Genomic DNA, 475667 nt, shown 5'->3' with positions numbered 1-475667 from the left:
ACAACCCGGCCAACAGAGGTGTACGTTGCGTACGTCATACAGGTGCGCGACAGTCGCGTATCAAGTGACAGATACTCCGTCCGATTGGGTCATTCCACACGCATTTTCGGTTCTAGCCGAATTATTGGCTAAAATGTGTGACGTCAAAGCCTAACCATTGAATGCGAGCGAGGACCCCCTTTCGTGCGTAACTATCGTACACCTCTGTTGGCCGGGTTGCCGCACTGTAGGCGGATTTTTAATTCATAATAACTAAAAAGTGAAACCGAAATCGCAATTTTTTTATTCTTCATTTTCGTCTTATATTGTCTTGGAGAACCACCCCTCAAATTTTCTCCCACCTGTAGTTGAACACCCTGTATACACAACTGAAACGAATCGATTTTTTACAATATATGTAGTGCTCAAATTTGTCAATGTTGGTTGCACGAGCGCTATTTATAATAAAAAAGAAATATGATATGATAAACTCTCATATGATTCATAATATATTCACCGTTGTAAATGTAGCTACAATTATTTTTAGATGAAGGAATAATTAATTTTTTATCTAATCCTACAAGTTATGGGAAATAGAAGAGCATAGAGTCGCATTGACATTAGATCCGCAATGTTACTGATCAAAAATTCACTTGCACTTTAAAAATACTTACTTTTGCACCTAAAACTAATTTATAAGTGTTTTATATTTAGTGAACTGTAAATTGTTGTATTTCAGTTTGCTATTCATTGCAATTTTACAACTTTATACATTGTGCTGTTTTTGTTTATTTTTATTCGGGACTGTACCTATGAAAGAAGCTTCAAAAACCTTTACAATCTCTGTGATTGCAATTCAATCGCGTACAGATGTATTTCCGGTTTTAGCAAGATGATCATACGCAGTAAAATGACAATTCGTGGCTATAGACGCAGCCATAAACGACGCGTCAATCAGCTTAATTACAGACGCTTATCAGTCGTGTCAGTCCGTATATATCCATGAAACAGAAATACGATCCTGGACCAAATCTCGAGGTAGAATTACTACGTGTGAGGATCGATAAACACACTATTCGAATCGATTAATGTTCTATCCTGTTCGATCAGCCACGAGTACCTCCTCGGAACAATTATCTTTCTCTAAGCGAGAATAATTTAACGATCAATAATTTATTCAGTATACACTGAAGTATTCATAACTTTTCTTTCTCTATCGTAAAGAGCGATCTTCCAGTTTGCATTTGAGTTTTTAAAACATCAAAATTTCTGACAAAAATATACGGTTACGGGCAAAAGTTTTTAAGCGCCCTTCAAAACAATATTAGTTTTTTAACCCTTAACGGTCCAGAAGTATTTCAAGTTTACTTCCCACCAGGTCTACGCTATTTTTCATACGAAGACAAACTGTGAACTCAACATTTTTATATCAAGTATAGAAAGGAACATATTTATAGTTCATTATGTAAATATGACAACAATAAGAGTGATAAAAATAATAAAATGATTTTTGCCGCCATGTACGCGACATTGGACCCAATAAGTAAGTGCAAAAAAGATTTTGAAAAATTAGTAAGAATTAAGATATGAAAATTAAGAAAGGAAATTTAAAGTATGCATTTTGTAGATCAATGTTACATAAACACATTAAACACATGCTGAAAATTTCATCGAAATCGTTTAATATGCAAACGAGCTACAAATAATTAAAAGTGGTGAAAGTCATAGATTTTCACGATTTTTGGTCAGCGGTAAAAATAATTTTTGCTTGCTTAAACACTAACAAACTATACTGAGTTGTACAAAGTTAGCTTTTCGAGGGCATCGACAAGTAATCGCCGCCTAGAGGTAAATACTGCAAACTTAAACACAGATAACAAATAAGATATAGGAGCAGAGAGGATACCTCTCATATCTAGAGCCAACACGATCTCGCTCTTACTTACAGCCGCTGCGCTCCCCTGCTTTCCACAGTCGCTACGCTTACCTACAGCCAACGCACTCTTATCTACCGTCGCCGCGCTCTTACCTACAGCCGCAGTGCTCTCTCCCTTACCAACAGTCACCGCACTCCCCTGCTTACCCACAGACGCTACGCTTACCTACAGCCGACACGATCTCTCCCTTACTTACAGTCGCCGCGCTGCCCTACTTACCCACAGTCCCTGCGCTTACCTGCAGCCGACGCGCTCTTACCTACCATTCCCGCGCTCTTACCTACCATTCCCGCGCTCTTATCCACAGCCGCAGTGCTCTCCCCCTTACCGACAGTCGCCGCACTCCCCTGCTTACCCACAGTCGCTACGCTTACCTACAGCCGATGCGCCCTTACGTACCGTCTCCGCGATCTTACCTATAGCCGCAGCGGTCCCTCCATTACATACAGCCGACGCGCTCTCTCCCTTACCTACAGCCGACAGGCTCTTACCTACAGCAGACGCACTTTTATCTACCATCTCCGAGCTCTTACCTATAGCCGCAGCGTTCTCTCCCTTACCTACAATCGCCGCGCTCCACTGCTTACCCACTGCCGCTAGGCTTACCTACAGACGACGCACTCTTACCTACCGTCGCCGCGCTCTTACCTATAGCCGCAGTGCTCTCTCCCTTACCAACAGTCGCCGCACTCCCCTGCTTACCCACAGTCGCTACGCATGCCTACAGCCGACGCGCTCTTATCTACCGTCTCCGCGATCTTACCTATAGTTGCAGCGGTCCCTCCTTTACATACAGCCAACGCGCTCTCTCCCTTACCTACAGCCGACTGTCTCTTACCTACAGCAGACGCACTTTTATCTACCATCTCCGCGCTCATACCTATAGCCGCAGCGTTCTCTCCCTTACCTACAATCGCCGCGCTCCACTGCTTACCCACTGCCGCTAGGCTTACCTACAGACGACGCAATCTTACCTACCGTCGCCGCGCTCTTACCTATAGTCGCTGCGCTCTCACCCTTACCAACAGTCGCCGCGCTCCCCTGCTGACCCACTGCCGCTAGGCTTACCTACAGACGACGCAATCTTACCTACCGTCGCCGCGCTCTTACCTATAGCCGCTGCGCTCTCACCCTTACCAACAGTCGCCGCACTCCCCTCCTTACCCGCAGTCGCTACGCTTACCTACAGCCGACGCGCTCTTACATACTGTCTCCGCGCTATTACCTACAGCCGCAGCGGTGTCTCCATTACATATAGCCGACGCGCTCTTTCCCTTAGCTACAGCCGACGCGCTCTTATCTATCGTCTCCGCGCTTTCACCTATAGCCGCTGCCAACTCTCCCTTACCTATAGTCGCCGCGGTGCCCTGTTGACCCGCTGTCGCTAGGCTTACCTACAGCCGACGCGCTCTTACCTGCCGTCGCCCATGTTTTGCACATGCTTTGGGCATGTTTCGGGCATGTTTTGCAGGTATTCTGAACATATTTTGTGCGTGTTTTGAGCATGTTTTGGACATCTTTTGGAAATGTTTTGGGCATGTTTTGCGGGTATGCTGCCCCCGATTTGCACATGTTATGAGCATGTTTTAGGCATGTTTTGCGGATATTCTTAACATATTTTGCGCGTGTTTTTGGCATGTTTTGGGCATGTTCTGCAGGTGTTTTGCGCATGTTTTACGGGTGTTTTGCGCATGGTTTGCGGGTATTCTGAACATATTTTGTGCGTGTTTTACGCATGTTTTGGACATCTTTTGGAAATGTTTTGCGGGTATTCTGCGCCCGTTTTGCACATGTTATGAGCATGTTTTGGGCATGTTTTGCGGATGTTCTGAACAATTTTCCGCGTGTTTTGCGCATGTTTTATGCATGTTTCGGGCATTTTCTGCAGGTGTTTTGCGCATGCTTTGCGGGTGTTTTGCGCCCGATTTGTACATGTTATGACCATGTTTTAAGCATGTTTTGCGGATAATCTTAACATATTTTGCGCGTGTTTCTGGCATGTTTTGGGCATGTTCTGCAGGTGTTTTGCGCATGTTTTACGGGTGTTTTGCGCATGGTTTGCGGGTATTCTGAACATATTTTGTGCGTGTTTTGCGCATGTTTTGGACATCTTTTGGAAATGTTTTGGGCATGTTTTGCGGGTTTTCCGCGAACGTTTTGCACTTGTTATGAGCATGTTTTGGGCATCTTCTGCAGGTGTTTTGCGCATGTTTTGCGGGTGTTTTGCGCATGTTTTGCAGGTATTCTGAACATATTTTGTGCGTGTTTTGAGCATGTTTTGGACATCTTTTGGAAATGTTTTGGGCATGTTTTGCGGGTATTCCGCGAACGTTTTGCACTTGTTATGAGCATGTTTTGGGCATGTTTTGCGGATGTCCTGAACAATTTTCCGCGCGTTTGCGCATGTTTTATGCATGTTTCGGGCATTTTCTGCAGGTGTTTTGCGCATGTTTTGCGGGTATTCTGTGGACGTTTTGCACATGTTATGAGCATGTTTTGGGCATGTTTTGCGGATATTCTTAACATATTTTGCGCGTGTTTTTGGCATGTTTTGGGCATGTTCTGCACGTGTTTTGCGCATGTTTTGCGGGTGTTTTGCGCATGTTTTGCAGGTATTCTGAACATATTTTGTGCGTGTTTTGAGCATGTTTTGGAAATGTTTTGGGCATGTTTTGCGGGTATGCTGCCCCCGATTTGCACATGTTATGAGCATGTTTTAGGCATGTTTTGCGGATGTTCTGAACAATTTTCCGCGCGTTTTGCGCATGTTTTATGCATGTTTCGGGCATCTTCTGCAGGTGTTTTGTGCATGTTTTGCGGGTGTTTTGCGCATGTTTTGCAGGTATTCTGAACATATTTTGTGCGTGTTTTGAGCATGTTTTGGACATCTTTTGGAAATGTTTTGCGGGTATTCTGTGGACGTTTTGCACATGTTATGAGCATGTTTTGGGCATGTTTTGCGGATATTCTTAACATATTTTGCGCGTGTTTTTGGCATGTTTTGGGCATGTTCTGCACGTGTTTTGCGCATGTTTTGCGGGTGTTTTGCGCATGTTTTGCAGGTATTCTGAACATATTTTGTGCGTGTTTTGAGCATGTTTTGGACATCTTTTGGAAATGTTTTGGGCATGTTTTGCGGGTATGCTGCCCCCGATTTGCACATGTTATGAGCATGTTTTAGGCATGTTTTGCGGATGTTCTGAACAATTTTCCGCGCGTTTTGCGCATGTTTTATGCATGTTTCGGGCATTTTCTGCAGGTGTTTTGCGCATGTTTTGCGGGTGTTTTGCGCATGTTTTGCAGGTATTCTGAACATATTTTGTGCGTGTTTTGAGCATGTTTTGGACATCTTTTGGAAATGTTTTGCGGGTATTCTGCGCCCGTTTTGCACATGTTATGAGCATGTTTTGGGCATGTCTTGCGGATGTTCTGAACAATTTTCCGCGTGTTTTGCGCATGTTTTATGCATGTTTCGGGCATTTTCTGCAGGTGTTTTGCGGGTGTTTTGCGCCCGATTTGTACATGTTATGACCATGTTTTAGGCATGTTTTGCGGATATTCTTAACATATTTTGCGCGTGTTTCTGGCATGTTTTGGGCATGTTCTGCAGGTGTTTTGCGCATGTTTTACGGGTGTTTTGCGCATGGTTTGCGGGTATTCTGAACATATTTTGTGCGTGTTTTGCGCATGTTTTGGACATCTTTTGGAAATGTTTTGGGCATGTTTTGCGGGTATTCCGCGCCCGTTTTGCACTTGTTATGAGCATGTTTTGGGCCTGTTTTGCGGATGTCCTGAACAATTTTCCGCGCGTTTTGCGCATGTTTTATGCATGTTTCGGGCATTTTCTGCAGGTGTTTAGCGCATGTTTTGCGGGTATTCTGTGGACGTTTTGCACATGTTATGAGCATGTTTTGCGGATATTCTTAACATATTTTGCGCGTGTTTTTGGCATGTTTTGGGCATGTTCTGCAGGTGTTTTGCGCATGTTTTACGGGTATTTTGGGCATGTTTTGCGGATGTTCTGAACAATTTTCCGCGTGTTTTAAGCATGTTATGGGCATATTCTGCATATGTTTTGCTCATGTTTTGCGGGGGTTTTGCGCATGTCGTGGGCAGGTATTGGGAAGGATTTGCGCATATATTCCGCACGGTAAGCCAGTAGTCAGACATAAGATCAGTAGAATAGGTCAGCCTGTAGTCAGACATAAAATCAGTAGAATAGGTCAGCCTGTAGTCAGACATAAAATCAGTAGAATAGGTCAGCCTGTAGTCAGACATAAAATCAGTAGAATAGGTCAGCCTGTAGTCAGACATAAAATCAGTAGAATAGGTCAGCCTGTAGTCAGACATAAAATCAGTAGTATAGGTCAGCCTGTAGTCAGACATAAAAATCAGTAGTATAGGTCAGCCTGTAGTCAGACATAAAAATCAGTAGAATAGGTCAGCCTGTAGTCAGACATAAAATCAGTAGTATAGGTCAGCCTGTAGTCAGACATAAAATCAGTAGTATAGGTCAGCCTGTAGTCGGATATAAAATCAGTAGTATAGGTCAGCCTGTAGTCAGACATAAAAATCAGTGGTATAGGTCAGCCACATGTCAGTCAGGGATTCAAGTAGCATAAGTCAACGACAAGTCAGACGAATTTCAGTAGTATGCATTTGACATAAACGATAGTTGACTTGCCAAAAACATGCCCACAACATTCGCAAAACACGCGCAAAATATGTTCAGAACAGCCGCAAACCATGCGCAAAACATGCCAATAGCATTTACAACACTTGCGCAAAACAACCGCAAAACATGCGGAAACCTTTTTGCAAAACATGCTCATAACATGCCCAGAACGAGCGCAAATGACGCGCAAAATATGATTAGAACACCCGCAAACCATGCGCAAAACACCCTCAAAACATGCGCAAAACACTTGCAGAACATGCCCAAAACATGCCCAAAACATGCGCAAAATATGTTCAGAACATCTGCAAAACATGCCCAAAACATGCCTATAACACGTGCAAAACTAGCGAGAAATGCCCTCAAAACATGCCCAAAAGATGCCCAAAACATGCGCAAAACACGCGCAAAATATGTTCAGAACACCCGCAAAACATGTGCAAAACTCCTGCAGAACATGCCCAAAACATGCCAAAAACGTCCGCAAAACACGCGCAAAATATGTTCAGAACACCCGCAAACCATGCGCAAAACACCTGCAAAACATGCGCAAAACACTTGCAGAACATGCCCAAAACATGCCCAAAACATTTCCAAAAGATGCCCAAAACATGCGCAAAATATGTTCAGAACATCTGCAAGACATGCCCAAAACATGCTTATAACACGTGCAAAACTAGCGAGAAATGCCCTCAAAACATGCCCAAAAGATGCCCAAAACATGCGCAAAACACGCGCAAAATATGTTCAGAACACCAGCAAAACATGCCCATAACATGTGCTAATCAGGCGCAGAATACCCGCAAGACATGCCCAAAACATTTCCAAAAGATGCCCAAAACTTGCGCAAAACACGCGCCAAATATGTTCAGAACACCCGCAAACCATGCGCAAAACACTTGCAGAACATGCCCAAAACATGCCCAAAACATTTCCAAAAGATGCCCAAAACATGCGCAAAATATGTTCAGAACATCTGCAAAACATGCCCAAAACATGCTTATAACACGTGCAAAACTAGCGAGAAATGCCCTCAAAACATGCCCAAAAGATGCCCAAAACATGCGCAAAACACGCGCAAAATATGTTCAGAACACCCGCAAAACATGCGCAAAACACCTTCAGAACATGCCCAAAAGATGCCCAAAACATGCGCAAAACACGCGCAAAATATGTTCGGAACACCCGCAAAACTTGCCCAAAACATGCCCTTAGCATGTACAAAACATGGGCGACTGCAGGTAAGAGCGCGTCGGCTGTAGGTAAGCGCAGGGACTGTAGGTAAGCAGGGCAGCGCGGCGACTTTAGGTAAGGGAGAGACCACAGCGTCTATAGGTAAGAGCGCGGAGACGGTAGATAAGAGCGCGTCAACTGTAGGTAAGAGCCTGTCGGCTGTAGGTGAGCGTAGCGACTGTGGGTAAGCAGGGGAGTGCGGCGACTGTTGGTAAGGGAGAGAGCACTGCGGCTGTGGGTAAGAGCGCGGGAATGGTAGGTAAGAGTGCGTCGGCTGTAGGTAAGCGCAGGGACTGTGGGTAAAAGTAGGGCAGCGCGGCGACTGTAAGTAAGGGAGAGATCGCGTCGGCTGTAGGTAAGCGTAGCGACTGTGGGTAAGCAGGGGAGTGCAGCGACTGTTGGTAAGGGAGAGAGCACTGCGGCTGTAGGTAAGAGCGCGGCGACGGTAGATAAGAGTGCGTCGGCTGTAGGTAAGCGTAGCGACTGTGGGTAAGCAGGGGAGCACAGCGGCTGTAAGTAAGAGCGAGATCGTGTTGGCTCTCGATATGAGAGGCCAGCGGTTTTCCTGGATATCGTCACGTTGCATGCATGAGTGGGAACAGAACCGAGCAGCTTCTAGCGGGGAACAGAACTGAGCAGCTTTTAGCACAGACGAGGTACAGGAGTAGACCAATCACCATATAGGGTTTCGTGTCTCACGATCTGAAATATCGACATCGTTAACAACAACTAGACTTCTTACGCCCTCTACTCTGATGAACGATAAAACTTGTAACAAGATTCACATGATCTTCAGACCATATACCTATGATAAATGATGATGATACGACTCTGTACCTCATACACGAGTACGGCCTACCATTCTCGCACACGGGTGTAAACAGGTTTAAATCTAACCCGCTGAGGAGAACAAACCTAACACTAACCTAACCCTAAACTAACACTCTAACAAACTAACGAAAATGTATTCCGAAACAAAAACTGCATGCTTGGATTAATAATTGAAAGGAGCTGCCTTGAAGGTGAAGGTGGGCCAAGAGTAAACAAGGAAAGCATTGACGGACCTTCGGGTCATCCCGAGGTAGCCTAAAATAAATTCAGACACAATTCAATTAAGTATATAAGGTTTTTTATAACTAGCAAGTCTTAAATTCTATTTTACAATGTTATAGGAAATTATAAATAAGCAGCTATTAGCTCGATATTGATCTCTCTTTGTAAGATACTAGAAAATCTTACAAATAGAGAATAATACCGATTGCCCAGGTTTCACCACGAGGAGGTTGTTGCACAAGAGACTCAAAAGGAAGCCAGAAGAAATTCAATATGCTTCCTTCTGACTCCCTTTCTTAGAACGACGATTTACAATCTTACAAACTAAACTTCGCAGATCGCTAAATGGGAAAGATTACTTTTCCAGAGACGGAAAAGGTCACTTTACCATTTAGCGTATGTCGAGTAATTATTGCGGGTCAAAAGTGTGAATCAGGCAGAAGGCTCTGATTCTTTCAATGAGAGACACAAAACCGAACCAGAGCAAAAGGCTCTGGTTCAAGGGATACGCGACGCGTACAATGCTTACAAACTATCTGCCGGATAGTACGGTACCCGACGCTTCCTCACAGAGAAGGACGGCCAGGAACGCCTCCACCGTACGGTAGAACTATCTTCCCCAACTCCCGCCACGAGCAACGCTGACGCGACAAGGCGTCGAAGAGACTTATGGGGAATGAAACCCCTGCTCCCGGCGCGAGCCACGCCAGCGTTGACATGACTTAGGCAGACATTTTACGAAGAAAGGGTTCTACCTGGCGAGTACTGCTCCCTGACCATCATTTCTCAGTGCATCCATGCCGAATATCACAACGTGGACCGGTTCGAAACTTGCAAGCAAGGTCCGACACAGCCTTGCGCTGTGTCGGAGTTAACAATCGAGTCGAGCAAAGTGAAGTTAGGGCAATAACTACACGACATATTTACAACGACGATCTTAAGAATTAAACTAATTCTAACTTACAATTGATCACAGTCTTCGTTCGTTGTCGATGTTGTTGCCGTCTTCGGTCGATGACAAAGATGAGCTGTCGTACTCCAGCTGAAGCAGACAAATCATAATTAGTCACAACTGACTTGAAATCAATGAGCACAGTATATAAATTTTAATAAAAATTAAGATAAATAATCTCGACTTCTATCGAATGATAAAACACAGAGAAATGGTACTCACCACGTAAAGGTCCTTGGTAGTGCGTCGTATAATTTTTCGGCGTCTCGAAACAACGCAGTTGCCAAGGACAGAGGGTAGTTCTCGGAGATATTTCAAAATAGGTCTTATCACTTTGACTTTCGTTATGAAAATGAAGTTGCGTTGTGTCCGAGTGGTGGTGGGGGCACGAGTCCCGAATAGTGGCCGCTTATGGTATACAACATAATAAAACATCTGGTGACGACTGTTCCCGATGGTCGGCGATTGCCTTCGAATTGGGATCGGCGCAAAGGGGTGGCTCGACGATTGTTACGTCACCGCGACCTCTAAATACGACGCACGATCGAGAACGCAGGTTGGTACCTGGATCGCCTTCCCGCCTATATGACTCTGTGTAACTACGCATAAGTAGAAAAAACCCGTATACGCAGGCTCACGAAAATATTCGAAGACTCTTCAAAACAATATAACTTTTTTTAAATTGGACCCAACGACCAGACTTTCCTTGAGCAATTCGAAGAATTGGTTTACCGGATGACCTGCAAAAAAGATTTTGGAAAGGTTTCCACAGATCGATTCTTGGAACAATTATCTACAATAAAAGTGTAAGGAAATAATGCTTGTTTATGAAATATTTGTAAATTACAAATTAAGGTATCTCATATGAAATTTGAAGTAGAAATTGATTTTTCTAAAATTATGCTTTAACACTTTCTTACGAAAAATATTTCTACGAATTTTTTGTCCTTGATGTTAGTTTTACAATCAATATTTTAAACCTTAAAGAGCAACACTAAAAAAAATATCTGTTTAATTCGAATACGTTCGTCGGAGAATGTAACATTTCATAATCGATATGGTTCCATGATGATTCACCTTCTCACCGACGAGAATTTCCTTAGTGGTCTTCTGCACCGACGAGATACCGTCGTTGGCCTTCTGTTTCTTACTCCAGCCAAAATCTATCCTAGAGGGCGGTAGAAAACACCGTATTTTTCGAGCGACACATTCTCCCGTAAGGCTGGCAGTCTTTATATATATCTCGTCGGTGCTATTAGCCATTTAGCCAACCTCTGATTTTTTGAACAGTCGATATTTCAGATCTTAAGACATGAAGTCCCATAAGATGATAGGTCTATCCTTATAACTCGTTTGTGGTTTGGCTCCCGTACAGTGATGATATATTGGACGGCTTTTTTCGCGCATGCGCGACGATTTTGGCATCAGTAAAGTAATAAGATTGACTAAAATGGGGTACCTTTGTCACCCACATAATTTTGCAAAATTTGTTATGATTTGATTTTGAATAATGAATGTATAACATGTGTATATGTATGTATATGTATTAAATTTAATATATATAAACATAATATACAATATATCGTCCTGGACTCTTCCGGTACTTTCCCGCCGACAATACTTCCCCAATACTTTCTTTACAACATAGAAACGATACTGGCTTTGGTCGCGCATGCGCGTGAAAAACCGTCCAATATATCATCACTGCTCCCGCGGATAGTGCTGTCCTATATGTATGCCGGGTCTATAAGTATATATGGTTTAAGGCGTAGACCATGGTCTAAGAATCGTCGTAACCTATGTTTGTGTTTTGTTGTCTTTTATTGAAAGAGTGAAACGGAATATAGAAATTCACATTATTTAAACATGTATACGCACAAAACGAATATGCACTGGAAGTGAACAATTTAAAATAAAACAACAAAGAACATCAAACGTTTGAGATACTGTATTACTTTTTGGTATTAGTTTTACGAATGGCGGTTAAAAAAGCGCAACGACGCACACGTGCACCGCTAAAAAAGTCTGCGAAATCCATATTAGATAATAAAAAACGACAAGAAAGAACAAGTATAGAGAACACTAAAAATGGGAAAGCACTCGTAATTGCTCAAGAAATAAAATTTGCTCGATTGTTATCAAGTAACGATAAAAGAGTTCGAGATAAAGTACTTAAAAATTTAAGGAAATGGTTGACAGTTCGGTCAAAAAGTTCATTTGGTAATGTGAATTGCATTAATTACAATTTTATATTTCTGTATTTCTTATATAACAACGGAACAAAATTTTTGTATACTTAATAATCTTCAAATATTCACATAAATGTGTACTTATATTAAGTTTAATTGTGATTTTAAGAATATTGTTAGGTTTTTGAAATGACAAAAACAGCATTTTAATAACAAAATTGCGTAACAAGTCGAAGTTTAATATCAAACAGTTCGGATATAGGGATCCATCAAATTTAGTATAGTCAACCTTTGTATATACATTTTGTTATCCGTTGTTGATCCAATTATCAGTTACATAATGTTGAACTATTCCTTTATTTCAAGTCACACTATGTATACAGCAATGTGTTGATGAGTGTGAACTCAACGGTTTGCTATCATTGCTAAACATTAAGACGGCACACCAAATATGAAATTTATTATCTAATTTTTTTTTTAATTTACTTAATTTTTATATGATATATTATATTCACATAAATTTGTATTTATATCTGAAGAATACTTTTATAAGTTAATTTATCAGAATCGAAATTAAGTAAAACATTATGTTTTACATACTTTTGCCTATTTTTTACTAGTATACAATATAAATATATAAAATTGATAGTGTAATAATAATGAAAGATGATAACAATTATATGCAAAGATAAAAAATAAAGTATATCTTGCCATTAGTATTTACAGAGGCAGATTTCACACGTTTATGGAAAGGATTATTTTATTGTATGTGGATGTCCGATAAGCCTTTAGTCCAGGAAGAATTAGCAGAATCTCTTAGTAAAATTGTACATTGTTTTGATATTAAAGATCTAGTATTGCTTTATACTATATGTGCTCTAAGAACAATAGGTACAGAGTGGTTCGGTATAGATCAATACAGACTCGACAAATTTTGTACGGTAAGCTGAATAATATATTTTTGTTCTTTAAGTTATCTGACTATGTAATAAGATTGTTTATTTGCGTGTATTTCTTTATAGCTAGTAAGACGAATGATTCGTCAAACTTTCATAAAATGTAAAGAAAGATCATGGGACATAGAATGGGTTAAAGGCCTCTCTGAAATACTTGAAAAGCTGTTTGTAGATCCTAAAATATGTCTTGGGTTTAATATGCATATAACAGAAGTATTTTTAGAAGAATTATCAAAGGTAATCATCATTTTTAAAAATTTATATTTATAAAGAGCATTATACGCTAAATAATTTATCATTATAGATTAGTGGTGGAGACATTCCTGAAGATGTAGTTACAGAACTTATTCAACCATTTGTTTCATACTTTATAATAATGGATGATGAACGACAAATTAGGCATGTCATGAGACATATTTTTAGATGTTTAATCTTCCAGTCAGATGTTGGAATGGATTATATGGAAAAATTTCAAGCCTGGAAAGATGTGAGTATTAGAGGTTTTTCAATCACTATTCAAATGCAAAACTAAAATGTGTTATGATCATCTATTCGGCTGAGCGGCTTCTTGCGGCTGAGTAGCCGCAGCTTGAAACTAAGATTTAAATAAACTGAATAATATCAATTCATCACTTTCAATCTACTAAAATTTAAATAAACTGAATAATATCAATTCATCACTTTCAATCTACTAAAATTATTAAAGAAAGGAAAACGTTCTTAAGTGGCTCCTATTTTATATTTGTCTAAATGCTTAAAACTAGACTGTGGATCTTTATGCAAAATAAAAATTGTTTCCATTAATTGCAAGTCGTAAGAGCCAAATAGGAATTGGAGGAGAAATAAATTTCTCTCTTTAGAGATTTTATCAAGTCGTAAGAAATGTATTAATGTTCTTAAATGTTTTTCATTTTTCCACTGTTTGAAATTACATTCGCCTGTTTTTGCTATAAATGCATAAAATTCGGAGTCTACTTATAACACATTTTATACGTCCATATACGAAAAAAATAAACATCTTAATAAATGTTATACATTTTCGATCTATTAAATAACAATCGTCAATTAAAATTTTGTATACTATTAATGTATAATAATAGAAATTTCTGGAATTTTTTAGAAATTGATTTTGCAGTAAAAAATTCACAATCGTGTGTGCGATTGGACAGAAGGTTCATGAATTTTTTCGTAATTCGTTTGAGCAAAATAGAAGAAATAGAGCATAATTCGTTAAAACCATGTTCACCCAATAACTACCCTTGTGGTAGGGCTGGCGACTGAAACTTGCCACACAGGGTTTTCTTTGAGGTCCTATCAAATGGTGTGACCAAAGTTTGGGTACACTTTTCACCATCTTATCCGACTATACCCTTTGTGAGAATGCACTTTCGATCACTTAAAAATAACATTAACATAGTAAAAGTTGCAAAGATTCGAAATTCTATCTTGAATAACAAATTAGTAACACGACTATGGAAATAAAACACGATAATTTTTCAAAAAGTCTTGTTTCTTATATAATGTATAACATTGCATAAGTGTAAACTGATACTTGTACAAAATGAAGTCTTCCTGTTATTATTACTAAACATTAATAGTATAGAAATTTTAATTAAGGATTTTGAATTAGTAGATCGAAGATGTATAATATTTATTAAGATAGTAATATGCATTGCATATGCGCAGGCTGGTTTTCCTTGCAATTCCATAGATGCTATAGAGAAAATTGAAATATCTGATGAAGAATCAGAATACAGCGATATAGCTAAAACAAAAGAAATACCTCAAAGTAATATAGAAAAGGTATTAGATCCAAGAGCTGGGAGAGTAGATGTTGAATTACCACAAATACCTTTTAATCCTAAAAAGATTGTAACACTGTTAACACAATATAAGTATCATCCTTCATCAACAACAAAATCACGTAGACAACTACACCGACTCATTAAGGAGTAAGTAATAGTCAATTAAAAACGGTATAACTTCTAGGCACATAAAAATACTGACACTTTTCAATAAATTGCATTTGTAGATTTATGCAACTGTCAGAAGGTAGAATGCCCCTTGGTGTTAAGAAGATAAATATTCCAAATGGACGAAAGAAGGATACAGACACAAAATTAGCTGCAAAACGTTTTCTGAATTTCGAAAAGGAATTATATTCTGATGTAACCTCTAAAAGACGTAAGAGGAGCAAAAATAAGCAATTGATAGAGGATGAAAAGAATACATGTAGTGGAGAAGAATCAGAAGGTAATAATGATGAAAATACCATAACAAAAACAGATACTACTGGAAACAAAAAGAAAAAAAAGAAATTTGAAACAACAACAACCACCTATAGTGAAGCACAAATTGATTCGCAAATATCAGATACATATACTCTTACATCACAGGAAAAGAAATCTGTTAAAAAGGAAAAACTTCTAAACAATTGTAAAGTAGATATAAAAGATAATAATTGTAAAGTAAAAAACGGTTCATTTCAAGTAGTTAAGGGTATTAATGGATGTGAAAAGACGAAAGTCAAGAAGAACAAAACTGCAGCTGCCAATATTACACTGGTTGAAAGGAAAACGAAAGTCAAAGTTTGTAACCAATGGGACGTTTCAGATAATACAATTGTATCTATGCCGGCAACTTTAATCGGTAACAGTTTAGAATCATGTTCAAAAATGATAAAAAAATCAAGTGGAAGTGATAATCTTCAAAGGAAGAATACATCTAAACAACTATCAGCATGGATGTTACCGGTATTTAAAAAAATGGGAAATGAAAAGAATGTATGTCTGTAATATTTATATTTATTTTTTCATTTTTAAGAGAAAAAGAGTACACAAATATTAAGTATTTAAGTATAACTCTCTTACTAGTATATACATACATATTTATTGCAGGAAATAGAACATAAAGTACCAGAACAAAGTAAAATAAATGGTGTTTCGAATACGAAAAAACGAGTGAAAATCGTTCTTCAACGAAATACTGCTCAGCATACATCTGAATATATTCTTCAAGTTCAAAGAAGTCCATCAATTCCATATGATGCAAACAAAAAACCATTAGTAGGAGTATTAAAAGCAAGTCCTATACCAAGTCCAATAAATCCATTTTACAGAAAAAGATGTTAGTCGAGATAATTCCTAATTTAATAACAAGAAATTGTAATTATTTGTTCATAAAGTAAATAAAAGACACAATTTTTCTCAAATAAATGAGAATTTCTTTATAAAGTGTGACGTATCTATAAGTTATTTTTAATATTTTATTATACAATGACAGCTAATATTGGAGAAGGAGCTACAAAGAGGCGTAGAGTTCTCTATTTTCAAAATCAAATAATAACAATTTTTTTAAATTTTACAGGGTGTTCAAGGTACTTTTTTATCCAGAATTGACTTCACTGACGCTAAAATTGTCGCGCATGCGCGAGAAAACGCGACCCATATCTCATCACTGCTTATAGTATTTCCTTCTCATTAAAAAAATATTCCATTATTGTCAGTTTAATATATTTACAATTTTTATATATTGTATAGTATTAACTATACAACTATAGTTAATACTAAAACTATATTAATACTAATACTATACTTTATATAGTATTTATTGTAATGATGTATGACTACTCTTTACTCTACTATCTTTTCTTTTTAACTTAAAATATCTAAAATACTATTAATAAGAGTGTAAAAGCACCAATACCTGGAAATATAATTTTAATAAAGACGTAATATAAAGGAGTAATACATTACATGTATAAAACTATCTATAACATTAAAACTTTGCATTGATAGGTTGCAGATATTGATTTATGGCATATTAGTTAACATAACTGTATACTAATTACTAACACGATCACGTTGTATTGTAAAGTGTTGCCTTATTAATATATAAAATTTATAAATTCATTAGTTTCTTATAAAATAATTGTTTGTGAATTATTTTGAGATTCATTTCATATTTTTATAGCATATCATGGTACTATCTTATACGTACATAACGTCATATTTCATTTCCCATCAAAGTAGTACACACGGTTACCAATCATTCGGAAAGTATAGCATTTGATGTTTTAAATATGTAGTATCGTATAAAATATTAAGCTTGAAAATATTTCGTTTCGAATCTATGTTGTAAAATGAAATTGATTGTAATGGATCGATTCATTTTAATAAGGACTAAAAATATTGAATGCTTCGCACAAATATTGATTATTATATTACATGATCTAATGTTCTAATGAATAGAAAAGATTGATGATAAATATGTGAGATAATATTAAAAAGTGAATATTTTACCTACTTTTCTTTTTACATTTGTTTAAGAGAAAATAAGAATAAACTAACAATTGATTAAAATATCTGAGCTTTTAGACAATAAATTGACAACCGTTCCTCGTTTAAACTTCAATATAGCTCAATTATATGCGTATGTTCATATAGTATCAAAATATAGGAGATATACATGTTTCTTTATAAAGTTACATAAGTATTGTAAGTAAATTTATGTCGAAAAATCGTTTAACTTCTCCATTGAAAATGATTTAGTTTGTACTTTTTACGTGTCCATCTAGGACTTGTATAGGCGAACGGTCTAAAAATGTGCATTCTACAATTACATATAGAGTAAACTATTATTCGTTTTAAGAAAAAGTATCCAACGTCATTAATTGTTGTTAATGTTCTTTCGTGCCTTCTAGTACAGTATTACAAAGATCCGTTCTTTTTGTCACGTTGTAACTTCTGCCTTTCAATGAATAAGTCCTTTATGTCAGCTAGTGCTTTTTCTATTTGTTTTGCAAATCGAGCAGCATTCTGAAAATAAGCGTGATTATATTAAAGTTTTACACAGTAATAAAAATAATGCAAAATAGTCAACTATGTGTGCTTACGGTTTGTGGGGAACTAAGTTTACAGGAGATATGGAAAAATATAAGGTTCTCTCCAGCAATGATGTAGGACACACCATAGCCATCATCAGCCACGGGCCCAAAACCACCTCCCGCAGAAATACAATTTGGATGCTTCTTCAAATCTATTAGTGATGTTTGGCCGTGCGGTGTCTGCGAAGTGGATAACTTCCATGGCTCACTTAAAACTTTCTAGAAGCAAAAATTGTTGGAAATGTTTTTCATTCAATTAATATACCATACAAATCTACTGTTAAAGAATACTACCTTCAGGAAAGGCGAGTCTACTTCTAAATATTTGGATACGACGTATAAACAAAATAGATGTCTATCTATTCCTCTACCGCTCATAGCATCTTGATAACCTTTTTGATGTTGATTTGCCGCAGCCATCAATAATTTGTACTTATGCTCTACCTGCAATAAAAAATGATGTACAAATTAATTTTAATGGATATGTTATTGAGAATACACTATATATGTAATTCTTTTATACGAAAATACTGCGTATTTCCGTTACTTACAGTTGCATCTTTGTCGTGCATCGCTTTCACCCACTCAGTAGATTCAATTGTACATGGTCTCACTGTTTCAGTTCTTCCTTCGCGGAACAATCTAGTCATGGAAGCCTCGTACGTTAAATTAAATTTATTAGAATCACGGAAGTACGCCAATTGAAGTGCCATTTGTATGTATGCGTCAGGTGACATTGAATTGATTTTCATAAAACCTTTGCCATATGCATCATGCACATAAATGCGTAGCTCAACATCATTTAATAACTTCTCAGCAACCTAGCACATGAAAATTTGTTTTAGAATCGAAAATAATGGTTATATTGAATTATCGTTGCATTCTAACGAAAGTTCATTACATTTTTATCCAAACTTTAATATGTTTTGAATCTGAAGTAATAATTGCAACTGGTTTGTAACTGTAATTTATGATCTTTTTTAACGTATTCAAAATATATTTTTAATATATTAATCATTACTTGAAGTGACTCTTCAATAGTATCTATGCACTTTGAAGCTAAGTCCCACTGTAGTCGTGACGGAGACGGAGGTGTAAATTCTGGTTTACCTATATTACGCCCATCTTCTCCATATCTGCAATGTATTTTAGCAAATTCTTTATAACAAGTATGATAATTCGATGAAATATATACAGGTACACATATATAAGTATTTTTATGTTTAATAGAATATTAGAGAATCACGCTTAATTCTGATTCATGTATTATGAAGAGCAATTATCTTATTATGCAATTTTCTTTGAGAGATTGGCACTCTAAAAATTATGAAAAGTATTATTAAATAATTCATTGCTGAAAATCTGATATACATGTAAATGTGTACATATATATTCATTATTTGTTGTTAACACATGATATGTTATGTAGATATTACATTACGGAGCAAAATGAATTATGTTATAATGCAGGGGTTAGTTTAAAATGAACGATTATATTTAAGGAACAGGTTAATAGTAAAACAAGAAATATAAGAAAAAAAATTACCCTATGTTCACCTCATTACCGATTACATATTCCCATAGAGATCCCATTATAGGAGCATCAGCCCTAACAAGCACATTATAAACAAAATTATTTAACCTTCCACATAGAAGAGATACCGTGTACAATAAATGAATAAAGTAACAAACAATAAGATGTAGAAATAAAACAAAGAGATGGCAGATATCAATTTAAATCTTCAAAGAAATATGTTGTTTCTAAAAATACATTATAAAGTATACTATATCATTAATAACTAAATACAAGTTATAAAAAGTAATCTTCTGCCTACCATAAGTGCATCATATATGTATAGTACACGTACACAAAAATTCTATAATGTAGGGAACTCTTATCTTTGGTCATATATACAAATCAAAATGAAATATACTCTTTGAAGATCGTAATTTTCGTTGAACTTGTAGTTAATATGTTGCAGTGGGCCTTCCTAGAGAGAGAGAGAGAGAGAGAGAGAGAGAGAGAGAGAACGAGAGAAGGCAAAAGAAGCAGTAGAAACCGTGAGCAATTCAATACGTTCAGAAGCTGTGAACTTAGAATCTTACTGTTTAGTGTTGATATCCTGAGACATGATGTACTCCCACAAATGTGACATCACTGCAGCATCTGCCCTACTCATTATTTCCCATTACATATATAGATATCGATTTCAATGCAATTTATTGTGATTTTATAGTATTTCATTCCCTTTATCAACGTACATATTACTATTATAAATGTTCATTATACTATAATTGTATAGTAAAGGTGTTTGAAAACTTCATAAAGAAAATATATATTCCTACGAAATTACTGTTTTTCAACCATCTTCTTGCCTTATGCATCATTTTTTTATATTGTCAGACTATAGTTTATATTGTATATAAGTTAAGTTAAATTATAGTTTATGTAAATTTATATTTAGAATGAAAGAGAACTCACCATGAATGTTCGGCATTGAAACCAGTCTGTAAGAAACAATTCGGTATTTAATAATTCTATGTTGCATTGCACTTAATTACGTCAAAATAATATTACTTACTCTGCCATTGGTGCCAATACACAAAGTAAAAGATTTGTCGAACCATCTATCGTATCCCTTACCGTGCAATAGAATGCGACCATATTGATCTAATTTATCTGGATCTGCCTAATAATAAAAAATACATTCCCAATATACAGTAATTATATGGAAAGTAAATATCTTATAGTTTTTACAATGCTACTTACTGGATCATATATGTATGGTACATCATCTAATACAACTACAAATGCTGCTTTTTCGATGAGATCCAAGGACGTTTTATTTACTCCTTTCGCGAAATATTCTTCTCTAGCTACTGCCCACGCAGTTCTTTCTCCCGCTGTTAATGCAGCCAATTTTTCTTCTCCTACCAATGGCTCAGACTTATCATCTAAAATTTGCTGCATTTGACTGTAACATATATGGTTTGTTGTATTTACGACAAAGAAATTAAACGCATTTACGCATAATGTATAATCCCATGTATACAAGTGGAAGCGCTAACAAAAAATAATAGAGTGAATAAGTGTACGGTTAAAGTTTTTACAACTCGGTGCTCTCAATATTTGTAACATACTTCCAAGCTGAAGGAAAATAAAAATGAATACAAAGCAAATCACTCAGACAAACTGGAATGTGTTTTGACGTCTGCTACTACATATAATACAAACAAATATCTATTCAAGATATGTATAAAAAATATTTCAATTGTGCTTAAACACGTTTTACCGTTCGCGGCATTAAAATCAGGGGAGATATTTAATTCTCCTTCACGGGATATCATATGCGTGTGCACCAAGAGCGAATGGAACCGACTAAAATTTAGGTAGTATGTTAGAATTGTTCCATACATAGAAAGATATGCGATCATGTTTGACTTACATTTCAATTTCACAAGGTAACAGAATTCGGTTTTTATGATAAATAGGAACTTTGAAGTATCTGCCCTTATGATATACCACAATGTGCTTAGAATCTTGGTAATGAACGAGTTTGTCGGTTTCACGTCCCGGTATTCGTGTGGTATTAAATAATCTTTCATACTGCCATGAACACAAGGGCACCAAGCCTTGAATAAGTATCTAAAATCGAAATAAAATATCATATTTGCATATATGTAACAGTGTAACTGACTTATTTCCATTATATTATAAAAAATAAAATGTAGTAAAACGTAGTAAAAAATATTTATCTACAAACCGGTTCTAGTTCTTGCCGTTCAATGAGACGTCTGTATTGCAGACATGAATAAATAACGTTCGCAGCACGCGCAGTTTGCACAGTAGTGGGATGCATGAGAATAGCATCGATGCCGTAGAAATTTGAGTTCACCATAATAGGAGATCGTCCACGCAGATAAACATATTCTTCCCACCAGTCAGAAACATAGTTAGTGGCCCACCAAGATTTTAGTATCAGATAACGCTGTAGCTTCATGCCAATGCCTTTTTGGAATTCGTTAGCCAGTGTTTCCATTCGGGCGTAATTTTTGTCGTCCAATAGCGGTCGCACGCTTCGAAGGTACTATGTAATTAATTAAATAATTGTTTTTTTGACTAATTCATACTGAACAACAAGTATTTACAAATTGTTATCACTTCATCAGTGTCAGTACAAAGTTATAAACAAACTTGTGATCTTACTCGTCTCATAGTGTCTGCTACTGATGGTAATGGAAGTCGCGGTAGAGATCCTTGAAAACTGTACAACATAGGCTTATGCCACATAATGAACAACTTGACTAATGAAGTCCATGTTCTGGTAGCTCTTGAAAGTTTAGTTCCTTTTCCTCTTGATTCGTACATCCATCCTTTGTACATAAGTAATAATTTCAAGGTGTACCGCATTGCGTATATTGCCACCAACCATAAAAGGAGCCCAACAGCACACGATCCTGCTAAGTGCGTTAGTATTGACGACCTATCGAAAAAAAAGGATAAATAAATACACAGTATTTACCAGAACAATTACGCTTATATTTACACAAAAAATAAAAAATTGTTTTTAATGATAGGAAAAAGTGTAATAGGAAAACATTATTTGATTCGTAGAGACAAATATTACGGTGAGCAAAAAATGTTCTTTAAAATTGGTCACACATGGTCACGCGAATATCATGGTACGATGATTGATCTTGATCTCGGCTGCTAACGTCGTGATGATAGAAATAAGCACTCCCATTGAAAAAAAACATCGATGACCTTGAAATCTTGAAAAATATGACCTTGAGATGGATTTGTTGCTAACCATAATATTTTCCTTCATCATGTTTTTCTATCATAAAAAATTAATGAGATGTTCAGAGTGATCAAGTTACGTTGTCACCCTCTACGAAGAACATTTCATCGGACTTACCCTGACAGATACGGCACAGTTTTTCCAACAAGATCATAAGGTATCCTGTAACCCAGGAAATGTATTATAGTTACCAAAATGATGGTAATCCATAAGCTGCGCAAAGAAGCAGGATACACGCCGCTTTTCAAATTGTTCTAGAATCAGTACAATATTATTTCCTTTAATAATAATAATACGGAACTAATCAGGCATTCTCTGTACTTACAAGAGACTTAAAGAATCTTTTCTTCCAAGAACGGACACCCGACTGCCATACCAAATTTAGGACTTCTCTATCAAAATTAACATCCCATCCCTCGTGAGTGATGGAAAAGCTAAATGCTACAGCTGCGTGGGCTTCCGCCATTTCGTAGACTATTAGTTACAACTCTGAAATCAACGAAACCCAATTAATTATTAACACGTGGAGTATTTTGCAATTATAAACCATTAAGATTGCATACATTCGCATGTCACACGATTTATATTATAATATATGCTTGAATAAAGAAATTAATTTTAATAATCACCAACGAAAGCATCTTTATAATTGGAGTAACTGTAAAACAAAAGACTGAAGCCAGCCGCTTTGATCCGCGCAATAGTTACAAAATAAATTTCACAATATGTACTTCGTGTCACTTTGATTTACACTGGCGCTTAGCAAACAAAATTAGAAACTGCACAAGCACGTAGAGTACGTAAACAAAGTAAAGTGTCGTAAACGGCGAGCATTAGGATAGTGTAAGGGACCCAATCACTGCACCCATGTTAATTATACTTATTTTTAAAGTACAATGAATATTAAAAGACAGATATTACATTTTTTCATTAAGTCAGTTAATATATGTGTTATATGCTTTAAAAATAACTTTGATTAATATAGGCACAGTAATTGGGTCCCTTACCCTAGGTGTCGCGTGAACACTGAACCTACGGGTTTTCGATGGTACCAATCATAAGTAGCTCTCTTCACGCGAATTTTACTCATGCTGCATCATGCGTGTACGAGCAAGGGCACGTAATATAAGCACAGTGAAAATATAATAGGACGCGTAAAGGGGGACAAAACCGCGTAAGGGGCCTTCTCACTCGCGGACAAGACTGAATTACCGCTTGTACGCTTCTCTTATATAACCTTGGACTTTGGACGGTGTTCGTCTGGCTGGATGAGCGGTAATAATTTCGCAAACAATTACTCGATCTTTCTGCACATTCGAACCGTGCGCGCGCGCGCGTATTGTGCCTGCCTCTGTACTGTAACACAATGTCCATTGCGGATCTAACGCCTGTGCAATCATTACACTGCAACTTTATGAAATTATCACTTTCAGAAACTATGTTGTAGGAACCAGAATAGAATCTGAATTTGCATGAGGATTTCTACGAGGAAAACACATTTGCATTTTAAAAGCGTGCAAACCAGTTTCTTTGTTTAGTAGCTGCAGTCCCCTTTTATAAATATCTACAATATTTTGATTATATTGTACATGAAAGCTCTTTAGTCTCGTTCCTATAATCCTTGGCATGAAAATTCGATGTTCTACATTTTTCAACGATCCTATATTTTTACCCTTCCTCCGTGTCCAGTTAATATACAATATTTACTTCCCTCGTTATCCTATGAATTTACGTATTGCCTAAAAACGTAAAGATATAAAGGAAAATTTAAAGAAAATAATTGGAACATTTTTCTCGAATTTTTGAAGCAACCAGGGTAAGGGATCCATTTACTGTTGGGGTACCAATTACTCTGCCTGTACTAATTATACTTATTTTTAAAGCATAATATTAAAAAAGAGATATTTAACACTAACGGATTTTAATGAAAAAATTTCTCTTTACTAATATTCATTATGTTTTAAAACTAAGTATAATTAATATAGGCACAGTAATTGGGTCCCTTACCCTATGGGGGTTGCGTGTAACATTCTGTAGCTTTCATGATGATATTGACACTATAATGGATGTACAAACCGATGTATTATTGGCTAATCAATTTAGAATATAAGACGATGGAAAATATAGTAAAGATACATTTATGCGTATACGTAAACGGCGATAGAGAAGCAACATATTTTCATATTGTATTGTACGCGAATGAATATATAATTTCGCACACAACGCTCATCGATAAGATTCTGTCCAATGTTCCCTCTTAGCCTGTCCGATAATATAATTGACATGTTTATACAATATGTGCATGTAACGATTACACACGTCATTTATGAACCATCGAAGCATGAGAGGAAATGTCAAAGATACAGATAACAGTATTAATTACACTTCATATAAACCATTTACATTTTTTCGATACCTACGACTTTAATAGCAAATGATACCATTAATTGTTGAATAGCTTTGTACTGTTTATGTAATTGTTAAATACGAAAGAGCCTCCTTCTTGATCGTATCGATCAAAAATAGTCATTCAAACAGAAACAAATGGTCCAATCACTTTAATAATGCCATCGACGAAGAACTCGTTTATACTGCAGCTTGAACAATGCGCATTCTTATTTCTCGCGTTTAAGCTACTCGACTTTCAGGTACAAGCAAGTTCAAGAATTCGATTTCGAAAATCTACAACTTGATTCGATGCGAATTGGAACCTCAAATCCGACAAAATTCTCATTCCGATCCTATGTACGTGTTGTATTATTCCAGATTATGGTTGTACACAGTCCTCTTATGGAATGATATATAAACCTTGCCTAAACTGGACGCTCTGTTAGCTTCGCTTGAATCTCGTTCACAGACCTAAAACGTGTTCTGGTCCGCAACCGTTTTACTTTAGGGCAGCGGTTCCCAACTCACTATAATCAAGGCATTCCTTTCACTCCGACAAAAGTTTGATAAACTGTTAGATAAAGCATCCACGCTATGCTATGCTAAATTGTTTTCGAGATAAGCTGCAAAGTATAGTTTGTATGCGTAACTTGGAGGATTATTTTTATCCTGTGAGTAGGTATCGCTACAAAACAAGTGCAAGTGGCCCTTGAAACCTTGTAAAAAATAACGCTGAATAACTTCTCCACCATTATCGAGTGTACCCACGAAGCAGCATAGTTTTGTCGTGAGCATTTTTCCATAAAACAATAAATAAGCGAAATACTTAGGTGTTCCCATTCGGATGTTGCACTCCGCACAACGTGTACAGTGAACAGTAAGCAGAAAAGGTTTGTTTAAGCGGTCGACGTGTTAGAAAGGAGGCCACAGCATTAGGGTTAACAGAAATTGATATTTTCGACGTATCGTAACTGTTTAAATATCATTCGCGTATCTATGTATGTACGTTGCAATTGTGGCTTCTTAAGTAAGGTCAACTAGCCTACTTCCCCCCTGCTCCGCTAAGGCATTTCGTTTTCGCCGTTTGCAGTAACGCAGTATGCACTGGTTACGAAATACAGCCGATACTCTTTTCTTTTCTTCCTTTGGAGCGTGGAAGCGTGTTGCGTGTAACGGAAGGAACATCAAATTAATTCCAATCGAAAAATTCCTAGAAGTCAAAGAGTACTGAAAAGTATAATTTTCCTGTTTGAATGCAAACGCGTATTTCCCAATCGATTCCATTTCATATATGCGCTTCGACCGTTTCTCAATGAAAAGTTACGAAATTCGTTTCGATCCGGAAAATCGACGCAGTTTTGTAAGCTTCCGTCAATATTTGCTGATCCAAACAAGGAAAATAACTTGTTTGTTACGCACATTTACTGTATTTACTTCGGTTTGTTAACACGATTTTTTAAACTTTACATTATTTCACTAGTCCTTTCGGATCTCCGAAATTAAATTGCATGTCCTTCTTTGCTAAAATATTCTTGTCAGTATACAGGCTGTCCCAAAAATGTTGTACTTCCTTGAAAGGGGTGATTCATGGGGTGATTCGAAGTAACTTTCTCTTATTCATGAAAAGCACGGACCCATCAGTGTCCCGTTGAGCGTGGTGTTGACATTGGCCAAGCCGGAATCCGTTCGTTGTACCCGCGCTCCGATTGCTCCGTGTTTATCGTTAATAACTTGTCAACAAAGCCGCGAAGGACATTTTCGCAAAAGGAAAAGTTACTTCAAATAATATTAGGAATCACCCCTTTCAAGGAAACACAACATTTTTGGGACACCCTGTATAATATTTGGATATCGTTAGGATTTAGAAGTGTGGTGTAATTATGCTATAGTCTTATGCGCTAATTACAATACAAATATTACTAGGTTAAATGCCACGGATGTGACTAATTAGTTGTAAAGTAAAGTTAGATAACGAATTATAACAAATGGAAATTGTTACGGGAAGTATTATAAACACTGCAAGTAAGATTTCAGTAATGGAAACAATAGTTCGTGATATTAACATGGGTAACACGTTATTGTTGTTATGATTTGCCTTTTTATACATTTCTACGTTTGCTCTTTCGTACCGTTTAATTAACACATAAAAACTTGTTTGCCTCTCTAACATGCTGGCTGCCGCCATTCAGAGTGAAAGTAATGCTCGTGGCAGTTAATATGTTTAGGTTCGAAATAATTGTCTTTTACAAAGTTAACTGTGACACAGCAGAATTGCACTGTTATTGAAGCTTATGAAATGCATAGCATAAACCACATCGTCATGTATCGTTATTTAGAGCAAGGCAGTTTAGTAACAGGTTGACATTCACCAACTTTGGCATACTAATTTGTATCTTTACCAGTACAATATAGAATAGCGTTTCTTTGTTTGTCTACCTTATACGACTCGAACATTTCAAACTGCGTAGCTACAAGGAAATGTTATCACATAGTGTAAGAGACCCAATTACTGTGCCTATATTAATTATATTTATTTTTAAAGCATAGTGAATATTAAAAAAGATATTAAATTATTTTTATTAAAATCAGTTAATGTTATATATCTCTTTTGTAATATTAATTATGCTTTTAAAAATAAGTATAATTAATATGGGCATTTTTGTCTCAATTGAGACAAGACCGTCCCCACCATAGCGCCCACTGTCACCTTCCAGTAAGCGACAAAGATGCGCGCTGCATGAAAGAGAGGTTGGTGGGAGAAGCAGGCGTTTAGGGAGTCTCTACCGTGCCTATCGTTGCTATAATGTCTTATTATCAGACATTTTCGAAGCTTCTTCTGATAATGTAAACGGTATACAGATATCTTGAAAACATACCAAGTAATATGGTGTTTACATTTTACAAAAAATTAATTGTGTAAGAAAATTTATGTAAAATATATTGCTATAATACAATCCTCCGTTCCCACGTCTCGGAGTACAAGTCTATTTGACTCTAGCAATAAACTATCTCTAGCTCGCCGATACGTAATCAAGATAATGATATTGCAGTGAGGAAATGATGTAATCATTTAGTAGAAACTGTTCGGTTTAACATGAGGTGTGGCTATTATTAAGCGCGAAATGCTATTTACTGAATATTCTAATAACAGTTACACGTTTGCAAACAACTGCAATACTACGTCGAAAATCTAAGTGTAAAGTATGGAACAAAATCTTCGTTCCAACTAAAACACAAATTTAATTGAATTAAAAAGAAATTAAATATTACAATTTCATTGAATTTCTAACCAACACTCAAATGATAAACAATAATGACAGGTCGCAAATGAGAAATGAAAACTTATGTCGGAATTGTACTTCATTCAGATGAACAATGTCGGTTCACGAATGGTAATTTAGAACTATTAATAATTCATGAAGAAGGAAACAGGAACTAGTTTGTAAACTAAAGATAATCGTGAAAATTGTCTTTGTCAAAGTTCATTTAACGGGAATTACACAACAAAAAACTATTCATTTTTCTATTAAAAGACGTTTACGATTGGACATAAAACAAAGTTTTATGAAGTCTTGTTCTAATCTTTATTGCCGCGATTTCTGCATCTCCATATCTTTTTTAACGACTGCTGAATATTATGTATATAAGATTATTAGATATTATATAAATACAATGTCTATTTCATTACTGTAAATTTATTATGTTCATCATAAGTAACGCAGACGGAATTTTATCGTTCTCCATGTAATAAACGTTGTAGTACTCCAAAACACGACTTATACATGAATATTGTACATCCATAAGTAAATTTATTCGTCCCACCATATGATTCAATTTTTAATAACATTATAAGATTAACAGTTCGATCGCCTCATAAAGCAATGGCAAATCAATTACAAAATTCTAACAGAACATCTAGTTTTAATTTATTGACATAGTTAGCAAGCTGGCAGAGAGTATGGTCATTGAACTCAACCTATTGTGCACCTCAATTATGCAGATTGAAATAATATATGTCTCTATTTAAAATTGACTCATTCTTAGCGAAATTGCATGTTTCTTAGCAGCACCTTCACGCGTACGAATGTATTAATTGAATAATTATGAGAACTCAAATCCAGTTTTTATACTATTGTTTTTATTAAATACAAAATAAAATTTTCATATTTCTAATAAATTATCTTACTAATTTGGTAAATTAAAAACAGTTCTAACCTTGGGACACTCTACAAACATTTACTGACTTATATAAGTTCATAATGTAAACACTGATAATGTCACTGTCGTAAAAATATGAAACCACAAGCGAGTTACGTTCAGTTGACATTTAGTTTCAAGTACCTGTCCTGTGCGAAAGATATTATTCTAACTCAAGTGATTAAAAAGTAATTTATTGTTCAAAAATAGAAAAGCAATTTTTTTTCAACAAGGACAGTATCGTTTAAACAATATTTGACCGGCTTTATTAGCTAGCAAAATTGAAACAATGCTTTACTTTCAGTATATTACTGCATTAGCCAACCTTATTTAAATTTATTAAAATGTAAATGACAATTTTAGCGTACACAAACAATGGACTTGACACTTTTACATACAATAAGAATAGTAAGTAAAACCAGTAGTGCGCATAAACATGTATTGCATCGTAGATGTTTTTATTTTACACATTTTAAAATTTGCTCTACAATTCATCTATTCGAATCTTAATTTCTGGTACAATCAAGTCAGAATTCTTAGATTGCAATTATGATGTACAACAATTTTAACAAAACCAAGAAAATGGTTTTGTTATTATATAAATGAATTAAAATGTAATTATATGAGTACATTTTTTTGAAAAATGTCATTTAGTCTTTTCGAATTTTTGTAACCTTTAGATTCCGGTAAGAACGCAAAGAAAACATGTTTGTTACTATGTCATGACTATCTAGATTTTCCCACGTGATACAACTCTGCCTTGCTTTCAATGTTTCTATGTAATTTGCCTAATCGAATGTACTGAATACATGATCATTCTAATGCCATCTAGTTTAGTCACAAAAAGATAAAAAATAAATACGTCTGGACTAGTGAGGGGAAAAGGTTACCCTCGCTCTGCCAGTGCCGGAGTATGTACGGCAGAAACGAAACGCGTCACGTGACCGGGCCGTGACGGAAGCATGGGAGAATAGCGCGGTAGAAAGGGAAATTAGAGTGGGGGAACAAGTTTTCGTCTGACGACCCTGATCTGGACAAATTCACAGCGATACAAATACTGTTTAATTTTGTTTACAGCGTGCAAGTGTAAGAAACCTAATTTTGATTTTGCCACTAACGCTAAGTACTGATTACTTACACTGACAACAAACAAGATTCATTCTTAATGGAATTCGAACGTTATCTACTACGTATATGCACGACACGCGATAAGATATGAAGTTTCGGAATTCAAGATAAATTAATATGCATCAGCCACACCTCCAATCCATTTTTCATTTTGTTATCTGTTCAATGACCCATTTACAAAAACAGAAACATAATAACAATGACAGAAATAATCTTCGATTATCTTATTATTGGATGTATAAGTGCTTTTTACGAAAGCACAAAGAAATTCAATTTATGCAGTTAGCAACTGATAAACAGCATATCGTAATGTTGACTTTGATACCATCTAACCCGGCCGTAACCCCAGAAAGGCCGCAGTCAACGACGCACATACATCGTTGGAAGACAAAACAAATACATACTTTCTAACAACTTTTTATTAGCCGATTATTATTATAATTTGGGATTGTTACGGAAACACCGGCGATCGACTCGAGATGTTCTCTTACCGAAAGTCAGTCTATACGAACCATAAATCAGATAATATAGGTGAGGTCACTATTGAAAAATTTCACTCGAAGTTCACTGAGAATCTTGTCTCGGCCATTCGAGAATGATGACGCTCCAGGAATGCGTTGCAATTTTTTTGCATGCGTGCTCCAAGTGAATTGAATGAACATGGGAATATAAGAATCTCAACTCTAAACGGAAAATTATATGCGTTCCCGAACGACAGACAAATGCATGCTCGTGCAATTTGATTACTTTTTTAATCCTCGGACTCCCGCGAGTTCTAGGCTTATGCCGGAGTCATTTCCCCCACAGTAATTGGGTCTCTTACCCTTACTGTTTTGTGTCAACGCTATGTAGACGATTATTACCGGTGCATTCAACCAGAAAACTGAATGGTATGGAGAGAAAGAGATAGAGAGACAACAGACGACAGGTTTACCTGTGCCAGCGATTGGTAAACAAATTTAACAAGTAAATTTACTTAGAGAATATCAACAGTTAGTGAGCATTCGAACTTTTATTTCATAGCGTTTTTATAATACAGTTGTCCCGGGAAATGCTTGTGATAATAGCGAATTAAAAAGTAACATTATTCAGATAATATTCAGTAGTAAAAATAATGTATTTATAGATAAAAAAAATAGGAAGTAAAGACTACTGGAAAAAAAGAAAATTTTCTGAAGACATGTTGGGTAAGGGACCCAATTACTGTGCCCACATTATACTTATTTTTAAAGAATAATGAATATTAAAGAAGAAATATTACATTTTTTTCATTCAAATCAGTTCGTATATATGTTATATATCTCTTCTTTAATACTCATTATGCTTTAAAAATACGTATAATTAACATAGGCACAGTAATTGGTGCCCCACAATAATTGGGTCCGTTACCCTAACATACATGTAAAATTTAAAAGAACGTTTCATCAATTTCTTTCGAAGTTTCCAATCGTTAATTTTTTGAAAAATTTCATAAGAAATCAGCGAGGTATTACAAAAGAATAGTGGCTTTCGCTTCCGATGAGGAAATCTGTGAAATAATATAGTGAGCGTTGCAAAACAAAATGCAAGCATTAAATAAGTCCGAGAGTGAGCAAATAAAGTAAATATAACAGTATGAAATAAGTCTGTACTAAAAATACGGTAAAAATGATCATAATGGAACATATGAAAATAAAACATTTACTGAAGAGCACAATGAAACAAAGAAAGGTACGAATTACAGGTTAGAGACTCTTTGTTTTCGAATGAAATGAGAACCGCTGTATACAACTTGACCGCATTTAAAGGTTATTTTTATTTATTTTCATCATAAATATTCACTAAATAATTGTGTGTTTGCGTTAGAAATAAAAGTTGTAGATTTAATTATTAACAAATTTACTTCGAGAATTAAAAATCATAAACTTCGTAAACTATAAAATATTTCAAATTTACGAGCAGCCCCAAAGTTCTAAATATTATTTTTAAGCAGATACTGCAATTTTATACGTACATAACAAATTAATGAACAATCAGGTCTTACATAGGTCTTAAATTCAACAAGTAAACACAACTATAATAGAAGGAGCAATTTAAAACAGGGAGTAATACTAATTTTTTAAACATTGCATTTCATGGTCATTATTTAATTGTAATCGGCTCTCAGATTGTTCTCTCAAAATCAACCAATTGATTATCCACCGAAATATTGTAATAATAATACTTCGTTTACACAAAGCGTAAATAAGGTAAATAAAAATAAACAATTGGAAGTACTATTATGATTATGAACATATTAACACCATAGTTTATAATGTCCCATATGGCAGCTAGAAAACATGTACCAACGTTCATAGAAATGCGTTTCTAATTTTTTTACTAGCAAACGTAAAATTTTAATTTTAAATGGTTCAATATCATTGTCTTTTGAAATAATGTTATTAATTTTTAGCAAGAAACCTATGTATAACAATGGCATACTAACATTTTGAATTTAATGCGCCCACCAGTGAAACGTAAAATACACAATACGTTTCAGACCTCTTAAAATTGCAGAATGTAATGTGATAATTTTATTTGTTTAGAAAACCAATTTCATTTCACTGTCTTCGTATAAATAAAATGGAAGTCAAAGGTTGTTAGCCTTAAGAGTTGGAACGTGAACGCTGATTGGTTGAGTCGAAGGGTGTGTGTGGTCGAGCCTCCCATCTTGGATTTTTATGCGTAAGTAGGCCAAAATAATTTACTCGGTGACTATTAATAGTGTGCTATGTTTTACACGTTAGTTCGAAGGCTCGTAAACAAACAATGAAATATATTACCTCGACAGAAAAGATATCCCTGCGATGTATACGTAAGGGAATTTTATCGTTGTAGAAATTTCACGGACCGATGCACGCTTCTAAATCTTCGAATATTCAATTGTAACATACCTCCCGTTACACTACTGTTGCTGCTGCGACTTCGTGTGTAACACTAAACTTACTTTGCTTTGAACTCCCTCTCTTATGTTCAGAATTGCACTGTACAACCACGTTGCCAACTACGAAGCGTTTAGACGCCTGCACCGAATTCTTATGGTGCATGCATTCGTTCAACACGCCACATATACGAATAGCATTCCTCTACGGCATCACGTTTCACGGCTTCTCTGTAGTCACGTTTTCCACCACCAACACTCTGTTGCGCATTTCGTAGTGCGCTGGCCTATGAATACAAGACGCGATGCGCGAGAGAGACAGAATGAATGCAACGGAACGCTCGCATGGATAGGCGCTTATGTTTTCTCATTGACTGCGTAGGCAGCACTATTCCCATGGCGAGTAGCTAGCCAATCAGAGCGAAGAGAAATCTTTCCCGCCCTCTCCAGCGACGCGTTGCTTTATATGAATTGCGCGACGCTGCGGAGGGAATATTGTATAACATACACATATACGTTGTACGTGTGTACGACACTGCGCTACACAAAATTTGTCTGCTCTTGCACATGCGCACTTACTATGTAAACAATAACAAGTTCATTTGTAGTTTAAACTTTTATATAACGCGTTATATTAACATTATATTGTCGATATTAACTACTTGTATTTTGTTATGTACGCAATGTTCATTACTAATGTATTTTAATGTTTTAAGTACATATTCTGATATTGTTACAATACTCTGTATTGTTCACTGTCAAAGGATTAATATTTTTTGTACACTATGTTCTTAAAACGTTTTTGTATTTTGTATTAAATTGTAATTTATAATGAAATGAGGAAATACGTAAAATAGAATACAATCGAAATATGAATTAACATGGCGATACTTGTAGAGTTGGTAACAATGAAAAATACGATCTTATGACCACTCTTCAAAAAGAGATACGTACTTACAGTTCGTATCAGTTCATATCAATAAGATTTATACATATGGTAATATTTTATTATTACATGTATTAATTTCAATTTTATATTGATGGTAAGTTTACTATTTTATATTGTCCGGAATTGTAATTCAATATAATTTTAATTATTTGAGAAATTTTGTGCTGTATATTTTAGAATTTGTTTGATAATTGTTTCCGTGTGCCTGTAAAAATAATTATATGAAGTTATGGAAACTCTAAAGTTTGGAGTATTGACAAGTAAGTGTTTCTTATTTGTAATATTTTTGTATCAATTAAGTGTACCTTGTTATTATCAAATTTATTTTTCTGTGATATACTACATAATGCATAGTTAATTTTTTGCTGATTAACTGCAATTATGTCATTCATTTATTACGAATTTTTCATTCGAATGTTACATTACATATTTTTATAGTTAGTGATAGCTGTTATACGCAGAATAATGAAGACAAAAGTGGGCCTGAAATTATAAACATTCTTAAAGGAAATGTTTATTGTCAAAAAATTGTTCCAGACAATGAACACATGATAAAGGTAAATTCTTGAATTGCAAATGTTTTTTTTATATTTTGGTGAATGATTATTAATAAGAACTCTAAAGGTATTCATGTTTATATATATATAGAGCAATCTAATACAGTGGAGTGATGACAAAAAAGTGGATGTTATTTTAACAACTGGCGGCACTGGATTTTCTGAAAGAGATGTTACTCCTGAAGCTACAAAACAAATTATTAAAAAAGAAGCTCCTGGTATTGCTCTAGCAATGTTAACAAATAGTTTAAAAATTACTCCAATGGCTATGTTATCCAGGTATTTTACACGAAAGATTATATATATATATAAAATTATATTCTATTATTAATAATCTTCTATTGCATATCATTAAGAGCTGTATGTGGAATACGAGGGAAAACATTAATTGTAAATTTACCTGGATCACCAAAAGCAGTTAAGGAATGCTTGGACGTAATTCTTCCTGTTATACCGCACGCTGTAGATTTGCTGAGAGATAATGGAAAAAAGATAAAAGATACACATAACAATATACAAAATAGTTCCTCTGTTTGTGCACATAAATGTCAAGATGAAACATCTGTAAGGTTCATTTTAGATAACAAAACATTGGAATAACTCTTTGCACTAGAAATATGCATAAACAAATTTTGATAGTTGTGTTTAGGAAATATAGCTGGACGTCATAGAGAATCACCATATCCAATGATTTCTGTAGAAGAAGCTGTAAAAATAATACGTAAAAGTATTGATCCATTAAAATCTGCATCAGCAGTAAATGTGGAAGAAGCATATGGTAGAATATTGGATAGTGATTTATATTCCAAGTATGATTTACCACCGTTTCGAGCATCTATTAAAGACGGATATGCAGTGTTAGCAAATGATGGGAAAGGGAAAAGAAAAGTATTAAGTGGGATAAAAGCTGGAGATCTTGTAAGTAATAATACTATTCTTTACTAGATCCACTCTATAGCCATTATTAATGCCATTGAAATACCAGTGTAAAATTTAAAATATATGAATTTATAGGCTACTGCAATCAAACTCCAACCTGGGACATGTGTTCGAATAAATACGGGTGCTCCAGTTCCAGATGGTAAATTAAAACTAATATTGTATAGAGATAATTTTTGAAATTTTAACAATCTTTATCCACCTTTAATTGTGTCATTATAGATGCAACAGCAGTTGTACAAGTGGAAGACACTAAACTTATAGAAGGAACTTCTGATAATACAGAGGAAAAAGAAATTGAAATTATGACTGAAGTTAAGAGCGGACAAGATATTAGGTATCTTGCACACTTCCAGTTATGATATTTAAAGAATTAATAATTTCATGTTTTAATCATTTTTTAGACCTATTGGATGTGATATTAAAAGAGGAGAATTGATTTTAAAGGCAGGAACAAAACTTGGAGCGGTCGAATTAGGCCTTCTCTCTGCTTGTGGTTATAAAGAAGTATCAGTTACTGATCTTCCTAAGGTTGGTGTATTATCTACTGGAGACGAATTGCAATCTCCTGGAATAGTTTTGATGCCAGGACGCGTATATGACAGTAATAAAATTACATTATTAACGATACTGAGAGAAAATGGTTTTTGTCCTGTAGACATGGGTATTGCACAAGACGAGTAAGTTTATTAGTATAGAACACACAAGAAACTCTAATTGTAACTTATTCAAATTGCATCCACTAACTATATAGGGAGGCTGTTATGATATCGAAAATTAAACACGCTTTAAGCCAAGTTGATGTACTTATTACTACTGGTTCTGTATCAATGGGTGATAGAGACATGTTGAAACCTATACTTCAACACCACTTCAATGCAACTATACATTTTGGTACCTATGCTAATAACGTTATAACTATACATACTTATAATATTGTAGGAGAGGCGTGAGACATGAGGTATGCTTGTGTGCGTGAGGTTCGCGTGCGGTAAGAATACTGTGTGTGTATGTGTGTATGGTACGAGAGTGTCCGTTGACCACCGCGAATCGTACGATCAACGGTCAACGTGGCGGTGAACAAAACAAAACACGCATTCTTTTGATGAACCGTGTCCGAGAAGTATCTATGTAGCTCTAAGCTCATCTAAGCTCTATTAAATACATAACTGTTAGGCCTAGTTCAAACACGGCAGAAACCGCGCAGAGCTTATTTACATTAGCGTCTTCATATTCATTCACACCTGTCCGCGCGTTTCTATTTACTATGGCTCTTATGAGAGCGTTTAATGGTTTGACGGATTACGCGCACTTAGGATGTGTGCTAGCATGAATCGCTTCGACCTCTCTCCTGCATATCCGCATGGTTGTCGCCTCTTTCTGAACAACTATCAGTTTTCACGCAGTTCATACCGCGCGGTCGGAAACGCGCGGATTCCGCCGTAACTGAACGAGGCCTTAATCCTCTCAAGACATTCCTCTATTTTATAATGCATTCTGATTAAATTTTTAATAATTCTTTGTCTAGGACGCGTGAACATGAAACCTGGGAAACCAACAACGTTTGCAACATGCCTCATTGAAGATAAAAAAAGATATTTATTGTGTTTACCGGGTAATCCAGTGTCTGCAACTGTTACTATGCATTTATTTGCGTTACCTGCATTAAAGATGTTGTGCAAAGACATTTCCGTACCTACCATTCTGGAAACCAAAGTATGTAATATTTTTATTTGTCAGGGACTGTTAAATGATACAGTATTTAATGTATACATTCGTTGCAGTTGATGTCATCTTATACTTTGGACCCACGTCCTGAATATGCTAGAGCAATTATAAAATGGGATGATCCACGTGAATTACCATATGCCTATAGTACTGGAAATCAAATAAGCAGTAAATTACTTAATTGCAAACAAGCAAATGCATTGTTAATGTTACCAGCACGTACTACCGAAAAGCCTGGATTACATCAAGGAGATGTAGTGCAAGCAATGTTGTTTGGATTGCCACAATATACTTGATTTAGTATAAGAGGCGTCGAATAAAGTGTTGTTTTTGCTTTTTACTATAAAAGCATATGTTATCAGATTCTATAAAAAGTTTTAAATATATTTTTTTTTAAATGTAAAATGTTTTTTAAATGTAAAATACCAGTGTTATCGAGTCAAAGAATATATTTATACTGATTGAACAATTTACATTGTAGAATGTAGTTCAAAATTACAGAGTAAGAACTTCATCATTATTTATTTGTTTGCAAAAACTAATATTTTACTAAATCAGTAAGACTACTCTCCTATGATAATTTGTGTGTTCCCTTCGTTCAAACTTTCCTGTGCTTATTAGTCATTATTTTTCATTTGTGCTTTCTATTTTTGAGTAAATTGTAAAAAAAAATCTTTATTCTCCTGGCGGTAGTGGAATGAGTCCATCTAGCGGATGTCTTTGAGAAAACGATAGAGTACATGTATACTGTATGTACATGTATTTACTATGTATTTGGAAACGCGAAAGAAGAGAAGTGGGGGGGCGGCGCGAGGAAGAAAATGGCCGACAAGGCAACGGTAAAAGGGCAGGGACGTCGAGTGAGATACGTGTTTTGGGCGAAGAAAATGCAAAATCCGTGTTAAGCTTTGCAAACTCGGTCGGAAAGTATTTGGAATACAATCCCGTTGCCGTTCTCTTTGGTGGTGTGTTTAAGTGGGAAGTCATCAGACTAGTCAACTGCATCAGTGTATTAATTTATCGTTTAAAAAAGCGTTCGCGGGCCGTGCGTAGGAACAAAAGGGTTCGCTAGAGGTAAACATAAATTATATACCATTCTTGATTTTCGTTTTATTTTTCGGTTATAGTTGCGTTTCGAATATAGAAATCACCTTTTCGAGAATATATTGCTCGTGGCTTTCGTAATAGAGTACGAGTCTGGCAGAAATTCGTACGTGACAAATTCATCGATCAGTAGACTGAGTTTATGTTAGCCACTTGTGGCCATCTACGGATACATTTAAAAGGTATCCTGGTGTCCTTGTCCTTTTAATTTTTCTACGTACACTGCAAATACTGTATTTTTCGGTGCTAATTGTACCAGTCTTCCTCCGGGAAGTATAAAAGAAACATAATCGGACACGTTGAAAGCCGAATTTCTCTGATGCATGTTAAATGATGTGAACAGTGAGATTTAAAGGGATCGATTTGTCAACAAGTCGATGAAAGTGCGCGCATCCAACTATCTCGATCAAAATTTATTTCATCTATTCATTCTCATTCAATTCGCGCGTTCTTTTTTAAATAAAAAATATACTTATTTTACGTTTTAGTCGTAGTTCGAGCGATAATACCATTTCACTCTCAAACGCATTAATGTCAATTAATCCTTTTTCGATATTCTCGGAAAGAAAAAGTAGAATAGAACAAATTATCTTGATTTCGCGAGAACATTAAATATTTTAAATACAGACTTCTCGCTATTAATATGATAAAAATGTTACTTTGAGAAGTAGGTTACTAAAGTAGTCCATTTTATATTTACATGTATGTCATTTTTGATGATACATGTCTAACGATTTTATGTTTCCTTGTATTATTTACAGATACAGCCAGCTTCAGTGGAAGTTACAGTATCCGATTAAACCTTTACAATGGCAGTTAGGTAGTCTTAATTGTTTGCTCAGGACTTTCGTCAACTATGAGCATATTTCTGTCAAGCTGAAAATGTAAAGAGAACAACTACAATGAAGACACAGAAAAAGGCGCTGGCTGCCAGGAAGGCAACCAAAATGCCAACAATTGCTAAAAAACGTCGCTCATTTTCAGAGAAAGCAGTATCCGATGTAAGAAAAGAAAAGAAGCCTAAGAAGCTTGATCCGATGGATGATGCAAAAAGGAAGATAGATAGCGACAAGAAAAAATCAGAGAAGGCCGAAGAAAAGAAGAAAATCGAAGATAAGAAGAAAATAGAAGAGAAACGGAAAGAAAAATCTGAGAAGGTCGACGATAAAAAGAAATGTGTTAGAGATCCAGAAAGGAAGTATGATAAAGTAGAGGAAAAGAAATTGGAGAAGGTGGATGAAAAAGTCACCGATGAGTGTACTTACGATGTAACAGAGAAAAAGAAAGTACAAAAGATAGAGGAAAAAACGAAGCTGGAGAAGCAGTTAATAGAATGTAAGAAAAAAGTTGAAAAAGTGGAAGAGAAAAAGAAAGGTGGAAAACTCGAGGAAGAGAGTACAGAAGATCAAACAAAACTTTCCAATTTTCCAGAGGAGAGTAATTTACATGAAGAAAAGTCAGATACTGTTTGTTCCATTACTAAGAAGAAATGCAAAGATGACAAGAAGAAGGATGGGAAACCAGTTAAGTCAGACTTCAAGGAAAATATAAAGATTTCTGTGATAAAAGATAAAAAGTCGGAACGTAAAAAGCTTCTTGAAAAAGGTACAATAAGTAGCAAAGGTTCTTTAACACGAACAAAAAAGAGTTCTAAAACGAAATTATTACAAAAAAAAGGTATTTCTAGAAAGACTGTCTTAACAAAAAAGTCACATATATCGGTAGTTCAGAAACTGGATAAGAAGATTAAATTAAACAAATTAATAAAAGACGAAGAAACATCTATAAGTGAAGAAGATGAAGCAATGAAGAAAACGAAGAAAAAAAGTGTTAGTATCTCTAAAGGTAAGGTCATGCAAGAGAAAAAACCAAAGTTAAGGAAGCATATGAAAGCTAAGTTGCCTTTGAAAAATAGTAAAATAAGCACTGCATTAAAAAAAGATGATAAGCTTAAAACACTGGTGGAGAAAGTTGTACCTAAAAAGAAAATGGATATAAAGGAAACTGAGAAACCATTAAATGAACAGAAAAAGGTTATAGGTAAAGATGAGTCAAACGAGGAAATTGAACTAAATAATATAAAAAGCGAAGTAGAAGAAAGTAAAGATGTTGATAAAAATACTAAGGAAGAGCAGCCGCCATCGAAATTGCCGGATATTAAAAAATCTGTGAAAAGTAATACAAAAATTGGTAAAAAAATGAAAAAGAAGTCTATAAAAGCACACACAGAGAGCACCAATCAAATACTTTCTTCTTCTGAAGATACATCTTCCGAAGAATCGATTAATAAGCAGATCAAAGTTTGCGAAGATAGTCCAAGTAATAGTGTTACTTCTAAACAAGAACAAACCGATAGTGAAAATATAACAGAAACTAATTTAAAACAAGAAACAGTTAATAGTGAAAATTTAAGTGGCAATGCTTCGTCATCAGATTCTGAACATGAAAGTGATGATGAAACGAAGAAAGGCAAACAGAAGGATATGAAGAAAAAGGAGAGAGATAATTCACCATCTGATGAACGTTTTCGACGAATGAGATTATTCGGCTTCTGGAATGGACCAAAAAGACATAGAGTGGCCTCTTTAAATGCATTGGCTAAAGTACATTGTTTATATGAAAATGAAACCGGTGGTGTGTATCTAGGAGGTTTTTGTAAACCAAAACCTGAAAAAGAAAAGCAAAAGAAAGCTAAAGAAGAAAAAGAAGAACCTGTTCGTAAGGAGAAAGAAAAGAAAATAGAAAATAAAGGAGAAGAAAGTGTTCCAAAAAGAAAGCTCCGAAATGTTCCAGGATTACGTGGAAAGCACTGGGATATGATAGAGAGTTCTTCATCGTCATCTTCTTCTGATGAGGATTGTGAGCAAGAAAAAAGTGTAGAATATACTAAGAAAAAAATAATTAAACGAAGAAAGAGAAACGAAGAAGCAATGGATTTGAAAGATATGGTTGTTTGTAAAAGAATGGCAAGTCTTAATGCTAGTGCAATTCTGGCAGCTTCTTATTCAGACGAGAAAAACCGTTGCAGTAGCAGTTCTGATTCCACTAGTAGCGAATCGGAGGTAGAAATTATTAAAAAAAGGAAACAAATTGATTCAGATATTGATAAGCGGAAATCAAGGAAAAACTCAGAACAGGATGAAGTAATAAAACCACCCAATAAACTTGTTATTGTAAATCAAGATACAGATGTTACTATTACTGGTACTATACTAAATTGTATTACTTACATATTTGTCTTTGCATGTGTTTATAATTTATTAAAATAAACAATTTTGCTTAAAGGTGTTTATGTTAATCAAACTCGATCGACGCATCATGAAGGGTTCTGTAGCATTGCTGGCATGCAGTATAGAATAAGTTCAACCAGTCACACTCAAACTGCAGCTACTGCAGTCGCTACTGAACTTCATGATCAGGTCAGTTTTTTTTTTTCATTGGAATAGTGGACATTCTGATGTATTCTTAAGTAACTGCAATATATCTTTATGATTATTAAATTATTAAATATTGATTTTTCTGTAATAGCAAAAGTTGGAACAACCTTGCAAATCGTATACACCATTAGGTGCATTATCATCAATGCAACCACCTGGTAGTCAAGGCAATCATCCAAACATGTCACCCAGGAGACATTCAGCATTTTCAGCTCCACACCAACATGGTAAGTCAATTGCAATTGTTTAGAGCAGGCCTGCCAAACAAGTTACTCGTGAGTAACTTCAGCTCCTTCCCCGACTCGCGTGCTAGGCTGAACAGCTCCCATCTCTCTACTCGACGGCTATAGTTTGCAGGAGGATAGGGCTAGCGAAGCGGAGTTGGGCATTATTAGAATAACGAATAGCGAATAACGAATTATATTTTAATCGTTATTCGACCACAGTTCCTCAAACGTTATTTTTTATTCGTTACACTGTAGTTTGTCGATTAGTGACACCGTTCGGGACCAAGCTACCGTATCGTAGCGCGGCTCGCCTTTGATCTAGCTGATGATCGAGAATTGAGATACCGTTTTGTTCTACTGATATTGCCAAACTCGTTGGATATGCGACGCGAAGCAACCGAATTCAATCGTTATTTGCGAATGACGAATAATTTCGTATATAGACAAATGGGTTTATTCATCATTCGAAAGTAACTTTTGCTCGACTCTGTAGTGAAGTAGCTCTTTCTTCACTCTTTCTAATGTATCAGTGGATGAGCCGAATGACTATGTAGGTGTAGGTTGGTAAATCAGTGGCGGGGAAACAGTTTGGCAGCCCTGGTTTAGAAGATACAAGGAACAAGTAACAGTTGAACTCTGAATTTTTTTAATTCTTAGGGTATTATCAGCCGGCTGGACCACTGATACAGCACCCACCTACTTTACCACCAATAAAAGGACCACCTCCAGAACCAACTCCTACACCTCCCCAAAATTCTGAAGGCTCAGATGATTTGGTAGCAACTTCAACAACTTCTGGTGGAACTAGTAGCACAGGTAAACGACAAGTTACATCTTAATCAATTTTATTTTTATTATCTTTCGAATTTGTTTATACATATTAGCACAAATTTCTTAAAACAATTTCGACTCTATTAATGTCTATTATTAATATATTCACACATAAATATTATAATAATATTTCAGGAGGTGGATTCTATAGGGCATATTGTCCTCCATACTATGGTACACCACCACAATATGCAGATTTGTGTTATCCGTCAGCTTACTCTCATCCACATGCTCATCCACCGCCTTACTATAAATATGCACCAACTTATAGAAGGTAAAACACATTCATTATTATTATTGTCTTCACTTTTTGGAGGAACAATAGTAACAAATGTATGTTTTTTTTTTAACTCGCCTTATAAAAGGTATATTTTCAGGCAATATTATGGATATCAGGAGTCTAGTGGAGGCGGAGGTCCTGGAAGCGGTGCTACTGGAGGTGGCCCAACAGTCGTCGACTATCAACCACCTCCGCCACCACCTGGTGAATATCCTTTACCCCCATACTATGGAGGATATCCACCACCTCCTCCGCCGCCTCCACCTCCACCTAATCCAGCATATTTGCATTCTCCAGGAAGACCCTTTTTAGATCGTAAGTATGACAATTACTCTACCGGCAATTAATAGAGGTGTGTGAGAACCCGAAAATGTCAGGTCGGGACGGGTCCAGAATTTTATTCGGGATCGGGACGGGTTCTCGACAATTTTCGGGATTATTCCCGAGAATATTTGAGATTTTCAAACATATTAGGGTTCTTGAATACTCTCGGGAATTCCGATATATTCGAAATTTTCGAGAACCCGACTCGTCTCGACCCAATGCCTTCCTAATCCATCCCAACTATCGAGTTCTCGCACATCGGTACTTCTAGTAATTAATCTTATCGGTAGTGTTAAGTGTTTTTATAGCTATGCATAAATACTGTCTGTTAGTACTTTCTGTCAGCACTTTTACCAATTCTGATCGATCTACTGTTCTTCTGTACTGACTTCTATTTTACTGTACTGTTCAATAATATCGGTAACTTAACTGTGTGTATAATAAGAATCAAGTATAAGAAACATTTAATAATTGATTTTAGATGCAACCTTCCAGGGTTGTCCATGCCCGATGCAATCTTGTCCAAAAAACGTGGATACTGGGCCCCTTATTGGTAATGGTAAGGGAGCGCCAGTGGTATCGGGGACCGGTCTGTCATTGCCGCCCAGTGCTTTGGTAGGTCCGCCCTCGCCGGCGAGGGGGCTAGCCGGGCTAGCGCCGCCTCACGGTGCCAATGCCTGGGATACGGATCGCGTCCAACTTAACACTCATCGCAACCTGAATCAGAACCAACCTTCGGCCCCTACTTCTCATAATCTAGTCGGTGGACATAATCGCACTCAGAACTCGGACTGCGAAGACAAGGTTTGACATTACTGTTCTCAATTTTTTAAAGGATTGTCAGGATACAGTAGATACGTTCTTATCCCCCTTAATCAACCGCTGTTTTATCTGCTCAAGGTTCCTGTAGGGACAGAGTGTGATTTTAAGTGTACGTAGAAATGATAAAACACCTCATGTCAAACAGTAAGATGATTTACCTTCCATAAGCGTATTATTTATGCAAAAAGTAGCACGATATTTTCAGTCATACAAGCAAACAAAAATACAGCTGTACGTTTACTATTATTTGTTAGAGGTCAGGTCCCATATGGACCGGTTAAAGGAGCGTCTACTGTACTTCCTTAGAAAAGAGTATTCTGATTCTATAGCTTTAACTTTGTATTTTATGCAAAGAGGGAGAATGGTCGAATGAGTTATAAATGTTTAATGGCTCTTTTAGAATGAGAAGAATTCCATGGAGGAAAAGTTGCAAAAGTGTGGGTGTCAGAAACGTGCCTGTACATCAACGTGCGAAGTTAAAATGGAAAATCTCTCCCCTACCGAGAAATTAACAGTAACAACGTGTCCAAGTAACAAGCTTCGTACATTCAAGTTGGAAAATAACAATGTCAAGTGCGAATCTTGTAGTGTAGAAATGGGTGATAACATAACTTGCGTCGCAAATTGTAATGTTAAGTGCGAGTCAGATTACAAGTGCGATATAATGAAATGTGAACAATGCATGAAAGAGGGGCAGATGGCTATTCTAGAGATCGACAAAGATTCTGGTATATTATTAGATGATAAATTGGATGCAGATCCCGATGTTAAGGAGGAGTTGAACGATGTTATTGTGATTGAGAATGAAAATTGGAAGAAACCAGATTATGAATCGACAGTACAAGAAACCATTGAAGAACTTGCAGAAAAAGAAGGTATAGAGAAAACGGAAGTGGAAGGAGAACAACCTAAGTGTCAGAAAGTATCAAAGAGGAAATTATCTTTAGATAGCTTGTCCGATAGTAGAAAGAAAAGGAAAGTGAGTAAAAGGACTCTTTCTGTTGGCTCTTCTCAAGATTTGACTAATAGTGATTTCTCATCGAAAATTTCTATACCGATCTTATCTCTGATGAAACAGGTTGATACTAACAATGATTCGTGTATTTCAAAGAAGAAGCAACCTAAGAAAGATAATCAGAACCAAAAGCGAAAAGTAGATAATTCAACTTCTTGTGAGAATGCAATGAAAAAGTCAAAGACTTCTAAACAAAGTACAAGTAACAATATCCCAAATTGCTTTAAACATGTTGTCAGTGATAATTCTATCATGGAGACTATTAATAACGTTATACAAAAAAGTTTGCAAATGACTCAGAAAAAAGATCGTAAGAGCAAGAATATAGAGAAGTCCGAAAAAACAAAGAAAGAAGTGAACCTGTTAACTGCCGTAAGAAAGGTGGTTAAAAAAGTTGATGTAGTAAAAAATATAGCGTCGCACAAGTTGTCAAAAGTAATTTCAAAAAGCGGTCATTCTAAAAGTAAAACCGACGCAAGGATAAAGTTAAAGACTCATGATAAGATTAAGTGTAAAGGAAAAAGTAAATCCAAAGTCCACGAAGCAAAAACGAAGGATAATGGTAAAAAGCATGAGAGTACAACAAAATCTAAAGTAAAAACTGTTAACGAGACTATTAAAAAGCCAGCTCTGATTAAGAAGAAACGGAAAAGTACGAAGAAAACGAGTGTAAAAAAGTCAACTACCAAAGTCGAAGAATGCATAGTAGGAGATGAAAATTTATTGCTAACTAGGAAAACATTTTTAAAACCCAAGTGGAGTAACGGATGGAGTTGGGAAGGGGATCCGTTTGAAGCCAAAGTTTATTTAACGGTATATGAGTGTTAATGACATATTTTTCGTATTCCTATAAATAATACCAAGTAGATTGTGTTAATTATTTCTTTACCATTTTTCAGAATGAAGAATCGGCTATACGTCGATGTTACGCAAGTATGAAACACGAAAGTGGCGACGTTTTAAGACCTCGTGACTGTGTTTTATTAAAGAGTGGTCCACGGAAAGCTGATTTGCCGTTTGTAGCAAAAATTGCCGCGTTGTGGGAAAATCCTGACGATGGTATATTTTTACTGTGTGTCGTTTTGTAACAGTGTTGTCCATGAAAGCAGAAAATGAACAAAATTTTTAAGAGAGTGAATGTCTTTCAACGACAAATGAAACATAGAGAATTGGGTACTGTTGCTCGTTTAAGAGATAGCAAATATTTTATGTGGTATTTAAATGGAACGTATACTTTTACTATAATATGTGTTAGAACAATAGTAATAAAAAGTAAACTTGTTTTTTTTTGCAAAATATGTTAACATTTTGAAAAATATAAATAATATATTAGCCCAGAGTATCAATTAACTAAGAACATACAAATCTTTGTTATAGTAGTTTTCAATATTCTATCTTTTGGCCAAGTTTATTAATAATCTGTAATTTACATCTCGGGAGTATGCTCCTCGTTAGGGAAACATAGATTAAGTGTGAATCAGAAAAATTTGGTCGGCACTGTGTCGTGTTTTTGAAAGAATGCCGATTGGGTAAAGATAAGTATTTTTTTGTAGGCGAAATGATGTTTTCCTTGTTGTGGTACTATAGACCAGAACATACCGAGCAAGGTAGAACTCAATACGACACCGAGGACGAGGTGTTCGCTTCTCGGCATCGGGATGCAAACAGTGTTGCTTGTATAGAAGATAAATGTTATATTTTGACATTCAATGAATATTGTCGGTGAGTTAGCATTTCTTCAAAATAATCTTATTTAACAGCTTACCTACCGGTGATGACACGACATTCTTTCAATCGTCAAAGATGAATAAATTCCGGTAGCTAAAGTGTTAAAGACTGATTATGCAAAAAGTTTGTAAGAAAAGAGAAAACATCGTGCTGTTGTTAATATTTATACCAATGCAAAAAAAAAATCAGTCAATCATAATGAAACAATTCTCAAAAATTATACGGTCTGTTCTAATGAGCGTTCCGTGTTTTAATGTAATTTACAGGTACCGTAAGAATTTACGAAGAATCGAGGAGGGATTAGAGAGCCCTGGTTTAATAGTTCCACCGGGGGATCAACTATATCCGCGAGAGAATCGGCAGCCTCCGATACCAGTGCCCTCGGACATGGTTCTGTTTTGTCGACGCGTCTACGATTACCGTGGTAAAAAACTTGTTAAGAATCCTGGATGACTCGATTTTTTATAAAACGCTTTGAACAGGAACCAATGGAATGCACAAAGTTTGCAGTATAAATTGAAACTGGACGTAGGTCTCCCTTCAAGCGTAACTGCACGTTGTCAACTTACTTTTATTTGGAGAAGTCTATCTTCATTTTTTGAGTGAAGTTTAAAGCTTTATATACGTATATATATAATACATATATACATAAGTACAGTAACATTTTATAGACTTAGATCTAATTTTGTTATGATAACGGATTACGGCAGAATTATACATTTTCTTACTTGCATGTTACATGTGTACTCTACACAACTGTTTGTACATTTAAATCCACCTAAAGTCTTATCTTTGAAAACTTACAAAAATTTCGTAGAATGTATAGTCACAGGAAAATTGAATTTTCAAATTCGTTAAAATACAACAAAAAAAGAAGAGAGTGAGTGAGTGAGTGAGTGAGAGAGAGAGAGAGAGAGAGAGAGAGAGAGAGAGAGAGAGAGAGAGAGAAAGAGTATTGTTTTAAACTCGTAATCTTATAAAACAGACATGGCTTCTTTATTCGTTTTCTACGTTTCTAACTTGCGGTTTAAGAAAAGATTTAATAAATTGTTTAATTCATTCAGATGGGAAACATCTCGAAACTCATATCTCCGTATCAATGCAATGAAAAATAGCATACAAATATGTAGAACACGCTTCGTAGCTCCGGAACGTGATCGCGAATTTGTCTCTGTCGACGGCGTTCTTGTTGAAAAATAGGACCCTTAACGAGGATCCGATAAGTCGTTTAGCGAGGAGCAAACGGCACGATCACTGTTTCGTCAATACGGGTTGGTTTATCGCGAGCGCAACACGTTTTTAGGGAGATAATAGAATTTGACAATTTTATAGAGAGAATCATATTTTTTGTGAGATAGTATTTATAACACTTAAATGGATATTTTTCACATTGGAGATACAAATACGTATATGCTATGTATCATGGCGCCCTTCTTGGAGGGGACCTTCGAACAGTTTCAAGGTAGAAATCAAATGCCTGGGGTACTCGACCATTTAGCGAAAATAGTAACGTATGCGATGTGTTCTTCGAACAAGGCAAGCTGGTGAAAGCGAGACGAATTCGATTGCGATGATGAGAGAACACTTCCATTGTATTGCGCTGATTCATGAGACCCATGCACACGCATTATTCTAATAACGCATAAGTAATGTAAGTTTCATTTCTAATAGCAACCGTTAACAACGGAGTGTTGCGAAATGGAATTGATTCAGTGGAAATTTTACTGGAACGATATATATGTTTGCGTAGTTGAAAATCTTTTTTGAAGACCAGACAAATTCTATGACATATTAGAATCAATGAAAGAATCGATGAATTTATTAGCAAACATTCGTTTTAGCTATATTAATTTTTATTTAAAAACGAGTTACGTTATTAAATGTAATATTGGAGAAAATATTTATTGTTGTTTGCATAGCATTTTTTACTATGTGAAATTTTTCCGAGTATACTAATTACCACAGATCTGCATAGAGTGTATAGAGTATTGATACTATTGCTGCCCAATTCATGTTTGACCTATGAGCATTCAGCCTAATGCTGTTCATGTATGGAACTCTTTACATAGTTTCATGTATTTTTCAATATGTTATTAAAAAAAGATAGCATGATAAAATGAAGACCAGCTGAAAAATGTTTTCATGCTGCAGTTTCCTTTCTACATTTTCAGAATAAATAATCTACTAATTTTTTTTAAATCTATATTTCTCAGTATATGCTATATATGATATATTTTCTCATGTTATATATTAACAGGAACAATTCAAATATAACATTGATTTTAGGTTGAACAAATGTAAATGTAATAATTCCATTATTGCACGTAGGTAAAATTACGAGTTTTCACAAATTCACGATAATTGTTTTGTCGAATAGTTTAGCTGATAAGTGATGTGAGATCTACAAATTCTATGCTTTCATTGATTCTACTATAATAGAATTTATCGCGGGATATATTTCATTATACTCTTTTCGTTGCGAATCTATTATTGTTAATCTATTCACCCGGCGCTTCTGAGGAAAGTTATTTACATTGAATCTTTGAAACACAATTCGATCATTTTACAAGGATAACTCATATTGGTTGCATGGGACAAAATTGTATCTTCCCTATTTTTTTTTTTCTTTCGTTTTTGTACGAATTTAATTGGGAATGAATTTTTTTTACTGCGACGTTGGAGTGGCGGCGCGATTCGATATTTTTTTTTTTTTAGATAGCGTTTACTTTCTAACCCGTCACGTTTTGTATATCTCTTCTAACGAACACACGTAATTGCTTTATTTATCTTCTCGAGAATCACGATCTCTATTCTATTAGGGAGAAATGTGGTTGTATGATATAATCCCTTGTATCTTCATCATTTCGAGTCACATATTATTCATTAGCGCATAGTTAATGTATCGCATCGTAGTATGCCAAAAAAGTGGAGAAAAGGAAGAAACGTATTCGCGAAGTACGTAAACCTTACGTTAGCCAATAATATAATTATATTACACGAGAATTTACGATAATGAGTAGAAACCTTAGGACGTAATTATTTTTACTGAAATTCCAAATAAGATAAAACGTCGACGTATATTTTTGATTATTTGTTGAGTGGCGGGTGTTTTGTTAGAAATTATATTATTTAAAATTAATATATTGATGATACGATTATTATTTAATATCTAATATATTGGACATAGATGTTAAGTTATTTCCGATAGAACGAAATATTATATGTAGTGTAGGTAGGGGAAAGGGGAGTACGCCCGTGATTGTTCCTGTCTGTGTATGCGTGTGTGCGATACGAAAAAAGGAAGGAATCGTGAGTCATTAGAAAAAGAGGAAAAAAAGAAACGACGAGACAAGGAAAAGACAATTGAAAAATTACGAAATGACGCGGGTTGTGTTCAAAGAGAGAAAGAGTGAGAGTGCGTGAGAGAGAGAGAGAGAGAGAGAGAGAGAGAGAGAGAGAGAGAGAGAGAGAGAGAGAGAGAGAGAGAAGGAGGAAAGGAAGGAAGAAAAAGAAAAGCAAGAATACCGAAACGTCTTCTCATTTTTCACAATGTTTTCTTGGCGATTTAATATATTTTATATATTTATTAATTTATAACGATCGATTAAATACGAGCGATACGTCTCCTCTAAGAAATCTTGCTAGTATTACCTACGTGCACACGTGGATGGAAAGAAAAGTCGTGTGCGAGCATCGTCGTGCGCCGTGTATTTAAAAATTTAAGGGAAAGACAGAGGACGCCGGCACGCGTGTTCGTGTTTCTCGGTGTGTAGTTGCACGATCGACGCAGCCGATCATACCTAAATAGAAACGATCAAAGGGGCGGGTTTACTATGGTACACTTGGCGGCGCATGTACATCCGTCACACCATTGTCGCGACCTATTACAAATAGTTTTGTATTCATTTTTATCGCATAAGTGGGATCGCATCGCGTGTATGCGACTACGATGCGCCGATGCATTTTATCGAGGGCGAACCGATTCCCTCGGGATTCGTTCGCGAATGAAGGCGTGCGAGCCGCCGCCGGCGTATAGATATCGTGTAATTCGCATTTTATGTGTAATTTCTAAGCGCGGTGTAATTTTCTCACCGCGACCAAACGCGTTTCCTCGACGGCAGGGGAGGGGCGAGAAACGGCGGCTTCTCTTCGTGGCGCGGATCGAAGCGAAAGTTCGAGAGATCTATACAAAAACACATAAACACACACACACACACACACACACACACACACACACACACACACACAACACACACACACACATACACTCCAACGATGGTTAATATGGGAACATTGCACAAAAAGAACTTTGCATATCCTCTGTTCATTCAACACAACCGACGAACTTCTCCATCGAGCGTAATTCAGAAAATTTCATAGTTCAAGGCTGCGGACGCGGCCGGGTGTGAAAAGGATGCGCGGGCGTTACAGTTCTTCAGGATGGGTGTGCGTATCGAAATGAGTTTGAACATCGACGGATCGTCAAACAATGGTTTTTTTTTCTCGATATTTTACTTGACAAGAGGGAGAAAGTTCGATATAAATTGCATCCCGCGGGTGAGTCGTTTTTACCGTCGATCCGATGAAGTTGGCGGAACGAACGGTACGTTGTTCAACGAATTAGTTGTTCCGATCGATTTTGATTAGTCGAGTTGTTCAACTTTCTCTCGTACGAACTGTGCGAACCACCATATTGGAAAGAACACGGAGGTGCTCCTTTTGCGGAGTCGAGCATAAGTCGTTCTTTCAGAAGAAACTAAAAAACGTTTTACGCTTTAATGTTGTGCATACATTTACGTATGTTAAAGGTTCGCAAATTTTTATATTAAAAGTAATACAACCCTCGGCCGGCGGTGCCTGGGTCCGTGTGGACCATGGATCTTATTATTTTCACCGGCTAACTCGAGTTACCAGTTATTTATATTAGGTGCGGTCCTCTCGTTAGAGGATCGAATCATGTTCGTACAGTACACTACCATTCAAAGATCATTCGTTTAACAAACAAATGAGCTGTACGCTTTCGGCGAAGTAAAAGAGCGTTCGAACTTTTATAATACTTGAGACTAACTCGTGCGATCGAAGAGGAACGACGAAATTGCTTTGACCGCGGACGCCGGAGCCGAACAAGCTTCGTTGGGTGGTAGTGCACGTTCGAAAATTTGTCTAGAAACGAAACGATCAATCCGAATGGGCATTTTCGCCTACGGAGTCATCGAGAACGCGTCCGCCGTCCGAGGATTGAGAAAAGTTCGAAGCTGAAACACGTGCTCGGAGTGTTCTAATTTACAGTAACGACAAACGAAAAAAAAAACTCTCATTCCCACGAATTAGTGAAATGGACGTGCACCGCTCTCGACGAGTAGAATGTCTAGAAATAAGAACGAGTGTTGTAATAAACCTTTATCAATTTGGATACGCAGATTCATGTCTAAAATCCCTGAGAATTATTTTCTTTCTACACTGTGTACGTTACGCGCGCGCGCGTGAATCTCAATCGGAGTTCTCACACACGGTTCAATAAAAGAGAGAAACAAAATAGAAAAAGATACAATAGAACTCCCATCTCGTGAACAATTTATCCAGTGGACTTTCATCGCGCGGGCTAGTCGATTTCTGCCGGTGGCCCGAAAGCGCGCGAGTTTTTCGCGCGTTCGTAAACAGAGATGCTCGACCGTCTGGTGATGATGACATTGCCTTCGTTATCTTAAGCTTTTTGTGAACCTGTACGAGGGCTGATAATAGAACTACTAAGAATTCTTGTCTGGCATAAAAGATTTTATATAATACATAGCGACCGGTCGCCGACAGTCTCCTCCAAAGTAGACGCTCGCCGATAATTAAAGATCTTTATGCGAACACGCATTTTTGGAGACAATTTTATATAAAATAGGGTCCATTAGTGGTCCACCTAAAGGTAGCCGTTTAGATATCTCTTTCAGTGGTGTTCAATTATTTAATGAATTTTATATGTATAAGGAAGCAAACTGGAAGTAATAAGCAACAATAACAATATGTACTCACAGTGGGCGATTCAATTATTAGAGCCACAATATGAAAAGTATTTATTATCCATGTGGTGGATGAATTCAATTCTAGCGAGGAATAATGCAAAAATTAAATCTCCTTAGAATCGGAACATTTTTGTTTTACCTGCGTCCCAGGTAGTCGGTGACTATCTATCATAAAATAATGAACAAACATTTGGGTTTTTCTGTATCCGCATGTCGGTTCGTTCCGTTGACGGTACGTCCCGGTCCGTGCCGTATAGTATAAATTGACCTTAAAGGTCGATGCATACCTCACAGGTCAGGCCGGTTTTGTATCTAGCGGACAAGCCGTCCGCTCCTAAATGCTAGATACAAAACCAGGTTTGTAATATTTTGTCGAAAACGTATACAGTCTTTTTTCGATATAAGTATGCCCAAAATATTTGGCCGATAGAAGTCCCAGAAGTATCCCCACTGCCGCGGGGTATACCCGGTGAGGGGCCACGAACCTCGAGAGACCTCATTCAGAATTCAGTATAGCTAGACTTTTATTTATATATTGATTGTTTTAATGTAAACACTTGCGCGAGCGGCTGTGACCCACCCATTATCACGTATGCAAAGAAACATGGGCGATCTTGAAAACCTTACATAGTAACGACCCATATTGGGTAAGAGTAGGAGAGATGAAGAACAAAACCACTAACGAAATCACTGTCCTTTTAATCAGATTTTTTTTTCTCATGATCCTTTTGTAGCCAAATGAAGCGAGGATAAGGAACCAATAAATTTTGTTTAGCAAAAAGGTATAAGAAACGTTCTACATTATCAACAAGAGACTTTGAAGGAGACTGTCAGATGATTGGTATACACTACCACTTAAGGATGCTTGGTCACTTGCACTAATTGCAAATTACGGGTGAAATACGCGCACCATACTGTTATTAAAGTTATTCTTTTATCTTTATTTCTCGGTTACATGTCCTCCTTGTCTGTATATAAATTCACGTATCCGTTCGATCCCATTTCACCGAAATAAAAATTATTGTTTACCTACGAAGTGATCGAACACGTTTAAATGATAGTGTACATAGCCGGTTCAGAAAGTTTTCGGAATTCTTTCATTATAGAAAACTGTATTGCACTATTGCTATTCGCATTTTATTTCTTTCAATTTAGTTTCCCTGCAGATGTACACATCCGTAAACGATTTACAAAGCTTTAGGAAACCAATTATTGTTTCATCGCTTTTTTCTTTGGCTGGGAGAAACTGTTTTGAAGGACATAATACATTGTTAATTGTAATAATTCATTTTCACATAATAAAGAAATTCTGCGACCTTTTTGAACCTACTACGAATCAGGCGTTCTATTGGAAACAAACATTCGTAGCAGTTTCTGATCACCCTTTGTAAACTATCAACGTGTATGCCTCTTATGTTTCCGCGCCGCTGCTGTTTATTTATTTACAGCAGAGCTGCTTAACTTCTTTCCCGCCGCGAGCCACACGACGCTCCCACCATTCCTCTTCTCCATTCTCTCCACCCCCTTGAAATGCCACGAAGCTTGCTCGCCGAGTAGTGCAAAATTGTAACGTGAGCGAAGCGGAGCGGGGCAAAATGAGATACTGCGACCATTTCGGAAGACACCGGCATGTCGTACACAGTGGGGTTTTTTTGTCGAAAGATGAAGGTAGGGGAAAGTGTCACAAGTGGCTCACGAGTCACCAGTTAAGCAGTCCTGATTTACAGCATCCCCCAACGTATTACACATCACTGTTAGCGTAGTGAAGCTTCTACGGTAGCGACTAAAACTATGCCCAATTTTATTTTTGATAAAGCACCGCTAAATAGTGGGAACGTGCGTAAACATCGTCAGTGTGTTTATTGCTATGTGTGTTATTTTTTTTAAACCTAACAAGATCTTAGATTAAGTAGCATCCAGAGATTCTTACCGTTTCGCTTGTATCATCCTTGAACGTTTCACTTGTTTTTGTCGATATTCTTGCGTTAAATCTCATTTAGCGTATCAACCCTCTGTATGCTATGCCGGTGTCATTCGCGACCCGTAGCGGTGGCGATAAGCTCGAGCGACCGTTGATATGTAAAATCGCTAATCCCCTCTTTTTCTTTTTCTTCGTCCGAAATACGACGAAAGCCGGTTCCGAGTCATCGCCTTCTATCGAGAGAAAATTATAGTGAAATACATCGGCCCGGGTCAGAAATGACTCCGGCATAGACCTAGAATTCGCAGGAGTCCGAGGGTTAATTACCGGTACACGTGCCGTGAAAAAAGTGCGCACCCTACAAGACAGAAGAACTTTTGCAACTAAACGACTCGAGTTTCTTCGAGATGGTTGCCAAGATCATTTACCATTTTTTTCTTTATCCGAGTCTCTATTCAAGCCGATGAGAACGTGAATCGCAATGTTTCGGACGAATTGCAATGTTTAAAATTTTGTGTTAAGCATCATCTGGCGAAATAATTCCCCCAACTTCTGAAAAACAATCAGGTCTTTTAGTCGCAAACCGGAGTAACCTTTTTTGAAGAGGCGCTCCGAACTTATACAGTGATTTGTGTATATATGTTGCCAAGGCCTGGAGGATAAACATCGCGAAATTATTCCGATTACCACGGGGTACATTATATACTCCGTGAGGGGCCACGAAACTCGAGAGGCCTCGGACGCCGAGGAGTGTAAACTAGGCATGTGCGGACCGCCCGATATTCGGGTTCGGGTCGGGTCGGGTCGCAGAAAGTCGGGCGGGCTCGATTCGGGTGCGATACTTCGTGAGACATCGGACGGCCCGAGAGTGACTCGATTATCGTCATAATTTACCTTATTTTCATACCTTCTAGGTATACGTAACTTCGTAAGAATATTTTAATGATATTATCGATGCATATGCAAGTTCGTTCGGAACAAATTCGCCAGAATGCCAGAAATATTGTTTCTTAAATTTCTCTCGTGTAACGTGTATTATTTCAAAATTGAATACAACTAAAGATTATGCACATGTTTCTCAAATATACCTACTGTGATTATAAAAAAAAAGTACCAAGTATATTAAAAATTACGTTATAAGTTATGAAAGAAATTCCAATATTGCCATTATCTTTTTCATAAGAACGCAGAGTTGAATCTCGGGTATTGCGATAACTTGCTCGTCCGAACTTGTCCGAATCTTTCCGAACCCGCCCGACGAAGTCGAGCAGGCAGCCCGAAACTCTCGGGTAGCCTGAAACGCTCGGGCCGCCAGGTGTATCGTGAAGTATCGCGCACCGAAATCGAGCCCACCCGACTGTCGGCGACCCGACCCGACGATTCGGGCCACCGAAAATCGGGTGACCCTCACATCCCTAGCGTAAACACAACGCGACTCGGGTATGTGTCCTGGACGATACACGACGCTGGCAAGACCCGTGTTGTTGACGTATATCGAGAATTCATTGTATTCCTGACGCGCGCGCGCACACACACACGCACACGGAAGATCCATTGCTAATCGATTAGCCGATGAGACAATGAACACTAATTATGTTAACGAATTCGTATGTGTAATACGAATACACTGAACGATCCAAGACGAAATCGAATATCTCTTGACAACACGTAGAATCTAATCCCGGCAATCGGTCTGATGAGATTTTTAATACACGACAGAGGGATACATATATTTCGAACATATTGTTGCCCGGATCACTTTCTACGAGATTTGAGATTGGATTCAGCTTAGGCCAACGGGTTTGCGATCCATTGGTTCGAACGCGTTTTCACATTTTTACATGTGTAAAGGGCGTTTCGTGAGTTATAAATTGTTCGTATTTTACGGGAAATTAGAATAGGTTTCGCGACATGATTTCCGTTCACTATCGTTCGATGGTGAACGTATCATAGACCTACCGTAATATTCGGTTTCACCGTCGAATATTTGCCACGAATAGTCACCTCGAACGAATTAACAGGAACCGAAATAAACAGTTTTATTTCTTCTTTTTTTTTCAGTTTTCCCAATAACTCTAACTGATGTTTATACAGCTGTACATAGTTTATTTAATTTCGAAATACATATTGGGTAACATTTTTGAATTACATAATGGGTACATTATTTTAAAAGTGTATCTACTTTGTTGTATTTTAAGGTGGCATTCTCGTAGCGAAAACATTTATAACTTCCGTCCTAGAAAATATCTACATATTGGGTTGTTCCGAAAGTAATTTCGTTTTTCTTTTAACAGAGAATGTAATTGTATTTTTTCGCAGCTAACTTCACACGCATTGTCATTATATATTTTGACAGCTGAAGGCTTGTTTGTGAAAAAGTTCGTTTGATTCTGCGGAATAGGAAAGTCGAAAACAGCATTTTCGACATGCTTTACTTTTTTACTATCGAAAAGGTAAAAATGCCAGTGCCAAAACTGGTTTATAAAATTTCGTTCCGGCAATTGCGATGTTGAAGATGCACCACGTTCTGGAAGGCCAGTTGAAGCTGATAGAGACAAAATCGGGTGATTGGGGCTTTGGTACTGCACCAAAATGGAGAATATATAATTAAATAAAATATTTATACACTACATTTTCACCAAAAAGAAAAAGAAACGAAATTACTTTCCGAACAACTCAATAGTATAGACAGAAGGGTTAAATTGAGCACAGGCCAAATATTTTAAGACCTTTTTTGCTTGAAGTTACAGGAGTTCGAGGATCGGTGACTTTTCTGTTATAATTCAGTGTTAATTTAGTTTCGCGAAGCAGTGCGGATGCGTGCATAATATCGTTTTAGATTCGCGAACGGTGCTACGCCATTTTGGAAAACTTTATGCAGGTTGTAACACGGCGCGAAAGAAAAAAAAAATACAGCATATACCGTATGCCATGTACAGCGCCGGAAGTTCGCTGAAAGAAGTCCAGGAAGGAGAAAAATGCTAAACAAAAAACGACACCGAAGACTTGGATTGGTGGTCATTTGCCGGTCGTTCTAAAGTTTTAATCCGGAGCGAGAGAGGTCTAAGCCGAAAAGCCTGAAGTCGAGGACGTCATCACGCTCGCTCGTGCTCGCCTAGCTGCTCCTTCAGATTACATTAATTCGATTAACGAATGCCGCTTATCGTTCACGCTGTGATCCTACGAGAAACATTTTTTTTTTGCCCGACGATTGTTATCTCGACATTTACCCTGAACTGCCTACGAGACGGCCCGAGAAGTTGCCGGCCGAGGAACAAGTAACGATAACATCCAAAATCTTCAAGGTATTCCGGATTTTTACATATTTTTATAAATACAGTTGAACCTTGCTACCAACGCGAACTTTTGTAAGACAATCATTTCGATTATCGCTTTAACTCGAATTATTTACCATACAACCAGACGCGTTATTTTCTCCCGTAATTCGAATTTTTATACGCGAAAGGTTTTCACAGCTCAGTTTACATTAACCAAGACTTTTGATTTTTTATGAATTTTTTTAATGGTATTTTGTATGGAATTTGGAGATTTTTTTATTCAGTTCTGATGAAGATTTTTCCTTCTTTAAGCCGTTATAGTTCAAGAGGTATGTTAAGTTTGTTAAACTGCTTCTATTAACAAATGTTTAAGAGATTTGAGCTCTTCCCTTAAAATTCTAATTACCACTGTATTGCATTTTTTGTTATATGATTTCACTTACTTCTTTTTTCTCAATTTATTTTGTATTCCAAAGATGAAGATCATAATTTCCACGCACTCGTGTTTTCGCGCATTTGTTTGATCTCGGGTTCATTGAACGTCTCTATCCAATTAACAAGGATTCATACCTTCAGGACAAAATTATGAATAATCCCTCCTTCATTGTGGGTATCGATAGATATATACTTTGTTTTTCGGGTCGGGTAATTTCTACATTAATATATTGCGAATTAAATTGACTGTGAATTAAATTCGATGAAATTGATTTATAGATTTATGCGACAGATGATATGGTTAATGAATTTCAGTAATATATTTTCCGTGATTTATTTTCTGTTCAGAGATTAACGATATTGGAGTGTGACAATCTGATGTTCTGTTTTTTTTTAAATTTTTGCACATAGTTAAGAGCTACCGTCGAAATGACGGGTTCCTAATTCACTATAAATTGACTTCTTTGGTCATATATTATCGTAAAAATCGTCAAGTATCTGAGTAAATACAGTTTTATCGGTGTGAAAAATAATGTCATTGTTACTTGTTAGTGCTCCGTAGATTTAGTCGCAAAGAAACCAATCTTAATGATTTCATTGGTGTATTTGAAAAACGAAGAATTCGTACCGTTATTATTTTAGATTGTCCCGATATTTTCCGACGAGAGATTTTTCCCGAAGGTGGCTGTCCTTTTTAACCCTCCGTTGGGAAAATTTTACGGGACTGGCGAACTTGGTCGAACACGTTTTCTGAAAGCAGCCACAGGTTGTCGTCCGGTATAGAATCTGGGAAAGAGGTAGAATATTGCTACTGAATGGCATCCTTGGGGGACGGACCTGAATACCATAATTATGTTTCCAACACATTTCGGCAGGAATTCTACTCGATGAGGAACAGGGTTCTTTGGCTTATTCGGCGAAGCTCTATGGGGAAGTGTTAAATGGCCCGGTGGGATATCTTTTGAACGATATTCGAGACGACCTCGAGAACGATTCGTTCCGTCTCTCACAGTTTTCCGGAATCTGTTGAAGCTGTTCGAAACCAGCAAACCTCCGACCAATTTCACGTTCAACGTAAATACTGTGCTTTGTGCCACAACTTTCACCCTCCCACGTGCCCCGAGGGTATGTACTTTATAGTATTACAAAAACTGTGCACCAAATATCCGTAGAATTCTTCAAAAATGATTTCACACGAATCAAGAGTGTCTACATACATTAATCTAAGTTTTAACGATTGTTCTTAGACTGTGGATTTCATGTATTTGTGGTCAAAATAATGAGATAAAATCGCAAATCAGTGAAAACCATTTAAAGAATTAAAAAACAAAAACTATTGCATTATTTTCAACCGAATAAAGTTATTTAGGAAAAAAATCGATAGTAGCTCCTGTATCTTGCAGGACAGTGCAGACAATTTTTATTTTGCATACAAACCGGCAGTCTAGTTATTACGTTTAAATATTTATTCATAATTTGAATTTTGAAGTATCTAATGCAAAGACAACAGTAGAAAATTCATTCATTTAGAAAAGTGAGGAGACGAATCAGTCGAGTGGTTCTGTTAAGAAAATGATGTAATTAATTTTTGTATCTCCTATGTGTAGATTCTGTATACACAATGCGTTCAACATTTAGCATTTTTTGTAATTTAATTTCGTTTTTTATTTATTCTCGATTGAATCTTTTAGATTATCTCGATTAGAATTTTTATGAATCACTATTCAAAAATCTACGTCCAAATAGGTCTAGATATTCAACGACACATTCATAATTTCACTGTGTTTTGTAAATATTCACGGTTCAATTCAACAATAGTTAGACGGCGGGTTTTACATATGCATTAATGTCAAAAACCAATGTATCTAGAAATTGCTGCGGAGAATTTTCGATTGTGCATAAAAGAATCCAGCAGTGACATTTACATAAATAAAAGTGGTATAGCGCTTTTCTCGAAAGAGTTAAAATTCATCGACGTTACGCGAAAGTATTATTGCGAGGGCAGAATTTTTTAGGGAACGAAGGTTTTGGTCGAATTTGCTGGTCACGCGACTCAAAACAGACACACGGACTTCTATTAAAAAATTAAAGGTTGTTTAATGCAGGATGATTGGGGGAACTAACAAGAGGCTTTCTTCGAGGATCGCCAAGGTTCGCGTGACGGCCCACAGAAGCATCGTGTAGATCCTTCTCTCTCTTTCTCTGTTTCGCTCTTCCTCGCTGTCTCTCTTTCTCCTTTTCTCTCTTTCTCGCCCCGTCTATTCTTGTCGCTCTCGCTTTTCGACGTCGTATCTCCTGCATTCCCGTTCTGCTTTTTTTTCCGCTCGCCAATTCGACCAATAGACCCTCCGGAGAACTCGCTCCATAATCCATGCACGCATCACAGGACCCGTCGAACCGCCGGAAAAGAGGCCCTCGCCCCCTTCTTGGTGGGGCATAGAGCCGATCCTAAATTCCACGGATTCTTCCCCTAATTTCGGGTTATCGATACTGCAATTTGATTTTTCGGCCTTAGAACAAGCCAACCGACCTGGCACGTCTCTTTCGAAAGATGACAAATTGGCTAGTCGGCAGACCCGCGTTTCCCATGCTTCACACTTCTATCGTCCTCGATAATTACTATTATCCCCGATAAATGCTGTCCTCTACTCTATCCTAATGGGAAATGTTTGTTATAACTAAACTGAAGATTTGAAGACTGAAAAACAGAAACAAAATTAAGATATACTGTTTTTAACGTTTCAAAATCATTCAGGAGATAATTATTGTGAATGTGTATCCGGCTCCCATCCTTTGCAATCGATAAATAAAATTTTATTTTTCATAAAGATCCGCAAGCTCGTTATACATGCAGTCTACATGATACAACAATTATTACAAGTTTTATTTAATCATTCATTTACTAATTATTCCGTTAAAAAAAAAGGTATATTAATTTTTTCGGAAGAGAATGTTGCTAACCTTTTCCCTGTGATTCAGTTTATAAAAATGGTTATGGTTCACTAGTTGATTGTTATTTATTGTTTCCGTGCCCCCCAGAAGAAATATTGCTCTTATTCTGTCTCTTCTTTGAAATTATAGTATTCGTGTCCCCCTTTGTTTTTAATTCTTGTAATATTGTAATCGCCAATCGCAACGCACTTTACGATCTCTAATAAGTGCTTATGCAGTCTTATAATCAGCAAGTAACTCCGTGAGCAGTTAACAATGTTCCAGGTTTCCAGAAATCATAGTATTTTACACTTATTATTCATTCTGCAAATTGTTTTCGTGCGTTTATCGGCTTATCTGTATATTTAAGAAATTAGCGTAAGATGTTATTATTTATCGACTATTTCTGATGAATATAAAGTTTGAAATTATACCGCGTCACATGGGTATTACTCAATTTTTCAAGTAATCGTATTTTCTATAAATATGCAAGGGTATAATTTGTGTTGTAAAAGAGCAGAGATCTTCGAACTACTGAGGGAAAGTGTTTCCAATTCTTTTCAGTTTTGTTAATTAATTATCTGCGGGCGAGAGGGCAAATGGCGGATACGTTCGTATATGAACATTATAATTCAACCATTCTGTAGGACTGATAACGTATCGCACAAGAAACTGACGCTATAGAAAAAAAATTATTGCGGCAAAAGTTGTTTAGTACTGGAGACCAAATTATTATTGTAGGAACAGCTGATCGGACGATGCGACACCGAATACGGAAATGTTGTATACGTGCGCTCGGTGCTCGTTTTCTTGGCTAGGTTCGTGGACTTGCGAGGCGGGGGTCGGAGAAGGGCAATGAAGGAGCAACTCGAGTTGTTTTGGAAGAGTGAGTTTACAGCGAGGAGTCGAACGGAAAAAAAATCGAGCGAAAGTTGCGTGTAAAGCCCGAATTTATACTATACGGCACCGACCAACATTATCCCGAAGAAGAATTCGAATTAACACATTCGCGACCGGCAAATTTTTTCCGTTTCTAATACTGAGTACCGGGACAAAAATAATGAAATTCTGAAGTTGGTTGCCGCAAACTTGTATCGCTAAAGCAAGGATTAATTAATTGATTAAATTAATTAATAATTTAAATTTAAATCCAATCCCATTAATGCGTCTAATGTTGCCGCATTCTGAAACAAAAATTGCAGGACGTGAATTCCGGTCAGCGGCAATCAGGAATAGCATTTAAAATGACGTGAATTCACGTCAGCGGACACGAATGTGTTAATAATTAGAGTTGACCTGATTCGAAGCATATAAAAGTTATAACATTAAATTTGTTTTAAAATCTGCATAGTTTGCACAACGTAAACAACAGAGAGGTTGTTAAGCCACAGATGAAAAATTAATAACTTCTTTTATTATTATCTAAAAGTTGTTTTGTTTATCATTTGGTATATTAACTTTGGTATATTATACCGATCATTCGACCACAAATACTTCCCTGACACCGGCTCTGTTTCGGTTGCCGTAATTAAGAGTCAGATTATACTAGGCAGGTCAGACGCTGAAGGTGTATAAACGCTAGACACAAAAACAGGGTAACCACATTCTGTCAGCAGATTTAATAGACTAACAAACTAATAAACTAATAAATTAATATTTACCGGTATTAATATTTACGGCTACCGGTCGGTAAGCGTTGGGGACAAAAAGTCGATTAATAGGCTACCGGTCGGTAAAGTATTAAATTCACTATTATATGTACAGAGTTTGGCAATAAATAACTTTTACTACAGAGCCGGTCATTTCACCGATTATCGTATGAATAGATATTAGGTATGTGCGGGCCGCCCGATATTCGGGTTCGGGTCGGGTCGGGTCGGGTCGCAGAATGTCGGGCGGCCCGAGAGTGACTCGATTATTGTCATAATTTACCTTATTTTCATACCTTCTAGGCGTATGTATTATCGATGCATATGCAAGTTCATTCGGAACAAATTCGTCAGAATGCCAGAAATATTGTTTCCTAAATTTTTCTCGTGTAACGTGTATTATTTCAAAATTTAATACAACTAAAGATTATGCACATGTTTCTCAAATATACCTACTGTAATTATAAAAAAAAACCAAGTATATTAAAAATTACGTTATAAGTTATGAAAGAAATACCATTATTACCATTATCTATGTCATAAGAACGCAGTGTTGAATCTTTCCGAACCCACCCGATGAAGTTGAGCAGGCAGCCCGAAACTCTTTGGCCCGCACATCCCTAATTGATATACAAAAATCTCGGTACAGTTATTCTTAAATATGGATAAAGAAGTTCTTTCGCGCTGCCACGATTGTGCATACTATCTGCACCGACACGTACCGGATAGAATATTCTTTGCGAGAATGTTGGGCGGTCGGGAATTTTCGTTAACTTTATCTACAATAGCTATTTTGTTTCTTTCGTTCCTAACAGTTCTGGTTCTTACACTTTTTCTCACAACACTACCAGTTTCACGGAAATTACTGATCACCTTTGCATAAGTACGACGTGATGGACAATTACGGTTTGGAAATTTATCTTTGTACATTCGAACCGCTTCCCTTAAATGATGATCAGCTTTACCGTAAATGAGTACCATAGTAATTCATTTCAAACAGTACGTCGATACACTGACAGATAAATTGAAACTGATCGGGATTTCAAACCGTTAGGTATCATCGGTACTGCGACGGTAAACATGTTTATTTACATTCACTCTCTTGATTGTAGAGTCTTGGTCAAAGCCTACGATCTCGATAGACATCAGTTGTAGCTAAAACTTTAATTTTTGAAGATCAGTCATTTCAAGGTCATATTATTGTACACATCTGAATGTACTTTTCGATCAGTTACACGATGCAATAAAAAAATGTAGTTATGTATCAAAAAACACTGATGACCTTGATAACTCCGAAAAAAATGACTTTCGCAAAAAAATATTCTTGCCAGATTTTTGGTCCACTGACACCGTGCACATTACGTAACAAACAATTTTTGCATCACAATAATCTGAAGAGATATTTAGATGGTCTTACTTAAAAGGACCACCCTGCAGAACACTTTTTGCTTCGCATAACGTTCTAAGTATACAGGCAAAGTTTCATCTCGTCATCATTTCATCCCTTCATGGAACATACCGTACAGAAGTAGAGTGCTAACGTTTAATAAAATCGCAGGTTCGTCGTGTTTTGCAAGTTCAAAGATGTTACGGGTGCGCAAACTTCTGTCTAGTATGCCTCATAACGTACGCGGATCGATATCGTTCGCAAGGACTTTCGGTAAGAACTTTTTAGTTGCTCTTCCTAGTATACAGCATCCTACGCTTAGAATTTGTGTGTCACTTCGCTACAGCTATGCAGTGATGACATAAATAAATTGACTCACCTTTTCAGTAATATCGTTGCAAATATATATATATACACAGGACACGATTCAGCAGCGTATGTAGATTGAAAAGGTTGCGAAAAAACCGTAGTCAAGGCAAAATTTTCGAATAGTATGTGGCTCGATAGTCAGATTTCATCAGATTTTCATCCTCATCCTTACCTCCGCCGGCGCGCATTGTCGGACCGTTCGCAACTGTGTCATTTCTCCGACAGGAGGGCGGAAAATTTTTGCGAAAGCTCAATGCCAAAAAAAAAGACAATCGGCTCTTTCACCCCTCCGGGAGAGAATATCCCTGGGGGGGGGGGGGAGAGGCGATCTTCCTCGGCGAAAGGATGGGATCGTCTGGTGGACGGTGATCTTCCGGCGGCGCGGCTCGACGTGCGCGACGAGGCTTTGGTGCGCAGACCGGCTGCTGGATGCTGGATCCTCGATCCAGTGTGGCGGAAAGGGGTATAGTGGGGGGACCGGAGTAGTGGCGTTGTCGGATTGGCCGAAGAGGAATTGGTCTTGGATAAGAGGGTGCGAGCCGACGGTCAAAGCGAGGAAGAGAGGGAGAGAGGAGCGAGCGAGAGAACAGCCGGGTGGGGAGTACAGTGTTGTAGAGAGGGACTCGGGGAACAGTTCGGATGCACACCGTGCAAGGACGGTGATTCAGTTAGCGGCGAGCCGCCCTCGGTAGAGCGTCGTCGTTGTCGGTTTTCTCGTTTCCGTTTCACCTGACGTGTCGGTCGCACACCGTGCACAATCGTGTTTCCGCGTTTCGCTTAGACGACTCTCGCGTGTGGGAATAAGCGCGCGCGCGCGGGCGAGCGACACCTTGCGATCTTCGAATCCTCACTGGAATAAGACTGTCACGGTCGTACTGGCCGAAAAACGAGAGGGTTCCAACGTATCCAGACACGCCGGAGCCCCGGTGTATCTGTAGTAGAATCGTGTGTTTCGATCGGAGCACGTTCGGAACTCGTTTGAAAAAAAAAAGAAGAGAGAGAGAGAGAGAAAAAAAGGAAAACAGCGTTTCATCGGTGGGGGTATATCGTGGCGATTCGAATCGCGCGGTCTCACGCGAGGAACACGAGGGAGAGCGAGAACTCGGTTACTCTTCGGATGGTTGGCCGACGATGTGAATCGTTGACAATTGGAAACGAAGCGTCGCGGTGGACATCGATGTTCTCGGGGGTTAACGTATCGGTTAGGATGACGGGCCGACGAGGAGAGTAGGATTCGAGCCACGACAGCGAACGGAACAGGATTCTGCACGCGATCGCTACCCTCTGGTTGAGCCGGGGTCTCTTTTGCTCGAGAGAAGAGCCAAGAGATAGATAAGGAGGGGATCGTTGTCGGAGGAAGAACGAACTGTTTGCGTGTAGGTGTCACGGCAAGGGTTACAGGGGGAGGGGCAGGGGAGAAGGAGAGACAGAGATAGAGATAGAGAGAGATAGCAAGGAAAGAGGGAAGAGCAGGAAGTCGAAAGTCGCGTCCGATAGGGGATCGTCAGGATGAAGAGCACACCGGCGTGGACGCTGGGCCTCCTCTTCGGGGTGATGCTGCTTCGATTCCGGACCCGCGCCTCGTCGGACCCGTGCTACGACGAGAAGAGGCCCAGACGGTGCATACCTGATTTTGTGAACGCAGCGTTCGGGTCGGCCGTGGAGGCCTCGTCGACCTGCGGTAGCGGCGGCCCGACGAGATATTGCGACGTGACCGAACAGCCGGGCGGCAGCACCAGCATAGGTCAGTGCCATGTCTGCGACGACAGCACGCCGCGTCGACGGTTCCCGGCCAGTTACCTGACGGACTTGAACAACCCCAGCAACGTGACCTGCTGGCGGAGCGAGCCCCTGGTCACGTCGCAGAGCTTCTCCGCGCCGCCAGACAACGTGACCTTGACCCTCTCCCTAGGAAAGAAGTACGAACTGACCTACGTCAGTCTACAGTTCTGCCCGAAGGCGGCGAAGCCGGACTCGATCGCTATCTACAAGTCGATGGACTACGGGAAAACCTGGCAGCCGTTCCAGTTTTACTCGTCCCAGTGTCGGCGGGTCTACGGGAGGCCGAACAGGGCAACCATCACCAAGGAAAACGAGCAGGAGGCGAGGTGTACCGACAGCCACCGGTACACCGGCGGCGACGGTCTGGGACCCGTCGGGAGGATCGCGTTCAGCACCCTCGAGGGTCGACCGTCCGCCTCGGACTTCGACAACTCGCCTATACTTCAGGATTGGGTGACCGCAACCGACGTCCGTGTGGTCTTCAACCGGCTGCACATGCCGCAGCAGGAGCAGGTCCCGCAGCTGGGCAACGGGAACGCCGATGACCGAGACCACGATCTTGATCACGGCCTTGGTCTCGGCCTCGAGGAGCTGGCTAAACGGGAGAGGGAGAGGGAGGAGAGGATGAAGAACCAGAAAGCTCTGCTACGGGGATCCGTGGATCCTCTGGCCACCGCTTTGCCGTCAGTTCATCAAGTGATCGCCCCTCAAGAGATGCAGTCGAACGACGCGGTCGACGTCGGTGACATCAGCTTTCCCTCGGCGGTGACCATCTCCTCGCCGAACACCAGCACCTTGACCACCAGCCTCGGCACCACCACCCTCGCTCATCACTACGCCGTCTCCGACTTCGCCGTCGGTGGCAGGTGCAAGTGCAACGGCCACGCGGCAAGGTGCGTCCCGGGCAAGAACGGCGAGCTCGCTTGCGAGTGCAGCCACAACACCGCCGGCAGGGACTGCGAGAAGTGTCGGCCGTTCCACTTCGATCGACCCTGGGCACGAGCCACTGCCAGAGATGCTAACGAATGCAAAGGTATGTCTCTTCGGATCCCACCTATGCGCGAACAACCTCTCTTTCGCAGATTTCCGCCTGCGCCGCACCAAAACGGCCCACCGCGCCGCGCCGCGCCATGCCATTCGGATCTCTATTCGGCCCCGAATCGGATTTCAAACGAGCGCCGCGCCGTCTCGTGTCTCGTGTGACATTTTCGAGATAAGGGTCCTCCCAATTACCTAAAATGTGTACGCATTTCCGCGACTACGAGTACGATGCTTTCGTGGTTTTGATTGGACGCGGACATCTTTCTTGAAACATTTCTGATTGATATATTTAGTCTACTTTTACCATTTTTTTTTTATTGTAGAAAAGAAGAAAACTCAGCTCTTACATCGCTTCACAATTGCCTTCGCGACTAGAAGGCCTTCTAGGCCTTCTTTCAATCCCTAATACTTTTACAAAAGAGAAGAGAAAATTTATGTTTATTGTATGTCTACATTTGCTTGCTTACAATGTTTACATATTGGTCATAAAAAAATACAGTTTTCTTTCGTCCTAAAAGGAAGGTAGAACATTCACACTTATTGTTAGCAGATGTTGCTTCAAATCTTCGTCATGACTCGTCATCTGGATTGTTGTTCTAGTGCAAGGAATAAAGGTTTCACTGAATTTTAAAGAAATGTATCAACAATACTACTGTACCATAGGGTAAGGAACCCAATAATTGCGGGGATATCAATTAGTGTTCGTATATTAATTATACTTCTTTTTAAAGCATAGTGGATATTGAAAAAGAGATATGTAACATCTATATTAACTAATTTTTATGAAAAAATTTAATATCTCTTTTTCATTATGCTTTAAAAAGAAGTGTAATTAATATAGGCACAGTAATTGGTACCCCCACAGTAATGAGGTCCCTTACCCTATGCTATTCCAAGTTTTAATGTTGTATAAACATATATCTTTTAAAGCTTGATGAAACAGTTATGACTAGACTGCGCATTCTTACGTAAAATAAAAATTGTTCGCACCGATTGAAACGAACAGGAGTCAAATCTTTCTTTCTTCACTTAACGATTTCATTAAATTGATCCCAATACATTAATCTTCAATTCTTTTAATCGGCCTACTGGTTTAAATCGCGCCTACTCATTTTTATCAAAAATCCATAAAATCCTCACTGTACTAATGACATGTTTAAATTCTTTTAACGTCTTCCCCGTTTTGTATTTCACGCATTCATTTTTAATAAAATTCGCAGTCTACTGATAGGAGTTGAACAAGAATATCTTGGTGTAGAATGTTCGTTAGCATTCAAACTAAAAGTATTTCAGTGTCGCAGACCTCGCTGAACTTTTTGAACAAAAGATGTCTCGGTTACATTTATTGCATAGAAGATTTTTTCTGCAAATACGGCGATGTTATTCTAGGATTAACGATCCTCGATTCGGTTACACTGCTCCGATAATACGCCGCGTCCCCTATTCCGTTCTTGCATCTCTGCCATTGCTCGTAATTTGTCGGTAGAAACTTAACAAGCACGCGCAAGAGTACAAGCGACGTATGTAACTTCGTTGAAACGATCCAGGTATCGTGTACACAAATCGGTTCTGAAGTCGCGAGTCGACTCACGTTACCTACAATCGAAAGGACACGGGAGACGTTTTCGAGTACGCGATCTAGGGGTTTATCGAAACGAGTATTTTTTATCTCCGCATAGTATAGTGTTATGTATGTTTTTGTCCCCGGTTATATGGTTTATTAAACATTTCATTTTGAAGCTGGAATTTTAATTGCTCCCATAGAAACGAGGTAATGCAATCTCTTTATTCGTACGTGATGCATTTCGTTGTTCGATTACAGGACGATTCAGTTATATAATTAATTAAAAAGTTTATTCGTTCTATTAAAAAATGTCGGTATTTCAGTAACAAAAGAATAGTATACATTATTATTTTTTCCCATAACTGAAGACTTTGATACGGGATTCAGCTTTCTGAGGAAAATGTTTTCAATGTATCAAAAAATCCTCGTCCACACTGAGCTAAGCTTATACAAATGATAGACAACATTTCAGTTAGTAACCGCATCAACATTGGTACCGTATTATAAATTAATTTATAATTATCCAAGTAAGTAGAGCATACATAGCAATTGTGCTAATGGTTTAACGAGAACAGGCAGCAAATTTTAAACACAAATTGTAAGCAGTTACCCGAGTATACCCAAGCATTGACATAAGGGTGACTTAGCTGTTGTTTTTCGCGAAATCGAAATTATATTTCAAAATGTCAGTAGTAAATTATTACTTTGTAAGGTATCAACTTTGAAATGATTTATCCTTCATTTAACTGCTCCACTGACAAGCAGTATCCTTGAAAATTCAGTGAAACAATCTTCCGTCATTAAACGCGGTCCCAAAAGAGAAAACATGGAGTCACCTCGACAATGTAACAAGGATAATAATTCCGGCTATGGTTAATTATGGAAATAGTGGATTATCTCGAAAATTATGCGGTTCAGTTCGTGGACACGCAGAGTTGGCTGTGTCTCTCCAGCTCGCCTCGAACAGTAACCTATGGAAAATACGAAGGTCGGTCAAGCATAACGCAAACTTTTCCTCCAATTTTGCTAAATCTGAGAGGAATTGTTAACCCTTTGCACTCGAAGCCATTTTAACTCTAAAAGCATGCTATACATACGAAAATGGTGCAATTTACTCGTACAGTACTGAAATGTTTAATAATTTATTAAATACAAACAAATTTAATAATGTAAAAAATTTTTTGAATAACGATACAGGAATTTTTAGTGGCGCCTTACAGTCGCCATTCGAGTGCAAAGGGTTAAAATATACACAAATAAGTCATCGTCATATGCATGCTCCGCTAGGTTGTGCGACAACAATTAGGACAGAATTAGTAATTAATTAGGGCACAGCGTAAGACATGTCTACTTGAACTTCCACTCGGTCTTGTCTAGTCGAGGAAGACTGTGCTGTGTCGTTGTACAGTACGAAATCCGGTTAATATGTATTTGACGGAGCCTCGCGAACAGCGCGTTGGTCGCCTCGCTCCTTGTTTTGTTTCGGTACCTGATACCACCAGACCTTCGTCTGGTTTCGCATCATCCTTCCCAATTCCCGATCCTCCGCGCTTCCCGTTTTATTCTTGACGATTCCATCTCTTGCTACCACCGCGTTCCCTGTTTCGCCGGGGCGAAACGACCCGAGGGTTAGGGCCGCTCCTTCTCGTAGTTCACCCCTTAATTCGAAGCGGCGAAGCGTTGCCTCGAGACTCGTATATCGAGGATGTATGCTCAAATCAAAAACGTCGGGGGCAAACCACCCTCTAAAATCGTTTCGAATCGATAAAGAACGCCCTTTTCGCGCGGCAACCGCGGATCCGTCGGAGCAACCGGCTAGTATCGCGATAAAAAGAGCGTAATCGTAATTAATCGCGGCTAGCCGTCCTCCGGTATCTCTGCCGGAGCAGGGACGCTCTCGCAGGACACCGTGATTCGCTCTAACAGAATTAGGTCCGTGCATGCGAAATGATGTTTTCTCAAACGAAACTGGAACCGCGCCGTTGGTTCGGTCGAACGTCACAGGCTGAGGAGGGTGTCATTTTCGAGAGAGAAAAATCGTGTGGACGAAACGAAACATTCATTAGATAACGTCTTCGCACATTCATGTCTAGCGTCACACTCGTTAACATTTAAAAAAATAGTCGTTTTCTCAAAGGAACCGCGCGTAGTGTCAGGCAAACGTCATAGGGGTGAGTGCGGAAGCTTGATGCATTTTAAAGGGAGCTAATGGTATAGGCGAAACTAAATAATAATTGAATAACATCTTACATTCTTTGAATTTGAAAAATGTTGTTTGCCAAAAGGAAACTGGAACCGCGCCGCAGTTTTAGCCAAACATCACAAGGGGTGGCTAGAGGGGGTCATTTTGGAGAGAAAAAATCGCGCGGACGAAACTAAACATTTATGTAATATCGTCTTTGCACATTTAGTTTCAGTTAAACGTCGTAGGAGCTAGTGCGGAGGGTTGATGAAATTGGATAGCGAAAATTCAAACCGTTTAAAAGTTGTTCTCTTTTATAGAGCGCGTGAACACTTGTGTGTCTGGCAGTACTGAAATGTACAAGCTACATTTATTTTGAAAAATGGATGTCTAGTTTGATTTTCTCCGTAGCAGTGGACACTGTGAAATGCGCACCGAGCCAACACTTTTGAAAGGCACTTTAGTCGTCCGCGCCCTTTGCAACGAATGCGCCCTCCCCCCCTCCCCGATTTAAAGTATTTCCAGTGCCTTTCAACGTTTCTCGACTAGATTGATTTTTGTTCCCGCGATGCAAACCGGCGTTGTCTAAGCGTTTAAGTAACATATGTTGGGAGTTTGCAGTTTCAGTGACGCAGACGGCGCACGCGATTTATGGCGTACAATGTGGAAATAAGGGATTTCCAAGCCGGGACTTCCGGGTCAGGCCTGCGTCTTTGTTCGTTTCTTCAGGCCAGAAATAGGGTAACGCAATACATAGTACGGTCTGTGCATAATGCACGGAAGACTCGGATTGAGAATTTCGATCACTGCTATTATTTTCCTCGATTCCGTCGAGTAGTCGAACCGGGTCAGAATAATGATCGAATATCGATTAGCTCCTCGCGAGTTCTTCGCGTTCGACATTAAAATGGTATTTACGTTGATTAATTATTCAGTCGTAAATAATTCAGTTTGTGTAACGACTCTCGTTGCTCTCTCTCTCTTTTTTTTTTAAATATTATACTACTCCATCTTGGTTGTCTTGAGCTTCGAATTAATTCCACGTAGTGGCACACTTTTTTATGCTTCAGAAGCATGTTACTGCCATAAGATTTGTTCAACAGGTATGCGATATTACTTACCCCACCAATGGCAAACTTATGGTTTGTACACTGAACATTCATCCTGGATTGTCGTTTCGTCCTTGAATTGTCTTCAGGCATGACGCTCCGAAATGTTCAGTTGCTGTACAAACTAATAATCTGCCAATACATTTTTGGCTACAGGATATGCATATTGGGCACAGCATTGTTCAACGGTACATTATCCATGTTTCTAAACCAGCACATTTTTGAATTGTTCATAACAATTAAATAAGATGATTTGTTATGTTATAATTGTTTATCACAAGAAAGAGTATGCATGTTACCAAAACAATTTCTGAATTCATTAATTCGAAATTTTCAATAATGTTGCATATATATAACATACATATACATACAAACATGGTATACATATTTTCATTAATTCAAGATCGTTTTAAAACAAAATATACATCAAGTTACACGAAAAAGATGTCTACGATTTGAAACAAAATTGGTTTATCCTGGTGACAAATAGATTGCGGATTTTATGCACTTATGAGAAAAATGGGTTGATCAAATGCAAAACAGCCGAAAGATTCAAAGAATCACAAAACATTGTTATATTATTTCGGACCTGTTAAAATTGTTAAGAGAAGGAACGTCCACGCAGCCCCTGTATCTTGCGGGTTAATGTAGACAATTTTTATTTTGCATAATAATTCACAGTCCAGTGATAAATCAAGTGATGATGACAAATATGTTGAACAAACTTTCGAAGTTCCTTTCTGACTGCCACGTGAACGACAGAATTCAATCACGTGGTTTCAGCGGAAAAATTTCGCGAGTGAAATCTTTCATTTACGCAACCCGTCGGGTCTTCATGGGTTAAACAGGAATTCGCATAGGCTATCCGCCGTCAAGTTCTGACAATATTGTCCGTTTAGAATTATCTGCGTGGAGTAAGGTGTAGAAACAGGACTCGCAGGGTTTTAGACGTCGATGGATATTCTTCGTAACGCTGAAGGGGGCGGTTCTTGTTGTTGCGGCTCGCCGTTAATTTGACACGGCACGCGTACCGGCTGTTTACGGCAATGAATTATGCTCTCGAGGGTCCGTTTATACGACGCGTAGTTATACCCGTGATTCTTGCCCCGTACTTTTCTTCTTTTCGTCCTTTCCCGCTTGCCTTTACGCCCTTTGAATCCTCTCCGTGGCCCTTCGTCCTCTTCGATTTTTCCCCACGCCGTGGAATTTCCAGCTTAACCACGTGTGGAACGCTGGCATTCAGACGTTTTTCCATTCTGTTCGTTGGCTCTTCTTCGAAAATATACCCCTAAACGGAACCATTCGAATAATACGAGGAAGACGAGCGGTCTAACCTCCTTTCAAAGCGAAAACAAAATTATTTCGTTTTCCGTTTGATAAAATACCATCAATTCTTCCATACGACGTGTTTCCGATATTTATCTGCTGACAGATACCGTAGGCTAAGGGACCCAATTACTATGCCTATATTAATTATACTTAGTTTGAAAGCAGAATGAATATGAAAAAATATCTCTTTTTTAATATTATGTTTTCAAAATAAATATAATTAATATAGGCACAGTAATTGGTACCCCCACAGTAACTGTGTCCCTTATCCTAGATCTCTAATAAATTTAGACTTTTCTATACTCAGGATAAATAAATAATTAAATTTATGAAGTCGTTTGGTCCATTTATAAAACAAGTTATTCTGGTTTTAATTGTGCGCCATCAATTATATACGACTACAGCAACGATCTTCTGAATGTCCACCGAATGATCTGTCGCATACGATTGCCATCAACAAAGTCTTAGATCACATGTTACAGTTTTTCAAATGTTCGAGAATGGTTAAAATATGAACTGTATGAATATGATCTATTCCAAGCGTGAGCGGCTATACAATTTTTCGTGTTTTTATACTGACCTGTCGACTGAAAGGCATTTAGAGAGACTTTACTCGGCACTCCAAGAAAAAAAAAAGCGTGAAGCCGCGTCCTCTTCGGCTTGACCTTGCCGTGCAGCTTTGCCGCAAGGCTTTCGAAGCCGCTGGAAAAACCGCATGGTCTGAAAATCTGCTGGGCCGTCTGCGTGGTACGTTACTAGCGGCAATACACGCAACAACTAAATCAGTGTGCACTTGGATTTATCCTTTACCTTACGGAAACTATCGCGATATCGTTCAGGACATCAGAAGGCACATTACCGTGCGTCTAAACTTTTCAATTTTCATTCCACTAATTTTACGACATTCGATAAATTTGTCCTCGTCGGACTTCGTAGTTTCAGCTTGTATTTTTAGCCCTCGAACGTAAATTTAAATTATAATTATCCATGAAAGTAGAATTCATGTGTTTGCCAAGGAGAACGCGCAACAAATTTTAACCCTTAGCACTCGAATGGCGACTGTAAGGCGCCACTAAAAATTCCTGTATCATCATTCAAAATATTTTGTACATTATTAAATTTGTTTGTATTTAATAAATCACGAAGCACTTCAGTATTGTACGAGAAAATTGCACTATTTTCGTATGTATAGCATGAAAAAGTATATATAGAAGGGAAATATTCTAGGTCGGAAGAAATGTTTCGTTTTAGAGTTAAAATGGCTTCGAGTGCAAAGGGTTAAAGGGAAATTGAAGCTAGTTGTTGTCTTGTGGAAATTTGTAGGTTGCTGTGTTGACAATCGAAGTGTTATTACATCTGTGATGCAACGGTGGACTGAAATATTCGCACACTTTAACAACGCTAGATTCATTTCTTTAAAAGTGGACCCGTAAGCTTGATGTTTTTTGACACTCAAATGTATGCTAATAATGATTAATACTATTCATGATATTAATAATATAACTATTTGTGGATTTAGATGAAATTTTACTGACTCGCTACGTTTCTACAGACCATTTACCATTATTTTACCATTTCGATAGAGATGAATATTAAATTATAATTGAATTGAATGGTTGCATTTTTCAAGTACATTTCGAAGGTTCGGTGTTAAAGGGTGTTGCTTGTCCACCACTGTGCGATGAATGTGCAAAGTTTGTATGCTGTATATTGTAAATGGTACGCGATTTCAATGCCGCGTCTCCCCGGATTTGACAAGTGTCTTCCGGTCGAGTACAAATTGAATTAGGAGGGTCCGATGGAGATTATAAGCAGGATCAGCGCGGAATTCGTCGACCTCCCAACCTAAAATTATTACAGTCAAAGACGAAGAAGACGGTGAAGGGGCTTAGCTCGAAATTCGTCGCGCCCTTCTGTGAACAATTACGTGAAACGAGACGGGTTGGTTTTGCTCCGCATTGTAGGAGAGAAACACTCGACGATTTTATTACGGGGATCCTTTTCCAATTAAACGGTTGCTATGGTGATACCGTCACGAGTGCTTATGGTGTCCGCAGAAGTGCAGATTTGCTTACATCGCCTCTTCGCCAATTATAATTTCGTTAAGCAGCTTAAACAGAATTTGATCGTTTCATTATCGAAAGTTACCCGGCACAGAGCGTGTTCCTACGGCTGTTGGTACTAATAGTTATAATTGAACATGGTGGAAACGTATTCGAACCTTCGAACGTATTCGTGGGACCTACATTTTTGGTTGGACGAAGAAGTTCAACTCAATTAGTGGACTGTGGATGTTCATGCAATTGCCAATTTTGATAGACTAAGAAAATGGAATGAACTAAAATCCTATTTTTCGTGGAACAGCATCCGTAGATCCGAAACAGATAAAAATCGTACGTAATTCTATCGAATTTTATATTATAGCATTTTTTGAACATTTTCAATCTATCAATTAGGTATTGAAATATGCTGTTGTTACTTTGATAAGTTTCACGACATGTTTAATACTTTTATATATTGTTTGTTTGCAAGGGTCGCATCAACATCTAGCGACCACATTTCTATACCTGTCATAATGTTAATATTAAGACAATGAAGATAGTGAAGACACCGGCTTGTCGTACACACTCGGGTTTTTTTGTTGAAAGATGGAGGTAGGGGAAAGAGTCACAAGTGGCTCACGAGCCACCAGTTAAGCAGTCCTGGTTTAACTGGTCCCCAGTATAACCTTAGCCCTATATTATAAACATTTGTGCTGTGGCATTATTAAAAACAAATATGTTGAGTCCTACGGCGAAAAAATTGAAAAGTCTCGCTAAAAGTTCCTTAGGGCTGTCTGAGAAAAATTGATGAAATAAACGAGAGTGCACTTCAGAATTGTCCTACCGTTTCATGAACCATAGTAACTAATTAGAAAGGTAAATAGAACTGGATATTCTTCTCTGTACATACAATTATGAAATGGTGGGCTCGCTGACGACCACGCGGAATCGTTTTTGAAAGAAGAAAAAGCACAGCCGAAGTTAGAGGAAGTTTTATGGACGTTAGTCGGGCTGTCAACGCCGTGCCGTTACGACGGAATAACGTAAATTTTGTCTGTAAATAAAAGAGAGCATTCCTTTGGGAAGGGGACGGGAACGTTAACGGCGGAATAGGCGGAAACGATGAGCCTCCCCCGGCGAAAGCTGGTTTTCTCAGCTACTCGCGTGACGGATGGAGGAATCATAGTGTTTCGCGTCCGACTGGATATAATGTAGTTTTACTTCGTGGGAAGGATAATTCACGTTCCGCGAGATCCGTTCGCGAAGAAAAGTCGAATCGCCGCGCCATTTCGAAGCCCGATGAATCGATAGAGGATATCGTACACCGGGTTGAACGCCTTCCGTCCTGCTTCGGAATGGCATACGTGCACCACTATACGTAACTATTTGGGTGCAAACTCTGTTTCTCCCTCTCTCTCTGTCTCGGTCTCGGTCTCGGTCTCTCCTGAAAAACCATGAAATACTACGGTTGGCAAGCAGCACGCTCGATCATAGATATAGCGAAACGAACGCATTCGTCGCGACGCGAGTGTTAATGCGCACGGAAAAAAATTTCTGTAATGATTGCAACTTTTTTGATCCCTTGCCAACCGTAGTATTTCATGGTTTTTCAAGAAAGAGCTCGCGTCCAAATTGCTACGGACGGAGGAGTGCGGAATTCGCGTTGCTGCAGATTTGGTGCAGCGCGCTCGCGAGACGCTTCGATCGAATGGGAACAACGTGAAAACGTTACCGAATAACATCGTATTTGTTTGGCATCTTCTGCGTACGTATTTTTCTGTTTTGTATCTGTTTCTACAGTTTTTAAAATTATACACCTACCCTCTGCCAGTAATAGCATACGCGATCAGGACGAATTTAGAAAGCAGACTTCGTTTTGTACGTTGACTTCATTTTTCACTTGACACGATCGGTACCAGAGTTGTGCACTTGTGCCAATTACAATTTTCAGTGTAAGTCATATGAGGAGACACTTGAAAATTCGACGTGTATTTACTGAAAGTATTTCAAGTATGACGCACCTACTTGGGGAAGTGTTAAATATCAAAACGAGTTTCTAAATATTATGGTTTTGTTAGGATTTTAAAATCAATAACGTACGTAAAATTAGAAGAACTTCAAGCAATATATATAGCAAATATTCAAGCAAAATAAAAATATCTTTGTCACGTTTTCTTGACATTTTTGGACGAAATACATTGTATGTAAAAAAAAAAAAACTACAAAGGCAGTTCGTGAAACGTGATAGACGAGCATGTTTATTATAACTTTTTTGTACTGACGATATAGCATTCATTTACTCTTCTGTCGGCTAAGAAAGAATTTACTATTTATGAAACGAATGTTGGAACATTCTTGGAAAGCAGTGTCCTAGCTGATGGCTTGAAAAAGTGTTTCGAAAACAAATTCGAAACAAACGGGGAAACACGTTGATGACAACTTTCCTATAAAAATGACGCAGCATCCATTTCCGTTTCTGTTGGTCAAGAAAGAATTTATTTAACGAGCGTTGGATCATTTTAGGGAAACAGCGCGAGGTTAGCTGATAGTGTGAAAGAGAGGGAGAGCAAGAAACGAAGAGAAGAAAAAAAGAGAACGAAAGGCAGGGAAGAAGAGCGGCGGAGAGGAGCAGAGAGGGAGCTCGAATTAAATTACATTTTAATTTCACGGCCATTCCGCAGCGCGCACCGCGATATGCCAAATATCCGGCGCAATTTACATTTTAAATTGGACACTTCTTGTCGTGATTCGAGGGCTTCCTCGGCGGCTAGCATCGTCTGGCGAGGTTGTTGTTGTCGTTCCCGGCAAAAAGCGCACGAGCCCTCTTCCCCGTCGGGAACTTTCAAAAACTTTAACCCGTACGTGGCCGCTTGTTGATTTCTCCTAAAAAGCTACCGACCTCACTACCACCGCGCAATTATTCTGCACGAGTGTTTCGCTTCCTCCTTTCCCCCCCTTCTTCTCTCCGTCCCTCTCCCTCTCTTTCCGGTTTCTTCACCCGCGGCGTTTTCTTTTAAATGTTCTTTTCAATTTCCACCGGGAAAAATTTCACTGATTTCCCTTCTGCTACGTTTAACTCCGCGCCGAAGGCACTTAATTGCGAAGCCTCCCTCGAGCAACGATACATCTGCTACCCGCGCAGCTGTTTTTGCGTTCTGCAAAGTGCTCGTCGAAAGAAAGTTCAGAATTTACGGCGAGGCTACCGAAATTTCGATCTCTCGCCGTTAATCAACGTGTCGCGTCGCCTCGGTGGACAAAAGAAAGGAACCTGGCAGCACCAGGAACGACAAAACTTTGTCGTTCGAAACGTTGAATATTAACGCAAGCTGTTAATTTCTTCCGAAAATTAGAATCTTCTAGTTATTCAGGTAATTTCGGTAGTTTATTAACGGTTTCTTATCTGTTTGCGCAACGGGTTGAGTTCCACGCACTTTTCGAAGACATTTTTCCGTCTTGCTAGAGCTTGGTCGACGGCTTGCAACGGGAATGATAAAAGATGGCCACCGGAATGATTTTCGTGCAGCATTGGCGATCCATCGCAATGCGCGCCGAGTCGAACGAACGATTCGCGAGCGCGAAACGACCACTCGATCACAGTGGTAAACTCGGTTAACGGGTGCGCTGCAACGTTTATCCTTCGAGTTACACGGGAAACTGCGCCCCAACGACTTCGCGGACAACAATTAACGCGCGTTTACACTTCGCTCGCGCTGAAAATTGTTCGGCGCTCTAATTCACCGGTCGCGCGCGTCACGCGTGTAAATAAACGCTATTTCTTTCTTTTTTTTTCACGCGAGAATTCCTGTACCACGCACTATGTTTCCGCCTAGGTCCACCGCACGTGCTGCCGAGAGCCGTGGAATTGCAAAACCGATTTTCTTTCTAACGGATTCGAAAAATGTTTTGACGGCTTTTGGCAGCTGCTGATACAAGTACTTTCGATTGGCAGCGTTCAACAGCGATTTGGAAAGGTGGAAATTCGCCCGTTTAGATCAATTTCTTTCTGTTTGTGTGGCGAGAGACGAGACAGTGACGAGCAAAATTGTAAACACACTTCGCTAGTTTTACACAAAACGTGGTAATACAACCTATTTTTCAATTGAATAATAAAGATTAGGTATTACATTACATTACAAAGTGAATAGCATGAACAAAACACAACAGTTTATTTTAATAATAATATTTATAATAATAGCATTAATAATAATAAACTCTTATTTTTGTAAAATATTATACATACTGTTAATATTATCTAACATAAACTGTTATGTTTTGTTTATCACATTCACCATATAATTATTATTACCTAAGCTTCATCATTCAATTGAAAAATAGGTTGTATTATCACGTTTTATGTAAAACTAGCGAAGTGTGTTTACACTTTCGCTCGTCGCTGTATTTCATTGAAATGTGCGAGACTATGGAAGAAACATAATTTGTTGATTTTAGGGGGAAAGCAAAAATGGGTGAGGTAGTCTAGAGGATTTTTTCTGCAACTATTTCTGAGGAGTGTATGAGGGTTGATAAGCTTCCGGTAGATAAAGTATTAAGTCCTAGAATTGATCGGGGAGTTTTGTAATTTCGTTGGCTGGATTAGATCGGCTATCCATGATGGCGGATGGAGTCTAATATGTCCCGGCGACTGTGACTGGTAAGTATGCGGGAGCGGGAACAGCTTCCTTTGGCCAAAATCAAAACGGTATCCGCGTGACGGATCGCTTTCATTCCTCGATGCCCTCCTCGCCTTTTTTCTTTCTTCCCGGCACGTTTCGGAGCTATGCCGGTGTTATTCTCTCTGGCTCTGCGAGTCTTCTTCCGCCGACGCTTGTGCAACGATCAGTCTTCCTCCTGATGCGAGGCCGACGCGCTTTGCATGAATGGGAGTCGTCGCGACCTCCGAGATGAATGGTTCTCTCCATCTCTCTCTCTCTCTCTCTCCCCTCTCCCGCACACACCCACTCGCATCTCTGCCACGGTCGCTTTTTCACCTTTGTGTTACTTGTAGGTAGCCCGTTTGGAAAATCCGCGTCTTCTTTTCTTCGGAACTTGAGTGTTCTCGCAACGAACGGAGACAATTGTGCAATTTTACGGGGACGGTGGCTATTGTGGAGAAATTATGCCAACGGAAATCGCTGTTGCGACTAAATTCAACCATTGAAGCATTTAGTAGCTCGTAACAGTTTTTGCGAAACAATAGAATATATTTTAATTAATAAACAGAATATTTCTTTCGTAAAGTTCATTGCCTTCGAAGATAAAATATTACGATTGTGGCAGGTAGACTTAAAAATTCAGAACTTCAATTTATTACTTTACAATTCGTAAATGTATGGAGTGAATCTTCGCTAAAATATTACAATATCACGTATAATTGTTAAACCGTACGTAGCCCACGGGGATTACTCGTCATTGTACGAGTCTCTGTAATCATATTGTCAGTTTTTTAGCCATGCAAGTACAAGGGTAAAAAATGATTTATATACTTAAAACCTAGGATCATCAATCACTCGAATCTCTTCGTCCTGAATCGTATAATTTATCCGCCGAGTGTAACAATTTTTTTCTTCAATTCTTCGATCGCACTTCATCCATTTTATGAAGAGACTCGTCTAATATGTTACGTGACAAAGAATCGATTTTTAAATAATACAGTAAAACTTCTGGTATGTACTAGGGAGACATTGTAATAGTTTCAGTGCTCAATGTATAATACGATTATGATTTTCAAATAAATATATTAACGATGCAGCGCAATTTAGTACATTTGTTCTGTAAAAAAGTAATATACAGCATAAATCAAAGTAGTAGAAGGTTTTACAAAATAAGTGGTTTACTTTAACCCTTTGCGGTCGTATTAAGTTTATGCATAGGTGTCGTGTTGGTCGGAATTAATTTTCGTTGAATGGACACGTAAAACACGTAAACACTTTTTCGTAATACATATTATGCAAGATCATGAAGGAAAATCAACATTTACTAATTCTTTTTTAAAGTTTAGATATATGTATCACAATAATACGTTTTAATTGTATGTTATGTAAAAACTATATTTTATATTTTTCTTGTCAACTTAATATAATATAAGATCAATATGGTTCTTTGCTGTGGTGGCTGAGAGTAGACATACGACCGCAAGGGGTTAATTGTACACTATTTTCCAAGCAAGTGAATGAATTTTTTGTTAGGATAGTAGAACGTTAAGTTGTTACAATGATAAGGGTGGTTCTGTCGTATTTAATTCTTACATTAATAATTTCTACAGTATTCGATTGCACAGTTAATTGTAAAAGCACTTGGTTCGTGTACAGAGAATATTAATCGAGAAATATAAAATAATAGAATGACAAAATAACCCGAAAATTGGAAACTTAAAATTGATTATGCTCGACTTTTCAATGGGAACATCGTCCGAACTTTTAACCGCAAGTTTCCGTGCAAGTATCTCGTTGACACGACAATTGATTGCAGTAATGCTAGGATCCGTCGTTGCGATGGGCGTTGCTCGGTTTTCCGACTTAACATCAGAAACGCCGGCACTTATGGGATACAAAATAGTTTTAGTGGTTCGCGTACGGTTTAGTCCTCGGGTCTCTCGGAATAAACGGTGCGGCCCCGTGTATGTGGCTGTTTGCAGCCGTGGCCAAGAGAAAAGGAAATATATCAGTCGTGCGAGAGGCCTTTCCACCGGCTCGATTTTCGCGTTTGTGTTCGTGAACGGTTGCAACCGAGCCGTGCATACCTACGCATGCATGTGCACCGCATAAGATTTACTCGGCGCGAGGCGAGAGAAGCCGCTCCGCTCGGAATACATACGTGGATCTTTCTGAATTTCGTTTACAGTGCTCCGGCCATGGTGTCGATGCCATCGAATTCGACTTTACTCCCCCCTCCTTTGCTTTATCGCCGGAAACGACGCTGCTTCGAACGCCTCTACGACTTCCATACCAAACACACCGTTAACGAGCCAATGACTTCCGCATATGTCCCATTAACACTAGCTTTACGGGACCCGTCAGAATGACGGGTTATAATATTTTTAATTTACATTTATTAAGATTCGAAAGATACATCTATGAGGAATTATTCGACAAATTTCTTTCTTTCGGTATATGTTATTAAAAAAATGGCTAAACATTTGGGAAGCACATTCTTGTTATTTATATAAAACAATAAAGTCACTTCTAGTGTTCCGTGAACCTAGTGTTAAGGGTTCATGCCTGTCGGGAGACCAAACAAAATGGTATTTTTCTTTCATAAATTAACCACTTCCATTCTTCAAGAAAATTTTCAAGATCATGTAATATACTAAATGTATTATCTAGCCCTTGAACGAAGGATTTAAGTAGTATTTGTGATTACTAGACTGCAGGTTTTACGCGTTTATAAGAAAAATGCCGTACTACTTCCAGCTTGCTACAATTATTAAGAGAAGAAACGAAGGTCTACGCAGCTCCTGTAGTTCGAAATTGCTGCAGGCAATTTTAATTTTGCAGAAAAGTGAACGTTTAGTTGCTGCACAATGTGCAGAGAGAGACATTTTGTTTCTCACATTTGTTTGCCAGATAATGGAAAAGCTGTACCAAGATTTTTGTACGGGATTGTAGAAAATCTCATTGTATTAAGAAAAAGAAGCATATATTTCGTCCAGAAGTTGTTTCGCGTTAGAAGCGAATTCAAGAGATGCATGCCATGCAAGTCTGTCGCACAGCAGACAGTCACGAAATTACGGCAACATGAACCCTCTCTTTGGCGTACCGAATTCTTACGGACTTACATGCACGTTGTTGCACAACGGTTACATAAGAGGCTGCGATTATGCTAGAGGTTTCGCGGATTCGGAGAACCGATTGGGGTAAAAATGACGGAGCGAGATCGATCTAAGAGATTATTGTCTCGATATCGTTACTTCCTGTTGCAAAACGAAACGGTTCGCGAACGATTTAGCGACAACTTAGAAAGTTCATTTCTTTCCGCCGAGGCGTACCGTGTCAGGTGAAAAATTTCGACCACATTTCATAATGAAATTAGATTTATTATGCTTTCGTTTTTTCGTACACGGTCGCTCATCTGCACAAACGTTTACGAATCTTTAGTTTGTATTACTAGGGAACCGTGAACTTTTGCGTGTATGGCTTCTAGAACAAGGATTTACGAAATCCTAATGACGCTTTTATTTCGTTTTGTTTTTGTGAAAAGAAATTGTTTAAAGATTGCTAGTATATGTTAACGATGCTATGTCGTTTCATTGGGGAACCCTATCTAGGCCTACCCAGAATCAATAAACTCGGTTCGATTTGACTTAGAACTAGAGGATCCTCGTCTCACCATTCCAAGTAACGTCAATCTAGATGCAATAAATTCGAATCAATGTGAAGCACGCTTGACTTTAATCGGAATATCGCAGATTACGGCACACTAAAATCGGATGAACTCAATACCAAGGAAGTCGGATCGAGTTATCCTAGGCATTTGTTTGAACGCTCCGCGTATCTACGCGGATCATCCCAGATCTGGGACGCTCAAATTAGATCAACTCAGTACCGAAGAGTCCAAACCGTACCAGGCCTGAGGAACTTGAACAAAACCAATCTGCAACGTAGAGGCCAACGAAGGTGCAGAAAACTCGAAGCGGGCCGATCAAGGATGAAGGAATTCAAGTCCACCAATTCATTCAAACCTTAGTGCAAGACTCGAGCTTAATAGAAGCTCGAAACTCTAAATATTGATAGACTATAGTTTGTTTCGCGCCTGAGTTTCTTCGGACCATGGAATACTAGGTCGAAACCACGCAAACTGAAAGATTCGAAACCTGAATCATCCCGGATCCCAAGACTCAAGCCTGAGAACCACTGGAACTAGACGCACAAGCCGGAGACTGTTCGAATCCGAGGATCTAAGCTCCACATTTCATATGTTCGAGATGCCGAGACCCTGACCGACCTCAGGCTCTTGCGTTTAGGAGATCACGATCTTGGGCCCATGGCTTCTGGAGACCTCGGGTTTAGCTCTTCGGATCTGAAGGGTCTTGCGTCCAAGGAGTCTCGCGCATGAGTCCTTGGCTACGGGCGATCTCGGGCATGGATCTTTGACTTTGTGGAGTTTCGATCATCGGTCCTTACAAGCGTTCTTGTAATAGTAACCGACACGCTAAAGAATCGAGACTTTCTTTAATCACGTGGCATTTTCAACATTGGTAACGTCGCTGACGGAACACATTTTATTAGACTGTTATCATCATCAAACGTAATAATGAACATATTCTGAATATTTCATCCAATACGATTAACGTTGCAATGATGTACAAACGTTTAACGATGAAAGCTTCAGGGTGAAAGTCGCAGAATTTTGACCTTGTCGGGGAATGTCGCCCTTATGTGATCATTCTGAAACATCTGTAGCTCATTGCAACGTTGACCGATTTTGATGAAATTCTCCCCGTACTGTCTAAATTTTCAATATAAGTCCACATAAAAAAGTTGCGAAATACAACTTTTAGTATTTTCTCTGCAATTTCGACCAATTGCAATTTTTGTAAAAATTTTTTTTCACCTTATGTAGCAAACCAATTGTGCTAACTTCTTTAAAAGAATCCAAATCGTATGGTCCAATATTAACAAAGTTATACGACTTTTAACTCTTTGCACTCGAAGCTATTTTATCTCCAAAACGAAATATTTCTTCCGACCCAGAATATTTCCCTTCTATATATGTTTTGGCATGTTGTACATACAAAAATGGCACAATTTACTCGTACAATAATGCAATGTTTAGTAATGTATTAAATACAAACTTTAATAATGTAAAAAATATTTTGGATAATGATACAGCAATTTTTAGTCGTGTACAGGCACCATTCCAGTGGCAAGGGTTAAAAGTGTACGAATATTAGTGGGAGTCACTGCAGATAAATGTCAATATAGTCGCTCATGAGCCTAGATGCGTCTGAAAACTCCAAAAAGCGTATAAAAAAACATTTCGAATTTTGGCCAGCTTTTCCAGGCAAATGGCCGCACCGTGCGGTGTAAGGACACGGCGAGGCTGCGAGGCACGGCGCACAGTGGGCAATTTGGACGAAATCGGATTCAAAAAATCAAAGAACTTTCGCTAGAAATGAGGTAGAGCGATGAAATTTTTTTCAAATTAAAGCTGAAACTTTGTACAATATAGGAAAAATAGGGAGATTATTACCATCCAATCATTTCAACGAAAAAATGACTTCATCAGTTTCTGTCACAAAAATCTATTTTTTGCAAAATCCTGAGGTCGTAAACAAATTTTGAGACCAGATTTGAAATCAGCGTGAAAAAATCTATGGGAAATGATGTATAGCATGTTAAAAAAGAATTTTTTCCCGCGCGTGGTATTGGAAAAACAAAAATTTTCTTGAATTTGTTCGCGTTTAACGAATTTTCTCGAGGTTAAAGAACGTTCGTACCACAATCTCTCTATCTTTCCCATATTCTACAGAGTTGCAGCTTTCGTTTGAAAAACATTTCATCGCTCTACCTCATTCCTATCGAGAGTTCCTTGATTTTGAATCCGATTTTGTCGAAATTGCCCACTGTGCGGCGGTGATCGTGGGGTGAGCATAAATTTCAATTCGCGCGTTACTTGTCCGAATCGAAAGGTTGCTCGGACGTCCATAAATACAAGCGATAGTTGGCGCGGGAGCGTGCGGGGTGTTTATCCGAACGCGAACCGGCGGTACCACTGGCTCGTTCGTATGTAGCTAGGTACGCGCGAGACGTATAAATAAATCCAGGAGCTGCCACGCGGTCTGCCGTGAAACACGGTGTCTCGAGAGTGCACCACGCACTCTCCCTGCCATGCCGTCTACGCGCGAGTGTACTCTACGCACACGTGCTGCCATACGTACTCTTGTACGCGCACGCACCCGTTCTCTCTCTCTCTCCCCCCTCTCTCTCCTCCTCTCTTTCTCTACCTCGCACGCACCGAGAGAGTTCCACGCACACGCGTAACCACGAGTTCACGATCTCGTTCCGCGACTCCGTGGACACGTTTTCTTTGGCGCACAGGTGCTTCCGCGATTCGCGGGTATTCTCGGTGGAGGATTCGCCGTAGCTTCAAGCGGATATTCTGGTCTACAACTTTGCCAAAGTCCACCATTTTTTACTTCTTGTACTGTACTCTCTAGTTTGGTACTCGGGGGGCTGTAGGGGAGTATTTTCAACCGGCAATTTTTTAATAATTTTCGAAAGTCTACACGGGTCCGTAAGGATTTTTTAACGGACCTTTCAACAGCAATTTTAATCGTGAAGCGACGAGTGATCCTCGGTAGCGTAATCGAACAGTTTCGCTTGGGATTACTAGACGCGAGAAAATAATTCTTACGCTTCCTTTTTGGTATGGAACGACTGTTGAAAATCCTGTTAAAAGGTTTCCGGTAGATAAAGCGTTAACACATTGCTCGTTAACATTAACAATCTCATAAATGAAGAACTTCAGCCACCATAAAATTTCCTTCCGGCCGTAATAGCCGAGTCGACGGGGTGTCGATGACGACTATAGTGTTCGCTTTGAAAGAAAAAATGTTAGCCGAAGGTCACTGTGAAAAATCGGCCATTTCGTATATGTGACTAATGAAAATGAATGAAACGGACGGAAATAAATTTGCGAATATCGACATAAAGAGGTCCGGGTGGAAAAATACCGACCGACGGCCATAAAAACGGATCTTTTGAGCAAAAGTATAATAAACTTAGGTGAGTTGCCCTCCCTCTCGGTCGTTCACGTAACAAGCTCGTGGCTCGAGTTTACTAGGGTTAAACCGCGTCGCGGTTTCTCTCCATCTTGAAACGTCCTCCGCGAATTATGCTCGATTCCCGTATATTTATTACTCGCGCCCTCGGCTCGTTAGGCTAGTCTCTCCCCGACGCTTTCAAAAAGGCTACCCACCTTCGCCGAATCTCCTTCCCGCCGGCTTTCGCGCGATGTTTTCTTTTGATGGCGCGTGGTAACGCTCCTCGAATGAAAAACGATGTGCCTCCGCGACGCCGCTTATCCCGAGTCCGAGTATATTCGACTTAAACTACTGGATAACAGCGCGAGACGCTATGCAATTAACGGGCTCTTCTAGTATAGAAGCCCATTTTTAGAAGGTCGCGCGCGCGCGAGCGCAGAACTCTTTCCTCGAGGACTCGACGAACGTACATATTTGACCTTCCTGTGCGTACATTCGCGTGCTTCTGGTTTTATGAAAGTGTTAGTGGAGGTAAGGTAGACCGGGGTCGAAAGTAACTGTTCGACTGTGAGGTACGATCACACGAAAGCTATTGCAATAAAAACTTTTATGCCGAAATGTTACCTAGGGTAAGGGACCCCATTACTGTGGGGGGGGGGGGGGGTACAAACTACTGTGCCTATATTAATTACACTTATTTTGAAAGCATAATGAACATTGAAATAGAGATATATACTATCTATATTAAATAATTTTAATGAAAAAATGTAATATCTTCTTTTTAATATTCATTATGCTTTAAAAAGAAGTATAATTAATATACGCACAATAATTGGTAACCCCGCAGTATCTGGGTCCCTTACCCTAGTTACCTGGCATTACTTAACCAGGGTATTTTCGATTTCCCACGACTAATGTTCGAATTATCAACAGAGACCGGGGAAAGTGTTGCAACCGTCCCTGAATTCTCGATATATGTCAACAACACGGGTCTTGCCAGCGTCGCGTATCGTCCAGGAGACATACCTGAGTCGTGTTATGTTTACACTCCTCGGCGTCCGGGGCATCTCGTGCTTCGCGGCCCCTCACGGGGTATAGCGCGCGGTAGTGGGGATAATTCCGCGACGTTTATCATCCAGGCCTTGGCAACATATATAGAAAAATCACTGCGTTTTGTTCAAGTTGAAGTATTTATTAAGACGAAGTGAAATAAGAAATGGAATAATTGTGATCATTTTCTTTAATGTTATACTCTGTTAGAATGAATAATAACGGTTTTATTAAATTATATTTTATTTAACGAAACTAAACGATCAGATTGAAAGGGGATAAAAATTGGTCGAGTAATTGTGCATAACTTCTGTCATTGGAAATGTCATAAATATCTGCGCTTTACGGTCATACATCATTTTTACTCTTGACGCAACAGCATTCGTGACGTGTGTTCTCGATACGTAGATACATACATCTGAAACGACTGCAACGCGCGAACAAGAAACTGCCAATTCGAAGGACTGAAACAACAAGCGATATCACCTTGATCGAGAGAAATGTGTTACATAATCGCCCACCATAACCAGTTCTTTTTCCAATCATATTGGGTCGTATTAAGTCATCGAATAACCACCGTCACACCGTTTGGTGCGCGAAGAAAAAGTGACAACTTAATGAATGGCGAGATGAATAATTCCAAATTCCGACCGAAGATTTATATCGATGAAATTCTATTAAACCCCCTCATTATCTCGCATCGATCGCTATGTTTATAAAATATCTTTGAAAGATATCGAATATGTTTATCGTTACTTTAAAAATGGCTGGCATATTTACGTTATACTAATTATGCGAATTCTGGAGAAAGTTCTGAAGAGGGAATATGAAAAATTACGTTAACCTATTCTTTTAGGCTTTTACTTTGTGAAGTAGAAGCGGGCCTCAAATAGGACAAGCATGACACGTAATAAATCATGCAGCTGCTTTCCAGGTCCAGACGTTATCATGCAGATGACTTCTACTGTCAAATGTGTCGATCATCTCCAACAGCATTTTGAAATGGAAGTATAGGTTCTACTGACTTCTAGCACACATTTCTTAAGAATCGAATTACCGTCTGTAATTTATGACCAAACGCAATAGTGTGTTAATAAAAGTTTCTGCTTCGAAGAAGTGGAAGCTTTAAGAGCAATTTACGCAGAGCGCAATTTTGCAACAATGTGGCTACATTATCATTCGTGTTCATTATTCCGAAGATTACGATCTCCAAGGGGAGAGCAATGAAATTACGAGAATTCTAAATTGGTAAACTTCGGGAAGGGTGAGCATGGGAGAGTCGTGAACCAACGTATCGTCCGCAACGAAACAATTAGCGAGGGATTCAGAAGAAAAGTTGCACATGCTACACTGATATGTATTATAGCAAACTTTCAAAGAAACGTATCATTATTCAAAATATTTTTTACATTATTAAATTTCTCTGTATTTAATAGATTACTAAGCACTTCAGTATTGTACGAGCAAATTGCACCATTTTCGTATGTGTAACAGGAAAAAAAAATCTATGGAAGGGAAATATTCTAGGAGCGCAAAGGGTTAAGATCCATCGGATCAAGACCAAGGCGGATCTTAAGTCAGCGGCTGAAGGCTGTGAACGGAAATTATACAGCAGTTACCGACCTGCTGACTCTGCAAAAGTCACGTGACTACTCTTGGCTCTTAAGCGCCTAAGTATTGAAAAGGTGTAGTTTCGACAAAAACCCGTTCAAAGTTTCGTACTGAAACTTTCGTGCTGCTACGCCGAAGGATTTTGTGCAATCGTCATAACTTTGTCATTTCAAGGAATTCCAGTATAAAATTTGGAGGAAGCATCTCTAAGGTTCTGTACTTTGAACAAATACGATGAAACAGTAAATCGACAGTTTGGACCCAGTCACGCGAGAATCCCACCCCGTCAACGGTCCGTGTGCTGATACTTTTCGGAGAAACCGTGGATCGTCGATCGGTGACAGCGTGAGACGTCCGTGCGATTCGAAACGACAGGAAAGCCGTGTCGCGGCGACGACGCACGAGACAAGTTCCATCGAGAGCGGGGTTTCTAAAAGGCGATGCCAACCGGAGGCCATTTAAGGGAATCCTGGCCAAAGGTGCCGGTGACCTCGTTGATCCTCGAACTGGTTCCGAACGTGTATCCGCGTAGAATCTTTTGTCGCTTTTTCGCTTTGCAAATCGCGCGCTGCCACAAAGGGTAACGAAGAAAGGAACGGGAACGGGAACGCTGCTCTCTCGAGCCGCGGCGAGCCCGCTCGTCTTCGTCGATAAGAGAGGGACGGGAGAAGAAGACAGTTTAAGGTGCGCAAAAATAAAGAACAGAAGCGGAGCAAGAAGCCGGGGATCGGCGGGACAAGGAGAAAAGAGAAAGGGTAAATCGGTGGATGGCGAATCTCTGCGCATGCTCTTCGACGCGGGTATGCGGTCGCCGTTTATTTCGGGATGGAGCCCGAACGATCTTTCCTCCCCAAACGACACCGCAACACGGTGTCTCCGTTTATTGTTGTTATTGTCGTTGACTCGGCACCACACTGTCCCGACTCGACTCCGCCAGCCCGTTCCAGCCAACTTCGCCGGCTAACGACATCCAAACTGCCGACGCCTCTCCGACCTCTTATCACTTTTCCACCCCCTTTTTCGGCACACCGGCAGAAACCGCGTCGACAGAAATCCGAGTCCCCGGTGAAACCCAGACCCGTATCGCGATTGTATGAATTTATGGGAAAACAAGTTTTCGCATACCCCGGGAAGAAGGAATGTCGAGGACGACCTGACCGAAACGCTTCGACGTCGCACCGATGCAGACGGTTATCAAAATTGAGCGCCCGTATTTGACCGATAAACCACCGAATGTTTCAGATATTTCAGGCTTGATTGGATGCGGCCGCGGACGCACAAAAATCAGTAAATTCTTCCACAATCTAATCGATTTGCTAGAATTTTAAGATCGGACGAACATGCGATTATTAGACTGGCGGATCTCTATGCAAAATTAACATTTTGCACCTGAATTGCAATTGTAGTGCAATAAAGAGTTATGTTCCTTTTTGATACAGGAGGGTGTCCCAAAAAATGTTTACACTTTCCAATTAATTATACCCGAAAAAGAAAGAAAAATCGGAAAATTATGACCCGTTAAATACTTGTGTCTGAAAATAATACAGGATTATTTTTAAATACTTCTAATGCCTTTTTAAATTGTATGTACTCGTTTTTGTCGTAAATCCATAAAACCCGCAGTTCAGTGATTATTCGCATTTTTGACATAATTGGAGCTGTATCAACTTACGAACGTAGTAAAAACGTGTTGAATGCGTTGAACGTCTCGAACGTTGTCCTGTTAGATTGGCAATCCGTCACACTCCGTGTGCCGCCTTCTCTTTTCTGCACCTCTCGCCTCCTCGCTCGTCACGCAATTTTTCTTTCGTCCCGCTGGCCTTTCTCCGTCTCTTTATCGACGCCTCTTTCTCCCCACCCCGGCCCCGATTTAACGACCTTTGTTTCCCTTGGGAATTCCATTATTCACGCAGAACTCCTCCCGAGGCGTGAGAACTCTCGCAATTTTCAAATTGCATGGAGGGTTCAGCTTTCCTCTTTGACGTCTTACGTTACCGCGCCATTCGCTGTCCGCGGAGCTGATAGGTACGAATGTCCCATTGATACTGATGCGCGCGTCGATCGTTACGGTGCGGGATCTCCCTTTATGCAACGTTCCGACGAGGGAACACGAGAATTCAATTTGCTAGGAATGCGCGCCGACGCGACGAGACATTCTGATTTTGATCGGACCGTGTTGTGCGTGTTGGACATGTGCTCGATAGCTCGGCCAGCATCTTCAAAAATCAATCTCTGTGGTACGTCATGAACGCAGTTACCGTAATCACTGTGATCGTATCTGTCGTTCTCGTTCGCTGAAATATTCGATTTCCTGAGAACCAGAGACATTTGTTGGGACATTCTTATGGCGAAACTTGCCGGGCGTCTGAACGTTAATATTCAACCCTCGGACTTTTGCGAGTTCTAGGCCTACGCCGGACTTATTTCTGACCCGCGCCGATATATTTCACTACAGTTTTCTTTCGATATAAGACGATGGCTGGGGACCGGCTCTCGTCGTATTTCGGATGAAGAAGAAGAGGGGACAGCGATTTCATTATTTCGAAATAAAAAGCGTCGTCTTGTAAAATTGTACATATCGCTACGGGTCACGAATGACTCCGGCATAGCATACGGAGGGTTCAAGGAGGGATACCAGGCGATAGCGAGTAGGTGAAATGTTGACATCGCAGTTGGCGAAGAAGGTTATTGGCGACGGTGGTTTTCTCAGAGGCGCGGATGCGAGCGCAGAATCGTCGTCGAGATTCGAATATCTGTACGGGCAGAAATTGGAACTATCGATAGTGACTATCGGGCCAGGTGGTCCGTAATGGTTCGGCGAAATTACAGAGAAAACCGAATGTTGGCACATTATTATCGAGGATGTTCAACGGCCGGCCGGCGGCCGGCGACGGAGATAGCATGATAGCAAGGAAACGCTAACCCGTGCTCCGTTCTGGGGAATTGCTCTAGAACTCGCGGCACGGTTATTACGTATATACGTAGACCAACTTTCCGTCTCCTCCGTACTGCCCCCTTACAATTATTTTCTCGCACTCGCCGTCGTAATAACACCGTGCGAATACGTACCCCGACGTGCACGGTGCAATTAGAGAAAATTTGTAAGATCCGAAGAATGCACGCGACCGTAATTTCGCGTTAACTCTAATGCACGGACAGATCTTGAACAAATAAAGGTAAATGTTCCGTGTTCCATTTATCTGCTGGTATCCTCGTACACCTGTTCCCCTTGTGACAATAATTTCTTAACTAACACCTGCGAACAGACTTTTTACCGGTCGTTTCAAAGAAACTTCCGTGACACTACGTGGATTTTTCCACTGTTTACAATTAACGATGATTAGGCTACGAATTTTATTCGTTTACGATCAAAATAAATAGAGTGTATTCGTTATGACTAGATTGCGGATTTTATGCTTTTATGGCAAAAAATGGGTAGGTGAAATTTCAATAATCGAAACACACTATTTATAATCTAGTAGAACTGTTTGAAAGAGAAACAAATTCCCATTTCTTGTGTCTTGCAATCGATGCAAACGATGTTTATTTTGCATAAAGAGTCGCAGTCTAGTTATGACAAAATTGAGGGAACATTGCATGAACTTAAGAATATTATAATGTTAGATTTTATTTATTTAAATTATTAAGGGGAGAAATATTTAATTTCTATTTCATACAATTAATTTTCTATTTTGCACAAAGATCTGCGGTCAAATTTAAAAAATCGAAATATATGCGCCATGTTTTCATTTAACGATATCACATATTTCTTCAATGCGAATACCATTGTCTGATTAATTTATTTCCACTTGTTCAATGACGCGATTCTTTTGTAACGAAATATTCATTTGTGAAGATAGTTTCAGAATTTATAGAAAAAAGTGGGGCAACACCACCTGTTCTTCTTGGGATCAGTGTTTTACTTACGGCTCCTCTTACCGGAAACTGCAACGGTGTCTGATATTATACCCAGCGAGATTACTTCATCGTCGCGTTTGATCCTCGAATGAAACAGAATCCAATGATCGTTTTACGGCCATCGATTCTCATTAAATAGATTGATTTAGTGAATGGCGGTGCGAACATTGCCACGGAATATGTCCGGAATTTTTGATATCTGGTTCTATCGGAGCAATTGATTGAAGTTCGCGTGCCCGCGTACCATTTAGGCGCTGCTCTGTCTTAGCTGCAATTAATTCTGTTTAACCTTATCGATGTTTCTTGTTCTTCGAATCGAGAAACAATTCTCTTCCCGTGTGTGCGAGCATCGAATCGGTAGATTACGAACTGTTCTTGTTCTAACAACCTGCTATTTTCTGTCAGGCAGTTGTAAAAATTAGTTGAGAACATTAGCCATTTCTTTCTGTTTTTAAGTCAAATTAATTGTAGAGCTGTTTAGTATATCACTAGTCTTTTCGATAGAAATCAAATGTAAAATAAAATTAGAAGTTAAATGAACCTGTACATCGATTGCACAATCATTAACAAATCTTCAAGAAAATTTATACGGAAAAATTGTAATTGTTTACGAACAAAGCTCATTTCATAACTATTTCATTGAAACACCGGTCAGACTGTATTTCAGCATTATACTGACGATCTCAAAAAAAAAAAGAAGAAAGTAGGAGTATATACAATTAAATAAAAATTACTTGAGAAATCTATTAAGATACGATCTATTGGATCGAAAGAACCCCATGGATTGTAGTAGAAAAAAGTATAAAGGTTGCCTGTTAGAGTTATCTAATACAATCAACTCTCGTGCGAGCAACCGGGTACCAATTTACTATAATTCCTCCAACAATTTCTTACGCTCTTACAAAAACGCAACAAACGAGAGTCCACGTCTGAAAGACTAACATACCAATGTACAGCTTCAACATAAAAATTTACAAAAGTTACCGTAACCGTTGCGGCTTCGAAATTATTTATAAATTCAGCAAACCTCGTGAATTGAGAAATAATCGCTCGCTGTGAGCGTTCGGCGTCTTCGACAACGATTAGCGCTGCGAAACTGTTGTAGATCGGGTAAAAAGAGAAAATCAGTTTTTTCAATCTTTCTACACGGTCCTCGAACGGTACCGTTCGTATCTCGTGGAAATCAGAAAACCTCGCCGTGCATTTTATTATTCAATAAAAAAGCTTACCTTATCATATTCTTATCGGCCGTGTAGGGATTGTTATAGCGCGGCCGGGGCTCGGCAACACGCCGTCGAAGATAGTACATCTGGCACCGGTAGAAAGTATCGAAATCGCCTGAGCGCGTTCGAGGTGAATCGATCGGAAGACAACGGACCACCCGATATCGTCCTGTCGATTTAGATAAAGTTCCGCAGCTTAGAAAGCGGCACAAACCTCCCGCGCGCCGTAGGTGTGTGTGTGTGTGTGTGTGTGTGTGCGTGCGTGAGCGCGAGCGTTCGCCGCGGTGTCATCGAATTTGTTTGCTCCTCTCTCGCATGAATAAATCGGTGTTTACGATCTATGATTCCCAACCCGCAATACCGTTCCTCGCTGTCGACAACCACCCACGTTCGCAACTTTTTTTATTAGACGTCGAAACTTTCGCAGAGTGGATTTTACGCGCCTAATGGCAACCTCGGCGGAACGAGGAAATTGGAAAGCTGGCGTACAAGTATACGCGGGGCATTCGCAAATCTTTACGAGGGAAGTTTTTTTTCTGTTAGCATTTGTAAGCTGTCGGCCGCGTTAGGCTGAATCGTAAATAACTTCCGTTTCCCGTTCCGCGAGAGGTTTATGCCGCTACAAGACGCTTTACAAGGGACATTCGTTTGTTACGCGCTCGAAATGATTATACCGATCTTTTCGTCATTACCGTACCGTTTTCAGATTTTTGCCGGATTTCGTGGCGAAAGTTGTTTATGCCTTCGCGTCGTAGGGTGGGTTCGAACGCAAGCTTGCGCGCAGACTTTTTCCTAAATAGTTTATGGTCGCATCAACATCGTAGGTTGTTATGAGCAACTATTCTATCAACGAGTTCTACAGGGTGTCCCGAACTGGTGCTTCCTTGAAGGAGGCGATTCCCGGGGTCATTTCGAGTAACTTTCCCCTTTGTGGAAATGCTCTCCGCGGCTTTGTTGAGGAGTTATTAACGAAAAACACGGACCAATCAGAGCGCGGATACGGTGGACGGACTTGCGGCTCGGCCAACGCCTGCGCTACACTCTTTTGTAGCCGCGCACTGATTGGTCCGGGTTTTTTTAATGGTAGGTCCTTAACGGAGCTGCGGAGAATATTTTCAAAAAGGAAAAAGTTACTTCGAATTACCTGAGGAATCTCCCCTTTCAAGGAAGTACAACATTTTTCGGTCACCCTGTATACTGAATTTGTAAGACTTAGTCATTTTGTATAAGGAAATATATATCATTTATAAATGAAATAATTGCAATTTGGTGTTTTTCGCCTTTGAATGAATTTTTTAATTCGATTGGAAGTTTATACTTATTTCTAATAGGATTAATAGCTATATCTTTCTTCGAAACATACTTACGTACGTTGAAGCAAATGCTAAGCAATTTGTTATAAGGGAGTACTATGACAATGTAAAATAATCATTACAGTTAAATTGTAATATTTGTTGCAATATATAAATTGTGATACACTCACTGTTCAAACGTTGCCAACGTTTCTCTTACGGAGCCCTTTCCAATAAATGTTATAAAATAATTTGTTCGCATGCAACATGAAGAAAGGAAACAAACAAAAATATTTATATCTCAGAAACGGTTGACCTTTCGACCTATGTTTACCAAGGCTCTCTTACTCAGCACAGTGTGTTATATATACCATATAAATATTGAATGGTTTCTTTTTAACACCCTGTATATGGTCTAAGCGTCACTATCATAAGGGTTAACCCTTAGCACTCGAGTGGTGACTCTGAAGCACCACCAGAAATAGTTGTGGCATTATCTCAAAGAAATTACAAAAAATATTAGACTATATTTGTTACATTACAAAATTTGTATTCAATAGATTGCTAAACATTTAAATATTATTTGTAGAAATCGGATCAGTTTCGAATAAATAAAATGAAAATATCGTAAGACGGGAGAAATATTTAGTTTTAGAACGAAAAGAGCGCCGAGAGTGCAAAGGGCTAACCCTTTTCATTCTGAAATTAAAGTTTTCTTCCGTCTTAGAATATTTTCATTTTATTCATACGAAACTGATCCGATTTCCACATATAATATTTAAATGTTTAGTAATCTCTTAAATACAAATTTTGTAATGTAACAAATATTTTGTAAAATTTCTCGTAATTTCTTTGAAGTAATACCACAATAATTTCTAGTGGTGCTTCAGGGTCACCACTCGAGTGCAAAGGGTTAATTTAAAGCAATCCATATACAACATGATTATACAAGTCATGTAAAGATTTAAGCTGGCAACGCAGCTGAATCAATGTTCTATTATCCAAAGACAAAAAATGTTCACATTTATCGAGATACTATTGCTCGTGTGCGCCATGTACATACAGTTTTCTTTCGATATAAGACGATGACTCGGGACGGCTTGACGACGTATTGCAGGCGAGGGCACCTGTTCGGCTTGACATTGTTGTTAAGCGGGCTAGAAGAGAGGGGATAGAGATTCTCTCGTTGCAAGAAAAACATTGTCGTCTTATACCGAAAGAAAACTGTATAACTTCGAAGAGGTTAATCGTCAGTCATTGAAAAATTTCGGATCAAAAGCAACCGTTGATCGTTCTGTTCCTCCATCAGGCTTTCACGCGCTATCAGCATCAACGAGCATTGTTGATGAAACGAAGGGTTAAAAGGGTGCAAAGGGATAATCCCCAAGGATACAAAACATTCGTCTCGTGTTCGTCCGCGTAGCAACGAAAGACGTCCACGCGACTGTTCCGACTAGAGTCTGTGCAAACAAAAATGACCGGGGCATGTTCAAACACTTCTCCTTCGTAGACACCGGACAATCTAGAAGTGGTTCCGAACGCCTTTTCAGTTCGTACACCGGGCCACTCGATTAAAAGTTGCCGCTCGCGATTCGCCTCGCGAGAGTGGTTGCTCGGCTAAGAGTTACTCAAACGGCAGCTCGGTCTATTCAAACCACTAATAGGCCAAACCGAATCCAACGTAGGAACGTGGCGTGTTTTCAACCCACCGCACCGCACCGATGGAACGAAAGCCGAACCGCGTCACGTATATACACGATCGCGAATCGGACTCACGTACGGATTTCTCGCCGAAGAAACGCGAGGACCGAATTTCTATTGGCGTTCCCAGCGAGTTGAGTTCGGTGTCCAGCCGCCGGTGATCGAGGACAATACTTGTTCGACCATGAATCAAACGAACGGACGCCTCGCGTCGAATAACGATTATAGAGCACCGGATTCGATAGAGGAACCGAAAAATTCGGCTTCCTCTTTCGCCACTTCCACCTTCTCGTTTTTCCCGTCTCTCTTTCTCTCTTTTCTCATTCCGCCAGGCCAATTGAACGGTACTACGGTTCGAGTTCAATTACTCGGACTAGCCAAAACTGCTCAATTCTTGATCACTTCCTTTATGGAAAAGAACCTGGCAAACTCGAAACTTCTTCAAGAACGGCTGCACCCAGCGATTTAGGCGAGATTGTGCCTGCTATCCTCTGACAGAAGATGTTCGATCGCAACCGAGAATGTGATCGTTGAAAGTAGAGATCGAAATAAATAGTTACGTTTCATTTTTAGAAAGATTTTGCTTCGTTCAAGACGCCTTTCGTTGTATCTACTATGTACCCCTCAACAGAAAATATTCTATTAATGGTTAAACAATGCTAACATGTTACTTGTTGTATCAAAAAATATCTAAAGCAAAAGTTGTTAGATACAGTGTGTCCTACGAGCTCTGTCCACTCGAATATACCACATTAGCCGTCACCAGAAATTACATGACATTGATTATGTAAATCGTGTTAGATTTTGAGGATAGGCTCAAGAGCAGCTATAAATCAATCCACTTTTTTCTCTTTAATACTACTTACCGATGAGGCTACTTTTATCAGCACTGGGCGAGTTTATTTACATAACACGCATTACTGGTCAGTACAAAATCCTCACTGGCTACGAGAAATTGATCATCAAAGACGTTGGTCCATTAATGTCTAGTGTGGAATCATAGGGCAACAAATAATTGGGCCTCATTTCATTGACGGCACTTTTACTGGTCAAAAATATGATACGTTCTTAAGAAATACATAGCCACCCTGTATATGTACGTTTTAATTAAAGAAGAGATATGTAAAATATTTATTATTTATGTGTATATGTATGCATAAAACCTAGATAAAATATAGTGAAATATCAGTTTTGTATCCATGTCCACTACCGCTGCAGAAAAATGACAATCGACAACGACGGATAACACGGGGTCTACCTTATTTCCAAAATGTTGTGTACTTTTGATATATACAAGAAAAAAAAAAATGAATTTTTCGGACCTGTTACTATGGAATACACTCTTAAGGTTTCGCAGACGTGGGACCTTTATCTTGCGGAAGGTATAAACCGGATGAAAACAGGCCGGGACTGGAAAGCTATTTTACTTTGTAAAGTAGGATGGAGAGCGGCTAGAATCGAAGGAATCGGGGTAGTTGGCGGGATGGGAACGCCGGTGCATAAAATAAAACACGAAAAGACAAAAAGGGTGGAAGTCGGTAACTGGAAAACTTCTCGAAACTGGTACGGTCCGGGGGATTTTTACCTACGGTCGGAGACCAGGATGTTTCCTAACCGCTGAAAAATAACTCTTAACACGTAGTAGCGTTCCGAGAAAAGATGCGCGCCGCCCGAACGAAATAAAACTGCCCCGAGTAGATTCTTCGTGGTTTCGCCACCCCCGTCTCGTTTTTAGGACTCCAGCCGCAGGACTTTTCTGCTCGGAAACTCCGCTCCGACTTCGCCGCCAAGTTGGATGTTGACTTTCGACCAACGGTCTGGATTCTTCTAAAATTTTAGTCGAATTAGGATCGGCACTCCGTCGCGAGACCTCCGAAGGAGTTACGAAGGATTTCATTTGTTCACTAATTTTGTTTGCGGTTCGAAATCTCAGGTTTTGATTCTTGCTTCTATTTAAAACAGTAAAAGCATTCGAAGAATTTGAAAATATTGTTATATTATATCTGACCTATAGAACATGTTAAGAAAGAAAATTCTATTTCACTCCAGTTTGTTGCAATCTCAGGTAGACAATTTTTATTCTGCACAAAGGTCCGCAGTCTAATGATAACGAGTAGCTGCGATAAATAATACTTTTAATACGCAAATATATTAGAACCTGCACGCAGATCTGTCGGGGTCACTAATTGGGACATTTACCGCAACGCTAACGCTACTAGCAAGTAGCAAATCGAAATTCTGCGGACGGATGAAAGATTTGCGGGTACTCGACCGTTTACAAGGGAGCAACAATAGGGTCGGCTGGAGAGGGCTCTAACGAGGCGTAGCGGGTTCACCGGTATGATTAAGGTTAACCAAATTTGGGCGATCCTCGAAGGTTGGTTGCCCGAGAAGGTCTTCGCGGGTAGGCAAGAGGTTCCTCTTCGGCGACCTGGCCGACCTTCGGTTATTTCTTATCTTTACACGAGTCACGTCCACGTGGAAGTATCCTCGTGGGTGTCCGATAAATTGGCCGGGTGGGACGTCGCATTGTCTCGCGTAGATTGAGCGCTTAATCACATAGCCACGATTGGAGGAGAGAAATCGACAATGGTAGCTGCCGCGTAAACCCACACCCTGATACCCCATTTGAAGACAAACTGCGGAGCGTACGAGAATTGGTCGAGGCGTCCCGCGCCTTTCAGACTTTTAATTGATGGGAAAAACGCTGATATGATCTGTATCGCTCTACAGGGTGATTTAAATGTACGCACCGGGTGCGTGGATTGGTTCAAGCAACGATGACCTGTCCAGTCAACGAACACCTCCAACCGAATGGACGTAGATCAACGAAAACATTCATGATGCCGCATGCTGAAGTTTATTGTCGGATACAGTATGGCAAGTTCAAGGAGGCCAAAACTTTTCTTTAGTAAATTGTTGGAATGCTTCGCGAGGAAGATACGTCGCATTTACTAACAGATCACTTTATACGTGAAGAGAGGCGATGAAACGAAATGTGATCATTTTGCCACGATCCTTAACAAATCAACCGCTAAATGTAACAAATTCCTCCGTCTGGAATTCTGCTCCTCTAAGTCGGTGTTTCCCAAAGTGTGGCACGCGTACCCCTCGGGGTACGGAAAGAGAGTTTGGAGGGGGTACGCGCTACGTTTGTGGCAGTGTCGCCAGATCGAGACTTGTGTCCCCACTCTAACTTCCCCTTCTACCGCGCTATTCCCCGCGGCCTGATCACCGACTCCGGCAATGGCCTTTTTCCCCTGAATTCGTGCTCCCTCCCCTCATCTGGCGACACTGGTCTGTGGTGCAAAGCAGCCAACCAGCGGGAGTCCACTGTTACAACTAGTATGTACAAAGATCATAGACGCCCGCTGCTCGAAGTGTTACCGATTTTTCTTCACGGGGAGCACTCAATGTTACGAAAATGATAGAAGTGGTACACAGATGTTGAAACGTTGGAAAACACTGCTCGAAATTGATCATTCACACTGTGGGACGTTCGAAGGGGCAAATCACCAATCAAGGGGAAAAGCGTTCTGCATTCCCTTAACGAACAGGAACGAAAGGATCTCGGAAAAATTCTTCGATTATCCGATCAAACGATTCGAACGTAACCTTCTCGCCTGTCTCGCAGCTAAGCAGCTGGAGAAATGAAAGTTACCGAAGGAATTCCTTTAGAATCACAGGATTATGCTCACGGATTTTATCGCCGCATATTAGCGAAGAAGATATGAGATTTACTCCGACGTTCAATTACCGAAGGTGTTTTACAACACGCGAGCACCGCGACGACGATAAAAGATATTTTATTGGGCAATAATCTTTAGCAAAAGTTTACATATGTCTCGGACAGTTACGTCATTAAATAAATGAAATAATACAACGTCTCGCCTGTCGTTTAACCCGTGAAAAATAAACGGGCGTTCGGATATTTTTGAACGGCGTTGCCCCGGTAAACAAAAAGGAGGGGGGAAAAAAGAACGAGAGACCGAATGCTAAAGTCAAGAATTAATTGCCTCGCGCCGTTGAATAGTCCCGGGACTTCCTTCCAACGGCGATCAAAGGCACGCGCGTCTTTCACCGTCGGAGAAGATCCATCCTTGAAAAGGATTTATTCTCTTAAAGGCGAGCCATTGGGGTACTGGGAGAAAATAATGGCCGGTGGAATAACCAATGTTCCATAATGTATATTCTTGTTGATCGTTGATCTCCCGCGTCTACGAATGATCGGTGAAACATAATTCCCGCGGGGCTGGCTAAGTAACCCATATATAAAGCATCATTTTAACCTATTAACCGGACAGGACGAGTTAACTCGTCTTTTCTTACTGGCACTTGACCTGGCTAATGCTCTCTCGGCGGTTCCAATAAATTTCTGTTCTGTCAAAAACTGATCAGCCGGCTTAATTCGCGCGGCTCGTTCGTGCAATGATTTGTCACCGGGGTGATTCAATGGACGCGACACGACCATGTGACCGAGCGTTTCTTGATAGATTCTATGTACACTCTTATGATGATTTACCGCAAAACGTGACTAGCTGCGTATGTAGTCTGCACGGAACCATTCATCTTTTTCCTTTCACGTTTTTCTCTAACTTTAATTGAAAGCAAGATACAGTCAAAGTTACGTGAATCACCCTGTGAAATTTCAACGTGCTCTTCGGATTCTGTATTATATAGGAAATAAAAACACACATTGATTTGCATGCAAGGAATCAGTCAATAAATAAGAAATAAGTTTGTTCGAAAAGGTAAAACTAAACGGTATTATTCATCCACTATGAATATTGGAAGTTACTTAATTACTTAACAATTGTTATGTAGTAAATTACTTCGATTAACAAATTGTCTATGACCCTGGTAATTTATTAGAAGAAAAAGGACAGAATTTTCCGTGTTACTCCTGAAACGCAATGGGAACCGTGTTCCGACGCGTCAGAATTTTCTCAAGAATGTTGCCCCATTTCTTTTGCCGATTCCGAAGCTGCGGTAAACGTCGAAAATTCGACAAGGTATTTCGCATTTGCGAATAAACTGCGCACAGCTGCCGAGCGGCCAAACAATTCTCTTCTTTCGTTACTTTTCACGACGGTGAAGGGGTCCCGGCGAAGCGCGCGGAACAGAAAAAAAAAATAAACAGCCCCGCCATGGTGCGACGGTGCAGGCATGGGGCTCCGGAGGATTCAAATTCCTAAATCTGAAGCTCGGCGAAACTCACAGCACTTTTGTATACGTAACACCATCGCGAAATATACTGTTCACAAGCGAGCGATATCGAATTCCCAAAGAGACGCTCTTTACAGAAGATGCGAAAATTTAATGAAGCGATGTCTTCACGTAAAACGATAGGAAAATATTATTTTGAAAAATTCGTTAGAGACTTCAGCAACAAGCATCGATTCCCTATTTTTGTGTTTCTTCTATAAGAAAACACAGTTTGCGTGTTAAACACACACAAGTCAATTTTAACGTACTACATTTTTGAAATGAAACAAAGTCTCATTTTATTATGAATTATAATTTCTAGAACACATTCCGTTAGGGTTGAATGGAAGTAGTGACGGAGAACATATTTTTACTGGAACAGTGAAATTTCATTGGGCACAAAAATATTAAATCTTCGTTATAAAAATTCTTTTATATCTAATATAATTTTTAAACTATATACATAGGAAAATGGAGATACATGTGATAAGATTTGACGGGTGTTTTCATGTAAAAGTTCGGAAATAAAAAAGACAGCAACGTCTCCGTCGAGCTTTTAGACTTCAGAACAAAGCTGTCCAGCGTCTGCCCGTACGGGCAGCAATTTTCTTGCCCTGGGCATACACGGAACGCCCCGGCGGGCATGAAGAACGACTCCGCGGGCAAGGTTGCATGTATTTGTCACACGCATTGTCACAGCTACTTGGCCAGCTATGGCTGTGTTAGGGCCTACCCCCACTCCGCTAAGTCACTTGCCCGTAGCTGTGCCCACGGGCATCGGCGGGCGATTTGGAAGCTTTAGAAGCTTTTAGAAGTTAAGGAAGTTGCTCGTTATACTGATCATTCTTCAATCCACATAATTATATTATTAACGCAATTTATGGTCCAAGGTACTTATTAAGGGTTACGTGTTAATGAGCGAGGATGCTCCGGCTGAAGTTCCTCATCTTGAACTGTTTTGATGCTGCGGACGTCTACTGTAGTGAGAGATGTTTTGGAAATAGACAGATTCTGAGTGAGATAGATGGGTTTTGGTGTCGGTCGGCTACCGCACAGTACCCTTTGAAACCGGCTGTGTTCACTGTTTATTTTCTTACTTTCCAACGCTTAAATGCTGTTGAACCCGCGCCGCACTATCTTGTTTCTCGGAGAGCATTTTTTTACGTACACTTCCAGCAAGTGTGCTCTCATCTTGAATCAGAAAACGAATCTAATTCCCACGAACTTCCTTCTGAAGTTATAAAATGATCATTTTTTACCACTACGAAAATGTACACGGAGCTTCCCAACCTCAAGGGAGACTGCATGTAATTGTTTAAGCTTGTACAGACCTGTGTTCACCCTGATGAACAAAAATTCTACGTTCAAGTGACATCGGTGAGATTGATAAGGATAGTGAGATATTTCGCGAGATAAAATCAAGATTGAATGTAGTTCACGTATCGCTGATTCGGCGTACCGAGCAACTGTCGATCCCGGGTATCTGATCGCAAGGGCGCAGGTACAAAAGTGTTTGTTCGTACCTGCAGGAAGACGGTGACACAGCACGATAAGAGAAACTCGCGCGGCGTAGGTGGCAGGTTACGGAGCACGATAGTATCGGACCTGGCATTCCGCCGGCTATTGATCATTAATAATCGGATCGCCTCTCGATCATTTAACGCGTTAATCATCCGACTGAAAATTTAAATACGTGCCACCAGATTTTTCTTGGCCCCTTTACATCTTTCACCCCTTCCACTCTCCTCTTTATCGTAGAGTTGGAACGAAAGTTCGTAGCGTGTTTCTAAATCAAAGTTCAAAGATGAAAATAAGATATTTATTCATAGGTTTATTCAGTGACGTGATTTAACGAAAAAATAGCAAAAAGTAATAGAACAGGACGGAAAATATCTCCATTTTATCGTCCAATTTTACGTTGAAGCTACCAGAAAAATTTGCTCGATCGACACGAGAGTTTAACGTTACTTCGAATAATTTTACACAGATAGATTATGATAGGACAGTTTGTACAGTGTTGCTAGACTTGCAACTTGCAGGTATCAGAACATTTTAAGGAATAACAAAAGAATTCATTATAGCCAGAAATCGATTGTTTTAACCAGTTAACTGTGTTTGACGAGTATACTCGTCATGAAGAAATGGCAACATTTTGTGTCATGACGAGTATACTCGTCAAAACAGCTATATAATTCAAACAGCGGTTAATTTTTGCGACGCAACTTAGGTACACATTTTTCAAAGAGGTCGCGACAGCTCACCGGTTAATATTACCACGCCAATTTACGCAGGTGTGGTTCTAACAATTTAACCACCCACTGGATTTACCAAGAATTCCATGCTCGAGTTGCTTTTTATCCCTGCAAGAGGTTTACGTCCCCGTTCAGAATATTTAAATTTCATGGAAAGTTTCACTCGTGACAGGTTCGAGTTTCCTCCCCACTGTCAACGAATCGGCTTGTTTGCAGTAATGTAAATAATCACGAGAAATCTGAAATAGTTGCGGGCGGGCAGTGTGTTGATCTAAGCTTTTTGTATACATTGAGATTCCTGAGGGTACCGATATGTCCGGAGCGTGGCTCGGGGAGAAAAAGAGACCGTGGCTGCGACGCAATAATAACGATAACGACCACCCCTGTGAACGTGAACGCGAGTTGTATCACAGCGACCGCTCCTCGTCATCTATCAAGTTTCCTCGACGTTCTATCTCGCCAAATTGGCTCCGGCTACCGTTCTTACAGGACATTTGCCTGCCACGCTCGGGTTACCGTACCCTTTCAGTTCTTCAAAATGATAGTGTTACGGGTCGCGCGACAAAGAATCCTACGGCCAAGTAAATTGAATTCACCCCCCTCCCCCCTCGTGTACCCTCGCGCAAAAATATTTCGATCGAAAAGAACAGTTTCGAACGTTTTCATACTCCACTGAGCAGAATCGAATTCGCGCGACGGAACCTCTGTACAAAATTATTCCTACGAAACAAGTACTACCGAGTTTTGAAGACTTTTTCAGTAAAAGTCTATTGTGGGGTTCCGAAGAAATTTCTAGGTGAACTGTCCAGTTCCGCGTGAACTTTCGAATTTCGACAGGAAAGATTAAAAAGCGGAGAGGAAAGACTTAATTTTCTTTATTTTATATTTTACGCGTTAAATGTTCGGAATATAATTATAAATTATTGTTTTCGCTTACAGTGGCGGCCATATACTTACGTACACTTTATATTTTAACCTTAAAACCTGACTCATTTCTATGGAACTCTATGGCTGTGGATTGATGTCGACAAACGTATAAAAAAACAAAAACCTAAAAATATTGATGAATTGTACACTGTTGTACAGGAAGCATGGAATTGCGAAGGCCCGCGAAGGTGTGCTGCAGTTATCAAAAAGAATGGTCTACATATGAAATATTAATGTATTATAATTATGAGTTAAAGAAACATGTGAAAATATAGGTGTTTCGATGTGTACTTAACTATGTGTCCGCAGAAAATTTGACACTTCAGTATAAAAATATAAAAAACTTTTTAATTATAGTACGTTAAGGAAAGCTATTTCGATATATTATTACATACATACGTTGTAAACTTATAAAAAATATAATTGATTTTCGTATACTTGTTCAACGTATAAGTGTACAGGGAATAATATTGAATTTTATTAACTGTACGTAAGTATATGGCCGCCACTCTGTATTTCTATTATTGTCTTAACAATATATATATCCACTAAATTTTAAGACGTGTTCCTGTTATTTCAGTTTTATCTAAATGGCAAAGTTTGTTGAAGAACGAGGCAAATGTTGCAATATAAAAGCATTGCAAGGTATCTTACACAATAGATACATAGCTTACCCACTTCACGAAAAGGTAAATGTATTAGGTAAGTACTATAATTTGATTTTCCAAATGAAGACGTCTGAAATATGCTCGAGGTCATGATAGCTGACCACTTCACTCCTACGTTGCAAGTATGAAGTAATACGACTCGAGTGGACAACTATTGCGACTGCAAGTGTATGTTCAAATACCTTCTTTCGAAAAATAGGTCATAGTAAAACACATAAGCCTGTCTTAACGTATAAAGAGTTGAAAGTAAAGGATTTCCAGGAGTAGAGAATTCGACGAATTGAAATGCAATATATTGTTAATTCGCAGTGCCATTCGAGAGCGTGAGAGTGAATTATTTTACCCACAGACGGACACCTCATCCTGCGACGTTAAAATACGCCGGATCGGCGAGTATACTATTTTTATCATTTGTGGGCAACGACAGTTTTGGCTCGCAGCATTCCAATCCTGCGAGATTTGCGAGCCATTCCGATTTGGCAGGAAGGCGTATTCGTGTTGTGATTGAGTTTCCAGAGAAAAGAAAAAGGAATGGATCCGAAGTACCCTCTAGCCACTCTAAACCAAATATACTGAATTCCCCTTCGCAGTCGCGGACAAAACTTTATGGCTCTTCTTCTGAAAACTGCGAGCAGTTAGAAAATCCAGTCTGACGTGGAAATGCACTTTTTTTTTTTAAAGTCTGCGAATAACATCTTGCAAGATTACCTACTTTTAAGCACACTTTCACATGAGTTTATCGTAACACAGTTTTGTTAACGTTAGTTAACAAAATAACAAATTTTGTTTCATTTTATTCGTATGTTCTCAAGTAATATGTATATTAGACCTTATACCAACCGAAATGTATAGCTTTATAACACCCAATGGGGAGTTCCGCTTAAGCTATCAAACAAAAAATAAAAAATAAAAACTGCGTTACAATTACATCACTATTTTCAATCTATTAAAATTATTAATGGAAGACGGAACTTTCCATATGGTCTCTATGTGTTGCATTTGATCAAGAATATTTTTATTTTGCATGAAGATCCGCAGTCTAATAATAATTTATCGATGAAAAATTACATTTTACTGCAGCAGAACTTGCAGAAGTTTACACAAAATGCAACAGAATTAAAGGTGTAACGAAGACCTGTAATTGTTGTAGAAGTTCAGAAAGATCTGAAAATTGATTGAATTGCTCGCACAAGTACGAGAAGGGAAATATTGCTAGTTTAGAATGTTACTTGAAGTGCGTGTCGGGGGTGTGCGGTTTTGTAACCTGTACAACAGTAATCGTTAAAGTGGACCGTCGTTCGCATACAAATGAAGTGGTATTCAGGGTGTTAAGTGTTTCGGGCGTTGCTCTTAACAACTTATGATTTGCGTCCGGCGGGCCTTGTCCACAGAATCAACGAGGAGTAAATAAACACAGCGAAATTAGGAAGGATTCAGGTTGAACGTGTAAAGGCGTAAAGGCATATGTAAAAGTGTGCGACCATCGGGATCGCGCTCGCGTAGGCGGCCTCTTCTCTCAGACCACCCGCGTTCGCATCCACATTGAACAGCCGAGAATCAATCTGTTGAGACTCTCCCTCAGTCCTGCGATAATAAGGAGTCGGGCTACCACCTTTCAAATAATTGCTAGTTTCAAGTTCGCTTCCCCTCCGAGAAATATTTCTTCAATTCTGCGATGCAATATTTCACTCGACATCTTCTAATACCATACCCCATTTTCCTTTAATTCTGTCGTACAAAATTTCTAGAAAAGCTTCAGCATAAAGTGTTCACAAAACTATACGTTATGAATAAAATTTCACATTTTTCCACAAAACAGAGAAAATATTAGACAAATTTTTAAAATATTCTACTAAACTGTGAGAACATTAAAGGACCTTGAGAGTGTTATAATACACTGTACCGCGGATTATTATTCAGAATAAAAATTGTGTGTATTAGGAGTGCAAGATATCGATTATTAAACAAGCAATTACTGAAACGTACTTGAAAAATTAGTAAATGTAAAAGCGAATAAGACGAGTTCGAAATCCGTGGGAGAATTATTTGTGTGAAACGGTGCCGTATAAAAGGAGACCAGGCCCGCCCATTCGAAGTACACGTAATGTTATGAGTAAAAGGCAGAGGATTAAAGCGCGGACTGAACGGCAGAGAATCGCGGCAGGAACTTTGGCCTAACCGTTTTCGCGAGGGTTAACGAGACGATGGACTGGATGCAAGTACCGCAAAGCGTGGCGAACTATATATGCACTTACTGTTATTCTACGAAATCCAGAGTGCCGGCACGGTATCGTATCGCGTAACGGCTTTCAAACATGATTTATTGACAAAGACACGCGGGAACGTGATGCGCGTTTCAAGAATAATCTAGCAATCTCCATCAGAGTTCGATGGTCTCTCTCTCTCTCTCTCTCTCTCTCTCTCTCTCTCTCTCTCTCTCTCTCGAAACTGGCTTACGCCTGCTATCAATTGAGAGGGCTCCTTTCCCCGCGTGTCCCCTAATTCTCTTTCTTCCTTTTTTCTTCGCATCGACACTAGAAAGCACGATCCCCGTGACAAATGCTTGTCCTGCAACTGTTCCACCGTGCAATCACGGTGGTCTTCGCGATCGAACTTTCGACAACGATCACTTCTTTTTCTTCGTCGCTTCCCGCGGGACGCTCGAACACTTTGTACATGGTCTCTGCGAGAAGATATACTTTACACGAGGCGTCTCACTTTCACGTTCCGCACTCAATTATCTCCCGAACTGTTTCCTGTTCAAATACTGGATATACTTCTGGTCCTCGCAGCTAATTGTAACACTGGAGAGTTCAAATCTTCGATCTGCCTCATTAGGCAGTGTCAACCCTCAAAATGAAACATGTAACTGAACTTTCGTATAGTAGATATAAGCATACAAAAAGCTATCAGATATTTCGGTCAATAAACAATATCGAACGCTGTGTGTTCTTTTTGGGTCTCTATTCGAGGCTAAAGAAATCGTTTACTCTAGCTAGAGTAGAGGGTGCTATCACAGTACGCAAGAAAAATGAAATGCATACGAATTGAAATTAAATGCTTGTGAATTATAATTATAGAGCCGAATGCTTGCGTTCGCACATTTTGCGTTCATAAAAAGATTTCATACATAGCTCGTCGCGTCGGTCCGCAGTTCTTTGAAGGTCCGTGAATTTTTCAGGACTTTTTGTTCCAGTGATAAAGAGCGAAAAATCGCTCCGCCAAAAGCGCGACTTTCCGACACTAAAAATGGCGATTTACCGTCACATGAAAGCGTGCCTTTGTCAGAGCTCGTCGCTGCGCCCACTTTTTCTGAAAATGAACGGCAGCGAACGACCTTTACGTGTCTAATAGTTCAGTTCCAGGTCAATGTTGGCGTTCCTTTTTTTTCAGCCAATCGTGCACGCGATAGACTGCGCGAGAAGTACTATACGTACAGGCGCATAGACTGAGCAAACAGATCGTATTTCCGAAGTTACAAAAACATATTTGATCACTTGTGCGATTCAGGATTTGCCGAAGAAAATAAAGTAGAGCGTTCTGTAGCACGTTTTCTTAAAAACTTAAATTTTGCCATGCCTGTGTTTGGTCGCTTTTACTAATTTTAACTGTACAATTATTTCCTCCGCTTAAAGGTTCACCTTCAGCGATGACGAAAAAAGTGACAAATGCACGGACATTCCATTTGCAAGCTACGAAACGAGTAACAATAATACGAATATCATTTTTATATCAATATTTTCATTCAAACAATTGTGACCACTAGTATTATTCGTATTATATTTTCAAATTATAATACCTTTTTATCTCTGTTATATCATATTTTTAGCTTTTATAAACAAATAAAATGGACAATAATTTTAGTGAAATTTGATTTTGATTTGATATTCTCTTGTGATTTTTTCTTCTTTTCAGAAGTTTATAAAAACGATATCAGTTCGTTAGTAGCACTTGAAAATATTTAAAATATACTTACAATTACTATATAAAATAATAACATATTAGAAGAAAGTGATGTTCATATGTATTTGTGTACTTTAATAACACACCAGAATCGCATGTGCATATCCGTATTCTGAAAGCAATAAATCAATCTTCAATCGAGCGATGCGGAACTTGCCTTTGTAGTTCTTCAAAAAAAAAAAAAAAACACGATAAGATTTTCTGGCCAATCCAATATATATGTATATATTAATATTCAGAAAGCAAGAGAGCGGATTCGCGATTCACTTGGAATAATCTCATGCTCCATTTAAGAAGTTCAAAAGGATTCCGGAATAAAGACGAGCTTTTTTGTTTTGTCCATAGCACGGCGAGGTTTATCGCACGAATGTGCATAAATTCATATGCATGAAAGATGCTGGGAATAACGCCTCGCGTCTGAATACATAAAGCAAGCTAAAATGATAAAAATGGATGCACCGTAAAGTGATATGGGAGAAATTTTATTAAAACGTAGGCGTCCTTTCGAACTTGCGTTTGTCGTACATGTTTATATTGCACAAGATACGCTGTTCTCGAGTTTTACACGATGATCGGTTACGCTGTTAAAACGAATCTGTTTCGATTTTTCTCGGCGTTTTTTCTTTTTTGGGGAGGGGGGCTTCCTTTTATAACGAAATAAAATTTCTGACTCGTTTTATTCAGACCTTTTTACAGAGTTTACAGATAGTCTACAAGAATAGTGTACAAGGCTGCTAAATGCGCATTTCTAATTTTTCAACGCCAATAGTTTATAGAAACATTGTAACAATTCAGTGTCGGCTTCTATTTAAAGATTGATTATGATAGTGTACAATTTTATGCAAGTGGTGCTAATAATTTGATCACTGTACATATTAAATTATCAGGATTTTTTCAATCTCTAGTGTATTGGAAACAAAAGAAAAAGAAAAATTTATCCTATGGAAAATAAAAACTGTTACTATGAAAAAGTTCAATGTGCATTATTGAATTGCTCATTCGCGCTATTGATTTGTGTTTCCATGACCTACAATAACAAAAGATGGAAAATATTCGACAGAAATTTGAAAACGCACTGTGAGCTCACTTTTTTTCAAGAAAAATACACGCCCTGTATTTTTCGCGGTGATATTGCATTCTACGGTTAACGCAATAAAGCTTTTGCCTGGAATATTTTCCGTCCATATTTTGAGAAACCATGCAAACATTGTGACGATCGAATTATACTTTGTTTCGCCATAAAGTTTGCAGAATTATAAAAATGGTTTTTGAAAGATGCAACGGAATATGTTCCTTACTTCACTGTCTCTGACTGTCTTCTTATCTCATCCTTTTTTGGCTGTGTATGCCGCGTTCGTAAACAATTCGTACAAAAGAAACAAATATTTTGTTAAGTGAAATATATAAGTTCGAAAAGAATTTCTTTAACACTAAGCCTACCACGCGCCGAATGACCAGGTTTACATTTTACAATTATTAAAATTATAAAAATGCATTCATGACAAATCATGCGATAAATTTCCTTTAACACTAGGTTTACGAGGTACTAAGAGTGACCGTTTTACATTACTTTATAAATATAGCAAGAATGTATCTATCCAAATTATTAGTCGTTTTTTAAATAATATATACCCAAAGAAATAAATTTGTTAAATCATTCCTCATGGATGCATCATTACAATCTCAATAATCCCGTAAACCTAGTGTTAGCAATAAAAATGGACAATCCGAAGAAATTGAATTTTGTTATTTTTACAAGGCGACAATTCTAACGCTTGGAAACTCCAGCGTTGAACATGTGTTTGTCTCGGTCAGTGCGAAAACACTTATAACCTCACGGCACTTGAGACGCCATTTATCAAAATTTGCTACGAGTCCAGATCCTTAGAGACTACAATGTTCCTCCATGCTAATCCCATCGTAAGTTGTCGGACCATACAACTTCTGAACAGCCCGTGTGCACGGAGCCCGGCCGTTGTCACAGTTGAAAAATTGATAGTCGAAATAAATCAGTGGAATGGTCGGGCGCGCGGCTATAGAATAATAATGGAGAAATTTTCCAGAAGTGTGTCGAAGCGCAGGTGTGTTTCCGTTCGGTGTCTACGGGATCCGGGCGTATTCTTGCATCTGCACGCGTCGAGAATCCGAGGCGGAAAATCCGTCGGCCGTATACTTCTGTGTGTCTCTCCGTTACCGGGTGCATTTCAGATTCATAGGGTTCGCAGTCGGAAAATAGTCGTCGTAGGGTGGGTGTCCTTGAGCGGCGTAAGAGGGGACGAAGAGTGAGTGTTACGGAAATTCCAGACAGAGAGAGAGAGAGAGAGGATGAACCATGGAATCGTCTGAAAGTTGGTCCCGAGGAGCGAAGGCACCGTACCAATCCATTGTCCTCTTGTCCACCCTCGGAAAAAGCATCGGCCGACACCCGAAACTCGCAAGCCGCGCGAATGTGCACGCGTGGGAGAGCCAAGGAAGACCTCGAATGGACACCTTCCTGCTTCGACCAAGACGAAAATCCGTGTCACTGTTTATACAAATCGATCCCTCCGCTGCACTGGATCGCTTCGAGGAAATAAACAGGTGCAGGCCCCGGGCTACTCTTCGTTTGTTGTATGAAATCGGTATGGTGGACACTGGGCCAGGCGATCCTCTGTCCTAGGAAAATAAACGTCTTGGGTTAGGGGGATATAGCTCCTCTTCGTTTCATCAACAACGCTCGTTGATGCTGATAGCGCGTGAAAGCCTCACGGAGGAACAGAACGATCAACGGTTGCTTTTGATCCGAAATTTTTCAGTGACTGACGATTAACCTCTTCGAAGTTATACAGTTTTCTTTCGGTATAAGACGACAATGTTTTTCTTGCAACGAGAGAATCTCTATCCCCTCTCTTCTAGCCCGCTTAACAACAATGTCAAGCCGAAAAGGTGCCCTCGCCTGCAATACGTCGTCAAGCCGTCCCGAGTCATCGTCTTATATCGAAAGAAAACTGTATGTACATGGCGCACACGAGCAATAGTATCTCGATAAATGTGAACATTTTTTGTCGTTGGATAATAGAACATTGATTCAGCTGCGTTGCCAGCTTAAATCTTTACATGACTTGTATAATCATGTTGTATATGGATTGCTTTAAATTAACCCTTTGCACTCGAGTGGTGACTCTGAAGCACCACTAGAAATTATTGTGGCACTATTTCAAAGAATGACGAGAAATTTTACAAAATATTTGTTACATTACAAAATTTGTATTTAATAGATTACTAAACATTCAAATATTATATGTGGAAATCGGATCAGTTTCGTATGAATAAAATGAAAATATTCTAAGACGGAAGAAAAATTTAGTTTTAGAATGAATATAGCGCCGAGTGCAAAGGGTTAAGCTGTTCACCTTCGGATAATAGAGAAATCAGATGTTAACGGTTCGGATAATCGAGGTACCACTGTACCGTGGATTAAACAAACAAATATGATCCGAGTAGCGCCGTGTTCGGTCTCGTTTGAATCAGAAAATTTTCACAAATGTGTTCATAGAATTTTCATAGAAAGATCGTTGAAAAGCAGGAAAGAACGTAACATGCTAAATTCTAAGGAATTGATTTGTAGAACATATTAACCGTTTCGAGGAATCGGCATTATTTCTCAACGCGTTCCTAGTTCGAGTTTCGATGGGCTATCAGCTTGTGCACTCTTTAGAGGTTCTATTTTTCATTGAACCAGCATCGGTTTGTTACGATGGACAATAAGCTACTTATAAATACGTAACAAACTCGTCGAATGAGTTTCCGAAGGGAACGGATAAACTATTCGGTGACGTTCAATAAATCGCACTATGTGTGCACCAAGTACCTCATGAATATTTAATTGCAAGTATTCTTACGAACGGCACACAATGTATTAACATCAGAATCGTTGAGCTCATAATATACATACATAGGATCGCCATTACGGTTAAATTCACAGCTTGCTGCGGGAGATAAGGGAGGAAAGTGGTTAAATGGATACCCTTCTTGAAAGTGGAACGATATCACAAGTTACCGACTTGTCATTCGTTTCCTCCTTTTGTTTGTGCGCGACGGACGGACTGAATTGTAACGTTATACAGATCAATTTTATGCTGGCAACATCGAACAAAGAGGAACTCAACAATCATGCTGTTCAAAGTTCGTTTTAAATGTTCGACGATGTTCTTCTGTATCTGCGAACACCAACAAACACCATTAAATTAACAATACGGAACGAAAGGGGGAAAGAGTTACGTCGAAATCCTCGATACACCTGATCGACGATGGACCTACGATCGGAAAGCAACAACGAGTTTTTGAAACTGATCCAACATCTTGAAGAACGTGTTTTACAACGTTAGTGTCTCGCTACAATGAGAAGAATTGGTAATGATTACGGATTTGATGCATTTGTTGCAGAAATGGGTGGGTACGATTTAAAGCAGTGAACATGTTAACACTAAAAATGACTATTTTACTTTACTTTATAAAAATAACATGAATGTATCTATCAGAATTTGTAGGCATTTTTTAAATAATATACACCGAAGGAAATCAATTTGTTAAATAATTCCTCGTGGACGCATCTTTGCAATCTCAATCCGTCATTTCGAAGGGTGCCGTAAATCTAGTGTTAGAATCATTTAAGAGCATCCACGTAATCAGTTTCAGCTGGATAGAATAATTAAAAGAGGAAAAGAAACATTTATTTATTTATTTTGCGTAAAGATACGCAAGCCCAGTAACGAGGAAACAGACTGAAGCTGCTGTGGATTTTATTGAAATCTGGATGCCGATGCACTGTGTATATACAAGGGACTTTCGTGGCAGCTCAAGGACGTTCTCGTGTCCAGGCTCTAACCCACATATACACAGGACCCATTCCACGGTGAATCGCGGGTAAACCGTAAGTTCGATCGGCAAAGTTCGGTCCACGAGGTTCGACGGGAATGATCGCGATTATATAACTGGCTGGCAAGGTCCCGACCGATAAAATCGCTTTGTAATTTATGCTAATTCGTTCGAACGCGCGACGTCTCTCGGTCGCGGGCGCTGGCAGTTAATCGCGGAGTAAGATCGAGCGTCTTTCGTCCATTTAAATTAAGCCGGGCAGAGGTCTGCCAGCCGTAAACGACGGAAACGAATCTTTAATACCCGCGCGCCTCCTTACAGTACTATCGTTCCATTAGTATTCACGATCGCGTTTATTTCACGCGGACGGGTATCGAGCGGCTCGTTTATTTTCGCTAATTAATTCCAATTTATCGGCGCCGATATAGCAGCGGCGCCGGCACAGCGTCCCGGCTCGTACACCCGGAATCCCCGGGGATTCTCTACCGATTACCACCTCTCGCCCGTCCTAGATTTCTTTCCCACGGATACCCAAAGCTTTTCCCCTCTATTTATTCCCCTTGGACCCCCATCCCCTCCCCGCCCCTCCCTGGAAACTCCCCGTGGCCCACGAAACGATCCCGGCCCACCTCGTTTTCCACCGAGGACCGCGCCACGCACCCGAAATCTCTCGCTCTGTTTATCCGCCTCGTTTGTGTTCGGGAATACAATCGAGCCTCGTCGATTCGAGTATTTAAATTGTAAACTATATTTTCCGTCGACAGCGACGGGATTTCGAAACATCGACGAAGGAACAACGGACCAACCTGGAGTATCTGCCCTCAGAAACTCGTCGCTTTCTGCTACGACTCGTGTTCTTAAGTATTTCAGGTTGTTGCCAGTGATCGAAAGGGTTCTAGGACCTTTCGAGCGACGGTACAACGGGATTTCGAAATATTAGCGACGGAACGGTCGAGGCAGTTTTATGTCTCATTTTTTAGTATTCATTTTATCGAGAAATTTGGAAAATTATAAGCGGGACCTAATTTCTTGGCCGGGGACTGTACTGCTCTAATAACCTGGCAATGTTGCTTTCAATTTGAAATCACCTTTTCATTTTTTTCTTAACAAATATTTGGTCTTGTGGTAGATGCAGAGTTGATTACGACAGCGTGAAAACTGTGAGTGACATGTAAAGACTAGCTTTTACGAATAGTGTAAACATAACAGATTGATATTTTATCAGTGTGATCTCGCTAGAGGCGTAAACACGCAAATGAGCTTCGAGACGAAATGATAACGCACGAGAACTGTGTTTACATTTTCTTCAATAATTTACAAGCTTTCTGGTAGTTAACGTATTTGCATAGCATTCGCGTAGCATTCCTTCAGAACTACCCTTGGGAAAATGTATTCCTCCGAGCAAACCAAGCGCGTATCATAATTACTCATGCAGATTGTGTTTCTCGTTATTTGCTACACGGACCGTAACTGAATTCGTACGATTCGATTTTTTTATATAAAACGAGATACAATTTTCACGTTTAATAATATTGATACCAAATTTGATCGTTTTAACGATTAATATTAGTTAACGTGTCACTCGCAGACGACGTCGCCTGTTAAAATGAAATTTACTGTTACATTCTGTAATTTCTTTTTTGTAATTTTGATACATTTGTACACCGTACAGTTATTTTTCCTGTTTTTTGAACTGTTGTACCCTCATTCTGTGGCCAGATAATCTCGTAACAAAATTTCCCTCGCGAAAACACGTAATTTCAGCATTTCCACTGTTCGTGATCCTCGACGCGTTAAATGCCAAATGAAATGCGCTGCTGCCTTTTTATCATTGCCGTGTGCAAATATTATGCACTTATTGATTCCTTAAACGACACGATAAAACAGTTTAGATTCAGTTTCAGTTCTAAACGTCCAAATATTGCTTTCAATCAAGGATTCAATCTGGAACGTCGGACTTTGGGACTTTGGGACTTTGAGACTTGGAGTTTGGGACTTTAAGACCTTGGGACTTTAGGGCCTTGAGAGTTTGGGATTTTGGGACTTTGGGACCTTGTAATTTTGGGATTTTGGGACTTTATAACTTTGGGATTTTGGGGCCTTGCGATTTTAGGCTTTTGGAACTTTGGGGCCTTGAGACATTGGGGTCTTGGAATTTTTGGACGTTGTAACTTTGGGACTTTGGGACCTTGGAACTTTGAGATTTTGGGGATTTGAGACTTTGGGACTTTCTGATCTCGTAAGAAAGTTGGAGAATTTTCCAAAAAGTTAGTATTATATTTCGATTTCGAAGTGAATGGCAACTGGAAGATTTCTATGTTCATTTACGTTACTTGACACACGAAGTTTGATAGAAAAATCATCTGTTATATGAAACGCGCTGGTAATTAATTTATCCCTGCTGTAACAACATTGACGCAAGCTGCGTACCGAAATTTCAGGTAGCAACGTTTAGGACATTGTTGTCCGAAAGCATTTAAAAATGGCATTGTGCGTTGGCCGCGGGCCTCCCAATAATAGGTACGTTCCACAGCAAGAATTGACGTTTCGCCCGGTATTATTCGAGCACCGAACGTCAATATTTGATGTAGTATTTACGCGACACTCTGTCAACGTTTGTTTAATAACGGTGTGCTCACTATCCGAATATTTTTTCGAGCGATCTCAAGGATGCGTTCAATTCTGTGTATCTTCTCCATTTTTCTCTATTTTCGCGGACGCACGCGCGCGTGCGTTTGTTTCCCTGTGTTTTTTTCGGGTTGGTTTCGCCGGCGATAAACGCGGAAAAGGAAATTCGCGGGATCGATGAGAATATCAGAGCGCAAATATCATCAACGAATACCCGCGTAGACCCGCGGAGGTTTTAATTTGACACGTGCAAACAGCTTGAATTTACTCAAGCTCTCCGTGGATGCAGCAGCACCGGGAGAAGGAGGAAGGTGGGCCGCGGGATTTTAAATAACGAGTATCGATGCGCGAGAGGTAATTGAACCTGAAATTATTATCCGATCCTCTCTCGGTAATTCAAAACGCCACGGGCGTAAAAATGTCGGACAAGAATTGAGGAGGATGAAAGCCAACGGCCTCGTCGAACGGATCTCGAATCACGCCGACAAACGTGCTGCTCCTATCCCTTCTAGAAAAAAGGAAATCAAAGGGGAGAGAAGGTACAGGTAGACGAGCGAAACAGAAAATATTCGAGCCGCGGCGAATCTAACGGGCTACACTTGCTATACTGTCAAGGGAAAAGTGCGTTCGCCAATCCGCAGGATTTACACAGCGCCCGAAAGAGAATTTCCAAGATTATGGGAACTTTTTATCCGTGTAGATGTATTTTAAAATTGTATCTTTGATGTATCGACCCTTTGGAATCCATATTTTTTTCAATTTTCTTCCCAAACGTGTTTCAACTTGTGTTATTTCCAAGTTTGGCCATATCCTTTTAAGTGTTTCATTTACAATGTATTTACAAACAATTTCTTTTATCAATTATACCGAAAACAGCTAACCACGTGTATATTGCTCATCTAAGTAAAAAGAAACGTAATATGACAAATTTTTAATGTATATTTAAACTGGCAATGTAAAAATGTCGAGTCACACTCAACATAAGAGAACAAAGGATTGAAAAGGTATTTCAGGAGTTCGGAAAAATTCATTTTTTACATTTGCTCCGAAAATGCGCCTTCGAAAAAGTATTTATTATATGGTATCCTTGAGTTCTGAAAAATGACGGAGTTATAATGATTTGAAAAGGGCATCGAACATGCATCGTAATCTGCAGATTATGACGAAACCACGTTTTTCAAATAAGTTCTGGCTTCTACCGGTATCATAATTATCCTAATTCTATGGCCTATGAAATTTTAAAAAAGGGTGATGAAGACTATGTTCGTTCTTCAAAATGCCGTTATTCTTTTAGCGTTGTCTTGACTCGAATGTACTTGATCTTTTACAACAAAGCCACGAAGCAACCAAGAAGCAACAATAAAAAAAGGCGTTATAGCTTCATTGTACAATAAGAAATTTTTTGTAGTCAGTATAAAAAAGTTAAAATGTGTTTTGTAAAGAGGCTCGACGCATTTTTAAAATTTTCAAAATATATCGAGACCACGCGACACCGCGAGCAAGTGATATAAAATATTACACGCTAATACTCCATTGCACTCCAATGGCTCCATTGCCAAATTGAATTGCAGTATTTAATTATGGGAATGTAGTATCTGCGCAAATTAAATTGCAATTTTATCCCACCTGTTTCCGTGCTTTGTTTAAACGCTAAGAAATGTCCATGTACCAATATGCACCGCGAATACGCGATAATCCTCGGGGGAGCTGCAATTCGTTAAAAGTGCCAACGCACAGTGCAAATATTGAAACGAGTCAAAAAAGTGAAACGAGCAAACATGAAAATTGCAGAAAAAGTGTGCTTCAAAAAATGCGTACAAATGCGTAAATTTTAAAGTTAGATTAAATCCAGAATAATCCAGCGTGTTCAGTTGGGAAATTTAATGAAAATAATTGAACGAGCTTTGTAGGATTATAACAGATTTCCGTGCGAAGGATTTGCAAGTAGAAAGGGCGGGCAAATATTGTAGATATAGGCCATTGTTCCACGGGCGGAGTTTTTCCAGTTAAGAATTGATTGCGTAGCGGACTTCGCTGTAACAAAGTACACGGGCATGAATTTTCGTGAACAGCTTCGCAGTTGTATTGTTTCGAGAAGAGAATTGTGGGAAGAGGAGCGCGAGCATAAACCATCAAAGAAATATATATCAGCCGCTGTGATTGGATTCTGTACGTAAAACGTGTGCCGGCAATTTTGAAAAATGACTCTTACTGCAGGAAAATGTTGCTGCGAGGCCGTTGTATTTCATGTCTGATTGAATCCTATGAAATTGGGTTAGAAATGAATGTACTCCTCTTCTCTACGGTTTTTCATCAAACGAATGTTTCGTACTATTCTCAAATATTGGTATCGTATATTCTAACTTTGACGGTGAATTGTGTATTTTCCTGGCTACGTGCCTTCTCCATTAGTTAAACATTTACACGGTGAAAAAATTTTCTAAAAATTCATGTTTAATTACATCGTGACGCGTTTGATATGTTTCACATCATTTAAACAGAGTATTGATTTCGCATTGAGATTACCCTTCTATGGAATACTATTTCATTTTTATCGCTAATGTCATTAATTTATATATTTTTGATATTTCACTTTCTCTTAATAACGTTTAGAATTTCCTCGTGATTATAAATATTTTCTTTGTTACAGGTAAGGTGCTAATGTGTACATTCTTCTAAGGTTACCTGGAATTTTTTGTGAGTATTGCAAAATTTTATTATTTCTCTGTAAAGAGCGAATTAGATAAATATTTTTATTAAATTGAATTTTTATATGTAAAAGTAGAGAAATCCATGTACAACCTTAAAGGTTAAAGAATTTAGCTGAAACAATGGCTAAAACAACCTAGCCATAACTTTATACCTGTAAATATTAAACGCACAAATTAGTAATTCATTAATCAATGTTCTTACTGGGATACTAACATTTAATGTTGGGAAAGATTTCATGTTTTTAATGTTATTATTCAGCGGTAAATTGTCTTACAGTCGACTTATTGTCGGCTGGAATGGAATAAGACATTTGAAGCGAACTATAAATATAGATGTGGTAGCCTAAGCCTCCATCTTCCTCGGAAATGAACACTGAGTTTATCAAACACATATCGGCACGCTTAGTAAAATAATTTGAATCCCCAGAACCGAGTTTCTTTCGAGGAAAACGTACGTGAACTTGCAGATCGGCGATCTAAAAGGAGCCCGGGGTGTTATTACGGGATTTCTGAAATTAAGCAGACACCGCGGTTCCCTCAAATCCGCGAAATAATCTTGTTTGCTTTCCTGGCCCGGGAGATTTCTACGAAATGACGGTGATGACTTGTCTTCGGCAAGACGGCAGAAATCGTCTTCGATTTAAAGAGGCGCGGAAATTGACGTCGCCGATCGTGAAAACGATAGACCCGCCAGTTCCGTATCTCTGCTCTTTTACCCTCCGGCTGTAGAGGATGACTGATGATTCTCTTATATCGGGTTTATCGGAGATCAATCGGCCCTCCGATTCATTCGATGATGCATGCCTCTTTCGCTTCGCATGAATATATCGCGCCAAGTAAAATTCGACGGGCTCTCTTACTTTCTTTAGCGGTTCGTTTTCTCACGAAATGAAATCTGTATGATAATGCGCTGTGTATTATCATCGACAGCTCTTCGATTTTGTTTCCTTTCTCTTCGTTCGATGGCTGATCTCGGTAGACGGCAGCGTATCGCTGCGTAAAATAATAATTATTTTACTATACTGTATTATAATACACTCTATCTACCATAATATCTCATCTATAACACAATCACCTTCATTAATCCTTCATCTCTCGCTCACTCAACCATTCTACACTCTGATTCGGTAGCAATTAAACCTACAACTATATTTAGGATCAATAGAACTATCTTCTATATCATACAAATTTTCTCGAAAATAATGAACTCATTGAACAGTACTCTAGTCATAATTCTCATTCCCAACGGGTTAATTATTTTGTCATGAAACTTTTGCCAACGTATTTGCGACATTTTTCTGATTACAACGAGACCAAACACGACACAATTTCGGTCATACATGCTTGTTTAATTCACGATACAGTAGATCCTCGATTATCCGAACCGATGATTTCTGACTAAAACGCTCCATATACGACACGGTTCAACATACGAATTAACAAAGATTTAATCCAGCACTGTGACTAGGCAACTGTTCGATTATTTCAATACTCATGTTCTACTGATGAGTCGGATAATCGAGGTTCTGCCAATCCGTGGATTAAGCAAGTAAATATGGCGCAAATTTTGTCACAAACAAGCTGATGGAATGTTTCATTCAGAGTCTGAATTTCAGACATAATTGAAAATATAATTTTCCACTAATGTCGGTGCTCGCGACAATGAATACAGTCTTTAGACGATATAATTGACATTTCGGTCGCATTACTGTATATTTGTAGACGGGGTTGGTAATTTACTTATTGTCGGACCCTCGCGGATCGAAGACCGCGCGGTTGTACGATATAAAGTCCGGTTAGTATTTGACCGACCCTTGGGCACGACTTTCTCCATATTAAATTACCGGTGTTTCACGGGCGGGGTCGAAGAAAAAATGTTATTTCCTGTCGTGCACAAGACTGCGATTCCCTTTGGCGCGAGCACAGAGAAAAGTGGTTCGTCGGCGGAGGAGCATCGGCGCTGTAGCAATATAACAGTTAAGAGAGAGAAAGAGAGAGAGAAAGGGAGAGATTAGCTTGGATTGACGTTGGCCATCGTTCGCTCGTTGCACACGGGGGTGGATCTCGGCTCAGCTCGTATCCTCAGAGCTGAAATGGCCACTGTGAGCCAACGTGTGCACGTACAGCGGCACCCTCGGCGAACATAGGGATCGGATACGCTCGTCTAGCTGCGATGACCCGATGTGTACGTCAGTGGCACATTTTTCCCCGGGGGCCAAAACTAGATTACCGTTGCTGGCATGGCAGGGGTGATTCTTTACCCGTCTTCTAAATGCTCTTGGTTTTCGACACGTGCGAGGTCTTTGCTCTGCACGGCGCTCCCTCGGCGTTAGCTTCTCTCCCGAAACCTCTCATCTTTCGCCAATCTTGTTTCCGTGCTCGGTAATTCGTGGCTGCGTACAGGAACAAGATGGCGACTCGTGGAACGATGGGAATAACTTTGCGTCCTTCTTTCCTTTTTATTAGGCTGTAACATATAAAAACATCCGATTTTGGTTGATCAAAATCTTGAAATTTTCTGGCATAAGATTGTGCATCTAGTTTTAAGGGCGGACGATGAAGCTTGATTACCATATTACAAACATATCAGGTGATATAAATACATACAGATACAAAATACAAACATGGAGACGATATGGATGTAATATTGTCCGAGTTAGAACTTTTTAAACAAAAGTTGCCACTGAATTTTTCATTCTCGTGAATGGAATAGTTGACACGATATCGGGGAACTGAAGATCGATTTTGACTTTGTGGGGTTCCATGAAATCAGGCTAATAAGATTACAGAATCTCGCGAACATCTGGGTGTAGGTAGGCACAAAGTGCGATTGATCGCGTGCTTGATTTTCAGAATACAAAGGAAATTCATTCAGGCAGAATGAACTTACAAGCAAGCTTATCAGTTAGGCATCTCTTGTTTAATATCACACCTTGCTGCCACTACATTTCGATTATTTTGATCGCGAGCTAACGGTTCAACGATACTCCCAGTGCAATCACGTACCGAATCGTGATTTTTTTCTATGCAAATACGTATTGTGTACAAATTCGAAAGTTCCACTCATGCAAATCAAAAGTTTCTCGAATGGAACTGCTGACGATGCTGTACCGGCGCAAAAGGATCGTGTTATCTCAACCATAAATTGAACAGTTGCAATCAAACTGCTATGATCAGCTGCGCGTCGACTACACGACAGCGAATATAATTGTGCTCTAATGTGTTCATTAGATTTCATTCGATTCGTTTCGTGATAGAACTATCGCTTTGATTAGCTTATGCATACAAGCGGCGATGGAAAATCGACGCGAATTCATTTCGAAAGTCACACAAACGCATTCTCTGTTGCTACATAATTTATGCGTCATTTCGAACGGTTTTTAAAAATGGGTGCGTGGTATAATAAGAAACTTTGATTTAACTTTCAAACTCTAAAAAAATCTAATCGATTTTTATTGTTGCAACACCGGGAGTTAAAAGATTTACTGATGATTTTTCATGCTTGAAAAGTTCAGCGATAAGAGATAGCATATAAAATGAACAATTCAGTAGAATCGAATTCTGTATAGCCCGATTTTTCATTAATTCGCATAAAAGTCCGCAATGCAATCCAATGCATTCCATTCTTTTCAGGCCAATCGTGTACCGTTTGTGTCAGTGAACTAGAATTGCTTAGGTTACGTTTTTACATGATAGTAAATCGCGACTTTTACAGAGATCGCTCGATAAGTCGTGACTTTTATTGGCGTGAAAAGTAGAAATCGCATTCTCATTGCATTCGAGTCATGACTTTTGTCGTCGTGAAAACTAGAAGACGCGACGTCATGACAGCAAAAGTCATGACTTTTAATGTCACGTAGACAGATACCCTCAGGCATTATTGTCTATGAAGACATCAAAAAACATTAATCGCTTTATGCATTCGCGCATAGCTTGAAAGAAAACGTGACTTTTAAGAATTTTCTCTGAAAAAATTAATTATTCACTTTTCTCTAGAACATGTATTTTATTTCAAAGTAAGTACATGTATTGTACAACTTGGAGTAATTTTTCCGGCTGCAAAATCTTGGAAAATGTCCAAGTAATAGTTAACCAAGTTTGTTATTAAACTGTGGATTTAATGCATTTATGATAAAAATGAAACATAAAATTGCAAAGAGGAAATGAAACGAGGATTATTTAACTTGTGTTTCTTACAATCGATCACGAACATGTTTACTTACGAATTACGAAAAATTTACTTACTAATTATATTTATAAATTGTTAGACGACAAATTCCGTTTCACTCTCGATATTAAAGAGCTTTTAAAAATGATTTAGACTCTCGTGTTTCGAAGAGTGCGAAGAATTTTTACAGCACAGATGTAAAAATCGGCTGCACCTCGTGAAACAGCCTGTGCAATCCGAGGTTGTATGAAAGTGCATGCACAGTGCGACTGCAGCGTGGGCGTCACGAAGAACAGAGGCGTCGAATTGTCCTCGTAGGAATTACGATCCTTCTCTTCCTCCGACCTCCTCGAGATGGGCCACACATACAGCGATTCGCATTAATATTTGAAGAATTTTTCAATTTTCAATATAGACCCCGAATAAAAAGTTGGAAGAAACAGTCTTTCGATCGATTGTAATTTTTCTAAAATTTCTTTCTTCGGGTCACCCAGTAAACTAATCCTTTCAACTTCGCAAAAAAATTCAAGTAGCCTACTCTTAAAACCTAGCAGCGTCGGTCAAATTGTCCGGTCCCGGATGATTAATTTTAGAATTGTTGAAACATCTACTGTTATAGAAATAGCAAAAAGTCTAGATAAACTCAATCTTATGAAGCAACGCATGCTCACGTTTTACGCTCGGTAGGTTCAGTGTTGAAAAAGTTATTCTTTCTTAAAGAACGCAGGAATATTAATGCGAGTCACTGTAGGTATTCGGGCGCGCGCGTTTCACGCACATCCGGTCGCGTTCCCGTGCGTAAAACCGAAGCAGATAATAATAACTGGATAAAAAGGGGGCGAAGTCGACCGATTCACAAATTTCATTTATATTCTGCCTCGAGTAACCCTCCACACGATCGCATGTATTATAGTTTTCGATGAGATTGCGAAAGCTCTTGCACGTTCTCAAAATTCCAACGCGGACGCAGGTAAATTTTATCCAAGACTCGAAACGGTTCTGCAAATAACTGCTTAACAATAAATCTACAGGGCAATAGTGCCTTACTGTGTTACAAAAACGGCAATTCTGAATTTCGTTCAATGTTACATGATTTTTATTACAACATAGAGTTGCTCAAAAATAAGTAAAATACGATAAATCGTCGAAACTGTTATAATTTTGTAAAAAAAGAGGCTAGTACAACCACAAACTCGCACTCGTTTTAAACTGTTGATTCTCGACTCTCGTAATCCGTCGTTTATTTTCTTCGAACAAGATGTTAGAAGATTTGTAAAACATTTTTGCACGCTATACGTGGCGAGTGGGAAACGGAAGACACGTTTTCTCTTAGAAATGCTATTTGAATTGTAAATTGAAACGTCTCTAAAAATATTGGAAAATTTATTTCTTGGCAGAATCTACCGTAGATTCGAAGATTCAAGCTTTCTCTTTACAAAGACCCCAAGAAACTCGATGTACAATTTTTGTTAACTGCTGTGGAAAAAAGAAAAGGTGAAGTCCTCGGGCAGTTTATATCTTTGCAAAGTTAGCAGTACACCTTTTTTTGAAAGCCTAATCAAACGACCAAAAACTGCATCAAGTTTTAGGGGGTTGTTGCAAAGGGAAAGTTTCAATCTTCAAATCCCATGATGGAGTCTAACGCGAAAACGTTTCCAACGTCTTGCGAAAATTCACATTTATTCTATTCTAAATAAATTCGAATCGTAAATGTTCTAGTCAATTTTGGGCCATTCTTGTTTTTTTACGGATGAACCGTTGAACAAGCGACGTACAATTTAATTGTTCAGACAATCGAAATCTCCAGAAACAAGTCAGAACTTTCTTATCCGCTGGATTATCGTAGTTCATTGGCTAACAGATAAATGCAGGAATTCGAACGAAAGCGTATAAATTGAATCACAACGTCGCAGAAGGGGAGCCGCGTCGAAATCCCAGGGATTTCGCGTCCCCTCGGCCAAGGATAAACATTATTTTTCTTCAATTATCTCCGGCGGAGTGCCGGGGTGTCGGCGAAGGAAAAAAAGGGCCGTAGCATTATTCCAGATGATCATGCGTGGCATGTGGATTTTTCTGTCTACCAACCGTGAAGAGGAAACGCTAGACAAGCGGGGGCCAAAGGGAAGGCAAATTAGTATCGTCTTGGACGATGCCACACCTCCACCTTTTCGTTCGTGACAGCCGTCGTGCATGCTGCCGCATCTAAATACCGGAACGCACGTTTCATTAACTTCGACAGCCGATAGTAGACAGAACTTGCCGAGGATATTTTATAATTTCCATAATAATTCACCGTGAATCGGTCCGTGGTACGCAAAATCTACGGGACTCGTTTATTGCAATCGTTTACAGTGGTCTTTTAACATTCTACCTACCGGCAATTGCTCGAACGGCTTATGTAGATGGCCAAAATTTTCTTCTACATTCAATGACATTGTTAGACTTCACAATTTTTTTATGCTACACACATGCATATCTAATTTATAAGAATTCAAGGAAGCATCGAGGCAACAATATACCAAAATTCATGAAGACACATTGAAAATGGGTAACCTCAGCAATTGCCATAAGGGTTGTTAGACTTTTCAAAGTCAAAGGTTGACAATTCAGAATTTCTTAACACATTGTTCCATAGCTACGAGTCCAATTTTACACTAAATATTTTTACAAATCCCCTTCTTCTCTCGGCCTCTAGTTTCTTGCAGTCGACTTGGAGAATTTTTATTTGCCACAAAGATCGGCAATTAGAAGACGCAGGAGTTAAATGAAAGTGTGTTTCTTCCTTTAATAATGTTCGTAGATCGAAGAGAACAGAGTGTTCTGAAAAATATTCTTAAAATCCGTAGTCTACTCGGTGGAACATATCGTGTTAATTGAAATTGATGGGTAACGGTGTCGATGGAGTTAAAAAGGCCGGGTGTCAGTCGGATGGAAACGAAAGGTATTCTTCGAGCCGCGTTTTGTCGAGAGAGACACGCACGCCGAGAGAGAGAGAGAGAGAGAGAGAGAGAGAGAGAGAGAGAGAGAGAGAGAGGGAGAGAGAAGGAGAGAGTTTAGTGATTCGTCAGGGCTGCAGCGACGGCGTGTCGAAACGTACCAATGAAAGAACACACTCCTCGGGCCTCGATGATCGGCCGAAAATAAGCTGCAATTTTCTAGACGAATGCACTCGCGTCTGCTCTCGTAATTTCAGACACCCGCGTGTATGTCGGCCGAAAACGAGAGAACGAACATGGGGATCCATTGAGAAAGAGAGAGAGAGAGAAAAGGGATCGTGCGGAGCATAGTGGTGGGGGTTTGGGGACGGTGGAAGGGACGAAGGGACGATCCGGCAAATTGTGGGGAGATTAAGCCTGTTATTCTCGGACAACAATGGCTCGATACGCGGCCCAAGAAGGGCAAAACAGAGCCTGCAGATGGATGTCAGGTAACACAGAGATTCCCCGTTGCCAAACCTATCGGACACGTTTCCTCTCTTTTCTGCAATTTTTCAGGCCTTCCACGTACTTTTTTTTTTATAATGACAAATTCAAGATTGAAATGGTCCCAATTTAACTCCAGGGACACTTTTACCTAAATGCAGGAGAAAAATGTTCTACGTAGACCAGGGAGTCCCAACCAGTGTCGCCAGATGAGGGGAGGCAGCACGAGAATCGAGGGAAGAAAGTTACCCTCTCTCTGCCAGTACCAGAGTATGCACGACAGAGACGGAACGCGTCGGAAACTTGGAGAATAGCGCTGTAGCAGGAGAAATTAGAGTGAGGAAAACAAGTCTTGACCTGGCAACACTGGTTCCAACGTGTGGCTCGCGAGCCACACGCGGCTCCATCCCCGCTTAGGTACTTCACCCACTTTTAGACGTCATCGTTACGTGGTAACGCGTAGATCTTCGATCATGTTCCCGTGCCACCGCAGCCGTCTAGATCAAGACGCGTTCTTCCCCCCTCCCCTCTCTATTTTCCCTTTCTACCGCGCTATTCCCCATGCTTTCGCCGCGGCCGGGTCACGTGACGCGTTTCGTCTCTGACGTGCACACTCTTGTGCTGGCAGAGAGAGGGTAACTTTTTCCCCTCGATTCGTGCTCCCTCCCCTCATCTGGCAACACTGGATGTACATAATAGTGGGAAGAGATTTGACTAATGGCGGGGAAATTGCGGTCTCGGAGGGGAACAAGTTGGAGCTCCCTGATGTAGACACTGCGAGGAGAGTTCTGTCCTATTAAAACGCGTCCGATTTGTAATTATTGCAGAAAATGGCTAAAATATTCCAATGAACATTACAATGCAGACTCTTTCCTATCTACTGTGGTAGGATATACGAACATTTCTGTAGATCGAAACAGCATCGAATCATTCGGAAAATTTGTTTGTCCATATGTCTCGTCGCTTGGCCAGATCGTCGAAACAATTGGACGCAACATCTGACGGTACCGTGCGATCCATCTCGAAATGGAAAAAAAACGCATTGGTACACGGAAGAAAATAAATATTTTGTTTGACGGGCGACTGAATAGTGTATCGGTCCCGTCCGTCTGTCAACGCGAACACTTTCTCTCGGCCCTTGAATCAGTAAGTTGAAGTGGAAGCTGTGCGACTAAAAAAGAGGGGGTGGGGGTGAATCGATTACAGGCCGAACGATTTTCCCAGATTCCTCCCATAAAAAAGCAATGACTCGGAAAGGAGAGTCGTTTATCATGATCCTGAGTATCGTGTCTTATAATAATCCTGGGATCCGCGCGTTCCAAACCGAACGTCGTGGGAAAAAGAGGACATTGCTGATTGATAAGAGAGGGCTCTTTTACAGCGAAATTTCTCAATCGCGGCGATAGGGAATAGAAAAGACTACGAAAAAAAGGAAGCCACGGATGTACATATTTACGATCGCGATTAGGCCAGTCAAAGTCAGTCACTGGGTTCCCCATTACTTCATAAACACGACACCATCAGTCTGTTTCCCCGATATCTTCCCCGAGCGGCGTTCTTATTTTTTCCTCCCTATCGGCGCCAGATACGAGGCTACACTCGTTTCATTGTTTTTGTTCTAGCTTCGACCGAGTAAATTCTGATCTAGCCGTAGAATGCGACGATAGCTTATCGTGATTCACACCTCGATTCTATAAAGTTTCATAAAATTTCTGTAATTTATAGGTCCTCCTGTTTGAACCACCCACGGTCTCGTAAATTCCGGTTTATCTGTGGGTCTCGTTCTCCCCATCGAACTCGGAATATTATTTCCTTCTTATCTGGAACTGTGTGTTCAGTGAAATTTGGCCTATCCGTCACGGAGTTAACAAGAACATTCGATGCTGTGTAACAGAGTACAGGATCGAGCCTCGACGATAGAAGTTATCTAACAACATATACAACGTTTTAAACAATATCTTAACCATTTTTTTGAACTTCTATAGCTTCGCAGTTAAATTGATATGCGACTGGCATTTTTACAGATTGAAGAAGAGTAAAATGGTAATTTTTACCCTCTAAACTGGAAAGTCCCCTTAGGGAATGCACGTCGAGGATTTTCCAGCATTTTAATTCCGTGCAGGAATCCGGTGTAGGATCGATAACGTTATCGTTGTCCCATCAGGCTCGTGGAAAAAAAATCAGTGCTTCATGAACGAGGGTAGGGGGTTTGTTAGGAGCAGTTAGCTGGCGGCTCCCCGGTGCGAGCATGAGAGGGGACACGTGCTACCTTTGACCTGCTATAACTTTAATCATGCTTAATGACATTTCCGCGATATTAAATACATTAACCCTCTTATTAGCGGTGACACTAATTGACATTACTATTTTTCCCCTAAACGTTTTACGGACACTTAGATCAAATTGAATACGCCCCGTATCTCGTTCACGTGTCGCGTCACGCGTTCAAAAACGAAATGCACAAAATGAACTGGACTGCGGAGTTTAATACATGGAAAAATTAATACATGAGATACAAAACTGTGGACATTATAAAAATTTAAGAATGTTTTCTACCTATGAAAATTATTGGAAGGAAACATCCATCTTAAAAATTTTTATTTTGAATAAAGATCCACAATCCTGCAACTGTTGTCACACAAAATTCGGAATTCTAAAAGCGAAACCCTTTGTCACTGTAATCATAATTATTTCTCATTATTTCAGTAATTTAAGTGACAATAATCCCGTAATCTTTAATTCAAAACTCAATATCACGTTAACGACATATTATTCGTACTTTGAAAATTTATTTACAGGCAATATATTTGAGGCATTCAATTTTCCGTTCAATGAACACCTGAAATTAAATTTTTGGTAAAATAGAGTTTAAGCATAACACAGGGAAAATTAAAATAATTCTGTGCTGATTAAATTTTCACTGTTCGTTTGAGCAGCTGCGCGAACGTCAATGATTCCGTTCATGTTGTGGAAAATTGTGATGAGGGAATATTTTGAAACCTTACGGCCTGCGGGTACTTAGAATATCTATCACATTCGCGTATGAATAAATATTCGAATTTTGTTTTATGAAACGTTTGGCAATTTAATTTGTGTCCGTTTGAACCGTTCTGAATAATAGACACGTATAGCTGCACGATAGAGATGTCTACAATAATACTGTCCGGAGCAACATCTTTATTGGATCGTGCATATGGAAATAACAACTGTGAATATCACGAAAACTACATTGTGGTCTTTATGACGGCGATACGTTTACCAAAAGCAATTTCACGGGATATTCTTGCTGATTTTAATATCTCGCGCCGCGATAATTGTAGTTTATGTATCCCCTGATACGTGTGCACGTCCAGACGCATCGATTATGGTGTGTGCGTGTGTTTTTGGGTTCCGCCATTTGCCGGAACACGTAGCAAATTATCCGCAGTCCGACGAAATTGCGTGAATGTTTACACTCGGATATTTCTCGATCCTAATTTGCTCGAGGTATCTGTGGAATCGTTACAAAATATTATTAACGACTAGCGGAGTTGTATATGCATAATAAAAATTTAGTAACTGCCCGTTACAGGAACTACATAAACATTTTTTTTCTGTAATAATTTTATTGGGTTGAAAACAATACCTCAACAGTATTCTTAAACTTTTTAAAACAATTTTACTGTTTTTCATTTGTGGATGAATGTTCAATTTGATTTTATCGAAAGTATCAGCAATTGAACGTGGCCTTTAAAATCCTGTATAATATTTAACAAGAGTTTAACGCTTTACTAAGATAATCGAATCAATGTAAAAGTGTAGGCAGAGTTCACTATTGTTTATTCAATGTTGCAATTCATATTTGCTTGTAAAGCCAAGAAATATATTGTACTTTGAAATTTTCTACTAATTTTGTCAGCTGCAAGGGCATACATTATCATACAACAATATTTGATCATGTCTTTAATGCACCATTAGCTCAACTTTATTAGCGAACAAATTATGAATGGATAATTTTAGATTGCATATAGTTGAAGATACTCTGCAATTAAATGAAGCGGAAGAACTAAATATCGGACATAAATGATCTTTTATTTAAGCAATCTTTTCATTCAATAAGAATCCTCCAAGTTTATTTCCATCGTGATTTGAATAAAATCAATGTTGAAAATTTAAAATGTGAGAATGTTAAGGAGCTTGCAAAATATTATTTTGAATTTAAAAGAATGTTTATCCCTACTTTTAATTTTTTAAAGTAAAATATAGTTAGAATTATGCTTGGGAAACATGAAAGATATCATGCTAAAAATAATGATCTAAGAAAGAGGCGAATTTTTATACAATCCTCCCTTTTGTAAATAAAACATTGAGTAACCAAGTTTTGTGTAAAAGAAGTCTACTACTAACATTATTACTGGACTGTGGATATTTACGCATTTATGGCTTATGAAAATTTTCAAAAAATGCTAGAATAAAATTCGATAAGATGTAGTATGATTTTTATTTATTTTTACACTTAAAATTTGTCTATCGAAGATTCCATGAACATTCGCAGTCTAGGTATTGCGAATATTCTGTTTGATCAATTGCATTTTGAGGGCAGCGAACGTCGTACATATTTGTTACGCTTTCCTAAAGAAAATGGCGGGTTGTACAGTGGGACATTCAGTAAATAATTTGTCCCGTCCATCTCGCAGCATTACCGCCTTAATAATTCCGGTGTAGATGAGGGAATAGCAAAAGCCAAGTCGAGGGACGGTCTTTTGAAACGTTTTTGTCCCCGATTCGCGATAGATTTCACGAGTTCTGGTCCAAGCTGTAGCGTCGCCAGTCGCCGGTAAAATAATTCAGAACACGGCTCAGCTAATGGGCCAAAGATGGTAATTTTCAAATGATTTTTCGCCTTGCCTGTGCCGCGCGTTCCTTTCCTTTTTTCTTTTTCTCGTCCGCCTCTTTTTCATCCTCGCGGTGCCGTGCTAAAAGCTAATGGTCGACAGCACCGGTTTTGCGCTCGCTTGTTTTCCCTTTTTCACCCATTTTCGCTTCATCCGCGCCGGAGCTCATCCGCAAACAGAATTCTCATCTGAACAAACTTTGCGATATAAAATAGCGGGTTCCGCGCGGCGGCGGCCCTCGCGCGGAAATAATTTCGCATAATTTCGGATTCTGTGTATCAAACAACGGGGCTCGTTTTCGGAATAAAATTTCCAATATTACGGAAGAATTCTGTTGGCCCTGTGGTTCTGTACTCGGACCCCCAATCTCTCGGGGTTATTAACGTGCATTCGCGAGTTTACGAACAACCGAAATACCATTCGTATCGTTACGATATTATCGCTATGTTTGCGTTGCTCTCGTTACTTCCCCCCCCGCTAATTACGGGCAAAAATTACCGCGATGCTCGTGAGCCTCCTTTCGCGAACAATTTCGCGTTATTCCGATTGCGATCTTTGGAAAATGAATTTGTAATTGAGAAATTTGTCCGATGCTTTCCGACGGAATGGGAAGTGATGATTTTATTTCTGCGGTTTTGGTCATGAGATTGTTCACTCACTTTTCAATTGTCGCATGTGGTGAACATGATTGTCGCGATGCAGCTCAGTGGAAAGTTCGATCTCGAAGCACGAGAAAATTGTTATAATTTTAAGCTGGCCGTGCTTAAAATTAATTTATCGACTAAAATGAACGAAATTCTTCACTGTGATTTACTTTTAAAATACAGTCATTTCTTGATGGTTTGGAATATAAAGTAAAACGTGTTACTAATCGTTTTTACATAAACAATTTTTACAAGGGTGTCTTATATATCTCATTAGTTCTCACACGATTTTTCAAGTATGTTTTATCGACTGTTCTGCAGTTCTTTTAAGCACGTTTTACTTATAACAATAAGGGGTTACGCGGTTATTCATCGCATTTTCCATCGTGTAAAAGGAGACTGATCTATATCAACTTTTTACATTAAATATAATACTAATACATTAAATATTTAATTTACATTAAGCATAACACTAATTCTTCTAATGATCTGGAAGGATCTGGCAATCTGTTCATGTACGAAAGATAATTGAAATAAATGCAATTTTGTCCGTGAAAGGAACATAAACGGCGTCAGCACAATTAACGCGCAGCTTCGCTCATTCCCCACGAAACGTCATTTCACGCTACCGTGGACGTTCACGCTAATTACTACATAATTTCCTGAATGTTAATCTAAATGTTCGTGCCGCGATAGTATCTACAATACGTTGAATCCGTTCGTTTGCATCGCAGCGATCCGGGCAAACGGAAGAACAGCAAAAATGTGCGGTATGTATCTTCCGGGCCGCGAATTGATACGCGAAAGAGCACAGAACAAATATGTTCGGCGGCGCATTATTCCGAGGACACTCGCCTGGGGGAATACGGAATTTCCCATCCGGAGTAATGGATATTTTTTCTTGGAATATTCTTGCTGGTAGAACGTCAATTGTGCTGGTGTCGTTTATGCGATTATCTTTCACCTCGTCAAGTTACGTAATTGCAGTGCTCCCGGCACGGTGTACCGGGCGAAAAGGTTTTTTAAGGGTTCCTAGCAGGTGAACCGAAGCTCCGCGGCGCGTTTCGTGGGGAGGGGGTGCGCGGGGGAAAGAAAAGTGGAGATGAAGAGAAAAAAAAAAAATAATGTGTTCCGTTGCGGAGGTTTATTCGCGGCCCTCCATTTTCTCGACACTCTCCGGGGGCTTTAATGCACCTTCCGACAGCGGCGAAAGCACGAGCCGCGCATTCCCCGACGAAGATCTGTTTGTGAGGCCATTAGGGATCAGCCAGGATCATAAATTCATTGATATATTTACTGTGTAAACGCGACCAACACATCGGCACGCGGCAGAGAACCGCGCCGGTACGCGAAACCCGGCTTGTTACGAGAGAAAGAGGGAGAGAAAGAGAGTTGTGTTTGTCTCGCTTCTTCACCACCGAACGGGGCCCGATCCGAATAATTCTTCGTTCTTTCTGATTGTTTTTAACCGGTCCCGAAACGGCGATGACATAACACTTGCCAACTGCTCCTGATCGTAATTAACCCTTACGCCAGTAACCGGGCACCCGGACGCCCTGCATAAATTATTACGTTAGAATTACGATCCGGATAGCTATTCTTAACGGTAGAACACCCGGGCCGTCCGGACGACGGGTTACAAATTTTTTAATTTACGATTCTCGAAGAAGACAATTTAGGAAACTTCGTCGAGCTCTCAAGGGAACAAAACTGCTGACGAGAATAGACTGCGCAGTCGCTGAAAACCAAGAAAAGTTGCCGCGACCTTGAAAAACCTGAGATAGGAAGATGAGCATGATCTCTTTATTTATTTCGTACTGTATAATCTTGGTCGTAATTGTAATATAGTTACCTGTATCGTATATATGTTTACTTTTCTTATTTTAGCCTTCCTAGCAAAGAGACGGGCTCGGTTTGCATCTTTTGTAAATATTACTTCATTGAGAACATAATTTGAACGTTGGAAAAAGAAATAAGTACAGTAAAGCGGAAGAGTATAGCAAAGTGTAAAAATAATGGTGTACAACAGGAAGTTCCAACATGTGGCTCTTTCCCCGCTTAGGTACCTTACCAGCTTCGCCGCCCTTCACGAGGTATAACCCGCGGTAGTGGGGATAATTCCGCGACGTTCATCATCCAGGCCTTGGCGACATATACAGGGTGCTCGACTAGAGGTGGGATAAAACTTAAGGGGCGGTTCTCGAAGACAGTGCAAGACGAAAATGAAGAATAAAAGAATTGCGATTTCGGCTTCACTTTTTGGTTACTATCAACGAAAAATCCGCCTAAAATGCGGCAACCCGACCAACAGAGGTGTATATTGCTTCACCTATCAAAGGGGGTCCTCGCTCGCACCCAATGGTTAGGCTTTGACGTCGTACACTTTAGCCAATAATTCGGCTACGCAACGTACACCTCTGTTGGCCGGGTTGCCGCATTTTAGGCGGATTTTTACTTGTTAATAACTAAAAAATGCAGCCAAAATCACAATTTCTGTACTGTTCATTTTCGTCTTATATTGTCATGGAGAACCACACCTTCAATTTGCTCGCACCTGTAGTCGAACACCCTGTACATATTAGAGAAATCATTGTAGTGCGTAGAACTTCGTCCCTGTTTCCGTGCCGCTACTGCCGCTCCACTGACTATACGGCTGTACGCAGTGTTGCCAGATCAAGACCTGTTCCCCCACTCTAATTTCCCCCTCTACCGCGCTATTCCCCACTCTTCCGTCGCGGCCGGGTCACGTGACGCGTTCCGTCTCTGTCGTGCATACTCCGGTACTGGAAGGGGTAACTCTTTCCCCTCAATTTGTGCTCCCTCCCCTCTTCTGGCGACACTGGCTGATTAATGGTGGGGACCTTGCAGCTCGGAGGGGAATAAGCTGGAACCCCCTGGTGTACAAGCATGAACAATGTGAAAGAAAGGCAAAAAAGATACGAGTCTCTATTATTCCAACGTAGATAGAAAATATATTGAAAACTTCGTCAACACGTTTTATATGAAAATATTTTATCAATCCTAGCTTCTTGTGCATTTGTCAAATATGCTAATTTATTCCAAACTTCATACGATTCGCGTCAGCAAACGCCACAAAGTTTCGGTGCTTCCGTAAAAGTAATTGAAAGTTTAATTTAACAAAACCTTGAAAAAGTTCGGCGAAACTCCAACAACGATGTTCTTTCGCCGGTAAATTATTAAGCTGCAAAACCGCCGGGGTTAATTCACACGCGCACGGAGGTACGAATAATTAATTTCTGATTAGTGGTAAGAAACAGCTGGCCAGGTAAGAACAGGAGGCTGCGCGTGATTTTAATGAACCCGAAATTTTCCGGTGAGTTTACCCCGTGGTAGAGCGAGCGTCCGCTTAGAGAACGCGAACGAGAATCTTCGTTTAATTTGATCTCGTTCGAGTGCCCGCGTCGTTCGAATATCCGCGAATCGCCGATAGCTCGACGGGAACAAATTTCGCCGCATTTTTTAATTAACATTTTCAGCGCTCGAAATGGCTGGAATTAATCCGCCGGAGGGTCGAACCTCCCGCCGACGCACAATTTCCGCGAACACCGGCCGGATGAATTATTTTCGCAGTCGATCTGTCTTTCGTTTTTCCATCTCGAAAACAACGAGTTTTACGTTTGCTCGCGTTCGAAACGACGGTTGAAAGATTTTAATTAAAAAGCATCTCGACCAGACATTGTAGAAAAGACGCGCGGACTCTCTCGCCGGAAATGCTCGCTCGCTACCGACTACCAGCAAAAAAACATGCTTCAAGAATCAACGCGTTCCTCGAGGATTATACTATTCCACGTGATGCAAATTTTTGTTGTTCAAATCTTCTCGCCCCAAGAATTGACACATTTATCGCGGGCGAATTATTTTGACTCGAAAAAATCTAACCAGTAGCAGAGGAGAACAAATTAAAGCAACATTTCTCCACGGGTCTGTTTGGACCCAACATCCACCCATCGCATTGTTAAAATCATCCGTCATTTAATAAGCGTAAAAAGTGTTGGTATGCTCGTCAAACCATATTAATTTTTCTCCAAACGAAGCCGCTCCTATGGCGTTACAAAAATATTCTCAAGTATTATCGAACAAATTTTTAATTTATTTTTCACTTAAATAAGTAATGCACACGTATCCGGCTGTTTTCAATATGATTGCTAGGCTGCGGATCTTCGTGCAAAATCTCCGCATTAATTGCAAAATTTCAGAATGACTACGTATTTGTTTCATTCTTTAATCGATTGTATAAATTGAATTTAATCAATTGTTTTACATTTACATTTCTCTTATTTTTATCATAAAAGCATAAAATCCGTAGTCTAATAATTTCTAAAAAAAAAATTGTTTAAGAAACCAAACACTTGAAATGGAAGGAAATTGCTGGGCGCAAGAAATGTTGAAAAATTCGAGGAGTGCAAGAGGGGTTAATGCGTCGAAGGTCGGAGGAGCCCATAGATTTCGGCCATCCAATATTGCGCCGGTACCCTCTTAAACAAAAAGCTTCATTCCTCGGCGTTCCCCATAAAAAATTCGAATCGTCTGGGCCGAGAGAGATAATAGCGACGGCTCGAAGACGGCGGATTTGTTTTCCTCGCGGAGATTCGGGAGACGGTGGCTACGGGGGTGGCGCACGGTTTACCGTGTAAATTTACATCGCAAACGTGCCGATGAATTTACGAGATTCTTTCGCTCCTCTTCCCTCCCCTGTTTACAAATAGACGATACCACCCTATCGACCGATCAAATGTGGACCATGTGTCGGCCCGCGGAATGCGTGTCATGTAAGTACTGTAAAGAATATTTTCGGAGATACGCTGGGGTGACTCCTTTGAAATTTATGGTCCGACGTGCGGTTAATAATGGTGGGATGCCGATTCGATTTACGACGATCGTTTGTTACTGTTCAAAGGAGACTCGGTTTCTCTGCGACAACAATATTCTATGCATTCAATTTCCCCCTTTTGATAATACAATTCGCTGCCCCTCTTTGCGAGACTTCGCGAAAGAGGAGAAGAAGAAAGATATACAGAAGTTTATTTTTTTACGTTTTCTTTCTTTCACCACACGCACATAGAAGAAACCCATATACGTATACGAACTTGCAAGGGAGTCACGGGGACTCAAACTGACGCTCGAATATCGCAATGAGCAATTCAGAAGTGATCAATTTGGTTTCCTAAAATTCCAATGTAGGTAATTTGTAATATAATATAAAAATAACTTCCATATATATAGAAGACGTATATACACAGACGTCGTGAAACGTCGTTGTTCTCTTTCTCAGAAATGAAAACTATTTTGCCAAAGATGAAGATAATTGCGTTCTCTAAGACACGAAGGGAACAAATGCATGCAAACGTTTCCCGTACAATTGTTAACCGAAAAAAGGGCGACGCGTCGACATTTTCACCTAATCTCTCGACAGCCGATTTCCTCCTCGTTCCTCGACTTAAACGGATGCTGAAAGCCCGACGTTTCGCCGTGCGAAAGACGATAATCGAGAAATCGCAGGAGAGGAGCTAAACTTAATTCGGGCGTCAGCTTACGACGATGCCGCTATCGAAGATTGGAAAAGGAGATTCCAAGATTTATGGGATAGAACGGTGTCATTTCGAAAGTAATTGGATATCTGGCTCCTTACAAAAAATGCAAACATGAAAATCTTCCTGAAAAATCAAATAACCATGAATCGATAGTCTCGATCGTCGTTATGTTTTCTCTTGTTTCTACAAGCTATCAATACCTAAAAATCAATCAACAAATATTTTTGGACAATGATGTACATCTTGGTAATGTAAATGAACTCGCCCCTTTCAATATTCATCTTATTATCTTATAGATTGATCCTCTCCGTTCTGAAGGTGCGTTAAAATTCCACTGAATTTAAAGGAATTCTTATAGAGATTTAATTTCAACTTTAATTTTTTAGACTCTTCATTTTCATACAATTTAACCATTGATAACAGTAAAAATATATTAAAGTAGTATATTATTGGAGAGGTATCACAACACAGTTTACGCCCAGTCTACACGAATCTGATATATTTTAATAGATTTCAGTTTTTGAATATTTCGATGAAAAAATCGAAGGTATTGGTAACAACGCGCGACACTTGTATTAATTGAAGTTGCTTGATTACCGAGCAGCAGATTTGAATGGCTCGTAGAACAGAGTCAGCGGTTGAAGATATAAATGACAAAAAAGCGTCCTGAAAGGGTTACAAAATCGCCAGAATTGCGTAATACTCTTCGAAAGAATTCGCGACAGGTAACAAGAATAAGCTCGGTTCGGCTATAAATAATGCAATCAGGAAATGAGGAATCGCGTCGTATCTCACAGTCGGAGTGTTTTTATTATTCCCACGGTAATTGCTAGAATTTACTATGCCATTATTCGTGGTATATTAATGGTGTTGGTAACGGGAGCAAAAGAAAGACGATGCTACGCAGAGGCCCGAAGCTGGTCCTCGGTTTGCTCAATAGCGGGGCTGTCTTCCTTGTCGCGTTTGTACACCGGGTTTCGAACGGAAACGATGGCGTGGTGCACACGCGCCGCCCCATAAATCCCCGGCTCGGTAGTTTGTCTTCGAGTCGAAGAAAGTGTTCGGTTCTTTTGGGAGGGATTAAGGGTGGAAACGGAATCGCAGCCCGGAATCTCCGGCGACCTGTGAAATTGGAAAAACCAGGTAAACGTTCGCCCGACACCGAATTTTACGGGGAAAACGGGGTTCGACCGAGGGATTCGCTGATTTATTTCCGGCTATAATGAGATACCAGAGCGGCCCGGCGAAAATCAGATAATCATCTCCGTCGTCGCTCACAGAAATACCCGCCAAACAGATGACAGATTTGTCGCAATTAGGGCTGCCGGCCACCGAAACGATCGACGAACCAGATAACGCGTTTCACTTCGTTCGCGCGACTCATTCCTTAATCGCCCTAACAGGACAACAAATTTAACGATACCTAACCGCCGCGCCACAGACATTTCCATTTCCTTGATTCTATCGCGCGAGCTTCTGCCCTCGGCTCATTTATAACGCACGCGCGTTTCGACTCCTTCGAGCTTCGAACTTTCTTCTTCTCGAAATCTTTTTCCGAAATTCTCCACAAGCGATTCATTTCTTATTTTAGTATACTTTTAGTATACCACTTTGGTATACTATTTTAGTATACTTCACTGTTACAGAGCGATCGGAACTTCCTAGTCGTTCTGAATTTTCTATACCTAAGAAAAGTAAGATTGATATCTACCGTACAACTAGATTTTTCTTTCAATGTCTAAACATTAACTCCTTGCACTGTTCATTTTATAGTGACAGTGACGACATTCTTCGTCGTTCTGAATTTTCTGTGAGAGAAATGACAAATAAAAGATGGATTTTTAACTTGTAGGTACTTTATTTTTACTTGTAGGTACAATCAGATAAAGCTTTCTTCAAAATTTTGTTTTTGGTCTTTCCCAAAAGTTGGACCACTTGATAGATTTGGAAACGTCCTCTGGCCTTATCCCTTAATCCTGGAGTTCGGTAAAAAAGTTATCGCATGGAATCGATGTCAGACCCGTGGGGTCCCTAATGTGCAAAGTTTCAGGTAAATTGTCCGTGAATGATTTTATTCTACGTATGGTGCTCCGCATAAAAGGTAATCGCTTAATCTCATTCACTATAAAATTTCAAGTCGCTCGCAACTTTGCAGTACCGTTTGCTGTTACGATTGTTATTATTACACCAGCTTTTCTTGTCAAAATAAACACAATTATAACTAAACGCTGTTTCATTGCTACTTTAGAAAAATATAAATTATTTTAGTTATTAAATCAATATTAAACCAATATATTTGTACGGCTAGCGTCTCGATGTGCAAACAGGAAGCTTAAATAAATATTTAATAGTGACGCGCGAGATCTCTCTCTCTGAAAGACTCCGGGCAAGTTCCAACTTCAAACAGGTCAGAAACCGTCCGTTACTCGTTAATTAAGAATGCAACCTTCAACCTTGTAGACGTCCAAAAACGTTCAGGTGAATTGGGTCTTGTCGGTTGGGATACCTACAGAAAAAGTTGTGCACGAAGAATAAAGGAAGTGCAGGTAACATTATGATAGCATCAAGGTTTCGGTCCATAAAATGCTGGGAGAAACTTAGTTTGCGGGCGTACCGTACAAAAGAATACCCACGCTTGTAACGTAATTTTGGTGCTTTTAACGGTAAATTTTTTCGCAAGACAACAGGATCAGAAACACTTGTAATCTAACGGGACATAAAAGGCATCTGATTTAAGAGATACATTCGTTACAACAGAAATCTCTAAATCACTATGCCCTCGACGAAAAATATTTCTTTCGAGAAAAAGGATTTCGTCTTTTCCTTTGCACACCATATCTGCATTGCCATAGTAGTTTCTACAAACTTGCATGCAACAATTGGCTACAGTCGTGCTACAAACGGGTTAATAATTAAGTTTGAAATTGAATTTCATTCAGATACGTTTATCTCAAATATAATTATATCTTCCCTCGGTGAAAACGAGTTCTTCGAAGGATACTTCACAATAAATAATCCGTTTGGATCCTTCTAGGCTACCAATATTTTTATGTTCTCGCGGTTTATCAGTCGATACAAAATTTATGCTTATCAGTGCCACTTCGCCCATAAACAAGAAGCGTTCTAGAAAAATGCCGGGAACAGGAGTCGCGTCGCGTTCTTCCTAATCGGTAGTTGGCCTTAATCGTCGTGATCTTTCTATCGCGAAAAAAAGCGGGCCGCATTAAATTAACAGTGCGATTAAAATATCGCTAATGCGCCCGTAAGCCAGGTTACCGATCCGTTTTGCTTCATTTTTCGTCGTTAAATACTGTCGCGATCGAAATCTCGACGCGCAACTGGTTTCAACTGCCATCGCTGGTGCCGCAAAAATGGCGAAACAAAATATTCACGCAACTTAATATGTACCGCTCGAAGCATCGCGACATCGGACGAACAGTGTGAACGGTCCTTATCGTTGATGAGCATGTTTTTGATGTACTTCCACGTTTATTTTGCGATAGTAGCGTTCCAAATCAATTCGATTGGAGACCAACAGGGACAAAACTCTTGGCCCGTAATCTACTTGCATCGATAATGTATTTAAAATTTTGCCTACCATCATTTATTCGACAGACTCGTTTCCGAAATACAGTGTGTCAGACGAATTATCGCAGCGTGTGCTACAATAGACGCTCCAACAATAAGACGCGTAAGAGACGCAACAGTTCAAAGACTACAACGTTGCATCGCTGCAGATGGCCGACATTTCGAACACTCTTCGTGAAAACAGTCAAATATCTCAGCAACGGTAAGTTTTAGGACAAACACACTTTAGTACTTTCGAAATCGATCATAAAAAATTGGACATTCCATTAAAAAAAAAACAAAGGTGACCTCCATATCTTCTCTACGCCTCCACTTGCAAGAATATCATTTACATTATGTAGTTTCTTAAACCCTACAACTTCTGTAAGTAACATTTCCTCGTATCGTTTGAAATAACCAAGATATTCAAGTGAAAAGAGCTCGAGGGACATACTGTATACTCGCTTCCTTTTAAAATATAATTTCAATATCTGCGTCCGTTATTATTAGACTGCGGATGCGACGCGTTTATTTGGAAAAATAAATAGATGAAAGACAAAATTGTAACGACTCTTTCACAGTCTACGAAGAAAAAGTTTCGCTCGCATAATCGCGGTGCTCTCGGGTCGCGAGGTAGTTTCTGGATCGCAATCCGGCCGGTTCGTCGAGTTCCCATGATTTCGGGCTCTCGCACACCCCTATTTAGCACCGAACATGGTAGGCTCGAAATTTCATGGACGTTCCTCACGGGCGGACGCCGCGTAAGTAGACCCTGGGGGAAATCTGCACTCTCGGCTGGGAGATTTCCGTTCCCCTCGCAACCGGTGAGCACCGTTTTCGCTAATTTCCCGAGCATCCTAACCGTAGGCGGCAGCCGGTATCACCTACTTAACCCCGCGGCGAAATTTCGTTAGACAGTCGTGAAGAAAGAAGAAGAGTCCGATGTCCCCGAGGTGATATCGTTCCTCGGTGAACTTTTTCCCTCGTTACTCGGAAAAACTTCGGGCACCCGTTGTCCTGGGAAATCTTTTCATCGGTACATCTACCGACGCTGACATTGGATAACTTGGACGAAATTCTATAACAAGCTGCCGTCACGGAGGCTGATTGTCGTCGGAAGTCCGAGTCTGCCAGACTATGCCTATTTGTTAAAAGTCTTCGGCTTTTACAATTTCCCAGCCGAGTTCAATAACATTTAATTCGGAATTGTTTTACAACTTTCATTTGTTTTTCGACTTGAATTTTTAACTTCAATATACCAATGTACTTATTAAAATTGAACACGTTGTACAAGCTCGGATTGAATTCTCGAAACATATTATAGATTTATAGTTCACGTAAAAATGTGAAACTCTTTCATTTGGTATCTTTATTGTCTTGACAGGCCAGTACCGACAAGTTTCAAACTGAGTTCAATGAATACGAGTCTAAATATAAATTCAATAAATGAGAAGAAATATAGAATCCACAAATACAGGACAAGATGCGAACGATATAATTGATTTTGCTCTAGTGAAATAGTCTACGATAGAAATTATTTGTCGGTGATCGAGTTTGGATCTAGTCTTAGCAGAAATTCGCAGGTGACGAAGCAGATCGTCGACGCATTTAACTCGAAAGTAACGCGAAAAGTTTTCGCCAAAAGTTTTCCGGGGAGGACCGAGACATTTCAGATACCCGACAAATTTTACGAGCCACCCCAACGGGCTTTACGACCGGCTATGAAAGATCAAGCGAGCCGATGCGCTGACTCGGACGAAGGATATTTATTATCCTGAATATGTGCTCCATCGCATATGTGGTCACGTGTGTGCCCGAAAGTCTATCCAGACACATATAGGAACTAGGGTGGCCGTTCTGTGTAGGTAGAACGTATTAGATCCTGCGGTTTAGACTCGTTCCTTCCCAAAATCTTACCTCCTCGTCGAGACTACGGGCCCGCGTCTCGTTCGCACTATAGCATATGTATGTACTATGCTGTTTTCGATCGAGCGTCTACGCTCAGAATCTACATTTCACTATACCCACGGGGGCTCTTATCTTTCGATTGCTTTTACAATTTCAGGAAAACCATTTGGCTCGATCATTTTATCGTTTCTGTCGGGTGTATAAGAATGTTAGCTTCCTAGGTTTCGTTTGTCGTCATTATTGTATCTTTGCAGCATTTTGGGAATTTCGTTGTTTCTTTAATTTTGGTAGGATCAAAATGTTGTATACTCTTTTACTAAACATTCTTTCAATGTTCCCACGAGTTTCGACGAAGTTTAAAATATTAGAAAGATGGAAAGGATTTGAAAATATCGACGCATTATTTTCACTTCCACAATTCAATTTTGGAAACATTGCGTTCTAGCATCGGTGTTATGGTTTTCAATTGAGCGCGCTCGCCGAAAATCTGCATTTTACTGCACCCGGAGGAGCCGTTACTCTGCATAGCTGTGAATTGAATTTGGTGAAAGTTGGATTCAATTTAAAAAGACACTTCCAGCTTGCCTTTTTCAGTATGTATACAATATGTTACTGCACGATCAGACCGTAAAAAACACTGCAACATTTAATTTAACTGTTTCCCTGCATCTTGTATAGTTTCGCAAATACTTACGATAATATGAAAAGCCACAATTTTTTAACCTTTTGCATTCTAGAAGTTGTAATGAAATTCGATATATTCGAATGCACCACAATAAAAATATTTCTATATCTGCCCAAACATATTCTGTTCATTGACATTAAAATAGCTTTTAATGGTTGTAACAAATATTGAGAACTGTTCGTGATTATTAATGTATGTCGATAGTGTCCAATGAACGGTGCTATAACAATATTAGACAATTTATTTTCTACTGCAGTTGACCTTGAGTGACCTTGAACGACCTACACATTAGGTCATTGCATCGTCTTGAAACACACTATCCGAATGTAAATACAAAAACCATATCGTTCCATTAAAAAAACGAAGACGGAGAGTTAGCCGAATCTAAAAAAGTTGGTAAAATGACCTAACAGTCCGTAGATCTTAGGTTGATACGTTCAATTTAGGATTTCTCAGAAACTAATTGTCAGCTCAACTAGAAAATCTGTACCGATTCGAGTCTTGACATAAGTTATCATTCGGCAGAAAAAGTTCTAAAATCGAGGAACCCGAAAGAGTTAGAGTCGGAAAACGTACTACATATTTATCCAGAATCGGAGGAGAATGTGTTCAATTGGCAGAAGGAGGAGGAACGAGGAATTAAAGTTGAACAAGAAAAAGAGTAGATTTTCGTGGAACCAACTCCTACTTTTTGAAACGTTGTGCGACGGTCCTTTTCGCGCGCGGGCGCACACGCTCTCGTGGTTACATGGTCGCGCGTCCGCCTACTACACGCGTTCGTCCTCGCAATAAAATGTCGAACAACGGCCTACGAATATAAACGAACCGGTGCCCACCCGTGATACGACCTACGAATACGCTGAAACGGTCGTTTCACGCGCGTACGTGCGCCGATCAGTTTTATCGGCGTCCTAATTAATATGCATCCCCCGGCACCGCCATTCATAATGTTCCCGCGCGGCGCCGTGTCGCCCGCGAGAGAAAAAATATATATGCCTCGATGAAATTCTCCTCGGACGTTGTAAAACTCTACGCGAAACACGCTGGCGGTCGACACGATTTACGAGAAAAACATAACCGTTCTGTGCTGATACAGGACTCCCCCAATTTTCCATCCCACTCCGCGCATAGTCCTCTCTTGCTTTCTCGTGTTAAGCCCTTTTCGCACTGGCGATACAATCTTTGTTTAACCCTCGCCTTTCTCTCGTTTCTACAGATCAATTTGACCCTTGATGCCAAATGGATGCGATGGTAAACATCGGTATGATGGAAACGGATAACCAGATTTTACGCATTTACGACAAAAATGAGTAGCTGCAATCGGACACAGTGTAAAGATTGAAAGAATTGAATAGCATCGATTCATTACTTTCGATCTACTAAAATTATTAAAGAGAGGGAAACGTTCTCAAGTGACTCCTACAGTCGGTGTAAAAGTTTTCAAAAATTGGATCAAACGGCCTCAGTTTTTTTTTTTTGAGATGTTAGAGGGATTAACGTTTACTAGGTAACAAAAATCTTTTTCAAATTGATCGCAACGAAAAACAATAAAAATTATGCCTTTTGTAAATTTAAGTAAGCTACACGCATGTACAAAGTTCCATAGGAATTTCCATAGAAATCATAGAAATCATACAAATCATTCACATTAATTTTTCACCATTTTTGCAATTTTCAATGAATTATATTTCATGGCAACCAATGAATTATATTTCAGTATTCAAAATATTTTTTTCCGTTTGTGACCTTGTATGACCTTGAAGGTCGTCGTTTCGTGTACCAATGAATTTTTCTTAACACACGTTCTTACATATGATATAAAAAAATATAGTATTCTATTTAAAAATTCAAGGTCACTTTCATTTCTAAACAAAAATAGTGCAGACACAACAAAATCATATACGCGTTGCTTGCAAAAAGCAGTATCACTTTCTTCCTCTTCCAGTTTTTTCTAATATTTATTATCTGCAATAAAAGCGCTGGCCAGTAACAACGTGAACACCCCGTATACTATATTATTATTCATAATTAACACTTTATCTACCGGAAGCCTATTAATACGCTTTTCCAGTAATTCTGCTGTACCGAAAGCTTAAAAATCTTCTTTTACACGATAATCCCAAACGAAACGATTAGATTACGTTATTGAGAGTGAGTTGTCGGTTTTGATTGCTGTTCTATTAAAAAGTCCTCAGCCATGGGCCATAGACTTCCAAGAATCCCATAATTTTCAATAAAAATTAATAATCGCCGATAGATGCGTTAATACACGCCTCAACAATTCGTTCAACGATCGTACCGACGATTTCGATCGAACCATTGCCCGCTGGGGTTGGTCCTTCGAAAATCGAATTTCATCCGGAATTTTGTTGCATCTGGTTGCATCCCGTCGCGGTTGCAACGGGTACGCGCACGAAATGCACGGAACGCACGTAGGCGTTTGCACGGTAACGCGCGGCATCGGGACCCCGCGCCTGTCTGCGATCCGCGCGGATAAAGAGAGGTGTCCAACGATGCACTTCCCCTCTGTCGTGCACTTAGCGCCCCGGCAAAATGATTTATTCGACGTTTACTCAAGGTCTTTAACTCTCATTAAAATAACCGCCAGCCGGTTCGCTTCTCTCTCTCTCTTACTCTCTTCCTCGTCCGCGTTCTCTCTGTGGCCGCCTCCTCCTCTCCTCTCTCTCTCTCTCTCTCTCTCTCTCTCTCTCTCTCTCTCTCTCCCTCCTCCGTCTTCTGCTCTCGTCTTTCTCGTCTTTTTTCAATCCTTCGTTTTACCCTTCGTCGTTCCCGAGGACTCCCCCAGGGGATAGGAAGAAGAGCTACCATCAGGAGCTCAGAGAGAGATTTTCGCTTTTTGCCCTGCTTACTGCTACGGCTGAAAGCGATCCTCGCCCTCTTCCTCGTGGCAGCCGATCCTCCATCGCCGATGCTTATGCTTGCGCAGCGTCTGTAGTATACAGGGTGAGCCACGCGATCGGGACACAGGCTATGTATTATGCTCCACGAGCCTGATCGCAGATAGGAAAAGGTGGTAGAGGAGAAAATTGAATGGTATAGCCACGTCTGTTTTTCGAACGGTCCGCCTTTCTTCCACCGGAAACGCAAAGATCCGCTCGAAAGATACGAACACGATATTTCCCTAAAATAGGTGTACACAGCTGGGTACCCGTTTACGTACCGCGCCTCGACAAAGTACTCGAACGTTTCGAGAAGTGTTGTCTAATATGGGGACAATAGTTCAATTAAAATAACTCTTAATCATTTTTTTTTTTTTTTCGACATACATAGGTTAATACTTTTTAATAGAGAATAAATAGCTGCATCGATTGGCGCATAAGAGAATGTATACGGTTCCATTTAAAAAATCAAAGTTGACCTTCGTAAGACCTTGACGCGTCCATCTGCAGAGAAACTAACACCAGTACCATGTGCACCTCTTGAAACATTTCTCGCTACGTATAATAAAATGAGGTAAATCAAGGTGATAATGTCTGGTGCTCTACCCTGTACGTACACCCTGAAAAAGGACTTTTTATCGGTACTTTTATGTGAAATTGCATTTGAAAAGTTGTAATGCGAAATGGAACGAATAATTAACGAGTAAGTGTAAAGATAGAACGTTTCAAAATTAAAACAAAAAACTACGCAACCAAATATCATAAATTTAGAACGTTTCAAGAATCATCATTTTTTTTTTTTTTGTTGCGTTACATTTTAATTTCTCTGTCCGAAGTATCGCCCTAGTTAACAAGACATGCAGTTCAATTTAGAAAAGAAAAGATTCACGTTCTTCGGGAGCACCGTTGCATTCGTGAAAAAAAGCAAAGTCATCATAAGATGATGTTCTCGTACCATTCAACATTTTTCAAGGCTCTAATCATGCTCGTGATTTAATTCGTCCCAATTGCGTGACGGAGCATGCCAGATGAAATCTCTGCCGGATGAAAGTTGTTCTCGACGCGCTATCCTCGCTCGCTGCTCGTTGTTCCCAGTTTTCGTTCGGTTGGAATAATATTTTTCTACGTACCGAGTGTTTCTCGGTGAATGAGTAGCTGCATTTTTACTTCTTTGACGAGCGTACCTTCCGCGCAAACGCCGCCGCCGTCGCGTCGGTTTCATACTAGTGATTATTCTGTCACGGGAGAGACGCGAGGAACGCGCGACAGTAAGCAGAGCAGAGATTGAAATGGATCTCGATTGTCACACGAGAGAGAAAAATCGAGTAAAACCGCTCGAAGTCTTTCAATCACTGCTGACACCTGTCGCAAATATTTGCGCAGTACAATTATTATGATACGTCTTCCGTCGAGAATGGATATTTCAGTTCGGTATCGCAGCCTTCAAATAATATTAGGTACCGCACACGACGACTTATGCATAATAAAATGATCGTTTGATAAATAGCCTGGAAAGTTAATGGAAACGTCAGATATTCTGTTTTGAAGAAAAATTCTTAATACTGTTGTTTAAAAATATTTAGTCCTGATATTATTTGATATGAAGCTAATCAATGAAGCTCGAATGACGAATCTTTCTGTCGAAGAAAAGGGACGACCAACGGAAAAAATTGTGTAAATAAATACATAAATAATACAGAAACGATGTACTGTTTAGAGAGTATAATTTGTTAGCCGTTGTTTAACAGAAGTTACAAGCCGTGTTTGGGGGGAAAAAAAAATAGTGGGGCTACGGATGTACAAAGTCGAAAGAAACGTTCCTGTAAATAATTTTATGGGTATCTTGCATACGATCTTTAACGAGTCGCTGTGTTCAAGAATCGTCCCAGAGCAGTCAGCTTCTAAATACGTACCCATTCGCCGCAGGTCGGAGTGCTTATGTTCATGTTACGCGAAGTATAAAGAGACATTACCTACGGAATAACCTAATAACTGCATCATAAAAGAGAAATGCGAGTTTACGAGAGTTTAGAGAGTCGTCTGATAAGCATGCACGCGACGGCGTATATGGCGAGGTGTATGTGGTAAGAACTGGCAGAATTTATAAGGTCCAACCAATAAAACAGACTACGTGACCATAATTTTCCAATTAACGCGCTAAAGATACGAACATGTGAAAAAAGTTTGATATCGTATGCCAATCAAAACAGATTTTCATAATTTTATTCGTCTAGTTCTTCAACTTGAAGTTTGTACAATATGGGCTTTGTGCTTTTGGCAAGAATAATTAAGTAATCTTTCATTCGTTCGCGAAAAAATAATTTTATATAATTAATGGACTGCTGATTCTATGCATTTATGACGAGGAGTAGGCGAAGCAAACGGAACAGTAACATTAAAGAGAATTTAAAAGTTACATGATTTCCTTCTCATCAAAATGATTGAGGGGTGGAACAATCTTGTATTGAGCTGTTCCTGTTTCTTGGAATGAACATTTTTATTTTCCATAAAGGTCTACAGTTTGATAATTAATAATAGAAAGTATTAGGATTTGCTGAGGTGCTGCTAGTTTAATTAAAGCGAGAAAAACTTCCAGAACGTGAGTAAACAGTAACAGTTCGAGGTAAAAGTCAGCTACCATGAAAACTACGCGACATCGCTATATTAATGTTCCGCGCGACTGTAGGGACACTATCCGGATTTATTTTTCATCGGACAGCCGGCACCAATACCGAAGCAATATTTCCACCATATAAAAAACATATATTCCTCGTATGAAATACGGATATCCGAGTAATTGACGCGCCACGTATTTCCGTCCATTTCCATATTTTGTATTGTGTTTTCGGGGTTGAACGAGTTGGTCCAATTACATTAATATGTATAACGCGACAGGATTAGAATGCTGGTGCAAAAAGGCTCGTTGTTAAATATTAAAGTTACATTCTCTATAAAAAAATGTCGTGCATTGTTCCGTTAAGTGTTCGTTTAAAAAATCTCACAAATAAACTGCATTAATCACGAATAGAACAGTTACGAATATTAAAAATGCTCAGGATAATGTACAAAGATCGATATGCATAGTTTAATTCAGTTAATGGTTATTTTTCATCTGTAAGAACCATTCTTGCAACTTTCCTGCATGTTTCCTGCATTTATATAAACATTCTCATTTCATTCATGATACTGCTCAAATGTATTGTCCAACTTGCAAAAATAAACCAAGATTTAAATCGCGAAGAACAAACAACAATGACAAGGATCAGATTAAAAAATCTCAAATGCATATCTACCTAAGTATGCGCGTATGGGAAAACAGGCTGTTACTCAAGCAATATTTAAGATTTCATTGCCAAAAAATTCGTACAATTAGTACAATGTACGGTACTTTTAACTAAGGTACTCGAAAGTTTTCGAAAAGAGGTAATTTCCTCCGAAAAAACGGTCAAGTATGACGTTTCTCTGAGATTGTTAACAAGACGCAGCCCTTCAATCGGAGACGCCATAGAAACACGAATCGAACGGCAAGGAAATTTCGCGGGAATTATGTTTACCATTATTCGACCCTTCGTGCTTCACGAAGGGCGGTAGCTACGAGTTGACTGCTCGATTTAACCCCTCGTACCCCAATAAATTTCGAACAGGTTCGCGTCAGGCTCGTATGTCTGCCGGCAGACAGGCAACGGGAGCAAAGTGTGCCCCGAAATTAGTTGCTTAATTAAAGCTCCCCGGAGTCTACTTTCCGTTAAAGAAGCTTGTAAGCATAGCCCGGAACAGCGTAACCCGTTCCACTCGTCGCATCACCGCTATCGATTCGTTTTGCCAACCCTCCCCCCTCCCCCTGTGTGATTTTTTGTCCATTGCTTGATTCAATCCCAGCGGATAAATGGACGCACGCCAAGAATTCTCGATTGATCGTTTCGATTTCCAGCTTATCCGCATCGTCGAACCAGCCACCATCCTATACCCTATACATACAATTTTGCGAGCTTTTACCTACGTGCCCAACGATATCCTTGACGCCGCCATATATATCGCTTGTGGCTCTCCGGATGATGGCATCTATGATTTCTATTACCCTCTATGACTATTTCCTGGCATATCGTGATTGGAACGTCCATTAATTTTCACTGAAATTGATATCCGCCGCAGCCGAAAAGTTTTCTTAACGTTGCGCGATTTCACAAATTTATTATTTCATTTAATTAACACTTTGATCGCCAAACTAGAAACCCCAAAAATTCCATAAGGTAAGTTATTTCATGAAATTAAAAATTGAAAAAAATTGAATGTATGATACTGAGTAGTCCTCCAACTTTCTTGCATGTTACAGATCCTAAACAAATTTGGTACAATGAATATATACATTAGGATAGATTTTTTGCGAATACAACAAATTTAGAAATAGGAAAGAACGAATTTTCGATCGAGAAATGTGCGAGGGTTTGCAATATCTTGTATATTAAACATTAACTTGTACAACACGTCAATAATATGTCGGTTTCGAAGATTGTTAGTACACTGCAGATTTGATGCACTTGTGTCAGAAATGATAGAATATAAATCGTAGAATGATTCAAAGAAATTCCGAATGTCAATATACGTTCTTCATTCTCTCAAAATTAATAGACATTTTTATTTGGCTCCTGCGTTTACGTACACGTGAAAAAGGATGTTTGGCTTGAGGAGCGTATTTCCCGTTTGCCACCGCGTAATTAATTGCATTAAACTAAAGTAAACAAGCTTGAGTTACGGTTGATCACAGTGCACGCTGCATTGTTACATTCTGACGGAAAACTGTCAATGATTGATTATGTCGACCAATAATTCAGCGTTTCAATCGATTCAATCAGTACAATAAGGTTGATCAGAATGTATTGTAAACAGAGTGGTTTTCATTGAACCGTTTCGCGTTATCATTTCATATCGACATGTGAACAAATAATATTGTGATTATGCGTGGATGTGGTTATTAACGATGAACGATCGGTTCTGTACTAATTTATCGAACGCGTATGTGTTTTGGTTTTACCGGGTAAGGGAACGATTGGTATTACTCTCATGGATGGAATTGTTTGAAATCAATTTTTGATCTGTCGTTTTCGCTTACGTTTGCGTAATTGTGGCAATTTTCACTGATATTTAGTTGTGTAGTTACAGTGGGTGATCAAATTGTTATGAACACTTCGAAATCACTACTTTATTTGAAATTTAGTGACAAATAGAATTAATATTGTACTTATAATAATATCTCCTTTATTACAGAACAAATTGTTTTGTTTTCAATAGCCTTATAATATTATTTAGCAATGAAAAAAACTGCTGCAATAAGGAGGCAGAATAATTTGAGTAACTCAATAAGAGGCAATTAAAAATAAAGTACTGCATCAGACATGCTATGAATTCATGATCAATTAATATTCGTGGATATAAAATTGATTACGCCTTTTTTACTGTTACAATTCATGTAATTTAAATACTGATTGTGCTCGGACCTAATTTTGTGCTACTGTAGAGGTGATCAATCATTAAAAAGATTTAAAAGAGAGTATACTTTATTTAAATCCTTGATTAATCACTACTATAGAGAGTAATACATTTAGAAATATATTATAATATTTTACACTACATAATACAATAATCATAAAGAAAGGAGCTATCTTTGCGCAATTTTTCCATCTGTTCATAATAATTTGATCATTCATAGAGGCACACATTTATGTTGTCGAAATGGAAGTGAGCAAAATATGTTGTAAACAAAATGTGTAATATCGGACAAATTGTTTTAGGTGCTGTCACGGTAAAAACTTATATACAACTTTGGAAATGCAGGAAAAGCATTTGTCCCGCCTTAGATTTCTGGACAAGCACGTTACCCTCGAATTATAACACGTGGATTGTGTTACAGTGCTGTAGCTCTGCGAGAGCCACAATCTCGTACAGGGCGTAGAAACGGCGCGCGTTGTAAAACGTCACTTCGCTGTGTGTGCTTAGGTTTCGTGAAGTAGAGAAGCGTGTTTGAATATTCCTAGAGAGCTGACAGAGGCAACAAAAGGTTTTAAAGAAACACACGTGGGCAAGCTGACCAGCCCAAGACCTTCCATTCCCACACAAAACCTTGAATCATGTGGATCGTCGACACTGAAACTGTGAACCGTAATAGCACCGGTAGCCGAGAACCTCTCAAAAATAACGTTGCTAGTTTCATAGTTTGCGATCATCCGACTATTAGTCACCGGAAAAAGTTCGTGCGGATTCTTCTCCTCTACAACTTCTCTTTCTATGTGTTTAGAGAAAAATATAATGGTGAAATTATATTAATTGTGCAAAAAAAAAGGAATTAAAAACCGGGGAGGAAGTTGTGCCTTGAAACAATTGCGGCCCACCTGTGCACGAGTAGCACAAGTATAGAAATAAAGAGAGAAATGGAAGATTGGTGGGGATAAACTGATTTGAAAATTTTATTTGTCAGATATCGTACGATATTTTTTAATTTATATTGCATGTAAAGTTTCAAAGTGATGCTTGAGGTACAAATAGTTCAGCTTCAAGTGACAAGAATCACTTAAGCAGGGTACATTGTGAAACACGCCCACCTTATGTATTAGCAAAAACTGAGTATGTATACAGCGAATATAACGAGCATTCTTGTCCCGACGCTGCTTTATAAGCCCGGTAAAATAACATTTTACATAACATTATAATGTTAACCATTTAGATGGTAATATTCCCGCGTGCTTTCACCTTAGACGGCCAGACAGGTAATTCAGGCCGGTACTTAAGCCTCTTAAAAGTCTCGAAATGTTCTCTCAAAATTACCGTAAAACATATTTCCGCGTTACACGTGGCGTACAGAAAACACCGTGCCAAGCATAGTAATACTAGCACAAAGTATTCAAATTATAATCAGCAATTCTACTACAAGTTATTTCGTTAAATACACGTTACATTAATAAAATTCATAATTGCTGGAGATATTGCTCTTAAAATCACTGAAATGATCGCTACGAGCATTCCATTTTGACTTTATGCTGTGTTAAAGTGCTGTGAAATTAGGTTCCACTAATCGTCATCTCTTTCCGACAAGTGTGCCAACAACCGATTAGAATTCAATTTAGTAAAATATATTTTCTACGGATTTTCTTATGTTGGCAGCCCGTATAGCCGACAACAGACGTTTCAAGGTAACTCTTTCATCATTCTTCTAGAAACCATTTTTTGACACAGATTATTTAAACATTTAGTACGCTTGAGATCTGCTTGTAACAAAGCTTCTAACTATCTAACCAATTGAAAGACACGATTATTTTGCGTGTTATTCGGTGAATTTTCAAATAATTTTTCTAACATTCTAACCAAATCAATTAGTAAGTATTTATGAGAATAACTGTGACTATACTATTTAATACACATTTTACCCTTACATGTCCATAGGTAGTTTTATTTCCAATGTCTTTTTAAAATTGTTCTTTTTGAAAATTGTAAAAAATTTCTGCTTCCTTGGACAATTATAAATTGATTTACATTTCAGACATACATACATATGTCTATTGAAACTGCGAACATAGTACAAAAGTTTAGGTACCTGTTGAGGTGAAGGTAAATGGACAAGAATGGCCACGCGGACTAAGAACACTCAAGCGGTCGAGACTGTGAATTCGAATGTTATTCGAACAGTTCCCCGGGAAACGGAATATACGTTTCCATTAAGCAGAAATTCGAGCACTTCGCGGAATCGCAGTAATTCGTTATTAAACTTCGCAGTTGCAGCTGCCGGGTTTCGGCCATGTGATCAGTCGATGCTTGGTTTATCAACTCGAGAAAGTATCCGAGGATTCTTGAATCGTGTCGAGACGACGCGACGGGCTACGTTTATGCCCGGGCCAATTTCAGATTCCGGACCATTTGATAAACTGATTTTTCGGTATCATACGTTGAGAACTGGCCCACAGAATGGTGTAGGATAAAGTGTACGGCGCCGGTTCACCCTCGCTATGTGCTCCGCCGAATGACCTTGTTATTTTTTACTACGTACCTCAGAGTTTACTACTGGCCCGCCAGTTTTGCACCATCTTCAGAGATAAGGGAAGGAATAAAGTAACAGATTTACGATCTCGGGACAGATAAGCCAGTGACGTTTTGATCGCGCCACGTTTTTCCGAACGTCGAACGAAAAGAAAGCGAACAAGTGCGGCCGCATGGCACAGTTCGATCCTCGACGTTGCGTTAATCATTGGAAACGGTGCATCCCAGTTCTGTTCCGCTGGTTTTATTTTGAAGCCACAGCAAAATCTGATAGATTGTTTCTATTTTGGAATATTTTCAAATTTTAAACATCGATCTAACGCGCCGTCGACCAATGATAAAAGAAGCTCAAACATAGACAATCTTCTAAATGAAAAAAGTGAACGACCAACAAATTTTTACCGTATAATTGACAAACTCGTCGTATGTTGATTACAATGCTTTAATCAACGTATTTCGAGAAAAGTTATGTTCGTTCAGAGTTACTGTTATGAATCGGACGTTTCGTATGCAACAACCTAATGTACTTGCAACATACAACATCTTGCAATATACAGTAGCGAAAATCACTATACGGAATATTTTGCCGAGGTCACGGAGGAACCTGTGGGCACCATTACAGGATTAAATTTTAACGTCACGCGAGAACGAGCCTTTCAAGAACCCCGGGGATAAGAGCACCAAAGGAAGCGCCTATAAAGAATCGAACCTGAAGAACGTTTACGCGTTTTCATTGATAGTGTACAGATAGCGGAGCGGGCGATATTTCGCGGCCGTACCGAGCGTTTGTCCCTTGTCGAATAAACAACTTCCTGACGTAATATAAGTCCGCGGAGAGGAGCCATAATGGCGGCGGGATAGTAAAGTCGTTCCACTTCGCATGCCTCTCGCGTGGAATACATTTACAGTAAGTGCTTGGAGCTAGGTAGCACCGACGCGACGGTGCACGACTGACGACGGCATAAACAAACACGTGTCCCGAGATGAGACCATTTGTAATGAAAATGGTGAACAAGTGACACTGCGTTGCCCCGGCGTGTCGTTTATGGCATTACACCTAGCACCCATTATCGAATAAACGGCGAAAGAACCCGTCCGTCGCAACTCGCCCCTTTACTTTCATCGGCTCCTGTGCCTCAATTTTTCCCGCCAACCTAACTGTTTTAGTTTCTTTCCCCCTTCCGAGTGATAATTCGTCACAAAACTCTTCATGTGGGGGTCAGTGTAGCCAGATCGAGACTTGTTCCCCCACTCTAATTTCCCTTTCAACCGCGCTATTCCCCCACGCTTACACGCTTCCGAGTGTAATGCATGCGAAGCCGTGACAATGCACGTGACAAATACATGCAGCGTTGCCCGCAGGGGAGTAGCTTCTTGCCCAGGGCAAGAAAAATCGCTGCCCCTACGGGCAGGCGCTGAACAGCTCCGATGTACGGTAAACGCAGGAGAGACATTTGTTATATCTTCTGAATAGAGAGGGGGAATCGTTTCAATTGTGTTTCATTTTCATGTTACTTGCGTGCCTATGAAATCAAAATACCAATTTCAAACAAAATTGAATATTCATTGATTTTTATGATTTTATGTTGCAGAAGGAACGCTTTAGGTTGGGTTATTTGCATGTGAACCGTGTTTGAAATAATAAGGACTTTAAACAGGAGGTTCGGATAATCAAGGTTCTGTAGAATCGTCGATTAAACAAGTAGATACAATCCAAATGACATCGTGTTTGGTATCATTTTAATCAGAAAAATGTTACAAATATATTGGCAAGGGCTTCATCGGAAAGCAATGAAAAGCAAAGATCTTATTACGGTTCAAACGATCGTTCGAATGACATTTGTTAATATTGACACGAATAATTCACAGCTCGAAGCATGTTCATGTTTTTCTCAATAAACGTTCTAAATCGTATCCATGTTTCGAAGGTATCGCATTTAATAAATTGAACACAATGCCGGGACAGTACCTTGTTCTTAATGAAAGACTTCGAACTCGGAATTTTGGTGCGTGTCAATCCGTCGCAGAATATAAACTTTGTGTTTGTAATCACCATAATCCATATAGGAGCCCGTGAACGTATTAACATTCAGCGGGGAATTTCCCGCGACCGCATAAATTCGAGAAAGATAAACCGGACTATTAATGCTAATCCGATCTGAAAAACGTCCGCTAATCCGGGGCGCCGGTGTACATACTTATCTGATATCCATTCAAGCATCGCGGCGCGGTCGGAAGGCTTATGAAGTATGAAAATTTTAATCCCGTTTCTGTTCCTTTTTCGGTTGTTCTCCTCTGTTCGTGTTTTAATATTATTTTTTGTTTTTGCTTTTTTTTTTTGGTTCGTTCACGCCACGTCAAAATTTCAGTGGACCCTTTTTCACGCATGCCGTTTCTCATTAACGTCGGTAGTCGCGCGACGCCGTTAACGGCTTGTTAGCGTTTTGCAAGCGGTGTCACGATAGGCGTGCCGCGATAATTTATTGGCTCGTAAATTTACGCTTTCCCGAATATACAGGATACGGTCACGTGTTTACTCGACGTTCCGCGTACTATATCTGTCCGTGGCTAATCTTCCCGATGACGGACAACGGCGCGGCTTCCGCCGCCAATTTGTCGGATGAGTGTTTCATGGAGGCATTATGAACATTCCCGAACCGAAGAAGTTGAGAATTGATACCGTCGCTTTGACCCCTGGCAAAGCGACACGCAAGATCCTACGGAATCGAATGTTCGTCGAGCTTTGTTGTAAACCATTAACACTAGAACTACCGAGCCCTAAACGTGACTTATCCCTTTATAATGACAGCAAGATTGAATTTTCTCAGATTTCATACGATTTTTATGGTAACTTGTACTCCAAACTTTTTAATAGTTTCAGTAATCGTGAAAAAAGAAATCATCCACCAGTCATTCTGACTGGTTCGGTAGTTCTAGTGTTTAGACAATGCACGACCGGAAGTAATGCGGTTGGTGGGAAATTTTCTATTGTTTCTTAAGGGATCACTGTCAAATTTCTATGGTTTGTGCTTGTATGTACAGGGTGTGTAAAAAGTAATGGTCATCCGTCCTAGGGGTGAATCTACGCCGCTGGATCGGTCGACATTTTTCAAAGAAACTTGCCGCAAAATTGTTTATAACAAAGAACATTGTTGTTAAAGTTTTTCCACATCAACACCTTCTGTACATCGAGAAAAGAAAAAGTTTGGAAGGAACCATATGTAGCAAACAAATAGTTATCGAGATATAAGCCGTTACAGTTTTTGCAAAATTTGATTGTGTAGAGTTATACGTATAGACAAAAGCCTACCTACTACAGTCCACCTGACCGTGTCGATGAGACGGAACGTAATCGTGTGTGTGTCTCGAGACAAACGAAGATCATAAGGATCATAACAATATAAAATACTACCGTAAAGTACACTTATGCACTTACTAACATTAATTAATGGAACACCGTACAATATAAACATTTAAAGAATTTATAAATATTGTATTACAGCAATCTCAGTTTATTAAAATTATTAGTAGACAAAATACATTCATATTTTACCCTTTATTTGCAGGACAATGTAGACAGTTTTTATTTTGCATGAAAATCTAGTCTAGTAAATCAATGGATGGAATTAATTCTTCTACTGTTCTGAATTTTGTCTAATATTCAATTGCATAATCCATTCACGAATTAATTATTTTGAAACGATGCGATGTATGGGTTCATACGTCCCTACTAAACTTTGTTTTTCATGTATTTATGATCAGAAGGAGTGAGGATCATAATAAATTATGAAAACGATGTTTCACTTCGACGATAAAAAGAGGACAGAAAAAACGAAATTAATTTGTCCGTCACGCACCGGGAAATCGAAGAACTTAATGGCGGTCGTTTTTGTAATATTAATTTCCCTTGGCCTCTGTTATATGGGCACACACACATATACATATGTACATGATTTTCGAGGTGTGTTCGTAAAAAAAGAAGTGTATCCGTGTTGGTGCGATTCGAGCAGAGAGCTATTGCGTAGCCGTTGTATTAACATCGAAAACAATTCCGGTCAACTTGGCGTTATTATTTTCTTATTACCATAACCGATTCGAGAGATTGAAGGGAATTTCAATTATGAAAAGGAATACTCGCGTAGGGAGCGTGTTGAAACTGACAGATACACAGTGACCGTGTCAAATGTAATCATAATTGGATTACGTGGCGGAATCTACGTGGCACCGTGTAACTGGTGATTCTGTCGTAGAGATGATGATTCTGCTTAAATAAATTGATGTAGAACGGAAAACTTGAATCTTTCTGCTCAACTCTTCCAACTCCATCAATTTTGCGGTATTGCATTTATATAAAAACATCAATTTATTACTCGGATACATGTCCTTTTTCTATTGAAAGTTTCAAGAAGTTATAAAACAGAAAAGAATCTTCTTAAACCAAGCTATTTATTATAGTCTGCTCCCTTGCAAACTGTACAAATGCGTAAAATGGACCGTCCGTTTGTAAGAAAATTGTCACATTGTTATTATAAAATTAATTAATTTTTATATAGATTCATAGCTACATAAATTTCGATTTTGACACGTAAAAACAGTTAAAATAAGTACTGTCTCCATTCTATCGAACTGTTAACTGAATTTTTCATTTGATTTACTTGTAAATCATTCGGTTAGTTTCGTAAGCTTACTCCGAATGAAACAACTGCAATAACGTTTATCCCTTCAACCCGTCATACCAGCACCTGTCCGAGCTTATGTCAACGAGTAATCAGAAGTCTTTACACTCATGAGACAGATCACTGAATAGCGATAAACTAGTAGCATTATAAATAAATTAATAAATGGAACGCTTTCACCTTACACGTTTATGTGGCGTTCTCGATAAAAAAAAAATAAGCAGCTACCGGACAAATAATACCAGTGCGTACGTGTATGCATTCAATTAAGAGTAATGATAAATTAGATACTCGACAAATAACTAATACATAACACTAACATTTCGATATTTGTTCATACAAATGCATAAGACGTCAAGTAGATAGAGTATGTAATTTTATTAGCAGAGGCGCTCAAGCTGAACGGTTTGTTTCACGTACAATTGAGACGATCAACAAGGAAAATAAACTTCCGTTTAACCGGGGCCATGGCAAATTGCTCCAGGAAAGTTCCATTTTGTCCGCAGGTCTACCGTTCATTCGTTAGCAACGTTCGCGAAGAAGCTTCTCCATTGTTCGGCCCTTAAACGTAACTGTAATTCGAAACAGCCATTCGTTTCTTACCGGAGCATCGTCGGGGAAGTCATTAACTAGATATAGGTGGACGCTAGCTTCCGAGTTGATTGCTGGAACGCGTACTCCTCGACGAGACTCACGTGAAATCCGAAAGCATGAAATCACGTTACAGAGCTTATAGGATTACGGGAATTAAAATCGAGCCGCTACAGCTGTCCCCCATCACCGTGGACCCACTCGTTTTGCTCGCGCGGAACAAACGGACCAGCCTCGATTCCGCTTAAACGGAATAATGCTCCTCTCATCGCGCCTATACAATCCCCGAGGAATGCTTTATCTTCCTGCTTTATCCGCGTCTTGCCTTAAGAAAACTTTGTAATCATCCTCCTTATGCAAAGATACGTTGCGAACGAGCACCCGAGACGTTCGTTTAATCCTCGGACGTTGGCGGTTTGATTCAGTTTCGGTTTCGAAGAACATCGAGGTAGCCGTTGAAGAGGAGAATTTTCACAGAGTTCCAGCATTCGCTAAAAGACAAATGTGCAGCGTTTTCTACGATTTTTAGAGTTACTTTTACTAATAGACAAATCAAGTTTTCGGCATTTTCAACGACTTTCAGCATTGTTTTACTAAAAGATAAATTAATTTTCACTTTATTTTAGGATTGTTTTACTAAAATACATATAACATTACATGCACGCGAAGCTGTAGATCGAAAACCGTCTAGAAGCTTTCAGAAATGGTTACCTGCACCAAACTGGAGATACGGAAACAGTTGCCTCAGAGAACAGAAGCGTCATTTGTTTCTGGTCGGAAATCAATGATCATTATACCACAGCTCTCTAATTAAATCTCTCACAGTATTTCATCTAGCTGTAACGCCCAGCGATGTTTATTTCTACGGCATCGGGCCCGAGAATAAGACAGAAAAGAATGTCTCGCAGCTTCCGAAGTAGGATTAACAAAGGATTTCTTAGGTAGCCCGACGGAAAGCTAATTCGATGTTCGGGACGTTCGATCGAAAAGGCGGCGGCTTCGTTCGGAATTCCCCCTTTTTTCTTTTTTATTTTCTGTGGAGAGTCGGTGCGCATCGTCCTAGACGATTCCCATTAAATTTAAGCTCGTTAGCGGAGCCGGACAACATGACGTATCACGTGTTCGAGGGAACGACTACTAAACAGTGAAACGTTGGGAAGAGGAGTCCACCTCTTCTCTATCCTTTCTAGCTTTCAAAGGAGATCCCGCCGACCCAGGGCCAGGTATCATCGGCTCCGGTGAAGTTCAACGGTGATTGCCAGCTGTATCGATAAGATCTGATACAGACACTCGAGTTTTCAAAGGCTGCGAAAGGTCACGAACCCTCCTCGCCGCTCGCGCCGTGATACTTTACAAGATCCAATCCCGGTAGTCAAGGTTCCGCGGATCCGCTCCGTGCCAACTTTCGTAGCCGAACCGTTATACTGTTTTATTTTAACCATTTAACCCCCTTTCCGAGAGAGGAAACGCCGGATTACCGTATGGAACGGAGGACTATCCTATCCGAATGGATCCGCGACGCGAGAATCTCCATTGTGCGAACTAGTCGGCCGAGAAATCGCGCGGGACGCCTGCAGAAGTTTTCGCACGTCTCCGAAACAAAGAAAATCTTCTTCACACAAATCGAGCTTCGAGGTCATAGGAGTTACGAAAATTTCATCCCTTGCACACGGGTTTCCAATGATTGGAACTTCTTTGTCTCTATTTTCTCGGAAGAACGAGAGAATTTATTTCTATCTTTATCTTTGCATTTATTTGTTTATTTGAACCCCTAAAAACCAAAATTTTGTACGATACTCAATCAGTCCCATTTTTATGGATTTCTGTCCTGATTTGGTGTTAACTGGAACTAAATCAAAAATAGCTTTTCTTTATTATTTCTTGTATTTTTATAAACTATTCTTGATATTTAAAGGACATATACACGATACCTCCTATTTTTTAAAGTAAATATTTGCGCCACAGACAAGTTTAAAAAAAGATTTACAAGGTAAAAAGGAGGAGCAAATGTATTATTTACAATTTTCGTGGAATTTTCTGAAATATAAAATTATCCTCATCGAAATACGGACTTGATTAGTTTGATAAATGTTAGGCTAGTAACTACATTAGGCGTAAACGTCTATTTTCAATGCATCACAGTTTTTCTTTGTTGAATATCAACTGTATAGATGTGCCTATTGTATTTTTTAACGGAAAATGGGAAAGTTGTTCGGGAAAAGTGTAGAATGTGTGGCACTGATTCGTGTGACGCTTCTTATCAGGACAAGCCACCTTTTCTCCTCTTCATTAGAGAGACGTTATTGCTCCGAACCAGATGATGTAATTCGATTAATTAACTCCCTCTGGCCATTTACTCGTTCACAAGTCTCGGGGGAAAAGAACGACGGTGGAAGGAACCGGATAATTTTTAAGCATGTCCTGAGATATCTGATTAACGGATAAGGAATGCTGGGAAACATTCAAATCTTGCGGAGAACTCGACCAATTTGTTTCAAGCGATTTCGAAAATGTTGCTTTCACGTAAAGCGTACAATGCCGGCCAATGTTGACAAATTGTAGCAGAGAAAAACATTAGCGACGTCAAAAAATATAAAATAATGAATGGAAACAGCAAAAACGATGACTCTTGATATACTTTTAAACATTTCGATTCTGAAATGTTTTTTAAGATAATCAAATTTAACTACATTTCGTACAGTGAAATTAAACGAATTCGAGAATTTTTTTGTGTCATTGCGAGGGGAAGACAGCGTCCCCTTTGTAACAAATTGCACCATTTTGTTTTGTCATTAACAATACCAAAAATATATCAGGCCAATATTTCTACGAATAGCATTTTAACGTTATCTTTTTTTTTTTGCAAAGAAAGTGTCTAATTGACGGGAGGCATGGATGAGAATTAAAGAACAATGTTTCCCAAAATATCTAAAAAGCAGTAATATTGGAACTTTTCCTGCATAATTCAACCTCGGCAGAATATTCATCGTACGCACTATACTATACTATTCCATAGCAGTCTCGTGGCACAAGCTGCGAAGCGAGCAGTGAAAATCATAGATGCCGTGTGTACGCGGCGGCGTACTTAAAAGACTTAATTGCGTCCGGGCAATTTGCGCGCAGTCTCTTCTTCATTTTGACAAAAGCGAAGTGTGCGGAGGTTGTAATTCGGTTAAGTTCGCTAAGTGCAGCCAACTATATGGCCGGAATTGAAATTTCGCCCGAGCCGTGGTCCTCGACGTCTTCTGTGACAATAGAACGCCCTTGGGCACCGATATGACGAGAATGGCTCTAATTATCGTTCCATCGCCTAAAAGCAATCATTAAACCGTATTCGCTTGATCTAAGTGCGAAACAGTGCGCCGTTTGACCTAATTTGTCGCTCGAGTGTGTTCATTCCTCGGGTACACACCACATTTGGTATCCTGAACACTTGACACGGTTATGATTCCATATTTCACTACGACTATGACATGTCCTTCGTCCAATCTTGATTTTATCGATTACAGTTTCGTCTTCGCATCATTTTCTTTGCTTTACTGGACTCTGCTGAAAATATTAACCCAACAATAATTATGAACATCTTGTTATCTGCAGATATACAGTCTTTACTCGATATATGTCCCAAATATCCAGCCGATAAAAGTGACCGAGGCCACTCGAGCTTCGCTGTCCTTTTCTACGTTCGGTAGTGTATCAAAGAATAGTATCTTCTAGCCGATATATGTCCCTGAGCAGACCCGTGTCTTGGACATCTATCGAGTAGATACTGTAATAAAAGTATTTCTATATTCTAATTTAGAAAATACATTAAATAATCTAGAAACAGTTGTATTAAATGGATTAAATTATTTTGTAGATTTTGATTTTTCATGCTATTTGTGAAAACATTAAAATCATAATGACCTTATGATTAGATTTTTGACTTTAGAGCAAAATAAAAACTGTATAATTGCTGGATACAGGAGCTGCAAATATATATATATACAATTTCTCTTCTTAATAATTTCAGTGAGTTGAAAGTAGTATACATTTTGCATTTGACCTATTCATAGATGTATCTAGATTATTCGTAGATATATCGTAGAAAATAATAGAAATAAAATGAACGGATGGAGCAAAAATATTTTCGAGAAGCTTGGAAAGATGTTTTTAGCGAACTTCGAGTTGGGACGATTTCGCAATTGTATTAAAGGCGTCTAGTGCGGAACGTGGTTAAGCGTTGAACAATTTTCAGAGATTTTATAACCTCTCACCCCGGAAGTTCGTCGAGGTACGTTTACCGGAGACGCGTACTTGCATCCGCCGGCGTGACGTAAATTAGCTTGCAACTTCACTGCAGGTGTTTCTTCCACGTCGAAAATGTGAAACGTCGAAAGTATTACTCCTTTGTTATTAAATTTATGCAGGATATTTTAAAATATACTCGACGTTTGATGAACGTTCCATGAATTTTATGGGAAAACAAACGAAATTTTTTCAGTGTTGAGTTACTTTACTTAAGCATGCAATAATTAAATGTTGATATTGTGAAAACTTCCAGAACAGAACCTGGAGATTATATTTTTCCTTTTGGCAAGTTAAGCGACATTTTCGTGAGTTTATAATGTTCCTGTGTCCGTGGAGAATGATATAAGACAGAGATATTTTACGCGGGCCACCATGGCAGACGCTCCCGTCCCCATAGAAAAGGTCATGCCTCTGGGGTTAGACCTTTACGACGTTTCAGGGTAATCTTCCAGATCGTGAAGAAAACGGGGAAAATTAAGCATGCCTCCAGATAAACCAATTTGTCTACGATTTCTCAGCGTCGCGACAAACCCACCGTCGCGTCGTCGCCCGTAATTAACTCAACGCGTTACCCACAAATTAAAGCCGCAATATTACGCGATAAATTGTTCCCAGTATTTGCACTTACATTCACGTCTTGTCATTACTTTTCGGTCTTCAATTGAAATATAATTGTGACCTTTTTTTTTTATAGAAATAGCACTCGCAATTTTTTATCGAAAGAAAGAATGGTTAAGAAATAGTAATAAAATACAAAAGGCTTGGCTAGGAAACAATAAAATCTGTTTGAAGAACATAGGTTTGACAAAACGCACTCGATGAAGGATTTCAAAATGCAGGATGTCCCAAAAATGTTGTACTTCGTTGAAAGGGGAGGTTCCTGGGGTTATTTGAAGTAACTTTTTTCTGTGCGAAAATGTTCTCCGTCGTCGAATCCCTCCGCTGTAGCAGCGCCCTGATTGGTCCGTGTTTTTCTATAATAACTCCTAAACAAAAATGCGGAGAACATTTTCGCAAAGGAAAAAGTTACTTGAAATGACCCCAGTAACCTCCCCTTTCGATGAAGTACAACATTTTCGGGACACCCTGTATGTTGTTTTCAACCTATGAAACCTGTAAGGGTTTTCTATTTCACTCCAGTTTGTTGCGGCGGAAAATGACCGTTTTGCGCGAAGATCCTCCGTCTGCTTATAAACAAGATATTGCAAGATTTATCGTACGCCTTATATCATCAATTTCGCAACAGCAGTAGGTGCTTATCTGATTTTTAAACGATCTGGAATAGCGCTATATATGTATGTATAAAAGAACTCGCAGCCCGCGTTCTTGTTACAAATTCTACAAGCGGCGTCGATAAACGCACGAAAAGACTAAAACGGGTGTAAACGAGTAGGTTATTTAAGGGGGCCCCCGAACGTGTTAATCAACGGTAAATTAAAATTCCGCCGTAATTGAAGTAGCTCGTGTATATCTACTCGGTTCTACGGTCTACAGACTGGAAACCGAAGCAGTTTCGCACGGCTCCTCCGCGAGCGTTATATATTACACAGCGGTAATTTCGTAATGAAATTGTCGTCCCGATACGATAATTATCGCGCATCTGGCGGAGCCGATCCGCCTGATTATCGAGATCCAACGAAGATTGTAACCGAGGAGGGGAACGTGTGCGAACGCCCGGGTAGTTTATCCGATCTACCGGACCCGGGTAGTCAAGTATTTACGAAGTTCTGATCAGTTTCTGCCACACATAAATCACATCGGTGTGATCGTTCCACTTGGCTCGTAGTTATTACGCAGGAGGTATGATTAAGCACATGTTGCATGCGCTATCCGACCTTATTGGTGCGTGTTCAGGTAATATATGATCCTACATTCTGCGAAATAAATGAAATACACACAAACGGAAACGCGCTCGAATTTTCTATGAATTTTGTACTAGCACTCGATAAAGTAATTATCGCGAATATTTATACCCATTCGTGACAAATTCGTGGGAGACTAATGGCATCTGCAGTCTATTTTAATCAGAAAATAATTTTCAATCGACACACAAAATATTCTTTCGTTTATTCCGGTTTCCATAAATGGTCAACGAGGTCTATTTTCGTTTCTATAAAATGAATGAAAATTTTTATGAAAATCATTAAATTAAAGTATAATTGAATCAAAATTTTTGGATCGTTCATATTGGTATACTATAAATCTATTTGACGTGAATACTTTCTTCTCCGAACACGATCTATATTTCCAATCTCTGTACTGGTAAATCAAACATACGATTCGTAAATTTATTTCGTCCGTTTTTTAAAACCGTCCACACATTTATCTGCCGTATGATCAAACGTGATTTTTCTATTCGATTGCAGAAGCTTTTCGACGTTAAAAAATTGTATGCAAATAGGAAAAAATTTTTGCTGTTCCAAGTATTGAGCTCGAATAGTTTATTTTAAATATTTTCCTAAATACAATGAGATAAACGAAAACTCATACAACAAATGTTGCAAAACTTGTTGTTTATAAACTTTCTAGTTTATTTACCCATTCATTTTTCATTGTAAACTTGGCCAAACTTTCACGTTGGTTTCCAAGTTATTGCAGTATATGTATTAAAGGGTTCTTCTCATTACTGAAATTGAATTTAATTAAAAAAGATTTTCACTGTAACATGTACGTTATCTCGATTATAAATCTTTTCCGTCGGCGATGTATAATATATCGGAACGAAACTGAAAGCGTAAAATCCACGCGTCGAGTACCGATGGGAAATCCAGAAGACGTAGAACATCGATTATACGACGGTTAATCGCTAATTACAGCGATTCCCTCTACGAAAACAACCCGAGGTCTGAGCCGTGGCCAGCCACAGCTTAATAACAGGAATCGATCGAGAAATTTCAGACGGTGGCTGAACAAGGTTATTAACTATCGAGAGGTTATTCGATCGATCTGACACGCTATATTCCGCTCGGATTTAACGACTGTTGCGCCGTATCCAGTCCATCAAATCTCGTATCTCGTAAGTAATCGAATGTTCTTTTAAATCGCTTCGATTTCAATCGTTTTTTCGTGTACCCGCGACGATAATGCTACCCTCGCGTTTCCATTTACGTACAATATCGTTGCGGGGCTGCAATTTTTATTGCGTCGACACCTGCGAATTACGTTGCACCTCCCGTTTTTTATTCGCAGCATCCCCAGTCAGAGAGAAAAACTCAAAGTGGAACTCAATTCAGGAAGATCGAATACAGTGGTTACTCGATAAATGTCCACAACACGGGTCTGGCCAGGAACATATATCGGATAGGAGACCCTACACAAGTAAATATCATTAGAAAAATGCTACGAATATGTTGATGAAAGTCCCATAAAAAAATAATGAAAAATAAAGGAGTTTTGTTCTTTATTTGGAGCGGTCACAGAGTATACCCTACAGTAGTGCGGATGGTTTTGGGACTATTACCTATTAGACTTTTGGGATATATACATATATTGCACTCCTTATTTCACGTTTATGGTTGTGCTCGGAAATATCTGACACATTGATTCAAACAATTTCATATTTGAAGATCAGTTCGATTTTTGAAACCCCTGCTTCGAATGCATCGAACTACTCCTCAGGAAATAATTGTACTTTTTATCACTTTCATTTGAATTTCGCTTTCCCGTTACAAATTCATTGAAGAAATATTGTATAACAAGAGAGCCACTATACTCTAGTACTTTCTCCTGCTAGCGTTTTATCTACAGCATAAAAAGTAATTGGGAGACAATGACAGAAAATAGTAAGTAAAATAGTTTTACGCCTAAAACTTATTTTCCATTAAATTTCCTGCTTAATTTATTCAGTTAGGTAAACAATTCAGTAAGGTTCAATGTCTCGTATAAAATGAGTAGAGATCAAAACACAAAATAGGAAGAGAAATAAATGAGGAATCTACTGTTTACAAAAGCGTAGAGATATCGTGTAAAACGTTCTTTTAAAGTGTGAATTAATATACCTTGGACTTGTTTTTCCACGGAGAATCACCTGTTTCTCCACTCTCTGTCACCAATAAATGGGCCATCCCGTGTGTGTCTGTGTACAGCACGAACGTCCATGTCCGAGTACTCGTTAGTACACGAATAAAGCAACATCAAAGTGTTGGTATTTAATTAGTACCTTCAACGTTAATGACCGAGTATCAGAATAAATTATTCCGGTGACATTTATCGACTATGACATGATGTACGGTCGTTTCAAGGGAAACACTTTATCGAAATTGAATGATATTATAAAAGACTGGACCACTTTATCAATTCGATCGACTTTCAAATAGAATCGAAACCTTATGAAAATTTATCATTTCATATTAGAGACGATCGGGGTCGACACAAATATATGTATAATGTTTTATTTTGTGTTGTTTATGGACAGCATGCACCTACTGTTATCACTGCACCATCTTTAATTTATGTAATCTCCAACAGTCTTTTTGATTCTACAATTTAGGCATTTTCCCCTAGGGTAAGGGACCCAATTACTGTGGGAATATCAATTACTGTGCCTATATTCATTATACTTATTTTCAAAGCATAATGAATATTAAAAAAGAGATATTTAATTTTGTCACTAAAATCAGTTAATGTTATATATCACTTTTTTAATATTCATTATGCTTTGAAACTAAGTAATTGGTACCCCCACAGTAATTGGGTCCCTTACCCTAGCTGGAAACAACGCAACAGTATTTCTGAATTCTATAAATGTTTCTACTGTTTTGAATTCGTTCTATCCACTTCTGTGACAAATGCATAGAATCCGCAGTCCAGTCACGAGCATTGTAGATTGTTTAAAGCGTTAAATAGCCAATTAGAGCAGCGTTCTATCGCCTGGAATGTTTCGGTGCGCAACGAAAGAAGCGCGATCGCGCCGGTTGGCAATTTTCGATCGGATTTTCGCAACGACCCGTGGCACTGAAACGGTTAAAATAATATTCGATGTTCGACGTTATTAATTTTCCGGTACTCCGAAGAGCAAAATCGACCTTTGGCTCCGCAGATTATTCAGCAACGGCGACGGCTGTCGTCGTGACACTTGAATATTGATTGGTAACGTCGAAAACTTTCACGAGGGAAGAAGAGGAAAGAGGGAACGGAGATTTCGCGTGTCTATCGCGATAACAGGTAACGGGCGCATTCACTCGGCGAGGAGACAACGGGAGACACGTGTCACCATTCAGTAAACGATGACAGTTTTCCCTCGTTTCCGCTTCGCCCGGTTTCTTCTTCTCTTAGATTGGCCGTCGCGGCGCAGCGTCGTCGTCGTCGCCCGTATCGAACACGGCCGTCCATTGAATTTCTCGAGAACCGAAGATGTATCTCGAGAAGAATCGTGCCGTAACTTCCTCTACTCGAGCACGATGCACCCGCGTCGTTCTTCTTCGTGACTTCTTGAAAATGACGGAATAATTGAAAGGCCGCGCGCAGCTCGGATCGAAAGGCCAGGAGGGGTAAAGAGAGGCAGAGAGAAAAACCTCGCCGGGGGTTGGAGGGCGGCAATCGGCAAGGAAGTTGCAATTTTAACGACCCTTCTCCCTTACTCTCCCGCCCCTGCTCGTATACAATCACTCGACCCAATAATCCGTGTGTCGAACCGGAGTCGAGTGTGCTTTGTTTTCCGCTTTCGCCGATACTACTCGACATGGTCTCTGTATTCTTCGCGGTTCCCGTTCAGCCTTCTCGGGCAAGCTGAAATGCAGTCGGAAGTTATTAAAATTAATGCGGATTTTGGAAATTTCTTATAAAGTTCTTAGAATATTCGCTTCCGAAACTTCAGGGCTATTTTATTGGCTAACTAAACAGTATGAAAGTACTTTTTTCTTTTTTCTCTTTTTGTACAAAAGAAACAGTACAAAATTATTAAAATTAATGCGGATTTTGGAAATTTCTTATAAAGTTCTTATAATATTCGCTTCCGAAACTTCAGGGCTATTTTATTGGCTAACTAAACAGTATGAAAGTACTTTTCTTTTTTCTCTTTTTGTACAAAAGAAACAGTACAAAATTATTAAAATTAATGCGGATTTTGGAAATTTCTTATAAAGTTCTTATAATATTCGCTTCCGAAACTTCAGGGGTATTTTATTGTCTAACTAAACAGTATGAAAGTACTTTTCTTTTTTCTCTTTTTGTACAAAAGAAACAGTACAAAATTATTAAAATTAATGCGGATTTTGGAAATTTCTTATAAAGTTCTTACAATATTCGCTTCCGAAACTTCAGGGCTATTTTATTGGCTAACTAAACAGTATGAAAGTACTTTTTTCTTTTTTCTCTTTTTGTACAAAAGAAACAGTACAAAATTATTAAAATTAATGCGGATTTTGGAAATTTCTTATAAAGTTCTTATAATATTCGCTTCCGAAACTTCAGGGGTATTTTATTGTCTAACTAAACAGTAGGAAAATACTTTTCTTTTTTCTCTTTTTGTACCAAAGGAACAGTATAATAATGTTCTACGAGTGGCACCGAAAGCGTTTGTCCGGCGCTCCAGCTTCTTTTGTATTGGTCTGAAACGAAAAACTAAATAACATTCTTATTCTCTTTAAACACAGTTTGTCGACGAACCTCAAAAAATGGAAAAAAGTTATAAATAGTGGCACTTTGAGAAAAATGCGATTTTCTCTCACTCTCAAAAGAAGAAATAATTAAACTTTATCTGTACAAAAAAAAAGCTTTTCTGGTAATTAATGTAGTTACTTTGTTGGTTCAGCTACCTGAGAATACAATGAACTATATGTGTATAAAATTTCAAATCGATTGGTCCAATAGTTTGTGAGTTGTCTTGCCCTAATTGCAGCTGTGACTGCAAAAATTGCAACGGCTACTTCAAATGCCAGTAATTTCTGAAAAAATCAATGTATTTTCAAAAACGCCTTTTGTAAAAAAAAAGTTAATGGAAACTAACTCGATTTGGAAAAAATTAGAAGCACCGTAAAAATAAAATTATTCGTCGTATTCAGTCTAAATAATTGTAGACATTTAATTTATTTCGTAGGTATAGAAGCTGCTTTTTTTTTATTTTAAATAACTGTATGCTGTAGAACAGTGGAATTTCATTGGCGAAGACGTGGAGTAATTTTTTTAATTGCAGACAAATGCTTGTGAATAGCATGGGCATGAATCCAAGTTTTATTAACCATAAAATCTACAATGTATTTTTTTAAGTTATCTAGTACCTTGACCGTTTTTATTGTCAACTGTAAAGCTTGAAAGAAAGAAGAAGCGCCCGTGTTTCTCACAAAGCAAAACGCGTCCGTCGTATTGATTTCATTTAAGGGGTGACTATAGCTCGTACCTAGCCTAGATAATATGCGAAGAATTGTTAACGCAAAATGCTTATGAAACAAGAATGGGAGGAAAAATTCATGTACTAATTTCTACAGAACGTATAACATTACTTTTTATTGATTTTTACTAGAAATCTGTTATGTTGTATCTAGGAGTACATAATATACTAACTTATGTGTAAATAATCTATTTAAAAAATTACATTTAAAATATTTTTTGGCACCTTAGCTTAAAATATACTCTAAACTTTACAAATGCTAGAAGAACAGTAAAATTTTCTTAACAAAACAGTCTGTGCATTCTTGTTGCGATTCTAAATATCGGTCGACTGTCGGATAGTGTTTATACTACTATCTGTGTCGGAACGGTGCCGTGTCGGATATGTTACGTGTCGTTGACGGTAGTATCGGGCTTCATATGGGGTTCAAACAGCGCGCGATCCGCTGCGAATCGTAGACTGTCGGGCAGTGTCGGAACCCGTCGTGTCAGTTACCTTCTCCTTCGTTGTGATGCGAGTGCGAGTTGTGAGCGTATTTGTCGTACAAGATATATTTTGTTTTAAGTAAGAAATACTCGCCGTATGACATTATTTTCATCAATAGAAACCGTTCTACCAGTGCTTTATTGTCTTTCTTCTTCAATTTGACCTAAGAAGTATACAGAAACATCATCTCAAACATAACCCAACATCAAAAACTAACTTCTTCATAAACCTGCAAAAGTTCAGAAAAATAAGATCTATCATCTTCATTCATCATATCATTGCTATTATCTTATCTTTGAAGACGACTACCGGAATATTGGGTATATCAAGTGCGCGTATTTAATTCTTAAAGCAGCAAACACATAATTTAATCGTTGCAGTAACAAACGATCAGTACATATTTTTTCCCAAAACTGAAGACTTCAATATAGGGTTTAGCTTGCCGAGGAAATTCTAAATATTTTAATAAATCCTCGTCCGCAAAGGGTTAAGAAGAAGGTAGTGTGTCAGACTATGGACCGGTAGCGTGCACTCTTAATTGTTTCTGTTTCTGCGCGCGGTTAATTAGCCGGGATTTTGATGTAGGTGGAAAAGCAAGAACAAGTCGGATGGTCGACTAAAACCAACGTGTATATCTGTTCCAGAGTGCAACTGCAATGGACACGCGAGAAGGTGCATATTCAACATGGAACTGTACAAGCTGTCGGGTCGTGTCAGCGGAGGCGTTTGTCTGCAGTGCTGGCATTTTACAGCAGGAAGACACTGTCATTATTGTCGGGAAGGTTACTACAGAGATCCGACGAGACCGATCACGAATCGTAAGGCCTGCAAACGTAAGTAGTACGAGCTCTCTCTCGCTCTCTCTTTCTCTCTCTTTCTCACTCTCTCTCCCTCTCCCTCTGTCAGACATTAATCACTACTAATTTTGAGGAGGCTATCCCAGCTGATCTATTAATCAGACATCACTTGTTGAAGTTTACCCGCATGCCAGCGTACGATTCATTGAAATTATGCAGAAAATCCTACAATTCAATTGAGCGAAAATAATCGCCAGGTAGATTCGACGCGGAACACTATTAATCAGATCTAGTCACAAATCATCTGGTTCGACACGTTCATGTTGTTAACACTATAACTATGTCACGGTGACGGGCTTTATGTTTTTAACACATTGGCGACATTTCTGATACAGTTGCTGGGCGAATTTGCGCAACACTTCGCAAAGTTATGCTGTTTTAACCCTTAACCTCTTGTCCTACATCAACGAGTGAGACTTGTAGTAAGAAATTTGGGTAAAAACAAATAAGCACGAGCCTCACCCGTGGTTCAGTTGTTCTCGATATTTTCTTACTTTCGTTGCGCCGTTATATACATGTCATAAGACGCATACATTTTGCGCAAGTTCGGAAGCTAGCATGTAGGACAAAGGGTTAAGGGGGTGCACCACCATGTAATCATTAAATAAAATAATAATATCTTTTTTAGGGGGATATGTAGCAACGCTTTGACTTCACTTTCAAATTTTTATATTATTTGAAATTACAAAATGGCGACGCTAAATTATTGTTTGTTATCATGATTGGTAACGTAGGAAGCAAAATATATTTATGGGAACTTATTCAAGAATAAATACTTTTCAATGTAGCGTACCATTTTTTAATAATTCAAGAATGTAAAAGCGGTTGTTTAAACAATGCAATCTTTTTTCACTAAGAATAATTTAGTGTAAATATTTACGAAAATTCGATAAATCAACATATCAAAAAAAAAAAATCGTACGCTACACTGAAAAGTATTTATTCTTGATTAAGTTCACATAAAAATTTAACGAATAATTTTAACCTTACATTGTGGTATGGCCCCATAAGTTGATCTTTAAAATATATACTTTGAAAGTGCACTAATTCAATTAGATTATGCTTAATATTCATCTGTATTGAAATGGTAAATTATGTTATTAATAGTTACATATTAGACAATTATTGGCATAAGTTTACTCAAGGGTAGAATACTTCAACATTTTAACCAATTAACTCTTAAAACACCTATTATAATATTTCCAACGATAAATCGATTTATTTATAACATTCTAGCTTTTGTATAACCAAATATAGTTCTTCTATTATATTTTTCAAGACACTATGGTTACACAGTTACATTTAATTAAAAATCGTATTAAAAAAATAGTTCAGAAATACCTTTAGCTAATAAATAATTAGAGAATGCTTGTGGCACATCGCTGGTGTTCGCTGAATTAACAAATCACAACGTGAACGGTACCCCAACGTGATTGAGATAGCTCATAGCCGGTGAACAAATATTTAGGTATGAGATTTTTAGAAATACATATGTACAAAAATTGAACAAAGAAATAGCTAATAAGCGCTCTCAGTTAACAAATAGTTAAAAAATGGGACAGCTTAGAACCAGTTAACAAATACTTAATAATCAGATTCTGAGAAGCGTCTCTGTTTGATATTAGGCAATCGTTTCACGTTAGACCGCTTTATCATTCCCGAAATGGTTCGTCATCGATCCTCGTCTCGTCAAAAGGAGGATTGCCGATCATGACAGCTTAATATGCCGAATTATGGTGAATCGGATAGTTATCAAGCGCGGCCGCTGTTTGCTCTCACGTTCGCTCCACGAGTGGAATCCAGTTATTACCCCCCGTTATTACTATTAATTTCATCTGTTTCCCGGTACTGTTACAAAGTGGCTACCAGCAAGGACTATCCCCACTAAGTTCGATTTACGTAGGTTCGTCTAGGACCAGAAGAACTATCGCACGGGGATAACGATCTCCTGCCGCGAGAGAGCATGCTGGAACGTATTCATGCTCGCGCCACGGTGCATCCGTGCATCCACCGCACATGGCTACGCGTGTTCACGTACGTACATTCCACTCGTGTGATCGCAACACAGTGGATTTGTTGTCCAGTCCGTTCGGGGCCGCGAAGATCCTCCGCACCTGCTAAACTACCGGTAGCCCGTGAGTAACTGTACGACACCGATACGATTCGCAAATTTCAATGAAAACATCAAATGATGGGAATGAAAGGAAAGTCCAAGCGAAAGCGGTTCGGCACGTGTTGGACTACAGAAACGACGGACGGAGGTGAAACGATTAAAATCACGACAATTAATAGAAGCGACGTATTCCCAAGATGAGATAACGAAGATCCACAGCAGCGAAGCGTGGAAGGTCTAGAAAGCGTTGTCCGAGAAGCCGAGTCCAGGCGTGAAGGAACGCTTTGGAATGATCCGGTGGTATTTTGAGAAAAGTCGGAGAGGAACGAAAAGGCGCGCCGAGTGGTTCGCCGAGGGTAATTAAACGCGTTCCTCGCTAACAACTCATAGTCTCAGATATGGTGCAATCGTGGCTTCCTTGTGGCCACGGTTGCCAGTGTCTCTGGCTCGCATATAAAACACAAGTGTCGTGCCGAGGGCTTGCGCGTGCTCTCGCCGCGAAGATAACGAACAGTCTGTATTCTCGTTAGCAGCCATGGCAGCCGTTAAGATAACAACGAGACACGACACTCACCGAGAGCCCTCGGCACGAAAAGAAGATTTAACGTCGTCTTAGGATAGTAGAACTTTCATAAATTAGTACCTAGAGCGAAGAAGCCACCCATCGACGCGAAATTGCGTGGGACGCGGCGACGTTCGCCGTTCGTTCGTTTCGTTTCATTTTCTCACCGCCTATGAAATCTAACCCCGAGGCTTTCGCCGCGGAATTAAATCCCTCGAACTGCCACGGGAGCCGACGCCTTTGAGCAGGTAATTGACATCGCACGAACTGGTTTAAACTCCGTTAAATTTTATCATGTTCCGGGGAACGCGTTACTCGAACGCAACGCATCTACTCGCGTCGATTGCTCGACTCCGCCTGACGTAATTCGTCATCGTAACGGGGGAAGTAAACACAGGTGTGTGCAGATTTGGGAATTTTCTTTTTGGACGACTTCGCGCAGTCTGTGAATCGAAATATTCAGCACGATTTTCACGAAAATTCTTCGAGTCGATATACGACCGTCGTGTGTTTGTTCAAGCTAAATTTTATGGCTTATTTTACCCCTTGTCCTACCCGCTAACTCCCGATCGCTCAGGCCACAATAAACAGGAAGGTCGGGGACGCGTCGAGCGATTTAGCTGTTTAGAATACTCGCGATATACGCGGTGTGTATATCGCGAGCCACGATCCTTGCTTCGTGAACGAGGTACCACGGATCAGGCTGGTGCTTATTATTTTTGGCCGAAATTTCTTAGCCCGAGTCTCACTCGTTTTTGTAGGACGAGGGGTTAATAGAAACCTCTCGGAAAAAGGCGTTAACTACTTTTCAAAAAAGTAAAGTAGCAGTAAATTCCATGGTATCTTATAATTTTGTCCACCAGTGTGCCCGCAACTTCTCTCTCTACGCGAAGACGCATCCAAAAACTTACTAGATCTACAGCTACTCTTTCAAACTTCCGCTCCAGCCGCCGAAACACGGTTAGCGGAGCGGTTTCGCGCGAAGTGTAATTCTGCGGCGAGGTTCGGCGGCTGTTGCAGGTCGAGGTTGCATCCCTTTAGAAGCACAGAGAGATTAGTAAATGTCGCGTCGCGTCGGTGGGGGCCGAGGCGGGAAGAAGTGGCGGGCAAACATCTCGGCGAGTAAAGAGATCCGTGCCGGGCACTTAAAGACGCAAACGAAGGGACGCTCTTCTCGGCTCGAGCGTAGAGAATGCATTTCGAAAAGAGGGAAAAAAATGAAGTGCAATCGAGACGTTGGAAGAGCGCACGGCGCTCGGTCGCATCTCCGAAAGGCATTCGCCCGTTTTCCTCGGCGATGCAGGGACACGGCATCGTCCTCTATCCGGCATCCGGGCGTCGCGACGCCTCGCAACGTTGCATCGAGTGCCGGTGCCATTTCCACGGTTAGTGAACTCCGAATGGCTCCCAGAGGTGAGCCCTCTCAATTTTGTGCTCGTAGTTTCCAGCACACGGAAAATACGGCCCTGTCGGCTGCCGCGCGCTGTCAGGTCAGGCAACTGCTGCTCGTTTCGAGATTTCCACGACGAACGACGAGCCTCTGCTTTCTCTGTCTCTCTGCCACTCTCTCTCACTATCCTTCTCTCTGGTTCTCTGGTTCTCTGGTTCTCTGTGCCCCGGTGTCCCTGTCCCTCTCGTTTCCATAATCGTCGTTCACCTCTTTCTGCCATCCCTCTCTCCCGCCGCGGTGAATTACCCGGGAAATTTGTTGCCTCGTCAACGAACCAACAGCCGTGTCTAATGTCGTTGTGAGGTGACCCGTGGATATGCCTGGCTCTGCCTGCGCCCATGTCGTCCGAACGAAAGTCGAGGACTTCTTTTCCGAATGGTAAGGTGGCCGAACCGTGTCGCTGGATCAGCATCTGTTCTCCTTCTTCTTTCTCCTCTTCCTCCTCCTCTCGAGGAGGAGAAGCCTTCTTCTTGCTCTTTTTCATTTCGTTTTATCGTCTTTTTAACGCGTTCGAACGGCGGGCAACGCGCAGACGGGCCCGCCCGATTCATATTTTCATACATATTTATGGTCACCGTTCCCTCCCGGTTTTATCTTCTCTTATGTGGAGCATGCCTGCCCGGAGGATCGTACGCGCACGCATTTTATATCTGCGACACTTTCGGATTTCTATTTTCCGTTGCGAACTGTTTGTGTCTGTGTTTTTATCTTGCGTCTGAATCGCGAGGATAAATTGCCCGCGGGGTTTGATGCACTCGGAATTATCGGCTTGATTTAAGTCAATGTTGCCGGTGCACGGTGGAGGAAACGACGACGCTGGCTTTATCGGCGATGCTTAGGACAACTGTTCAGCAGCAGGTTTCAGAGGTGACGGTATCGAACGGGCGCTATGGCGAGATCAACGTTTACCCTATGATCGCTGTATCTAGGCTCTTGAGGATGTTTCGCACCTGAGTTGCAACGTCGTCGTTTGGCTGCTTCATTTCTGGAGATAGAGTTGATATACTCGCTAGCAACCAGATCTGGGAATTTCTGAAATTGGCGAATAACATTTTGTTGTTGTTTGAAATAATTATAGAGATAATTATGAAATCGCACTGCGAAATTATATTTAGTGACCTGCATTATCAGGTTTGAGTCTAATTTATACAGACATCCTTTGTTGAATATTATTTTAAAGATTACTAAGTTTGACGAATTTAAAATAAAAAAGATAATATCCACAAGACGTGGTGTACAGTTGTGGAAAAGATCCTCTTTTCCTTGAGAGTAAGTAGAGAAAGAAGAGAGAAAATTTTTACTAAAACGTACCAAACCATTGAATGCATAGAAGTTTGGAAAAGTGTGAGCTATAAACGCATCAAATCTAAAATCCACTTATGGATTATGGCAGTAACTAAGGGTTACCAGATAGGGGTTGGCGAGTAAGGGTGAAATGGTTGGAGTTCGATGCTGTAGATGAGTAATCTGGCTGGTTATAAAATGAACTGAGCTAGGAGATGAATTTTGGAATTATTTGATTACTATAACCGTCAATTAATCGAAACGTCATCGAATCGTCATTTATCTGAAACGTTATGTGGTATCTCTAAAAAATGTCTAAAAATATATCTAGTGTTTATTAATTATTATTAATATTATTATTTTTGGAAGGAGATAAAACGAACTAGAATGTACCGAAGTAAACTAAATATTTTTAATGAAAATATCCGCCTTTTGAATTGATACGCGTATTGCACATATCTTTTTAACGCGACTACTATACGTCGTTAGGAACGCAGAGAACAAGATGATGCGGAAGAATTATCATTCTCTTCATTAAACGGATAAAAACGAAGGGTACGAATATATCATGCCGTACTGTACTAGCCGTGTAACGTATTGTGCCGTCATTGATGGCTAGTTAAGAAACGCACCGGAGAAAGTAAGACAAATTGAGAAAGATTTTCCGTATATTGTGTCAGAAGAGTGTGCTCATCGAAATAAGAAGTACAAAAATTCACTGCTACTCACACCATGAAAGTACCATACACCTTTCAGATGCCCGTTATTTTGTGTGAGAGAAAGTTAATTGGTCACAAAAATAACCATTACGTCTTTATTAGAGAGTATGCTTATTTAATAATTTCCATATGTTAATATGTTGATTTAAATGTCATGAATGTGTCCGAAATATAAAATTAATAGGTACGTTAAATGTTCTAAAAAAGTGAAACAAGTGAGGTTAGAATTCTGTGACAAATGTTCAAAATCAACTGTAAAAATGACAGAAGGCAAATATATATTTGCAGACAGATATATTTTTTAGTATATCTCTTCGTTCAACAATTTTACTAACACGAAAATGGTGTAACATTCCTAACTGCTTCTACCGTTCTTACAATTTTGTATTTCATCGACTAATTGTTATCATAAACGGATAAAATTCACAGTCTAGTAACATTAATTGGTAATTATATAGAAGATGGTCCTCCTCACCGATTTTGATGACCTTGAAATATGTTGTGGGACACTGTTTACTCTCACATTTCCACAGCGTGTTTACAAAACAAAAATAAACAGACGCTACGGAGCGTGCAGGAATACGGAAAATTGTCAATACAGTATTAGTAATATTTTTTTTACGAATATCTCGAAAACTAAAATCGAGCGGCGGTAACGTGCATAGGGAAAAGTTGTTCAGAATGATGACCTTGACAACATATCTCATGGTCATCAAAATCGGTGAGGAGGACCAATTTCTATACAATTACCCATTAATTTGTCAGATAAACTACTTCAGTTGAAAGCATAAAAGTGCATAACTGTAATTAAGAAGAAGCCGCTTACAGAAATGATACGATTGATCGAACATAATACCGTAGTTTAGTAACGAATAAAAATTGATGCTGAAGATAATCGAATTGATTTATGACACGATCCAGTTGGCATATAAGGGCGGAAATAAAAGAGCAAATAAAGAGTTAACAATATAAGGTGTGAACGCTTGGAAAAAATCACAAGTGCCGAGAATCTCATTTATCTCGCGTCCCTTTACTCACTGGTTATTTTTTTCGATTCTGATATCGTTCACCGACGGATTGTTATGCTCCCCGTTGGGGCAGCATGTATGCGCACACAGTAGCTGGTAATATTAGAAACTTCCCCTGTTTGTACAGCACGCGCGGTCATACCGGAACGATACGTTTCAACTGTATCCAACCCCGAAAGCTTCACCCCGTGTTTATTTTAACCCCGATGACACCCTCCGGCAAGGGTTGTCTCTCAAACAGAATCGGTCACTGAGACATCCGCGTAGTCCCTCTCCGGGCAATCTTACCGGTCTTTCCACTTCGTCAACGGTTTCGCAACCGTTCAGACAGAAATTTTTCAGAACAATCGATTTTTCCGATCGAAATATACACTGGGCGCGAAAAATTGAAGGATCGGTAAATTTTTATTCGAAAAATGTCCACGTCCAAAGTGTGGTAACTTCATGGAAAATCGTCGTAGAATATTCGTTGAAGCTTAAACACTCAACTTTCGATAGCCACTGTTCGTTTCTCTCCACAAAATCGTTTATGCTTTGTGACGGGTGAGAAAGTGAACACATACCTTTCCGTTTCGAAAATTTTGCGAATTCAAATGTTCGTGCAGACGTTAAAAAATTGCTTTAACGAATAAAACTAATTAGTAGAATAATACAAAATAAAGACCCAGTCCAACAACAGAAATAAACTCTCGCAGAACTCGAGGAGCGGGGCCAATGATAAGCCAAAAGTTAAACTGTAGATTCGCCGAGAAAATAAAAGGTGAACTTGGGGCGAGGAACGAGGAGGTGGGGTGGAGCCGGTGAGATCAAATAGAAAGAGGAAAGAAAACGAAGCGGTCGCAGAAAGGTGAAGAAAAGACGGTGGGACGAAGAAAGCGCGAACAAGGGGAGAAAATAAACGCCGAAGGAACGGCCGAAGTGAATAAGAAAACAGATGAAAGAAGACCGAAGGTGAGGAAACACAGACAAAGCTCGAACGAAGTGAACAAAGTATCGTTTGAGAAGAGGGCAACGGAGGGGAGAGAGCGAGAGAGAGAGAGAGGAGGGTGAATTACTGGGAAAAGGGAAAAGGAAATGATGCGGTAGTACTCACTCAAATTTGCTAAATCTGCTACACTTAAATTTCCACGACTCATCCCCACTCGTCCCCCACTATTCAATACATAACATATAATTCAGGAGCAATAAATTTCCGTGATATCCATGATCAATTAAATCAATTAAAAGAGAAGCTAACCGTGTTAGGCAACTTTCTGTATCATTTGAAAAGAAGACGACGGAGAAGAGGAAGAGAGCCAGGGTCGGAAGCAATCGCGAATAGTCGACGAGGGAGAAAGCGGGGGAAAGGTGAGAGGGGGGAAAGGAAATGATAGCAAAAGGCGGTGAAGGACAGAGGGAAAAGGAAAGATACAAAGAGAAAGAGTGAATGGAGGGGAGAGGGATAGAGGAGGAAGGGGCGTGAGAGACTAATAGTGCTGATCCCACCGCAAGCACCGCTGGTTTAAGACCCGACTAAGTGGCGGATAATGAATATGCTAACGTGTGCCGAGTACGCGAGGAAAGCTTTGCACTTGGTATCGGGTTCAAGCACCTTCCGACTACTGTACGTGTGCGGTTCTATGCCTTTCCCTCTGTGTTCAACGCCGGTTTTCACAAGCCTCGAACTAAGACCATGGACGCGAGTTCGCGCGCGACGAGCACAAGAACGATATTGGCACCGTTGCGGTGCGGTGCGGTGGTTGTGCGGCAGGATTCAATTCCAGGCCTGACATTCGATTAAAATCGAATAATAGGATCTCACAGGCCTTCGTCATAATAATACCTGGGTTTTTTCCTTCATTGACCCAAAAACGACGAGAGTCTCGAGGATCACGTTCTCCGGATCCCGCGTGCTCGCGAGATCAACCGCGGGCTCTGAATCGCGCGGAACGTGATGGATCACGGACGCACTGAAAATGTTTAATTAATAGACGCCCATTGTTCTCGCTGACGGCGTAAAATATTATTCATCCTTCGCTCCCGACGATTGCGAATCCGAAGAATTATTGGATCCTTGCGGGGCTCTCGAGGTTCTATGGAGTCGAGGGTTACGGGAGAAGCTTCTATTCGAGCGCTATTATCGCTTGCTTTCAATTGACCGTGCCGGTTTTTAGTACTTCGGTTTCATGAAAAATTGATTGTGTCGGTTCGCGTGATACTAAGCGAGAGATCCGGTGGCTTTCGGATCGTTAGATCGCGGATTTTTGGGCGTTTATACGTCGAAAATTCGGCGGGTTGGAATTTGAGACGCGAGAAATCTTGAAAGAATTTGAAGAATGTCGAACGTATCTTCAATTTATTACTATTATTGGAGAAATTTCTACTTGTCTCTGCAGTCTAACGATTACAGTCCGTCGGGTTTGAGGATGTGCTTCAAGTGTTAAGCTTGACGTCTTGGACAACTGCACATTACGTGTAAATCAATCTTGTCTCGCAGACGCACTTTATCATTAAAGTGTCAATGTCCAGGTATCCTATTCTAAGTATTCCTCTTTTATTACAATTTTATGAAGTATGTTCATGCGGGTCGGTACGTTTGCATTTATAAAAATATGCAGTGCCGCACAAAAGTTTTGGCACACTACACCGTATAAATATCTATAATTGCGAACAAAAGTTGGACCGAACGTCCATTTCTCGAGATGCATGTATTTTATACTTTCTAGTACGTTGTACACCAAAAAAATATTAACATGAGATCTTAACTGATATATTGCAATAAAACTAATGTTTAAATCTCGACGAAGAATTATGTGATTCGTATACGACTAGTGACGATGCATAATTATAATATTAATAGTGAATGTGAAGCACGTGTTGCGGTGTTCGTTTATTTGGAAGAGTTTCGCAGCAACGTACACCTTCGCTCGTAAAGTGTAAGGCAACCCTTTCAATATACACGGTGTCCTACAAAATATTACAGTTTTAAATATTTGTTAGAATAGAATTAAAAAATTTGTATCATTATTACAAGTTGAATATGTGACAGAAAACCTGTGCAATATATTATAGTAAATATTTTCTCGGAGAAAACAAATAACTTTGATAGTTTTCCTGAGAATTCACTTCTTTTAATGAATCAGGTTAGTGTTTTAACAATTCATGCCAAAATTGCGTTTGGTATAAACGCTTTCAATGTTTCGATTTTGTCACCGATCCACATACTGTTCACTAATAAAAATACTCGTCCGGTGGGGCAATAGATCCCAACCATTAAAACCACAACTGTTTCTACGTGAAACACGTTTCCAAATATTGCATATAAAAATATGGAGCATTGAACGGTGACTTTCTTACGTATTATCCGGCAATTAGAGTTCCTTCGTCCGGGTAGCTAACTTGTTTCTTCCTGCTGAGGCGACTGGAACGTGCAGTAGGTATGATCGATCGTCTAGACAGCACGAAACGAGACAAAGAAATCAAGTGCTCTCGAATTCGCCAGCCCTCGTTACCCTTTGTTCAGATAAATACACGGTACGCATGTAATTACGCGCAAGCATCCAATTTCGTTTGCGCTTCGCTTAAAAACAACACTCCGGTTTCGTTTGCGCCGGGGATATTTCAACGATTCCACCCTTGTCCGGGAACGAGGCTGAAAATAAATTCTGTTTATGCAACAGATTAATCGGAGGTGAATTTTATTCTACATTGAACAATTAAATGCACCGCCGTCTGTGTAAGAGGTTTAATCGCGCGGCTCCGAGCCCCGGGGGAATTAATATACATTAAAGGATTTATGTTGCGGACGATGTTCGCGATTTCACGGACGCGAATTTCCTACTTTTTTAGGACAAATGACCTGGAATAAAAAGTACGCTGTCACTGGAACAAATAAACTCTGCCTGTGGAATGTGTAAAATAGTTTCAAAAATGTGCTTCTCGCTTATTTCCGTCGGAACCAAGACTCGCGTTGTTAAACACTTCTACAGAAGATATTCTTCTCAAGAAAAATGCAAATAAAATTATTCGAAAATTTACACAAACTCAACGCAGATTTGTTTATAAAAATATTATTTTACTGATTTTCTGTTAGAACTTTTAATTTAATTAACCGACTTTCTATTATAATACTTCTATCTAATACTAAGGGTTCGTTAAGTTCGTTCACTGGCCTTTTTTAAGATAAATTATTTATTCGATCTTCTCATGTTTTTGAATTCTTCACAATTTTTAAACGAAGTCAATTAGTACACGCAAATAGCTTTTAAAGGATTACGGTAAATTGAGCGCAGATTCCGCGAGAAAGCCATTAAACAAAGCGGATTCTGGTAAATATTTGTGCACATTAGGTATGCGAGAAATAACATTTTCCGAACACCGCAGGGCTATCCTAGCTTCGAGAGATTTCATTAATGAGATTGAACCAATTATCTACCCTTTGACAGCGAGACTGAAACAGACTATGATCGCAGATTATAAGATCACTTATGATCACGACCCTAAGATTAAACTGTGCAACCAATTAGAATTTGTGTAAGGAGCTTAAAATCAGCTCTCTGCACACATACGCCTCTCGACTAATTTAATAGAAATCTTTTAATTGAAAACCTTACGATAAAATCATGATGTTTGCCAGCTTCTATGCAGATTGATTACTCTCTACAACCTCATATCTAAATTATTCATATAAAATTTTACATAGGAGTGACGACATACTTTCTCTATGTAACTTCTGAGTTTATATCCTTCCGCCGCCGGCAGGATTTATTTAATTAAGAAATTTTTCATACAAGTATTAACGGTGGAAAGTAATGTAGGTAATTGCAGCGAAATAGCAGCCATAAGCGTTCTTGGCGACAATACTAGTCGAACATGCAGTGTTTATTTAGCACGAAGAATTAAAGAACTACAAAAATTGTGAATTTAAAATGTTTTCTATTTTATATTCTGTAAGCAAGCAGAGGCATTTATTTTTCACACGAACATTTACACTCAGAGCTTCTTCAAACCTTTCCTCGCTATGAAAACTTTCTCATTTTCTTTTTTCTTTTTAGTATTAGGCACTCTTGTCCAACATGCCAATTTTCCCAGGTGTAATCCAGGATATTTTTCGCAATAAGCTCGCAGAATTTTCTTCCCCCAGAAATGTGCACAACCGGGAAAGTCCACAATCCTATGAGCAGAACACAGGATTACAGGAATGCAATTTTGCAGGCGCTGTCTCCTGTCTCTATGCTAACCAGATTGCTAAGAAAATTTCATTTGTCGCGCCGTTCGGCCCAGTTTCCGGTTCGGATGCTCTATCTGCGTCAGTCTTCCAAGTGAATTTCATCGGGGAAAAGCAACAATCTCTGCTCGACATCCGCACCAATCATAAATTTCGATCGACAAAAACCGGTGTCCAGGTTCGGTGCTTCTCCACCGAGTTTCTTCGCGTGAAACAAATTTCAAGATGGAGAATCAAGTACCACCCCAATGAGCATTGTTTCAAACCGCCGGCGCGGTTTATTTTTGCCCATAATTTTCGCCAAGCTTTTTGTAATGTCGCACGTCACACGGTTTCGCTTCATTGCTTTTCTCTCTGCTCTCGCTCTCGAATCTGAATTCGGATTGGCTAGCGAACGAACAGAACAGTCACATTGAAACAGAACCATGTTCTGTTGTGACTAGTGTTCCTGATTTCACAACATTTTTCATTTCTCGAGAAATGAGAAACAAGAAATGAGAATTCTCGAGAATTTTTAATGAAATAAAAAAATATTGGGAAACTTTTACCAAACTTTTATAAAGTGAAACATTACGCTTTTGTTTTGAAATGACTTCTTAAGAAGCATAATGCGTCTAATGTAGAATCAGACAATCTACTTTCCTTTTTTGTAACAAAATCTGTAGCCGTAGAAAAATTTCTTTCATTTTGTGTGGATGTTGGCTTTATCGTATACAGAGAACATCCAGAAGTTGCTGAAGATTGGGTGTCCTTTTTTCAATGGACTCAAAAATTTGTAATACCTTTGTTAGAGTCCGGAATTCATTTCCTTCTGCCGCTAAACTCTTGACACTAAATTCTTGAAGGTTATCTGCAATTTCTAATTCTAACTGTTTTTCCAGTGGTAGTTGCTCATTCTGAGAATCTGAAAGTGTTTCACTATTTTCATAAGAATCATTGTTATATTTTCCAAAAAGTCTGCTTAGAATTGGTTTGCCATTTTATACAGATCTGTCTTGGATGTTAAGAGATTCTGGATTATGCAGATATTTCATAAGGGATACAACAATCTTGTCTCTTCTTTTAGACATTTCTTCTTTAGTAACAACAAGAAGAAACTCATTACTCAATTCAGTATTCAGTTTTTCTACAGTTTTAAATAAGAATTTAAGAGAATTTAAGAATTTATATGTTACAAAATAAATGAGATTCGTAAGAATTTTCCTAAATTTAAATTTCTCGAGAAATACTGGAATTTTTCTCGACAAATTCGAAAGAATTCTCGAGAAGGAAGACTAGTTGTGACCATAAAACTTTTTGATTTGTGTTAAATACGATTCGCGTTTTTGGCCGAAAAGTAATCGGGAGAACATGCCGGGTAATCGAGTATTCCACAGCACGGTAGGGGCCCCTCGAACGCCTGCTTCTCCCACCAACACATCTCCCCCTCTCACCCTCTTTTATGTAGCGCGAACCTCGTCGCGTTCGCTGGTGTCTCGCGTCTTCGTTGCCCCACGGTCACGATTGCTCACTGGAAGGGGAAAGTGGGCGCTATAGTGGGGACGGTCTTCTCTCGATTGAGACAAAACTGGCCGAATTTCGAAGAAACTACAACGAAGAAAAAATAACCGGTCCGAACAGAGCTCGGCGGTCAAGTAAATCTAATCAATTACGGCGCTGTTGCAGCGCGTCGAGATGACAGTGAAAAGTCGGAGAATAGATCGACCGAAATGAACGGGCGTCTGGTTGTTCGCTCGTAGGATTAATACAAAGGCAACTACCGTGCGATAACACTCTATTTAATCACCGTAATGTAACCCTATCTGTTACGCTCGGAGAGTCCGGTCCGTTCCTTTTAAATTCGAACGCGCCACCTTTCACCTTGATTCCTTTCCTAACGCAACAACGATTGGCCGATTGCGCAACGCGACAAGGAGGACACGGGGAACGTTGAAGAACGGAGAATGGGGCGCAAAGAAGAAGAAGAAGAAGAAGAAGAAGAAGAAGGAATCAAGGGGGAAGGTTCGCTTATACACCTGGCAACAAGACATTCGGCCGGATGTAACCTTCGCGGTGTATAACATCAGCGAAACGAAGATAAAATCATAGAGAGGACGCGCACGGGGTCGAGAAAAAGAAGAGAAAGGTAGTAGTGAGATACAAGAGGAGCAAGGGAGTGCAGTACCTGCAGCCGAGGCGCAACGTGCAGACTCACCTTTGTTTGAACACGCAGGACTCGCGTTTCTTTCTTTTCCTCTATCCGTCCCCTTTCCTCCAGTTATCTTGTTTCTCTCTCTCTCTCTCTCTCTCTTTCTCTCTCTGCTCCCTTCTTCTCCTCTCTCGCGTTCTCCGCTTCGTTCCTCCCTAGCGGGCCGGCATGCTTCTTCCACGTTCCTTCTTCTACGTTATGGCGCCCGTTCTCGCGAGTACTCGCGCCGGTTTACGCGCGTACCCCGAGGGTTACGCGGGATTTATGCGTGTGCGTGTGTACACCGCTCGAAATTTATACGCACCGTACACACCCAGTGTCAGAGATACTTCTCTATTTGAAAAGCATCTACCGACGACCGACCGGCTGTAAGTATCGCCCCGGCTATTTTCGTTCTGAAAAGAAAATCTTAAGGCCCGAGACAGCTCGGACAGCGATCCAGCCACCGGCCGCTGCCGACCTCGGACGCTCATTGATCAGGCTTGGCTTGGACGATCGGTATGTCAAGCCGAGTGGATACGGTCTAGACAGAATTCGGGGACTATGAAAGGATGGTGCCGAGGGACTTGTACACGTACACTTTCACTCACCCGCAATAATGTTCGCGACGCTTTTGAAAAGACGATCATTTTCTTAACGCCCGTAATCACAGACGTGCGATCTACGAGGCCTTTAAGAAGGTTAGATCCCTGTGTTTCTCCGAGGATGAGCTGACACTTTTTAAACATACATATATCTATGCGTAAACATAAGTAGTTTCTCTGATTTTAAATACACTGATGTAACACTACAATCTTAAGTCGTCTATGTACACATATTGTGACAGGAACTAAAAACAGAGAAAAGAAAATATTTTCATAAGGTGTTAATTATGAAATAAATAAATACCGGTATTATTTCGGTATTCTTACAGAAATGATAGGTATTTCAGACACCTTTTTTTGTGTACAATTAAAAATATTGCAGAAAATTTTCACTAGCCCCAAGTATTACAGTATCATTGAGTATATCGTCAGATAAATTGTATTGAGATCAAACATTTTGCATAAAAATCTACAATCTATTCGTGATTATGAATTTTTTTAGCTCGCTGGTTTGACAGTCCTAAATAGTTTCATTTAATTTCTGTGTGTTTTTTACAGTTGCTCGCATAAATATTTGCAATCTAGCCACGAGCAATGTGAATTGAAAGGTCTGGTCACTAGAAATGACTATACACGCGAGCACATTGGGTTCCGACGTCAAAATCAAATTTTATCTGCAGAAACGTGTGTAAAGCATGAAACATTGACAGAAATTGTATACCCTTTCGTGCCCTAGCGATTACAATAGGCTGGAACCTTTATTATGTGAACTAATACGGAGATGTGACGGTTTAGATAATATGACATTCAATTGTTCAACGTTGACCGCTTTATACGGAGTGTTCACGCAATATAAACGCGAGGAATATCTACGTTACCTTTCTTGGCATTAAAAAAGTCTAAAATGAGGTATTGTTCTTTTCTAGAATGTAAATATTCTTGTCGAAGTAATATTTTCCACCTCGAATTTTCTAACGTTGCACAACAATCATAATATTCCGTTACTCACAATAAATAAACTGAAAACACTATTAAAACATTAGATGATGAAATGAAAACATTATTACAACAAGTCTACGAGGAAACGGGTGTGTTTTTTGCGATATCGTACGTTCAAAAAACGATGAGATCTACAATCTCCGGGTCAAATTTCACTAAAATATAGTAATTATTTCCGAAGCTGTGGAAATTTTATATGAAACAATACGTTGCTCGCTACTTCGTGGATGAATGTGTTGCTGGTTGATGATCTGGGAAAAGTCTTCGAGCGCGAAGTATTGAAAAGACCTTGGAGAGGCTGTGGCTACGATAAGACGGAGAATGATTCGAGAAATGGAAGCGACCTTTCCAGACAAGCTAATATTTCGATGAAAAGCGATCGCGGTGCCGTTCGATCGTTCGCTGCGAGCAGCATTCATCTACGAGGCAGCAACTCTGAACGTGGTAAACGCGGTGGAAGATTGCCATGGTCGGTTAAACCGTGGATCGAGGCTCGGGCTCTTTCGTCGGAGCGGCGATTGTCATTAACGTTTCCAAGGCGGGATTCTTTTCTTCCCGGGCGAGTGCATCGAGCGGTGCATCTCGAACGGTGCGCTCGAACGCCGAGTCGGAGCGCGCGGCGTCAGTTGCTCGCGTGGTGGCGAGCTATCAATTTAATCATTCCCCGATGAATGGACGGATCGGTTTTCTTAAAGTGCCGGTTCTCCCGTAGAGCCGCAGTTCTTGACCCATCCCCCATCGGTTCGACCATGGGTGTATTCTCGGCGAGCGTGAACCGCGAGGGTCATATATCCGTGCCGCGCGCGGCGCGCCCTTAAATTATTCGCGCAATTACGCGTACCTGCATCGCGCAAGTGCATCTCCGAACAGCGTTGCGCACACACTCGCGCAACAGTCTCGAGAACGAGAGAAGAAAATACCTTGGAACCAGGTGAGAGAGGAAATGGAACGGAGATGAACGAAATATCTCGCTCTCTTTCTCTCCGCTTGTCTTTCCGTCTCGTTTCAACGGCGAACTTCTGCTTTCGTTCTTCTTCTTTTTTTTTCTGCAAGGGTGTTAATGACTAGTTAGAGTGGCCTGTATCGGTCGGCCAAGTGCTCTCGAGTTAGCGAGATATACTTGTACAAGCCGGACGAGCGTGTCGGCGAGACGCATCGACCGACAAATTTCTGATACCGCGGACACGTCCCGTAACCCCCTAATGCGTTTCGAAATGTCAATGGCGATAGCCTGGCTGCGGAGCTTCGGGGAACCGAGGCTAATCTTGGCGAAGGTAAACCGAGACGGGAACGAGTTAACTACTTTACGGTACGACGCGCTATTAGAAATGTATGTACTTGGCTGTCCGTTTGAAACACGCCTCCGTCGAGGAGAGGAGAGTCTGTGTGCGTTCTGTTCCCCGGTGGATCGCGAACGGAGGACTCTCGACTTCCATCGTCTGCCCTGCCGTCTCAGACTTGGCACATTTTACTGTAACAGTGTATTATGTACGGGGTGGTACGGGCAATTGTTTCCGAATACAAGCCCGTCAGCGGCGCAGTTACAAAAATATCACGGTACAGGTCGGTAGGATCAAATTGTTAGAGCCACTTGTATACGTTCACGAGGTTACGTTGAAACGATCGAGTTTCGCGTGGAAATTTGACTAGGTTGGATGCTTGTTGTTTTTGTAAAAAGTATTTTGCGAAGTATCGAATTGTAGGTATACCGATTATTAAATCATCGAAGAAAATCAAACCGTAGATGAATAACTGGATTGCTTCGAAGAGAGATGAATAACTTACCCCCTCGGTTATTGTTACGTAAAGTTTTGTCGCTCGAAGCTAATTGCAAACAGCCATTTGAATGCGTTGTGACAAAAGCCGTTCGAGTTGTAACGTGTCGACGTTTAAGACGTCTCCCTCTCGCAAAACTATTGTACGCGAGGCGAAGTCGTAATTCAGGCGTAATTAAAGGAACGATACTGCATGCAAATACATACCAGCTGGGGTTAACCTCTTAATAGTCCACGTTACTCCCAGTTTAAGCGCATTTAGACTTTAAAGAGTTGATGTATGCACTGTGCGAAAGTGTGCTGTCCGTTTAAACGAGAAAACCGCGCTCGGTGGCAGTGACAGACACAAAACTTTCAAGTAATATGTACAACGTAAAATCGCTCAATTAATGTATTGTGTTCGAATTGCTTGAATGGGCTGCTTGGAAGTTGAAACGTCCGCGCTGTTGTTACGACTCCATTTGTTGTTAACTGCTACAATGAAAGTGTTGGCGATGCTTTCATTTATTTGTTTCCTCTACATTCACGACGTCGTTGGTTCTTGACAAACATTTAGCTGGTCGGTTAAAAGATGTTACGCAAAAATGATTCCTCGTCAATCATCCATACAATCAACAAATTATCTATACCAGTAAATAAAGATTTTGATTGAGAAAGGGTCTGCAAGAGGGTTAAAAATCAATCACTGTGGTAAATTATTAATGGTCATTCAATATGTCAGTTCATTGTTCTGCATATTTGTATATAAGGATAAATATTTCTATTTAACTTTTCATAGAAGTGGGTTGAAAAATACGAAAAAGGAATTTGACACGTAAAAATTTTAATTGATTTAATTACGATTGCCACGAAATCGTCGAGTCTGCAAGGATCAGTGGAATCAATCGAACGAAAGTTCGTTGATAGCGAGGGGAACCGGATTGACACTCGTTACATCGGGTGGTCAATGTTGATTTTCAGTTCCCCTGGAGCGAAATGGCGCGCGAATAGCGGAGGGTAGCGAATAATTGGTTACAGGTGGTGGTCCGACGGTCACGACCCGGCTCGCGGCTACATTTGTTCACCGTTATTTTCGAGTTTTCGGGCCGGAGGCATTATGACAGTTTGCCACGAGACGCCGTAGACACCATAGCCCGCCCCGTGGCAGGTTCCCTGGCTATCGAGTTTCGTCCCATTACACCTCCCATGCATTTATTACCAGGGTTCCCTCTGTCTTTCTCCGACGTGTAACAAGCCCGCGCGACCGTGGACAGGAGAGACCGGAGACCACGATCCCTTCTCACTCGTCAACGTCTCGTGTTCCACTCATTCTCTACACGCGCCCAATCAAAACTATGCGAGCGATGACGTCTTCATTCATAAGAGCAGCCCGGGATCTCGAATCCCTCTCATTGCCTTTCTTTTTCGACCGTGCTAATTGATCCAAAGTGGCCTCCTGAATTTTCCACCCCAGCGATACCCGACGCTCTCCAAAAACGAAAGAAAGAACCGACCCCGACATCCGAGAATGGTAGTCATCGTCTTCCTTAATGCTACACCTACCGAGCACTAAAAGTCACTATCGCACGACGCTGTGACACGATTGAATTCATCCAGATTTTGCGCGATTTTTATTCTAGAGGTTTGATCGTTCGGACTCCTAACGATCGAATACTTTACAAAAATATTAATTATTCCGTGCACTTTAGGACAGTTCTATTTTTGGTTAGGAAGAAACTTACCAACGACGAAGAAAACTGGCGAAAAATGACTGGATCTTGAGGCGTTGCTTCAAGTCAGTTTTAAAATATACATATTCCCGTCGATATTTTGAAACTTTCCAGGAGTGAAATTGAAGCTGGGAGAACGCACATTGTGACAGGACTAATTTTGTTTAAATGAAAATTCCGCATGACGTCGAAAAATGAGAAAGCCTGGCGAAAGCGAAAAATGACTGAATGATGAGGAATTGCTTCAAATCAGCTTGAAAACGTATTCCCGTTGGAATTTTCAAACTGTCGAGGACTCCAATTAAAGCTGAAAGATCGTGCTCTGTGACAGGTGTGCTTTGATCTAAAAGTGAATTCCATACGACGCGACGTTGGAAAAGTAGAAATCCTGAATTGCAGGATCATAAGCGGGTTATTTCGAATCAATTCTAAAATTTGTTTCCGTCAGAATTTTTCCACTTTTAAGCAACTCGAATTGAAGCTGGAGAAATGCACTTTATTACTGGTTCAATTTAATTTTAAAGAAAATTGAATTCTTTGATCATTCCAGCGTTAACTGCGAAAAAATCCAATCAACGATCTTAAAATTCGTTCCCTGCCGTCCCTACATATTATATGCCCGCAGAAACCATGTATGTATACATCTATATATGTATATATATGTACATATATATATGTCCAATTTTTTATGCTCTTTTCTTTTCTTACAAATTTTCTTACAAAGAAAAAGAAATCATTTAATTTTCTTTTTATTTTTCTAACCTGACATTACGCGAAGAAAATTTTCAGGAAAGAAAGTAGTTTAGTAGTTTAATTTTCTTACAAAGAAAAAAAAAATCATTCGATTTTCTTTTTATTTTTCTAACCTGATATTACGCGAAGAAAATTTTCAGGAAATAAAGTGAAATTACTCGTTAATTATTAGGTTTAGGGCTAATGAAGGTCAATACTTTTTTACTCAGAATTCGACACTCTTCCATATTTTGGTATAAAAAATATAGTGTTTCATTGAAAAAAACAAAGTCCTGTAAAAAAAAATAAATACACTAAATCGTGTACCCCTTCAGACCATGCAACTTCTGTATACAAAACTTTGTCGTGCAACGCATCCTTTGGAAGTTACATAGGTGTGCAAGTTGCGTGGACCACCCTGTATGTATTACCTATTGGAGAAAAAAAAAATACCAAATTCTTAGCCACACACCGTCTCACCTCGTTCTTATTTTCTCCCTGGTATAGTTTGGCAAGCGACGGACGAGAGCGAGCCTGGAAATACCGACCACCAAACTGCGCGGCTGAATTTATGGATGGATATCCGGCAGGGTGTTGGGTTTCAATTAAATATGATCGATGAAGTGACTTTTCGGGGGCGCGATCAACGTTCCCGACCGCGATTCCTCGAGAACTCGCGTTCCTGCGAGATCAAAATGCGTCGGGAGGCGTTTGCACGAGGCTCGCAGTGGAAGGCGGTGTTCGGTGGAGCGGGGCTAAGTAAACGGATAAAACCGAGTACCCACTATAAATATTTTCGCGAGCCCACGGTCCGGGGAACCGTTATTTGTTTGTGCGCAGCCGTGTGCACTTTTCCGCGCGAACGTTTCCACGGGCGAACACGGGCTTGCACTCGATCGGTGTGTGTCTCGTTGTTGCGGGACCGTAACGCTAACCAGAGAAGGAGAGTTTCGCTAAGGAGAGAGATTTGAAACGATCCGCAGGAATCGTTGCGGCATTGTGTTTAGATTCAACGGTGATTTACAGCCGGCCGTGTTCCGATCCGTGTTTCGTTGCACGTTGGTACGCGCGCGTTACATGCGCGGGCTCGCGTGTTTTATCGGTTTCCTCGGACTTTTTGCCTTCTATCATTGTATACGATTCGACACACGGACACGAAAGCGGCTGGCACACAAGCGAACGGGAACCGTGCTTACACTGGTCAAATTACGCCGTTATCGGCGAACTCGCTGTTACTGTAATACCAAATACCCTTTTTTTTTTTCACTGCTCGCGCTTCCGCAAACAGCCGTGTATCTGCGAAGGGAACGCGAGGCTACAGCGCCGTTTAAAGGTAACGGGCCTTCTCGGGCTGTAACCACCGTCTCTCGGTTTTGTACCGCTGCGCCGCTGCGTGCACGATCGGGTTCTCGGCCAGTTAACGTGTAATTTTCAACTGCTTCGAATCCGTTTTCACACGTTTTCCCGGGTTACGGGCGCTTTCCCGACGACTCCTGCGCCGCTCGATAACCAACAGGTGATTGTTAAGCTATGTCCACACTGAAGCAACATCGAGCAACCTTTCGTCACCTCTTTTCTTACCCTCGTCTTTCTTTGACCCTGGGATGCCATCATTTTTTAACAAAGCATTTTTTAGTCGATGTTCCTATGAAATTTTTGTGTTTCTTACTTTCGCTCGCAGAATCTGCTGGCAAAGTTATGCCGAGAAAAAGTAGGGACACCGTGTATGTACGTTTAGTAGACAATAATATTCTATGAAGTCTCTCGTATAAAGGAAAGCGACGAAATATGGAATTGTATCTCACTTACTTGCTACACGTATTCCATATTTGATACAATAACATAAAATATTGGAAATTGTTGATAACAGTTCAACAGCAGATGTTTATTCGAATATGTTCCATAAAAGCATTCTAGTCCCAGACTTTTGGGCACTATTGTATGCGCGCATTCTTGAACGTGCGAAAGGTCGAGTCAATGTATCCGGCTCTGAAAAATTCGTTTACACTTGTTACAAGAGTCGTGTACAGCGAAACCGAGCTGTTGTACTACTTGAGAAATCTGTGCTCTTTTTCTTATATGGCGATAGTATTGCTTCGTGTATACAATATGTAGATTCAGCGTTGATATCAGAGAATTTACACATGTACATTGCAAAATACAACACTCGCACTACGAATAAGAATACAGCAAAAATATTGTACGTATTTTGCTTGGAATAAATAAAGAAATGATCATAAATAATAATCATCAATAGTAAAGGTGATCATTATTTTATTGTTCAACATTGGAATGGTCGGTATAAATGTTTCCTCGGGGCGGGTAGAAAGACGAGTAACCTTCTCTTTTAATAATGTATGGAATCTGTTAACAAGAAGCGTAAGTAACAACCCGAAGAACGAAAGTTTTTCGTCGTCTCATGAAAGAACCGTTTCTTCCGAATTCAATGAGTTAAACTGTTGTGTGCTGGAACGTACTCGATCAAAAGCACGTAGAATCATAAGTGAAGTTACGCAATCACTGATATTTTCAAAAATGAAGTTAAGATTTGTGCGTGGACATTTAACGCCCCACCCTCTCCGACTACGAGAGCCGAAGCAGACCTCAGTGGCGAGCATTTTAGCGATAAAAGCGATGTTTGAGGATCTTCCACGAAGGAACTCGAGCGGCGTTGCGTTACAGCAACTGTCCCAGGGGAAAACGTGAAGTTACCGGACGCAGAGCGACGACACGCGGGTAACATGACGCTCGGCACGGCAGACACCCACCACCGAAGGGTGAAAAGATGCGTGTAAAGCGATAACTGACGCGATCCCTCGGAGCGTATTCTGCGCTTTGTCTAGCTCCCAACAGAGTTCTTTTTGTGACGCATATAGGATGTATTTTCGAATGGTCCGCGGTGTTCCAGCCGCGAATGTTTACGGTCTTGTTCGGTTCGGAGCTCCGTGACGATGTCCAGACCCGCACCGGATCGTAACGTTAGGTTCGCCATGGAACCGAGTGATATTTTACGCGTCGCCATTTTCTTTCCGCGGCCGTTATCTCTCGGAACCGTATAATCAACGGTTTATCCGTAACGCGGAGAGCCCCGTTGCGCGTATGCGCGCGTGTGTCGCCTAAGCTACGGGGCATTTCCTGCGAGCGTGCCGGCAATTACCATCCTCGCGGAATCCCACCTGCTGCGCGATCATTCATAAACCGAAAGGGTATGCGAAGCGAAGTTACTCGTGAACGCAAAGAAATGACCGGCCTAATGTCGTAGATTAATCGCCGCCATCCAATCAGTTCGTTCATTGGCCGAGCGGCGAGCTTATCCGCCGCGCGGAAATGTAACCGTTCTCCGTAGATACTCAAAGGTATTGAACGATCTTCCTCTATTAACCTCTGACCGATTAGAATTGTATGAAATAACGCTGTCAGCGACAACGGGGGTCCCCGTGATATTTGTCTGCGTCGAGATCGCGGACCTGAAACGCTGCGAAACCCTGCCGTGCTCTTACACGTGTACTCGAAAATGCCGTCGCTTCTCTATGTTATCGGGTCTCGGGCTGTTGCGAAGAAATTATTGCGATACCCTTTGTTCGTTTCAGTTGTTACTAGACTGCGGATCTTTATGCAAAATAACATTTTTATACATCAATTGCAATCTATAGCAGCTAAGTAAAAATTTATTTTGCCCATTAATAATGTTTATACAGGGCGTTCATTTGACAACTTTCCAGCCGAATATCTCGAAAAGTATGAAAGATATTAAAAAAAGTGTAAAACGCTTGTCCAAGGATTAGTTTAAGGAAACAGGATCGGTGACCAATCTGAAAAGAAACCAGCCAAAATTCATAAAAGAAGCTGATCAAATCGAAATTATAGGACAGTTTACTGTGAATCCTACTAGTTCAGTTCGAAAATTGCTGGTCTTTTTACATACAATAAGATCCCATAATAAAAAATATAGCTATCCATTTGAAAAAACAAAGTTGACCTTCAATTGACCTTGAAAACGTCACCTAAATAAAAAAAACTGATACCGCCCCCCTTTTTACCCCTCGAAATCCTTGGACAAGTGTTTTACACTTTTTTAATATCTTTCATACTTTTCGAGATATTCGGCTGGAAAGTTTTCAAATGAACACCTTGTATGTTCAAAATGGTATATCGACATTGTTAAACTCCTTTAATCTTTTTACTGTTTTCCATTACACCTCTAGTTGTTACGAACCTTCCCTGCGTGGGTTACCTGGATCGTTCATGTCCGGAACGGGTTCATACGGGAACCCAAAATCTCGGGTTCGGCACGGGTCAGAAATTCTCGGACGGGAACCTAAAGTATGCTTCCGAAAGTATGATACGCTTCGGATTCCCGAAAGGCTGCCTATGTCTCTTCGGGATCCCTAAGCTATTCTACTACATACACACAAACGTATCGAGATACCGGGAGAAAGGGGGTATCGAGAAATAGAGACGCCGATAGTCAATTATAGTCAAATCGTTTCGGCGTCTCTATTTCTCGATACATCCTCTCTCTCTCTCTCTCCCGTGATCTCGATACGTTCGTACGCAGTCGGACAGCTTCGTAATCCCGAAGAGACATAGGCAGCTGGATGCTTTCAGGTACCCGAAAGTTCCCGACTCGTCTCGAACGACGGGTTCCTACACAAACTTGCTCCGGAGCGAAATTTCGCACTTGAATTTCTTTCTTTCCAATATTTACGTTCCTTCGTGCAACATTTGACGTTTCAACGATTATATGTATATTAAAACAGAAACTTCGATGCGTATTACAGAATTTTTTTCAATTTTTTAAAATTAATATTTTCTAAATATTATTCACGTTGGCAAAATTAAGTGAAGATTACGTGAAGAATCAACGTAGGTTTACAGCACGAGATCGCCGTTTTGAGAATGTGCTGCGTATCAGATGGAAAACGTTGTAAGAATCCGCTAAATTTTCTCGGCTTCGTGACTCCGTGTATTGGAAGGTTAATCGGGACCAAGGCGGTCTGCATAGCCGTTGTAGCGGAAGATATTTAGTTCGTTGAATTATCATAGATGGTCCACGGTCGATCGATCATCGCATAACAAGAATCGAAGTGCGACGAGCGGTGAGAAATGAGTTAATTAGCATTCCAGGCGAAAACTTCACGTCCTCTTCCCTCCCGGCTGGTTTAATGTTGGCCATTGATCGAGGATCGCGTCAAATTAAGCTGTTTAATAAACCATGATGTCTTTATGCCGCGGGATACCGATCGGTGAACTAACGTGGCCAGTGGTCCGTTCAACGGTCGCGCAAACCTTCCAAGAGCAAAAACCATTGCTTAAAACCAAAGATTAATCGGCCGTTGCGTTCCGCTCGAACCACGGAGTGCCCTAAAAGAGTAGCTGTGAATGATCGATGTCACGGATGCCGTAGCTGAGAAAAAAATGCTCGAAAACAAGTATGCTATTCGGATTATCTGATCGATACTTGTCACTCTTATTTGCCAGATACCGTACACCTTATGAAACATCCTTCATTTTCTCTTGTTGCGTTATCGAAGAAAGGCGTGCTCGTTACGTCCAACATTTCTAAAGTCACCTTCATCTTCGCAATTATTTTTTACCTTGATTTTATCGAAATATTTATGGTCATTGCGGATGAAATTTCAGTTTTAGCATGTTTCTGCCTGCAATCTAATAAATCCTTGATTGTAGCACGAGGATAATTTTTAATAAAAAGGAGTCTCAAGTAGAACATTTTTTAATTTTTCCTAATAATCGACCGACCTAAATCATTATTTCACTGTTCACACTTTTTTTGTTGTCTCCATACATGCACTGAAATTCTTTCTTTCGATTTTACATAAAAATTCTACAAAATCATCGTAGATAATTTCTATAGAGGAGAAAAAATTGGCAATTTGTAAATGTGGTAAAAAACTGTGTCATTTGTATATTTATTATTATGTAAAGATGAACATTTCTCGAAACTGCTTTCACGATTTAAACCTCCCATTGTTCCCACGAGTTTTATACTCATTTTCTGCTGCAAACGACTAATGTTATTTATCCTGCTGATTGATTAACGCGGCGCGAAGCATCCTGAATCTGAAGTGAAAAATTGACGAAGAAAAACTATCAAGGGACGAAGGTGCAACATACCGATCGCCGAACGAAAAATGGAAGGGAAAGGTCAGGGAAACGGAGTAAAAAGACGAAGCGAAAGATTGATGTCCACGAGCCCATTAATCTTGGAAATGATGTAAGGCTTTTTAGTCCGCAACAGCTTTGTACACTTTGCCGGTGTCCGAGCGCTGTGATTTGCACTCGTGTACTTTGAATCAATGCATATCGGGCCGAATGGAGAATACATGTTATTCGGTCGTCTGCCTGTACGTCGCAGTATTTTACATCGCAGCGTGATCGCACGCTTGTACGCCTAAAAGATGGAATTAATGAGCTTCGAATGTGTTCGTGCTCGCAAACCAACCGGCCGTAGAAAGTTCAACGAGCGGAGACGAAAATTTCGGTTCAAACAAACGTTGCTTTCCCTTTCCTGCTTCTTCCGTGTGCATTTCGCTCGGGAATTTTCCACGATTATGCAAATCTTCGGCTTCACGAATTTACCGAAACAGCTTCAAATTTCTTTCTTTTACCGAGCCTTTCGATACAATAAGGTCTGCCTGGAAGTTTCTTCAAACGTTAGAGAATTATTTCATTTTTATTTAAATCGAGAGGCGAATTCATTTTTCGTTCTGGAGGAGCATGTTTTCAAAAGTGTTCAACTAAAATTTCGTCTGCAATATTTACACTGTTACAACTTCGTAACAAAGAATCAGCATCTTCGTAGCAAAGCCTCTAATTTCAGAGTTAATTTTTTTCTAACGTAACGTTTTTTAGAAGTTCAATAAATTAAAAATCAAGTTTTCAACGTTAGTTCCAAAGAGGAGACTCTAATCGTTGAAGTCCTGTTGATTCTAGTCCTTAAAAAATATTTGTAACGTCGCTGGAGTCACGACAATTTAAATCATCAACGATTTTCGGGTTAGCATGCCAGTTCGTGTGTAAACAAACGTAGAATTTGTTGAATATTTCGCCATAGTCTTCAATACGAAGTCACCTGTGAAAAGGAAGCGAGGCAGAATTATAGTTCGCCGCGGAACATTCATTCGTCGGGAGCTTCAAAGTTTATTCTATAATGCAAACGACGAGCGGAGAAAGTACGCTAACTGCGTTCGGTGTCATTAAAGACTTAATCTTTGCCCCTAATTTCTGATTACGTAGTCGGTCAACAAGCCTTAAATTTCGCGCAAAAACGAAACAAAAGTGGTGCCTCAAAGGCAACTTTCCCGGAGGAAAAGTATGTATAACGAGCACTACCGACCAGCGATTACCTCGGCGAACGGCGCTGCGGCGGAATTTCCAATCGTTCTTGATTCCTGCCATCGGGTCCTGTCTTCTTCCTACGTGATTTTCCCCGTGGCTCGTTTGAATTTGAGCATTTCTAGCTACGTGAAATACCGTACATACATTTATCTGTCGCGAATCGAGGCCGCGAATTCCGAATTTTCACTTACTTCGTATTCAACGTGTTAACGGGAAAATGGTACGTGCGCGACGAATCGACGAGAACGAAGATTTTCTATAAAATGTGAAATGCTTTCACAGCAACGCTATGTTTATAGGTGCAACTTTAATATTTTACGACGTCTTTATATTTCACACTTCGTTTATATCTCACTTATTCTGTTCATTCGCGAAGCCTCTATATTTTATATTTCGTTTATATCTCGCGTATGTATTCTGTTCATATTTTTGTTCCTCTTCTCGTACTCCGTTGTAGCACGCTTTTATCGGTAATAATATTTGATCACTATTAAAGCGGAGTAAAGAGAGTTTTCATAATGAATTTATAATACGAATTGCATTGTGCCGACTCTGATGTTTCGTCAAGCTGGTCAAAGGAAAGACACGGTGATTTTTCTGTAAATCGTCAATTGAATTTACTTCGACAATCGCGCGCGACTTCGTGGTACAGGAAATTTTTACAACGAAATAATTCTAAAAATATTCGATAAGGTTAGTTGCATTTACAATTTTCTGTCGAAAAGTGCATCAGAAAGCTTGTGCATGCTAAATACACAAAGGAACAAAAATATTTGGGCACATAAAAGAGCAACGATCGAAGAATATTTTTGCATACGTTTTTTTTTTCTACGTATCGATTCAAACAAAAATAGCAAAAATGAATCAACTTGCCCCGGTCACCCCTAACTCGTCATTATTAAAGACGTTAATAATAAAATTCGTTTTAACAAGAGAAAACGGTCGCGTCACGAACAAAAATTGTTTTTCACTGTAGTTAAAATTTACGCAGCAGCCGTGGCTCACGAAGCCGTCCCGGCGAACAATAATTCCTAATAAACCGTGTCCCGAGACGCGACGGGTCCGCGCGCATTGTGTTCCCGTGACTAATTAAAAATTACTCCAGTGAAACTGATGGATCCTTTTGTCAACGGCGAACGACGTCTCGTTGACAATGAGAAGAAGGCATTCGGGGTCGGACGACTTGCTCGCCTGACAAAAGATGATTTCGTAACGATGTTATTTTATCGTCGACGCGCCATGTAAATATACGGAAGACAACGATGGCGATGATAACAGGAAAGGAACAAAGGTCATCGGACATCGGACGGGAGTGGACCTTTTAAGGGCATTGACCAGTCGCGGAGTGTATCGCGGCTTGCAATTGTTCGATTGTCCTGACGCGTGCTTGTGGCGCGCACTGGCCTTAATTCGACGGCCGTTTATGGTGACTCACTTTCTCGTACGCCATTTGTGTCCGCGGATAAATATTATTATGCTCGCAGTCAGCCGCAACCTTTGTGCACCCATGCCGGTTAATTGTTTCCGCAGAGATTTTCGTTGCGCTTTTGCAGGACAACTTTGTTACCCGGCTGCTTCGTGCAACTGAGTTACCACGGCTGTCGGCCATTTTTCTTCGCCACATTTCTGTCACTTAATTGTTTGTACAGCTATGTTCAGTATGAGTTGATTTTACCGTTCATTTCAACAAATCCTACATATGTCGACGTCATACCTTCCGAGCAGAATTAATATTTTGCTAAAATATTTTTTTCATTATTAGCTATTTTATTTTCGTTCGATTATACGCATCATACACTATTCTTCGATACATTTGTACGAACCATGTATAGCGGATTTCCGATTCTCGGGAAATTGTCAATTTTTCTACATATTTTCCGTTAATATTGAGGCACATGTCATAACGAGATTCTGTATTTCTACATTTTAGAATGACGCTATCTGTGATGAATGTTATATATATATATATGAAAGGTGAAAAGTAGCATCCTATTCACGAATTTAAGAAAAGTAGAAACTGTAAGTACATAGTTGTGTACGTATCTGCATCTGAAGAGTGTACGAAGGTTAAGAGGTTGCACATGGTGGATGCCCCTATTTGCGACCACATTACTATTACCGTACAGCTGTTCCTTTGGCAGTACTATTATCAAAGATTACAAATGTTCTTAATCACTAGAAAGTTAATGTACTATTTTCTTACTGATTGGTCTTACCAATTCAATGACACGTTCAATTGAAATAAAAGTTTCAATCACACTTCTCGACAGAAAAATTGTAGAAACATGATCGTCTAAAATATTCTAAAATAGAATAGAGAGGGAAGACGTAGAACATAATTTCATCGTTCTCCAGTAAATTAAATATGAACATTTGTGTCGCATACGCTCGCATCTGGGTAGAAATGCTAATTTTATTCTACACGCGTTACTTTATCTTCACATACGAAGTGCCTCTTTGCCGCTAACAAGATACTCGACATGTTTCAAGATTTTCTCAAAAAAAACGAGGTTGCATTTGGCCAGATTTTATCCTACGTTTTCGACCTACTTTCCACACGTAGAATCGCCTCGTTTGGTCTTCTGCCACAATTTCTAGAACACCCTTATTTGCAAAGCATTTCAGCTCGGGAAGTGAAAAGCAAAGTTTCTCCGAAAGCGTGAAATGTTTTCCGGGGATTATAAAATCTTTGTACGTTTTATTACGTCTCCGTAATTTGCACGTCGCGTTCGTATTTCAACGTCCATCGCACGCGGCTGATCGCATATCATTACTCAAGATTGTCCGTAAATGTGATTGACAATCATGATTGACCCCGCGCGCATATAAATGACAACCCCGATAAAGATCGATGAATTTCAAACCTGTTTGATACTTTGTGTTCAAGCGACATTGATTATTGATCACGTCTCGATGTACCTCAGTTTGATGGAATAAATGATTGGTTCTTTTATGCCTGGATCGCATTCCTAACACCGATGCCGGTGAAAATTGGGCTGCGGAAGTTTATGCAAATTTACGATTTCACGCGATCCATTCACGAGCACGGAAACCATTAGTTTCGCGATAACGTTTCCAGCTTTTCAATCAGCCGAGCAATTGTATTTCATTCGTGGAACTTCATTACCGACGATAATTGAATTTCATTTATTTTAGAAGCGCGATATCAACGTGTTGAGAGTAATTGTTGATGTTGCTAGAGCCATGGCAGAAACGTGGGGGAATAGCATCGTAGAAGGGGAAGGGTACAGTGGGAGACAAGTATATTAACAATAACTTTTTTTTAACTCGTTCACGCCGACGCGTACCTACCACCGACCGTACTACCATAATGTTGTATGTACGACATTGTATGCAGAAGTTTGAAAAGCTCAATTTGACCAGTCGTGGTAGGTTTAGTTTTAAAACATATGTTTCAATGTTTTGTCCGGTACGTGTCGATAATTCTAACAATAAAATTGACAGCTACGAATGGAAAATTAACCCCTTAACCAGTTAAGCGCGTTTGACGTGTATACACGTTAATCCAAAACTCTATTGCGGTGCGGTTAACGTTAACGAATTCTGAATTTCTTATCGAATAAAAATGTAATTCTTTCTCATTTAGCTTTACCTTTTTCGTAAAATTTATAATAGCCGCATTTGGCCTGCGTTCGACGTGTATATTCGTCATTGCTCGATTTTAATTCCGCGCCGTGAGGGATTCTTAAAATTAAATTCCACAGTTAACTGGTTAAACCGTGTCCTAAGCGTTCGCAATCGGAGTACAGCAGCTTTCGATTGAAACACGACGACGTTGACAAAAAGCCGAATTTAAATACGGGACGTATCCTCCGACGCACTTTCACCGCCGAGTCGCGCGCTCGCCGCCGCAGATGTCTCCGATCATTTTCCAGACGATACGATGTCCCATTACTCTCGAATCTCCAATTTGTTCGCGACTTACTTCTTGAGTAACGAGGAGCTTAACCTCTTCGGCGCGACACAAAAAAAAAAGAACCGTGTATATGGAAACGCAAATGTCGTTTCCGATAAATGTCAAACGTAAACGCAGCCTTGGGCAATCTGTTCTATCGTTCCATTCTCTCCGCGACTGTTCTTCCCAGCTGCCTTAAAGAAGTCCCGCCGCAGATATTTGGTGTACGTACGTTGCGGATTATCTAATAAACAAATCTTCATCTTCAACCAAACAATTTGGTTATTACTCCCGCCCACAAATTCGTCCACGAAACAATTTGCTACCTCTCAACTTTCTTCAACGTTCTTGAAATTTCTTAACAGATTAAGTAAGTTTCTTTTCTTTTTCTATTAATATAATTATAAACAGTATTCTTTGGACCCTGTCCGTGCATTGATAGGAATTCTCTTCACCCACGCACTGAAGGGTTAAATACGGCTCGAATCCCTTCAATAGTGTTTGCACGTCTAAAACATTAGCGCTACCCTTGGTTCTCAATTTTATTGAATATCTTTTTCATTTTAGAGTCGTGTGATTCTTTTTTCTTTTTTGCTGCATTCAGGTCTCCAAATTTCAATCAGGCTAGTGACATGTACATATTAAATTGTCCAAGTCCGGTAAGATAATTAGTGCGTGGACTCCCCTTTGTAATAACATGTGTGAGAATATCATGGCCGACTTTCATGGGAAACTTGGTCAGTTTTTGTACATCAGTTTCCTGGACATTATTAAATGTACCTATGGAATTATTGTGGAATTGAACATGGAAAAATTACAGAATAAATTTACCTCGAACGTTAATTGATATTCGTACATTTATATAATTCTGAAACAACTTCAATATTTAGTGAGAAACGACAAGTCATAAGACACTGAATTAGATCTTGACAGGCTACTGCAGTTAATCTATTTGTATCAATCAATCATGTCAAATATTGCAAGAATGAGTAGAATGTATTATTTAGGGCAGTATTGTAACTTTTATAAAATTGGTGGAGATTCCAACAACTGATGGGGGTCTTGCCGAACCATTTCAATAAATTTTAAAAGCTATATTTACGCCCTGATGTTTTATTTATCTACACTCGCTTAATCGCGAGTACAGTTACTTCTATTCTATCATTTATCCATGATCGTCTATAAGTATTACCGAATTATAATATGAACTTGTACGTAGCATTTAACCAGTTAACTGCGGAGTTTAATTTTAAAAATCCTTCCAAATGCCGCTATTATAAATTTTATGAGAAAAGTAAAGCAAAATGAGAAAGAATTACATTTTTATTCGATAAGAAATTAACAATTGATTAACGTCAACCGCACCGCAATAGAGTTTTTAATTTACGTGTATACACGTCGAACACAGTTAATTGGTTAAAAATCTTTAAAACTTCATAGAATTCAGTTTCATTTTTGTTTCATCAAACAAATTGTAAATACAGAAACGAAAATCTCATTTGAGATTAAACTTCTATAAGCTGCCTGGATTTTTGTTTTGAAATCATTTGCGCGTGTTGTTATGTATGCAATCGCCTTTGCAGACTGACTTTTGCAATTAGTTCGGTGGAATCGGTAATTTACATTCCGAGTCAACTGTATCTTTAATTAGTGGTGCGTAACGATTCATGCACGTTCATCGATATTAGAATAATTATCGCAATTTATCATATGTAAATTCTCGAAGTTTTCAAATTATAATTTTAGTGGTCAGGGCGCTCTGATTGGTTGTACCTAGTCAGGAAAGTTAAATGTCCGTAACAGTCCACGTTATTTAGATATTGCGCTGAGAAACCCGTCGCGTAACATGTCGCAGAACTGCTTAGCGCCGTTTAGTTCAGCGTGGCCTGCATTTGACAAAGATAAGATATGAAAAATATGCGAACAGTAAAATACCACCTACTGCATCCGAAAGAATTCCAAATTTTATTGCCTCCAATTCTCATGCTGTTTAACATTCCATTCGGAATTTATGTAAAAATGCATATACACAAGAACGTTTGCTTTTAATGGGTACATTTCTATCTGTATATTATTCATAAGTCAGAATTCAATATTTAATTATTTAATTATTTAATTATTAAATTATTGTACATCTTATTATTTTAAAATTTTTCTATTCATTATACCGTCTTATATTATTTTCTATGATCAGGTTATCAAACTAATAATTGTCTTAATTAAATCGAACAAATTCGAACAGGATTGGAATGGAATATACAGACGACAAATTTAGCTCGAACTTTAGACAATTTTGTTTACGGAACAATGTATTCACAAAATTAAAAGTATTACAACGTCATTTATGTATCTTTCAGTTGTAACATCGGTTCCAGTATTTTCTCCGAATGTCATTACGAATCAAATCTGTCAGGCAACATTAAAATTTCCAATTCAGTCGCGATGTCGAAGAGAAACGGACGGTGGCATTGATTATGCGATTAGAACCCACCTCGCCGAGAGGAGCATGTGCTTGCACCCGTTGGAATGCTTTGAAATCCGACATGTGATCTCTTGAAACGGCATCAGACCTTCTGTGTCATGCAGAGTGTATTAGAATTATCAAGCCGCCCTAAGTAGTAGCCGGTTTTGTCAAAGATTGACAGTAATCGTCGATGCGTGTCACATAATAACTCCGAGTTGATAATGGCAAAGACATAGTGCTAAAAAGGACTGTGTCAATCTCGCGTAATCATTTTCTCCTCCTTACACAGGAATGCAAATCGAACACCGACAAAGTTCATTCTGCAATAAAAATTAAGCAATTTATCTAAAAACTCTGCAATCCTGGGATCGGTAATACTATTTTTTGTACGGATCACTAATTTGAATTTCCTTTCACTGAATTAACATAGTTGCGTTGCATACAATATTATAATATATTGCTTAATAAGTTATGGTACTAGAATTTCGCGTCAAACCGGATGCTTGATAATTTCGTCGAAATATATTTTTTAACGAACATTCTCGCGTTATATGTTCTGATGCGAGCAGGCGAAGAAAAGTTTTAACAGCAACAGAGAAATAAATAATGAAATTGACATTTCGTAAATACGTTATTTATTTGTGATATTATGTAGACAACGCACAATTTGAAGCCTGTCTGCGTGTTTCTCTTGTGGAATTTGTAACGAACAGTCTAATATAACCTCTGTCTTCGTGAACTTTTTATTACACAGATTATAAAATTCTTATCCCGCAAGAACACTTGTTAAAAAAGCTTCCCGAGGGTAACATTTCTCGCTATAAAAATCTGCATGACATTATCCGACACATTCGCTTCGAACGGATCTTTCTGAAACACAAAAGACTGTTAACGCACCTACGATGATCCCGGGAGAAAGTGCCAAAAGACGTGTGTATAATACTCTCCGGAACGCGTCCTAATATTTCGCAAGCATTCCAAGGACTTTTTTCAGTGAGGCGGCTCGCGACGCGCGGGTATCCGTGCAGCGACAGAAGAAAGGAAACAGCGTGAAAGGAACGAGCGGAATTTTCTCCAGCGAAAATATGTTAATAAGGGTGACCGGCGTGGCGTTCCCGAGTTACAAGCATTGTTTTCGCATTCCTGAAAAAATCGCGAGCGTACGATCTGGGCTAAAGGGAGGAAGAAAGGCGCGGGAATTCCGAGGATATAACGAGGCGCGCACGAAGATGCGCAAGTCCGCAAAGAGAATCGAGTGCATAATGCGTCGGTGCCGTGGGTCTACACTGGTCTCTCTCTCCGCATCAGCTAAAAGGCTCTCCTCACGCGAGCGTGTTTACATAAGATGGGCCAGACCCGTCCTTGCTGCACATAACCCCCGCCACAGGTGGGTATCCTCACCGATACGCACACGTGCGCGCGCGCGACCGCTCTATATGACTGTGGATTACAAGCAGAACGGGGTCTAACAAGCAGTGCTTCAGATTCCGCCCCCTACTCCTCTCCCTCTCCCCCGTTTCAATGAAATCTAGTCGAACGATATCCCCAGACCCACGGTAAACGGTTGACGTCATTAGAGCCTCAGGTGGCCGACCAATTTTCGGAAAAATGCTGCACGAGTTTGAAGAAACCTCGCCAAGATGCACTCCCGAAGAACGCAAGCTTTCAACATCTTCTGTCTCTGGCCTGACAAAAAGGAAACTGAACTCTGTTAGTCACCTCGCGACTGTATCGGATAAAAATGTTACTTACAATTAGCAACGTTTAACTCTAGAAGGTAGAACAATGGAATATAGAACCGGTTACTCGTTTGCTAAGGCCAATTGTGTTCTTGATCTATTATAATTACAAATGACTATTTTATATTTCCTTTTGTTATTCCGAGTTATTCAAGATAGGAGAGGTTACAATTTACTTTTTCTTTGTTCTTTCGAATATCGCACAGTCTTGTATTATGCGCTTATCAGTTTGTATTGCAGTCGCGTTAGTGTGACCTTGCTTTTCAGGAAGAGGTCACGCGGGTTTTTCGAAAATATTGGCTGATCATCGGACGCTACAATGACAGCTAACTAAGTATATTACGGGCGTAGATCTATGATCTTGTGAACCCTAAATTTGATTGAGATCGAAAGGGGTCAAAGATCTGAAGTGGATCTTGCAAGAAGCGCACCCCTCCCGGCACCTCACAGGGTGCACTTCTCTTACATGCAAATTTTCAACTGGACTGGTTGTCCTGACCGATTAAACAAGGGGACAGAAGAGCGAACGTACTCGAACCCATTCGGCCGAGTCGTGATCGAATCTGGAGTGGTGGATTTAATGATCGATGAATGATAACGCGTCGAGCGGATATCGTTCTCAGACGACGAGGGTCTGGTGTTCGCAAGCATTGTTCGACCGATTATGCGGGACATAACATGCTTTCCGCTCGTGGAATCGCCGCCGGCTATACAATCCTGCGAAAATAAAGCGGAGAATTGTAATGTAAAATTATATTATGGCGGGGGATGCTGGCAAGGGTTGATACATTATGGAGCAATTGATAGTATCGACGAAACTAAACAGTGTTTTCATTATCTGTTTGTACATTTTAGTCCATATCGTATCCTCGAACGAAACTGAACAAGGTTTCACAATTAAAAATTTGATTATAGTATCTAGTGGTATTTAGCAAGTTTCAGTAAGTGATTAAAAGAGGTCACCAGACGATTCAGCACTAACAACCTCCTTTAATTAGTTCGACAGTCCCCGTGTTAGAAACTCCAAAGCGCCGCGTGAATACTTGAACCGACTGTATACCGAGGAGTACGTCACCCCGATGATAGCGATAACAATAACGATCGTCTTTATGACGCAATATAAAAAGAAAGTAGTGCAGACTCGCCAAGAATAAAGATGAAACGTAAAAGGCGAGGTTGGAACAGCTGAATGGGCGCTGTTATCGTTCGTATCCATTTTCGGCGCATTTAATGTGTCCGACCAAAACAGCCACTAGCGTTACTCCGGCTCTCAATATCTAGCTTCGACGGCATTACGCGTAACAGTATAAAGTATCATAATATTTTTCTACGAGGAGAAAAGGACGGACATACCGCCCGAACGGTTTTCATAACCCGCATTTCCATTCCAGTTCTCCGTAGGAAGAAAAACAGACGGTCTCTCTGTCAAAGGGCGCAGCTTGAAAAAAATCACAGAGAGAGAGAGAGAGAATCAGATTGTTCTCGTCTCTAATGTTTTGAAAAGAAATCGTGCCACAATGAATAACAACATTCAAGTTCAAGTCTCTTCGATCTACAGTGTTTACTTTATTGCATATATCCCAAATGCCTAGCCAAATCCCAGAACTATCCTTACGAAGTACTACCCTTGTGAACCGAGGAGTCTAGAGCTTCGACGTCGTTTGCTACGTTCGGCGTGTATCTCCTGGACGATATATGTCCCTGGCTAGACCCGTGTTTTGGACATATGTACATCGAGTAAACACTGTACTACGACCCTAATCATTCTGTTTATACTTAATGACACGAACTTTGCTCAGTTTTTTACGATTCTGGCCCACTGTACGGGAAAACCGACAGTGGACGGATTTTCTTTTTCGATCGCACCTCGTGCGCGCGTGTGAATCGGATAACAATTCGCTGACGTGCACGCACAGTCCGGAGCGAGAATAGAAGGGAAAAAAAAAACAGAGGCACAAAGGAGAGAAAGAAGCAGCGTGAATTATGAATCAGAATTTCCACGGCGCAGGGCTGATTACGGGGGGGTTAGAAACGCAAGGCGAACCGAATCCAAAGGAGCTGCCGGTCTCGTCGTGACGCGAATACATCAACCGTTCCGCGAGCGTGTCTCGAATAGGATTTGAAGGTTCTCCACGTCCGCATCGCCGGCAAGCCCGACTTAAACCCGACAGAAGAGGCGCAACTTGGTCCCGTTACGAAACGACGAATGCGAAACATGTCTCCCTTATAGACGACGACCCTCCTCGTCATTTTCGATATTTCTATGGAGACCCTTTTGCATTGTCGTCCGCGTGCCAGAAAACTAATCTGCGCTTCAATACTCATTCACTGTCGGCCGAACATTTCGATACCCCGAATCTCTCGGCTCGAATATGAAAAACGAAAATATGACGGTATCTCCCGGATCAATTTTTCGCAGATAATTAAAAAAATTTTTTTAAATAATGAGGGAATTATGGAAGAAATTTATTTGCTAGGGCGTGCAAGATTTGTGTAGATGCAGTTATCTTCATTCATAAGATTATACGAACTAGTCGCGTTTAAGATTAATTTTATTTTGACGTGTCGATTAATGGCTTCGCAACTTATTTTAGCAATTATCTAATGTATGATTTTCAGCGCTGTTTTTAGCAGAAGGTTGTATGCTTTATCATAAACTTACATCTTATATCTAATATCTAATTTTAATCAAAGCTCGACAGAATATGAAACTAAGAACGGAATCTATTGCCAACAGCTTTTGAAAATCTGTGACGTAATCAGAAATGTTTCGATAGAAAATGTATTAGAATTGATTAGCTAATATTAGCTCCTTGATTTGTTAGAAGAGAAAGTGGTTTATCGACAGTTCTCTGACTACTGTGTGAGAAGCGCCAGCCAGAATTGTTACCCCTTAGATATTAAGACAGCATCCCCCGGGAAACGTATCAACGGATGGGATATTATTTTTCGATCATCTCGACGAGGTTGACCGGCCATTATTGACATCGTTCAATCATACTTCGGTGACGGCTTTCGGAAATAAAAAAGCGATTTGGTAGAAAGTTATGGTGATTGCTCCATTCAATATTCGTTACGTCCGAAATTATACAGACGAAGTAATACGTATTCTGACGGATTGGCTATTTGAATGAGTCCTGCTTTTTATCGATCGAAACGGAGAATCAGTATGGGAGGCAAAACCACGCGTCGTAATGCTTGGTTAAACAAACCGGTTTAGAACTTCGAAAGAAAGTTACTCGTATGAAAAAGGAAAAACCACCAGATGATTTATATTTTATATTATATGCAGTTTTTTCTCTAGTTTCCTGCGAGGAAATGATTTAGTTAATACCTGAATCTAATATCCAAAGCATTTTCAATATTCCTTTGCTAAAACACAAAAGTTTATCACGTTCAGATCGCTAGGTAAACTGTATTTGAAGAAATTCGACAACAGGTTACACTCCATTTATCGGCATTACATCTTAATTATCCCTTTCCGATCCATTGAACACACAGAGTGTTCGTTTGTAGAACCATAATGCCTGGCTTGCGGTGCGTAGACCATACCACTCATTTTTCTGTATACTACGTTACAGTGTTCAAACCATATAACACATTTTATGTAGACCCGTTTTAACCGCAATATACAATTTCCATTGAATTTCAACCTGAAAGCACACCCCTCTCGGTAAAATTGTTTCAATTAACGAAAGTGACACGGCGTAAAATTGAAGATCAAAAACATTCTAAAAATGTTGAATGAAGCACATCAAACGATTAGAAATGAAGCACATAAATATTAAACTCTTTTTAACGCCAACCTAGAAAAAGAAAAAGAAAATTCTCGTGTTCCGAGATCGCATCACATATGTCACGGACTCTCAACGATTTTAAACAATTTTAATTTTCTGTTTTAACAGTAAAGCTAATTTGCACAATAGAATGCATGTAGTAACATGAAAATTATTCACTACTGTTCAATTTCAGATTGCGAATTTTTAGATTCAGCAAATTGATCTCTCCATTATTTTCGCCTCGTGGCACGGAAGCGTCTCGTGCATGCCCGCGTTCGTGTTTCGTTTGAACGGAACGAACTTGATTTTCCGTTCTTCGTTCTATTAAAGGAAGAACAGCGCCAGCTTTCATCTAAATCCCGAGATTGAACGGATCCCCCTTTGAGAGAGCCTGGCTTGATCCGGACGATTTGAAACGCGGTTTTTCGATGAAACGCCACGGCAAAAATACCAGGATTTCGGCGCAGGTAGTGTTTCCCTTTCTTTCTTGCGCGCGAGAACAGAGGGAAAAGGAAAACAGCAGGGAATCCTTTCGAACAAACGGCGACGAGAATTTCTTCTCAAAGGGTGGTTTTGGGGAGGATGGCTGGCTGCAGAGAGGGGAACTGTTCGGGCTTCGATGGATCGACATTATCGAGCAACCCGCGCCCAGGTTTACTCGAGGGAAATCAGCCTGATAATCCGATTAATAAATTGGCTGGCATCCACGTGCCGCGTGTTACCGATCGTTGTTCCCGATTTAATTGACTATCTTTCTCCACGATCCATTTATTACTCTCGGCGTCGTGTGTTTCGGTCCGTTCAAGTGCTTTGGTCCCGCGGACGCTTGAAATTTACGAACCTCCGTTTTTATGACCGCAATATCACGCCGCGTTCTGCCAAGAGTTTCGCTCGGAAATCAAAACACAGAGAGAGCATAAAAATCCACGATCGTACGCGTGATTTATCGTAATTTATCGTTTTCACGGGGGAAACAACGGGACTGCGTTTTCTTCGATTCAATATTGCAGGATGCTCCAGCTTGCTCTAGTTGTGATTTATTAATCGGTACGACTATAGTTATGGTCTGGAACCAGAAGAAATTGAAAAAGTTATTTACAAAATGTCACCATTTTCTAAATAAATTTTTTTAATATTTCCGGTCTTCGGTACGATAAAGATACGAAAGAATTGTCGAATATTTCAAATTTCGTGTTCGCGTGATTCCAGAGATATCATGGCGAACCTTTTGGAAAAAGTGGTTTTCGAGAAAAACCGCGTTTAAAGATCCAACTGTCGGTGTCTCGCGACGCGAGCGGCATTTTTCAAACAAATACCTCTGCGCACATACTCCACCTCACTTATGCGTAAAGAAACTGAAAGAAAAAAGGAAAATCGATTTTATAAAAATGAAAGATCAGAGTACACCGTCCAGCTAATTTTAATGATTGCGTTTCCCGGTATTACTGGCAAAGACGTTTGCGTATCGTCGAAATTCTTCGTTGAAGCGTAATTCTCGTTACTAACCGAAACCAAATCTGGGACCGGATGTTGTTGATACACAGCAGTTTGTCGAAAGGAAGGGTGCTGGCGATGTTAGGAGGCTGAAGAAGGACGTAGGTAGTGAAGTAACCATCAAACGACCCACGTGCTACCTGCTGAGAGCAAAAACAAGTGGGCGATTTCAGTATGCAAATTCGGTGCCAGATTTATCTTGCCTTCCTTCCTTCCTATAAGAATCGAGGGAGCATGCGACGATTTATCTGGTTTTTCAGTGAGCAAATTCTATCGGCTATTAATACTACCCTCCTATGATATCATTCCTAAATGCCCCTAATAATAGCCGTTTATCCTATTATTTGAAAACAACTCGAATTTCAGTAGGGTGACCAATAGAACAGTCGAATTTTTTCATTCGTTACAGCCTTTGATGGTTTAACGATCAGTATATTTTTGAGACACATACATGTAGTTTTTCCCGAAAACATTAGGTGTCTTGTAGTGTCGTCGCATCTAAACACAGGTGTTCATTCGTTGCATTAAATTACGTTTCAGCGATGAATGATTTCTCTTGAAACAAACAATAACACTGTGCGCATACACAGAAAAGGTAGATTTTTTCGTTCTCGCGACAGACGTGTATTCGACATGCAAACGTACGACGAATAAGCGTCTGAACTGTGCGCAGCGGTAATTAGGAATAGAATAAATTGGAAAAGGAGGCTGCTCTTCAGCTTAACCCTTCAACGCTGTCGGTATCGATATTTCGAGCATCGCTCGGCTTAATACTCGAAAGCCCTTTTCTAAGTTTGTTGACGCACTCGACACGCTAATGAACCATAACTGTTTTAACGTTTAAAAGAAACGATGGAAACCGAAGGGGACGATGAGGATGAAACCTAGCAAGATCAACTTGACCCTCCCCGGTAATCGGCTTAAGGCGCCTTAACAATTTCACGTAGGCACACGAACATAAATACGTGTACATACTTTCGTGAAACCAGCCTGGTAAGTTGAATTTATGTCGTGGCAGCGCCATCGACTTCTCCTCTTTCGCTTTCCCGACGCGTTAAACGGCTGTAATCGCGATGGACGCAACAAGATCCACGCCGTCCACGGGATCTGTAATGAAATTTTCACGTTGCGCAGTCCGTCGATCGGCGGGCAAACGTCAAAAAGTTATGTCCGCTGATGAAAAGTGACTTTGCAAATCCATTTGGGAGGAGCGACAAATAATAAACAAGAGGACGAGCGTTGAACGTGTCAGGACAACGTCACTCTTACAGAAATAGAAATTGCAGTTCGCCTTTCGATTTCAGCATCTCTTTCGGAGCATGTCAAAATATATTGTATTAGATACCTAAGAATAATTTCTCATTTTTCGGGTTTCTTCTGATTTTATTGAACCCGCGCTGATCATAAAAAATAACATACACTGGCTCGCGAAAGTATTCGAACGCCCAATAACACAGTATAACTTTTTTTAAAATTGGACCAAACGACCTGACTTTTTTTGAGCAATTAAAATGAGGTACGATAATTGCTCGACTTTTTACACCGATTATCATGAAATTTTTACAATTGACATTAATATAGAGTGATCCATTTTTCATTGATGTTTTAAAAATGTATTAATATTTCTTTATGAAAACTTGCTACAATCTATTGTGTACGTGAAATAATGAACTTATATTCGTTGTACTCTGTTTAAATTAGTTGTAAATGATCGAACATATTTCATGCAGTTACGATCACCATGTGCTACAAAGCTATTAATTATAATTATACTCTAGCGTTACGCTTTTAATTTATTATATTGCCGATTGGTGCTCTTGATCTGCGTTTGATCATGCTCATGAAACAGTTGCTTCCCTGGCAAGAATATTCTATGCGCGTCTAATAATATATTCATAAATAAACGACATTCTTTGCACATTTTATGCACTTGGTCTCGCTTTAGGGCTGCTGAAACAGGTATTTCAAACGGCCAATGGCGGATAAATGGTGGAATGCCTTCGGTATACCTGAACCGTTTGCGAATAAGGTTGTTTCCAATCGTAGACGGTCCAATAAATTACATTTCGAGCAGCTGCTTTAAATCGCAAATATTATTTCTTAATGAAAATTAGCATCTCTCCTTTCGCTGGTTCGTGTTGCTGAGTCAATGATGTCACGGGAATGATCAATGCAAATTTTATATGCTATAGGGCAAGGTAGATTAATTAATAAAACGATGAACAGAAATTTATGGAAGTGTAAGGACGACATCAAACAATTCTAGGTCTTTCAGAAACAACTAAATCGTTTGGAAAGACCAATTTACAAAACGCGAATACGTGCACGATTGTTTGATTCGTTAATCATTTTTGTCTTTCTTTCTATCGGATGTTAATCATTTTTAGTGTGCGGGTCAAAAGTAATTCATTTTTGCGTCGACATTTCTTCTAAAAACATCGGAGCTTTCCCACATAATGCCATTGTTACTATATTGAATGAAAAAACTGTCTCCTGGTAAAACAAGAACTCAATGAAGAATTTCTAAGATAATGTAAAGAAACTGAAAACAGTATATGTGTGCAATTCATGTTGAATTATTCTCGCGTTGACTGCCGTCAGTCATATCTGGACCGAGGATCTTATGCATTTATCGCAAAGGTGAATCGATGCGATTTAACGCAGTGGAGAAATTAAAAGAATGTTGATGTATTATTTTCTAGTTGCCGCAATGTCGCATACGATTTGTGCAGAAAATTCGTATTTTGCACTACAAACTCTAGTCGCATCTATATGGTTAAAAATGGGAAAAAGATCCATTTCGTAAAATTTGCAACACACACACACACTTCTCGATACTGCAACTAATGCCGACAGAAATCACTCTATCTCCTAGACCGTTAAGCTTCAAACACATATGTAAAAATCTACAGTCCGGTACGAACGGATAAAAAGAAAATGAAGAATGGTTCCGGCTGCGTCTACAAACGCTCGCATGAACAAAGGGACGAGAGAGGGATCAAAGCAAAAAAAAAAAAAAAAAAGGAGGGACACACGCGTGTAACGCGCGAACTGCTCGAGTGGCCGGCTTTCGAATCCCGGATTAATCGAACAATTCATCTCAATACGAAACATCGGGAACGTCGGCCGCAGATTTCACGTTCGCATGCACGATACAAAACTGTCTGGACCTGTGGACGCGTTTCGCAAGGGTCAGGCCGGGAAACGATATCGGGATACAGCAGCGTGGTCAGGAAGCACAACGGGGCACCGTAATTCACGTTCGCGCCTGTGAAATGACCGGGCATACCGGCGTGTCACTTATCGCCGGCTAATATAAACATGACTGCGAGACACCCACGAGTATAAAGAAAATATGTACGCGCCGGCCGTAAATCAAGGTCGTTTTACATTTTACTCGCGTTACGCCTCGTTACGGCTGATCCATTGAGCGCCGCGGCACGTTAACGTTAAACGAACGCCTTGGTAATTGAGAGGATCGAACAACGCCGCTCTGCACGGCCGCTCGAGAAAAATATTCGAACACGACTTCGCCCTCTGCCCGCTTTTCCTAGAGATCGACCCCGAGAAGCTTCACGTTCCGCTCGTGACAGCTCGTATCGTCACGGTGCACCAGGGGCGCCCTTTATCCGAACTTGTTGGAAGACACTTTAAGGGAGCCGGTAGGGTTTGAAATCCATATGCTCATGCATGGGTCAAAACCTTTTCAAACTATCGCTTCAATATTGCAATGAGCAGTTTAAAAGTGGTCACTTGTGTTTCCTAAAAGTCCAATTTACGTCTGTATAGAGCCCAAATTTCGAATTTCTACCTCATCGGGGAGTAATTAACAATATTCGGCAGAAAATTCGAATTCTGAAGCAAGTATGACGTCACAAGATGGCTGCCGCTGAGAGATTCTCTTAATTTCGCGAGATTTAGTGTTCGTATCGAAAAAAGGGCTCTCTACAGACATAGCGAAGACATGTACAAACACGGTGGTATGCATTTTTAATTGATTACTTACATATTTAAGACGTAAAATGTCTAGAAAAAAGGCACAGGATAACATAGCGTGACAGTCAAGGCCAAATGCCTGCCGGCCCCCTTAAGCGGGGCGTTTCGTTTTCTTCGTCGTAAAACTATCGATTTCTTTTGGCTTTTTTATGCTGATCCTTATGTTATTTTGCGTTGTCAAAACGCTGTAGGACACCGTTATCCGAACTTGTCGAAAGACGCTTTAGAGCCAAGACTCCGTAGATTCGCGATAAGGTAGAGTGCCCACGTTACCGATACCGAGAATAGGTGAAAAATGGTAACCATTTAAAATAGTTTGATTTTGAAAGGGCTCATTCGAAAGAGGAAGGTTCAATCTAGCGCTCGCTGGTCATGAGCTGACGAGATTATGCAGATGTTTGTTAATATAAGCGTTAGATGTAGACCAAAAATTGACGATGTGCATGCCGTGTAATCCAAGCATTTTTGTGTCATTGGATGAGTTTTCTGGATGAAATCGGGAGTAGCGCTGGCTAGAAATTATCTCCAGCTACAAATTGAGCTATCTTTTGTCTTGATTCTCTGCGAAATAAAGCCAAAAACTTGAAGCTCGTTTCTGGCGTCAGAATTCATGATATCGATAATACAGAGCAAAAAATGTGACAAGTTTAGTCACAGACTAAAGACCGGTCGGATCAAGACCAAGACGGAAGTCAGTGGCTGAAGGCTGTGAACGGAAATTATACTACCCTTGGATCTTAAGCGGGGGTTTTGTTTTCTTAATCCTGAAACTGTCAGTTTTTTAGCATAACGAACTTAGTCATTCGTTTCTCTCTTATCGATACCCTGACGGATGCAAATTCGTAAATGAAATCCGAAATTTTTATTTCCTGCTCCCTGTTTGACACAACTAGAAATGATATTACAGTGTCTACTCGATATATGTTCAAAACACGAGTCTGGCCAGGGACAAATATCGACTGGAGGATAATTATTCTTCGATACACTGCCGAACGGAGAAAAGGACAGCGAAACTCGAGTGGCTTTGATGTTTACACTCCTCGGCGACCGAGGTCACTCGAGTTTCGTGGCACCTCACGGGGTATACCCCGCGGCAGTGGGGATACTTCTGGGAATTTTATCGGTTAGATATTTGGGACATGTGTATATCGAGTAAAGACGGTATTTGTAAGTTGAGAAGACAAACATGGCGAGGCTCCTTCAAATTATTCGAATGTCAATTCCAAGAACAGATCGGGATAACAAGGGAGACTAAGCTAATTTCAGCTAATAGAACAATCATTTTTCTGTCGGCGGTGTCCATTCGTTTAAACTGTAAAAGACATTAATTCGAGGATGCTGTCGGTAGCTTCTCGCGATCTTTCTTCCGCTTGGACACGGTTAAAATTCTCCTGCTACGTATGCACGTTGAAGAAGCGTGAACCGGTTGTCCGTCCCTTCGGCAGTCTCCTCAAGATTAATCCATTTCGCGGAAGTGCAAATGGTCACCCCGTACTCCTGTTCTCCAGGTTGTATGGTTATCTCCACTGACCATCGTAATTCATTGTCACCTCGAAGTTTCTTTCTTGCGCTTCGCTTTATTCGTATTTCCGGTTGCGCTTGGAGCTGGCGTGAAAACAGTTAAGTTTTGAAATTAAGTTCTGAAATCGAAGTTTTACTTTTATTCATTAACTTCTCATTCATGTTATATTAATCTCCCCCGTTAAAATAACGAAATTTATTAAAATACAACTCGTGGCGAAATGGTATTCGATTGCCTTTAAAAATCGCATAATTTTCTTAAAATCCAACCGAACGAGTTGAGATTTTCTGATATGTTAGAAGAATTAGTTTACCAAATAACAGATAAACAAAATTTAAAAAAAAAATTGAAGGCAATTTTTTCAACTTCTTTTATCCGAGCTGTAATGAAACTTCAATCAACGCATTTTGTAAATGCGTTTCATTAAAAATGAGAACTGAAGGACGAGAGTCACAGAATTTTGGCCTTACGTGATCACCCTTAAATGTATGTATAACACCAGGCTCAGATAAAAAAAGTTGAACAAATCGACTTTTACGTTTTTCTTTGCAATTCCGACCAATAGAATTGTCTCAAAATTTTGTTTACCCGTTATACTTTGTAAATTAATTCGTCTAAGGTGTCACAAAACCCCCGCTCAATTGGTTCAATTTCCGGAACATTATGCGATTTTTAAATGTGATCGAATCCTTTATGCCACAGATTGTAGTAGCGTTCATTTAATAATATAATACATTATTTTAATAATTTGAACAGTGGACGTTCGTTAATGCATTGTGTACGTCAGATAAGATTTATTTATTCAAGTTAATAGATAATCAACAACCTTTCAAAATCTAACAAGTAAAACTGAACAAAGTAGCATAAAGTGGCAAGCATCATACACTTGAAAACCGAATTTGGTGAAAGGAAGAGTTTGACCAATTTGATCGGGTAATATATCAGACGGAATAATTGCCGACTATTCACGACCGCCTAAGTAGCTATGTCGAGGCAACCAGGCACAAAAATACAGAGATGTTCTCCCCGTGAAATAGTAATGCCGTAGATAAGTGGAAGTAGAAGAAGAAAAAAAAGAGAGAAGCGAGGCTGAGGCACAAGGAGAAGGGAAATAGGAGAGCAGACGAGCAACGACTGACAGAGCTTTCGAGACTCTCCTCCTAGATTTTCGCAGGGATGCACTCCGCTCGAAGTGCAATCGTAATTAACCGCTTTTCAGTGTCTCTCTCGCATGAAAAATACGAGCTTGCATAAATAAGTGGGCAAAAGGAACGTGTCAAGCTGGCTTTTCCCGAACGAACGTTTCTCCCTCGATTTTGCTTTCAGCCTCTTTTCATCGCGAATCATCTCTTAATCCCCGGCAAGCTCGCGGAAAAAGTCGGAAATGCGCAGGCGACGATCCATGCATTTTTCTCAGCTGTATCTTCGGACCTTCCATTTCTGAACAATCGATCACGAAAAAGCCGAGATATTGAGATATTATTGACATCCAATGGACCTCATTACAATATAATATAAATGTTTATGTGTGTACTGTGACGTGGCAAATTTGCTTACGTCCCTCCGAATCGATAACGAGAGACGTAGGAAACAGAGCCAGCGCCGAATTAAGCATTTTGAGAGCGCGTCACTTTTGGGCCCAATGCGAATTTGTGGGACAGCAGCCGGGCCCAGGGGGCTCGGGATCCTCCTCCTCTCCCCCTCCCTCGTCAAGGACGGCCGCGGATGTGAAATATGAATTTACAGGAAACCGCGGACCCTTCGCGTGTAGGGTCCGTCTCTTCGATGCCTGCGAAGCGCGTAGGGTTGGGCGTTGCGAGGGGGGAAGAAGATGAGGAAAATGGGGGACGCCTCGCTTCCACGTTCCCGAGCTGCCGCGAATTAGGATACTGTTGCGTTGGCCATAGTCGCGGATAGCCGAATTATAATTTAGAGGCCGCCTAATTAGCAGTGCCGAGTACCGAGTAAGAAAATATCGAGAACAACTGGACCATGGGTCTGACTCGTGTTGTTTACGTTTGTACCGAATGAACACAAGGGTAGTAACAGGGTGAGCAAGGTTTAATGAATTGCGCCCTACTTCTTCCGTCCTGATTAACAAAAACTTACGAAAAAATGCATGAACATTATACCTAATAGCACACGTAACTGTGCATTTTTCCGAATTTTTCACTGCAGAATCGGTTTTCAAATGATTCTAGAATCTTGAAATTGCTCATTTTATGTCGAAGTCATCGGATGTTTATATTATTTTGGTACCGGATACTTATCATGTTTATGACAAAAAATAAGTACGTACAATATACATCAGAAGGCAGAATTAAAAAAATTCAGAATATCAATGCGTTAATTTCAGGTTGTTGGAATCATTAAAGGAGGAAAGAAATGACTGTTCGGCTTCCGATTCTTGCAATAGAGAGAAACGATTTATAGTCTGAATAAAGTTCCACAGTCTACTTATTAAATTTCTTGATTTATCTCTTAAATCATTCGCGACCCAGAAAAATGTTCTAAAGTATATTTAGCACGTTATTAGAATATATACGACACGTGTCGATGATTTCGGACATTAATCCTAAGATTTGTTTGACTAACCGTTTCTAATTTTCGCATGTTGTGTGTTACAGCGTGTGACTGTCACTCGATCGGAGCCTCCGGAAAAATTTGTAATCAAAGTACCGGCCAGTGTCCGTGTAAAGATGGTGTAATCGGTCCCACTTGTAACACATGTGCCAGTGGTTACCAACAGAGTAGATCGCACATTGCGCCTTGCATCAGTAAGTACTCGCGAATTCCTCACCTTTTTCGTAGTTCGCGTGAGAATCAAGGCGTTCGCAAACAACACTTCATCATTTCTTCTGTTCAAATCGATGTTTCTGCATAAACGTTTCACATAAATTAACCGTAAAACGATGTTAATACACTAACTGAGAAGTTCTATAGTTTCAAAAACGAAGCGTATGCTTCGTTTACAAGATCATATAAAATATGATCACCAAGAAATAATCGAACAATATTTTCACATCACAAAACTTGGTTACTTGAGATCTATAGCATTTCTGTATTTTATATAGAAATGCGAGTAGTTTCTAAACATATGAATATTTGCGCATAACAGTGTGTCAAAGATTCCCCTACACAAATTTCACTCTATAGACTCAATAGTTTTTAATGCTTTTGTATTTTGCATGGTTTTGAATTGTGCATGCAACGATATTACGTATTAGGTGGTTCCAAAAGATTGTTTCGTTTTGGAACAAAATCCTGATCCGTGTTTACATGTCACAAGAAAATAGTAACCCTACACGATCTATGTCACAGAAGGACCTAAGGATTGGGCTTAGATCAAGACTTTGCTGTACGTGTAAATTCAGAGTAGTTGAAAAAAGATAAATAGCATGTTCATGTAAAAGTAAGCTTCGGAAGTAATGTGCACATCACGAGAGAAACTTTCGGGACAGCCTAATAATAAGAATAAATCGTTTGATGTAATTTTATGAAAATAACCAATACAGTTTTCTGACACTAAATATTCATTAACACAATTAATTTACTATTGTATCAATCATGTATTGTATCGAATTCAGCCGTTGAAAATATTTTTACAATCGCGATGATATATTGCGGCCGACGAATGGCACGGTTGACTTATGTTCGAGAACCAACATGTCTCATAATAACCGATTATCAGCTTCCCACGATGCTGACGATCAAAATTGACTGCGCACATAGCAGACTTAATTATTTCCAGCATATCGCACTGTGCCGTTTCCTATACAGCATGTCCTGGCTTATACACGCCAAGGGATACGGCTCCGAAGCTTTCTTCTATACACCGGGTGTTCATAAAGTATCAGCCAAGTATTCATGAAGTTAGCATGATACTGCTTGCTAATATTAGTAACTTCTTGCTAGGCCAAACTCTTTCATTGATTGTATCGTTTACATTGATAACAAGACGAGCAACATTTTTCTCGTCCATTACACTTTTTTCAGTTTAATACCAATTCAGGGTGTATTCAATTTTTTTTAATCTTCTTTTTAGCCATTGATCTGCAAATTTTTGCTTATGGACACATTACAAACAAAAGTAACAGACATACAACAGAAATATAACACTGTATGATAAATAATTATTAGACTGCAGATTTTGCGCGTTTATACCATTTTTCATATACTGAATATCTACCATAGTAAATTATTTAGAGGATAGAACCAGTAGAAAAACTATAATAGAACCCGTAATCGAGGAGAAGCAATTACTGCTTCTCAATTTCTATAAAACTCTACAGTTCAGTAATTATAAATAATCGACGGATATTTATAAAGTATCTGGCTTTTAGAAATAAATTTTCAAAATTAAATGTAAATTCGTTCACTTGTCAAAAGATTTCAATAGGTTTTATAGCGTTTTATAGGATTTTGTACAGTAAAATTCCCTGTGAAACGATAAATATTCTCAGTCTAGGTACAAGTAACGATGTGAGATACACAATTCGAAGGAAGCACAAACTGGTTTCATAAATCAAATTTGCAGGAAACGTTTTCTACGCCGTAGAATTTATGCAGCAACCTAGTAAGACATTCAGTATCTCATAGATCAATTCAAGAAATGATTCTCCACATTTTAATCTACGTTTCCATTTATTTATTCTACCCCGCGTTCTCGAGCAAATAAAGTTTGTATTCGTCACTGATACTCGTGAAAAAAACTCTACTCGAGGGAAAGAACTTGACGAATCGATGAACGAAAGAACGTTGGACTTTCTATCGAAGGCACACGGTATCCGACACGGCGGATAACCGCTCGATTAAATAATTCGAATGGAACGGGACCGGGGCACAATAAAAAGAAGGTAAATCAGTAAATAAAACGGTATAAGAATTTCGGGCGTAGCCGTCCTGTTTTTAAAAGTGATCGATCGATCAATTGGAAGGAACACGCGACCGACCGGCCGCGTTATCGGCCAATCTCACGTCCAATTAGGCGAAATTTGCGAATACGAAAGAGGAGACCGTGTATGCCTTTTAGAAGAGATACGGGATGTATTTAGCGTGACTTCTTCTCGAACGGTTTTACGTTTGTTGTGCCCTTTCTTGCAGGAATACCGAGGGTTGTGCAGACACAGGGCACAGCCGGCGAGGAGAGCGGCGAATATGAAGACGACGACGACGAACGTGGTTACGACGGGCGAGCTGGTAAGTAAATGTCAAACGAGTCCGTGTCCCTTGCGAATGTGCGAATCTGCACGCTGTCCAGATAGTAATCAGCGAATGCACCTCACACGGAGACTGAATTTTTCGCGAGCAACTGCCGAAGAAATCAGCTACCACCCCTGCCAGAAAATACTCGGATTAAACTGGTGTATCTGATTCTTCAACGAACTATTTTAACGTATATTAAACACCAAGAAATAGCATTCAAACAAATACGGTACAACGGTTAATAATGTTTGAATAATAATACATCCTTAAAATTGACTCGACTCGAGGAAAGCAGATTTCATTAATGCGCGATCAATATCTGCAACTTGTGGAAACGGGCATTACGTTCTCAAAATTCTACAGTGATTAACGCGGACAAATGTTTGCGCCGCTTCTAATGAAATGCTCGCAGCAATGAAGGCACCAGTGTACCCGCGAATGTAATTAATGAGTCGCGAGTTACGCGGATAATGTGTGATTCGAGTTTGAAATAAGGAATTAAACATTTCCGGACCAGCATTTTGGCACTCCGATCTGTTTTAGTCGACTACGCGATCGAAAACTGCTAAACTTTCTGATTTTATCGAAAAATAGTTGTGTTGCTCCAGGATAAATACGGAATTTAATGTGCATTTGCTAGGTGTCCGGGGATACTTATGGTCCGGAAGTGTACGTAAACGTAATTTGGCTACGGTTTAACCGTTAAATTGTGTAACGCCGTGTATAGGGAAGACAGACACGAGAGACGGGAAAGCTGTTCGCATAACAGGGAAGGAATCCAACTTATTTGTAATTTCCGTTATAATATCTCCGCAAGCAGAAATGCTTACGGCACGTATGGGAAAATGTAGGGAAGGCAGGAAGTTTATTCGGATACAAGCTCCCTCGCCACGTGGCGGTATGGAATGCGAGCACAATATTAATTTGGCAGACCGAGAGCGAGAAAGATAGGGAGGAAGAGGGAATAGAGGGTTGGAATGTCTAGCCGCTTGGTCGCAGCCTCTCAGCCACCCTAATGGCTTAATTAAAACTACCGTCACTTGCGGCTTGCCCATTTGCTTAGAGTTTCCACCGGCCTATTTGCACCAAAATACGAGCCTAAACTGTCTATCAAGTTTTATTTACACGTGCTCGCGAAACCAGAAATTCGACCTTCGATTCTCTGTTGCAAGTCACGTCGCGAAATTTTACTTAAACATTTAAGGACGCTTTCTACCGTCGAGGGTTGAACAAATTGAATTTTCTTTACGTCTCTTCGATCTGCATACCGTTAACTATACGCTGCAATTAAATCGCGGCTAATTATTGGCCGATTCTTCATTTGGTAATCAATTCTCTTATTCGAACGTCTATTATAATAAAAATCGTAGACAATCTAAACATTGTATATACAATGCTGTCATTTTTATAAGGCGACTCATTGAAATATTAAGATTCCAAGACTGGAAGTCGTGCATGGGGTGCGAGATCGAAAAGGTTGAAACGCGTTCTTCTCGCGTTTTCCTTTTTCAGAAAATTATTATTTATCACCCTTGATATCTTCAAATACATATTTTTTTGTGTGAGCAGTTACGGTTGCAAGGGAAACTGTTTTTATCTGGCTACATAAAAACAAAATACCAGTTTCACTTTAATTCAATGATATTGTTTTACGCTGTGTTTAATAGTACTCCCGGTTGATATCAGAGCACGTATTACGTATATTCGTAAAAGTTTTGTGGAACTCGAGCAAGCAGCTTCAACGTAATTTAGTTCCTGTTCCACAAATATTTGTATTTGCCCATACAACCGGAACCTAGTTGTAATACCGAGGTGGAAGTCAATGTTATGTCGAATAAAACAGTTATGCATTAGACATGTTGGTAAAACAATTGCAGTATTGTATAACATTCAGCTCTGTGTCTCCAATTTCGCAAAACTCTCAGTAGCGTTAATTCATTTCTATATTTCGCGTGTCTCAGTTTTAACAATAGTGGTATTTGTAACTAGAAATTTCATGAGGTTTATCTGTCTTTGAAACGTGAAAATTTTCGTTCATTCATCAAAATTTCGTTCATTCCTAAATCTTAAATATGAGATACCACTATAATAATACAATTACACGCGTACTCGGGGGATAAAATAAATGGCATAAAAGCAAAAATGATTCAAATAACGTACATGTAATATACAAGGCTCGAATATATCATTTTACGCTTCAGATTATTCAGATGAAAATATTTGATGAGTGGAAAATTCGCTTCATAGTTAAAATTTCATATTAAACATTTTATTACAACTGTGTAGCACTTTCTTGTATATTTAGAATATTATTTCAAATGTTCTTCTGTAAATTTTACCCTGTTCCAGTTACATACTTACTCGAGCTTGCTCGGTTCAATTATCGTGACATAAATAAATTGTGATACTCATCGTTATCAAGAAATATCATGGTCAGAGGTATCAACAATAAATAAGCTAGCGTTATCCTGCCCGTGGACATGTTCAATAGTTAGATCAAGTATCATATCATGCCTCGAGGTTCCAGTTACTCCTACTATAATATATTACCATCTCGACACAATAATTTGCAAATAAGATGTGCTTATAAGAGCTTATAAGATCAGATGCAATTGTTACAACTGATGACCGATGCATTTTTTTTTTTTTTGTTAATTGAATGTTTCACCAGGCCAAGGTTGAGACATTTACAAAATCACGTAAAAGTCACATAGAAGTCGCTTAAAATAAGACAAACTATTTCAACTTCGTTAGAAGAGTGTTCAAAGATTAAGGTAATTTTCAAATCATAATGTTATAGTCTCGAAACCACGTAAACTTCTTCCACGCTTAATGATCCCTTGTCACCTTCTCAACTCCAACAGAAACAAAATTAGATCTCCGATATATGAACAAGACACCTTGTACAACAGACTTGAAATATAAGTGCTTCCCCTATGCACATACATGCACGTCCCTCGACTTACTCTCCTCAATTTTTTAATTTTCTCCATAGAATTCCCTCGCCGCTTCTAACGGGCGACGTAATCGTTTCTAAACGAAACAGACAAAAGAGAAGAAATGTTTCTGAGCTTCGGTGCTTTGACTTTCATTGAACAGCGTCCCGCTCTTGCGAATTACTCCCCCTTCTCCTCCTTTTCTCGCCCTTCTTCAATCCCGCGCTCACCCTCGTTCTCTCTGTTCTTCTTTCGCGGTTTCCCTTCCCCTCCGTCTCCTTTCTCGTGTTCTACACCGTGTGACAAAAAGATAGCACGTCTTGCATTTTTCACAGTCTCTAAAATAAAATCTAGTAAAAAAATACTGTGAACCACTGCTATCCTCGAGTGGAAAGAAAGTGCAACGAAATATCATTCACATATTTGTTAATATTTTAGATGTTTCTACGCGTTTACTATCATATCGTCCCGCTAGATTTTCGGAAAAATGTTATTTTTTACCTACATATGTTATTAAACGTATCCCGACATAGCGTGCAGTAACAAATTTCGGTTACAACGTGAAAATAAATTGAACTCATGCGAATCACAATGTGTACTATCATTTCGTCACACAGTGTAGCTCTGTTTGCGCACCTACCTTCCCCCGTCCTCGTCGTTCTCCTCTCGTCTCCTCCTTGCGTACCGCCTTCTCTTTCTGCTCGAACACAAGGGAGGACGGAGGGTTCGCTTTCGAGTTATTATTATTTAGCCGCAGATATACATTCGTAGTATAGGCTCCCTTTAATGGACCGACGTTTACTTCCGCGCGCCTTCACCGCTACGACGTACAACACGCACACACGCCGGGCCGGGTCGGGCCGGGCCCATTCGCAAATTATTTGGCCCTCCCGACTCCACAGACACCAGCAAAGGAAAACTCTCGGGGCAACTGACAATAAATGCCTTACGCGCACCCGAAACCTCCATCGAGTCGGTCGCCGCTGCCATTGGTTGGTTTTCTTTTTTTTTTTTTTTGTGCTTTAAGTGGGATTGCATTCTCGACGATGACTGAACTGCATACTGCACTTACGTGCACACGTCGTCGCCGCTGCTCGATCCCTAGATTTTCAGCTGCGGGCTCACAATCGATCCTCAGACCCATCGATATAATCAATGAGCTTCGAGGATTTTAATCCTGCGCGGTCCAAAGTGCTTCCAATCCTTTGTTCTTGCATTCACACCACCGTACCACACTGTGTGTTCAACGTGTGCCGATAGAAATGTGTGCAATGGATTCAGAAAACATTTGTACAACCAGATTGCAACTTTCTGCGAAGACGTACATACATAGACTGCACTGTAACAGGTTACTTATGTTTCGCAAGAATTTCTTTCAATTAAACTTCGAAGATCAAATCTGAACCTGTTTCTCCGCCGATGAGAAGAAATAGGGTGTCAAATATTTTTAGCCGAACTATAAAAATTGCAAAGTTTCGTCAAAATCGGTGATTGGGGCGATGTTCCTTGCCATTGCAAAACCATTGTGTCTTTGAGATGTTTAGTTTATTGAATACATTACTTTGATTTTTATGGAATTGTTGAGGTTGTTGCTTTGCCAGTCAAAGTGTTAAGCTTCCCAATATTTCGCTCGCGTAGCCTACGTCTCCTATCCTTCTCGTGAAGAAGAAGAAGAATAAGGAGAAGAAGTTAGTATGCAGCGAGTATGTCTTTCATTCAGCCATGGTCTGTGGTTGTCGTAGTTTTTCAGAAATTCACGAGCCGTGGTCGTAACTCACTGGCAAGCTGGTTCGATACGATGTACTAACATGTTATTACACTCGGTTCCGCGCAAGGAGCAGAAAGCATCGATAGCCGTGGGCATCCCCTTTTTAGCATCCCGGGCACATTGTTCATGAGCGTTGCAAACTAGTAGCTGGAGGATACTTCTCACTCCTTCGGGGATACGCCATTCTTGCGAGGAATAAGAGCATCTCTCGTATCGCATATGCAGGCGTGTGTTGCAGTTCTGCATCCGATCGGGCCCGGCCCCGTATGGCGGCGAGGGAGCTGAAGGGGCTGCTGCATTTCGCGTCACGAATCGCATCTATATGTTAATACGGTGCGCAACCGCGCGCGTAATTCTCGTTGCAAGCACCCACGCACCGGTTCCTCGCAGTCGATGCGCATACGCGAACGCGATCCTGGAAATTCTGCGATGAGAAATAATCAAGCCCTGACCGCGACAAATTGATACTAACGCGGCTCCTTCCGGCCCTACGTACAACTCAGACACGTCACTGTTTCGAACTAACTGTCAATTAAGCCGGGTATTCTGGTTTTCGAGATCGTTTTCGCACGAATCTTTAGGAATTTTTTCCGGGAAAACTATCGAACTTTTTGCATTGATATTTTCTACACGTATTTATTGGCGTGTCAAGTATGTGTGACTTTTTTTTTAAGTGAAAATATTCAAAACTACATGAGTTGTATATTTTTGTATAGTTTCCACGGTCCAACGAATTAATGTGTACGTCTAACGGTACTCCTCCTGCCATGGAAATTTAAAAAAAAATGTTTTGCTGGAATAATTGAAACCAAAAATATAATGGTAAAAGATATACTTGTAAAAATGTTATCGGTATCATTTTTATTGTTAATTGTTTCGCGAAATTCGGTCAAGATTTAAGATTTTCCGATCGAAAACGAAAGGAAGTACAAATCGCATTTTTATTACACGTTCACTTCCTTCCAACAACTTATACTATTGTAATTGACTATAAAACAATTAGTATTTCTTTTACTGTTTACGACCGCTGTGCACCATGCATATAAAATTAAGTGATAACAAATTAAAATACCTCGATTCCCTGGAACAAGACAGTATCAGCTTCGACTTGATTGAACGTTAAATTAATTTTATTACGGGGATAGTATCAGTTTAACCAAATTTAATGCTTTTTTTACGACTTTGTCCATGTATACTGGAAGGTGTACTTTGCTGTACAGTTCTCCTCACATGCAATGCTAATATACTGTTAACACAGGTTACGCACAAATTCCAACAGTAAGTAGGTACATAGCGTGTGTAGCCATACGCATTCTTCTTTACGAGTGTAATTATGAACTACAAGAAGCCTTTGAACGATGACGTCGACCGACATAAAATTTTACATTCCGTAAGATGACACTGGAGATGTGTATAATAAATTTGAATCGTCCATTTTGACGATTATCGTCGTAACACAATACGGGTATGGCATTCGTAAATTTAGCCGTTCTTAATCCTTAAATTCTTCTGGAAACTAATTTATGCATATGACAACAACGAAATTATGCAATGAATAATCAAACGATGATACAAACATTGAGAATTTGTAAGAAGTACATAAAACGTATTAAATTACATTTCGTAGGCTAATTCCCATAGGTAAACTCATGTAGTTTATCAGTGGTTTCATTGGGTATTAATTAAAACAGGAAGCTCGTTCAAACATGTCAAACTGTTAAGTATACTAAATAGCAAAAAATTCTATACAATACAACTGTATAGATTTCGAAATAGTTCTGTGATAATAAGATGGCAAATTTTTAATAAAAATAAAACTGTTTTGTATCGACTGCAATAAAGCAGAAATTTCTTTGATCCTCTAATAATTTTAACCCTTTGCTGCAGACACGAGTGCCGGCATTACATATAGCAGTACAAAAAAGATTATTTCTTTTCTTTAAATTCACTTATACAAGAGAATGGATTTATTGGGTTCGTATCGAAATGCAACAAAAGAAGTTCTCGTCCGCAAAAGGGTTGGTAAATTGAAAATTGATAATCTGTCAATAACGGTAATTGGTTGATAATCTGTCGATATTCTGAAATTCTTTTAGTCCTTCCGTTTTAAATTGCGTCGACTCGTTTGTGTCGCAAATGAATAAAATTCACAGTCTGGTAGTAGCGCAGATAATGTGCAGATCTCGACAACGCGAAGTTAATGGATTCGATTTATTTGTGAAAATGTCTATTGTCTTTTGTTTTCAATGCTGAAGCTCGCTAATCAGAAATCGCGAGTGCGAGGATATAGTCGATATACATATGTAAATAGGTGCGACGCGTAACGGAAGTATTAGCACGAAAGAAGAAGAAACAAACGTGTTGTCTGGTTTACAAGGCGAGTTAATCTGCAGTTCGCTTACCGTACCGATGCGTGAACTTATTGCTTGTGCGTATGCGCTCGGATAAACGCCCACTAAGGGCCCTTCCATTTCAGGAAACATACCCCTGGTACTGTTTGCACACCACATCGATTCGTTCTCTTTCCCGTTTTCTTCCTTTTCCGCAGTCATGGATGCAGTTTAAAGCAGCTCTCGTAATTTCTATTTATTGTAGACGCCGAACAATAAAACGTTGATCTCGCGCAATAGAAACACCCGTCTCATCGATTATTAATATTATTCATTAATGTTGAATTTTATATGCATTTATGGGGTTATAAAAATAACGAAAAACTGTAACTCGAAACGTTAGAAAGATTACAAGAATCGATGTAACGAATAAATGCTTAAGTAGTTTCGGTTTCTTGTAATGGATGCAGAAAGTTTTTATTTTGCATACATTTGTTATTTTTCTGATAATGAAGGACATTAGAGTTTGTACTGTCATTGTTAATACTACAGTCAACGGTTACGCTAATTTGTAACTCTTTTGCCAAATGTTGAAGCAAGTAAGAATTCGTCTTATTAATTGGAACTCTCATTAACATAAACATTGTTTTATCGAATTTCCATTTTTCAGAGATCTATATACACTTTTTCCCCTCATTAAAATTAAACATCGTTTCAATAGAAGCTCGCTTTCGAAAATTTCGTATTTTTTCGAATCTATTTTATTCGTATGCTTCGAACGAATAATTTTACAAGCTGTAAGCATTGAAATACGTATTAATTACACGTAATTAATTATCGTCTGTTAACAAGAGGACGTTAATAGCACTCGGTTTTAATGAAACTGTGCAATAGTACAGTAAAATAATATTTTATCTTCGCATAAAAGGAAATGAAAGACCATCTTTTCATTAAAATATAATTAAATTAAAATTGAATGTAACCTCATCGAAATAATGTATGAAGAGCAGTGTAAACATATTGCTCGAAAGTAACATAATGTTCTACAATTCACATAAAATTGTTTACTTTTCCGTGAATTATATAAAATTATATATTCTACACGTACATAATATTAATACTTAATTAATTATTATTAATATTAATCGAAATTGTGTTGTTGCACTGCAAATAAATATTTCAAAGAGTCGTATTCCAATATTCCAAGACTCTAATAATAGGCAAACTAATATTCTACTTGCATTATTCGCGGAAAATATCTGCAATACAGACATACTTAACGCGTGTAAAAATATTTGCAGAACAAAGTGTTTCCGCGTAAAGAGAAGAAAGTTTCGACGGAAATGACCTTTCGCTTCGTCGGTACGATGTACTCACTATGAGCAATCGATCTGTTTTTCGTGAACTATTAAAGCCGAACACACATTCAGCAAAACGGAACGACTTGGTCGAGCAACCATCATTCATGTTCCATTGTCACATTCGTACAAATTTTGACTCGTTCAAAAACCACGGTGTAGAAAACCATTTTCAGATAACATCACGTTTTATAACACTACTTTCAGTTGCAATTCAATTCAGTTTACTTCGAGACGGTGAGTTTGCAAAAAGATGGCAGTATTCTTTAGAACTTCCAGTAAAATCATTTACATTGCATTAAAACGTTTACTGACAAAAAGTCATAAGTAGGTATTGTTCCACGGCCATTGTCATAAGCTCAACCGCGTTGTTAAATGCGAACAAAAACATTGAGATGGTTACGCGTGTCTCGTTACGTAGACTCTTATTGTTGGTTTAACGTTGCACGTATTTCAAACATGATTTTGACTAATTAGGTTTCGATAATGTTAAATCTGCTGTTAAACCGATCTAGTTATTACCTGAGTAATAATTTCTAACAACAACTTGAAGAAATCGTCTTGAATTTCCATTTTATTCTCTGTCGAAATACAGTATATTAAGGTTCGCGTGCACTTCGAAAGTTCATGCTAACTTCGATGTAATGTCGATGAATATAAAATATTATTTAACTCATTCGCGAAGTTTCAAAATTGACGTTCCGACGGTAACACTTGAAGTGTTCCTAAAAAATGCTGACACCCGGTGCATGATGCCTTCTACAGTAATAATTATCTTCATTATGACAGCACCGGCTTACCGCTTGGGTCCTAAACCAAAGTTAATTACCAGCCGCCGTAGCTAATTTAAATCAAGACTAATTGCGATCCTACCTTCATTACTGCGGGTCGTGTCTCAGCTTCTAATATCGCGAAACTTCACCGAAACTTGTCTCGTTACATCCACCCGTTGTCACAACATCCACGGATGAATGTTAATAAAGACAATTAGGCATCGAATTGTTATGACTTACAGGCTAGTTGTGCAGGACTAATCATTCAGCTAATCCAAGCACCAATACGTTACACAATATTATAAAGGTACAATATTATGCCACATAATAATACATCGAACCATTTTTTCTCGTAACTTAAAGTTTGTAGTCCAAAAACGTAGTTTGTTTCAAGCACGTACGCAACAAATGTTCAATTTATACTTCGTACTGTGAATTATAATTTTCTTTATTCAATTCTTTGAATTCTTAACTTTTTAATCGAACATAAAATATTTTAATATTGTATTTCAAATATTTCCTTACAATGAAAATAAGTTGAGCGAATAGTTAATATTATAAATTATAATTTTTAACATAAGAAACTATAATAGTTAACAATGTATTATTTGTAGCTTAATTACGAATATTTGCATGTAACATGTTGATAAACAGACGACAACGTCGTAATAACATTACACGCAACAAAATATCATGGTTATTATGACACAATAAAGGGAAAAAAGTATTCGTTGAATGAAAAAGAAAGAACAAAAGAAACGGGTTACTCGTCATTCCCAATTAAAAAGTTAAAGTTGTCGACTGTTCTTTTCGATAATACCTAACATTTTATCATTGTACTATTTACTAGAGAATAAATTTCGAACGTCTATTATTGCACTTATGTGCAAGATTTTCAATTTTAGATAGTGATTCTCTTATAGAAGGATGAAAAGATTTGTCGTTCTTGCTTTAAAAAATGGAGATACCAATAAATGAGATGAAGAAATGCAGGTGTACCATAACTTCAGAAACGTGTTTGAAGGCACGTCCTCCGGAAAACTTCGGAAATGCCACGTGGAACAGCAATTTGTTGCTGCGACTCATTAAGAGATTACGGCTACAGGTGCATAGACGGGTAAATCCCATTAAAATGATACATTATGAGCGTAATCATTTAATTTGATTGCGAGAGTACGTTAAATTAAGAGCGCCGTTTATCCAGGGTAGGGTGGGATCATCACAAAAGTCAGTCGCACGAAAAACCGTGGATTCTCTAACTCTACGGGCTGGCAAACACCCACGCGTCCATTAAAGTCCCACTCGGCCGCTGTAAGATACATACTTAGGGCGTCTCGTAAGGCATACCCTTTTATAATTAAGACGTTACTTTACGGTCGTGAGTACACCTCGCGTGCATTCTCTATGCAAGCGCTAAGAGCGGCCTAGCAAAAGTGAAGAACGGTCTCACCGTGAAAGAACCCGAATTTCATTACCTCGAGAACGTTAATTTCATCTCTGCGTGGACTCCATAAAAATTCGGCTGTCACCATTAACCGGGTAATTGTCGACAATTAATTATCAGTAACCGAGTATCTGGGTACCCACTTTCAATTTCTTTTCAGAACTTCTTTAATATTTTCCTTCATAAATCGCGAGATTATTATGTAGATTTTTATGTTCTTGGACGATCATAGATTAATTTACCTTTGGCACATAAAAGTGTGCATTGAAAGTATAAAGTGCAGCATCATTGAACAACGTAGAAAATTTTGGTTATCAATACATACAACGATTAATCGGGTCCTATAGTCTAGAATCTTGCATTTTCTTAAAGCACGTACACGCTTTAAAAATATCACTATTAAAGAATTTGTTCAAATTCGTTAGGACAACGAAGTCATCGGTGCTAGAAGAACGCGGCTCTCACTGTATAAAACGGATAGCCTATCCATTCAATGCATTTTTCACGAAACCTTGTTTTCTGACATAGGCTAATTGAAATTTTTCATAAAAAATGTTCAACGGAACAATGTAATTACCAATGGAGATCCAATATTAAGAGTACGATTTTTATTCCACACAATGATAACGTGAATTTTTTATAAAAAAATGTTCAAAGGCACGAATAATATAATCAACAATGTAAAGAGCATGGCTTTTATACTACACAGAGAGAACGCGAAACATGTCATAAAACTGAATCCTGTGACCATTAATTTTCAATTTTATATTGTACAATTGATAGAATGAATTATTTAAGTAAATTGTGTAGCTTTTTTATAGTACGATGCCAGAAAATTGGAAAAGTTGGTAATATTTTTTTCAACGTTGCAGGACAACGGGGAACATATTTCAAACAATACCACACACATCGATCGATAAAATATTCGCAAAATCTTTCTCTACGTCAAGAGAACTTTTTGTTGCAATTTAGATGATTACGGGTAACATAATCATCCAAAGCTGTCTACACAGCCCATTTGCTGTATTTATTCAAGATGATGTCTAATCGCGAGCAAGATTGAACATTCTCTACCGGTGTTCTGATTACGCTACCTTAGATACACAAAGCGGATTTTAATGAGAAAGCCAGAGGCGTCACATATTGTACTAATATATATGCACACAGAGCGCTCCATTAAGACATGCTAAGTAGTTGTAGAGGTTTCATTAATAATACCGTCAAGAGTGTATTCGTCGGTGATTATTCAGCTTTTATTACGTCGATAAATTATTCGTTCCTTAATCTGCGGCGAATTCACGAGAATAAATGTAGTGAGACTATTATTATGATAATACTAGTACCTTTTAAACGTGTCCCGATTTTATGCGAGATAAGAGAAGATTCGAAGTGTACCATAATATCTTAATACGCATGGTAACTCATCCCATAACTAATGGAATAAATAAATATACATGAATCGCACACGTGCACAAAATCTTCTGCTTAGAATTGCCAATAAAACTTGCCATGTTCCTGGGTCGTTGTTAAACAAACAATTCGACCGTTAGATCCCAAAAATTCTAAATATGTTTTCCAACTTTTATAGAAGAACCTCAAGTAATATACAACGCTATAGGCAACACAATCAAATTGAAAATAAACGTATATTTCTCACCGTGGCTCTAACCCGCTGTACATAAATTTCTATCCGGAAACCTCAATATTGAGCATGATGCAGTAATCCGAAATCCTCAAAATCACTTATCGTACACCAGAGTGTTTAAATATTAGGCTATTCGGTTAATGGACGTTCGAATACGTAGTGTTCTACTGTCCAGATAACCCCCGTATAACCCCGTTTTCCTACAACACGATTTCACTCTAACATAGTTAAGGAGTTAAGGAAACCCCCGGTATAACACGTCACATAGGGTGTTAAATAACCTGTATTTACAATATGTTATCCAATCCCACCCAGAGTGGCCAGATCAGGGGAATTGACTCGAATTGAGGGGAAAAAGTTACCCTCTCTTTGCCTGTACCGGATTAGTCACGTGACATTGTGACACATGCACGACAGGGACGAAATGCGTTACGCGACCGAGCCGTGTCGGAAGAGTAGGGGAATATCGTCGTGGAAGGGGAAGTTAGAGTGGGAAGACAAGTCGGTGAGTCGTCAGATCAAGACTTGTTCTCCCACTCTAATTGTCCCTTCTACCGCGCTATTCCCTAAGTTTTCCAGAAAAATCAGAAGAAATTCGAAACAGTACAAAGATTAGAAGAATTAAATGATATCGATACATTTAATTTTCAACTCCACAGGATTAATAAAAACGAAAGAAAATCTTTTTATTTAGTTCCTATGACGAGCAATTGATGGGGACAATTTTCGTTGTCCACAAAGATCCCCGGTCTTAGGTTTTATTTAGGAACAAGTTATGTTTGTTTAAGGTTACTGTTACAAATCGGACATTTTTTGTTTAGGGGAACGTTTGTTTGCATTATTACCAGGCTTGAGGTGCACTGTCCGGCGAACAAAAACCACCAAAACCACCTCGGGCACGAACTGACGCGACCGACGCTCGCCACTGACTTTTGGCCTTTAACATTGGGGTTTAGGTGGTTTGCACGGTGATTGCAATATAGGTACCGTCGGACTCGTTGCGGTGAAGAGAGCAACGGAAACCAGTTTCGAGTCGCATCTATCCGATCGATCAGATTGCTTGATCAGAAAGGCAGACCTTACGGTTTGGATACGTTCGATGGCAAACCTATTGCTCGTTCGGTTGATGCGGATTAGCACGGGTTAATCGACACAAAGGACGTCTCGTTAGTCGGGAATTAAACGGATTATGGTCTGAGGTCTCTGCCATCACGATCGATTCATGCCGACCGGCCCGGCAGACATATGTATATATCTGGCTCGCTTTCCACTCGCATTTTTCCCATTTCGTAATTCGGTTAATTGATCCGATGGCAGGACTTGCCTACCAAATTTTTTCAACCGCACACGCCGCGTCGCAGGAATACCTGGATTAAGGAACTGTTTGCCTCCGAATTATCACGCAGGGACGGTTCCCAGGGTTGTCGCGAACGGTTCGTGTACTAGAAAATGGAAAAGTTCGTCAGGTCCGCGACTGTAAAGCGAAATTACGTGGCCCCATGTAATTTTGTTTGTCCGAAGAACGGTATAATTTGTCGCGTCTACCAATTTATGTCACAGTGGACAACGGACTTTTACGTTCGTAAAAATATTTTAATACGAACACTAGAGTAATAGAAGAATTAATTTCGTTCAATTAATCCGTTTAGACATGGACGATATCCGTTTCATTTCCACATACTAATACATATTAAGTAACCACATACTTATATAAACATTGAAGAGCACCTCCAACAAGTGCAAACTTTATTCTCCTGATTCTCACAATATTTAGAGTAAGCTACACAGAAAACGGAACGTAAAATAATAGAGTAAATTGAATCATCGGCTTCTCCATCGATTCGTAAGAATAGATCAGACATCATGAACGTTCGTTAGATGCCAGAGCTTGATAACCCCTTGATGGGATTTTAGAGCGTAATCGTACAAGTACGAAGTTTAGTTCAGTCCGCATTTCTCACCATTCTCTAGCACTTTCTGTTACTGTCCACAGAACAGTAACTAGTTGGACATAGTTTCCGAATTACCTCTGAACGATTAGTCAGAATCATACCTTTCAACGTGGATCAATTTACGAAAATGCAAATTTATAATGTCATCCATTAGCAGTGAGTTAGATACCTACTTCGAAGCCTCTTAAAATTGTTCAAATCAATTTCTTCCCATTTACAAATCTTAAATTCTGTTCGTGGATTTATGCGCGAAACCTAGCAATCGTGCCTGTAAATAAAATATTCATGGTTTACGTAAGAAGTTGAATACAAATATTGTAGTTCTTTCATTTTATATCATTAATCTCCTTGCTTCGTAATTAGGTCTGCATAGTAAAATCGTTATTTAAAGAATTTCGGAACGCTATTGTGTTATTTCCATTTGGCTAAAATTATTAAGAAAACAACTGAATGTCTATGCAGCTCATGTACCTTCTGACTAATACAAAAAACACTGTTCATTTTGTCTTTAAATTGTTCCACACAGAGAAACTCGTCCTTTCAAGTACTCCGCGAAATGTTGGAAGAACTTATCGAAAAGATCTACTCTTTCATTTAGATGTCGGTCTGCTAGTTCGATCGCGACCAGCATAATTTCGCAAAATATTTCTACTTGTCAGAATTCTGAACGGTGAATCGAACAGTCGACGTTCAAACGTTAACAAGCGGATGAGATGGAGGGATGGGGTGGGGGGGGATGATCAGATCAAGCAATGTTTACGTTCCCTTTTCTCTGGAATTTTCGAAATTGCCTGAGACAGCCCCGTCGACGGACGTTGTACGTACGTGACTGCGTTCCCCCGGAATTTTCATCATTTTTTATTGGATAACCCGCCGGCCGTGGACCAACGGGGGCATCGATTGAATTTCAAACGAAATTCAAATTACATTTAATTTGGTTAGCCAACGGACGAGCAAAAGCGAAGCGGATCCGATCGGAGGCGTGTGTGCACCGGTTGCGTGCAGTTTGGATTCGTAGTTCGGGGGATTCGGTGCGTTGTACGGTTTCTATTATCGACCTGCAGGGCCACGGTTCATTAAAACGGCATGAAACATGCAAATACAACTGTTTGCGGTTTTCCTGTTCTTCTCACGAGCTGACCGGTTCGGTTTTCGAGCGTTTGTCGGCGATCCGCTTTCGATCGACCGCTCTAGCGGCGAATTATAGTATACGCTCCAAATATGAGTGCTTTGTAGACTAAACCGACCAACCACCTTTCGGTTTGTTTTGAACATTTCACTGTCACAGCACTCGATTAATGCATAACTTAATTGAAAGGAGTTCTACAAATGAGTTTATATTGTTTCATCAGTTTCCCTTTGTTTTGCGGAATGCCATGTTGTCCAACTCTTCTTGTATATTAATAGAACGAAATCTTTCAAATCACTGTGATTCAACATGTTTAGCTCTATATACTGTCTATCTTATTCGAAAATGTAGCAATACTTCATTTTATTCGAATTTACTTAATATAACCTTGATTTTTTCAAATTCGTCCACATATGAATTTCCTTACTGTAAAAATCAAGCTATTCTTTTGTTTACAGAAGCATCCAAACAACCAATTTAAATGATCTGAAACAAAAATTGATTTCAACAAACGAATGATTGATCACGTTGTCATACGAAATCATACTTTTCTTGAAATGTCTATACTGTTTCTTGTTGATTTAAACAAATGAAATTTAGATTTACAACGATAATAATATATGTACGCATAAAAGTGTTCGTTCACTTTCTCAAAAGTTTGTTTCATTGTAAAAAGTAGAAGAAAAATTTTTCGCCCGAACCTGTAAAAATATATTCTGTTGCTTTCTGCAATTAATATTTAAGCATTCGAAGATTTGTGGCGAACGCAAGCACACGCCCCATTAGGCCGAAGATGAAAATTTAAGAAGCTCGAACATGAAGTCGCCACGTGATGTATAATATATGGAAGGACGTGGGTGGATGTACGAGCGACATCCTTATTGCTGGCCACTGTTTTCTTTGACGACTAAAAGAGCGCTCTACCTTCGTGGAAATTTATGAAATTCGTTTTTCGCTCCAGAGTTCTCGCCAAAGAAAACACTGTCGCGACATGAGAGATTAATTTACGTCGGACATTAAGACCTCACACCCGGCCGGACTAAGAGCGCGTCGCAATACATACAGCAAATATTACTTACAATTGCGAGAGGATGAAACATTTTTTTAACAATTCTTAAGAATTATAAACGGATTAAAGGGGGATTCTCGTGTGAAGCAGGAAGATCGACTAATATTTTGACATTTCAACATTTTTAAACGCGTAAACATATTAAATATATATTTACAAGTAAAAAGCTTGCCCAACGTTTTTATTGACGTGTTCCCAAAAAAATGAAGTTTCATAAAATGTGGAATTTTGCGAAAGTCCGATTGTTAGCATCTTGGTTACCTTGACAATGATGGGAGAGTAGGAGAAGCCCAATTTACTCGCGAGTAAAGCTTGGACAGCACGGATTTGGCCAACGGTGTCCATCTATTATCTGAAACGGCACGGTCAGCGTATAACGCGTCCTCGTCTCGAAGTCGCGCAATTAATTTTCTCTAGAATACGTTTCAGTCCAGTGATTCTTACCCTGACCGTAACTAATAATCTTCATGAAGGACGCGTGTCGTATATTTTACGGATTAACGCGTCAGGTCGAGGAACCGATTTTATGGTCCCTGTGCACAGCTGGGATCGATTTGTCCCGTATGAAACTGAGACCGTATGTTTTGCTATCACGTTTCCCGATGTTGTTGAATAATCAGCTTTTTCCACTTGTTAATTACGGTCATTATCTCTGACACCCATTTATTGCTTGATCTGTCTACTTTCAAATAATTTTGCTACAGTTTAATGAAGCTAAGCGTGAGCCAAGTTACACAACATTTCGAAGTTACTATTCCAATGTAGTACCAATTTAATAATACATTTCGTTAAAAAAAAGTAGCAGACATTTTGATGTATCCAATATTGTAATTGTACAAATGTATATTATTTTAAGTTATAAGGTTTGTTAAATTAGAAAAGGCACTAACGCCGTGTTATCGCCGTGTTATATATATTTCGCTTGTAGGCATGAAGCTGTTTGGTTACAAGATAACTCGATGAATACGTTAATGATTCTGAAGAAATAAAATGTAAAAACTAGTTAGCAGGTACAACATAGATACTTTCGTTGAGGTGCTCTAGTAATTTATAAGGTGTAAAAGAAATCGAACGTTTTCTTGTGTATAGGAGACCATTTACTGACGTCCGTATCGAATGCGAGAATCGAAATTCTCAATTTTTTATTATTACCATTGTCCCTTGTTAGCAACGCTGAATAGAGACATTGTGAAACGTGTGAGGGGTCATATCCATGGACAGGCCAGGACTACATAATAAATGGGCGAATGCAATCAATGCTGTCACCGATACTAGACGGTACATATTACGTGTTAGCAAAAGGATGTACAAAGACACCGAGTTTCAAACGTAAGAAAACTGTCCTTGTGCTAGAAAAATCTGCTTTATTAAATTGAAATACTCTGATCATATTCAACAATTAGTTAACTATTAAATAAATTATAGAAGAATTCACTTTGCAGCAAATATTTGTCATCAATGTAAATGTCAATGTCAATTTGTCTTCCATTTATACAAACAATTATTATAAACTCTGTGCATTGATTTCCTTATTGCAATACACAAACAGTGCAAGGAAAGCAGTAAATATATGTGTTATTATTATTGTTATTATTAGTTAGTATATGTGTAAGTGATTATGAATTATTATAAAAATGTATATTTAGATTATAAAATTAACAATGTACCAAAATAAGTAAGTTTATATGGACAAAATGGTAAGATGAACTTTCCATTGCATGTTTGAGGTATCGTACGCGATAGGGACTGTATTAATGAACGATGTCTATAATTTTCGCAAAAAGGGAGCCTTAAATGAAAGAAGAATAATTATCATTTGTAATGAAACATGATAATCATATAGGTACAATATCCTGTCAGTGCTATCGCACTGAATGTTGCACTGCGAACACCGGACAATATAATTACAAGTGATATGACTCATAATTCACAGCGTTTAAGCATCGTCCATTGTGTGTCAGTCAAGTAGAAAATCGGAATGATACTACCTATACACTATGTACTCCCTTGCCTTTTAATTTATTAGATGAGGAGAAATCGTGTCAATAAAAGCGTTGCTTTTGTCTATATGTGTGAAAGAGAAACTATTGCATCTGCGTATGACAATAGAATTGAACGAAAAAGAAATTAGGAAATAGTAGGATACATATAATAAATTAGAAAGGAAATCATATCTTTCGAAACTACCCTTATTGCTATAAATTTGCTTGAAGAGGATAAATTTAAATATTGAATATAATCATTTTGCTTCGATCCAACAAAAATTAAAGGGTTTATGCTCGCTACGTTCAGTATCACATCGTAATTTATACATAAATTCCTTAAATATAAGAATATATCTTTTCTATCTTAAATTTTCCAAATTTGAGTATGAACACTTTTAACATAGTACTTTATCTTGTTACAGATCGATGTGGAAAGTGTCGAGCCAACACTAAGAGATTAAATCTGATGAAATACTGCAAAAGAGATTATGGTAAGTTTTAAAAACTAAGAAACATAATTGTAGAAAAATAATTTATTCCTATACTCCAATACTATTAATACTCAAATACCTATTCTCCATACTTGTTCCATAAACTCGCTACATTTTATACGTACTTAACAATTCTTGAAATACGAACAAATTTATTTTAGAGTAAACCCATATTTAATCGTTTGAAAAATGTAACATCCACTTGTTTAAATATTCGTATGGTGTTTCGTACTTATAATATTATTAAACTAGTGTAGGATAGTATGGGCGATTACAAGAAGGATGGTAAATGTTAGTCGGATAAATAATGTAATTTGATAAAAACAGAGGAAAAAAAATAGAAATAAGTCCGATAAGTCAGGATTCCCACTCTCATACTCTCTTCACAGCTCCGCTAGTTTACACACAAGTCTCGCTCGACTTTTTTTGTTCGAGTCCTTGCTCTAAACTGACTCTTTCAAAACAATCCGAGTTGCTCATCCGCTGACCCTTCTTCGACCCTCGCTTCGCACGTCCACGAACCTAGTAAAAACAAAAACAAGCACCAAGCGCAGGTGTCGACTTCGGTTTTTCCGAAAAGAACGGGCAACGAGCGCACGTGTACGTTTCTATCGAGATTTCTTCGGGTTTCATGAAATATTAAATTTGGAAAACATAGTGAATATTTTCAATGAAGAACATCTTTTCTGAAATCATTTAAAAATACACGGAAACGCGATGACTTATGAAACAACCTGTTACCATTTGCGGCCACAGGTAGAATGGGCGCAATTTGTTATGGCGGGGCTGACCATCGCGATTTATACACTCTGCAACCGCTAATGGCATTACTAGTTTTTGATTCGGAATCAGAAGTGAAATGATTACAAGTGGCTCCGCTGCATTACCGTCTAACATAACTTCCATCGCATCGCCGTAAGTGGCACCAGCACTTCCACGTTCGCAATCGAAACGATTACAGGTGGAACGACTGCCTTTTATGTCTTCATACCGAACGAGAAAAATCTTTGAAATTCTTGTTTGAAGTCGGGATCCCCCATTAAATCGTGCCTCCTTAATTGCAATTGAAGTAGTACTGTTCGGCCATTGCAAGACATAGACAAAGTTCTCTAAATTAGGGGACAACATCGAGAATAATTTCATGAACAACTTTATTGATTGCGATAAGAAAAATGATATAGTGAGTACAATCCGTAGTAAAAACAAATCACATTTAAAAATTGCATGATTCCCTTAAAATTGAACCAAATAAATTGAGATGTTTTGACAGGTCTACAAAACGCATTGATTAAAGTTTCATTACAGGATCAGATAAGAAAGTTGAAAAAATTTACTTTGACTTGTTTCTTCGTAATACCAAAGAATAAGCGATTTTTTCAAAATTTTGTTTTCCCGTTATCATGTCGAAAAATCTAAACTGATTTCGTTCGATCCTAGGAAAATCATACAATTTCTAAATGCGATCGAATACTTTTCGCCACGGATTGTGCTAACACTTCGTAAACTAATTATTTATCGAAGTCCCTTGAATTCAAATATTAGCAAATGTAGTTAAAGAAGTTAAATTGTTGGAGATTGAAATGATTGAATTGCTTAATTCTGTTCATAGCTGTTCTGGGTAGAATAACAGACAGACACAAAAAGAATGATGGCTCCCCGAGTGAAACGAGCGCATCCGGGTCAGTTTGGACACGATTCACCTTAAACATTGACTACATCTTCAAAAAGGCTCCAAATTCGAGGATTCGTCGTGGCGACGTATTCCTGTACGTGCATTCAACGGACTTGGTTTGCAGGTGCCCGAAGATCAAGCCGAATAAGTAAGTTTTTCACCTGAATTTTACATAAATTTCTATTTCACAAATTTAGTTTTTATTTCGCATAAATATCCGCTGTCTAGTTTATAGTTTATTTATTTGATCAGAAGTGAAACGTAGTAGTTGAGTATTACTTAAATAATTATTTAAGACTCTATCTGTGTTGAAATAATGCTTGGATACTAGTGAAAATTCGTCCTCTATGCAGCTCTCCTCTGATTGCCATAAAAGAACACTCGACTGTCAACGCCATACTAAACCTCTTCACACAGTATCTATGTTACCGGTTTTTAAACAGCGTTACATGCAATACGGCCTTGTAACAAGTGCCGAAAAATTCATGTGACATCTTGCATCTTCGAGTCTGCTGCTCTGCTACTTGAGTGTGCCTCAAGTGCCTACTTCAACAGTTCTTCATACTATTCCTTTCACCTTCTGCCGTGAATCTCTCACATTCGATAGACATCGAGATTGCGAATATGATTTCGCAAATGTTATCGAGGAAAGCATTACCATCAAAATGGTTTCACAAATGTTTTCCACGAACGGTTCGTCTCTTTTCTTGATGTTTTCTATCACTATGCTACTGATCCTAGCAAGTATGAATGTAAGTAAACTATAAATTTAGATTCAGTAAATTTAATATGTATAGAAGAAAGACTTGCAATAATCGTAAAATTAAATTTTCCCTTGACAAGGCAACGAGGGTATAGTATTTGATCGGCAGTAGACTTCATTCAGAGAATTCACGTCCAAACCTCTTTGAACCTCATAGTACTGTGCGTCCGTCAGGAGATGGCAGGGAGAAATTTGTTAGTACCACGTGATATCCCTACTTCAGTGTTTCCTCTATATATGTTCCAAATGCCTAGCCGATAAAAGTCTCAGAACTGTCCCCACTGCCGCGGCGTATACCCTGTCAGAGGTCAAGAAGCTCGAGAGACGTCGGTCGAGTGTAATGTCGCGTGGATCAAAGAGTGGTCGATCTCCTGGCCGATTTATGTCCGTGGCTAGGCCCGAGTTTTGGACATATATCGACTAAGTATTGTACGCGTCTTACGTTATTGACCGAATCGCTTGACGAAGACTGCAAAGCACGTATTGAGTTTAAACGTATTGAGTAAGAAGGTTTTGTTATAGAATAAAAACAAACCTAGCGCTAGTATTGCGAAATGTAACAATGCAAACGACTAAAACCACCGAATTTGTTCCAGGTTGTATTTGATCCTTGGCCAAGAGAGCGACGGCGGCAGTCAAGGTGGATTGACAGTGACACAAAGGTCGATCGTCATCGAATGGCGCAACGAATGGCACCGCCGAATGCGACGTTTCCAGCGAAGAGCGAGATCGTGTGTCATTGAGCTAATTCGCGGCATGCCAAGGAAAATAGACGAAGAGAGAAGGGAAAATAGAGAGTAAAAAACGAGAAAGAGAGGGAGCGAGCGAGTGGACGTGTCCGTGTGTGTGTGTGCGCGCGCGCGCGCGTGTGCGTGAGAGAGAGAGAGAGAGAAAGAGAGAGAGAGCGAGAGCGGGTGAGAGAAAGAAAGAAAACGAGAGAGTGAGTAGAAGAGAGAGAGAAAGGGAGGGAGAGAAAGATAGAAATATTAAAGAGAGAACGGAAGAGGACAGAACAGAGAGAAATAGAGAAATAGAATTGAAAAACCTTTACTCTCGTATTTGTAGAAAGGTGCACGTTCATTATCAAACTGCCAATAGCTGTATGTACTCTCGCATACCCACAATTTTGCACGAAATACTCAACGACGTCCTAAGATTAACAATAAGTATCGAACGCATACGATGTGAAATGCATGTGGGTACTCGATGGTGTATAAACAATTCTCAAACAGAAAACACTTCTAATTAAGTGCAACGAGGGAAAGCTCTTTAAAGATTAAGCGTCCTCGTAGACAGGTACATAATTTTGTTCCCATTGTTTGTCTATGCTTTATGCATCACTTTCGTTGTAAACAATTTAGATTAAATATGTTGTTGTTTTATAAATCTTGAATGCGAGCTAATTGATTGATAATTATTTATTTTCGTTTCACTTGTAAAACTGAGCACAATTTCGTACAGATATTTATTCTTGCCCGGTGAAAACGGAAAGAAAAGAATGAAAGTTTATAATGATTCACATCACGATTTTACAAATTCTTTTAACATACTAGAGTAACAAGCGCCATTAGTATTAAACATTAATAAGACGGTTGTTACGATATTTAGTAATTGTTAGTGTGCCGTGCAGAAACATATTCTAAATTAATAACGCACAAATGTTAGATTAAAAATCAATTAAAAATATTTGAATGGTTTAAATATGTACATTTGATATTTCAAAACTAAACTTTCCGAAAATTAGGATCGAAGTGATTTCATTATCATCGTCACTTCAACATTATGTTTGCGAACGTAATAATATATGTGATAAACGTTACTGTTCCAGATCATACTAATGCATCTCAAAAGTTTAAAGAATATATTTCACACAAAATTGATGATTATTGCATTTTTACGATAACCTTTTCGATGACTTGTATAGCCAAACACCTAAAACAAACCTGATTACACACAAAGTGCCCATTTTATACTTTCTACAATTTAATATCCTACGAAAGAAGGAAAAAACAATTATCTAAATTGAAAAACGAAGAACGTTTTTATTGCCGAGTAGACGTCCCACGTGCATTTCATCAAGCCAAAAATGCAATATCTTGTATTAAATTAGACGTAGAATTTATATCGATATAAATTATACACTTCCTGTGGATTTACCATTTCTATTCTCATTTTATTCCTGTTGTAACGCGAGCGAAACAATTGAAGGAACGTTACACACGACCCGAAAATTCATTGTTACACTGACTTTCGTGCACAGACGTTCAAGCTAAGGTTGCCAGTGCAGAGTGTTTCTACTTTCTTTCTCGAAATTTGACACCGTTTTAGTCCCCTTTTGCTCAAATATAAAAAACAAATTGATAAGAATGTATTCCACTAAATGTACTGATATGGATCGAATGTGCAGTATTGGATAGCAAACTAGAATTAGTTGTATCGCATATCAGTTGTAACTGCCGTTTCGTACAAATGCGTGATTTTGATAGTTTGTTACTGCTGGTATGTTATTAATTCGAGTACCAACCACGATAGAACGAGTATCGTTGGTCAATTCGCGATGCTTTCATTCTTCCCATTCGAACTGAAGCTTTAATCGGGGGAGTGTTTCTAAAAATTTATTAATACTAGAAAAAATTCTTCGAACATGAAAGAAAACGAGAACCGAAACACCGTTTTTACGAAAATCGACGACGTGTTATTTGTAACGAAAATTACAAATATTATAGCACTGTACATACTCGATAAGAACTTGTTTCTCCGTCCCAGTGTTACACGCATCTTCCATTTATTTAACGAATTTGTATAACGAAGCAAACACACAGTGAATAATCAAAGTACCAATGCACGATCTCGCACATAATTTATATACAGGGTGTTCGACTACAGGTGGGAGAAAATTTATGGATTGGTACTCCAAGACAATATAAGACGAAAATGAAGAATAGATAAATTACGATTTCGGCTTCATTTTTTAGTTATTATCAATTAAAAATCCGCCTAAAATGCGGCGGCAACCTGACCAACAGAGGTGTACATTGCTTAAGTTATAAAGGCGCGCGACAGTCACCTATCAAAGGGGATTCTCGCTCGTACCCAATGGTTTGACTTTGTCGTCGCACACTTTAGCCAATAATTCGGCTAGAACCGAAAATGCGTGTGGAATGACCCAATCGGACGATTTACACGCCGAATTCTTGCCAGGTGACTTCTTGCCAGGCACTTGGAGTATCTGTCACTTGATATGTGAGTGTCGCGCGCCTCTATGACGTACGCAACGTACACCTTTGTTGATCGGATTGCCGCATTTTAGGCGAATTTTGAATTGTTAATAACTAAACAATGAAGCCGAAATCACAATTTTTTTATTCTTCATTTTCGTCTTATATTGTCATGGAGAACCACCCCTTAAATTTTCACAAACCTGTAGTTGAACCCCCTGTATAATGGAATTGAAAGATTCAGTCCTTTGGAACACAATTACCATGGAAATTTTCTCAGTTGCTTCTGTAAAGTAACAATCCTTCATTTTTGTTTTTTAAATTAATTGATAACTCGCTAGTACAACTTATAATTGCAAGTAAACACGTTAAACGTAGAGCTGGTTTCATCTCACTTTTTTAGTTTAAGTTTAAACATAAAAATATACCTGTGCACAAGCAAAAGACTTGCTTACCTCATTTCTGTTTAATCTGTTTCAATCAAATCTCTATTAAAACGGTGTAAACGTAATTTTTAATACTGTACAAACTATATATTACTTTGTAAATTCGATACTATCGGTTCCCATGGCGTTTAACACGCTGAAAAGATTTCATGGAATAGTAAACGCGTATTTATTCAATGTATAAGTCAAGTAAACGGACAAACAAGTTTTTATAGCGGAACCTTTATTAGTTTTTAATTGAGACTAAGTTACAAAAGTGAATGGAGGCATACGATACTATGAAATAATGTTTAATGTTAACGGCATAACGGACACGCCGAATTTTCTGTGACAACTCGCTCTGTGACATCGAGTACATCGGAGAATCTTTAGTTTCGTGAATTGTTCCTGAAAATTTTCGAATACCCTCGTTGCCACCGTGCCATCGATTTCAATTAGTTAATGGAGGTTTTCACAATGTTCTCGAGCAGCTCCGTCTTCTCCCTTCCCATCTTTTGTCACACGCATTGCATCCTTCGTCTTATTTTTCTTCTTTTATTTATTTATTCTCCCCTCATTCGTTTCGAATACCCCGCGGATCGATCACATTTATATAAAAATATACGCGTACGTTGAATGTAGATTTTCTTGTACATTTTCTATATAAATTATTAAGATTTTGTTTCTAGTTGGTATTATTATTAGTAGTATTATTATCGGTAGTAGTGGTATTAGGAAATAGGTATACGGATCATTAAAGAGAAATAGAGGCTAAGTCCGAAATCTGTCGAAATAGAAGGAGAAGCGTCATTCAAACGAAGAAGTCATCGGTTATTTCGCTTATCGCGATCGGGATGATGTCGTAATTGCCGTCGCAATTGAAATTACGACGATTAAAACATAATTCCACTTATATCGATGTCACGATTCCCTGATTCGGGGTGTAAGGAAGAATATTTATTTTGTTTGGTATTTTTCTCGCGGCTCGTCTCGGGCAAATCTCAAACGAAAATTCTGTGAAAAAGACGAACTGTTCCGCGGTTTCGTAGAGTAATCGATCTTCCAATTGATCGGGATTGTTATTTTGCCATCCGTCTATTACGTCGACAATAAACATGCCCCAGTGCTGGACATTTTGCAAACTATCACGCGAACATTATCATTAAATACTGCCAACCGTGTGATTGACAATTGACGATGTTTATTGTGATTAACCCTTTCGCTATGGCACTGTCCAACCGAGAAACATTCAATCCAAAACATTATAATTTATAATGGCCATAATGGCATTTTTATGTTAGATATTTTTTGATGCAGTGACACGATTGTTGTAATCTACATAATTTATTTAGATGCAGGTCTACAGCATTGAATTACCAGACTGCAAATTTTAAAGAACAAATTTCAATCTTTCTGTTAATTGGATAATTTTTGTTTACAATTTATCTTCTCCCTATGGTTTTCTAAACTTCTAAAAGTTGGAAGGAATATTAGTAGTTGCATAATAATATTGTATGAATATATGGTATAACAGATAAACCTAATGGACAATTGTGATCGACATCGATAGCGAAAGCGTTAAAAAATAAGTTCCTAATTGTGAAAGATACTTGCGACGAGTAACTGCTCTTCCAAAATGACGTTTTCAACTACTTGCATCAGAGTACATTAAAAATAGATTCGAAAAGATTGTGTTCATTTAGAAAATGTTACGTTCGTCTTTATCCTCTTGTGTTGAAGTTTGATAATGACAGAGATGGACATCAATTTATTCGAATAACCTGCATAAAACTACTATACGGGAGTATAGTAGTTCAGTATAGGTATAGTAGCTCAGTTCAATGTCTACGTAATTAATCTGATTAAAGTTGTTTGACCACGTGAATATACATTCAAAAATATTATTTTGTTTTGCAATTATAATTCTCAAGTTTATTCAATCAGAAATAAACATACTTAATTATTCATTCGATATTCAATACTTTTTTTATATAAATAGAGAATATGATTTTCAAATTATGCAATTTTTCATTTATATTGCAAACGTTTGAGCAATGTTACGTTTTCGTGAAGTATTTCATACAAATCAGGATTATGGAAAAAATTATTTCGCACATTAAGAAATCCATACAGGCTCAAAACTTTAATAATTATACAAATCGAAGATTTTAAAACGTAAGTCCAAATATATTTGATGAATATTCAAAGAAGTATAATTACCAGCGGTAAAAAGTCGCTTCGAAAAGTTATAATTTTCATTAGTAATAAGGATCTTCAAAAGTAGCATGTTTATTGAATAAATATTCCTCCATTTTGAGTCAATATTATCTCAGTATAAGATATTCGAAAATCTTTTTTAAAATTCGTATGAAATTCTTAAATGTCAATTAGAGAAACCGAAAGTATCCCGAATTTATTCCGACCCTTAACGAATCTGACTTTCTGATTAAAAACCTCGGAATTGTTTAGCAATGAGAATAAAGATATTTTGTTGCTAGTTCGACGAAAAAGCAAAATGGTTGAATTCCTAAAGGATCTCGAAAGTTCGCTTAAGAGTTCTGGTCCCCAACGGCGCATCCATGACCTCTCGGCAGGAAAGTAATTAAGTATTGTTTTACATAACATAATCGACGATGTATCTATGTACTTACAATATTAACGAGTATCGAGCGCTTCGAGCACCCGTGCGAACGCAAGCCTATAATCGTGCATCACGAAGAGAAGTGGTATGGAATCATGTACTTTAAGTCTTGGTTTACGTGGCACATTTACGAGCGTTGCTTCTCGAATCGACGTTCATCGCCATGTTGTGCTTTTTAGAAACGAAAGTGCCACAGTTCAAACGTATGTATAATTTCTTGCCTAATATTATTACGATTATAATTCTATCCAGACTGGAGAGAGAGAGAGAGAGAGAGAGAGAGAGAGAGAGAGAGAGAGAAAGAGATAGAGAAAGGGAGGGAGCAAAGGAACTAAATCTTTCTCTATGAACCAAGGATGTCGAAAAAGGGTCACATAAACGGAGGAACTGAGATGGCGGACACATCCGAATCGTTGTTCATCAAAACCGATAGAACTACTGTAAATTTATCGCGTTTTAAATATTATTATATCGTCGATTACGGAGTTTATGCGTTTGTAGGAGATATCTACAGTTACACGAGGTGTAACGAAACGAAGGCGCTCGTCGAGATGGATAAAGCTGTTGCTTTATTTCTCGATGACCTTCGCGGAAGAAATCAAAAGTTCTATTTCACTGCTCTCTTTTTGTATAGTTGTCTATAAACACACGCGAAAATCGCATAAGCGTCCGCTGTCTGAGTGTCATCTTTCGAACGCGTTCATCGTCCCTGTCGCCTGTGCTACGATTATGTGTATAAAATGTACCAACGTAAAATAGCTTTAGCGTAAGTAAAGAGTATATCAGCTATCGACAGAATTAGTTACGTATATTCCAACTTTAGAGAAAAGCAAACCGTTGTGGAGACATTGACTGATCGACGAGCAGAAACGATCTCGGCAGAATCATCGATCGTTTCGGAATGATTTCTATTAAGCCGCATATCTTCCAAGCTTTTTACAAAGAATCATAGATGACTGGTCGAATATCACGCGACATTCGAATCATTTACATCGTCGAATATCAAAAAGGTGCACACGATTTTCGAGATCGAAAATAGATGAACCTCGCGACTCGCTGTTTGTTTCTTAAGAAACTTAAAGAACCGTTCCTGAAAGTTATGCAATGCAAGTACGTCGACGAAGTTACAGATCTTGTCTTTTTAGTTTCTTAAGGAGAGGCGAACGGGCTCGTCTATTTTTCGCCTCTGAAAGAACCTGTACTTCTTTTACTTCTTTTGTAAAATTAACTTATTTGCTTAAGCGATGGTTACGCGGTAGCCCGGTGTTTTTTTTTTATCGTTCGTATTTCGGAATGTGCAGCTCGTACGACAAGAAATCACTTATAGCGCTACGCACAATAATCGAAAAGCAATATATCCTTCTGGTAACGACCAAAGAAGAGAAAAACGAGGGAAAAAATCGATTAGCGTCGTCACGCAATTGTACGACGGATTGGGAAAATTGTGAATTGTTTTATATGGCCTGAGCAATACGAAACAATCAGGGAATATTGGTCAAGCAAACGTAGCTATGTATATCATTCAGTCTCATTTTCAACGAGAAACCGAAGAATGTTAATGTTTTTGTTTAAGATGCCAGAAAACTTATCGCGACGACGACATTGTAGATGAAAGAAAACCACTACATAGGTGCAAGATTTTCGCGAAATTCTTGACCAATTGTATATCGTAGAGTATATACGTACGATGTCAAAGTAAGTGTGCTATTTATACCTCCACATTAATAACCTATTAGTATTGTACCACGATTACGATCTAGATTCGATTAAATTATTAAGTGTACCGTTGTGTATTGTGGTGTAATAAATGTGATTAGTTGTATGAATCATAAATACAATGCATAAACAAGACAAATTGGCTTGTGGTTCCTTCGTTAACCTTTTCCCTTAGAATTCTTTTCCGTATTCTTCCTACTATTAGTTTTCATTGTCCGGGGCAAATAAATTAAATATAGTAATATATATAAATCGAAATAAAATCAGGCGTAAAATGACATGATGCGAGTTACAGCGGGAAGATCAGCACATCGATATTATCAAGCAGTTTAGTATATTGAGAATGCTAAATGTTTGCGATGTTTTATTATATATTTTGATAGTGAAATGGATATAATGAGTAATGATTAATGTTGATTCAGAATTTGTATAACCCTTATTGAAAATAATTATGCAATAACAACTATTTCCTAGATTTATGTAAATAACTAGCTGTGATCTGTAAAGAACGGTATTTTATATATTCCTTTATATTATACTCCGGTTCAGTGTACAGTCGTAAAAATGTGTTGTCGCAAAGTTGTTTATAATGTTGAAAATTACCGTTAAACTTCGTTAAATAGTTTTTGAAAGGAATGGATATATAAATATTGTATAATATTGATATGTATTTATACGAGGTCGCCGCCGCGTCTACAATGTATGCTGGCGGTTCGTCGGCGTGCTCTGTGCACAGGCCGCCACACTGGTACTCGCACCAAAGGTCAAAAGACTGAATTCTGGTAAGCTGAAAAAAACTGTTTAACAGAATCTGGGCAAAATAACCTGAGAATAGATTGTCTTAGACTTACGCCAAGTATCGGTGCAGCCCTCTAGCGGTGGGTCCTTGCATGAGAAGCTCGAAAGAGTTTCTCGACCGCCCGCTAGGTGTCCCCTTGGACAGGCTCTCTTCTGTCCGAGGTAGATTCCTACTATCGCTATCTTCTTTCCTTTTCTATCTTCCACCTGTCAGCCGCTCTCTTTCGATCTTACCCGTTTCAACTTCTCTCGCTCTATCGCTTTAATTTTTCTCTTTCCTGTTTCGGCCACTTACTTAATTTATTTTACGCAGCTAGCAGACACGAACCTCAGTGCAATATATTCTAATTTATTCTATTTTAACTCATTTTACTCACTCGTCCACTATCTCTATATATTATAAACTTCAAACATTCGTTTAAATAATAAAAATTCATTTCTTTAAAGAATCGTTTAATTAATAAATAGTGTTCGAATATTAATGGGAGTCACTATACTATAGTATGTACTTGCATATTACAATGTAAGTATTACGACTTGGCAACGTCGCTCGGTCTTTTATCCGAACTTCGAATACAATTTCGAATAAAAAATACATTTGATTTTCATTTATTCCTCATGCACGTCTCGAATAAAAAATCGAATGAATCATCTTCCCTTCCCTACATCGAACATTCGAATAAATCTCAAGGCCACGCAAAAATCGTACGTCGAAAATCAAAGATACATTCTGAGTTACGAGTATCTGCCGAAATTCACCGTCGAATACATGGGGGCGCTTGCTAAGAACTATCGAATAAAAATCAAAAATACTTTGCAAACTCATCCGCTGTATCTTCGAATAAATTCCCTCAAATAAATTCTTGCCGCTAGAGGCGTCGAATACGCATAGCCGTTGCTTCGCGATTCGGATGACCCACGGACGACAAATGAAAATCGTGAAAAGTATCCGACGGATAAACTGTGGTGAATATAATGTATCAGAGAGAAACGAGTTCGAATAAAAGATAGATTTTTTCATTTATTTTTATTCGAAATTTTTAAATAAATTTTTGCGTAACTCTGGGTTTCGTTATTTGTATTAGAAATTTTTAAATAATTTTTTGCCCAAATCTGAGCTCTGGTAATTCCCTTTGACGACTTATTTTGCACACGTGGGTTTAACGTCGCGCACAGACCCGAAAAACTCGCGAAACCGAAAATGTGAATTTTGATCAGATTCGAGGAATATATTTTTTTCTCGATTTCTGGGAGTTTCATGGGCTTGTGGAAGAAAAGAAAGATATTATATGCTTTATTAAAGCTAATGGGCCAATCCACACGGCACTGCAATGCGTGGCCGACCCGTGACCGAGGGGGAGCAAGCCCCGACCGCTCCGTCAAATTCCAAAAATCGAGTTAATATTCTGACTCCCCGATGGGGAGTGTATCAGATATTAAGCTGATAAGAACAGATACTACACTTTGATCTTAGCCATGAGGCCGAGAAGCGATGCTATTACAAACTTAAACAGCTTCCTTATACACCACACTGTTCACTTTTAGCTGCGAGAAACATTTTCGAGCGGTGAGCCGCCTAGCGGTCGAGCGGTGGATCAGACTCGGCCCGCGATGGTTGTCATCGACCAAGTCTGCTTCGATTTCATATTAAAATTCGACAATTGATACATAAAGTAAGTTCTCTAAATGAAAAGCTATCTAAATTGCCTTAGCTTACATATCTACAGGGTGGTCCACGCAACTTGCACACCTATATAACTTCCAAAGGATGCGTTGCACGAAAAAGTTTTGTATACAGAAGTTGTATGGTCTGAAGGGGTACACAATTTAGTGTATTTATTTTTTTTACAGGTGGAAGTGTTTCGGAGATTTGAAGGTCGACTTTGTTTTTTTAAATGAAATAGTATATTTTTTATACCAAAATATGGAAGAATGTCGAATTCTGAGTAAAAAAGTATTGACCTTCATTAGCCCTAAACCTAATAATTATCGAGTAATTTCACTTTATTTCCGGAAATTTTCCTTTGCAAAGGAAAATTTCCGGAAATAAAGTGAAATTACTCGATAATTATTAGGTTTAGGGCTAATGAAGGTCAATACTTTTTTACTCAGAATTCGACATTCTTCCATATTTTGGTATAAAAAATATACTATTTCATTTAAAAAAACAAAGTCGACCTTCAAATCTCCGAAACACTTCCACCTGTAAAAAAAATAAATACACTAAATTGTGTACCCCTTCAGACCATACAACTTCTGTATACAAAACTTTTTCGTGCAACGCATCCTTTGGAAGTTATATAGGTGTGCAGGTTGCGTGGACCACCCTGTAGATACGTACCAGAAAAATTCACATTTGGATTTCAATGTTTACATACAGTCAGTCCCATAAGTATTCGTACGCTCTTAAATATCGAATAACTTTGTCAATGTTGTACTATACTACTTGAATTTTTTTGAGAAGTTAGAACAATTGGATCACTATATAAAGTGAACAAATTTTTTTACAAAAATTGCAATTGGTCGAAAGTGCAGAGAAAATACTAAAAGTTGTATTTTGCGACAAAGACGTCTTTAAGACGTCTCTATGATATCTGGGATAATGGGTGTTGCGTTGATGTCTTTTGTAGAATAAGAAGGAAATACATATGTTTAATGAAAAATATTTTATATTTAAATTTAGAAACTACAGTTAATATAACTCAAAGTTGTTGTGAAAAAGTGGTAATTAGGTTTAACGTGTGTTGTGCGTTTAAAATGCGCCAGTGCTACACCGTTTTTATTATTACGTAACATAATTATATGCATTCTTCGGTATAGTGCAGTATAGTGAACAACGGATTTTTAAAATGCTACGATAATATATTTCGTCTTGTGAGAGCGACCTTAAGAGAAAAAAAAATAAGACATAAAAGACGCAACATTTGTAGATCTACAGGTTTTGTCTAACTTATTTTTCAGTGCAATCAATAATTTAGAAGATATTCGAGAAAAATTAAATAATTAATTATTTCAATGTTTACGGGCCCGGGGCACACTTTCTCGTTATCCGATCAAGCTCAGACTTTGCAATAAAAATCTGTTCAAATGTTGAAGATAAAAGCCACACTGCTGTCCATATATCTGCTGGAGTTTCGAATAACTTCGAGGACCACGTGTCACGTGTATCACAAACGGTGCGATTTGCTCACAGAAGTCATACATGTTGCAGTATATTGCTATATAATTTTTTTCTGTGACAAGTTGCAACACAATGTTATTTAATTTTTGTTAGATAAATGCATTCGTAATCGCAACTTGATTGAAATCTGTCCGAACATACTCAGATCCCGTATAAACAAATTAGAAACTTCGAAGGGATAGAACAATGTATTGACATTGTGTCTGGGACAGAACATATTTTTGAAGGACTGAATTTAGACGATGTAGAATTGGGCGGGAACAATAGTAGCGAAGAAGCCTGTAGCGAATAATTTAATTTTTTAATAGTTCTTGTTCATGTAATTAAACTTTTTACTTACATGTATACATTATATTTATATTAAAAGTATTATGGTTCCTGAGTAATATGCCGTTCAGTTTATTTCTAGATTTATCTACCAGTCTGTATTAACCATTACTTAAGTAATTACTTAAGTATGAATTGATACTAGTAAAAGATACGGTATTGTGTATTGTCAAATAATGATGCATTATAGTAAATATAATTCAATTTAACCATATAATTAAAAAATATTTCGAACAAAAGTTTTACAGTATACAGTTGACGACAAATTTCAATAACAACTAATTATAAAAAACTTGTCATTAAAAAAAAATTAGGATAAACTTTTTTACTAATGGAAACTTACATTTTTGGTGCATTAATCAATGCATCTTTGTATTCCCTTTAAAAAATTAAGGTACGTAGGTCAAAAATTGATGAGTTAGAAGTTATAATTTTTGTCCAGAATGTCTATTTATATGCCGCACTGCGCGACGCGGCAAAAACCGATCCGCGTGTCTTTCTTTTCATACGCTGTCCTTCTTTGCGTCCGAAACTTCTGTCGTTCATTAGATAAGTAACTATCATCGGAATTATATCATATTTAGTATCATTTTCATGAGAAAAATGTAAAAAATTTGTTTGTGAAGAAGCCATAAAAAAAGTAATGAAAAATATAGAAGTTTCTTCGTTTTATTGGTAGTGGTGTCACACGATTTATCATATTTTGAAATAATGTTTATTAGAATTTTAAAGATTTTCATACTTTCATTTTTTCGCGGCAAATAAAATATTTCCACCGAAGTCTAAGGAAATCTTACAGAGATGAAACTTACACGGAAATTTTTAGAGAACCAATTTCTGTATACATAGCCATACACTTATGTACATAATTTTATGTAGTATGAACATAGCTTCAAACTACTTACATAATTTCCACAGAGGATTCTTACTCTATATCAATTCGAAATCACAGGTTACATCCTACACATCTATAGTTTTTTTACTATACTACGCTTCAAATATTACCGCGTTCTTCAACCTCTTCAATTTTTTGCATGCATTTCTTCTTCTTTTCTCTAATAACCACAAAAAGCACAGTCTACTGTAGGCTGTGACAAAATGTATGCATTCTAACTATAAGTTGATTCTTCGACCAATAGCGATCCGCTAGCATCGCACACATTCTCGCTATTGGCCGAAAAATTATCTTGAAGTTAGAACGTATACACTTTGCTAGTCATCATCTGGAGTGCGCACGGTACGAGTACGTACGTACTCGACATTAAGATAATAGCATGGGTAACAAAAATGGAGTGGCGCGTCTAGATAAGCTATTGACTTCGTGGTTGCAGTTAGCTTGCTTACCCGCCGCGAATTAGTGACACGAGCGTGACGAACGCGGAGTGAGTGCCTACTGAAAATAAACAGAAAGTAGTGGAGTGGTGACAAGAGCGCGGGTCGAACGATGGCTTCGCCGAACAAAAAGTCCAAGGAATTGGAGGACCCAAGTTCGGGCGAGGGTGTTGAGTCGCGGGATTACGATATTGAAATACAGAAAACACTCGAAGAGATTGACGGGTGTCAGAATCAAATCGATGGCCTCAATGAGAAAGCCAGCGACGAAATCCTCGAAGTTGAGAAGAAGTATAATAAGTTGCGTAAGCCCTATTTCCAAAAACGGAATGACATTATTAAAAGGATACCCAATTTTTGGGTGACTGCTGTATCCTTTCGTACAATAACGTTACATTCTCATTAATAATAATTACTAATGTATCTTTGACGTTTCTCAGCAATGCCGGCGTCCACCGGCGCTAGTCGCCATCTTGCCTACTTGTATACGTACGAAAGTATGTATAACTACACATGCGGTCACGCGGAATATGATTTTTATAGAAACCACTTTTCCAGATTATTGATACATTAATGCCATTTGGTAATCTGTTACCAGCTTCATGCTATTCATCAATTCTATTACCTGTTTATTGAGAATGGCAACATTTTCAGTTTATCTCGATGCAACAACGTAAATATATTTTTGTTTCGTGATATTATTTTTCTGTGTTTACAACTATAAATCTTGGTTGCACTTATAATATCGTAATTGTAGTTATTAATTTTTTAACCTGTAATTTAAATGTGTTCTTATACGTAATTCATCTACAATGCAGTTTTGATATATGAAATCGACTCATTAGTAATTCATCCGTTACTTGTGTAACGCAAATATTTCGTTAATGATTGTACAATATGTAAACTCATGTACTTTTTTAGATTACATTTACCGTTCCTACGCCAATATTCAAATTTCTATTTTACATTTGTGATCTTCTTGATCTTATTCTAGAAAACTATAATTTCAAATATTGAAAGCCATATTGTCCATTTATTTTGAATTTAGATAATACATAATACTACAGATAAAGTTTTATGATTTTTTATCATACATTATTCAGAAACTACAGTTTTAATTTCCATAACAAGAGGTAAGAAAAGATAAATTGAATAGTTTTTGCTCATAATAAAAGAAGCTGTAGAGATATTGCAAGTTCTATTTCTATTTTAATTGAAATATTTACATATGATCGTGTATAGCTTATACTACTGTGATTTAGTAGAAATTTCTTATTCGTTATATTAATTTATTTAGAATATGACATACATGTACATAATATTCTGTAATAACTTTTTGCTATAATTTAGATAATATTTATAAGGTTACATTTACATACTTATTGTATCTTCCGTATTAATATAGATAAGTATGATATATATTTCCTTATTACATATATAGTTTGTAAACAACAAAGAAATAGCAGAAATATTGGAAGAAGATGAAGAAGATGCTCTTCGATTCTTGAACAAACTAGAAGTGGAAGAGTTTGAAGATATTAAGTCTGGTTATAGAATCAATTTTCACTTTGATGAAAATCCCTATTTCGAAAACGAAGTACTTACAAAGGAATTTCATCTAGGTTCTTCTGGTGAGAAAATTTTTAAATCTAAATATTATTTTGTTTACACTGCAATACAAATGTGAATAATTTATTATTTTAATTTCAACAGTTTGAAATACTTTTTGTATGCACTGATAAATAAAATTGCATTCAATGCACAATGTAAAATTGTTTCTGTTAGAAGGAACAAGTGTATCTATGCTTGAATGCATCAGTATTTTATTTTATCGGATTATGTACCAATAACTTTTGAAAAATTTCGAAATGAAGATTGAAATTGCATTGAACAATCATAGTTTTGATGTATCTCCTGCTTTTTTTGCAGGAGATCCAGCTTCTCAAAGTACACCTATACGTTGGAAAGAAGGTGCAGATTTAACAAAACGAGCAAAAACCAAAGCCCCATTAAAAGGTCGTAAAAGGCCATTAAAACACAGGTCATTCTTCGACTGGTTTACGGATCATGGTGATCCCAGTTCAGATGAAATAGCAGAATTAATTAAAGATGATATGTGGCCTAATCCTTTGCAGGTACATTTGTTTATTAACGAATAAAGTAGTAATTTAGTAAAATTTTTTATAATGCGATTATGTTATACAGGGTGACCCAAAAATGTTGTACTTCCTTCAAAGGGGTAATTCCTGTGATCATTTGAAGTAACTTTGTACTTTGCGGAAATGTTCTCCGCGGCTTTCTTAAGGAGTTATTACGAAAAACACGGGCCAATCAGGGCGCGGCAACAGCGGACAGATTTCGGCTCGGCCAATGTCAAGCCACGCTCAGCGGGACCTGTCGCTGAACCGAAATTCGTCCGCTGTATCCATGCTCTAATCGGTCCGCATTTTTCGTTAATAACTCCTTAAAAAAGTTACTTCAAATGATCTCAGAAATCGACCCTTTCAAGGAAGTACAACATTTTTTAGACACTCTGTATGGATATTCTTATATGATGTACTAAGCGCCGTGCAAGGAAAACTTGTAAAAATGAATGCAGGTTGAGTGGTTATTAGGCACATATAATTTTGTCATTGGGTGCAGTGGTAATATCAACGAATCAGATTATGCAATAGACGGGATCCCCCCCTTGCCCCTTTATTCCACAGACACACATAGTACATTATAGTCATGTAAATCTTTTAATTATTCTATTTTAGGTTTTCAATAACTAAAACATACCTTTTAATTTCTTTGCTGAAACAATTCTACTGTCGTTTATCGTTAACTAAAATTGAAATACAGGTAATTGATACTTTGTCCATTTGTTGTCAGTATTATTTAGCACCAGATATGGATGTTGAAAATGGTATTGAAGGAGATGGTGAAGATTGTGACACGGAAGAGGAAGAGGAAGATGAAGATGGCGGGGCGGATGATGGTGATGAAGCGGGTGAAGGCGAGGAAGGAGATGATAGTATAGTTGTCGTCGAAGATGATGTCGATGAAGATGAAGAAGAAGAAGAGGCTGTGAACGACGAAGATGAGGGGGTAAACGAAGAGGATGAATTATTAGTGGATGATGAAGTAGACCGCGAAGGTAAAAATATTGTTTTTCTTTTTATTGATTCGGTTATTTCATTACGATATTTTATAGTACTTATAAGTATTATTTCCTTGTATTTTTATCTGAATTTTTGTTTCACAGATGGCGATGGGGAAGAACCATAATAGAATTCAAAGTTGATTTTTCATAAGATTGGTTACAGTCATAGAGATTGAGAAAGAATCATTGAACATACACATTGGAGATCAGATTGGTTGGACATAGACGAAGTTTGCAGGACTGAAACTATTGAGCCATATGAATAAACCTCGGGACATTTTTCGAAAAATACAGTAGGGAACTGACAATGAGTTTTGCAGACCTAATATTTTTTGGCGCGAGAAACTATCACTAGTATGAAAATACAATATTTATTCGATTGTGTTACAAGTTGTTAGGGTAACGACGGGGTGCGAATTAAATTAGCTAGGTTTCACGTTGCACTTTGTTCTGTAACAGTGTCGGAATGCAGTACGAACTCCTTAGTTGTATTCATATGGCCTAGTCATTTTCTATCGTAGCAGGCATACGATGAAAAACACCTGTTCAGTTTTATCATGTTATGACTGTATTAAGAAAAAAGTAAATTATAAATTATGACATAATAGCGAACAGGTGATTTTTTCGTATTGTCTCTTCATAAAAATTGATTCCATCACATTTCTTCCAGAACGAGGTGTTTTAGGTACTTTTTGAGGGTGACAGTTTATAATTACGTACCAAGATCTGTAACGATCGATTTGTTGTTAACGAGAGAACTATTTATTTCTAGACTAGTAAAATTAGGTACTTGTAAAAGATTGTACCCTATTACTAGATTACATTTGTGAAGATATCTCTATAATTTATTTAACAGTACAGGCTCCTAAAGAAAGAGATAGACAACTTTATAGATTCTCAATAATTTAATATACTTTAAAACATGATGGAATACATATCGCGGAGAACCGAAATTTTATTACCAGGATAGTTCAATCGGATCATGTGTACAAAGATGTAAAGTACATTAATATGAAACCAGTTTTGATACGAATCTACGTCATTCTCATTTAGAAATTTACACGGATAAGTTTGATAAAATCATTTCTCATGTAACGTATTTGTAATCCTTTGTTATATGAATTTTACAAAAGAAATATTCGCATATTATAACATTATGTTACACTGTGTTTCACACTATTGATTTGCAAGTATATTTACACTAATATAGCTTTATTTTGAGTATTATATATGAATGTATTAAGATTATACAATATAATATATTAAATGTACATTTTACCGAGTTTTACGCAAAAAGAAAAGAAATGAAGATAAAGAGGAGCAAACTTCATACATATATGTCCATTTTAATCGTACAACTAATTGTACGTAATATTTTTTATTTATCATTTTATTTATAATACTTTTTACTTTGTATGCAACGAATAGTTTAGTCTGAACGTCATAATTGAACAAACGGTTGAAACTTGTCACGCTCAAAATGGAAATCAGCATGTGCATATCACCTCGTTCTCATTCTTCCAGATTTTACATGATAAAAAAGTGTCCACTTTCGCAAGGTGAAAATATATTGCAAACGTTTTTTCACACATAGTTCGACACGCACTTCTAATTCTAAAGGCACCTTGCCAAATTACTGTTGCGATCCAAAGGTGAAGTTAGAATCAGGAGTCCAATTGTAAACCCCTGTTATAGTTCCCGCGGTGTGCCAACAAAGAAACACATTGCGATCAATTTTCGGTGTCGGATGCAGGCAAAGGTTATATCAAATGGTTCTTAATCAGCGTTCCTTCTGGGATCTAGGAAAAATCAAATAATTACGCCGCTCAAAGTAGATAAACACTATTTATACCTGATTTGATCATATTCAAAACTATCCAAGGAATACACATGTTTTTAAGCGTAACCAGTTTATTAGGTCTTGGATAAAACAGTTTCGACTTAAGGGGCGATCTTTCGATTAATACGTGAAATTATTATGATATTATAAAAATCTCCTAGAATAAGATTCCTATTTTTCTACTAAATATTTAACGTTAGCAATGTAAGCAATTATTTGATTCCTCCTAGAAAGCGATATAAGGTGCACTCTTCTACAACGTATACTGTCATTAAAAAATTTCGAAAAAACCAACTATTGTCCTGAAATTTCACTACGTAATCGATACGGTGCGCGATTGTAAGTAATGTATTGGCGCGATGAGGTGCAGGGTACATTCAAGATTCGATGTAAATTTGAATCATTCGTAGATGCTCTTGAATATTTTACCGTTACTGCAATCCTACATTCGGTACATAAATACTTGTTACCGTCATTGAAAGAAATAGAAGCAAAGCAATAAGAACTCTTTGTAGCATTTAATTTACTGAAGTGGGCTAATTAATAGAACCGAGCTATGCAATAGCTATGAAATTTCTTATCAATAAGAGGTATAATATTTAAATGATTTTTATTTACAATATTTGTATATGTATTGAGTTTGTATTGATTCGATGTTCTAAATTTTTTTGTTGTGTTTAATTAACACTTTAAGCTTAAATATAATGTCATATACACAGTATAGAAATTCATCATTTTATGTTACATAATACTGTGAAAAAACTATGTATGTTTGATCTATTAATTAGCTGACGATGACAGTCATTTTGATTGATGATGTATTTGTACAGAAATCATAGACAAGTAGTAAACTGCATTGAGTCGACTAATTTAGGCAGCTCTGTAACGTATTCACGAAGTAGCTACGCGAATAGTCTTCACCTTTTTTTTATTCTGCGAATCTCAGGGGTTGTGTTAAACGTAGATAGATCACAGGGTGGTCATTCTTTAAATGTCGAGTCTGCTACGAAATCCTCGTTTTCTTCCGAGTTTTGCATTTCAAATTCGACAGTTTCGAATTCCTACGATGCGTTATGGTTATTCTGTACCTCGTCTGCGGAATTGTAGTTATTAATTAATTAATTCTAATAATTAATTAATAATTAATTATAATAGTCCTGCGAGTTGGCACATGGTTGCACAAAAAGATACCTGTGTCCAGGATGAATGAGTGAGAGAGTAGGCGGGCAGGGTGGAAAGACACAGAACAACTGGGTGTACACATTTTTTTCTTTTTTTAATCAACGTATTCGTGTTACGCAATCATACATTAAATTAACAAAATAAAGTTGTCAGTTTGAGATAGGAATGAGTTTTTATATTTGAAATTAATTAGCGACATAAGGTACACGATTATAAAACGTTTTAATATAAAGTGATCGGTCGAAACATTTTAACTTGAATTTTGTTTTTTTTTTCTTCGTACGATCATCCCTCGGAGACAAATTGATCATATCGTTGCATTGACTTTGGCGTGCTCGTTCTCGCATCATTTCCCTACCATTTATATTGCCATGGTCGTCGATGAACATTGCATTCTGGTGGCACCGTTTTTTCTCATTGATATTCAACCTGATCGTCATCCCTGGTTTTCCCATTTTTTAAATCTGACTTACATATATGTCAGAGCTTATTATTTCACACGAAAAATAAGGTTTTTGATTTGTAATAAAACAAGAAAGTCCACTTCGATTGTACAATACTTTTAGCAATGCTATAAAAGATTTTCGAATATTGATGTGACCAAGAAACAAAATTATACGAGGGACAAGTAATTCTGGAAAATGTAACGATAATAAGTGGTAAATGTAAGAAGCTAATATATAAGATTTGATTGTTTGTAATACGCGTTTGTAAGATGTAAGAAATTTGTTAAAAAGTTTTTACTCGTATGAAATTCTATTGACGTACAGGGAATCAGGGATGTGAAACTAAACGACGATTATCCGAACTATAACGATTCAGAAAATAAATTTTTAGTGGAACAAATATGTGGGGACTTGTCGTGAAGACCGATATGAATTTAGGACGCTCTACCTTAAACACACCTCACAGTCTTGTTACGTGTTCGTTAATTGCATTTCTTATGTTATGTTACAGTGAGATGTAGCTAAAAATATTTTTACACTGACCGCTACTATTATTTACATAATGCTATACGAACGGAATATAATTATGTATATGGAAAATAAAGTTGATCGAGTATGTAATTTAAACAACCTCCTGTAGAGAGTGGCATGTTTCATATTTTCTCATCGGATCGAAATATTGTTCTTACATTGTATTTATTTTTTTACTATTCGTATACGTTTATTAATATTTAAATATTAGTACGTACAAAAATACTCGGTGTGTGTTTTATTAATGCTTGTTACAATAGATCTGCGCGAAAAAAAACAACTAGAAAGAGTTTCGAAAAGAATTATGAAAAGAAATAATCAACTTTTTAGAACTTATAACAAATTAATTTTCTTGTTTGGATAATCGACGTTTTTTATTTCGTGCGAAACTGAAACGACTTTTTTTGTGACCGCTTACTATTTATTTCAATTAACGTTTGTCCTTGAACATTTTCTAATCAATTCAATCGGGAGAACGTGTTCTTTAATGTGTGTGACAAATTACAAAGCTAATAGAGTCATAACTGAATTTAAGTGTGAAGATGTGATTTTTTAAGTTGTAGAAATGATAATAGATCCCCGTTTTCTAGTTAATATATGTATATCGTCAGAAGAGTTCTACAGACTATATTTTACGATACATAATAATTTATTGTGCCATTAGTATACATGCTACAATCTTTTAACGTAGATTCTACATTAGCGTTATTCAGATCACCTGTACATATAGAATAATACGCTATTATATCCACTAAATTATGGATTTGAAGGTAAATATATTAATAAAGTATTTCTTTTTATACGATGTATCGAAAACTTGATATTATAAGACGTTTTACAAATATCGTTATCGTATACAACTATACATATAACTTTACAAGTATTGAGAGATATTCCTGTAATGTTTCAATTTGCAACCGGTTCGAATTGAAACAATTTTCTAGCGTGTCTAACGAAAGCGAAGTTAAGAGATAAATTAATTCTGAACACTCGAATGTATACAATTAAAGATGGAATAACAACGATCTGAAGCGATTTATCCTCCACCAAATAAGAGCATGATCAAATTTGCACTTTCACAGATACGAAAGTACAACGGTGTGCCAGAATCTCTTGCTAAATAAACAAGAAAACACTAAAATTGCACAAATAAATGGAGAAAACTTGAAAATTTCTATGAATGGCTTGAACTTTGAAATGGCTACGATTAAAAATTTCGTTAGTAGGCTTTGATAGATAAAGCACTAAAAAGATGTTAAAAAACAAACCGTTCTTTTGGGTACATAGTTTCCGTGACGACTGACATGTCTATCCTCCAGTTTATATGACGTAAAAATTCCAATTAGGTCTTACTTTACACACGTACATTTATCATTTGACCTAGAATTAAGAAAGAAATTCCCAACAAAATAATAATAGAGATATGTAGCTGTTCCCATTTAAATGATCTACCTGTATGAACACTAATTTAATTAGTCGAAATAATATGAGTAAAGCAACTAGTAGGGTAAGGGACCCAATTACTGTGGAGGTGCCTATATTAAGTCTACTTATTTTTAAAGCGTAATGAATATTAAAAAAGAGACATATAAGGTATACAGGGTGTTTCGTAAATGGCGGGCAAAACTTTAGGAATAGATTCCTAATGCTTAGAGAAGAAAAAAATGTTGTATCAACATAGGTCCGGAAAAGATTAGTTTCTGAATTATTAAAGTCTTTGTGTCACAATTCTCGTCACATCTTCTTGAAGGCATTAACAATGTTTTTCAAGTGATCGCCGGTCTATGTTTATGTTATCGATGTGTATTATTCTCATACTTGTATTGAGAACATATTGAACATTTCCTCTAAGGCGACGTGACGAGAATTGTGGCACAAAAACTTTAATAATTCAGAAACTAATCATTTCCGAACCAATATAAATTAATATAATTTTTTTGTCTTCTCTAAGAGAAACACCCGCTATACGTCATATGTCTCTTTTTTAATATTCATTACGCTTTAAAAATAAGTATAATTAATGTAGGCACAGTAATTGGATCCGTCTCGGCCTACCTAAAAATCGAATCTTTTAAGTTATTATATATGATTCTCGCGTTTAAACATTTTTTTGGAATAACAAATGATGACAATGTAGGTCAGCCTGGATAAGAAACTGCGATTTGGAGCATTCCACCGGTGATTACAGTGAATCATTGTGTCTCTGACAGCTTGAAGGACTCAGGGTTTACGATAGCTGAAAGGAATCCCTTACCTTCCTCGTGTTATATCATCGTTACGTCTTCTTCGGCTGGACTTTCTGGTCCCCGGCCGGGAATACAAGTAGACCGTACAAGTAGACACATGCTGCTGTCGCGGAGGACGCAAAAAACGACATTTCAGATTCAAACGGAGTCAGCGTGCAGACAGCCGACATGGTGGACGGCGAAATATTTGACTTTTTCACAACACAAGACACTGTGGACTCGGATGTTACACGATCGCCACTGTGTTGCGCGTGTCACGGTCATCGCAACCTCTTTAACCCGATGATGACTGCCGGTCTATTCGCTGCTTTTCGTGGTACACGTTTCCCTTCGGTCTTTCCCACCAACCTCGCGCGAAACTCATGAATGGAAATATACTCGTCGATTCCTTTCAGATCACTAAAGCGAATTTTTGGTCATTTTACGCTTCCCCTTAAATTGGAGTTGTAGGGTAATTATATTCCAGTAACCGTTTAAGGCTAGTAGTCAGCCATCTTGAGCGTTCTTAGTATTAGTACACTTTTTTCTAAATTTTTATCTACTATTTTGTAAATATTCATTTGAAGTATTTTATTAGATTCGAAGTGAGGAACAATGCTGACCATTGTGTTCGCTCAAATGTGTAGAAGTTTGTTGGTAAATAGCTCTCATTTTGAAGTAGTTTATTTCCGGAAAGGCACGTTTACCCTACATTTATTCCCTTATTTATACCCTATATTTATTGCATGCTTCGAAGACAAGTTACAGTTTATTCAATTAAACTTTATAAAATCTAAGCACTGCCTATTTTAATAATAATAATAATAATAATTTTTCTAATAAGCCTTATTGCTTATCCAGTGCTAGATATATTATTTCAAGATAGATAGATTAATTTTTCAAGGGCGACGCTCGATCCTCGATTTTTTTTTTTTTTTGTACGATCGAGTTACCTAGCAGATGTTACCATAATACGTTGATTGATTAGACTCGTTTTCATATTTTTCATAGCTATCCTCCACTTCAAGGAAATGCACAGTGGCGGGTGAAACTGTAAATCGTACCTAGCAATTTGTTGTGGTGTAATAAATTTTTGTTCGTTACAGTCAATACGGTTCGTTGTCCTTGAAGGACATTGAACTGAATAATAAATAAGTTTTTACAACACGAAGCGAAAGACAATTCCGTCATTATCGATTAAAGGAATTTATATCCTCGAAGAGCGTTTGGATATTTTTAAGTGCAAGTTTTATAGAGGGGATTCCAGAATTGAATGAAATCGATGATTCCGAACGCAATGCCGGTTCTTGATCGCCGTCACAAAGAAGAAGAATCCTGACAATTCATAGAGCAGACGAAAGAGGGGACACAACACAAGATTTACCCCCTACGGGCGTCACGGAAATTCGCGAGATCAACAAGGCGTCTACTGTCCACGGGACACTGACAAAAAAAGGATCTTTGTGCCTCGTGACAGCGAGTCGGGAGCATATGCCGCCAGTGTTATGGCGAAGACGCTGTCAAAACTCCTGGAGGGGGCCGCCTTTTGAGAAAGAAACACGGTAGCTAGTAGCGATGGCTCTAACACCCTCGCATATTACAAATCTACAGAATCTCACAAAAATATGGCTCCATCGGCCAAGGGTTTCGGATCATTTACTGATCCCTAGTTAAATTATATTGTTCGATGAATTTTCCTTGTTTCACTAACAAATTAATGCTTTCTCACTCTGCAGATAAAATAATTACGTAAGTACGGAGAATATGCGTCAGCTCCTACGCAAAAACAAGCGGTTTTCGCCTTCCCGAAAACAAGTTGTTTAAAAATAAAGATCTATTAACAAATCGTACATTTGAATGAACACAATGATCAGCCTCATATACCAGAACCCTGATCATATTCCTTACTTCCAATGTCCTCAATGTCTTCCTCATGTCCTCGTATCATAAAACATTTAGAAAATAGCATGTTAATAATAATACCGCTTCAGATGGCTAACTATTAGCCGAAAAGGGCTGCCTACTAGAACTATTATGCCAGTAGGTGTAAAAATAAGCTCTTTCCACTCAACTTCATACGATCAACGCACCTGTTTCAATGGAAATATGCAGTTTGTTTAAAAATTAATTTTTTCAAAATTGACCTCGACACGAACTAGCCTTTTTATATAGTTCAATGTAAATTTAAAAGATTATCAGACAAAATTTTACTGAGATATATCCGGTACCACAAACGGTGTTTTGCAAAAACGGCTCTGGGAAAATGGTTACCCCTTCCTCCTAGTTTCAGATATTTAGGTCAATTTTTCAGCAAACACTTCTTAAGTATCATACAATAAGATGTACATATTGATTTTTTCAAGAAACAAAATTTTATATGGTTAAATTTCTCTTATTCTTCAACCGTTCCAATGTATCTAACCCCTCTAAAAGCGTGCATGCTCTTTTCTCGAATACGATTATAAAATTTTAGGAATGTACTTGCAAAATACTGTACCTCCGATATACGGAAAAAATTGAATTGTTTGGAACCATCACACCAGAACACCATCTTCAATTAATTTTTCTCGAATCTCTCGAACTGCTAAAACGGCAGTTGTAGACCACTGTGCGCCGGTCCAGATGAGAAGAAACGATCCACGTGATAGAGGAGGAAGCTTCGAGAGGAGAAATGAGATGCGCATAGAAAGGTGCAGAGAAGAAAACCGAGGTACCGGCGAACGGGACGTTTCAATGCACGCTGAGCGCTCGTCCGGAGCGCAGGCGATCAACAAACGACCGTTTCCGTTTTGCGTTTGAGATCTTCGGTATCGGTGGAAAGAAAAAAACAAACAAACAAACTCTTTCGTTAATCACGGGATACCAGTGTGACAATTCGCGCGGACGATACCGATTTCATTCCGATCGAAAAGAGAATATGGCCCCACACGTTAGGCCACTCTTCTTCCTACTTCTGGCTGTTCAACTGGAACTGTTCTTCCCTTGGGAGCAAGGTATTGTTGGATATATAGCTGACCCATTTCTTTTAAATATTTCTTAAGGATGTGGGACCCATTAAAATGACGAGTTTAAATTTTTCATTTATTGAATTAGTATAATTATTATGATTATTGAAATTTCATTGTGAGATTTAGGGCGCTGTCTACTGCGTTACGAAGACTTCTGATTATTGAAATTGTAAAGATGCATTTAGCAGGGATTTAGTCAATAAATTTAGTACTTTGGGCATATATTATTACGAAGGTTGTAACAAATACCTTCTTGTTATTTTTACGAGATAATGTAAATTTGTTGCTTTTTGTGTTTCTTAGGTCTAGCGTTAAATAGTCGTTAAGTCTCTTGAAGCGGCTGCTTTCGATGATTTAATGTCAGCCATGGGCTAGATCCATTCAAATGATTATGCATCCATTTTTTTATACACTTTTGAACCTACTTTTCTTGACATCAAACATTGATCTTTTTATTGGATGCAATGTAAATAGCTAATGATTTGAACTCCCTACTAGAAAATTAGAATTTAGATAGAACGTTTGGAACTCTGGGTCAGAATAGAGTCTAGTCCCGTGATTCGAGGGTTATGCTTCGATCTTAAGGTCCGAACGATTGGTTATATTCTTCACCGTTTAAATGATCGACGCAGAAAGATAATGAATGGAATATGTATTAGAGTCGTCGAGTAATTTCTTGGAATCAGCAATTGATGATCACGCAGTCTTAGTAGGTGTAGATCCGAGCAGAACTCTCTGGACGAGTGATTTGATAATTAAGGTTGATTAGTTTGAGTAAATAATGCAGACCGTGTTTTCATAAGTGACTCCTCGTATTGTATTATTTTTCATAGTTGATTGAGCATGCATTCAAATAATTTTGAATAATAATTTTATATGATTTTAATAACCTTTAATAATAACTTTTCATTTAAAAGTTGTACGATTTTTGAATGTGGCGAAGATGCACGAATGCACATGTCATTCTTATCACTGAACAAATCACGATTTTCCCTAGAACTGCTTGACATGTATACTTTCCACTGATTTATTGTGGTTTCTATCCAAACACTGTTGCAGAATCACTGCTGCAAACATGCAAGCATCATCACTGCGTAAACCTAACTTAATTAAGAAATAATAAACACAATCCTTTCCATTAATTTAATTCTAGTTTTGTGATTTTGTGATTAGTAAAAATTGAGGAGAATTTTTTAACATTACTTTTTATTGTTGTGTTATCTAATGAAATTTCAGAATGATTTCTACGTGTATGACAGATATACCGACTCACTAGAAATGTGTACAATAAAAATAGAATATCACGAAGGAAGAATAGGCTGGAGACGATTAATGAAACTTCATAGAATCTTTGTTATTCTCTGTCCCTTCTTCTCTTCCATACTTTATATAGAAATATTTCACGAACACTATTAATCCGATTGAAATCGTTTAATGACACAATAGTATTAAATTATGTTTAATACCCTCATCATTGCTCTATTGTCTGGTATTCTAAAAAATCACTATTACATAGAATTAGGCATATATTCAAAACATAAATGGGAACACTTTTACTAAAAATTATGTAGTAAGTTATTTGTTAATAATAATATACGAATAGCTTTTAAGTAAATTTGTCATGTTGAATATTTTGATGTATATGAATTTTAAATAATGTAGAACGAATTAAAATAAGTATCTAAGATCAGCAGATATGATATTTAATGATTATTGAAATGTATGCAAGTTACAATTAATACCGACATTAATTTCCAAAATTATATGCACGACTTCTTAATGATTCTCATTCGTACACGTTGTTATATAATAAGAACAAATGAGTAAATATCGCACTACTACTAGCACAAAATTATATTTTAAACAATCATTTTATATTTTTTAATATACTTTTGTTAAGCCATAATTATAAAACTGGGTGAGATTAGAATTAATTTTACTAAAGAGATTCGGTCGGAAGCTATTCTGCTTATCATTGAAATTGTTCCAACGATACGAGGAAGGACTTGATTTTCAACGTAGTCGGGGGTTTGTAAAAATTTCACGCAAATAAGAGATAACTTCGTCAGAAGTTTGCCGTTGTTCACGAACGTGGGATTAATTTGTTGTGTTCCTGCTCTATTTCCTCTCTTGCAATAGTAATTTCAATCCTAACATGAGAAATATAGTTGAAGCAGATGTAAACTTTTTTTAATCCACGGACAACAAGGAATTTTAACGTTGAAAAATCGTATTCTCTCATAGAACTACTGCTATTTTATGTTAAATCGATCTTTTAAAAAACGATAAGATTACATAGAAATCATACTCATAGAGTTTTTGAGAAAACAATATTAGGAAATGAATGCTTTTTGTTGTTTAGGCATTTCTTTAAATTTAGCAGCAAATCATTACTGTAATTTGTATAATAGTAAGGTATTCGCTTAAAGATAAGTCCATTAATTTTTTCCGAAAAAATTTCTAAAAGTCACTTTTTGCTTAGATCGTTGACTAAGCATTGCCGTTTAAATCATATGAAATTAAGTAATTCTATAATTGTGCTCTTGTCGACTGACTTGACAAGAGATATTATTGAACACTAGAATTACTAGAGGAGTCTAAATAAAGCTACCACTGAAGTAAAAATCAATGAAAGTCTCAGTGAACGCAGGTTTGGAATTTATAAAATAAAATCTAGTTACTTTGATTGCTCGATACTTCCAGAGTTAATCCGAAATCATTTTCGCAGGAGACAACTTTTTAAAGATTCCTATGAAAATATTCATTTCGCAGGATCCTTTTTCGCCGATGCAAGGATGGAAGCGCAATTCGAAAAGTGCTGTGGCCTGGGCACTTCGTGGGCAATGGAAGGACTGAGGTGTGAAAAGTTTACGGGCCCGGTATCTGGGGTGCCTACAGTGGAGCAGGGTCTCTGCTTGGAAGCTGTAGACATTTGTTGCGTGAAAGAGTATCACGAACAACAATGCAAGAAAGGGAAGTCGGATGCACGTGCAGGTTTAGCGTGCGTGTCCGGTGCCAAAACCAGACGCACCGGACCCGGCGATTATCATCGCGACTGTTGCGAAGGTTGCAAATTAGGTAAACATCCACTTTTGGACGATTGGTGGTTTTATGGAGTCCACGGACCCGTAAAATCCCAATAGAACAGATGTTTTATTGAATGCGAGCTCCAAATCAGAATAATCATTCGTATAATTATTCACAGTCTTTTTGTGAAGGCAACGTTATTCCTCTTCTCACCGCGATTATTTGATTTTAGGCATTTTAACGGGATCCATGGGCCAAGGGTGCGCTTTCCAAAGATTTTCCTTCGGAATTCCATGGGATCCAGCGTTTTTGGAGTGCTGCTACGAGGCCTCGCCGAGTACCTCAACAACATTTACTTCGGATTCTACAAATTTAACTTCGACGAGCGAGAATACCGAAACTTCTCCTTCTTCGTCGTCGCCTTCGTCATCCTCCGCATCCACCACTCAGACGACAGAATTTTCTCCGTCAATTCCCACGCCGCGTAAGAAAAATTACTATTCCGTTTTTGGATTATCCGAGGATATAGGGTGAGGGACCCAATTACTATGGGGGTACCAATTACCGTGCCTATATTAATCATACTTATTTTTAAAGCATAATAAATATTTAAAAAGAGATATATTATATATTAACTAATTTCAATTAAAAGAATTTAATATCTCTGTTTTAATATTCATTATGTTTTAAAAATAAGTATAAATAATATAGACACAGTAATGGGTAAACCCCCCTCCCCCGGTATTTGGGTCCCTCACCATCAAGTCTATTGCATTATTAACAACTGATCGAAGTAGAAATTAGTAGAAAAAAAAATGTAAAGTTCATAGAACCTCTTTCTTAATTGGAATAGGTTATGAATGTTCTGTTTAAGAAGACTAAAAATGGTGTCGATATTTAGCCTTTCCATGGTTCAAAATTTGGAATAACTTGTATGTTAAATTATTAACTAAAATGAAGTTTACTGGAAGTATTATTCTTGTAAATCGTTTACAGCCATGGATGACATCTGTCAACTTATGAAGGGAATGTTGTGCTCCGATATTTGCATTCCCACGCCAGGATCCTACTACTGCAAGTGCAGGGAAGGTTTCACTTTATTAGAAGACCAGAAAACTTGCAGACAAGACCTGCCGTCCGACAGGTACAATTCTATTTGTTCCTAGACCGCGAACTTTTATGCAACAGGAACATTGTCTTCATTAATTGCAAGATACAGGAGATACGTAGAGATTGATTACTTTTCTGAATCGTTTGAATCAGTTTCAATCTCTTTTGCATTTGATCTATCCATTTCTGTCACAAACGCATAAAACTTACAGTATATTCATTACTATATATTACTGAGAAATAATTCTCTCAGAAAGGGGACACTACTTAGATCCATTCGGACAGTCGTTTATCAATGTTTTCAAGGTACTTTGTCTAGACTCATTGATCTCTCGTTGCACTCAATGAAACAGCCTTCAATTTAAATTAATCACAAGCAACTGAGCAGCTAGACGATGCCTTCGAAATGTTGGGTCAAAATGGACCCACCATATCCGAGAACTATTATTATTATTACTAAAACAATACCTATAGAAAGGAATAATTATTAAATAACAATAATAGTTATTCAAGATAATTATTATTAATTTTATAGAATTATTTTCTATAGTGGTGAAAAATAAAATTGTTTTACTGCTTACGATTGGACGGTGAACAAAACATTAAAATATACGAAACTGTGCTTATCGTGTGATTTAGATGTAAAACAAGTAACCCATGCGAGCAGCGATGCACAGACAACGGAGTCGCAGTAACTTGCAGCTGCGACCCCGGCTACGTTTTGGCGAACGATAAGCATTCGTGCATTCCCAAGTTAGCCCGGCAGAAGAATACCGCTGCAACAGACGAGACCTCCGACTATTCGTCCATCTGTCCAGCGGGTTATCGCTATAACTCCACCAGTCAGGTCTGCGACGGTAAGTGGTAAATCACAATTAGGCTTACCAAGCAAGAATTACAAATTCTTCAGGCTCACTTGAAATGTTGCCCGCCTATCCAAAAGTGTTTTCGTCTGGAGCTAGTGCTAGAAAAAGCATCAACTTTGGTCTACCCGGTATTTTTTTCTTTTTCTAAGTATCCAAGTTCGCAATGATGTCGTTCTCTGAGAAAAATATGTTTAATATTCCAAAAAATCCTCGTCCGCGAACAGTTGACAAATCAAAGCTTATTACGATGAGATTTGAAACTGATTTAGCATTACAATCACTGAAATGTAAAATAATTGATTATAGATTTCATCTTCAAGTATCTACGGTTAATATTTAAGTTACACAGCTCGGAAAAAATCGTTCGTTTTAGCTATTCAATGCTGCTGTGCCCCCTTAAACTACAATGACCAAAGATTGCAGCATTCATAGATGTTTTGTGAAACAAGCTTCCTTCTTCTACGACGTATCACATCTTGCATTGCAATTCTGTTATGTCCATGTTGCTTTTTGTTCGCAATTGTGTACCCTACTGCTTAGACGTGAACGAGTGTATCGAAAAAGGACTGTGTCCTGGTCAGTGCGAAAACACTATAGGATCTTACGTATGCACGTCGAAAGATGTGCTCAACAATGTACCTTACGAGGACTGTCCACCTGGATACCAATGGGAACCTCTCACAGGCCTTTGCACAGGTATGGTATCTAACATTGTTGGATAATACGGGAACAACTGATACCTCATCATCTTCCAAATTTTACGGAATTTTTTTAATGGAAAAATTTTAATAACACGTCCTATAATTGAATATTTTGATATTTTCACATTTTATATTTTAATATTTTGATAATTTGATATATTGATATTTTGATGTTTTGATAATTTGATATTATTATATTTTGATATTTTGATATTTTAATATTCTGTAGACTTCTATGTGTTAACAATAGCTTTGTTGCCACTAAAATTATAATTACTTTCTTCCAGACATTGACGAATGTGTTATACTGTCAGAACCATGTCCAGCTGAAAGAAGTTTCTGCGTTAATACACAAGGTAGTTTCAGTTGTGTTGAAATGAAGGGAACAAAGTCTTGTCCTGCTGGGTTCAAGTTCGATAAATTATTACAACAGTGCAAAGGTACAAATTTCCAAACAGTTAATGTAAAGTTAAAAAACTAAATGAGTTTTTGCTTGTTTCGTACATAGATGTGGACGAATGTGCAGAGGGTGTTCATAGTTGTCTCGAGGACGGTGAGGAATGCAGGAATACCGAAGGAGCTTATGAATGTAACATAAAATGTAGAAAAGGTTTTACGTACAGTAATAATCTGGGTACTTGTATCGGTAAGTATTGTCCCATTTTTTTTTTTACATATTTTATAGGCGTTATTGTTTAACTAAAAGTAGCTCATTGATCCTGTTTATTTACTGCAACAATAAATCGTTTTGCTTTTTCCTGTAGGCATATGCATGCTTAAGTATCCATCTTCTACATTTAATTGCCTAACTGAATAATTATAATCATCGAACTTAATTTAAATGTTCATGCACGAGTTCTATAGATTGATCCATCACGTATTGTTACCTGCATGTGAGTAAGAATATTAATAATCTATAATTCGCTATAGAAAAGCAACTTTGCATTGAAAAATATATTCCTAATTTAACATGTTGCATACTGTTCACTATCGAAATTTTTTAATACTTGTGTTAAAAGTAATACCTGAACCTATTAATAGCAACCAAATATTTATGTCGCTGTTATTAATTAAATGAATAATAATATTTATGAGCGGACATTATTATAGATCTTATCCGTTGGTATTTAATATTTTACATTCCCAGATGTGGATGAATGTGTCGAGTCGAATAATTCCTGCCCCGAGTTGAATACTATCTGCAGAAACACAATAGGAAGTTACGAATGCACGCCGGAAGACAGTTCTTTGCCGCGATACTCCTTTGACCAAAAGGCGGAGCAGCCGATCTGCTTTGCGGGATACAAGCCAGCAGATAATCCGAAAGAAGCTTGCATCGATGTCGATGAATGCAAAGAGCAATTACACTCCTGCGAAGCAAATGAACAGTGTATCAACGAAATCGGCAGTTACAGGTATGCTTCTGTTTTCAAATCGCGTACCGATCGTCCAGAGTACAAAGGTTTCATTAATGGTTCGTCTATTATTGAAATGAAATTTATCAGGTGCGAATCATTGGACGACGAGGATGCAAGTTCCGATCAAAACGTAGAAGACACTAATTTCTCATATAGTAGACAGTACGAACATCAGATTGGTGTTCCTCGAAAATCGACACTTCCAGTTGTAAATCGAACAGTGGATTGCCAGTCAGGATTCGTATTTGATCCACAAAGTCTGGACTGTATAGGTAAAGAAAGATGTTGAATTAGATTCATACTGTGCAGCAGGTATCCTAAATTATTAGTAAATTGTCAGCAACCCAGACAATTAATTACTATATTTACTATATTTACAATTACTATAACCATGTTTCTAGAGAAACGTTTAAACATTTCGGAAATTTTATTTTCTAGATATCGACGAGTGTAGCAATGGTCTGTCAAATTGTGGAATCGGAGAACAATGTGAAAATTACGAGGGAGGATACAGATGTTCTCCAGTGTGTCCTTCTGGCTTTCAGCTGCGCAACAACACTGATTACTTTAGTAGGATAGACGTGTTCTGTGATGATATAAACGAATGCACACTTGGATTACATACCTGCAACCTAACCACTCATGATTGCGTTAATACAAACGGTTCCTATTTTTGTAATGCAATAACTAAAACGACAACAACCAGAACGTTTGTATATAGTACCAGAAGTATGAGAACACAGGTAAATGGGCATCTTTTTTTTTATTACCGAGGAGGAGAAAATGCCTTATGCACTAACCCCCGGACGGCGTCAGTACCGGGAAGTTTGGGACTCTCTTCTCTGACGGTTTACCCACTAGAAACCCTTCCTCCTAAAAGCTACTAGTGTCGATTCAACTACCACCAGAGACCTGCCTGTCCGGCATTACAATCCGGTAGGCTCGGCCTACCAAGGTCAATGGGTACCTGGGTACCCGGTTGCCAACATACGGGTTAAAGATTAAGAATATTAACTCGTTGGACTTCCAAATAATCTCCTCCAAAAAATCCCACAAAATCAAAATAATTTAGTCAGTAAAATAAAAATTGCAGAGCTACACCTTCTTGTAGACTACTTCTTGAACTCTTCTAGATCGTACAAATCCCCACGAAGTTCGGTCGAATCAACTGTATTATGAGCAAAATGAATTTTTAAAGATAGCCAAAGGATTCTGTCACCCATATAAGATCAACGTGATAGTAAAAGTGTCGATGGGTGTCCCTGTAAGTTTGCCCTTAACTACAGTCTACAAAATTGTGTGTTTGCAGGACACAGATATCTTTTCGTACCAGAAGCCCTGCGAGCGTGGGTACGCAAGGGATTCGAGAACAGGTGATTGCACGGATATCGACGAATGCAAGCAAGGTCCGGGTTGTCGAGACCACGAGCAGTGTCACAACACACCCGGTGGCTACGAGTGTTCGCCACTGTGCACCAGCGGCTGGTATTTCAGTCCACAGACGAAAGGTTGTCAGGACGTGGACGAGTGCCTTCTAGGTAGGCACGATTGTGCTCAAGGCACTCATATATGCGTCAACACAAACGGTTCTTTCTCCTGCGATCCGATACGTCCTTGTAGCAGCGGCTTCAAGCGCTCTGTCGATGGCAGTTGCGTCGATGTCGACGAATGCCTGGAAAATCAGCACACTTGTCGGCTAGAGCTGCATCAGTATTGCGTGAATAAGAACGGCAGCTTCGAGTGCCTAACGAGACTGCCGTCGTGCCAGTCGGGGTACGAATACTCACTGGCTACCAGGCGCTGCGAGGACATCGACGAATGTACCACTGGCCAGTACAAGTGTGACTCGAGATTTTCTGAGAGATGCATGAACCTGCTGGGCACCTACAGGTATGCTGTATCATCTAACACTTCATCTACCGGAATCCTATTAACTCTTCGAACTCGAAGCTATTCCGGAAAATATTATCCGTGAAACCTTTTTTTTTTAAATCATATTTAAATTTTTAGCAATTTATAGAGTACAAACAAGCTCAGTAATGTGGAGATTGTCCTGAATTGATCATTTTTAGTGGCGTCTCAGTAACGCCATTCGACTGCAAAGGGTTAATAAACTTTTTAGTGTCTATATCTAATTTTAGATCATTTTCTTTTGAATAATAATCTGTGAAGCAACACTGTTACGCTATATTCATTCATTTTTGAAGTCGTTTTTGGACTAAAAACGATTCATTGAAACATTCTCAACCGTTGAACGTCGATTCCAAAAGGACTACTATTAGGAAATTATTTGAAAATTTGGGTTTTTATTTTCGGCATTTTAATTTGTTCAGATGCGAAAGGCCTCCACCACCCAGCCAGCGTCAACGTCAAAGACCAGCCTGCCCTGCGGGATTTAGATACAATGCCCGATTGAGAAAATGCGCAGGTATTTTTCTGAAATTTTAGAACTATGAAGTATGATAGTGACATTACTGGTATAATGTTCATACCGCAGTTTTTGGAACTGTAAGTGTAGAGAAAAAGTTTGAAACCGAACGTCATGAAGGAGCAACTAGTTAGCAACATTAATAAACTAATTCTTAATAATTTATAACGTTTTTTCAGGATGAGAACTTTATAACCGGAGTTTGCAAACCTTCATGTATTTACAAACGTAATATACTGTATTTTACGACCGCTCGTCGCGTTTATGTGCATGTCATAGATCCGTTCGTATTAACGTGTACGTTGTTATGTAGCTCGAGTTTCTATTGTACTGTCACTTGCGTTATGTTTTCCGTTGCATTCAAAATAATTTTATTTATCATTTTTGTCTGTGATTGTACTTGCACTATTTCGCATACTGCTTGGAAATGTTATGATTATTCTATGTTGTACAATTATTTATTAAATGCGATGTCACTGCACATTATCATAACACTTTTATCCTTTCTAAAAATTCTCTTACTGGCGTGAAACAGGACTTTTAACGTCGATTTGTTAGCTTAAACAAAAAAATGACAAATCCTTTATACCAATTTCATAAATAACCAGAGTGTGGATGCTCATGCAAATTTAGATTATTCTTTGGTGCTATTTATAAATCAGAAAATGAAAGAACAGACCCAAAAATAGAAAACCACTTCTTCTATTGAAAATTTTACGGAACATTCATTAATACTTGCGTTTTTATCAACCACATAGTATGTTATAAATGCATAAAATTCGCAGTCTATAGACGATGTTTAATCAAAATGAGCATGCGACACAAAATGATTATTAACATATTACTAAAACAGACAATTACAATTTTGAGTGTGTGCAACCGATTATCCTTTGTAATTAGATCATTTCTATTTAATAGATGTGGACGAGTGTGCCGAAAGTTCGGACATCTGCAAAGGCGAGCTATGTTACAATCAACCAGGTAGCTACACCTGCGCGAAACCTCCGATGCCAATGACGAAGAAACCGCCCACGGCCACGACACCGTTAACACCGTTACCACCGTCAGCGAATCAAAAATGCCCCGACGGCAATAGATTCGTCAGGAATCGCGGCTGCATTGACATTGACGAGTGTCGCGAAATAGAGGACGCGTGTAGCAGCAACGAAGACTGCATTAATACAATGGGAAGCTACACTTGCAATTGCAAAATTGGTTTCAGACGTGACAATCTGACTCAGGCTTGCGTGGACATTAACGAGTGTCAAATGCGGGTAAAATCTCCAGTTCTTGCCAGATCGCTTTACTTAAAATTTGAAAGACATTTTTTATTTAAAAAACTTCTATTTTTTCAAATTTCAAATTTTTGTCATCCGCCTGGTAGGGGAGACCGGGATCAAAAGTAACAATTTGACTTTAGACTACGATTGCGTAAAAACTATTACATTTACAACAAAATTTTTTACGCCAAAATATTACCTAGTTATCTGGCATTATTGAACCGCGGTATTTTCGATTTGCGACAAGGAAAAATCAAAATAAAACTTTGCGACAACTGGCCCCGTACCCCGGAGTACGAAATAGGTAATCACAATTTTAAGTCACTAACAATAAAAAAAAAAGTTACTTTACGGTATCGAAAAGTCATTTTGGTCAGTATATAAGATATTTGCATATCTATATAAACAATAGTTTTGCACAATATATCCAAAATTTGCGATAACACAGATTTTAAATTATTTCCAATGCTACGTTCACTTCCGATCTCCCCTACTATTATTCTAATACAGGCTGAACAATCCTTAAAATGCTTACTACATGTTTCATTCGGTATAACGGCAATATAATTTGATCACAGGAGGACAGTTGCCTGCCAACGCAGAGATGCGACAACACAATAGGTAGTTACTCATGTACAAGATTCTTACCATGCGGTACAGGGTACACATTAAACGCTGCCACCGAGATCTGCGAGGATGACGATGAATGTATCCTTGGTACTCACGATTGCGGGGAGGGATATCATTGCAGGAATACTCTCGGTTCGTACCGATGCGATCGTAATCCACGAGTACCGAATGCTCAGCCTCGATTCGGATTGCCGACCACCACGGTGACAACGACCACCACAACGTCGACCACCGTAGCACCAATAGCGACGCCATTAACACCCGAAGGGCGCACTTGTCCTCGTGGATTCAAACTTGAGTCTGGTAACAAATGCGTAGACATAGACGAGTGTCAGGATAACAACAATCTCTGCCGCAGAAACTTCCAACTTTGCATCAACACCATCGGATCCTACAGGCACGTGTCTCATATCAATTTTTCAATTTATTGTACGTTGCTTCTATCCACACTTTATGGGCCTGCGATTTCGAACCAAAAACCAGCCAGTGTAGGGTGACCTGTCCGGTAAACGAACACGATTCTAACAACATTTTGCAAAAAATATTGCACATAAAATTATTGTAGAAACCCTACATCTTCAAAGATATTTTCATACGGTTCTTCGATCAAACATTGTGCTAATCGCGTAATATTAAATCAGTTGTAGTTTATTGTATAATTTAGATTGGATACCAGCAATTAATCAAGATTAATCTTCTGTATTCGAATTTTAGATGTACATCAAGAGTGATATGCAGCAACGGGTACACTTTGGACCCTGTTTTCGGTAGTCATTGCGTGGACATAAACGAATGCGAGGATGGTAGTCACAAATGTTCTTCCAGTCAAACCTGTGAAAACAGAATGGGTGGTTACGTTTGCAAGTGTCCACCAGGACACGTTAACGGTCCAAATAATGACTGCGTTGATATCGACGAGTGCAGCCTCTACGGTAATATTTGCGGATCGAACAGTCACTGCGAGAACACGGTCGGCTCTTATCGTTGTGTTTGTCGAGATGGCTTCCAAATGGTTAGCGGCTTCAATGGAGTTTGCGAGGTAAGCTGCAAAGTCATTAAATTTTATACACAGTAGATGTATATTAATAAACAACGCACGCTATCGATCACATTTCTTTTTATTTCTTACGGACTTTTAAAAATAATGTTGTGCGCATTCGAACGATTACAGAAAATTCTAGATCATCATAAAATTAGTTCGTTTTGTACTCGAAGCAAAAATAAAAGAAAAATGTTTGAATATCGTTTGAACATCAAAGACTTCCGCCATCGACCTTTTCGTGATCTTCAAAGTGTATCAGAATATTAAAAAAATAATGACGATCACCATATGTCTTCGAAAGGATGTTCGTTCGAATATTGCATATTTTTGTATTGTTTGTTTTGCTAAACATTTTAGGATATCGACGAATGTCAACGAAGTCTTGGATTGTGCCAGCACAGATGCATCAACCTATGGGGTTCGTACGGATGCGCCTGTGAGCCTGGATTCAGACTAAATTCTGACAATCGGTCCTGTTCGGACATCAACGAGTGCGAAGAGTTTAAAAATAATCATTTGTGCATTGGAATTTGCGAAAATACACCAGGAAGCTATGCTTGCAAATGTCCGAAAGGCTACAGACTCGGATATGACGAGCGGAGTTGCGAGGGTGAGTTTTCAAATTCTTTTTATTCCTTAAATATAGTATTTAATCGGTGCTTAAGATCGAAACCCATAATGTATCCTTTGATTATTCGAAGCTAAAATTACTTTTCACTCTTGCAAATTACATCAAAATATTTTGCATCCTCTTAATTGCACGAGAAGTAGTTAATTCAAGTGCACTGTCATCGCACAGATAAGTGAATCACGGACTGTTTTAGTGATTTATCAAAGCGCCGTTTACCTCCGTCGTTTCTGCAATTATGCAGTATAATTTGTTCTTGACCTAGTTGCCAGATCTGGGCCACTAGTTGAATCTGAAATTATACCTTTGTATGTGCTCTAGGATTAAACGTGACCGTAATACACGGAGGCAGTTGCAAGCAGACTAATTCATAATCAATTTCATTTTACTGCTGTTTATTCGATCCCTTAAATTTCTTTTGATTTATTAATAGATATCGACGAATGCAGAGCAGGACCCGTCTGCAGGGGATCGGATGAGATTTGTCACAATACCAGAGGCAGTTATAGATGCAACAGGATAAACTGTCCTGCAGGATATCATCAGGATGCTAGCAGGAGAAAGTATATAATTTGTTCTTATCAAATGCTACGAATTATTATTTCATGCAAAGCCCGAGAATAACAAAGTGCACTCTGGGGCCTCGAAATTTTGTTTCGAAAGGTTCCCAGGGTAATAACCTTAAATATGATTCTCCTTTATACTATTTTTATCCGATTAAAATTATATAACACTTCACCTATCGGAAGTCTAACAGGATTTTAATGACAAAAATTTTAAAAGCAATGAACAATTTAAATAATAGTCTAAAAAAAAAATTAATAGATCGTTTTACTTATTTTCAGTTGCAAGTCATATTTGTATTAGCTGTTAGGTATTATAATACCTACAATAAATAAAATTACATTGTTCTTAAAATTTTCAGTTCTCGACCAGAAAAATATTAACTTGACTGCAATTATTGGCGTTTAGATTGAAATTTACAAATTAATTGCACAAAATGTTGTAATTTCAGCCGATGCGTGCGAAGAAGTCCTTGCCATTCCGGCGACTTGGCCTGCATCAAAGCACCGTCTCATTATTCGTACAACTTCATCACTCTCGTGAGCATGTTGCCAATCGCTGCGAATAAATCAGAGGAGTTGTTCAAGATGAAAGGATTCCCTCTGCCGAGTTCCACGTTGCTGTTCAGCATGGCGTTCGTGGAGGCCCGTGCACCACCTGGAGTGCAACGTGCAACAGAGTCCTGTTTCGCCTTGAGGAGGACTGCGCCAACTAATGTTGTTTTACTAATGACGCAAAGTATACCGGGTCCTCAGGATATCGAACTCGATATCACCATGGAGGTGTACTATGGCTCACTATACGCTGGATGTGTAGTGGCGAAAGTTCTGATTTTTGTTTCTGAATACGAATTTTGAAGAAGTTTCGGCATGCGCATAAAAATTATAGCATATTCATCGAAAGAGACCTGAGGCACATTGATGATCGCGACACCTGTCCTTAACCACTTCAGTAATATATGAATTGTAAATAGACTGCAGATTTTATGCATTTATTGCAAAATTGAATAGATTGGACAGAAAACAGAAAAATATTTGAAGAATCGAAAAATCTTATTGTACCAGGGTAAGAGATTCCTTCTAGATTCCTTTGAATCTGAAATATATTAATTTTCTTTCACTTGTTTCCAGTAGAATCTCTTCATGCCCGCATTGAACGGCGTTCTTCTGATTTTCATAAATCGTAAACAATATATTCCCTTGGTTGTTTTAACTCTTCTAGTAGTAACGACTAAAGCAAAGGACCCAATTACTGTGGGTGCCAATTACTGTGCCTATATTAATTATACTTATTTTTGTAATTAATTTAGACAATTTTTATTTTGTATAAAAACCCACAGTCTAATGATAAGAATGGAGTAGATAGATATTGTGACTATCAATGTATCTCACGGCAATTTCTTCGAAAATACACTATAACATGAAATTTGAATAATTAATCTATACTGGGACTAAGGTATTTTTGCCAATTTTATGAATTATCTAAATAATATAACTCTACTTACACTGTAATTAATTAATCAGCAATTTGTTTAGTTGTTCAAACGCAAGCATCAGCAATTAATGTTAATTCTTAATATATCTTAAGCCTTTTTGTTCCAAAAAATGTACCCGACTGAGACATATTTGCCAATTTCCTAAATTTTATGAATTGCTTTGATAAAACTTTGTCTTCTAACATATAGTTACAGAATACTAGATGCTACGATAATTTTTAAGAGTACGTTTCTAAGTCTTATGCACTTTTAAAGATACTACATTTCATAATTGACCTGAAATTATGTTTCTATTTTATGTACAAAGAAGACCACTTAGCCTAAGTAATGTTTAAACATGTAGCTCTTATAAACTTTAGTTACCAGCTGTTCAATGTTTCAAAAACAGATGTAAAAATGGAGCAAGAATTTTATAGTGTATTTGTCAGTAAATAAGTAGTTTTATATGTACATAGGGTATATATCTAAGTGTATACACATGAAAGAAACGAAATAAAATCACATTAATCGTGTCGAATGAATTTCTCCAGATATAATTGCATTTCGCAAATGTTTATGTTATGAAAACCGCAGATCTAGAAAATGTTTCGCCACCGAAACGTTCATCTTTACCATTATCCGCATTAATCGTTAACAATAATAGCATATATGTCTATGTACACAGGAAACTTTCAACAAACGTACCATATTTAATGCATAAATTTTCATATAGGGGTAGCAAAATAGTCAACGTGCGATCACTTAATAATTTGAAGTCGAATGTTGTATTTTTAATGGAATAAATAAATAGGAGTCCTTAAGAACTTGATGTTACTATTGAAAAACATTTACATTATATATGGTAGATTCTAAAGATTCTGTGTGCATACATAAAATGGGAACATTATCGTGTATATTCTTTGTCGCATAACTGATCATTTGATTTACTTCGCATAAGCTGGATAAATTAACGATTTCTGAGATCCTTAACATCAATTGCATTAATTATTACACAGCGTACAGCTCCGAAAATAAGGTAACCATAGAAGGACGCAAAAAATAAAAATTTGAAATCTCCAATTATACCCAGTAAGCAATTTGCTCTTGATTTGCTTTGAATTTGTCACAAAACTGGTTTATAAATTGCGACCCTTCTGTTTCGGTATTGGCTCCCCATTTGTCGACGGGTTTTGGGCGACAAATTCAACAGAAATAGGGACCAAATCCTGCTCCAAGCATGGTCTTGGCACCAAAAGTACAAACATTGATAAAAATATACTCGAACAGGGTTTGGCTGACTGGGTACGTTTAAAATATTTTTAACTTATTTCTCGGAGCATCCGCATGTGGAATACGCATTACAATGTAATATGTTGAACGAAAATAAAATATAATCAGCAGTATATATAGTTTAAATCACTTCAGGCAGATACATAGATAGGTATTCGCTGGAAAGTAAGATGCCTTATCTGTAAGGGGATACATGAGTTACCTTCACTGGCATTTTACTAAATATAATTACATTACAAGATAAAATTATCGTAAGCTATAATACACTGGTTGCATAAATAGCGTTGCTAACGTATATCACAACAAGTCATCGAATAACTTATAGTGATAACAGAAAGAAATCTGCAATTGAGAAACAAACTTGTGTGTTTCCCTAAAGTTCGATTAAGATAGCAGTGAATCGAGATCGGTTTTAATGAACTTCTAAGTCACTGACATAGATGATTTTCATCCTATAATATAAGACATTATAGGAATTTATATCTACACTGCTTCAATTTTCGTAAAAAAACAAACGTAATTGAACGTTTCTAATGAGAATCTATGTATATCTTTCATCAGAAATAATTCAACATGTTTGTAATATTACATGCTTTTAAATATTTATAAGTACATCTCATAAAATTTCCTGTGGTCAACAAATAATATTCGGACGATTCAATTTTCCTTTCGTTGAGATCAAATTATTAAGTACACTACGTTTCATAAATACACAGGCTAATATCTTCGATAAAGAAATATGCGTAATACAAAATACTCGATTTCGACGACAGCGTCTGCCGAGAATCTTTACAAATTATTGCCGACGGCAATGCTAATAACGATAATAATAAAGACGAGTGTGCTTGCAATAAAAATCCTAATAGTAACGTTGCTAATAATAATAAATAATGTTATCTAATTAACAGCCTGGGTATAGCAACAACAGGCTACTGCGGCGTGAACCGATGGCAGTGGTACCTTTTTCGCCTCTTATCTTATTAAAGCAAAAAACGACAGTGACTAGGATTACTAAGGATCATTAGACCTTCAGTTAAGCATGCGAGAATAACTGAAACCTTCGTATGGATCTACTTTCAGCGTAACGTTAACGAAAACATTGATGATATTCTCTTTTGTAAGCTACATAGTCATTTCGATTTGATACAATTTATCTTGTATATTTTCGGAGATTATTATTTTTAGACGATTATATTTCCTAAGATTCGAAAATCAATCGAACGTTTAATTCGAATTCCCCGCGAAGGCGTCGCGCAAAGAGTCAAATTTAAACTAAATAGTAAGTCATATAAAAAATATTCGACAACATTGTATCCTACATAGTGCCATCCACTAAAAATTTTCAACATTCTTCCATACAAAGTGCAATCTATTAATTTATCGTCCTTTCTAATCCTTATAACAACGAAATTTTAAAGTCTACTTATAATAATAACGTATTACATGTTTTCAATTTTTGTATATTTCTAACGCAAAGTTTTAGTTTTCGAAAATATTTTTCATGTGCAAAGAACGTATTAATAACGGTAAAACGAAATAAATGGAAATGTAATGAGTTTTAAACATTTACAATAGTTTTTGTAATTAGACGAGTCCGTGTGTCATTAATATGAATGATTAATAAATAAGCGATCAAAATATTTGGCACCTAATTTCAGAAAATAGAGATCTGCCTTGGTATATTAAAGATACTGTAATATTATTTCGGTAAATGCTATGTGGAAGCATTTTCAGTGGGTATACAGGGTGTGCCAAAAATTTTGGAAAACGTTGAAAGGGATGATTACTGAGGTCATTTGAAGTAACTTTCTCCGTAGCAAAAATTTCCACTTCGGCTTCGTTAAAGAGTTATTAACGGAAAACACGGACCAATCAGAGCGCTGCTATAGTGAACGTATTCCGGGTTGGCGACCGGTTCCACTGAACGTGGCGTTGCCGTTGGCCGAGCCAGAGTCCGTCCGCTGTAGCTGCGCTCTGATTGGTCCGTGTTTCTCATTAATAACTCCTTACCAAAGCTAAGGCGGCAATTTTCTCTAAGGAAAAAGTTACTTCAAATGACCTCAGGAACCATCCCTTTCAAGGTTTCCCGATATTTTTGGTACACCCTGTATATGATATCGTAGAGTGCAAAAGGGCGTTCCTGTTCTCGAAAATAGATGACTTCTTTTATCATTGAATACCTTGGATAATTACGCGCCACAATCACTCACATAGAAGCAACTAATGTGCGATATATTGTTTGCAAGCCAATTTAAATTGGTCCGCGTACTGTTACTTTTCGTTGCTACTGTGCGTCAAAACGATGCACGTATATTTTGGAATAATTTATAACGAGGCCGTTGGCAATTGGTAGCCCCAGATTGCTTTTGTCACAATCAATTTCTTTAGTTTTTCTTTCTCAAGAAACAAAACCTGTCCGAATCAGATTGTTTCGAAACCTAGGTTTATATTACACTCAGGCTCCTGATCAATATAGGCACTTAGATCGTGAATGTTTGGCATCCTGTAGAAATCACTTTTAGCACATCTTATTTGTATCCTTCTTTTTTTTCATGAAAAATTTCTTTTAGAACACACTTTACATTTTTTTTTGTCGTTTAAACACGTTTTTCTTTTATTACAAAGTATTTTATTGCTACGACTGAATATCAGAATAAGTTTCCATTACTTCAACTTTTTTACTTTTTTTTTTTTCGTTTGGTTCAATCTTCACCAAGTCTAATCTAGCATCCTTTATTATTGTATAATAACAATATATTGATCCAGAGCGCTAATTTAATAGCCCTGATCCGACTTTCTTACAACGGTAAGAATATTCGCACTATTATACTTATAAAATGCGCTTAGGGGCTTACTGATTGGTAAAGATATCTTCGAAGCATACTAACTCAATCTCATTACCATAATAATTATATTAAGATGGATATACAATGGTCAAATGTTAACACACAAATGGTATGTTTATTGATTGCTGAACACGAATGTAATTTGGACAAAGTTCCAAAGTAACATTTCGTTTTCGTCAACTGTTCCAAAATTATAATAAACGGCTATTAAGTTTAAATAAAACTTATGCTGAAAAATCAATTTTCTAAATGTGGTATATTAAAAAAGCACCATAATATTAAAATTATATGAGACTTTCTTTCTTAGAAGTATGTTTTAAAAATTATGATTACAAATCAAAATATAATTTTCTGTGTAAATTAAATTTTCTTGCTCTCATAGATAATTGTTTAATTTGTGTATTAACACTTAGTAACTTTTATGCGTATGAATATGCATAACTATGATATAAAAATGTCACGAATTTGTTTAAATTAGTGTAATAGTAACAAGTGTATACACAGTAATACATCTAGGATCGAGTTGTTGGAATTTCAAACTACTGTGCATATACCATTAACGACAGACAGCCGTAAATATAATTTTTAACCAAATATAAACAATATAATTGTTCGAAATGGAAGCCTGAACAGATTCGTTTACAGACAATTACTGTAAAAGTCTGTACTTGTATACTCGTAACTAAAAAGTTAACCACACCTTTAATGTTTATTAATTTATCTACGTCTTGTTATTTTTCTTAGAACATAATGTATCACAACTTTGTTATATTTTGTAAAAGAAACAATTGTATGCAAAATTTAAATATGGCTTTCCTTCTATTTCCATACATTCATCCAACAATTTCTTTTAGCTGCACTCATATCAATTGAAAATTAAAACTCCAATTTAAACAATTAGAACATAATGAACTGACAACTTTTTAAAAACTTATATTAAACAGGTCAATAAAAACTAGTGATTTTCTAAAACAGTGCTAAAGTTACTTTTTCATAAATTCTTTTTCTTTTCAGTGTTTCAATTTTATGTACCACGTATTATTTTATGCTACCAATTTTATCATACAAAAATATTCACTACAATGCAAAATTAATATTATTTAACATCTTATCAATATTGCATAATAAAATATGTTTTGATGGTAATCTTATATATACATTGTTCAGCAATCGTTAAATACTTTTAATATTATAAGTTTTCTTTTAAATCCAAACATAATTGTCGCACAAATTCGCGTCCTTATCAAATGCAAAAATTCAAGTATTTATAAAATAAAAAATTTTTCAACGTAAAGAACACTTTTACGCTGATTTCATAACAACATAATGTAGAAACACTCGTTTCTCGTAGAAAGTAAATGAATATCAACCCAATTTTAAAGTTTTGCTTGTACCCGAGTAAAACAACGAAATATACATAATAAAATATGGATGTAATAAATACTTAACAATGAACATAAGATATATACGACAGATTAGTAACAAAACAGGATCGTGTTCAATGTAAATTTTTTTAAATCGTCAAATTCAACGGATTTGTTCTAATATTTTTCACAAATTGAAACATTAAATATTGCATGAGTGCAGCTAACAGAAAAGACATAAATGGTGGTACCAAATGGGTTCCAATCATTCGACACACCTTGTGGATTCCAATGCATTTTTGATGGTCAAGCGATTGTATTATTATGCAATTCTGCAAATTCCCTGGAGAGTTTGCACACGTAACATAAACGTTCGTAGAGATCATTTGTGCAGCCGTAATCTCGTATGTCGCTCAACCAGTAAGAGGACGTTTGTCTACTAGTGTCGATGTAGGTAATTAAGTAACCTCTGTTAGGCGATTCCTGCGAGACCACTAGCTTGGTGTGGTCCTCGAAGAAGTTAACTTGTAAAAGGGGGACTGTTAGTTCCATCACTATAGTCTTGTCCGTTCTCAGCCATTTTCGCATACGTGGGATAGAAACGTTTTTCGACTGTTTTGGAGCACTTCGATATTCCTTGATCTCACCACCTTGAACAATATTCATAAACAATTTCATAGAATTAATTAGTCAAACACATCCACCTAACTTTGTTCATTACAATATGTATATACTGAAACATTACCATCACAATTATTGCAAATAATTGTATAGATTAGAGACAATTTTACTGATATTCGTAATTTATTTTAAAGTCATTGAGATTGGTGACATTGTCTTTAATCTATACGATTAATTTTTGGTGTGATAATTTACATTTATTTGTATTACCTTCAGTCATGTAGTTATCCATATACTGGGTGAAACGTTGGAGTAATTCGAGCTTTTCTTGCAAAATAGGTGGAACATTTTCTTCTTTATGGTATCTCGTTAATTCGTCTTCGGTAGTCATATACTCCACTCTTCTTTGCAAACAGAAATCGAATTTAGAAAATTGAACGCGATGAATACAGAAATATTTAACCCCTTGTACTTCGATTTTCAAATTTCTAGACTAGAGTTCCTCTTAACGCTTGCAATTGCACAATTTACTTAAACATAGTCAAATTAATTGTATAGGGTAAGGGACCCAACTACTGTCCCTATATAAATTATATTTATATTCTTAAGCATAATGAATGTTAAAAAAGAGATATATAACGTATATATTAACTGATTCGAATGAAAAAAATGTAGTATCTCTATTTTAATATTCATTATGCTTTAAAAATAAGTATAATTAATATAGGCATAGTAATTGCGTTCCTTACCCTACACTTTGCTATTTAAAATCGTAGGGCACAGTAGAATATTCAGAAACTCTATGATTTTCTTCTGTTAAATTGTTTTAATATTTTGTAAAGGAGGTTTGTAGTATTTAATAAAACATTTTAACAGTTAAGATAGGGAGCAAAACAGATGGTGGTAGCGAACGTGGGTTAAATTGTGTAATAAAGTTATTGAATAGTCTCGTCTAATTTCCACTAATTCTCCAATGTTCCATTGAAAGTAACCAACATTCTTTTATCGTTCTTTAAAATACAAATCTGCAAAGCTTTCAACCACTTTTTAGGACATCCCTGTGTACATTTATTATGAAAGAGGATACTGACCTTCTGTCATGTGTGTAACTAATTTTTGTGTTATCATTGAAGAGAACACCAACAGATTTATCTGAAAGCTGGAAGCTTAGACCGTATTTATTCGAGTAATCGATCCATTTAGTGATGAAAAGCGGTACCACGTCTTCCACAGGCGGAGGATTCTGCATCATATTCTTGTGGTTTATTTCGGTAATGCAAGCCTGCAGCGCTCTATGCATTTGCATACTCTGTGCAACGTATCCCATCTTCTTGTGATCTGGGCACAATATACTGCTCAACCGTTGTCTAAATTTTGGAACCTTTGGAAGCTTGCTGGCCAGCCAACTGATCACTTTTGATCCTTTTCGTAAACTCTTCTGAGATCGGCTCATCTGTTGTTGCGGTTGCTGCGGTTGATGCTGTTGCAGTTGTTGCAGCGGTTGGGGTTGTTGGGTGTGCATTGTTTGTTGCTGGTATGGATGCGATGCCTCTTGTGTCAACATGTTTGGCCAAACCTACAAACATTTAAAAAAAATGTCTTTACACACTGATGAAATCAAAAGTACAAGTTGAAAAGTGTGGACATGTAAGAGTCAAGTTATTTCGCTTATGCTGTGGTATGTAAAGGTTTATCGGCCAGAAGATACTAGTTGTAACTGTATAAAAATAATATACGGTTCGGTACAATAAATTAGATGTGCTGTTTATGAACATTCTATACTGTAGACCAAGCCTGGGCAACTTGCCGCTCGCGAGCCACAGACGACACCTCTCCCTACTTCTGAGTCCCCCCACCAAACTCCATTGTAGTGTATATGTACATGCATACATTCGCAGTCACGCGAGAACGCGAGGCAAAGCACGCGGTAAGGGGCAATATGAAATAGTGAAGGACCGCTAAACTGTTATGTACATAGTAGTAGTTATGTAAATGTAAGGAAAGCTGTTAGTCAATCATTTTTTAAGACATTGCTGCAAAAAGCTACTGCTAGTTGTTCAATATACATACTACTACTTTCAAAGATGGTGCTCGTTTAAAAAAAAATTCATTAATTTAATTTAATTAAGGAGAAGAGGATCGATTGAAGAGGCGTACTTGATTTTTATTGAACTTCTGGTTCCTGGAGGTGGTGGAGTTCGAAGACGGCGACGGTATGGAGTCAATAATGGTTGCGTGCGGCATTTTGTAGCAACAGGTATGGGACAACGAGGCCGGTACGTATTCCTTGGTGAGATAAGCGTGTTCCTTGACCCTCTCCAAGGACGGTCTAAGCTCCGGATTCGGTTGCAGAAGCCATCTAATGAGGTCCTGCCCGCTCCGGCTCGCTATCGTGTCGTCGACTTCCCGATAATGATTATTACATATCCTATCGTAGGTCTCCTTCAACGTCGCCGTATCGAAAGGTGGTTGCCCTACCAGTAGGGCATAAAGTATGCATCCCAGCGCCCAAACATCCGCCTCGTAACTGTACGCCTGTTTATACAACACTTCCGGTGCGATGTAATTCGGTGTTCCGCATATTGTCCTGCGCATACAAATGAATTATTACGATCTCGGTCGGATAAGACGCCAGAACGCGTGTTAATCTCTTTAACTTTGCGTAGAGCACACGCCTCCTTCTCATGGTTGTTTCTTTTTACCGGAGCAATTAGCGGTGAAATTGAAACAGAGCTTTTTGAGTCTGTCTTTATAACTGATTCAATGAAATTTTAGGAATCACAGTTAAAATGCGTGCACAGCAATTTAGTATATTCGATAAAATATAATTTTCCACAAAGAAGAGTAAACATTGCGTTTATTAGTTTTAGGTGTGCGGAACCCTCTAAGTAAACGGAGGATTGAAAGGTTTTCTTGAAACCACAGATTTTCCACTATTTTCAGAGCAGGGTATTGCACAGACGGAAATAGAAAAATAACTTACACACGTCTGCGTTGTCCGTCGGGTCTGGTTGCCAGTCCGAAGTCCCCGATCTTAACGATCATATGATCCGATAGGAACATGTTGCCTGGCTTCAAATCTCGATGAACAACTTTCTGAGAGTGAATATACGCGACCCCTGTTACCATTTGTTTCATGTAGTAGCGTGCTTCCGGCTCCGTGACTTTGCCACGGTACTTCAGCACGTGCATCAAGCTCTGTCAAACAAAAATGACACAGTGTACTGTTGCACTCTGCTAAAAGCTAGTGGGACAATCTACATTCCAAGCTATTGCGAAAAATTCTGATTTATCAGTAGAGTGCAGATTTTGTGCATTTGTGACGAAAATGTATGTGATATTTACAATCTATTAAAATTTTTCTTACAATTAACTTAGAAATTTGTTATTTTACACAATAATCTGCAATCTACTTGTGCCAGTGGTTATGAAAGTGGTCTAATTGTAAGTCAAAATTCTAAACAAATTCATCTGTTTGACATTATATATAATTTCCAAAGCTGTAAAGAAATAGTTTAATTGTGGACATAACAAGAGATTGTAACATATTTTTATATTTTTTCCATTATTTTAGAGTTCCGTGCATTATTTAGTTTCTTGAGAAAACTCTGTTCTTACAATTAGCGTTTTAAAACATCCTAGTCCGCAAAGGGTTAACTGTTCCGCTGTTTAAGGCTAGTCTTCGCATATTATACGAAGGAAATTTGATATAATATGAAGATCCCCGATGTAATAGTTAATTTCCAGTTTCGACATCGTAGTCGGAAGCCATCTAGCAATTTTCTTGTCGGTTTACCACGCGACGAAGCGAATATGTACACCGGTAAAGTTAATGATTTGAGAAGCGGTTAATAATCGAGCGATTAGTTGTCGTTCCAGTGCATCCTAACGGTACAAACAAGTGGACAGATCAGCTACGGAGAGTGCAAGTGCTCGTTCCCTTTTCTGACCGCGGAGGAATACCGTGATTTCGTTCAGCGACGATTCTCCTCTAACAATGTTACAAACACGAGGGACGTTTTCGAATTGAAATCCGCTTCGAAATAAAAATAAAACTAAGAGAACAAGTTCTATTATCGAAGACTAACATCAGTATGTCAGGTATATTATTTTTCCGCATATTTGCCATCGGCTTCGACATATTCTCCGTTTTACTAACTTCTAGCAATTTCCGATTACAGTTTACTTGTTATAAACATTTTATTAGGGAATTGTCACGTTTATTATAATTTGATGGATTTCATTGAAATATAACGAAACAATAATTTATCTAATTAAAGAGCAAAGCTAATGGAATGGGATGTTTTATACGACTATTTTTGTGCAGCGTACAAAGGTTACATTGGATGCTGTATTTTTTAACCGTAGTAGCAATCAAGCCATTATCAAAGACCATTCGAGGCTCGATGCGGTAGTAAAATCAGTTTTCTTACATTAGAGAAGACGTGCGAAGTGTTAACTATTTGCATCCATGCAAATTAGCAGCCTTTGCATGGCTGAATCACGTTATTATCGTCTTTATTCCAACGTACACTGCAGTAATCTACTATCTATATTTTTCGATATAGTCTGCTCATCTTAATAAGCAATATTTTCAAGTACTCCACAGAGGAAATTGGGGTTAAGCCTGAGGATCGAGCTGGCTACAAAGTTAGTTCTTCTATTCATCGATTTGGGTGAAGTTCATCGAGTGCGTCTCTTATTCTTTGAGCATAACGTGCTGGACACGTCCCTTATCTTCTAACCACATTTGTTATCGAACATTTCGTAGTACGTTTTCTAACAAAATTTATTTTTTGTCATTTACTTAAGCATTTCAGAACTGGCTGCATCGTTGCTTTCTATCATAGTGTAACGAATTTGTTTTCTTGCTACTGAAACAAGATTGTATAAAAACATGCAAGTGTAAATAAAATATGAACTCGTTTAACGGGATCAACAGAACGTGTTAAAAGAAAAACTTGTAAGGATGTTTCTAAAAAAAAAAAAAGAAAGTTTCTCATGTTTTGGAACAGAACGGACCAAAAGCTAGCACAACTCTTTCGACCTCAGGTTAAAATATCTTCGAGTACAATGGGTTTCGTGCAAGGAAGGATTTTCCTGAACTAAAATAGACGGTGCCGTGCGGGTCACAATCGACCCGGTCCCAACGATGCGCTCGTCTTCAAAGATTCTGCGCGAGGGTGAAAGGTCCATCGTTGTCGGACCACCGAAGAACGGTTTCAAAGGTTCGCTTGTGAAGCATGTCTATTTCAGGACGAACGTATAAATTCGTGTTGGCTGTAAAGAAACGAGCGACGAAGCAATTCCGTTTCTTTAAATGGACCGTAAATACTGGCGCGGTTCTCTGGGCTTTAAGCGTATGCTTACGGGCCTTTGAGTTAGCTGCGGCTGATCTCTCCGACCATGTTTCCGCGGGGACGAGCAACGAGCTTTTATCTAACAGGTACGCGAACTTCTCTCATTCTTCGAATACAACGGGGATCCCGGGGCCCCCGACGCGAAAGGAGACGGTTGGGAAATTCTTGCGAGCGTATACAGAGAGAATGTACCGTAGGAAACTGCGCTCACGGGCAGGTAGGCATGGGACATACGATACCTTTCGAGGACAGGCTTCCAGAAGCATGTACACGTTCAGGTTATCTTCGAAGTAGTGATACATCTGGACAACGTTCACGTGATTCAGCTCTTTGTGGATCATGATCTCGCGGGCGATCTGCAACCAATAGATCATTTTATTACTGTTTCCGTTATGGCCTGTGTTCATTTGAGAGTAAAACTGTTGCGAGTTACTCTCGAGAGTCAAATTCGTCAGCGTACACGCTATTGAGAGTACTGTCGAAGAGTTGAAAGCAAAATGTTTCTGAAGTACTCTTGAATGGATTCACAAATTGAGAGTACTCTCGAGAGCAACTATCGAGAAAAACTCTTAAATAGACTCAAGCCTTAGGCGTCACGGTCCGGGACCACTAGGACATTCCACATGGAAGAAAATCAGAAATCGCTTCAGGGTCAGATTATACTAGGCAAATTCTGCCGACAGAATTTGGTTACCCTGTATTTGTATCTAACGGTTATACACCCTCCGAGTCTGACTTGCCTAGTATAACCTGACACGCAAAAGAACAATAACATTTTAACGCTACGTTTATGGGACACTGAAAGTGACCGTTTTACATTACTTTATACATTAACAAGAATGTATCTATCCAAACTTTTAGCCGTTCTTTTTATAATGTACGCACAAAGAAATAATCTTGTTCGATAATTCCTCACGGAAGCATCTTTATAGTCTCATTAAATAAACTTGTACGAACCTTTTGCATGTGAATCTTCTGCATTCGATTTTTTGGAATAATTTTGCAAGCGTATTGATTTCCATTGCTGACGTCAGTCATCAGGTAAACTCTCGCAAAACCACCCTGCAAACAGAAATGAAGCAAACCTCAATAACATTAGATTGAATTTAATTATTTCGACAATAATCAACGTAAAGCAACAGTCCATTAAACTTAATTACATTATTCTATTAAAATTATTATAAATCAACTATAATATTTGTATACTCTAGTATACATTTCAATTATTGTGTGATAAAATCTAAACTGACAAAGTTTGCATTTGATCCTGAATTTCATAAGTCGCGTAATGGATGTAACAGATTTCTCTTTAGCACAGATGTATGAACTAATCTAATAGTAGATCGGTATGTAGAGACGGATTTTTCATTGCATAATTGTAGAAATGTATGCTGTAGTGTTACATATCATCGCACTGGTTCTCAATTTTATTCGATATCAGAAATGATTAAAGAACGAATATAATATTCAGTTCCTTGAAATGTCCATTTCGACTGATAAAACATTCAATTCCTTATTTCTACTCATTATTTTTCCACACTTTCTCTGTAGAATATACTGACACAGTTTCGCCAAAAAATTTGAAACACTTTGCCCGATCGATAATCTCTCGGAACGAGTCGCCCGAGATATGAGGAAAGTCGGTAGCACGAAACAAGATGGAGGAAGATAAAAAATGATGGTCTTTCAAACGAGAACCCCAAACTAGATTCTACAATTTCTCCGACAGCATCCGTTTGGCGTTGCCGGAGTGAAAGGTTTCCGTCCTCTCCGGAACGCTTGCTTTCGTTCTTCAGGAACATCTTTCAATTATCTTTTATTGCTTCGCCACGGTATATTTGCTGGCGATGAAAGTAAAAACAGTTTCCACGACGCTGTGCCACTTCAGGGGTTTTGCAAATCACGCATCTTTCGCACGGAAACTCCCCCGGTCAAACAAACTGTGCGAGCATAACAGGCATCCGTCTCGCTTTCGAATTACAATAGAAGAGAGAACTATGCATGCAAATGTTTATTCATATACTAAGTATTTCTTACTACATTTTAGTCGGGCCAGCCCATCTATGTTTGCTTAGCTTTCAAGATGCTTGCTAGTTTTTAAAACGAAACCATGTCGTTTGACAAACAATTTTACCTCGGAGTCGGTGTTGCCAGATCAAGACTCGTTCCCCCACTCTAACTTCCCTTTCTACCGCGCTATTCACGTGACGCGTTCCGTCTTTGTCGTGTATACTTCGGTACAGGTGGAGAGAAAGTAACTTTTTTTCCCTCAATTCATGCTCTCTCCCCTCATCTATCGACACTGCAACGATGTTACCTCTATTGTTATGAACTTGAAATTTTCATCTAGTTCTTGTACTTTCAACGTCACGCTCTTTGCGATTTATTCTTGCATTTCTCGTGGAAAGTTCACCCGGCGTTAGTCAGAATAGAAAAATCGAATTCTGTTTCAATATGCATTGAAAAGCGCATTGAAAAGAATTGGGCCGTTAACTCATAATTAAATCACATGGTTTTTTGCGCTAAAAACGCTTCAGAACGTAAAAAACGCTTTCATTAAACCTAACTCGAGCACATCCAACGAGCGCGGCTTAATGAAATTTATTTCATCACGCTCGTGAAATGTTGAACTCGTTTTCTTCCGTTCTCGGGAAGGATTCGAGAAACGCGTGGGCCCGTAAAGAATTCTTTCGCTGCAATGCTCTTTGTGTTTTGTCGAAGGGAAAACGAAACTGTTGCAGGGCTCGCCCTCGTTTCGAGCCCGAGCGCGTGTAAAAACGCTTTTGTGCACGAGCGACGGCGAACGGCAGGAAACGCGGGACAATGAAAATTTAGGGATCGCGAGAGACGAAGATTACGTTGCGATCACACTCGTCCCAGAAGTCTCGTTAAACGTCGGCGAAGCGACAGATGAAAACAGAGACGTTGTAATATAATGAAGTTCGTCATGCGATCGCTCGTAAATACAAACGGCCGAACAGCGTCGCCGTTCTCCCCGGTTAAAAAGGGGGTGCCGTGCATTTACTGGGCCGATCGCCAGAATAACTCGTTCGAAAATATCCCTCGACATTACGAAAACTTCGTCTGTCGCGGCTGTGACGTCACGTGATCGAAGGTACAGTATTATCCATTCGGCTAGGCGATTACGGCACCCGGAGAGACCAAATGAAATTTTTAACGTTCACGGGCGGACACGCGCTACCATATCGTATTCAAATGGAACAAATTAAACTTTCATTTCCTTTTTTTTTTCTATTTTTTATCAGTCATTATTTACGATTCAACGAGACTTGTCTAAAAACTATTGAACTCTGGATTTTCATGAAAATCCTCATCTTTAGAGCAAAATATGCATACAATGGGTTTCGTATTCAGTTAGTTTTGTTGTATTGACATTGTCTTCTTTATTGAATATTTTCCCAAATGAAGTTTTTTAACGATTAAACGCTATCATGCGCCTGCCATCGTACAGTATCCGCTACTGCACATTTTACAACCACTCTCATCACAATTTAAACCTCAATTGCAATGAATTAAATTTTCATTTCCTTTTTCTTTCTCTTTTATTATTTATAAGCTGGCGATTTAATATGAAACTCGTTTAAAAATTTCGATTGAAATGTATATTTTCATGAAAATTCGCGTTCAGAGTTCCATAGGCGCGATTAAAGCCTAAATAAAAGACTAAACGAATCATATTTTTTGTTGCACATATTACAAGCACTCTTCTTGCAATTAAAAGCTTAAATAAAACGATCTTCCATTTGCCTTTCATTATATTTTATTACTACTTTACATGTTACCGATTCTTTGAAACTCATTTGCAATGATTACACTGTGAATTTTCACGAAAATCCGAATTTTTAAAACGTTATATCGAGAATTCAGAGTAGAATGATCCTTTTAAATCCATGATTTAAAAGAACATGGAATTTAACGGAGATTACTTGCAGTCTAGTTTTATTCTGATTGTTAGTTTACCTCATTAACGTTCAAATATTTCTGAACTAATTAAAATGCCTATAAAACCTATGATAAATGGGAATTTCAAACGTGCCACGTCTAGTTAAAATTTCATCCCAAACAAAAAAGGAATGTAATTAGATCTTTAATGCTATTTTAATTTGTACGTATAGCAATCAGGTATCTGAATCGTTCAAATCGCAAAATAATTTCATACATCCTTCTATTTACAGCTGTAATGACTAGAACTTCTTCGACTTTAATAACTTCCTAGTAAAGCAAAAAAATTTATATTTATTACATGTTTACATTTAATCCTTACATATTGGTAACCGATGAATGAAATGTTATTTCGTTTTAAAAGGGAACCAGTTTTATCCAGAAAGTCTTTTTACACGTTTTAATGTTTACAGGTAAGTTTTACCTCATTCAATTTAAATTGATAAGACGCAAGTGTTGTTCATTGTATTCGGAACTAAAAAGAACTAAAAAGAAAAATGCAGAGACTTTGGAGCCAATCTTATTTTGCTTGTAATGCTTATTCTTCCAAATAATAGCATGGATAGACTAAACAGAAAAAATGCAAAGAGACAAGTTAATGGTTGATCCTGTTTGAAATCCTGATTTCGAGTCGGACTCGATACGGTATTAGGAGTTACGCGTCAATTCGTTCTGCAGAAACAAGGTGAGGTGAAAACTTTTGCACGGCAGTGTACGCAGGAGGAAAATCACGTGCTGACGAAGAACGAAAGATGAAGAGAAATGTGAGAATCAGCGGAACGGGAAATTCCTGCAGCGTCTAGCCGCGGTCGTCACGCGATTTAAATTGCTCTCGAAACATAGCCGCTGACGTTACGTTTGGTCCTTGCTCACGGTCAGAAAATGGATCGTCCCGACAACGTGAATTTTTTATTTAGCCTACGTCAAAGCGCGACGTAGGCAACCCGGACCGAAATGAATTTTCAACGCTCCGGAGAGCTGTCCGTGGCCCATACAGGCTGTAAAACAAGTATAGGCCACCAGGAACTATGTAAAATTCTTGAAACTTCACCAAGAAAACGTGACTCGTATACCGTGTATGGTCAATGATTCACCTACTGTAATAGGTTACGGAGATACAACATAGTTAAACGAAAAAACACATTTATCTGGGAATGCCCTTTCTCAATTCAATATTTTTCTATCCATAAAAAGATCCTTCCATTTTGTGTTACAAAGTATCAAGAAATAACTGTGAGCAAGTACCTAAGTACTATCGATAAAATTCTACTTTGTTGTTGTCAATAAATAACTATTGGAGAATACAGAAGCATACAATAAATATAAACTTTCTTCTCCTTCTTTTAGAAAATTGTGAACGTCAAAGAAGTTGTAATCCATATAATTGAAATTGTATAAAAATGTATCGACATTGTATGGAAGTTGTTCACCTACTAATTCATTCAGCAACAAATTGACTATTATCTCCGTTTAATTATATTAACAGTAACTTTTTTCAACACGTCCAAGCCGGCGCTGCTATTTGTCTTTCACTTTTATGGCAATTTTTTCTAGTTGCTAAACAAACTACATTTTTGGTGGTACCCACCGTCTGATGGAAATTACGCGGTTCAGTCTAATATTAATTAGACGATTTTATATTATTTTGCAAGTGATTTCTTCAATGATTTAGTTGCAATGTTGCAACTAACGAAGATTTAATAAACACATTATTATTAACGTCAGATCCCTACATATCGTCCATAAGGGTAAAATCAAATAATAAAAAACCAAAATCGTTGGACCCAGAAGCACTAGAACTAATAATTTAATAAATGAAAAAACAGTCTAAAAGTCTATCATTTACCTATTACCAATTTAATAGCGTAATAGTAAAGGTAAGTTTCATTGAAAGTATTCTTTGCATTTGGTACCATCCATTATTATTATAACTTAATTTTAATATTATTTTTTATTCGTGATTACTTTAATTAAGATATTCCATATTTGTACGCGGTAGATATAAAAAGATTTCTCGAAACTACATTTTACGTGTCCCATAAAACATTACATGTATGAAACATAAATATAATACTTCAAAGTAAAAAATAGTTTGAAATATTATATTTAAACAATTTTTCTTTTCATCAAAAATATTAATGAGAATAAATTAAAAATTATTGTTTAACAAATGCAAAACCTATTCAATTATCAACCATTAAAAAATGACCATTTTTTAAATATTTTTAGTGAAGATTTCATTGCAATATCTCTAATAGTTCAAAATTTATAACAAAATGTCACTAAATTCTTCGATCCGGACACCACTGTGCGGCGTGAACGTGTTCAGACTTGTTTCCCACTCTATCCTTCACCTTCTACGATGCTATTCCCCCACGTTTTCGCTACGGCCCGGTCCCGTGACGCGTTGCGTCTCTGAGAGAGAGAGAGAGAGAGAGAGAGAGAGAGAGAGAGAGAAACTTTTTTCCTCATCACTGGCCCAGGGCAAAAAAATCGCCGCCCGTACGGGCAAACGCGTGCAACCGTAAAATAAGTCGCGCATGGAATTGATCCAAAAAAACCCCTCGATGAAGCCCGTATAAATGAGCAAATTTTTCGTATGGAGCAAACGCAAAATTTATAAAAATTGGACATGTTTGATGGGCTCAGAGTTCTTCCTTGTTCTAGCAATGTAGATCCTAGTAATGTCACGGCGACCACCGTACTAAGGTCAATTTACACTATACGGCACGGACCGGTACCGACACGATGAAACATTGAAACATGCGTTTTAAATGGAACCGTTCACACTATACTGCACGGACCGGTATGTACCGTCGACGTAACGAACCGGCACCGACCAAAATTATGCCGAAGAATGTTTTGCCGTTTCGGTTCTTGCCGGTGCATGTCGATACTGCGCTGTTTTAGCAGAGTGAGAAGAGAAGAGTTAGCTATAGTTTCTCGTCGCTGTCCGAACCACTCATTTTGACGATTTTACGTCAACTGACGGTTTGTCGCCGGAGCAGTGTAGACATAAAGCATAAACTATCGTGCCAATGCCGATGCCCGTTCGTTCCATTGACGTTACGTGCCTGTTCGTGCCTTATAGTGTCAATCGACCTTTACTCTCCTCATTTTACCCAACGTATCAGCGTTAAACGCCGCGAAGAATGTCTCCAGAATAATTCACCATAAATACTAGACCACCCATACAGTTTAGAGTAATTACACCCGGTAAAACACGACACACGTGTATTTTTAGAAACCGCCTGGCAGCACCACCGAAACGCATTCCGTACGCGTGTTTCGATCCTCGTCGCCGTCCTATTAAATAAGCATCCCGATGAAGAAGAGTCATTGTACCTCCGTTTCCGTTTAGCGAAATGGACCGACACGGATTTTAAAATAAGTGGCTGCACGATTCCAACAACACGTGCAACAGCTGCGAGGAAACGGATGCTCTGTTTGTGTTTTCAAAAGGCTCGCCGATTCGTCTTCGTCGAACGAAGCTCTGCCATGATCACTTCGGGAAAAGTACTTCATAAAAATTTTAACTTCTCGTTATCGAGCGATTATAGACCGATTGTGAAGAGATGAAATTAAAAAATTTAACAGATACGGCAGTAAGTTCTTTACTCTTTGCTCTGATAATTAGGAGCATCTCGATGTGGAAGATCTTGGAACACTGTTAAGCTTCTTACTTACTAAATCTTAAATAACAACTTCGATTCCCACTAAAAGAATTTTTGTAGTCTTTCTTTTTGTAATCTTTATTGCAAACTCTTTGTTTTATTTTAAGACACAGAAAATTCGAAAAAGAGTCTTAAAACCAGTTGAAACGTTTTCAATTCTTACAGAATCATTTTGAGTAACCTTCATTCAAACTTGTGCTTATGGTCTATATGTTTCAACAGTTTTGCTGTCTGTTTCAAAAAGTTATCCTATGTAAAAAGTCTATAATGATACGAGATTTTTAATCGTTCGAAGTCACTCTCGAGTTCCACTTTTATTTCGATCGATACGGTCGCCTAGTTGCAAAAGTAACAGGCATGATTCGAGGTAAGCGACATGACTAAACGGAGAGCACGTGTTGCAAGTTCGAATGTAACAAACTCATTGATTGCCGCGCACCGATATCACTGCCCCTTTATTTTCAAGCAAACTCGCAGACAGCTCGTTCCACGTGCAGACGCGTCTAAATTTACATATTCGATTTGACAGACGGCCAAAACTGTTCCTATTTATCACTGAATAAGGAGCGTGCGAAACTTCAACAGCGACTTCGTTCGAAGTGTCGCATGGGAATCGCTCTAATTTTGCGCCGTTCTTCGCCTTTCATTTACCTTGACCCCATTTTCACCTCCACTGCCATTTTTTTCATCACTTTTCCTCCTTTTACAGTTTCTCCGTTCGTGATTAATAGGTTAATCAAAGAGTTTACTTCTGCTTCTCTTCGTTCGCGGGACACAGATTACACACTCGGGCGACTTTCTTACGAGCTTACCACTTTCTAAAGCAGCAATCGTTTGTAAGAACTACAAAAATTATTGTTATCGTACTCTTTCAATTTTCTTCTATACAAATTGTATTCGTTCGCATGAAAAATAGATTGGTACAACGCCAGCAACATACATATACTGATCGAATTGATTCAGCTAAAAAATAATTGAATTTACAAATAGTTTTAGTAATAGTTCTAGTTATATGCCGGACTCATTTCCCATTTACACCGATATTTCATTATCACAGTTTTATTCACTATTATGTCATTTCTGGTTTCATTTTAATCAGAAAAATGCCACGAATATGTTGGTAAAAGTTTCATAAAAAAATTACGAAAAATAAAGAAGTTTTGTAATTGGATTAGTAGTGGTCTTTTGGTCTCACACCGATATAGCCAACAATGTGTGGCCTACTCCTCGGCGACGACGGCTCTCGAGCTTCGCTGTCCGCTTCTCCGTGCAACATTATATGGAAGACGGATATTCCTTCCGTTTGAACGTCAGTCACGTTTGTATGTCATAGGTTTCTTATGACTTTCACGCGGGATGACTCTTAGGTTTCCAACCTAAGTATATGTGTATTTCAAATAACACGCTCGGCGAGAACCACCGATTTCGTATGAGTGTCAGTAAAAAGAACGGCGATACTGACATACAACGAGATATCACTGTATAGGCCTGGATAGTAAATGTCGCGGGATTATCCCTAGTACCACGGGGTACATATACACCGTGAGGGGCCTTGAAGCTCGAGAGGCCTCGGACGCCGAGGTGAGTAAACATAACACGGTTCGGCTATGTCTCCTGGACGATACACGACGCTGGTTACGACTCGTGTTGTTGACATATACGTATCGCGAATTCACTGTGTTTCAGATGAGGGTAGCTCTATGCGGCTTGACTTTGTTGAGAATTATATCTTACGTCGCGCGAGCTTATCCCCACCGCTACCGCAACGGGTCACGAATGTCTCCGGCACAACATACGGAGGGTTAATTCATTTATGAAGTGGTAGCAAAATTATTTTAAGAAAATTATTGACCAAATAAGCTTTGAAATATATAACAATGCAAGCAATAAGATTTGTTAGAAAAAATATTTGTAAAGTGCGAAGCGAAGCGATTCGACCTGCACCGACCTAAATATACAAGTGACTATTATGATCCATCAGAAATTTTCGTTCTATTGTCTCAGAAGTGGGAGACGAATGCTGACTTCTGTGATTGACTGTACAAACCGTAGACTTGCATAGCAGAAACAGAAGCGTAGATCAACTTTCGCAGTTTACAATTCGCGACATACCTGGGCAACAATGTTTAATCGAATGAATAGGATCGATTAGAGAAAAAAAAAATGAATGGCCTGTATATGGAATGTTTTCTTTCGAATTGAATCTTTGCAATCGACGGTGTTCACGCATACCAGAGAAACCGGTCGCGAGAATTTTCTCGTTGTGGCCGGTGCATATGAACGGTGATCAGCATTTAAAATTTTTGCACCTCCGACAGAAACGGGATTTCCTAAGCGGACACGTGAAGCCAAAATGGCTTCGTGTGACAACTTGTCGCCCCAGAAATCGAACAAGGTTAACGAATCGCGGTACTCCCTTCCTTTACGTAACGTGGATCACAAATCCTACGTTAGATCTTATCAACCATTTGTAAGAATTTCCTAATTTGTTTCAAACAATTCCTCGACAAAATCGTTCTTGTACGTCCATCATTCTAATAAGTATGTCCACCTGGTTAATAAGACTGGTTAATAATAATTTATTCGTAATTATAAAACTTGCCAAGCTTCCATTTTGTATTCATCTCGTTACGCTCAATCGTTTGAACAAAATTAGAAAACGAATTTTTTCTTTTGTGTTTTTAATGATAAAGCAGCGATTTTTCCGGAGCTCGTTCTTTCAGTTTTTCATGAATGGTTTCAAAAATCAACATTTTATGTTGGAATTTAAAGGAACAGCCTAAAATATTTCTTTCAGCTTATTAAAATCATTTGAAGAAAATGGTGATTTTTATTTGATGAACGAAGGCGGCAAAGCAAAATGGATGGTCCGTACTCTGATGTACTACTGAAATTTTCTACATTTTATATCCACGCTGTATATTATGAAGTCAGATTACGTAACATATTGGTTTAAATTACAGCATACTCAGATTACCTTTTTCTGTCTCGATTAGTACGGACGTTTTAAAAAGTTCATGCAGTAATCAGATTAAACGTGTGGGTGTCAACGATTGAAAAATCCTTCGATGAACAACTTGTTATCCGTTGATTGCAAAACCGTTTGTTCATTATGTCTACAGTTCCCGCAAAGGTCAATAAGCTTGTCTAGCACACGAGTTTCCTAAGTCCTTCGAAACGTGTTGAAATCTGGCAGACGCGGATAAGTGTCTGATGGGAAGACGGTACCGTGAAAACAGACCGTTGTCCTCCACACAAATTTAGGTTTGAAACTATAATTGTGCTTCGTGCCTCACCGTGTGTTACTGTTGAATCGAGCACCAGCAGCTCGGCGTTGCTACCGAGTAAACGCTCGAAGGCCGAGATACGCAATAATTACTTAATTAATGACCGGTAGTGTGTCCACGGTAAAAGCTGGACTTGAACTTTCAGATGCTGCTCCATTGCCAACGGAACGGTAACCTTCACGAAAAAGACTATCCTCACCGTAAATTTTCTCAACGAGACGTCATCGTTCTCTCGTTCTTCTTTTCTGTCTAATATTCTGCACTTTTCTTACGAGGTAAAAGTATATCGGTCACCGCCACGGTTATCATCAAACCGTGCAGATCTGTATACGTTCGCGCAAATTGTAGTTCCCAACCCGCTCGATAAAATGGAGATTTTGATTAACTTCGATGTTAATTTCCGCTAATTTTCTTTTCTTCAATTTCGTAGCTGACACCGTGAATTTCCTCCGAGTACGCGTTAAAAGAGGATTCGGACGAAACTGGTAAACCGCAGCTTCCACGGCAACTTCGGGCGCAAGCAGCGCACGATGAAGATATTAAAAGCTCTCCTCGATATCGAGCCTTGGAATCAATAGGAGACGTTTGTTTAATTGAAGCAGAATATACAGGGCGCTTAAAACAACTGGGTCAAGGTACACTTCTATTCCGAGCGAACTGCGGAAAAAATCTTAGAAAGAAAATTTTTGCTTTAAGCGGACGTGTTTCCGTTCGAACGCCTTTCCGCATTTAACGGAAACTACAAACTTTGCATGCTTCGTATTTCCCATGTTGAGGGATGTTTGAACTAACATCCAGAATTTTGTACAAGCAGTTTTATTGAAAATTTATAGAATTATTACTGTTCCTTAACCAATTGGTTTTTGAAACGGAACTTGTGCTCATCTTTATGATTGCGACTATAACCGTAATCGTTTCAAATAAAGAAATTCAGATTACTCCAGTCCAAGAACACCAGCGCCAATCGTTCTAATCCGTGCTTCCACGTACAGAGAAAACCGTCCTACATCAAGTATGTTTAACTATACATAACTATTATAGATGTCGATATCTATAATCATTTTGCGCATAAAAGGTACGCGCCGGAGCAATAAAGAATTCATTACCAGACTGTGGATTTTATGTACTTGTAAAATCTGAATTATATTGAGCATTGAACTTTAAAAGTCCCGTCCTTACATTTATAGTCTTAACGTACAGTTATCGTAATTATCGGACCAGTATTAAAGGAAATAAACTGTTCAATTCCCGTTTATCTAAGCGAGTCCGCGAGAATGCGCGTTCGCATAATAATCGACGGTATACACACACATTTAACCTTACGAGATGTTTTAATCTCCGTGTGTAAGAATTACAGCTAGAATTATGATAAACTGTCAGCGAGATAGTAGTAAATACATTAGTTACACGATAATGACGCGTATACGTATGTATTATAAATAATAGGATGATAGGTTTAATAACTAACTCGCGTTAGACTTAATAACAGTGCGTGTTATCCGATGCACCTCGTTCTTGCATACCTTTGCTTCGTTTTCAGTTTATTCTATTCGACTTCAATCAATAATTTTTTAATCTTACGTTTCCCAGGCGTTGTTTCATGTTGATTTTCATATTTCTGTTCTTGCGGTTTTTGCGTCCGTTTGCGCTGTTATCGTTATAACTATTAAATATCTTACGAGTATCCTCAAGCATCGAATCGATAAATGTTTCATGGACGTCGTGCAGTCGCTGTCAATATTTTTCTTCGAGACAGGGATAATAAATTTCTCCCGAAGGTGAAATACGTGGCCATCGGTCGTCATTCTGACGTCAGCTACTGAACGCAACGTGCATAATCCCGCAAAAGATCAATGACTTTGAAAACTGTGAGCTGAATCCGTAAAACGACAGACGGTAAATGTTGTCACGCTCTTTGTTATGAAAATCAGTACATAAATATAACCAGTTCCAATTTAAAGCGTTAGTTAATAAATTAAGGCAGTGATTTTTCAGATTATACAACTACAATTATTAAACTCCCGTTTATGTAACTAAATAATCTGCCTTGCACATCAAATAAATACAACAGTTATGCAACTTTATTCAAGAGTCATTCTATACTTTCTAATGGTGCTTTTGCTTATAAAATGTTTGTTATTTGTTCATTTACATAATAGAAAGGATCTCAATATTTTCATTGGGTTATACTTGATCGTTAATAGAGTTCTCTCGTATTCATGTATTATTTGATTATCAGATACATAATTAGAAGGAACAAATGTATAATATGTGTAAACCGAGAAAACAGATATAATAGGAATGCTATGAAATTATTTGAGGTAACAAGCCCGAATAAAGTTGTTTGAGGATGCCACTTTCGGTAATTGTTAACTATGGGTTAATACGAGTCAAGTGAAAGTTATTCACGTTCTCGCATTCCATGTTTAGCATTATTATCTAACAAAGCTTATAACGGGAAGGTGGTCTGTTACGCACAGACCTGAGAGTAATATTATTTAACCACGCCGTCTAATATAGTAAATTTTCACGTCTTGCATATCTTTTTCAATGGGAAGCATTACAATTGCATTTTACTTCATTTGCACACATTTTTCCTTACAGATACAGAAATGTGTAAGCAACTTACGAACGAGTAACAATCATTTGTTTCTATTAAAATAAAGGAATAAAAATTAAGGAGAACACCAACCAAAACAAAACCATATCTTGAGAATTAAATAAAGTATCTCTATATTAATTTCCTAAAAATGTTCTTTTAATTCTGCTTCCTCTAATCTAGTCCTTTAGGTCACCATCTTAACTCATCTTCGTTAGAAAAGATAAAGACTAGACCGCGGATCTTCATGCAAAATAACGGAAGCAGGAATTCGATAGAAAATAATTTTTTCCCCTAATAGTTCTTTCACATTGAAATAAACGCATAAAAATCCGCAGTCTAATAATGACCATTGTATAAAACCAGATCGACGTATAAAATTTGTTAGAATGAACTCACAAAATTTAACCCTATGTAAGACAAAATTAAAAATAATTAAATAGCGTCTTTTCCTAGCAGATAAAAATTAGAAAATGTTTACTGGCAAACATGTACTTAACACTTTTGGAGTGATAAAGGTTAATGCAACATTTAACTGAAGACAGTGGCATGCTCGCGTGTCAGAATGAATCATTAGGCATGGATCTACGGTTTACATCATCATTCCAGGAAGAACAGAAAAGAATGATTAGAAACTGACGACCCGTAGATGGCATATCTATTAAGAATACACATATCATCGAAGGAAGAAGATAAAGATAGCAGCGCTGAGAATAAAGTAAACAGCCTTGGAGAATATTTAAACTGCCAAGAATTACTCGGAAAGAATGTATAAAACCAAACAGGGAATGGAACTGCACCGTTTGAGTACCGAATTATTCACCGTGTCCGACCATTAATTAATAGAATCGCAAACAGTGATTCATTTTTTGAAAAGTAGAAGAAATAATTTCACGGTACGCACGGCTATAACCGAATCGCAGATTCTTAATGCGCTCTTACATGCACTGAGTGTAACAAAACAAATATCGTTCATACATATTTGTGCATAGTTGAACGAAACTTCATTTCCCTTAATGGACGGCGATGAATCAAAAACAAAATGAAACCGCAGTAAATTAAAGTTTATATTCCATCATTTTTCAAGGACTTTGGCGGTCTCTAAAATGTATCAAATGCCGCAGTTTATTAATGTCTAGCAGAACGTTCGTTTCTCTCGAACCCTTTAATAAAAGATGGAAATTTCGGTTTCATTCTCGTTTAATTCAGCAGCAATGGAAAATTCAGATCTGCATAAAAATCCCGCGGCCCGCTAATAACGTCTCGCTCTCATTTTAATGGCCCGCTGTATTTACGGTCGTTCCGCTAAAGCGTGTCTAAGGAACGAACGTACCCCGGTTCAGAAACGCCGCGACAGCTATTAAATATTCCGCTATTCCGTCCAACGAACGGTTCGGTGAAAAGACTTAATTGGTCAGTTTAAAGCTGTCCGGTTCCTCTAATATGAATTACTCGAGAGGCGACCACTGCTTTTATCTCGCGGCGGTTTGACTTTCTATTATTCTACGGACAGAGATAGAGAAAACGTTTCTGTGGATCAGCTCGGAGAGATGAGGACACCGGGAAAATGATGCAGCGCGGGGGAGGAGGAGGGGGAGGTAGCGCGCATTTTAGCGGCTTCGAGCAGAAAATTCACTTTGTTCTAACTCCAGTGGCCCGGACACCAGGTCAGATTCCCTCGTAATTTCATCCTGCAACATCGCCTGTAATTAGGGTTGCTTAGAGAAATAAAAAAAGTATGTAGCAGGTGCCGCGAACAAGGAACACAAAGCGTCGTTACGAGTTTCTCGTAATTGGAGAAGCAAGCGTCGAACGCGGACGCTTTCGTATGCTGTTCGAAACAGTCACGTAAAACATTTTTACTGATGCTGCGCTGCCTTTAAGTTGCAGTCGCGTCGACTACTCGCACTTAGAAGTCGCATAATTTTCGTAAAATTGAAACAAATGAGTTGAGATTTTTTGTAGTGTTAGGAAAATTGGTTTACCAAAAGTGGAAGGTACACAAATTTTGGAAACAAACTTCTATTGGTCAGAATAGCGAGGAAAAAGGTAAAAGTTAGTTTTTTCACATTTTTTTATCCGAGTTTTGTAGATCTATGTCAATCACATACACGGTGAAAATTTCACTGAAACCGGTTAACGTTGTTATGAGCTACACACGTTTTAAAATTCCCTGACAAGGCCGAAAATCTACGACTTTCGTCCTCAAGCTCTCATCTTCAAATATTTATTGCTCGTAGCAACGTTATCCAATTTCGATGAGATTTTACCTATATTAGGTAATATATCCATCGGTACAAATCAATTTGATTTATGTACATCTATGAAGGATTGAAAACAATTTTATTTACGTTCATCTGAGAAGATTTGAAATCGATTTGACTGATGGTCATCTACGAAGGTTTTGAATCGTGCCGTGTCCTGAATGAATTACTACAATGGATATTTTTTGCGTAACGGGAATATGGCGATAAGAAAAAAAAAGCACCGTTTCTTCAGTTCCTGTGAAAGTATGCAGATCACGTATGCGTCTATCGACGAAGTATGAAACGCACGCTCTGATTTCTTCGCAACTAATTATCACCAATTACGCGTCGCTTCGCACTGTGCCTTGTGGTCGATTACTTTTTTTCGGAATAATTATTAACAAATGTTACGCTCTGTTTGAAAGATTAAACTTATCCTACGAGTCGTCACAGCGGAAACTGGTCGAGAAAAGTCAGCTGGGCTTCAACAAAAACAGACACACGATTTCTCTTCACGCTAATCGCGTTCAAGTCCGAGCCAAGACGCAATACCCGGTTATGGTCATGCATGAATAACCATTAAATAATTATCAAAACCGTACGGACATTGACACAGTGCCGTTATGTAAACATTCCTCATTTCTTTTTTTTTTTTTTGTATATGCATAATATTATCATTAAAATCAAATCAAAGCATTAGAATAAAAAGAAATTATTCATTAATTCTGACGCAAAAATAATTAATACGGACGATAACCATAGTGATAATAATCATAAGGATGTACATACAAGGTACTCGAAGGTGTCAATTTGTTTATTCGATTTCCAGAATTTCCTCTCTAACAGGAGATCGTTGTTAAGCATTTCATAATTACCAGTAGCGGTAATTACGTGCAAAACAGTAACACCACTCCGCGTATTATAATTAGCTGTTTTACATAAATTAATAAACTCTACCGAGCGTAAGTTCAAATCAAATATACTTGATAAAAAGACTGAAGATTAATGATTTATGACTACCTCTACTTTCTGGAACAGCTAATTTGAATTTCATAACAGGACTCTTTCTCGTTAATTTTGCGATTATACTTCATAATAAATTGTTCTAATTCCATTTATAATTAACATTTTTTACGCGACGAATGTGTAAATCATGTTTCTTTGACTCTTCCGTCTATAGGTAAGACAAGGCTGCAATAAATATTTTATAATACCAAGAAATCCTTAAACTATCCAATAAATAAAAACTAGTTAGTCGGAATTGCCCATGAAGAATATGAAATAAATTATTAATTATAGCTTCATGCTTCTTGTGCTCTATATAAATAGTGATAGCAATCAAAAATATGTACATATTCCCATCACGCGTGATAAACCTAATCTATGTCTAGACTAATGTATAAATTAACAAGTTTGTGGCTATATACGTTGCTTCAAAACCAAAGATTGGTTACACGGATTTTTATTAATCTTGCACTATTCGATGTCTTTTACTTTCAAGAGTAACATAAGCTATAAGCTTACCACTGTAAGGGGCCAAACAGTAATGGCAAAAGTATAGTAAGTCAGAGTAAAAGGACCGTATGATCAATTTTTATTGTATACGTTGCCGAACCGTTAACGATATATTAGAATAATATATGGAAAAGATGTTGGCAATGAGAAGAGCTGCAAAAAAATAGTCTACCTGAAGCGATTTCATCTTACCGTTCGCAGTGACACAAACGTTAGATTTTTTCAAATTAATCAACGAATCCTTATCAGAACAAATTATTTATCCTCGTCAAAAGAAAATGATGGTCATACCGGGATTAGCCAAAATAACGTTACTAACACAGTTTTTCATACTTCAACGTCATTAAACGGTAAACCACGATTACTTCCTCGCGGCAATTGTTTTGTTTCTGCATAATTGGCACGGGACGAAAATCTTATACAAAGTAACAACTCCTGTGATTTATTTCACATACAATTAGCCCAGACACCGGCAGCCCCGGACCGCTACTGTAATTACAAAGCCGTTCTCCGAGAGTCTGTGATCAAATTTTACCAACGCGTTCGAACGCCTCGTACAGATTAAAAAATTCCGTAAACACAATCTCGCGAGAGAATTCCCTTTCACAGTTACTTACCCTTGAAGTTGCCTCGCACTGTCCCGATGATTCACTCAAATTCTATGCGAGATTGGATCAATGAATCATGCCCAGGTAGTGAGAGGTCCAGGTGCACTCAAATTTCGATCCTTGCTTACACAAGTAAGCGAAACAACACTCTATCGACTGATACGCTTGTGTACACGCATACCCTTGTGTTTGTTAAAAAACATTTCTTATCGTTTTTACAACCTTGTTCTCCAAAGAATTTTTGAAAACGTTTTTACACACTCATGTTTTGTTTATTTCATATTTGAAATTATGTTCTGTGGTAGCTTCATTTCTACACGTGTTCTTGAAAAAAATCAAGTTTGGTCTACTTTCAAAAAGGTTACTCCAACTATTTTACTGCCTAGGGTAAGGGGACCCAATTACTGTGTCTATATTAACCACTAGTGCTACAACGAGTGAGACTTGTGGTATAGAAATTTGGGCAAAAAACAATAAGCACGAGAGCCTGACCCGTGGTACCTTATTCGGACCAAACGTAAACAACACGAGTCAGACCTGTAGTTCAGTTGTTCTCGATATTTTCTTACTTTCCTTGCGCCGAAATATGAATGTCATAACACGCATACATTTTGATAAATGGCTAGACGCGTGACTGACCTTCTTGTTTATTGTGGCCCAAGCAATCGGGAGTTAGCGGGTAGGACAAGAGGTTAATTATTAGACTGCCGATCTTTATGCAAAACAAAAATTGTTTATCTGAATTGCAACGAATTGCAATGAAATACACATTTATTTTTTTTCTTATTATGTTTGGCAGATTGAAGATAATATAATAGCATGTTTAATTTTTCTGATATTTTCGCTACTTGAAATTACAGTTACTAATTTTTGTCATAAATGCATAAAATCCGCAGTCTGTTAATTATACTTATTTTTTAAGCATAATGAATATTAAAAAAGAGATACTAAATTTTTTCATTAAAATCAGTTAATATGTTATAAATCTCTTTCTTAATATTCATTACGCTTTCAAAAGTAACTATAATTAATATAGGCACAGTAATTGGCACCCCGCAATAATCTGGTCCCTTACCCTATACCGAACATATTTGTATTTTGCGATGTACCTATAACCATCGATTCCAATATTCTGGCCATTATAATTTCTTCTTGTGCACCATGTGTACTGCAGTGCAGTTCGTGTTCCAGACAAACGGAGTGCAAACCGAAGAAGGCCATAACAGCTCGTAAAGGGCCCACCTGTGGCCAACATGTGTTCAAAGTGAAGCTTCTTGTCCTGTTTAGGAGAAGGTATAATTAACTATTTGTCCGGGTGATTTCTACTCGGCAGATAGAACCGCGCCCCGAGGACAGGTATTTGTCCCCAACGTGAAAGAACCAAGAACGACTTTTCTCCATCCCTTTCAGCTGGTCGGGTGCGGCTATAAAATTGTAGCTGCCAGTCGTTTTGTTGCCAAGCCGATTGTCGAGTAGAAAAGAAAGTGTCGGAATCTGTTAAACAGATGACACGTGACTTTCCTCGCAGATGTTTGTAATTACGGTCTGGTGTGAAGCAGATTCTCACCAAAGATAGGAACATAATGAAACTGCGTTACCCGAGAGCGCAGTTTTACACCGTTCTCCGTTCTACGAACTTTTAATTTATGTTTTTTCATTTTTACAAAGCGAGCAATGTATGATTCAGTACAGTTTAATTGAATGAAGTGAAACTAGCTTAATATGATGAGTAGATTGCGGATTTTATGCATTTATGACAAAAATTAGTGGCTGTAATTTTAAGTAGCGAAAGTATCAGAAAAATGTAAACATGCTATTATATTATCTTCAATCTGCTAAACATAATAAGAAAGAAAATAAATGTCTATTTCACTGCAGTTCGTTGCAATTCAGGTAAAAAAAATTTCATTTTGTATACAGATCCGCAGTCTAATGATGAGACTTTCTAATCAATCTAGTAAATCGAAAAAGTTCATTGTGTATGTATCACAAATGTAATATCAAACATACTGATAATGTTTATTTAACATTACATCTATTTTATCTGGATGTCTGAGCATTCGTATGATTTACACCAAATTCCCAAATACACCAATACACCGAATTGCATCATTGTCGTAGAACTACCATTTTCCCTGTAAGTACACAGGACCACATAACTCCTCTTTTTTAGAAAATAGATTAAAACATTTGAGTGAACAATTCGGAAGCACACTGTGCATAACAAACAAGGAGAGACAATGCTAATCATTATAAACATCCCATTTCAATTCTAATTCTTTAGCGATCATTTGAAATTATTAGCTACTTATGTTAAGTTCTGTACGAGGATTAACATTGATGCAAACAAAGTTCAAAAATAAGTCGAGGAAAATCGATACTGATTTGAACGGATCTAGCTATGGGACTGTCACGGAATGATCAATAACGTACGTCGGCAAAGGGTTAAACAAGCCCGCAGAACGATTTTCCGCGTACAGAAAAGAATGCATTCAACTGGATTCGAGGTTTCACAGTGAATTTAATGGCGCACTTAAGGGGGAGGTCTAGTCCCTGAAAGGAAGGTTCAACAACAATGCGGCGTGGATTGTGGAGCCGTTTAATTGGATAATATACATTTGATAAAATATTCCCTTTGTCTGGTTGAACGAGTGCGCCCCGGCCGATTCCCAAGGAAGCGGTGGATCTATGAAATTAATTTAATAGACACGAGGAATTCCGTCCCGCATAGAAATGATGAGAACCGTGTGTCTCGTGCATGTGAACCAGCCGGGGCGAAAGGAAGAAAAAATCAGGGGGAGAGAGGGGAACAGACGAGGAAAAAGAAAAAGACACGGTGGAAGAGAGAAAGGAGAGGAAGAGGCCCATCCGTTCAACTTATCCCCGTGGATGCGCGGAACACACGACCGCGGGCCAATCAGTGAAAGGCGTAACGTGTCATTGACACACGTGTACGCGACCATAACAAAAGCCCGCAAATGGAACTTCGCACACGGCGAGGCACGAATTTCTAACGCAACCGACGCCATTGTTAGATACCGAAACGAAAACTTTAAAATCCTCGTAAATTCTTCACAAGCAGCGCATGTGCTGGCGATGCGCGATACGCTGAGCTGGTGCTCTTCATCTCTTAAGCTGAGTGCACACCGTACCCTACTGATTTTGATCGCAAGCTGCGTCCACGTTGAAGCAACAACGAAATTGGTGCAACTAAACTGAGAGATCACAAGCTGTTTGGAGATTCTTAAATGTTCTTGTTGTAGTAAAAATTCGAAAGGACCGATTAATCATAATTTCACTTCGTTGAAAGATTAATCCTACTGGCAAGATTTTTAGGAGACATACGTTAAGATTTTGCTAAAATGTTTACTAGGATAAATGTATCTTTCTTCAGCCTCTACCCAATAGGCAGCCTTCCTGAGAACAAATTGCTTAAAAATAAATAACTCCTAACATCAGTCCATTCCTCGCTTCCAATGTGTATCCTGTGCCTCCATATTATAAAACATTTCGAAAATAATACCTATTACTACTGATAATAACAACGTTTCATATGGCTGACTAATGGAATAATTACTCTATATTCTTTCGAATCGCATTATTGATTTTTATGAGTTAATGAGATTATGCAGATATTTGGTAATATAAGCGTTAGAAGTAGGCCAAAAATTTATGATGTGCATGCCGTGAAATCCAAGCATTTTTATGTCATTGGATGAGTTTTCTGGATGAAATCGAGAATAGCGCGCGCTATAAAATATCTCCAACTACAAATTGAGCTATGCGAAATAAAGCGAAAAAGTCGGATCAAGACCAAGACAGATCTTAAGTCAGTGGCTGAAGGCTGTGAACGGAAATTATACAGAAGTTACCGACCTGCTGACTCTGCAAAAGTCACGTGACTACCCTTGGCTCTTAAAAGAAGCCCGCGCGTACGCGCGTCATTATTCGTGACTTGTTCCGGGGCTCCTCGCGATCCGAGAGACTCGAGATCGAGGAAAGCCCTCAGGCGCGCTGCTCGCAGGTTTTATTGCGATAATTAGACGCGCTCGCGTCTTAATTGATAACGGACTTAAACTGGATGTACGCATGGATTTTGTTGATAGCCGGCGCTAATATATCGTTTCCGCACAGGTTTACGAAACGATCCCCACCCGAAACAGAACAGCGACCTTCGATCGTGTCATTCTTCGGCGAAATCACGGGGAAGCGTTGATTAGCCATAACTGGATCTCTGATTTATTTGACAGACAATTATCAGCTACTTTTTGAACGGACCTTAGCCAATTAGTACGCCTCGGAGTACAGACATTTCTTACGACTGTACGATTGACAATGCTTGCGACTATTCACAGCTTCGTTTAGGTAGGAATTTCTTTAAAAGTGACTAGGAAGAGGTGGTATTATTATTATTAATATTACAACGAAGACTTTTAGCGGAGAAATAGCGTGTACAAAGCCTAAACCAGAGCTGTTCAGCGTCTGCCCGTACCGGCAGAATTTTTTTGCCCTGGGCATATACAGAACGGCCCAGCGGGCACGAAGCCACGCCCCCGCGTGCAAGGCTGCATGTATTTGTCACACGCATTATCGCAGCTGCGTGGCCAGCTAACATGCTACGGCCTACCCCCACTCTGCTAAGTCACTTGCCCGCTAATAGGCATGTTGAGCAGTTCTGGCCTAAACATTGGGACTTACGGAAGCATCGATGATGGGGGCAGGCACGCGAGAGAAAGAGGCGACCTCCCCCACCTCCCTTTCCTCTGTGCCAACGTAGGTGACTTCTTTTCAGCTCCCAACAATACAAGGGGTTGAAACAATAATAAAGCTGGGTTGCTACGGAAATAGAAGGAAATACGCTAAAGGGTAGTCGCGGGAAACAAAACACTCCATTTAAATCTCGTTATCGTGTGTATACACGTGTACAAGTACTTGAATATCCAATGAAGAGATTAGTTTAAAATAAAACACGTGACAAGTTTTGAATTATATGTATTACAAATTTCTTTTTCTAGTAATTTCCATCGTGTCTTACAATTTTGTTCACCAGTGTACAAAAAACGTATCGCTCCCAGAGCAAGAAAGTTTGTTGCTCGTGGTATACCTAAGGGATTGAAACAATAATAAAGCGATGTTGCTAGAAAGCAGAAGAAAAATCCGCGAAAGCGTTGCGGCAGGAAGCAGCGAAAGAAAAATCCGCTTCGTATACGTATTCCTCTTCATCATTCGAGATTGCAATCTCCATCGCGACCTCAGCGTAAACTTCAACCGCGAGCAACGAGGCGTCTTCGGGAGTGTCTGTGCATACCCTAACGCGGTGTACGCGACAGAGATCCCAGACGAAGAGTAGCAACACGCCCGAGCTACCTGCCTCGGATAATCGGTATGATGAAATGACGACCGGTTTTCTCGAACGGAGGATACACTTTGAGTGCATCCTCTGAAATTATGGGTCTCCCTTCCTCCCTCTTTCTCTTTCTCTCTCTCTCTCTCTCTCTCTCTCTCTCTCTCTCTCTCTCTCTCTCTCTCTCTCTCTCGCTCGCACCTTCCTCTTTCCTGCCGAGGAGAAACCCCGCAAAATCGCATCTTGCTACCGACAGATTGAATCTCGGAGCTGGCGGAGACAGAGGATACTTCCTCACGAGCTGTCAATCGATACCCGAACACGACCAGCAACGCCGATGGTTACCCGACATTTTTGGAATCTCCTACGCCCGCTCGCCAAATGACGCCCGAATCAATCGTTCGGTCGCGATCGCGCGAAAGATTCCCCTTACGTAACCAAGTGACCCGGGGCCGAGCAACAAAAGCTTGAAAATCAATACCCTTAGCGAGAACAGTTTTTTTTTTCTTCTCTGTGCAAGGATAACGCGATTTTTTTGCGGACAGGTGGCCAGAGAAACACATGATTCGCGGCAAATTTCACCGGTGCATCCTCTGCGACGCCGAACCTAGTCATGTTGTTTTCATGCTGGGCATGCTCCGACACGTTGACTGCCAAATATGTACCCTAAAAGAATCTCTCAGAATCCAAATACTCTGACCGGATAAACCAAATCACACACGTATGCTTATATATACCCATATAGCTTTTTATTTAATTTCAATATTTAACATATTTCGTTCACGTCTGTTTATACTAATTTTTATTGGCGCGTTTAGGCCAAACGAAAAACTCCGAAAAAATTTTATTTTATTTTATGCGAGAGCATTCGTCTATGTCTATGCTCGTTAAAGTATTTGCTGAAGGTTCAGAATTCTCAAATATATGCAAGGTGTCCAAAAATGTTGTACTTCCTTCAAAGGGGAGATTCCTGAGGCCATTCGAAGTATCCTTTTCTTTTGCGAAAATGCTCTCCGCGGCTTTATTTAAGGAGCTATTAACGAAAAGCACGGATCAATCAGGGCGCGGCAATACCAGACGGGATTCGGACTCGACGACAGGTCCCGCTGAGCGTGGCCTAATTGGCCCGTGTTTTTCGTTAATAACTCCTTAACAAAGCCGCGAACAACATTTTCGCAAAGGAAAAAGTTACTTCGCATGGCCTCAGACTCAATCTTACATTTCGATCCGTCGATCCACCCAATAGTTTCTATAATAATGTTGATATTGATTGTTCCTACATGAAGTAAGATCGTGTATTAAGAACGACTGAATGAAGAGAGAAAATAGGTATATTTATTGGTACAATACGCAGAGTTCTGATTTGTCTGTTTACAGAACACTGTGTGTTTTGATAAATCGTTTCGAAGCAAACGTGCGAGCGAAGCGTCCTGAGTAACCATCTCCATGTTTATTTACAACTAGATCGCGAATGTTCAAAGGAACTCGCACTTTCTATGATAGTATTCGAATTTCTCAATAGAGAAAACATTGTATATTTTGTTTGTAGTAGTTTTATATTAGTAGATATCAGTTTGCTTAAATGTACAATAGAAATTAGTATTTGCATTGGTTAGCATATTTACATCTAATGTATTTTACGGCAGTCAGTTCACAGGAAATATATCTGAACTCTTCCGCGCTATTAAATGAATCGGATAAAGTTTACTGTACCGATAAACCTGTTATCGCGTAACGAAGAAAAGTATGAAGTTGGCAATGAAATCATTGTAAGTGAAAAACGTATGGTGTGTTTAATAGTATTTAAAGATAGACTTGTGTATCATAATTTGTGCACATCATCGCATACAGCTGGCGATACAGTTTCATCATTTTTCGAAATGCATTAAGTACATCGGAAAAGATAGAAATTTGATAAAAGAGTAAAAAGATAACTAGATAAGTAGAGTAGAAGAAAAAGCGAACAATGTTACACTAACAAAGATAAAAAAAGATATTGATTCGTGGGGATACCGTGCTTCGTGATAAATAATATATCGATCAGTTGACATTTCGAGGTAAATATAGCCTTTTACGGCATTTACATTTATCATTTAACAGGGACGATGGATTTTCAACCTTTCGTGCTAATAATAGAAAGGGAATCTTAAACATACGACCTTTTTCTATAATCTCTCGCATATAAACGAAGCACAAAGGTCTCAAATATTCATTAGTTCACGCTCGGGTTGCAAAACTTCTATGAAAAATAAGGTACGCATAAAGTGACATTTTGCAATGTCAAGAGCGTAACCTTCTCGTTAGATTACCGCAAGACATTTTTCAAGATCTAATTCAAGACGCTGTTGGACGATTTACAGTGTAATTATTTAATTCCTAATCAAAATATTTCGAAGAAAGAAACTGTGTCTCTTAAACCAAAATTAAACAGGTTTGCTTTATTAAATATAAGTCTCATTAAACATTAACTCTTTGCATTTTGGACACTTCTTGATACTATCAGCTTGTATAACGAAATTTTTGGAAATTAAACATTTTTCTTCGAGAAGAAAACATTGAAAATGTAAATTTATTTACTCCGACTCTTTTTCTTAGTTTTCTTCATTCTAATCGTTAGAATCTAATAAAAATGGTAGTGTTACATTTAAGCAGCAGATTATGAAATAGAATTAATTTATTACACGATCGAATTTTAAACAACCGCGAGTGCCACGGATGCACGAAATCTGCAGTCTGCTCGTAATGCGAAGCACGTCACGCATTGTTTTCAGCCTTTAAACCGTGGGCTTCAGACTCGTATGGCATCTGTCGTCACAAATAAATATTTTAACAAGACCAAATCCTACAAACCGCTTCGTACACGCTTGTTATGCGTGCTAACTGAACGTGACAATTCTATGTCAACGGGCACTTAACCGCGCATTTATTAAGACGGTTCCTTGCTCTGTAACTGCTGTGTATTGCTTTCACGTCAACATTCTCCGAGCGGACAGCAGAGGGCAGACTCTTTAATTATCCTTCATAAATTTCAACCGACAATATACAGTGACGAGCAAAAGTGTTAACACACTTCGCTAGTTTTACATAAAACGTGATAATACAACCTATTTTTCAATTGAATGATGATCATTATATGGTGAATGTGATAAACAAAACATAACAGTTTATGTTAACAATATTAACAATATATATATAATATTTTACAAAAATAAGGATTTGAAGCAATGTTTACAGTTTTTCACGTTTCATCAGAAACGATTAAGATAGTACACAAATGCTAGGGAAATGAAATTGTCAACAAACACTGATAGCCAACTGTAGTAAGACACGTTTAGCCTGGTGTTTACACAGTTTTTCTCCTATTTGAAAGTTAGTTGACACGCTTAAGTCATTATGAAACCACTTAGTGCAGATACAAGGAACAGTATCATTTCATTGTGCGATAAAAGAAAAGAAACGCAAACCAGCTCTTTCAGACAAAAATATTAATCTACGGAAAAAATTTGCTCATACATACAAAGAGTGGACAACAGAAGATTGGAAAAGAGTTATATGGCCCGACGAAACAAAAATTAATAGATTTGAATCCGATGGAAGGTCTTGGTACTGGACTTCATCCGAAAATAGTAATCAAGCAAGTAGCATAAAACAAACTATGAAGTTCGGGGGTGGCTCAATTGTGTGTTGGGGTTGTTTTACTAGCAAATGTTCCGGCAATTTTTAGAAGGGATGCTTGCATGTGCAGAAATACATACATATATGAAATTCTTTCGCCTACCGGTACCAGAAAAAGATGAACACGACTTTATCAGTTATTGTTACGGATTCGACTCGGGAGCAGATTATGAATCGTTGAAACGAATTATTCTTAGCAGACCTCTTCGTAATTGCATAAATTGAGCTTTCTCGGCAGTTGCCCCGGAGTCCATTGCTAATTTAAACGGTTCGGACCTTCTTCCTTTCTCACGGCTCTTCGTTGCTACATCGTTGGCCATAGCTTTTCTCGGAAATAGGCACCACTATCGCTATGGTCGCAGAACTTCTCCGAACGTTCCACATTAGAATTCTCGGTATGCGAAAACGAATCGCCGATGATTCACATCCCACAATTCGTCCTTTCGAAGGAAATCCGACCACGTGAAAGTTAACTGCTCGTAAATTTCGAGTGAAAAAATCTTTATGGATCACTTCTGTGCCGGTCGATACGCTAAATCTCGTCACATAAAAACAAATCTTGCGGTGATGTTCTGTCAGCAATGTAACAGAGGAACAGAGAAAATTGACAAAAACATATGTCCGCAATGGGGTAAGGGACCCAATTACTGTGGGTTACATTATACTGCCTATATTAATTATACTTATTTTTAAAGCATAATGAATATTTAAAAAAGAGAATCAGTATATATATATTATGTTGTATATCTCTTTTTAATATTCATTATGCTTTAAAAATAAGTATAATTAATATGGTCACAGTAATTGGGTCGCTTACCCTAATTTATTGTATTCTTCGTTCAGTTAAACGTTTATAGTTTAATAAGACATATATTCTAGTTTAGAGAGAATCGAAGATGGATAAAAATGTGCAAAAATAGATCTGAGATGTACGGTACAGGAACAAACATTAACCGTAATTGATCTCCCATGCAATTTGTGCTACAGGAAGTAATGGCGTCCGTAAATTAGACATAACTTTCGAAGTAATTAGAACGGGTAGTTACGACGTAAACAACGTAGAATGGTAACGATTGTACCACGTTACGAGTTACCTTGTATTTTCGGTTGTTATTGTACGCAGAGACAACTGTCGTAACGTGAGAAATATTTTTGCACGTGAAATCATTACCCGCAATTTTCTTGCTATTTTCTAGTGCATTGTGTCACCTTGTTTATAAAATTACTCATAGACGAGACAGAGCACGCTGTCGCTCATAATTGACCGGCTATTCTGAGCAAAGTGTACGCAAACACATATTTTTGTAACAAAAAACAACTTTCGAGATGTTCCCTGCTCGTTGCAAAACAAACTCTGAAAAGTTTCATTATCTTCCATTTGTATTTAAAACTCATACATATGAATGGTGAAATCAATTTTCTCAAAGGAAAATAAAAGTAGGAAAATTACTTCTCGAACTTCGTCGAAATTGTCAACAGTCGCCAATGGGAACACTAAGACTTTCATTTTTAATTTTAACTTTAATTTTAATTTCACCAAATATTTTCAACAGAATGGAAACAGAACTCTGGGCGAGTATTTCATTGTCAACTATCTAATAATACATATGTATGTTACAATGCACGAATTGAGCGCAGCGGTCTATTATCTAATTCGATTTCGGATTTATGGATATCGTGTCATGTCGCTCGCAGCATTGCAGACAATTATGCCAAGTGTTGAATGCAGTTTCCATTAGCTCATTATCATAGAAAGGAGCACCAGACGGCCTTTGTTACTACAGAAACGACTACTTGTAGTGATTGGCGTAAGAGAGCGATATTTTCGCGTGAAAGACCAGCACTTCTCCTTTCAAAAGCATAAATACATACCTACTTATCCTTGAATTCTTATCAATATATTTTACAGTTCCAAGTGACCAGACATTCTAGTAGGATCTGTGCAAATTTCAAATTATAATGAAACTTTATAGCCTTTCCAGACTAAATGTTTCCTTAAAGGTTAATGTAAGCTACTCCATTTTCGCAATGACTTATAGCATAAACCTCTCCGAATAAAAAACAATATTTTTCTATACTCCCTAAAGTTATGTTAGAAAAGTTACTGAAGTCTCTTTTCTTCGCCCGTTTTATTTCAAATAATATTATGATTTCAAACAACATAAAAAATTATATTATCAACAAGCGATCGGACGATGCGTCACCGAGCGCGGTAATGTACACACGCACTCGTTGCGCATATTTTTAGGAAAAGCCCAAGTGGACACCTACGCTCGGTGCTCGTTTCTTTTTTCTTGCTAGGTTCGTGCACGTGCCAAGCGGGAGTCGGAAAAGGGGCTGTGAAAGAATTGTATATAAGCTAGCGGAGCTGTAAAGAGAGTGAGAGAGTGTGAGACTGAGAAGCCTGACTTATCGGGCGTATTTGTATTTTTTCCCTCCGTTCTATTAAAGTAATTTTTTTACCCGACCACATTTTCTATCCTTCTTGCAATCGCCCTTATTATCCTACAATTATTAAATCTTTGTATGAATATTTTATCGAATAAATAAAAACATTTATAAAACCATTTACAGAGTAAATGTGCCACTCTGGTAATTGAACTCCAACAAACTTGGAAAATTGTACGAATTTTTGATTACCAAAATATTCTAGAAAATTGTCATAAGCACACCCAACCTTAGATGTGCTACTATTCAAATGCGTAAAATCTATTTTGAAGATGCGCGTGGTGCGTTTTTAAGACCTTATGCGTAGACCCCCCCTCTGACTATCGTTCGCATAACAGTATCCTCGCGTTAATTAACTCGTTTTTAATTTCCCAAGAGAATGGTCAGACGGCATAACGTTTCAGCATTCTAGGAGAACGTAATTAAATTTAGATAATAATCGGAACATGTTAAAATTCGTAATATTTGTTTCGTCATAATACATACCGAATACTTTTCTAAGCAATGTCTTGTAGTGATTACTTGAAAACCAAACTAACTGCTCTTGATTTTATGGACCGTATAATTTATTAGTGTTCTTAACAAGCACGTTAGCACTAAAGTGGTAAAAAAGCACTAAACGTGACTAATTTCCATTATCTTAAAAATAACCAGTCTGTGTTTATTCAATTTTATAGCCTTCTAATTGCAATGAATTGATGTATTTAATCATTTTTCATGTAAAAACAGCTATTGCAATCACGGTAATTGAGAAATAGAAAATTTGGAACCCGTTATTTCAACGAATTCAGTCATTCTAATGATGCACGTCAGTATTCTACTGTTAAATAATACCTATACGTTTTTCCAGAAGGTACGTTATTCGTTCTGTAGGCAACCATGATTAGGCTGCGGATTTATATACAAAATACAAATTTTCTGCATTAATTACAAGAGACGGGAACCGAGTAAAAACATCTTTCTTTCTTTCTTTAATATTGATATTTTTAAATTCTTTTAATCTTTCTACGATTTTCAATTTTAACTATGCAATTTTATCAGAAATGCATAAAATCCACAGTATAATGATAATCTGACCATCATTTTAGGCGAATTTTTGATATATTATATCCGTTTGTGTGTATAAAACTGATACAACATTTCCTCCGTAAAATCTCACTCCAGAAACGGAACAAGACGCATTAAGTGTAGTGGAGGCTATTTTGCCTTCATCCTCCTTGGCTGATAACTCATCTCGTAATAGAGATGTAGGGATGAACATGCGACATTAAGGAGGGAATACAGTAAAGTTTTCATCTAATCGTAAAACCAATCCTCGGGTCCATGCTATTACATAGATCGTGTCGGGCTACTATTTTTTTTTTTTGTGACCGTGTCGACCGCGCCGAACGTAGAAAAGGACAGCGCGTGTAAACACGGACCGCGCGGCCTGAAGGCGCACTACATACCGTCAATATGATGTTTGGTGTCATTTTAATCAGAAAAATGCCACAAATATCCCATAAAAGAAACAAAGTCCCATAAAAAAGATAATGAAAAATAAAGAAATTGCCGGTGATACGCGGCATGTTTACACTTCACACTGCTCGGCGACCGAGGCAGCTCGAACTTCTCGGCCCCTCGCGGGGTATGCCCCAACTGGAGAGAATAGGCGAACCGACTAAGATCGTATAGCTGCGTTCGGCTCACAATTAGATCAAGACTTTACTATACTATAATTTGGTGGGTTCATCCAGTAATGCAGCTATGAATTGGCAAACAATCTAACTTCCAATATCTACAACAATGACAATATCAACAACAAATTAATCCTTTTTCGACGTACACAGGTTAATACCTTTTTATGGAGAATGACGAGCTGCATCGAATACTGCATAGAAAAATATGTATTTGTAACCCTTAGCACTCCGGTGGCTCCGCTACGGAGACATTTAACAGGTGTTTACAAAATTCCGGAGTGCAAAGGGCTTTTATAAAATGAAGGTAACCTGGAAATCTCCGAAACTCATTCACCTACTAAAACTGTTATTGTCCTATTTATACCGAATGACTTTAGAGTCAAAAAAGTTTCTTTATATTTTCCAGAACAGCGGAGATGCGCTAATATGAACTGGACGATCCCGTATACTGGTCCTCGGGTCATATGGTCCAATTAAGAATAGAAAAGGAATGAAACAAAATTTCGTCAATTGTTCCATCGAATTGTTTGTACAAATAGGATAAGGGTCCCAATTACTGTGCCTATATTAATTGTACTTATTTTTATAGCATAATGAATATTAAAAAAGAGATATTATAACATATATATCAACTGATTTTAATGAAAAAAATTGTAATATCTTATTTAAAATTTTTTTCACTAAAATCAGCTAATACTTCTTTTTAAATGTTCATTGTTCTTTAAAAATAAGTATTATTAATATAGGCACAGTAATTGGGGCCCTTACCCTATCTAGAGCTGAACCTAAAAGCGTTAAAAATCTGAAATTCAAGTATGGCTATTTCGACGACCAAAACGAGTGATAAGAATCGTTTTTCCTGCCATCCATGACAACATCCGTTTCCACGGTGAAGCCGTAAGACTGAAGACGCGAAGACACGACAGGTGTCCGATAGTAGATGGCATAGAAGAAGACTCACCTTTCCGAGGAATTGTCCTTTGTGGTAAGCGTTTCCCTGTACCGGGTCGACGACGTAATCCGACTCCTGCTCGGTGGAGTTGTTCCAGGAAGACGTGGATGGTCCCGCGGTGATCACACTAGTGGTCCTTATCAAAGAGGACGCGGTATTGCCGAAGTGGCTCCCACTGGCCGAGGACGTGACGTTGCTGGTGCTGCTGGTCGTGGTAGCTGGAGCTACGCTGGCGACATTCACCGAGGAGGAGACATCCTGGCCGTTGCTGGCTGTCCGGGAGGACGGTTGTTGCGCGGAGGATGGGTAGAGTAGCGTGGACGTACGCGTCGTAACAGAGGTCTTGTCGTCGTTACGGTAACCGGCGGTAACGTTCTCCTTGGGTGTATCTTGCAGGGGGTATCCGGGATGGGACGAGTAAGAGGAGAGATCGACCTCCAAGGGTAAAGAGGACGCACCATGTTTTCGAATCCGTCGCAGAACCAGGCTCTGCAGGGACGCGGAGCTCTTCGAGAAGCTGTGCCGTGGCCGAGCTGCAGCGTTGACGTGCCTGCCGCCGCTGCCAGCTGATTCGATCGTCTTTTTAGCGGTACACTCGGACTCGGGTATGGTTTTGATGGTCTCGTTGACCAGCTCCTGACACCGAGCAACGACCCCCGTCTCCAAGAAACGGCAAGCCGCCGTTTCGGTATGCAAGTCGCCGGGCATCGTCTCCAGGAGGAAGCTCTTGCTGGTCGTCTCGTACTCCCGCGACGGCGGCGAGCCACCGATCTGCAGCTCGACCGTGTTCGAAGGCAGCATGTCTAGCTTCATCGGAGTCAGGGATACTCGTACCGAGAAATCAATTATTTAGCGCACACCCAGTTACACACCGACGTCCCGGTCCCGTTTCCTCGGATCGCTCGCACACTACGATTCTATGGGCCCTCGTTCCACGGGATGTCATGTTATCGGGGATTACGGCATTCGGCACACGGACGACGCCTACCACTTGACGTACGCGACACACGTGCACACCGTGGGCTCGTTCTCTCGCACGCTGTTCAAGGGGGGAAGAGACACGATCGACCGTAGCTCGCATCCAGGCCGAAACAGCTGGCGGATCTTGAACGAGTCAAGGAGTCAAGGGAAAAGCGTTCCGGGCAAACGCGGACGACGCGTGCAACTGCGCGAGATGCTGCGAATACGCAACGCACGCGCTCTCTGTTAGAACGGACGAGCCAGAGACACTCACACCCCTGCCGCTCCACCAGTCGAATCGCCACTGTTCCGCGCGCACCGACCCAACGACCGACACCCTCGGTTCTCTAGTCCCCCCTACCACCTCTCCACCACCTGCATGCGCAGGGCCGTCGACTGCGGTCGACGATGCCGAGGGTACTTCGGGAACGCTCGGAACAATGTTGGACTGAATTAACACTAGATTTACGGAACACTAAAAATGACTATTTTACATTACTTTATAAAAATAACATGAATGTATCGATCAAAGTTTGTAGCCATTTTTTAAATAATATATACCCAAAGAAATCAATTTGTTAAATAATTGCTCACGGATGCATTTTTACAATCTCAATATTCGCAATTTAAAAATATTAGAATCCGTCATTTCGACGGGTCCCGTAAATCTAGTGTTAACACATTTTTATTTAACGCTAGAACTACCGAACCAGTTATAATCACTAGACGGTGGATTTGATGCGTTTATAATAAACATGTATAGGAGCAATTTAAAGTAGCAGACGGATTAACAGAATTAACAGTATTCGTTTCAGCTTATTATTAAAATCCTTAAAGGGGAAAGAAAGTTCTATTTGGCTTGAGTTTCTTGACATTGATGCAAGCAATTTTTTTTTGTATGAATATCCACTGATCTCTATGTCATTTTTTTTTCTCTCATAATTACTGAAATTATTAGTGTTTTCATAAGAAATTTTCGGATGAACTTCTTTATTGCAGCTCATATTACGATAAAAATTGAATTCAGTCCGAATAGATGCACAGCCATGTAATTACATTACATCAGTCCCATATCTTTCTCGGTAGTTTAGTGATTATGTTATAAGATAGTCTTTCGAGATTTACAGTGGGCGGTCGAATTGTTAAAGCCAGGTGTACGAAATGACGTGTTTGCATTGAAACAATTTAAAAATATTCGGCGTATCTGGGTTTTATTTAAATGTTGATTGTTTTTATGTAAGCGCGTCAATTCGTGCAAATGAATATTCAAGACGTGACTACGTGAATATTCTGTAAAGAAATGAAAAATATTCGATGTAGCTAGGATTATGAAATATTCATGTTTACAAATTGAAAATATGCATTCGTTGACACATAACATAGTTTAAAAAACAAAATCTGATTCTAACACCGCCATTGTTGAATAAAATAGTAGGTATTAAAAATAAAACTATTACATTATTTAATACGAAATAATTATTTACTTTCGTATTCTAATGGAAACACTATTTGAAATATTTTATTTCATTTCACAAGTTCGCATGCATTTGTTTCGTCAATTTTTGCCAATTATAAATCTTTTCTCAAGTGTTCTCTTTCTCAAGGTTCCCTAGTCCTTCTAAGTTCTTGAACAAACTCGAGTCGTTTGGTCCACTTTTAAAGATGTTACTCCACTTTAGAGGACGTATGGCGCCTTTTTTAACTGACTTTATGTAATATAAATTTCAATTTTTCAGTGCGAGCTTCAAATAATTATTTGAAATCAATATTTCATTTTGTTCTTCATTGTTCATTCTGTTAGCTGCGTATATTTCGACGTTTTCAAAACAGCATATAGTGTTCCATACGCCGATAAAACGTGAGAAAGCTCATTGTTTTTGAGATCGTGTAAAAAGGAAGTGCAAGCGTCGGTGCATCGTTCCTTTGCATTCAGAACGGAAGTAATCTGACTTGAAATACGTATGTTCTCTCATGGGTCGTTTGGGTATTAAATAAATCACAATTTTGCTGAATTTTTCCAGACGTTTCCTCAAAAACCAGGACTGGATGTTCGGGAGGTAGATTGCCTTCATTTATTACATCAATCTACTAAAAAATCTTTTCATCCTTATATTTTTAAAGAAAATGAAATATTATACAACTATCAGTTTCCTTGCAATCCAATCAAACCGTTTGTTTAAAAAATGTGGATTTCTTCGATCATCTAGAAACAGGAGTGAATAGTATATTAGGTGAACTAATCAATGTACCAAATTATATTTTTACTATATTAGGCATGAAACGGCTTCAGTGATATTGCGATACAATTTCGATTGCGATCTACTCCTTCTGTTTAATTAAATTAATATTGGGCTGAGAATAATATTAATGTTAACACAGAAGAAACATTCCAGTTATTTCGAAAGTAACCGGAGATATTACAAAACAAGTAGTAGATTGTTTGACGGTGTGTCTGATGTAATTTTGTGACAAAGGTGCAAATCTCGAATATTATGATGAATTGTTAAGTAAAAAGGGTGGTACTCGTTGGCGATGATCGTACGGCCCTGATTCTACTATTTGCTTCGTTGTCCTCGTGTTCAATCTGCTCGCTTCTTTCCGCCTGTTCGCTTCTGTTGCCCTTTCTCTTTCTCTCCTGACTCCCATACCAGAACTCTACCGCCGTCAAACGGGGAACACGCATCGTCCCATCATGCGTATTCGGTCATTCACACAAGATATACCTGTTTCAACATTTGAGATGCGCTAAGTGCACATCTAAATATAGGAACGGTATAGGAAGAAAGAACATGGTTACAGAATCTAAAGCAATGAACGTCATATGCTTCATGGACCGTTTTACATTTCGTAACCGTTTGACACCCGATCAGAATTCCGAGAGGCTGCTGCTTTCAATGGCAAGGTGTACCGATAGGAATGGCGAGCACGATCAAACTTTTATGCACGAACAATAGATACGCTGCGGTCCTCGTTACAGAGTCGCGCGTTCCGCAGTTGTTTGCAAAATGAAAAATTTCGGTTCGCCAAAGATACATCGAAAACTTGACTACATTTTTATTACACAGCTTATTACTATTGTATTTTATGCACCTATGTATGTTATAATCGGATTTCGGATACTTCTGCATCAATTTCAGGAAACTACTGGAATCAACATAGAAATTTGTTCCTTTCGTTTAAAAATTGTATTCAGATGAAAATGGTATTTTTGCTATAAATATAAATAATAAAATCTACAATCCAGCTATAATTAATCCCTATTAAGAATGTTATCGCTTTTATACTGACTTGTGAAAATCGACAGTTTTATAAAAAAAGAAAATGTATACCACTCGTTCAAAAATAGCTTATGGTAAAAATAAAGTAAAAATATTATTAAGAATTTTTCAGAAATATTGTCTCGTAAAAAAATAACGCAAACGTACATAAGAGACCCACAATCTAGATGCAACAAATAAATTAATGTGTATAACTATTTCTAAAAGGGAACTTCTGACATGTGACACAATATTAATGTAATCATTATCAATCTTATTGTTAGTTGGCATTGACACAAAATCTAAATACACACACGTGACTCGACGCGTGAGTAAATTTTATAATATATTTTTATACTGCACACATCGTAATTATTTTTTATAACAATCAAAATAAATAAGTGAACCGATATTCACATTGTTTTATTATAAATGTTTTAAAAATGTATACAAACTAACTAAATGAAAAATTTATTTTTTAATAAATGAAAATTTATTTTGTGGCGTTAATGCAAAAGCGATAACTTATTTAAAATTACTTATTTGTATTATAATACGCGAACAATTAGATTAGTTAGAAAAAATATAGAAGGATATACAGGATATACAATTCGGATTTCTTTACTGTGTTTCGTGTAATATTTTTAATATTATACAACCTTCCAGTATATGAATTAAGCTAACGATACGTCACGAAATATAATTGTCCTTGTAAAAGGTTAACAGCAATTCTAAATAATGAGCAACGTGTCAAGTGCACCACTACCACCTGCTGATGTACCTTGCACAGATATGCATCACAGCGCGATCTATCGTTGTGATACGTATTAAGATGTTGCAAATAGACATTTCGCAGTGATGAAAATATTGATAAATCATGTTTCGTGTACATTGAATTAGTTTTTTTGCTTGATCAAAAGTACGTAGTAATCGACTTAAAAAAGGAAAGAAACGTTTTGGTAAATTTGATTCGGAGCCAAAACCAGGAAACAGAAATTTAAGATATAAAGGAGGTCGCTTGCAGTGTTTTGTTTTTACATGATGTAATAACCTATTTCTCGAATATACATTGAACAAGACGAAGAGATAACACTGGAATGTATTACAACTGGTTCGAAGTTCATCCACTTTTCTTATCACGCTATGATTTATATTGCGTTTCGCGGCACTTCCTTGTTTCTTTGTCAGTATAAACGTAATGTTCGGGTCGTACAGATTTAATTTATCTATCTGCTACACTGAGTTACCATACTTCACGATTGTCCCACCGAGTTACCTTGGAACATTTAGGTAACTCCCGTTTATTCGAAAAGCGAAGATGCTTGAAAGAATAAATTACAATAATACGACTACATCCCTTGTGTCACATCAAATTCGGAAAAATGAACTCGCTTTTGAAGACGGTCAACTCTATGACCAACAAGAGGAATGTGATGGTCAAACAATCTCTGCAAAAGCAATTAAATGTCAGCGTGATGGAAATAGAAGGAGCACCAGGTGCAGAGAACTGTACAATTGGCAATTGCGAAGAAAGTATGACTCTTTGTTCTGTCTTGGAAGCAATTTTCTTACATGGCTTAAAGAACAGTCTTTTAAATCGTGTAACAGAAGTTCTAAGCGGTCCAGACCTAGACACTATGCCACAGCCAAGCTTCTGGGGCCCTCTATTAGTTTTTTCTCATCGTCAGATCATAGACCAAATACAAACCTTCAGTCAAATCAATACAGAAGTTGGATATTGCAGAGCTTGGATACGACTAGCATTAAACGAAGGTCTGTTAGCTAGCTACTTTTGTTCGATCAGGAGAGACAATTCAGCCTTGAAACCGTATTATAATCCTTATGCATTCATTAGAGATTTGGATCTTGTGGAAATAGCACAAAGATTAATTGAAAATCTTGAACACATTCGCTTTGAAATTGCCTGTAGCGGAAGTCTTTTAAATTATTGGTCATCTACACCTCTTCTATTAGCAGGTATATGGTCACCACCAATGAAATCTTGTCCTGTACAGAGTGCAGTTGATGTTGCAAAAACAATACCTACAGAATTAAGAGATACTGAAAATTTGGATGAAGTTGAAACAGCTAGTTCTATTGGTAGTTTGGGATCTTTTAATTCATCACAGTCTGCACTTAATAATGTAGTTTCTATTACTGAAGATGAAGCTTTAAAAATTATATTGGCTACTGCAAAATCAAATAATATTGACACAGAACGTTCAGCAAACAGTCTAAGCAACGTTACACCTGTAAAAGTGGAAGAGGAATCAAGTTTAGAAATATTAGGAGAAGAAAAACAAATTTTAAATACTAGTAGTGTAAATACTAGTACTGCAGACACTAATGCAATGTCTGATACCAAAGATTCAGGAATTGAAAATACTTTAGAAAATCCTGATACATCGCAAGATACTGCTGCAACTACAGTGGGAAATTCATTAATTAGAAAATTAGGTTGGTCAACATCGTTTGAAGACTGTGAGTCGTCTTTAACTTCTTCCGTAATATCTCCTGACTCTGCGACAGATGCACCTCGTACACCAGGTGACGGGGCCACATATGAATCGATTGTCCAAAGTTATCAAATCGCTGGTAATACATCAACACCGGATCTTCAAGAATTTTTAAAAAAATATCCGAAAAAAGAAACAGTTGATAATGGAAGCAAAGCTCAATCAGAAAATAAGGTATAATTTTACATATAATTCATTATTTTTTAATCATAACATTTCAAAACATAATCTAATTCTTTCATTGATTTCAGATTGAAATAAATTTTGATGAACAATTGGGAAAACTTCCCAGAGAAAAGGGTTTGGATTTACAAAATTATTGTTGTTTCGATTGTGGTCATGCAATTGGTATGACATTTTCAAAAGCACATGTTTGTGCATATTTAGGACATTATTATTGTTCTAACTGCATGTCACCAAATGATTACATCATTCCATCAAAAGTAATTTATAATTGGGATTTGAAACACTATCCTGTATGCAATAAAGCTGCAGCATATTTGCAGGATTGTTCAGTGTTACTAGACTTGAAAGTCTTGAATCCACGAATTTATATGGCTGTGGATAATATGGCTCAATTGCAATCATTAAGAATTCAATTGAATTTACTAAGAGCCTATTTATTCACTTGTCGTGAACCTATTATTGAATCTCTGCAAAAAAAAGTTGCACCCAGAGACTATCTGTATGAACATGTTCATCAGTACTCTATTTCTGACCTTCTTGACATACCTAATGGAACTCTTGCACAACAATTACAAAAAGTTGTAGAATTTGCAAGAAATCATGTTTTAAATTGTTGGCTTTGCAGTCAAAAGGGTTTTATATGCGAAATTTGTAATAATCCAAACGTTATATATCCTTTTAATATGGAGTCTACATATAGAGTAAGTTAATGTTATTTTTCCTGTTTGATATTAACGCTAATATATAAAACATCTTTTATTAATGAACTATGTATTGTGTGATTTTAGTGTGGAGCCTGTAATGCAGTATTTCATATTGAATGTTTAAATGCACATAAACCATGTCCAAAATGTGAACGTAGACGCAAACGAATAGATCTTCCACTTTTAGATGTGGGCTGTACAGACTTATTAGTGGACGGTGCATTAAAAGCTAATTCAAACGAATAAGTAAAATTTTTAGAAAATTATATGTTTTTGTTTTAAGAAACGTGTGCAGTATTGTCTTTTTTTAAAATAGAAACTGATTATTTAATTGGTTTCTAATATTATCAAAGTTAAATTTTTTTAGTTTAATAAAAATTATTTTGGATTTGTAATGCATAGGAATTTTACACTTTGTTTCGTAACATTCGACTTAGCATTAAACAGTGGACAAACAATTTTTATATGGTACGAAATAATCTGTATACGTGCAAAATTGATAAAGAGTTAAATAAGGTATTTTGGCCATCTTTAAATAATATACTAACTTAATACCTTTCTTGTATTTTGCTTAATTTACAAGTTTATCTTTTGTATACTTTATATCAAATTTATTCTATCCTCTTTATTATTTTTTGTTTATGAATGCATTTTGAATGATACTTGTCATAATATAGATTCTTAATATAATATAGAAAATTAAATTTCATATCAGTTTAATTTCTGCTTATTACTTATTATCCACAGTACCAATATTATGTAATATATATTTTATTAAAACAGTATGTACAAAAGGTAGTAAAATATATTGGCCATACATGTATGCAATTATTTTGTATTTACTACGCTTAATACTGTTATTATATTTCTGAAATGTAAAAAATCACCGTGCTTTGTAAGCGACATCCTTGTATCATGCATGTATATATATACTAAACCTATTGGTTTTAATGTACTAAATTGTAAATAAAAATTGGAATTTGTATATACTGACTCTCATTATGTTAAGATAGTAATAGGTTTATCAATTAAACTTTGTTAAAACAAGTATTTTACATATTGCTTAACAATGAATATTTTTACTACATATGCTACTAAATGGTAACCAGTATATGCAAAATGTGTTTTTCGATAATGAAGTACGTCATTGTGTTACTGAAGTAAATGAATATGTGTGAAGTACCTTATAGACTAGAAATAATTCATGTGAAAAAAACTGTAAGATAAACCATAAAGAGCTTCTTCTGGTTTATCAATAATACGTGTTTCTAATGTATTTACATTTTCCTTCACATTTTTGGAAACCATATAGCTTCTAAAGTTCATTTTTTTGTAATTTCATTTGTACTACGATTTTGATTTAATTAATAAATAATTCTAAATTAAAATACTAAGAATACAATACATCATATTAAGACTGGCAAAATATAAGATATTTGAACAAAATTATCTTGTACAACATAAATACATATATAATATTATTTTTATTAATTTGGGGTATTTATATTAACTAGTTCAGAGTTATAAGGTTTTAATATGTTGCAGTAGATAAAAAATTATACATTAATTCTAAGAGAATGTCATGAAATTTTTAATATAAAAGATGAACTTTTCTAGTTTAACTTGCATTATAAGGCACATTGATTTCCTTAATTCTAATTATTTAATACTTTCGCTTATTATATTGAAGTTTAATGCTTCATACTTTTAAAACATTTATAAAAAATAATATTTACAAGATCTTCAGTGCCTACTTAAGATTTTTCCAGGTACCTATTCACAAAATAAGCTTACGATTTTATGCAATATAATATCATTGTGAGTAATGAGACTGTATTAATTTAGGAAAGAGTTGAAGTATTATTCGAATTGTTATTGGCACTTTGTTACATTATGAGCTAAAATAAATATTACGTAATAATGAAATATTTATTTGCAATTTACAGTGGTATAAAATCCGACTTTGAAAATGTTTGTGATATGTGTACCACTCTCTGATAAATGTTTTAGAAATATTAATATTTTAAGTCTAACATTGTATATTATGCGTAGAAATGCAGAATACTGTATTGTCTCTTGAATGAGATTCTCTGTTGTGAATGGTAATTACTCATGTAGTTATGTTCTTCTCAATCACACAATTCAATCATTCATTTTCATTCAACCCACCTAGTCAGAGTCACAATGAAAATACTTGTGCCTGCAAATACATTTGTTAGAATTCTTTTTGTAATACAAGAAAATAAATATTCGTATTATTTTCTTATACATACATACATACATACATACATACATACAAGTTTACAATAGTATTTTTTAGCTTGGAGTCTGAACCTTCATTTAATAATACTTTTCAGTTGAGTAACTATTTTGTACTGTCTTTTATCATCATTTTTGAAATACTGCCAATTTAATTTGGAATGATGTTTCAAACCGCAGTGTTTCTTTTTATGATAATAACACAACTGTGAAGTCTGTATACTATTACTTCATTTATTCGAATCTTAGATTAATGTAAAGTTTTGGGAAAATACGCAGATGGCAAAATTGGTTTATCTGACAAACCAGCTCTCCTTAATCCACCCTGTAATGTAGCACTTGAACTTTTCGCTTTTGTACCATTTGATGGTAAACACGAGTTATTATTTTCTATTACAGCTGGCGTCGAAGAAGAGCCTGCGACATTTCCAGATAACTTATTTAAAGAATTAATCCTTTCCATAGGAGTACTGGTACTTGATATTTGGCCACTTTTGTTAAACGTCGATATACCCATCGTACTGTCAGTAATACCGACACCCATAGATCGTGCGGACATGCGTGTTGTTTGATTAATATTTGGATTTTGCACAATTGGATTCCTCATTGGTAACCCAGACAACATATTTGACTGCATTGTACTAGGTGCGGGAGTACGTGTTTCATATTTATTTGTAACTAATTTATTTGTTCTTGGCAGAGTGAGCTGAACTGAGGAAGGTACAGTAATTGGAGCTGTTACAGTAGCATTTTGTAATGGAGACTGATTGTCTGCTAATCGTCGATTTAACCAACTAATGACTGTGAACATAAATTAGAATAATTATAATAGAACCGTTTGTATAATTTCTTAAGGAAGAAACGTTTAACAACACATATTAAAAATAATTCTAATAATCAACAGAAATAGTGTCTTACCATTATCGTTGTTTTTTATTATTTTTTCTTTTTCTTCTAACTGGTTCTGTATTATCTTAAGTTGCTCCTTCAAATTTTCAACCTCAGCTTTTGCATCTCTTGCTTCTTTAACTAAGTTTTCCATTTTATTTTCTAATTGACCAACCTCTTTTTGTTTAGTATCTAATAACCGTTCTTGCTCAAGTGCTATACTCGTTCTTAATTTCAATTTCGATTTAGTAGAAGCTAGCTCATTCTGTAGTTTTGTCAATATTTCATTAGCTTTAACTAATTCATCACTTAAGTTTCGCAAAGAATTTTGTTTTCTCTGTAACTGTCCCTCCTTGTCAGCTAAAAGATCCTCCAAGTGTTGTTTCTGTTCTTTTGCTGTTTTCAACATTTCTGTGTGTTTGCCAATAAGTACACCTTTGTCTTTTAATTCTTGTTCAAGGACAGCAACTTTAGTTCTCAAACTGTTTACGGTTTTATCTCTTTCATGATAATCTGTATCTAATTTAGAGTTTTGCTTCTTCATTAAATTTAAATCTCTTTGTGTCACATTAAGTTCTTTCTCAAGGTGTTGCTGCTGCTTTACTTGTTCTACGTTTGTTGCTTCAAGAAGAGATAACTTATCTTTGTATGTTAAATTTTGTGTACGTAGTTCAGCAAGTTCTGTATGCAGTTCTTTTACAATTTCTGTGTGCCTACGTTCTACTTCTAACTTATCTTTCTCACTTTGACATTGCCATTCGAATCGAGCTTTAGCAAATCTGTAAAATATCAATAATAATTCACATACATCTAGTAAACATATTTGGTAAAATCTTGTGTAGCTTTACATACCTATCTTTTTCTAGACTTATTTGTTCACTAGAAGATAATTGCATCTGACTTCTTTCTGCACTATATTTCTGTTCTAATTGTTCTAATTCTTTTGTTTTTATTTCTACCTTATTTGTTAAATCAGTTAATCTAGCTTCAAGTGTGACAGCATTTCTACTTTGCTGCAGAATATTTTCTTTTAATTGTTTAATTTTCATAGCCATATGAGTTTTCAAATCAGAATCGCTTGCAGGCGATATGTTCAGGCTCAAATGGCACAGATGCTTGAAATTATTTGTTTCAACCAGTTTTAATATCCATTCTCCACTTTCTTCTGCTAACAGTAATAAAAATTTTGGTGGAGTTTTTGACAAACTTGCAGATGGCATTTGACATTGTTCTAATAAACATATTAATTGAGTTGCAAAATTATCAAAATCCACCAGTAATCCCTGTTGGGATTTTAACACTTTAAAATCGTCTTCCGTAATAAATAAGGAGTACAAAAAGCAGGGATCGTTGTCATCTGCTAGCAAAACACACAAACTCTGTAATGTAAACACAATGTTATTACACAATATTATTCTACAGATATTTCAGTGAGAGGTTTTTAAAAGTCATGATATTAATCAATAAATAGAATACGCAAATTAAAAAGTACCCGGCTTTCGTTAGAATTATGAAAATATACAAATGCACTGAAATTGTATAGCTGTATATTATGTCAGTATAGGTTAACGTGATCGAATGAAGTATTTACCTTGCGACAAACCGGACTGAGACCGGCATGAATTTCCACGTTAACTCGCAGTTCTCGTTGACGTTCTTCTTTATGTTGTGGCTTAATATAAACTCTTTGCACTTTACTATATAACACTTCAACATTGTTCAATTGGAGACCAGAATCACTAGTCACTCCACCAACTATTGAATTATTCAAATAATTCATCGTATGCCCATACGTTTAGCGGTCATTTGTTAGCCTTTGATCACCCGGTATTTTCGGAAACGGGAATTCGGTTTTCGATTCATTTGTCTATCTTTAATGCATTAAAAAAATATGTAGGTATCGAAACTTTTAAATCCTGTAAATTACATCCCCAATTGATGCACGCTTAGTTTCTAGTGCTGCCATCTTAGCGTCACGCTTTTCTATTACTGCCATACTGCCTACCCTACAGACTACAGACAAGATAATATTTTGATCTGTGCTAGGATATTTTCTTTTTTGTTCAGTTTTGTTGAGAAAAAAAATTTGGTTTGAAATATTTATGGCGTTCAAACGCAAGTAAAAATAATAAAAAATAAACAGGCATAAATAAAATTCTAATACAAAGTAGAATAATATTTATCTCTTTTTTTGAAACAGCAATTTTGCGAATTTGTATTACTTTTGGTATACATTGTTAGAAAGTGATCTAAAAACGAGGAGAAACAAGGGTTATTAAAATTAAGTGGATAATTGAAACAGCAGTTTTGCGAAATTGCATTACCTTTGGTATTCATCTCTTTTTATTTCAAATAAGTACACGCGCCATATATATTTGTAATCTTCAAATTATATTAACACGTTGAGCGCCACGCGAATTCCCGGAAATCCCCGTCAGGCCACGCGCGCTGCTTAGAAGAGCTGGTATTGCGGTATAGCAATGCGAAGCGCACTACTAACAGATTGACATTTACTCGATACAGATGTGTAAATATATTAGGGCCATTGTGTCTTATCGCAGTAGAAGATATTTACGTTTATGTAGAATGAAATGCTTATAGACATTAATGTCTTTTTTGTCTTGTTTATCGTTCGGCCCGCTAGATAAGATTTCTTCAAAATCGGCTGGCGGCCGGGGTTCTGTTTACGATAAAGTAATACAAACATTTTAGAAATGTTTCACGTAATACATTTTAGAAATGCTTTATTACGTTTATATTCATTCAGTTCTTTGCAGTTCTTGGTCCGGTGCAGACAAAAAACTTTCTTTAGCCTTGAACGTAAAAATGTCAATCGAAGAGTGTGAAAGCGATAGCAGTGAAATTATTTCTGCTAAAAAATCACCTAGAGTAGATGTAGTTTTATCATCTGAGGAAGAGGTGGAGAATGGTGGAGAATGGCATGATCCAAGGGGTAATCAGCCAAACACTGTTCCTTTTACACATCCTTCTGGGTTTGTAAGTGAAAATTTGCATATAGGGTCAGATATAGTGATAGAAACCTGCTATGAATTATTTGTGCTGGATAAATTGTTCGAGGAAATCGCCGAACAAACAAACTTATATGAATCATAGCAATTAGAAGGTGGATGCATGCAACGCTTGGCAAAGTGGACAATGACAAATAAAAGTTAAATAAAGAAATTTTTTGGGCTAATTCTATAGATGGGACTAATGAAACTACCAGCCATATGTTTATATTGGTCCCACGATCCTGTGTATATGCAAACATTTCCGAAAAAAATCATGTCCAGAAACAGATTTGAACTGTTATTGAGAATGCTACATTTTGCAGATAACAGAAACAGTAATGGTTTCAATCGTTTGTTCAAAATACAACCAGTTATAGACACTTTGGAAATAAATTTTAAAAAATATTACTATCCAACCGAGGAAATATGTATTGATGAATCCTTGATTCCGTTTAGTGGCTGCATTATAATAAGACAATATTTAAAACAAAAGTGCCATAAATATGGAACCAAAATATTTAAGTTGCACAATGGATCAGGTTATACGTATGCTCTTCGTGTATATACAGGGAAAACTTTAGAAAAAGAAAATACTACGCCCACTAAAATCGTAATGTCTCTTTGCAGAGATTTATTCGATAAGGGACACACACTATACACTGACAACTGGTATACAAGTTTAGAATTAGCGGAAAAATTAATCAATAAAAATATTGATTTAGTAGGAACATTACGTTCAAATCGACGAGGAAATCCGCAGCAAGTAATATCGAAAAAATTAAAACGAGGAGAAATCATTGCAAAAGAAAATGAACAAGGAATAACCATTTTAAAATGGAAAGATAAGTGCGACATCCTAGTTCTATCGACAAAGCATTCATCAGAAATGGTGAATGTTAAAAGTCGATCAGAACACAAGTTAAGACCACAAATTATAGTCGACTATAACAGAGGAAAGGCAGCTGTCGACTTATCCAACCAAATGAATGCCTACAATAATCCACTACGCAGATCCATGAAATGGTATAGAAAGCTAGCCTTTGAACTGTTATTGAGTACCACAGTTCTAAATAGTTACATTTTATATAAAGATATCACGAAGAAGAATATCAGTATTACTGAATCCTGGAAAAAATTAGCAGTACACCTTACAAATTGCCGAGAAGAAAACATTCCATCTGGCAGTATTGCAACAACTTCTAAAAAACAACGAGACAAATACCAAAAACAACCTGGAAAAGTCTCTGCAGTGCGAAAATATTGTAAATCATTTCATGTTAAAATGTGACAGAATCTGGTAGAGCAATGGCCAGAAAAATGACTAAACAAGTTGTCACATTTTGTGATACCTGCGAAGGACAACCGTTTTTATGTTTACCGTGTTTCAATAAAATCCATTAAAATGCATTAATGATATAATCCTGTAATAAATAAAAATTAAGTAAATTTTAAATAAATTTTCATTAATTACTTAAAACAACGTAAATTTTTTAGTTTTATATCATATTTTACACTGTCAGTCAACGTGTTAAGCACCTGTAGTAAAAACGAAGTATACAGAATATTCGGTGCTTACTAATACACCTCACAGACCTCACCAAACAGGTGAGGTAATCGACTGTTTCACCGTGTTTCACCAACAGCTGTGTAATCGGGGAGCGTGCCAAGTGGGTGAAGCTTCCCCCTCATGATACTCTCCTCGTATGAAATCGTTCATTCGAACTGCGCTTTTTTTAGAAAAGTTCGAAGAATCAAAATCTGTAATATTCATCAAGGTCTTCAAAGAATATTTTTATGAGCTAGTAAGTTTATGCAAAAGCAAAGTTACTTCAGTATTCAGTTTGTAAGAATAAAGTGATTTCAATACCATCCGTTATGTAATGCAATCTGCCAATGAGAACACAGCGCCGTCAACGGCTGCGTACTGTGTGCTTTACATGAATGTTTGAATGCCGTTTCAATCGTTTCAAAATCATGTTTGATTTTACAATAGAATCATCCCCTGAAAATATCTTCAAATGTTGAGTCAGATAACTAACGTAACCTTAGCAAATTTCTATGTGTGGCTCGATTGATGGAACCACAAGTTGGTGGGGATTGAAAGAAATGGACTAAATCGAGCGAGTACGGCCGAACGTTGCCGATCCGCCACTCGAGCCTATTCGGCTTCCAACCTGAACTACATTAGCTGTTCTTCTGGGAAAGTGTCAACGTCGCGTTCGTTTTATGGTGCTTTCTGTTTGTTTCTTTTTATTAGCTTAAACGTACGCAATCGTTAGAGATTTTTTCGGTATACTATTGGAAATCGGTATTAAAAGAAAAGACTAATTATGGCGGTAGCTAGCAGTGCTATGTATAATACGAGAACGGCCGTTCCATCGTTCATGTCGTCAAATACATATTACGGTTACGTGCCGAATTTTAAAAAAGAGAATCAACTGAATCCTGTATTAGAACACGAGGAAGTTAGTGAAACGCCGGTACACAGTCCCTGTACTTATGATACAGCTATGGAAATTGACGAAGACGGATACGATTATTCTATGGCATCTCGCTATTTGAATAACGATTCCGTGATTCTAGAAGCATCAGCACAAACTCGATTGAAGGCTAGCGATCAGCAACAGCAGCGTCAAGAACAGACGGCCCACAGCTACGCGGATACGCTCCGACGGAGAAACCGGAAACGAAGCAACGGTGATCACTACCCTGTCGACGACCCAAAAAAATTTCGCGAAGGTAGGAGAGAATTCGCAATATCATTATTTCGAATTTTTCCATGCGTGCGAAATTCGATAATGTTTCCGTTTTCGATTCGAGTGACCGTTCACACGATACCTCGACCTCATCAATTCATATTTGTACGTGATTCGGCTAGATATTGTTAGAGGTCGTTGTATTTTCTTCTGTGCACATTTGAGCGGGAAAATACTTACATGTTAGAAAAAAAAGTACGATAAGAGAAATCTAAAAGTAGACCATTAGTAGAGTAACAAGAAGAAATCATTGGATAGGTATAACGAATAAACGATGATAGCGTTACCACATTTTCGACATTATATTATATTATGTTAATTAATATTACAAATTTATGAATATTCGATTTACATCCCTACGGGGATAAGGTTGTGTATTTACGTGTGACCACAGAGATTTTCATCCGATCCTGGCATTAAATTAATTTTGAAGCTTAATGCATCCTGTCATCTTCTGTACCATGGATAATGGTATGCAATGGAAAGCACAGGTGCTAATATTTTTTCATAAACTAATGACACTTAGTAAGTTTGGTCTTTTTTCTATGGTAAGGACATAATTTGCTGACAAAATGGATGACGTAGAATGTATCCAACCAAATTAGTCGATAAGTTTGTGGGTTTCCTTTCAGAGGCGGTGGTAACTACCACGCACACCATGGTGCAAGAGATTCAAAGGACTATGGATTGGCCAAGGTGTCTTATGAGTCGGAACTATTGCATATAACTACCACTGTCAACAAAACGATAGAACAACAAGTTGCTGTAAGAAACAAGGGCTGCTGTTTGACAGCAGGTAACCATAATCTCTTAAGTAATACAGAACATTTATTGTCAAGCAATATATTGAAATCGCTTGAAAATAATGCTGAGTATGAAACAGCTTTATTTGAAACACATGGGTGCTCTATTTACCATTTTCAACGACTACAAATGCTTGATAATGATTGCACGGAGACAGAATTTTAATTAGAGTACATGACAATCATTTCTAAAATTTATATTTTTTGTATTCACATCAAAACTTGTATATTTGTTACTCATAAGTATGTTGTTACATTGTATCATAAAGTTAAAAATAAATATTTACCTTTTTTAAAAGCTACAATGTTTCTTATAATTTAAATAATGCTTGTTATGATGGAAAACATTTCTTGTCATATTTTTACTCTTAGGAGAAAGATATTAACGTACTATAAAGTATTAAAATAAGTAAAAATATAATACTTAACGCAAAAAAGAACTTAGAATTCTATTCTATATAAAAATGGAATTTAACTATCGAGAATATTAAGGATATCGATTTCACAATCTGATGTTTGAGTAGAAACTAAGGGTCCAATTGCTTCGTCTTGACTTTGGTCATCATCTTCTTCAGTGTTGGAGATCTATAAAGAAAAATAATATTTCAATTATGTTTTGTAATATATGTTTCAAAATTATAATACAAAGACAAGTCACATTTTAAGTACCTGTTTATTGCCAGAAGATTCAGGTCTTGACTGATCCGCTTCTGCCAAATCTTCATTATAACCAGGTTTACTGGTAGATGTTAAAGGCAAAACGCACGCAGAATCAATTGAAGATGTTCCCTGCAGAGAATATATGAAGTATGAAATGAAACATTGTTTCAAATATCTACCTGAATTCTAATAATAAAACTTACTGGCATATCTAAATGATCTAACAAATGATTTTCTGCACCAACAACCAATACTAGATCTATGTCAGAATCTTCGTCACTGGATTGACAACTTTCACTTGCAGTTTGGTCAGTCGTTTCATTCTGTAAAAAAGTACTATGAATATATACCGTGTGTGTAGAATTATGGCATAATTGGCCAGGTAGTGATTCTACATGCAGAAATAAGACACACAAAAGGAATAACAATGTTTTTGAGAGAAATGAGTTTGAAGTATTTGCAGGAAGCAGTATCCTGCTTCTTTTTGAATTGTTTCTGCTTGTAGATTCACCGTCCGGTCGTTTGTACCATAATTCCGGAGACAGGCTGAACAATACATTACTAAGGTCTAACAGATGTGCAAATATATTTGGAAAAATGTACTAACCAATGGATTGTTCAAAGGTTGCATATCCTGCAAAGAACGCAGTGATCTCAGTAGACGAGGTCGTAGTCTGTGATCTTCACTTATGTTTTTAATTTCTCTTAGTACAGTAAGTAAATAATCTGGCTGCTTTTTATTTACTGATATTAGTAAACTTAGGACTTCCCTCAGTTCCGGACTACATAATACATATAAAAATGAATATACCTGATTGTTTAGAAGATGAAGCAGTTAATAGTTGTACCGTGAATAATTATACCTTGAGTTTGGAAGTGGATGTTCATCATTTACAATGGATGGTAGTCGAAATGTTGAATGTGACTCTTCCCATAGATTGTCAACCTGTTGTTGAGATACCTCATTTGTTAAAATATTGCTACGTGTCACAGTATTTTCCCTCTCTTGCTGTTGCAAATTAGATGGCAATTGCAAATTCAAAGAATATTGTGCTTCCGCCACACTCAATGAAGGTAAAGGCAAATTATCAGCTCCTTGCTCCCGATTGCGTTTGTCTTTTCTTTAATTAAAATTTATGATATATGAAAATAGAAATCAAGTCTAGACATTCCAGTTAAGTAGTTTGTGTAACTACATACATGAGAGAGGTATTGACGGTTGACATAGTATTTCCAGTGGATGTTGAATTTGTAACACCACCCGTTGCAGCATCAGTCACAGTTTTTGCATTCCCTGAGAGCAAGTTTTGTCTGGAATAACTGAAAATTTCAAGCACACGCAAATATTAATTTCCATGTACAATCATTTCTAAAATACTCATTCCATGCATTACCAGGTAAAATGATTAATGTAGAGATATTGTAGAAAATGAAACTTCATGTACTGTTAAGGATTATATATGAAAAAACCAAAACAAAATCGAAACAAGAAAATTGAAGCTAAAGTTATTGTCGTTGGAGCATATATTGTTAGTCGAAATTAAAATATTTCAATTCATTGAATTCTTCAACACTTTATTTTACATACCCATAGTTTACGTACCAATATACTATCCTCATTTAGTTTCATATTCACTAACCACTGGACTATAGAATTAAAATCAACGGTGATTTATGTGATATGGTATAAACGAGGGTAGTAATAAGTAAGAACAAAGAGTGTACAGATAGACTGTGAAGTTTATTATTTTATGCAATGATAAAATTAGATTTACACAAAAATGATAGATGGATGTACACGATCTACTGATTATAATGTACCTAAATGTATTTAAAATGTTATATTCCTTTTTTTAACAACATCTAGTTAAAAAAGAAAAGGACATTGATTAAAAACTGAATTTCACAAATGAAAAACCAAATCTTATATTGAATGATTACATGATGTAAAAACTCCAATTGAGTATATGATACAATTGTATCAATATAGATTACACTTCCATGGCACTAGGACAAATAATAGAAATCATATCAGGTAACCATATATGGACATTTCATTACCTTCTAAAATTGTCCCAATAGTTGTTCGCTCTATTTCCAGGCGGTACTTGATTATTCAGTTGCTGTTGTTGATGTTGAGAATTAGCAGAAGTTGCTGTAGCATTCTGAGAGAATGCAGGAGAAGAGTTTGGTAATGACACCAAATTTGGTAGAGACGAACTTGGTGGCAATGTAGAATCTAATGTTTCACCAAGGTGATGAGCATTACGACTTAAATTAGAATATTCATCATTATTTTCACTGTTATTACTTCGCAGCTGCAAGTGTGTTTGTCTCAATTGTGTTTGTAGCTGATTAATAGCTGTGCGCATGGCTTGTAATTCACGCTGTTGAGACCATAATAATTGACAACACTGTTGTATTGTAGTACCCATCATCTGAAGTTGTTGAGCTTGAGATCCTAACACTAATTGTCGATAATATTCAGAGGAACCTGAAAGAGTCGCATTCACTTTATTCTTATATACTACAGTCTTCTAAAGTTCTTTAATCTTTCTATTACCATATAATATTTCGAAAATCGTGATTCAACCGACAAAGTATGTTCAATTATAATATTTTCGAAAATAAGGTATCAAATGAAAAAATATTATTTTACATTTTCGAGTTATCTTTTTAAGTAGATTAGCCTTTGCGATTTATTTAACTATTTTCAATGCACTCTATATGTCTTACCATGTTGCACTTGATTTAATGGAGGTGGTGGATATGTCCACCAATTCCCATTGAATCCATTCTCAATGGCCGTTGTCTGAGCGTTGTCCATTAAATTTTCTGTTGATACATCATCTACACTTTGCTCATTGGAACCTCCTATATATCATAAGGCAGAAATTTAAAGGTCAAACGTAATGACGTTTTGCTGTGATATACTTTACCTGTTACAGCGGAAGGAGGCCAAACATTAGCAGGGGTGCTTGTGCTACTAATATGAGAATTGGAACTTCTGTGGCTATTTAAATCAGTTGGTCCTCCTAAATCACGGTTGACGCTAGATGAATGTGATGAATCCTATTGCACCATAGAACAAACATTACATTACATTAGAATTTTAGTTTATCTCCATGCGCAAAAGAAATATTTAAAAAGTACCTTTCGCATACGATCCTCGATTTGACGTATTTTTCCTTGTATTGGCAAAGCCTCTGAAAAACTGTTGTTATCCAATTTTTTATCAGAACTAGTTGATGTCGTAACTGATGGGGGAGGAGTCGGAATGGGAAAAACAGTTGTGGAATTAGAAGGAGCTGTTGTTGTTGATGTTGAATTTGATGGTTGTTTGAATCGTTGTACTAATCTTAACCTAGTACTTTCCAATAAAGCAGATCGTTCCCGTAACTCTTGCGTAAAAGCCTATAAAAAAATTAAGCATAAACGCAATTTATTATGCACACTGAAATATTTATAAGTTTACCTGAATTTCTTCAACGGTAGGCCCATTTTCTACGTTTCTAGCGTTTTCGTGACTTTTTTCGTCAACATCATTTTGTCGTTCAAACGTAATATTCGTTCCATTTTCTTCTTCATTAGAATTTAAAGTAGATGCTACATCGCCGTTTAAATCTACTTCCGGTTCAGCATCAGAATTTGTATCGAGACATTCGCGAGCTCTTGTCACTTCATCCATTAATGCTGTTAAATGAGCAAGCTGTGCCTTCATAGCTTCTAGTTCAGCAGCTTTATCCCTTATACAGTTTCTTGAACCTTCGAAACTCTAAAATATAAAAATGATGGATGATAATACAGTCTATTATTATATTATGTTATGTCATGAAAAATAGTATACTAACACAGCTACCCCTGTCAGATATTTCCATAGCATGCAATTCTGCAACAATGTGGTCCATGCGTTTTTTCTTTGTTTGAAGTTCGGCCAACGTCGCTGCTGCAGATTCCAGTTGATCAACATTCACAACGGGTAACGATGGGCTTACAGTAGTAATTTCATTTTGATTATCTTGTAAGAGAGCTTGCTGAGCTTGGCGTGCTTCGTTTAGTTTCTCTGTGACACTTAATTGCATTCCAACCACACTAGCTTGATGTTTCATTAGCCGTGAAAGTTTCCTCTGCAACTCTTCTGCCTTACGAAGTTTATTTTCTCTACTAAACTCGTTATTTTCATCCCCGTTTTCACCATTCTGGAACAAAATCACCAAATTATAGAATTCACCAAATTACAAATACAACTAAATATGCACAGATTTTGTAACAACCTCAAAGAACATTTCATGATTATCATATTGTTCCAAAAGTCTGGTTAACTTTCTTTCACTATCATACAGGTCCTCCAACATGGTACCCAATTTCTCGTTTAGTGCTTGTGCTCTCTGGAATATGAAGTACAACAGCATACAATTACTGTTTCATATTATTATTGATTTTGTATATACTTACAGGATCAGCGGACTGAACAAGCGAGTCCATTAGTGTTGATGTAACTCTGATACATTCTGTAATTTTATTTAAACGAGCTTCTACTTGACTTCTATCAGGCTGTAATAGATTAATGAAGATTTATTTATATATTTATTAATATTAATTAGTTTTATAGTTTACCATTCTATCAACATTAGAAGGTTTTCTTCCTTCGAATTGTGAAGGTGATTGAGTTTGAGCATCTGTAGGTGGACCCATCTTTGGCCAATGTGTAAATTCCTCTGCACTGTAAGTGTATGGCCGTCCACAGGTATATGATGCTATGACAAAGGAAATATTAATTAATTGGATTGTAGAAACAGACAGCCATAAGAATTTAAATATATACCAAATTCAGATATATCTTGATAAGATGTTGATGGTACTGGTGGAACTGATCTTGTATTACTATTCTTTGTAATCCTTAAATGTTTCCTTTCACTAACTGGTTTCCAGTCAAGCTGGTACTATTGCATGTAATTATTAAAGTAAAGACACTTTATTAGGTGTACAGAGAAATGATTTCTAGAAATGGTGAGTGAAATAATGTAACCCTACTGCCTCGAGGTAGAATTGTATCTGGATACGTATTCTTAGAGAGAACTTCCCCACTATTCAGCTATCTATTAATAGATTATCTTCTAAAATGCTATATACAGATGCAGCATAAAGTTTTCATTTACAAAGTTCAAATTACATCAATTCAAGAAACATGATATTTAAATTCATAATGTTTCTCTAATAATATATAAAATACTTTTCACACGTTTACATAATAGTATGCAGATTAAATTACAACAAAATTGTGTTTCGATACATTTACGTGAAATACAACATTATTTCATTTGTTTAATTAATTTAAAAATATTGTAACATACAATAATTTAGATTGTACTAAATACATTATAATATTATGGAAATAAATATCTTTCATAAAAAAAAACTAGAAATAACATATTTATTTTTAAAAAATTTTACCAAATTGTTTATCAATTGATTAGCAGCTGACCGTTCCCTATTTCTATCATTTCTTCTATTGCTTTTTGGAAGTGTGCCTGTATTCCGTAGACCATCTTTAAAGCCAGACGACATGGTTTATTCTTTGTGAATGTTCTGACACTGTTGGAGAAGTGTTTTTCTTGGTTCACTGGCTTTTCACAGTTAACCTTGCTACACAATTGTTACCGCGATATCAATTCAGAATTCAGTTATTAAAAAGTATATAACGTCATTTACCTGTCCAGATCGATGGGCCAACTATGCAAGAAGAGGCATGCCTCGCAAATATTAAATAGTAACTGAGTTACTTCTAGTTCCGTCAAATGCTATGAACGGGAAACAGGATAGCATTAAAAGTATAAATCGGTATTCACGAGGCTCTTACGTCAAAATACTTGGCAGGCTAATAAAAAGAATAGGATGTACTATAAATAAGTTAGGGCATTGCCGCATTTACCGCAACGATTATAAGAATATATCGATTGTAGTACAATTAAAATCACTGCCAGTCACTCGTATCTACGGCCATTTTTAAATACTGACATGTTGTTTGGTTGCAAAACAAGACATGCGTTACCTTACCATATCCAGGGTTTTACAATATTTAATATTCATGTAACAATCAATTATTTTCCCCGCACTTTATTGATAAAAACGAAAGGAAAGACTGAATCAATTTTTCACTACAGTCCTCTATTCATTGTCATATTAATAATTTCATGATTAATTTCATTATACTAAATATTCTTTCAGAAAAACTTTTAATATTATCAACTTAAATAAAATCCTACATATTATTAATTTTCATATTACAAATTTAATTACTATAAAAAATAATTTCCTTAACTTTAAATTATATTCGTATAATTTATCTCGTAGAAATATCGAATGCGTGAATAATATATGGATTTAACAATTTTCTTTGTTGTTATAATCGTTTCGTGTTCTTCTTACAGTGACTACCCATTTCGTTGATATTTTCTTCAACCTATCAAGGCAAATCATTAGGGGTCTTATATGGGTATATATATGTATATGTATATCTATTTACAATTCTCTCTATAGTATTTACAGCTTCACTCTGTGACGTTTGCTGTGTATATATCTAACTTACAATGATTATTACCGCAGACTTAGTAAGCCTGAAATGAAATCACAGGCAGGGTATAAAAATAGACATAAAATCTTACAGACTTTCATACTTTCATCACTCCTATACCTCGTCTGTGGTTTTATGCTTCAATGTCAGTACATTACCAACTTGGAAATTTGTTGTAATATATCATAGCTCGGTAAGGTAGTCGTCTTAGGTTCGAAAATTCATAAGGTGTACAATCTATTCTTCTATCACATCTGTGGTTACACTCACGAGTCGGTACGTGGCGTCACCTAACTAGCGATGAAAAGAGTTAATCTAAGCGCAACGCTGCACCATACTACTTTGTGTATGTAGAAGGAACACTCGTGTTTCGCGCCAATAGCCCGAGGGGTTAATAATAAATAAACTGATTCCGTCATATGTTACGTTACTCCAACATGTTTTACATCGAGTACATAGAATCTAGGCAGTGCCTATAATACACGACGTAGATCTCAATGGTGTTATATGTATACGCGGCTGGGTTGCGTTGCTCCTTTGTATTGCTCGCGAGCGAAGCGAACCGCGCAGATCCTTGAATTGTTAAAAAGAAAAAAAAAAGAAAAGAGAGAGTCAAGTAAGGGCCGAATTACTAAGCGCAACAAGGTATCTCGTATATTGACGTCAACGATCCCTGTGGATCGTCGTTGTTATCGTTCGTCGTATGTTTTTATTGCGTCGGAACACACGGCATTGTACATTTTCGTTCGAAACCAGTTTACCCGGGCGCAGCACAGCGGGTGTGTACTAGTGGCTACATTTACTGTGTGTGTGCAAGTGCATGCTGTGCAGCTTCCTTCGGGTTTACTTGGATTTATCTACCGACGCCGTGAAATGCTGACAAGTTGGCGACATGAATGCGGCAGTATAGTTCATACGGACACACCGCACAGTCCCTGTGAGTACTATTCTTCTCATATATATTACATTATCCTTCGTGCCTAACTAGCGTGTACACAAAACATTGGAGGTTATACCCCGTATGGTCAACGTTTGAAGTGTAGGATAGAATAGGTAGAAAGTAGGATACGCAACAAGAGAACGATGTTTATACATATTCGTGTCAGCAATTAATTAATTCAAATTATGTTATCCTATTTAAACATTTTTCGTGTGACTGAAGCATGTATCACGATTTTTTTCGTATGCACACTGAAAGCCACCTTTCAAATAAATGCCTTAGGCCCTGTGCTATATTTACTGAAAAAAGATAGATACAAGATATTACAGGATATTTTTTATTTTTATTCGCGAACATTGTACATAGAAATTTTTTTATTTGTTAATGGAAAAAGAAAAGAAATTTGCTACAGAAATGCTTAAATATCATAAAAATAGAAATAATTCAAGAAAAGATCGTTAAAACATTGTATGCAGTGGTATTTTTTAGGTGATGGATAGGGATGGGAAGGTGGAAAGGTAAATCAAAAGTATTTCAGACCTATGAACACTGTCATGTAGTTCTGTAGATACTAAATCGTTAATGTCACGAGTATTTGGAATATTCGTACTATGATTTAGCGATCTCCTTTCACCGCGCAAGGTAGAACGATAAAATGAGTCACTCACGAAGTATTTACTGTACACACGGTACTTTCCAACGGATGATAAATAACACGACGATCTTTGAAGAAATTGCATTCAGTCGGAAATAACTTTTGCTCGTAGAAATGGATACCTTTACTGGATTTTCACTCTCTACCATTTTTAGATCGCGACCGGTTTGAATTGAACGTTCGTGGCGAGCATCTCGAGAAATTAAGTTAGAGAACTTCGTGCCGGTAAATATGGTAACACGAATTAAAGACAATTGGCTCTTGACACAGATGAGATGCCGGCGAACATTCCCGCGCTAATTTTTGCAATGATTATTTAGAGGCAGCTCGACGAAAACGTTGGTGGGAGAAATTTCATATCGTTTGCCATAGCTTTACGTTACAACATATGCACACTACCGCGCTAACAAATTACGATACCAACAAAGTATGACATAAGGAAGACGATGTAGTTATTTTTGATCGTGGTCTCATCTGAATATTAAATATTCATATACATGTTGACTGCTAAACCGATAACCATAAGCATCCTACACGAAGGTCAAGATTTGTGACAGTGATTACGTCTTCAAATGTTTATTTACAAAACCTAATAAAATTTGGTTCTTTAAGTAAGGTAAGGCACTCAATTGCTGTGGGGGTACCAATTACTATGCCTATGTTAATCATGCTTATTTTTGAAAGAACAATGAACATATTAAAATAGAGATATTAAATTTTTCTCATTAAAATCAGTTAATATATTTGTTATATATCTCTTTTTTAATATTCATTGCGCTTTAAAAATAAGTATAATTAATATAGGCACAGTAATTGGGTCCCTTACCCTAGATTTCCATAAAAAGTAGTTTCTGAGTTCATATTTGTAGGATATGGGCCATTGGAATCGTGATTACAGCTCTTCATCTATCTGTTGAGAAGTCAATTTTCTTCTTGTTGGTTTTTCATAGATTCGAAATTTTTTGCAAAGTATGTTCACAAAATCTTCGCAGGAACGTCTTTGCGCTTGTAGCAGTTAAGCTTGGCTACTTGTTGCATAATGCATCGATCATGCTGATCCGTTGAAGCCGCCTCTCCATAGTGTCTTTGCCGCGTCCTCCTCTGCGGCGCACGAGACCGGACCAAATTGGTCAGCCTGGCCCGCGGACACCCAGTATATGCGCCGCGTGGTGCCCACACAGGCACACGCGAAAAATCGATACGTTTCGTTTCTTTCATTCAGCAATATGGACTTGTTGGCCTTGTGATAATTTCACCCCGAATTAATCGATAACACTGGTAGCGTGTAACGTTAAACATGAGGATCGATCTACGCCACCGTCCATCCATCCACTTCTCGCCTATTCGGGCCACACGAAAGTGAAATCAAAGTTCAAGAAAGCCGGCTTTCCACTGTTTCCGCTGGATGGACGGGTCTTCTTAATATTCGATGGGATGATGTTCGAACGACCGTCGGAGCTACCGGATTGCCTAGCCGAGCAATGCCATCAAAGTTTCATTTAAAAATTAAATGAAACGTGCTCACCTGCTCCCTCGGACAAGCCGGTTTCGAATTATACGCGGATTCTGTTCTTCAACCATTTCTGCAGTTCGTTTCGAATCAACGTACATATTTAGCGTACCTTTACAGTTTTTTTCTTTTTATCATGACTAGGCTGCAGATTTTTATGCAAATGACAAAGTTGTCTAAGTTAATTCCAACCTACAGGAGACGTATTGATCTTTACTTATTTTATTTATAATTTTAGCGAGTTGAAAATGGTACAACAGTATTTTTAAATTCTTTAAGTGTTTTCACTGTTTTGCATTTGGTTTACTAATTTTTAATATGTAATCGTGAGAAATAAGAAAATAAAAATGTATGACGACGCCCCTTCGTTTATACATCAGATAATGTAAATGATATATATTTACTTAGATACACGTGTATTTATACTATTTGGTAACTAGTTGGTCACAAAGTCTATTTTTGATGAACACTTGTTAGTTTGTTTTGCTGTGGTTTATATGCAAGAGAAACCGATCTTATTAAAAATTGACTGTAATTAATGTTTTTAATTGTTCGCGGTTCGCAAATTTCGGTTCTAGAAATTGTGATGCCCGCAAAACAACAATGTATCCATGTAGAATAAAAATATCTAATTATATACGATGACCTAGGCTTCGTTTTGCACAGAACAAGACAAAAATAGTAAATTTTATGAAATAATTATACTTTGCTAACTCATTGTTACGAATACTTGGAAAGTTTATAATTACATTGAAACAAGAATTTTCCGCGTTTTCAAGTGTTGATAGCGACAATAATGAGTTAGTGAAGTATAATTATTTCATAAACTTTACTTTTGTTGTCTTGATGAGATATGTTTTGAAGATAGCTTTTCATTTAAATTTAGTTTTTTAAAATCAACTAAAAAGATAATTATTATTTTGTATAAAGATCCACTAATTACTTAAATATTTATAACATACATTTATTAATGATGAGTAGGTACAGTAAGCAGGAAGCAGTAGGTAGAAACACTTTAGACCACGTGTTATCAGAGTCGATTAATTCACAAATAGGAAACGATATGTTACATATTTAAATTAAACGTTTTATCTTCTTTTTGGCCTTTAGGCTGTCAGTTTATGCTCTAGTCCAGTGTCGCCAGATCAAGACTTGCTCCCCCACTCTAACTTCCCCTTCCACCGTGCTACTCCCCACGCTTCCGCCGCGGCTCAGTCACGTGACACGTTCCGTCTCTGTCGTACATACTCCGGTACTGGCAGAGAGAGGGTAACTTTTCCCCCTGAATTCGTGCTCGCTCCCCTCATCTGGCGACACTGTTACAGTCATTGGTGCAAACGGCGGAACATGGAATCGATTGTTCATCATGTGAGCAGCATATGTTGCAAAACGTTGGCCAGCTTTTCATTTCGTTGTCCCAATTTCCTAAAGTTATTTCGGTAAAGAACGGGAACGGTTTCTGTTCCGGCCCCTTGCAAATTTTCGTAGATACCATTAAAATCCGCTTGGCAAAAATCCTTCCACACTCGATTATGAATCTGCTTTGCGGCTTTTCGTTATTTATCGCGTCGCCGCCGTGCCAAAATTGATCCTATCGAGGACCATTTGGAAGAACTGCATGGAATATTACCAAGGAACTTCTGTTTCATCAATGATCTTTCACGAAAGAAGCAGTCATCGATGACCCAATAAATTTCCGAAACGTTTCTAGTAATAGCGATTATCGATTATACGTACAGTAAAGTGGATACGATTTGGCGATTGATTGCTTGCTTGATATTGATTGATCGCTTGATTTCGCTTTTCAACGCTCACTCATTATCATCTAACCTTGGGTTCTAATAGAGGTGACAATGTGGTTCAGTGGAATTGGCAGGATTATCAGGTACATTTTTAATAAGATTTTGCGCTTATATGAGACTTTGGAAAGTTGAATTTATCAATTCCATTATTATACGTTAGGAGTCGAATACACATTTTTTCGTTTCTTTAAGAATTGAATAGTAGCGTGATTGCATACACATTTACAGTGTCTGCACACCAAAATCTGCAACAAATGCATAAATAATCAGCAGCTCAGTTACAATCTATTGACATACGAGAAATAATAAATAATTCGGTTTTAATTGAACGTAATTACTTGTATAATATAGGTTCGATTATTGTATATTTCAATTGAAATATCGAAAGATAAAGTATGATTATATTCATTTAATTTATCATTCGCTTCACGGACTTAATTGGTATCATTTCTGAGAATTTCGCGCGTACGAATATAATTTATTGTTTAAATGTCAATACGAAATATTTTAAAAGCAGGCAATCCAATATTTAAATGATCGTATCCCGATAGAATTGATTCACGTGCAGAAAACGGATCGTGTGTAATGTTTCAACGTGATCCGCGCACATGCACGTCAGCGCAGATAATCTAAATGTTTGAACAGCGCCAATTGAAAAAAAAAAACACTATTTGGACCGAAATCGACACAGGTTTTTAAAATGAAATTCACCGATGTCGTTTATTTCCGCACTCGATGTTTATGGTCGATCAAATATTTGCCAGCTTGAAAGCAATACATACAGCCAAACCTATTTTTGTGCGATCCTTTTCTATGCGATTTTTTTTTTGTGCGATTTTTTTTACGCGTGTATGAATGCCAACGGTGTTGGCATTATAACACCATGGTAATGTTCTCACGACAAGATGCGCGTTTTGGATTACGACGAGTAGCATTGAATTATGTGCATTTTGAAAATTTCTCCATGTTTAAAATAAGAAATTAAATTTTTTAAAATATTTCCATGTGTAATTTAATTCTTTATTTTGTTTGGAAAGCACTTTCTCGCTATTTCGTAAATCTTTAATATATTTTCTAAGTGAGACTTTTTTTATGCGGTCCCCCTCCACAGCATAAAAAAATTTTATTTAACATGTAAAAAATTATTTGCTACAGCTATTTATGAAGTTTCTGAATATTTTTTTTTGTGCGGTTTCTTTTATACGGTCCCTATCTACCGCACAAAAACAGGTTTGACTGTATTACAGTAACAAATCCATTGTCCGATAGCACATCGAAATAATTATTTAAATAAAGGGAAATTTTTTATATTTTTAAGGTGGACTAAAACGTAAAAGATAATTTCCCTCTAGGGTCAGATTATACTTGGCAGGTAAGACGCTGAGGGTCTGTAAACGCTAGATACAAAAACAGGGTAAACAAATTCTGTCGGCAGAATTTGGTTACCCCGTTTTCGCATCTAGCGTTTATAGCAGCGATGGGGGCGGATGACTGCCGCAGGCAAAACGCTTCTTCCACCAACATCTCCCGGCTAGGGCGGGACGTACGAGGGAAGAGACGAAGGTACGAAGCACCGCAGCGCGGCGAAGATGCGAGCTGCACGAAAGAGACGTTCGTGCGGAAAGCAGGCAGCTCAGGGGCTCCTACCGTGCCCATCGCTGGTTTATCTATACATAGACCCTAGGTTTATTTGGTATCATTTTCATTAGAAAAATGTCACGAATATGTTGGTGAAAGTCCCATGAAAAATAATGAAAAATAAAGAAGTTTTCCCATTGGATTAACCCTTTCGGTACTACTGCCGCCCATTGGCGGCATCCACCAAACGTTCTCCGGGTACTACCGCCGCGCCTAAAATCGGCATTCACGGAAAGCATTCTCGGAAAGAGTATCATTTATCTAACGACACTCTACAATATCATTACTTTACTATTCTGTGTGTAAAATTGCCGGCTGCTCTAATCATTCCATTATATGATTAGTAACTTTCTCGTACCACGAATGTATAACCGCCGGCCAGCTCTTCCGTACCGAAAGGGTTAATAGTGGTCTCCTGGTCTCACACCGATATACCCGACCCGTGTCGTGTTCACACTTGTCGGCGGCGGTGACGGCTCTCGAGCTTCTTGGCCCCTCACGGGGTATACCCCGCGGTAGTAGGGATATCCAACGTCAGCTAACGTAACGGTCTTAGGCGCCTTTATGCCCCTTTCTCACTGTATATTAAAATTTCTTTTTATTGAAATAATTATTTTCTGCTTTTTCGTCTTGTGTGTGTTGCCATCCAGTTCTGAGCTGTGTTTAAAGTTTCAAATCTGTAACTCATCGGGAAGTTAGTTTAAAATCAATTGCAAAATGTGTACCGAACAGACAGACAGACAGATAAGAAAGTGAGCTAATAAAAACGTGGTAATATACAGAAAATACTATATAGTATTATGTAAAGTATAGAATGTATAGTTTGAATTGTGAAATAATTCTTTCTGCGAATAATGTATGCGATGTAGTGTTTTTCGTTAATAACTCCTTAATAAAGCCGCGGAGAACATTTTATCAAAGGAAATAGTTTCTTCCAATGAGCTCAGGAATTACCCTTATTAAGGAAGTACAAGATTTTTGGGACACCCTGTATAGATAAGAAGCAAGATTTCTAGCTAATCGCGCTTGTTATATCAGAGTCCGCTGTTTTCGTTCTTGATACGATAACATTCTTGGTAAATGATTGATAATATGATATATGATGTATATATAAGATTTAATGTCTGCGATTGAAAGATACAGTATTGCAGGTCGTTGGTACAATAGTGGCTGGTGACGTACAAGTTCGGGAACAGCGATGGGGTAATCGGTGTAGTAATTGGTCACCGTTATTCTTTAATTCAGTGGTTGTTGCAAGCATTGAGGGCGAGAGTCAGTGAGTAAGTGGAGTTTCGTAGAAGTCCTCGGTCATCGCGAGAGTAGTTCTAAAACTGGCGTGGATAAGCGCACACGGAAAGTAACAAGGCAAGCAAAAGAAAAATTCATAAACAAAGGTTTGATCAAACCTTATCATTGCAAATCGTAGAACTCTCGACATCAATTTTTCTTCCGTTCTGTTTATCGTGAGTTCGTGTACAAACATCCATAGTTCGTTCGTTTAGCGTGTACCTGTGGAATGAGGGACCAATTAACGAAATTAGGAATGGGTCGTAATTATCCGTTATTCACTCTATGATTTCATGTAATAAACCTTTTTCCAAGAAGGTGCGGCATCGTATATATGTCTTGTCAACGCGTCCAACACTGTCCCCGACTGCAAACACGAAACCCTCACCGTGAATACACTACCACACCTTCGTGTACGCACCCATAAGGGCCACTCCTCCTTGTTACACGATTCATCCGACCGACTGATCTGTTTTCAGGCTTGATCCGACATGCGATTTCATCCACTACCAATTACTCGAATCAAGCAATTTTTTTCGAGATTTTCTGTTCCATTTTTTTACGGGGTTAAACTATACGTAATCCTTCAAAATTTGATTATTTACCTTAAATGACGGTTTGAAGTCTCTAGAGTAAAACGTAAAAAGTTCGAAATGTAAATATTATTTAGTTTGAGAATGAATGAGCCGAACGTGTACTCGTATAGATATTGGCGCGCCGCTTCGGACGCGTTTATCTTGAAACGACGCTTTTCAGAACCGCGTTATCATTATTATACATATGCTTTACACTTCAAACCAGTTGCGTGGAGGTATAATTTTCTACGCGACTGCGTGTTGTAAGAATGAACGCACATCTGCAGACTGGCAGTACAATTTACAGTATAATTTACACTTTACATAAGAAATTACAGATGAACGAATTTATATTCAATATTTTGAGTAGATTAAACGCGACTGAATATTCTACTAAATATTTTCAAAAGTGTTTGCAATAGAAATGATATTATATATTAAATAAGTAAAGTTCCTCGAGCTAACAATAAATAATAATGAAATTTTCGTTTTATGTGAAACCTTCAACACTGAAATAGAATTGTGAAAAAAGAGAGATTCTTAAGATTACCACGAGGTACTGTAAAAATGCAAGAACGAGGAGGGGTCGGAAAGTAGTTTCGTTTTACTTGTTACTTCTATCGCGATGAAGCCACTCCCCCGAGAATGTTTTCAAAGTCAAAGAAACGCGAATCGATATTTCGTATCTCTTCTTGTCTTTTTACCTTCGGGTATCAGTCGAACTATATTCAAATTAGCTGTGGAATTTAATACCTGTAATATCGGATAGAAACGGAAACAGTGAAACAAGGGTATACCTGCAGGAGGTGTGTCTTTACGTCGATTTTTATCGATGCTCGTAAGTGTACTCTAGAGGGTTGACATTTTCACTGGTTCTAAAGTGTAACAGCCTTAGAAGTTCCAACAATTTATCACTGTTAAAGGGCAACATCGAATAGTATGTAAAGGTTTCAGCGCACAAGCTGCTTATATTTTGACTGCCACGGTAATAGGCGCACCGAACCGTCTAAAATCGATAAATTTCAATTACCAGACGACCCCTCGATCGTTTCCACAAATTTCGATCGATTTGCTTCTGTTATAGATACCCATATAGTAGCACATGCTACTGTCAATGTTATAGACCACCAATTCATGTCTTATTCCATATAAAGCAATCTTCAACTGATATCTCGATCGAGATTCAATGAATGCCTTATAAAGCTTCCTATTGTATCTTTAATAACCAGCGGTGAGGTTGATAGTACCATCGCAATAACGTAATAACTGCTCAACAACTCTGCGGTACAATAACCAATAGACACACGAATCTGAGAGTCGTTCTTCTTTATTGCTCTCAGTTTTTAAGAAAACTTGAGAAAAGTCAGATTTTCAACTCTAACAATTTTTCAGAACGATTTCGTAGATTTTCCAAAATGCGACAACAAATTTTTGTACATCATTATGTGGGAGCTGTTCGACATATCAATACTTATAAAAATCGGCTGTTTGTTGTCAAAACGCAAAGAAAGTTGCAATTTGTTGGATGGCATAAGTTTTAGACGCAACGCTGGCAATGTAACTATAATTACGGTGCAGAGAATTTCTGCACAGACCAAACAAGCCACAATGGTTCATATAGTGCTCTATTTTCGAGAAACTCTGACCAGAATGTTATTGGTTGCGTGCAGCATTGAACGAGACTCCGCTAACGTGTTCGTTTATTTTGCGAACCATTTGCAACGATTGCGGTCGGAAACGTGAATAAGGCATACACACGTTCGCGTGTAACGCCGAGTTTTCCAGAAGCAAAGTGCCTCTTTGAAAAAAGTATTAGACCAGACCTTCGATTTACTTTTTCATTGGGACTCCAATAACGGGATGCGCTGTACCGTTGAATTCAAACACATTCCGACGTTCCCTTTAACACGTTAGCCGCCAGATCGGCCATATACGGGTGACACTAATATTTAATCGGCTTTAGACATTCATTTTCATCGGGATAGGTACAGAATCGAATTTTATTGGGACTTTTAGAATGGGAAAGGATATGAAGTTTCAATGACTTGAAGTGGCTACCAGGAAATGTGTAACTTCTCCAAATCCAAATGGACCCGAGTCCCGCCACCCGAGGGTAAAGTATCGCGTGTGAAACTTAAACCTGCGTTTAGCATTAGGCTTTCTTTCCCGAGAGAAGCAACGCGAGAAAGGGGACGGTCACAATAGCCACCAGCACACTCTAATTACTCCGGGCTGACGCGCATTTCGGTGAACGTAGTAGTTTGGACAGCAATTGTGACGGTCCCTGCACCTCGGATTTTCCATATCGAAAAACGGACTTAAGCCAGCTTAATCCATGGACCACGGTTAATTCGACCAGCTCGATCACGTCCATTGTGCCCAGTAGCGTAGGATTCTTGACAGTACATGTCTCGCCTGTACGCAATTAATTATTGTATGCGGCACTAATGAAAGCTGACGACGCATTACGGCCGAATTTCTCGAAGCAATCGCGGATAATATCAAACAGGAGCTGCGTATGGTACGCGCAAAGGATTGCGACTGATTTTCTCTGATTGCTGAGGAATTGCGAACGGGTGCGAGACGCGTTTGCCGGTTGAGAAGGTATGCTACATCCTCTCGACCGGTGTCGAATCAAAAATTAACGAACGACGATTAAATTTCTTCTCTAATCCCTAATGGCGATTAACGACGCGAGAAATTTTATGCGTTGAGGACAAAAATTCGGGGTTTTTCACCCCCTTTTGGGACCCTCTAATTTAGTTCTAATTTTTTGGCCAAGTGGTAGTTTATGTCAAGACAATCAGATTTTCGCATAATGTCCAGTGGTTAACCCTTCGAGGATACATATCGACATAACAGTAAGGTTGGAGTCATCTGTTTCGTCACTAAGGTCGCAAAGGAATAATATAATTATTTATATATCACAGGGTCAGTAAAAACTTTTATTTGGAACAACTATGTAAGGCTTTGACGTATGGTCTGTTTCTTTGACAACAATGTTTTCAATGATTAACCCTTTGCACTCGGCGCTATTTCCATTCTAAAACTAAATTTGTCTTCCGTCTTAGAATATTTTCATTGTATTCGTACGAAACTGATCCGATTTACACATATAATGTTTAAACGTTTAGTAATCTATTAAATAAAAATTTTGTAACGTAACAAATATTTTGTAATTTCTTTGAAACAATGCCACAACAATTTCTAGTGGTGCTTCAGAGTCACCACTCGAGTGCAAAGGGTTAATACCCAGATCATCTGTGTGGTAGAACGTAGGGCCAAAACATAGGACTAATCTATCTAGTAGACATGCGTTGGTGGAAGAAGCGTCGCGAAAACATTAGGAAACCCGATATTCCCGCCTCTAGGAAACGTAACCCGGCTTGTAATCTAATCACGGATTAGTTCTCGTTATCTAGCACCGTGGTTGCCACACAATCATTTTGTACAAGTCTTAGTTTGCAAAAGCGGGTCCTATCTGTGATGCTATTTTCACAGTTTTTCATGTTAGTGGATTAACGCTGCACTGCATGGGTTAGGTCAGTGATATCCATGAATTGTTTTGCCTACGGCAGGCATCCGTGCCCATCGCTGCTATAAACGTTACATACAAAAACAGGGTAACCAAATTCTGCCGACAGAACTCTGTTTTTGTATCTACCTTTATAGGCCTTTAGCGTCTTACCTGCCTCGTATAATCTGACCCTAGAGGGGAGTGTGTGTATTGTCATTCAGTTCTGAGCTATGTTTAAAGTTTCAAGTCTCTAGCTCATCGGGAAGTTAGTTTAAAATCAATTGCAAGATTTGTACCGACCAGACAAACACAGACAAGAAAGCGAGCTAATAAAAACGTGGTAAAAACGAGTCGAAGTTTTGACTCGTGCACTGGAGTGTTAAGTTTCTCTTAAAACGAAAAGTATTCTCGTGACTGATTGTTAAAAAAAGAACAGTTTTTCACGTCGACCATAATACTCAGCTAGAACAGTGTGCCGAAATCATTTCCACGATCAGCCGTTCCAGAGTTTCCGTGCGTAACGTATTATGTCCGTACAAAACCAAAGGTGACTAAAGGTAACGCGCGACACGTGACGAAGCTTATCAGCGGAAAATTTTCCTAATGCACTGCGCCTGCGGTCTCTTTCTTTGACGATCCTTATCTGAAACAAGGATTTCATGGGAACAACCACGCCAACAGCAATTTCCCGAGGCCTTCGTCGTTCGAAAATGTCCTGCTTCGTTTGGCCTCTCCCACCACGGACAGTAATCCTCCTGACCTCGTTTCGACTTTGCGAACTTTTTCAGTCTGAACGGCATCGTTTCCGTTCGAAAATGAAAGGAAAAAGCACACCGTCTCCCGCGACACTTGAAAATTAAAATTCATTTGCAATTTTCGCAATTCCGTGCACACGTGCGCCACAATTGCCTCGGATCTTGATTACGTTCGTTGAAATATGCTACCCGCGTCATCAATTACTTGGTTCATTACGATTAATAAGCCACAATGGATGGTATTAGGCGGCTAGTACCACCAGCTTATGATTTTCTAGCGATACTGCATCCTTGATTGAACGTGAAGCGAATTAATTAGACAGTGCACGCTTATATAGATTAATAACCATTTTTACGGCATAATTATGCTTTTAGTTGCTATCATTTTGCTGCACAGGATCCTCTGTCATAATATCATGTAAATTAAGATAGAAAGAGGAAAGAAAAGGAGAAGGGAAGTAGAGTAATTTGGTAGGAGGTCATAAAAACCAAAGAGAAAAGGGGTGCAATAGATGGAGATAGAGAAAAGAAATAGGTAGATATATAGAAGCAACATAGGTATACGTGAAGATAAATATAAGATAAGGGAAGCATTGTAGAAACAGATAGTAGCGGTAGGTTTAGACAGAAGTACAAATGGAAATAGTAAACAGGGAGACGGAGAAATGTTGTACAGTAATTTCTCTATATACAGTGATTCCCAGTGATAAACTTTATCAATATTAGACTATACTACTTGAATTTTTTCAGAAGTTAGAACAATTGGTTCGCTGCATAACGTGAAAAAAAATGTTTGTTTAAAATTGCAAAGAAAGTACTAAAAGTTGTATTTTTCAACTTTTTTATGCGGGCTTATATTAAAAATGTAGAAGGTGTGTTTTGTACATCTGTATCACTTATACATATTCTGAATATTTCATCTAAATCGGTTAACGTTGCAATGAGCTACAAACGTTGAACGATGAAATCTTAAGGGTGAAAGTCGCAGAATTTTGGCCTTGTCAGGGAATTTTGCCCTTATGCGGTTACTTTGAAATATCAGTAGCTCATTGCAACGTTGACCGATTTTGATGAAATTCTCTGAATATGTATAATTCATACAGATCTACTAATCGTACCTTCTAAATTTTCGATGTAAGTCCACACAAAACAGTTGCAAAATACCAGTTTTAGTATTTTCTCTGCAATTTTGACCAATTGCAATTTTTGTAAAAAATTTTTTTCACATTATGTAGCAAACCAATTGTGCTAACTTCGTAAAAAAATTCAAGTCGCATGATCCAATGTTAACAAAGTTATACGATTTTTAAAAGCGTCTGAATATTAGTGGGAATCAATTTATGTAGCTAAGGCCTGGATGATAAACGTCGGGAAATTATCGCCACTACCCCCTGTATACCCCGTGAGGGGCCATGAAGCTCGACAGGCCTCGGATGCCGAGGAATGTAAACATAACGCGGCTCGGGTATGTCTCCTGGACGATTGTACACGACGCTGGCAAGGACCGTGTTGTTGACTATATCGAGAATTCACTGTACTTCCTTGAATGGGTCGATTCCTGAGGTCATTTGAAGTAACTTTTTCTTTTTCGAAAATATTCTCCGCGGATTTTTAAAGGAGTTATTAACGACATAGAACGGACTCTTTAACGGAGCCACAGAGAATATTTTCGCAAAGGAGAAAGTTACCTCAAATCACCTCAGGAATCGTCCCTTTCAAAGAAGTACATTTTTGGGACAAGAAATATGAAAAATGTGTGAAACTTTCATTAAATTTTGCTACCCCTATGCATTCTATCAGTGCATTCAATCTGCACCACATTTTTGCATAACCCATTTTCAGTCAATCGCATAAATATTTGTATCAACAATCTTTAAGGGACCTCCCTAATGTGACAGATAAAAACATCTATTTTTCTCCTTTTCCATTAAAAAGCAAGTTCAAAGGGGTTAACGTTTGTTGATCAGAGTTCCGAAAAATCAACACGTTCCATTCCGAAACCGTCAACATTGAATCAAAGCGACACGCTCATAATATGGAGAGAACGCTCGGGAGCGAACGTTACTGCGGCAACTCTTGCACTAGTTTTTAATTATATATCTATAATTTTTTCACGATTGCTTCGCATCTGACGCTTATTCGGAGTCTGTTCAGTGCCTATGCAAAGTTTCTCCTAGGTGCAGAGACTTTTTCAGAACGTATAAATACAAGATACGCAATTACCCGGGTTCCGCGAAGTTTCGAATGAAAAACGAGGCAACGAGCATTCAAAGGTAAAAACGACTAATTCAACTTGCAATGAATTTTATGAGCAAGAGGAAGGTGAATTTTATAACTCCGGAATGAATGAATCGGTTGCGAAAATAATATTTTCATGGTTGTGAAGCATAAAACTCTCCATAAAACTTTAAACACATTTACCTCAAAATGATAACCCTGAACGTGGTTGCCACGCGACATCTCAACAATTTTTTTAAAGAACTGACTTTATAGATATGTTCTACTAAATATACAGTTATAGTTCGAATGTTGAGATTTATAGAACTAGCAATATTTTTTATTTCTTCTTATAGGAGCAATAGCCAGAGACACGCCAATTAAAAACGTTTCAATTGTTCTTTTTTACTAAATTGGATAACTGTGTATCAGCAGCTATGGAGATAGATTTTTTGGGGCTCTTCCGGGAAATAGTTATGACTTTTAAAATGAAAAATATTTTTATACAAAAAATGTACACATCCAGTGGGCTGATTCATTTATATGCATTCTCAATCGAAAATCAATTCTATAAAAAAAATAAATTCTAGATATAAATATTATTCCTTTCTATTAGGAAGAAATAAAATTCTATTCTTTTATAAACGATATTTAATCATTAAAATAGCTTCTTGTTTTAAAAAATGATTAAAAACGAAGAAGTTCTAATTGCAGTAGCCGTAAAGGAAATTGAACAGGGTTTACTTTCGTTGCAGATGACGTCTCAAGTATAAGAACATTTGCAACACACATTCTCTGATTTACCATTCAGGTGGCAGGCTATAATTAACAAGTATCATTCACGAACGTGGCATATGGCGTATGTGTTAATAATATATTGTTCCATATCGTGTGCCAGCGAGCAGTGCTAATTCACGGAATAATATAATTGAACGAAGTACAATCGGCGCGGCGAGTCATAGATCTCATTTCAGCGATTGCCGATTACGGTAGTTGGCGGGTTCGGCCGTCGAATCAATGAGATCGGCGGTATCGATTGCAGTGAATAGTAGCTTCTCGTCATTGATCAGTTCCTCGAAGTCGGCCAGTCGAGTTTTCACGGGCGTGAAAGTGCGTACGCTTACGACTTGCGGGCCGGTCCGCGCGGTAAACGGACGTTCTCCAATCCGGTACGCGTCGCCAGGTGATTTCGGTGTCCAGTAACGTCGCCGACACCATCGCACGAGTTCTGCTCGCATACATATTCGGTAATATTATCACGGGCGATGATGGATCGTTGCTCACGGAAGAATTGAACTGTTGCGTGGTCGGGGATCATATGGAGCGCCGAACGTGTTCTGCATTCAGTGCTCGCTATGTGCCGTTGTTGAAAAGGTGTCCCCTTGGCGTCGCTAAGGAACCGACTCTCTTTTGTTTTTCGTTTCTGTTTTCTTCGTTATTAATTCATTTGTTGATCGAGGAAAGTATCGGTGCATCCCGCGGTTCTCCTCGAGTCGACCAGCTACACCCGAAGACAACTGTGGAAGACTCAATCAGTCTCGGGAGTTGCGTGCCGGTTCGGAATCTCGTCTGACCATGTACAGAATTCACTACTGAGTCTTGTGAATCTTCGTCGTTGATCGATCGAAAGTGAACGGGTTCGCGACGGATTTTGAGTGTTGGGAGTGGTACGGTCGACTGATTGATATTTCGTTCCGTGGAAGGGGAAGCAGCGTGGATTTACTCGATCCTCGTGTTATAGAAGCGTCTTGGTCGAGTCCAGTCGAGCAGGCGACTACACGGCAGCAGGTGTTTCGAGCACATTGTTTTTTTTTTCTTTTTTTTTTTTTGACAGAGGTAATAACGTAATAGCGCGATAATAATTTTCGACGAGTGGGACAAACAATCGAAAGACGGCCGCCAGAAATCCACCTTGGCCGACCCGGTTGAAAGTAGTGAGTAGAGACCCGTCTGATCTTATCTCCGACTCGGAACATGTACTTACTATTCAAGGTCTTTTTTCGAACAATACCACGGAGCAAATGTTTTCGCAACTTCGCATTCGCTTCGAACAACCTGTTCATTGTTACGCGGAAGATAATCGAAAATATTTGACGGATATAGTCAGGTTAACACGAAAGATGGTTGCGCCTTAACGAAAATAGGATTTGAGAGACAGCTAGCATTCGTGTCAAGGGAAGTTTTACACAAATTTACACGGCGCGCACGCAACCTGACGATGACGAATGGCTTAACGGCATCCACTATGAATATCATTTTTCCTTTCTTTACTAGCTTTCCCTGGAACGCTGGATTGATTTTCCCCATTTCATCGTTAAAGCCAGACCAGTTTTTATAGCTTCCACTGCTCGTTTTATTTCCTTTTTTTCTTCCTATCGACGAGCTTCAACGTTCAAAGCGACAACGTCGAGCAAAAGTCACCTGCATGTCAGCCATAAAAATGCAGCGAGTTATCGTCGCGTAACTGTTAATTGTCAAGAAGTATAACGGTGCCAACGCCGTGAGTCATACCGCCTGCGTCTAGATAATCAGTATTCACCTTCGATATTTCCGCGAAACAGAGTTGACCATTAACTGATTAAAACATTTTAGCATGATTGATCGGTTCTTAAAAAAAAAATCGGTGACTAAGAAAGTTCTTCGTCAATTGTTACTTAATAAAAATGATTCAGTGGAAAGTCCTTTTTCTAATTTCATCGTTAACTGTTTCGAAGACTAATTTCTCTTCGCTATAGAAGAAATATTTCTTTTTTAATATATTTAATAGATCGAAAATAATGTAATAGTATTTTTAAATTCTTCTGATGTTTTCACTGTTTTAAATTGCACCTCTCCATTTTTGTCATAAATGCATAAGATCCGCAGTTTGCCCATAAGCCAAGTATAACCGACAAAAATCGCCGATGCTATGTATACATACTTTCTTACGCACGTGTATTCTTAACTAGAATGTTGCATCATGGCAGGTTCCTCGAGCGATCCTCGCAACAACAAACTGTTACATTTTACGAAGCGATCGTAATCTCGCGCGCTAAGTCACACGCGCATAGTCCGATCGCGACGGAAATATATCCAACTTTGTGTTGACATTGCATGCTTTGAATAACTTCTCCGTGCACATTCAAACTGCCCCGTAACGCTTAATCATTGAGAGCGGGGAATTGAATTGTTTTGATCGAATTACTTTGAAATTGCGATCCTTCGGTGACAGATCTTATTGTTAGATTCTTTATTAGTCGCTAACAGCGCGAAACCGTTTTCTTCGGGTGAATCGTTAAATAAATTCATTCGTTCATTTGTATGCTAAAATAATAATAAAAAAAAAAGAACTATCTATCACTCTGGTAAAAGAGCACAAGAAGGAAGCTGCGTGTGGAATTCTAATAAATACTAATGAAATCAAGTTCAATATCCATTCATAAATACTAAATAGCATGGTAGCCGTGACTCATTTCGTTCCGTTTAATGGGTTCTCGTGAAACTGAAACAGTCCACTACGAGTATTAATGAAGTGCTTTGTTATCATTCAGCTATTCTCAAACCAATTAACGATCGCGTTGGCTTGAAGCGGATCGATCGAATATCAAGCGCGTCGAAGCTAGACCTGCTTATTTCGACTTGATCGGAATCCGGCTTCCAGCGGGTCAAGTTTACATATCGACCGGACCAAACCGAAAACTGTTTGAAGTCCCACGCTATATGTATGGTCAGCGTATCAAACAGTAACTATTGCATCGGGAAACTTGAAGCAATTGATAACACAAAGGCATGGAATTGATAGGACTGGTCTGAACGACACCTAGATCAGCGAATCAATTTTTTTTTTTAAATAGAATTTATCTACTAGATGAAGATGACGCATGTCAAATTTTTGATAAGAAGCTATCCCACACATAATGAAGTAATTACTAGAGGTCTGCGGGAACACAAAAATGTCGGGTACCCGATGATCGGAACGGGTCGGGAAGGTATAAGGTCGAGACGAGTCAGATTTTCGAAAATTTCGGGATCCCCGAGCAGATTCGAGAACCCGAGTATTCGCTGTTATCCAGATATATTCGAGAATCCCGAAATTTATATATTACCAAATAAAGACACCGAATAAAATTCTCGACCCGCCCGACCCGACATTTTCGGGTTCTCACATACCTCTAGTAATTACTCTAAGCCATAAAAGTTCCAGAAACGATCACATTCCGACGTTTCGCACGCGTAAGCTAGAGCTTCTAGAGACCCGTTAATTATCTCAGCAAGTATGGCTGCTGCCTATTAGACGCGCAATCAAAGTAATTACGCCAGAATCGAATCCTCGAATGGTACGATACAGATCATGACGTATTACCGAAGCAATCGACTCTGAATCGACTGAATAATTAGTTGCACTTTGACGGACAAAATGTTTCAGGATAGACTCGTCCATAGTTAGCGGCAGAAATCAATATGACCGGCAGGCCTCTATATGCAACAATTCTTTCTGATGCAGGCTCCGCTGCATTCAATGCAACCAGCTGCCAGGGGGAACCCTCGGGTTCCCAGTCCTGGCTCGTTGCGCCCCTTCACACCTCCGGATCTTTCTTCTATACCGCATATGGACGGTACACCTCTGCATGGCAGCGGTGTTCGTAGCAATTCCTCATCCGTGAGCGGACGCGCGAACGAAAGCGGGCCACAAGAGCAGACCGGGCCCTACATCATCGGCAGTCCTATTAATCTGGGGAGCATCGACAATGTCGATAACATCGGCCTACGTTTGCCAAGAGGACGACGTAGTACACGGCGGGAGCATATCGAGCTGCAGGAGGCTGCGCCACCCGAGACCAGTTCCGAAGGTGAGACACCATTCACGATGCAGTATTGTTGATTTTTATATTACTTTTTTTAATTTAGTACATAGTTCTTGCCTCTGGACTTTCAACAGATTTCCAGTTATCCTGTAACTATGCATTAGAGCCACCAGTACCTATACCCGAGTATGTGAGATACCCGGCTACCCGAATACCCATGAGAACCCGGGTAGAGAAAAACTATTCGGGTATCTCATGAGATAACCGAGCACCCGGGTATATCATGAGATAACCGAGTCCCCGGGTACCCCAGTATCTCATGAGGGCTCACATCTGGTTACAAGAGCTATTATTTTCTGAGCCGCCGCGCCGCCCCGTATGCTTATGGTCAGATTACACAAGTCAGATTAGACGCTGAGGGTCTATATTATAGACCTGGGCAAAATTTCTAGAGAAAATATTTAAAATACTATTTTCAATAGTATAATTTAATGTGGTGCAAATAAAATACTAGTTTAAATAGAACGAAAAATTTCGGCAAACAAAATATTTTTATTTTGATAACCAGATATATAACATAAAATATTTTAATGTTGTACTACGATAGTTGACACTACGAATAGACTGAAAATTATATCACGGTAAATACGTCAACTAGGTACTACGTACTGCGTCAAACCGAGTCTTTGTTAACCCGATACGGTTGGACGACAATGAATAAATGAATAAATGAATAAACAGACGACAATGTCGTCATAACATTACACGCAACAAAGTATCAGAAAAGTATAAGTTACTATCCACTATTTGAAATACAATTTTACACAGTCCTACAAAATAAGTCTCACAATTTTCAATATTTTCCCAATACAATACTATTTTTAAATAGTATTTCAAAAACTTTTTTTTATGTATAAAATTATTTATTTACGTGATTATAGGTATGCTTTAAAAGAAAAATAAACTATTTACTATTTTCTATTTCAAATACTATTTTGCCCAGCACTGCCTAGTATAATCTGACCCTTATTCGAGTGTTCGGTTAATTAATATTTTCGTATGAAATAATAAATATGAAATGATTAATTATTTAAAAATGAAATACGTTTATTTTTGTAGAACAATACTAAACACGAATTGCTTTGTAAACATTAAGAAAATCCACTATGAACTATTTCATGTAATAATAATAAAAGCTATCTCATATACTCGGGTATCTCATGAGTAGACTGGGGATTTTATGCATTTATGGCTAAAATAAGTTGGCGCAATTTAGAACAACTACTCTCGCTCTTCTTCCACTGCTCCCTCCTTTGGTCGCCTCATTTTCCTTAGTGCTTTAATTCCTTGTCTCTCGGCCCACAATGCAGTAATGTCTCGATATATGCGAAAATTTCCAGACCAAAATAACGACGGCTTACATCATGTACAGACACTATTCCTTGATCTTTGGCGTCGTCCTGTAAAATAACGATAAGCGTGTAAAACGTGGACACCAGTATTGATGAGACAATATGTACTAATACGATGACACAACTTTTTTGTTTTCACTTGCTTTTTTTACGAAACTTGTACCAACATATTTGTCACGTTTTTCTGATTGAAATGACACCAAACACGACACAGTTTGGGACATATTCATTGGTTCAATCCATAATACTGTGGAACCTCCATTATCCGAATTAATCAGTGGAATATATGTGTTTCGCTAATAAAACAGTTACCTGCCTATAGTATTAGTTTGTACTGGTTTATGTGTATGTATGCATACGTATTGAATCGTGTCGCACATCAATTACTTTAGATTGAACTGTTTACATTGAGATAATGGAGAATTCTCAATCTCAAAGGGCGAATCCCGTGATAGTGGAGATAAATTGTTTACAAATATTGTGCGCATCTCTTTTACATATATCGTGACGTTACTGTAATAATCTTTTTTTTTCTGTACACGGTAAGTCCATCATTGTTCGTTGAAGCAGATGGACTACAGATTTGCGCGGCAAGGTCAGCAAAACAACGTAGAATAATCATCGAGTCGAAAGCTCTAACAGTAACAGCCAAGAAGTACAAATGATACAATGATCGAAGCTTGACTAAAGACGCATAAAGTGGAGCTATAGTGTGTTTAGTCTGCAAACAGAAACAGCAAATTATTGTACCAAGGCTAGTGAATCGTATCAAGATAAAACATTTTTCATTGTCATAAAAGTGATAAAAAAAGTTATAAACATCAATATATGATGATAATGTGGCACGCGATATTCAAGGTTAGACATGTAACACTGTAATACGTTCTCGCAGTGTTATTTCTACATAAAAGATCTCATATGTATTGCCGATGTTGTCGGTATGGGCTTTTTTTTTATTTCATTCCATTTGTCGCGAATTGCGAGTTATACGAATCAATACACTTAATACATATTAGTAACGGTCTAATATCAGCACTTATCAGCAAGGAATATATGTATTTGTCATTTCGTACGAATTAATGTAGAAGTCGTTACATTACGTTAATGGGCTTATCTGATTGGCTCACTCTTGTAATTAGATTACGGATCTCACTAAGTTTTTTGCAATTTATTTTAACCCTCAACAATTCTCCAATCGTGATAAGATTAATTTCAATATTCTGTCTAGCTGATGGCTGGTAATTTCTTATTACTTTCTTGTAGATATAATTTTTGTATTACGCGTAACCAGATACTCGATAGCTCTATAAGAATCTTATTTCTTTATACCTACTCCAAATTGTAGCTTTTCTTTCTAACTCTTTATTGAAAGTATTTCCTTTTTTGATTAAACAAATGGTTAGTAGTAAGAAGGTCAGTAGTATTGAAGGTAGTATTTTCCAGAAGGTAGAATCGCCGTTTCCCTGTGTTTCTGTACTCGAAAATTAATTTCCTGATGTTTTCTCAGAACGCGTTGCGAAGTACTGTTACCATCAACTGGTGTTATTATTACTTCATGTGAACATACATTAGCTAAAAAATAATAACGCATAACGTTAGATATGTATTCTGACTATCATTACTGCAGAATTCAATCCAATCTCATTAGAATATTCATGAAGGGGTTACAATTCAATTAAGATGTTTTCGCAAACATTTTGATTTATTTCGACAGAATCTTTAGTTCTTTAATAAAAAATTATTTTTTTATTTTTTGAAGTTTCGATAACATCTTGAATGCATTGAGAAATACTGATTAAAGATAATGTTATTATTATAGTATTATTTTGTTTTATTACGCTGTTTCTTTCAACGCAGCCATTTTGTGAAAGAGAAAAAAATGCACTTTTTTGAAAGAATAGTTTTGTTGTAGTCGGATAATAGGCCTTTCTAATACAACCAATTAGAACCAGAATGATTTGTTAATTATTTTGCTGTCTCATTCCAAACGAAATGTTCCTTTTCGTCCCACCTCACCCCTAAGCAGAAGCAAAGTGTAGGGTATATTTAACTCAACATTGTTTTCCCATGTTGTCGCTAGATGGTCGACTGCTCGAGGGATAACCGGCGCGGCGGCTGTAATTATTAATTCAAACTATGATGGTTTATCTAATTTTTCTTTCACCGAGTAAACTATTAAAATGTAAGTCTGCGAGCAATGTAATTCCACTGTGTCGCATTGAAAAGTATATTGACGGGTCTTAGCCTTTAGTCGTCGGTTTAAAAAGAACCGATTAAGTAACACGCGGTCACTATTATAAATTGTCCAAGTCAAGAGATCGTTGGGATTTTATAAGATTTCTCGACGCGCATTTCGAACGCATCAAGCTTCGGTCGTGTCAGTGTAGCGTGAGCGGATTGTCCAATAAGGTTTGATATCCCTCGTGTGGAGCCACCCCAGCGGAGGTGTCCTTGGCCCATAGTCTACAAGCGTCGAGGTTGTTTATTGACGCAACCTTACCGTCCATGGCTTGATAGTCGCAGTAAGTGCTGGTGGAGGACAGCACGGTGCTGACGCCAACTTGTTGCCGTTAGCGAGCGCATGCGTTTCGGGGTAACACGTGTGCAGGGCTGTCGCATTTCATGAAAATCCCCTCCACAGTGTTGTACCGGACTCATTTAGAACCCGTGTCTTCTTTTACAACTTGTTATTCATCATTTCTAACATACTGCTTCGGTTGAACCGTTTTCTCATCGCTAAACACGACATAATTCATCGGCCGATGAGTTCAACGACAATGTTCGATGTCGATCATTCTCATTGTTGATAAAATGATTTTGATTTATTCCCCCAGTCATTTGCTTGGCAACCATTTACCAGTCGAATATTTCATTCCGCGGACGATTGCATTCGAAGAGAACATCGATTCAATAAGATAAACAGGATTTATAAATTATTCGATCGTTCGCGATGCACAGGGTCACATATACCGCGATAACAATGTCACTGGTGACCAGTGCCACCTACGTGCTTGGCGTAGAGCGTCTGTCGAGTGAATTTTCAGACCCGATATGATCGCGGAAATTTTTAGCTCCTGAGAGTTCCACGAGAACAGTTCGGTATCGGTTGATGGTTTGTGAACATTAATCCGGGACGAGCTCGCTTTCACGCATATTCGCGTTTCCGTTGGCTTGTCAGGGGTGTGGCGACATACGCGGGCCTCTTCCGGCACGATGACGCAGATACGTAGTTTGTTTAACCGATCGTTATCTCTGGCTGAAAACTGTGCTATTAACGTACGTTAATCACCGTTTTCGCAGTAAAGTGCGTGTACACCATATACCACCGAAACGTTGACCATCGGTGCATCGGATCGTCGTTATCAGCATGTGGGCGTAAACAATTCGATGTCGCTTGTAAATTGTCAAAACAATAGACGACAATAGGATACCGTACGGTCATTACTATTTGATCGATAGCAGCTTGGAGTATGAGCGTATGACAATCAATTCCTTCATTTCATTGCTATTTCATAATTCCCCCGTTCAACACACGTTTTAATTGTGGCTCCTTTGATATTGGACAGGTTGTCGTCCGATTAGAAGTTTATTTTATCTGCACGTTACACAACTGGTCTGAATAATGGTGATACATGAATGTAACTAATACATAATACGTCGCCGAAAGTAATTATTACACGGTCGGTGGTTGGAAACTGGAATAGAATAGCTGAAATATTTTACGCGAAACGCGTGTCGCGGAATCATGTATAATGGTAAGAGATAACTATCCGACACCCACCCGGCTCGATATTACGCAATTTTTGTTTCCCGTTATATGACACAAAACAAGGTACATATACAGTGTTAGTACCACCGTTACTTGTGTTAGTATCGAAATCCACTAGCTGAATGAACACGTAAAAGAGAAACGATAGAATTTGTATTGTTTTAATATCAGTGACCTCTTTGTGACCTTGAGAAAATATTGATTGGAAGAATTGTGTACTTATGTGAGAATAGTTTGTTTTGACAACAGATGGTAATTGATCAACTGATTTCAGTAGTAACACGGTCATTGGTATTGTTTATGTATGAATAGTGCATATAAAAAATAATTGTTTATAGATTTCTTGCTATTATTAGAATGTACGAGAATTCTTTTTAACGGACGCTAGTAACTTCCGTTGAAGTTTTCCGGGATTGCATGTAAACACTGACCACGATAAAAATCCTATTATGGAATTCCCCGGATATGCGACTATAACCTCGAAGATATCACGATCATTTGGTAGAACTGAATCCGTTGTAATTTGTTTGTCTTGTGAATCCTGTCCCTGAAGAAATAAATGTACCGCTATAACTTGGATTTATTAATTCGTACTTGTGAGTATCGGTATCACAAATCGTGCCATGTTACTGTGTGTGTGTCTGTACAGTGTTTTCCCCTTATCACTGGTTATAAATATGAATCGAATGAGCGAAGACAAGTGATGTGAAAGACATTTCATTTAACAAACAGCAACATGGATGTAGCGAGTGCAAAAGTGATACAATGGTTCAACGAACTCAGATCCCGTATTCATCTCTATTTGCACGCTCAAAATCGTAAGTTTGTGTGCGTTAAGAATATTAGACAAGCCGTCGATTTAGACACGTGACCTGTGCTTGACCATTGTAGTCCAATAAAGATTGCATTTGAAAAATTCTACCACTGCTATTCTTTAAGTCGTTCAATAAATCAGAAATTACAATACATTGAACACTTATTTGTTTATTTTGCGATATAAGGTTTGGCTATGCAGCACTGTATTTTGTTGCATGTAGTTGGAAAAAGATTACGAAAAAAAAAAAGAAAATATTATAGAAACTTCACAGTATGATTAAGTATAACCACAAATTGATAAACAGTTTCGAAATAGTATAATTGCTACTTTATTTCGTACTTTATTTCGCAGTTGGTCCAATAAGGGCGGAAAATGGCGGGTCCCGAGGTGACGATCAGCGGTCTTCGCATCAACATGACAGTAGCGAGGAAAGGGTGGTTTTTATTAATGCCCCGCATCAGCCTGTGAAATATAAGAATAACCGCATTACCACTGCGAAGTACTCAATTCTTTCATTTGTGCCCATGTTCCTTTTTGAACAATTTCGTCGGTATAGTAATTGTTTCTTCCTCTTCATCGCCCTTATGCAGGTATTTTAAAAATTCAACATATATTTCCATATTGTATATATTTCTCAACGTTCTATTAAATATTTATATATTTATTTTTTTACTCCCTGCAGCAAATACCAGATGTGTCACCAACAGGACGATACACAACTTTGGTTCCATTAATTTTTATTCTTAGTGTGTCCGCATTAAAAGAGATAGTTGAGGATATTGTAGGTATTCTAAATTCCTAGGAATGATTTAGATTAATGCTGTAATCATAATTTCTATTATTTTCTTTGCAGAAAAGGCATAGAGCAGATGATGAAATAAATATGCGTGAGGTAGAGGTTTTGAGAGAAGGACACTGGCAGTGGATCCAGTGGCGATGTATTACTGTTGGAGACGTGGTTAAGGTTGTGCTATATTTTTGTCATGTTTATTGATATGTTAATTATTATCGTATTATTAACATAGTTTTTCTTCATTATATGTAGGTTCGCAACAACAATTTCTTCCCTGCTGATTTGATCTTATTGTCATCATCGGAGCCACAGGGTATGTCTTTTATAGAGACTGCCAATTTGGATGGAGAAACAAATTTAAAGATTCGACAAGCCCATCCTGACACTGCCAGTCTCTTGGATACTGCAGAATTAATGACGTATCGTGGAAATATTCAATGCGAACCACCAAATAGGCATTTATATGAATTTAATGGCGTGTTACGTGAAACTAATAAACAGTATGTTTACTTTCTATTACAATTCAAATAATTTTTAATTGTATTTACACAAAATCTATTTATATTTTTTAGAAGTGTAGCTGTGGGACCTGATCAGGTATTACTCAGAGGTGCAATGTTAAGAAACACACGCTGGGTGTTTGGTGTAGTAATCTATACTGGTCATGATACAAAACTTATGCAGAATAACACTACTACTGCACCTTTAAAAAGATCCACTTTAGATCGAATGACCAACACACAAATACTCATGTTATTCTTTATTCTTCTTTTACTGTGTCTTCTATCTGCAATATTTAATGTTGTCTGGACGAAGGCAAACGGTGAAGGATTATGGTATTTAGGTCTAGAAGGTGATTAATCAATTTGATCGCATTACTTTTCTTTCAGATTACATTTACAGGATTATGAATGATTATTTTTTTCTTTCAGGGGAAATAAAAAAGAATTTTGGTTTTAATCTTCTAACGTTCATTATTTTGTTTAATAATTTAATACCAATTTCATTACAAGTAACACTAGAAGTTGTAAGATTTGTTCAAGCTACATTTATTAATATGGACATTGAGATGTACCATGCAGAAACAGATACACCTGCAATGGCACGTACAAGTAATCTTAATGAAGAACTTGGTTTGGTCAGTTATGTTTTTACTGACAAAACGGGTACACTTACAAAAAATGTAATGGAGTTTAAAAGATGTTCAATCGGTGGCAAGGTGTATGAGTAAGTTCTTCAAACTGTATCATCTATATCTATTGCATCATAATATGCATATTATATTGTCTGAAACAGTAATATCTTGCAGCCTGCCCATTCTTGCAAATGGCGATGAAGGTGGTAGTACTACTAACAGCGAATTAATTAGAGATATTGTTGAAGGAAGATCGGTACAAGATTCTTCTCGCCCTACTGATAAGAAAGTCGCGAATCATTCAAAAGTAGTGGATGAATTTATGGTAATGCTTTCAGTGTGTCATACCGTTATTCCAGAAAAGATAGATGAAACCATTATTTATCATGCTGCATCTCCCGGTAATTAGTTTCTGAATAAGTCATAAACTAAATATTATACCAGAACGTAGTACTTATTTTATCTTTTTGGACAGATGAAAGAGCGTTGGTAGATGGAGCACGTAAATTTGATTATGTTTTTGACACCAGAACCCCAGCCTATGTGGAAGTAATAGCTTTGGGTGAAAGACTACGATATGAAATATTGAATGTGATAGAGTTCACATCAGCTAGAAAAAGAATGTCCGTTATTGTAAAGGCACCTGACGGTAAAATTAAACTTTTTTGTAAAGGGGCTGATTCCGTTATATACGAGAGATTGTGTCCAGCACCTGTAGAAAATACTGACCCGGATCAGATTAGTTTAGACGATTTTCGAGATGTAACATTGGAGCATTTAGAACTGTTTGCAACGGAGGGGTTAAGAACACTTTGCTTTGCTGTTGCTGATATACCAGATAATTTTTACCAAGTAATGCAATCTTATTCTTATTCTATTTACCGTATGTTGCATTAAAAGTAACCTGTTTGTGTCCTTTTTAACAGTGGTGGCGTGAAACCTACCATAATGCAATAATCAGTTTAGGGAACCGTGAAAAAATGGTAGAAAATGCTGCTAATCTCATTGAGACAAAATTACGATTATTAGGGGCTACAGCTATTGAGGATCAATTGCAGGATCAGGTATATAATTTTCATTAAATTATACGTTTGTAAAAATGATCATATTACTACCGAATTAATTCTCTAGGTGCCAGAAACAATACAATCTCTTTTACAAGCTGATATTAATGTGTGGGTATTAACTGGAGATAAGCAAGAAACTGCTATCAATATTGGATACTCTTGTAAATTAATTACTCATGGAATGCCGCTGTACATTATTAATGAACAATCTTTAGATGTAAGGAAAACAATTCTTGTTTTCGATTATGCACATATTGGGAGATGTTGTTCTAATTGATATTAATGTTTAGAAAACGAGAGAGGTGATAATACAACGGTGTCTAGATTTTGGGATTGATTTAAAATGTCAAAATGAGGTGGCGCTTGTCATAGATGGAAGTACTTTAGAGTATGCGTTATCCTGTGATATTAGAATGGACTTTCTGGATTTATGTTCTTCTTGCAAAGTTGTTATTTGCTGTAGAGTTTCGCCAATGCAGAAGGCTGAGGTAATTCTTTCGTTTTGTAAAATTTTAATTATTATCGTTATTTACTCTATTGTATTTATGTACGGTATATATATTGTCAGGTGGTTGAATTAATTACTAATAATAAAAAAGCTGTAACTCTTGCAATTGGAGATGGTGCAAATGATGTAGCTATGATTCAGAAAGCTCATATTGGTGTTGGTAAGATTACATATGCCGGTTTATATGACGAAAGAACGACTATACGATATTCAATACCGGTTTGTTTTATATTTAGGCATTTCTGGCGTTGAAGGTCTTCAAGCAGCCTGTGCTTCTGACTATTCTATTGCACAGTTTCGTTTTCTGAAACGTCTGTTGTTTGTTCACGGTTCTTGGAACTACAGTAGAATGTGTAAATTGATATTATATTCATTTTACAAGAATATTTGTCTATATGTCATTGAACTGTGGTTCGCTATTTATTCCGGCTGGTCCGGGCAGATCCTTTTTGAAAGGTGGTCTATTGGACTTTACAATGTTGTAAGTGGTATATATAGTAATTATATAGTAATATTAGCATTCTCGCAAACATCCAGTAATTACCTATTATAATATACATAAATATTACAATTTACTTATTCTTCTACATACGAAAATATTTTTTGTATAAGGTATTTACAGCTGCGCCTCCATTAGTTATGGGACTTTTTGATAGAGTATGTTCCGCAGAGACTCATTTAGCTCACCCTGGATTATATGCTACTAAAAATTCTGGGCTATCGTCATTTAATATTAAGGTAATATATATTATCCATCGAAACTTAACTGGATTTGATAATTTATTGTTTTACGTGAGACATCCTTTAATGGTATCTTTTTTCTAGGTATTTTGGGTATGGATTGCGAACGCTTTAATTCACTCATCTTTGCTTTATTGGTTGTCATTGATGGCTCTGAGGGAGGGTGTGGTCTGGTCAAATGGTAGAGATGGTGGATACATCGTTCTGGGAAACTTCGTGTACACTGTAAGTTCCAAACTACGGTGTCTCATTAATTGTGCACTGTACAATGTATTCACGCTATTACTAGCCAGCGTTTTTTTGCAAAAACAGGAAAAAGTAATACTGTTTTTTGCCAGCAACATAATAGCGCATATAACTTGTATGACTCTTGTATGACCTTAAAGGTCATTGTGTCGTATATTATATGTTATATATTATGTCGTATGTTTTATATTATACGTTAGCAATCATTGTTTAGATGTACTATGACTAGTCCGATGTTTTATATTGTGTCCTTGTTAACAGTATGTTGTAGTGACGGTTTGTGCGAAGGCAGGATTAATCATAAACTCTTGGACTTGGGTTACTCATTTAGCAACGTGGGGATCTATTTTACTTTGGTTTTTATTTATTTTTATATACAGGTAAATCACTCAATCTCTTTTAGTCGTATTGAAAATATTAAAAATATTCGTGATAATTATTTCATTTCAGTAACTTTTGGCCTGCATTGAATGTGGGTGCTGTAATGCTAGGCAATGATAGGATGTTGTTTTCCACGCCTGTATTCTGGCTGGGTTTGGTACTTATACCGCTAGCAGTATTGTTACTGGATGTCACTGTTAAAGCGTAAGTATACGTCCTTTAAATGGGTTCCTTAACAAAGTACTAAATGCTAGGTGATTTTCAAAAATTTCGTTTAATGCTTATTAATACTCTTTCTAATATCATAAACATTTCAATGAATTTTTTGTTGTTTAAAACAATTTATTCTTATTATATTTATGTGTTTCATGAACGTAATGTTAAACATATTTTGTGATAGTGTGAAAAATACGGTTTGGAAATCGCTGACTACGGCAGCTAGAGAAAACGAGATCAGGAAATCAGACCCTGGGGACATATTTAACAGCCACGATTATAGGAGCTCGTAAGTTTTGATTTGATGTCTAGTAAACATTTTTACTTTAGAAACGAATTAAATTATTGGTTCAGGCCGTGGAACTAGCACTAAAAACTATACCTTTGTAATAGAAAAAGTATTAAACTTTAACATATTACGCATGCAGTGACACACCACTATCTATCGGTAGCTAACTACTGGCAATAGAAAAATAGAGATAATGATTCAATCGCTATTAATAACGATTCAACAACAACGCAGAAGAATAAGCCGTACACATTGCATGAAATATTAGTAGATAAATTATTGAGGAGCCATTCATTACCGTTTAACGTGCACGACTTATTGGATGTAGTTGTTTAAACAAAAAAATTCATATTCATAACAAAATTAATTTTCATTTCGTAGAACAATCTTGTATTAAAATGTTCACTAATCTCTAAATTCAACAACAACTAAAACATGCATGCATATAGCGATATATTGTTTCAGCCTTGGTAAAAATGGTATTCATAAATTGCTTATTTTAACGGATTGGTCACGGGAGACGATTAATTATGCTATGGCAATTAACGTTGCACTAACAATAATTATAGAATTAATGTTTATCGCATTTTCATTGAGTAGAGTATTGAAAATTGCAACAGGAGGTCATATTCGAGGAGGCGATGGTTAGTTTGGTGTTGGGCTTCGGTGTGGACACCGCGAAGACGAAATAAAATCAGAATCTTCCCAATTAAGATCGCGGCGCGTGATTTGTGGTTCACTCACCATACAGAGCACATCTCGCCTTCACCATTCCGAGTTCCATGATCCTAAACAACCTATACAATCCTACCGAACCAGGATTCCGTAAGCATTCCACGATTTTACTCCAGTCACTTCCCTTCAAACTCTCGTGTTTTCCACGTGTTAATAATTTTTCTACCTATGATATTCTATATACGGCAAACTGTTGTGATCATATTGTTTTTGTACACACGTAGTACAAAGTCTATTACATGTTTGTTATAAAAATGAGACGAAAAATGTTTTCTTCTCTTCCTACCTACTAGAAGTAGAATCAGTTTGTAAAGTTATATAATGAACACCGACAGGAGAGAATTTTTTCATTTTTTTTTATTCTGTTGTATCATTTATGTTGCTGGTGTTTATGGTAATGTTGTAGTTCGTAGCGATATCCCTAGCACACCGTGCACGCTCCTTTCTCCTACAGTTTATTCAGGATTGTTTTGCAGTGTGAGCGATAGAGTAGCGATTATAGGCAGAGATGTACATAATCATTCAGAGACCAAGGCGTCCACAAGAAATGTAGCGCGTTATGCTCGTATAGAGGACAGTCTTGTTTGCAGAATTATTTTGTTTGTTTAATCACTGCACGTTGATACCAATTTTGTTCAAAAGCAGACCATCCGCGGCTGAGTGAATTTATTGATAATATTGTATATAGCACAAGCTTTGTTTATTTCAAGAATTAACTGTCCGTTTGTTTAACATTGACTACAACATTTGTTGGTATTCCAAATGGTATTTGTTTGTTAATGCGGTTTTCTGGTATGTTTTATTCGCGGTATCCCGTGAAGGCCTGTGCATGCCATCGCCGACCTCGCGAGGTGTAAGTATTTCCCAGTAGTACGTGACACGTACCGCTCCTGTAATTTTACACTTTCAGGTGTCAGCAATGCGCTTAGCTAGACCGCATGGTTGTGTTCAATGCTACGCTTGCGAGGGCACCAAAGTATGACCAGATACTAACACATTTATTACACCCACAAACATTTCACGCTAATTTGATACTCTTTATGTGTCAAGGTGTGCGGGGCATCCGGTTGTCACTGCTAGGACGGTTGATTACGTTCCTCGCAAAATAATATAAAATGTTTTGTCAACGCTGCAACCACCACTTGAAAAATTTACCGCGTCTGCCAAATGCTTACCAAATTTGATGTGGTAAAGAATTGACCTTCAAAATTTCACATTATTAGGATCACATGCATTTCAAAATTTTACATAACGTTGAGTTCGTTGGACAGGAACTGCACGCTGTTTTATTTGAAAACATTATACATTTGCAGTTAAACAATTTTCTAAAAAATTAATTTCTTTACGAAATAAGTACGAAATAAAATCTTTATTAAATTTACATTATTTTTCAAGTTAATGTTAATAAAACTTTGAGATCAAACTGATAAGAAAGTTCAATTTTACGAATTGAATTCCACCAGAATGGTTGTAAAATTTGCTGTAGGTAACTAGTCCTGTTGTCTCATTTAAATAAACAAAGATTGAACATTCTATATTATCTATAACGATTAGTAGAAGTGCAAGTACTTGAATTAATCCTCTCTAATCTGTAAATAAATCAGCACCATTGACAGAACATATGATTTCGTAAGAGTGAGGGTAGCTTATTTAATTAGTTCACTGTAGAGCATCGATATGGTCTGTTGTCTTATCCCTAAGTGGGCGGTGTAACCAGCAAGAAATCGCACAGCATACTTTTCGCCAACAATTGCACCGCATGCATCACTGTAGACCAGTGGTCGTCCGATAGATTTATCAAGAGACGCGACAATTGCTCGCCGTCGAATTGACGAAATTCTCAAGGCGATTGAATACATTCGATTCAGAATAGCACGCTTGCGTTCCTCGGCGTCTACGATTTAAAACGGTTACGAATGAGGACAATCAGTGGCCATTCGAAGGTTTCTTAAAAAAAAAATGTTTGAATGCACGGCTTTGCAGATTGACGGAGACGGCGCGGCTACTGAAAAACGTTAAAAGCGTTTTCTCCAGGCGATCGAACGCCGCCTCCTCCAGAGTTAATGTCGAGGTGGAGCTATCACGTAAGTTGTGTTTTGTCTGTACAGCGACGGGCTGGGATCGAAAAATTGTTCGTTTCAATCCTTCGCCGGAATAGAACGAAGCTTTCTTCGGGAGTCGATCTCTAGAAATTCTGTTTGCTTTCGAAGCTCGTCGCGTGGTACCCTTTGGTTTGTCTCTCTAACAAAATACAGCCATTAGCACGCGCTTCGATGTTCACGGCTTTTGCCTTTCTCAACGTAAGAATAATTCTTCGACAAGCTAATGACTCTTCACGATAATCGCACTAGCACCACTTTACTCTGTGCCTTACAGCAGGCCTGTCCAGCACGCGGCCTGTGGGCCACGGTTGGCCCGTTTTCCCAATTTTTCATTCCGCTAAGGTGGGAAGTGACGTTCCCCAACTATTTCACATGGTCGTATCGCCAGAAGCGCATGACCTACTCCTTGTCGTTACAACAGAAGAAGGAGTCTGTGGGGGAACGGATAAATTGATGGTGGGAATTTGGGGATCGTATGGCGCGCGACGAAAAGGAAGTTGGACAGGCCTGCTTTACTGTGTATATTATACGTCTATAATAGTTTATATTTTACATTAACTTTCGAAAGTATTATTAACAGTCTTCTTTCAATTCTCCTCCTTTCTGGGGAGAAACTTCTTCAGGCTGTCAGGATCAGGGACGGGCGCATTTTTATACAAGTGAAACAAGATTGTGCAAAAAAAATGTTGGTCTTCCCTTGCTGTTTTCAGAGATGAATATTATCTGAAAGAAAGCAATTCAAAGTTATCTGATCAATTTTTCTATTCGTTGGTATTAAAGTACAGTAATGTCTCGATATGTGTGAAAACTTCGGGACCAAAGTGTTTGTTTTCTGATTGAAACAACACCAGTCGCGATACAGATTGTATAAGATATAATTGTTTAATTCACGATATTGTAGAACCTCGATTATCTGAACTAATCAGTGGAGCACGAGCGTTCGAATAAGAGAACAGTTACCTAGCTACAGTGATAGATTAAATCGTTACTGATTCGTGCAATGAAAAATCGTGTTGCAGACGGATCACTTTAGATTGAACTGTTTACGCATAAAATGTATTGAGATGATGGAGAATTCAGATATCTTGAATTCACTGAGACGATGAATGCGTTGGACAAGCAAGCATGACTGAAATTGGAAAAAAAGAATGACACAAATATGTTGATAAAGGTAAATGGGAAAAATAACTCAAATAATGAAGTGGAGATCAATTTTTCACAAATATCGAGCGCATCTCTTTCACATCTATCGAGGCATTACTGTAATCATCTTATTCAGCAACTAAAGTTCTTCTTTCGTTTTAATAAACGACAAACAGGAGTGTTTCTGAAATTGGATAAAAATGTCGTCTAAATAAAAATTATTCCAACCCGTCCATTAATTACCTAACTACTGTAGATTGTGCATGCATACTAACTCATTGATGTTATGATAACAGAGATTAATCGGTTGCGATCTTTCTTATTGCACATGCTACACGAAACAGATGGATTTGCGTTCTCTCAAGAGGAAGGAGGCTCGGTGACGCAAACGGATGTAATCAGAGCTTACGACACAAATCTTCCGAAACCCGGCGGCATGTAATCTTAACGATAACTGTAGAGACTACGTGTACTATAAGCCACAGGTACCTTCACTCAAGCCGATCAAAAAAAAAAAAAACGAAGACGAAAGAAAAATTGAAAAAAAGAAATATAGTATACACAAAAAAAAAAGAAGAGAAAAAGAAGAAAATAATTGGAAAATCGGTAATCGCCAAGCCCTACGTAACGCCTGTCTATGTTTCACGACTGACTCGATGTATCGCCTCGTTCTCCGCTAATTGAGAGCTCATCATTCTCGATCGACAATGGGCCTCGGAACCTATAGTATTAGCATGACTATCAAAAAAACGACGATCCATTCGTTTTTGAAATCGTTATAGACGGAGGAAGGGGACCTCTGTTCTTAGATACTTCTTTTTGATACTCTACGAGAATTTATTGTATTTATGGTACATAGTACACTTCGGACCTCGTCTACCGAGACCTTATATATTATATTGTACTGTTCGTGATAATTGTCGTCGCCGTTCGGGAATTTGGACGCAGTGCATTTGTGATCGCATTCCACTTTTGCCTTTGAAGTTTAGGAAGCTCCGCAGTTTCTCCACGGTTTTTTCTTCGGGTACAATATAGTGCAACAGGAACCGCACGTTAAATCAAACGCGTCGAGGTCGTGTCGCAACCGTCGTGTATACGTTATTCATTAGTCGTACAGAGTGTTTCAAAACTCGAAAGCTGAAACGCGAAGTTGCACGAGTTGCTGGAACTCATTCAGGAAACAAGACGCTCTTTAGAAACTATGTAAAGTTTTGAAATTAACCGTTTCAGATTTAATTCTGAGTAATAGTAATGTTAAACGTTGCCTGACTTAGACTCTAGTCATTGTACCTTCTTAGCTTTTAAGAAAAAGATTAAGAGCCCATTTCTACGTGGGTTGGGCCTAAGCAGAGAGTCATTCTGTAGTGCTTGAATTTTAGAACGGAAGTTAGACGGTACCAGTCTTTGTAGAAATTACTGGAACTTTTTTTCTTGCTTACTACTTCGACGAATACTCATATGATTTCATTCGCATGATTTATAGTCATCGTAAATGTCCGAATTTTTTTGAGAAGCGGACAGGTATTTCTAAAACGAAATTATCTCTGAAGCAGTTAATTTTTAGTCATTGTATACATAAAGACTTTTTCTTGTTTCTTGCAATGAATTTCGTCAGTTTGTACAGTTTGCACCGACGCCTTTGAAACATTCTGCGTATTGGGTAAATACAAAAATTCTATTTGTCTTTCAATCATAAATTGAACAACTCGTCACCAATGTATCTATATATTTTCTATATAGTCGTATAACTATTGTCCATCTTTCTCTTGACTACTGAATTTATCTGAAAAAGAATCTCGACTTTTGCAATCTATAGAACCATGGGTACGTTGCTGCGGCAGCTCTTCGTTGACAATGTTCGGCCACTTAACAATTCTGAAATCTAATGAACGGAAGAGCATCGGACAGGGAAGCGAATAGTTGACAGAAGGACGGAAGAAACACAGGCATAACAAATAGAAATGCTAGTCCCCGATATTTTGTTACCCTAAAACCAATGGAACCGTTGTGAAATATTTTTCGCAACGAGTTTTTTCCGAATAATACATTGTAAATAGTAGCTAAATAAATTCGTCTGTGCGACCGGCGATACGTAAGGCGATCACAGAACTATACTTTTGATCGGCGAACAAATACGTTCGTTCTCAAATACGTACTGAGAAATATAAAAAGAACACAGTCGACGCGATGTATGAAAAAGGCTGTCGTCGTGCACACGTCGCAACATAGCCTCTCCCCAGAAAGTAGTAGATTATATTTTTGAGAAGAATAACGTTAACGAAAAACTTCAACGCTCCTGTCGATCATAATCAACGATCATCGGAGGATCATGTTCAGCATCGTGCCAGAAAAAGACTGTTCCCACTTGTTCTACGCTGTTCGATTACTTCGCTCGTTGTTTCATTCGTCTTTTTCGTTTTTTCTTTCTTTTTTTTTAACCGTTGACTATTACTTTATTACTGTAAATACGATAAATATTACGTGTTATCTAGTCAAGGATTCGATATGGATCTTTCCGTTCAAGATTCACTCTTCCGCCCATCACGAACATTCATTTTAAGTTTATGACTGATTGAATTTTACTCGAGAGAAAGTGAGAAAGAGCGTGTGTGCTTGCGAACCAGAGAAAAAGTTTTATGTGTATCTGTATGTATAGAAACCATCGTATATACATTTTGTTCGGAATAAAATGATGATGAAGAAACCTGTTATCTTTTTGTAACTAACTGGATGTGCATACAGTAATCCGCTTGTACAAGTGAATAGGAGACTTTTATTAAGAAGATAATAAGTATGTGGGTACAAAGCATATGTAGATACAATGTTCCAGCAAGCGATCGATGTATATAAAGTGTATACATATATGTATATGTGTATACATGTCTATATAAATTTATTTAATTTATACAATTCTTTTATGTCTCGTTTATTTGCTCATCGGGTCGTAACTTTTCTTTCTTGTTGATGTAGTAACGTAGTATATAGTGTACCAACTAGACTCTAGATGATCGACTCGATCAAAACCTTGATTATTAATGTCTGACTTAATGCTAGAGATTGCGCCTGCTAGGTTTTAACAGTTATGTAAGGATCTACTTTCTTTTGTCCTCTGTCTTTCCATTAACGATAATATATCGCCACCTATTTGATAAAATTTTCGTTCAAGTTATCTTCGACGGTTCCAGCTTCAGACTAATAAAAAAGTTCTCCCTGTCTTCCCTGTATCTAGACTTCAGCAGAAACTCCCTCGTAAACGAGTGTCCCGGGAAATCATATCCTCGAGCCCGTTTCTGACACTCTGTCAACCAGGACACGACCTCGAGAACCCGTTTCATCCTCGGATCCATGTTCCTCAATTTTTCCTGCTCCTTGGCGAATACTCTACGCTTCAGGATGCTGTTACGCCACTGGTAAAAATACTTCCACGCCAAGTTCTGCTCCCTTGATGTCCACGGCAGCTCCGCCTCTTCTATATGGTTCGTCTCTGGATCTTTTCTGTGCTTCATTCTTATCAACGCTGTAAGAATACGTCTTCCTACGCTTGGTTTCTCCTCCATGGCCTGGTTATTTTGCAGGTCAGACGGATTTTCAACTGTGTCCAATCGATTTGTTTCTATTGGACGTTGTTGAAGTATTCCACGTTTAGAAGATGGAATATTGTTATTGCATTCTCGATGAGTTTCCACGTTATTGAAGCCTAGAAGCTTTATCAGAAGATCGCCGACGAACGGCATTGATGGTGGATTTCTCTCCGCTCTAGTCCAGGCTCGACGATACAAAATGGCGCAGGAACTTTTGTAGATTTTACACAGACGCTTCATAGTCTCGTACCTGAAGTATGAATGAGAAGATCATGATGGAGCTTGTGTTGTAGACTACGGATTTCAACTATTTGAAAATTTCAGAATGCTTTGAGTTAGATAAAATGTCAGCCGTCATCGAAAAGGGTAACTTGACTGCGGATTTTATGCATTTATCACAGAAATGAATAGATCAAATGTAAAATAGTAAAAACATTTATGAAATCTAAACATACTACTAACATGATTAAAATAGGAAATAAACATGTATGTAGTTTCTGTATCTTGCGATTAATGCTGAAAATTTTTATTTTGCATAAAAATCTGCAGTTTAGTAATTTACCTGTTCGCATGATGAACGCGCAGGTATGTCCAACTACTTCGCATCCTGTAAATTGCAGGAGTTTGTAGACCGGACAAAATGGACCTGCACGAATGAAAATTTCCCATGGCGAAACACTTGCTGGCAGCGTTCACAAGTCTCGCGATAATTCTACACCTGACGCCTAATTTTTTAATCGCAAGAATCTCGCTGGCTACTAGACAAGAGATCCTGTGACCGAAGGCTATCCAGGCCGCCAGATTCGGTGCATTTTTCGAACTCCGTTGATACACTACGATTTCGATCTCTTCCGCGGGGATTCGTACAAAGAGATCGCGATCTATGAGGGTCACCTGCGCGGCTAAGGTAGTGCTATCTATGTCCCAAATGGTAATCCTGCAATCCATCCTTAACAATCTTCTTAATTGCGCTGTGTCATTGTTCTCCAGGTCATGGTGTCTCCTTTTTTTCTTGGAAGATCCATTCCCGGAGAAGATTCTTTCTAGGAAGCTAGGTTTTTCTTCGGCGACGATGAAGGAATCCTCTTCGCACTGGTATCTTTTCCTTCTTGAAAAGAAGTTTCGTTTTGTCGGTTTCTCCTTCACCTGTCGGAAGGTCTTTAGGTGGTTCAAGTGCTGCCTCAGCTCTCTGTTACAAATAAATTGTTTAAAGTTTAATTTCGGTTTGCATATTGTGTTTTATCACTACCTGTAAGCAGCAGAGGCTGGTCTAGGACGGTACCAATACTCCGGCGTCCAGAATAGTACCACGCGTCCTTTGGCAGTGGTTCCAATGGACCCGTGTCTACCTGACTGCAGAGCTGTATAAGAAATACTAGCAGATAGTTGACGGCGCGATACTGGAAGCTTCAACTCTGTGTCCGCAGGTTGTCTACGAATGGTAACCAAACTGAAGGATCTCCGCCCCTGAAGGGAACATCGTTCTCCAGGTTGAACGGTCCAAGGTCCGAGGGAGTGCAAAAAATGAGCTGCCGTACATAAACCGTAGCGTCTAAAGTGCCTGGGACGCTTCGAAGACGTGGAACGACGTTTCCCTCCGTTTTCCCAGAGTTTCACCGCGTTTTCCATCAGCAGACAAAAATTTGGGCCACCATGTCTTACGGGATAGCACTCTGTGAGCACTAAATTCGAATTACATTTCTCCGATACGCCGAAACCGAACCGTGACACTCTTCCCGTTAAACATTTCTTAGGAAGCTTCGCCTCGTCCTCGTCTACTTCATCTTCCCCGTGCTTGTACCAAACGTTTTGTTTCTCCAGTTTGTCTTCCACGATGACACTCTGACAAGGGCAACTCGGACAGTTTGTGTAGAGCATTTTTGTATTACAGTATCTACGATTATGGTCCCTGATGAACAACACGTCGCAGAGTCCACCGTATTGGTTTTTCTTGTCGAGACAGGAACATGTTGGCCAACTAAAGCTGACTTTATCCAATTTAGCCGGCGACAGATCCTTCAATTCGTCCTTTACGTCGACCAAACTAGCACCTGCGAATCGCACGGGGACAGGCGCATATTCGCAGGTGGTTAGATCATTGTGACCAGGTCCGAGATATAGATCCTTCTGCGGCCATGTTGGTGGCACATAATCGCCTGCTCCTCCATAGTGCGCCCAGACCCTGGATTTGTTAACACAATAAGACCGAGTTTTTACGAATAACGCCTGATAAGGCTGTTTTAATTTGAGATCGATATCGTTACCTGCAAATCGCCTTCTTCCCCTTTTTTCTGAGCTTTTTCTGAATCTCAATCTCCGACGAAAGTAAATATAAAGTAGTGGTACTCGATGAACTCGCCGCAGTCGTTTCAGATAGGGAACTTCCTTCCCTTCTCTTTACCAGTACATTTTCCACTTCTTCGCACCATTTGCTCCAAAAAATCTTTTTCTTTTGAATACCACCGAGTTCGTAGTACTGTACTCTTCCGTCGACAAATCTGACGATGTTAGTATCACTTAGACAGGATACATCAGTGTAAAATTTTTTATTGAGAAAGTACTGCCCCTAGCAAACGAGATTAATTTTTTTAGCCATTTTATATTAATATTAATATAAGCTCAATGCATGCCATACGGAAATACGAATGTATTTTTACAAAGCGGTTTTTACAAAGCTACGTCTAGTAGTCTAGACCTAGGCCCGTTCGAATCCTTACGTTATCAATTTGTTTTATATATTTTTGAATCTACTTCTTTGAGATCAACATTGATCTTCTTATTGGATTTAATAAAAAAAAGTTTATATTGGAACTGGCTGCTAGAAAATTAGAATTTACGTGGGATTTTTGTAACTTTGGGTCAAAACGAACTAAAGTTCCGCCATCAAAAGAATAATGTCTCGAGAATAATGTCTTGAACATTTTCTGTAAACATTGTTTTCAAAAACGTGTAGAGAAAACTTAGTAGGTGCATGGATTTCATTTATAAAAAGAAATATATACTTCTCCTAAATATTGTTTGCTAGGGATAATATCATCTAACGATCATAGGGGAGTGCTAATCACTACTACTAGTCACCGTATTGGATCACTTTAGTTATTAACGAACCTCTACCTTGCCTTTAAAGTATTGCGACGTCGTCTGTTGAACACGCTTAGGGTAACATATTGAATAGGATACACGGATATCAGCTCAAAGCTCTCGATACTAGGATCAACACCATGCGGACAGTAATATTTCTTGCCTTTGAAAACATCTGCGGCTATAATTAATTTAGTTGGTGTAAGACCGATAGAAACTTGACGAATTCCTCGACCGCTTCTCGTGGTCTCTGCAAAAGGAGATTCCACGAGGATGGTGTCTGCAAAGTCAGAGTATTCGGAGGTCAGCAGCTTCTGAATCCTATTGTGTTCTACGTCGTTGCTCTTCGTTCGACAACGAGGAGTTTGCATTGTTTTAAATGAGGAGCGCGTAATGTATAAATTTTGTTTGAATCAACAAGATTTTATGTAACCGGAGAATTTTACAACAAACCCTGGGCGACTGATTTTAGCAGGTTTTCCGTTTGGGATAGGTTAACAAGTTTTTAATGAATTTGCTATTAGGTGGTACAGAATGAATTTAGGTTTTAATAAATTCCTGATGGTTGCGCGCGAGCGCTGCAAATTTTAGACATTCTGTGCCTCTTTAGTGAGGCTGTGTTAGAGTTTAGGACACCATGTGGACCTCACCGACAGACTAGTACCGCTTTAAACGAGCAAACGGCCGCTAGAACAAGCTAAATAGTAACATTTTCGTCCAGTATGGAGAGCGGGTAAGCTTTCTACATTCAGTGTCGACGTCACAGACGAGGTATAGTAGTAGACCAATCGCCATATGGGGTTTCGTGTCTCACGATCTGAAATACCGACATCGTTAACAACAACTAGATTTCTTACGCCCTCTACGCTGACAAACGACATATGTTGCAACTAGATCCACGAGAAGCTTAGATCATATACCTATAATAAATGAAAGGACCTCCGATCGAAGGAATACCAATTGTAGGCAAAAAATATCAATTTTAAGATGTGGACGCGCTCTTATCTACCGTCTCCGGGCTCTTACCTATAGCCGCAGCACTCTCTGCCTTACCTACAGTCGCCGCGCTCTTACCTACAGCCGCTGCGGTCTCTCCCTTACCAACAGTCGCCGAGCTGCCCTGCTTACCCACAGTCCCTGCGCTAACCTACAGCCGACGCGCTCTTACCCACAGCCGCAGTGCTCTCTCCCTTACCATCAGTCGCCGCACTCCCATGCTTACCCGCAGTCGCTACGCTTACCTACAGCCGATGCGCTCTTACCTACCGTGGCCGTGCTCTTACCTATAGCCGCTGTGGTCTCTCCCTTACCTAAAGTCGCAGCGCTGCCCTGCTTACCTACAGTCCCTGCGCTTACCTACAGCCGACGCTACCTTACCTGCCGTCGCCCATGTTTTGCACATGCTAAGGGCATGTTTTGGGCAAGTTTTGCGGGTGTTCCGAACATGTCAAATGCATGCTACTGAAATTCGTCTGACTTGTCATTCACATATGCTACTTGAATTCCTGACTGACATGTGGCTGACCTATACTACTGATTTTATGTCTGACTACTGGCTTACCGTGCGGAATATATGCGCAAATCCTTCCCAATACCTGCCCAAAACATGCGAAAAACCCCCGCAAAACATGAGCGAAACATATGCAGAATATGCCTAAAACACGCGGAACATTGTTCAGAACATCCGCAAACCATACGCAGAATACCCGCAAAACATGCCCAAAACATTTCCAAAAGATGCCCAAAACATGCGCAAAACACGCGCAACATATGTTCAGAACATCCGCAAAGCATGCCCAAAACATGCCCATAGCATGTGCAAAACATGGGCGACGGCAGGTAAGAGCGCGTCGGCTGTAGGTAAGCCTAGCGGCAGTGGGTAAGCAGTGGAGCGCGGCGACTGTAGGTAAGGGAGAGAGCGCTGCGGTTATAGGTAAGAGCGCGGAGATGGTAGATAAAAGTGCGTCTGCTGTAGGTAAGGGAGAGAGCGCGTCGGCTGTAAGTCAAGGGGGGACCGCTGCAACTATAAGTAAGAGCGCGGAGACGGTACGTAAGAGCGCGTCGGCTGTAGGTAAGCGTAGCGACTGTGGGTATGCAGGGGAGTGCGGCGACTGTTGGTAAGGGGAAGAGCACTGCGTTTGTGGGTAAGAGCGCGGGAATTGTAGGTAAGAGCGCGTCGGCTGTAGGTAAGCGCAGGGACTGTGGGTAAGTAGGGCAGCGCGGCGACTGTAAGTAAAGGAGAGATCGCGTCGGCTGTAGGTAAGCGTAGCGACTGTGGGTAAGCAGGGGAGTGCGGCGACTGTTGGTAAGGGAGAGAGCACTGCGGCTGTAGGTAAGAGCGCGGCGACGGTAGATAAGAGTGCGTTGGCTGTAGGTAAGCGTAGCGACTGTGGGTAAGCAGGGGAGCGCAGCGGCTGTAAGTAAGAGCGAGATCGTGTTGGCTCTCGATATGAGAGGCCAGCGGCACCGACGAGATATATATCTCGTCGGTGGCTCTAGAGCCCCGCGGACGTGAGACAAAAAAATACATTGGGTGATTGGTCTACTCCTGTACCTCGTCTGTGATGCAATCATTTATACCCGGTCAAACCGTGTTGATAATGCAGCAGGATTTTGGTCGGTCCTTTAGGTCCGTGGTCTGTGCCTATGCCTCGTCTGTATGAGACTAGGGGGCAGAACTATACTGGTGACACCGAATTCCAGGGCGTCAGTACTCTCATTTCTCATTTTCTGTTTGGTTCACTGTTGCATTATCTCCAAAATGTTATAACCTTTTTAGTTGAGGAAGTGATAAAACATTTATAATATGGCACCGAAGAAAAAAGTACTTATGATTTGCTTAGGTAAGTCATATAATGTTTGTCCAAGTGATTATCACGCTACAGTGTGATACTGCACTGGTTGTTTCATCGGTGGTACTTTTGATACTTGTTTTGAAAAATAAATTTTAATTTGCACAGGCAACATTTGTCGCTCACCTATAGCAGAGGCTGTATTTATTGATCAAGCGAAGAAATTAGGTGTAGACCATTTATGGGATGTAGAAAGTGCAGCCCTCATTGGTTACCACACAGGTAAAGGTCCAGATCACAGAGCTATCTCAACGCTAAAAAATAATGGTATCACAGATTACTCTCATAAAGCACGACCTGTGAGTGAAGTTCTTATTATATAAATAATATGTATACTTACAATCATATTATATTACTTTAGATACTAATACTTTCGTATGATTTGTTATAGATTACTATGGAGGACTTTAATACATTTGATTGGATATTTGGAATGGACAATAGTAATATGCGAGAATTAGATGATATGAAACCTGCGAATGCCACTGCTAAAATTGAGCTTCTTGGAAGTTATGATCCTCAAAAGGAGACTATAATAAGAGATCCTTATTACGTAAACATCATTCTTAATTTTCTTTATATTTTAAAATGTTTTGTATATTTATATATGACCACATATACCTTTCTACGTATTATAATAATTTAACTAATGATCTCTGTCATAAGACAAAGACTAAATAGAGAGAACTTATATTTACAGGATAGTGGCAGTGTTGGATTTCAAACAGCATATGATCAATGTGTTCGGAGTATAAAAGCGTTCCTACTAAAACAATTGGAAAATTAAAGTAATTATTCAAAATGTTACTGAGAAATTGTACATATAAAAATTTATAAAAAAAAGTAATAAATATTAAAATTTTGATTTGTTACTATATTCAAAATATGCAGAGTCAGAAGTCCCATTTTCAAAGATGTTTATAATACTATTAGGGGTGTGCGGGTTCCGGAAATTTCGGATCGGGTCTGATAATATCCTGAAACTTTGCCCGACTCAAATTGTAATGAATGAATGAAAATGTAGGAAAATGAAATGCTTTGAAACTAAAAAATCAGTTTGAGGAATTATGTTCCGAATCAAATATATATAGGGTGCCCGAAGATATTTATGGGTCGGGCAAACTTTCGGGATCCCGCTCGACACGATCTGAAATTTCGGAATGCGGACACCCCTAATCAATACCATAGTTACTTAGTGTATACGCATATACATAGTTGTGTAATTTTATTTTATTTTTCAAGGACTTTTACATAACCTTAAGAAAAGTTGTGTAGGTATTATTATTGTCATTGTACATATTTTCTAAGTTATTGCACAAAGCATGGCACAGAAAAAGAAGGTGTTAATGGTATGTTTAGGTATGTATCAAAATATATGTACATCAACTACACAGAAAACCAATACTACCATCCTTTCTGATTTTATCGTTTTATATTTCAGGAAACAGTTGTCGTTCTCCAATTGCAGAAGCTGTTTTCTCTGATCAATTAAAACGAATGAACCTCAATAATTTTTGGGAAGTGGACAGTGCTGCAATTTTGCAGTATCATGTGAATAAAAGTCCAGAGCCTAGAGCTATGAATACACTTAACAAAAATGGCATTACACAGTATACTCATAAGGCACGGATGGTAAGTGAAATTAAAGTTTCTAATTTGAAAATATCAAAGTAACATATAACATAGGTAATGTCTTTAGATTAAGAAAGAAGATTTCTATAAATTCGATTGGATATTTGGGATGGATAGGGATATAGTCTGCGAATTATGTGACATACAACCAGAAGATGGTCGAGCAAAAATTGAACTTCTTGGAAAGTATGATCCAACTGGACAACTCGATATACGAGATCCTCTATTTGTAAATATTATTTGCATTTATTCATGTATATTAAAACATGTTCTTATAAATTAACAAATTATTTATTTATATTGGTTATTTATAGGATGATGACAGTATTGGATTTGAGAAAGCATTTGAACAGGCTAATAGAAGTATAAAAGAATTTTTAAATATATATTCAGGTAATTTTTATGAATTAATATGCGTTTTCACTTGCACATGATACATACAATATTTTATACAAAACGTGTGTTTTATATAGCTGTTGCATTTCTAGATCTAAATTAACTTGTTATGTTATTATATATCGCTAAAGTAATCAAATTTTGCAAAGTCCAAGAAAATGGAAAGAAACTTGTAAGTATGGAAATACATACATACATGTATATATTTTTTATTTAATTTTACATCCATTTACATATACTCCAGTTATATTACGATCATCCCCAGAATGTATTAACTTTTCAAGCTTTTCTTCTAAAGTATATTCTTTTAAATCATTTAAGTATCCATTTTTTACATTTATATCTATAACAAGAGCATCAAATTCTTTACCCATTGTAAAATTACCTATCTTATCATCCATTGCAAGTGCTAGAAAAAATGTTGTTATAGAAAGATCAGAATTCGATATATATTTAGTTACAAAATAATAGAAAATTTTACTTATTTTATCGGTTACCTGTTGCACCACCCAAAGTAGCAAGATGAAATACATCTTTGAAATTGAGTGTTTTATAATTATTTTTAAAAAAAGATAGATGGGTTGATACTTGCAAAGCTGATCTCATTGCATCTAACATACTACAACTTTGTCCACCTGCAACATCTATATAAATATAACCATAGTTAGTGGTAAAATCTCTAGGAAATTATTATAAAACGATTAAATGAATTTTTCTTGTACCAGTGCCAAGACCAATTTTTATTCCTTTCTCTTTCAGTCTCTGTACATCGCACAGACCGCTTTTTAAACATGTATTTGAGGATGGACAGTGGATAACAGCAGTTCCACGTTGTTTCAATATTGTAATTTCATTGTCTGTGAGGTATATTCCATGAGCCATCACAGTCTGCATATAGATGAACGATATGAGTATTTACTATTTTATCTATACAATAAATGAACATACTTTATTTGTGAGAAGACCAGCAGTATCATATACATCTGCGTATGAAGAACATTGGGGAAAGAGCTGGTTTACAGCCTCAATTTCCTCTAGGTTCTCAGATATGTGACTCTAAAATATTTAACATATATTGAAATTAATGATGCACGTAAAATGGAAAAGGAAGATAATTATGAATTTCTTTGCACAAATATTTTATTCGAAATATTTCGACTAATAAAGTATAATACCTGAATATGAAGATCTTTTTCTTTAGCCAATTTTCCCAATTCTTTCAAGAGTATCATATCACAGCTTAAAGCAAATCTTGGCGTTACAATTGGTTTTACAAGAGGACTCTGTAAAAAATATTTATTGTGAAATTTTGTGTAAAGAGAGCAATATATTATAAATTAGTTAAATAGCATTTGAAACTAACATTTAATTTAGTAATATCGTCTATGAATTTATTTAAATTAGCTATAGATTCTTGGGTGGTTTCATAATACCCATCATCACGTTTCGAATTCATATTAATTTTACCAATCAGAGCTCGCTGGCCTGTCTTAACTACTTTTTTACCAAGGATCAGAGATGCATTTGCATAAAGAGATGCAAAATAACATGCTGTTGTTGTGCCAAGTGTAACAGTGTGTTTCTGTAATTGCAATTTGATTTCGTCAGATTTGACTTAAAATAAACAGAAAATGTTATAATATATGTCAACTCATGTTAATATTTTTATAACTACACTTACTACAACTGCATCAAATACACGATTAGCAAACTCTTCATTCTCATATTTCTTTTCTAAAGGGAATGTGTAAGTATCCAACCATTGCAAAAGATGTTGATCATATCCAATTCCTAGATTAGGAAGTTGCACTGCATGAGTATGGCAATCAATAAATCCTGGTACTAAAAATTCAGTTCCAGAGAGAACAATTACATTCTCATTGTTTGTATCAATTGATTGTGGATCGATTACTATATTGCTAATCTAATAGTTAAAAAAAATATATTATACTTAAACTGCTAAGGTTAAAAATAAAAAAAAACAATTATTATTGCATTAAAAAATAATTGATCGATAAATACTTTCCCATTTGTCACGTATATAGCAGCATGATCGACGGTAATCAATTCGCCACGTTCGGTCGTATGAGCAAACGAACCGACAAATATATTTTCTTTAGGTATCGACTGCATTGTAAAAAGGTTTCTTGATGCTTGAAATTTCAAATTGAGAAAAACTGTTAACATCAAGATTTACGATTTTGCACTTTATATATTAGTATTTTATTACGCGTTCGCTATCGAACTATTCTTTTGGTTGACGTAAAAAATCAATTCACGCAACTATATTTACGTTGTTTATCGAAGCATTTATACCGATTAATTAAGTATACTAACGTACCAGATTTATTGATCTAACACTCAAATTAAAGCAAAAGTTGACAGCTGTTGTGTGGAAGCACGTTTACAGTAACTGACTTTTATAAGTGTTTCCTCGTTACTAGTGGTGTATAAGTCACAATAAGTCATGAGTTCTAAAAAAGATAAAATATCTGATGGTACAAAAAAGTCAGATAAGATGATAGACACGCATAGAGAATTTCTCGATATGGATACCGATGAGGAAGATTTTGGACGGCAAGGTAAAATAGTTTTACAGTAGAACTTCGTTTGTTTCTATTGTGTTTATCTAAACTTATCGAAACTGATGAATACATGTAGAGAGATCAATTAACTAATTCCTATTACATTAATTACCCGATTATCGAAATATCCTTCGACATGTTCGGACAAACGAAGTTCTACGTAGTATACACATGAATCGCACTATTTAAATATCCGCGGTAAATGTAGGTTTTAGAATTCTTATGATTTTAATTTAAATTCTACAATTTAATTCATGTACCGCAATCGTATTAAATAAATTTAACAATTTAACGTTAAATAATTCGAATGAAATAAGAATACCATAAATACTTTGCTATATTACAGAATCACCCGAACTTGAAGAAGAACTCCCTCCAGAACCAGAAAAGCCAGTATACTCCGAGGAAGATCTGCTGAGACTAGTCAGTATAAATATGTTAGGATCTTTATTAAATTTGTAATTTCCACATTAACACACATTTATACTTTGATATCCATTGGTTACGTCATTTTCTAAGATATCACGCAAAGAAATAAAAATATATTCTGTAAAATACGTTCGTAACACACGATAAAGCAATTATTTTTGTAATCAACGATGACGAGTTTACCTGATCAATGATTATCATGAAGCATATATATGTTTGTACGAGATGGACACTAAATTTGGACACCATAAAAGGTAGTCACTTCGTGCAGTATTAGATGAAGTTATACTTTAGATTAGGCTTGTCCTACTTCTTCATTCCGCTAAGGTGGGAAATGACGTTCCCTCACTATTTGAAACGGTCATATCGCCAGAAGCGCATGGCATTTGTTTCTATCGAGGACCTATTCTTATTGTTATTACAACCACAGACGAGGTATAGGAGTAGACTAATCTCCATATGGGGTTTCGTGTCTCACGATCTGAAATACCGACATCGTCAACAACTAGATTTCTTACGCCCTCTACTCTGATGAACGGTAAATATTGCAACTAGATCCACGAGAACCTCAGACCATATATGTATCTATAATAAATGATAAAGATACGACTCTGAACCCTGTACACGAGTACGGCCTACCGATCTCGCACCTTTTTTTTCCGTGGGAAAATGCTTTTCGCATGCCCCGGCTCCCTGGGGAAAGCCGGGGTTATGTGGGACTATCTCTGAGGGGGATCTCCAGAGACTACCCACTAAAAACCCACGCCCACCTAAGCTAAAGGGGAGGTGCCTGGATCACGCGAGTACTCAACAGAACACCTCCCAGCTATAGATAGTACAGGACTCCCAGCTATAGATAGTACAGGACTACTATCCGGGGGAGGGGGTTGGCCTCCCCCATAGCCTACGCTATAAGACCCCGGGCGGGTCCCTCCATCCCTGGAGCCTTCGGATTGGGCTTTCCGAGTCCCAGCTCGGTCCACTTACAGTTCCCGGAGTCTTCCGCTCGGGGCCGGTGTCCCGAAGGAGCCAGCCCCGGTCGAGGCAAGAAGACGCCGCCACCGGAAGGAAGGGCCGTCGGAGGCGCGATCCGGCACGCCCCGACCCTTCCTATCCAACCCTCACGAATCCCTTTCCCCTATAGGGGAAGGACAGACCGACACTCCCCACAAGGGGGGAGCTATAGTGTCGTCCCAACACGGGGTGAGCTATGCTCCCCCCCCCCCGGGGGGCGGGGTCAGCTCACACGCCGAGGCAGCTCTGGAGGACCTCTGGTCAACTCCAAGGTAGTCCGTCGCCCTTCTGGTCCCGCAGCACGTCCGCTCCCTCCTGAGTGCCCGTGTCGACTGACTGACTGTGTAATTTCGGTAGATCTCGATCGCCGTGATAGTAATTATTGATAAATTTATTATTTCTGGCTGTTTAATGTTTATAACAATTCCTTTTGCCAATGTTGTCGACAAGTACTTCCTTGACTATCTTGCCATCTATACCTCGTCTATGTTACACCTAAGAAGGAACCTGTGGGGGAACGCAAGGATTGACGGTGGTGACCGTGTGGTCCGTGACGAAGAAGAAGTTGGACAGGCTTGCTTTAGATAAAGTTGTTGTAAACGCATCTGTTAAATAAGATTCGGACATGTCATACTGTGGCGCCATTTTTAAATCACACTTAAATTTGAAATGAACAGCAGTAGGTGCACCATTCCTTATTCGAAACAACTGAAATTATCTTTTTCAATTGTGTACAGGTAAAACACGTGCAACATTTAACAATATTCTGCGATCCTGGTGATCATGCTTGGGCCGAAAATTGCGACCAAACGATTCGAGAATACTTTGAAAATCCATCGAATATATTACTATCTACATTTCACGAAGGAGATAAACTGATCGCTGTTTTGAATTTTCCAAAAAATACGTCGAAGGCGTTCATGTTTTTCTTAAGGTCGCCGTGGCAAACATGTACGGTAGAACATTTTTTCGACACTGTGACAGTTGGAAGTATTTCTGGGAACATCCTGAGCTCCATTTACAAATTTGTGGAGAACATTTATGCACCCATTTTGCTTCGCACTAACGACTATACGTCGTGTATCCATTTAAAAATATATTTTTGTAATTCTTTTTTATTTGATTCTCGTTTAAAATCAACTCACCACAACTATAATTTTCCATTAATAGTAAACAGTCGTAAAAGATGAGGTATTTTCAAATTTTCACGAGTTTATTATTCGTCTGATCGAAGAGTATTACAAGCCAATGGGCTTGACCACTTTGTACGTGCCAAAGGAGACTCTTAAACCGTTTTTGGAGCCATCAAGCAGAATCGACTGCTTTTTATTAGGGGAAAATCAAATGACGATTCTTCCAGAAGAAGACGAAAGAAAGCGGAAGTTAGTCGGCAGATTGGAAAAGATAGTTTGGTCCTGGATTGTCCAAATACATAAAACTACAGTAACGTCGTCGAGTAGAAAGAAAATTGATAGTGTACAAAACGAAGTCAATTACTGGAAATCGAAGCGTTAGTACCAACTTATTGCATAAAAAAAGGTTAACTAAATTGACATTATCTGAAACTTTTCAGACTCAAACTTGAATTATTTGCATGCTCAACTGCTCAATCCGGAAGTCCAATTGATCATCAATATACTCAGAAATTGTCGTTCCCTTAATGTGGATAAATTCGAAAAATTAGCTAATTGTATTGAAAGAGAAATAAAGGAAGCAGATTCGAATTTAATGTATTTAAATATCATGCTCGATTTCTGTAAAAATTTTAACGTTCCTGAGGATGCGGAAAACTCTATAACGGAAGCGTTGCTTTTGATATTATTCATTTGGATGGAGGCACCGTTTTATAACACTACGTTAGTGTCATTGCTTAATGAAATGAAAATGTAAGAGAAAGAAAATTCTGAATGTACACGGTATTTCAGGGATAATATAGAAACGCTTTGTCAAGCGTTCAGTTCGCAGATTATATTTCAATGCAAAAATTACATTAAGTTAGATGTTATTTTCGGAAGCAAACCAGGAGAAGGGAAGAAGATGCTGGAAAAATGTATATTCTGTTGTAATATTTATAAAACGATTTACGACAATGTACGTTGTCCAATTTAGAATCCTTTGTTGCATTACGACGAGTATACTTGAATGGAAAATATTTTTTAGCTAATAACGAATGTAGTTTCGCACATTAATCCTGATAAAAAGTGGGACATTAGCGAAGGGAATGTATTTAACAAAATTAATACTTTTGAGCAAAGATGTTACTGCGTGATTGAAATCTGCGATGCGTTAGCGATATTTGGAAGGTATTATTAATTGATTAATGAAGTACTTAAAGAGAAAGTATGGATGCAGTATATTCGATGAATAATTAACGACAAACACTTTGCATTTTCTCGAATAGACACAATAAAATAGGATTACTCGGAAGCCCAAGAGGGACTGAGTATGAAGCATACTGGCACGAGATTGAAAATTTATTTTATGAAAGCTTGGACGAAATTAGAGCTGATCGTGATGTTATATTTGACATTACGAAGTCTAACTGGTTGAAAAAGATCGAACAATTTAGGTGTATAACTCGTCAACTAGAGAACATGGTGATAAATTTAATTAATGAGATATTTAAAAATGTTAAGAACATAGAAGAAGGTATTGAGGCGATTTATGCGTTACAAAAATTTAAAGAAAGGGAAACTTTTAGAGAATTACTGCAAAACAAATGGTTACAGGTATTGCGAACTATGTGTACGTATATTTAATGTAAAAAGAATTGTTAGTATTACTAAACAAATTTGTAGGTGTGGAAAATTTTTAGCAATGAAATAGAATATTGTTACACCTATGCAATTAACATAACAAAAAAAGGGTACAAACAATCGAAAGACAATACAGATATGAACGCGAATATGTTGTGCGTCTCATTGTATTTGGAGAGTCAATATTCTATAATGAAGAATGCAACGGATTGGATAGGGGATTGTGCAATCGAAAAGTGAGCGACATATGATATAAATTATTTAATCACATTTATTGAAATGTTAAATCTTCTTCCTTAAGTATTTGATGTGTTTATGTTAAACATCTTTTTAATATAATTTGTCTACATTCGTATCGCTAGACAGGACGTATCATGCATTTTCTTTCAGGTGCACATTGCAGCAATATAAACATGTATTAAATGTAATTGACGAGAGAAGAAAGATGTTTAACACTTACAGTACACATGGAACATAGCAATGAGGATTTGTAAGTTCGAGTATTCATTAAGAAGACAAGTAACTGTATAGGATAGAGGGAATGATCTGAAATAATTACATGCACGTTTTGTAATGAATTCCTGTCATTGCATCAATAAAAAAATTATATTGCTATAGATTTGGACGGGGTACTATATGTTCATAACACCTTCTTTCATTTGTTATGTAGTATTTTATGTTCGTTAAAAAGGAATTTGTAATAGATTATTGAGAGACGTACTAGTTTATTTAAAGTAATGCATCATTTTACCCATGGATTCTTTAATATTTTCTTTAGTACGAAAATTTATATGATTTTTACATATTTTAAATTTGTGACTGTCTTATAATACAATTGTATGTTGTTATTACACTCTCCAGTATTAATATTCGTATCGCTCTACACATTTCTTTTTTCTTGTTTAAAATCTTAATTGATGTAGCATACATAAATCTTTTAAACATTTGTATTATATGAATTTCTTCTTTTCGGTCATCCTGCCTTTCCTTCAATAGTGTAAAAATAAAATTTGTAATATGATCGGCATAGGACGAGAGAAAAATCTTAGATGGCACTTTAAACATTGTGAGGTATTTGAATAGTAACTAAAATAGATACTATACTTTAGTAACTTGTTATATAAAATTGATTTTATATAAATCATTGTAACAGTTTGAATTATCAACAATAATATTTATAAATTATAATCTATTAGATTACGATTGTGAACTGAAACATCTTATCACTAAAATATTGCAATATATATTACATACTTCTACAAAAATGAAATTCTCAAGTTAATTGATTAGTGAACGTCTGTGTATCTTCTGTATTAAAACTGATTAACTTTGGGAATGTATAACAATAAATTAATACTTCTATAAAGCTTACAACACCTCTAAATTACTTATTAACTATACACATATTCAGCTATAGATGTAAAATCTATAGTTCTAGATAAAAACAATGAAAAAATCAGTACAATCGGTATTTACTAAAAGTATAAATTTGTGTATTCTTTTTGTTATACTTTCACTATAGAAATTTATATGTCGAAAATCATTGAACTTTAAAACGTCAAGTCATTAGATTTCTGACATTTCAATACTACGCACGAATAATTTATCTTTTTTTAGGCACAGCATTCTTACTTTCATTTCCTAACATGCTAGTAGTACCTTTTACTTACTGTGGTCCCTCTCGCAACACTGAACACGACTCGTAAAGTACACATAACAATATTGCACGCATTACTTGACTCTCTATCACAGACCTGGACATGTTAGGGCCCTAAGCCCCAACTTGGGGCAGGGCAGTGTCGCCAGATTAAGAATTGTCTCCCACTCTATCCTTCCCCTTCTTCGACGCTACTCCCCCGCGCTTCCGCCGCGGCCCGGTCACGTGATGCGTATCGTCTCTGTCGTGCTTGTGTCACGATGTCATGTGACTAATTCCGGTAATGAGAGAGAGAGAGGGGGGGGGGACTGTGTTCCCCTCAACTTCCCCGATCTGGCGACATCGGTGTCCAGGCTTGCTCTATCATATTGAAATAAATATTACCATGTGCGTATTTCCCAAAGTTATAGTAATTACACAGAACATTCACGTGAGATGTGTTATATGACTTCGTACAAAAGGAATGACATGTAAAATACAAATAATGATAACTTTTGGATGAGTTCATGGTTGTATAGGGTAATCTATGAACTTTAGTATATACTACTAGATACACGGAATATTTAAAGAAGTATGCAGTCATCTAAGACTTTAAGCTGAAATTTTCCGTAATAATCTGAGAAACAAAAAAAAAACAATCTCATATCCGAACAAATTCTGACGTGCACAGATTATTAGATTATCTTTTTTTCCTCGAATTATTCCACAAAAGGTCATCTAAAATCAATATGGCATAGCACAGATAAATTTGCATTTTTTTCCTCTAAAAGTTTAAAAATATTTTAGCTTGCAGTCTTAGATCCCTCGTCCTGTATGATGCAGTTGTTTACAAGTGCATAACAAAGTACTGAGTACGTTCATGTACGAACGGATACAGTCCATTAGAACGGTTTCTGAACGAAGATAAGTAGTATAGTTTAATATAAATTAAGTACCACAAAAATATATGGAAAGCCATACGAATGCTTCTATCTTCGTATAGTGTGAATATTTTAACACACGCTTATTGTATGAATATTCTGTTAAAAAGCGTCTGTAAACATCGCTGTTAATAATAAACGTAATTAACTGTTATTATTAAGTGAGAAGACGACTCTTCAGGAAAAATAAGTGTCGTTCACTTCCTAATGACACGTTTAATGTAATAAAATATAGTTCTCAACCATAAAAAATATATAAAAATAGATCTGTCAGTATTGCTGAATATATAGTCTAAACATAACGGAGTAAGAATAGTAGCACCATTGTAAGTTGATGTAATGTTTATAACTATATGTATATATATACCTTTACACGTTTGTCAAGCTGTATCGAGTTCAAAATCTCTGCATAGATTACCCTATAACCACATATTTTCGTTGACTTAGGAACTACTATAAAAATTATACATAAATGCATATTTTATGTACATGTCGAGCGTCTCATTTTGATCTTCCCACGCAATCTTCCGAATCTATCTTCCGAACTATTCGTTACTCGCAAAATATATTTCAAATACAATTTATTCTGTTTCGAAAGAAGAGGACACCTTATAGTGGATACGAGTTTTATATAGCTCCATTTAAAAAATCAGAGGTCACCTTGAAATTTCAGAGTCGCCTCCAACTAATTAAGTCTTGTGTACAGTATTCAAGGCACCTCTCGCAACAGGGCAAATTATATTTGAAACATTTTTCCAATAGTTGAGAAGATAATTGCGAAGAAAGATTAAAATGGCACACTGCGTGTAGATGGAATGTGCTCGTGTACACACATCTTCTAATTTTGATTATCATAAATACTGTAACCTACCTCCTTGCTTAGAGAATTAGAACACTCTTTTGGCACAAGTAACTTAAACAATGGTACGTATTTGGTTTCTTTGTTCTACTTATCTTTAACACAATCCTCAATTTGACGCGATTACCAAATTTTCCTGACCACTGGTCACCGTAAAAATTGGACTGTCGTGCGCAAATTTGTAATCAAGTAATTCGCTATCATCGCTGAATGAGCTTGTACCTGAAGAACTAGCAGGTTCCATCGGCGAAGGCGGCAAAAGGAATATTAGTGACATCGCTATTATCATATGCCACGCGCTATGGACATACTGAAATAATTTTCGACATGAAACAGTCATACTTTCCACTTTTCACAGTAACTGTTTACACATAATATTTTACATACTTGGTAATTAGCTTCTGTTTCAACTAAAGAGAAGAGCAACAAACCTATTGTTGCTAATAGCAATCCTGCTAATAATTTTGAGATTCGGTCTGGTTTTTTCCATTTTTTCAATTGGTAACAACGATAAGCATATGCTCCCATCTAGAAATACATATGCAAATCCAAAATGAACATATTCGAAACGGATGAATCGAATAACTTACCGGAATCATAATACCCATTCCCAAAGGTACCAATATACTAGTTAGGCTTGTTTTATTGGATTCCACTCCAAAAGCTATTATAAGAACACCAAACATATGGCAAAGTGATACAAAATGAGTCGGTATTTCAGCCATTGCAACGAGCGTCACCCAAAACGCTAATATACTTGAAAAGAAGTCACTGTATTGCAGAACCTGTAAGTAAAATTATTTCATAGGAACAATTTGTATGAGAACTTGAAGAGTAGTTAACATGGTGATTGTTATAAAATGAAGCTATTTACGTACTTCATATTTAGCAATACAATATGTCATTACATGTTGATCACAAGCATGGTACAGAGACGAAAAAAGCATAGTCGCCATATATACTAATCCTTCTGTATATAATCCGCGCTTAACAGCTAAATATATAGCAGGCATGAAAAAACCATTACTTAAAGTGAGCATCAGTGTTGTCATGAGAAGAGAAGACTCTGGATTTGCACTAGTAGCATCTGTACAGCCCCATCCTTTGTATCCTGTGCAATAAATTTACAATTAAAAGATTTTAATAGCACAAGGAAATTTCTATCTTATGTATGATAATCGAACCTTCAAAGCATTTGCATGTCGTGTAATAAAGAATGTCTCTATGAATTTCTTGGCAAATTCCATGATGACCACATGGATAGTTTCCAGGGAACACACACTGTCTAGTTCGTATATCCAATGATACTAAAATTTCTTCCATTTCACAATTCACGGGATGTCTGATACGCAGGTAATTATGGTTTAATTTACACTAGTAAGCTTATTAATATTACAATTCTCAGAGCACAATCTTACCCGTTGAAATAACATGTTGCTTGCAAAGCAACATACCAAATATCTGGCTGTGGATACGGTATTAATAGATTTGAATCATGTTTATCAAATGATGATGATAAATTCATCGACATTCTCGAATCTTCGCATATAATGTTACCCCTAGATCTATCTGGAACTCGACCGCGCCGTATACAAAGTATAACTTTAACCACTTGCCTGGTCATTACCTGAAATGTACGAAACGTAAAAAATGTAAGAAACATCGTAATTCGGTTAAGTGACTAATTGTTTCCTGAATTTATTATTCATTCTTACTTTGTCCATCTCTAAATGTGCACTAACATCAAGTGTACCACCAATATCTATCAATGGCAATATGTTGAATTGCGTTATTACTGGATGTTTATCTGTTAACATTACCCAGGAAGTTAACCATTCTTTACCCTGAAAAAAATTTGTTAGAGATATTTCACAGTTTATTGAATGAAAAATGTTGAGTATTTAATACCTGTAATAAGTAGACACCAGAAAACGTTTGTGAATGCTTAATTCTAGCAAGTTGATATCTTGGAACACATGGATCATCAAAACTTTCATCCGATACATGAAATTGATTTCTAAAATCAATTCCATTGTGCAATGATGCATTATTACTTTTATCTTCATCATGATGGGTATGATGTTTCGTTAAATCTTTCATATGTAATTGAGCTAAAGCCTGAGAAAACGAAGGTGCATCTAAATACTGTCTTACAAAAGACTTTTCTGTAACTCTGACTGGACATTCTAAAAGAAGATTAAACAAAATTATTTATTAGAACTATTACATGAGAACAATATTGTGATATACAAGCTTTACCTGAAGTAACTACTTTGACATTTACTTCAATGATGCTACTTGAAATAATCATCAGATAATAATAGCTATCCTCGTATGGAGAAGATTCTGTGAATATGTGAGAATCTGACATAGTCAAATTTCCAATTTCAATAGGTTCAGAGTGGTTGAAAACAGGTAATGAGCGTCCTTGTAAGGCCATACTTTGAATGCAAGGTTCGTGCGGGTTATGAGATGGGTATATGTAATTGTACACAGTAAAATTACAACCCCAAACGTGAACTCGAAAATTCCAGGTTCCTGATGGTATGTATATTCTGTGGGTGTATTAGGTATATTAAATTTTAGTACAAACATAGCAAAGGCAATACAATGCAAAATATAATCTTTACTTGTAATAGGAAGTAGTTCCTCTTGTTCTTAATGTGTGCTGACAGCCAATAGGAATATTTTCCATATTATTGGTTTGCGTCCATATAGCTACAGAACCTATGCTATAATGACATTTATGTCCAAGCCCCTAGGGTGAAAAAGAAATGATAAAAAATGAATTCAAATGAAATCATTCTGTAGAACGTAGTTCTACCTGTTGTTGAACCTTTTCATCCCAATGAGACAAATAAGCTCCCACAAACCAGTCTCCAGATTCTGGTCCATAGACTGGAACAATTGCAGTAGTTTTTGGTTCGAATGTTGTGATTGCAGAAACTACAATTGTTTGGTTACGCTTGGGATACATGTCGCTAGGGAATGTATCATTATTTACAGATATCACAGGATAACTACCCCACTGTAGATATCTATAAATTACAGTATCACATTATAATATATTATACTTCTGAAAAAAAAACATAAAGTTCTAAGCTATTTACATGTGCACTTTTCTCTCTGGACAATCTTGTCTGTCCATGAATGCAGCAAACTGCCAAGTGGCTCTATGCACTTCTTTTGGGACCGTGTAATGAAACATTGCTATATCCGAGTAACTTTTGAACGAATGTAGCAAGCCTTCTTGACTTGCTTCTGGCATAGTACATTCCTTGGCTATGAACACAGAAAAATTAATACATATCATTTCTTTGTATGTGCCAGTAATACCCACTCAGTGTTCATTAAATATGGGAACAATAAACTAATATCAATCAAAGCTACATAGTATTTAGTAACAACTTCGTGCAGATGATACATACCGAAATAGCTTGTTTTAAAAAGATTTACCTGGGAAAAGTAAAAGCAGCAACAGAACGTGGAGTTGAAGGATCATAAGATATCGCCTTGGAAAATAACATATCGGAAGCATGACAATTTTTTTCGGCATCACAGAAAAATTAAAACTACTATCGACCAGTCTGTCTCCATTCACTTCCCATTAATTATCGATTCTCTTTGTGTTACTATGCTGATCGTACATCCTGTATATACGACAAAATAACTACACTAGCTCGGAATGTTTGCGTGTTTAGTCTACCCGTTTATGTGGGTTCCTTTCGATCAGCTGTAGAGGACAATATATGAATTGCAGGGGTGGGTAGGTATGTGGGAGGATGATTTTACCGACGGTATCACGACGAGGTTGGAGCAATTCAAATTTTTTATTTGAATCACAGAGGACATTTTTAGAAAGGTTTTTAATGTTCTTCTAGTGTTTTTAATACTTGGCCAGCTTTTGGGCGTTCCTGTGCGTCGAGTCCCTTTTCCCGATGAAAGATAATCCTAACTCGAGTGTACTTGAACAATTTTTATTAATACGTAATGTTATGATAAAAATTATAATATTATTGAAGATAGTCCGAACGATGTCGTGTTTGGACTCGTTTTCGTCGGGATAGTCTCCACAATGTTTTCGCATTAAAAATATAATAGTTTAAATTGTCAATAATGCTTGATCATTCATTTGCTTACATTGTATGCTGTTTGTCAGTCGCTGGGTCTTCGACGTTCGGCGCTCGTCGGGCGTCGTCGCCATTTATTCGTTGAGCTGGAAAAAGTTATCCGAAGATTTATTCGAAGCCTTCGAATAAAAGATACAGATAAAAGATGAAAAAATTATTCGAAGTTCGAATCCGTTATAAACAGAAGCGAAGCGGCCGGTGAGCACCAATACTGACGCGTACACGATTGCAGACGCAGAATTGTAATAGGCAGAATTCGAATGTGCGAAAATATCTCGGAAACTAAGCGAGTGCATGCCTTATATCTATACGAAAGAGTTGTTCAAAATGTTGAGTTTCATAACGTATCCGAAAATCATCGAAATCGGAGAGGAAGCAGCTATACTACAATTAGACCCAGTTTTTAAATAATTTCTTTACATATTATCTAGGCAACGAATCCTTTTGGCATCGCAAAGAAAAAAGATCAAGTCGTTTGGTCCAAATTTTTTAAAAATTGTTCCTTTTCAAAGGATGTGCCAATACTTCTGTTCGGCGTCATACATCATAGCGAGCATAAATAATTAAATATGATCCGAGCACTAGCACAAAATGTACCCTCCTCAATTATATGTATATGGGGTATTGACTAACAAGTATCCAACATGAAACATAGTTAATAAATACAGCTCATGCCTTTTTTAAACCGCCTTACCCCTAGCACTCCTTGAGGGGTGGGTGGGGGGGGGGGGGGGGCTCTTCGAACCCACAGGTTGGAAAACTTTAAATTAGGACTATTTTTCTTGGGTGAAAAATTCTCGAAAAATTATTTATTGTCGTTTGCACATTTAAGTTTAATATACCGAAGTCCCGTTGCTATAGGAAAAAAATTATAGTGCTTCGAAAGGAACAAGAGTCAAGTACTCTTTCAAGTACAAGATACATACCTTTTTGGAAAGGTCAACCAAGGTACCATCGATAAGAGTAACCGCGACATTGTCGTTGTTAAGAATTGAAATAGTTTCATAAAAAAATGTTTCACGGACGATCCTGTTCTTATGGCGCCTATTTTATCATCCCTCCCAATGATTAGTATTTTACCATCTCCCGTCCATAATCCCGTGCATGCGAACGCTACCGGTGCCCATTCGAGCACATACTTATCCATGGCAGTGAACGTTCTATAGGAAAAATTGAGTGCAATGCTTATCAACAGATTTGTCGTGAACGCAAGTATATATCTGAATTGGGGATGTGGGTATAGATTAACGAGTCCATTATCGAGTGCCCAGAACAAGAACTACCCCAAATTCCGTGGCAAGCACGATACAACCGCTAGCAGGGTTGGACCAGGAGTCTTTCCGAATGACGGAAATCGCTGACAACGCGTTGCTTTTAATGAGCGGGATCATTTTGTACTGTTCCGTGAAGCTCGCCCTCAAGTTCGGATCCATGGAGAGAAACTTCAACGTCCGCGGCGAGATGAATCCTGCCCCGAGTCATTTCAACAATAACTCCAGCTCATCGGATAGCGTGAGCACGTTCAGTTCATCTTCTAATCCTGCTTTGTGCCGGATCTGCGGAGTGCATCGGTCGAAGTTATTCTAAAAATCATTCCGATGTTAATCGAAGGATAAAAACACATTGTTCGTACCTCCCGCTCTTTTCGGGTGAACGTCAATGTGCGGCAAGCAGTATTTATAATAGGGCCTCATATTTTTGAAAATGTAAACACTCGAATCGCTACCGACAGCCGACACCGATGACCGTGGTTCGCCGTTTTCAGTACACATACAACCCAATCATCCCGCAGGGAAGATCCACCATATTGTGCTCAATTACTTGATCGCCGCCTTTGTAAACTCTATCTGATTTTTGAGAATATAGAAGGTATGTACGTATAATTCAAACTGTAAATTGACTTATTCGAGGTCTTTCGGGCTACGCGCCTTCGTCGATTATTTAAACCACGATCAAAAATGTTTTTCAGCTTGTTAGTAAGCGCAGAAAAGTTCAAATGTTCACTTTGAATGCCAACATGTCGAATTTATTAACACTAAACCTACCGAGCCTTAAAAGTAACTAATATATGTTTTCTTATAAAAATGACGAGATTGAAATTATTTGGATTTTGTGCGATTCGTATTATAACACATGCTCTCTTAAATATATTTATTTAATTATTTATTTAATCATTAATTTATTTATCTCTTTATCTAATCATTTCTCGCGAAAGCATCTTTACAATTTCTGTTAAGAACATTTATAATAATTTTATATCTTTTATATATTTAAGTTTAAATTTGACACATGAATTTTCACTTTTAGAATGGTCGTAATATAATGAGTGATTTACTTTATTGTGCAGTCCGAAAAAAAAACAACCATAAAGGTTTTGCGAGCCGACGTCGTTATTGTCCTGTTTTTTGATTGTTTCAAAGTCAACGAGGACTTATCTGGAAACAGGTTTGGGGGGATCAGTATCAGTATATATATTGTAGGAAACAATGTAAATGTAGAGGATTTATTCGTTACAAGAATCGCGCTTTTTAAAAACAATGCCACTCACCTCGTCAACACCGCTCGGAACCTCGAAAAATAATTTGAAGCCTTCAGCACGGAAATTATTGCACAGTACAAATCTACAAATTCCCGAAGCGAAGTATAGCAATCCGAAGGGGGATAAGTGGGACAAACTCGATTGCCCGCAATTCGTCGGTTTTACCGACTTACCTCAGATCGGGGACTCGTTTTTTCGTATGTTCACGTCCTTTTATATTTATTATGATTATTAAATATTATTATGATTATTATAGTTATTAAATATTTGCAATATTATACTCGTTTAGACAAACAGAGGGTGATCGTGAGCACCCCGAAAGCGAATGTAGAATGTGCTGGATCTTCAGCTCGATCGTTTAACAATAACACAGTGATTGAGTAAGCATTCGACACGTGATTTTATTTCGAATGTCCCTTTCCGAACGTTTTATAATTTTCTTGCATGTTTTTAGATCTTTAAAAACTATCTCTTTATCCGGAATAGATCTTGCTTTGCCAAACGAGGAATCTATAGAACAATCCGCGGTCAATGACATCTTTATTCGAGTGGTATGCCATTGAAATTTAATTGATCAATCAAATCGTTCATAATAAAAGTCGAGACGAACATTTCAGGAAACGAACGAGCAAGAAGAATGCAAGGCAGTGAAGACACCACTAAACACTGCCACAAATCCGTTTAGGTTCCACGGTGGAAATAAATGCAAACAAGGAGATAATGAACCCGAACGCGTTAAAAAGGTAGTTGTCTACAATTTGTGTAAATATAGAGATAATTTATTAATTTTTTTCTTATCTATAGAATTTAGAGGAAGAGAAAAACCAGCGGGTGTTTCGAGCAAATCCGCTTCCTAAGTATCTAAAAGCTAGAGCGATGAAAGTGAATAAAACTGATAAAAATGACAATAACAATGCTGCGAAAATGGACTGCGATGCCATTGTTAAAGGACAGAAGTTACAAAGTCCTAACAAAAAGAAGAAGAATACGGAAGTAAGTATAATATGTTGTTCAAAGTGATTCTTTTTTTCGTGTTTCTTGATAGACGCAAACTTCACATTGCTAATCGTTCAAACATAATATTCTTTCTGCGTAAAATGATTCAGATTGGGAAGAAACCACCGTCTGTGCCGTGTCTTGTGCACAGGAAATTAGGGAGTCCGAAAATTCCAACCCTGCGATCAGAGGCACGAACGGAAGGAAGGAAAAAATTCAACGCGACTTTGAAATTGAAAGAAATGAAAGTGCAAGAACAGAGGCAACTGGTAATTTAAATAATAATACTACTAATAATAACAATTTTATAATATTCATCAGATTTGATAAAATAGTATTCGTATAAAGCTAAAAGTTTTTATGCCGAAAAAATAGGAGCTTGCGGCTAAACAAAAGCACGAAGAGGCAGAAATTGCGCTCCTAAGGAAGAAAATGGTCCATAAAGCACAACCAGTTCCGAAATACAAATTGGGTCTCCCGAAGGTACAGAAACGACCGTTAACTGATCCCCAGACGCCTACAACACTAAAACGAAATTAATAAAGAGAGAATAAATTCAAATTTTCTCTTTGAATATACATATATTAAGGTGTACATGTTAAGATGTTTCCGCACATAGGCATGCACATAATGTATGTGCGTGACTTTATAATACGTGACTTTATAATATTTTAAGTTAATAGTAAAGAAAACTTCGTAAATGTAATATGTATTTCGATTTTTCATTAAGGTAACGTTTCATGAGGTGTAGCGATTGTTTCGAGTATCCGAAATATCGATTGAAAATTTTCATATGCAGGTACAATTTTATTATAAAAAAATTAAGATATATTTTCTTCATAGTGAACAGTCACATGCTTATCGCAGCTTACGCTGGATGAAGCATTAACAAATATTACGTAGTAACATTGTTTGTCTTAACGTACATAACAAGCTCACTATAATATATTGTAACATTCATAGATGCACATGTATACTTAGGTATATTAAAGATTGCCAAGGCATCCTAGACAATTCAGATTAAATATTCCCGACATACATTACGTATAAATCTTTGAGTAATTTGTGAACTGACACATGTAATAGCTAACTTGACACACTTCCTGTAACAGCACCAATTTGTAGTCATTTCGAAGTATGAAGTTGTATTGTATGAATTGTTAATTTCTATACACTTTGTTCTTTAAACGATTGAATGCCTTTAACGAGCGACCTTTATGTAACGTTAACGAAATTGTACAATAAAATATAATTGAAAAGCTTATAAGTGTAATGTACATTAACGATACATTGTTACATTGTAAGGAAATAGTTTAAACGATTACTCATATAAATATATCAAATTATAAAAAATTCAAAGAAATATACGCTTTGTTAAATTTTTCCCATATCTCGCTGCGTCTATCGATGAAAACGATAAAAATCTGTCAGTCTTGTTTTAGTACATTGAAAAGAAACCATGTATGATATCATATTCAGTTAGTTTCTCCTAAATGTAATTACACATATATATTATACATGCATCTCATAGTTTATGAACTCAAAAGTATTACCCGATGGAGTGGTTGATTCAAACCCATTTTCGTTTCTACATATATAATTCACAATAAGTTCATTCATTCAGTACATTTAATACGTTGGTAATATTTAATTTGCATTCTAAATAGTCCGTATTAGACAGATCTTCGTTAACCAGTTCTTTGTTAAAGTATTTGTGAACTGTATTAACACTTCTTTTTGCATATAAGAGTAAAATAATTTTAATTGCAATATAAAAATTATAGTAAAATATCTATAAAATATCCTACACTGTATATAATACTGAAGACAATTCGTTTGACTTAAGCCATGCGGCATGGTAATACTTGTTAAGAAAATATTATCGTATAAAAAAATGCTTACACAAAAGAAATCTGTACAAGAAGTCAAAATGCATCCAATAGATACAATATAAATGTTGTTGTGCCTTAGAAATATTATTTGCCACGTTGAAGCTACATCTACGAACACAGGATACAGCTCACGCTATCCAACAAATTAGCAACTAAACATTTGGCACTGTAAGCTCTTCACTCGTATCGCAATAAATGCAGAGTGTACAGTCGAGTCGGAGAGTAAGCTAACATTTGGTGATATGTAGGCAAATGAATATGATGAATGAAATCAAGTTATTGTATTGTTTTTATTTAGAAGGCGTAAGGAAATAAATAAATATGTTAGTAAAACATATATTATCATTATTAAAATTAATGACGTGTCATATTCATTTGCCTGCATACACCAGTCGTTAACTTACTTTCCGACTCGACTGTATATATGTACATATACGCGTAACTTATGTAGGAAGCCCAATGAAGTCCACAGAAGCCCATCTTTTCCTTCTAGTTCTACTATTATCTGTACTTTTTTCAGGCACGTTTCTAGGCTCGTTTGTACGAAGGTACTTCCATAAAACATTCAGACTGCAATCACGTTAAAACCATTGTGAAATTATTTGTAAAATCAAAATTTGTATATATATCAAAATAATCACCTTGGGTACTGGAACTGAGCAAATTGAAATGATGGCCCAATGATCGCCAGCAGTGGGCACAAGAAAAATGTAGCATAGATCCAACTTATGCTCATCACAAGTAATAAAAATATACCAATCTGAATATATGCTAATACACGGGATGGTAACATAAGAGCACCAGCAGCACCGCTTGTGAGAGCAGCCATTAAAGTTGGGCCACCCATTTGTGAAAGTGCTGTTTTTACTCTGTCCTCTTTCTTTTTGGCCGTGCATGCTCTATAGCTTACCACGTAATGCAAACTGAAGTCTACAGTTAAACCTAAGGTTAAATATATATGTTAATACATATTTCGTAAAGCAACTATGCAAACAGACTAACAAATACGAACCAATGGCTGTAGACACGGTCACGCTTTCCAAAACATTCAACTTCCAACCAAGAAGTATTAGACCAGCAACTGTGACTATGATTGCTGCTCCGATTGTTATAATTGCATATAAACTTATAAGAGGATTGAACGTCACAATGATAAGTACCGTGAAGGCTAAGATCAATGAAACTCCTATTGCCCAAAGAGTTCCGTCGTACAATGTCCGCTGCAACTCGTAAAATTCTAGTCTGCTTACAAACCAACCACCACGCATACCTATTGGTGCTGTTTTTAGCTGATCTTGCATCCAAGTTTCAACCTATGTAATACAGTAAACAATTTTATGTGAAAACCTGTTGTGTCTTTCTAACTGTTCGATAATTAGGTGTTTTCGTAAAACGTGTAAGAGAATGTATTACACGCATATGTACCTGATGAAAAAATTGATTCATATTTGAATATGATAGACTGTAATTATATATACTGTCATATTCAACAATTAAGACTTTAATCTTAGTGGTCGGCATGGCCACTAGAGCAGTTTCGTTTGTAGTTTGAAACTGTGTGAGAGCTGGATCATTTAAATATTTTATGCCAGCGGAAAGACCAGGACGAGCCCACCACTGCAACGGTGTACGATGTAATGTTGCACTGTGTTCAGCTGCACACTCTTCCAATACGCTAGAATTGTATGGAAATTTGCTGCTCTCACAGCACGGCACATAATTAATAAGCGAATCAATGGGATCTTCACAGCGCCTTTTCATCCAATTATTGAATGACTCGATAAAACAATTAGGAAGCATAGGTCCCAAAGTTTCATGGTAGAAAGGTTGACTTCGCAGGTCACGGCAAAACTGTTGCAGCCATAACTGTGACTCTGGATGAGAAATATCGAAAGATTCATCCCACTCTGGCGTACCAATGAAATTAGGATCCAAGTAATTGCCGTTATCAATTGGTTTGATGCCCCATATGAATCTTAACGGTAAAAAATATCCATTGTAAGTCTGAAACGATAAACCATATTGTTAACTATTCCAGAATTTTCCTGCAATCATTACATCGAAAAACGATTGAAAGTCCTTGGACGTACCGTCTCGTGTTTCTCAAACCAAAACTTGTGGGAATATATCAAATCATACTTCTCAAATGTATGCGAACTATCGAATAATTGAAATTCGGCATTATCTGGTAATTGTAAGCCAGGGTATTTAAAAACAATGATGCAGCATAGTATTGCGATGGTACTCAAACTTAATAACCAACACCAGCGAAATCCAAACACTGTTTGCGTCAGGAAAATATTAAAACTGGTTGCTACTTTGTCACCAAATAGCCGTAGAGGACGAATAATCTTTCGCATTATATAATTTGCAGGAGACAGCACATTCCAGCTAAATCGTTCTGATACCACTACACACGCTGGTAACCAAGTAATCATCAGAAAGAAATTGGCAATAACAGTCATTCCTGCGAATAAGCTGGAAAGTAAAATGATTTGTAAAATATAACTTGTACAATATTTTATGGTACAATATTTTAGTTCTATGAATCAGTTATCAAAGCAAATCTATACCTGAAACAGTTGATAGCTGTAACATTACTAACAACCGATGCGAAGAAAGCCACCGCAGTAGTTAGAGATGTAACGAACATAGATGGGACAGCATGTTTCATTGTTTCTTGCACCAATTTTACTAAACCATTATTTGATATTTTTTGCTGCTTTCCTTTCTCCCAAATTTTACAATATATAAACGCATCATCTGCACCAATACCTTATAAATGAATAACGTTATTTGAATTCAATTTCTGTGTCAAATTATAATTATTATGACCTATGGAATCTTACCTACAGCGACAACAATTGCCAATAGATTCATGAATGGAAAGAACTTAATGTGTAAAACCAAAGTGTAGAATGCATATGATATGCCAAGACTAAAAATTACAGCGATAATGGTCGTGGCTGTTAAAAACAGAGAGCCAGTGTATGCCCATATACAAATTGTTACAAACGCAAAACCAGTAAGTAACAGGATTGAATCTGATACTAATAACCGGTCGAACAATGTACTTTTCAAACCCAATTCCATTCCTTTCACACAAAATTTTCCATATGATAAACCACCATTGTTTAGATCTTTATAAAAATCTAAAGTAGCAGAACTTGCAGCAATTGGTAGAAATATCATTGCATATTTTAACGTTGAATTCGACATAGAATTATGCTTCTGTAAAAAAAAATATTAGAAGTTGTATTTAAAAATATACAAATGGTAATTTCTATTATACAAGAGTTATTCTCTTACATGACTCGGTATGAAATCCGTGTCTAATAAATAGTGCAGTAAATGATAGGCTGCATTATGTATATAACATTCACTTGGAACGTGTCTTTGACAACGTAGATCTTCTGCACAGTTTAATGTCAGTTTAAGATTCTGATAAAAATATACGCATCTTCTTAAAAGAGTTTCCACTCGAGTGAGATCATTTTCTGTCACACCTAAGCAAGAACTCCTATTGGACAAAAGTGCAACATAATTTGCTGGTGACCAACTTCTGCAACATTTATGTTCTTCACCATTGTGTTCCATTTGCATTTGACACAATGAAGAAAAGTGAACGTTCGATCTAAGCTCTTCATCAATGTGACATTGAGCTAATAGACCTTCCATTGACCACAAATTTGAATCCTCTGAATTTTTACCAATCACCACTCGTGCATAAACAGAGGAAGGTAAATTGCAAAAAAAGCTTTCGCTATCAATGTGGTCTTGACTTTTATATTCTTTTCGCAATTCTATTAGTTCGCCCCATTTATCTTTAGCATTGGTTTCATTTCCATATTTTTTTACTTGTTTTCTTTTCTTAACAATACCTTGACTAACCAAGCTGTGACTTTGTACATTAGCAGAATTCTATAAGGTTTAAAACATGTTATAATGTTATTCTATTGTCAATGATTCCTTGTAAAAATTTTAATATAATATTTACCTGTTGATATTGTTGTTGTACGAAATTATAATACTCTAAAGGATTATCAGTAAGCTGACCACCTGGTTTACTTGTCTCCATTAAGTTTTGCCAAGCAATAAGCCGTTGGGCTAATGTAGTACCTCTTGCTTCAAAGCCCTGAGTAAAATGAAAACAATAGATTATACGATGATTGACAAAGACATTTAATATCCTTATTAGTTCAAGTATACTTACTAGTTGAGGGTCAGAGAAGTCTGGAAACTTTTTCACAGTCAAGGGAACAATTAAACATGTTGAAGAAAATATCAGTATTCCCAACAAAATGGTATAAGGATGATGAGCTATAATTCGAGACAACCAGCACACTTCCATTTTTCCTACGTTTTAAGTCATACCTTTCACATAATACTAATAGAAAATATATAATTCTCCAACAATGCTACTGTATATCAATCAAAATACAAGTTGTCATATGAGTGCCACTCAAACAGTCCTTAACTTTGACAGGATTGTTTCAAAAATGAAATAGTGTGTAATATCATTTAATGGTAATTTCTTGCGTATATAATTTGAATAAAAATCAACAACTAGAACGTGTAACATAAACATACTCGGATTAATATGTATGACTTCGTTCTTCTCTCGACATTAATTCATACCATTATATTTATAATTTTGTCGTGTAAACATTTCGTTGGTTGTTTTCGAATTAATGATTGAACTAGCAAAGTTTTATATATTATGTGTGTAACAACGACCACATAATGTCACCCCAATAGATTGAATTTTATACAAAAAAAGGTGAAACATGATGTCTTAATTTAAAAAGCAACATGGACTTCCCAGTTAAAGGGGTGGCACGTGTTTACATCGCCAATAACAAATGGGACGATCCGTGGACCATGGATTTCGGAATGTATGATGACATGTAGAGAGCCCTAAAGTTGGAGTCCTGTGAAATATGCATAAAGGTTAAACTAGAAAAAATGCTTGTTATAAATCACACTTTAAATATTTCCGCGCTTTCCACTGTTCCAAACGTTTTCAATTCACCGGAAACGATATCTTTTCCTTTTTTTCCTCACTTTCTGATAAAAAGCTACGAAGATACAAAACTGTATACATAGAACTGGCAACGCCGCCCCTAAGTAGTACTCCGAAGTGGTGACAAATTTTGCCTTTGTAGGAGTACTCTGTGGTACAAGCACTGGGTACAAGTTGTGGGCAATGGATGTTTTAAGTATACTAATCATAATAGGTCTCATTCACTGTTCGTTATTCTTTTTTGACACAATTTTCAAGGTATACATCGCTAGAAGCAAATTACTAATGATCAAAATGATTTTTGCATCGACATTCATGAAATGTTTCATTTATAAAGAACGCTTGAAACAATATTATTTTCTATCTTCCAGACATGCTCACATTACCCATACATCTACTTTTTGAAAAACAGTGGATTAGAAGTACAAGTTTTGAGAATAAAATGGATGACAACATCATTGAATCGTAGAATAAGAAAATGGGGAATGACACGCTCCAAATTTTGGAGCGCTTGGTTCAATGCAGGAGTTATTGTTTCTATTATTCTGCTACCCCTATCCACAATAGTAATCTTAAAGATGACTTTCAATATATGGATGAGTGGTCCATCACTTGATAATAATAATAGTAATTCTGATCTTATCTTAGAACCAATGGTAAATTTATTTTTAATCAATCAGAGATTATGTAGACACTTAAGCTTACTTAAGCAATTTATTTCATATATTTGTTTCAGTTTCCTGGTGTAAATATGCCCCTTAGCGAGTTTGGATATTTTATTGTTACATTAGTACTATGTTGCATTGTGCATGAATTAGGACATGCATTGGCTGCAGCAAGGGAAGGCGTTCAACTATTTGGTGTGGGAATACTGCTTATTTTCATAATACCTGTGGCTTGTGTATATTTGAGTATGGTACAGCTTCGTGCATTACCATTAAAGAATCAATTACGAGTTACCTGTGCAGGCGTTTGGCATAATGTTGTACTTACAACAGTGACTGCAATTATTCTGATGTCCTCTACATGGCTATGGGCACCTTTCTATTTATATGGAAATGGAGTGTATGTAAAAACTATTCTACCTGTAAGTGGAGTATCTTTCTTTCTATATCTATATCTATTCTTTTAATATGTCGAAGGTAACAACTTCTTATTGTAAACATTTGTTCTTAGAATTCTTCTTTATTGGGTTCAACAGGACTTTTAGAGCAGGATATAGTATATAAAATTAATGACTGTTATGTCAGACATAGCGAGGACTGGACTGATTGCATTTTAAACACAACAAATCAACCTGCTCTTGGATATTGTGTTAAACAATCACTTATTCAGGTAACAATATTGTTTGATATTGCATATTTCAGTAATTAGAAGTACTAATTTTTTATTTTTAACATAGGAGTACGATGAGTCAATTCCATCTAGACAAAAAACTAATGGTGTTGTAAATTGTTGTACATCAGACAGTGAAGCTAGTGGAAGTTTGTGTTTTGAATACATTGAGGGCCCACAAGCAGCCCCCCTTCACTTACCTCCACATTCTTGTCTTCCAGTTAGAATCATAACTAATCAATCACAAAATTATTGTCATGCAAGCAATCAATGTGTGTTTCATGATACTCATTGTCTAAAGCCTTCTCTTGATAATGTTAGTAAGGTATGTATGTAAAGTATGTAAGTTTATTTATTTGATCATTGAACTAGCAGATAATGATACTATGATCCTACATACATTGTAGATTGTTCAAATACGAAGAAGAGAAGGAAAGGATGTTCTATTTTTTGGTCATCCAGCAGATATATATCACACAGTTGATATATCTGATTGGATACCTAAATATTCATTTATGAACCCTAAATTGCCAGAAACTGTGGTAATTCTTTGCAAATACATTACTATGCTGTCTGCAGGAATGACAGTTGTTAATGTTTTGCCTTGTTTCTTCTTGGACGGGCAGTACATTATCGATGCATTTGTATCTTATTTATTAAAATATACACGACGAAGTAAACGTCTTAAACAACCAATTATAATAACGTTAAAAAGTATAGGTACATTGCTCCTTACTATTAATGTCTTGTATTCACTTATGAGTAAATTATTATAAATAGTGAAACGAATTTTTTTACTACTCAAGATTTATATTCATAGTACAAAGTTACATTGTAATGAATTATGTTCATATATAATCTTAATGCCACTTTGTATCACTTATTCGAATATCTTAATAAACTTTGCAGTCCCATTCATAGAATTATTTACATCTTTGGAACAATAAATTGGACCGTAACAGAGAATTATATTATATAATATGTTTTTGTGTTCTTTGAAGATAATTTGTCCTAAACATAACATAATATATAATAGTCTATTCCCAACTACACTATAAAAATAAAACTAATGCTACATTCTGGTAAAAGCAATTACTCTTTATGTTATTACTTTTAACACATTGCAATGATTACAATTGTTGTATGATAAGACTTATGACTGTGGGAAGTGAAAAATAATTACATACCTATGTTAAATATATTGTATTTTGTCTTAATGTCTATTGTATGATTTCTCTATGGCTAGTACCTTCTTATTAGTGGTATAATAAATGTAAATATTTTCAGTCGTAAAACAATATTATATTATCGCTTTGTTGCAGCATCTGCATCCAATGCTGCAAAAAGACAAAAAACGTTGTATTGCTTGTTTCAATTCTAAACTCATCGCACAATAATGTACTTACCTTTTCCGTCGCAGGCAACAATTTTAACTTTATCAACTAAGGCAAGTTCTTGAACTTCTCGAAATTCAACATCGTTTAGCATAAAAGTCCATACATTGTCACAAAATCTGTATGTATTTAATTTACCTGCCTATAAATTTTGTCAGAATAATGTGTTATTAATAGAAAAAACATATTTTATACAATTACTATCAAAGATATGTAATTAAAGGCGTCTACCTTGAATGTAAGTCTTGATTTAACTCTGGTTGCAAGAGCTTGATTGATTGCCTTATCAAATTGTAATAACACCTTAATTGCTAATTGTGGTGTGATTTGTCCATACTATAAAATCGTGTTACATAATTTAAAATAAAAATTTGTTCAGTTTTCATTAGGATTAAAAGTTTTAACATATACAATCTTTTGATGAACGAAGATAAACTAAGTACGTCAAAAATATCTTTGCATGTTTATAAATGTAACCGTACAAGATAACCATGCACTATTATGTGTTATCATCTGTTTTACATAAAAATTAACATATTATTATTTACATCCAGTGTTCACCGAGAACTCTAACCTAACACTTGGACAATTTTGTCTAAACGTACCTGAATTAGTTCATCGAGACTTTCTTGTAATGTATTGCCTAATGTTGTATTTCGATATAATTGATAAGACATTGTCCTTAAGGTACAGAAGGCACACTAACAAAATAAATCGATCTTAGTTAATGCAAAAGTAACCTTCATACGTAACAAAAATGAACCTTCGTCGACGTTTGTGATGAATTATGTGCATATATTACTGAGCGAAGGTGCTGCGCTACTTGTCATATAAATGAACCAATCAGAGTGTAGACTAAATATGAAAACACCGGCAAATTTAAATTGAATAACCACCGTTTCTTTTTCCTACTGTAAATACAAAATTTAGTCACGGTAGATTTTTTACATGCATTCTGCAAGCACTTTGAAGCACATAAATATTCGCCAATTACATAGGATTTATATTAACGTGGGTTTTTGTCAAATCTGTGTGTGATATCACCACAGACGAGCTATAAGGACAGACCTATCATCTTATGGGACTTCATGTCTCATGTTCTAAAATATGTATCGACTGTTAAAAAAATCAGAGGTTTTGGCAGAGAGAGCCCGGGGTTTCGGCGTTCCCACTTTCGTGACATCGCCGTTTTAGCATGGCACAGAACCGGGCCGTCTTTCCTGGAACAGAACGGGCCACCGACGAGATATTATCTGATTGGGGCCATTACCGACTGCTCCCAGGACCCACCTGGGACCCACTTTGAGGCTCGCAGAATAACACAGGGGCTGGCAGTCTGAATCTCTTGCCGGTGACAGGGGCTGGCAGTCTTTAACAGTATCTCGTCGGTAGTACAGGGCGTAAGAAATCGATTTGTTCCGTTAACGATGTCGGTAGTTCAGATCGTGAGACATCAAACATCCTATGGTGATTGATTTACTCCTATACCTCGTCTGTGGTAGTATTTAAGTGACTCAAGATAATGTGCAACACGTATACCTTCTGAACCTTTCGTAAATATTGCAGATGGTCAATACGGTAGCTAACTGTAACACCAGCGTAATCTAGCACCTCTCATCCTGCGAACTTCGCAAATGAACATGTGTGGCAGCACTGTGGAGCGTTCGTAACCCCCGCCCCCTCCCCACTTTCTGCGCAAACAAATCAAAATTCAGATAGAAATTTCAAAACTTCGGTGAAACTCAAGTTGCAACGTACACGGTTAGTTAGCTGGTGTGTCAATGAGTATAACTCGCTAATAAGTGATGCGGAAAGGCAAGAAAACAATGTGAAATTAACCTGCTTTATGTGTGAAACATTTGTACGACCAATCATCTTTTAGAATAGTCTAAACTATTAGAAATGTTGAATTTGCTATGACACGAGTACGTGAGTAGTACGCGTTCGAATTTAGGATTGATTGTGACGAAAGGAATGGATGACTTGTAAGTAATATAATTTAGGAAATTTTTGGTATACAAACAATATGTAAAAGTTCATGTTTCTTTTCATTATGATTACAGATGCTGTATGAAATGTGGTTTCATTACTAATACGTGAGGAGGAAGTTAGGATTGTTTCTCCATGTATAATACAAAGATTCAGTTTGGTAAGTCCCTTCTGATCTTTGTATTTAATGTTTAAGAAAAATGTTTCATAGTATTTTATATTATATTTATTAATTAGAGTAATAAGAACTACTGCTGTGCATCCTATATGTACACCATTAGCCTTCGATACTCGAATTGCGATAGAGTAAGGCGGGAAAATTCAAAATTCATGATCAGAAAAAAATTTCAAAATTATTATTACAAAAATAAACCTCAAATATGTTTAAAATCTATGACATTTATAATAAAAATCATTGAATATTGTATTTTATTTTCCAATACTTCGATCACGATGAAGTAAAGCAGGAATATTTGAAAATTATGACTAGAAAAAGAAAAGATTCCAAGTTTGTTATTAAAATAGTAAATCTTAAATATGTTTCAAACTCATTATATTTGTAATAGTAATCATTGCTGAGTATAGGGTATATTGAGTTTCTTTTTCGATACTTTGATTGCAATAAAGTAAGGCGGGAATATTCAAAGTTCATGGTTAGAAATAAAAGTTTCCAAACACGTTATGCGAAAGTTATACCTCAAATGCATTTTAATTTTTAGATTATGTCACTTTCTATAAACAAGATTCAATTGCAAGATATAGACAATAATAATTATCGTCATTGTTAATGACATTATTAGGCTGCTAAGTAAAAGTTACGCGTCAATTACTTTTGTTCTTCCGAATTTCTGTCTCGTTTACCGTCGCGTCGGCTGTGCTATTGCCGTCGTTTAATAGCTCTGCTTTTCAGTATTTATGTTTCCCCTCGACTCTGGTCGTTCCTTATGCGATTTTAGCAAGTTTCTTTATGAAAGCGTGCACCAATTATTTAAAAGTTGCTATTCTCCATTCTATGATTGGTCGGAGTTTCGAGACTTGACAAATTACGGGTGTAATGGCTGGACTGGTTCCAGGTCACAAGCGAGCAACTGAATGTTCTTTTAAACTCGTTTTAATAACTTACTCCCCTTCTGCCGGCACTAGTTGTTATATCCAATACTTCGTCGTTTTCTTGTTGAATTCGAACGTTCGTTTCACGTTGCTGTTACAGCGTGTTTGAGTCGGTATAAAACTCGTACAACATCGGTACATCTTTATGTCCTTGATCAAATAAATATTTATTTTATATTCATTTTGATAATATTGTAGGGACCAGTCAAGGAAACTCGAAGTGCTTGCAAAATGCAAAACAGCTGAACACGATTTATGGTGTACGTGACTAGACACAACTATTTTTGTGAGAACTGTTTAGTTTCAGAGCCTGGCATGATTTTACTTTTCGTTAGCCACAGTCTCAATAGCGGCATACGGGTGCCATAAATCGTGGAGCAAGGTCTGGAGGAAACCGGCGTTATTTGCAAGGGATTTTTTCCCTTTTCCTAAAAATACAAGGACAGAGAACACATAATAAGAAAACGGGACGACGGGGACTCCTGGTCAGTTGTCAGCTAAGAGTCAGTCGTTACCCAGTGCGCAATCTGTTCTGTACGCTAGTTAGCGCAGCAAAATAAAATCTTTACACAACGATACCGTGTGTTTACTAAGCAAAACACTATCCTGCAATATAAACTTATAATCGCACGATTTATTCGAATCGGGTAAACTAATTTGTTGTAAAACGTGTCAGTCAAGATACGGTTTCATGCAGTGAATGCGAAGTTGTAACTGGGGCTCGATCATAACGAACGAGTTTGTAGCCACTTGTTTTTAACAATATCAGTATCACCGTTGCTGTCGTTACATTAGTAATGCGATTGTTCGAAGTTCTATTCAGTAAATTGAGGAAACTTCATCTCATTAAATCAAGCAAGCAGGTGGTACGTATAAGAGGGAGCCTTCTTACCGCTCGGCAAGTTTAGATGCCCAAGTAATTACGAGTGAAAACTTCGTCCGCGCATGCAGAACTTTCCTCGGTAAACCGAAAGAGGTACAAAGTCTCCCGAGCCGGAAATGAATAGGCAGTTTCCATGAATTTACCTCGCGAAAATTATACTCTGGGTTCTTCGCGAGTTGCACGTTTCTTCGCGGATTTATTATTATCGTGGTCGGTAGGGCGGTGAGCGGGGGGGGGGGGGGGGTCTTTCTTGAAACGGTGCGCCGGATCAGAATAAAGTTAACGTAACGAACGACGATGACCCATCCACTTTTGACGCTGCCAGGCGCTTCGGATTCGTTCAAAGGTGTGAAAGTCTTTAGGCATCCTGGAGCGTTTTTAATCCTTTTGAAAAGAGGTGGCGATCAAAGGTGTTAAAGGAGCACTCGAGTCGAACGGGATAACCAATAATATTTTATTAATGGAGGTTATTCAAATTTTTTTCTTGCCGGCAGCCACGACTCGTTTGCATTCCTCTGAATAATCTATTCGCTACGCGCCGATTAAGTTTCACAGCGATTCAAATCGCCGACTGTCGATATTCGGCCAAGGGACTCGCACACTCTGTCCCGGGATCTTTGCGGACAAGCTCGCACACCGTCCCGCCACCATCTCAATGGGACTCCCTTGGATCTCGCGGCAAAGCAAAGGTCAATTAAGTCGACGACGATGCAAACCGTTGACGAGTGGAGGCCGATGAACGAGGAACGAGAACTGGAACGGCCGAGGAAGGAAAATTGCGAGTAACGACGATGCGGGGGCCAAGAGTAAACGGGGTTCGCGCCTGGAGATTCGACGATGAAACCAACGAACCAGACGCGATCTTCTTCGGAAGATCAGGCTTGAATTTGTGGAGCCAATCCCGCGTATCCAATGACACGCCGGATAGCGAGAGGTCCGCTCGAAAGTAACGAGGCAAGAGAGGAGGAAAAAAGGAAACGATGGAAAAGTGGAAGAGATTTTCGAGAATCGTGGGGAGGAAAGGAGATAAGGTCGCGGCACGACGTACACAATGGGGAATGCGACTGTAGTCGGATCCGAGGTCCGGTTTGCCGGAAGAGGACATTGAACGGAACGAGCAGACCTTGCTAGAACGGGACAGGGGCATCGATCGGATTCCGCTGTGCGGGAGTGCAATGAAAAGCATCTTTAAGAGTAGTACAGCGGCGTTTCGACGGGGGTTGGCGTTGGGGTTGGTTTCGGGGTGAAAGTGGGTTGTGTAGGGAACGCACGGATCGGCCGGCGCGGCGCGGCGCGGCGGGAGAATCCGCGAGACTATTTATATAGCTTGCCATCCAGAAACTTTGGGAGAACAATTTATTACGGATATACGTACCATTTAGAGACGCCAAAGTTATTATGACAGAGAAGTTTATGCGCGATAAAGGGACCGGGAGACTTCGTTATTCAATCGATGGGAGCGCCGCACCGGCTATAATGGGGGAGCGTCTTTCGGGGAACAGTTTCCTCCTCTCGAACGCGACTACTCTTTTATACATTTAGCGCTCGTACTGTTTTGGGATCGGTACTGTTCGTCCGTCGGATGATGGCTAGGCAAACGATACGGACTTACTGTATCTCGGCTCCCCTACTACCGCACGCATTGTCGCTATTGGCTGAAGACGATGACGAAGAACGACAGCGAATCATACCGAGACCGAGTGAAATAGTATGATTTCACAGCATCGGCGTAGTCTCTCAAGCCTGTGAAGTCATAGTTACTTCTCACTCGATCTTGATATGACCGCTGGAATTGTTCGTCATCGTTCTCGGCCAACAGCGACAATGCGTGCGATGATAGGCGGGTCAGGATAGAGTGACAACGTAAACATTTTGTTTAATCATCATCTGACAGTACCTGTATGTAAGTTGATCTTGTCACAAAGCATTTCGTTTCTTAGCAAAAGGCTCATTGCCACGCGAATTTTATGCTCTTTACACAACTATCACCTATTTCATTCGTAGATGCGATTCAGTGTTATCAATAACAATTATTAGTTACTTGATAATGAAGCTCCCACTTTACGCTATAATATAATTAATTTCAGCATTAATAAATTCATATTCGGTGGCATTCATTTCATGATAATCATTTTTAAGTAATTCCATAACGCCGGTCATCGACGACCACTGTTAACACTTCGCGGGCCGCACAGTTACGCTACGTATAGACGCGATTTTCGTAGAGATGCGTGGAAAAGACGAAGATTCACGTCTTCGGTCGAAAAAGTGTTAAGTAATCTTCTCAAGCCGGGTGCACGCGTATTCTCGCAAACGTATGAGGATTTCTCTACGGACAGGCGAACGCAGCCCGGCGTGTGTAGACTGAAGCGGGAGTTGCGTGTTTTTGCGAGCAAGCCTCGTCCGTTAGTCGATAAAAACGTAAACGTGGCTCCAGCTCCCGGGTCGGCAGATTTGGAAAACTGCTCTGCTCCTCCTTTCGGTCACGCGTCACTTACCAGCCGGCGTTAGGGGCGCTCCATGAAATATGTAGGCTCTTCGCGACTCCCGGTTTATTAGATTTTATCCGCGTCGTTTAATGGTGGAATGATTTTCGCTTTATCTTTCGTCCGAGCGACGCGACGGCGGAGATGAATTTTCAGTGGCGACATAATATTATAATTCACCGCGCTTTAAATGTATCGCCCGCGACGCGGCATCGGTGCACAGGTAATGCCCGGTCGAGGAGAGCACAAAGATACCGTATCCGAACGATGTTCCCTTAGAAATAACTCATGACAATGTCTGCGAACTTATCAAAAGGAGAAAATATCTATATTCTTTCGAGAGCATGAAAAATGAGAGCATCGGATTCTTTATCTATCTCCGCCGTGTCTTTCCTTTTTTTGCAACGGAGTCGGAAGAGGGAAAATAGATTCTTACTTTATGTTCCCCGGGGAACAGAGGTACCACGCCGTGCGCGCCCGCGCGCGCCCTTTAACACCATCGGAATTAAACTACACTTTGATACGGTTTAAATATTATAGGCACTGTTTAAACAATTTGCTCTCGCGCGTTTACCCGGCATCGTCGACTTTCCCGACGTTCATCCCGGACGTGTACTGCTGTAACGAAAGCGATAAAGTTCGGTGACGCGTCGACGAAGATTTCGAAAGGAAGCAACCGCGGAGAACAGTCGAACGTATAGAGGCGAAGAAAATGATCGTATAGGAAATGACAATATCCACTTGTTACGTCGCGGAAACCCGAATGGTTTGTTAACGCGACGCGAGGATAAGGAGACGCCATGCGCAGGGGAAAGCGAGAGAAAACAGCGACAGATAGCTGGGTGAAGGGGGCAGAAGTCACGAGGAGAGGAAAATGGAAATATCCGTATGTCGAAAGAGATAAGTGAAACGGCGATCGAGTTTAGCTAGATAGAGAGGGACAGAAGGACGAGGGTAGAAGGAGAGAGAGAGAGAGAGAGAGAGAGAGAGAGAGAGAAAGAGAGAGAGAGAAAAAGGCATGTCGGTGAGCGTCGCCGTTGCCAGGGCAATGAATCGCAGATTGACGCAGGCGTCACGACGTCCGGCCACGCGCACACCCGTTTCCTACCCCCTTCGAACCCCCGTCGGAGCGTGCCGCTGTTTAAGGCATGCACTACAATAGACGTTTTCTTGTCCGACGCAGTCGGTTGAGCTTACGAGGTCTACCGTATTATGATTTACACGTTAAACTCCTTCCGCGCGAACTGCTGCTCTTCAGGGTTTTATGAGTCGTCAAAGCATTCTTCCACGAGCTCCACTTGTCTCTTTTACTTGTCCCTAACGCCGCAACGCGGATTTCGTTTAACTGAAAACGTTTCGTATTATTTCGTTTCGAATCCGTTCTACTTACAGGCTCAAAGTGAACAAGACACGAAAGATGCAGGATACATTGCTTACCGGAACACAACTAGTATGATTCTCGACGACTACGTTCTAGATATAATCTTCCTTCAATTCATCCTGGAGGTAACGATTTGATTATGTTCCCGTGGGTGAATTGTTCATGCATCACCGAAATTTCCGATGAATAATTTTAATTACAAATGCTCGGTTGTGGTGAGTAATGTGTTAACAAAGGAAATAAGAGCGCCTTTGGAAAATTTCAAACTCACGTCCCAGCAAATGGGAGAAAGCAACTGAACGTTTCGCAGTTTCGAAACTAGCGGAAAAGCAATTATCGCGAGCCGGAAAGAAGTCGCGTCTTTTCGCAACAGTTTCCGGAACTTGTTTAAAAAGTTGCCGAAAGATTCGTCGAATCCGAGGCGGGCGACACAAGTGCCAATTAAATTGGCCAGTCTTTGAAGCGGCGAATCGGTGCCCGACAGGATTGTTCCGCCACTTTCGGAAGTTCGGCCCATTTGTGTACGGCCGTTCAAGTGTTCCATCGCATCGTTGACGCGTGTTCGTGTGAGAGCGCGGTTCGGGGTGCAACGCGTCTTGCCCGGACAAGAAGCCGGCCGTTCGCTCGCTCGCTCGCAAGTTAGCTAGCAGAAAGGAAATAAAGATGGAAAAGATCAGAGGCGCGCGCGGAATATAGCGTATGTCGTCGCGGCAGTGTCGACGTTTTCCATAGGCGGGGTGGAGGGGAGGAAAAGTTGGGCGAAACTTGGAGGAGAACTAGAGAAGGAAGTAGCGGCGTAGACGAGGGAAAGAGAGCGACCGGTTTTCGGGGGTTGGAGGGTGCGACGGGGGTAGAATCGGAATGAAAGGAGGGATAGATTCGGTGGTGGAGAGAGACGGTCTTCTCGTCGATGTGTAGAGAATCGGGTGGTCGTCGCGGTGTTGGTAAACGTAGAAAAGACGAAGGGGTAACACGGTGGTGGTAGAGGGTAGCGATGGTGTTGGTACCGGTACCGGTGGCGGCGGTGGCGATGGTGGTGGTAGTGGTGGTGGTGGCAGCGTGTCCCGACGCCGGGAAAGTTTCGCTGAGAAGCGCGCGGAGTGTGAGAACGCGGCGCGAGCGAGAGAGGGCTCAATGGAGAAAGAGAATAAGAGCGAGGACGGTCTGAGGGTTGGAGGTAGGGAGCGACGGGGGGATGGAGAATGAGAGTGAGTTTGGAGCGAGTCCGGAGGACGGTAACGCGGTGCGGGCAAGGTTTTCGTCTCCAGTTCCCGCTAAGCGGCCGACAGGATTGGAACGAGCTGGCTGTACACGGTTGCACACGCGGGGGGTGAACGTGTTTGTCCAGGTAGCGTGCGCGGTGCGAGGGTGGTTGTTTGCAGCGCGAAAGAGCACACGCGGCACGCGGCACGCGCTACCGACAGAACCGTCCGGCCCGTGGTGGCGTGTGTGACCGACCGAGCGCGGCCGGTAATAACGTCCGTAAAATAGCATAGAAGTGGAGGGGGTCTAGAGGAAAAGGGGGTGCCGGGGAGGGGGAGGGGGAGGGGGATTGCGATTGTTGCACGAGTTACACGCGTGCTACCCCGTGGTACTCGAGTTCACGCGTGGTACTACGGCCGCGAAGAAGTGGAGGGCCGCCGCGAGCGTACGACGTCGACGAGCGCAGACTGCGTCTTTCTCACCCACGAGCCACGACTGCTCTGTCTCTGCTCTCCGCTCCTTCCCCGATTCCATCCTCCGCCCTCCTCCGGGCCGCCTCCTCCTCCTACATCTTCTCTGCCTCCTCTTTCTCCTGGTTTTCCTTCGGCGGACTCCTACTCTCGCCGGTTCCCGTCTCTCTCTTTCTCGTATTCTCTACCCCTAGTGAGATATTGATTTCCCTTAGCTGACTCCCACGAGGGCAGGCGGCAGGCAACCAGGTACGGCTACCTCCGCGAGTAGACAGCTTCCGACGATGAGAAGGAAATCATCGCATGTGTGTCGAGTATGCACTTTCCAAGTTTCAGCGGTCCAAAGATCCCCGAGACTCCGAAAATGGTCCGCCTCGACGCTTCCGTGCGTCGCGTCGTGTCGATCGGTCGGCTGCTGCAAGCCCTGCACCGAACTCGAATCATGCCGCGCTTTTCTCTACGCTCCTCGCCACGCCACGTGTTACTCACGTTCGCGTGACTTTCGAGCCCGTCCATGGAAACTTTCCGAAGACCGAATATGCTCCTCGTTGTCCGACTCGAAGTCTTACCACGGAGCTAACGCGGCCGTGGTCCAACGACAAAGTTTAACGCCGCATCGTCGGAAGGATTCCCGAATGTTGCAACCGCGTCTTGACCTAAGACAAAGTGTCCAAGTTTGCGAGCGTGACAATCTTACAACTTGGAAATCGGACCGCGGGTAGCTCGAGGCGCGTGCTCTTTTCGCAAAGAAGCCGCGAAGCCTTCTACACCCGATCTCCCTAATTAGTTTGTGGAATCGATTTCGGAACCATTAACGATAATCTCACTTCCCCTATACTTTGCTCACCGAGCACTCAATCCTCGATCATTCTCCAGCGCGATTCAATCAACGGTTGCGCCCGTCCCAACTTCGGATTAATTTCCTCTGTTGCGCGTCGAACTCCTTCTTAAATAAATACTTTTCTTCTCCACCTCTCCCGCCCCCCCCTTCCCGGGGGAAGGGGCTGCTGCTCGGGAATTCGTAGGTATATCCGAAGAAAGTTTTGCGAAGTAATCCGCCATCTTGGTTCCTGCGCATTGCTGGCCGGCGGATCCGCGAGTGACTTGAAACTTTTTTATTTACCGCGTTCATGCTTACACACAGAGACAAAGAGGGTCGAAGAGGGGAACTGTGTTTCCCCTACCGAAACTCTGGACGGGGGTGCACGTATCTGTCAACCCCCACCCGGACTCGTGCCGCCCGCCGCTTTCCAGTAAAGTTTTCCCGAGATCCTGGAGAGACTACGAGCGATGTTGCGGGTGGAGAGAGGGAGTCTGTGCGTGGGAGGGGAAAAGCGAGACCGCTTTCTAGCAGCGTGCGCTCACCGGGATCCCTTTTCAGCGAATTCTAACCTAGTAACGAGTTTGCTCTGTCGGTAACGCCGGACGCGTGCCAGCGATAAACGTGTCGCGCGTGTTACGGTGACAGTGGGATGAGAGTCAAGTGGTATAGGAACTGACGGCCAGCCGCGATTACGGCGTTCGATCGGAGACCGTGTTTTTTCCCGTACGATTCGACCCCGCGATCCCGCGCGTAATTTGATGAAACGCGCGAACCAGGATCAGAGGAGGCGCGTCAAGAAGGATTACACGTTCCCGTAACGATGCTCGCCGAAACGTTCAGTGACAATCGGAACTACTTGTTTGAGCTGGTGACGGTGATCGGATTCGATCGCGGAGAGTGCATCCGTTGACACGATGCGCGAGCTGTGTTTTAGACTAGACAGGATTACCGGATGATCGTGGCAATCGGCTCACAACTTGGAAATCACGTACGTATCCACCAGTTGCGATTACGGCAATGTTCAACGATTCGAGCGATCCAAGATTGATCCGAAGGTTTTCTTCTCTCGTAGAGAACAGGATGCGCGAACTTTTCAAACTTCGGACCGACAGATCTCGGAGCGCGGCGCTCGGAATCTGTCTTTCGGAGATTGAACGACGGTTAAATCGGTTCGTCTGATTTCGGATTTCGTCTGAATCGGATTTCGGTGCTGGCAGCCACGAATAGAGATGTTATTCTTTAATCCGCGTCGCGTCGTCCGTCCGCGAGTCGCCTCCCGTCTCCGCGAGCGGAATAGGTCAGCTGATCATTTACCAGACACTATATAACATTGCTTGTTGTGAGAGTATCAACGCTTTTGATTATCGGGATTCCGAGCGCGCAGACTCAATGTGAGATTAATCCTCTGTGAGCTCACCCCTTCCGCTACGAACTTACCAATACATGGGCCGCTGGTCGCACGTTCGAAAGTTTCATGAGCGTCGAAAAGTTTCGCAGTCCCGCAGCTGCGGGGCTTTGATCGAGCACCGAGAAATTTCGTGCTCGCACACACCAGGCCAATTGTTTCTTGCGTGTCGTCGTACGTAAATGCGGGGGCGCACAGGAGGTTGTTCGCGCTCGCGGAATCGATCGTCGTGATTTTCGGTTTACCCATAACGCGTCGAACTGGTTTTTAACATCGACGAAGAACCGTACCGGACGGTCTTTTTACGGGATGCCGGCGTTGCGTTGCACGATTTGCGCGATTCGATCCCCGCGTCGTGTTTCATTCCATCCCGCGCGGATCGTTCGAATACGGGAAGGGCGGAAAAGTCGCCGTGTTGATACAATATAATGAACTTTGCATTGATGTGTGTATTAAGCTCTGTACGCACGAAGCGTTTCAATATTATGTCGGGCTGCTCACAACCGCGCTGAATCGTCAGGCGCGCGCGTAAACCGCCGCGTCTGAATTTTCTTTCAATGATTATTTCGTTTCGATATACACAACGTTTCCCCCCTTTCATTTACATCCGTGTCCATTAACGTCGATTCCCCTCCCACCGCCTCTGTATTTTTTTATCTCTCGTTTTTTATTTGCTTTCTTTCTCTTCCCCTTGTTTTTTTTTTATTTACTCGACACGCGACATTCGCGATATCTCCTATTCATACAAATGGATTGCCGGCATTAAATTCGAAGCAACGCATTTTGGTAAAAAGCCTAGCTCAAGCACGAAATCCCCACGGCATGGAACTTGACGTCGTGTTCTCGGAACTACATAAAATATCGCGGCGGTCGGGGTAGTTGTCAAAATCTATGTCATACCGGGGAAGAATACAAAGCGTTCCCACTCCCTCTCCCCCTCCGCCCCGCGCGCCCGTGCGCGAATCAAAATGATTTTCGAGAAAAAAGAGCGGGCGCAAATTACGCTCGGCAGTTTTTCTGAAAAAGAATTCGTGTATACCGGCGTGGCCACGAGAACGCCGCGTTTTGAATCGCGCATAATTGAAGAAGCCATACGTATAAACATTCGCTGCCCCATTCGGGATGATAAATCCATGCAAAACATTTAGTAGGAAAATGTCTGCTCGAGAGTTCGCCGCGTAGGCCCCGCGATCTCCGGCCGCGATGAAAGCCAGGCGTCGGATAAGAAGTTCTTTCAATCTTTCCGCCCGCTTTGCGTACAATTAAAGGATAATTTATCACAGCATGACATCATTTGCGTACAATCTTGCACGCGGCTGTTCCACCGTCCGCGGTAATTCGCGAATAATAATTATCGCTAATTAATTCAAACAAAACGTGTCCGCGCGCTCTACGAAAATAGACGAACGCGCATCGCGCCGTTAAAACAATTTTTCTATCGCCCGGAAGGTTTTCAACAGAAATCCTGCAGCTCGTAGAATAAATTTTTGCGGGTTTTCATTCACGTTGAAAAAAGGAATTTCAAACGGTGGCGCGCGTTTTCACGGACTTATCGCTTCGTGAATCTTTTTAATTTTCTCGGAGAGAAATAGCTGCGAGAATATTACACGTTTTACAGAAGGAACATTGATTTTGGCAAGTTTCTTCGCGGCGAGCGATGGACCCAAAGTATGCTACTTGAGTTTTAACGCACAACGTGGTATCCTGTCCCCGTTTAGTGGCACCTCGCAGGCAGTCCGATGTATGAAAAAGTAGAGAGACACTAATTAAGCCGCTATCATTACGGTTCCGCGGTGTAATTCCGCGTTGTTGGCATTGTGCTTCGAATTCCGCCAAGTGGCTGTTGGCCGGGGCTTTTGGGATCCTCCGAAGCGTGGTCCAAGGCCTTTCAACTCAAATTCCACGCGCGTGCGTCTCATCGTCGAGGTTGACGTCGTCGTCAACGACGTCATGCCGTAATCCTGGATGTCTCCTGTTGTTTTATCCGACGCGCCTCGCAAGAACGCAGCTAGAAGTTAATCCGGTGTTTCGTCGCCGTTGCCACTTTTTTACTGTATACGCGCGAATATCACCCGGAAGAATCAACCCCCGATGCTTTGTACCATTTTCCATGGTGCACCCTTTCCCAAAGGGCGAATGCGGCACGCGTCTAACAACAATGGCCACGGGAAACGGGACTCATTAAGTGCGTCGAAATCTGCCGGGATACATTTATCGTTGTCTTTGAAGAAAGTGGTCAGAAGCACCATTCCCGCGCGCGGACAATACCATTGTTTGCAGAACTCTCTTTCGAAGCACGTAGGGATCATCCACTAAATTTCCTACACGAAAGATTCTTCGACAGGGAAACTATTAGAAATAAATTCTTTCGATTGTTGAGTAAACTCTTCATTAAAAAATGATTACAGACAATATTCGTCATCGATAGACGGCGGATTTTATGCGATTGTAACCAAAAAGAGTAAAAAGTTGCAAAGAATTTAAAAGTATCTGAAAGTTTCTAAATATTGAAAAGTATCTGAAATATTGATTTAAGCCCTATCTCTTGCAACCGATGCTGAAGATTTTTATTTTGCATAAAGATTCACAGCCTGGTCATCAGTATTAATCATGCATTGCTCGTATCATATCAAGCAATATCTTTAATTTACTGGGCATCAGATGCCCCGCGTGAGTAATGCAGGGTTAATGATATTATGCCAACTTTCTGGCGTCTCTTGCACACCATCGTGATAAAACCGTGCCAACCGTAAACCAATAAACTCGTTGAAAATATATTTGTACATCGTCGACTGGTTCAAAATGTGACTCTGCTAAATGATGTTGAAGCGGCTAAAGAAATGGTAATCAAATGGAACCTTGATATCAATATCAAGCGGATAAGCTGCATGAGGGAGGACTTCTCAACTCACGAAGAAGATGACATCCTTTGTTACCTTCGCTGCATTTTAAATAAAAATCAATTGACGTTTGCCTTAACCACGAAATGGCCATTCTCGTTCTACTTTATCGATCAAGTTTATGAAACTGTATCAGGGAATTTCAATATTAGGTAGTGTTTGGTTAATTGTTAAGAGGACGCTCTAAACCTGTGGAAGTGCAAGAGAATATTTCCATTTAAATGACTACGTTGCATGAAACTGTATGGTGAGGACTTATTTCTGACTTTAGTTCCGTGAATCATAGTTTGACATTTGCAAATCTTCCTAGAAATTAAATGCTCAGCGCTGCAATAATTTTTAAATGCTAGCTGAACGTAAATAAGGTAAAAATGCACGATATAAAACACAGCGTAGTTAGCGATAAAATGTCTGGCACGCAGCGCATTTTATAATATAAATATGGTCGTGTGCGTTGCAATTGTAGATCTTCATATTTTCGGCCACTGGTTTCTGGTTTTATGAATCAAAAGAATTTCCTTGTGTTCTGCAGAGAATATTCTGTATAATTTATGCCCGGTGCTAGATACTCTTTCTTCTCTTCTGAATAGAGTATGACATACAATTCATAACGTTATAATTTCCTTGCCTCGAGTGTTTACACGTTTCCATTTAGTAACGAGTGAAACGTACCGTGAATTTCGGAATTCACATTTTTGCAACAAACACTGCCGGGAATGTTCTGGTGCTTAAAACACGATGCATTCATGTTAACGTTTAATACACTGGTTTAATGCATTAATATGTACTGTATACGAAAAGAAATGTCACCGAAACAATTTCATTCAATACTACACATAAATGAGGATATTAGGGAAACGAAAGTTTTCTTTTTTCGAGGGCGGGAAAAATGTTTGGACAGTTTCTCAAACGTAAATTTATCGTTTTTATAACTTCTTGGCGGAGGAACTTCTCTGGAACTTCGACACTAAATAAAAATTGGATAAGAAATTGCTAACCTGTCTCGAACTTTACACGTAGAATGTATTTGATTCTTCCAGCTCTTCGGAGCTCCTATGTCGACGCCGTGTTTGCCAAAGACGCGACATATAAACAACGATAAAACTTGATATCGCGTCGTTCGTTGGATCTATTTTCTTCTCGCATCAGCCATAAGTTTAACCTATTGTTTAGCTTATTCTCTTACGATCGCTGATCGATTCACAGACAAAATTCCCGTGTACCGTAGATTTTTCCGGTGTCATCCGTAAATCGATTGCAAACTTTCGGCCATTTTTTACCAAGCAATTGAAAACATAGGCGCATGTTCAATCATTAGACGTTTTGTTTACCGGAATCAAGGACATTTGGAATGAGCAATGGAGACAATAATTCAAGCTTCGGTATCCGCTCTCTGGTTTTCGTGCTGACTCTTGGCGAAAAGGCTCGAAAACGTTGAGAAGTTGCGGATGCGGGGACAGATGAATGGGAAGTAACAGATAGCCACTCGTGCGGCTATAATAGACAGGCAAAACTCCGCAAAAGTATTGGCGTTCCATAAATCGATTTACCTCTGAAGAAGCTGCCACGCGTCGACGTATAACTTCCAATGTTGAGTGCCATTATATTTATGTAATACAATAAGTTAATACGGTTTATTACCTCCCCTCCCCCTATAGAACAAACCCGCCATGATAGAACCATTTCTATTTATAAATCGCTGCAAATCGAAGAAACATATTATCCCATTTTACTAATTTATTTCTGTAGATCGTTCTAAATTATATAATAATTGTAAGAAAATTTGTTAGGTGTTCACAAAAGTCTTTTATTTATTTGTTCACATTCTGTCATCATATCATATCGGAGTCGTTATATTTCAAGCAGCGTTTATGTAATAGTCACTTTTTATAAATTGTAGTAAATCAAACAGATTTGTGGAGAATAAAAATTACAGAAAATTGTTGAACTTTTCACAAAGCTTCTCCTATTTTTCTGGCCACGTGGCGTTAGCTCGATGATACTGTAGGAAGAAGTAAATCGAAAATGTAGAATAAGCTTTGTCGGACTCTCGTACATTCGTAATTACAGAAAGTAGTATCGACAGATCATGGTCTGACGCGACAGCCGAATAGCCTTCAAATTCGATTTTCTCGAAACCTTGGACAACAAAATTTGATTCCACGTTTTCAACCTATTTTTAATCACTCCAGATCGTAAATACCATGTACAAAACTCATCACATTCGAAGTTATTTTTGCAATTCGCTCTAAATCAAACAACCTCGTAGAGAACAAGAATTCTAAACGGGTTCCAACGATCCGCTAGGAGGTACCTTGCCTATCTAGTTGCATTCTGTGAGTTCAATATCATATAAAAACAATAAATAAACATAGCGTAAACATTCCCGTAAAATCATATTATCGGAGAACGATAAAATGCGGGAAGTGGAAGAGCAACAGAGCTGCGGCCTCGTTTGAGCGACGGCGGTGCAGAAATAATAGTGCAAAAAAGATGGAGAGGTACGAAGTTGTATCGTCGGTGAAATTTTCATCGGATTTTTCGCGGCGTCGAGCTTGCTCCCAGAACGCGATTCGATTATGCCGTCTCCGTGACGGGATAAGTGAGGGATCGTGGAACGGTAATGCCGTCTTTAGATATCCGTTTAGGTAGTTACTGGTGAGTCGGTGAATTTCCCTTGCGGGGTGATCCAATTGTTTTCGCTTAGAAATCTTCGATATCGTGCGGCCGGCGCGGCTGTGTGTTCCATCGTTGCGGCCGGCCATCCTTGTTTTTCCCGGATCCCCGAAATCAAAGTATCGGCATCAGCGCCCGCGTCCCGACACCGCCGGAGCGAGCGAAGGAAGTTTACGTCGTAAACTTCGGGTCTTAAGGGTGGAATTATAGTTGAGTAGAGCTTGCGCTAAGCCACGCAGTTGTTACCACGGTGAGCGCTTTAAAAGTTGGTCTTGGGGCGTTCGTGTTCGTACGTGGGTGGGTGGTCGACGCTCGTGGAACGAGGGGAGCAGAAGAACCGGTGGAAGAAGAAGAACAAGAAGTAGAAGAAGAAGAAGAAGAAGAAGAAGGGAGAAGAAGCCAGAAGAAGCGAGAACGCGCGATTGGGTGGAAAGGGACGCAGGAACGTGGTTAAGTTGCCAGGAAACTTTGGTAAAACTGAAAAGTTAATTTCGTCGTGTTAAATTACTCGAGCGCTCGGGCATTAAACTTGCAAAAGTTGGCCGGATGACTGAAATACGTACCTACCGCTGCTCCCCCCTCACTCTGCCTCTCTCGTTCAGGTTTATTCTTCTTACCTCCTCTCCCCCCCTCCTTCCGGGACACGGCCATTGTATTATCTAAGTCCCGATACTTCCGCAATGATGTACTTATTAATTAGTTCGCGTGCGGTGGCATCGGGAAAGAATAGACGTTTCGTAGAGCAGCTCGTACTTCGACATTGTGCTCAAAGTATACAGTTTTCTCTTGTTAGCGTCCCGTACTTACCCCCGCCACTCGATAGCTTATCCAATGGCACCCGACTTTGTCTCTAGTCTCGTGACGACATCGAATCGCCGGCCAATAGGAAACAGCGTTCGTTGTTCGATAACGTCTCGCCGCGTACCCGAATCGCAAGATGCCTAACTAGAGAAAACCGCCGAGGAAACTACACTGGTTTATTAGAACTTTCGATTTTGGGGATTGTAAAGTGTAAATATGGAAAGAGTTTCGCGAGTTTTGCCCAATACGAGACTGAATATATTTGATCCAAACGACGTTGATATTATCTGTTCCGGTATCGTCTACATGGAGCCCGCGGGCAACTTAGCGATCATCTGACGCGATGCCGGCCGTTTCCTTTGTATTAGAATCATTCTCGACAAATTGGATTCCGCGCAGTAGGATTGAACTCGGGCACTGATTCGCAGGATTCGTACGTACGGGCCACGGAGCCATTCGAAGCTGTAATGGTTCCAAGAAGTTCGAAAATTGGGATCAGTTCTTGAATGCTGTCCAGGTTCTCAAGATAACGCAAGTTTCAAGGATTTTTGAGGACCCGTGAAAGCTCGCGGACTTGTTAAAGTGTTGAGAACTTGGAGAATCTGCAATGTCCGGGAAGCTGCCGGGCGATTCGAGGGCTCCAGGATATTTCAAAATGTTTAGGTTGTCAAGAGATCTGCTAGACTCGGAGTTTTCCTTAGTTCTGGCACCGGTGTCGCAAACAGTTGGGAGAATTTAAAGGTTTCAAGAGAAGAACCCTACTGTTTTAAAAAGGTTTCGGGGTTCCGGCGGATTCTTGGGGATTTCGAGATCGCAGAGGTTCTGAGATACTTAGAGGATCAGTAGAAAGATAAAAGTGTCTCAAATATCCTTAGTTCTCTTATGTACATATGTCGTGTAGTTTTGTACAGACAACCGCATAGCGCCTGCGAAACTCTTTTGGTCCTTAGAAATTGGAACACGTTCGATATCGGGAGTGATATTACTATTTTCCATCGAGTTTCGTAGGTCTATGTTCGGTTCTAAGTGTTCCTAATTTCAATAAGCTTGTTATGGGGTGCATTAGCAGTAATTGCAATCATTATGAAATTATCTTTAAATTTCTCGCACTGCGAAAGTACCGGTTATTTTAAGTAACAGTAGTTAAGCGTGCTCTCGTTGAGGAATATCAGTATTGGAATTACAAAAATCAATATCCATTTCATCTCTACTGTGCACAAAGTGTATGCATGGACATTTGCGTGCATACGTATGTTTACTGTATTCGTTTTTAGGTAATTGAATTGAAATATGCGGAAAAATAAAATCTGTATTAATGCCGGAAATGATTATTGTAACAAATTTATTCGTTTATTGGGGACGTTTTTTATTTGCACAATTTTATTTGTACCCACTGTAAACTTCGCATCGAGACAGACATCTGCAGCGAGCAAAACGGTATTAATTTGTTTGATGTGTTTCGCTGTTGCACCATCTCCACTTTGTACTACTTATACGTATGACAAAAGGGCATCTGTATCTACTGCAGTCGCACGTATCGAATCGACCGCTGCGAATACGAAGACGAATGGACCGCGCCAGAAAGATAGGTCAATCTTATAATCTAATATCTGATGCAATACGCAGATAATATTGTATGCTGCCACTCGAAATATAAATTCCAATCCAATCCCAGAAATCATCGTTTCATTCCACATACCATATACACATTTACAATCTTTTGTAACTCTGTTTACCGACAGTTATTTAAGAGGTTTTGAACATCTATTATCTACTGCTGAGAATTTTGTAATAAATTCCTAGCTGTCACTTTGATTAAATTGTGTACTGAATAATTTTAGTTGCAAGTATAAACATGTTCTAATTCGAACGCTTTAGTTATGACTCATTGCTAATGTGTATAACTCTGATTAACAAGAAGACATTTGTAGCTTTTCAATGAGAATGCCACTTTTAGTTATTAAAGAAGGTCCACATTTAAAAAAACAAAATAATATTGATTGTAACCAAATTTATTTGTACCGTGAGCTATCAATTAGTAAGCAATTGGGTTATTGACACCAATTACAAGTTTATTCGTAGACGACGATTTCGTGCTTAGAGTCGGATACGAAAATACTCGTACTAAGTTGATGCAACTAATGATTTATAAACATTGTGTTCTATTGACTAACGAGACAAGGAGGAGCACTATGAAAATGGAACGCTGAGACGGGAAAGCAACATCAATGAATAGAACATTGAATTCATCCATTAAATTAATTCGAACCGGATCCTGTTGTAAATTAATTTGGAGACATACATCCTTAGATTTGCGGAAGGGCTCAATCGTGCCCAAATGTTATAGATCGTCATCTTCGACGTCTAAACTATTAAAAAGTGTTCTAATTACTCCATCATGCTACTTAAATCTTGTTTATAATTTTCACGTCATTTTGGTTGTCTTTGATAGATTTTTTGGGGATTGATTCGACAGCCAACGTGTGGTAAAGTTTAACCCTTTTCACCGCCAACGTAACCGCTTCGCACTCGAAACTCTTCTGACTCCAAAATTCGCACACATTTCATCTGATCGTGCAAAATCGAGAGTATCTACACTTGTACCACACTTGAACATTTAGCGATTTATTAAATACAGAGACAATTGAGCAGTGTAAGAATTATTTTGAATAATAGTACAGCAATTCTTAGTGGTGCCTTAGTGGAGACAATCGAGCGTAAGGTTGTGATTGTCTTCTGAGGCTTTCGAGTAATTCTCTGAGAAATCGCGTTCGTAATCGAACGTTCCGCGGCACGAGCGATTTCGCGTTCATTCATCGAGTATCTGATTACGAGGAAATGATGCGGCGTTCTCGCACTTTCCCTGGTTTTTCTATTCGAATTCGGCCGGTAAGGTCACGGTCATAATGCTCGCCGACACATCGCGCATTGCTACAAGAGCACTCGGTGGAGCGTGTGTGCAAGGATCCGGCGCGTGCGTAAACACACAGGGAGAACAAACTTTCGTGGCAGCGGTAGCGGCGGTGGTGGTGGTTGCAAGGGGGTGAGAACCACCCCACCGGTTTTCCCGGTGGCCGACAAGCGCGCCGAGCGATCCACCACCAGCACCAGCACGTGCAGTCAACTTTAAACGCACCTAGACACGCTCGCACGCCTGCTCGGTTTGGGTCATTGAAGAGCATTACTTCTCGCTCGCGTTCGAAACGTTCGCAACGTGAAACACTGTGTCCCCCTCGACGAACGTTTCAAATTCGATAATTGTTCGCCGTTGCGGGAAAACCGAGTCGTTTCCGGCGCTATCTCAAAGTCTGTGTCATTTTTGTCAGCGATCCGAATCACTTTTACCAGCAAATTTCAACCCGACATTAACACTTTTCGGACCGGAAATCCATTTATGCTTTATTACACAGCCGCCATTGCTCAAGACCAGTTACATCATATGTCTATTTTTTGAAACTTATTTTTCAAGGTACTTTTCCTGGACATGTTAGTTTTTCTCTTCGGAATGGAACAGATGTTAATTCAAATTATTTAATTGAGCAGTGAAGCAACGATTTTTATTTTGTGGATCAAAATGGAACCACACGATGCTCTAAAATACAGTGAGTAATCAAATTATTATAGGCACTTGCATACATTGATGAGTTTACGTTAAATCAATTTTTATATGGAGGTTTAGCTACCCGGAATTCTTGTTATTTTTATGAAGTATTTTATGAAGTATTAAAATGTAAATATACGTGCAACGATAGTATAGACAACAGTATTCTTTACGTGGGTAATAAATATATTTTTAGTACCGTGGCTCCAAGAGTTTGATCACCCACTGTAGTTACACGAAATATTCTTGGTTAATATACGCACATTTTCATTTTACAATTTAAATCGTACCTTTAAATATTTTATTCGTAATCTCATATTTTAAACAAGTTCATCAAACCGTAACACAGTAATATAGAAACTTAGAGAATTCGTCAAGGTCTCGTGTTTTAGGCCATGATCAGGCTCATCAGAAACCGTATCGAAATAAGCTGCTTTATATTTTATGTGACGATTTGATGAATGGTTTGCAGGAAATCACCATTCATTTCAGTTTACAAAAATCGATAAATTAATTAAGAAACTATTTTTCAATTCATATATTTGCACAAATTATACGCGAACATAAAATTCCAAATGTTGTGCTATGCGTATCGATTTTTAACGAAGCATTCCCCGGTTAATATTTACGTAGCATTTTCAAATTATTCTTTCTCTGTGATAGCTTGATAAAATACAACACACTCGGTTAGAAAATCAATGAGAGCGATTGTCGTTTCTCTGAGGAATCGTTTATCGATTTATCGAGATTCGCCGTGTAGAGACAACTGCACAGTGAATAGTTTGATTACGATCGTTGGTTTAAACGTTGGTAGGAAGATACTGTCGTAGAGCAGGTTTATATCGTGGTCAGCGTCGCGGCGCGCGTCATCCTCCGTCTCGCTCTGCTCCCATTCGTTCCTCTTTGTCTCGGAAAAGTTTCCGGTGATGAGCTTTGTTGGCCGTTTCCCCTGCAGGACGGAAAAGTTAAATGCGAAAGTTTTATCCGATATCCAGCTCCGCGACGCTGCTGGAAAAAGGGGATCCGAGCTCGTGCACGCGCGCTCGTCGTTACGTTGAAATTTGGATATCCCCGATAATTATAACGTATATAATCCTTCTCCCTGAACAATCGAAACGAGCTCTATCTTTTCCAAATTTTTCTCCAACACCCCTTCTCTCTTCAGAAACGAATTTCATCGGCGCGTGTACCGCCGACGCGGTAAAAATCAATAGAAACGGCTAATTAGTGCAATTACCGTTTATTCATTATTCATTACTGTGATCTGTCATGAATTTTGTTGTAATAATTAAAACGGTTATTATGGCTTTACTAATTGAAATGCTATTTATCGATACGTCGCATTATTTCCGGTTGCTATTACATTAAACGCCCGGCGGCGAATATCTCTGCATCGAAGTTGTTGAATAGTTCATTGTTTTCGTAGCATGGCATCGAAGAAGACGCGGCAGGACCATTCTATACAGCATTTGCTCGAGCTGCCGACCAACAGGGAGACAAAATTACCGCTGTATTCGACCAAGGAACCGACCCAAGCGCCGCACGTTCCAACACCTCGACAAGTCCCGGTTACCGTCCTCCATCTCTCACCGAAAAAGGTTAGTGAAGCATGAACGTGTGCTCGAAAAAAAAAACTCCTGTTGTCGCGATTCGATTCGCAGAAACCTAAAGGCCAATTACTTTTTTTTCTTCGCCTCCTTCCATTACGTATCGGCCAATCCCTACACCACCGCAGGACACGGTGAATCCGAATTAGGGGTCCTCCGGTTTACAACAGCTAGAAAAAGCAATTCTTCCGGTCCCACTTACTCGAATGCTATCAATAATCGCCATTTCAAATTTTACACGGTTGCACTACCTTCCAATCAAACGGAATTGAACTGTACACGTTATTAAGATGGTTTTACAATTTCAAAACAAACAAATTGTTCAACTTAGTGGTCGATTTGAACGTAAACATCACATACTATAACAGTAGAAAAGTACTTCTTTCCAAATAAATTTTCGATGAACGCGACATCTTTGCTTTAATTCTAATCATCTTATTCCAGAGAGAAAATAAGTACACCTGTCGGGAAACGCAGTAAAAAAAGTTCTCGACCGTAGAAGCTTAAAACTGAATGAAATAATAGCATCAGGTAGGAGGCATAACGACATTTTCGAGAAAAAAGTCAATTTCGAATTCATTTTCTCAATATCAGTAATTATTTCGAAACGAATTATTCGCCTGAATTATTACTGAAAAAATAATTTTCTAAAATCTGTTTATCCGAATTCTATCAATAATCGCGACTATAAATTTTCTACAGTTGTATTTTTTATCGAGCGTAGTAATCCAATCACGGAATATGCTGATTGTTATGATGTTGCAATGCAGAACAAATAAATCGTCCAATTCAGTGTTCGATTTGAGTACAGTTGCACTGGAATTGCGACGAATAGAATATTAAAAATTAATGGAATGATAGCGCTGGTAGAACAATGAGATTTTTTTACAAAAGATGTCAATCCCGCGCTCATTTTCTCAATATGTACCAGTAATTGCTTTGAAACGAATTGTATTCGTTATTTAAAAACTGAGAAGCGGCAGAGTAGGTTTTCCCCGTCGGTCTCTAGATTTCATTAGTTTTGTTAATGATACGTGCATTTTAGGCAAGAGCGAGTTGTAGCAAATGAAATGTAATATTCAGATTTTTCGCCGTTTTACGATAAGTTCTAAAGTTTGCGCGGTACCGTTTTAAATATGATCAAAGGGAAATTTTAAAAACCACGGTACACCGGATATATTCTTAAATTAAATACGAGCATTTATCAGCAGTTAGAACGTTGCTACATAAATGTGAACATTTTAAATTAATGACTCGTGAATGTAATTTATATTGATAAAATATGTATACGTTTCTATTTATCATTCACGATAGTCATTGTTACAACGCCGCGAACGCGATTAATTTACCCGCAAAAAAGGGCGAATGGACAGTTTTAAGAATTGCCTTCCGATAACTTTCGTCCTGAAAGGCGATTACGTTCTAATTACTTGTAATGCAGAAAATTGCCGTGAGATTGCAAAGTTTTAATTGCTTGTAGCGTTAAATAAAATAAGTGAAATGAACAGCGAGCAAATTATCTTTTGAACGTGGAAAAAAATGGGTTTTGACGAGAAGCGTAAAGTGGAACCATTGTGGCCGCATAAATTGCTGACGTTTTACTTTACCCCGGTGGCTTTTTTTATCGATCATTCGGCACGTGGAACTTTGTTATTACCCGCATAAACGTCGATGCGAGTTGAAATTTCTGCGCTACGACTGAGTGGATAAATTTTTATACAATTTGTGATCCGATTTCCTACGATTAATTAAATTCTGGTTCGTGTGTGTTATTGATTACAATTAAACGGCGGACTTTATGTATCCATAACAAATGAATTGATGAAATGTAAAATAATAGCAAACGTAAAAGAATTTCAGTATAATTTCTGTAGAGTATTATTTCGCAACATATTGAAATTATGAAAGAAAGAGAGAAATTTCTACTTAGCTGTTTTTTATAATTGATGCAGAAAATTTTCCCTTTGCAAAAATTTAGATAGTCTGATTATAAATATGATATTAGTTATCGTTGTCGGTTCGGAACAGTGAAGCACATTATTACATTATCTAATAAAAAAGATGAAATTTACGTTTTTATAGAGGCCGACGTGTATTGTGCTTTACATAACGTTAAACACGAGCTAGAAAATCTATTTTGGCTGATTGAAAAACTTTTTCTTGTTGCTGTATGGCCGCTCTTTTGTTTCCTTTTCGTTCTATTTTATCCGACAGCGAGTCATGAAGAGGGATTCACGTAACTCTGTAGGGGAAGCTTCGGCTTCTCTGTAAAATAACGATTTTTAAAGTTTCTCGAGGAGTTTCAAACCTGTTCCCACCCGAGATTCGCCGACGAAGTTTGCAAAGTTTGAACCGCGTAATTGGAGAGGAAAGGAATTTCCTATAACCGTGTAATATGGCCGTTAGGTTTGGCGTTTCAACAATATATTCAAACATTTGGTTAACAACCTCTTATGTTTTACCAGTAAAAAATGTTCCATGTTTTTCGGTTTCCAAACATGTGAATCTCTATGCAGATGTCAATATTTTTCAAACGAATTTAATCATACGCGATTTTTATTGTAAAATACATAGTGTTTATAGATTGAGATATGCTGAGGGTAACTATTGAATTTATCTTACCAATCTACAGTAAATATTCTATAGTCTGAGATATTAACTGGGTGATAAAATGTATTAGAACGACGTGATATATAATAAATGAAAGTGAGAGATTAAAAAGAGTGATTAAAGATCTCTTTAGTAAGAGATTAAAAAATTTCAAGTTGCAAAGTGTGATACGTCGTTGTATTGTTATGTTACCGACGGTCGGAAAATTCCCTATTACCCGCAGTGGTTTAGGGCGCAAGCTCTTTACCACAAACAAGATTCACGTGAACAGGAAGCTTTCAAATTTGACAACTTCATTACCATACCAGACGACGATCATCAACCGTATTGCACGATCTGAAATGCCGACATTGCCAATAATTAGTAGTCTTCTCGTGCCCTCTATCCAAGTAAAAGGGCAGGAAAGAGGAGGGGAGGAACTAGGTAAGGGAAAGGACAGAGACGGGCCAAGGAAAGAGAAGGTGATTTAAAGAATGGGTGGGGAAGAAGGTATCTGGGGTCGAGAAGGCAAGAGGAGGGTATCTATGGAAGGGAGAAGAGGGAGAGGATCTAGGCAGAGAAAAAAGGGATATAGGAAAGAGAAGGAGGATCTAGGAATGGGAAGAGAGCACCTAGGGTTTAGAGGGAGAGAATCTAGGGAAGTGTGGAGGAGATATAGGGAAAGGTAAACAGGAAGAGAACCAGGAAAAGAAAGAGTGCAGGGATAGGGTGAAAAGAAAGAGTGAAGGGAAATAAAACTGCGGAAGAGGGATGGGGAGATGGAGGAACGAAGGGAATGGAAGGATGTTCACCAGGGGTCCACCAGTGGTGTCGCCGACCTACAGCGGTACCCTTGGAGCTGTCGAGGCTCGGACCCTCGGGACTCCCTTCCGAACTCTCTAAGGATATTTTAAGGATATTATCGATACATATGCGAGTTCATTCGGAACAAATTCGCCAGAATGCCAGTAATATTGTTTCTTAAATTTTTGACGTCTAACGTGCATTATTTCAAAATTTAATACAAATAAAGATTACGCACATGTTTGCCAACCTACCGTAACTGTAAGAAAGACCAAGTATATTAAAAATTACGATAATGTAAATGTAATCTGTTTCCAATTTTTAAGTAACGGAATCAACAATACCACTGTGCTTTGTTAATGTCGGCAATCCGGACGACACAAAATCCCATATTGTGATCATTTTCGACTTAGAAAGGATATTACTTTACCAACGAAAGCTGTTCGGATAGAATCACTCATATTATTGATACAATACCAACGAAGCTAACATGTATGGTAATCTCCCACATGGTAAGTGCATAAACAAGCTATGTGAAATAATATCGAAAAATCTTAAAAACTTGAGGTCAGCTTGGCCAAAAAATTGACACACTTTCCCTTTTCCTCCTTTTTCTATTCAGTCAAAAAACATGGCCAATTTTGAACCTATTTACTGTTGGTAACATTGAGAGTATCGACTGTTAATGAATGTTAACGAAGGTTTTGAACCCCGGATCACAAAAAAGAACATTGATTGTAGCTCTAGTCCATATATCTCGTCTGTACTTACACAATTGTCAATTATTATACATTGTCCGTATTTTTACCACGTCCCTGATATCATTGATAGTATACCGACTCAGTCACGTTTAAATACGTCGGTAAGGGAGATCTCCAGAGGAAAGGATCTTCTATTATCGACGAATCCTGTAGAACAGGATTTCGTCCAGTAGGTTCACAGGATGTGCGCTACAAGTGCTGACGATAAATGTTTCTAAAATGTCTTTACGCATTAAAAGTGGTAGAAAAAATACTTAGCGTTGACTTTACGATAAACACTGAACATTGACACATATTTACCATTTCTTTTTATTTGGCGAATGGTTCTTTCGAACATAAAAAAAAAATATATAAATTAATTAACTTTTTCAAATCACTGTAAATTGGTTGTCTTAGGCCATTTATTCAAGAAATCTTGCTTTTGGTGTGTGCATGTTATTGAAGCACATAATTTTAAAGATCGAACAACCGATTTTTTTTTGATACTTTTAAAAATATTGCTTGGTGTAATAATTATACTTTTCGCATAATAAATGACATCAGAACACTAGATCTATCCATAGTAAATTGAGAAGATAAAAAAGGTAAAATATTTTTTTTTCGTGCAAATTGACGGTTTTTCTAAAAATAATTTTTATAACAATCTTTGGATTGAAAAAATGTCTATTCGAATTTCGCTGAGGATCTTTCGTTGGAGTGAATGCACGTACTTTACGGGAACATAATTTGCTATTGAATTCCTGTGAATGGAACTACGGTCTGAGGCGTCTTAAGCATACGCAAGGCGGTGGGCGGAACTGAATTTATGATAATTGCATAAATCAGAGCTTTCCTCCACAATAATCATAATCTATTGGGATAGTTGTGCGAAGTTAGCTATTTAGCCAACGGCGCGCATAACGGAAGGAGGCCAAGGGATTTCGTGAATAAGATAAAGTCGATGTTGTAAGCATAGACGAGCAACTTGTCTGTGTTGAAAGGTCGGAGATGAAAAAGTTTTCATTCTATTCCTATCTTATTTTTAAAAACCTACCTTGTTGCATTAAGTAACAATTATGTATAGTGCACGGAAAAAAAGTAGAGTTGAAAGAAGTACAGTAGAGTTGATGTAATTAAAACATTTTATATTTTATAATTTGCATTTCAAGTACAAAACGTTTTTTTTACTAAACTATTCTGCTTGTACGATTTTTCAAAATTGTGAAATGTATAAATAGAAACGTTTAAGTTACTTTAAGTAATTTAATGAATTCTGGTTAATTCGTCATTAATTCTGGTTGTATTTCATATTTAACATAAAAAATTGGTAAAATAAAACGTGAATGTAAAATATAGATTTTTAAAAATCAATAATGGACGTACCTTGCATCCAATCTGGAGAAAGCGACCAGAGAGGGTGCCACTGGTACACCTACCCTCGTTCGTTACTTTCAAGCTAAATAAAACAATTTCAATCCTAGTTGATTAAAGCATTTGAATCGAAGATTTTACTAATTTTAAACATTTCAGTGTATATATAAAAAAATCGTAAACGTAACTCCAATAAATTCATTATCTCTCGGGTAACGGGACTTATGTCCACTTTGAGCAAGGGTTGCAAACATTTCATGCAAATTCTAATTTTTTAGTGGCTAATTTAAACTATTAGTCACTCATATTAGGTCTGGCAATAACGTCAACGTGGATCTAAAACAAACAAGTTCCAAAATTTATACTTAAAAACTTGAATGGATCTAGCCATGGCCGCTATGAAATTGTCAAAAGCAAGCATTACGCTTGATAACGCAATTGATTCTGAATAAAATTTCATCTTTGCTATTCGCATATAATAAAATTAAATATGCTATTTAAATATAATATTAACTTGTGGAAAATAGTAAAATGTACGTAATGCAAGTAAAGTATAAATTGTGTATAAACAGCTAAGTGCTCGTAACTACGTCTCAATGAAAGGACACCATTACGAAATTCTACTGTGGGCTTTACGGGGTCGTGTTATTTTATGCTTTCATAAAGGGGTGCAACATTTTAAGTCCATTTGAATTGGTGCTAACTCACTGACGATCCTTGACGATCGTCAACAGCGTTAAGGCGCGATGCTCCTGCTTCCCCTTCGTCCTCTCGGCAGTGAGAAAAACCAATGAGTGATAGACATTTTGAAATCGCCGCTGATTTCTTTATAAACGTCCCGAGATGCGAACCTCCGAGCAATTCGCTGCGCGCTGCTGGAATATTAATGCTAAAATCTCCGCCGACTGAACTGGCGAGGCTGTTACGGTTACGATTACGATTATGAGCAGTCATCCTTCTTAAAGGAGAACCCTTACAGCTTCAGTGTAATATTCTTTCAGGATTTCCTCGGGCTCCTTCGTTTTCACAGATAATTAACCTCCGCCGTTTGAGAAATCGTTCTTCCTAATTATTTTCTCTCGTACGTGGCCATTTCTACTAACATTTCACAGTAACATGATTCATTCCACTCATTAAAATTTTTATTTAACAAATTCATGGCTGTACATTAAGACAATTTATTTTGAAATGAAAGCCTGGCAACCGTCAATTCCTATTATCTTTTTATGAAGTGTTCATATTTAGAAATTGTAAATATACATTTGAAAACATTATAGTCGATATTGTCCATCACACGGATACAAAATTTAGTTTTTTTTTCGATGACTCTATTAATTGAAGCACTCATTGCGTATTTTGTTAGGATAGTCCAAAGGTAATAAGAAATTTGTTTGTATAAAAATTAGGCGTCAAGACAATTGAATTTGTGAACTCGTCTGCAATCTCTGCCACATGTGCCTGACCATTGTTGTCTAATTCTCCTTAAATCAGTTCGGACAAACACCGATGAACATTATGGCCCTTTGGTTTCTTTCTTCATTTTAACATAATCTCTTCTATTGTCGTTACTAAAAATTGCCACATTAACCACCGAATTTGATTAGACAGTTTAATACATTATTTAGTTCAATTTCCTTGAACGTCCAGGTTTGCAGAATGAGGTTAGTGTCAAATCTTGGTCAAGAAATGTTTTGCAGACATTGTTACAGAATAAGCAGTACAATATGAAGCCAGAGTTGCGAATATTTACGGAACGTTTGATAGAAGTAGTCTCTTTAAAGTTTCCTCTACACGGACGGATTTTCATTCTTGTAAGACGGCGGCGGTAGCCACTTCCGGTAGAGGATAGCTGGGAAGACGACGCGCCCGTACCCTTTAACTGTGTCGAGCTGTCATACTGATCGGGGTTGGAGCGAACCCTCCAATTCTCTCAGTGGGAGTAGCCACGCGGTTGAGTGAATTTTTATGAATGAATGCGCGAGGATACCTAGATCCAGGGCTTTGGAATGCGCACCCTGTTTTCACCCTTGTACCTATATTTACGTCAGTGACTCTCAATTAGAAGTTCTCGTAACGGTTACCCCATAAAACTCGAAGGGAACGGTGTTGTCGTTAAAACGCAGCCCTTCGTAGTAAATAAGTCTAAAAAAACTCGAACCATCAACCCGTGATCCACTTACCGCGCAACGACATTTTTATGTGTAAATTAGAGCAACCCTTACTCGCAACACCATTTTCCTATTCCAAGTATTTTATTCTCAGAGCAATTTCCCTGTTCTTCGATAGATTTCGTAACTGATTATCATCGGTTAAATTTTCCACGGCAACATTAACCGTGTAGAGCTGCTCGCGGTGAACAATTCGGCATTTCCCAGGAGAGGGAAATCTAACATAATTCCACGTGTATCGTTGTTTCGGGCTGCGCGCTTCTTTCACTGGGCTTGAACATTTTCGCGTGGGATGTGGAAGTCATAATTGTGCACCAACATCGTCGCACTCTTTAGCTACAAAGGGACTCTTTTGCGGAAGGGGCTGCGGCTGAAAGTGTTAGCGGCAGTACAAAAGAAGGCTTAACCCTCCGTAACCAGAGGGGAGTTTATAAAAATCGTGTCAATTAGGCCTCGAGAAAGAAAGGCAGGCCGGGTAAGGTGTTCCAACGGCGAGGGCTTTAAAGCTCGCATTATGAAGAGATCGTTGACAAGCGATTTGCCTTTCGAGCGGCTCTCCACGAAAACTTTCTGCCTTCCATTGGCTACACTTGACTAAAAAATGATTCCGATAAAAAAAATCTAACGAGTGCGATAGACGAGTACGTAAGAGCAACGATAGACGGGTTCTGAGTCTCTGTTTGTCGAACGAACTGGTGCCAATTAAATCCCGGCCGGTTCCTTCGAAACTCACCGAATTAACGGAGAAAGAGACGAAGCACTCCCATTTCCTCGGGATTTCTACGCTCTCGCGCCGAGATTACGATGTTTAGAGCAGGGCGAGGGGTTGATCGGAGGTACTAGGCACAGCTCGAGGCGAGGATTAGCCCATGGGGTATTGTAACGTCGTAAATACATTCTCTTTTTACCCCCCGAGCTCCAAGTCGCGACGCCTCCCTCGATTCTCTCGCCTGTCGGTCGGTAACGCTGCGAACCATTGCCACCGACGCTGGATTCAATGTTCGGAAATAAAGTAATCGCACTTTTGGTTATTTCAACCCCCTTTTGCAATTTGAGGCCTTTTCTGCGGGATACAAACTAGAACTTAAAAAAATCTACTCGACTCGAGTATCAGTCTTTTGTTGTTCAATCACAAGATTGCCTTGTGTGACACTGGTTCTAAGTACCATTTTTTACGGAATAAGCAGAATTGCTTCTCTTCAACATTCGTAAATTGGAACGAAGCTGGAGTCGAGTCTGCCATTACTATGAGTCACATCTAATGGCTACGAAAAGCGTTATTTCTTCGAACAGACAGATCTTGAACAGTCTAGAACTGAACATCATCCCAGATCATCATTTCATAGGAAACAAGCACAATTGCCTCTTTTCGATCTATAGATTGAAACGAAGCTAAAGCCGACTGATCCATTAACGTGTTTCGCATCTACTATTTAAGAAAAGGGTTACTTATAAGTCGAATAAATGGAGGTTAAATTATCAGTATCCAGGACCATCATTGGCAAGGTTCATGTTATACAGTAGTTGCAGAGCTTGCAAGAATTTGTGTACGAACATAAGACACGTCAAACCCAAATCGATCTCCAAGCTCCAAGATTCCCTCATGTTCGCCGGTTTAGGGTCAGGTTATACTAGGCAGGTCAGGCGCCGAGGGTGTATAAATGCTAGATACCAAATTCTGCCGGCAGAATTTGTTCACCCTGTTTTTGTATCTAGCGTTTATAGACCCTCGGTGTCTGACCTGCCTAGTATAATCTGATCCTTAGCCGGCGCGACGTCCTGATTATTAAACGCGATCCGGGGTTATAATTCGGTCCCCGGGAGCGGTCGTAGTTTTTCGTCAGGATGGGGAAAAGATTAGGGAAAGCATTCTCGGCGAGGCACTTTAGCCAATGTCGTCGTTTCGATACTTACAGGCTCGTCTGCACCCTTGGCCCTGTTCGTTGTCCCCCTCCCTCCCCCTCCCCACCCTCCCCGTTCGGCTCCTATTCTAAACGGTAGCACCCTCTCCGGTTTTCTATCTGGTTTGGTGCGGAAGGAGACCCCCATTCCGCGGAGCGATATCTCGAAGCGAAATCCCGGTCGGTCTCGCGCTTATAGTAGTCGAAATGGAAAGGGTTGCACGCGAAGGGCTCCGGAAGGACTGCGGGGTTATAATGAAATATAGCCTCGTTCCGCTTCGTATAAGACTGCATTAAGATTATACGTTGCCGCGCGCGCTCCTTGGCGACCGAAGAAGGTCGAAATAACCGGGGGAGGGGGGGGGGGTGGCGGATGACTGTGGGGGTGGTATAGGGTCGTAGCTGGTGGCTACGAACTAAAGGGGTAAGGGATTCCTCCTACGGTGTTTTAATCAAGCCGGATTTGCTGCGGCAAGCCGTGGTTCCAACTTTCATTTTAGCCAACCCCGCCCTGACAAGCCGTGCACGAACGTTTTCGTCTGCTTCTCTTTCTCGATCCTCAACCCCCGCCTCTCCCCCTTCAGCCCCTCTCGCGCTCTTATTCTTGAAACTTTCCTGCTCGCCTCTCTTCCTGTCTCTCTCTCTCTCTCTCTCTCTCTCTCTCTCTCTCTCTCTCTCTCTCTCTCTCTCTCTCTCTCTCTCTCGTTCTAGACAAGTCCGTTTTCGGTCTCCCGTTCGGCGGACGCCTATACATGTGTTTGCCCTGTATTAAAACGCTGTCTTGCTCTCCTCGAGACACCCCCGCCATGGGGTTCGGTGCGTCGCGATTAAGTTATTAACTCCGACGGAAATGGAGCGTCGAGAAAGATCTACTTTTCATACGCTGGAACGCTTAAGTTATTACGGCGGATGATGGAGCGCTGATCGGGAGCATAAGTAGTTTTCGGGGGTTACTTAGCCGTGCGCTCTGTCGGGAATCACGTTGGGTCTTGCAATCATTTCATTAAAATTGTACGAAGTCGTTTTTTGATCATTTCTGTTCCTTGCATTGTGTTTTGATCATACCAGAATGGAGAGCTACAATGCGATCTGCGATGTCGAGTTATTGGAAAGTGATCCGGAGTTCTGTCTTCCCGTTCTGCAGATCCTCTTTAGAGTCTTCAGACGCATAGCTGTTTCGAGCTCGCTTAGAGGAATGCTTTGTCGATCTCTTCTCTCTCCTCCGTCCCTCTCGCTCTTTCTCTCTCCTCGTGTTGGTTGTTCAATAGCTTCGTTTATCCAAGCAATCAATCCAATTACACGAACCTATTCGTCAGATTAGCGACTGCGGAACTGAGTCGCAGATTACACGTTAAGTTATTATATGTTAAATATGTTGGAATTGTGTTCTACATAAAAGATTTGATTAAGGTCCCTCTACCTTAATTAGCGGATCAAACTTTTCACCGGAACCACGGGAACTCTTCCTCACGTTCTTTATTGTCAAACGTTCACCCTTTGTCTGGAAGTTGAAATATCCCAGACTGTAGTTAACACCTCCAATACAGATTACACGTTTACCCCTACTCTCCTCTTGAAGAAGAAGACATTGAAAACCGTGTCGCGTTCTTTACTCGTCGTTTGGTACGAGCAAGCTGTTAAGCTTCGGGGATCTTCAGGGACTTGGGCATTTCTGTGCCCATTCGCCGGTTATCAACCCTCTGTTTGTTTTCTCATAATCGAGAGGGTAACTGATATTTTCTGTGGAAGGACGTGGGAAATTCGATTAACCGCATTTTAGAAAATCTTTCTCCAAATAACAGACAATACTATGGAGTCCCTTACCCTACGCGCACACGCTTGATCGCACTTGTCCATCGGGCCCAGGAGAGTTCAAGAACCTCGTTCGGGTGTTTTTATGCATGTTTGGGGTCATCCATGTTCGTGAACTCTCCTTTTCACGTCTGCCTCCCACATTAATTGTTTCACCAAACATACTGAACTTCCTTCAACGTTTGCCCTCAATGAAAATTTCAAAGTGTTAAAAGAAAGAAATTGCGTGGTGCACTGCATACCCCCAGATCAGCTAAGAGTCCATCAATTTCATTGATCTTTTGTGTTATGAAAGTGAAGACTGTCCAATGTAACATTATATTTCCTGTAACGTATCAATGTGTTCGTAGCAATTGCATGTTTGTAATTGAATATAGAGATCCAGTAGATCAAGGAACGTTCAATGTCCCGTCCCACTTGTTCCGAAATCAGACGTAAGGAAACAATCAGAACCTAAGAAAGAGTCTCCCCGATCACATTGTTCGAATCGACAAAGATATCCGTAGGTGGAATTCGTTTCATCTTGGGCCGGAGGTTTGGAGGAAGGGAAGGTAGGAAGGAATGAACATAGAGCAAACAATATGGCGTCAGCCACGAGAAACCCAAACCGTTGCGGACCGGTCAGTATGCAATATGCTAAGGTTCTGCTTTTCCCCTCCCTTCCTCTCGTGCTACCCCTGTCTACTACCACCCGAAATTCTCTTTCCGTCTCCCTCCGTTCCTCGCCGTCTCTTTTCCACCTTCTGGTCCTCTATAACCTCCGAATCCTTGGGTTTGGGAATTTAATTACAGTATAGTGCCTACATTGTAGCCCCAGCCGGCCCGGAAATAAACTCCCCATTGTCGCGGCACAAAGCTTCTATTTGTCACGAGACCTGGGCGTTCGACACCCTTGCGACGCACACCTCACTTCCACCCCCGCAAACCCGTGCCTTTCGATATCGACTTTTCCGACAGCGCCACGACTTATGTCGTTCCACGCGACGCAACACGACTTGGTTAATAAGCGGAACAATGGGAACGAGCTGCGGCCCGATTTTTTTTCCTACATAGAACGTGCTCGCACTCGCGACAGCAACTGAAATCGCTGCGGAAGATTCAATCCCTACGATGAAACAGAAAAAGTACTTGTGTTTAAAATTTTGTCCCTCATTACTGCTTCATTTTTAACGCTACACTTATCATTGTTAGTCAAATAACCGGTTCCAGATGTTTTATCTTACAATTATTCACATTGCAAAGACACTTTCATGAGAAATGGTCGACTTTCGACGAATTTGAATGATCGACGAATTCAATTATTTTTAGCTTGGTAACTCCAATATAATGTTACTTTGCAAATTTATGAGTAAACTGCGGCTCTTTATGGAAAATACAAATTTTCTAAGTAGATTCTGACGAACATAAATTAAAGGACAATGTATTTTTTCTCCCAACAATGTCAACAAGTCGAAAATAATAAAACAGCGATCTTAAATATCTGTAACGTTTCCATAGATCCATAATATATGCACTCATTTTTGTCATAATAATTTTGTCATTTTGACATCGCGACATACGTCTCTTATATTTTTGTTTTGAAATTGATTAAATTATGGTCAGACTTACGTGGTGTCCAGTTCCTATACTTTCCAGACGACGTAACCTTTGAACTTTCCGGCAAGCTCATCACTGTTTCAAATTGTTCATTTATTTAAGAAACGCGGCTGCATTGAAATAAGGCGGGAAGTTCGTTCGGCGCCACTTTATTTGCCCCCATACATTATGAAGGAGATTATCCAAGTAACCAAAGCCTAACAATCTCCCTATTTCGCGTCTTCGCGAACTTCGTTGTAATAAATAACTACGAACGAACTTATCTAGCTCCCACTTTTCATTTAATCCGAACCGTGGGACGGGTTGCACGGAATCGTATGTTAGAATTTAAACCGGTTCCATGCTGAAATCGATAGAGGGACCGATTGCTATTTGCGTGAAAAATCGTATCATTCGTGATAGTCAAATACCAAATTAATCGATCAAGAGTTTAACCCATGAATCTTTGGAAATACTTTATTAAACCTGATGTGTTCTTGATTTTCCACAATGAAGTGAAGAGAATCAATTATAAATTCTTTTTTCGAAATGGGAGACTAAGATAGAGTAACGTAAATTTGAAATATGGCCGTTTACCTATATCACAACGAATAAAATGATATAATAGTACGTTTTATTTATACAGAGTCAAATTGATACAGAGGATAGAGGCTAAATATTTTGATCCAGCATTTAGGAATCATTTGGTGGGTTAAGTATCAGTTTTCCGTTAAAAAAGAACATTGTCGACTCAATTACAATTTATGGCAGACTCGAACGATTCGTTGTACTGTTACTGTACAACGTTTTTTGTTGGAGTCTATGTTGTCGGATAGCATTCTGCCATAGAACCGAGCAAAGCGTTTCAAACTCGGACAGATTCCACAACAATTTTCTTGGCCGCAACGACGGCTTAAACGACGGAACGAACAACGATAAAATCGGCAGTAGCAGTGTCCCTTTTAGGGTTGGCCCATCCCCCGGCTCCGCGAAGTGGCTCCAGTGTCAGGGGATGTTTCATTGAACATTAACGATCGTAATGTTCTTCGATGGGTGTTATTGCTCCATGGCACGCGTCTTCTCGCGCCGAGCTATCAAACCATCGCTCGCGTTCCGCGGCCATGAAATAGTTTTGCCTCCGGGCACCGGCAATCAAACGCTTTATGAATTTACAGATTAACGATCCTCTGGGGAGCTAGTTCTTTCCCCCCTTCGACAGAAAGTATCATCGTGTAAGAACGCTTACCATTTTTGTCCGCCGATTCATTCTTCCTTCGGCTCAAGACGGGCCAATGAAACCATGATGTAGGACTCTCGATTAGGAACAGCTTCGTTGTCGGTTCCACGGGCGAAATTGCTGTCATTGTCGGCTCATAAATATAACTACGAGCATAGCGGCGCTTCTCCATTCGGCAAACCTCTCCTGCATCGGACCGTAAAGCCCCATAATTATTCACTCGTCGTTAAATCGGCCGCCTACGCGGCAGTTACGGCTTCCCGTCGGCTAAGTGTACCGTGTATACTGGCTATGTGTTACTAGGATGCTTGCATATGTAATGGCGGATTAGTGTTTGTCGGTGAATGGTTTCGGTTTCGCTGATTACGTCGCCGTACTGTTGTCTTGTCTATAATTCCGTTACACATACGGCCCATGTGTGTCGCAACAGCATATTATCCACGATTTCGTGGCGATCAGTTTCCTGTCGGATCGGCCACAATTTCGTAAAAATTTTGTTGTTATATCATCATCAAATTCCAGATAGCATAATTTTCCACAAATAATTCTACCAGACTCTTGGACAACATCGACAGACAAGCGTTCGTACCACGTGTTATCATTCTGATAATCCTGACAAATTTTGAACAACATAACCCTGTCGTGACCCTGTGTTAAACGATACATTCAACGTAGTATTAAAAAACAAGAGGAACCTGCGTGTTATTCAATGATTTTCTTACACTTTTCTTAAATATGAAACTATGGTAAAAAGAAATACGCAATCGTAATAGTGTTAAAGAAAAGACAATGTGAATGGGTCAAAGGAGATCCAAAGAATACAGCAGGGACAATACGTCTGGATACGATGCTTCATTTTAGAAAAGCAATTTTGAAATTTCTTAGGTCAGGCCTGCTTACAAACAGTGTCAGTTTTGTGTCCGACCAATACCAGCCATTTCTACTTTATATCATACCCGGACCATTTTCTAAAGAATAGACATTCGAACTCGGTATATTTGTCAGATATTAATTCGACAATATCGGACGAATAAAGAATGGTATAAAATTAATGTAGCACGATAATAATTATTTCTGTTATTTCATTTGTACTCGGAAGCGAGTGACCTCCGGCACCGGGGTTTTAATTGACAAACAGGATCGTTCCCTTGTCGATTATCGGGCGGCATGCACCTGCGCTCGTTTTGAGAACGCGAGGGAAACGAAAGCAAGTCGGAGATATGCAGATAAGAGGGGGATAGGGGCGAAAGCGAAAGAGAAAGAGAGAGAGAGAGAGAGAGAGAGAGAGGGGGACAGAGAGAAAGGGAGAGACAATAAAAAAGAAACGATTAAAGCGTGCAAAAGTTTCCGATGAAATCGCGAGTACCCTCGAAACTTGCAGCTTGAAACGGTCGGGCTCGCGGATGCATGAGATTCGACGGGCGAGCGGAAACGGTTTCATTTTGGGTGGATGGCAACGGTGGCGGGCTTCCTTCGGGAAAGAGGCAAAAGAGGGGGTTTAGGAGGGGAGGGTGTAGGGAACGGTAGCGGGCGGGGCCTTAATTGCCCGCGAGTTAATTAAACTGTAATTCAATCGCGCGAATTCGCCGATGTTTTATCGTGGCGCGACGCGCAGTTAAGTTTGTACTTTGCGATGCGTTCGTTACAGAAAGTATATCGGGCAGGCGTGTTTTGCGTGTACGTGCAAGAATTATGGGGATTTACCCTTACCGGAATCGAATAAACGTTTCGTGGAATCGGGCTGGATGGAAGGTTTCGCCTCCGCTTTAAAACACAACGCGGTAGGGAGTGAAAATATTCCTAATTGTGAATAATCGAATTCAAATGCTCCTTGCTGCTCATACTTCAGAATTTTTCCTATCATTTTTGTAGAAATGTCGACTCGTATAGTGGCTCACAAAATTCAGTCTTTTTTGCATCCTCAGGATTCATTTTAACCCCTTAACCTACAACTACGTTTGAGACACGTGGTCTGGTATTCGGGACAAAACTGATTATCACGGGTCTGGCCCGTAGTACATCGGTCGGATCAAGTGTAAATATTACGGGCATGGTCCCTGGTACAATGATCGAGCCAAATGTAAATATTACGGGCATGGCCGTGGAATGGCTCGAAGGCTGCGCGATGTTGTTTACGTTTTGGGCCCAGGCTGTTGAAACGTAAATCGTGGGTTAAGAGGTCAATAGCTCGTTTCTAAGGCATTGCGTGTTTCTTTCAAATATGCAGTGTCGCAACGAAGTATCAACTCTTTCAAAATCATATTCCATCCAAAAAGAATCCATTTTTCATCTCTGGTAACGATTCTGCTAAGAAATGAATCTCTACGAAATCTGGATAGCAATGAAGTGCAAATTGATCAACGAATATTCTTGTTGGTCTCAGATAATTGATGCGGTACCCATATACTTAGAATCGTAGGAGCCGCACTTCTTCGAACAAGGTATTTTTTCAAAAAAATGTGCAAACGATTAGATTTCGGTTGGGTAGCAGGATTTTTGTCGTATTTTACAAGATGGCACGCCGCATTTAATAGAATATCGCAACTATTGCCGGAATAAATGCCGGTTTCGAACACGTTAAGCAGAAATTGTTTGAAGCGGCTGCGATTTTGGTCGGGCCGAAATTTATGGGGAATTACGCTAGTGGATTTCTTAGATCAATGATGAGGTAAGGGCAGCGAGGGTTGCTTATTGTAATTATCCCTTCGGAGTGCGTGGAACCTACCCTTGGCCAACCTTCCATCGCACACGCTGCCGGGCTCGATTGTTCTTGCTTGCATGGCCCCATGCGCCACGTCTATGAAATTAAGCGTACCACCCTTCTTGCCGAAATACGGCTGTTCTGTCAAGACTTCTACCCGCACCCCGCCTCATCCCCTCAGCTTCTCCGCGTATCTTCCGTTCGCCCTTAATTTCTCGCAGATAATTGCCGCCTCATCTTCGTAAGCGTCGCCCGGCTTGCGTCGCTTATGGAGGCGATTGATGACGATCCCCGGCGGCAGCGAAATGCAAAAGGAAATTACATTCTTTCGAAACTACCGCGTCATCCTCGAGCACTCGTGTTCCATCGCTACGCGCTCCTTAAAGCTGTAACTGATTCTTGTACTAAATTGCTTCGCTCATTAAACGACTGCGGATTTTTATGCAAAATAAAAATTGCTTACATTCATTGCAAGATGTAGGAGCAACGTATATATTTACATATTTCTTTTCCGAATCATTTTGATAAGCCGAAAACGATGCAACTGTATTTTGAAACTCTTGGAGTACTTTCACTGTTTCGCAAGCTCCATTTTTGTTTATTGCTTTCGTCGATAATGTAAAACTGCAGAGTGAGACACATAGAATATATAAATAAAGATTTCTAGATACAAGATCGACAGTCGTCCTGTGGGATTGAAGGAAAATGAATAATTATAATATAATAAAAAAGTTAAAAACACAAATTGTAACAATGAAACATTGCACATGAGAGGGCCCCCGAAAGCGTTCGTATAAGACTGTGATCATCCTTCTGTAGCTTGTCGGAAGTAATTGCCCATTCATCCTCGCGATCGTAGCGAATTATCGCGGTTTCCCGAGGACGATCAATAATACCGGCGAGATGTAAAACAAAATTACATTCCTTCGAAAGTCCCGTCTCATCCTCGGCAATTACAACCCCCGGAGGCGTAAGAATCGTTTCTAATTTATCTCGAAGATCACCGATCGACGGGCGCACCGCGGACTTTCTTTTTGTATCCGAATCTAGAAGCCAGAGGGTTCGGTACCTTAACGTTAAAGTTAAAGGGTAACATGCTTTCTCTTTCGGGGAAAAATCGCGCGTCAAATTCGGGCCACGTAGCGGGTCATACACTTCGCCGGAATGTTTGACTTTGCGCCGGATACATATTTCAATCGTCGTAACCGAAGAAGCAAGCAGGACGAGGGGCGGTTGTTTGCTGGTGACCAGAATTTAATATTCATCCAATCAGGGGGCGAACCCAGCGTGCCCGAGGGTGTCGCCTCTGGCTCCGACTCCCTTTTCCCTCTGACCTCCACACTCTCACTGCATATTTGTTCATCTGCAAGAATCTATGGAAAAAAATTGGCCGACGAGTTCGAAGAATCGAAGCGCGGCGTTTGGAATCCTGTTTAGGTCAATGTACACTATACGGCACGGACCGGCACCGGCACGACAGTTTATGCTGTATGTCTACACCGCTCCGGCGACTAACCGTTAACTGACGTCAAACAGTCAAAACGAGCGGATTGGACAGAGCGACGAGGAACTAGCTCTTCTCTTCTCACTCTTCTAGAACAGCGCAGTATCGACATGCACCGGCACGAACGGCATAACGTTGGTCGGTGCCGGTTCGTTCCGTTGACGGTAGGTGCCGGCCGTGCCGGTCCATGCAGTATAGTGTGTACGGTTCCATTTAACACTAAACCTACCGACACTTCTTATACAGGATGTTCATTCGAAAAATTTCCAGCCGACTATCTCGAAATGTATGAAAGGTATTAAAAAATTGTGAAGAAAATGTTTCCAAGGATTTCGAGAGGGAAAGAGAGAGGCAGTATCAGTTTTTTATTTGGGTGGCGTTTTCGAGGTCATTTGAAGGTGAACTTTGTTTTTTCAAATGGAAACCTGTATTTTTTACAGCGATGCTCTCTCCTCGATTTACAAAATTTTACTGTATCGGCCACCTTTGCGGTTTGGATGTATTTGCCGTGAAACAGTATTACCAACCAGGCACGTGCGTAACTTGATAGCGTCTCATTCAATAAGGCGGCTCATTTATTTTAAGTTGACCATGCCAGATTGAGAATAGCCTTTCTTTTATACTGATTGTTTAGGTTTAGAAGAGCTATTGAAATAGAAGAGCTATTTAACCCTTATCGGACGCTACGACCACAGCGACAAAGTACTGTTGTCATGTGAAAGGTGACCTACGACCGTTAAGGGTTAAATATCATATTATTCTTGGGGAGAAAAAAATACAACGAGAAATAAATACTGAAAAATACATTGTACACATGAATAGCGATGTGATAATGTTGTATGTACGAAATTGTATGCAGAAGTTTGACAAGGTCAATTTGACCGGCCATGGTAGGTTAGTGTTAAAACGCATGTTTCAATGTTTTGTCGTAAATTGACCTTTACACAGTTGCCGGATCAAAGAAAGTTTCGAACGACTGTTCAGTGAACAAACACAACGATGTGTTTAATTTCGTTACTTGGTGGCTCTATTTTTTAGCATATCTGTAGTTTGAATCTTTTTGGAGTTTCGTAAGTATACTCTAAAGAAAAAAAAAAATAGAGAAATATTGTTAAGGATCAAGTCCAAGAGATCTCCTAATCTCACAGACTACTGTTTTTAAAGCGATTAAGAGGACGATACTTTGTATTTTTCGTTTGGTGGTTCTATTTTTTAACATACTTGTAGTTATGATCATCCTGCTTAATTAATGATGTAAATGTTTAGTAAAATTTGTTGGAAATGATCAATCTACCATGTTATTATACCAGGGGGTTAAATGAATATCGTAATTTCACGTTTGTTCATCGCTCTCGTTGCATCACTACGATACAATTCGTAATATTATACAACTCGCGATGCATTCTGAATAGTTTTATTGAGCGTCACAAAGGGTCAAAGAAGTGCGTACAGCGCATATTAACCTTCCGCGTTCGCTGCACCGGTTTTGGTCGTGACAGGGGAAAAAAGTAACTATGCCGCGCTCACGGTAGAATT

The 475667-nt window shown here is 38.5% G+C and overlaps 25 protein-coding genes, 1 long non-coding RNA gene and 1 other non-coding gene across 64 annotated transcripts; 15 read left to right on the top strand and 12 right to left on the bottom strand.

The window, feature by feature from the left end:
- Nucleotides 1-11565: 11565 nt before the first annotated feature.
- On the top strand, nucleotides 11566-16189 carry Nnp-1 (Ribosomal RNA processing protein 1 homolog Nnp-1). Of its 2 annotated transcripts, none has more exons than XM_076785556.1 (7): nucleotides 11566-12049; nucleotides 12736-12959; nucleotides 13041-13211; nucleotides 13279-13461; nucleotides 14661-14926; nucleotides 15007-15727; nucleotides 15872-16189. In XM_076785556.1, exons 1-7 carry the CDS (start codon nucleotides 11806-11808, stop codon nucleotides 16103-16105), a joined length of 2043 nt encoding a protein of 680 aa, XP_076641671.1. In that variant the 5' UTR covers nucleotides 11566-11805; the 3' UTR covers nucleotides 16106-16189. The 2 variants fall into 2 exon arrangements, with proteins under 2 accessions (XP_076641671.1, XP_076641670.1); XM_076785555.1 differs by having other exon boundaries at nucleotides 11567-12049; nucleotides 15007-15757.
- A 487-nt stretch (nucleotides 16190-16676) lies between these two features.
- Nucleotides 16677-33479, bottom strand: Whd (carnitine O-palmitoyltransferase whd). 7 transcript variants are annotated; one of them, XM_076785540.1, is made up of 16 exons: nucleotides 33340-33479; nucleotides 22987-23150; nucleotides 22779-22915; nucleotides 22067-22343; nucleotides 21624-21947; nucleotides 21306-21505; nucleotides 20630-20834; nucleotides 20442-20549; nucleotides 20342-20367; nucleotides 19966-20031; nucleotides 19406-19468; nucleotides 18881-18995; nucleotides 18411-18680; nucleotides 18154-18303; nucleotides 17869-18078; nucleotides 16677-17791 (listed from the first exon to the last, which is right to left on the bottom strand). In XM_076785540.1, exons 2-16 carry the CDS (start codon nucleotides 23125-23127, stop codon nucleotides 17684-17686), a joined length of 2400 nt encoding a protein of 799 aa, XP_076641655.1. In that variant the 5' UTR covers nucleotides 23128-23150; nucleotides 33340-33479; the 3' UTR covers nucleotides 16677-17683. The 7 variants fall into 7 exon arrangements, with proteins under 7 accessions (XP_076641655.1, XP_076641654.1, XP_076641658.1 ...); XM_076785539.1 differs by lacking the exon at nucleotides 33340-33479 and adding an exon at nucleotides 33176-33333; XM_076785543.1 differs by lacking the exon at nucleotides 33340-33479 and adding an exon at nucleotides 33287-33308.
- A 445-nt stretch (nucleotides 33480-33924) lies between these two features.
- Cin (Molybdenum cofactor synthesis protein cinnamon) lies at nucleotides 33925-37845 on the top strand. 2 transcript variants are annotated; one of them, XM_076785558.1, is made up of 12 exons: nucleotides 33925-34316; nucleotides 34400-34482; nucleotides 34661-34779; nucleotides 34871-35058; nucleotides 35136-35343; nucleotides 35419-35697; nucleotides 35794-35860; nucleotides 35941-36055; nucleotides 36123-36398; nucleotides 36473-36612; nucleotides 37247-37434; nucleotides 37503-37845. In XM_076785558.1, the coding sequence occupies exons 2-12, from the start codon at nucleotides 34452-34454 to the stop codon at nucleotides 37740-37742; spliced, it is 1851 nt and encodes a 616-aa protein (XP_076641673.1). In that variant the 5' UTR covers nucleotides 33925-34316; nucleotides 34400-34451; the 3' UTR covers nucleotides 37743-37845. The 2 variants fall into 2 exon arrangements, with proteins under 2 accessions (XP_076641673.1, XP_076641674.1); XM_076785559.1 differs by lacking the exons at nucleotides 33925-34316; nucleotides 34400-34482 and having other exon boundaries at nucleotides 34847-35058.
- Nucleotides 37846-38219: 374 nt separating this feature from the next.
- LOC143352749 (uncharacterized) lies at nucleotides 38220-50736 on the top strand. Of its 5 annotated transcripts, none has more exons than XM_076785513.1 (13): nucleotides 38220-38520; nucleotides 39312-41754; nucleotides 41836-41969; nucleotides 42079-42214; nucleotides 42872-43030; nucleotides 43181-43319; nucleotides 43423-43640; nucleotides 44131-44453; nucleotides 44872-46299; nucleotides 46386-46545; nucleotides 47040-47208; nucleotides 47481-48094; nucleotides 48134-50736. In XM_076785513.1, exons 2-12 carry the CDS (start codon nucleotides 39453-39455, stop codon nucleotides 47665-47667), a joined length of 5355 nt encoding a protein of 1784 aa, XP_076641628.1. In that variant the 5' UTR covers nucleotides 38220-38520; nucleotides 39312-39452; the 3' UTR covers nucleotides 47668-48094; nucleotides 48134-50736. The 5 variants fall into 5 exon arrangements, with proteins under 5 accessions (XP_076641628.1, XP_076641626.1, XP_076641624.1 ...); XM_076785511.1 differs by having other exon boundaries at nucleotides 43411-43640; nucleotides 48142-50736; XM_076785509.1 differs by having other exon boundaries at nucleotides 43411-43640.
- A 15137-nt stretch (nucleotides 50737-65873) lies between these two features.
- On the top strand, nucleotides 65874-257189 carry LOC143352756 (netrin-1). The gene is made up of 8 exons (XM_076785551.1): nucleotides 65874-68010; nucleotides 175711-175899; nucleotides 225169-225318; nucleotides 227645-227740; nucleotides 246558-246626; nucleotides 248236-248446; nucleotides 249658-252089; nucleotides 252125-257189. Exons 1-7 carry the CDS (start codon nucleotides 66705-66707, stop codon nucleotides 249860-249862), a joined length of 2226 nt encoding a protein of 741 aa, XP_076641666.1. The 5' UTR covers nucleotides 65874-66704; the 3' UTR covers nucleotides 249863-252089; nucleotides 252125-257189.
- A 1971-nt stretch (nucleotides 257190-259160) lies between these two features.
- On the bottom strand, nucleotides 259161-259353 carry LOC143353031 (U2 spliceosomal RNA). Its single transcript, XR_013082047.1, has one exon. It is a non-coding gene; the product is annotated as a U2 spliceosomal RNA (small nuclear RNA).
- Nucleotides 259354-262702: 3349 nt separating this feature from the next.
- On the top strand, nucleotides 262703-269126 carry Set (NAP domain-containing protein SET). 2 transcript variants are annotated; one of them, XM_076785488.1, is made up of 5 exons: nucleotides 262703-263069; nucleotides 264141-264330; nucleotides 264629-264834; nucleotides 265574-265838; nucleotides 265947-269126. In XM_076785488.1, exons 1-5 carry the CDS (start codon nucleotides 262812-262814, stop codon nucleotides 265967-265969), a joined length of 942 nt encoding a protein of 313 aa, XP_076641603.1. In that variant the 5' UTR covers nucleotides 262703-262811; the 3' UTR covers nucleotides 265970-269126. The 2 variants fall into 2 exon arrangements, with proteins under 2 accessions (XP_076641603.1, XP_076641604.1); XM_076785489.1 differs by having other exon boundaries at nucleotides 262705-263069; nucleotides 264638-264834.
- A 5650-nt stretch (nucleotides 269127-274776) lies between these two features.
- LOC143352739 (uncharacterized) lies at nucleotides 274777-290777 on the top strand. 2 transcript variants are annotated; one of them, XM_076785483.1, is made up of 19 exons: nucleotides 274777-275061; nucleotides 277849-278154; nucleotides 278336-278587; nucleotides 279100-279247; nucleotides 279853-280070; nucleotides 280620-280775; nucleotides 281068-281220; nucleotides 281289-281426; nucleotides 281928-282195; nucleotides 282286-282470; nucleotides 282637-282941; nucleotides 283508-284088; nucleotides 284532-284626; nucleotides 285545-285900; nucleotides 286485-286933; nucleotides 287251-287575; nucleotides 287936-288188; nucleotides 288640-288769; nucleotides 289222-290777. In XM_076785483.1, the coding sequence occupies exons 1-19, from the start codon at nucleotides 274986-274988 to the stop codon at nucleotides 289625-289627; spliced, it is 4800 nt and encodes a 1599-aa protein (XP_076641598.1). In that variant the 5' UTR covers nucleotides 274777-274985; the 3' UTR covers nucleotides 289628-290777. The 2 variants fall into 2 exon arrangements, with proteins under 2 accessions (XP_076641598.1, XP_076641600.1); XM_076785485.1 differs by lacking the exon at nucleotides 281289-281426.
- On the bottom strand, nucleotides 290659-334972 carry LOC143352740 (serine/threonine-protein kinase PLK1). Of its 2 annotated transcripts, none has more exons than XM_076785486.1 (8): nucleotides 333725-334972; nucleotides 302683-302787; nucleotides 301965-302081; nucleotides 299349-299563; nucleotides 298523-298952; nucleotides 297457-297941; nucleotides 296636-296769; nucleotides 290659-296394 (listed from the first exon to the last, which is right to left on the bottom strand). In XM_076785486.1, the coding sequence occupies exons 1-8, from the start codon at nucleotides 334526-334528 to the stop codon at nucleotides 296051-296053; spliced, it is 2634 nt and encodes an 877-aa protein (XP_076641601.1). In that variant the 5' UTR covers nucleotides 334529-334972; the 3' UTR covers nucleotides 290659-296050. The 2 variants fall into 2 exon arrangements, with proteins under 2 accessions (XP_076641601.1, XP_076641602.1); XM_076785487.1 differs by having other exon boundaries at nucleotides 296636-296766.
- Nucleotides 334973-338749: 3777 nt separating this feature from the next.
- Nucleotides 338750-342323, top strand: Plekhm1 (Pleckstrin homology and RUN domain containing M1). Of its 2 annotated transcripts, XM_076785554.1 has the most exons (4): nucleotides 338750-340389; nucleotides 340462-340622; nucleotides 340700-341335; nucleotides 341423-342323. In XM_076785554.1, exons 1-4 carry the CDS (start codon nucleotides 339315-339317, stop codon nucleotides 341582-341584), a joined length of 2034 nt encoding a protein of 677 aa, XP_076641669.1. In that variant the 5' UTR covers nucleotides 338750-339314; the 3' UTR covers nucleotides 341585-342323. The 2 variants fall into 2 exon arrangements, with proteins under 2 accessions (XP_076641669.1, XP_076641668.1); XM_076785553.1 differs by having other exon boundaries at nucleotides 338750-340622.
- Nucleotides 342324-343607: 1284 nt separating this feature from the next.
- Sas-6 (Spindle assembly abnormal 6) lies at nucleotides 343608-346478 on the bottom strand. The gene is made up of 4 exons (XM_076785557.1): nucleotides 346077-346478; nucleotides 345338-345864; nucleotides 344516-345264; nucleotides 343608-344398 (listed from the first exon to the last, which is right to left on the bottom strand). The coding sequence occupies exons 1-4, from the start codon at nucleotides 346263-346265 to the stop codon at nucleotides 343848-343850; spliced, it is 2016 nt and encodes a 671-aa protein (XP_076641672.1). The 5' UTR covers nucleotides 346266-346478; the 3' UTR covers nucleotides 343608-343847.
- A 1208-nt stretch (nucleotides 346479-347686) lies between these two features.
- LOC143352762 (piggyBac transposable element-derived protein 4) lies at nucleotides 347687-349473 on the top strand. The gene has a single exon (XM_076785564.1). It carries the CDS (start codon nucleotides 347690-347692, stop codon nucleotides 348782-348784), a length of 1095 nt encoding a protein of 364 aa, XP_076641679.1. The 5' UTR covers nucleotides 347687-347689; the 3' UTR covers nucleotides 348785-349473.
- A 195-nt stretch (nucleotides 349474-349668) lies between these two features.
- On the top strand, nucleotides 349669-351360 carry LOC143352764 (uncharacterized). Its single transcript, XM_076785567.1, has 2 exons — nucleotides 349669-350235; nucleotides 350887-351360. The coding sequence occupies exons 1-2, from the start codon at nucleotides 349827-349829 to the stop codon at nucleotides 351219-351221; spliced, it is 744 nt and encodes a 247-aa protein (XP_076641682.1). The 5' UTR covers nucleotides 349669-349826; the 3' UTR covers nucleotides 351222-351360.
- Cmb (combover) lies at nucleotides 351237-357746 on the bottom strand. 4 transcript variants are annotated; one of them, XM_076785537.1, is made up of 18 exons: nucleotides 357648-357746; nucleotides 357428-357516; nucleotides 356541-356658; nucleotides 356333-356472; nucleotides 356171-356269; nucleotides 355990-356103; nucleotides 355567-355914; nucleotides 355191-355490; nucleotides 354869-355129; nucleotides 354655-354787; nucleotides 354452-354589; nucleotides 353777-354209; nucleotides 352916-353035; nucleotides 352579-352836; nucleotides 352323-352497; nucleotides 351919-352038; nucleotides 351725-351844; nucleotides 351237-351640 (listed from the first exon to the last, which is right to left on the bottom strand). In XM_076785537.1, exons 4-18 carry the CDS (start codon nucleotides 356408-356410, stop codon nucleotides 351527-351529), a joined length of 2811 nt encoding a protein of 936 aa, XP_076641652.1. In that variant the 5' UTR covers nucleotides 356411-356472; nucleotides 356541-356658; nucleotides 357428-357516; nucleotides 357648-357746; the 3' UTR covers nucleotides 351237-351526. The 4 variants fall into 4 exon arrangements, with proteins under 4 accessions (XP_076641652.1, XP_076641650.1, XP_076641651.1 ...); XM_076785535.1 differs by adding an exon at nucleotides 357170-357361 and having other exon boundaries at nucleotides 357428-357733; XM_076785536.1 differs by having other exon boundaries at nucleotides 357428-357732.
- A 943-nt stretch (nucleotides 357747-358689) lies between these two features.
- On the top strand, nucleotides 358690-396027 carry Atp8a (ATPase phospholipid transporting 8A1). 14 transcript variants are annotated; one of them, XM_076785514.1, is made up of 22 exons: nucleotides 358690-359226; nucleotides 377669-378014; nucleotides 384319-384557; nucleotides 384650-384748; nucleotides 384821-384931; nucleotides 385013-385260; nucleotides 385333-385613; nucleotides 385693-385987; nucleotides 386070-386296; nucleotides 386371-386747; nucleotides 386822-386959; nucleotides 387027-387179; nucleotides 387253-387450; nucleotides 387531-387630; nucleotides 387707-387951; nucleotides 388083-388208; nucleotides 388296-388436; nucleotides 388719-388837; nucleotides 388908-389042; nucleotides 389239-389343; nucleotides 392062-392162; nucleotides 393620-396027. In XM_076785514.1, exons 2-22 carry the CDS (start codon nucleotides 377684-377686, stop codon nucleotides 393763-393765), a joined length of 3915 nt encoding a protein of 1304 aa, XP_076641629.1. In that variant the 5' UTR covers nucleotides 358690-359226; nucleotides 377669-377683; the 3' UTR covers nucleotides 393766-396027. The 14 variants fall into 14 exon arrangements, with proteins under 14 accessions (XP_076641629.1, XP_076641633.1, XP_076641634.1 ...); XM_076785519.1 differs by lacking the exon at nucleotides 392062-392162 and adding an exon at nucleotides 390900-390931 and having other exon boundaries at nucleotides 358691-359226; nucleotides 393668-396027; XM_076785517.1 differs by having other exon boundaries at nucleotides 358829-359226; nucleotides 393668-396027.
- Nucleotides 390938-392055, bottom strand: LOC143352768 (uncharacterized). Its single transcript, XR_013081998.1, has 2 exons — nucleotides 391742-392055; nucleotides 390938-391667 (listed from the first exon to the last, which is right to left on the bottom strand). It is a non-coding gene; the product is annotated as an uncharacterized LOC143352768 (long non-coding RNA).
- Nucleotides 395733-399672, bottom strand: LOC143352218 (uncharacterized). Its single transcript, XM_076784546.1, has 7 exons — nucleotides 399656-399672; nucleotides 399584-399599; nucleotides 399169-399470; nucleotides 398154-399086; nucleotides 397467-398093; nucleotides 396314-397154; nucleotides 395733-396280 (listed from the first exon to the last, which is right to left on the bottom strand). Exons 1-6 carry the CDS (start codon nucleotides 399670-399672, stop codon nucleotides 396485-396487), a joined length of 2565 nt encoding a protein of 854 aa, XP_076640661.1. The 3' UTR covers nucleotides 395733-396280; nucleotides 396314-396484.
- Nucleotides 399439-400524, bottom strand: LOC143352765 (uncharacterized). The gene has a single exon (XM_076785568.1). The coding sequence runs from the start codon at nucleotides 400354-400356 to the stop codon at nucleotides 400015-400017; it is 342 nt and encodes a 113-aa protein (XP_076641683.1). The 5' UTR covers nucleotides 400357-400524; the 3' UTR covers nucleotides 399439-400014.
- Nucleotides 400525-402669: 2145 nt separating this feature from the next.
- Nucleotides 402670-404196, top strand: LOC143352737 (low molecular weight phosphotyrosine protein phosphatase-like). Its single transcript, XM_076785481.1, has 5 exons — nucleotides 402670-402828; nucleotides 402946-403136; nucleotides 403229-403390; nucleotides 403538-403680; nucleotides 404080-404196. The coding sequence occupies exons 1-4, from the start codon at nucleotides 402792-402794 to the stop codon at nucleotides 403622-403624; spliced, it is 477 nt and encodes a 158-aa protein (XP_076641596.1). The 5' UTR covers nucleotides 402670-402791; the 3' UTR covers nucleotides 403625-403680; nucleotides 404080-404196.
- Nucleotides 404080-406045, top strand: LOC143352736 (low molecular weight phosphotyrosine protein phosphatase). The gene is made up of 6 exons (XM_076785480.1): nucleotides 404080-404196; nucleotides 404279-404469; nucleotides 404537-404698; nucleotides 404784-404862; nucleotides 404958-405037; nucleotides 405625-406045. The coding sequence occupies exons 1-5, from the start codon at nucleotides 404160-404162 to the stop codon at nucleotides 404966-404968; spliced, it is 480 nt and encodes a 159-aa protein (XP_076641595.1). The 5' UTR covers nucleotides 404080-404159; the 3' UTR covers nucleotides 404969-405037; nucleotides 405625-406045.
- On the bottom strand, nucleotides 405044-407333 carry Dhpd (guanine deaminase). 3 transcript variants are annotated; one of them, XM_076785477.1, is made up of 9 exons: nucleotides 407207-407333; nucleotides 406888-407018; nucleotides 406547-406789; nucleotides 406229-406447; nucleotides 406041-406148; nucleotides 405814-405921; nucleotides 405588-405753; nucleotides 405363-405509; nucleotides 405044-405274 (listed from the first exon to the last, which is right to left on the bottom strand). In XM_076785477.1, the coding sequence occupies exons 2-9, from the start codon at nucleotides 406996-406998 to the stop codon at nucleotides 405075-405077; spliced, it is 1302 nt and encodes a 433-aa protein (XP_076641592.1). In that variant the 5' UTR covers nucleotides 406999-407018; nucleotides 407207-407333; the 3' UTR covers nucleotides 405044-405074. The 3 variants fall into 3 exon arrangements, with proteins under 3 accessions (XP_076641592.1, XP_076641593.1, XP_076641594.1); XM_076785478.1 differs by having other exon boundaries at nucleotides 406888-407011; nucleotides 407199-407328; XM_076785479.1 differs by lacking the exon at nucleotides 407207-407333 and having other exon boundaries at nucleotides 406547-406784; nucleotides 406888-407003.
- LOC143352738 (uncharacterized) lies at nucleotides 407320-413269 on the top strand. The gene is made up of 10 exons (XM_076785482.1): nucleotides 407320-407447; nucleotides 407797-407873; nucleotides 409631-409973; nucleotides 410071-410403; nucleotides 410467-410749; nucleotides 410819-410984; nucleotides 411054-411196; nucleotides 411295-411622; nucleotides 411692-411885; nucleotides 412040-413269. The coding sequence occupies exons 1-10, from the start codon at nucleotides 407333-407335 to the stop codon at nucleotides 412125-412127; spliced, it is 2070 nt and encodes a 689-aa protein (XP_076641597.1). The 5' UTR covers nucleotides 407320-407332; the 3' UTR covers nucleotides 412128-413269.
- LOC143352734 (post-GPI attachment to proteins factor 6) lies at nucleotides 411892-418823 on the bottom strand. Its single transcript, XM_076785476.1, has 13 exons — nucleotides 418542-418823; nucleotides 418196-418367; nucleotides 417910-418123; nucleotides 417716-417843; nucleotides 417345-417640; nucleotides 416994-417271; nucleotides 416801-416929; nucleotides 416504-416712; nucleotides 416270-416427; nucleotides 415964-416196; nucleotides 415676-415870; nucleotides 415473-415613; nucleotides 411892-415395 (listed from the first exon to the last, which is right to left on the bottom strand). Exons 1-13 carry the CDS (start codon nucleotides 418639-418641, stop codon nucleotides 415195-415197), a joined length of 2454 nt encoding a protein of 817 aa, XP_076641591.1. The 5' UTR covers nucleotides 418642-418823; the 3' UTR covers nucleotides 411892-415194.
- A 2742-nt stretch (nucleotides 418824-421565) lies between these two features.
- Nucleotides 421566-423290, top strand: LOC143352732 (uncharacterized). Its single transcript, XM_076785473.1, has 7 exons — nucleotides 421566-421951; nucleotides 422044-422134; nucleotides 422209-422305; nucleotides 422372-422497; nucleotides 422559-422747; nucleotides 422861-423019; nucleotides 423126-423290. Exons 1-7 carry the CDS (start codon nucleotides 421753-421755, stop codon nucleotides 423288-423290), a joined length of 1026 nt encoding a protein of 341 aa, XP_076641588.1. The 5' UTR covers nucleotides 421566-421752.
- A 1787-nt stretch (nucleotides 423291-425077) lies between these two features.
- LOC143352729 (protein dispatched) lies at nucleotides 425078-429646 on the bottom strand. The gene is made up of 11 exons (XM_076785471.1): nucleotides 429233-429646; nucleotides 428856-429029; nucleotides 428640-428777; nucleotides 427952-428563; nucleotides 427492-427873; nucleotides 427216-427417; nucleotides 426733-427120; nucleotides 426068-426646; nucleotides 425655-425955; nucleotides 425284-425584; nucleotides 425078-425212 (listed from the first exon to the last, which is right to left on the bottom strand). Exons 2-11 carry the CDS (start codon nucleotides 428991-428993, stop codon nucleotides 425086-425088), a joined length of 3168 nt encoding a protein of 1055 aa, XP_076641586.1. The 5' UTR covers nucleotides 428994-429029; nucleotides 429233-429646; the 3' UTR covers nucleotides 425078-425085.
- A 101-nt stretch (nucleotides 429647-429747) lies between these two features.
- On the top strand, nucleotides 429748-431924 carry S2p (membrane-bound transcription factor site-2 protease). The gene is made up of 6 exons (XM_076785472.1): nucleotides 429748-429923; nucleotides 430037-430321; nucleotides 430402-430752; nucleotides 430842-431000; nucleotides 431068-431325; nucleotides 431408-431924. The coding sequence occupies exons 1-6, from the start codon at nucleotides 429849-429851 to the stop codon at nucleotides 431774-431776; spliced, it is 1497 nt and encodes a 498-aa protein (XP_076641587.1). The 5' UTR covers nucleotides 429748-429848; the 3' UTR covers nucleotides 431777-431924.
- Tfiia-s (general transcription factor IIA subunit 2) lies at nucleotides 431833-433196 on the bottom strand. 4 transcript variants are annotated; one of them, XR_013081996.1, is made up of 5 exons: nucleotides 433000-433196; nucleotides 432626-432730; nucleotides 432407-432536; nucleotides 432250-432337; nucleotides 431833-432159 (listed from the first exon to the last, which is right to left on the bottom strand). XR_013081996.1 is itself a non-coding variant. In XM_076785474.1 (4 exons), exons 1-4 carry the CDS (start codon nucleotides 433069-433071, stop codon nucleotides 432306-432308), a joined length of 339 nt encoding a protein of 112 aa, XP_076641589.1. In that variant the 5' UTR covers nucleotides 433072-433195; the 3' UTR covers nucleotides 431833-432305. The 4 variants fall into 4 exon arrangements, 1 of the variants encoding a protein (XP_076641589.1); XR_013081997.1 differs by having other exon boundaries at nucleotides 431833-432011; XR_013081995.1 differs by having other exon boundaries at nucleotides 431833-432011; nucleotides 432188-432337; nucleotides 433000-433195.
- Nucleotides 433197-475667: the final 42471 nt, after the last annotated feature.

This window comes from Halictus rubicundus, chromosome 3, assembly GCF_050948215.1.
Source record: "Halictus rubicundus isolate RS-2024b chromosome 3, iyHalRubi1_principal, whole genome shotgun sequence".
NCBI lineage: Eukaryota > Metazoa > Arthropoda > Insecta > Hymenoptera > Halictidae > Halictus > Halictus rubicundus.
This window is presented reverse-complemented; position numbering and strand designations above follow the sequence as displayed.

Coding starts and splice junctions, on each gene's coding strand:
- Nnp-1 (XM_076785555.1), top strand. CDS start 11,806: ATGGCGGTTAAAAAAGCGCAACGACGCACACGTGCACCGCTAAAAAAG. Junction 13,462..14,660: donor AATTTCAAGCCTGGAAAGAT/GTGAGTATTAGA, acceptor GCATATGCGCAG/GCTGGTTTTCCTTGCAATTC. Junction 15,758..15,871: donor AAATGGGAAATGAAAAGAAT/GTATGTCTGTAA, acceptor TATTTATTGCAG/GAAATAGAACATAAAGTACC.
- Whd (XM_076785540.1), bottom strand. CDS start 23,127: ATGGCGGAAGCCCACGCAGCTGTAGCATTTAGCTTTTCCATCACTCAC. Junction 22,344..22,778: donor ACTGTGCCGTATCTGTCAGG/GTAAGTCCGATG, acceptor TTTTTTCGATAG/GTCGTCAATACTAACGCACT. Junction 18,996..19,405: donor GGTAATGAGGTGAACATAGG/GTAATTTTTTTT, acceptor AATACATTGCAG/ATATGGAGAAGATGGGCGTA.
- Cin (XM_076785558.1), top strand. CDS start 34,452: ATGGAAACTCTAAAGTTTGGAGTATTGACAA. Junction 35,344..35,418: donor AATGTCAAGATGAAACATCT/GTAAGGTTCATT, acceptor AAATTTTGATAG/TTGTGTTTAGGAAATATAGC. Junction 37,435..37,502: donor CTACCATTCTGGAAACCAAA/GTATGTAATATT, acceptor CATTCGTTGCAG/TTGATGTCATCTTATACTTT.
- LOC143352749 (XM_076785511.1), top strand. CDS start 39,453: ATGAAGACACAGAAAAAGGCGCTGGCTGCCAGGAAGGCAACCAAAATG. Junction 41,970..42,078: donor CTACTGAACTTCATGATCAG/GTCAGTTTTTTT, acceptor TTTCTGTAATAG/CAAAAGTTGGAACAACCTTG. Junction 43,320..43,410: donor TATGCACCAACTTATAGAAG/GTAAAACACATT, acceptor GCCTTATAAAAG/GTATATTTTCAGGCAATATT.
- LOC143352756 (XM_076785551.1), top strand. CDS start 66,705: ATGAAGAGCACACCGGCGTGGACGCTGGGCCTCCTCTTCGGGGTGATG. Junction 68,011..175,710: donor AGATGCTAACGAATGCAAAG/GTATGTCTCTTC, acceptor TATCTGTTCCAG/AGTGCAACTGCAATGGACAC. Junction 246,627..248,235: donor ATACTGCAAAAGAGATTATG/GTAAGTTTTAAA, acceptor TTCTGTTCATAG/CTGTTCTGGGTAGAATAACA.
- Set (XM_076785488.1), top strand. CDS start 262,812: ATGGCTTCGCCGAACAAAAAGTCCAAGGAATTGGAGGACCCAAGTTCG. Junction 263,070..264,140: donor CCAATTTTTGGGTGACTGCT/GTATCCTTTCGT, acceptor TTACATATATAG/TTTGTAAACAACAAAGAAAT. Junction 264,331..264,628: donor ATTTCATCTAGGTTCTTCTG/GTGAGAAAATTT, acceptor CTTTTTTTGCAG/GAGATCCAGCTTCTCAAAGT.
- LOC143352739 (XM_076785483.1), top strand. CDS start 274,986: ATGGCCCCACACGTTAGGCCACTCTTCTTCCTACTTCTGGCTGTTCAA. Junction 280,071..280,619: donor CACCAGTCAGGTCTGCGACG/GTAAGTGGTAAA, acceptor CCTACTGCTTAG/ACGTGAACGAGTGTATCGAA. Junction 284,089..284,531: donor AACCTGCTGGGCACCTACAG/GTATGCTGTATC, acceptor TAATTTGTTCAG/ATGCGAAAGGCCTCCACCAC.
- LOC143352740 (XM_076785486.1), bottom strand. CDS start 334,528: ATGAAGCTAGACATGCTGCCTTCGAACACGGTCGAGCTGCAGATCGGT. Junction 302,788..333,724: donor AAGGACAATTCCTCGGAAAG/GTGAGTCTTCTT, acceptor TTCTGTTTGCAG/GGTGGTTTTGCGAGAGTTTA. Junction 296,770..297,456: donor AGTTACACACATGACAGAAG/GTCAGTATCCTC, acceptor CTGTTTGCAAAG/AAGAGTGGAGTATATGACTA.
- Plekhm1 (XM_076785553.1), top strand. CDS start 339,315: ATGAACTCGCTTTTGAAGACGGTCAACTCTATGACCAACAAGAGGAAT. Junction 340,623..340,699: donor AAGCTCAATCAGAAAATAAG/GTATAATTTTAC, acceptor CATTGATTTCAG/ATTGAAATAAATTTTGATGA. Junction 341,336..341,422: donor ATATGGAGTCTACATATAGA/GTAAGTTAATGT, acceptor GTGTGATTTTAG/TGTGGAGCCTGTAATGCAGT.
- Sas-6 (XM_076785557.1), bottom strand. CDS start 346,265: ATGAATTATTTGAATAATTCAATAGTTGGTGGAGTGACTAGTGATTCT. Junction 345,865..346,076: donor TCAGTCCGGTTTGTCGCAAG/GTAAATACTTCA, acceptor TTTACATTACAG/AGTTTGTGTGTTTTGCTAGC. Junction 344,399..344,515: donor AATAAAAAACAACGATAATG/GTAAGACACTAT, acceptor TTATGTTCACAG/TCATTAGTTGGTTAAATCGA.
- LOC143352762 (XM_076785564.1), top strand. CDS start 347,690: ATGGGACTAATGAAACTACCAGCCATATGTTTATATTGGTCCCACGAT.
- LOC143352764 (XM_076785567.1), top strand. CDS start 349,827: ATGGCGGTAGCTAGCAGTGCTATGTATAATACGAGAACGGCCGTTCCA. Junction 350,236..350,886: donor CCCAAAAAAATTTCGCGAAG/GTAGGAGAGAAT, acceptor TTCCTTTCAGAG/GCGGTGGTAACTACCACGCA.
- Cmb (XM_076785535.1), bottom strand. CDS start 357,283: ATGTCGTCTGGCTTTAAAGATGGTCTACGGAATACAGGCACACTTCCA. Junction 352,498..352,578: donor CATCCACTTCCAAACTCAAG/GTATAATTATTC, acceptor TGTATTATGTAG/TCCGGAACTGAGGGAAGTCC. Junction 352,039..352,322: donor AACCTTTGAACAATCCATTG/GTTAGTACATTT, acceptor ACTTTTTTACAG/AATGAAACGACTGACCAAAC.
- Atp8a (XM_076785514.1), top strand. CDS start 377,684: ATGCAACCAGCTGCCAGGGGGAACCCTCGGGTTCCCAGTCCTGGCTCG. Junction 384,558..384,649: donor TCTTCATCGCCCTTATGCAG/GTATTTTAAAAA, acceptor TACTCCCTGCAG/CAAATACCAGATGTGTCACC. Junction 387,631..387,706: donor GAAAGCTCATATTGGTGTTG/GTAAGATTACAT, acceptor TTTTATATTTAG/GCATTTCTGGCGTTGAAGGT.
- LOC143352218 (XM_076784546.1), bottom strand. Junction 399,087..399,168: donor GGGAAGAAGGCGATTTGCAG/GTAACGATATCG, acceptor TAACAAATCCAG/GGTCTGGGCGCACTATGGAG. Junction 398,094..398,153: donor CCAGCCTCTGCTGCTTACAG/GTAGTGATAAAA, acceptor TATTTGTAACAG/AGAGCTGAGGCAGCACTTGA.
- LOC143352765 (XM_076785568.1), bottom strand. CDS start 400,356: ATGCAAACTCCTCGTTGTCGAACGAAGAGCAACGACGTAGAACACAAT.
- LOC143352737 (XM_076785481.1), top strand. CDS start 402,792: ATGGCACCGAAGAAAAAAGTACTTATGATTTGCTTAG. Junction 402,829..402,945: donor AGTACTTATGATTTGCTTAG/GTAAGTCATATA, acceptor TAATTTGCACAG/GCAACATTTGTCGCTCACCT. Junction 403,137..403,228: donor ACTCTCATAAAGCACGACCT/GTGAGTGAAGTT, acceptor GATTTGTTATAG/ATTACTATGGAGGACTTTAA.
- LOC143352736 (XM_076785480.1), top strand. CDS start 404,160: ATGGCACAGAAAAAGAAGGTGTTAATGGTATGTTTAG. Junction 404,197..404,278: donor GGTGTTAATGGTATGTTTAG/GTATGTATCAAA, acceptor TTTATATTTCAG/GAAACAGTTGTCGTTCTCCA. Junction 404,470..404,536: donor ATACTCATAAGGCACGGATG/GTAAGTGAAATT, acceptor TAATGTCTTTAG/ATTAAGAAAGAAGATTTCTA.
- Dhpd (XM_076785477.1), bottom strand. CDS start 406,998: ATGCAGTCGATACCTAAAGAAAATATATTTGTCGGTTCGTTTGCTCAT. Junction 406,790..406,887: donor TATACGTGACAAATGGGAAA/GTATTTATCGAT, acceptor TTTAACTATTAG/ATTAGCAATATAGTAATCGA. Junction 405,922..406,040: donor AAAAAGATCTTCATATTCAG/GTATTATACTTT, acceptor TAAATATTTTAG/AGTCACATATCTGAGAACCT.
- LOC143352738 (XM_076785482.1), top strand. CDS start 407,333: ATGAGTTCTAAAAAAGATAAAATATCTGATGGTACAAAAAAGTCAGAT. Junction 410,750..410,818: donor GCACCGTTTTATAACACTAC/GTTAGTGTCATT, acceptor ACGGTATTTCAG/GGATAATATAGAAACGCTTT. Junction 411,197..411,294: donor GCGTTAGCGATATTTGGAAG/GTATTATTAATT, acceptor TTTCTCGAATAG/ACACAATAAAATAGGATTAC.
- LOC143352734 (XM_076785476.1), bottom strand. CDS start 418,641: ATGCCGAAAAAAATTGTCATGCTTCCGATATGTTATTTTCCAAGGCGA. Junction 416,713..416,800: donor CACATTTAGAGATGGACAAA/GTAAGAATGAAT, acceptor CGTACATTTCAG/GTAATGACCAGGCAAGTGGT. Junction 415,614..415,675: donor GAATGGGTATTATGATTCCG/GTAAGTTATTCG, acceptor ATGTATTTCTAG/ATGGGAGCATATGCTTATCG.
- LOC143352732 (XM_076785473.1), top strand. CDS start 421,753: ATGCCACTCACCTCGTCAACACCGCTCGGAACCTCGAAAAATAATTTG. Junction 422,498..422,558: donor AACCCGAACGCGTTAAAAAG/GTAGTTGTCTAC, acceptor TCTTATCTATAG/AATTTAGAGGAAGAGAAAAA. Junction 422,748..422,860: donor AAAAGAAGAAGAATACGGAA/GTAAGTATAATA, acceptor AAAATGATTCAG/ATTGGGAAGAAACCACCGTC.
- LOC143352729 (XM_076785471.1), bottom strand. CDS start 428,993: ATGGAAGTGTGCTGGTTGTCTCGAATTATAGCTCATCATCCTTATACC. Junction 427,874..427,951: donor CGGATTTCATACCGAGTCAT/GTAAGAGAATAA, acceptor TTTTTTTTACAG/AAGCATAATTCTATGTCGAA. Junction 425,585..425,654: donor GACCGTGTCTACAGCCATTG/GTTCGTATTTGT, acceptor ATTTAACCTTAG/GTTTAACTGTAGACTTCAGT.
- S2p (XM_076785472.1), top strand. CDS start 429,849: ATGGATGTTTTAAGTATACTAATCATAATAGGTCTCATTCACTGTTCG. Junction 430,322..430,401: donor ATCTTATCTTAGAACCAATG/GTAAATTTATTT, acceptor TATTTGTTTCAG/TTTCCTGGTGTAAATATGCC. Junction 431,326..431,407: donor CTCTTGATAATGTTAGTAAG/GTATGTATGTAA, acceptor CATACATTGTAG/ATTGTTCAAATACGAAGAAG.
- Tfiia-s (XM_076785474.1), bottom strand. CDS start 433,071: ATGTCTTATCAATTATATCGAAATACAACATTAGGCAATACATTACAA. Junction 432,731..432,999: donor GTCTCGATGAACTAATTCAG/GTACGTTTAGAC, acceptor ACGATTTTATAG/TATGGACAAATCACACCACA. Junction 432,338..432,406: donor TGTTGCCTGCGACGGAAAAG/GTAAGTACATTA, acceptor GTCTTTTTGCAG/CATTGGATGCAGATGCTGCA.